The sequence below is a fragment of the Lithobates pipiens genome, unplaced genomic scaffold, assembly GCF_037356315.1.
Source record: "Lithobates pipiens isolate NorthernLeopardFrog02 unplaced genomic scaffold, aLitPip1_a1.2 Scaffold_30, whole genome shotgun sequence".
Lineage (NCBI taxonomy): Eukaryota > Metazoa > Chordata > Amphibia > Anura > Ranidae > Lithobates > Lithobates pipiens.
The window spans coordinates 136,222,925-136,799,640 of record NW_027507791.1 but is presented as its reverse complement, the minus strand read 5'-3'; the positions used below and the strand labels follow the sequence as shown (position 1 = coordinate 136,799,640).

The following is a 576,716-nucleotide window of genomic DNA, read 5'->3' as shown; positions in this document are numbered from 1 at the left end:
TTTTTTCTATTTTAAAAGAAATCCAATAAAATCTAATTTTGTCATAAATTTAAGCCAAAATGTATTCTGCTATATGTTTTTGGTAAAAAAAATTTTGTTAAGTGTATAATAATTGGTTTGTGTGATCACGGACATATGTACGCAAATGATCATGTACAAATGTGTGCAGGTGATCACGTACATATGTGTGCAGATAATCATTGGAACATGTGATTTTAGTGGGACATATGTGGGGGACATGTGTTTTTTTATTTGGGGACATGTCTTTTTATTATTTGAGGACATGTGTGTTTTGGGGACATGTGTGGTGACATGTGTGTTTACACTGTGTGGTGATTTGTGTTTACACTAGACTGGTGATCAGTGAGTAAAAAGCTGTAAAAGCAGCTCATACTCACAGATCACCAGCCGGCTGCAGCGATCTGCTCTCCTCTCCTCAGCGATGACTTCTGTGTGAGGAGAGGAGGAGCCGATTGCCTAGCTACCGGCTGTTTGTTTACATCACACGATGGCCGTGATTGGACACGGCCATCATGTGATCAGGAGGGCCAATCACAGAGCCCTCCTGCCGATCTGAGATGCGCCGTGTCCGGGTGACACGAGCACACGCACGCGCGATCCCCCTCCTTCTGAAGGACGTTCCTGAACGTCCTATCAGAAGTAGACGGCTCCCACACGGCCGTATATGTGCATTGGCCGGGTGGGAAGTGGTTAAGGAGCGAAATGGGCCTATATGAGGAGCAAAGTTCAGGGTCCTTGCCAGGCTTGGGGACTACCACTGTCAGGAAGATCCTTCTCACAGGCGTCCGAGCGGCGTAAGTCGCAGAAGATCTTCTGTGCAGTTTCAAGAGCGTTACCGCGATCGTTTGACGCAATTGGCGCCAATAGCGCATTTAAAGTGGATCCTTGCTTCACTGCCTTGCTGTCTGATCAACAGCGTTCCCATGTATCCTGGTATCCTGTATCTGAACCTGAACCTGCATCCGTATCCTGATCCGTATTGAACCCGGCTTGTTCCCGACTCTGCTGTTTGCTGCCTGCCCCCCGACTTTGGCTTGTACCCGACTACTCTTCTGGATTCCGTTTTTGTACCTGATCTGCTCGCCTGTGCCTGACCTGGACTGTTACACCATCCGTTATCTGTCTGTTGCCTGTTTACCGCTGCTGTACTACAGGACACCTCCCAGTCTACCACCATACCCGGTTGTTACTCCCTCTGCGCTTTGTTGCCTTCTACCTCTTGCTGCGGAATACTGGACTCTTCCCACTTCCTGCTGTATTCAGTTTGCACCAGCATTCACTGCCGGACTACAGAACTCCTCCCGTTGTTCGTTGTACCTTGCGACCACTTGTATCTCGTTGCCGGACTACAGGAATCCTTCTGCTGTCTGCTGAACCTTCCATTACCTGCATTCCGCTGCTGGACTACAGGACACCTCCACCATCACCAGTCTGCTGCTCTTACTTCAACTGTCCAGTCAGGCACTTGTGCCCCTCTGTGCTCCCGAGCCCCTGTCATCACTACCAGGGTCTCCCGAGTCAGAGGTCTATGAGAAGCCACTCCCTGCATTCCGGGCTCTGTCTTAAGGTACGTGACAGTATCAGGCAGCCATGTCTGAGCCCACGCAGGGAGATTCTGCTATGGATGATTTATGCCGTCATCTTGCTGGACTTACCCAGGCTGTTAAATCCCTACAAGAGGGTTATTCCCAGTTGGAAGAGCGTGTCCAGGTTCTATCTACTACAGGCCCTACCATGCCAGAAACTTCTTCTGCACCATCTGTAGTTATGATGCCCCCTGAGCCTAAGGTGCCAACTCCGGAGATATTTTCGGGAAATCGCAGCAAGTATAGAGCTTTCCGCAATGCCTGTGAATAATTTTTTGCACTTCAACCCAGAACCTTCTCCCTTGAATCCACTAAGGTGGGTTTTGTCATCTCCCTCCTATTGGGTGAGCCCCAGGCATGGGCCCACCGCCTCTTGGAGCAAAAGGATACATGCCTTAACAACTTGAATACTTTCTTCCAAGCAATGGGTCTGCTCTACGAGGATCCACAACAAGCGGCCACTGCGGAAGCTGCGTTATACTCTCTTCAGCAAGGCCGTAGAGCGGCAGAGGACTATGCGTCCGAATTCCGGCGCTGGAGTTCCGATACTACCTGGAACGATGCCGCTCTACGTTATCAGTTTCGCATGGGACTCTCCGAACCTTTAAAAGATGAATTGGCCCGGGTTGGTATTCCAGCAACACTTGAGGCCCTTATTAATCTGTCTATCCAGATTGACAGACGTCTGAGAGAACGGAGAGCTGAACGCACTGCCGGTCCTTCCCGACCAGTCTGGATGTTACCCCGTGTTCCCAACCCTCCTGCACATCCCGCTGCTGACATTCCGGAACCCATGCAACTGGGCTTACTTAGACCAACCCTCACTACCGAAGAACATCAACGCCGGCAGCTCAACAATCTGTGTCTTTACTGTGGGGAGCCTGGACACTACGTGAGATCCTGTCCTGCCAAACTCCGTAAGCACTCTTCTTTGCCTACTCCTGTTTTACCTGCTGTGCCTAGTAATACTACTCACCTGGCTGTTCCTGTTTCTCTTCAGCTTCCAGGAGGGAACATTCAAGTCACCGCGATAATTGATTCCGGAGCGTGTAGTGGGTTCATGGACTTGTCGTTTGCCCGAAAATTCCAAGTGCCCTTACGGCCCAGGGCGAAGGGATTGACTGTACACCTTGCCGATGGATCGGCTATCAAATCTGGGCCGGTGACACAAGAGACGCTCCCTTTGACTGCCACTATTTCCGGTAACCATCAGGAACAACTCTGCCTGGACATTATTGAATCTCCCCTTTTCCCTATCATACTGGGCATGCCCTGGCTTCGGGCACACAACCCGCAAATTGACTGGTCCACCGAAAACATTAACTTTTCCTCTCCCTATTGCCGTCAGCACTGCCTCCAAGAAACCATTAAGGTCTTGCCCCATTTAATGTGCTTGGAAACCGATATCGAGACCCGCCAGTGTGTTTCTGAGGTCTACCATGGTTTCTTGGACGTGTTCAGCAAGAAGGGGGCGGAAACACTTCCCCCTCATAGACCCTATGATTGCCCGATTGAGGTCCTCCCTGGAGCTGAAATCCCGTTCGGGAGGATTTTCCCTTTAACTGAAGTGGAATTGGAGACTCTCAGGACTTACATCGATGACAATCTGAAAAAGGGGTTTATACGCCCTTCTACTTCCCCAGCAGGGGCAGGAATCTTTTTTGTAGAAAAGAAGGACCATTCCCTGCGCCCTTGTGTCGACTATCGGGACTTAAATAAAGTTACAGTCAAAAACCGGTACCCACTGCCTTTGGTGCCCGAATTATTTCAGCGCCTCGGATCAGCCACTATCTTCACAAAACTGGATCTTCGCGGAGCCTATAATTTGGTCCGTATCCGAAGCGGGGAGGAATGGAAGACCGCCTTCCGCACCCGCTTCGGACACTTTGAATATCTCGTAATGCCCTTTGGGCTATGTAACGCTCCTGCGACTTTCCAGCATTTTGTGAATGATATTTTCAGGGACTATCTTGACCTGTTTGTCATAGTGTACCTGGACGACATTTTGATTTTCTCCCCCTCTCTGCCCGTTCACAGGGAACATGTTAATAAGGTTCTTACTCGGCTTCGTCAACACGGCCTGTACGCGAAACCTGAGAAGTGCGAGTTCGAACGTCGCAGCATTCAGTTCCTGGGGCTGATCATTTCGGTAGATGGAATCAAGATGGATCCGCAAAAGGTTTCCGCTATCCTGGACTGGCCAGCTCCTACTGATAAAAGAGGAATTCAACGTTTTGTGGGGTTTGCGAATTTTTATCGCAAGTTCATCAAGGGTTTCTCTATGATCATCGCCCCGATCACAAGATTAACCAGACAGGGTATCAAATTTCAGTGGACTCCGGAGGCTCAAGCTGCGTTCACCTCCCTTAAAGAACAATTCGTGTCGCCTTCTGTCTTGAAGCATCCCAATTCTGCGCTACCCTACATCCTCGAGGTGGATGCATCCGAAATTGCAGTGGGGGCAGTTCTCTCTCAGAGTCAGGGCCCCAAGGCCTTATTGCATCCGGTGGTGTTCTTCTCACGCAAGTTGTCTGAAGCGGAGAGAAATTATGACGTCGGGGATAGGGAGCTACTCGCTATCAAAGCTGCACTTGAGGAATGGCGCTATCTCCTGGAGGGAGCAGCTCATCCCATTCTGGTATACACTGACCACAAGAACTTAGAGTACTTGAAGACTGCTAAGAGGCTGAAACCGCGTCAGGCCAGATGGGCACTTTTCTTTACAAGATTTTCTTTTCATATCACGTATAGGCCCGGATCAAAAAACACCAAACCCGACGCGCTGTCCCGGATGTTCAGCGAACCCGAAGTCCTTCAATCAACAGATACCATCCTTGCACCCGGAAACTTCCTTATGCTCCAGGAGGATCTTTTGTCCCAACTCAAGCAGGCTTCATCATCAGCTCCGCTCCCATCAAACACCATCCTACACTCCAGCAATGATTTGTTATGGCATGAAAATAAAATCTACGTGCCCCAACAACTACGGGTTGCTGTTCTCAAATCTTGCCACGACCACAAGTTGGCCGGCCACTTTGGGATACACAAGACCGCCGACCTCCTCCAACGCACCTTCTGGTGGCCTCAATTGCTAAGAGATTGCAAGCTTTACGTAGAATCATGCATCACCTGTGCCCAGAACAAGAGTAGCAAGACCAAAACCTGGGGCTTGCTGAAACCACTCCCTATTCCGGAGAGACCATGGAGAATGATTTCCATAGACTTTATCGTGGAATTACCACCATCAGAAGGCCATACCACTATCTTTGTGGTGGTTGACAGATTCTCCAAGATGGCTCACTTTCTGCCCATGAAGGGTACACCTTCTGCTCCTGAGACCGCAAGGATCTTTATTAAGGAAATAGTAAGGCTCCATGGAATACCTGCAAACATTGTTTCCGATCGTGGGGTACAATTTACATCAAAGTTTTGGAGAGCCTTGTGTGAGTCCTTGAAGATTGACCTTTCGTTCTCTTCTATCTACCATCCTCAGACCAATGGTCAGACCGAACGAACAAACCAGACCCTCGAGCAATATTTGCGATGTTATTCTTCTTTTTCGCAAGACGATTGGGTATCCCTTTTACCGCTTGCCGAGTTCGCCTACAATAACTCTGTTCATTCTGCAACAAATCAATCTCCCTTTTTTGCGAACTACGGTTTTCACCCTCTGTTCTTATCAACCAACATTCCTGAATGTACAGTTCTGGCGGCTCAAGAAATTTTGGACTTTTTCTGTACCAATAACAAACTGCTTCAAGAAACTATGGCAAGGACCCAAGAGCGCAACAAGGCGGTTTTTGACAAAAAAAGGAGAGGGGAGCTCGATTTAAAACCCGGGGATTTGGTTTGGCTATCCACCCTGAATTTGAAACTGACATGTTCATCTAGAAAACTGGGCCCAAGATTTGTGGGTCTCTTCCCAGTAACCAGGAAAATTAATAATGTGGCTTATGAACTGAAATTACCGGAATCGATGCGTATTCACCCAGTGTTTCATTTGTCCCTTTTAAAACCTTCAATCCAGGATCCCTTCACTGATCGGAACGTGGGTCCTCCTGAACCTGTGCTTATTAATGGTGAGGAGGAATTTGAAGTTGAAGCGATTTTAGATTGCAGAAAGAGACGCAACCAGGTCCAATATCTGGTGAAGTGGAAGGGGTATGGGCCAGAAGAAAACTCCTGGGAACCAGAGACTGGTATCCACGCCAAGAGGTTGGTTCTGGCATTCAAAAGATCTCACCCAGGTAAGATGTCCCAGTTGGGCATCCGCAGGCTGCCCATTGGAGGGGGGCAATGTCAGGAAGATCCTTCTCACAGGCGTCCGAGTGGCGTAAGTCGCAGAAGATCTTCTGTGCAGCTTCAAGAGCGTTACCGCGATCGGCGGTGCGCGCGTGCGCGTGCGGGCGTTTGACGCAATTGGCACCAATAGCGCTATTTAAAGTGGATCCTTGCTTCACTGCCTTGCTGCCTAATCAACAGCGTTCCCGTGTATCCTGGTATCCTGTATCTGAACCTGAACCTGCATCTGTATCCTGATCCATATTGAACCCGGCTTGTTCCCGACTCTGCTGTTTGCTGCCTGCCCCCCGACTTTGGCTTGTACCCGACTACTCTTCTGGATTCCGTTTTTGTACCTGATCTGCTCGCCTGTGCCTGACCTGGACTGTTACACCATCCGTTATCTGTCTGTTGCCTGTTTACCGCTGCTGTACTACAAGACACCTCCCAGTCTACCACCATACCCGGTTGTTACTCCCTCTGTGCTTTGTTGCCTTCTACCTCTTGCTGCGGACTACTGGACTCTTCCCACTTCCTGCTGTATTCAGTTTGCACCAGCATTCACTGCCGGACTACAGAACTCCTCCCGTTGTTCGTTGTACCCTGCGACCACTTGTATCCCGTTGCCGGACTACAGGAATCCTTCTGCTGTCTGCTGAACCTTCCATTACCTACATTCCGCTGCTGGACTACAGGACACCTCCACCATCACCAGTCTGCTGCTCTTACTTCAACTGTCCAGTCAGGCACTTGTGCCCCTCTGTGCTCCCGAGCCCCTGTCATCACTACCAGGGTCTCCCGAGTCAGAGGTCTACGAGAAGCCGCTCCCTGCATTCCGGGCTCTGTCTTAAGGTACGTGACAACCACAATCACGGCTCTAGACATGGAAGGGGGCAAGAAGACACAGTCAAAGGAGGCAGAAAGCACCTCAAGCAGCAAGGGTTTCAGCGTGCGCCTTGTAAAATTCTACAGGGAACTTATCTTCCCCCGGGGTCTTCTCTGACTGGAGTGATCCAATGGCCCCCTGGAACTCTTTCAGGGTGAGCGGAGCATCAAGTCCACGACAGGCCTCGTCTGACAGGGAGGGCAGCTCAATATTCTCGAAATAAGCAAGGAGCTTGTCTGTAGAATAGTCTGCTCTGGATGTGTATAAATCCTCTACCCGTGGCATCCCCGATATTGGCAATGGAGGTCGTTGCCGACTGTTCCCTGGACAGCCATGCCAGGAGTCACCCAGTCTGCTCGCCCTGTTCAAATATATGCTGTGCCTGGTGCAGCAGCAGTTTCTTTGTAGCTGTAACCCGGAGTATCGCCACTTCCCGTATAGTACATTGTAGATCTGCTCTAAGTGTCTCATCCTTACTAACAGAGTACTGTGCCTCCAAGTCAGTGGCCCTCCGCTCAGCCCGAAGAAGTGCCTCTCCAGTCTGGCGTCGGGTGAGAGCAATGGCAGTCTCATAGTGCTCCCTAGCGTAGGGTTTAAATGTTTCCCAGCTAGTTGCAGGGTTTGGGGCAGGTGGATTTTTATCCCCAAAGTCTTGCATAGCCTGCTCCGCAGCCGGGGCTGTACAGTCATCAGAGACCCAGAAGTGAGACAGACGCCATATGCAGTCAGTGGGAGCAGGGTTTACATTCAACCGCATCAGGAGGGGAGAGTGGTCTGATATACCTCTAGGTAAATGAGATGTGTCCTGTACCTTGTTAAGTATGGAGCCAGTAACATACACTAAGTCAATACGGGACATAGCCCTATATGAAGCCAACTGAGACGTGTATGCTCTTAGATGGGGATTTTTCCAGCGCCAGACATCCGTGAGATCAAAAATGGAGGCCGACTTAGAAAGGGGGCACTACACAGCCATGTCTGGGGTCAGCCTATCCAGACTAGGACAGGGAGGCATGTTAAAATCCCCCGCCAGAATCACATTGTCAGTGGAACAACCTGCTCACCACAGGCACATTGGCAATGACTGCGTGAAAAATTACAAATCTCCCCTCAGCGTCCAAGTGCAGGTCCAGCAGTGCAAAAGGTAGGTTCTTGTGGATTAACACGCTCACTTCCCTGGAGTATGAGGATAAAGTGGCATTATAATAGTGACCTACCCATGTTTTTTTTAAGCTGAGAACCCGGCTCCCAGTAAGGTGGATCTCCTGTAATATGCAGATGGGCCATGACGAGGTAAAGTAAATTGATTTTGCCTGCAGAATGAGTGCACTCAGACCCCCAGGGAGGACCACCCAGCAAACCCCCCATAGACCCATACGTAACATTGCATGTGTGAGTAGCCAACCTTGAATATCAAGCAAACAGCATAGAATACATTGCTGTATATAACTTGTGTAACAATTCCCCTTCAAACTAAACCCCCCCCCTTGCACACACAACCCTGGATGTGCTTTTTTCCCAAAAGTGAACATGGCCAATGACTAGTTGGGGTAATGAACCAAGGGTCTGAACTTAGGCAACGTTCATTCTTGGCACAGAGGTCCAGGTCCAGAGAAGATCCCGCAAACAAGCGGGGATGTACAGAATCTTCTCCCGGCCGAGGCCGGGGGCACATACTTAGAAATTAAACTAGAAACTAAACCTTCCTCCTCACAGCACAGCGGGGAAATATGAAGTAACCAGTAACAGTCTACTGTCCAGAAACTAGAGAATCCATATTCAGTTTAACTGGTATGACCCTCAGCAGATAGTCTCATAAGGGGGAGACCCCAGTCATCGCACTAACCCCCCTGGCAGCGATGAAGGTGGGAGGGTGCCGAGAACCAGGGCAGTTCATGCAACTTCAGGGTAAAGTTGTGTAGAGGTGCTCCCCGTAAGAAGTGCGTGTGTCTTACCATATCCCCCCTGAGCTGGTTGTAGAAGCATAAGTCTCCTAGCAGGGCCCCATCCTCCATGATGATTCATATTACTTCCTTCATGAGTGAGCACCTTAACATACGGCAATAGCTATCGGCGTGGGGGGTACTCAGGAGAACCGGCCCCAACCAGCACATGGTCAGCTAGAGTGTCTTGAGGGTATACAGTGAGACTGCTCCGGGGCCCAAACAGTATCGATCAGTGTACTGTCCTTGCTAGTGCCGGGGCAGGGTGATCAGCCATTGCGAGGCTTCATTGGGGGTGTAAAAAAAAGAACAGTCTCACCGTCCTGTACATGAAGCCGGGCAGGGAACAGCATACTGTACCACACTCCTTTGTCTCGCAGAGCCTGCTTCACCATTTCAAACGATTTGCGTTGCCTTTGGGTGTTCACCGAGAGGTCTGGAAAGAAAATCAGTCGGGCCGCCCCATGCCGGATCTCCGCCATCTTGCAGGCCTCATGAAGGATCAGGTCACGATCTCTAAAATTAAGTAGCCGGGGGCCCATGGGCAGGTGGCATCCTGTGGGCCCGTTCCACTGCAAAGTATGGCGAGAAGGCCGCCTGGGGGAAAAGTAGTCGGAGCAGCCGATCCATGTAGGCAGATGTATCTAATCCTTCCACTCCCTCAGGCAGGCCGATTATTCTCAGGTTATTACGGCGGTTAAGGTTCTCAGAATCTAATGGGGGGCGTGACCGGATGTGAGTGGGAGTGTGAATGAGTGGAGAGTGAGAGCATGGTGCAGCTCTCCCCCTCCCTACCCTGCTTGACCTGAGCTAGTCGATCTGTCCCCTCACTACCTGGGCTGTTGGAGTTTGGAGAAACAGCCTTTCGCCGTGCTTCGGGGTGGCCTCTCCTGCTCGAGCGGGAGCCGCTTGTCCGGTCGTGTTCCGCCGCTGTCTGACTCCGGGATTCGCTGGACTGGTCTCAGCTTCACTGGTGTGGTAAGGTATCGGTGTGGAGGAAGCCGGGAGTCTCGCAGAGGACAACGCGAGATCTCGAGCGCTCCAGCCACGTTGCTTGTTGCTGCTACTGTGTGAGGAGGCTTCCCCACGTTGCTAAGCCTTACATCATCATCACAGAGGTAATACCTTTTTTTGCTATTAGATCTTCCTGTCGGCTGGTGCTATAGCTCTATGCTGAGCTGAGGACTATCCATAAAAGAAAGAGAAAAAAAAAGAAAAAACCTCCTTGAAAATCCCTTGAAAGGCTGCGCTTCTGAACTTGCTACATTTGGACGGGACTTGTTGCTTTGATTTAATTAATCTGATGTTTAAACAATACATAAGAGAGTGTCATTAAATAGACCGGGGGCATAGATTTCAATGCTGGCTGATTGCTACTATTTTCTCTTTGCCGGAATGCACCACCTTACCCGATTGCTCTGTGACTATAATACTGGCTTGTTTATAATGATCGCAAACATCCTTTTCTGCTGCTTGAGATACTATGCAAGGGGTTAAAGGGTCGGGAGATTATTTATCTATTTCTTATGAAATGTGTACTCCTTTGTACACTTGTTTGTAAAGTGGTACCTCTGTATTGTTATTCCCTCCTGCTTTGCTTGCTAAACCTCAAGTTGGGATCACATACGGGGGCATCCTATATAGGTGCTTACACTCTGTTTACATTGCGATTAAATAGTGCCAAGAAGTTTTTAGCTTGGGGGGATATCCCTCAGCTTGCTACTTTTTGCCTCTATCCTCTTAGGAGTAGGATACCTCCGGAAATTTTGGTTGGGAACGATACGGTGGCCCACTGAAGCCTTAGCGGTAAAAATCCTGGTCCTTACCCGAATTATGTCCAGGAAGAAATCTCCTGAAAAGCAGCCTCTTTCGGAGGGGTCTCAGATTACCCGCTCGGCTAAGGATAAAGCCAATCATATGGCTTCGACTGTGGCTGCAAAATTAGAACGATACGCACACTCGGGCCCTGCCTCACTCCCTAAGACAAGTAGCCAACAGAATATTTTACAGAATAAAGACTCGAAAAACTCGTCTGGAGACAGAAAGAGCCAAGGTTATTCTGCGATTAACCCTCGCACCCCAACGGTTTCTAAATCTGGAGGCATTAAGGGATCAGGGGGAGGAAAAACTGAAATGGTCAATGCAAACATAGAAGTGGCCGATACGTCAGCCAGTAACAATACACCTACACCAGATACGCTGGAGGGGGAGCCTACATTAAGGGACATATTAAATGCGATCAAAGAATGTAAAGTCTCAATATCTAGCTTTGATAGCCAGCTGAGATCCATTAAAGAGGAACTACTATCTATGAGACAAGAACTAAACAGGACCATTTTAAGGACCTCCGATCTTGAGGAACGTGTAGGTGTGATTGAGGATGAGTTGAGCCCTGTGAAGCAGGAAGTCGCATCTCTTAAAAATATGGTTGATAGCCAAGCAGCTAAATTGGACGAGATGGAAAATAGGAGCCGAAGAAATAATATCAGGGTGTTAGGCCTCCCCGAGCTATGTGAGGGTGCTAATTTAATAGGTTATCTAGAGGGGTGGTTTCGGAATCTTTTTAGGGCCACCGCTCTCAGTCCCCTATTTGCAATTGAACGTGCACATCGGACTCCAGCTAAGGTACGCCGTACGGGGGACCGCCCCAGGCCCATATTGATCAAGGTGCTCAACTATCAGGACAAAGTGTCCCTACTCCGGGAAGCTAGGGAGAAAGGCGATATCAGATGTGAGGGGGCTAGGGTCTCTTTATACCCTGATTTCTCCCCAGATCTCCAGAAACGTAGAGCTGAATTCATTCCAGTTAAGCGCAATATGATTAAGTACAAGTTAGATTATGCTCTTCTCTATCCAGCTTGGTTGAGGGCACTAGGTAGGACGTTTTTTTTCAATACACCGAGGGAAGCATCCCAATGGTTAGAAGAAAACAAAAAAGAGTTATAGACCTATGTAATTGGTTTGGTCCTTATGAGTGAATAGCTTTATTGTTTGTAATTGGTTGTGTGGTGGATGAGGGTGGATAAGGGGGTAAAGATGGGTATGAGATATCAATATTTACTTGCACGTTCACTATATGTATAAAAATGAGGGGGGGGGGGGGCTGTATTTTGAGGGGTGGAGGATAATAGGATACTTATGGGTGAGTGTAGAGGGGTGCATATGTGCCCCTCGTTTTGGGTTTTGTTGTTGTTTGGTGCATTGAGTGGAGACAGTGTGGGTAAGAGGAATAGGAAGGTCACGGGTCAACCCCTAGAGGGGAGCCCTGTAGGGCGAGATGGAAAGGGTGGGGAGGGGGGTGGTTCTAAGTTTAGGAAACGGGAGGGGTAAGGGGGGAAGGGTGAGAAATAGAGCACTAATATATGTATACACACGATTAAGGATTTATCTTTTGGGAGGAGGTGAGAGGAGGTACCACATTTGGGGGGACAATTATCAAATTTATGAATTTGGGAATGACACGAATGTAATTATGTGGGAAGGAGTAGGTTTTTTTTCTTTTCTCCTTCTCTATTTTTCTTTTTTTCCTTTTTTTTGTTTTTGGTCGTAACCTGCTCATTACATAGGTCGTTAGTACGTAATGCCGCCAAAACGAATTAAGGTAATGTCTTGGAATGTTCGGGGTTTGGGAGATCCGACCAAGAGAGCTGTGGTGCTATCAGCACTAGAGGGCCTAGGGCCCGGATTGCTTTGTTTACAGGAGACACATTTGACCGCTGAGACGGTCCCGCTTCTGCGTGGTCGGAAATTCCAAACCCAATTTCATTCAGTGTTTTCTTCATATGCAAGAGGGGTGAGCATTTTGATTGATAGGGAGATTTTGTTCTCTTGTTATAATAGTTGTATAGACGCAAAAGGTCGCTATATTTTTTTATATTGCTGTATTGAAAATAACCCATATGTGATAGCAAATATATATGTTCCACCTCCATTTAAACTAGAGATTTTACACAAGTTAATATTGTTTACAATGGATAAATCGGATATCCCTATAATAGCAGTGGGGGATTTTAATGAAGTTTTGAATAAGGCCTTAGATAGATTTCCAACGGCTGTCTCAACAACTGCAGGGAACGAGACTAGATTGTCTCGTTTTCTGCAGGAAGTGGGATTATGCGACCCGTGGCGCACTCGGCACCCTTCAGAGCGACAATATTCCTGCTTTTCAGCGTCTTTTCTTACCTTGTCTAGATTAGATATGGCCCTGGTGAATAATCAAGCTTCGGCTTTGGTGGAGGCAGTATATTACGGCCCAAGGGGGATTTCAGACCATTCCCCTTTAACCACTTCAGGACCGCCGTATTGCCATTGTACGTCAGCACAATGGCACAGGCAGGCAGAATCACGTACATCTACGTGATTGCCTTCCAGCGGGTGGGGGGTCCCATCGGACCCCCTCCCGCTGGATACGGCGGTCTGATTCGGTCCAGCAGCGATCCGTGATGAGGGGATGGCCGTTCGTTTTCGGCCACCCCCTCTGGATCGCTCCTGGCCAATGAGAAGCTTCCTCCCCTGTGTATTGTTTACACAGGAAGGAGGAAGTGATGTCATTCTCCTCGGGGCGGTCTTTTTGACCGGACTACGAGGAGAAGAGTAAAAGTAAGTCTGCACGAACACTACACTGACATGTAGGTACACACAGGCACACAAACCCCCCCCGATCCCCCCCCCGATCGCCCCCCGATCCCCCCCCCGCCCCCCCTCCCCCCCCAGTCACAGTGTCACTGATTGCATTGATCATTTCTTTACTGATCAATGCATTCAGTGTCAGTTGTGACAGTAAAAACTGTCAGGACAGTTAGTGTTAGGTCCAGGGTAGCCCCCTATCACCCCCCAATAAAGATTTAACCCCCTGATTGCCCCTAGAGTTAACCCTTTCACCCCCTTTTGCCAGTGTCACTAAGCGATCATTTTTCTGATCGCTGCATGTGTCGCTAGTGTCGCTAGGTAGCTAGTTATTTTTTTAGGTTCACCGCCAGGTTTTTATATCGCTAGGTACCCCGATATACTACCCAATAATGTTTTTAACCCCCTGATTGCCGCTAGTTAACCCTTTCACCCCCTTTTGCCAGTGTCACTAAGCGATCGTTTTTCTGATCGCTGCATTAGTGTCGCTACAGTCGCTAGGTAGCTAGTTATTTTTTTAGGTTCACCGCCAGGTTTTTATAGCGCTAGGTACCCCGATATACTACCCAATAATGTTTTTAACCCCCTGATTGCCGCTAGTTAACCCTTTCACCCCCTTTTGCCAGTGTCACTAAGCGATCGTTTTTCTGATCGCTGCATTAGTGTCGCTACAGTCGCTAGGTAGCTAGTTATTTTTTTAGGTTCACCGCCAGGTTTTTATAGCGCTAGGTACCCCGATATACTACCCAATAATGGTTTTAACCCCCTGATTTCCGCTAGTTAACCCTTTCACCCCTTTTGCCAGTGTCACTAAGCGATAATTTTTCTGAACGCTGCATCAGTGTCGCTAGGTAGCTAGTTAACTAGGCTCCCAAAAAGTCCCCCACATGTGGTATCCCCGTACTCGGGAGAAGCAGCAGAATTTATTTTGGGGTGTAATTTGACTTCTGCCCATAGCATGTGTGAGCAATATATCATTTAGTGACAACTTTGTGCAAAAAAAAAAAAGTTTGTAATATTCCCGCAACTTTTGGCAAAATATAAAATATTCCATGGACTCAACATGCCTCTCAGTAAATAGCTTGGGGTGTCTACTTTCCAAAATGGGGTCATTTGGGGGGGTTTTGTGCTATTTTGGCATTTTATGGCCTTCGAAACTGTGATAGGTAGTGAGGAGTTAAATCAAAAATTTGCACCCTTAGAAATCCTGAAGGTGGTGATTGGTTTTCGGGGTGCCGTGCGCGAGTAGACTCCCAAAAAGTCCCACACATGTGGTATCCCCGTACTCAGGAGAAGCAGCAGAATGTATTTTGGGGTGTCATTTCACATATAACCATGGCATGTGTGAGCAATATATCATTTAGTGACAACTTTTTGTAAAAAAAAATTTATTTTTTTTTTTTTGTCATTATTCAATCCCTTAGGACAAAAAAAATAAATATTCAATGGGCTCAACATACCCATCAGCAATTTCCTTGGGGTGTCTACTTTCCAAAATGGGGTCATTTGGGGGGGATTTGTACTGCCCTGCCATTTTAGCACCTCAAGAAATGAGATCGGCAGTCATAAATTAAAAGCTGTGTAAATTCCAGAAAATGTACTCTAGTTTGTAGACGCTATAACTTTTGCGCAAACCAAAAAATATACGCTTATTGACATTTTTTTTACTAAAGACATGTGGCTGAATAAATTTTGCCCTCAATGTATGACTAAAATTTAGTTTATTCGATTTTTCTTATAACAAAAAGAAGAAAATATCTTTTTTTTTCAAAATTTTCGCTCTTTTTTCATTTATATCGCAAAAAAAAAAAATCGCAGAGGCAATCAAATACCATCAAAAGAAAGCTCTATTTGTGGGAAGAAAAGGACGCAAATTTCGTTTGGGTGCAATATTGCATGACCGCGCAATTACCAGTTAAAGCAGCGCAGTGCGAAATTGCAAAAAGACCTCTGGTCCTTAAGGTGTTTATTGGTCCGGAACTGAAGTGGTTAATATTGACGCTTATCGTGGGGAATAAGCAACACCCTGGACAATGGAAAATTGATCCCTCATGGTTGGAGATGCTGGACAATCCAGAACGCTTAATAATTGAACTGAAATATTTTATTCATATCAATGCGGGTACTGCATCGGCGGGAGCAATTTGGGACTCACTAAAAGCTTTTTTAAGGGGACTCTTTATCCAGCAAATAGCTGGAAATAAAGCTAAGATGAGGAATCAGGAAGAGCAGGCCATGAAGGCAGTATTAGGGGCAGAACAGCAGCATATCATTAGCCCAACTCCACTTACTCAGAAAGTATGGATAGAAAAGCAGCAAGACTATACGATGACTATCAGGAGAAAGATAGACAATAGATGTATACTTCAGAGACAGGTGAATTTTGGGGAGGGTGAAAAAGTGGGTCGTTTATTATCTTTATTGGTTAAAACAAATACTGCCCCTTCAACGGTACTAGCGGTCAGGACCCCACAGGGGGAGATCACTTCTGATCCTACTATGATTAAAAATATATTTCACCATTATTATTATTCTCTATAGAAATCTCAGAGGGGAGGAGAGGTGGGAATGGCGGTTAAATTTTTAGGAAATATAAGTATACCAACATTGTCAGTAGAAGACTTTGTGGCAATGGAGGCCCCAATAACAATTGAGGAACTTCGTAAAACGGTGGCAGAGATGCCCAATCTAAAATCACCAGGACCTGACGGGTTTCCTATCGAGGTTTATAGGAAATACGGTGAGGTCCTGCTGCCGGAGTTGTTGGAGGCATTGACCCAGTCTTTGGAGACAGGGACGTTGCCTCCCTCAATGCTGGAGGCTAATATAGTGGTTCTCCCCAAGGAGGGGAAAGACCCTATGGATCCTGCTTCGTATCGTCCGATTTCGCTGCTTTGTACGGACGTTAAGATTCTAGCGAAAATATTGGCAACTCGCTTAAAAAAGTTTATTCACACGCTCATCCATTCTGACCAGTCAGGATTTATCCCGTACATGTCTACTGGCATTAATATACGTAGAGCCCAGTTGAATGTCCAGATTCCGGTAGACGATGGAGGCCCCAGGGCAATACTAGCCTTGGATGCAGCCAAGGCTTTTGATTGTCTTGAGTGGGAATATCTGTTTGAAGTACTTTCTAGATTTGGGTTTGGTCCAATTTTTATTAAATGGGTAAAAATGCTCTATACTAATCCAAGCGCAAAAATAAAAATTAATAACGAGTATTCTGAGGCCTTTAAACTGGAACGAGGAACAAGGCAGGGTTGTCCCCTTTCCCCCTTGCTTTTCGTCCTGGCAATGGAGCCATTGGCCATAGCTATTAGGGCAAATCCAGATATTCAGGGATTCAGGAGAGGTCAGATGGAGGAAAAGATTGCACTATTTGCCGACGATATTTTGCTTTTTTTGGGAGAGGCTCAAGCTTCGCTGAAAGCGGCCATGAAAATGATTAGGGAATCTGGCCAAGTTTCTGGATTGACTATCAATTGGGATAAATCGGCACTACTCCCGATAGATATGGGGGCCATCAATGTAATACAAGACACTTTTAATTTGAAGGTGGTAGAGAAATTTAAGTACTTGGGGGTCTGGATGGCAAGGGACGTAAAAGGGTATCTGGAAGACAACTTAGCCCCTCTTTTGTTGAAACTCAAAGATAAGGCAGATATTTGGAGCCGCCTCCCCATATCGATGGCGGGATGCTGTAACTTGGTTAAGATGGTTTGGCTCCCCCAAATTTTATATTTTCTCCATAACTCACCTGTATGGATTGGCTCGCGGTGGTTTAAGAAAATAGAATCTCTGTTTAGAGACTTTATATGGAAAAAGGGGCCGCCTAGGATAAGTCTACGGACGTTGCAGCTACCGTTGGAGGATGGGGGGATGGCAGTTCCACATCCTAGGCTTTACTATTTGGCAGCACAGATGCAGCATATAGCAGGAGCAGGAATGTTAAGCGAGGGTTTGCCACGCCATAGCCTATTAATGTTAGGATGCCCCCACAATACACTTATTGAGGCCCTTGAGGCAAATTCGTTCGGTATAAGTTGCCCGACAATCAATCAGATTGTTAAACTTTGGAAAACAGTTAAGGCTATACTAGGATACCAGGAGGGGGTATCCGTATTGGCCCCTTTATGGAATAATAGAAATTTGGCCGAAAAAGCTAAAGTTGAAAGATCTAGGGAATGGGTGAACCAAGGTATAAACTATTTAATTCAAATATTAAAGGGTTCAGAAATTAAATCATTCAATAGCTTAAAATTGGAGTTTTCATTGTCGAACCGTGCCTTTTATAAATATCTCCAGATTAGGCATGCAGTCCAGTCGCAATTTGGACCTCAAAAGGTTCAATGGATTCAGATGCCTGTGTTGTCGCAGATCATGACCCAGGATATGCTCAAGGGACTGATTTCGTATATGTATGTTAGATTAGGGGATAAAATGTTTGATCATGACACCTTGCTTAAAAGTAGGAATAAATGGGAGAAAGATGTAGGCCCTCTGTCTAATTCCGATTGGGACCGGATAATTGACTATGGCACTAGAGTTTCGATCTCCCCTTCCCAGAAAGTTTCCCACCTTTTTTTTTTCTATCGGGTGTATCATACCCCCAAGAAAATGTTTAAACTAGGATGGAGAAACAATGACCATTGTCCTAGATGTGGCATGACTGGTGATTTTATTCATATGCTCTGGAGGTGCCCGAAGCTATTTAGGTATTGGACGCAGGTTATAGATCAGATCAACAGAGTCTTTAACACTGAAAGCAACAGTCAGGACCTGTCTTCTGACTATTCCTGAGGATTGTACAATTCCTAACGTTATTAAAACACCAGTGATTAGATGTCTTTTCCAAGCAAGGAAATTAATTGCCCAACAATGGCATTCACATTTAGGTCCATCAGTTGAAACTTGGACGGCAAATATAAAAAAGACAATCGCTAATGAGAGGGTCTTTTTCACTAGACAGGGTAATAATAAGAAGTTCAGAAGCTTATGGGGGTCTAGTCTGAGGAAGTTAGGTATTCTACTTTAGGTGGATGGGCTGTAGATTTTTCACGGAAAATTGACTTTCCCTAAGAATATCTGGTGTTCCTTTTTTTTTTTTTTTACTTTCGTTCTTTCCTCCCTGCTGGTCTCTTCAGGAACCTGTTAGCTAACTTGTGAACGTTACGGGTACAGAATTGGAGAGAGGAGTGAGGAGATCACAACGTAACTATCTGTAATCAGGTGTATGTGGGAAGCTTGCGAGGATGGAGGGGGGGGGGAGAAAAACCTTAATTCTACTTAGGAGATGCCAGGGGCATGGGAATAGCCACGGCATACATTACGTGAAAGTTCACTTACGTTACTTGTTTGTATTTTATTAAATAATATGGAATTTTTTATGCGATTACAAAAAATTTTTTTTGCAAAAACGTATGCAATTAAATAAGCCACGATGATGCAAAACTGTGAACGAGACATTAATGAGCGGTAAGCTGAATTCAGTCTTTGGCGGAAAGGTATTGATGTGGCAAAAAAAAAAAGGTTCTCAGAATCTTTGGCCTGTGCCTCCAAGTGTTTGACCTGCACTTGTAAGGTGTGCAGGGAGGCTGAGTGATCTCTGATCGTATCCTCCGTGTCTCCCACCCGACGCTCCACCTCAATAACCCGCTGTCGCACCTTCTCAAAATCCTGCCTAATGAGGCCACTCTCGAGCTGCACCGTATCTATCTTAGTGGTAAGGGTGGATAGGGAGGTTTGGCAGCCTGTGATGCCCTGCATAAGGGCTGCAAATTTGTTCTGATTGGCAAGAGCAGATCCCGGAGCGTCCGTCTGAGTCGCCATATTGCTCACCGCTCCCACTTGCATGGTGGCAGCTCCGGGGGAAAACTGGGTGCTTTTCAGGCTGCGGTGGTCCCATCTTCTACAGCTTCGTGTCGGCATCCGCAGGGGGAGATCAGGGGAAACTTGAAGCAGTTCAGAAGGATGTCAGGATGGGAAAACAGGATGAATTCCCCCGATGGCTGCAAAGCTCCTAGACTAAACGTCCTGCACCGTCGCCATCTTGGTCATGCCTCCAACTTCCATTTTCTAGTCCGGTCGTACGTCATCGGTCAAATCCGTCAGACTTTGGTGTGATTTGTGCGTGGCCAAGTCTGTCTTTTGGAAAGTTCGTCGGAAGACCGCCAAAAGTCCGTCAGGAAGACCATTGGACCTAGTCTGCCGGAAAGTCCGGTCGTGTGTACACGGCATTAGGGTACTTGCACACAGTACTGAGGGATGAACATCACATATTCCTATCAGAAGAAACTGGGCTGTAAACGTACCTCCCAACTTTTTAAGATGGGAACAATGGACACCTATTAGTAAAGTAAAAGTATGTAGGCATAGGACACTCCCCCTGCTACACCGCCTAAAAGAGATTTATACAAAAAAAATTATCGGTAAACCCACAAGTTCTTTTTTTTACCACTACTATTCCTTTATATTGGCTTTTAAAAATTACAATTTACAAATGCAGCAATTTATAAAGTAATGAAAGGTTTAGCACTGGGAAACACTTTTTGAAAGATAAAAGGTACATTTGTATACAACCTTATAGACAGACTAAAATGAAGGACAAATGAGGAGGAAAGACGGACAGAGGCAATTTGTTCCACATCAGGGACAGTCCCTCAAAATTAGGGACAGTTGGGAGCGATGGCTGTAGGGCATTTGTTGGTATTCAGGGGTATGTATTGTGGCAGAGCGAGGCTCTGTCCCTATGAAAATGGGGTTAAAGTGGACACAGAGTCTGCATATCAGCGGATTGCAGAGTTACAGGGCGTAGATTTGAAACAGAGAAAACTGCTCTGGCAGTTTTCTCCGGATCTTGCTATTAATGAAAGGGGCTCTGTAGTTTGGAGATCCTTCAGAGTCTTGGGTGGGGTGGGATCTCCAACCCTGTGTCCGGGGCTTGTGGACAGTCAGCAGTGTGTGTGCCCAGGTGCACACAGCCCATATAATGAGGGGCTGGTGAGAGCAGAGGGGGAAGGAAGGTGGAGTTGGAGTAGTGGCTTCTAGTAAGTGGTGTTGTGTGAAGATAGATGCTGTGTGTGTCCAAGGAGCCTAAAGCTGTGTGTGTGTCAAAGGAGCCTAAAGCATTGAAGGGCTTGAAGCTTTGTGCGCCTAAGGAGCCTAAAGCTGTGTGCATTGAAGGGCTTGAAGCTGTGTGCGGCCAAGGAGCCTAAGCCCTTGTACACACGGTCGGAGATTCCGACGGAATGTGTCCTATCGGACCGTTTTGTCGGATAATCTGACTGTGTGTGGTATGCATCGGACTGTTTCCGTCGGAATATCCGTCGGACCAAATTTTCCAACTTGTTGGAAATATTTTCCGACAAACTGGTCCGATCGGACATACTCCGATCATGTGTAGAGAATTCCGATCGGACAAAGTGCCACGCATGCTCAGATCAAATTCCTACACCAAAACTATTGGCTACTAGCGTGAACGTAGTCCCGTCGTAACGAAATAACGTCATCACGATCGGATTTTCCGACAACTTGGTCCGACCGTGTGTATGCAACAGTTTCGGACACAATCCGTCGGACAAAATCCAACAGATTTGGTTGGCAGAATGTCCGACCATGTGTACAAGGGCTAAGACTGTGTGCATCCAAGCAGCTCGTTTGAGGAGCAAGTACCTATAGCAGCAATACTGCTGAAGAGTAGCCAGGTGGGCTAGCATTTTCATTTGGATTTTGTGTATTTAATTGAAGCTTGGACCCCTGTGTGGGATTCCTTGATGGACTTTTGTTTTGTTTTTCCCTTTAATAAACATGGGCTACCAGGCCCTTAACTATAAATGCCTGTCTGATGTGGACTCACAGCCCCAAAAGCATCTAACCACTGAGCAGAACACTCCCTAATGCCACAGTATACACGCTGTACAGGACGCCGTGGCTGGGTCCTGGAAGGACGCTATATTTCCCCTCTGTTTGGTTTGTGGTCTCTTTAAGGGAATAAAATTGATTAACCCACCTGTTAAGGAAGTGTCTTTAAAAAACAAGACAGGAAGTGGTAGATGGGTGTGGAGGAGTGGAGAAGACATGGTGGATGGTGGATGGTGTTTATTCTGGGTTGCAGCAACTGAAGTGGACAGCAGTATCCTGTTTGGAAGGCTCCTGGCAGGGGAAGCTACCTGCCATCAAGATCAAGCTCTGTTTTGATAAAGACAGCTATTCTGGACTTTGCAAGTCGGTGAGACTACAAACCTTTTTCCTTTTGTTTTTGGCTGCTGTAAAGCTATTTAAGTTTAATAAACCCTTTGTTGTGTGAAAAGCCTGTGTCCTGCGATCTACCTGGTCCCCCGAACATTACAAGTGGTGCTCGAATGCGGGCAGGACAAAGTAACAGGCGTTTTTTTTGCTATTTTTTTTTTTTTTTGCATTGGGTTTAAACTGACATTTAAAGGGACAGCACAGTGAATTTATGTCCTGGGTTAAAGCTGCACAACTGTTGAAAGCTGAAACAATGGAGGAGCTAATTAAACAGCTGTCCTTGGCTAATATGCAAGCGCAGACTCGCCATGAGGAAGCTAATCAGCGCTTAGCAGCCCAGCAAGCGACCCTACAAGAGGTTATGTAGGCTCAGATGGCTGTCTTAAAAGAAGCAATGCAACAGCTTTCTCAGAGCCGTGAACAAGTGGCCGTTGCCCCTGGCAACCAGGTGACCATAAGGGCAAGCCATTTTTTGCAGAAACTGTCCCCGAGTGATGACGTAGAGGCGTTTCTGGCTACATTTGAGAGGACAGCAGAGAGAGAAGGGTGGCCCCAGGGCCAGTGGGCTGGCTTAATTGCTCCTTTCCTCACCGGAGATCCTCAAAAAGCCTATTTCGACCTACCACCAGAAGACGCTAAAGATTATCAAAAATTAAAGGCGGAAATACTGGCTCGGTTGGGGGTGACTACGGCTGTCCGGGCCCAACGAGTGCACCAATGGAAGTATCGTCCAGATCGGGCACCGCGGTCTCAAATGCATGACCTGGTGCAACTAGTAAAAAAAATGGCTGCAGCCCGAAGTGTTGTCTGGTCCCCAAATTGTGGAGCGGGTCGTGCTGGACCGATACTTAAGGTCACTGCCAGACGACCTTCAACGGTGGGTCAGCCATGGAGACCCCAAAACGGTGAACCTCCTTGTCGAGATGGTGGAACGATATACAGTGGTGGAGGATCTGCTTGGCCCTACCAAGCGTCAAGGGCCCAGTCTGCCACGGCCTTTCCGACCAACTGCCACCCTTCGAAAGGATGTCCCCAGGAGCCCTGGAACCAACACCCCGGAAGGCCAAGAGTCACACCCGTTACCCCCTCAGCGACCTGTTCCTGTTCAGAGAGGAGGGGAGGTACAATGTTGGCGATGTCATGCCTGGGGCCATACCCAGGCCCTCTGCCCATTGCAGGAAGAGCCCATGGAATGCGGGGTTCTTTCGAAGGGGGTCGTTTTATGCCCATGAAGCCTGTACAACACATCTTGACCTTGGAGAGGGGAAGTTTGAGTGTGAAGTCCAAGTGAACCACCACCCTGCACAGGCTTTGCTGGACTCTGGAAGCATGGTAACCCTGGTTCACCCTAGAGTAATTGGGAAGATCGGTCCGGTAAGCAAAATTTTGCGGGTTGTGTGCATTCATGGGGACACTAGAGAGTACCCTCTCATCTCGGTGTCCATCTCCACAGCATGTGGCACTGGTACTCAAGAGGTGGGGGTGGTAAAGAACTTGGTACATGACGTTATCATAGGACATGACTGTCCGTTATTTGCAAAACTTTGGAGACAAGGAGAACTATCTGAAAGGTCCAGAGACTGGGAAGAAACTAGTCCCTCTGTTCCTGTTGTTGAGGGTAATAACCCTGAGATGCCACATATTCGTAATATGGACCCAGTTGATAAAAACGCCAAGACTTTGGTTAATAATGATGAAAATAGTGCTGATACTGTTAAGGATGTCAATATGTGGGGTTCTCAGACCTACCTGAACACTGAGGGGGGGGGGAACCTTCCCCGCTTCAGGTAATGCTGGGGGAAGAGGATGAGGAAATGGCCTCTACCCCTGCCTTGCCAGATTTGGGTGTTCCCCAGGGGGCATTTGGTACTGCCCAGATGCAGGACCCCACTTTGGCCAGGGCACCGGAACAGGTTGTAGTAATAAATGGGGAGCCCCAAGAGCCAGGTGCTAATGAGCGGTGGCCACATTTTTCAATATGTAATGAATTGCTTTATCGGGTTACTAAAGTAAGAGAAAATGTGGTAGAACAATTATTGGTACCCCAACAGTATAGACGCAAGGTCCTGGACCTGGCCCATGATGATGTTTTAGGGGGACACCTGGGAGTTGAAAAGACGGAGGCACGGATCGCCGACCGGTTTTACTGGCCAGGCTTGAAAGCAGAGGTAAGGAGATACTGTACCTCTTGTCCCACCTGTCAGTTGACCGCTCCGGCGACCCATTTCCGGAGCCCGTTGGTCCCTCTGCCCATAATTGAGGTCCCATTCGAGAGGATAGCCATGGATATAGTGGGTCCCTTGGTAAAGTCGGCTCGAGGTCATTCTTACATACTGGTGATCCTCGACTATGCCACTCGATATCCTGAGGCGCTACCCCTGCGGAATACCTCCTCTAAGGCTATTGCACGGGAGTTATTCCAGTTGTTTACACGGACAGGTTTTCCCAAGGAAATACTCACAGACCAGGGCACCCCGTTTATGTCGAAGGTTATGGCTGATGTATGCAAACTGTTCCAGATTAAACAGCTGCGTACATCGGTCTACCATCCCCAAACAGATGGATTGGTAGAACGTTTTAATAAGACCCTTAAGTCTATGCTCAAGAGAGTGGTACAAAGGGATGGGAAAGACTGGGACTGCCTGTTACCAGCTCTCCTATTTGCTATCCGAGAAGTGCCCCAGGCCTCCACTGGGTTTTCGCCCTTTGAATTGATATATGGGCGGAGACCTCGTGGATTACTGGACTTTGTTAAAGAAGAATGGGAAAGTGAACCAATTCAGCATAAAAGTGTTCTTGAATATGTCTCTCAAATGCAGGAGAGGATCCGAACTGTGATGCCGCTAGTTAAGGAACATTTACAAAAAGCCCAGGAGGCTCAACGACGGGTCTATAATAGGGCAGCCAAAATTAGGAACTTCCAAATGGGGGATCGAGTAGCAATGTTGATTCACACTGTGGAAAGTAAATTCTTGGCCAGATGGCAAGGCCCTTTCGAGGTTGTAGAAAAAGTGGGAGAGGTAAATTATAGAGTCAACCAGCCAGGCAAGAGGAAACCCTTCCAGATATATCATGTAAACTTGTTAAAGCCCTGGACAGACAGGGAACCAGTGACCTCCCTGGCTAGTACAAAACTTGAGCCTCGGGTTGGGGTGGAGAGTGTCCAAGTAGCAAATACCCTGTCTAAAACCCAAAGTCAGCAGGCAAAGGAGTTCTTGCAGAGAAATAAAGAAAAATTTTCAGACTTGCCAGGGCTCACTAGTATCATAGAGCATGATATTGTCACAGAACCAGGAGTCAAAGTTTTTGTCCGGCCCTACCGCATCCCAGAGGCTCAAAGGAAGGCCGTTTCAGAGGAAGTAAAAAAGATGTTAGACCTAGGGATTATTGAGGAATCGCAGAGTGAGTGGTCAAGCCCGATTGTGTTGGTACCGAAGCCCAACGGGACTCTGCGATTCTGCAATGATTTCCAGAAACTTAATGAAGTTTCCCGGTTTGATGCCTACCCCATGCCCCGGGTAGATGAGCTTATCGAGAGACTAGGTCCAGCCAGGTATATCACTACGTTAGACCTTACCAAGGGGTATTGGCAAATACCGTTGACTAATGCCGCGTACACACGGGCGGACTGTATGGCGTACTTAGTCCGTCGAAAACACATTTCAGCGGACAGTCCGCTCGTGTGTGGGCTTCAGCGGACTTTTTCAGCGTGCAGTCTGGCGTACTAAGTATTTCGGATTTTTCGAAATTCTGTCCGTCGTACTTTGGTTTCAGCGGACAATCCGCTCGTCAGTATGCTAGTTCGACGGACTAAGAATAGCGCATGCCCAGAAAGGATTTACACGGCGGAAGGGTGCTTTGCTGTGTATTGGACTTCCTATTTCTAGTCCCGTCGTACGTGCTGTACACGTCATCGCGCAAGCTTTCGTCGGACTGTTTGGGTATCCGTGTGTGGTCAAGTCCGTTCAGTGGAAAGTATGACGGACTAAGTACGCCATACAGTCCGCTCGTGTGTACGCGGCATTAGGCTGCTAGAGAGAAAACTTCTTTTTCTACCCCATAGGGGAGTTTTCAGTACAAAAGGATGCCTTTTGGATTGCAAACTGCTCCAGCCACGTTCCAGAGAGCAATGGATAGGATTTTACACCGGAAGTATGCCTCAGTATACTTGGACGATATAGTCATTTTTAGCAAAGACTGGGAATCACATTTGCCCAAAGTGCAGGCAGTGCTGGACTCTCTTTGGAAGGAGGGGTTTACAATAACCCCTGAAAAATGTGCTTTGGGAATGGAGGAGGTGAAATACCTGGGTTATATCGTGGGTAGAGGGGTAGTGAAACCGCAGGTCAACAAGATAGAGGCTATACAGAATTGGCCCCGCCCCCTCACAAAAAAAGCAGGTACGTGCATTCCTGGGCATGGTGGGATACTACAGGAGGTTTGTACACAACTTTTCCACGTTGGCGGCTCCGTTGACCGATCTGACTAAGGGTCGGAAATCGGTCATGGTGGAGTGGAATGCAGACGCTGAGAAGGCTTTTTTGGAGCTCAAGTCGGCGCTGTGCCAACACCCTGTCCTGGTAGCACCTAATTTTTCAAAAGAGTTCGTTGTCCAGACTGATGCTTCCGATGTAGGATTGGGAGCGTTGTTGTCACAGGTTATTCATGGCGAGGAACACCCGATAGTCTTCCTCAGCAGGAAGTTAACACCAGCGGAGAAAAACTATGCCATAATTGAACGAAAGTTGCCAAAGGAAAAAATTATTGATGGAGTAGTCCCAGATATATGGAATGAGTGTTAACACGACCACCAGAGACAGCAGTGGGCAGGGAGAACATGGGTAGGTGTTAATTTTCAGAGATTGGCTCATCAAATGAGAAAGCTAGAGTGGAAAAAGCTCGTTGGTCATCTGAAGAAAGGGCTGAAGAAATAAAATGTTGCCATCAGAGAAGAAAACGGGATCTGGATTTGGCATTTTTAAAGTCCGTGAGGAGACGTTCTCTGTACAGGAGGGCAAGAGATTCATGTTTGAGTTGGGAGATAGTTGGGCTTTGAGAGGAGAGCCAGTTCCTGAGGATAAGGCGTCTAGCGATGAGTAGGCAAATCAGGATCCAATCTCTGGAGGGAGGAAGGACGGCCGGCTTAGCAGGGGTAGAGGCTGTGGAGAAGAGAGACCAGGGCAGCAGAACTGGGTCCCAGTAGCCAAAGATCAGTAGGAGGGGGTCCTTGGGCAGTTTCAGTAGGGTGATCTCCAAAATAAAGGCTATAACTTGATCCCAAAAGGAGGAGATGAAAGAACATGACCAAAAGCGGTGGGATAGGGAGGGTCTAGAAGCCGAGCATAATGGGCAGAGAGTTCCGTCAACCGTGGATTTCGAGGAGAGGAAAGGAACAAACGCCCGGTGAACTATTTTTAGCTGGGTTTCTCTCCAGGTCTCGTTAGGTGTGAGGCGGAGGACCTCCCGGAGGCCTTGCAGAAGTTTGTCAACTAGTCCCGGATCCGAGAAGTCTTTGCGCCAATTGGCAATAGATGTAGACAAAAGCGGTGGAGAGAAGCTCAATAGGAGAGGTTTGTATATGTCAGAGATGGAATACTGTCCAGATTGAAGCAGGCGGTCCAGGAAGCTAGATTTGAATCTCAGAGATTCGGCTTTACATGTACTGGAGATGAAGCTGGTGCATTGATTGTAGTAGAAAGCGTGTGAGACCGGTAAGGAAAATAGAGATGCCACGGTCGAGAAGGACAGCGGCTTCCCAGATGAGGCGTTGCACAGTGAGGAAAATTTGGAGAGTCCATGTTGCCCCCATATTCCGTAGGAGTTGTAGTGGAGACCAGGCAGAAAGGCAGGATTTCCTTGAATCGGCAAGTGGCACGAGATGAGAGCCGGGAGCTTGAGGAGTTTTCTGACCTCTCTCCAGGCCAGTGCCGTGTCTCGCAACAAAAGGTTGTGTTGAAGCGGGAGAGGGACAGTCTTCCATCTGCAATGAAGGAGGGCTACTAAGGAGTAGGGGTGAGCCATAGCAGATTCCAGAGTAAAGTTCGAGTGACGGGATTGTTGGGCAATCCAATCAAGGCTAGTCCTAAGTAAACAAGCAAGGTTATACAGTCTAATGTGAGGTAAACCAATACCCCCCTCGCCCCTAGGAAGGTGCAGTTTTTTGAACGCTATACGAGGCTTTTTGCCACGCCATAAGAATTTGGAGATATTCAAATTAAGGGCGGCAACATCTTTATGTTTAAGCAATAGGGGAATAGTTTGCAGAGGGTATAACAGTCTGGCGAAGCTAATCATTTTGACCAGGTGGCACCTTCCCAGGAGCGACAGGGGGAGATCCATCCAGTTAGACAACTCCTGATTAAGTTTAGTGAAAAGAGGGGGAAAGTTGAGGTGGTATAGGGAGGAGGGCAATTTCCCTATTTTTATTCCCAAGTAGGTGATGTATGACGGGGCCACCTGGAAAAGTGAATGATGTGTCCAAGGGGGTGATGGATGAGTACCAATGGGGAGGATTTCGCTCTTGGCATAGTTAATGCGGAGCCCTGAACATAACCTGAAGGTGTCAAGGATACTTCTAATATGTGAGATGTCAACAGCAGGATTTGAAGTGAAAATGAGGATGTCGTCTGCGAAGAGAGATGTCTGGAGCTCAAAAGATCCAACAGAGATGCCGCTCAAGGGAGCGACCTGGGATAGATATCTGAAGAGGGGTTCTAGGGCGATATTGAACAGTAAAGGGGACAGAGGGCAGCCTTGCCTAGTGCCCTTGTGGAGACGAAACTCCTCGGAGAGGAGTCCTGCTGCCACCACCCTGGCTGAGGGGGTCGAATACATGGAATTTATGAGATGGCAAAAGGGACCCGAAAAACCCATTTTGGTAAGGGACAGTGAGAGCCAATCAAAGCTGACATTATCAAAGGCTTTTTCAGCATCCAGGGTAATGATGGTATAGTCTCCCTTTGGATCTCGCTTAGCTTGTTCAAGGGCCAGGAGCACCTTCCATATATTCAGAGTGGGCGTACGCCCTTTAACAAAACCGGATTGGGCAGGGTGTAGGAGGTCAGGGAGGATGTCCGCCAACCTAGTGGCTACGATTTTTGACAGGATTTTAACATCCAGGTTGAGCAATGAAATGGGCCCGTAGGAACCTGGTTCCAAGGGGTCTTTTCCTTTCTTGGCCAGAAGTTTAATAATGGCTTGGTTGCCCGTGGGCAGGTACGGGCCCCCCGACCAGATACCTGAGAAGACGGAATGCAGCACAGGAGCAGTGATATTAAGGAGGGTTTTGTAGAACTCACCGTTAAACCCGTCAGGGCCAGGGGCTTTGGAAGGGCGAAGGTTTTTGATGGTGCGTTCTATTTCGGCTAAGGTGATAGGGGAGTTCAAGGTTTCAAGCTGGGCGGGGGAAATGTGGGGCAAATGAACTTTGTCAAGGAAAGACCGGGCAGTAGGCACATCGATCGGGTCAGGGCCATAGAGAGCAGAGTAGAATTCCAACATGGTCTTGTTAATGGCAGGGGGAGTAGAGTGGATGGACCCCGATTTATCCCGAAGGGAGGTAATGTGAGTCGGGCGGGTGGGGCCCTTGCATAGTCTGGAGAGGAGCTTTCCAGACTTGTTCCCAAACTTGTGCAGGGTGGCGTCAAAATGTGCCTTTTTAGTGAGCTTAAGGGTAGAGGCCCAAGCGTCAAAGGAGGATTTGGCGGCGGCCCATTCATCTCTGTCCGCAGAGGAGGTAGATGTGTTAAGGGAGATTTGGGCTTTGTGCAATCGAGTACTAGCTGATTTAAATTTGACCATGGAATGGCGTTTAAAAGTAGAGGCATAGGAAATGATACGTCCCCTCAGGAATGCTTTTCCAGCATCCCAAAGAAGGTTGGGGTCGCCCAGATGGGGGGAGTTGGCCAAGAAAAATTCCTCCCAGGAGCGCTCCATATAGGCCTTGAAGTCGGTATTGCCGTGCAGGAATGAGGGGAAGCGCCATATGTTGGGATGAGGCAGGAGATCTAGACGATCGAAAGTGAGAGCTATGGGGGCGTGATCTGAGATAGTTATGTCCCCCACCTCCGAGTCAGAGATCAGGGGAAGAAGATTATCGGAGCCAAAAAAGTAATCTATCCTGGTCAGGACTTTGTGGGGGTTGGAGTAAAAAGTATATTCCCTATCTATTGGATGGGATAGACGCCAGATGTCTGTGAGGTGTAGTGACTCTATAGTAGAGGCCAAAGGGGTGAGCGTGGCTTGAGAGGGAATAGCGGAAGGGGACTTCGGGGAGGATCTGTCGACTACTGGATCCATGAGGTCGTTAAAGTCCCCACCAATTAAATGAGGAACGTGTGAGACATCAAGGAGCCAGGTGGATAACTGACAATAAAAGGCTTTAGAGGGACTGTTGGGGGCATATACATTGGAGATCTGGAGTTCCTTTGACCCTATTTTTACTCGGGTCGAAAGGAACCGCCCTTGGTCATCTGTGTAAGTGGATAGGACGGAACAGGGAAGGTTCCTGTGAATTAAGAGGAGAACACCCGCTTTGCGTCCAACCGACTCTGAGCCCAATACCGAGTCCACCCACAGTTTCTGCATACGATGAAAATCAGAAGCTGGGAGGTGGGTTTCTTGTAGCAAGGCTATGTCAGTCTTCAATCTTTTAAGATGGCGAAGGATCTTCATCCTCTTGTGAGGAGAACGGAGACCCTTCACATTCCAGGAAACTACCCTAAGAGATTACAATGAGGAGGGGAATAAATAGAACGGCCGTGTAAGCAAAGTATCAGCAAGAGGAGAGCATAAAATGTATTTAGAGTTGGGACTGATGTAGTGCAAAGGCAACCATCCCACAGGCAAAGCGCACCTGGGGGGGGGAAGGATAGGGAGGATGACAGGGGGAGGAAGGACAGAGAGGTCGGGGTAGGAAGGGATATTAAACAATATACAACATCTATTAGTGCAAGCTTCACTTTTTTCCGCATGAGAACACTGTGCGAGACGGCATCCCACACGGGACCCCGTGCAGAAAAAAGGGTGTCAGTATAGCCCGAGTACCCGAGAGCCACTGGGGGTATATAGGAGCTATGGGGACCGGGTCCACCTGATAGGGGATGGCCAGAATAATGTGCACAGTGGACTCCTGAGGAAAAAGACAAGGCACACGTCTAACATAGATCATAACAACATAACAACAGCTGTATGGCATAACTTAATAAGACGGATACCTGTGAAACCAAAAGGGATTAAACAACAAGTACAAATGAAATAGAGTAAAAATTACAATGCGGTAGGATGGCTAAGGGGCCAAGTAGTGTGGATTAGGGATAACAACTGGGTGGGCTGCCAAAAGTGGTTAGCTATTAACCCCAGGGTGGGGCCATGCCCGGGGCTGGATAGACCCCTTTAGACCAGCAGGGAGCCGGAGGCTAAAAGTCAGATCTCGGCTGCAACAGGAGGGCAGCGAAGTCAGGTCAAGATTAAGATAAGGATAAGTCAGGCGCTCTGGAAGAAGCCAAAAAGAAAACGAAAAGAAATAAGGGGGGAGCACCTGGGAAAAACAGTAACCAAGTCATACGACCTGAGGTAGAGAGGTAGAAATCCAATGAACGAGCCAGTGGAGATCAGCGCAGGGTGTTGCGGTTCCGATGATCAGGAGCTACGTTGATCCAGGGAGCGGAGATTGGTTCCAGATTTGGAAGGCGTGTGGGAGTGCAAGTCCGGTCTCAACGTGTTGAGGTAGGATTCCGCTTCCGATGGGTCCTGAAAAGAGAGTTGGTCACCTTTAGGCGACTTTATCCGTAAAGTAGCCGGGAAGGCCAGAGTAAACTTTATTTGCTGCTTGAATAATTCAGAACAAATCGGCTGGAAGGCCTTCCTCCTCTTGGAGACATCAAGAGAGTAGTCGGCAAAAAGGAGTATTCTAACCCCATCAATGTAGAGGTCGGGGGACTGTCTAAATTTCTGGAGAATGAGCGACTTGTCAGCATAGTTGAGGTATTTTGCAATTATGGGACGAGGGGACTTTCGTTCAGCATTGAAGGAACCCATGCGGTTGGCGCGTTCGACCGTGAAAGGGCCTGGTAGGCCCATGGCTTCCGGGATGCGTTTGGAGCAAAACTCCGGTAGGGCAGTTGCAGGGAGCGACTCAGGGACGCCAACAAAACGCAGATTGCTCCTTCTGGACCTATTTTCCAGGTCTTCTAATTTTTGGAGGATGAACTGGTTGGTTTTATCTTGGGATCGTTCTGTGGCCTGAGCTTGGTAGAGTTCATCTTCTACCTCTGAGACACGATGTTCCAGTTCGTTAAGTCTGGTGGTGTGTTCAGTAAGTTGTGTTTTCAACTGTTGCATCCCAGCGTTGACCGCCTTCTCCACAGAGGCTGCTATCATGGGGGTGAGGAGAGCAGCCACGGCCTGTGCAATGTGATGCGTGTGGCCTTCATCCCCAGGGGGACTGTGGGGAAGAGTGACCACTGGTGGGGCCTGGTGTTGAGCCAGAGAACGGTTCTGTCCCTGGGGAGGAGCGGGGAGTGAAGAGGGGAGAGCCTGTGCAGCAGCGCCACTAACCTCCATGTCAGAGCGGGAGCTGAGAGAAGGTGCAGCTAGCACATGCGGCGTCGGAACCGGAAGTGTGGTCTGCGTTTTAATCAGTAAAGAAAAATTCCTAAAGCCAGCCATAGACAGAATCTCAGCTGGTTCACCATGGACTGGCCAAGATTCAAAGCATGTGAAGGCAGGCTGATTGAACCAAAGCTGATCGATCAACTTGGGTACAACCAACCTGTCTGATTTTTCATGAGATTATTGCCAGCACCAGTGGTGTCACTAGGGTTGGTGTCGCCTGGTGCGGTAAAATATGTTGTCACCCCCCCAGTCACTGAGCAGCACATCTCTCCCCCCTAGCCTGCCACAGTGTTCTGTCCTGCCGCTGCAGAGTGACAGCAGGAGCAGGACAGAGCAGTAGACACTGGGCAGGCTAGTACATCAGGCTCTCTTCTTCCTAGCTTGCCACAGTGCTCTGCAGGGTGCTGGGCAGGCTAGTTTCAGGACGGCAGCGGTCACAGTGCGCACTCCAAGCCGGCCCCTGTAAATGTTGTGGTTTATGCCAGTGCACCAATCCATGCACTGTCACAGATGGGGGTGACACCATCACGGTCGTATATATCACTTCCTTCTTAATGGTGTCACCCAGGCCTGGACTGGGACAAAAATAGACCCAGGCAGCCCAGTGTAATCCCCAAGTCTAAATCCCCCCCAGTGTAACAGTGTAATCCCCTTCCAGTGCAATCCCCCTGTGTAAGCCCGCTAATGTATCCCCCCTAATGTAACCCGTGTATCCCCCCCTAATGTAACCCCTGTATAATCCCCCCCATGTAATTCCACTAATGTATCCCCCGTGTAATCCTGCTAATGTATCCCCCTAATGTATTCCCTTAATGTAACCACCCCCTGTGTAATTCCGTTAATGTATCCCCCTAATGTACCCCGTGTAATTCCCATAATGTACGCTCCCGCGCAATCCCCATAATGTACCCCCCACGCAATCCCCATAATATACCCCCCCGTGTAATCCCCATAATATACCCACCCGCATAATCCCCCCTAATGTACCTCCCTTGTGCAATCCCCCTAATGTACCCCCTTGTGCAATCCTGCTAATGTATCCTACTAATGTACACCCCCCACCGGTGTATATCTGCCCATTGTGACATTGTGTATATCTCTCCGAGTCCTCCCTACATGCACAAACCTCAGATCAGCATGGCTCTGTCTATATGGATGTCCCTCCTCCTAGGCTCCTCCTCGTGTTGTGGATGTACTGCCAATGTGGAGGAGGAGCCTGGGCTCCAAGGAGTGTAATTGTGATAGGCAGCTGGCATCTGCCTTTCACAATAATAGGGTATTGCAGTGCCGATTCCCGGAGGACATGTGGGCGCCGGGCACTGGGCTATGGGAACCCGACCTGTCTGCCTCACAATTCTTTCTCCTCCTCCCTCCCCGAACATCGCTGTGCAGAGATACCTGAGTGCCCAGTGAAAGGAGGAGGAGGAGAGAGCCACGGTGCCTCTCTCAATCCAGTGCCGTGCGTCACCCCTCTGTCAGGTGACACCCGGGTGTGGCCCGCACCCCCGTTCCCCCTTGCAACTCCATTGGCCAGCACTAGGGATGAGCTTTGTGTTCGAGTCAAACCCATGGTCGACTCGAACATCGGCTGTTCGACCATTCTGCACAGTGTACACCTAAAGCTACCACAATTGCCGGTGTTCTGCAGATCCTATACCACAGGCAGGCAGCTGCTGCAGCAATTACAGTCGGTGTATCGTGCCACCTGCACAGTGTACACCTAAAGCTACCCCAATTGCTGGTGTTCTACTGGTCCTATACCACAGGCAGCTGTAGCAATTACAGTCAGTGTATTGTGCTAGCTGCACAGTGTACACCTAAAGCTCCCCCAATTGCTGGTGTTCTGCTGATCCTATACCACACGCAGGCAGCTGCTGCAGCATTTACAGTCGGTGTATTGTGCCACCTGCACATTGTACACCTAAAGCTACCCCAATTGCTGGTGTTCTTCTGATCCTATACCGCAGGCAGCTGCTGCAGCAATTACAGTTGGTGTATTGTGCCACCTGCACATTGTACGCCTAAAGCTACCCCAATTGCTGGTGTTCTGCTGATCCTATACCGCATTCAGCTTCCGTAATTACATTTGGTGTATTGTGTCATCTGCACAGTGTGCACTTAAAGCTACCCCAATTGCTGGTGTTCTTTAGATCCTATACTACAGGCAGGCATCTGCTGTAATTACAGTTGGTGTATTGTGTCATTTGCACAGTGTGCACTTAAAGCTACCCCAATTGCTGGTGTTCTTCTGATCCTGTACCACAGGCAGGCAGTTGCAGTAATTTCAGTGGGTGTATTGTCATCTGCACAGTGTACGCCTAAAGCTACCCCAATTTCTGGTGTTCTCATAGTAATAATACTACAGGCAGGCAGTTGATTCTGCTGCAGTATAATCAGTATATACGTCCCATCTTTGTGCAGCTACATCTCCCTGCAGACCATTAGTATGTCTGGAAGGCCAACAAGGAGAGGCACACAGTCATGAGCCAATAAAAGAGGGCAAGCAGGCTCTGTGTCTAGATGCAACAGTGCTGGTCTTGGACACGGTGCATCCTCATCAGCATGTGGCCATGGGACACACTTGTCCTTATTTTCGGCAGATGGACGCGTTGAGCCACAACATGCTGAAGACTTGGTAGAGTGGATGACCAAGCCCTCCTCATCCTCTCTCACCCAGGCTCAGGGTACTAGCAAAGCAGCTGCCAATGCGGCCTCTTCCCTCGTCTCAATGGCATCAGTCACTAGCCCCACCATGTCCTGAGGAGTCCCCCCGAACTGTTTGAGCACAGTGTTGGGTACATGCTCCATGAGGATGCCCAGCATTTTGAAGGCTCTGATGATGATGATACCCAGCTAGAGGAAGGCAGTAACGTGAGCCCAGAGAGAGGGGATGCCCAAGAAGGACAGCAATCTGGTAGTCATGTTCCCCCCAGTTGCAGCATACTGCCAGGTTTGCTCCAGTGATGAGGAGGAAGGGGATGATGAGGTCACTGACTCCATTTGGGTGCCTGATGGGAGAGAGGAGGAGGAGGAGGCACATCTCCAACGAGGAAGCACACCGACTGCATCACACCGCAGAGCTCTGCATGTGCAGGGAGCTGCTTCTGTGAGTTATTCCAAAAGTTCTATGGTGTGGGCCTTTTTTGAGACGAGTGCATCAGATCACACCACTGCTATTTGGAACATATGTCTCAAGCGTATCTCGCGTGGCCAAAACATCAGCCTCGTGGACATCACATGCTTGACCAGACATATGTCGACCTGCCATGCAGTTCATTGGCAAGCATACCTAAAAGACCCACACCAAAGAACAGAGGACCTCTCCTTGCTCCTCATCAGCTGGGATCTCCAACCCCACTATACCTTCAGTCCTCTCTGAAACCTGCACTGAGAGGAATGAAGGTGTAGAATTAGGTGTGTCACAGCCAAGTACTTGCGGGCACTCTGCTATCAGTACACCGACATCTGATTGTACCAGGCAAATTTCCCTGCCTCAGCTGCTGCACCATCAAAAGAAGTTCACTCTCAGCCATCCACATGCCCAGCGGTTGAATGCTAGCACTTCAACTTCTGCCTTTTCAGTTGGTAGACTCTGCCCCCTTCCGTGAGTTTGTGCAATGTGTGGTTCCTCCAGTGGCAGGTTCCCAAATACCACTTTTTCTCAGGGAAGGTGATTCCGTCTCTCTACCGGCATGTGGAAGGCAATGTCTTGACCTTGCTGGACAGGGCGGTCAGCGGTAAGGTGCATATTAACGCTGACTCGTGGTCCAGCAGACATGGACAGGGACGTTACCTATCTTTCACTGCGCATTGGGTGAATCTTCTGGCAGCTGGGAAGGATGCAGGACAAGGTGCAGTAGTGTTGGAGGATGTTCCGCCACCACGCCTCCAAAATGCTACTACTGGTTGTGACACACCTCTCTCCTCCATGGCCTATTCCTCAGAACCAGCGGTGCTCCGTAGGCATTCAAGGGGCTACGCAAGTACACAGGCAAAAAGATACCGTGCTTGCGCTGGTGTGCTTGGGGGACAGGAGCCACACTGGGGCAAAGATTCTGTCAGCTCTGCAGGGGCAGGCTGAGAGGTTGTTGACGCCATGCCAGCTTAAGCCAGGAATGTTGGTTTGCGACAATGTCACCAACCTCCTCTCCGCCCTCTGACAGGGACAACTGACCCATGTGCCCTGTCTGACTCATGTCCTTAACTTGGTGGTGCAGTGGTTCTTGGGCAGGTACCCGGGCTTACAGGATGTCCTGAGGCCAGCCAGGAAAGTCTGTGTGCATTTCTGCTGGTCATATAATCCCAGTACTCAGCTGGCTGACCTCCAAAAGGAATTTAACCTGCCCAAGGACCGCCGAATCTGCAAAATGCTCACCAATTTTAGCTCAACGTTGGCCATGCTGCAGCGGCTGCACACGCAGCAGAAGGCCATCAATGAATACCTGTGCGACTACGACACCAGGACAGGGTCAGGGGAGTTTGGGTTTTTCCCCCACGCCAGTGTGCCATGATCAGGGATGCATGCACTGTCCTGTCACCATTTGAGGAGGCCACGAGGATGGTGAGCAGTAAAAGTGCATGCATCAGTGACACTGTCCCTCTTGTCCACCTGTTGGAGCACACACTGCATGGAATAATGGACAGGACACTTGAGGCAGAACAGAGGCAGGAAAAGGAGGACTTCCTTGCCTCTCAAGGCCCCTGTTATCCAGACAGTGTTCCTGCTGGCCCGCCGATCACACAGGAAGAGGACGAGGAGGATGATTGTGTCAGCATGGAGGTGGAGCCTGGCACTCAGCATCAGCAGCAGTCTTTTAGGGATCATTTACAGTCCCAAGAAACCCGTGGACTTGTACGTGGATGGGAGGAGGTGGCTGCGGATCATGTCGTCCTTAGTGACCCAGAGGACTCTGGACCGAATGCATCAGCTGACCTACACTGCATGGCCTCCCTGATCCTGAAAAGCCTGCGGAAGGATCCTCGTATTCATTGGATCAAGGAGAGGGATCATTACTGGCTGGCAACTCTCCTTGATCCACCTGAACCTGAAAACTAGTGGGTTCAGAGAGATGTTTTTTAGCTGTAAAAACGCTCTAATGCTGATAAACGCTCAAAAACGTCGCTCACCAGTGTTTAACATTTTTGATCCATTGAAAAAATATTTTTTTTCTTAAAAACAAAAACAAAACGCTAACGCGGAAAAACGCTATTGCAATAACTTTGAAAAAAGTTGAAAAACTCACTGCAAAGCTACTGCCATTTTTTATTATGCTATTTTAACGTCCAGTGTGCATGAGGCCTAAAGCTTATGATCTACCAAAACATTTTGATTCCCCCAGTATGTATGATGCATGTATATTTTTAGCCCCCAAGTGCATAACTTTACATTTATCAACATTAAACCACATAATAGCCCAATTAAACAGTGCATTGAGGTTGTATTGTAAGTTGGAGACATCCTGTAAGGACATTATTCCACTGCATAGTTTGGTGTCATCTGCAAAGACTGAAATGGTATTTCCCAGATCCTACATCTTATAAATATTATAAACGTAAGGGTCCCAACACTGAACCTTTGGGTACACCAGTGATAACCTTAGACCATTCAGGGTATGAATCAATAACCACTACTCTCATTAAACAGTCTTTTAGACAGTTTTCTACTCATTTACAAACTGATTTTTTTTTTTGTGGGGGGAGTGTTTTTTTTTTTTCTTGGAGTATCTATTATACCTACGGGCTATCTATTATTGTACTTGGTGTGAGTTGGCTGGCTAGTAGTTTCATTTTACTTTTGTACTTATGGTAAATCGATCAATTGGAATGTTAGGGGAATGAATAATGATTTCAAAAGACAATCTGTCTTTGATTATATTTCCTCTTTCCATCCTGCCCTCGTCTGTCTGCAGGAGACAAATGCTACATGCAATGTGACTAGATTTTGGAAAGTCATTCTGTCCAAGAAGCATATCATTCAGTCTTTACCTCCCATTCAAGGGGAGTCTCTGTTTTAGTTCATACTGGCATAGTGTTCTTATGAAGTAAGACTTCGGTAGACGTAAATGGCAAATATATTTCTTACAATGTAAGTTGGATGAACTTGAGTTAATTCTGGCTGATATATAAAATATCTCTATCCGTCAGCTTATTTCCTTTCCAAGGGCCTCCACTAGGTGCCAATATTGGTACTCGGAGATTTCAACAATGTAATTGATCTGAAGCAGGACAGATGCCCAGCTCCAAGGTCGAGGTGAAGGTCTGAACATCTTCCCCCTCTTGGAACACTATGCAGGGCTCTACGACATGTGGAGGAGGTTATATCCTGAAGAATGTGCTTATACATGCTATTCTAAAACACACAATTCATTATCCAGAATTGATTTAGCACTGTGTTTGGCAGATCCATGGTAACTCTGGAGGAGCTGCAGAGATCCACAGCTCAGGTGGGAGAATCTGTCCTCAGGACAACGATTAGTCATGCACTCCACAAATATTGAAAGAAAGCCATAAGATGTTCAGTTTGTAGTTTGCGAGAAGCCATGTGGTGGACACAGAAAACACGTAGAAGAAGGTGCTCTGGTCAGATGAGACCAAAATGTAACTTTTTGGCCTAAAAGCAAAATGCTATGTGTGGCGGAAAACTAACACCGTACATCACCCTGAACACACATTCCCAGGATCAGGTTGTGGGGATGCTTTTCTTCAACAGGGACTGGGAGGCGGGTCAGAGTAGAAGGGAAGATAGATGGAGCCAAATACAGGGCAATCTTAGAAGAAAACCTGTTGGAGTTTGCAAAAGACTTGAGACTGAGGTTCACCTTCCAGCAGGATAACATACAGCCAGAGCTACAATGGAATGGTTTTGATCAAAGCATATTCATGTATAGGGATGAGCTTGGTGTTCGAGCCGAACGCACGTTCGACTGGAGCACTGGCTATTCGCCCGCTCGGTGAAGCCAGAACTCTGTGGGGCGTTCGTGGCAAAATCGTGTGGCGCTCGCGGCCCACAATGCACTGCGCCATCGCAGTGCATTTCTGGCTCATGATTGGCCAAGCAGGCACTGTGACCCCGCATGCTTGGCCAATCACAGTGCTGGCAGAGAGGAGAGCCATGATTGGCCACAGGCAGGATGCCTGTGGCCAATTATAGCTCAGGCTGTTTAGTACACGCCCCACACTATATAAAGCCGCCAGCGCGGCAGCCTTGTGTAGTGTTCCAGTGTCTGCAGGAGATAGTGGGTGTTGTTTGCCTTCAGCGCAGTATAAACCTGTATCTACCTGTATTGCTGTTCTCTAATTGAGCCATCTGCAGGAGTTAGTGGGTGTTATGTGCTTCCAGCGCAGTATACACCTGTAGCTACTTATATTGCTCTTCTCTAATTGAGCCATCTGCAGGAGGTAGTGGGTTTTGTGTGCTTCCAGCGCAGTATACACCTGTATCTACCTATATTGCTCTTCTCTAATTGAGCCATCTGCAGGAGTTAGTGGGTGTTGTGTGCCTCCGGCACAGCACAGTATACACCTGTATCAACCTTTAATTGCTGGTGTTCTATAATAAAGGCATCTGCAGGAGTTAGTGGGTGTTGTGTGCCTCCAGCACAGCACAATATACACCTGTATCTACCCTTTATTGCTGGTGTTCTCTAATACAACCATCTGCAGGAATTAGTTGGTGTTGTGTGCCTCCAGCCCAGTATAAACCTGTATCTACCCTTTATTGCTGGTGTTCTATCATACAGGCATCTGCAGGAGTTAGTGGGTGTTGTGTGCCTCCAGCGCAATATACACTACGCAATTGCTGGTTTTCCCATCTTCCTGCAGGCCATTACCATGTCTGGAAGGCCCACAAGGAGAGGCAGACAGGCACAAGCCAATAAAAGAGGGCAAGCAGGCTCTGTGTCTAGAGACAGCAGTGCTGGTCGTGGACGCGGTGCATCGTCATCAGCACGTGGCCATGGGACACGCGTGTCCTTATTTTCCGCAGCTGGACGTGTTGAGCTGCCTTTTGCCGAAGACTTGGTAGAGTGGTTGACCAAGCCCTCTTAATCCTCCTTATCCTCTCTCACCCAGGCTCAGGGTACTAGCAAAGCAGCCGCCAACGCATCCTCTTCCCTCGTCTCAATGTCATCAGTCACTCCTTCCCTAGACCTACCATGTCCTCCTGAGGAGTCCCACAAACTGTTTGAGCACACTGTTGGGTACATGCTCCAGGAGGATGCCTAGTGTTTTGTAGGCTCTGATGATGATAATCAGCTAGAGGAAGGCAGTAGCGTGAGCGCAGAGAGAGGGGATGCTCAAGAAGGACAGCAATCTGGCAGTCATGTTCTACCAGCTGCAGCATACTGCCAGGTTTGCTCCAGTGATGAAGAGGGAGGTCACTGACGTCACGTGGGTGCCTTTTAGGAGAGAGAAGAAGGAGAAGGCGGCACATTTCCAATGAGGCAGGATGCCCTCCGGGGGCCAGCTTAGGGGCAGCATACTGACTGAATCACACCGCAGAACTCCGCCTGTGCAGGTGTGGTTGTTTGGTGTGGCCCGTTTTTGAGACGAGTGCATCAGATCGCACCGCTGCTATTTGCAACATATGTCTCAATCGTATCTCGCGTGGCCAAAACATTAGCCACTTGTGCACCACATGCTTGACCAGACATATGTTGACCTCCCATGCAGCTCGTTGGCAAGCTTACCTCAAAGACCCACACCAAAGAACAAAGCGGACCTCTCCTTGCTCCTCATCAGCTGGGATCTCCAACCCCACTAGACCTTCAGTCCTCACTGAAACCTGCACTGAGAGGAATGATGGTGTAGAATTAGGTGTGTCACAGCTAAGTGCTTGCGGGCACTCTGCTAGCAGTAGACCCACGTCCAATTGTAGCAGGCAAATTTCCCTGCCCCAGCTGCTGGACCATCAAAAGAAGTTCACTCCCAGCCATCCACATGCCCAGCAGTTGAATGCTAGCTTGGCTAAATTGCTAGCACTTCAACTGCTGCCTTTTCAGTTGGTAGACTCGGCCCCCTTCCGTGAGTTTGTGCAAGGTGCGGTTCCTCAGTGGCAGGTCCCCAAATGCCACTTTTTCTCACGGAAGTCGATTCTGGCTCTCTACCGGCATGTGAAAGGCAATGTCCTTGCCTCGTTGGACAGGGCAGTCAGCAGTATGGTGCATATTACCGCTGACTCATGGTCCAGCAGGCATGGACAGGGACGTTACCCGTCTTTCACAGCCTATTGGGTCACTCTTCTGGCAGCTGCGAAGGATGCAGGACAAGGTGCAGTAGTGTTAGAGGTTGTTCCGCCACCACACCTCCAAAATGCTACTACTGGTTGTGACACAACTCTCTCCTCCACCCCCTCCTCTTCTTCTTCCTCCATGGCCTCTTCCAGTGCTCTGTCCTCGGAACCAGCGGTGCTCCGTAGGAGTTCAAGGGGCTATGCAAGTACGCAGGCAAAATGATGCCATGCCGTGCTTGCGCTGGTTTGTTTGGGGGACAGGAGCCACACTGGGGCAGATATTTTGCAGGGGCAGGCCGAGAGGTGGTTGATGCCATGCCAGCTTAAGCCAGGATTGGTGGTTTGCGACAATGGCACCAACCTCCTCTCCGCCCTCCGACAGGGACAACTGACCCATGTGCCCTATGTGGCTCACGTCCTTAACCTGGTGGTGCAGCGGTTCTTGGGCAGGTACCCGGGCTTACAGGATGTCCTGAAGCAGGCCAGGAAAGTCTGTGTGCATTTCCGCCGATCATTTAATGCCAGTGCTCGGCTGGCTGGGCTCCAAAAGGAGTTGAACCTGCCCAAGAACCGCCTTATATGTGACATGCCCACCAGGAGGAACTCAACATTGGCCATGCTGCAGTGGCTGCACATGCAGCAGAGGGCCATCAATGAGTACCTGTGCGACTACGGCACCAGGACAGGGTCAGGGGAGCTCGGTTTTTTTCTCCCCACGCCAGTGGGGCATGATCAGGGATGCATGCACTGTCCTGTCACCGTTTGAGGAGGCCACAAGGATGGTGAGCAGTGACAGTGCATGCATCAGTGACACTGTACCTCTTGTCCACCTGTTGGAGCATACGCTGCGTGGAAAAATGGACAGGGCACTTGAGGCAGAACAGAGGCAGGAAGAGGAGGAGTTCCTTGCCTCTCAAGGCCCCCTTTATCCAGACAGTGTTCCTGCTGTCCCACCCAACTCCCTCCAGCTGAACGAATCAAAGACAGAGCTTCTTATCTTACACCCAAATCATAAGCCCGCAACCAAAACCTCCTGGTCTCCACCAACCGTCTTTGGGCAGACCATCTCCCCAAAGACCAAAGCGAAGAGTCTCAGGGTTATTTTAGACGCACAAATGTCAATGGATGCGCAAATAGGATCTGTAGTCAGTCGATCTCACCATCTGCTGCACATGCTTCGCAGACTCATCCCTTTTATCCCAAAGAATGACAAAGCAGTGGTAGTTGGAACAATCATTAATTCACGACTGGACTACGCAAACTCGCTTTACATAGGATTACCACAATATCAACTTGCGCGATTACAACTGATCCAAAACACGGCGGCAAGGCTGATAACAGGAAAAAAACCCTGGGAATTCATCTCTCCTTCACTGAGGAGCTTACATTGGCTAACTGTAAAAAATCAGATCACGTTCAAGACCCTGTGCCTCACCCACAAATGCATGCATAGAGAAGCTCCGCAATACCTAATGGAGAAAATAAATCATTACACACCAAACCGCAGTCTTTGATCAGCCAACAAAAACCTCCTCCTCGTGCCCAAAGCCTGGTATAAATCCAAGGGTGATCGGAGATTCGCTGTCCAAGGGCCTCGGCTATGGAATGCTCTACCAATCAACATCCGCCTGGAAGAAAATCACCTGGCTTTTAGGAAAAAACTCAAGAGCTTCCTCTTTTAGCAGATGATCAAAGCTCGCCACAGCGCCTAGAGGCGATTCAGTTCGCATTGTGCGCTATACAAGTATTTCATTCATTCATCACACAGGAAGAGGAGGAGGAGGATGATGATTGTGTCAGCATGGAGGTGGAGCCTGGCACTCAGCATCAGCAGCAGTCTTGTAGGGATGATTTACAGTCCCAAGAAACCCATGGACTTGTACGTGGCTGGGAGGAGGTGGCTACGGATCATGTTGTCCTTAGTAATCCAGAGGAATCCGGACCGAATGCCTCAGCTAACCTACGCTGCGTGGCCTCCCTGATCCTGCAAAGCCTGCGGAAGGATCCTCATATTCTTCGGATCAAGGAGAGGGACCATTACTGGCTGGCCACTCTCCTTGATCCACGGTACAAGGGTAAGGTTGCCGACCTTATCTTGCCATCGCAGAAGATGAGATATCTCCGGGAGGCCTTGCAGAAAGGTCTGTGCAACGCGTTCCCAGAGACTGAGAGGTTACAAACTCCTGGTCCTGGACGTGTTGCTGAGGCCTCGGTCAGAAGGAGCGGTGGAGAAGGTGGCCATCTGACCGATGCGTTCAGACAACTTTTTAGTCCACAGCCCCGAGGTATGATCGGTTCCAGCAACCATCGCCAGCGTCTGATATACATGGTGCAGGAATACCTAGGGGGGAAGGTCAGACTTGGACACCTTTCGCACCGAAAATCCTCTGGCTTACTGGGTCTTGAGGATGGATCACTGGCCAGAGCTTGCACAGTATGCAATTGAGCTACTGGCCTGTCCTGCATCCAGCGTTCTTTCGGAACGCACCTTCAGTGCTGCTGGTGGCTTTGTAACCGATTACAGGGTGCCCCTGTCCACCTACTTGGTTGATCGACTGACCTTCATAAAGATGAATCAGTCTTGGATCACCACCAGCTACCAAGCACCTGAAGCTGATGTAACCGAATAATGTTTTTTTAAATATCACATCCCTTCAAGACTGCCTATGCTGATGCTGAGTGACTGTCCTATTATGTTGACTGTCTTGAGTGGTGTACCCCAAGGTTCAGTGCTGGGACCCTTACTTTTTAATATCTTTATAAATGATATTGGGTCTGGGATCAAGAGTAACATTTCCGTCTTTGCAGATGACACCAAGCTATGTGGTGCAATAACGTCCTTACAGGATGTCACCAATTTACAAGCAGACCTCAATGCTCTGTCTAATTGGGCGACTATGTGGCAGATGAGGTTTAATGTTGAGAAATGTAAGGTTATGCACTTGGGGGCTAAGAATATGCATGCATCATACACGCTAGGGGGAGTACAACTGGGGGAATCCATAGTGGAGAAGGATCTGGGGGTTTTGGTAGATCATAAGCTCAATAATAGCATGCAATGCCAAGCTGCGGTTTCCAAAGCGAGCAAAGTCCTTTCCTGTATTAAGAGAGGTATGTACTCCAGAGAGAGAGATATCATTTTGCCCCTGTTCAAATCATTAGTAAGACCTCATCTGGAATATGCCGTTCAGTTTTGGGCACCAGTTCTCAAAAAGGATATCGGGGAACTGGAGAAAGTGCAGAGAAGGGCAACCAAACTGATAAGAGGCATGGAGCAACTCAGCTATGAGGAAAGATTAGAGGAACTGAATTTATTCACTCTTGATAAGAGGAGATTAAGGGGGGATTTGATCAACATGTACAAATATATAAGGGGCCCATATAGGGAACTTGGTGTCGAGTTATTCACTTTAAAGTCAACAAAGAGGACAAGGGGGCACTCTTTACGTCTAGAGGAGAAGAGATTTCATCTCCAAATACGGAAAGGTTTCTTCACAGTAAGAGCTGTGAAAATGTGGAATAGACTCCCTGCAGAGGTGGTTATGGCCAGCTCAGTGGATTGCTTTAAGAAAGGCCTGGATTATTTCCTAAGTGTACGTAATATAACTGGGTACTAAAATTTATAGGTAAAGTTGATCCGGGGAAAATCCGATTGCCTCTCGGGGGATCAGGAAGGAATTTTTTCCCCTGCTTTAGCAAATTGGATCATGCACTGCTGGGGTTTTTTGCCTTCCTCTGGATCAACTGTGGGTATAGAATTGGGTATATGGGCTGGTATATGTATGTATGTGTGTATGTATGTGTGTGTATATATATATATATGTATATATATGTATATATGTATATGTGTATATGTATGTATAGTATATTTTATTTATTTATTTATTTATTTTTTTATTTTTTGGTTGAACTGGATGGACTTGTGTCTTTTTTCAACCTGACTAACTATGTAACTATCCTCTTCCTCCTCCGCTGATATCTTGGAAGAACATTTTTGGTTCTGGGTGATGCCACCAGCCCAATTTTTCAGCCCCTGTTTAACAGGGGCATGTAATTACAATTTTTGATGCAATGCTTTGCAGCATTCCTGCATTCCTACTAGAGTATCTGGGAGAGGTTGCAGTGTTGTGGCACCAGCAAGCAGTGCGCCTAAGGCCCAATTTTTCAGCCCCTGTTTTTAAACAGGGGCATGTAATTACAATTCTTGATATAATATTTTTAGTTCAATTTCCTGTGCCCACCGCGAGTAACTGTGAGGACTTATAGTGTTGTGGCACCACCACCAAAGGCCCAATTTTTCTACCACTGTTCAACAATGGCATGTAATTACAATTCTAGATATAATCGTTCACAGCAGGACGCTCCAGCGCCCACCAAGAGTCACTTTGAGGGCTTACAGTGTTGTGGCAACATCAACACCTTGTTCCGCCATTTCTGCAGAGCATATAGGGCAGGCCCCTACTTTCAAACATCCAACTTACAAACGTCTCCTACTTGCAAACGGAAAGAAACAACAGGAAGTGAGATGAAAAAAGACAGACGGCAAAACAAATTATACAGGGGTGATAATCCTTCCCTATGTTTTCCAAAAAGCTTAAAAATAGATTTTTTGACTGGAGCTACACTTTAAAAAATGTACCAGTTCAAAATTACAAACAGATTCTACTTAACACAACAAACCTACACAGTCCCTGTCTTGTTTGCACCGCCTGAATACTCCTGTTCTGAATATATAGGGCCTGGGGGGCCCACGCCTTTCCTTTTTTTTTAATATGGGTACGGGGTTCCCCTTAATATCCGTACAAGACCCAAAGGGGCTGGTAATGGGCGGGGGGGCTACTCATGCCATTTTTCTCAATGATTTTCATCCATATTGTCGGAACCAGATATTACATTAAAACCGCAAGCAGTTTTAAATCACTTTTTTTCAGTTAAATGTCATTTTGTGCAGGGACTGTTCTAAACAGGGGAAACACGTGGCACTTCACAGGCATACTATAGAGACCCCCCAGGCACCATATTTAAAGGAATATTTCACTTTTTTTTTTTCACTTTATTCGTCATTAAAATCAGTGCTCCCGAAAAAATGGCCGTTTTTAAAAACATTTTAGGCATTGTCCCATGTCCCCCGGGGCAGGAGCCAGGTACCCAAACCCTTTTTAGGACAATATTAGCCATTAAAATTAGCACTTTTGTTTTGAACGTTCGAGTCCCATAGACTTCAATTGGGTTCTAAAGTTCGCACAAATTTTTGGTCCGTTCAAAAGTTCTGGTGCGAACCGAACCTGGGGGTGTTCGGCTCATCCCTATTCATGTATTAGAATGGCCCAGTCAAAGTCCAGACATAAATTCAATTGAAGGAATATGCAGCCTCTAATAGTATAGTTTGGTAAAACTGGGAAGGGGGTGTACCGTCATCCAATAAATGAGAAGTAGAAAACAAAGAAATCTGATCCCCAACCAGTTCCCCACGGACTGAGAAGGATGGACTATTACAGTACTGGTTTGAATGATATGAATTCAAGTTATATAGTCAATAAAAAAATATACATTTTATTAATACAAAACTAAAGCCGCGTACACACGGGGCGGACTGTCTGGCCAACTTAGTCCATCGAAACACATTTCAGCGGACAGTCCGCTCGTGTGTGGGCTTCAGCGGACTTTTTCAGCGTGCAGTCTGGTGGACTAAGTATTTCGAAATTTTCGTAATATTGTCCGTCGTACTTTGGTTTCAGCGGACAATCCGCTCGTGAGTAGGCTAGTTCGACGGACTAAGTATGGCGCATGCTCAGAAAGGATTTACACGGCGAAAGGTTGCATTGCTGTGTATTGGACTTCCTATTTCTAGTCCCGTCGTACGTGCTGTACACGTCATCGCGCAAACTTTCGACGGACTGTTTGTGCATCCGTGTGTGGTCAAGTCCATTCATTCGAAAGTAGGACGGACTGTCCGTCGGATTGTCTGACGGACTAAGTTGGCCATACAGTCCGCCCGTGTGTACGCGGCTTAAGAGTATAAAAGTGTATGTGATCGATCAATGTAGATCACCAGCATAATGGTCCCCAAAAGGCAAAAAATCACATAGGGATGATTGTTCACGGATGACATATCTCAACTAGTTTTGCATTCTCAGAACCGCTTTTTGAGGAGAATATCTGCAAATGGTTAACAAATAATGAACATAGAGACCAAGTATACATATATAAATCAAGTTAACACTGAAAACAGAAACAAATAAATGGGAAAGAGTGATGCTCCTTACCCGTGACCCATGCCCAACCAGAGTGCCACCAAGGGTTCCCCTGTGGCAGCTAGAGGGGATGTGCAAAACTGAACATATAATATAATAATTGAGCAAGTTGCTCATACAACAAAATGAAAAAGGGGGAGTGAAGTTGAAAGAGATAAGAGACTGGATAGGGGGGAGGGAAGTAGGGGAAAGAAAATGATGGAAAAAAAGGGGGCAAAGGAAAGTGGAAAAAGGGAAAATGGAAAAAAGGAACAAGGAGAGGGTGAAAGGAGAGGGTGGGAGGTGGGAGGAAAGAAAAACAAGAGTGGTGGGGAAAATGGAGAAAGGGGGGAAGAGAGGGGGGGAGGAAAGGGAGAGAAAAGAGAAGGGAAGGGGGAAAAAGAAATACAAAAAAAGGGGAAAATGATAAAAACAGCAAAAAGAGAAGACAAAAAACAGAGGAAGGAAAGGCAAAAGGGGGAGAGAAGAGAGAGTGTATGAGATAACTTTCCTTCAATAAAATAAACAGTATTTGGGTCTGGGGTGAGGGGAGAGAAACCAAGCCCAGGGTAACTTGATTTCCACTGCAGGGAGTTGTCAGGTGGTCAAAATCCGAGAATCAGAGGGCTCTGTGTGGTTCTCCGATTTTGACCACCTGACAACCCCTTGCAGTGGCAATCAAGTTACCCTGGGCTTGCTCTCTCACTTTTTGAGATCTTCTCCCCTCGCCCTGGACCCAAGTACTGTTTATTTTATTGAAGGTCAGTTATCTCATACACTTCCTCTCTGTTTCTCACCCCCTTTTGCCCTTCCTTCCTCTCTATTTTCCTCTTATCTTTTTGTTGTTTTTATAATGTCCCCCCCCTTTTTTTTTGTCTTCCTGGCCCCCTTGCACAATTTTTCCCACCACTTGTTTCCCCTTCCCCCTCCTTCTTGTTCCCTCCCCCCTTTCCATTTCTCCTTTATTCTTCTTTTATCTCTTTCCTTTACCGCTTTTTTTTCCCAACCTTTTCTTTTCCCTCCTTTTCTTTATTCTCCCCTACTTCCCTCCCCCCTTCTCTTCAACCCTGGTTGCTCCCCTCCATCCAGTCCCTCATCTCTGTCAACTTCACTACCCCCTTTTCATTTTTTTTGTCTTCTTGTTGTATGATAAACTTACTCAATTATTTATGCCCTTACTTTACTGGTAAAGTACTGGGTCACTGGTAAGCAGCATCGCTCTTTCCCCTTTATTTATTTATATTTGTTTATTTGGTCTCTATGTTAATTATTTGTTAACCATTTTCTCCTGTAGAAGCGGTTCTGAGACCGCAAAACTAGTTGAGATATGTCATCCATGAACAATCATCCCAATGTGATTCTCCCCTTTGGGGACCATTATGTTGGTGATCTACATTGATTGATTGTTCATCATGCATTTTTATGTGTAATTGATTATGTATACTTTTTATTCTGTCTTAGTTTTGTATTAATAAAATTCATATATTTTTTTCGACCATATAACTTTTTTTTTTTTTTTTCACGGTGAAAAAGATTTGCTTTATTGAGAATATATAAACAATTTGGTACAGAATGTATACCAAGTGGTAAGTACACATTGTTCATCTTATACAGAGGTTGTACAATCTTTACAGGTAACATATAAACAGCTTTATTGGAGTTCCGAGTTCAGTGTGTCAGTCAGTTTTGCAATTTATCCTCATTGACTCCCGGCAGGCCCTCCCAAAGAAGTGGGGGGAAAGAGGGAGTGGGAGAGGGCAAGGCAGGAGAGGGAGAAGAAGGGGGAAGAAAGGGGGAGGGAGAGGAACAGGGGATGGGGGTGGGGGCGCTATAGAAGGACTCAGGAGTACCACACCTGGTCTCCTGTGTGTCCCCAATATCTCATGCCGCCCAGGGTAACCATATACCTTTAAATTTCTTAGGGCGCTTCCTGCTTAGATATGTCATTTTGTATAAAGGTAGGGCCTTATTTATGATGTCATTCAAAAGAGCCACCAAGGGGGGGGGGGGTACGTAGAAGTCCATTGTAGGAGAATGGCCTTTTTGGCATAGTAAAGTAAAAATGCTACCGGGAGTTTGGAGTAGCGTGGCCTCTGGTCGTTCTCTTGAATGCCAAGAAGAGCCAGCTCCGGGGACTGAGACAGGGACAGGCCAAGTCGCTCATTAATGTTTTCGAACACTGCAGCCCAGTAGCTGGCCACAGCAGGGCAGCTCCAGAACATATGATAGAATGTCCCTATGTCCCTTCAACACCTAGTGCAAGTGGGGTTTCTTTGTGGGTACAATCTGTGCAGTCGCTGCGGACTGTAATACACCCTGTGTAGAAACTTCGTTTGTATCCCCTTGTCTTTAGATGAGATCACCAGTCCCAAGCTTCCCTCAAAACAGTTGTTCCAGTCCTCTCTCTCCAGGGTAGGAATGTCAGTCCTCCAGGCCTCCCACAATCTCTCCAACTTGGGAGAGTCTACACTGAGTAACGATACATACAGGGACGAGAGAGGCTTGGAAAGCGAATCCCGAGCCAAGAGCTCCTCTATGGGGTCCATAGAGAGGGTCGTAGTCTCCGGAAGCTGAGCTTTTGCCGCATGGCGCAGCTGATGATAACGGAAATACATGCACCTAGGTAGACTAAATTTAATGGGGAGTTCTTTATAGCACAGCAATTTTCCAGCTGGCATAATGTCACCCAACGTCCTCACCCCGTACCGCGCCCACACCTTCGGGTCCGGAACGGTCCGGTAATGCGGGAACCCAGGGTTCCCCCACAGCGGCTGTCGGGCGACCATACACCCGGCCTAAGAATTCCTGCCCAACACCCACACCCTAAGCGCTGTGTCATGGTTATGCAATAGAGTTTGTCTGCTTACCTGTTTCCATGTGTTCATCTCTAGAGACCAGCCGACCCTCACCTGACTGCTTTTGTAATCGATCCTCTGGCATGACTCCACCCTAGCTCCTATCAGAGAACTCTATATTAACCTGTGCACTGCAGGCCAACCCTGCTGATCAACCATTGTGTATTCCTTTGTGTGTTTAGCTTCCTATTACCTGCCGCGTGCTCTTCTGTTGTTCCATTACCGACTTTGGCGTGTTCTTGACTATCCCTGTTTGCCTGTGATCCTGACCTATTAGCGTGTCCCTGACTATTCCTGTCTGCTTGTGGCCCCGACCTTGGCTTTATCCCTCACTATCCCTATCCTCCTTTTGCCTACTGTGGGTGCGAGCTGGGGGACCCTGGGGGTCGCGACCTGGAGCCAGTTGCAGCCAAGTCCATCCTCACCACTAGAGGCTCTGGTGAACACCTGCTGGCTCTTAGACTCCGTGCCCCAGGGAATCTTACGCTCTAACCTCGGTGGGATCTGTCTCCCATCCGCAGCAGTCAGCCATAGGGTCCACAACCTTGCGGTGCACTCCTGATCCCTACGGTGTGCATCTGTCACCTCGCCTCAAGGTGACCTGACACGTTGTCTTAGTTGGGAGTGGAAGTCCGGGGTGTGCCCCAGGCCCTCTATATACTAAATTGCTTAGATCTCCTAGGGAACCAACTCTAGCCGCCTCCAGGCAGACCGCAGCATTTGCCCTAGAGCGGGCAAACCACCAACGGACCGACACAAGAACCGCTGCCCAGTAATAGACCCTAAAGTTAGGTAGAGCCAGCCCTCCACAGTGCACAGGCAGGCAGAGGGCAGATCGCGCAAGTCTAGGTGTGGAGCCCCCCCCAAATAAAGTACCCAACACAACTGTTTATCTCAGCGAAAAACGCACAAGGGATCAAAAATGGGGGAATTCCTAAATAGTTACATTTGGGAAGAAAAAACATCTTTATCAGATTGATGCGCCCCAACAAATTTAGGGGAAGCTTCCCACAAGAAGCACATCTGGCTTTGAACTAAAGCAGGGCGGGACGCATATTAAGATTATAGAATGTCGAGGGGTCACTACCCACCATGACTCCAAGGTATTTGAATTCAGTAACCCATTGAAGCTGAGTATCCACCGCTACAGCTCTCGACCCCGGGTCCAGAGGAAAAAGGACAGATTTGGTCCAATTTATTCTGACCCCAGAGAAACGGCCAAATTCATCAGAAATCTCCAGAGCAGCCCGCAAGGAGGAGTCCGCATCATGTAAGTATAGCAGGGCATCATCAGCGTTGAGCGATACTTTCTCCTCCAGGGGGCCAATCCGCAGTCCCTCCACCCTTCCAGATGCCTGCAGGGCCACAGTCAGAGGCTCCAGCACCAGCGCAAATAAAGAGGGGGAGAGGGGGCAGCCCTGGCAGGTACCTCGCCACAACTGAAACCCTTTCAACAGCCTACCATTGATCCGCAAGCGAGCCCTGGGGCTCCTATAAAGCAACTGCAGCCAACTCAGGAAACGGGGACCAAACACATATCTACTCAGCACCGCCCAGAGGTATCCCCATTCCACCGAGTCGAATGCCTTTTCGGCATCTAATGAGGCGTTATCATGAGGGATAGTCAAATTTAGATGCAAGCGCCTCAGATTGATGTCGGTGACCTTACCGGCATAAACCCTGTCTGATCGACATGGACAAGTTCCTTCAGGACCTGTGCCAGCCGATTTGCAAATACTTTGGCCAGTAGTTTAGCATCAACGTTAATCAAGGAAATCGGCCGGTAGGACGCACAGTCCTCGGGGTCCTTACCCAGCTTGGGCAATAACACAATAATCGCTTCCGACATGGAGTCCGGGAGCGACCCCTCCTCCAGAGATCGGGCAAACAGGGCTGTCAGTTTGGGGCTATCAATTCCTGATAGGTGGAATAAAATTCTACGGGGATGCCGTCTGCCCCGGGGGACTTCCCCGCCTGTAATTGGGCCACCACCACCTGAAACTCTTCTAAAGTGATGCCCCGCTCCAAGTGGTCCACTCCCTCCCGAGACAGAGTGGGAAGATCCACTCCGTCCAAGAAGGCCAGCAGGTCTGATCTGTCATAGTCCACCCTGGTTGAATATAAAGAGCTATAGTAGCGCACAAACCTAGCCAGGATCCCCTCTGACTCCGTGATGGGAGTCCCCCCCTCGTTCCTAACTCTTCCAATGTGGGCGCTGGTAAAATGTCCCCGGGCCAGCCACGAAAGTAGTTTCCCATTTTTATCCCCATACTCAAAGACTCTCTGTGCAGTACTCCGCATAGATTTCTTGGTCATATCAATAACGTGGCGCTCGACCGCCCTGAGCGCAACCTGCCACTCCCCATAATTAAGGGGTGTAGGATCCTCAGTGTGCCTACCCTCCTTTTCTCAGAGTATCCCCTCTAGTTCCTCCAGCAACCCGCACAGATTGTTTGCAACACCTAGCAATTCGGGAAATTTAGTTTCCCCCCAGCCACCCCTTAAACGCATCCCAGGCCACCAAGGGCTCAGTGGAGTCCGCATTTTCCAGCCAGTAACAGCACAGGGCCTCCCGCATATCCTCCTGGACCTTAATATCTGCAATCCAATACCCTGATAACCTCCACAGTCTCTCCCCCGCAGGGAGTCCTAGCGACACCCTGAGAAGTAGGGGGGCATGATCAGAAAACCCCCTGGGCAGAATTTGCACGTTCGCTACCTGCTGCAGCATAGCCTGCGTAACAAACCCCAGGTCTATGCGGGAGAAAGTGCGGAACGTGGAGGAATGACAAGTGAACTCTCTGCCCGAGGGGTTAAAATGACGCCAGACATCCAGCAGCCCAAAGGTATCGGCCCATTGTGCCAGATTTGGCGCTCTTCGGGTGGTGGAGCCTATCCAATTCCGGGCACGGAGCCATGTTATAGTCCCCTACCAACAGAACATTTGGTATCCCATATTGTATAACCGTTTTCATGATGTCAAACAGGAGAGCGGTATCCGCAGGTTGAGGTAGGTACAGTGCCTTGCGAAAGTATTCGGCCCCCTTGAACTTTTCAACCTTTTGCCACATTTCAGGCTTCAAACATAAAGATATAAAATTTTAATTTTTTGTGAAGAATCACCAACAAGTGGGACACAATTGTGAAGTGGAACGAAATCTATTGGATTTTTGAAACTTTTTTAACGAATAAAAAAATGAAAAATGGGGCGTGTAAAATTAATCACCCCCCCTTGCGTTAATACTTTGTAGAGCCACCTTTTGCTGCGATTACAGCTGCAAGTCGCTTGGGGTATGTCATCATAGTGCTGACCAACCCATGCTCTTCTGAGACCAAGCACCCGTGACCCCACAAGGTGGGTCTCCTGCAAGATGCAGATATGAGGGGTATATTTTTTCAGAAAATTAAACACCGAGAGCTTGATCGCAGAGTTCAGACCGCTGACGTTCCAGGAGAGAACAGAAAAGTTAGCCATAGAGGGTATCAGAGCGAAATGTGTCCCAGGATTTAGTCCCACAGTCTGTCCTCCCAGAGATCAGCCACCCCACCGTAAGAAACGGCCAATCTCCCTCAGCCATAAAGACCACGAGGCTCGTAGTTCCCATGGGACTGAACCGCTTACCCGGACTAGGCATGTTAGACTGTAAGTGTACAAATAAACCGTGAAAAAAAAAAAAAAACTAAACATAACCAAAAGCATAACTGGTTAACAACGGCTGACCTCCCCGCCCCCCCACCCCGCAGATCCCCAACTTTGGAGTCTTGCATAATTCCCCAAAAAGAAAAAAGAAACCCCCAAGTCCTTTAGAGTAACCTACTCAGGGAAGCGTGCACCAGACCACCAGGGGGATGCAGTCACCCCCTCTCCTCAGCCATACAGAGGTGGGGGACCACTATCCCAACCAGCCACAGGCGCATCTAGCCCCCCTGCAGGAGTTACTAGAGAACAATAGGCACTGTATCAAGGGTAAAACCGTCCGATTCACGTGGCGCAGCCAAAGACACCATAGCCAAGTATCCAGGATGTGTGCGGCCCCAGTCAGTCCCATGAGGGTAGTTCACATGGGCCCAGCAGCAAAGAAAGATGAGGGGGGGCAAAGCCCAAGCAGTGCAGCATAGCCGGGGTCATTTAAACTGACGGATACCAAAGATCAATGTCCAGGACCCCGCAGCCCCCAGACAACCCCCCTCCCATTAACCATTAAAGCCGGGGACAATAAAAGAGGGAACCCCCCCTCCAGAAACAGTAGCCACCTTACCCGGCCCCACAGTCAATCAGGCACCGCCGGCCCTCCAGGCAGTGAGAAGGCCATCCAACTATTCAGGCAGGTAGTGTCTCTAACCATGAGGCAGCATCCCTGGGATTAGTGAAGAATATGAATGTCTCACCGTCGACCACCCTGAGTTTCGCTGTGAAAAGGATACTGTATTTGATCCCCTTAGCCCTCATGGTTGCCTTGACCGCGTTTAAGGACCTGTGCTGTTTCTGGGTCTCTATTGTGTAGTCTGGAAACAGGAGCAGCCTGGAGTTGTGGTAGTTGATCTCCTTCATCAGCCTCGCAGCTCTGAGTACTTTGTCTCGGTCCCGAAAATTCAGCAGGCACAGGATCAGGGTGCGCGGGGGGGGGGGGGGGGGGGGGGGCTCCGGCTGGGCCCCGTTGTGGCAGGACCCTGTGAGCTCTTTCCACGGTAAAATATGGGGACAGCTGCGCCCCTGGGAGCAGGGATCGAAGGAGGTCTTCCACAAATACAGTTGGGTTCTGCTCCTCTGCCCCCTCCACCAGTCCAACTATCCGCAGGTTGTTGCGCCTGCTGCAATTCTCGGTGTCCTCGGCATGATATTCGAGGGTCTTGACCTTATTTTGCAGGGTCTGGAGCGCCACCGAATGCTCCTCCACTGCATCCCCCACTTGACCGACCCGCTGCTCCGCCACTCCCAGCCTTGCTTGGATCTTGTCCAGGTCTTGCCTAATCAGGCTCACCTCAGTCTGCACAGCCTCCATCTTCCCCATCAGTGATGTCTGACATGCCACTATAGCTGCCATCACTTCAGGTATGCCGGGAGAGGCAAGGTGTCAGTCTCCACTGGCGCGGTCTGCGTAGCCATATTGGAATGGCCGCGTGGGCCTCCTGCTCCATGTGTCACCGGAGTGTCCAGCACTGGCTCCCCCGGGGTAAACCGAAGTCTCCTGCCTCCCTTGTGTCCTGCCAAGGATCCTGCCGAGGATCAGGACGGCATGGGGGGGGGGGGGGGGTCGGACGGCCAGCCCCAAGTCAGTAGTATGGGTGGTAGGATCAATCAGGATCTGTCTCTAGCAGAGCTCCAGGAAGCACGTCTGCTCACACCGACATCTTGGACACACCGACATCTTGGACACACCCCCTCTAGACTATATAACTTTAATTCATATCATTAAAACCAGTACCGTAATAGTCCATCCTTCTTTGTCTGTGGGGAACCGGTTGGGGATCAGTTTCCTTTGTTTTATAAATCCAATTGAGAATCTGTGGCAAGACTTGAAAATTGCTGTTCAGGTGCTCTCCATCCAATCTGACAGAGCTTGTACAGTTTTGCAAAGAATGGGTAAACATTTCACTCTCTAGATGTGCAAAGCTGGTAGACATATCCCCAAAAAGACTTGGAGCTATAATTGCAGCGAAAGGTGGTTCTACAAAGACTGGGGGGGGGGGGGGGGTTGAATACAAATGCACACATTTTGTCATGGTAACATGACAAAATGTGTAAAATTTCAAGGGGTGTGAATACTTTTTCAATGTACTGTATATCTGCAGACTTTTCCTTTTCTACATTCTTTGAAAGTGCACATTGTGTTACAAATATTTCTTACTCATTCAGCAATAGAAGTGGAAAACTCCACACCAATGGCTGAATGAGGAAGAAAGATTTTTTACACTGTGCATATACTTTGTGAGTGCTGATTGGAGGAAAGGCATCCCCCTCAACATAGGCAGAGCAAAGAAAGAAACTTGCACAGCTGTACTATGAATCTGCTTATCTAAGTTCCCTCCCTGACACAAATTTCCAGCTGCTATTATCTTGTGTGTTGGAGAGCTTGTCAGAAGTTATTATGCTGGTAACAGAGGAACGGAGCAGCAGAAAGACATGATACTCAGAGCTTCGGAGTGACATAAGTAAACACTACATATATATGTGCCCAGGTCAGATTTCATGAATGGGGTTTACAACCACTTTAGGTGTTTTTATCTTTCCAGTATGTGCTTGTTCACAGCTAACAATAATTTAAATCATGCTATGGTCACTGCTACCCAGATGTTCTTTTATATGAACATTAGTAATCAGCTCTGCATGGTTTGAGATTATCAGGTCCAGTAGAGAATCATTCCTAGTCAGGGCATCTATGAACTGTACCATTAAATTGTCTTGTAATAGGTTTATACATTTTGCCCTTTAACTGTTCCTGCAGTGCCTTCATTCCAGTTAATATCCAGGTAGTTAAAATCCCCCATTATTATCACTGCCCCAGACCTTACAGCCCTTGTTATCTGTGCAAGGAGCTGAGTCTCCACCTCCTCATTAGCACTGGGTGGCCTATAGCAAACTCCAATGATTAACTTTGTAGTATGAATAATATCGATGGAGCCTGGGGGGGGGGGGGCGAGACCAGATGACGATGTGAGCGAACACGTGCTGCATCTCTCCCTCCTCATTATCCTGAGACGCCAATGAGTGGTGGAAGATGGCCAAGGATTTGAAAGAGCTGCTGGGTGAGCAGCGACTGCATGGTGGCCATATGACTCCGGGATCCTTGTCCGACAGCGGGCTTGACTGAACGGCGGCTGTGTGATAGGCTCCGGCCATGCTAATTGGACGAAGGAGGTGCTTCGGCAGTGGTGTGAGCAGGCAAAGAGCCAAGCACTAAGTGCATGGCAGAGGTGTGAGAGGCTCCCACTGTGCTCATCGGACGAACAGCCCTGGCAGTGGTGTGTGCTGGGAAAGAGCCAAGCACTAAGCACGTGGACAACTGTGTGAGAGGCTCCTGCTGGGCTCACCAGGCGGAGGAACAGCCCCAGTGGCAGCGCATGCTAGTAAAAAGCCAAGCACTGAGTGCTGAGATTTGGAAAACTATCCCCCCGGAGCACTGTGTGACATGTGGAGACTTCCCCAACCTGGAACTAGCCTGGTGGATGGGCTGGAGACATTCACTATACTTTCCTCCTTTTTTTCCCTTGGTTGTTTTTCTTCCCTTTTCTTTCTTTGGGGTGCAGGTGTTATCCCGCCCTAAGTAGGACAGGAGGCACTGGACTAAATATCCTGCCATGACATGACTGTAAAGGGGAGTCGGGCAGCAAGCAAGTTGGAGAGGTTCGTGCATACTCTGGGCCAGACTCCTCCAAAAGGAGGATAACAAAACCCCCAAGTTCAATTAAAGTCACAGTCTGGGGCTCCAGCTTTGAGAAAAAGCCAAGGTCATGGCTAAGTAGCAGCAGTAATGGAGGTGAATAATGTGGGAGGGAAATCCATGGGGGAGGAAGCCCAGGATACCTTAAAATCACCAACTGGGACTGGCGCCCTAATAGAAGCAGAACCATCACTAAAGGAGGACTTGCAAGCAATTAATTCCTGTATGCTTTCTTTAAATGAATTGTCTGACAAGCTTAAAACCATCAGGGAAAAACTGTCCTTTGACACAACTTGCAAAAGGTTCACAAAAGGACCACCACTCTGGAGGGGAGAGTCAGCCTAGAGGAGGATGACCTTAATCCCCTCAAGGGGGAGATTAGAACTGTAAGAGAATAAATGAATGATTAACTATGAGATAAAAACTGAGATTTGAGATAAAAATGGATGACATGGAAACTGGAATGCATAGAAAAAAATCTGAGGATTGTGGGGCTCCCTGAACAAAGTGAGGGTTCGAACCCTGTCGCATTTCTGGAGAAGTGGTTTAAAGATCTAAAAACAATGTAATGTCCTGCGAGCCACCTCTATACTAAAAGCCCAAATTGGGTCTCTCAAATTACACTCTTGTTTTGAATCAGCAGCTAGCTTTGCACATGTCTCATAAACCATGCAAAGATCATCCAATATTCTAAAGTACGCTGCACTTTCAAACAAAGTCCAAATAGTGAAATGAAAAAATGTAAAGATGTGCTATATGTAAACAGCAATAAAGTGATAATGTGCTAAGTTACAAACAATATTCCAAATAAAGTGCTTTCGTGCAGGATATGATAAAACGTCCATATGAGAAAAAAGCAATCAATAAAATCCTAAAAACAGTATGATGGTGAACCAAACTAAAAAATCCTTATTACAATAATATGTATAGGTCTATGTATGTATGTGTGTGAGAAAAAGTGCTTCAATGTGCTGTGCAATCAAAAAAAGTTCAAAAGTGTTCCGATGTAATCCATGTGATTCAGTGGTTGCTGTGCTATCAATCCAATATTAAGGTGCTGCGTGTGCACTCAGGTATCCCCCCCCCAGGTAGTGGCTGCTCACCTTAGAGTGTGTGATCTTGCTGACTAGGCTTGGTCAATGCACGCATTGGAACCTGTAAATGGTTCAGTGGTAAATCCGGATTCCTGTGGTAGCCTCACTCTGTGCTTCAATATGGTAATGGGGTCCCCTTTTGTGCCTCAGTAATATGAATAGAAAAAGGAGGACTTCAAAGTGTAGTATGTTATAACTTTTATTATGAACACAGTAAAGATCCCTTACAGGGTACTCACATTTGCATGGCGCTACAGGGTGCCACTCTAAAATAGTATAAAACCGAGCTGTAGTGCCTCATATTGGGGTGGTATGCTGATCGTCCTTAGTGGATGCACTAACTAGCGTTCCATCCTGTCCCCTTCCCCAACGCGTGTCAGTACAAGGGGTTAATTCGTATCTTCCTCAGGAGTTGATCTGATTGGATGGTGAACCTGTCATTTAATATAGGACATCTGTGCCCATTTTGTTGTAGACCGGGGACACTCTAGTATTGAATCAGTGCAATTCAATTGAAAAAATATCCAAGCATCCAATAGATGGATACAAGATCTGACCTCTAAGGTTTAATATAACTCCATGATGCTTGTGATCTATAGTGGCCTAAATAGACCAAACAGCGCTACAAATGGCTAAATATAAGCCTGAATAAATACATACATACATACATATATTATATACACATCCAGGGCGGAAGCTGTGACTGATCAGTATACCATACGATTAACAGCCTTCTACTATGCATCATTAACCACTTGACCACTGGGCACTTAAACACCCTTAATAACCAGACCAATTTTCAGCTTTCAGTGCTCTCACAATTTGAATGACAATTACTCGGTCATGCAACACTGTACCCATCTGAAATTTTCGTCCTTTTTTTCCCACAAATAGAGCTTTCTTTTGGTGGTATTTGATCACCTCTGCGTTTTTTATTTTTTGTGCTATTAATGAAAAAATACCGAAAATTTTGTAAAAAAAAGCATTTTTCTTCATTTCTATTAAAATTTTTTGCAAATAAGTAATTTTTCTTCATAAATTTGGCCAAAAATGTATACTGCTAAATGTCTTTAGTAAAAATAACCCAAATTAGTGGATATTATTTATTCTGCGTGAAAGTTATAGGGTCTACAAGCTATGGTGCCAATCACTGAAAATGTATCAATTTGATCACAGCTGATGTACTGACAGTCTATCTCATTTCTGGAGACCCTAACAAGCCAGTAATGTACAAAAACCCCCCAAATGACCCCTTTTTGGAAAGTAGACATTCCAAGGTATTTAGTACGTGGCACGGTTAGTTTTTTGAAGTTGTAATTTTTTCCCACAATTCTTTGCAAAATAAAGATTTTTTTTATTTTAATTTTTTTTCACACCAAATTGTCATTTTACCAGGCTATTTCTCTCACACGGCATATACATTCCACAAATGAAACCCCAAAATACATTCTGCTGCTCCTCCTGAGTACGGTGATACCACATGTGTTAGACTTTTACACAGCCTGGCCACATACACAAGTCCAACATTGAAGTAGCAACTTCAGGCGTTCTAGGAGCATAAATTACACATCTAATACCTCAACCACCTATTACACTTATGAAGGCCCTGGAGCACCAGGACAATAGAAACGCCCACAAAGTGACCCCATTTTGGAAAGCTAACACCCAGGTGGGCACTGATGGGCACAGGTGGGCACTGATGGACACAGGCGCCACTGATGGACACAGGCGGCACTGATGGACACAGGCGGCACTGATGGACACAGGCGGCACTGCAGTGGCACAGGTGGCACTGATGGGCGCAGGTGGCACTGATGGGCGCAGGTGGCACTGATGGGCACAGGTGGCACTGATGGGCACTATAGTGACTTTGGTGGCACTGGTGTGGCTCTGGTGGCACTGATTAGCACACAGATGGCACTGGTGGGCACAGGCGGCACTGGTGGGCACAGGCGGCACTGGTGGGCACAGGCGGCACTGGTGGGCACAGACGGCACTGATGTGGCACTGCAGTGGCGCAGATGAGCACTGATGGGCACAGATGGCACTGATGGGCACAGGTGGCACTGATGGGCACAGGTGGCACTGATGGGCACAGGTGGCACTGGTGTGGCACTGGTGTGGCACTGGTATGGCACTGGTATGCACTGTAGTGGCACTGGTATGCACTGGGGTGGCACTGGGGTGGCACTGGGGTGGCTCTGCTGGCACAGAGGTGGCACAGAGGTGGCACAGAGGTGGCACAGAGGTGGCAAAGGTGGCACAGGTCGCACAGGTGGCACAGATGTGGCACAGGTGATAGATGGCACTGGTCTGGCACTGGTCTGGCACTGTTCTGGCACTGTTGTGGCACTATTTGGGCACTGCTGGGCACTGCTGGGCACTCACGGTTATTTTTTATTTTCACTGGAATGTTCTCCTCTCCTCTCACGCTGCATCGGTGTGAGGAGAGGAGACTGATGACCTTAGCTTGACCCGGCAAGCCGAATTGTTTACATTTGTGATCGCTCCGTCATTGGACGGAGCGATCACGTGGTAAAGGACCGCTGCCATTGGTCCTTTACCGCGATCCGTGTTGCGCCGGGTCCCGTGAACTCGGCGAGCACGGATGTTCCGGCGTGCGCGCCCCAGGGGGCGCGCACGAACGATTCTCCGGGAGGCCGTTAATTAACGGCCTCTCAGAGATAGCAAACCGACCTATAGCCGTTAATCGGCTATAGGCCGGTTATTAAGTGGTTAAACATATAAAATTAAAATGTTTTACTCTGTATTTTTATGCCTATATATATATATATATATATATATATATATATATATATATACACACACACAACAAACTCATGCTGCATATCAATTAATTAGGAAATAATAGCTGTTTAGATGTGGAAAAAACAAATGCAATCAATATAGGACATATTAATAAAATCACAATGTGATCTATAGCAATAAAATAAACTAACCCCCTTCCATATATACAGATAACTCCTATATCTGGACACTAATCATAAATAAAATAATTCATAATAAAAATATATAAAAAATATATATGTAAAAAAAAAAAAATAAGCAGGTATGGAATAAGATATGGAAAAAAAATAAAAAAAATTATATATACATATATAAAATATAGGTATATAGGAATTAATTGCAACATTGGAATACCCTTACTATTTCTACAGTCAGAACCCCTAAATATATTGGCAGAGAAAACTCCTTAAAAGTACTCCTTAAAATAAGTGCATTCCCTGTTCTATATGTCATCAAGGTGTATGCTATCAATAATTACTTAAAAAAACATTTTAGTTCAAATTCCTTCTTCAACCCCCCCAGGCGTAAGTGAACCTAACTGGTGTATCCACCATGATTCTCTCGCTGTTTGGTCTATTTAGGCCACTATGGATCACAGGCACCATGGAGTTATAGTAAACCTTAGAGGCCAGATCTTGTATCCATCTATTGGATGCTTAGATTTTTTTTTCCATTGAATTGCACTGATTCAATACTAGAGTGTCCCCGGTCTACAACAAAATGGCCACGGATGTCCTATATTAAATGACAGGTTCACCGTCTAATCCAATCACCCCCTGAGGAAGATACAAATTAACCCCTTGTATCGACACGTGTTGGGGAAAGGGAAAGGGCGGAGCGCTAGTTAGTGCATCCACTAAGGACGATCAGCATACCACCCCGATATCAGCCGCTACAGCTTGGTTTGCAAATGTTGCAAATGTGAGTACCCTGTAAGGGATCTTTACTGTGTGCATAATAAAAGATCTAACATACTACACTATGAAGTCCTCCTTTTTCTATTCATATTACTGAGTGTCAGGGCTGGCTTAGCCCTTCCTCTTCTGGGCTGGCTGCTCAGCTGTCGGCTAATTGCCAGCTCTCTTTTCTTTCCACAGTTACCAGATGTTCCCGATGATGCTCGCCTGCCCTGCCTATTTAAAGCCTTCCAGCTCACTTTTCCCTTTGCCTTCTCCTTGGTCACATCACAAGGAACCATCTCCTGCTGTTTGGTTCAAGACTGGCTTGCTGACATCCCACCTGGCTTCTTATCCTGCTTGCGGTTGCTCTCCTTGGATCCCTGACTTCCGGCCTGGCTGATTACCCGATCTGGTTAATGAACTTTGGACTGGCTGACTACCCGATCTGGCTACTGGACTCTGGCTATGCTTGACTACGCTTTTTTCTATTTACCTTTTTATTTTTATTAATAAACAAGTGTTATTTGATTGTACTTCTGTCTCAGTCCATTTCATGGTTTCTGACAGTACGCGAAGGCCATGAATTCAGAAGATACAGCCAATCCACTTGTTGGTAATATTTTTTCCAGATTGGATGAGCGAGATCACCGCATGGATCAGTTTGCCTTGGCGTTACAAACGCTCCTGAATCACACGGCTCACCTGGAATCCCCCACGGTGGCTCCTCCGGTACAACCTGAGTCACAGGCCATCCCTGCTGCTGCGCCAGTCTCTGTGCAGGCACCTGCCTCGAGTATTACCTCTATAAGAGGTATGTCTGGTTCTGCTCCACTTCCCCAGCGATTTGGGGGCGATCCAGTTCAATGCAGAGGGTTTCTCAATCAGGTTGAGATATACTTTGAAATGCTGCCCCAGGCGTTTCCCACAGACAGAAGCAAAGTAGGTTTCCTGATATCTTTGCTTTCTGAGAGAGCCTTGGCCAACCCTCTATGGGAGATGCAAAAACCTGTTGTCTTGAGTTACCCTCAGTTTGTGGCCTCCTTTAAAAGGGTTTTTGATGTTCCCGCACGCTCCGCTTCTGCTGCCAAGTGCCTCATGTCCATCAAACAGAGTACGAGAACTGTTGCCAACTACGCCATTGAATTCCGTACTCTGGCAGCAGAGGTTGCTTGGAACAATGAGGCCCTCTTGGCTGCTTTTTCTCATGGTCTCTCAGATTCCATCAAGGATGAGATAGCAGCCCGAGATATACTTACTGAGCTGGACAGCTTGATCTCGTTTGCCATCCTCATTGACTCCAGACTCAGAGAAAGACTTTCTCTTAAGGTGCGCTTGCGGAAGCCTCCTGTACGTTTTCCTCCAAGCTTTGTAGTCCCACCCATGCCTCCCTCACCTCCCATGCCTCCTGGTACCGAGTTGGTTAGTGAAGATGAACCCATGCACCTGGGCTTCATGCGTCTCTCTGCAGATGAGAGAGCCTTTAGGAGGAGGAAGAGATTGTGTCTTTATTGTGACCAGGAAGGTCACTTTTTAAAGTCTTGTCCTACCCGTCTATGGAACGCCCGAACCTGGAGGTCCTGTCATGGACAGACCTTAGGTGGCGTCGTTTCATCCCCAGCTATCCAGAAGGATAAGCCCCTGGTTTTGATCACCCTTTCTTGGGCTGAGTCGTCCATCGAGATACAGGCTTTAATCGACTCTGGGGCTGCAGGCCTGTTCATTGATGCTGCATTTGTTTCGCAGCACTCGATTTCGCTGCAGTTGCGTGACACTCCACTTGCCATTGAGGCTCTTGACGGGAGACCTTTACAGCCTGCCCATGTGACTCATGAGACAGTTCCTTTGTCTATGACCATAGGGGCTCTTCACCATGAGATAATCCAATTCCAAGTTATTTCCTCACCCGTGATTTTGGTAATGTCTTTCATAAAGGTCAAGCTGGTAGTTTGCCTCCACACCGGTCTTATGATTGCGCAATTGACCTTCAACCTGGTGCCATACCTCCTCGTGGCAAAGTTTACCCTTTGGCGGTCTTGGAGGATAAGGCCATGGAGGAGTATGTTGCTGACACACTTTCTCGAGGTTTCATCCGCAAGTCCTCGTCTTTGTAAAAAAGAAGAGCCGTGAACTGAGACCTTGTATAGATTATAGGGGTCTCAATCGTGTGACGATTAAGAATGCCTACCCGATCCCATTGATTAGAGAGTTATTTGACCGCCTCAAAGGAGCAACGGTTTTCACAAAGCTTGACCTGAGAGGGGCATACAATCTCATGCGCATTAAGGAGGGCGACAAGTGGAAAACTGCGTTTAATACCAGAACAGGCCATTATGAATACCTGGTAATGCCTTTTGGCCTTTGTAATGCCCCGGCAGTTTTCCCGGAATTTATTAATGATGTCCTCTGAGATTTGTTGCAATTGTGTGTGGTGGTTTATCTCAATGATATCCTCATATTTTCCAAGTTCCTGGAGAGCCACCACACAGATGTCTGTCGTGTACTTCAGAAACTAAGAGAGAACAATCTCTATTGTAAACTGGAGAAGTGCGAGTTCCATCATGAACAGGTTACATTCCTGGGCTATGTCATTTCCACTGCTGGTTTTTCGATGGACCCAGAGAAACTTTTGGCAGTCCTACAGTGACCTCGACCCGTGGGTTTACGTCCTCTGCAGCGTTTCCTGGGCTTTGCCAACTACTATCGGAAGTTTATTCATAACTTCTCGTCTCTGGTCAAGCCTCTGACTGATATGACCAGAAAAGACCGTAAGCCACAGAGTTGGTCTCCGGAGTCCATTAAGGCCTTTGAGACTCTCAAGGCTGCCTTTGTTCTGCTCCTGTGTTGGCACATCCTGATCCTACATTGCCTTTTATCCTAGAAGTTGATGCTTCTGAGACTGAAGTTGGCGCCCTTCTGTCTCAACGGCCTAACTCTGAGAGCACTATGCATTCATGTGGCTACTTTTCCAAGAAATTGTCACCTGCTGAGTGCAATTATGAGATTGGTGACAGAGAGCTGTTGGCGATCATTTTAGCCCTGAAAAAATGGAGACATCTCCTTGAAGGTACCACGGTGCCCGTTCTTATTCTTACTGACCATAAGAATCTTACATTCTTGTCTGAGGCTAAGCGACTCTCTCCCAGAAGGGCGCGATGGGCTCTTTTCTTGTCGAGCTTTAATTACATTGTCTCATTCTTACCCGGTACTAAGAATGTAAGGGCTGATGCCTTGACACGACAATTTTCCTCCACTTCCAAGTCGGAGTCAGTTCCGGTTCCTATGATTCCTCCTGATTGCATCTTGGCTACGGTTCGCACCAGTCTTACTTCTCCTTTGGGTGACAAAATTCTTGCTGCTCAGGTCCATGCTCCTCCTGATAAACCTTGTGACCGCTGCTTTGTCCCAGAGAGTCTCCGTACTGCAGTGCTCCAGACTTACCATTCTCCCAAGGCAGCTGGCCATCCTGGGAAGAATCAACTCATTTGGGCCATCTCCCAACAATTCTGGTGGCCTAGTCTACGGGCTGATGTTACTGCCTTCGTAGCTGCCTGTCCCGTGTGTGCTCAGAGTAAGACTCCACGACACCTTCCAGTGGGCCTCCTACAACCCATACCCAATGGAGAGAGGCCCTGGACTCACCTGTCTATGGATTTCATTGTGGAATTGCCCAACTCCCAAGGCAACACTGTTATCCTTATGGTGGTTGACCGGTTCTCAAAGATGTGTCATTGTATTCCACTTAAGAAGTTGCCCACCTCTAAGGAACTGGCTTCCATTTTTGCTGGGGAGTTCTTTCGCTTACATGGGCTACCCAAGGTGATTGTCTCGGATAGGGGCAGTCAGTTTGTCTCCCGGTTCTGGCGAGCCTTTTGTGCACAGTTGGGAATCCAGTTTGCGTTCTCTTCTGCGTATCACCCGCAGTCTAATGGGGCCGCAGAACGAGCCAATCAGTCCTTGGAGCAATTCCTACGTTGCTATATTTCTGACCATCATAACAACTGGTCTGACCTATTACCTTGGGCAGAGTTTGCTCACAACAGTGCCTTGAATTCTGCCTCATGATTGTCTCCATTTATGGCAAATTATGGTTTCCAACCTTCCATGTTGCCTGACTCGTTTGTTCCGCAGAGTATTCCTGCGTTAGAGGAGCATCTCCATGGTCTTCGTTCCACTTGGGTACCCAGGAGGCTTTGCATCATGCTAATGATAGGTACAGACTCCATGCTGACCGCAGACGCCTGCCTTCGCCTTCCTACCAGGTTGGGGACAGGGTCTGGCTGTCATCTCGCAACCTCCGGCTTCGTGTTCCCTCACTGAAGTTTGCACCTCGGTTTATTGGGCCGTTCCGTATCCTTCGCAGGATTAACCCAGTAGCTTATGCCTTGGACCTTCCTCCTAGTATGCGCATCTCAAGTGTGTTTCATGTCTCCTTATTGAAACCCTTGGTCTGTAACTAATTTACCACCTCGGTGCCTCATCCTCTCCCTGTTCAGGTTGAGAACCATGAGGAGTATGAGGTACAATCCATTGTTGACTCCCGTAGGTTCCGTGGGTGCATACAGTACCTGGTGCATTGGAAGGGATACGGTCTGAAGGAATGCTCCTGGGTTTCATCCTCTGACGTACATGCCCCTGTCCTCCTCCGCGAGTTCCACAGACTGTTTCCCCTCAAGCCCGGTGGCCCTCCGAGGCATAGGGGTCATTGGGGGGGTACTGTCAGGGCTGGCTTAGCCCTTCCTCCTCTGGGCTGGCCGCTCACCTGTCAGCTAATTTCCAGCTCTCTTCCCTTTCCACAGTTACCAGATGTTCCCTATGATGCTCGTCTGATCTCCCTATTTAAAGCCTTCCAGCTCACTTTTTCCTTTGCCTTCTCATTGGTCACATCACAAGGAACCATGTCCTGCTGTTTGGTTCTAGACTGGCTTGCTGACATCCCACCTGGCTTCTTATCCTGCTTGCAGTTGCTCTCCTTGAGATCCCTGACTTCCTGCCTAGCTGATTACCCGATCTGGTTAATGAACTTTGGACTGGCTGACTACCCGATCTGGCTACTGGACTCTAGCTATGCTTGACTACTCTTTTTTCTATTTACCTTTTTATTTTTATTAATAAACAAGTGTGATTTGATTGTACTTCTGTCTCAGTCCATTTCATGGTTTCTGACACTGAGGCACAAAAGGGACTCCATTACCATATTGAAGCACAGAGTGAGGCTACCACAGGAATCCGGATTCACCACTGAACCATTTACAGGTTCCAATGCGTGCATTGACCAAGCCTAGTCAGCAAGGTCACACGCTCTAAGGTGAGCAGCCACTACCTGGGGGGGGGGAACACCTGAGTGCACACGCAGCACCTTAATATTGGATTGATATCACAGCAACCACTGAATTGCATGGATTACATTGGAGCACTTTTGAACTTTATTTGATTGCACAGCACATTGAAGCACTTTTTCTCACATTTTATAAATATATATATATATATAACAGCCATAGAGGAGTGTGTTTTGATTTGAGGGGGTGGAATCCACCTCTTAACCATGAGCTTGAACGATTAATTGAATCTTTTTAGATTCTATTTAGAATAGTAGATTTTGATGTTGCCTGTCCTCTTTTAGGACTTTCAGGCAAGACTGTAATGGATGTGATCATGAGTGTTATAAGTGAAATGCCTATTTCTGGTACTCTTATAGGTATAAGTGCTTATCTTTCATTTTCAGTTATCAACCTTAATCATACACATTTAATCACAATTAAGATCTCTGCCAGCTTCTCCCTATATGTGAAAACTGCAAGAGTTAAAAGAAAGAGAGCAACGTCAAAGAGAAGAATCGCGCCTGTCCTTGGCCACCGTGACAGTACACCCAAGGAGGAACGGGGGCTGGGAACAAGACTAATTTAGCTACCGAAGCTTGCACTTCCCTATTTAGGACATAACCCAGCTAAAAAGCTTATACTCCGTCACAATAATGAATATGTATAATTTGTGGTTTGTACACGCTGTCTTTTATCTAGTTTTTGATTTGATAGTATTTTTTTTTTATTTTTTTTCACTCAGTAAGATTTTTGTATGATTAGATTCTATTCAGATTGACTCTCAGAATCTTTTTCTTTATTCTTTACATCATTGTGGCAAGATATCTTTTTCGTTTCCCAAACTCTTTCTTTTCCTTCTTTTTTTTCTTTTCTTTATTTAAAACTTATTTCAATTTAATATTTTTCCATATATATAAAAAAAAAAAAAAAAATAAATAAATAAAAAAAAGACCATACAGATTTAAAGGAAAAGAAAACACGCAAACAAAAAAATTAACATCTACTTGATTGTCCTCCCCAAAGTATTTTTACTACTTTATCTTGTTTATTTTACGCCTTATTTAATTAAATTTTAATAAATTTTACCCCACCCACCCTTCCCTCTTCTCCCCCGTCTGTTGACCTTCCCCATACCACTACTCTTTATTCCATTAATGCTTGAGTATAATGCTTCGTCTTTTTAAATATTCTCCACACTTCCCACGTTCTGCGGTACTTTTTCATTTTATTTTCGTCCATTTTTCTTAGGTATTCCATATTATTGATATATTCTATTCTTTGGATCCAATCTCTGATCAAGGGTTTTTTCACCTGTAACCAATTTTTTGGTATTATGGCTTTTGCGGCATTAAGTAAAACGGGTATTAATGAGTTTTGTATTCTTCTTTTAAAATACTTACTCGTTTTTGCATCTACCCCTAAAAACAAACATTCCCCTGGGGTTAAAGGTATTTTTTGCCCTGTTATTTTCTCAATATATTCTATTATTTTACTCCAATATTGGTTTATTACTGGGCAATCCCACCAGAAATGGAATATCGTTCCTGGTATACTACATTCTCTCCAACATAGCTTGGAGTTGGATGAATCCATTCTATGTAATTTATCTGGTGTTAAGTGCCATCTCGTTAGACATTTATAATTTACTTCTGTTGATCTTATATCAGATACGGAATCATATACTGAGTTAATCATTTGGGTCTCGTCAACTTTATAGCCCAAGTCCTTCTCCCATTTAACTATAAATGGGATATTTCCTTGGCCTTCTATTTCCGATAAACAATCATATAGCTGTGAGACACAATGCTTAACTGCTGTTTTCTTTATACATAATTTTTCCATTGCTGTTAACCTTTTTTCATTTCTTATTGGTTTTGGGATGGAATTAACAAAGTGTTGAATCTGGAGGTATTCCCAGTCCTTTAGTATTTGCCAATTATGCTTCGTCATTAAATCTTGTTTTGACATTAACTTCCCCTCCCTTATAATGTCTTTTAATTGTAAATCCCTCATTCGTTTCCCTAGTGGTATGCCGTGACCTGGTGTAAAAAAACTTGTTCCCTCGAGAGGGATTAATGGTGAATTATATTGCCATTTATTTTTACGCTGTATTGTGTCCCATTTTTTCAGTGCCGTTAAAGTGATTTCGTGCGTCCTACTACTAATTGCTCTAAATTTTGGTGGAATCCATATGTTTTTTTTTAATTGTGACCCAGTCAATATCTCCTCCATTTTTACCCATTTCTTTTTAGTGTTTTGATTTGTCCATTCAACCAATCTCGTGAAAATAATTGCTAAGTAATATCTGTGAATATCTGGTAGTGCCATTCCTCCCCTATTTTTTTTCCTAGTTAATAAATTAAATTTTATCCTGGGTTTTTTATTTTGCCATATGAATTTTAGAAATAATGTTCTTAATATGTTAAAAAAACCTATTGGGATATTAATCGGAAGCATTTGCATTTTATATATAATTTTTGGTAATACCACCATCTTCAACACGTTGATTCTACCCGTCCAAGATATTATTATTTTATTCATCTTCATTAATAACGCTTTGACTTCGTTTATCAACGGGATATAATTAGCCTGATATAACCCCCGAATTGTCTTTGTTATTTTGATCCCTAGATATGTTATTTCTTTTTTTTCCCATGTGAACGGGAATTTATGCCGTATCTTTTCTTCTTCGTGCGAATCTAGTCCGATGTTCAGGATAACTGTTTTAATTGGGTTTATTTTAAAATTAGAAAGGGCCCCATAGTCTCTGATCTCCTTCATCATACCTGGTAAAGACGTTTGGGGGTTGGTCAAATATAGGAGTATGTCGTCCGCGTATGCCGCCACTTTATGTTCTTCCCCCCCATTCTTATTCCTTCTATGACTGAATTGTTACGAATTTTTGCTAATAAGGGTTCCAAAGCTAGCACATATAGCAGTGGCGAGAGGGGACACCCCTGTCTTGTACCATTTTGCATATCAAAGGCGGACGACATACTCCCATTTACCCCCACTCTAGCTGATGGATACGTATATAGATTATTTACCCATTTCAGCATTTTTGGGCCGAGGCCCAATGTCTGTAATGTTTCCATTATAAAGCTCCAATCCACTCGGTCAAAAGCTTTTTCTGCGTCAATCGAGACCAAAATCATTGGAGGATTGGTTTCCTTATCCTTCCCCATTAACAACAGCGTTCGCAGACTATTATCTCGGCCCTCCCTCCCTGGTACAAATCCTGCTTGATCTCCGTTAATCAGGTCTGGGAGTAGGTTTTTTATCCTCGTTGCCAACACTTTTGCATACAATTTAATGTCTGTATTCAACAATGCAATTGGACGGTAGTTAGAGCAATTCGAGCAATCTTTACCAGGTTTTGGGATTAGTATAATATTTGCTAGGAGTGATTCTTTCCTCAGGAGCTCATCCTCTGCCAGTTTATTCCAAAGTTTACATAACTGTGGGACCAACTGCTGTTTGAATTTTTTATAATACCTGATGGTGAAACCATCTGGTCCTGGGCTTTTCCCATTGGGCATGTCCTTTATTGCATGCTCAATTTCCTCTGGAGTGATCGGGTCCTCTAAACTTTTAGACATTTCGGGGGTTATCTTTGGTAGGTCTGCCTCCCTCAGGTATTCTTGTATTTTAATTTTCCTAGTCTCCTTCTGACTTTCAGTCTCCTTGTTCCTAATTGAGTATAGGGCGCTATAATATGTTTTGAACGCGTTTGCTATTTCTGATGTTCTCTATTTTATTTCACCTTTTGCGTTTTTGATCTTTTCTATATAATTAATAGCTTTTTTATCCCTTACTAATCTGGCCAAGTGTTTCCCCGGCTTATTACCCCACATGCATCTTTCTTTAGCTACGTGTTTATAGGTTTTTCTTGCTTCTTGTTCCAATCTATTGTTTAGTTGAGTACGTTTATGTATTATTTCTTTATATAAGTTTTTATCGAGTTGACACTTATGTTTTTGTTCTAATAAATAAAGTTCTTTTTTTAAATCGTTTAGCTTCTTTTCACTCTCCTTTTTTACCCAGGATCCTATGGATATCAATTTCCCCCTAATTAGGGCTTTATGGGCCTCCCAGAGTGTAGCCCTTGGGATCTCCTCTGAGTCATTGACTAAAAAATATTGTTCAATTTCATTTTTGATGGTATTTTCTGTTTCCACATTTTCCAGGAGGGACTCATTTAGTCTCCATAACCCTTTACTATATTCTCTTCCTAGATCTTTTAATTTTATTATTACAGGTGCGTGATCCGAGAGGGTTATAGATCCTATTTTAACTTCTAATATATTTTCTAATAATTCATGATCTACAAATATATAGTCCAATCTAACATACATGTCATGTACTGTGGAATAGTATGTGTAATCCTTTTTCCTTAAATTAAATATTCGCCAAGTATCCATTAATTGCTGTTGCAGCATCTTCTTTTTTAGGGTTCTATGTTGTTTGATTTCGTGTACCATACCCAGTGAAGTGCTATCTGTATACGGATCCATGGCAAAATTTAGATCCCCACCCAAGATTATATGGCCCTGTTTGCATGTTTCTAGTTTGTTCAGAATTTTGTTTAGGTATTTCTTTGGGCCTTTATTGGGACAATATATATTTACCAATGTATATCTGATTCTTTCTATTAGTCCTTTTACAAATAGAAACCTCCCCTGTGGATCAGTTTTTATTTCTTCCACTTTCCAATTGACTTTTTTAGAGATCCCAATTGCCACTCCCCTAGAGCCCCTGGTTGGGGTGTCTGCATAATACCACGTTGGAAAATGCTGTGTATTTAATCTAATACTTAAGTCTAGGGCCAAATGCGTTTCTTGTAAAAACACGATGTCTACTGAATAACCCTCCAACTCCCTTAGTATGTTGTACCTTTTTTTTGGAGAATTCATTCCTCTGACATTATATGTTGCTATTTTGATTTCTGACATTATACGTATTTAACCTTTTTTCTAACATTTTTTACTAGGAGTAGTGGTTTCTTGTCAACAGATTTAACCCTCCTCCCCCTCCCTCTACCCACCACCCTCTCCCCTTTTGCCCTCCCATCCCGCCCTCCTCCCTGTCCCCCCATTAGATGTAAATTTGACCAACTGGTCCGGGACCTTTTATCTGGAACACCCTCGTTCCAGTTATCCCTTGGCCCTAGGGTGGAATTCTGCTCAATGGTGCCATCGCCCATCCCGTCTTTCTTTGGCGGGGTGGTTATCCCGCATACTAGGGGCTCCCCAACCCCCACCGCACCCTCCCTCCCCCTCTCCGACCAGAGAGGAAAACGTCCCACCCTACTGGAAGTGGAACTTCCCCCTCTCTCTAATTTACATCTCTATCTTTCTCGCCTCCCTCCTCACAACAAGGGGCGGGACCAAATTTCGTCTCTGCTTTATCCCCTCCCCTCAACCCCTCCCCCCGAAACCGGGATCCCCAGTTTTCCACAAAATTCTGCGGTTTCTTCTAAAAATCTTAGTCTTGCTGTCCAGCCATCTTTTCTCCCTATTAGACTTGCAGGAAAGCCCCAATTATATTGCACTTCGTTCTCAACCAGTACTGTCAATAACGGTTTTAGGGCTCTTCTCCTCTTCAAAGTTTCCTGTGAGATATCTTGAAATATCTGAATGCCGTTTCCTTCATATCTTAGTGGTGCTTTTGATCTTATGTTCTTCCATATTTGATATTTTTCTTCTTCATTTTGGAATCGCACTATGATGTCCCGTGGCGTTTCTTGTGGGAGACCTTTAGGTTTCCTTACTCTATGCGCCCTTTCTATTTTTATCTCGTTAGTACTTTCTTTGTTCATTAAGGGATTGCAAATCTTCCTAATTATATCCGTCAGATCCTCTCGTTGTTGTGCGTCTGGGACACCACGTATTCTTAAATTTTTTCTTCTGTGTCTATTTTCTTGATTTTTGATCTTATATGCTTGATCTTGTTGTGTTATTTTTAAGCTTTGTATTTCTGCTTCCAAATTCTTTATTGTGTTCGTGTCTTTTTCCACTTTTTTTTCCACCTCTACCACCCTTTCCAGTATATGTCCGAGGTTCTTATGTAGTCTTTCCATTTCAGCTTACATGGTGTTTTCCAGGGCTGCAAACATAGAGATTATCTCATTTTTGGTGGGCAATACTTGAAGGTTGTCTTGTTGTGTCTGTAGGGGTGTTAAAGATTCAACACTATGATCAGGTTCAGTTGTTAAGCCTGTTCCTTCCTCTGATGGAGCATCAGGTAATACTTCCATATCTTGTGCGGAGATATTTTGCGCTTGAAGTTTTTCTTTTCTCTTTTTTGCTCTTTTCTCTTTCCCTTTTTTCGCTGCTTTCTATCTGTTGGGTTTTTATGTATTGGGATTGAGGTTTTTCTACGTGCTGCTTCTCTGTGACTGCCGTCTGTGTTACATATTTATTCATAGCACCTGGGCTGGCCACTAAGCTCCGGCGTGGGGATTTCGGGGTAGCCCCTGCTTTTGCTGTTTTTCCCTTCATCTAGCACATCAATAGTTTTTTTTAATTTAATTGTTTTTTATTGAAAAAAGAATTTCACTTATACATGCATAAATAAAGCATAGTTTTACATACATAGAGGGGGTATACATGTCAGCCAAAAATACCGAGTTTTTCTTCCAAAGAGACTGCTCAACACCAATGACATAGTCATATCTATCCCTCTAATTATCACTAACGCCCCTGTAGGGCTAACCCCTCCTCCCCCCCATGCCCCTGTTCTTCGAACACACGCTGCTAAATCCAAACAAGCTTATCTGGATAGCCGATAACGAAGTCGCGAATCCATTCGGGGACAGAAATAAGGAGCTTCCAATAGGCTCCCAGGCCGCCCCCGGCCTGAGGCCAATAGGTGCACTCTAGGTCCCATCCTCCACTATCTCATCTAGGGGGAAGCCGATGTCCCTCAACCATGGATTCCATAGCAGCTTGAATTTTTTAAGGTTATTTTGTCTAATATACATTGCCCGTTCGCACCAAATTATGGAATTGATGGCATTTATCCATGCTTGCAGTGCTGGAGGATTCTTTGCCTGCCAATTCATCGCGATTAAACGTCTGGCCTGGTACAGGCATCTTAATATAGATGTTCTTGTTGCAGCAGAGATTCCACCCCTTTCCATAATCCCTAATAGACAAGTCCTAGCTTCAGGTTCTAAGGTGGTATTAAAAATTCAATTTATTCTGTGCACTATTTCTATCCAGTACCGATACAGTTTTGGGCACTTCCATACCATATGGAGCAGGTCTCCTGGTGCTCTACATCTAGGGCACTCCCCGTTGGACCTATTGCTTATCCTCCGCATTTTTTTGGGGGTTCATAGTGTTCCCCTGGTAGAGATGCACCAGTCTTCTAATCCCCCTCCTCTCCCACTCCTGGGACCGGGCTATACAGTTTAATTCAGCCAGTTCTCCGTTGTTCCATAGGGGGGTATACTCAGTTACCCCCCCATAGGCCAAGAGTTGCTTAGATATCTGCCATACTTTCCTCGCCAAGGTATTGGTGGGGCATTTACAAGCGAATGAATTAGCCTCTAGAGCTTCAACTAGAGTTCTATGATATGCCTTATTAATCATCAATTTATGATTTGGACAGCCACCCTCTTCCAGTCCAGTGGCAGCGCTACTCCTCCCTTTTCCACCGGGAGCTGCAGCGTCCGCAGCCGAATCCGAGGCTGTCGCTTTTTCCATATTAATTCTCAAATTAATCCCTCCAGTCTGTTAAACCATTTCTGGTTGATCCAGACCGGGGAATTGTGGAGGATATATAGGATCTGTGGCTGCCAAATCATTTTTACTAAATTACAACGCCCCGCCACCGACAGGGGGAGGCGACACCAGCTATTAACCTTCTGTTTCAGCTTTGCCAATAATGGTACCAGATTCTCCTCAACATACTGGTCTATCTCTCTGGAAATCCAGACACCCAAGTATTTCAGCTTGGGTACCACTTCTAGTCCCTCAACTATAGACGATGTTTGGTCTTCAAACTCCGATAGTGGCATAAGGGCTGATTTACTCCAATTGATGACCAAACCTGATTGCTGCCCAAATTCGTCCATCAGCCGTACTACCCTATTCAGAGTAGAGCGCACATCGTCAAGAAAAAACAAGACGTCGCCTGCAAACAAAGCCAGCTTCTCCTCCTCTAGTCCGCGCCGGAATCCCCGATGTCCGAGCGTATTCTCGCCATCACAGCCAGGGGTTCCATAGCTAGCACGAACAGGAGGGGAGACAGCGGGCATCCCTGTCTCGTACCTCTTTCTAGATAGAATACTTCAGAAAATAGGGTCCCCATTTTAATCTTGGCCCTGGGTCCCCTGTATAGTAGTTTTACCCACTGGATGAATTGGGGGCCAAAGCCGAAACGTTCTAATACACCCCAAAGATAGTCCCACTCCAGGCTGTCGAAAGCCTTGGCGGCATCCAACGCTAGTATAGCACCTGGGTTATCACTATCTCTAGGTATTTGTAGGTTTAGAAAAACCCTTCTAATATTAGTATTAGTTGTTCTGCCTGGGACAAACCCAGACTGGTCTGGATGTATTAATTTATGTATACAACTATTTAAACGAATTGCTAGGGCCTTGGCTAGGATTTTGATATCTGAGCATAGCAGAGATATCGGCCGGTATGACGAGACCTCATATTGGTCCTTCCCCTCTTTAAGGATTAAAGTGATATTAGCCTCGCTCATTGAAGCGGGGAGTTCCCCCGCCTCTAGTGCATAGTTTAACGTTTCCAGTAGTGCCGGGATCAGCTGTTCGCTGTATCGCTTATAAATTTCCACTGGAAGGCCATCGGGACCAGGAGATTTACAATTGGGCATACTATTCATTGCACCTTTTAGTTCTTCCAAAGTAAGTGGTAGATCTAAATTCAATTTATCCTCGTCTGAAAGCACGGGAATACCTGTTTGCTGCAAAAAGTTAGTGTCCAGAGCCTCCCATCCCTGTGTGTTTGATTTATATAAGGTTCTGTAATACTCGCCCAGCACCTTCATGACCTCGGAGGGCCTAGAAACAAGGTCACCCTTCTGTGTTTTAATTGCCTGTATTCCTATGGGGGAGCTATTGGTGCGAGTCAATAAAGAAAGAGCTCGACCCACCTTCTCCCCTTCGCCAAAATAATATTGGCGTTGGAAAATGCGTTGATTTTCTACCCTTTTTAGAAGTGCCATTTTATATATCTGTTGGTTATCCTCCCAAATCTGTTGTTTCCCCGGCGATGGATCCTCCACGAACTCTCTCTCAGCCTGAATAACGTCATTTCGGATTTTCCCCTCTTGGTCTCGGGATTCCCGTTTTTGTCCTTGCAATATTCTGTATGAGTATTCCTCTAAGAAAGGCTTTTAGGGAATCCCAAACCACTCCAGGTGCCGCTGTCCCCCTGTTAGTCTGGAGAAATTCCCCTATTTGATCTCCCAGAAGATTGGATCTATCAATTAGTTCCAGCCAAGCGGGGTTTATTCTCCATTCTCTCAGTGGGGCGCACTCTCCCGTGTTCAAAGTTATAGCCAAAGGGGAATGGTCTGAGATCCCCCGTACCCCGTATTCTATGTCTACCACCACTCCCACTGCCTCATTGTTACCCAAACCCATGTCTATTCTTGACAGCGTCTGATGGGTACTGGAGAAACAGGAGTACTGCCTATCCTGGGGATGTCACATACGCCAGATGTCTCTTAAGCCAACTTCCATAAGAAGTTCGTGTAATCGACCTGTTCTATTCCCAGTTGGACAAGGAAATCTATCTAGGCGTTTATCTATAGTTTCATTAAAATCCCCAGCAATTATCCATGGGACACCCATTTTACCCAGGCTGAACATGAGAAATGTATCCATAACCTCTAATTTGAAAGGAGGGGGTATATAGATGTTTGCTAGAATACATTCTTGCCCAGCCACCTGACAGTGCAAGAAAACAAATCTCCCCTCCCTATCTATCTGGGACTCTTTACATAAAAAATCCGTGCCCTTCCATACCAACACACTCACGCCGCGGGAGTACGATGAATGAAAGGAGTGATAGTATGCCTGGAACTTCCGATCATGGAGCAGAGGGGCCGTAGTTGGAGTCAGATGGGTTTCCTGCAAAAAGAGTAAACCAGGTCCTCTACCCTCCAACTCCAACATCACAGACCTCCGTTTCTTAGGGTCTCCCAAGCCCCTCACGTTCCACGAGGTTATATTCCACCTACCCATCGACTCCAATGATATTCCTCCCACTCATCGACTCCAGTGGTTAATATGCCCATGAAGGGGAGGGGGTAGGGGGAGAGGGAACCGCTTCCTCCCCCCATCGCCACCCCCCTTCTCAACCTGCCCCTCATCGCTGCACCGTTACTCACAGCGTGTGTTCGAAGACTCCCCTCCCTCCCACCCCCCACCCAACCCTGCCCATCTGAGCCACCCTTAGGGGTCTCAATTGTAGCCGGTATAATCATACCCCATTCAAAAAGTGTCCGAGCTCACCATCCCCCCACGTGATCTTATCACTCCCCATCAAAATTCTTATATGGTGGGATCGTAATCCCTCCGTAGCACCCATCATGCCCTACCGAGAAAAAAAAGAAGAAAAAAAAAAAAAAAAAAAAGAAAAAACTTATATATAGGTCCCCCCCAACCCACCCCCCCCAATCCCACACGCCCAACTCAACTATAAAGTCTCATTACCCCTTCTAGTGTAAAATTGTGTGTGCTATTTTTTCGCCATATGGCATCACAGTGTTCTATATCCATAGTACTATACCTCAACTTTAATCATTTCATTTTTCCCCCACCCTGCTCGAGCGGCGGGCGGCAACAATTTAACCCCCCGTCCCTTTACCAAGATGGGTTCACAAATAGAATTGTTTCCAATAGCATACCTACATATAATTATATTCTCTCATACAACCCCCCCTCCGACCCCCACACCCCCACCTTCCCACCGTGTCTATAACCGTGTCTTTATATACAAAACAACTCATCTTATAGTACACAATTTCTCATAATACAAAAAAAAAAAAAAAGGGGGGGATGTACCCTCTTCCTTTTTACTCCTCCCCCTCCCTCAACCCCCCCCTCACAACTCTTCCATAACACCTCGTTTACTGCTTCAAATGTGAAATTATATAGGCTATTAATTTACTTTGTGATATCGCAGTGCTCTATACTCCATAGTATTTTACCCCATTACTAATCAATTTATCATATCATTTTTCCCATTTCACCAAAGCAACAAGTTGTAGCATTAAAGCTCCCCAATCCTTCAGCGAGATGGGTACATAAAAAAAAAAAAAAATTATTTTCAAAGATACATACACAAAAATTTACCTTCCCCCTTAAAACCCCCCCCCCCCAACCCCCACACCCCCCTCTCCAGAAAAAGCAACCTCTCCTCCCCCCCCCCAATAATAAAAAAAAAAAAAAAAAAAAGGGCTAATACAGGCCGACTCTAAGTATCATTAAAGGGCCTCTTTGTGTTCCTCCAGCCAGTTCACGGCCTCCTGGGGGGAGTTAAAGAAAATTGTTGAGCCCAAAGCAGACACTCGGAGTCGGGCTGGATACAATAGGGCATACATTATCTTATGCGATTTCAGGGTGCGTTTAACAGGAATAAACTCCGCTCTCAGTTTCTGTAAGTCCGGTGAAAAATCTGGATAGAATGACACCCTAGTCTCCTTGTAGAAGATGTCTCCCAATCCCCTAACCCTCCGCATCAAGATCACTCGATCGTTATAATTGATAAATTTCAATATCATTGGCCTACAGCGTCCCTCCGAGAAATGAGATCTAGGAGGAACTCTGTAGGCTCTTTCGATGCTGGAGGGCGAGGAGAAGGAGACATCTCCCAGTAATTCCTTAAACCAATTTTCCAAAAAAATTACGGGGTCTGAACCCTCGCTTCCCTCTGGCAAGCCAATTAGTCGCACATTGTTCCTGCGGTTCTTATTGTCCATGTCATCAATTTTGGATGCCTGTGCGACAATTTGTTTCTGAAGAGTGGCTATTTTTTCCTGGAGGGGAGATAGTTCATCTTCCACCGTGCTTAATCTTCCCTCTAGGGCGTCTATTCTGTCGATGGTATTGCTTAATTGTTGACTCATAGCGTGCAGTTCATTTTGGATATTACTCAGTTGACTGTCCAGCCCAGAAATAGAATTCTTACAGTCATTAACCTAACCTAACAAATAAGTTTTTTGATTTCCCTCTCCATGGGATCTATCTTCTATCGCTCTTTTGCTAAGCATGGTAAAGTCCACGTAAAGGAGTCACCAAATCAGCGGAAGGTAGTAATAAAGCAGTTTGTATCGCTAAATCAATTCTCCCAACAAAAAGGCCCGATTTTTCAGCAAAAGGACCTTGAGGGAGGGCCAGTCAATTCACCAAGCGCGCAGCACCTGGATCCTAGATTAATTATATTTACATTTATGGGGTAGACTTGCTTCAGCCAGCGATTATCAGAGGTAAAGCCGATAGGGAGAGGCAAACATTAAGAAGTAACCAAGTCTCTACTACACAGGTTCTTAACTTTCATCCCACTAAGTTATATAGCGTTTCTCACCACGCTGCAACCAAAGTTCTTTCATCCATAGAGCTGGCGGATGTCACCGGGAGATTTGCTCCTCCGAGGCGATCGTAGTGCTCCCCCCGCGTGCCCTCGTGCGGCGTTGTAAGCGTTCGTCTATCCTTGGATCTCCGGGCGGATCTCCGACCGGGCTCCCGTGGTAGCGAAACCTAGCGCGGAATCCTCCTCGGGTTCTTCCAATGATCTCCGTCCGTGCTGTGCAGCCATCGTGATAACGCACGCTCCAAGTCAATCGTTCGTTACGGAGCTACGATAGAGGGAGCCAGGGAGCGGCAGCTGTATCCACCAGCGAGCTACGTTCCTCGCATCGCAGGGCGGAGGCTAGGAGCTCGGACACACTCGCACTCCTGCTCACTCGCTCACGCCCATCTCCATCCGGCCACCGCACATCAATAGTTAAACGCCACTATTGCTTTGTTATGTGTGCCTCTTCCCCCTTCTTACTCCCTTTTTTTTTTATATTTTATTTATTATCCACGGATATCAGCGATCTTCCTTAGCCACTGCGATATGGTTTTAAAGTTTCTTATTGTCACGGTGTTTTTGCGTTACCTTCGGTATGGCCCAAGTGAACCCTTTTTTCAACCTCAACATACTCATTTTTCCACGCAGTTATTTATTTTTATTTTTTTACTGATGATCTAGCAAAATCGCATGGCATCAAAAATTCCCTTTTATTAAGGTAGATCACTTAATTTTACTTTGCCGCTTTGTTTGCTTGCCAATACAGTTACGCCACAAAAAATGTATGTTCCTGGTGATATATTAACATTAATCTAGCAGATTTTCCAGACAGTCCCAATATTTGACAGAGAATATGATACGGAGTACTTTTAATACTTTATATTTGTATATCCACTTACCCCGTGATTACTTGAAGTCTGGCTTATCTTCCTATTTTGGTTCTATCCAAAATTCAGCAGATTCAGGGTTTTTTTTTTTTTTTTTTTCTAAGTACAATACATTCTTATGTATTCAGGGAGCAGTATCTTACTTTATCCAGTAGATGGCGTCCGGAGCTCTGAGCAAACCTTCCGAGGTTTACCGAAGTTTACCGAGCACAGCCCTGCACTGCCCGCAGTACCAATAGACCGGCCACGCCAGTGTACGTGCACTCCAGCACTGGGATCTCAGAAGACTCACAGGGGGTCCAAGTCACCGCCGGGGGAACCGCTCAGCCCGCTGTCATGCGTCCCGGTCCGGGGGAGAGAGAGGAAGGGGGAAGGTAGGGGAGATGCTCCTAACGGAGGGGGACAGCCAGGTGGACGGGTCGGAGGGGGGAGATCACAAGGTAACCGCAATCGGCGGCATTATCCGCGCGGTGGGGGCCATGGAGCACACCAGGACGCTAGGTGCAGACACGCACCATTACAGACTCCTCCCCCGGAAGGCCCTCCTGATTTGATAGTATAATATCCGGCTATAAGCATAATTAGTCGGAGCTCAGGAAATAAAAAAAAGCAGAAGTATCTGAATACTGAACTGTGTGTGTGTCAGTGTTTGACTTCGAGTGTGCACACTTATATTAAGGATTAATTTGGCCAGGGGGTCAGAAACAATCCCGAGCTTTCCCAGTTCGGATCCAAAACAAGACTAATAAAAAACATCAGTTTTCTGAATCTGAGCAATCACCTTTAAATAGACATTGACTGCTCTCGCCACATCAAAAAAAGGAGTGATTTTTCTTCCAAAGAACATGGTTCTGGAAAAAAAATATGGTTTAGATAAAAACCTGATACTACTTAGGATGAGGACGCAATACTACCTCATCTTTATGAAAAAAAAATGTCTCTTTACAAGAAAGAGCAGCCCAAACGTATACCCTTCCAGCAGCAGATATGGTTACCAGAAATAATAGTTTCCTTGTCAAAAACAAGACCAAGAGAATATGTTGTATCGGCCCAAAAAAATCTGTTTTGTAATGCTGACAAAACTAAATTCAAGCACCAAGGATTCAGGGGTTACTTCACCGGAGATTAAGCCAAGTTACCCCTTGAATAAAGTTATGGACCAAAGAATGTGAAGCAAGTGGTCATTGAAATAATACTGATAAGGCAGAGACCTGTCCTTAGAAAGCACTCAAGGCCAGCTTTATTTCTCACCCCATCTGCAGAAAAAAATCAAGGACTCTACCTAGACTTATTTCCAGGGGTGCAGCTCCTAGTTTCACACCAGGAGACATATGTTTCCCAGACTCCATAATATATAACCATGGAGGCTGGCTCTGCATAAGCCAAGGTAGAAAACTACCGAACTTGACAGCCCAAGCTTCTTGAGGGTGTGGGCCTCAATAGCCAAACCATTAAATGTATCATTTGTAAGGTAGGATGGAACTTCGAACCTTGCGAGAGAAGGTCTGGCCGTGAAGGTAGGGTCCATGGGTTCCCTACTGCCATCTCTACGATCTCTGCATACCAAGATTTTCTGGATCCCACTGGGGGTCCCAAGAATCAACGGCTTCCCTTCCTGCTTGAGCCTGAAGAATGTTGTGGATGCAGGCAGAATAGGAGGGAATGCACAAATCAGTGAGAACCGATTCCACTGGAATAGCAATGCATCCGTTCGGCATTCTAGCGGATCCTTTATTCTTGACACAAAGTTGTCAAACTTTTGTTGATCCTGGACGCAAACAGATCTATGTCTGGGGTCCCTCATCCTTGACATATTGACAGGATGATATCGGGGTGAAGGAACCAATCTCCCAGAAAAAGCTGCTGGCGACTCAAGTAGTCTGCCTGACAATTTTCTATTCCTAGAATGAAAACTCCCAATAGGCAAAATACATTTTCTTCCCAAGATAGGATAAAATTCACCTTTCTCTGGGCCACACAACTTATTGTGCCCCCTAGTGATTAATATAGGCCATTGCTGTGGCATAAACGGATTGACTCCTAGCAGGATAATACCTGAAACTGAACATTCAGGCCCTCACAACCAAGTGTTCTGCCTGAATTTTTACAATGTTAATGGGCAAAGCCATTTCTGATCTAGGTCACTTTTCCTGGACAGCTGCCTCTTTCAGGACTGTCCCCCAACCTAAACAAAAAAAGGTTGGCATATGTTGATACTATTTCCCAGGTAACCGAAAGGATTTTTCCCTTCGCAGAATTTTGGATGTTAATCATAAACTGAGGCTTTGCGCTCAGCCTACAGAACCTGGTATTTCCAGGTGGTTTTTCATCCATGTACTAACCAGGCCAGACGCTGCTTAGCCTCCAAGAGATCATGCGCTATCAGGGTAATGTGGCCGTAGGCTTTGGAGTCACACATTGGGAATATAGAGCTTGAATTCCCTGTTTCAAGCTGATAGGATACTGCTTTGCAGCAGTCTAGAATGAGATTGAGAGTTAAGAATGGCCTTGAATGAAGCCACCATCTTTTCTGACAAGCTCACGCAAAGTTGAATAGGCGAAAAACATCTTGCTTCGACCACCTAGATCAGTCCTTTATAGCGCTGGGGTATGAACACCCTTTTCCTATTGATCAGACCCAAGTATTTTCTTCTTCTTGTTTTAAAAAAGTTTCCTCCTAGGTTGAGAATCCGACCTAGATATACCAAGTAGTCGAATGAGGTGACCGTACTTTTGGTCTGAGCGGGCTACTGACTGGTCTAATAAGAACATATCGACTAGGTAAATCATAACCGTTATACCTTGGTCCCTTAATCTGGCTAGAAAAGGAGCCAGAACCCTGTACTTGAGGTGTAGGAGCTATATCGGAAAGCAGAGCTACACACTGAAAAATGTTTTCCACTTTGAAAAAAAATATTACTAGTGAGCAAGGAAATAGGCATATGGAGATATGCATCTTCATGCAAAAAAGGGGAGATTATATTTAGCAATTGAATTTTTGATTTTTGAGATCTAGAATGTCCATTTGTAATTAACCAAATCCCGATCCCTGCCCTTACATGGGGGCCACCATGAACACTTTTTGCCTAAAGATGGACCAATGCTAGAGAGAAAGATTTTTCTCAAGTCATCTTCCAGGATAGCACACCTGAGAGATGAGAGGCTCCACCCTACATGAAACACAATCAATCGACAGCTGTTTTAAGTCCCCACCCTTCCCCTTGATCCTCAGTTTTTGATTGTGTTTCTCCCTACACAGCAAAACTGTTTGTTTTTTTCCAAATGACCCGAAGCCTAGGGCTGGTGGTCTCCCCCTGGGAGCCGGACCACAAGCTTGGGAAGACTCTGGGTCTGGTAGGATATTCTTATCCTTCCTGGGGGGTTCCCCTATCTTTTCCTCAGGGGGGCAGCAGAAATTGTAAGAGCCCCCCTGAGAGCTGAAGGACCCTGGGTACAGTGGTGTACCCAGAACTTCAGGGGCCATTATCCTGTCTCCCCTCCTTACCTGTCCACGTGGCTGTTCAGACGGGGGTGCTGGCCATCGGTTCTTTCCAGGGAGATCATGTCCCCGACTTCTGGGCCCCCAGTAGCTCGCGTGGGCTGTTGGAGAGGGCACGGCGACAAGCACCCGCGTCATTTTCAAACTTTGGGAAAATGGCGGCGGTGTTCTTACCCAGGAGGGAAGGCTTGGAGTCAGCAGGAGCAGGCACCCACATCCTCCTTTCGCTAGAGCACCAGTTCACTATGGTGGATGTCTGCCTAAACCACCTCAGATGGGAATGAGGAACGGAAGGCATTGCCCCCCCCATGTGTATACAGTGCCTTGCGAAAGTATTCGGCCCCCTTGAACTTTTCAACCTTTTGCCACATTTCAGGCTTCAAACATAAAGATATAACATTTTTTTTTTGTGAAGAATCACCAACAAGTGGGACACAATTGTGAAGTGGAACGAAATCTATTGGATTTTTGAAACTTTTTTAACTAATAAAAAAATGAAAATGGGGCGTGCAAAATTATACGGCCCCTTGCGTTAATATTTTGTAGAGCCACCTTTTGCTGCGATTACAGCTGCAAGTCGCTTGGGGTATATCTCTATCAGTTTTGCACATCGAGAGACTGAAATTCTTGCCCATTCTTCCTTGCAAAACAGCTCGAGCTCAGTGAGGTTGGATGGAGAGCGTTTGTGAACAGCAGTTTTCAGCTCTTTCCACAGATTCTCGATTGGATTCAGGTCTGGACTTTGACTTGGCCATTCTAACACCTGGATACGTTTATTTGTGAACCATTCCTTTGTAGATTTTGCTGTATGTTTGGGATCATTGTCTTGTTGGAAGATAAATCTCCGTCCCAGTTTCAGGTCTTTTGCAGACTCCAACAGGTTTTCATCCAGAATGGTCCTGTATTTGGCTGCATCCATCTTCCCCTCAATTTTAACCATCTTCCCTGTCACTGCTGAAGAAAAGCAGGCCCAAACCATGATGCTGCCACCACCATGTTTGACAGTGGGGATGGTGTGTTGAGGGTGATGAGCTGTGTTGCTTTTACGCCAAACATATCGTTTTGCATTGTGGGCAAAAAGTTTGATTTTGGTTTCATCTGACCAGAGCACCTTCTTCCACATGTTTGGTGTGTCTCCCAGGTGGCTTGTGGCAAACTTTAGATGAGACTTTTTATGGATATCTTTGAGAAATGGCTTTCTTCTTGCCACTCTTCCATAAAGGCCAGATTTGTGCAGTGTAGGACTGATTGTTGTCCTATGGACAGACTCTCCCACCTCAGCTGTAGTTCTCTGCAGTTCATCCAGAGTGATCATGGGCCTCTTGGCTGCATCTCTGATCAGTCTTCTCCTTGTCTGAGCTGAAAGTTTAGAGGGACTGCCAGGTCTTGGTAGATTTGCAGTGGTCTGATACTCCTTCCATTTCAAAATGATCGCTTGCACAGTGCTCCTTGGGATGTTTAAAGCTTGGGAAATCTTTTTGTATCCAAATCCGGCATTAAACTTCTCCACAACAGTATTACGGACCTGCCTGGTGTGTTCCTTGGTCTTCATGATGCTCTCTGCGCTTTCAACAGAACCCTGAGACTATCACAGAGCAGGTGCATTTATACAGAGACTTGATTACACACAGGTGGATTCTACTTATCACCATCAGTCATTTAGGACAACATTGGATCATTCAGAGATCCTCGCTGAACTTCTGGAGTGAGTTTGCTGCACTGAAAGTAAAGGGGCCGAATAATTTTGCACGCACCACTTTTCAGTTTTTTATTTGCTAAAAAAGTTTAAATTATCCAATAGATTTTGTTCCACTTCACAATTGTGTCCCACTTGTTGGTGATTCTTCACAAAAAATTAAAATGTTATATCTTTATGTTTGAAGCCTGAAATGTGGCAAAAGGTTGAAAAGTTCAAGGGGGCCGAATACTTTCGCAAGGCACTATATACTGACTGGTACAGTGCAGGACACAGCCTAACCTTCCACCTCCCTATGGGGACAGCAGTTGGGAGGGCACTTTGGCGGCTATCCTCCGTGCGTGTGGACCATAAGGATGGAAAAGCAAGTCCGGTGGCTGTGGTAAATAGGGAAGACGACAACGGTGAGTACTTTCCTTTGCCTTAGGAATTTAGCTGCAAAATCACCAATTCCAGCCAGAGGGTTTCTGGGCATTTGAGATAATCTCCCCTGGGGTCTGGATTCAAATAGCCCAGAAGCTACTGCTAAAAACACCAGCCGCAGCTCCCTCTTACATCAGAGATGCTGTATGGCGGACAGGTGGTGCAGAGGAACAAGTGTGCCTAAACCACCTCAGATGGGAAAGAGGTAGTTAAGGCATTTTTTCCCTTTTCCCCGTGTATATACTGACTGGTCCAGTGCAGAACCTACAAATAGTCCAGACGCTACTGCTAAAACCACCAGCCACAGCTCCCTCTTACAGCAGAGACACTGTGGTTATCGCAACAGTAGGTTGCCAGCCTCTCCCTACATGCCCCGTTGTGGTACATTAGTAAGGATGAATACAGCGTACAGAGGGGACCTAGTAGATATAAAAAGTTATTCACAGGCCAGGTATACCACTGAACAAGTTATTAATTGGGCAGTGATTGGTGGATTCAGAAGCTCCCCTGGTCAGCAGGTGTACTAGGTTACCGCCCCTATTAGCCAAGCTGCTAGGAATCTGAAGTTGCTTCAAGATGCTTAAAAGCTGACCTAACATTCAACGATGGGTAGTGAATAAAATGCAACATCTGGGAATAAACATTACTAGAGATCCCAAACAATATATAATAAAATTATAATAATATTGTCCCGCTAGTTTAAATTTAGGGGAAAAATTCAAATATGGAAATGACTTCCACTGTCCATAGCAGGTTGATGTAATCTAATTAAAATGCTATGGATGTTGCAACTTCTGTATGCATTGCATAACTCCCCAGTGTAGGTGTATAAAAATTGGTTCCAAAAGATAGACACTGTTTTTAGAGAATTGATCTGGAGGGGTGGCCAGGCAAGAATCTGTTTGTGTACTTTACAATTACAAAGACAGGAAGGAGGTGTAGCACTTCCAAACCCTTTGAGTTACTTTTTGGCCTCACAACTCCAGCATATGGGAGTGTATAATAGGTTGGAGAAAGGAGATTTGGGGAGGGAGATTCTGCTACAAAAAACCCTGCATAGATCAATGGTGGAAGCCATGGAGGCAGGCTCCTTCCCTTCTGGGTTCCCAACTTTAAGTTTGATGGTGAGAATATGGAATACAGTGGAGAATACTGTGGTATAGGGGATTCACAGAGTATACCCCTTTGTGGGAAAATAGCAATCTGGGGGAAGTCAAGAAGATGGGGGCAATCAAGGAATGGGAAAGGTGTGAAATAAATTTAATTAACCAGCTATATAAATATGGTATTTTGGAATCTTTCCAGGACCTGAGAGAACAATATGCAATACCGAACAAGTATTTCTTTAGGTATCTACAGATTAGGCATGCCCTGGGAGAACAGTTTAGATGGAGGATTTTGAAAGGTCTAATATCGAGAGTATACCCATATATACACAAAGGGAGTCTGCGAGGTACAGAAGCTCCACCATGTAAGGAAGAGAGGGGAAAAAGATGTGGGAAGCATAACTGATGCACAGTGTAATAGAAGCCTGGAACTTGCCCCATTGGTTTCGCTCCCCCCCTCTCAGAGGATGTCACATTTGTTTCTACTATGTAGAGTCTATTATAACCCACAAAAGCTTTTTTTTTTTTTTGTTTGGTCTTAGATTGAATGCCAGCTGCCCCAGGTGTGGGGAAACAGAGGGGGACTTAATACATATGTTCTGGAGGTACCCAAAGCTGTTTTGCTACTGGAGAGAGCTACTGGGAATTATACACCAGGTATTTGGGGGGGCCCCAAACCTGGATGTCAAGCTATGTGTCTTAGGCTTGGTAGAGGGAGATGGAAATACTCAAGTCGTAATTCTGAGATGTTTATTTCAGGCAAGGAAATTTATAGCTCAGAGATTGCAATCGGCCCTGCCCCCGTACACTAGGGAATGGGAATGCGACACAAATTAAATAATTCTGAAGGAAAAAGTGGTATATGTTAGACAAGATGGCATAAAAAAAATATGATAAGATTTGGAAACCTTGGTGGGATATAAAAAGGAATAAATATTTAAATAGTAAGGGTAAAAGGATAACGAAGATGGGATGTGACATAATGAAATGGGAGAGCAGAGTAAATGAGTGAATGGTGGTGGATGGGAAGGTGAGATGGATGGTTGCGACTGTGGAGGATGTCTGGTCGGTGCGGGGTAGCTGGGAGAGGAGATTGGAGTAATAGAATGGGGGTTGGGTGGAAGATGTTAGGGCCTCCCACTCAATAAACATTCGAGAAGCTTGTACTCCATATGTTTACTATTTTTACTCCTGACTGGTGGGGGTGGGGGGCGAGTGGAGATGAGTGATTGTATAATGATGTATAATGAAAAATGTTTCAATAAAAGATTAAAAGATTATACAGTTTAAAAAAAAAAAAATGTAGTACGCACATCCATAAGCAATTCCACCCATAATGCTTCAGCCTCATCACACTCTCCATCAACTAGGTCCTCATTCACTTGCTTTGAAATCACTTCTCAAATAGAGACAGACACCTCCACCTTTGTTTTACCTACCTTGTCTCTCCTAAGGAGTACCATTTCCAATGGCTGTTTGTAACATGGTGACCTTCTTATCACCCGCCATAGCCCTCCCCCTATCTTCCCCCCCATTAGGGACTGAACCCCTGTCTGACTCATTTTAATCTAATTCACCCTCCCCCTTTAATCCTAGTTTAAATACTCCTCCAGCCTTCCCATAAACTTCTCCCCTAGCTCAGCAGACCCCCTTCCATTTAGGGGCAACCCATCTTTGGCCATGCAGTTCTCTAATCTCCCCCTGCCTTTCCTGTGTTGTGCATGGCACAGGCAATATTTCAGAGTATACCACCTTGGAGATCCTTCCCTTCCACTTGCAGCCTAGTTCTTTAAATATATTCTTAAGGAGCCTCCACCTTCCATGTATTCTGTCGTTCCAACAAGGACCAAAACTGCTGGTCCACGCTGGAACGACATGCCCAGCTCCTCCCAGTAATTTATCAACCTGGTACACCACATATCGAACCCTGGTATCAGGGAGACAGCAAACCATTTGGTTGAGGGGAACCGGTGAAACATTATTCTATGAGTCTTTCTGATCATAGAATCCCCTATTACCACCAATTGTCTAGGCCTTCCTGCACTACCCTCACCACCCCTACTAGATGGGCTGCTCTCCCAGCTGTTAGGGATAGCAGTGACATCTAGGGCTGCCACCTCTGAGTTTGCCACCCCCATATCTTCACCCAACTTTCCAAATTTGTTTGGGTACTTAAACCCAGGGCTGGTCTTCCTTTTGTGTGAGCCCTACCACTCCCTTTGACTACAGTAACCCATCTTCCTACCTGATAATCCTGACTTGCCACTCCACATCAAACCCATTAACCACCTGCTCAGTGAGCAGAAGACCCCTTTCAAGGTTGTCAGTTCTGCCCAGTGTTGTAATTTGCTCCTCCAGATCTCTAGTGTGAGCTTTCAGAATGGCAACCTACTCACATCTGTCACAGCGGTATTAATCCTGCAGCTGTTGCTCCTTTACTGTATACCTGCACCACACTGTGCACTGCACAACCCCTTCAACCATGCTAGCACTCATTATCCCAGTTACAATATTATTACTAACTGGAAAATTTAGATGTTACAGGTTAAAAGACTCCCGTTTATAATCTCCAGTTTTTGACTCCATTTAGTCAAATTTACCAACTTTATCAAAATTCCAGCAAGCAAATATGTACTTTCAATAATTTTAAGGACCCATTCAGAGCTATGCATTTTGGTAATGTGTGGTAAACCATGCACATTACTACAAGGAACGTACCACAGCATCATTCATTTTGAATGGACACTTAGTCAATGCACCTGCATTGCAGCACACCACAACAAAAAAATGGCGCAGGTCCGATTTTCTCTACGTTGTGGTGTGCTGGCAGCCCATTCAAACAATTGGACTGGCTTAATGAAATGCAACTTAACATATGCGGTATAATGCACATTCATTATTGCACAGCAGTGCATAGATTTGAATGAGCCCTAACATACAGTGTAATTGGCTCTTTCCCGTTCTGCCATTTTATAGACATGCATTTTTGCTTGTGATTTCTGGCCATTGTATTTCTCCTTTTTTAATCCCATTAGATCTCAGAGTGGTGACAGTGGGAATATGAGTTAAGATATGAGTCACTACTAAGCCTACTAAGCCAAATAACTTACAATCTAACTGTATAGATTCCTTTAGATTTGCCAAAAACAACTAGGTAGTACGTGGACCTGACTGGATATAAAATGAATGCATTGTATGCATATCTAAATAAGATTGTACCATCTATCGCATATGTGTTAGCTCAATTGTTGCCCCCCCACAACTTTTGTTTTCACTGGCATCAGAAGTAACTGAGCATTGAAGTTTTCAACACACATTGGGGTTGATTTACCAAAACTGGAGATTGCAACATCTGGTGCAGCTCTGCATAGAAACCAATCAGCTTCCAGTTTTTTTTCTGCCAAAGCTTGTGAAAGTGAACAAGCTGAAGTTAGAAGCCGATTGGCCATCAGCATAGGTTGGACTTGATGGACTTGTGTCTTTTTTTTCAACCTCGCCTACTATGCAACTATATGTACACCAGATTTTACACTTTACAGATTTAGTAAATCAACCCCCCTGTATTATCCCCTTTTAAATTTAACAAAACTATGTTGTGAGAGGACCTTATATCCAATCAGGTAGGCCCTCACACTACATAGTTATGGGTACATTTACGAAATTGTTCAGTTAGATTGTAATGTGTAAGACTGGCATTGAATGGGAAAGATTTAAAAGTTAATGTGGTTAAAGAGGCCATGTGTGTCACCAGCATTATTCTTGAGGCGTTGAAAGGTCCTGCGATGCAGTTCAGTTTAGAAAATCACATACCCATAACCCAGTAGCCAAGTTCAAACTTGACTGTCATTTAAAACAAAGGATGATTGCTAGGTAAGAGAATGAATGAAAAGCAATTTTAATTGTTATACAGATTAGAAAAGTGATTACTAAAGGCATTTTATTGAATAGAGCTAATTGTGTGAGAACGGTTTCAATACCCATATAGTAATCGCATCTGAACAATGAGCTCACTACATGTCCAAACTGTCTCTCTACCATGCATGTCAGGACTACTGCTTTTAATGAAAAATGATTTGATGCAGTAACCAGCAGAATGGGATTTAATAAGCAGAATAATTTCATATCAAAGGCTATTTGGCATACTATACATAACTTTACATGCAAGGTAGCATGGTGTTTCTTAAGCGTTGTAAATATATGACACCATTAATATTGCAAAATATGTTTCTTAATACACCCCAAAAGATGTTGTTATTAACAAATTGCTGCTTATATACAAGTTGCTGCTTCTATATAGTTTTCTATAAACCCTAAAAATCCCAGAGACCCCCATCTGAGATTAGAATTCATGTACACATATAGTATGTGCACATCTGCCTTTAAGACCTGTTATCTGCTCTGCTAAACTAATTTAATAAATCTGTCAAAGTCTTAATCAAGCCAGAAAATTTCGCATTTTCATATATTTATGATAAATTAATCCTTTTCATGTACGTTACCCATGCTATTAATGTATACAAACATACAGTTTACCCAAGCAGACCATCTTTGGCTTGGGAATTAGTTTTTAAACAAAAGGGTCATTTCTATTTTTATATATGTTTTCAAATTACTGAATTCTTACACTTTTAATTTTATCGAGTTGTATCAACAGTTTTATAAATGTGGAAATGATGCAGCCCTGCTGTATTTCTTAGCAAGGGCTTTAGCGTTTTCTCCTGAGACATATCTTTGTACCATCTTGAAACCACATGTCAAAAATACTCTTTTCATCAATTTGTTATCCTGGAGGTTACCAAGCAATATTCAAAGCTCATTCCTATAGAAGAAGGAAAAAACATATTTAAGATGACTAACAACTTAAATGTGTAATTTAAAAAAATGGATTGTTAATTTTCTGCATTGATCTTGTGACAACATATTACATATTTCAATAGAACCAAACCCATGTTCCGCTCAGAAAGAGCTTACAATCACCATCATACTCATCAATGCAATATGCACACTGAATTAAATACCAAGCTTAACAATATGTTTTTGGGAAGAGACCCATGAAAGCACAGAAATCATATACAAACCTACTTACCCAGGTCATGGCATAGCGGGTGGCAGTTAGTCACATTCAGCTGGATTTGTTTGGCAATGTTAAAAAAGTTTCATAGCTTCTTCAAGCCTATTGCTTAGAAAAGCTACAAAATATCAAAAAACACGTCCAATTGAATGGGACTAACTGCTACTAGTTAAATACAAACTCCATTCACCTAAAATTGGCCATACAGACTCTTCCGTCAACATAAACAAGGTGTAGGAGTCAATCCTCTCTGCCGGGACATTACATTTTGACAGAGGCACCCACAGCTGACAGAATATATTGATCAGAAGCTGCAGCTGATTGACTGCAGTCTCTGATTGATGGAACATTTTCCAACCTATTGTTTGTTCAACTTGAGTCAAGCAGGGGAGCCCACACCCTGGTCAAAATTCAGCTGCTCAGTGCTTGACCAAACAAATTTTGATGAGGTTTACTGTCCCTAGTGGGAAAGAAAACCAATGACTACCATTGTAAGGGAAAAGTTCTAAACATTTGAACACTCTGCTGTACACAACACAGTTATTGATATAAACAGAAGCCGCTGAAATCATATTTCTTAATTTTTTTGCTCAGTTGTGTTGTCATGTTTTTTGATTTATAGAAAAATGGGCTAAAGTAAAAGGCAACTTGGTCATGAGATCCAGTATATTAATGGCCAATTCACACTGACTTGCACTAAAGTTTATGGAAAATGCATTTACATTTACATCCATTTTAGTTGCGTTTTAACACACGCGTACGTCCGTTCACATACATTTTGACATGCATGTGCAGCGTTATGGTGTGAATAGGACACATTGGAAATTGTTTTTTTTAGATGTCTTCAACTGAGATGTGTTTTACAGTTGCTCTAAAACGCAGATCAACGTACTGGTGTGAATTGTCCCGAAATGTATAAATGCTTGTGTTTTTGTAGAAACAAAAATGTGCGTTTTATTATTTTTTTAGCGATCTATGGATATGGGGTTGTGTTATTTAGCAACATGTTACATGCTAAATACAGCTGTAACATGTAATATGTTGGAAAAGGAGGAGTTAGCCTTTAACTTCATTAGTTGAATCTGCACAGGAGGAATGACAGCTAGAATCCGATTGTGGGCAAATGTGTTTCTCTAAATAGACGGTCTATGAATCATTTATAATCTGCAAAAGAGAACATGTAATAATATGAACACAGACAAAACATAGGTTGGGCTTTGGAAATATGTCCTTTGAATGAATGAAAACTCGGCAAGATAAACAAAGTAAACTCTTTTAATCCTCAATTCAGAGAAGTTGAATCAAGCAAGCATAATATTTATTTTCAAATACAGAACATAAATTATATATATATAAATTACACACACATACACAGTATCTCATAAAAGTGAGTACAGCCCTCACATTTTGGTAAATATTTTGTTATATCTTTTCATGTGATAACCCTGAAGAAATGACACTTTGCTACAAATGTAAAGTAGTGAGTGTACAGATTGTTTAACAGTGTAAATTTGCTGTCTCCTCAAAATAACTCAACACACAGCTATTAATGTCTAAACCACTGGCAACAAAAGTGAGTACACCCCTAAGTGAAAATGTCCAAATTAGGCCGAAAGTGTCACATTTTTTTGCGTGGCCACCAATATTTTTCAGAACTGCCTTAACCCTCTTGGGCATTGAGTTCATCAGAGCTTCACAGGTTGCCACTGGAGTCCTCTTCCACTCCTCGATGACGACATCACGGAGCTGGTGGATGTTAGAGACCTTGCGCTCCTGCACCTTCCATTTGAGGATGCCCCACAGATGCTCAATCGGTTTTAGGTCTGGAGACATTTTTGGCCTGTCCATCACTGTTGCCTCACCTTCATTAGGAAGAAGGGATGCACCGAATGGGTTTTTTGGTGCCGAAACCGATACCGAAAATGAAAAATACACTAGGCCGAAAACCGAAACCGAAGCAGCACCGATACCGAAAATGACTGTTTTCAAAAAATATTTTTATACAGGAGATGGCCAGGGACTGGGGACATGGTACAGAAGGTGGTCAGAGGCTGGGGACATGGTACAGGAGGTGGTCAGAGGCTGGGGACATGGTACAGGAGGTGGTCAGAGGCTGGGGACATGGTACAGGAGGTGGTCAGAGTCTGGGGACATGGTACAGGAGGTGGTCAGAGACTGGGGACATGGTACAGGAGGTGGTCAGAGACTGGGGACATGGTACAGGAGGTGGTCAGAGACTGGGGACGTGGTACAGGAGGTGGTCAGAGACTGCGGACATGGTACAGGAGGTGGTCAGAGACTGGGGACATGGTACAGGAGGTGGTCAGAGACTGGGGACATGGTACAGGAGGTGGTCAGAGACTGGGGACATGGTACAGGAGGTGGTCAGAGACTGGGGACATGGTACAGGAGGTGGTCAGAGACTGGGGGCATGGTACAGGAGGTGGTCAGAGGCTGGGGGCATGGTACAGGAGGTGGTCAGAGGCTGGGGACATGGTACAGGAGGTGGTCAGATGCTGGGGACATGGTACAGGAGGTGGTCAGAGGCTGGGGACATGGTACAGGAGGTGGTCAGAGGCTGAGGACATGGTACAGGAGGTGGTCAGAGACAGAGAACATGGTACAGGAGATGGTCAGAGACTGGGGACACGGTACAGGAGATGGTCAGAGACTGGGGACACGGTACAGGAGATGGTCAGAGACTGGGGACACGGTACAGGAGGTGGTCAGAGACTGGCGACACGGTACAGGAGGTGGTCAGAGACTGGCGACACGGTACAGGAGGTGGTCAGAGACTGGCAACCTGATAAAAGAGATAAGTGCAGCCAATGTTGCCCCCTGTGATGCAGCCAGTGTTGCCCCCTGTGATGCAGCCAGCTATGCCCCTCTGCAGTGAAGAGAGCCGTCTGGTTGAATAAAGCGCCGGGAACATCACAGCTTTAATTTCAATAGCTGTGTGTTCCCCGTCACGTGCCGTCACACACAGCCCCTCCCCCTTGTCCAGGCACTTTGATAGACAGTTCACCCGTCCAATCTGGACAGGTGATCTGTCTATCAAAGTAACCCCGGACAAGGGGGAGGGACTGTGTGTGACGGCGCGTGACGGGGAACACACAGCTATTGAAATTAAAGCTGTGATGTTCCCGGCGCTCTATTCAACCAGACGGCTCTCTTCACTGCAGAGGGGCATCGCTGGCTGCATCAGTCCTGCGCTATTCACCCCATCATGGGAGGCACCAGGGGCGGGGCGGAGTTACGCCCCAGGCCCCGCCCCATTTTCGGCTCAATTATCGCCCGTTTTTTTGAGGCATTTTCGGCCGATGTGTTTCGGCGGCCGAAATTTCGGTGCATCCCTATTAGGAAGGAAGTGGCCATCTTGGTGGCATGCTTGGGGTCGTTATGTTGGAATACTGCCCTGCGACCCAGTCTCCAAAGGGAGGGGATCATGGTCTGCTTCAGTATGTCACAGTACATGTTGGCATTCATGGTTTTCTCAATGAACTGTAGCTCCCCAGTGCCGGTAGCACTCATGCAGCCCCAGGCAATGATACTCCTACCACCATGCTTGACTGTAAGCAAAACACACTTGTCACACACATCTAAAACAAATAAGTTTATCTTGGTCTCATCAGGCCACAGGACATGGTTCCAGTAATCCATGTCCTTAGTCTGCTTGTCTTCAGCAAATGGGCTTTCTTGTGCATCATCTTTAGAAGAGGCTTCCTTCTGAGACGACAGCCATGCAGACCAATTTGATGCAGTGTGCAGCGTATGATCTGAGCACTGACAGTCTGACTTCCGACCCCTTCAACCTCTACAGCAATGCTGGCAGTACTTAAACGTCTAGTTCCCAAAGACAACCTCTGTATATGACGCTGAGCACGTGCACTCAACTTCTTTGGTCGACCATGGTGAGGCGTGTTCTGAGTGGAACCTTTGCTGTTAAACCGCTGTATGGTCTTGGCCACTGTGCTGCAGCTCAGTTTCAGCGTCTTGCCAATCTTCTTATAGCCTAGGTCATCTTTATGTAGAGCAACAATTCTTTTTTCAGATCCTCAGAGAGTTCTTTGCCATGAGGTGCCATGTTGAACTTCCAGTGTCCAGTATGAGAGATTGAGAGCAATAACACAAAATTTAACACACCTGAGACCTTGTAACACTGATGAGTCACATGACACCGGGGAATGAAAATGGCTAATTGGGCCCGATTTGCACATTTTCACTTAGGGGTGTACTCCCTTTTGTTGCCAGCGGTTTAGACATTAATGGCTGTGTTGAGTTATTTTGAGGGGACAGCAAATTTACACTGTTATACAAGCTGTACCATCACTTTACATTGTAGAAAAGTGTAATTTCTTCAGTGTTGTCACATGAAAAGATATAACAAAATATTTACAAAAATATGAGGGGTGGACTCAATTTTGTGAGATACTGAATATATATTTATCTTACTATATTTTTTATTTATTTTTATTTATTTATTATAAATAAAAAATAAATATATATTTTTTGCTTTTATTTAATAATTGCAAAAAAGCAATAATAGACTTAACAATGGCAACCAAATTTCAGCTTTTCCTGGTTAGGATCTATCAGAACATCTGACAATTTCTAGTTAAAGTTACTGCATTGTATGTTTGTAGAACTTTTTATCAATTTTCTTACAGTGGCCATTGTCTCTTTTTGTCTGTTAGGGGAACATACATGACACCCATTAAGCGAACTCTTGTTATGTTCCCATCACTATCCTTGTCATACTGTTCCAGAAACTGACTTCCACCTTCTGGACCCACAGGTAGGACCAGTCTTCCTCCTGGCTTCAACTCATTCAGCAGCTGCCAAACAAAAACAACAGTTAAGTACTTCAAATGAAAGAATATCAATGTAGAATAGTCTGTAGTTTATATATATAATTGGGCACAGCAATCTTTTTTTGTTTTATATTAACCAGGATATGTACATTCCCAGGGGCTCATTCACACAGGTGGCCATGAGGGTGGTAAAAACAGGTGGTTGGGTGCAGTTTTACTGACCTTCGACCACCCACCTAAAAGACATGCAGCTATTTAGGTCTGAAAAAATGGCAAGGCTGCAATGTTTTGCTTCATGGCCACTGCAAAAATAACCCCCCATTACATTAGGCAGTACCATCACTGAACAATACCCATTTATTTGAATACAGCCCAGCTGCAACTACTGCCCTGCATGGGAGGGCAATGCAAGCAGTTGCAGCACAGCAGCTAAGCATTTTATAAAATTATGTAAAAGGGTTGGAGGGGGTAGGTGGAGATATATTGCCCCTCAGCCACCTGTCAACTGCCACTGAAAAGCGATCTGTTGTGGATCCATTTTTCAGAGGGGAGGCAAGTCCTGCAGTCCATCTGAACAAGGCCTAAATGGAATTTTAGAAAATGAATTAGTGTGACGTCCAGTGAATATGCCCTAAAACTTTGGAAATGCAGACATTTTTAATATGATACAACAGCTGCACCAGAGTTAAACTTTGATAATGTCCTGGGTGTTAATGTACCAAAATATGGGGTCCATACACCATGGCCACAACGGCACCATTGACATGAATTTCTATGTCACACTTTGCATTGTACCAACGGTGTGGGTCTGGTTTATTGTGGGGCTGGGATTTGATGTGCTGTTCCTGTTTTTGTCCTTTGTCCAGGAGCTGCGATTTGGGGTGCTGGCGCCTCCCCTCCCATTTGTGCACTGAGTGATGCAGGGGATTGGGTGGACCTGCCTCTATCGCAAATCGGCATCACTTCCACGCCATGCACACAATGTCCCCATAGGGCTTCCTGGCACTGATGTGATTTTTCCATCTGGTGTCACCATATGGAGGAGGATGTCATCAGCCTCCATGGGCAGCAGCTGCTGCTCGGGCATAGACGCTTCTCTTCCTGTACCTGTGTGATGTTGGGAGGAGCCTGTGGGTGTGTGCTGAGTGTATTCAACATCCTCACTTTGTGCTAGCCAGTCCTTTTGGCAACACCTCCCTGTGCACACTGCACACTACATGCCACTTACTTTTTTATATCCTAAACATTTAATTACATGTTTTTTTTTTTCCCCCATCTATACCTGTCTCATGGTCTTCCCTTTTTTTTTCTCTGTTCGTTTTCTTTCTCTCTCTTTCTTTTCTTTTTCCTTTTCCCTTCTTTATTTTCTTTTGTTTCTCCCTTTTTCATCTCTGATCTTTTTTTCTCTCTTCACACTTTTTTTCACATTCACTTGACCACCTGCACTTTGGCATTGGGCTCTAGCTACTTCCCACAATATAGAATATTTATAGTACACCTAATATATGTACAGTATATAAAATTTTAGACATGCAGCTCACTCGTACCACTATCTGGATTTCTGCCTTTTGTTTTCTTTGGGGATGATGTTCTGTGCACCCAGTCCCTCTCCTGCAGGCTCCTTCCACAGCTCCTGGACAGCCTCTGATTCCTTGTCCCCCATTTTCCAGACTTATCATGATGCAAGTACTCAGAGGGTTGATTAACTCTCTCCCTTTTCTCTTGTACACATCCTCCCCATTGAGTGGTATAACGTTTGATCATACCGATCTACTCATGTTTTGTTGTCTTTTGCATGCATCTGCCCCTGAAGAGTGTTATTATATAAGTACCGCGTCAGGCTTATTGGATGCATTCTCATGCCTACTGATAGGAACCTACTCAATATTTACAACCAAATGATTATACTGTGTTTCTTACCATTGATTATACTGCATAGTGCCATTTAGATGATGTGTACACATATAAATTTGCAATAATTAATTTTATCCATGTTAAATCTTGTACATTTTATATGCCATCCCTTTGATATGTATATGCAATGTATTCATGAAGTCAACACCGTGTGTGTGTGTGTGTGTGTACACATTAAACCTTTTCTACTATGTGCATCATTGTTATGTATTGTCAGACTCAATATGCCAATTAAATATGTTTTCTAATTATCTCACCCCCACAAATCAATAGCCCAATTTAAAGTCCGATCTTCCTTTTATTATAAACTTTGATAATACCAAATGGACTTTACAAATCATTGTAGGTGGCTGTACAAATTCTGCAGATTTGTTATCTTTTGAAAAAAGCCTAAAAGTGGAACGTCACCCAAAAGGGGAAGAACCGCTCCTCCCTCCTTCTTCAGTTTTTTTTTTTTGGGGGGGGGGGGGGTCGTGTACCTCTTTTTGAAAGGTAGCCCCACTTCTGGTCAGATCTGAGCGCAAGATTGGCCCCTCCTCCCCATGTAGCCTTCTGGGACATGACCTATCACATTGCACAGCAAGGCTCACGCAAGTGTAGTGAGCAGCCAGCTGTGAAGCCGCAAGAAGTCACAGCTGACTGCCCGCGGTTAGCATGTCGGCTCCGTGGACCGAAGCCTGGTGAAGAAACTGGCTGGGTGAGGACACCACTGGATTCTGGGAGAGGTTTTTGCAGCTGGCAACTTTTTTAACACCTTCCCACCCAGCCTATAGTAAATTGACAGAAGTGTGGGATTACGGTTGTTCTGAGAGGACATCCTATGTTGTTGTTCCAGAATGTGCATCTCGCGTAGCAGCGCAGCGGCGTGATCTGTCACCAGCACTATCCACCGGACACAGATGATGACTGATCACTGTACCGACCCACTGCCAATCATGTCATCACTGTGACCAATCACAGTAAATCATGACAGTTGTAAACAATGGATTGCTTCCTTTCATGTCATCCATTGTATACAACTGTGTTGCTAGCTATGATTGGTCAAAGTGATCACATGGTACAAACAGAGCCAAGCACAGTCCATCTGTACCATGTGATTAGCTTTGACCAGTCACAAAAAAAAGACACTGAATGAATCAGTTTCAATCAGTAAAAATGGTTGCATATACCAATGAAATTCAATGAAATAATCATAATGTGGAAAAAAAAAAAAAACAGATTACTTAACCAGAGCAGTATAGTGTTAGTAAAAAACTATTTTATATATATATATATATATATATATATATATATATATATATATAAAATGTTTTTTTTGTTTACATACTGCCAGAGTCAGTGTCTCTGATCATCACCACACCTGTTACATGATAACGCTGTACTGCAGTGGTGACAGTATGTAAAAAAAATACAATAAAAAGAAAATTGTGAATATTCTTCATCTTATTACATTTTTCAGAAAACAGTGACAAAAAATGTCAACTTAAAAAAACTTGCCAAGCCCCTTACTGAACGTCCAAAAAGGAGTAATTTGGGGGTATTTGTACTGTCCTGGCATTTTCGGGCCCCAAAAAATGAGATAGGCTGATTAGAATTGTTTAATATTCAGATATACTGTACCATAGTTTGTGGACTCTAACTTTCCTACATACTAAAAAATATATACAGATTTGAGTTATTTTCACCAAACAAGTGTAGCAGAATACATTTTAAACTAAACTTCTGAAGAAATATTATTTAGTTGCAAAATTTTATAATAGAAACAAAGAAAAACACTTTTAAAAAAAAATGTATTTAGAAGATAAATAAAAAACCCAGTGGCGATTACATACCATCAAAAGAAAGCTCCATTTGTGTGAAAAAAACAATATGATAAAAATTTCTTATGGGCACAGTGTTGCGTGACCAAGCAAGGGTCATTCAAAATGCGACAGCGCTGAAAGGCATGGCAGGAAGGGGGTAAAAGTGGCCAGTATTGAAGTGGTTAATATATGACTGAAGAGCCTCTTTAAGAAACTTCAGCTAGGAGAGTTAAAGAACACCTGGCCAATAGAGAAAATAGCCTAAGGCCGCATACACACGCGCGGACTGTTTGCCCAACCTTGTTCGTCAAACAGTTTGGGCAAACAGTCCGCTCAAAATTTGCATGAGCGGACTTGCCCACACACGAGCGGACTGTTTGACGAACAAGGTTGGGCAAACAGTTCGCTCAACTTTTGAAATGAACGGACTCGCCCACGTAAGGAGGAGGCAAATCCGCCCATTTCGAGCGCGTGTACAGGTAGGCGGGGCCCGCGAAGGAGACGTCGCGGGCTCCGCCGCCTGGAATGGGCTTAAAGGGGAACCCCAACGCCGAAAAAAATCGGCGTGGGGGTTCCCCCCAAGTCCACACCAGACCCTTGTCCGAGCACGCTACCCGGCCGGCCAGGAAAGGGGGGCGAGCGAGCGCGCCCCCCCTCCTGAGCCGTACCAGGCCGCGTGCCCTCAACATGGGGGGGTGCCTTGGGGAAGGGGGGGCCGCGCGGCCCCCCCACCCCAAAGCACCTTGTCCCCATGTTGATGAGGACAAGGGCCTCTTCCCGACAACCCTGGCCGTTGGTTGTCGGGGTCTGCGGGCGGGGGGCTTATCGGAATCCGGGAGCCCCCTTTAAGAAGGGGGCCCCCGGATACCGGCCCCCCACCCTATGTGAATGAGTATGGGGTACAATGTACCCCTACCCATTCACCTGTGAAATAAAGTACAAAAAAAAACACAACACAGGGGAAAAAGTATTTTATTGCACAGCTCCGGGGGTCTTCCGTCTTCGGGGGTCTTCTCGCCGGACTCCTCCGCTATGTGTGTGTAGCTCTTTTACTAGCGGAGGAGTCCGGCTTTCTTCCTCCCCGCCGCCGGCCTCTTCTCCCGACTTCGGGGGTCTTGTCCCCCTCTTCGGTTCTTCTGCCGGGCCACCGCGCCTGGTCCGGTGGCCCGGTCTTCTGTCGCCGTCTTCCGTTCTTCTGTCGCCGCCTTCGGTTCTTCTGCCGGGCCACCGCGCCTTCTTGTAGCTCTTTTACAGGCGGTGGCCCGGTCTTCTGTCGCCGTCGCCGCCTTCCGTTCTTGTTCTTCTTCTTGTTCTTGTTCTTCTTGTTCTTCTCCTGGAGATGTTGACTCGACGATCTCTCCGGCCGGAATGCCAGGGACACGCTCCGCTGCCACTTATATAGTGACAATGGGGCGGTGTCACATGGTATATGTCACATGGGTTGGTCACATGGGTTGATGTCACATGGGGACTATGACATCGTAAGGGGGCGGGGTCACCATGTGACCAACCCATGTGACATATACCATGTGACACCGCCCCATTGTCACTATATAAGTGACCGCACAGCGCGGCTCTGGCATTCCGGCCGGAGAGATCGTCGAGTCAACATCTCCAGGAGAAGAACAAGAAGAAGAACAAGAAGAACGGAAGGCGGCGGCGGCGGCGACGACAGCGGCGACAGAAGACCGGGCCACCGCCTGTAAAAGAGCTACAAGAAGGCGCGGTGGCCCGGCAGAAGAACCGAAGGCGGCGACAGAAGAACGGAAGACGGCGACAGAAGACCGGGCCACCGGACCAGGCGCGGTGGCCCGGCAGAAGAACCGAAGAGGGGGACAAGACCCCCGAAGTCGGGAGAAGAGGCCGGCGGCGGGGAGGAAGAAAGCCGGACTCCTCCGCTAGTAAAAGAGCTACACACACATAGCGGAGGAGTCCGGCGAGAAGACCCCCGAAGACGGAAGACCCCCGGAGCTGTGCAATAAAATACTTTTTCCCGTGTTGTGTTTTTTTTGTACTTTATTTCACAGGTGAATGGGTAGGGGTACATTGTACCCCATACTCATTCACATAGGGTGGGGGGCCGGTATCCGGGGGCCCCCTTCTTAAAGGGGGCTCCCGGATTCCGATAAGCCCCCCGCCCGCAGACCCCGACAACCAACGGCCAGGGTTGTCGGGAAGAGGCCCTTGTCCTCATCAACATGGGGACAAGGTGCTTTGGGGTGGGGGGGCCGCGCGGCCCCCCCTTCCCCAAGGCACCCCCCCATGTTGAGGGCACGCGGCCTGGTACGGCTCAGGAGGGGGGGCGCGCTCGCTCGCCCCCCTTTCCTGGCCGGCCGGGTAGCGTGCTCGGACAAGGGTCTGGTGTGGACTTGGGGGGAACCCCCACGCCGATTTTTTTCGGCGTTGGGGTTCCCCTTTAAGCCCATTCCAGGCGGCGGAGCCCGCGACGTCTCCCTCGCGGGCCCCGCCTACCTGTACACGCGCTCGAAATGGGCGGACTTTCCGAGCGGGAACAGTCCGCTCATTTCGAAAGTACAGCGGACAGGCCCACACACGGGCGGACTGTTCGCTCAAACACAGTTTCAGCGGACAGTTTTTCGGAATTTCCGAAAGACTTTGTCCGTCCAACTGTCCGCTGAAACTGTCCGCTGAAAGCCCACACACGAGCGGACTGTCCGCCCAAACACTGTTCAGCGGACAAGGTTGGGCGAACAGTCCGCCCGTGTGTACGCGGCCTTACACTATAAGCTAAAAACAACCAAAAGAGGAAATATTATGAAGGAAACTTCTGCACGGTATACAAAGTATATGTTGAGTCCTGCGCACACCCCCAATATCAGTAAAATGAATCCGCTACTGCGGAGAGGGAACTGCTATACATAATCCATACACTGATGTACAGACAGAACTCCTATGTTTACCTTTTAGGTAAACTGTTGCTCATCTGTGAAGGGTTTCAGCCCAGTAAACTGAAGGCCAGATTACACCAAAATGTGGTGTGGGAAACCCCGGTTCTGCGCCATCTTCAAAACGCACCACACTTGCGATCTGCAGTGCGTGTCAGTATTAATTTAATGACACGCCAAATGCAGGTCAAAAATGCAGTGTGTTTGCCTGCACCAGATCGCATGGTACAAAAGTATGTGATCCAGCTGCAAGAGTTTTTTCAAGTGCATTTTTTTAAAGCAGTGCATGCACTACTTTTGGTGTTGTGCAGTGCAATTTTAGCCCATTAACCACTTTCCGCCTGGTTAATGGACTAAAATTGCACACAATACCAAAAGTAGCGCATGCACTTAAAAAAACTGATCACAGAAGTAAACCGCGAGGTGAATAAAAGAAAGCCGGTAACCGGCTTCTGTTACAGGGACATCGGCCCCAATTTGTGCCTGCCAATGCTGCTAATTAGTGCTTAGCGGTGCCACCTATCATTACCCATTAATGCAACCTATCCATGCCCACTAGTGCTGCCAATCAGTGCCCATCAGTGCCACCTATCAATGCTGCCTACCAGTGCCACCTATTGGTTTCCTTCAGTGCAGGCTCATCAGTACAGCTTCATCTGTACCTACCAGTGCCGCCTATCCATGCCCATCAGTGCCACCTCGTTAGCACACATCAGTGAAGGAGAAAAATTACCTCTTATGCCCCGCACACATGATCGGAAATTCAGCCAGCAAAAGTCTGATATGAGCTTTTGGTAGGAAATTCCGACCGTGTGTATGCTCCATCTGACTTTTGTTGGCAGAATTCCCACCAGCAAAAGATTGAGAGCAGGTTCTCAATTTTTCGGTCAAAAAAGTTCTGATCAGAAATTTCAATCATCTGTAGCAATTCTGACGTGCAAAATTCGGCTTGTCATAGTGTTGTATGTCACCGCGTTCTTGGCGGTCGAAAGTTCGCTTTTGTGTGACCGTGTGTATGCAGGCCAAGCTTGAGCGGAATTCCATTGGAAAAACCATCCAAGTTTTTTCAGATGGAAAATGCGATCGTGTACACGGCATTAGGAAAATAACAAAATGTGAATTTTAATTTTCTTTCACAATTTTCAGGCTTTTTTTTGTTTCTTTAGCAAAACTCAATAGTGATACAATACCACCAATAGAAAGCTCTATTTGTGTGAAAAAAAAAAAACAATAAAAAATTAATTTGGGTATAGTGTTGCATGACCGTGCAATTGCCATTCAAAGTGCGACAAAGCTGAAAATTGGCCTGGGCAGGAAGGGGGTATAAGTGCCGAGTAAGCAAGTGGTTAAAATGAATGGGCTAAAAACGCACTGCACTTGAATCGCACAGGAACTTGAATGTGTTCCCATGTGATTCATTGCGTACCGGCCCTTAACTGCTGTTATGTCCACTCAGAACAGTGAATATCCTGCCCCGGATGTCATTTGTCTATAGGCCAGGTGGGACATTCACTGTTCTGGGTGGATGCCACATGACATCCTCCCCAGAATGTACCAGCTGCAGCATAATCTGACACCCGCTGTGTCTCCCAGACACAGCCGATGATGAATCACTGTAGGGCCGCTGTTTGAAATCATGAAAGGGCCCTCTCTTGGGCACCCAAAAGACAATTATGAGATGACCCGTGGGTGTGACAAAAACGTTTTAACAAGGGTAAGAGCTTAAAAATTAAGCCTACATATAGAGTGTGGGTGTTAGGTGCAGGTAATGTACATAGTGCAGAAGCGTATAATGTATAGCGTGCATGGCTCATGAGTAGGTAATGGCGTGCAAGAATGGGTAATGTACAAAGTACATGGTCATCTACTGGTCTTTACCTGGTTCCCGCCACCTAAAGGTGACATGGTGGTCGGGTGGGACCACTTTCGCTAGAGGCATGCAGTGTGACAATCAATGGTGCACTGTGTCCCTATGACAGAGCGCATCACTGATCAGGGTAAAGAGTCAATGACAGTGGCTTTTTACCACATGATCGGCTGTGTCCAATTACAGCTGATCGCAAAAGTAAACAAAGACCGGTGACTCACTGTTACTGGCTTCTTCTTTTCACACCCCTATCCAGTGTAAGGAGAAGAGTGAGTTACCGATCTGAGTGGAATACAGTGTACTGCACAACACCCACAGTAAAGAGCACCTGTCACATCGCCCATCTGCCAATCAGCTGTTTTACTGTCACCCATCAGCAGTATTACTATCCCCCTTCAGTGTACCTGTCCCCCATCAGCAATGTTACTGTCACCCATCCGTGCCACCCATCAGTGTACATTGTCATCCATCAGCAGTATTAGTGCCGCCCGTCAGTGCCCATCAGTGCACCCTTCATCCATCAGCAGTGTTACTGATGCCCATCAGTGTACCTGTCATCAATCAGCAGTGCACCTGTCGCCTATGAACAGGGTACCTGCCGCCCATCACTGCATTTGGGACAAGGGGCGACAGGTACACTGCTGATTAACGACAGGTACACTGATGGACGTCAGTAACACTGCTGATGGGTGACAAGTGCACTGATTGGCACCGATGGACGAAGGGTGCACTGACAGCAGTGCACCTGTCGCACATTTCCTATCAGTGCCGCCATCAGCAGTATACCCGTCATATAGCCGTCCATCAGCAGAGTACAAGTCCTACAGTGGCCCATCAGCAGAGTAATCATCACACAGCCATCATCAGCAGTCTACCTGTCCCAGTGTCACCAGAGCCAGCCATGTCCAAAAGAGTTTATACTAGTGAGGAGGCGTTTCAAATCCTTAATATGACAGATAAGAGCAGTTGGGCGCTCTCACTATCCCATCCTGATTCGGTGTATGGACCCATAGAAAGTAGTGGATCAGCGACCAAATCAAATCAGACCCCAAAAATCTGGGCTCAAACATATCTCTCAGACATCCTGGCGAACCCATTATGGCTGCCTTCCAACTCAGGATCAGCAAGTATTCCCTTTTCACCACACAGCCAGGTGTTCAGGCCAACACTGAAAAATTTTCAGAAATAGATTTTTTTAAATTGAATTCTACCCGACAGCTTACTTCAGTTTATTGTGGACCAGGCCAATCTTTTTGCCCATAAATATAGTGCTACCAACCCCAGTTCATCCTATGCCCGTCCGTTTGAGTGGAGATGTCCTACCCTGGAGGAGTTCAAGTTATTTTTGGTCCTCACCATTAACATGGACCTTACAAAAAAAGAAGAAAAATAAAGGACATGCTTAATGGTCCACCCACCCCATCCATCACATGCCCATTTATTCTGCTGTAATGCCCAGGTCATGCTATGAGATCATGCGATTCCTTAATTTCAGTGACAATACCCAGTGCTCTCCCGAGATCATCCCAACTATGACAAATTATAAAAAATTTGCCCACTTCTTAATTTTTTTCACCAACAGAAGCAGACTGAAGACATCAAAAAAGATGTTGGGTATGCAGAAGAGAGGAAGTTTAAAGAGAGACCAGTTTCCATTGCCCCCCCCCCCCCCAACCGGGCCTATTTAATCAGAAACTGCATTTGAAGTTTTCACTTGTCGCTAAAATATTAGCGCATATTTCCTGCCATTTCCTCGTTTTCAACATCTGTGCTGATCCTTTGCCTGCTGCCTCAACCAAACATTTCCACTGCTTTCCACCTGAACTGACCCTGGCCTGTTTATTGACTATTCCACTGCCTGCATTGTTTATCCACCACGTTTCTGCCTTCCACCTTAACTGACCCTAGCCTGTTTATCAACTAAGCTTCTGCCTGCCTTCCGGATTGTTTAACAACCACTTTTTTTTTACATAGTAGTAGGTTACATGTTGAAAAAATAGGATTTTGGTACTCACCGTAAAATCCTTTTCTCTCCCGAGATCATCCCAAATATGACAAATTATAAAAAATTTGCCAACTTCTTAATCTTTTTTTCCCCAGAGATTTGCTGAACTTTATGTCTCTGACCAAAACATGTGTGGATGAGTCCATTGTACATCTCGCTGGCCAGCTGGGAATCAAGCAATACATTCCAAGCAAAAGGGCCAGATATAGAGTAAAGCTCTAAAAGCTTTGTGAAGGAGCCACGGGATGTTCATGAAGGAAAATATAGCCAGCTCAAGACCCCTGAGTGCCCAACCTACATTGGCACAAGTGGAAAAAATGTCTGGGACCTGGTCTTCCACTTTTCCAAAAAGGTTATCACATCTATCTAGATAATTGTTATACCAGTCTGCACCTTTTCCACCACTTGTACTTTGAGAAAACCTTGGCCTGCGGTATCACCCGAAAAAACAGAAAGGGCTTTCTACAAATTTTTTTTATAACCTACACCAAATCCATGGAAAGACCCACCACTTTCCTCAAATTTATAGAAGAAATCATCACATCATCTACCAGCAAAGATCACCCCCTGAAAACCTTCACTTTGATTCTGTGAGCAGATTTCATGAGTGCCATTTCCCTGAGATTATTCCACCAACAGAAGCAGACTGAAGACATCAAAAAAGATGTTGGGTATGCAGAAGAGAGGAAGTTTAAAGAGAGACCAGTTTCCATTGTCCCCCTTCCAACCGGGCCTATTTAATCAGAAACTGCATTTGAAGTTTTCACTTGTCACTAAAATATTAGCGCATATTTCCTCGTTTTTAACATCTGTGCTGATCTTTTGACTGCTGCCTCAACCAAACATTGCCACTGCTGCCCACCTGAACTGACCCTGGCCAGTTTATTGACTATGCCACTGCCTGCATTGTTTATCCACCACGTTTCTGCCTTCCACCTAACTGACCCTAGCCTGTTTATCAACTAAGCTTCTGCCTGCCGTCCGGATTGTTTAACAACCACTTTTTTTTACATAGTAGTAGGTTACATGGTTGAAAAAATAGGATTTTGGTACTCATCGTAAAATCCTTTTCTCTGGAGTTCATTGATGGACACAGCTCCATAAAATCTTGACCGTACGGTTATCACGCTACCTTCAGAGAGGACTAGGCAGAACATGTAATGCATGTGAAAACAACAGAACTGTACAGTTCCGCCGAAGGGGTGGTCCCTCTGGCTATAACCCCTCAGCCTGCTTCCTGCAGCTCAGTACGTCAACAAGCAGTATGACGGAAAATATTAGGAGGAGTGGGTGCTGTGTCTGTCAATGAACTCCAGAGAAAAGAATTTTATGAGTACAAAAATCCTATTTTCTCTTTCGTTCATTGACGGACACAGCTCCATTAAATCTTGACCGTAGGGACATCCCTAAGCAGTGTCAGAACGAGGGTGGAAACAGCAAACAATACTTCACCCACAGCCAGAGGCGTTCCTCAGCGGAGGAGTTTCCGTCCGAAGCGGACGCATCAGAACTTGCGGCCAACGTATGCATCAGAATGCGTTTACAATCAAAATGCAACTTTCTCTAACACGAAGAAAGAGTGTAAATTGCAATGATTACACGGCTGCCTGCAAAACTTTGCGGCCAAAACAAGCATCTGAAGATGCACACACATCAACTTTGTAGAACTTTGAGAAAGTGTGAACGGATGACCAAGTTGCCGCTGACACACCTGGTAGACAGACACTTGATGTCGGAAAGCCCAGGAGGTCCCAATTGCCCTGGTGGAATGGGCTGTGACAGGAAAGTGGGGCACCTGCCCCTTCAAGGCGTAAGCCTGGACCACAATCTGTCTGATTCACCCTGAAATGGTGGTCAACGTGACTGTCAGCCCTTTTTTCGGACCAGCCACTGAAACGAACAGAGAGTCTGACTTCCGGAAGGGAGCCGTGGCAGACAGATATACCTTAAGGCCCCTTTCACACTGGGGCCCTTTTCAGGTGCTACAGCACTAAAAATAGCGCCTGTATAGTGCCTGAAAAAAAAACAGCCCCTTTCACTCCAGTGTGAAAGCCGAGGGATTTCACACTGGAGCGGTGCGCTAGAATGACGGTGAAAAAAGTCCTGCTAGCAGCAACTTTTGAGCGGTGAAGGAGCAGTGTATACACCATTCCTACCCATTGAAATCAATGGGGCAGCGCGGCTATACCGACGGTAAAGTGCCGCTAAATATATCACCGCTTGACCACCGACGCCCGCACTGCCCCAGTGTGAAAGGGGCCTTAGGCCTCGGACCACGTCCAGGGAATGGAGGGCCACCTCCTTAGGATGTGTCGGCTGAGGACACAGGGATGGTAGCACAATGTCCTCATTGATATGAAAAGCCGAAACCACCTTTGGAAGAAAAGAAGGTCGCGGACGGAACACCACCTTATCCTTGTGGAAAACCATATTCTCGTGCCCCCTGGTGATTGATGTAAGCCACAGCCGTGGCATTGTCGGATTGAATCCTGACAGGACAATCCCATAGCCTGACCGTCCAAGCCCCCGTACACACGGTCGGAGATTCCGACAACCAAATCCATCTGAGTTATTCCGACGGATTAATTCTTGAAGAGGTCCGGAAGTGATGTTGCATACACGTGGTTGGACTCAGTTGTCGGAAAATCCGATTGTACATAACATGATGACGTTATTTCGTTACGACGGGACTACGTTCAGGCTAGTAGCCAATAGCTTTGGTCTAGGAATTTGATCTGAGCATGCGTGGCACTTTGTCCGTCGGAGTAGGCTACACATGATCGGAATATGTCCGATCGGAGCATTTTGTCTAAAAATGTTACCGGCAAGTTGGAAAAGTTGGTCCGTCGGATATTCCGACGGAAACAGTCCGATACAGACCACACACAGTCAGAATATACGTCAAAACGGTCCAATAGGAAAAATTCCGTCGGAATCTCCGACCGTGTGTACAAGGGCCAAGATTCTAGGGCCAGACGAACTACCCGAATCTCCAAAATGTTGATAGGCAAGGTCCTTTCTGACTTGGACCATCTCCCCTGGACAGAATCTTCTCCCAGGACTGCTCCCCAGCCTAGAAGGCTGGCATCTGTTGTCACCACTTTCCAGGATACTGGCATAAAAGATTTCCCCTTTTGGAGGTTGCTGGATATCAACCACCAATTTAGGCTCTGAAGTATGCCGGGAGCCAAACGTATTGGAAAATCTAAAGCCTGAATCTTTTTGTTCCAGACCGACAGGATGGTGTTTTGTAGTAGTCTTGGGTGGAACTGCACATAAGGGACGGCCTCGAAGGCCGCCATTTTCCCTAACAATCTCATGCACAGCCGAATGGAAGGATTTTTCTTTGTTTTGACAAGTTGAACTAGTCCTATAATGGAACTGATTCTTGTCTGGGGTAAGAATAACTTCTCCTGTATGGTATCTATGATCAGCCCCAAGTGCTGTAATCTCCTTGATGGTTTTAAGGAGGATTTTTCTAGGCTGAGTATCCAACGCAGAGATTCCAGGTAGTTTACAGCTGTGATCACACTCTGGTTTAGACCTCAGACTGAATGATCTATTAAAAGTAGATTGTCTGAGGGGCGTGACCGGATGGTGATGGCGGTGGCAGTATGGTGTGAGGAGTGAGAGAGATGTGTGCTCTCACTGCACGCTGATGTAAGCCTGTATCAGCGGCGTGCGCGGCACCCCCTACTCGATTTCCCCAGCGGAGAAGCACAGACGGGGTTTGGAGTACCTGGGGGATCTGTGGAGCCCAGCGGAGACCAGTGCCTGGCGAGAGAGGTGGATTGTGGCGAAGCGGTGGAGTCCCTCGAGCACTCCGATGACGGCGTGTGGAGGACGGAGGACAGAGGAGAGGATTCTTAGCTCCTGGAGGTGAACCCCCATGAGACCCGCGCGAGAGAGGAGCTACAGCACTGAGACTGGGAAAGAGTCACAGCCACTGCCAGGTACAGCGAAGACATTTAAAGGCATAGTTATAGTATTATGCAGGGACTGTGGAGAGACATTTTATTCTATTTTTATGTCAGATCCCCCACCACTGCTCTTTTTTGAACTGAATTAAAGGAGAAGTAAGAGGGGAGCTGTTGTGATCATCACTGTGCTGTATCACCCTTGGGAAAAGTGTTACAACAAGAAAAAAAGAAATATATATATATTTGGAAATTTAGCCGTTGCCTGCCTCTTATAACTGGTGAAAAAAAAAAGGGGGTGAAGAGAAGTAAAGGAAGGTACTGGTCTGTTCCTAAGTTCTGGAGTAGCTGTGGAGTAGCTGAAACTGGCTGGGGAAATTTTTTTTGGTCTTGCCTTGGCCCAGGGAAATTTACCCCCCCCCTTCCTCTTTTTTTTTTTTTAAAAAAAAGCCCTTTTTTTTTAAAAAAAGTCCCGCAGGGGAGTTCCTGCGGGACACTTGCGGATTTGAACTATGTCTGCAAGGAGGAGAGGGGAGGAGCATGCCAGGCAGGAAAATGTTGGGGCACAATTACTGAGATCAGCCAAGGACAAAGATAAGGAAAAAGACCCCCAGTTTACTGCAACAACAGCTGGGATATCCGCAGCGGCCAAGTTGGAAAAATATGCCCATGCCCATACTCCCGATAATACGCCAACTAAGGGGGGACAGGGGAGTCAAGTGAAACCTCCAATGGATAGAAAGAGTCAAGGGCAATTGACACAAGCAGGCGTAAAACATACAAATAACAAAAACGCGGGAGCAACTGGAAGATCTGATATAAATCCCATGCAGGTACCCTCAATAGATGGTGAAGAAGAACCGACGCTGAAGGTCTTGGGGGCTGTTAACGTTTGTAAACAGTCATTGTTAGAGCTATGTGAACAAACAAGAAGTATTAAAGAAGAGCTGGCCTTTATGCGGCAGGAACTTCAGATAACGGCTGACAGAATAACAGCAGCAGAAGGTAGACTTTCTCAGATGGAAGATGAGGTGTACCCACTAAACCAAGAGGATAAAGATCTAAAAATACAGATGGGTAAATATGAAGGGAAATTGGACGAAATGGAAAACAGACTCCGAAGGGACAATATAAGATTGGTAGGCCTCCCGGAGAAGTGTGAAGGCTCTGACACAGCTGAGTTTTTGGAAAGATGGCTTGTTGAAGTGTTCGGTAGAGAGACCTTAGAGTTCCGCTCAGAATCTTGCATCGGGGGGGTCAGCCCAGATCTGTGCTACTGAAATTTTTGAATTTTCGAGATAAAGTTGTTTTGCTTCGGAGGGCCAGGGAGATGGGGAGTATCATTTATAAGGGCGCAAAAATTTCGTTCTATTCTGACTTCTCCCCTGATCTGCAGAAGCGCAGAGCAGAATTTATAGAGATCAAGCGCAGACTCCAGAAATTGGACGTTACATATGCTTTGCTCTATCCGTCAAGGCTACGGGTAGTAGCATTAGGAGAGACCTTATTTTTTGACACCCCGGCAAGGGTAGAAGCATGGGTGCAAGAGAAGGGAGATCAGTTATTGAAGAAGTTTTTCTTTTTTTATATATATGTATGTGTATGATCCCCTTTTCATCCCTCTTTTTTCTTATCCTTTTTTTTTTGTTTTCTCTCTCCTTTTTTTTTTCCGCCTCCCCTCCTTCTTTTCTCGGGGGAGGGGAATATTAGCATAGGGGGGGTGTATTGGGTGCACTGTATATGAAGAAAGGGAAGATGATATACTTAAGTCAGGGTGTAGTGAGTGACACATAGTATATTAGGAATTTATGTATGAGAAAGGGGAGGGTCAAACGGGGAGGTTGCTGAGTAAAATAAATTTATTAGATTACTCACTGAGTGGGGTCTCACTTTCTTTTTTACACCCCCTTCTTGCATCCTCTTCCTCTTCATGAACTATTGGGGGAGATGCAGGGATTATTTCTGCTCAACGTCAGGGAATTCTAATTTTAATTCTGAGCCTCAAGGTTTTTTTTCTCTTCTTTTCTCTTTTTCCGCACTTCCTAGAGTCATGCAGTCTAGAGTTTTGAATATTGGCTCTTGGAATGTCCGAGGGCTAGGAGCCTCTGTAAAAAGAGCAGTAGTGTTTGACACCCTGGAAAGGTGTGATGTAGGATTGATCTGCCTACAGGAGACACACCTAACTGAAGAAACTAAATTAAAAAGTCAGAGTAGGAAATTCCAAGTTCAGTACCACTCAGTCCACACCTCCTATTCGAGGGGGGTGGCCGTGCTGGTAAGGAGAGAGGTGGCGTTCTCCTGTCGGCAGATCAATATAGATAAAGAAGGGCGGTTTATTTTTTTACATTGTGTAATTGAAAATCAGGAGTATGTTTTTGCAAATATTTATATTCCTCCTCCATTTAAACTGGAAGTTCTATATTGTTTAATGGAATTTATAGTGGATAAATCAGGGATTCCAGTCATAGTAATGGGAGACTTTAATGAGGTTATTAATAAAAGCCAGGATAGGTTTCCGCCAGGAATATATATGCAGACGGAAGTTGAGACCCGGTTGTCCCGATTTTTGCTGGAGGGGGGTTTGTTTGATATATGGAGAATGCGTAACCCGGATCAGTTGCAATACTCATGTTTCTCAAGCTCATACTCCTCACTCTCAAGAATAGATTTAGTCCTTGGGAATGAGGAAGCAAGCCACGTAGTAAGGGAAATAGTTTACCAACCTAGAGGGGTGTCAGATCACTCGCTAGTGACAGTATCGGTAAACTTAGGGGGGATAAAACCCCCAAGAGTATGGAATATGAATCCAGTATGGTTTGAGTTAATTGGAGATCCCGATAAGGTGCTATTTAAAGTAGCAGAGTTCATGGAGTTCAATAATGAGTCTGCAGAAATAGGAGTAATATGGGACGCATTGAAGGCCTACCTCAGGGGTATTCTTATTCAACATGTAGTGAATGTCAAGAAAACAGCTAATGAATGGGAGAATAGGGTTAAAAGGGATCTAGTAATAGCAGAGAGAGCATATATAGAAAACCCCACCCCAGAGAAACAAAAAATATGGTTAGAGAAACAACAGGAACACAAGGTAGTGATCACCAGGAAAACAGAGAATAAAAGATTGTTCCAGAAACAAGTGGAGTATGGGGAAGGGGAAAAAGTAGGAAAGATGTTGGCACAGATTGTAAGAAGTAACTCCTCGCCATCCACCGTCCCAGTGATTAGGACTGAGAAGGGAGAAATCTCAGCACAGAGATCAGTGATTACAGATACCTTCAGGGTATTTTATGCCAAACTGTATACCTCACAGGGGACGGGGGAAGGCGAGGATATGGATAGGTTCTTTGCGAATATCATAATACCGTCCCTAACTAAAGAGGAGAGTGAGATAATTGAAGCCCCATTAACAATTGAGGAAATTCAATCCGCAGTCTCAGAAATGGCCAATAAGAAATCCCCAGGACCAGATGGTCTTCCTGTGGAAACCTATAAATATTACGGTAAAATATTGCTTCCAGAGCTCCTCAAAGTATTTAATTGGGCGAAAAAGGTGGGGAGATTGCCTACCTCAATGACTGAAGCAACAATAATAGTCTTGCACAAGGAGGGGAAAGACCCATTGGAAACTCAGTCCTACCGACCCATTTCCCTTCTATGCGCGGACGCTAAAATATTAGCCAAAGTATTAGCCATCAGATTGAATAAAATTACCTCCAGGTTGATACATCCCGATCAAACAGGTTTTATCCCGGGCAGATCTACAAGTACGAACATAAGAAGATTATATCTTAACATGCAGGTACCAACAGAAAACGAAGGTAATAAGGCAATAATGGCTTTGGATGTAATCAAATCCTTCGATAGTTTAGAATGGAGCTATATCTGGCGGGTACTGGGGGAATTTGGGTTTGGCCCTAATCTTATCGCATGGGTAAAAATTCTGTATAACGGCCCTAGTGCTAGAATTAGGGTTAATAATGAATATTCAGATAGGATTTTTTTAGAGAGGGGGACAAGACAGGGGTGCCCTTTGTCACCCCTGATCTTTGCCCTGGCAATAGAACCATTAGCTATTGCAATTAGATCTAATATGAATATGGTTGGTTTTCAAAGGAGGATGAGGGAAGAGAGGATAGCGCTATATGCGGACGTTATTCTTCTCTTCCTGGGGGACACAGAGCAGTCCCTCAGACAAGGAATGAAACTTACTACAGATTTCGGGAGGTTTTCAGGCCTGGATATAAATTGGGAAAAATCAGCTCTTATGTTATTGGATAAAAGTAGGGCCCAAAGCCCAGTGATAGGTGTGCAGCTGGAAGTAGTGGAGTGCATGAAATATCTGGGGATATATATACAAAGAGATCCTAATAAATAAATAAGTGATAATGTGGTTCCATTAATAGCTAAATTTAAAAATAAAAATTGAGATTTGGAAAAGACTCCCATTATCGACTGCAGGGAGATGTAATTTGATTAAAATGGTATGGATGCCTCAGTTATTGTATGTGTTACACAACTCCCCGATATGGGTAGACATAACGTGGTTTAGGAAAATGGAGGTATTATTTCGAGAATTGATATGGAGAGGGGGGAGTATCTAGGATTGCTTTACAAACGTTGCAATCATCAACAAGAAAAGGAGGAATGGCAGTTCCACACCCAAGGAGCTATTTCTTAGCTGCTCAACTACAACACTTGGGAATGAGTGAGGAGATAGGTGGCGGAACTAACAGGGCCCTAATGCTAATGGAGACACCCCATAAGAATATGGTAGAAGCTCTGGAGGCAAATTCATTTCCCCCCAAAAAAATACCTACAATAAAATTAGTAGTAAAAGTGTGGAAGGCAGTTAAGGCGATTAAAGGTCTGGGAGGCTTAACTCAATATACCCCTCTGTGGGATAACCGGAACCTGCAGGAAATGGAAGAAATAGGGGGATATAAAGAATGGGAAGCAAAAGGGATAGATAAGCTGGCCCAGTTATATACAGGAAAAATACTAAAAACATTTAGTGCTTTAAGATCAGAGTTTGATATATCAAAACAATCATTTTATAAATACCTTCAAATTAGACACGCTCTAGGGAAACAATTTAATAGGCATGGCCCAGTGTGGAATAACTCCCCTATTTTTAGCAGATTAAACACTCCAGTAAGGACAAAAGGATTTATAGCGCATGTATATCCGGCTATATGTGAAGGAAGCATAGGAAGTCCAGAAAGGTTTAAATGTAGAAGGAAATGGGAGGAGGAATTTGGAACCCTTACGGATGAACAGTGGATGAAAATACTGGAGGATGGTTACTCAATTTCAGTTTCACCTGCTCAGAAGATGTCACATTTAATGCTGTTACATAGAGCCTATTACACACCAAAAAGACTGTTCAGTTTTGGATGCAGAGTAGATAAGTGCCCTAGATGTCAAGAGTCTGGAGACCTGGCACACATGTTCTGGCAATGCCCAAAATTGTTTCGCTACTGGTCAGAGATTGTTACTTTTTTGAATGAAACATTTAGTGTGGCGATCAAGGGGGATCCCAGGATATGTGTGCTGGGCCTGGGAGAAGTAATAGGAAGATCTCGAAGTAGAAATAAAGCAATATTGAGGTGTTTGTTTCAGGCAAGAAAACTGTTAGCTCAAAGGTGGCAAGCAAAAAATGCCCCTCTAGTAGCTGACTGGCAGCTAGCAATTACGGAAACAATATGGAAAGAGAGGGTGATATATTTAAGAAGAGGAAATGTTGGAGAATTTAAAAAGATGTGGAAACCTTGGTTGGATAGAATGAGATATCCAGTATGAGGTAAGGGAGAGGAGGAGGACGGGTAGAGAAGGAGGAGGGTAGAGGAGAGGGAAGAATATTTGAGCAGAAGAATTATTGACATATTATGGATAGGTACGATCTTTAAGGGTTTTTACTATGTTTTATAGAATTATTGTATCTGTGAGGGTGAAATAAGTGTTATACTTGTTAGAGAATGTTTCTCTTGCCTTTATTATGTAAAATATTGATGAAAATAAATAAAGATTATGGAATTAAAAAAAAAAAGTAGATTGTCTAAATAGGCTAGGACTGTTAAGCCTTGAGCCCTTAATATGGCTAAAGAATTTTTGAGAACACCTGCGGTGCTATGGCTAGGCCGAATGGCAGGGCCACAAACTGAAAATTATGATTTTCTATTTCGAAGCGTAGAAATTTCGGGTGAGCAGGAAATATTGGCACGTGGAGATATGCATCTTTGATGTCGATTGAAGCCAAAAACTCCCCTGCTTGCAGGATGGAAACAACCGATCGGACTGTCTCCATGCAAAAGGATAGGATATGTAAGTGCCGATTCAGATCTTTGAGATCTAGAATGGGTCTTACCTCTCCATTTGGTTTTGGAACCGTGAAAATGTTTGAATAAAATCCTGTGCCCTGTTCCTCTAAGGGGACCTCTGATATCACCAGCTGGCATAATAGATGATCCATAGTTACATAGTTAGTTAGTCAGGTTGAAAAAAAGACACAAGTCCATCCAGTCAATTGTACAATCCAAATACCCAATTTTATGCCCACAATTGATCCAGAGGAAGGCGAAAAAAAAACCCAGCAGAGCATGCTCCAATTTGCTACAGCAGGGGAAAAAAATTCCTTCCTGATCCCCCAAGAGGCAATCGGATTTTCCCTGGATCAACTTTACCTATGTTAGTACCCAGTTATATTATGTACATTCAGGAAAGTATCCAGGCCTTTCTTAAAGCAATCTACTGAGCTGGCCAGAACCACCTCTGGCGGGAGTCTATTCCACATTTTCACAGCTCTAACTGTGAAGAAACCTTTCCGTACTTGAAGATGAAATCTCTTTTCCTCTAGACGTAAAGAGTGCCCCCTTGTTCTCTGGGTTGACCGTACAGAGAACAACTCAACACCAAGTTCACTATGTGGACCCCTAATATATTTGAACATGTTGATCATGTCCCCCCTTATTCTCCTCTTCTCAAGAGTGAATACATTCAGTTCCTCTAATCTTTCCTCATAGCTGAGTTCCTTCATGCCTCTTATCAGTTTGGTTGCCCTTCTCTGCACTTTCTCCAGTTCCCCCATATCCTTTTTGAGAACTGGTGCCCAAAACTGAACTGCTAGAAAGAGACTTCTTTTTCTCTGGATCCCTTAGAAAATGAGGAGATGGAAATTCTCTGAACTCTAGTTTGTAACCTATAGAAACGGAGGAAGCCACCCATCTGTCTTGACATTGTTCCTACCAGATCTTTGAAAATTGCAGGAGCCTTCTCCCCACCCGAGCGAGCCGGGGCACCCCTTCATAAGGAGGCATTCACATTCTGCTTTGTGGGCTTTCTGCCCCAAGATCTCTTTTGACCCTGCTGCTGACCTTGGGGTCTTCCCCTTGAACCTGATGGTTGAGGCCGTTGAGACTGCCTAGAGGCTGATGCCCCTTGGCACAGGTGAAGAAGCACATTTAAAGGAGAAATGTTTAAACTTCTTTACTGGTAAAAGAGAGCTTTTCCCATTAGAGATCCTTTGGATGTATTTATCCAGATCGTCTCCAAATAGCCCTTTACCATGAAAGGGGAAACTGGCCAAGAGTTTTTTACATGGTGCTTCAGCTGACCAATTTTTCAGCCATGGAACTCTGCGAGAATGCACTAGTCCAAGCATAAATCGTGAGGCTTGAATGATAGAATCTTTCATAGCATCTACTGTGAAACATAGTGCGTCTGATACACCAGCCCTTTGCTGGGCCTGCTGATCAGGCCGAATTTTAAGTATCTCCACAAACTGTTCCTTAATGGACTGAGATACACCAATTGCTGCAAGAACCAGCTGCGCTACTGAACTTGATAAAGACCTATTGCTTTTGGAAAGAAGTTCCAACTTTTTATCTGTTGGATCCTTTAATATTAGTGCATTATCCACCAGACACGGGAGACACTTGTTCACGGAGGCAATTACAGCATCAATTGCTGGAACTCCCCCATTTCTTATAAAAATCTTCCTCCATAGGTTAAAGTGTGGAGAATTTCTTGGGAGGATAATATTGTTTATCCGGATGTTCCCATTCAGAATACATAAGCTTTTTTAGCCATGAATGAATAGGAAAAACATGCCCAGATGGGGGAGGTTTTAATGATCCCAAGCAAGAGGTGGGTTCATCAAGAGCCTGCACTGCAGGCAGCAAAAAGGTTGAATGGACCAATTTAGTAAGAGAGTGCACAAGCAAGCAACCTGTCTTGTGATGCTACTCCCTCTATATTAGGCTCCTCAGAAGAGGATATAATAGTATCTTCCAAATCTCTTGGAAGAGCTTCCTGATCCCCTGCCCCTTGCACTTCAATAAGAGGGTCCTGAGCACTAGATGGGGATCTGCTATGTTTAGACCCACTATGGAGAGATATCATAGCAACAATCTTCTTTTCCAAATTACAAATGGTAGAAGAGAAAACCTCCTGTGTGATATATACAGGAACTGAAGTGTCCAGCGCAGCTGCAACAACAGTCTCCCCTGACGGCTTAATTTGACCGGCTGCATCATTCTCAGAGGAGGATGACATTCTTTTGGAAATGGATTTAGTTTGTTGTGAAACCATTAACTCTTTAGAACCCTTACAGGCGTTCCTGGTCCCTCTTCCACTCATGGCCTGAAGCACAAAAGCAGAGGCACTACAAAAAAGAATGTACACTGCTAGGTTATAGTCCAGCGCTATAAGCTGCTATTAATACCTAGTCTGGAAAAGTAATAATGTGTCAAAGGGAAATGCCTGTGTCATCACACCTGAAGTAAGCCACCTCCTGCTCATGTGTCCCTCCACAGCCAGCAGTAGCTACACACACAGTGCTATAACAACTTCCTACACGTGCGGTCGGCATCTGACACGATTAGCCCCGCCCTGATTACGCCCCCCAGCTTTCAAAAGAAAGTGTTTTCCTGCGTGATCGGCGGACTTCAGGCGCCCTACAAACAGCTGATATGGCAGGGGGTAAAAACTATCGCTGAGCGGCCGCCCGGTTTGCTTTTTTTTTTTTATATAAAAAAAATGCTTTTGGCATATATAGGGGTTCATTTCAACATGGGGGGTGCAGGAGGAGAGACCAGTCTCCCCTTTCTTACTGGAGGATCTGCCTGCTCTGGAGGAGAAGTAAAAACCAGTAAAAACTTTAAGGCCTTACTACCAAAGGGTACTGAATCCCAGGGTCCAGCTCTTTAAAAAGAGAAGCATTCGCAAGCAAAACCTTGTTTTTTTGGACACAAGGCCTGGGTACTATTCTTTAGGCCCATTAAAGGACACTCTGAATGGATCCGGTCAGCATGGCTAGCCCCAGCAAGGATGGTCTCCAGTGGAGCTCAGCACAGCACATCTTTACTTGCGACCAACACCTTAGACACTGGCGAAAAAACGGAGGACTCTCAGTAGTGGGAGGGGTTATATAGGGAGTGCACTTCTGGTCTTAGGGCATGCCAGTGTCCATCGACTATTGGTGGCCTATTAACCCACATAGTAACTACTATGGCTCTGTGTCCCCTGATGTATGAAAAGAAAAATCTGTTTGGTGGCCAGGAGAGGAACTCTATCTTGTAGCCTGATGAAATTAGATCTCAGACCCATTGGTCGGACAGCCGAGAGGCTCACTGAGCTGCAAACTCCCGAAGGTGACCCCCCACCCAAGTGTCGGGCAGGGGCAAACCTTCATGCGGTAGTACTTTTGCTCTTAGGCTTGCGAGATCAGGGATGCTTTTGTCCCTCAGCACTTGCCTTGTCGGACTGGGATCGCTTACCTGACGTCCCGGGTGGACGAAAAAAAACTCTTTTGAGCAGAAAAGGAGGGCCCTTGTCTGCGGCCAGGCTCCGTATCCTTCATGGACTATGGGAGCAATGTGCTCTTTCCACCTGTGACGTTCTTAATAATGTCATCCAGTGAAGCTCCAAATAGCTGCTCACCAAGGAAGGACATATCTGTCAGAGCTTTTTTTAGATGCCTGGTCCACAGACCAGCATTTCAGCCAGATCAGGCGCCATAGCACCACAGCTGATACTGATGCTCTGAAAAGCAGGGGAAGTGTATCCAGGGCCACATGACACAAACACTTAAGGCCATGCACCAGCTGGTCTGCTAGTTCTACGCAGCCTGGGGGAGACCTGTTGTTTCTCCAGCTCATGGTGCAATAGTTTTGCCCACTCAGTAAGGGTCTGCGACGCCAATGCTGTGGCTAATACCGGTCATAGCACTGACCACACTGCCGTAAACCTAGACGGGGCCACTGCCTCGAATCTCCTGTAGGTAGGGTCCTTAAATGCGGGAGCCCCTTCTACCAGAATCGTGGTTACTTTATTTAACCTGTATACTGGGGGGTCAACGACCAATTTTTAAGGAGGCTCTCTTCAAAATTGCACATGCTTGTGGAATGGCACCAAACTTCGCTAATTAAAAATCCCCATAGGCGACACTTACATTTTTTTTACTGGTTACAGGTTTTGAGTTACAGAGGAGGTCTAGGGCCAAAATTATTGTTCTCGCTGTAACGTTCGCAGCGATACCTCACATGTGTGGTTTGAACACCATTTTCATATGTGGACGGGACTTACGTATGCGTTTGCTTCTGCATGCGAGCACACAGGGACACGTTACTGCCTGCTGCCTGGACAAATACTTTGGCTGTGTTGACCACATCGCTGCCTGTAATGACCCAGAACTTTTTTTTGGACTATGTTCCTACCTGCTGCCTGGATGTCAGCCTTGCTGCCTGTACTGACCCTGGCATGTTTATGGAGCAGTTTCCTACCTGCTGCCTGGGCAATTCCTTTAGCTGTTGCCAACCACGTCTTCCTGGACCAATGCTCTTCTCAAACCACAGGTAATCTTTTTTTTTTTTTTTACCCTTTGTTCAGCCTTCAATACTTCCTGGGCAGTGAACATAGCATTGTGCTTGGGGGGGGGGGGGGCGCAGCCATGTACCAGTAGGTTAGGTTTGCATGGCTTTTAGGAACATGAACTGCTGCAGTTGAAGCTACACTACACTATATTCACTCATCTTAGGGCTCGTTTTACACTTTTTCAAAAAATGGCTTCAGCCAGGCTTTTTTAAAGCTCTCTGAACGCTATTTAAAGCACCTGTTATTGAAGAGGAACTGCAGTCTGCTCACATAATTTGTAATAAAAACATATTTGCCATTCTGAAGCTTCTCTACAACCACTTTGCATATTATTTCATATATAAAGCGATTCTGTACTTGCCAAATATGCTGCAGAAATCTCCCTCCACCAAGTCCAGCTGCATCCATTTTAACTGTGGGCAGCTGAAGCTGCTGCTTGTTCACTTCCTGTATTTACACAGACACACACTTCCAGCTCTGCATCTCTCATTGGCCCTCTAATGCTGTGCATGATGTCATAAGCCTAGGCTTAGTGCCAGACAAGAAACTGGAAGTGGGCTGTATAAGATATTTACTGTCAGGTAAAAAATATGTTTTACTATCCAAAGTTAAAACAACAAGGGCAGAAGATTTAATAGATGGAAGGACGAAACAATGACTTAAGGTCTGCTTTAAATAAAATGGTTAGCTTACAGTTCTGTTTACACCTTGCGTTTGCTTTTGCTTCACTTCAAAAAAATATACCCCATGTCACTTTCATGGTGCTTCAAAACGTCTTCAAAGCCTTCATAGAAGTCTATGACAAATCTTGCTTGAAGCCCCAGTACCCTTTGAGAGGATGTAATTCAGCTTTAGCTTTGATTTGTCCTGTTCAATCTAAGTTTATTGAAAACATTTCCATATAAAATGATGTTGCTTTGTTTAGGAGGTATTGCAGGTATAAGATCTCAACACACTCACACACAGGACATTCTGCCAAGCTTCATTAAAGCACCATTGAAGCATCATTGAAGCACCACAGAAACATCAAAAGCACATCAAAAAAGCATGTAAAGCTGTAGGCGCTTTAATGTGTGTTGAAGTCAAAGTAAGTGTAAATGAGCCCTTACAGAGCGAGACCATAATAGTGCATGGTTTTCTACACAATGTTTGCTGATTTTTGTGTTACACAGGTTGCAATGTTGGGTACATAATCTGTTCAGACATTGAAAAAGTCTTACACATGTGGTATCCCCATAATGGGGAGGAGTGTATTTTTGAGATGTAATCATTGGTATGCCCATGCTGTTTGTTAGAAATATCTTATAGATTGACAACTTTGTGTAAAAAACATGTGGGGGAAAAATGGCATGTTCAAAGACTCATCATGCTTCATAGAATATACGTTGGGGTGTTTGCTTTCCAAAATGGGATCATTTTGTGGCTAATTGCACTGTCCTGGTGCTCTAGAGCCTTAAAGGTGATAGGTAGTCAGGAAATTAGATGTGTAATTTATGTCCCTAGAATGCCTGAAGGTGCTACTTGGATTTTGGGCCTCTTTATATGGTCAGGCTGTGTAAAAGTCTCCCACATGTGGTATTGCCGTGCTCAGGACGAGTAGCAAAATGTGTTCTGGGGTGTAATTGTAAGCATACCCATCTCGGGTGTGGGAAATAACTTGTTAATATGACAATTTTATGTAAAAAAATAAATAACAAAATTCTTACATTTTCCCAAGAATTATGGAAAAACATTACAACTTCAAAAAACTCACAATGCCTCTTGCTAAATACCTTAGACTGTTTACTTTCCAAAAAAGGGTAATTTGAGGGGGCAGGGGGGGGGGGTTATTTGTATTGCCCTGACATTTCAGGGCCTCAAGAAATGAGATAGGCAGTCAGTACATGATAGATAAAATTTCAATGCAAAGCATAGCTTGTAGACTCTAACTTTCACTCAGACTAAATAATATACAAAAAAATTTGGGTTATTTTTATCAAAGAAATGTAGCAGTAAAAATTTTGGCCTAAATTTATAAAGAAAAATGTTTGTACTCACCGTAAAATCCTTTTCTCTGAAGTTCATTGGGGGCGGTCCTACTGGCTATAACCCCTCACACTGCATCCAGCAGCTTAGTTCGTCAAAAGTAGTACAAACATAAATAGGGTGGAAGCTGTGTCTGTCAATGAACTTCAGAGAAAAGGATTTTACGGTGAGTACAAAAATCCTATTTTCTCTTTCGTTCATTGACGGACACAGCATCTTCATCTTGACCTTAGGGACGTCCCCAAGTAGTGTCAAAAAAACGAGGGGCGGGAACAGCAAGAAAATAACTCCACCCATAACAACCAGAGCTCCTCAACGGAGGAGTTGCAACCTTAAACAGCCGTCTGCAAAACCTTGCGGCCGAAGCAAGCATCCGAAGATGCGCTCACATTAACCTTGTAAAATTTAGTGAAAGTGTGAACGGATGATCAGGTCGCTGCCTTACACACATGAGAAACAGACGTTTGATGTCGGAAAGCCCAAAAGGCACCAATTGCCCTGGTAGAATGTGCCGTGACAGGAAAGGGAGGTACCCGCCCCCTTATGGCATAAGCCTAAACCACAATCTGTCTGAACCACTGAGAAATGGTGGCTGACGAGACAGCCAGGCCCTTCTTCGGACCAGCCACCGATACAAACAGCAAGTCCAACCTTCGAAAAGGAGCCGTAGTACACAGATACACCCACAGAGCCTAGACCACATTATAAGAATGCAAAGCAATCTCTTTGGGTTGTGACGGCCAAGGACATAAGGACGGAAGCACAATGTCCTCATTTAGATCAAAAGCGGAAACAACCGTTGGAAGAAACAAAGGCTGTGGGCGCAGCACCGCCTTATCCCTGTGAAGGACCAAGTAGGGAGACTTGTATGACAAGGACACCAACTCAGAAACCCTCCAGGCAGATGTAATAGCCACTAGAAAGACTACTTTCTGAGAGAGTGTCAATAAGGGGATCTCCCTAATGTTTTCAAACAACGGTTTCTGAAGCACCGAGAGCACCAGATTCAAATCCCACACAGGCAGCGGTGGTGGAACCGGAGAGGCCACATGTCAAACCCCCTGAACAAACGTACTCACCAATGAATGAGTCGCCAAGGGTCACTGAAAAAAAAGACAGCCAAAGCTGATAATCTGGCATGCCCCACCTTAGGCAAAGGAGCCAAAATTCATCCGGATGTAGCGACCATTCCCCTTGGTCCAGCATCTGACGACTTGGGTAATACGCTTGCCAGTTTTCTACGCCCGGAATGTACACAGCTGACAGAGCCGGCATGTGCTCCTCTGCTCACCGCAGAATGTGAGCGGCCTCCAGTGCTGCAGCTGAGCTCCTTGTTCCTCCTTGATGGCTGACATACGCCACCGCCGTGGCATTGTGCGACTGGATCCTGACCGGACGCCCCTGCAGCCTCTGTGACCATGTGGAGAGGCACCGCCTGATCACCCAAAGTTCCAGAACACTGATTGGCAGGCAGGATTCTTCCTGCATCCAGCGACCCTGGGACGACTGTGCGCCCCAAACTCCCTCCCAATCGGTCAGGCTGGCGTCCGTTGTGATCACCGTCCAATGAAGAGGAAGGAACGACTTCCCAGACCGAAGGGCCAGCGACTTCAGCCACCAGAGCAGGGAATCCCTGACTAGCTGGGTCACCTGAATTTGGACAGGATCTCCTTTTGCAAGACTCGAGTGTGGAATTGAGCATACGGTACCACCTCAAAAGTGGCTACCATGAGACCCAGGACTCAAATGCAAAAAACGCAGCGACGACCACCTGCGGGACACCAACAACTTCACCGTAGCTTGAAGAATCTGCAGCTTGTCCGAAGGGACTCTCGCCTCTGAGGAGTCCAAAAGCAAGCCCAGGTACTCCAGGCGGCACCAACACGACTTCTGTAGGTTCAGTACCCAACCAAACTCCCAAAAAGAGTTTGCATGGTGATTGCCACATTCTCCCTTAATTCTGAGGCAGAAGCTGCCCTCAAAAGGAGGTCGTCCAGGTAACCCACGATTACAATCCCTCGCTGCCTTAGCAAAGCCAAAATTGAGGCTAGCACCTTGGTGAGGACACTCGGTGCCGATGCGAGGCCAAAAGGGAGAGCTACAAATTGGTAGTGCTCGTCCCCGACCACAAATCGCAGAAACCTCTGATGCTTGATGCATATGGAGACATGCAAGTATGCGTCCTTGATGTCCAAGGATGCCAGAAAATCCCCCTGATGGAGTGCAGCGACCACTGAGTGAACTGATTCCATCCTGAACCTTTGTACTTTCACAAAGCTGTTGAGGGCCTTGAGATCTAGGACTGGACGGACCCCTTCCTTCTTTTGGGAATACAAACAGATTGGAGTAGAATCCCTGAAACCTTTCCGGCATCGGTACAGGCACTATCACCCCATGCAGCAGCAGGTCCTGTACTGCCCTGAACAGGGCCTCCCGACGAGCGGGAAGATGAAGGTTAGAGGGAAAAAATCAGTTCAGCAGACAAAAAATAAACCATCTTGTATCCTGATGAAACCAGTTCGCAGACCCACTGATCGCAAAGTAGGGAGGTCCACCAAGCTGCAAACTCCCGAAGGCCACCCCCCCCACCCGAGAGTTGGGCGGGGCGGGGGCAAACCTTCATGTGGCAACAGATTTGCTTGCAGGCTTATTTGTCTTGCAAAACCAGGGACGCTTTTGTCCCTCAGCAGGCACCTTGTCGGACTGGGAACGCTTACCTGCCGACCCGGGCTGACGAAAAATCCGCTTCTGAGCGGAAAAGGAGGGCCCTTGCCTATGGTGTGGCTCCTTACCTTTCCTGGACTGTGGGAGCAACATACGCTTACCCCCAGTAACATTCTTAATAATGTCATCCAGCGAGGCTCCAAATAGCCTGGAAAGGCAAGTCAGCCAGTGCTTTCTTAGATGCCTGGTCCGCAGATCAGTATTACAGCCAAATCAGGCGACGTAGCACTACTGCTGATACTGAGGCTCTAGAAAGCATGGGGGCCGTATCTAAGGCCGCATCACAGACATACTTAAGACCCTGCACCAACTGGTCCGCCAGTTCCACGCAGACCGGGGAAGCCTGTTGCTTCTCCAACTCACGGTGCAACAATTTAGCCCATTCAGTAAGCGTCTGTGACACCAGATCCGTGACTAACGCTGGCCGAAATGCTGACCTCACCACCGTAAACATGGACTGAGCAACCGCCTCTGCCCTCCTGTCAGCAGGGTCCTTGAAAGCAGGGGTCCCTTCCACCAGAATCATGGTTGCCTTATTTAACCTGGATACCGGTGGGTCAACAATTGGAGATGTCAATTTCTTCAGGAAACTCTCCTCAAAGGGGTAATGCACCGCCATGCGTTTCAGGAATGAAAAGGCCTGTTGCGGTTTTCCCCATTCCTTGTAAATAAACGTATCAAAATAAGTTGGGTAAGGAAACACCTTAGCTGTGCGGGCTGGCTTGTGAGACCCGAAAGGGACCGACACCTCTATAGATGCCCCTGCCGTATCCTCCATCTTTAGGGTATCCCGCACCGCTGTGATAAGTGCTCCTACAAGAGCTTTTTCCTGCGCTGACCCAGACACAGAGTCATTCTCACTGTCCGAACGGTCCTGGTCCACATCCTCTGACATGTCAGAAGAGGGGCCGCCTGCCACAGTAGGGCCCGAGTCTGAATCAGAGCTTTCCCCAGAAGACGGTGGAGGGAGGGGCATTTTTTACCACCCTGGCGCCTGCACGCCACTTCCACCCTGGCAACAAAGGCCTCCAGGACCGCCGTCAGAACGTCCATAGGTAATGCAGGTGAACCGGTTGCCATAACAGGGATGTCTGGGGAAGAAGCGCCAGCTTCTGATGCCATGCTGACCCACACTTGCCTGTCACCACTTAGGGACCTAAGGCAAGTCACACAAAATGTCCACCCTCCTAGCTGCCACAGACTGAGGGGCCCCCCGCAGTACTCACCACCCTGACCCAGGGAAACTGGAAACAAGCACCCAACGCTAGAGGCAAAACAACCTGAAGCTACTAGAAAATGGCTGGTTCTGCAAAAAACGTCTGAGGGCACCGGGAAAATGTCCGCCGGACTTCCAGAAAATGGCCAAAAGGAAAAAACTGGCTGTGGCTACAGAAAAATAGCTGCAGCCTCAGGAAAATGGTCACAGATCAGACCACACGGCGTACACACCAAAACACCCAAGAAACAAGGAAGAGGATGAGCGGACCCCCAACACCCAGTGCAGCCTCCTGCCAGGACCAGGAGACCCCCCGGAGGACCCCCAGCCAGTTACGTGCACCACACCCCCATGTGCCCAGTCACACAGCGGTCCATAGCATGGAGAGGAGGGAAGGGACAAGGAGAGAAGAAAGGGAGAGTGAGGGACCCCCTAGTCGACCTCCCAGGGAATGCCCAGCTGCTCCATCCTGCCGAGACAGGTGGAACCATACTTACCCCTCCTGTAGGGACTGGTGGACGCATTCCACGGACAGATCCATCACCCGAGCAGTATGGGGTGGCTGTCAGCCACAGCACACTTTGACACGGACAGCATTAGCCCGGTCATATGTGTGCCCGGAGCATACAGCTCACCGGCCACCCCTGGATCAGATGGTGCATGCCGTGGCTGACCCAGCACGTAGCTAAGGTCTGCTCACGCTCGATGGCCAGGCTGGGGAGACTACCAGGATCTATATAATCCAGCCTTTCACCCAGCCCGGCTGTTGATTGTAGATCACCGGGAATCAAAAATGCAGAAAAAAGAAAAAATTCCCAGGACCAATGGTCCCACGAGGAGCCAGGTCCTTCTCCTAGACTAGGCAGAAAAAAAAAACTGAGCTGCTGGATGCAGCGTGAGGGGTTATAGCCAGTCGAACCGCTCCCTGGACGGTACTATGCAGTTTTGCTGTTTTAATGTTTTTCCTAGTCCTCTCCTAAAGGGGCGATACAACCCTAAGGTCAAGATGAAGATGCTGTGTCCGTCAATGAACGAAAGAGAAAATTACTTATTTGCAAAATTTTATTATAGAAACTAACAGTGTTTTTTTTTTCCCCAAAATTTTTGCATATATAGCACAAAATAAAAAACCCAGTGGATTAAATGGCACCAAAAGAAAGCTCTATTTGTGTGCAAAAATTTATTTTGGGTACAGTGTTGCATGATCATGTGATTGATATTCAAAGTGCGACAGCACTGAATGCTGAATATTAGCCTGGGCAGGAAGGGGGTAAAAGTGAAGTGGTTAAAGGGTCAGTTCTTTCAGATAGATAATTTTGCTACCTCTCATGAGTGATCAGAGGGTGGTAAAAACAGGTAGCTCTGCTGTAATGTTACTGCCCCTTGGCTGCTCATCCAAGTCTAGAATACAGCTGGAGGAGGCTGTTCACATGTGCCACAGCAGAAAAGGTTTGTGATGTGAAATTTGTCACAACCTCAAGCCAAATACTTAGAGTGTGGTTCATCAGCCCCATCATAATAAACTACCACTCGTCAAAAAAAAAAAAAAAAAAGATTTAGGAGGTAGGGGATTATCATCAATAATTTTGCCCCCTTTAATAAGACATTGTAATGCCACCCATATTCCTGTATTTTTAACAGGGTGACAGTAAGCCAACACTAATGCTGCACGGGTGTCAAGTTACTTCCACCCCGTTAAAAGGGCAGGAATATGGGTAGCATTATAATGACTTATTAAAGGGTGCAAAATTCTTAATGGCTGCACAGGAACAGGCACTATCAGCTTCCCAGTTGCCTTTATTACTACTTGGGCAAAACCTCCCTCACCTCAGTCATTACAGGCTGCCCAGGAACTCTGTTTAGAGCCACTCCATCCCACACCAAGACAGGAAGACCATGGGATGAAGATTTAAAGAGGCTATAAACCTCCAAAAAAAAAAAAAAAAAAAAAAAAAAAAAACAACCTGCAAGGCAAAGGCATAATGAGCTAGTATGCATCGCATACTAGCTCATTATGAAATATTTACCTTAGAACGATGCTCGGAATCCGCACCAGCACACCGCTGACAGGGACACCATCTTTCCTGGAGTTACTTCTGGGTTTGCGGGCTCCAGCGCTGTGATTGGCCGGAGGCACAAAGACATCACTCCCCCGCATGCGCGCGGATTTTACAGGTAAGCTGTTTTAAAAATCCTATTTTCTTTTCTTACACCGGGGGACACAGAGCCATAGTAATAACTATGTGGGATGTCCCAAAGCAATGGCAACTGAAGGGGGGGAGACAGAATCAAGGAAACAGGAGGCCAGAGGAGTGCAGTGTATGCTGTGCCCAAAGGCAATGTCCTCATGACCATTAATATCTTGACAAACCCATTTGGAAAATAGTGGAACTTGACCCTGCCTGTCCATATCTTGGACCGTCTGGCAGTACAAACAAAACTGTGTTTTGCGAACCTGAGCGGTCGCCCTTAAATAGATTCTGATCGATTTTACTACATTAAGAGACTGTAGTGCTTTCTCTTTCCCAGATTAAGGCATCTGGGGAGAAAAAAGGAAGAATGATATCTTGGTTTATATGAAAACCTGTTACCACTTTTGGTAAGTGTCATAAGATGAGCACAGGTAAGGCGCTCTGGCGCACAGTTGTGCGCAATAGGAATGCGCTAAAGTGCATGAGCATGCGCACACAGGGCGTGACCCCTCGCTGACCTATAAAGGAAGTGAGGTCATCCAAACACACTGCTGGTTCGTCTTCAGCTTCCTGAGATTCCCACGTCTGCTCTTGTGATCTGTAGTACCCGTGTGACCCGGATTGCCTCATTGACCTCGCTGATCTTCTCCTGACCCGACCTCTGGCTTGACCTTGGACTCCCGCTTTCTGAACGTGTTTGACCCTCAGCCTGCATCTGGACTTACCTGCTATCTCCTGTGATCGACCCCTGTCTTGTCTTGATTACCCTTCTGTCTCAGCATTCCTGGTACTTGTCTTCTGATCTGGACTGTGTTTGACCCTCGGCCTGCCTCCTGGATTCTGCCTTTGCCTTACGGACTAACTACCATTGCTTCTGGACCTTCCCACGGGACATCACCTGTCAGCTCTGCTCAAGCTGCCTGCTGATATACTAGCAAGTGTCTGTCCTACTGGTAGCTTGTGCCTCTTGGTGCCAACCACCCTCTGTTCCACCTTGGCCTCGGTGAGTACATTTACATGATAGTACAAACCAGCCATGACAGAAGCCAACAGAGCTGGTTCTCCATTAGAAGTCCTGTGCCAGCAAGTCTCGGCACTCACAGAAGCAGTACAGAAACTACAGGATGGCTATGCACAGATCAATAGCAGGCTTCAGCAACTAGCCACAGCTCCGGCACCCACAAATCCTACGCAAGCCTCCGCCAGCGGTGCCTCCACACCTCAAGTCCAGGCTCCACCTGCTATGATGATGGTGGAAGAGGAGATCCCACTCCCAGCCGTGATTGACTCGGGTGCATGTAGTTGCTTTTTGGACATCCCACTTGCACAGCAACTACTCATTCTTTGCCAGAATAAAGGAACACACCTTCTAGTCCATTTAGCAGATGGATCTCTGCCACACTCAGGTCCAGTAACACAGGAGACACTACCCCAACTTACTATTACAAACTCTGGCCATAGAGAACTCCTACGCTCTGATCTAATATCATCTCCCATGTTCCCTATCATCCTGGGGGTTCTCTGGTTGCAGGCTCACGATCCCCAGATCAGTTGGAACAAGGAGGAAATGTCCTTTACATCCGCCTACTGCAGCACTGTTTTGATTCCGTTCCAGCTCCTAGTATGTCCGTGGCCCCCGCCACTAATCACCTTCAGCACATTCCTCAGGCCTATTCCGAGTTTAAGGACATCTTCGATAAAAAGAGGGCTGTCTACCACCACACCGACCATATGCTTGCCCCATTGAACTGCTACCCGGCTCTGAGATCCCTTTTGGACGAATATTCCCCTTATCCAAGACTGAACTAAAGACTCTCATAGCCTACATTGACAAAAATCTTGAAAAGGGGTTCATTTGCCCATCTTCTTTGCCAGCAAGGGCGGGTATTTTCTTTGTGGGAAAAAAGGACGGATCCCTTAGGCCATGTGTTGACTACAGGGAATTTGATAAAATCACAATCAAAAACCGCTATCCACTTCCACTCATCCCTGAGTTATTCCAGCGCTTCCGATCTGCCAAAATATTTTCCAAATTGGACTTGCGGGGGGGCCTACAATCTCATTAGAATCCGTCCTGGGGATGAACGGAAGACAGCCTTCAGATCGAGATTTGGCCACTATGAATATCTTGTTATGCCCTTTGGCCTGTGCAATGCCCGGCCACATTTCAGCATTTAGTAAATGATATCTTCAGAGACTATCTTGATGATTTTATAGTGGTATATTTGGATGATATCCTTATTTTCTCTGCTTCTCTTGAACTCCACAGGGTCCACGTGCAGAAAGTCCTCACCATCCTCTGACAACATCGGCTGTACCTTAAGGTGGATGAATGTGAATTTGAAATAACTACCGTTCAATTCTTACGATTCGTTATTTCTACCGAAGGTATCTTCATGGACCCCCAAAAGATCAAGGCAATCTTGGAATGGCCTGCTCCAAGGGATAAGAAAGCCGTGCAAAGGTTTATAGGCTTCGCTAATTTCTATCACAGATTCATCGCCAGGTTCTCTTCAATAGTCGCCCCCATTACTCAGCTAACCCGCCAACACACCCGATTTCAGTGGTCTCAAGAAGCCCAAGAAGCCTTTACCAAACTAAAGACTTTGTTCACGGGAGCACTAGAGGGGTGTGGCCTGAGCGGAAGCAAGCGAGGATGAGAGGAGTGTGTGAGTGAGTGGCTGATGCTGTTCCCCCGCTCTCGCTTACTATGAGGCTCAGCGCAATGTCTTATCTCCTTCCCCAAGCCCGCAGACATTGATCGAGCGTCTGATTAGTTGCAAGCCTGTGGTTACCCTTGGCAAAGCAGGAGCGGTCTCACCTCTTCTCCTCTTTCCCCCTGCTTCTTCCTCCCCCCCAGGGCGGGGTGCACCGGCTGTCCTGACTGGCGGAGATTGCGGGGACAGGGCTGTACGTAGCAAGCACTGGAGCTGTGAGTTGAACGGGAGGAGGCAGTGGCGTAACTACCACCATAGCGACCCACGCAGTCGCTATGGGGCCCGCGGTGGATATGGTGCCCGCAGCCGAGTGGGGACCGCTGCCAAGTGGGGCCCTCATCTGGGGCCCGCTGCCGAGTGGTCCGGAGCTCGGCATTGGCAAGCTCCTGTCCAGCACAGAACAGCGGCGCCAGCCCCGTCCCAGCGTCGTGACGTCACTCGGCCGGAGGCCCGATGGGAGGAGCATCAAGACTGAGCTACTGCAGCCTGCATCCAAGAGGAGCCAGGCAGCGCTGCCGAGGAGGAACCTCATTGCACCTACTTTATTCCAGACCATTCTTTTCAATTTCACAGGTACAAGCTAAATTAAGCTGATGCAGTAATGCCATAGGGCCGGCCTGTAGTCTAAAGATTATGAACTGCCTGTGAGTGTGACTGTCTTATTTTTCTAATATACAACATGGCGGAAGGAGGGGGTAAATGCACTGGTCATAGTAACTTCTGTATTAATGTACTGCCATTGGTCACAGTCACTGATGAATGAATTTACTGGTCACGGTCACTGATGAATGATTTTACTGGCCACGGTCGAATGATTTTACTGATCACGGTCACTGATGAATGAATTTATTGGTCACAGTCACTGATGAATGATTTTACTGGTCACGGTCACTGATGAATGAATTTATTGGTCACGGTCGAATGATTTTACTGGTCACGGTCACTGATGAATGAATTTATTGGTCACGGTCGAATGATTTTACTGGTCACGGTCACTGATGAATGATTTTACTGGTCACGGTCGAATGATTTTACTGGTCACGGTCACTGATGAATGAATTTACTGGTCACGGTCACTGATGAATGATTTTACTGGTCACGGTCACTGATGAATGATTTTACTGGTCACGGTCACTGATGAATGATTTTACTGGTCACGGTCGAATGATTTTACTGGTCAAGGTCAAATGATTTTACTGATCACGGTCACTGATGAATGAATTTATTGGTCACGGTCACTGATGAATGATTTTACTGGTCACGGTCACTGATGAATGAATTTACTGGTCACGGTCACTGATGAATGATTTTACTGGTCACAGTCGAATGATTTTACTGATCACGGTCAAATGATTTTACTGATCACGGTCACTGATGAATGAATTTATTGGTCACAGTCACTGATGAATGAATTTATTGGTCACGGTCAAATTATTTTACTGGTCACGGTCAAATGATTTTACTGATCACGGTCACTGATGAATGAATTTATTGGTCACAGTCGAATGATTTTACTGGTCACGGTCACTGATGAATGAATTTACTGGTCACGGTCGCTGATGAATGAATTTACTAGTCACTGTCACTGATGAATGAATTTACTGGTCACGGTCAAATGATTTTACTGATCACGGTCACTGATGAATGAGTTTAATGGTCACAGTCACTGATGAATGAATTTACTGGTCACGGTCAAATGATTTTACTGATCATGGTCACTGATGAATGAATTTATTGGTCACGGTCGAATGATTTTACTGATCACGGTCACTGATGAATGAATTTACTGGTCACAATCACTAATGAATGAATTTACTAGTCACAGTAACTGATGAATGAATTTACACGGTTAAATGATTTTACTGGTCACAGTCGCTGATGAATGAATTTACTGGTCACGGTCAAATGATTTTAATGGTCACGGTCACTGATGAAGCTGTTGCCTGGCTACTGTGCCACATGAGTGTGGTAATCTGTTGTTCAATGGAATTAGTTCATTTTTTTTTTGTGGAGATGGCTGTTTGCAGGGGGGGGCCCCATACAACATTTTGCTATGGGGCCCTGTGATTTCTAGTTACGCCCCTGGGAGGAGGCGAGGATCTCGCGAAACCTCAGGAGGTGTCTCGGCTCGGAGCTACGAGTGTGAGGGCAGACTGTGCTGCTAGGATGGGATGAGCTGCTCCCACTGACTTTTGATATTGTCCTTAATGGAGGAGCTGGCCCCTGGGCTCCCTGTCTATCCGGATTGTCGTGGAGGAAGCAACCCCTGGAGAGTATCCCCTGAAGAGAGGGTGAGAGTGAGCCTACTATTTCTATGTGACATCATTGTGATAGTAACTCGGCTGGTTGATCTGCCCTGGATGTTTTAAAAGTGGGGCTGCATATACATGGGTGCAAGGACTTTAATGTTGTGCTCCACTGGGACTGTTTTGCTTATACGCCCGGGTGCCCCTATCCTCATATACGCATATGTGCCTGCAATTTTTTTTTCTCTGCTGCTGTGGTAGCTTGGCTGTGAAAACAAGTAAATAGAGGTGGACTGTTGGTGATTGAGAGAAAGGGGAGAGAGAGGAGGGGAGAAGGAAAGGAGAAAGGAATACAAAATTTTTTTTTTCCTTAAAGGGATAGACTCAATCTGTTCTAAGATAGCCATGTCCAGGAAAAGACCTCCTGAAGAGCAACCTCCCCTAGAGGGGTCTCAAGCACTCGTTCTGCAAAGGATTAAACCAATCAAATGGCTCTAGCTGTGGCCACAAGATTGGAGCGATATGCCCACTCAGGGTCGGCTTCACCTACTAAATTGAGCTCCCAGCAATCAACTTTATAGAATAAAGATGATAAAAAAACCCTCTGCAGATAGAAAGAGCCAAGGGTGCACCTCTTCTAACCCTTCTACCCCATCGGTTGCTAAACCTGGGTGGTAGTAAGGGATCAGGGGGAGGTAAAACTGCAACGACCACAACAAATACGGAAGCAATTATTACACCAGCCAGTGCCCATACATCCGCACCTGTTATGTCGGAGGGGGGGGCCCACACTACGAGACATACTGAATGCGATTAAGGAATGTAAAGACTCAATATCTAGCTTTGATAGCCAGCTAAGATCTATTAAGGAGGAACTATTATCCAGGAGACAAGATTTGAGCAGGACTGTATTAAGGACTTCCGACCTTGAGGAACGCATAGGCTTGGTTGAGGGTGAGCTGAGCCCTGTGAAGCATGAAATCGAATCACTTAAAAATATAATTAACATCCAAGTCGCTAAACTGGACGAGATGGAAAACAGGAACCGTAGAAACAATATTAGGTTGATAGGCCTCCCTGAGCATAGCGAGGGTACCAATTTAGTAGTTTTCTTAGAGGGGTGGTTTTGGGAGATTTTGGGGGCTATTGTATTTAGCCCCTTATTTGCAATAGAATGTGCACATCAAACCCCTGTAAAAGCGCGTCATACGGGGGACCATCCTAGGCCCATAATGATTAAAATTCTTAATTATAATGACAAAGTGACTTTATTGCGTGAAGCCAGGGAAGCGGGGGACATCAGGTTTAAGGGAGCCAAGGTCTCTCTATATCCTGACTTTTTGCCTGATCTCCAGAAACGTAGAGCTGAATTTATTGCAGTTAAGCGTAGCATGATAAAGTATACAGTAAGATAGATTATGCTCTCCTGTACCCGGCTGGCTTGAGGGTGACAGCACTCGGTAGGACTTTTCTTTTTAATTCATCGAGGGAGGCAGCCCAATGGCTAGAAGAAAACAAAAAAAGTTATAAACCTATATAATCGGGTTGTCTTGCAGATTTAAATATGGGATTGTTTATAATTTGTTTATATTTTCCAGGGTGGGGACGGGGTATTATATATATATAAGATATTTGCATGACAATTTCACGTATAAAAGGAGTAGGGGGGTTGAACAGCGAAGGATGAGGGTTAAAATAATGTACGTAGGTGTGCGTGTTGGGGAGCAGTGGAGTTCCCTGGTTTGGGTTTGGTTTGTGTTTGGAGCACCAAGAATGACACGTGTAAGTAAGTGGTAGGAGAGAGGCAAGAAGGTCACGGGTGAACCCCTAGGGGGAAGCCCTGTTGGGCATGAAGGGAGGGACAGGGGAGGTTGTAGTTTTAGGAGTTGAGAGGGATAGGGTGGGAAGGGTTGAAAATGATGAACTGACACAAGCATACACGAGATTAAAGATCCACTTTCTAGGAGGAGATAGGAGGGGGCATCACATATGCGGGGGTAAAAGTTTAAGTTATGGAGGTGGGAGTGGTACACTTGTACATTTCAGGAAAAGGAAAACTTTTTTTCTCCTTTTTTTTCATTTTTCCTTTTCTATATTTTTTTTGTTTAATTTGCCCGATTATAAGCTGCTAAAATGGGATGCAGGCTAAAAAAATCAGTGTAATATCATGCAATGTGCGTGGTTTGGGAGATCCGATCAAGAGAGCTGTGGTACTGTCAGCATTGGAGGGCAAAGGGTCGGATTGTTAAGTCTACAAGACACATTTGACCGGTGAGACAGTCCCGCTCCTCCATGGTCGGAAATTCCAAACTCAATTCCATTCTGTATTTTCATCGTATTCAAGAGGGGTGAGCATTTTGATTGATAGGGAAGTTTTTGTTCTCCTGTTATAAAAGTTGCATAAACCTTGAAAATGGACGTTCTTCCTCGTTTCCTGTATTTGTGTCAAACCGTTCCTATCCACATACCTAATTCGTACTTTAAGAAATGACGCCAGCTGTTCTCCAAATTTATTTGGAATGCTGCTTGCCCCAGAATACGGTATGGAACATTATCTCGTCCAAGGGTTCGGGGGGGGGTACCATAAAGCAGCAGTGCTCACGCGCATACTAGATTGGTTCCACCACTCTTCCACCAAGCTTTGGGTTCAGTTGGAAAGTTATATGAACCCAATAGAACTCTCCGCTCTCCCATTGACCTTGCCCACGGTCTGGGAGTGGGGGGGGGTCGGGCCCCTTAACGACCTTACTCGTCACACAATCCAGATTTGGGACCGTATGCTGATGACCAAAAGGGGCTTATCAAAATACATGGGGGCCTATGACTCCCTTCTTTGGGACCCCGGCCTTTCCTCCAGCTATGGGTGTATCAAAATTCGGACCATGGCAAAAAGAAGATCATAGGAGACTTGCCCAAGTCCTTCGGGCAGACCCCACTTTAAGGACAGATACCCCTACCAGTCTGACCTCCCAACATCCCATGCAGTGGATGCAGAGACAACAGACCACCTCCTACATCCGGACTTTCCCATCCATTCCAGACATCCTTGCTGAACCGACAGGATTTGAGGAACTGATCTTGCAGGCAGAACCTCCAACGCATGTGGTATCTCAACTTTACTCCCTCTTGCTCAATATCTCCTCCCCTGACCTCCCTTCGTTTATGGTGGCCTGGGACACAGAACTACAACACCCTATCTCTCCTATTGACTGGCAAAAATGTTTTATCCTGACGCACACAATATCCCTCACCACTAAGACCCAGGAAAAGGGATTTAAACTGGTAACGAGATGGTACAGATGCCCATCGACTGTAAAACCATTTCAATCCGGAAGTACCAGATACCCTGCTGGTGGTGTCTTAGCTCCCGGGGAACCATGCTCAACATATGGTGGGAATGCCCTCCAGTACAAAGGTATTGGCAACAGATATTCAAACTTTACTGCAAGCTGATGGCGACCTCTTTACACCCCTCACCTGAGGTGGCTCTCTTATCTATACTCCCTGGTACATTCAAATCCATCAAAAAAGATATTTTACGACACTTCCTAGCGGCGGCCAGGATAGTGATTCCCCGTCATTGGAGATCGACGGTCATGCCTTCCCTGGGGGACTGGGCTATGGAGGTGGACGGCATAAGGGACCTGGAATGTCTGTTGGCAGAGGAATGTGGTAAAAACGAACAGTTTACTCTCACCTGGACATCATGGTCCATGTTCCGATACTCCTCTGAGTTTATCTCCTGGGCTGAACATGGCCTGGACGACGTCGCCCTGGGACCATGATAGAGTGATCCTTGTCCCCTATCTCTATGCCCCCTCTTATATGCCCCATGATCCTTTTTACTTTCTATACATTTCCATACACCCCTAGGAATCCATCTAGCCAATGTACCATGGCTTCGACTTATCTATTGTTCCTGACTCGATGTAAGAACCCTACGTAATATTTTTCATACAGATTTTTATATAATTTTGTCTGTTGCTCTGCGCAGGGGTCAGCCTTGATCCCCCTGGCTGAACTGAGGACGAAGGGTACTTTAGCTTATATGCTTTATTTTATTCTATATATTTTTTTTTCCTTTTTTTCTTTTCCCCCAAACAATGATTGTTATCACTAAAGGTTTCCTGGTAGGCTTTGTATACATGCTTTCAATCCTTTTATCTGTACCATGGACATGTTTTTTTTTCAGACACATACGATGCATATTGTTGGTGTATTATGTTATTGTTTGTAATGTTTAACTTCTCTTTCTCAACCTTTCTACTGAATAAAATAAGATTGAATTAAAGGTTGCATAGACACAAAGGATCGCTATATTTTCTTATATTTTTTAATCGAAAACAAACCATATGTGATAGCAAATATATATGTTCCACCCCCATTTAAGCTGGAGATCCTATATGAGTTAACATCATTTATAATATCCCAGTGATAGCAGTAGGGGATTTCAACGAGGTTCTAAACAAGTCCCTAGATAGATTTCCAACAGTAAATACTTCAGCGGCTGGGGACGAGACTAGGCTAGCTCGTTTCCTTTATGAAGTGGGGCTATTCGACTCATGGCGTATACGGTATCTGTTGGAAAGACAATACTCCTGCCTCTCAACTTCTTTTTCTACCTTATCCAGACTTGATATGGCCCATCAATAGTGAAGCCTTGGCTCTGGTTGACAACATAGAATATGGCCCAAGGGGGATATCAGACCACTCCCCTCTGACGCTGACGGTTATTGTAGGGAAAAAGCAGTGTCTTAGGCAATGGAAAATTGATCCCTCATGGTTAGAGATGATAAACGACCCTGATTAATGACTGATTAATAACTGAATTGAGTCTATCCACATCAATGCTGGTACGGCGTCGGCGGGAGTGGTCTGGGACTCTTTAAAAGCTTTTTTAAGAGGGCTTTTTATCCAGAAAATCACTAGAATTAAAGCTAGTACGAAGAATTGGGAGGAGAAAGTTAGGAGGACAGTGTTGGTGGCGGAACAACAGTATATTATTAATCCAACTCCGACCACACAAAGTATGGCCAGAAAAGCAGCAAGAGTACAAAATGTCCATAACGAGAAAGATAGATAACAAGCGTATATTCCAGAGGTCCACTAGTATTAACATACAAAGAGCTTATCTGAATATTCAGATACCGGTGGATAACAGTGGCTCCAGGGCCATTTTGGCCCTGGATGCAGCCAAGGCATTTGATAGCCTTGAGTGGGAGTATCTGTTTGGAGTGCACGCAAGATTTGGATTTGGACCAAAGTTTATCAATTGGATAAAATTACTTTATACTAACCCAAGAGAACAAATTAAAATCAATAACGAGTACTCCGACAAGTTCCATTTGGAATGAGGTATGAGACAGGGGTGTCCCGTCTCCCCTACTCTGTCCTGGCGATAGAACCGCTGGCTATCTCTATCAGAGCTAACCCTGATATACAGGGATTCAGGAGGGGTCTGGAGGAAGAAAAGATAGCATTGTTTGCTGACAATGTTTTGTTCTTTTCCTAGATGTTCAGACCTCGTTAAAAGCTGTGATGGTAAATGGTCAGAGTTCGGCCAAATGTCTAGACTGACTATCAATTGGGATAAATTGGCAATACTTCTGATAGACACCAGCGCTAGCCATATACCGCAGGATATCTCCAACTTAAAGGTGGTGGAAAAATTGAAGTATTTGGGGGTTTGGATCGCTAGGGATGTAAATTTATATCTGAAGATAACCTAGCCCCTCTTCCATTAAAACTGAAACATAAGGCGAATATTTGGAGCTACCTCCCCCTGACGATGGCAGGACGCTGCGGCCTTGTTAAGATGATATGGCTGCCCCAAATTCTATATTTTCTTCATAACTCACCATTGTGGATAGGTCTGAAGTGGTTCAAAGAGAATATAATCCTTATTTAGAGTCTTAATCTGGAGAAAAGGGCAGCCTAGGATTGGTTTATGGATGCTGCAGCTGCCACTGGAGGAAGGGGGGGTGGCGGTTCCACATCCCAGACTTTACTATTTGGCGGCACACCTACAGCATTTAGCAGGGGGAGGAGTATTAAACGAGGGTATCCCTTGTGGCAGCTTGATGATGTTAGGATGCCCTCACAATACACTTATCGAGGCCCTAGAGGCAAATTCATTCGCCATACGTTGTCCAACGATAAATCAAATTGTTAAACTCTGGAAAACAACGAAGGCCATATTAGGATACCAGGGGGTATCTGAACTGGCGCCCCTATGGGACAATAGAAACTTGGTCGAGTTAGCCAAAATTGAAAGATCTAGGGAATGGCTGAACCAAGGGATGAATCAACTAAGTCAAATATTTCAAGGTGCAGATATTAAATCGTTTGCTAATTTGAAGCTGGAATTTACATTGTCTAATTGCTCGTTTTACAAATACCTCCAGGTCAGGCATGCAATCCAGGGTCTCAAAAGGTGCAGTGGATCCAGATCCCTGTTCTGTCACAAATCATGTCCCTCGGGTTGCTCAAGGGACCGATTTCTCGTTTGTATGCCAGACTTGGGGACAAAATGCTAGATCGAGAAGGCCTGTCTAAAAATAGGAAAAAATGGGAGAGTGATGTGGGCCCATTGTCTAATACTGACTGGGAACGGATAATTAAACAGGGAAAAAGTGTTTCAATTTCCTCCTTGCAGAAAGTTTCCCATCTTTATTTTTTTTAATCGAGTATACCATACCCCTAAGAAAATGTTTAAATTGGGATGGAGAGATAATGACCAGTGTCCCAGATGCGGTTCATCTGGAGACTATCCATATGCTTTGGAAGTGCCCGAAGCTATTAAGATACTGGACGCAGGTTATAGATGAGATTAATAGAACTTTTAAGATAACATTAGAAGCGACAGTTAAGACCTGCCTCTTGGCTATACTTGAGGGATGTACAGTTCCTAAAGATATTATCGAACCAGTTATAAGGCGCTTTTTTCAAGCAAGAAAGCAGATTACCCAACAATGGCAGTCGCACTCGGCCCCTCTGATTTTATACTTGCTAGCCAAATTTAAATTAATCAATTGCAACGAGAGGGTCTTTTTCATCAAACAGGGTAACAACAAGAAGTTTAGAAGGATATGGGGACCTTGGCTGCAGAGACAGGGGATTCCACCATAAGCTGCAGGGCGGGGCTAGTCTTGATTATAGATACTAGACTTACCCCCACCTTGTTTCTCCTTTCCTCCTTTCTTGTGTTTGTTTTCTCTCTCTCCTATGGTCTCTTTCCCCGCTTTTCCCCACAAGTGTTTCAATAATATGTGAATAAACCCGGCAGAGAGATGGGGAAGGGCGAGAGGAAAATTAAGTATAAATTAGGTGTATGAGATGGCGGGGGGGGGGGGGGGGGGGGGTGGGCTAGTAAGGGGAAAGGGGAGGAAAATATTAACATAGTCAATAGGTTGCAGGGTATCATAAATACTTACTTTTGAGAAACTTAAAGGTGCTGATGTCTTTATTTTTTATTTTCTTCCCTTTGAAAAATGTACGAATTTTCTTTGTGACTATAATGTATTTTTGTATAAATCAATAAAAATTATGAAAAAAAAAAAAAAAGACTTTGTTCACCTCAGCTCCTATTTTACGGCATCCCGATCCAGTACTACCCTTTGTACTGGAAGTAGATGCCTCCGAGACAGCCACAGGAGCCATCCTCTCGCAACGACAGGGTCCTAAAGCTTTGTTACACCCGGTGGCTTTCGCATCTCGGAAGCTGAGCCCACCGGAGAGGAATTATGACGTAGACGACCGAGAACTATTGGCCATCAAGTTTGCTCTGGAGGAGTGGAGATACCTCTTGGAAGGAGCCACTCATCCCATCACAATATTCATAGATCACAAGAATCTTGAATATCTGTGGACTGCCAAGCACTTAAGACCCCGTCAAGCCCGTTGGGCGCTATTCTTTTCAAGATTTCAGTTCCATATCTCGTACCGGCCTGGATCCAAGAACAACAAAGCGGATGCGCTCTCGCGCATGTTCCCTGAGTCCTCCCAGGTAATGGAGCCTAGTACAATCTTGTCGCCTCAAAACTTCCTTCTACTTCCACAGCCTGACTTGATTATGGCCATCAAAACGGCTTCAGTCCATTGCAATGACCCAGTCCTATCTACTTTGGAAAAACGATATCATCCCCAAAGTAACGGGCAAACTGAACGGACAAACCAAACCCTTGAGCAGTAGCTTCGCTGCTTTTGTTCAGGATCTCAACATGATTGGTCGGCTCTGTTGCCATATGCAGAATTTGGATCGAATTTTGGATCAACAGTGGGTTTCACCCTTCTTTCCTCCCCAACTCCATCCCAGAATCTACTGTTCCTGCGGTCCAAGATCGGATAACCGCCATCCAATCAAATTTCCAATGGATCCAGGAGACCATACAGAAGGCCCAGGAGGATTACAAGAAACACCATGATAGGGGAAGTTAGGAGAACCCTACCTTTAAAATTGGTGAAAAAGTCTGGCTATCTGCCGCTAATCTTAAACTTCCTTGTCTCACACGCAAGCTGGGTCCCAGATTCATAGGACCGTTCAAAATCAAGAGAGTAATAAATCCTGTAGCCTTTGAACTAGCTCTCCCTGGATGGTACAGGATACACGCTGTTTTCCATGCCTCCCTTTTGAAGCCATTGGTCCATAGTCCTTTTCCTGGAAGAGAAGTGCCTCCTCCTCCACCCATCAAGATCGATGGAGAAGATGAGTTTGAAGTGGAAGCTTTACTAGGATGCAGGAAAGTCAGTAGGTAAATACAATACCTGGTAAAATGGAAGGGGTATCCTTCAGAAGATAACTCCTGGGAACAGTGGCATAACTGGAACCTTCAGGGCCCCCGATGCAGGAAATCTTGGAGGCCCCCCCCCCCCCCCCGACCTCCGGACAGGGCTCTTTTCTCCGAGGCCGATGGTGGAACACCAGGGCCCAGTCCCAAGTGGGTGGCCGCATATAAAGGAACCGATTTAAAAAACATCAATTACAGCCACTGTGCCCATCAAACACCACCACTGTACCATCAAACGCCGCCACTGTGCCCATCAAATGCCGCCACTGTGCACATCAAATGCTGTTGGTGTGCCCATCAAATGCTGCCACTGTGAATCCCCACCACCCGCTCGCTGTCTGCCCGGCACTTACCCTGTCTTGGTGGGGCAGCGGGTAACGGCCATGAGCGGGGTCCTCCGTGCATCTCCTGCCTCCTCATCTCCCGTCCTCTCCTCCTGATAGGCGTCCAATAGCTGCGCCTATCGTTTCAGCCAATCAGGTGATGGGTAACAGACCCGCACACCTGATTGGTGGAGAGGCAGTTCAGTGTTAGGAAAGTGAATATTAATTCACTTTTCTAACACACCTGGGTAGACTGTGAGCGTCAAGCATGGCGCTCGCAGGTCACCTATTTTGAAGCCTATTAGAGCCCATGGCTCTAATCAGGTCCTGCAAAAACACCCCCCGCCGCTGTAATTCAGGCGCCCGGCACCCCAGAAGGGATCAGACACCTAAATATGGGGGTGGCAGCGGTGGCCATGGATAGATTCATGCTATGCATGAATCTATCCATTGGTCATAGAGGGGGTGGCGGGAGAGAGGGGGTGGCTGGAGAGAGGGGGCGGCACCTGTGCACCCTTTTGATAAACATATGCATACATGCACACACACACACGCGCACACACACATACAAGCATGCTCACACACAGACATACAAGCATGCTCACACACACACACACACGCTCACACACAAGCATGCTCACACACACACACACACACACACACGCTCACACACAAGCTCACACACAAGCGTGCTCAAACACACACAAGCATGCTCACACACGCTCACACACACACACACACACACAAGCATGCTCACACACACACACACACACACACACACACACAAGCATGCTCACACACACACAAGCATGCTCACACACACACAAGCATGCTCACACACACACACACAAACACAAATACAGTAGCTAGTCTTATTAAAAAAAAAATGGCAGACATTTACCTTGGCTCTTCCTGCCGGGTACTGCACTGTAGGGGGAGACAAAGAGCACACGATGTGCTTTCACTTTACCCTAATGTGAGGAGCACCCGCACAGTGCCGATTTTAGTTCGGCTGATGATCGGGGAGCTCCTCTCAGCCTCCCCTCCTATGGAAGAGTACAGGGGGCCCTCAAGGGCCCCCTGCAGCAAGGGGCCCGGTCGCCATGGCGATCTTGGCGACCTCTATAATTCCGCTACTGCCTGGGAACCATCCAAGAATCTTCATGCTACCAGATTAATTAAGACATTCCATCAGCAACATCCGGAATTAATGGCTAGCTTGGGCGTCTCAGGGGGGGGGGCACTGTCATAAGATGCGCACGGGTAAGGCGCTCTGGCACGCAGTTGTGCGCAATAGGAATGCGCTAAAGCGTACGAGCACACAGGGTGTGACCCCTTGCTGACCTATAAAGGAAGTGAGGTCATCCAAACACACTGCTGGTTCGTCTTCAACTTCCTGAGATTCCCACGTCTGCTCTTGTGATCTATATTACCCGTTGTGACCCGGATTGCCTCATTGACCTCACTGATCTTCTCCTGACCCGACCTCTGGCTTGACCTTGGACTCCCGCTTTCTGAACGTGTTTGACCCTCAGCCTGCATCTGGACTTACCTGCTATCTCCTGTGATCGACCCCTGGCTTGTCTTTGGATTACCCTTCTGTCTCAGCGTTCCTGGTACTTGTTGTCTTCCGATCTGGACTGTGTTTGACCCCCGGCCTGCCTCATGGATTCTGCCTTTGCCTTACGGACTAACTACCATTGCTTCTGGACCTTCCCACGGGACATCACCTATCAGCTTTGCTCAAGCTACCTGCTGATCTACTAGCAAGTGACTGTCCTACTGGTAGCTTGTGCCTCTTGGTGCCAACCACCCTCTGTGCCACCTTCAGGGGTGGTCTGCGCCGAGTCGCAACAGCGACCGCTCTCGGCATCTTGGCCTCGGTGAGTACATTTATATGACAGTAAGAATTCAGGATGAGGACCTAAAACCACCTCATCCCTATACATGATGAAATATAGCTCTTACAAGACAGAGCTGTTATTTCCGATACTCTTCTATCAGAAGAAATGGCAAGCAAAAAATATTATCTTTCTTGTCAAAGAACCAAGAGAATTTCTCGTAAGGTTCAAACGGCCGATTCAGCAAAGCCGAAAAGACCAATTTTAGATCATAAGGATTTAAAGGTGCCTTGATAGGGGGATAAGCCGGGTTAGCCCTGAATAAGCTAAGCACCAAGAGTGGGAAGCAAGATGCCATAGGAAAAGACATTGGCATGGCCTGGATCTAGCTCTTGATAAAAGTCAATGTCAGCTTCATTTCAGATCCCATATGTAGGAATCCTGCCTATTGACATACTTCCTGGGGTGCCAACCCCTGGATCCATACCAAGAAACCTATGCCTTCCAGATTCTATAGTAAGTGATTCTGGAAGCCGGCTTCTTGGCATTAGTCAAAGTAGACACTACTGAAGGAGCTCACCCATGATCTTTTATAGAGTGGGATTCAACAGTCAAACCTGTTAAACTCCTTGTCCGTAAAGCAGGATGAAATACCAGACCTTGTGCAAGAAGGCCTGGCTATAATGGCAGAGTCCAAAGGACTTCTACTGCCCTCTTTATGATCTCGATAAAATAAGATCTTCTGGGACCCGGCTGGGGCCACCAGAACCGCCTCCTTTTGTTCCTGCTTAATCCTGTGGAGGAGGCGCGGAAGTAGCAGAGCTGGAGGGAATGCATAGATCAGTGACAACTGATCCTCCCCTGGGAAGACTAATGCGTCTGTTCTGCCTGCTAGCGGACCCCTTATTTGACATAAAGTTGTCAACCTTAGTAATGAATCTGGATGTGAATAGGCCCATGTCTGGAGTACCCCATCTGACATATTGCTAGGAAGATGTTGGGGTGAAGAGATCATTCTCCCGGAAATAATTGTTGGCGTCTCAAGTAGTATGCCTGAAATATTAAAATTGCTGATAGGCAAGGAGTGTTGTGTTCTGCCAAAACTAGAACATTATTCACCTCTTTTTTTTTTCTTGGGCTGCACGACTTCTCGTGCCTCCCCTGGTGATCGATGTAAGCCACCGCTGTGGCTCTGTCAGACTGAATCCTGTCAGGACAGTCCCATAATCTGACCGCTAAGATTCTATGGCCAGATGTACTGCCTGAAACTTCCAACAAAGTTGATAGGCAAGGTCCTCTAGCCTGGACCATCTCCCCTGGACAGAATCTTCTTCCAGGGCTGCTCCCCAGTCTAGAAGGCTGGCATCTGTTAACACCTTAACACCTTGCAGGATAAAGATTTTCCCTCCTGCCAGGAAACAACCACCAATTTAGGCTCTGACCTATGTTGGGAGCCAAGCGTATTGGAAACAAACAAGGCCTGAATCCTCTTTATTCCAGACCGACATGATGGTGTCTTGAAGCGGTCTTTGAATAAAACTGCGCGCAAGGGACGACCCCCTGAAGGAGGCCACCATTTCCCCGAAAAATCTCCTGCAGCCGAATGAATGAATTTTCCTTTATCCTGATAAGTTGAATTAGTCCTACAATGGAACTGATTCACATCTGGGATAAGAATACCTTCTTCTGTATGGTATCTATAATCAGCCCCCAAGTAACCTCCTTGATAGTTTTAAGCAGAGAATCCAACCTAGAGATTTCATATATCTACAGCTGAGATCAGACTCTGTTTTTAGACCTGAGACTGAATAATCTATTAAAAGTAGATCCTTTTAATAGGCTAGGACCGTTATGCCTTGAGCCCTTAACTTGGCTAAAGGAGGTGCCAGAATCTTTCAGAACACTCATGCTGTGGCTAAGCCGGATGGCAGTGCCACAATTGAAAAAATAATTTTATATTTCAAACTGCAGAAATTTCTGGTAAGCGGAAAACTTTGGCACATGGAGATATGCAACTCCCCTCCTTGCAGGATGGACACAGCCGATCAAAATATGAAAGGATCCGATGTTCAAGTGCCGATTCAGATATCGGAGATCTAGAATGGGTCTTACCTCTCTGGCTCTGGGACCTTTAAAAGGTTTGTGCAAAAAAAAAAACACGTTCCACTAAGGGAATCTCTGGTATCACCAACTGGGATAACAGCTGATCCAGAGGCCAGAAAGAGAGACTTCTCTTCTTTTTTTCTTCTCTGGAACCTTAGGAGCATTCTTTGAGGAGACAGACACTTTTGCATAAAGACTGCCGCATCAGCAGCTCCAAGGACCCCACAGGCAGCACCCAAACAAGACCCGAACCCTTAGATCGAAAGCCAACTGGGCCATCCGGGCTCTTGAAACTCTAGATGTAACCTAGAGAAGAAAATAATCGCACAAATCCCTCCTGCCAGACCTTGAGAATCGCAGGACCCTTCCCCTCACCCGAACGAGTGGGGGTGCTCCTTCATGAGAAGGCCTTAGCATTATGCTTTATGGGCTTTCTGCCCCCAAGATCCTGGTGCTGCCCCTGGGAACTAAGGCATAGGAGAGGCTGCACGGTTAAAGGAGAACTGTCTGAACCTCCTTTTATTGGTATGTACTGTAGACATGTCACTGGAGAAGTGATTGAGGGGGTGTACATCTCACCTAGGTTGCTACACAGTGTGAGATGGTAAATCCAGGATGGATCAGTTTCTCAGCAGCGATATGCTGCTGAGTTGTTATTTAATTTTGCCGGGCCTGGGTTTATATGGAATGGCAGGTAGGTTTGGTAGAGGGACCTGTCATTCCACATCCCCCGATCCAGTTCTGGGTTTGGGATCAGGTGAGCTTTGATCCTAATTAGCCTGGGAAGCTAAAGGCACTGCAGGGTCTGCAGGTGATTGCTCTCAGCCAGGGAATGAACAATCTGTGTGTTGAAGGAAGCTGCAAGCACAGCCACTGCTGGAGCTAAAACTCACCCTGCGATATCCAGGCGAAAGACGCTGTGTTTGTAAGTGTCAGATAGGTGAGCAGAACCTGTTAGTAAGCGCCCAGCCGGGCTAGGACTTTTATTTTTGTTGTACTTAGAAAGCACGGTGTTGCTGTATATTTTGTTTGCTGGACTGTTTGTACCACGAATAAACGCCAAGATCTGCTTTATAAATTCCAAGTCTGCTGTGAACTGTGTCCAAACACACCCTACCCCGGGAAGATCCCTTACAATTGGTGGAGGTAGCGGGCAACGCGGTTGCTAGGGGCAACGGTGTGGACAGACTTGGCTACAGCTGCTGATGTCCTGGGTGAAAGCTGCAACTACACTCCAAGAACAGTCCAGCAACATGGAGGAGATGCTGAAGCAGTTTATGCAAGTGAGTTTGCAACAACAGCAGGCTCAGACAGAGGTCAATAGACGACATGAACAGTCCATGGCTGCACAACAACAACTTATCGAGCACCTGATAGCAAATCGAGAGGCGCCTGTGGTGATGGGAGCCGCTCCAGAGATTTTTTTTGGGAGAAGGACTGTGCAGAAAGCGCTGCAAAAGATGACTGCTGAGGACGATGTTGAAGCCTATCTAACAGTATTTGAGCGCGTGGCTGAGCGAGAGAAGTTACCAGCCGCTGAGTGGGCAGAGGTAATTGCGCCCTATTTAACAGGTGAACCTCAAAAGGCCTACTATGACCTCAGTGAGCAAGAGGTTAAGGACTATACTCGGCTAAAAGAGGAGATACTTGCCCGACTAGGAGTTACTACTGCAGTCCGTGCCCGGAGGGTACGCAACTGGAGCTACAGTCTGGACAAATCAGCGAGGTCCCAGATGTATGACCTAATCCATTTGGCAAGAAAGTGGTTGGAGCCAGACACTTCTACTCCTGCACAAATCCTAGAGAAGGTCGTGATGGATCGCTACCTCCGAGCACTTCCTACTGACCTGCAACGCTGGGTGGGACAAGGTGATCCCAAGAATGCCAACGAACTTGTCAACCTTGTGGAGAGGTTCCAGGCGACTGAGGACTACCTCCGTGATGTTCCTGCAGAATCTTCACCTCCCCGGAGCGCCAGATCTGTGCCGTCAGCTGGTAAGAGACTTCCATCTATTGGGGGAGTGTGGAGGGGTGCTGATGGAGGGAAAAGGGCTCAAGTGGTGTCTCAGGGACAAAAGACTGGTGATGGTCCCGGGTGGCTAAGGGGCTCTGAAAAGGACTCCTTGCCAAAGAGACCAGGCCCTATCCAGTGTTGGAGATGCCATGAGGCGGGACACGTGTCGGCCCATTGCCCTCTTACCTCTGAACCCATGGAATGTGACGCTAGCCGGCGTCAGTCGCTATTTGCGGAACCATCTTGTGCTGCAGTTCCTGGACTAGAGACTGAACCGCAAATCTGCGACATCACAATCAATGACTTTCCTGTTAAAGCGTTAATGGACTCAGGAAGCCTCGTAACCTTGGTGCATGCTAGCCTGGTGACTGGGGACTTAGAGTCTAAAAAGCATATGAGCGTTGTGTGTATACATGGTGATACAAAAGTGTACCCTATAGTGCTGGCTAAAGTCGGGACTGAACAAGGCACAGTACAATATGAAGTGGGTGTGGTTAAAAACCTCATGCATAATGTAATATTGGGGCGCGATTTTCCTTTATTCTGGGCTCTCTGGGAAAAAAGAAAAATCCCAAAAAGGAGTGAGGATACCTCTAAGGGGGTTGCCTTGTCCACTGTGAATGATAAAAGTGTACAGGATGAAAATGATTGTTTTCCTTTGCAGGTCCTGGCTGGGGAGGAGGAGGCTCCTCCCACTGAGCAAAATATACTAGACTTAGAGGTGTCTAGCGATAATTTTGGGGCTGCACAATTACAGGACCCCACTCTCAAAAATGCGAGAGAGCAGGTTGCTGTTATGAACGGGGTACCTCAGGAACCAGATGCTGAAAAAAGATTTCCACATTTTTCGGTGACTAATGATCTTTTCTATAGAGTCAATAAGGTTAAGGATGAGATTGTGGAACAGCTTCTGGTACCTAAGCCGTACCGGCGTCAGGTGCTTGACATGGCACATAACCATGTTCTTGGGGGACACTTGGGGACTGACAAAACGCGAGAGAGGGTTCTCCAGAGGTTTTTTTGGCCGGCCATATATGATGACATTAAAAAATACTGTGAGTCGTGCCCCACATGTCAGGTTAGTGCCCCAGTGTCACATTTTCGCAGTCCTTTGGTTTCGCTCCCTATTATAGAGGTGCCTTTTGAGCGTATTGCCATGGATTTAGTGGGTCCCATTGTAAAGTCAGCTAGAGGACACCAGTATATTTTGGTAGTCCTGGATTATGCAACCCGCTATCCTGAGGCTGTACCCTTAAGAAACACTGCATCTAAAACAATTGCACGTGAGTTGTTTTATATGTTCTCTAGGACTGGGATCCCCAAAGAAATCCTAACTGACCAAGGTACGCCATTTATGTCGAAAGTAATGAAGGAATTATGCAGACTATTTAAAATCTCACACATCCGTACCTCTGTATACCACCCCCAGACGGACGGATTGGTGGAGAGATTTAATAAAACTTTGAAACATATGTTGAAGAAAGTGGTGGCAAAAGATGGGCGTGACTGGGATAATTTATTACCCTACCTCATGTTTGCTATTAGGGAGGTGCCCCAAGCGTCCACAGGGTTCTCACCATTCGAGTTGGTCTATGGTCATCACCCTAGGGGTCTACTAGACATTGCAAAAGAGACATGGGAGAATGAGTCCACCCCATACAAGAGTGTTATTGAGCATGTAGCACAAATGCAGGACCGTATAGCCACTGTAATGCCCCTGGTAAGGGAACACCTCCAGAGGGCTCAAGAGGCCCAAAGTAGAATTTACAACCGGTCCGCAAGAATCAGGACATTCAACCCAGGCGATAGGGTCCTTATACTAGTCCCCACTGTTGAGAGTAAATTCTTGGCGAAGTGGCAAGGTCCCTATGAAATTGTTGAAAAGGTCAGTGAGGTGAACTACAAGGTGCACCAACCAGGTAGAAGGAAGCCTTTCCAAGTTTATCACATAAACTTGATCAAGCCCTGGAAAGACAGGAATTCTTGGTGGCGACAAATACTGTTAATAATTTGTCACCACCAATCCCTCCAGTCAAGGTAGGTGATACTCTATCAGTGTCACAGAAACAGGAGGCTCAGGAATTTTTACAGAAAAACAAAAACAAGTTCTCTGACCTCCCAGGGCGTACACACCTCATCCATCATCACATTGAAACTGAGCCTAGAAGCAGAGTAAACCTTAAGCCCTATAGGATACCCGAGGCACGTAGGGAAGCCGTATCTGCCGAGGTAAAAAGTATGCTTGCTCTGGGGGTAATTGAGGTGTCACAGAGTGAATGGTCCAGCCCAATTGTGCTAATCCCAAAGCCCAATGGAACTTGGAGGTTCTGTAACGATTTCAGAAAGTTGAATGAGATCTCCAAGTTCGATGCGTATCCTATGCCCAGGGTAGATGAGTTGATTGAGAAGTTGGGTAACGCCAGGTACATAACCACCCTCGATCTCACAAAGGGCTACTGGCAGATTCCACTTTCTGGTGAGGCTAAAGAGAAAACTGCATTCTCCACCCCTGATGGGCTATTCCAGTATGTAGTGATGCCATTCGGGTTACATGGAGCGCCTGCAACTTTCCAGAGGTTGATGGACTTGATTCTGCGACCACATCGTGATTACTCAGCTGCCTACCTCGATGATGTGGTCATTTTTAGCCCTGATTGGGAAAGTCACCTCTGTAAGGTACAGGCCGTGTTGGATGCCATAAGTGATGCGGGGTTGACCATAAATGCCGAGAAGTGTGCTCTAGCCCTAGAAGAGGCCAAATATCTAGGCTACATTATTGGGAGAGGGTTGATTAAGCCACAGCTAAATAAAATTGAGGCAATACAGAATTGGCCTAGACCCCTGACAAAGAAACAGGTTAGAGCTTTCCTGGGTATTACGGGGTATTACCGTAGATTTGTGCCGAACTTTGCCTCAGTTGCTGCTCCACTAACTGACTTGACAAAGGGCGGAAAGACAGCAATGGTCACGTGGACCCCAGAGGCCGAGAAGGCTTTCCAAAGCCTTAAGTCGGCCTTGTGCCAACCACCTGTCTTAGTTACCCCCGATTTCAGGCGAGAATTTCTGGTCCAGACAGATGCCTCTAACACAGGCTTAGGTGCAGTACTCTCACAAGTAGTGAATGGTGAGGAGCATCCAGTGACGTACTTGAGTAGAAAACTAACCCCGGCCGAGAAAAATTATGCCATTGTGGAGCGAGAATGTTTGGCAGTAAAGTGGGCCCTAGAATCGTTAAAGTATTACTTGCTAGGCAGGAAATTCAAGTTGGTGACAGACCATGCCCCCCTAACATGGATGAAGTTAAACAAGGAGAGAAATGCAAGAGTGACTAGATGGTTTCTCTCCCTACAAAACTTTAATTTCACTGTGGAACACAGGCCAGGGAAATTACAGGCAAATGCTGACGCATTGTCAAGGGTAAGTTGTCTGTGGGGACAAAAGGCTCAGCCCTCCGGTCTGAAAAAGAGGGGGGGGATATGTAGACATGTCACTGGAGAAGTGATCGAGGGGGTGTACATCTCACCTAGGTTGCTACACAGTGTGAGATGGTAAATCCAGGATGGATCAGTTTCTCAGCAGCGATATGCTACTGAGTTGTTATTTAATTTTGCCGGGCCTGGGTTTATATGGAATGGCAGGTAGGTTTGGTAGAGGGACCTGTCATTCCACATCCCCCGATCCAGTTCTGGGTTTGGGATCAGGTGAGCTTTGATCCTAATTAGCCTGGGAAGCTAAAGGCTCTGCAGGGTCTGCAGGTGATTGCTCTCAGCCAGGGAATGAACAATCTGTGTGTTGAAGGAAGCTGCAAGCACAGCCACTGCTGGAGCTAAAACTCACCCTGCGATATCCAGGCGAAAGACGCTGTGTTTGTAAGTGTCAGATAGGTGAGCAGAACCTGTTAGTAAGCGCCCAGCCGGGCTAGGACTTTTATTTTTGTTGTACTTAGAAAGCACGGTGTTGCTGTATATTTTGTTTGCTGGACTGTTTGTACCACGAATAAACGCCAAGATCTGCTTTATAAATTCCAAGTCTGCTGTGAACTGTGTCCAAACACACCCTACCCCGGGAAGATCCCTTACAGTACTTATTGGATGTACTTATCCATTCTAAATAGTCATACCCCAGAAAGGGACACAGACTGGCTAATGGTTTTCACCTGGTGATTTGACGGATTAATATTTCAGCCATGGACCTCTGCGAAAATGCACTAGTCCAAGTATAAGCCATAGGGCTTAAATGTCAGAGTCCTTCATTGCATCTGTGAGACACACTGTGTCAAATACACCAGCCCCTTGCCGGGTCTGCTGATCAGAACTTTCAGGTATCTCACACCTGTTCCTTGGACTGAGCTACTCCAATTGCAGCCAGAACTGCAAAGACATCTTGTCTTTAAAAGGAAAATCCAACCTTGACTTGCTGGATCCTTTAACATCAGTGCATTATCCACTGGCCATGTGAGACTCTGCTCACTGAGGTGATTGCAGCATTAATAGCTGGAACCCCCCATTCCTTTCATAGAAATGTTCCCATTCAAAATACATACCTATGCAAGAATAGTAAAAACATCCCCATGTGGGGGGAGGTTCAAATGAACCCTATTAGGAGGTAGATACCTCAAGAGCCTGTGCTGCAAGGGAGTAGACAAAACACCTGACTACTCCCTCCCTGTTAGGATCGTCCGAAGAGGAAAAATAAGTATCTTCCAATATTTGGGTAGATCTACCTGATCCCTAGCCTCCTGCACCTCAACAAAAGGGCCCAGAGGACTAGATGGGAATCTGATATGTTTAATCTTACTATGGAGAGACATTATAGCAATAATCTTTTAAATGTTAGAAGAAAAAACCTGTTTGTATAAAATACACAGGGATAGAAGTGTTCTTCCCTTGATGGCTCATCTGACTGGCCATATTTTTCTTTTTACCTCTCAGGGGAGGAAGAATGAAATTCTTTTGGAAGGTTTTTTAGTTTGTTGTATACCATTAACCACTTAGAAAACTTAGAGGAGTTCCTGGTCCCTTTGTCCCTCATAGCTTACAGTACAAAGCAGAGGTACTACCAGCAAAAGAATGTAACACTTGCTAGGCTATAGTACAGTACAATAACTGCTATTAATCCTAGTGATACAGTACAATGTTGTCAACAAAAAGGGAGATGCCTGCGTCCCCAAACCTGACCAGCAACCACTCTGCTCTGTCCCTCCACCGCCAGACTGCAGCTCTGCCTGTGTAGCTTAAATTACTTCCCCCACGTGTGGCCGGCGTCTGATGCTGTTTAGCCACGCTCCCCGGAGTGAAAACGGCCCCCCCTTCCTCTTTCAACAGGGAAGTGTGTGAGTACCGGCATCCTGGCGGCTGGGGGGGGAACGGCCGCGATTTGCCCAAAAAAAAAATTTTTTTTTTTTTTTTTTAAGAAAACAGAGGTCAAGGAGCCAAAAACCACCAATCTGGGGGCTCATGAAGTGACCACAACCCCCCTTCATAACTGAGGGCCTGAGCTGGCTTGAACGAAGGGGAGGGTGAAAGTTTCTGCTGTTTCCAGCATCAGAATGGTGAGTGCTCAATACAGCCTCCAGTGGTGACACAGACATGACATGACAACACAATACATGAAAGGAGAGATTCCTTGCAGAAAATCTCCCCTACCTTTCCTCGCCGCAGGGTTTTATCAGGGATAAAAAACACAATCTTCGCCGTTCATGGTAGGCTCCGAGACCTTGAAAGGAAACCTTCAGGAACAGGGGTACAACTCAGGTAATCCCGAAATCCTGGACCTGCGAGAAGACCCTGCCAGTAAACTTTTATTGGCCTCACTACCAAAAAGTACTGGATCCCAGGGCCCAGCTTTAAAAACATTCACAAGAAAACCTTGTGTCTTCGGATGACGAGGCCCGGGTACCGCTCATTTAGTCCATTACGGAGACATCAGAACGGATCTGGTCAGGATGACTGGCTCCCATCAAAGGATTACTGCCCGTGGAGCTCAGTACACACATCCTTACACGTGCCCAACACCTTATACACTGGCGAAAAAACTGAGGACTCCCAGTAATGGGAGGGGTTATATGAGGGTGTGCCAGTGTCCAGCACCTGATACTCCGATATAACCCACATAGTTATTACTATGGCTCTGTGTCCCCTGATGTAAGAAAATAAATAGCAAATATCTCCTAAACGGTGCAAGTTTAGGAGAGATTTACAGTACCTACAGGTAAGCCTTATTCTAGGCTTACCTGTAGGTACAATTACAGAGGAAGACTTTACTTCCTCTTTAGCCTCATCACTAGGAGAATACTAGGCAAAGTTGTAACACAACACTCAGAACTCTTAGTTCCGCCCAGGGGGGCGGTCCCTCAGGATACAACCCTCCACCCTGCAAAGCAGCATCAGTACAACAACAAGCAGTATAATGTAAAAATTAAAGGAGGGGCGGGTGCTGTGTCGGTCGGTGAATTACAGAGAAAAGGATTTTACAGTGAGTACAAAAAATCCTATTTTCTCTTATATTCACCGACCGACACAGCTCCTCTCTGTAACAAATGGGGACGTCCCCAAGCAGTGCCAAAACGAGAGGGGGGAAAAACAGCATAAAAACTTCATCCACCATGGCAAGTGGGAACTAGTGAAACTATACCCACAAAAAGCAGCAGTGCGTGGAAAACCACCACAAAAAAACAGGGTATCCTCAACAGGAGTGAACCCCAAGATCACATCAAACTGTGGAAGTAATGCAACAGTGCATTAACATAACAGTACTGTGTTTTTATCGAAAAAACTGGAAAAATATCTATTGCATATTCAATTGCAACTACATGGCCCCCTGCAAAACTTTGCGGCCAAAACAGGCATCAGCCGATGCACTCTACTTGTAGAACTTGGCAAACGTGTGGACAGACTACCAGGTCGCTGCCTTACACACCTGAGCGGCCGACGATTGGTGTTGGATGGCCCAAGACGTTCCGATTGCCCTTGTGGAGTGTGCCGTTACCGGAAAGGGGGACACCTGCCCCTTCAAGGCGTTGGCTTGTACTAAAATCTGTCTGATACACCTGGAAATGGTGGCCGAGACCGCCATGCCTTTCTTTGGACCAGCCACCGAAACAAACAGTGAGTCTGACTTCCGAAAGGGAGCCTGTGGCAGACAAATACACCTTCAGAGCCCTAACCACGTCAAGAGCATTTAGGGCCACCTCCTTAGGGTGCTTCGGCTTAGGACACAGAGATTGTAATACAATGTCCTCATTGATATGAAAAGCCAAGACCACTTTCAGTAGAAAGGACGGTTGTGGACGTAACACCACCTTATCCCTGTGGATAACCAGCTAGGGCGACTTGCAGGACAAGGCCACCAGTTCCGAAACCCTCCTGGCCAATGTGATGGCCACTAGAAAGACCACTTTCTGGGAAAGAGTCAACAGGGGAATCTCCCTGATATTTTCAAACGGCAGTTTTTGAAACGCCGACAACACCAGGTTCAAATCCCATGGGGGTAACGGTGGATGCACTGGAGGGACTACGTGTCGTACCCCCTGAACGGAGGTACTCACTAAGGAGTGAGATGCCAGGGGTCATTGAAAAAAGACAGCTAAGGCTGAGATTTGCCCTTTGAAGGTGCTTAATGCCAATCTCTGGTCAACTCCTGGATATGAAAAAGGAGCACGGATGCCATCCTTTCTCCTCACACATGGAGATGTAGGCCTTCCAGGTACGATGGTATATCTTCCGAGAAGAAGATTTCCGTGCTTACAACATAGTTGGAATCACCGAGTCCGACAGACCCCGGTTCCTCAACACCTGGCTCTCAATAGCCATGCTGCTAATGCCAGCGATGGTAAAGCAGGATGGAGATTTCGCAATGGCAGTCGACAGGGAGCATCTGCCACCAGACGCATCAGGTCTGCGTACCAAGGACGCTGAGGTCAATCTGGGACAACCAGTATTACTGGGATCCCCTCGGCTTCCACTCTGCGAAGCTGACGTGGCAACAGTTTCAGTGGAGGAAAGGCATAGATCAGCTGGTACTGATTCCACAGAGTCACCAGCGCGTTTGATGCGTCGGCCCATGGATCTCTTCTCCTGGACATGAATCTTGCCACCTTGCGATTGAGAGGGGAGGCCAGTAGATCCACATCTGGTGTGCCCCACTTCAGGCACAGCAACCTGAATATCTCCGGATGCAATGTCCATTCTCCTGGGTCCAGCATCTGTCGACTCAGATAGTCCGCCTGCCAGTTCTCCACTCCCGGTATGTAAATGGTCGATAGGGCTGGTACGTGTCGTTCTGCCCACCGAAGTATGTGAGCGATCTCCCGTGCAGCGGCTGAGCTTCTTGTTCCCCCTTGGTGATTGACATACGCCACAGCCGTGGCGTTGTCTGACTGTATCCTAATCGGACGCCCTTGAAGTCTCATCGACCATGTGTAGAGGCACAGCTTGATCGCTCTCAATTCGAGCAGATTGATTGGCAACTTGGATTCTTCTGTCGACCAGAGGCCCTGAGCCGACTGAACCCCCATCATTCCACCCCAGCCGGATAGACTGGCGTCAATTGTGATCACCGTCCATTTTAGAGGAAGGAACGATTTTCCGGACTGAATCACCGGGGACCTCAACCACCAGATCAGTGAGTCTCTGACTGACTGGCTCACCTGGATCTGTCGATCCAGGGACAACTGAGATTTGTCCCATTTTGTCAGAATCTCCTTCTGCAGGACTCTGGTGTGGAACTGGGCATAAGGTACTGCCTCAAAGGAGGCTACCATGAGTCCAAGTACTCACATACAAAAGCGAACCCCTTGCGGTTCATCAGCAGTTTGACCACGGATCTGAGAGTCTGCCATTTGTCTGAAGGGAGAAAAACTCTCGCTTCCCTGGAGTCCAACAGTAAGCCTAGCTACTCCAGACGCTGGGTCGGCACAATCACTGACTTTTTGAGGTTCAACAGCCACCCAAATTCTTGCAGGGTCTGCATGGTGATCGCCACATCCTCCTCTAATTCTGAGGTGGAAGATGCTCTCAGGAGGAGATCGTCTAGGTATCCCATGATCTTGATCCCTCGTTGTCGCAGCAACACCAAAACTGGAGCCAGTACCTTGGTAAAGACTCGGGGGGCTGATGCCAGACCAAAAGGAAGAGCCACAAAATGGTAGGGGGCTTCCCTGACTGCAAAATCGCAGAAACTTTTGATGCCAAAGGCATATGGGTATGTGCAGGTACGCATCCTGGATGTCTAAGGACGCCAGGGAGTCCCCTTGATGGAGTGCAGCGACAACTGAGCGAACTGATTCCATTCTGAACCTCTGCACTTTCACAAAGTGATTGAGGGCTTTTAGGTCCAAGATCGGACATACTCCTTCCTTCTTGGGAACCACAAACAGAATTGAGTAGAATCTCTGGAAGCGTTCAGAGTCCGGAACCGGTACAATCACCCCGCGATTCCGCAAATCCCCAACTGCCCCCAACAGGGCCTCCCGGCGAACCGGGCATACGGGTATGCTAGAGGGGAAGAATCTGTTTGGCAGCCAAGAGAGAAACTCTATCTTCTAGCCTGTGGAAATCAGATCGCAGACCCATTGGTCAGATAACAGGGAGGACCACCGGGCTGCAAACTCCCGAAGGTGGGGGCAAACCTTCATGCGGTAGCCCTTTTGTTTACAGGCTTGCGTTTCCAGGGACGTTTTGACCGTCCGTGAGCGTCCTGTCGGGCTGGGGGCGTTTTGTCAAAGCTCTGGGCGGACAAAACCGTTTGTGAGCGGAAAAAGAGGGCCCTTGCCTACGGAGTGGCTCCTTAGCCTTCCTGGCTTGTGGGAGTAAGGTACTCTTACCACCGGTGGCATTTTTGATAATGTCATCTAATGAGGCTCCAAAGAGTCAGTCGCCAAGGAAGGGAAGATCCGTCAGGGCTTTTTTGGATGCCTGGTCAGCAAACCAGCATTTTAGCCAAATTAAGTGCCTCAGCACCACAGCTGACACTGAGGCCCTGGATAACAGGGGGAGAGTATCCATGGCCGCGTCACAGACGTACTTAAGGCCTTGTACTAGTTGGTCTGCTAGTTCCACGCAGACAGGGGAAGCCTGTTGCTCTCCCTATTCATGGTGCAAAAGTTTTGTCCACTCAGTCGGTGTCTGCGACACAAGTGCGGATGCCAGTACAGGTCGCACGGCTGACCCCACAACCGTAAACAAGGAATGAGCCACCGCCTCGGCCTTCCTGTCTGTGGGATCCTTAAATGCAGGAGTCCCCTTAACCGGGATCGTCGTTACTTTATTTAACCTGGATACTGGGGGGTCCACGACCGGAGGAGCCGACCATTTCTTGAGAAGGCTTTCCCCAAAGGGGTAATGCACCGCCATGTATTTGGGGACCGAAAAGGTCTGTTGCAGGCGACCCCATTCCTTGAACTTGTCAAAATAAGTCAGATACGGGAACACCTTAGGTGCTGGCTTGCGGGACCCAAAAGGGACTGGTACATCAGCAGAGGGATCCGCTGGCTCCTGAATCTTCAGGCTATAATGTACAGCTGTGATAAGTGCTCCGACAAGCGATTTGTCGCAACCGGACCCAGACGGGGACTCATCCTCACTGTCCGAACGGTCCTGGTCAGCGTCGTCTGACAAGACAGAGCAGGGGTCACCGGCCTCAGCAGGACCCGAGTCTGCGTTAGAGCTCTCCCCAGAGGAGGGGGGGGGGCAGGGGCCGCTCTTTAGCACCTTTCTTCCCACACACCACCTCCATCTTGGCAACAAACTAATTGAGGACCACCGTCAGGGTGTCCATGGGAACTGCGCAGTCCGCAGCTGACCCGGTTGCAATTGCCTGGATTTTGGGGGAAGAAACACCAGTTTCTGAAGCCATGCTGACCCTACCCTGTCTGCCACCCGAAGGGGACTTAGGACAGTGACAGTCCCACCCTCCTTGCTGCCGCTGACTGAGGGGTTCGAACCCGCTGGACTCACCACCCTGAGGAGTTCCGCGCTGTTCACAGCAGTGCCTGTAGACCCCTAGTGCTCCCAGGTGCAGAGGAAACCAAAACTGTGCCGGTGGCAGTCCGTCAGAACGATCGTTAAAACGATCTGAAAAAACATGCTCAGACTACATAGAATGGCTGCCCAGCGTCCAGAGACGACAAACAGGAAGCTGAGAGCACATGCAGATGCTGCTGGAGAACAATGAAACATGTTTAGGCTTCTAGAAAATGGCCGCCAGTGTCCTGAAAAGGAAAGCACTGGGAAAATGGCTGCTTAGAGCCCAGAAGACATGCTGCTCTCTCCCACACCTAAAATGGCCGCCAGCCAGCTTCCATGAGGGACAGAGACAGAAATATGGCAGAGACACAGCGCTGTACCGAAAACACAGCCAGACCCTCACAGGCACCTCCCGGGAGCTTAATACACAGGATCCAGGCACCACCAGCCAGCCAGCCCCCTATCCCAGGTGAGAGCCCTCAGGGACACACCGCACAGTACCAAATGCAGCAGCCCCCCCATGAGGGGGGGAGATAGGGACAGGGGAGAGAAGAGAGGCAGGTGAGGGACCCCCAAATCGACCTCCCAGGAAATGCCCAGCTGCTCAACCCCGCCGGGGCAGGAAGAGCTGTACTTACCAGTCCTGAAGAGCTGGGAGACATTCCATTGTAGATCTACACCTGATCGGTACAGGGTAGCTACTGGCCTCGGCATACTGTGACGCAGACATCAGTAGCCCGGTCATATGTACAACCTGGAGCATAAAAACTCACTGACCACCTGTGGAGCTGAGGTATGTCGTGGCCTGCTGAGCTGTAGCTGCGACCTGCACATGCTCGATGGCCGGACTGGGGAGACTACAAGGATAAGGGTATCCAGCCTGTCACCCAGGCGGCTGTTGATAGTAGATCACATGATCAATTATCTTGCGCAAAAACCCAAGCTTCTGCGTAAAAAAAGCACGGACTGATAGGCCTGCAGGGTTCCTAGGTCCTTCTCCTTTGCTAGGCAAGAACTGGTGCTACTTTGCAAGGTGAAGGGTTGTAGCCTGAGGGACCGTCCCCCTGGGCAGAACTAAGAGTTCTGAGTGTTGTGTTACAACTTTGCCTAGTATTCTCCTAGTGATAAGGCTAACAACCCATTTGTTACAGAGAGAAGCTGTGTCGGTCGGTGAATATAAGAGAAAAAAGCATTTTTCTTCATTTTTGTAAATAAATTATTCTTCTTCATAAAATTTAGCACAAAACGGAAATTTGTTAAATTTCCTTGGTAAAAAAATAACCATAAACTATGGTATATATATATATCTCTGAACAACTGATCAATCCTGATCTACTGACTGCCTATCAAATTTTTTAAGGCCCTAAAATGCCAGGACAGTAGAAATAACCCCCCCCCCCATACCCCTTTTTGGAAAGTAGACAGTCCAAAGTATTTAGTAAGAGGCATGGCAGGTTTTTTGAAGATTTTTTTTTTTTTAAGTAATTTTTTGTCATATTTTTTTTAGACAATGAAGAAATGAAAAAAAAAAAAAAGAGAAAATATTCAGTTTTTTTTTTTTTACATACGGTCATCAGTGCAGTACAGTGTCATCATATGACTGGCGTGGTGTTGAACAGGGACACCGACTGTTGACAGTATGAAAAAAAGAAAAAAAACACACACTGATCAGAGCAATATGATGTTACCATAGTTACATTGTACTACTCTGGGAAAGTGATAAAGGATTTTTTTTTTTTTTTACAGACACATCATGTCTGCTAATAGCAGTGAATTACATTGCTATAAGTAAACATTTTACTGAATGAAACTGAATGTTTCAGTTTGTTTTGTTATGATTAGCTAATCACATGGTACAGAAGGGCTATGATTGGCCCTCTCTGTACCATGTGATCAGATTGACCAATCACAGCAAGCAACACAATTGTACACAATGGATGGCATGAAAGGAAGCCATCCATTGTGTAAGGCTGTCATTTGACCTGCTGTGATTGGTCACGGTGGTCACTTGGTACCAGGAGTAAGCCAGTACTCTGATCAGTCATTGGCACTGTCCCATGAAGGCGGCCAGTGATAGATTGCGTCGCTTCCTGACAGGACTTCATATGATGTCCAGTCAGGATGGGAAAGCCAACGCCTGGCTGTCAATTGTCTATAAGCTGGGCAGGAAGTGGTTAAGACATGATGGACAGGGCTCCCTGTGCACCCATTGGCTGAGGAGGCATCAGGAGCTTACAGGCTACACCACCTCCTGCTACTTTCTCAGCAAATGGGTATTTGAGGTTCCCCCATTAGGACATCACCTGGGATATCCTGAGCCCCAGCCTGCTAGTTCACTATGTGGGCGGGCCGGGAGGACACGTAGTAAGAAACAGGGAAATCTCCTATTAAATGAGTATAGTGACAACCAACCACATACATGCTCCCTGCTGGGCCCCTTTGCTGATCCTATGGGACCCAGGCCCAGTACAGGAGGGCCACCTGTACCTCCCTTATCAGTGGCCCTGGATCACTGTACTGGGTCGCTGCCGTTACCATGTGATCTATGTGACCTATCACAGCAGATCACATGACAATTGTCCACAATGGATAGCTTCAATTAATGCCATTCATTGTGTACAATTGTGTTGCTCACTGTGACTGGGCACAGTGATCACAAGGTACAGACAGGGCCAATCACAGACCATCTGTACCAATCACAGCTAGTCACTAGAATGTATTGTAACATTGGGGGATGTTTAACTCAGTGGCAGATGCCTTTTCAGTAAGTTCACAGCGAACAGGAACTTTTGTTTAAGGGCATGGTAGCCCACTTTTATTAAAAAGGAACAACATAAAGTTCATACATGCACTTGGTTTCCCACACAGGGGTTCTTCTGCCAAAAAACAATACATAAAAAATGCCAAGCCACCTGGCTCTCTTCAGCAGCACTGCCACCTAGGCTTTACAATTCAGCCCTCTTGGCCTTATAACAGGGTTCCTGCACAACTACTGTACCTCTTTTCAGCTTCCTTGCTGCTCAGGCCTTCCACTTCAGGCTCTCATTTGTCTCAGATGCGCACAGTTTTAACACACACAGTGTCTCTCTAGAAAGCAGCCCCTCACTGCTCTGATCCTCAGACTTGGGTCTCTGGCTTTCTCTAGTGCACACCTGCACTCTCTGGACTCCTGGAGACCTCCCGTCTCTCTGGGTGGAGCCCAGAACCCTAATCCTGACTCTGCTATAAGCCCAGGACCCACCTTCTCAATCAACCAGCCAAACTCCTGGCTGTTCCAAAAACCCGGCCCCAGGATTGGAGATTCCATCCCACCCATAACGCTATGGAATCTCCGGGCTCCAGGTCCCCAAGTGGATTTTACAAACTTTGGAGGAAACTGATAAAACAGATTCCTCCACATTAAATACTCCTGGAGCCCCTCAACCTGCCTATTTGAGAACCCTGGGCGACAATTACTAGGACAGGGAACTGTACTGTCACAGTATCTATTTCATTCCGTAAAAATGGCTGTTTATAACAATGATATTCAGTTATAATGTGTAAAAAAAAAACAACTGTATTGCTCTATTCGCAGTATGCACAAAAAAGATGTAAAAAGAATATAATAAAAAAAAAAAAAAAAGGAAAAAATATTTAAAATAATTATTATTATTTTTTTGTTTTACATACTGTATTTGACAGAACTGATCGATTTTCAGATATATGGCGGGTAAAATAAGTATTGAACACATCACCATTTTTCTAGTTTAATATTAGGGATGCACCAAATGGTTTTTTTGGTGCTGAAACCGATACCGAAAATGAAAAATACACTAGGCCTAAAACCGAAACCGATACCGAAACAGCACCGATACCGAAAATGACTGTTTTTAAAAAATATTTTTATACAGGAGATGGTCAGAGACTGGGGACATGGTACAGGAGGTGGTCAGAGACTGGGGACATGGTACAGGAGGTGGTCAGAGACTGGGGACATGGTACAGGAGGTGGTCAGAGACTGGGGACGTGGTATAGGAGGTGGTCAGAGACTGGGGACATGGTACAGGAGGTGGTCAGAGACTGGGGACACGGTACAGGAGGTGGTCAGAGACTGGGGACATGGTACAGGAGTACCTCAATTTTTGTAGCAAAGCAATATACGTGTATTAAAAGAGGGGAGGGACCTCTGTGTCCCGTGATGTACTCCAAGAAAAGGATTTTACAGGTAAGCTGTCATAAAAATCCTATTTTCTTTATTGTACATCACGGGATACAGAGCCATAGTAGTTACTAAGTGGGATGTCCCAGAGCAATGCCAATTGAGGGGAGGGAGATGCAACAAAAGTAGGGCACCATGAGACCAGAGGACTTATACTGCTGCCTGAAGCACACTGCGCCCAAAGGCGATAACTTCTTTTTTACATCCACCTGATAGAATCTGGCAAATGTATGGACAGAAGACCAAATTGCGGCCTTGCAGATTTGAGCCATGAAGGCTTACTGATGCACTGCCCAGGAAGCACTAACAGCCCTAGTGGAGTGTGTTTTAATTTGAGAGGGTGGAATATTCATCTTCAAACCATAAGCTTGAACAATTACTTGCCAAATCCATTTAGAAATAGTAGATTTTGATGCTGCCTTTCCTTTTTTAGGACCTTCAGGCAACACAAACAAAACATCAATTCTTTCGCTTTCAAGTAGACTTTGACTGCTCTCACCACATCAAGAGAATGTAGTTACTTCTCTTCCGTAGAACAGGGTTCTGGAAAAAATGAAGGTAGAACAATATTCTGGTTTAGATGAAAACCTGACACTACCTTCGGTAGAAAGCTAGGATAAGGATGTAACATCTTGTCAAAAGGACCAAGGGAATATGCCGTATCGGCTCAAAAGGCTGTTTCTGCATTACTGACAGAACTAAATTCAAGTCCCAAGGGTTCAGGTTGTAACCTAGCCAGAGGATTAAGTCATGTACCCCCTGAATAAAGCTACGAACCAAAGAATGCAAAGACAGTGGCCGTTGAAATAATGCCGATAAGGCTGAGACCTGACCTTTGATAGTACTCAAAGCCAGGTTCATTTCTAACCCCATCTGCAGAAATCCAAGGATTCTCCTGGGGTGTCAACCCCTGGATTCACTCCAGGAAACATATGCCTTCCAGACTCTATAATATATGATTCTAGAGGATGGCTTCCTTGCATTAATCAAGGTAGATACCACTGAACCTGACAGCCCACACTTCTTCAGAATGTGGGTCTCAATAGCCAAACCATTAAAGTGGTTGTAAACCCTTACAAACCACTTTGACCTACAGGTAAGCCTAGATTAAGGCTTACCTGTAGGTCCAAGAAATATCTCCTAAACCTATATGGTTTAGGAGATATTTGCCCGAAAATGGGCACCGCTGTCTACGGCGCATGCGCCGTAGACATCGGCGCGCAGGCGCACTGAGCACAGCATTCTCAGCGACGGAGCTGCCGCGCGTGTCGGCTCCCGTGCGCATGCGCGGGAGTGACGTCATCGCGGCTTTGCCGAATGACAGCGGCGGAGCTGCGAGACCCCACCAACAAGATGGATGCGGCGGACTACAGGGGACAGCGGCGACTTCGCTGGCTCCTGTGTCAGGTAAGTGACGCATAATGGGCTACTATGCAATGCATAGTAGTCCATTATGCTTTGCCTTTGCAGGGAATGAAAGAGGAAGTAAACTCATCAGGGTTTACTTCCTCTTTAAATTTAGCATTTGTAAGGTAGGATGGAATACCGGACCTTGCGAGAGAAGGTCTGGATATGGTGGTAGGGTCCATGGGTCCCCACCGCTATCCACATGATCTCTGCATACCAAGATCTTCTGGGCCACAAGGATCACCGACTTCCCTTCGTGCTTGATCCTGCGAAGAAGTCATGGAAGCAGCAGAATAGGAGGGAATGCATAAATCGGTGAGAACTGATTCTATGGGAACACCAATGCATCTGTTCCACGTGCTAGCGGATCCTTTGTTCTTGACACAAAGTTGTCGATCTTCTTGTTGAACCTGGTGGCAAACAGATCTACCTCTGGGATCCCTCATCTTTTGCAAATTGCCAGGAAGATATTAGGGTGAAGGGACCATTCTCCCGGGAACAACTGCTGGCGACTCAAGTAGTCCGCCTGCCAATTTTCTATTCCTGGAATGAAGACTGCTGATAGGCAAGGTACATTGTTTCTGCCCAAGTTAGGATATGATTCACCTCTCTCTGGGCCTCACGACTTCTCGTGCCCCCTTGGTGATTGATATAGGCCTCTGCTGTGGCATTGTCTGATTGGATCCTGACAAGACAACTCTGTAAACTGAATGTCCAGGCCCTCAGGGCTAAGTGCGCTGCCCAAATCTCTAGAATGTTGAAGGGCAAGGTAATTTCTGATCTGGACCATTTCCCTTGGACAGTCGCCTCTTCCAGGACTGCTCCCCAACCTGAAAAGCTGGCATCTGTTACCACCTTTCAGGTAACTGGTAGGAAGGATTTTACCTTCTGCAGCTTCTTGGTTATCAACCACCAACTGAGGCTCTGGCGCACCCTTGGAGACAGACACATTGGGAAATCTAGAGCTTAGACCTTCTTGTTCCAAGCCGATAGGATACCGTTTTGCTGCATCCTCGAATGTAACTAAGCATAAGGAATGGCCTCAAATGAATCCACCATCTTTCCCAACAATCTTATGCAAAGCCGAATAGAAGAATTATTTTTTGCCTTGACCACCTGAATCAGTTCCTTTATGGCGCTGATCTTTTATCTGGGGCAAGAATACCCTTTTCTGGGCTGTATCCATGATCAGACCTAAGTATTCTAATCTCCTTGATGGTTTTAAGGAAGATTTCTCTAGATTGAGAACCCAACCTCGGTACTCCAGGTAGTTGACTGTGGTGAGCAAACTTTGGTCTAAGCGGGCTACCGACTGGTCTATCAAGAGCAGATAGTCTAGGTAAGCTATAATAGTTACCCCCTGGGCCATTAAAGTGGTTGTAAACCCTTACAACACATTTTGACCTACAGGTAAGCCTAGATTAAGGCTTACTTGTAGGTCCAAGAAATATCTCCTAAACCTACACGGTTTAGGAGATATTTGCCGAAAGACAGGCACCACTAGACAGCGGTGCGCAGGGGCACGGAGTGCGGCACCATCAACGGCGAATATGCCGCACGTGGCGGCTCCTGTGCGCATGCGTGGGAGTGACGTCATCGCAGCTTCGCCGAATGACAGCGGCGGAGCAGCGAGACCCACCGAGAAGATGGATGCGCCAGACTACAGGGGACAGCTGTGACATCGCTGGCTCCTGTGTCAGGTAAGTGACACATAATGGACTACAATGCGATGCACAGTAGTCCATTATGCTTTACCTTTACAGGGAATGAAAGAGGAAGTAAACTCATCAGGGTTTACTTCCTCTTTAATTTGGCTAGAGGAGGGGTCAGGACCTTTGTAAACACTTGAGGTGCAGTAGCTAGAATGAAAGGCAGAGCTACAAACTGAAAATTAAGATTTTCTACCTTGAAATGTAGATATTTCTGGTGAGCGGGAAAAATAAGCACATGGAGATATGCATCCTTGATATTGATTGACACCAGAAGTTCTCTACCTTGTAGGATGGAGACCACTGATCAGATTAACTCCATGCAAAAAGAGCGGATATTCAGAAACCAGTTTAGATCTTTGAGATCTAGAATGGGTCTGACATCTCCATTTGGTTTTGGTACCGTGAAAAGGTTTGAATAAAACCACAATCCCTGCTCTTCTATAGGGCCCACCAAATTCCCCTTTTGAGACAAAAGATGGTCCAGTGCTTGAAAGAGAGACTTATTTTTCTCTGGATCCTTGGGAACATTTGATCTGAGAAAACGAGGAGACAGGGACTCTCGAAACTGTACTTTGTACCCTAGAGCTATTGAGGAAGCCACTCATCTGTCTCGACACTCTTCCTGCCAGACCCTTGAAAACGGCAGAAGTCTACCCCCAACTCAAACGAGCGGGGGCGCCCCTTCATAAGGAGGCTTTAGAATTGTTTTGTAGGTTTCCTCCCCCAGAACTTCTTTTGTCCCTGGGGTTGACCCTGAGGCTTACCTCTTGAATTTGATGGTGGAGGCTGTCATGACTGCCTGGAGGCTGATGCCCCTGGCACTGGAGAAGGAGCTTGTTTAAATGAAATACGTTTACTACTTTTCCTAACTGGCAAAAGGGTACTTTTTCCACTAGAAATTCTTTGGATGTATTTATCTAAATCAAAATGCTGTTCACCGTGAAAGGGAAAACTAGCCAGGAGCTTTATGCATGGTGCTTCGGCTGGTCAATTTTTCAACCATAGTATTCTATGCATATGCACCAGCCTAAGCGTAAGACGCGAGGCCTGAAGAATAGAATCTCTCATGATGTCTATTGCAAAACACAAAGCCCCTGGTAGCTTGGCTAAATCCTGGGCCTGCTGATCAGGAATAACCTTGAGCACTTGTTTAAACTGGTCTCTCGCGGATTGACAACATACATCAATTGCTGCCACCGCAGGCTGAGTCACTGAACCTGTCAAGGAAAATAGGATTTTTGTACTCACCGTAAAATACTTTTCTTTTATGTTCACTGACTGCCACAGCTCCTTTACTTTAGACCATCGGGACGTCCCCAAGCAGGGTCAAAACGAGAGATGGGAAACAGCATAAAACCTTCACCCACAAAACAGAAGTGCTCCCTAACAGGGGAGTCACCACCTTATCTAACCGCATCAGAACTTGCGGTAACAATGCAACAGTGCATTTACTTAAAAGTAACTGTGTTTCTTTTCGAAAAACCAGAAAAAATTAAGTGCAATTACAAATTACACGGCTGCCTGAAAAACTTTGTGGCCAAAACAGGCATCAGCCGATGCACTGACATCTACCTTGTAGAATTTTGTAAAAGTGTGAACAGACGACCAAGTCGCCGCTTTACACACTTGAGCGACAGACGCATGATGTCAGAAGGCCCAAGAGGTTCCAATTGCCCTGGTGGAATGGGCCGTGATCGGAAAGGGGGGCACCTGCCCCTTCAAAGTGTAGGCCTGTACCACAATCTGTCTGATCCACCTGGAAATGGTGGCCAACGAGACCTCCATGCCTTTTTTCGGACCAGCTACCGAAACAAAACAGAGTCTGACTTCCAAAAGGGAGCCGTGGCAGACAAATATACCCTTAGAGCCCGGACCATGTCCAGGGAATGGAGGGCCACCTCCTTAGGATGTGTCGGTTTAGGACTCAAAGATGTTAACACAATGTCTTCATTGATGTGGAACGAAGAAACCACCTTCGGCAGAAAAGAAGGTTGCGGACGCAACACCAACTTATCCTTGTGAATAACCAGATAGGGCGACTTGCAAGACAAGACAAGGTTGGTACTGACCCCATGGAGCCACTAGCGCGTTTAATGCGTCTGCCCAAGGATCTCTTGTCCTGGACACAAATCTCGGCACCTTCCAATTGAGACGGGAAGCCAGGATATCCACATCTGGTGTGCCCCATCGCAGGCACAGTAGCCTGAACAACTCCAGATGCAACGCCCATTATCCTGGGTCCAGCATCTGGTGACTTAGGTAGTCCGCCTGCCAGTTCTCCACTCCTGGGATGTAAATGGCCGATAGGGCCGGAACATGTCGCTCTGCCCACTGAAGGATATGAGCGACCTCCCGTGCGGCGGCCAAGCTTCTTGTTCCTCCTTGATTGACATATGCCTCTGCCGTGGCGTTGTCTGACTGGATCCTGATCGGACGCCCTCGAAGTCTCATTGACCATGTGGAGAGGCATAGCCTGAACGCTCATAGCTCAAGCACATTGATCGGCAACTTGGATTCCTCCTCCGACCAGAGGCCCTGGGTCGACTGTACTCCCAGTACTCCACCTCAGGTCAGGCTGGCGTCCATTGTGATCATGTCCAATGTGGAGGTAGGAACGACTTCCTGGACCGAAGTGCCAGGGATCTCAGTCACCAGAGCAGGGAGTCCCTGACTGACTGGCTCACCTGAATCTGCCGATCCAGGGATAACGGAGATTTGTCCCATTTCGTCAATATCTCCTTCTGCAAGACTGGTGTGAAAATGGGCACTGCCTCGAAGGAGGCCACCATGAGCCCCAGGACTCGCATGCAGAAGCGTAGCGACAAACACCTGCCGTTCATCAACAGTTTTACCGCGCTCTGACAGTCTGCAGCTTTTCTGGAGGGAGAAACACTCTCGTTTCCATGGAGTCCAGCAGTAAGCCTAGGTACTCCAAATGCTGAGTCGGTATGAGCACAGACTTTTTGAGGTTCAACAGCCACCCAAATTCCTGCAGGGTCTGCATGGTGATCGCCACATCCTCCTTTAATTCTGAGGCAGAAGATGCTCTCAGGAGGGGATCATCTAGGTAACCTATGAACGCAATCCCACATTGTCGCAGCAACATCAGAACTGGAGCCAATAACTTGGTAAAGACTCAGGGGGCTGATCAGGCACCTCAGCACCACTGCTGACACAGAAGCCCTGGATAACAGAGGGAGGGTATCCAGGGCCGTGTCACAAACATACTTAAGGCCTTGCACTAACTGGTCTGCTAGTTCTATGCAGACAGGAGAAGCCTGTTGCTCCCCCAATTCACGGTGCAAAAGTTTTACCCACTTGGTCAGTGTCTGTGACACAAGTGCAGAGGCCACTACTGGCCGCATCGCTGACCCCACAACCCTAAACAAGGAACCGGCAACTGCCTCAGCCTTCCTGTCCACGGGGTCCTTAAAGGCAGGAGTCCCCTCTACCAGGATCATGGCTACTTTATTTAACCTGGATACAGGGGGGTCTACGACCGGAGGAGCCGACCATTTTTTAAGAAGGCTCTCCTCAAAGGGGTAACACATCGCCATATATTTTGGGACCGAAAAAAAGGTCCGCTGCGGTCTATCCCATTCCTTGTATATGAACTTATTGAAATAAGTCAGATACGGAAACACCTTAGGTGCACGGGCTGGCTTATGGGACCCAAAAGGGACTGCTAACTCAGCAGAGGAATCTGCTGTATCCTGAATCTTCAGGGTATCACGCACAGCTGTGATAAGTGCTCCAACTAGCACTTTGACGCGTGCGGACCCGGACGGGGACTCATCCTCATGGTCCGATCGGTCCTGGTCAGTGTCATCTGAAACGACAGAGCAGGGGTCACCAGCCGAGTCTGCGTCAGAGCTCTCCCTGGATGATGGGGGGGCGTGGGCAGCTTTTTACCACCTTTGCACCCACGCACCGCCTCCATCTTGGCAACAAACAAGTTAAGGACCACCAACTGTCTGTAGGCGAACTGGTTGCAATTGCCTGGGGTTCGGGGGAAGAAACACCAGTTTCCGAAGCCATGCTGACCTACCCTGTCTGCCACCTGTTGGGGACTTAGGACAGTGAATGGTCCCACCCTCCTAACTGCTGCAGGCTGAGGGGCCCCCACCGCAGGACTCACCACCCTGACCAAGTTATGCGCCGTCCAGCTAGGTGTGCCTGTGTCCTGTGTCAGCTCCCAGGTGTCTGTGAGAGGAAACCGCGCTGTTCTGAGCCTCAGGGAACAGCACTGGGCATGAAAACCACGCTGGGCTACAACAAAATGGCAGCCGAGTGTCCAGTATAAAGGACATAATCACAGGGAAAATGCCAGCCGAACTACAGTAAAATGGTTCCTAACCATGCTTCTCCCTGGTCACACCAAACATGGCCACCAAACAATTGTATGCAGAGAGGGACAGTGAAAAAAGGCAGAGAAAATGGCGGCAGACAGCGCTACAACGATCAGCATGAACAGACCTCCAGACACCCAGGGGAGAGACAACGGACACCCAGGGCACAGCCACCGAGCACAGCCCCCCACCCAAGGTGAGACCCACCCAGGGGGCCCCTGTATATGTAGCACACACACACCGCTCAGCAGCCCATGCAGCATCCCCCATGGGGGGAGGGAAGATGGGGACAAGGAGAAAAGAGAGGGAGGAGGGGGACCCCCGAATCGACCTCCCAGGGAATAGCCAGCTGCTCAGCCCCACCGAGGCAGGGAGAGCTGTACTTACCACTCTGGATGAGCTGGGGACATTCCATCACAGACCCACTCTCTGATCAGTATGGGGTGGCTGCTGGCCTGGCACACTGATGCAGACATCAGTAGCCCGGTCATGTGTGTGCCCCGAAGCATTGCGCTCACCAGCCGCCCCTAGAGCCTGAGGGGCATGTCGTGGCCGACCCAGCACGGAGCTCTGGTCTGCACACGCTCGCTGGCCAGGCTGGGGAGACTACTGGGGAGACCAGCCGGCTGTTGGTAGCAGATCACAGGATCTTAATTTTGCGCAAATGGCAAACTTCTGTAGAAAAAAATCCACGGACTGATGGGACCGCAGGGTTCCTAGGTCCATCTCCTTCACCAAGCAGAAAAAAACTGAGGCTGCAGGATGGGGTGTTGTTACTGAAGTGACTGCCCCTTGGGTGGAACTAGAAAGTTCTGTTTTTTGTACATGAATGGACAGGAAAGGCATGAACAGCTTGAGGAGGTTTTAGAGAACCCAAACAACAAGTGGGCTTATCAAATGACTCAGTTAAGGGTAGCATAAACGTGGAGCGGACCAATTCAGTAAGAGTCATCAGCCTCATCACGGTCCCCTAAGGGAAATTCATCTTCTTCCGCCCCCAGTTCCTCTGTTTGAAGGTCCTGGGAAATGGAAGGGGACCTGTCACATTTTGTCCCACTCTGGGAGGATGCGATTAAAGCAGCTAAACTTTCTTCCAAACCTATCACGGCTGAGAAAAAAAGTCTTCAATAATATAGACAGGGGCTGCAGTGTTGGAAACAGTTGCAACATTTGACAGCCCCGATAGCTCACTCTGATCAGCCACCCCAGAACTCTCAGGGGAGGATGCCATTGTAGAGATGAGTTTAGGCTTTTTAGAGCTTGAGGGAGACTCTTTTGGACCCTTTTTTGAGGTGTTTCTACCTCCCCTTCTGACCATAGCCTGATGCACAAATGCAGAGGTACCACCAGAAGAATTTGCACCCAATGCTTGAGCAAATAGTCCAGCGACTGCTACAGCTATTAATGCTCAGGCTGATGCTTCAGTAAATGTGTCAAGGGAATGCCTGTGTCACCACTTACATGCCCCCTTCTGCTCGTGTCCCTCCGCAAACTGCCAAATGGAGCCTTTATATAATGTACTCCCGCGCTGCACACTGCCACACGCTAACACAACGCCCACCCTTTTAAAAAAAGAGCGTTTACTCGTTTGTGGGGGGGGGGGGGGTTTGGAGGCAAGGAGGAGATGAGAAGACAGACCGCTGTACAGAGGCGTTAGACGAACAGAGCGGCCGATTGTTCTGGGCTTCCCCCTACTTTCCTGTGGGAGAGGGGGAGAGCTTCTGCCAAGGTGGGGGGGGGGGGTGTTTTTTAGAAACAAACCTCCCCCCCAACATCTTACTGGAGGCCTGGGACTGCTTCACCAGAGGGAGCCTGCAGCTTCTGCGGATACAGAATGATTTATGGAAAGCATGACAAGGTACATGCTCTATACAGCCCCCAGTGGTGACTTTAGGCATGATATTTACTTTTTGAAGGAGAGTCCAGAAGAAAATTTTAAATTCCTTAGGAATCTCCACTTACCTTTCCTGTCCCAGGGATTCTGTGGTAAAACCAACAGACCCAATCTTCACCCTCATGGTGGGCTCCGTTAAAAAACCTTCAGGGACCGGGCCCCTTTTTATCAGGGGATCCACACCCTTGGACCCGTAAAAACACTGGATTCCAGTGTTCAGCTCTCTAAAATGAGAAGTGTTCAGGCTAAACCTTGTTTCTTCTGCCACCATTCCATTCAATTCAGCCTAAAAAGACACTTTGAATGGATCAGTTGCATAGCCTGCCCCAGCAAGTAATATTCCAGTGGAGCTCAGCATAGCACATCTTTACTTGTGACCAACACATTGGCGAAAAAACTGAGGTACTCCTAGTAGTAGGAGGGGTGATATAGGAAGTGGACTTCCTGTCTTAGGGTGTGCCAGTGTCCATCACCTAAAGGTGGCCTATAGCCCACATAGTAACTACTATGGCTCTGTGTCCCACGATGTACATTAAAGAAAGGCATGGACAGCCAAGACACCAGCTGAAATCTATCAGCAATTATATAGCAGTCCTGCCCCTTGTCAGTGCAAATTAATATCAGCTGGTTCAGTCCCAACTGATGGCTTATAAAAAGGTGTCTCATTACCAAAGTGTCACATAAGAAGCATCTCAAAATTGGTAAAAGCAAAGATCTCTCTCAAAACCTTTGCAACCTTATTGTTTCAAAACATACTGATGGCATTGGTTACAGAAGGATTTCTAAACTTCTGAATGTTCCAGTGAGCACTGTTAGGGTCATAATCCGGAAGTTGAAAGACCATAATTTTACCATAAACTGGCCATGACCATGTGCTCCTCACAAGATTACTGACAGAGGAGTGAAAATAATTTTCAGAAGAGTTGTCCAAGAGCCAAGGACCACTTGTGGAGAGCTTTAGAAAGACCAGGAATTAGCAGGTGCAATGGTTTCAAAGAAAACAATAAGTAATGCACTCAACCGTCATGGCCTGTATGCATGCTCAACACGCAAGACTCCAGTGCTGAAGAAAATGTTAAAGCTTGATTAAAATTTGCTGCACAACATTTGGACAAGCCTGTAAAATACTGGGAGAATATAGTCTGGTCAGATGACACCAAAATTGAACTCTTTGGATGCCATAATACACACCATGTTTAGAGGTCAAATGGCACTGCACATCACCCCAAAAACACCATACTGTACAGTTGGGCTGCACAACACATACCAACAGTGAAGTTTTGAGGTGGGAACATCATGATGTGGGACTGTTTTTCAGCATAAGGTACTGGCAAATTTAGATAATTGAAGGAAGAATGAATGGAAATATGTACCAAGACATGCTTGATAATAATCTGCGGAAATCTACCAGGATAATGAAGATAAAAACGAGGGTGGACATTTCAGCAAGACAATGATCCCAGACACAAGGTCGAAGAAATGCTCAATTGGTTTCAAAGAAAGAAAATAAAGCTGCTAGAATGGCCCAGTCAATCACCTGACTTGAATCCAATAGAAAATCTATGGAAAAAACTAAAGATCAGAGTTCATAAAAGAGGCCCACAGAACCTTAAAGATTTGAAGACTGTGTGGAAGAATGGGCCAAAATCACAAAATCGCACACTGTTTCTCTATACAGGAGACGTCCTGAAGCTGTCATTACCAAAAAAGGGTTTTTCACTTTTTTGTTTTGATTTCTTCATATGTATGGATTGCATGGGTTGTTAGCGACACGTGGTGAAAATTTCATGTCAATAGCACCTTTAGAAATATATTTACCGGGCTGTATATACCATAGTTTGTGGACTCTAACTTTCCTATAGACTAAATAATATACATGGATTTGGGTTATTTTCACCACATAAATGTAGCAGAATACATTTTGGCCTACATTTATGAAAGATCATTTATTTGCAGAATTTTATAACAGAAACAAAGAAAAATTCTTTTTTGTAAAAAAAATTTTTGATATTTTTTCCTTTATTTTGTAAAAAAAAAAAAAAAAAAACCCAGTGGTGATTAAATACCACCAAAAGAAAGTTCTATTTGTGAGAAAACAAAGTGATAAATATTTCATATAGGTACAGTGCTGCATGGCCACACAATTGTCATTCAAAGTGTGACAGCAATGTTTTTTCTTTCTTACTTGAAAGGGGTCCTTCAAGGTTTTACCTCTTTGGTAGATGCCGACAGCCTACCCAATTGAAACATTTTTTACAGATGGTGTTCCAATATGTGTTAACTTGCCTCTGTGCAGAGTACTTCCAAAGCCTTTGCTCCCCCATCTGACTGGGTGTTCTCACACTTGATGCAGAGCTATGCTTTTTACCTTTCTGTTTAATGCTTTACTCGGCTCCCACATATTACTGCCCCTCTGTCTAATTGCATCCCCTGTGATCTCTGTGAGTTGGCAAAGGCCTCACGGCAAAATCCTAAAAGGGATTTCAGATTACCTCATATTTTCCATAGACATACATGCAGATGTCCCTCTTGTTGCATATTTAATCCTGCTCCTCATGCTGTCCCATTTTTGCAGGTCCCTGACTTCGTCAAGCTTGTTTGCTTCCAAGTAGCTTTCCCTTTAACATCTTCAGCATCACAAAGGCTTTTTGCTCTTTGGTGTCAGCAACAGGGTATTTTCCAACATGCCTTGTAAGCTTGCACCGCAAGTGAATGGTCACTTACGGTTCCAACGGCTTGGTGGTGGGCTGTGGACTTCCGGTTGAGCATCCAGATGGCGCCATCGCCGGCGTGATGTCACACGCCGGCGTTTGGCGCCATGGAGAGGGGCTATTTAAACCCGGCCATCATTTGTAGCCAGCTGTGGAGTACAGAGGTACTCAGGATATTCTCGTATTGCGACATTAAGGTATAGAACATATTTCTGTATGGCTGTAGTCAGGAACTTTCTAACTGGGAACACTTTAATTGAGTACATTTGCCATGTTTTGATTTGTATCATTATTTCTTAAACCAGGTCACCTTTTGGGAGCGATCTGATTTTCTTTTTGGGGAGGCGTGTCACTTTTGTTCAAGGGTATGGGCATTCGTTTGTATTTGCCCCTCCCTTTGGGGGGTGATCCATCGAGATACCCCATAATGGTGGTGTGAGAGTCTTAAAAGGTAAGAGATCTTTTATTGTGGCCAAATACAGGCAATATTTATCTTTCCATGTGTAATTGTGTGCTATAGCACCAGACTGTGATAAACCCCCATATAAATTGTTTGCACACAGATCTCGATGTCATATTACCATCTACCAGACAATTGTCCAGTGTATGGTCAACCCAAGCCCCTGAACCTATTTTGACTTTTTTGTTTACCTATTAGTGGGAGGTAGGTTTTGGTAAGTATCAAATGCCTGTTTTGATATTTTTCCTCCTTCCCTCTATCTATGTTTGATTAAGTTTTTTCTTTGTCTTTTATGATTTGGTGCTTTTACAGGCAATGCATTTCTATGATAATGAAGCAAGGTTGCAGTAAACTTTACCCCTCTCTGCGGGCTATCTGGCACTTCATGGACCATCTCTCCGGTGTATGTGCAAAACTGGACTTTTTTCTTTGGGAACCATTTCTGCATTGAATCTGATCCCTATGCCCCTCTATTTTGGAGGTAGAGGCTACATGTAATATCATGTCGTGCATTGGAACATATACTCTCAGAAATTTTGTTGGGGGTATGGGGTTCTGAAGCCACACATCTGCAAATTTGTGTTTATGTTAATATATGTTCAAATTTTTGTATATACTAATTGTTGTGTTCTTTTCTTGTTATATACATCTTGAGGACTTACTCTTTTATACTCAGATAAAGCATTTTATGTCCTTCTCCTGAGGAAGCCCTACAGACGAAACATGTTGAAAGATGGGAACAGAATGATTTAGCTATTTGAATATTGTAGTCTCTGTCATGTTTGTAATGGGCTATGTGTATAGGCCTATAACAACAGATATGATTTCAGGCATTACATATGTTCTTTTAAATTTGTCTCAATAAATATTTCATTGTTATTTTATTCATTCCTTGTATCTTGTGCCCTTTATATTTTAGTTTTCTTAAAGTCCCGTATCTCCAACTTTTTTTCAATTGTCCTTCAAAGTGTGACAGCAATGTTTATTCTTTCTTACTTGAAAGGGGTCCTTCGAGGTTTTACCTCTTTGGTAGATGCCGACAGCCTACCCAATTGAAAAAACATTTTTACAGATGGTGTTCCAATATGTGTTAACTTGCCTCTGTGCAGTGTACTTCCAAAGCCTTTGCTCCCCCATCTGACTGGGTGTTCTCACACTTGATGCAGAACTATGCTTTTTACCTTTCTGTTTAATGGTTTATTTGGCTCCCACATATTACTGCCCCTCTGCCTAATTGCATCCCCTGTGATCTCTGCGAGTTGGCAAAGGCCTCACGGCAAAATCCTAAAAGGGATTTCAGATTACCTCATATTTTCCATAGACATACATGTAGATGTCCCTCTTGTTGCATATTTAATCCTGTATATTACCCTTTTGTTATGATACAAGTTACATACAATTACATGGGTCGTGCCTGTCCTTGGAAGTCATCCAGGGGTAAATCCCGATTTAAACTTCTAGTACAATTGAATACTCCTTTAATTTACAGGACAATATTACCACACAACCCTCAGCCCCTTAAAATGTTTTATTCCGATTTCCTCCCTCGTGGCTTCCCTGGGCTGGTGTCTGCACCTCTTAGAGGTCTATTCTTAATTTTCCTACACATGATGTCCTACTACAGTATCTGGCAAAAGTGAGTACACCCTCATATTTTTGTAAATATTTTATTATATCTTTTCATGTGACAACACTAGAAATTACACTTTGCTACAACGTAAAGTAGTGAGTGTACAGCTTGTATAAAACTGTGTACATCTGCTGTCCCTTCAAAATAACTCAACACAGCCATAAATGTCTAAACTCCTGGCAAAAAAATTAAGTACACCCCTAAGTGAAAATTTCAAAATTGGGCCCAATTACCCATTTTTCCATCCTGGTGTCAAGTGACTTGTTAGTGTTACAAGGTCTCAGGTGTGAAAGGGGGGCAGGTATGTTAAATTTGGTGTTACCACCCTCACATACTGGTCACTGGAAGTTCAAAATGGCACCTCATAGTTACATGGTTAGTAAGGTTGAATAAAGACACCAGTCCATCCGGTTCAACCTGAGCGAGTGTCTACAATTGTCCCTACCCCTGTACATTGCACACTCACATTGGTCCCTACCCTCAAGGATCCCACAATCCAAGGTCCCCATTCATATACTAAGACCAATTTTGGACAGAAGCCAATTAACCTACCTGCATGTCTTTGGAGTGTGGGAGGAAACCGGAGTACCCAGAGGAAACTCACGCAGGCACAAAGAGCAAATGCAAACTCCAGGCAAGTAGTGTTGTGGTTGGGATTCAAACCAGCGACCCTTGTTACTGCTAAGTGAGAGTGCTAACCACTACACCACTGTGCCGCCCCATGGCAAAGAACTCTGAGGATCTGGAAAAAATAATTCTTGCTCTATATAAAGATGGCCTAGGCTATAAGAAGATTGCCAAGACCCTGAAACTGAGCTGCAGCATAGTGGCCACTACAATACAGTGGTTTAAAAGAACAGGCTCGCAATGGTCGACCATTGGTTCAGATTATGTCAAGCATGTGTGGTGGCAACCAGGTGAGGAGTACAAAGATAAGTGTGTCTTGCCTACAGTCAAGCATGGGGGTGGGAGTGTCATGGTTTGGGGCTGCATGAGTGCTGCCGGGGAGCTACAGTTCATGGAGGGAACCTTGAATGACAACATTGCATTCAGTGACATACTGAAGCAGAGCATGATCCCCTCCCTTCGGAGACTGGGCCGCAGAGCAGTATTCCAACATAACGACCCCAAACACACCTCAAAGACGACAACTGCCTTGCTAAAGAAGCGGAGGGTAAAGGTAATGAACTCTCCAAGCATGTCTCCAGACCTAAACCATAATAAGCATCAGAGAATCTGACATTTCCAGAAGGGAGCCTTGGCAGACAGATATACCCTTGGGGCCCGGACTACGTCCAGGGAATGGAGGGCCACCTCCTTAGGATGTGTCGGCTTAGGACACAGAGATGGTAACACAATGTCTTCATTGAGATGGTAGGCCGAAACCACCTTCGGCAGAAAAGAAGGTTGCAGACGCATCACCACCTTATCCCTGTGGATAACCAGATAGGGCGACTTGCAAGACAAGGCCGCCACTTCAGAAACCCTCCTGGCAGGTAGAAAGACCACTTTCTGAGAGAGTCAACAAAGGGATTTCCCTGCAACAAAGGGATTTCCCTGATGTTCTCAAACGGCGGTTTCTGAAGTGCCGATAGCACCAGGTTCAGATCCCACAGAGGTAGGGGTGGACACACCGGAGGGACTACATGCAGCACCCCATGCACAAAGCTCATCAATGAGTAAGACGCCAGGGATCGTTGGAAAAAAACAGCCAAGGTTGATGATATCTGTCCCTTGATGGTGCTCAAGGTCAACTTCTGGTCCACTCCACGCTGTATGAACAGCAGGATCCTGCACACCGAATAGGTGCGTGGACGCTACCCCATCTTCTCACACATGGAGATATAAGCTTTCCATGTACGATGGTATATCTTCAGAGAAGGCAATTTTCGTGCCCTCAGCATAGTGGAAATTACAGAGTCCGACAGACCTCGGTTCCTTAGCATCTGGCTTTCAACAGCCATGCCGTTAAAACCAGCGACGGTAAAACAGGATGGAATATCGGACCTTGTGACAGAAGGTCTTCTCACATCGGCAACTGCCAAGGAGCATCCGCCACCAGGCGTACCAGGTTGGCATACCAAGGACGCTGAGGTCAATCTGGGGAAATCAGTATTACTGGAGACCTCTCAGCCTCCACTCTGCAGAGCAGACGTGGTAACGGTTTGAGCGGAGGGAAGGAGTAAATCAGCCGGTACTGCTCCCAAGGAGCTACTAACGCGTCCACCCAAGGATCTCTTGTCCTGGACATGAACCTCCGCACCTTTCGATTGAGCCGAGAGGCCAGAAGATCCACATCTAGTGTGCTCCACCGCAGGCAAAGAAGCCTGAACACCTCCTGATGCAGTGACCATTCTCCTGGGTCCAGCATCTGGCGGCTTAGATAGTCCGGATGCCCTTGTAGTCTCATCAACCATGTGGAGAGCCATAGCCTGATCGCTGGAAGCTCAAGCACATTGATCGACAAGATCTCCAAGATTTTGGTGTGAAATTACAGCATACAATACCGCCTTGAAGGAGGCAACCATGAGGCCCAAAACTCGCATGCAGAAACGCAGCGAAGACCAACTGCGGTTCATCAACAGCTTCACCGTGGCTCTGAGAGTCTGCAGCTTGTCTGAAGGGAGAAACAATCTCGCTCCACGGAGTCCAGCAGTAGGTCTAGGTACTCCAGGCGCTGGGTCGGCACCAATACCGACTTTTTGAGGTTCAACACCCACCCAAATTCCTGTAGGGTTTGCATGGTGATCGCCACATCCTTCCGTAATTATATAATTATGAGTCGGAAGCTGCTCTCAGAAGGAAATTGTCTGGGTAACCCACGATTGCGATCCCTCGTTCCCACAACAATGCCAAAAATTGGAGCCACTACCTTGGTAAAGACTCGGAGTGCTGAAGCCAGTCCAAATGGGAGAGCCACAAACTGGTAGTGGTCTTCCCCTACTGCAAATCACAGAAACCTCTGATGCCTGAGGCATATGGGTATGTGCAGGTACGCGTCCTGGATATCCAGAGACGCCAGAGCGTCCCCCTGATGGAGTGCAGCGACTACGGAGCGAACTTATTCCATTCTGAACCCCTGTACTTTCACAAAGCAATTGAGGGCTTTCAGGTCCAGGATTGGACATACCCCTTCCTTTTTGGGGACTACAAACAGATTGGAATAGAATCCCTGAAACCTTTCCGTTTCTGGAACAGGCACTATCACACCGCGGCTGAGCAGATCCCTTACTGCCCAAAACAGGGCCTCCTGGCGAGCCGGGAGTAAGGGTATACTGGAGGGAAAGAATCTGTTTGGTGGCCAAGAGAGGAACTCTATCTTGTAGCCCGATTAAATCAGTTTGCAGACCCATTGGTTGGACAGCCAAGAGGCCCACCAAGCTGCAACTCCCGAAGGCGACCCCCCCACCCGCGTGTTGGGCGGGGGCAAACCTTCATGCGGTAGCACTTTTGCTTGCAGGCTTGCGAGGCCAGGGATGCTTCTGTCCCTCAGTAGTCGCCCTATCGGACTGGGAGCGTTTACCTTTGGTCCCGGACAGACAAAAAAGCCTCTTGAGCGGAAAAGGAGGGCCTTTGCCTACGGCGTGGCTCCTTAGCCTTCCTGGACTGTGGGAGCAACGTGCTCTTCCCACCTGTGACATTCTTAATAATGTCTTCCGAGGCGCCAAACAGCCGCTCACCAAGGAAGGGCAAATCAGTCAAGGCTTTTTTAGATGCCTGGTCCGCAGACCAGCATTTCAGCCAGATCAGGTGCCGCAGCACCACTGTGGATACCGATGCTCTTGAGAGCAAGGAAAGTGTATACAGGGCCGCATCACAGACATACTTAAGGTCCTGCACTAACTGGTCTGCTAGCAATAGTTTTGCCCATTCAGTAAGAGTCTGCAACACTAATGCCGTGGCCAGTACTGGTGGTATCGCTGACCCCATTACCGTAAACATGGACCGGGCCACTGCCTCGGCCCTCCTGTTGGTAGTGTCCTTAAATGCAAGAGCCCCTTCTACCGGGATCGTGGTTACTTTGTTTAACTTGGATACTGGGGGGTCCACGACCGGGGGAATTGACCATTTTTTGAGAAGGCTCTTCCCAAAGTGGTGACGCACCGCCATTCTTTTAGGGACCAAAAAGGTCCATTCCGGGGCTTCCCCATTCCTTGTATATGAACTTATCAAAGTAAGTCAGAGACGGGAACACCTTAGGTGTACGGGCTGGCTTACGGGACCCAAAAGGGACCGCCACCTCGGCAGAGGATCCTGCCGCATCCTGTATTTTCAGGGTATCACGCACAGTGGTGATAAGTGCTCCAACTAGCGGCCTTTCCTGCGCAGACCCAGACACTGAATAATCTTCACTGTCTGATTGGTCCTGGTCAGCATCCTCTGACACATCAGAGCAGGGGCCGCCAGTCACTGTAGGGCCCGAGTCCGAGTCAAAAGTCTCCCCGGAGAGCAGGGGCCATTTTTTGCCCCCCTTGCACCCACACACCGCCTCCATCCTGGCAACGAATGATTCAAGGACCACCGACAAAGCGTCCAAAGGCACTGCACTGTTTGCAGACGAGTCGGTTGCAGGGAGGTCTGGGGAAGAAACGCCAGCTTCTCACACCATGTTGACCCACCCTGTCTACCACCCTTGGGGAATCTCACCCTCCTAGCTGCTACAGACTGAGGGGCCCCCACCGCAGGACTCACCACCCTGACCGATTGCTGAGCTGTGCTGTTACTGATGGCTGTGTCCAGTGTCAGCTCCCAAGTGTCCAGGACAAAAAACACGCTGTTCTGAGGTACAGGAACCAGCACTGGGGAGAAAACCTGCACTGAGGCTACAAGAAAATGGCCACCGGGCGCTGTGTATAGATAAAAATCCAAGGGAAAATGGCCGCCGAACTCCGAAAAAATGGCCGCTGACCATCCTTCTCACAGAGGCTAACAGAAAATGGCCAACAAACAACTGTACACAGAGAATATACACAGATAATGGCGCCGGTCAGCGCTATGGCGGCAGCACATGCAGAGCCCACAGACACCAGCAGAGACAGATGACAGCCCAGGGACACAGACAGTCAGCGTAGCTCCCAATCAAGGATCAGAGCCCCCCGGAGGACCCCTGGCTCAGGTACACACACCGCACTACAGCCCAGTCATGCAGCATCCCCCACGGGGGAGGGAAAACAGGGACAGGGAGAGGAGGGACCCCCTAATCTACCTCCCAGGGAATGCCCAGCTGTTCTGCCCTGCCGAGGCAGGGAGAGCTGTACTTACCATCCGGATGAGCTGGAGGCATCCCATCACAGACCCACACCCGAGCAGTATGGGGTGGCTGCGGACCATGGCACACTGTGACAAAGACATCCATAACCTGGTCATATGTGTGCCCCGGAGCATTGCGCTCACCGGCCGCCCCTGGAACCTGAGGGGTATGTCGTGGCCGACCCAGCACGTAGCTAGGGCCTGCACACGCTCGATGGCCAGGCTGGGGAGACTACAAGAATCTATAATATCCAGCCTGTCACCCAGCCAGCTGTTGATAGAAGATCACAGGATCTTAAAATCTTGCGCAAAAGGCAAAAATCCAGAAAAAATCCCCAGGACCGATGGTCCCGGCAGGGAGCCTAGGTCCTTCTCCTTTACTAGGCAGAAAAAAACTAAGCTGCAGGAAGCAGGCTGGGGGGTTATTACCAGAGGGACTGCCCCCTAGGCGGAACTGTACAGTTCTGTTTTTCACATGTATTACATGTTCTGCCTAGTCTTCTCCTGAAGGTGGCGTATTAATGGAGCTGTGTCCGTCAATGAACGAAAGAGAAATAGTATTTTTGACAATCTGGCAGGGCTAAACCTCCCTGACCCCAAGGTTCTTGTAGGACCTTTAGCCCTATGTGAGGGAATAGGGGGGACCATATAGTGATATGGTCTTTGACGGGAATCTAACTAGGTCCTCATTTACCTCTATATTATCTCATGACAAGGAAACATTTGTCCAATCGCAACGCTTTAATGACCTTTAACAGAATATAATTTGGTAGATGTATGGCGAGAGTGGAACCCCAGAGTCTGAGACTATACATACTATTCAGCGCCTCATAATCATTTTACATGCATCAATCACTTTTTTGTACAGCAATCCTTCCTTCTTGATATTCTAAATCTTATACCTACTTCTAATGCCGTGTACACACGATCAAACTATCCAGCGGAAAAGTCAGTCGGACTTGAGTCCGCTGGACAATCCGCCCGTGTGTGGGCTCCGGCTGACTTTTTTTTACCCAAAAGTTTGGCGGACTTGGAAAGTAGTTTTGACTCAAAAACTGTCGCAGTCCGGTGGACAATACGGCCGTGTGTGTGCTAGTCTGCCGTACTTTTGAAATGAACGGACTTTCCCGCACGGAGAAAAGTCTGTTCGTTTTGAATGTGGCCACGGCAGATGTATCTTCTTTATATACAGTAATTTTACACCATCAGGCATGCGAAGCAGCCAAATGGGGTTTGAGGAAATACACAACCTTACCTTGTAGTCAGAGGAAATACATTATCAAATGCCTGGATTTTGTCCTGAAAAACAGCTACTTTTGGTACAACCGAAACTATTTTTTCCAAAAAACTGGAGTAGCTATGGGAGCTAAATTTGCCCCAAGCGTGGCGGGCCTATTTATGGCACAATGGGAGGAAGAAGAGGTATTTAAAAACATCCCAGAAGGTCTACAATTATACAAGAGGTACATTGATGACATAATAATAATAATAATATGGAAGGGTAAGAAAGAACAACTCATTAACTTCCTAGAAGGCCTAAATGTTAACAATAGAAACATCCAGTTAACATGGGAGATCAGTGACAAGTGCATTAAATTTCTGGATTTAGAAATTATGCAGAATGATAACATAATCTCTTCCCAAACACACTTTAAAGAGGTGGATAGGAACAGCTACCTTCCAATAGGAAGTTGGCATCACAACAATTGGCTGTTCAATATACCAAAAGGGCAAATAATGCGAATAAGGCGAAACTGCACTGACAATCAAGTATTCAAAGTACAAGCAGAGACCCTAAGACACAAATTCCTGGAAAAAGGCTATGATAATGAATTTATTAATAAAAAAATCATGGAAGTCACAGATATTGATCGAAAAACATTATTAGAAGACAAACCAAAACATACACCTAAAGACGATCTAGTACCGATCATCCTCGACTACAATTCCCAATTCAAGGATGTAGAAAAAATAATTAGACGGAATTGGAACATCTTATTAGCAGATAGACAACTACAACAAATACTTCCTCTAAAACCCAAATTTATATATAGACGGGCTCCAACAATTCGGGATAAGGTAGTAAAAATTCTTCTCTGGAAAAGGTTTTTTTCCTTGCAGACGATGCTATGCTTGTTTAAAAACTGGATGCCAGAATAAGAAAAGGAAGGCTTTTACATCCACAACTACCGGGAATACGTATGAGATAAAGGACTTTATAAGTTGCAATACTGAGGGAGCGGTCTACGTGTTGGAATGTGACTGCGGCCTCCAATACGTAGGCCGTACAAAAAGACCCCTGAGAGTACGCCTGAAAAAACACGTGCAGAATATTACAAAAGGTTTTGACAAGCACAGTGTATCGAGACACTTTGCCTCTGTCCACAATAAAGACCCATCCCAGTTGAAATTTTGGGGCATAGAACCTTACATTAAACATTGGCGTGGGGGTCATAAAGTTAGAACATTGAGCCAATTGGAATCGAAGTGGATTTTTATCTTAGACACTTTTGCACCTCAAGGTTTAAACATAGATTTTGACCTGAACTGTTTCATTAGTGATTTTAAATTTTTGTACACAATATTTTAACATATCCACTATTTACTAGACTCCTCCCACTATATTTGCAAATTGGTTTTAACCTTGCTTTTTAATAGCTTTTATACCTCCACCTTCCTCTCTTTTTATTTTTATTTAAAACATTTTTTTTAACAAGTAGGGGCTGATTCAGGTAATTTTTATCATATATGTACGTGCGTATTGACTTAGACATATATACATTCTCCCCACTTTTTTCATAGATTTTATATACACACTTCTTGTATGTTTTATTTATTCTTATATCTGTAGATTTTTAACCCTTTATTTTAATCATCTTTTTTCCCTATAGTTCCTCTCTTCAATATATATAAAAAAAATTAATATTTATATTAGTGATCTATGGTAACTTAACTGATTAAATAGTCATGGGATTACCTAATATTGGATTTAGTTATATATCTAAATAGATTCATGGTGCTTGAGTAGATTCCTGGTGTCACTGCTCCTCCAACCTGTGCGCAGTAAATTTATGCTATTAAAACCTCCAAATCAATGTCCGCCGGTCCACTTCCGGCGACATAACTTATAAAAAATGGCCGCCACGAGACTTCCGGTCTCCGGACTTCAAGAAAATGGCCGCCGTAATGACTAATTTTCAGCATAAAAAGGCAACCCTTTTCTCTCTACTCATTCCCTGAAGAAGTCACGTGACGGTGACGAATACGCGTAAGGAAGGAAGTGAGAGAGACACTAGGAAGGACGCTGGAACGCACCGCTTGTTGCTCTATACACCGCTGTTTATGCTTACTGCTCAATGTGAGTACCCTGACATTTTAACTTAATAAACTGGTTTCTTCTAAATACTACACTATGGATTACCATCTCTGTATTTTGTGAGGTATACCCACCCTAAGGTCATAGAACTGGAGCGATTTACACATCATTATTTCAATGAGGCTGTAAGCTCACAGCCGTGAGGTAAGGGCACATCCTTTCACTCATTGGATGAAAGAAAGAAAAAGCCACTGCACTTATATGTTTGCACGTGTCACTGGAGTTTGAAGCAAAGAACTTTTTATTTTTTCCAGAATATTGCACGTTTATATTACTTTTTGAACATTTCATATTGACTATTAGCACTTTATCTTTTTATTTTTATTTTTCACCTGCAATGGTCACGTTTTTTTATTGCTGCTAGCATCATTTGCACAATGTAATGCACTGCATGGAATACCAGCTCATGTTTTTTTATATTTTTTATATGTTTTACTGGATCTACTGAGAATTGTTCTTTTTCACATATTTCACCTGGCATGCTATATGGTATTGTGCTTATTTTCATTTAAGTGATTGCATATAGATTTATGGTATTTGGTCATAGACCTTGGATTGTCACTTTATTTAAATACTCACTTAGCATGCCATATTGCAGTTTTGCACAGTTTTTTTGATTATTATTTCATTATTCGTGTGTTTAGGTATTCACTTATGATTGATACTATTATTTAGGTTATTACGCACTATATCAGTCTAAAGGCACTGTTTACATCTAGTCACTATCCATATCTCTATTTTCTTTCTAGTATCCTTTCATCTGTAGCCCCCTTGCCTCCTTGCCTATTTTCCCTCCATTCCCCATTTTTTCTTCCCTCCTCCCCCACCTCCCCCACCTTCCCCCCACCTCCCCTCTTCCCCTCCCCCCCCTTTTTCTTCCATTCCCCCTCCATCCTCTTTTATATTGCGCAACACTAAAATCTATAATTTATGGCTCCAGGTAGCCGTGACTAGCAAAGGAAGCCTTTGGCGGTGAGATTGACACGTTGCTGGCCCCGTCACCTGGTATGGACTTAAAGGGGAAGCCCTACACCCAAAAAACGGCATGGGGGTCCCCCCCAGGTCCATATCAGACTCTTATCCGAGCACGCTACCCGGCCGGTCAGGAAAGGGGGTGGGGACGAGAGAGCGCCCCCCCTCCTGAGCCATACCAGGCCGCGTGCCCTCAACATGGGGGGTGCTTTGGGGAAGGGGGCCGCCTTTAATAAGAATTACATTTTTTTAAATAAAACACAACACACAATGGTTTAAAATAATTTATTGCACAGCTCCGGGGGTCTTCTTCCGTTTTGGGGGGGTCTTCTCGCCGGACTCCTCCGCTATCTTCTGCTCTTTTTCTAGCTCTTTTACTAGCGGAGGAGCTCAGCTTTCTTCTTCGCCGCCGCTGCCCGGGGGTCTTCTTCCCACTTCGGGGGTCTTGTCCCCCTCTTCGGTTCTTCTTGCTGGGCCTCCGCACCCTATCATTACGGCCAGAGACAGCGACGAGTCAACATCTCAAGAAGAGAAGAACAGAAGGCGGCGAAGACACCGGCGACAGAAGACCGGGCCACCGCCAGTAAAAGAGCTGGAAGAAGGAGCGGAGGCCCGGCAAGAAGAACCGAAGAGGGGGACAAGACCCCTGAAGAGGGGGACAAGACTCCCTAAGTTGGAAGAAGACCCCCGGGAGGTGGCGACGAAGAAGAAAGCCGGGCTCCTCCACTAGTAAAAGAGCTAGCAGAAGATAGCGGTGGAGTCTGGTGAGAAGACCCCCCAAGACGGAAGAAGACTTGCTGTGCAATACATTTTTTTAACCCTTGTGTGTTGTGTTTTATTTACATTTTTTCATAGGTGAATGGGTAGGGGTACATTGCCAGGCCAGGGTTGTCGGGAAGAGGCCCTTGTCCTCATCAACATGGGGACAAGGTGCTTTGGGGTGGGGGGGGGCGCTCGCTCGTTCCCACCCCTTTCCTGACTGGCCGGGCTGCCTGCTCGGATAAGGATCTTATATGGACCTTGGGGGGGACCCCCACACCATTTTTTCAGTGTAGGGCTTCCCCTTCAAGTCCATACCAGGTGACGTGGCCAGCAACGTGTCAATCTCGCAGCCGAAAACCTTCGCTAGTCCCGGCTACCTGGAGCCGCGTTCAAAATGAATGGACTTTCCTCCATGTGACAATGACAATACTGAGGAAACTACAATACATATACCACACTATCCCATTCCCCATTCCATCATTATACACGTTGAAATCTTTTCAGAACCACATATCTTGATTTATATGGCCTGAAAAGCGATATGGCAGTGCTGCAACACAGGTGCATTTACCCTTTCTTCGGCCACTAGTGGGAGTTAAAAGCTCCCCGCTAATGGCTGTAAAGCGCTGCTAAAACTAGCGGTGCAGCCCCAGTGTGAAAGTGCCCTAAGAGTTATCGTTCAAAGCATGCCCTAGGCCTCATTCACACCATGAAGCAGAGACATCAGTTTTTCTGCATGTGTTCTACAAAGCCACAGAAAAAAACAATTGTTCTCTATGTGCCCTGTTCACACCACAACAATGGTATCACGTGCAAGAATATTTCTGTGAATGAATCTACTAAATGTATGCAGCTGTATGCAGATTTCTGCATGGGAAACTGACCTGACATCGACATCGTTGTGAATAGGGAACATAATTGACACGCATGAAAACTGATGTCAGCGTTCATGAAAACTGATGTAAACTGATGTGAAACTGATGTCTCTGCAAATGAAATCTGTACGGTTTTCCCATTCGTTTTCATGCACGTATGGTGTGAACGAGCTCTTAATGTAACAGTTTTAGGAAATAATTAAATCATAAGAAATATGTAATGTATTTTATGCTATAAAATAAACCTATCTGCCTGCTTGCAGTCTTCTTTAGAACGTATACCGAGTTGCACAAGCACAGCTCAGCTTACATTCTGGCATGGATCCTGTGTACCAGGATGACTAAACCCCTGTACTTGCTTGCTCAGAAGTGATGTCACCCTGAGCTGGCCAATGAAGATGGCTGAAGACCAGCACTGCTGAGGGACATAGACTGTTGAAGGAAAGGCAAGTTTAGATCTGCATTAACAATTTCCCAAAGCAGTTATATTCAAAGCATGCTTTGACATGGGTGGGGTTATATGGGTGTACTGTAGGAGCGGCCTTAGCAAGTTGTTTTTTCCAGTGTCCAATCACCTGAAGGTAGCCTGAATATAACCTATGGTCTATGAATACAAATCCTGAATCCTGTACTGTATAATTAAGATAAATGGTTTGGCTGGAGTTACACATATTGATGAGAAATATTAAAAAAACACCAGCACTGTTCAGGAAACCAATATCCTGCACAAACAGAATAAGAAATATTGGTAAGGTATAAAAGTAGGTATGCTTTTTAGTTAAGGGTGTTTTAGGGTATTTGTGAAGGGATATGTTCAACTCCATACTTATAAAGCCTTGCCCTTATGTACTATTTATGCTGCTATCTACAGACAGTGAAATGCTGTCCTCTGGATCCCTAAGCTCCAGGTTTCCAGGAGGAAATATTTTGATGCTCAAGGATAAAAGAAAATTATAGGGCATTACATTCTATCGATTCAATTTAATTAGAATTCTATGAATTCTACACAATCATGTTTTTATACTTACCCCCTGTGGCATCTTAGCAGCTGCTGCACCTACATGAATTGCATCATATGGGCCTTCCTGAGGATAGCCAGATCTACCATCGCCAACTATAAAAGATTGGAAAAAAAAAGCCACATGACGTTTTATTATTCATTTATTTATTTATTTATTTATATAACCAGGGCTAAATTTATTGCACCCAACACTCTGGAGCCTGCATGCCCAGAACCCTAAACCACCTTCTTTACACAGAAAATATATGAGCTTACGTTTTACTCCAGTTCCACCTGAGGTTAAAGAAGTTTGATTTTACCTTGGTACTACTGCACAATTATGAAAAAACAAATTGGCCAAAAAAAAAATATGTGTATGTGTTTGTAAGCGCATCAGCACCCTATGGGGTAAAGGACCGTGCTACACCACAGATGGATACCGGCGGCAAAAGCGCCCTGAGGCAATTCAGTTTGCATAGCTAGCGCTATACAAGTTACTCATTCATTCATTCAATCACCCCCAACATAAACATAAAAGTCATGGGAGCATGATTATAACGTTTTCAACCATTCATAAATGGTCATCACGCTCTCAGGCAGCAATAACTTTTCTTTCCACCTGGGGTCCTCTCGAGAAGCAGCGATATCTATTATATCTTACCCCCTCCCTCTTCCTCCTCTCCACCCCCTTACCCCCTCTTTGCCAACCGTCTAACAAATTGGCCCATATTTCTTTATTGTTTATCCTCCATGCACCCCACCACCTCTAATGCCTCAGTCCTACTTCAGCATGGGTTGTATATATCTCTACCCCCTATTGTCATGTTGATCAATAAGCGGCCCTACCTCATTTAGTTAACAAATACTTTATACATGTTGTAGGTCTTACGCTTAGTGCACTTGAGGTTTTGACACATGGGAATCGTGTATATTTAGTCAGTTAGGCCCCTTTCACACGGGACGGATCAGTAATGATCCGCCCCGTGATGATCCGCTTGCTCAGCGGGGATCGCTCCGTTGTCCCCGCTGAGCCGGCGGCGGACAGGGCGGTCTCTGCACATTGTACAGGGACCGCCCTGTCAGCTCTCTGCTCTCCTCTATGGGGGATCGGATGAGCATGGACCGTCTGTCCGTGTTCATCCGATCCGCTCTGCAGAGGGATAGAAAAATAGGATTTTCCTCCGTCTGCAGAATCGGACAATTGCGGAGGCAGAGGATAGCGGGTGTCTGCGGATGTTCATCCGCAGACACCCACTATCCCATAGGAATGCATGTATGTCCGTATTTCATCCGCAAACAGATGGATGAAATACGGACATAATGTTCGCATGTGTGAAAGGGGCCTTAAGTTCATGTTTCGTGTTTAGGCAAGTTAAGTTCATACCTGATATTTTTTTGCGGTTCTGTATACCTCATTGTAACGTTTTTGTGATGTGTCATGTTCTATGTATGAGTACTATTTCTATAACTGTGCTGACAATGTGACAACTTAAAGTATATGTGAACCTTCACCCTGTAAAACAACCCATTCTGTTTAAAATAGAAATGAAAGTCAAAACATTTGTGCATACATACAAAAAAAAAAACTCCGTTCTCAGGAGCTCACAGAGCTGCTTGGGGGGCGGCGCATTCCAGCACATGGATACCCACCCAGGACCACCAGGGAATGCAGATCATGGATCGCCACCAGGTATGCCACCCTTGACCACCAGGTATACCAGTCAGTTCCCAGACATGATGCCACTCAGTGCCCATCAGCAATGCCTGCCAGTGCCACCTATCAGTGCCATCCATAAGTGCCCATCAGTGCTGCCTATCAATGCCCATCAGTGCCACCTTGTCAGTGCTCGTCAGTGAAGCCTCCTCATTGCCCATCAGTGAAGGAGAAAACTTACTTATTTACAACATTTTATAACAGAAACAAAGAAAAACTTTTTTTTATTTTAGCTCTTTTTTTAATTTGTTTTGCAGAAAAAAAAAAAAAACCCCGGAGGGTGATCAAATACCACCAAAGGAAAGCTCTATTCATGGGAACAAAATAATAAGAACGTTTGTTTGGGTACAGTGTAGCATGACCGCACAATTTTCATTCAAAAAGTGACAACGCTGAAAGCTGAAAATTGTCCTGGGCAGGAAGGGTAGAAAGTGCCTGATATTGAAGTGGTTAAACAAAGATGGCTGCAGACTGATTTACCGTGATGATTTTACACAGAACTGAATAACAAATGGAGCTTGTATAGCAATCATATATAGATATATTTATTTTTTTAAACAAAGTGGATTTTTCTTTTTTGAAATCTTCAAGTCCCAGGAATGACGCAGGTTTAGAAGTTTTTTATTCTACCGTGTTTTTAAAATGGCAGCTGCTCTTCGCGGGTCCAGGCTACAATCAGTGTTGGCACCACCAGATATCAGTAACAGCCGCAGTGCACACAAAGCCAAGAAACAATTCAACTTATTTTTCAGGCTTAGTCCTAGACCACAGCTGTTCCTTAATAATAAGAGCACTCCATAGCTGAGCACTCTATCACAATGCTCCTGCAGTGCGATTAACAGAGAAATTCTGTGACGTCAACCATGATTCTTTTTAGGTTTCTTTTGAAAGAAATCAAAATACAGCTAACTTATACTGGAAATCACAAATGCACGCATGATGCATACTCCCATAATTAAGGGAAAGAACAGTGTATTCTCAGGGAGCATGTCATTTGAGTTGTTTCCGTTTTTACCTTAAGGCTACTTTCACACTGGGGCTATTTTTAGTGCCACTTTACCGTAGTTTTAGCGGTGCTATTCAGCCGTGAGCGGGGAGGTTTTAAGCCCCGCTAGCAGCCAAATAAGGGTTAAAATCGCCCCTGTAAAGCATTGCTGCAGCGGCGCTTTGCTGGCGAGTTTGCAGCGCTGCCCCATTGTTTTCAATGGAAGGGGAGCTTTAGGAGCGGTGAATATAGCGCTGCAAAGATGCGGCTTGCAGGACTTTTTTGACCATCCTGCAAGTGCACCGCTCCAATGTGAAAGCCCTTGGAGTGAATTGAGCGACTTTGCAGGCACTATTTTTAGCACTATAGCACCTGCAAAGCGCCTCACTGTGAAAGTAGCCTAAAGCTCAACGCTGGGTAAAATAAAAACTGATCCTTGCAGTGAGTGTTTCCCTCACTGCTAAGGTTTTATGCTAATTTTTGTCTATGGGGAACAGAAAAAACGAATGGGCCGTACACCCGATTTACCGACAACAAATGTTAGATGTGAGCTTGTTGTCGAAAAGTTTGACCACGTGTATGCTCCATAGAACATTTGTTTTTTTCTTGTTTAATATTTGTTTATTAATCTAACAAGAAAGGAGTATACAAAAACTTAAAGCAACAGTCGAAACATGCAAGTATATCAAGTACAATATCCAATAAACTCAGGGACACCCAAGTGCATGAAAAACAGCATGCAATTTTGTACTTCCACCTGAGTCTGAGAGGGCGTGCAGTATATAAATGCACATTGTGTAGCAAAATAACTAAACAGTTGGTAAACACTTTGAGGGGGGGACTAGGAAAGATAAAGAAAGAAAGGAACAAAGGGAAGGGGGGAAAAGTAGAGTATCGTAGGAGGGAAGGAGAGATGCAGGTAGTCGATGTTATTCAGTGGGCAACATACCGTAGGCTACATAGTGTAACAATGCATTAGGTTAAATCCAAATCTACCCCTACGCACCCATGAATAACATGGTTATGAGGAGGAAGTTTGTTGTACGGATCTGGGAGCTACAATCATAATATCCCTGTACTGTACCCGGACCTTTTAAATTCCATTCATGGGGCCCAGATTGCGGAATGACGCTCCAGCTGGTCTCTGGCTATATAGGCGAGTTCTTCCATGAGGCCGGTATTTTCTACTGCCTTTATCCAATTTTCCAGAGAAGGTGGAGCAGATTGTCCCCAAATTGCAGGGATGAGCACTTTAGCAGCATTCAGTAGGTGTGGTGTTAGTGAACGTTTCATAGAACATTTGTTGTCGCCAACAAATGTTTGAGAGCAGGTTCTCAAATTTAACGACAAGACTTGTTGTTGGAAATTCCGATACACAATTCCGACGCACAAAAGTCCACACATTCTAGGAATCAAGAAGAGTCGCACTGACTACCGAACTTAATTTTCTTGGCTCGTCATACGTGTTGTATGTCACCGCGTTCTTGACGTTCAGAATTTACAAAAACATTTGTGTGACCGTGTGTATGCAAGACAAGTTTGAGCCAACATCCTTTGGAAAAAATCGACGGTTTTCTTGTCGGAAAATCCTACTGTGTGTACATAGCCTTATACTTACCTTATTCATTGCTCCCCTAGCAGGCCTTCGTTGACTCTGCATTGTATTTTTTTTTACAGGTTACCAGTTTTGAGTTAGAGGAGGTCTAGTGCTAGAATTATTTTTCTCGCTCTAACGATCATGGCAATACCTTACATGTCGATTGAACACCGTTTTTATATGTGGGAGTAACTTACATATTTGCTCACTTCTGCGTGCAAGCTAGAAGGAATGAGCGCTTTAAAAAAAAAAATCCTAATTTATTTTACTACTTCTTTTTTATTTTTACACTGTCCTTTAAAAAAAAAAATTGGATCACTTTTATTCCTTCTGCACGCAAGCTAGGAGGAATGAGCACTTGGATCACTTTTATTCCTTCTGCACGCAAGCTAGGAGGAATGAGCGCTTTAAAAAAAAATTCCTAATTTATTTTACTACTTTATTTTTACACTGGATCACTTGTATTCCTTTTACAAGGAATGTAAACAATAATTTAATGTGAGATCTGGGGTAAAAAAAAAAAGAATTGTCCCTTTTAAGGCCATTGGGTGAAAGTTACGTTTGACATCGCTGCCGTCATCCAATGGTATGGAGTCGAGTGGGGGCCATTATTCCCTCACTCGACTTCCTGCCTATCAGGGGATAGGATCGGATCATCTCCACCGCTGACAAATCCGGTAAGCTGCGGAGACGACCGAGGCGTGGCGGGAGGGGGATGGGCACCTCTTCCACCACCGATAAAAGTGATCTTGTGGTGAATCTGCCACGGAGACCATTTTTATCTTAAAGCGGACCGCCTGCCGTTGAAAAAAATCTTGGGGTTATGGCAGCTATCTGCACTTTCTCCAGTTCTCCGATTTTTGAGAACTGGTGCCCAAACTGAGCTGCATATTTCAGATGAAATCTTACTAATTAATTTGTACAGGAGCAAAATGATATCTCGCTCTCTGGAGTCCATACCTCTCCTAATACAAGAAAGGGCTTTGCTCGCTTTGGAAACCACAGACTAAACAAGGAAGTTCAATAGCCAGTAGCTGCCCTTGCATTGTATTATGTCCATCGGACTAGCACACAGACGAACGGTTTTCCCGATTTTTAGTCCGTCAGATTGAGTCCATCGGATAGATTTGAAACATGTTTTATTTCTAGGTCCGCCAGACTTTTGGGGAAAAAAAAGTCCGCTAGAGCCCACACACGATCGAATTGTCCGACGTATTCTGGCCCGCTGGACCAAGTGTGCCAGAAAGTCCGATCATGTGTACGCGCCATTAGTTGCCCAATTAGACAGTACATTGAGGTCAGCTTGTAAATTGGAGACATCCTGTAAGGATGTTATTCCACTGTATAGTTTGGTGTCATCTGCAAAGACAGAAAGTGTACTTTTAATCCCAGATACGTAAGAAAAGATGGCGCAAGGATTGGGGCATATAAAACATTATAAGAGGAGGGCCATACAATTAGAAACGATCATAAATTGTAAATAGGAATAAATACTGTATGTAAGAATGTAAAATTTTTTATTAAAAAGTGTCCAAGAAAGTTCATAAGTCCAATGGATTACTGTAAAGGAAGTGGAAGTGAAGCAGTCTCTGCAAAACAATGTAAAAAGGACAAGGCGCACAAGACTAAGTGGAGTATGAAAGGAAATAAAATATCAGCCAAATGACTACTCACATAATGTCTGTTAAAAACAGGCATGTAACTCCAAAGAATGTCCGTGGTCACTGTAGGAGTTCGGAACTGGGTGCAAAATAGTGCAACGGGCTGCAGCGGTGTGACAGCAAGGATGTTTGGGAAAGCCAGCCGGTTCCTTCCTCGCGGTGTACAAACCAGTGTGAAGTGCACTCGGGAAGTCCGGAAATCGGAAGAGATGTCGGGACGTGTCAGATGACGCGTTTCAAAGCTTCTGCCTTTTCCCCAGATCTAATTGGTTACTGGACCTTTCAGTCTTATATGGCTCACCCGTGCTCAAGCCGATGGGATTTGACAATACACAATATTTCCTGATAGATTTAAAGGAACCAACCACTAACCACTTAAATACAGGACATTTATACACCTTCCTGCCCAGACCAATTTTCAGCTTTTTAAGCACTGTCGCACTTTGAATGACAATTGCGCGGCCATGCTACACTGTACCCAAACAAAATTTTTATCATTTTGTTCCCACAAATAGAGCTTTATTTTGGTGGTATTTTATCACCTCTGGGATTTTTATTTTCTGCTAAACAAATAAGAAAAAGACTGAAAATTAAAAAAAAAAAAAAAAAATGCTTTTTTTTGTTTGTTACATAACTTTGTAGATAAGTAAGTTTTCTCCTTGACTGATGGGCACTGATGAGGCTGCACTGACAGCACCGATAAGGCAGCAATGACGGGTACCAATGAGGTGGCACTGATGATGGGCACTAATATGCAGAACTGATGGGTACACAATTTAAAAAAAAAAGTTTTTGTTTCTGTTACAAAACTTTGTAAATAAGTATGTTTTCTCTTTCACTGATGGGGCTGTACTGATGGCACCGATGAGGTGGCACTGATGATGGGCACTAATATGCGGCACTGATAGGTGGCAATGATATACAGCACTGATGAGTACACATAGGAGGCACTGAAAGACAACACTGATGGGCACTGAAAGGCAGCATGGCTGGGCACTGATAGGTGGCACGGATGGGCACTGATAGGTGGCACTGATGTACATCACTAATTGGCAGGCATCCATTGTGGGCACTGATTGTTATCCCTGGCGGCCATGGGTGGCATACCTGGTGGTGACTAGTGGTGGGCATCCTGGAGAGGCTGCACTGATAATCGGCACAGACCCCCCTGTCAGAGGAGCAGCTGATCGGCTTTCCTCTACTCGCGTCTGACAGACGCGAGTGAGGAAAAGCTGATCAACGGCTCTTCCTGTTTACACTTTGATCAGCCATGATTGGACACGGCTGATCATGTGGTAAAGAGTCTCAGTCAGAGACTCTTTACCTAGATCGGTGTGTTGCGATGTGTCAGACTGACTGGGGGCACGCAGCTGCTTGTTATCCTGAAAGAAGTCATATGACGCCCGGTCAGGATAACACAACCACTTTGCCGACGTTATTTTACTATATGGTGGGTGGAAAGTGGTTAAATATGACGAGAGAGCATCTCAAATGCCTTAATACAGGTTCCTTATTAAAAACTAAAAAGAAAGATGGATGGACCGGTATGTGCAAACAAACGTTAGAAGTAAATGATGAATAGTTGAAGATTATAATAGGAGGTTATAACATAGCATGAAAAGGATTATAACATGAAAAGAAAAATAGGATTTTTTGTACTCACCGTAAAATCCTTTTCTCTGTAGTTCACCGACTGACACAGCTCCTTTCTTAGACCATCGGGTTGTTACGCCACCTTCAGGAGAGGACTAGGCAGAACATGTTAACATGTTATAACAAAACTAGAACCTTCTAGTTCCACCCAAGGGGCGGTCCCTTAGGTAACAACCCCCAGCCTGCTACTGCAGCTTCAGTACGTCAACAAGCAGTATAACGTAAAAAATAGGAGGGGAGGGTGCTGTGTCAGTTGGTGAACTACAGAGAAATGGATTTTACGGTGAGTACCAAAAATCCTATTTTCTCTTACGTTCACCGACTGACGCAGCTCCTTTCTTAGACCATCGGGATGTCCCCAAGCAGTGCCAAAACGAGGGGTGGGAAACAGCATAAAACTTCACCCACAATGGCATGTGGGAACCAGTATAAAACTTCACCCACAAAAAAACAGCGTGTGGGAACAGCAGAGAACTTTTTTTCCCACAAAAGTGCTCCTCAATCTGGGAGTCACCACCTCAAAAATCACCTCAAAACTACTTACTTACCAAAAACCCAGATTTTTTTTTTTACACGGTCGCCTGCAAAACTTTGCGGCCAAAACAGGCATCAGCCGATGCACAGACATCTACCTTGTAGAATTTAGTAAAGGTGTGAACAGACGACCAAGTCGCCGCATTACACACTTGAACGACAGACGCTTGATGTCGGAAGGCCCAAGATGTTAAATTGCCCTGGTGGAATGGACCATGACCAGAAAGGGGGGCACCTGTCCCTTCAAGGTGTATGCCTGCACTACAATCTGTCTGATCCACCTGGAAATGGTGGCCGAAGAGACCGGAATGCCTTTTTTCGGACCAGCCACCAAAACAAACAAGGAATCTGACTTCCGAAAGGGAGCCGTAGCAGACAAATACACCCTCAGAGCCCGGACCACGTCCAGGGAATGGAGGGCCACCTCTTTAGGATACAGAGATGGTAACCAATGTCTTCATTGATGTAGAACGCCGAAACCACCTTCGTCAGAAAAGAAGGTTGCGGACGCAACACCACTTTATCCTTGTGGTTAACCAGATAGGATGACTTGCAAGACAAGGCAACCAGTTCCAAAACCCTCCTGGCCGATGTAATGGCCACTAGAAAGACCATTTTCTAAGAAAAGGGTCAACAGAGGGATCTCTCTGATATTTTCAAAAGGCGATTTCTGACGTGCCAATAACACCAGGTTCAGATTCCACGGGGGTAACGGCGGACGCACCGGAGGAACTACAATGTTAGACCCCTTGAACAAAAGTGCTCACTAGAGAGTGAGATGCCAAGGGTCGCTAAAAAAAACAAAAAAAAAACAGCCAAAGCTGATATTTGTCCCTTAATGGTGCAGGATCCTGGATATAGAAAAGGAGCACGTACGCAATCCTTTCTCCTCACACATGGAGATGTAGGCCTTCCAGGTACGATTATATATCTGCCGAGAAGAAGATTTCCGTGCTCGCAGCATAGTTGGAATCACCGAGTCCGAAAGACCCCGGTTCCTCAACACCTGGCATGCCGTTAAAACCAGTGATGGTAAAGCAGGGTGGAGAATCGGACATTGAGACAGAAGGTCCTCTCGTAACGGCAGTCGCCATGGAGCGTCTGCCACCAGGTGCACTAGGTCTGCGTACCAGGGACGCTAGGGCCACTCTGGGGCAATCAGAATTACTTAGATAGTCCGCCTGCCAGTTCTCCACTCCCGGGATGTAAATGGCCGATAGGGCCGGTACATGTCGCTCTGCCCACTGAAGGATGTGAGCGACCTCCCGTGCGGTGGCCAAGCTTCTTGTTCCTCCATGGTGATTGACATATGGCACCGCCGTGGTGTTGCCTGACTGGATTCTGATCGGACGCCCTCGAAGTCTTATCAACCATGTGGAGAGGCATAGCCTTAATCGCTCGCAGCTCGAGCACACTGATCGACAACTTGGATTCCTCCTCCGACCAGAGGCCCTGGGTCGACTGAACTCCCATTACTCCACCCCAGCCAGTTAGGCTGGCATCCGTTGTGATCACTATCCAATGTAGTGGTAAGAACGACTTCCCGGACCGAAGTGACGGGGACCTCAGCCACCAGTGCAGGGAGTCCCTGATTAACTGGCTCACCTGAATCTGCCGATCCAGGGACAACGGAGATTTGTCCCATTTCGTCAAGATCTCCTTCTGCAAGACTCTGGTGTGAAACTGGGCATATGGTACTGCCTTGGAGGCCACCATGAGCCCCAGGACTCGCATGCAGAAGTGTAGCGATGACCACCTGCGGTTCATCAGCAGATTTACCATGGCTCAGAGTTTGCAGGTTGTCTAAAGGGAGAATAAATAGGATTTTTGTACTCACTGTAAAATCCTTTTCTCTGTAATTCACCGACCGACACAGCTCCTCTCTATAACTAAATGGGTTTGTTAGCCTGCCAATTGGAGAACTAGGCAAAAATTGTAACACAATACACAGAACTTTAGTCCCGCCCCGGGGTGGTGTTGCGTCTGCAACCGTCCTTTCTACCGAAGGTGGTTTTGGCTTTTCATATCAATGAGGACATTGTATTACCATTGTTGTGTCCTAAGCCGAAGCACCCCAAGGAGGTGGCCCTTCACGCTCTCGATGTGGTTAGGGCTCTGAAGGTGTACTTGTCTGCCATGGCTCCCTTTTGGAAGTCAGACTCGCTGTTTGTTTTTCGGTGGCTGGTCCAAAGAAGGGTATGGCAGTCTCGTCGGCCACCATTTCCAAGTGGTTCAGAAAGATTGTAGTCCAAGCCTACGCCCTGAAGGGGCAGGTGCCTCCCTTTCCAGTCACGGCCCACTCTACGAGAGTAATAGGAACATCTTGGGCCTTCCGACACCAAGCATCTGTCGCTCAGGTGTGTAAGGCGGCGACCTGGTCGTCTGTCCATACGTTTACCAAGTTCTACAAGGTAGACGTCTGTGCATCGGCTGATGCCTGTTTTGGTCGGTGAATATAAGAGAAACTCTCGCTTCCATGGAGTCCAGCAGTAAGCCTATTTACTCCAAGCACTGACTCGGTACGATCACCGACTTTTTTAGGTTTAACAGCCACCCAAATTCCTGCAGGGTCTGCATGGTGATCGCCACATCCTTCTCTAATTCTGAGGAGGAAGATGCTCTCTTCAAGAGATTGTCTAGGTAACCTATGATCGCGATCCCGCGTTGTCGCAGCAACGCCAAAACAGGAGCCAATACCTTGGTAAAGACTCAGGGGGATGAAGCCAAGCCAAAGGGGAGAGCCACAAACTGGTAGTGGGCTTCCCCAACTGCAAATTGCCGAAGGCATATGGGTATGTGCAGGTACGCATCCTGGATGTCCAAAGATGCCAGGGAGTCCCCTAGATGGAGTGCAGTGACTACTGAGCAAACTGATTCCATTCTGAACCTCTGTACTTTTACAAAGTAATTGAGGGCTTTTAGGTCCAAGATTTGACGTATCCCTTCCTTTTTGGGGACTACAAACAGATTGGAGTAGAACCCCTGGAATCTTTCCGGCTCCGGGAAAAGGTACTATCCCCACGCGGCTCAGCAGGTCCCTTACTGCCCCCATCAGGGCCTCCCAACGAGCCGGGACTACGGGAATGCTGGAGGGGAAGAATCTGTGGCCAAGAGAGGAACTCTATCTTATAGCAAGAGGAAATCCGATCACAGACCCATTGGTCGGACAACCAAGAGGCCCACCGGGCTGCAAACTCTCGAAGGCGACCCCCACCCATGTTGCGGGCAGGGGCAAACCTTCATGAGGTAGCACTTTGCTTGCAGGCTTGTTAGGCTTGCGGTTCCAGGGACGTTTTTGATGTTCAGAGTTCATCCTGTCGGGCTGGGGACGTTTAGCTGAAGCCCTGGGCAGACGAAAAAGCCGATTGTGAGCGGAAAATGAGGGCCCTTGGCTACGGCGTGGCTCTTTAGCCTTCTTGGTCTGTGGGAGTAGCGTACTCTTACCACCTGTGGCATTTTTAATAATGTCATCCAACGAGGCTCCAAAGAGCCGCTCGCCAAGGAAGGGTAAATCCGTCAGGGCTTTTTTAGATGCCTGGTCAGCCGACCACCATTTTAGCCAAATCAGGCACCTCAGCACCACAGCTGACACTGAAGCCCTGGATAACAGGGAGAGTATCCAGGGCCGCGTCACAAACGTACTTAAGGCCTTGCATTAACTGGTCTGCTAGTTCCACGCAGACAGGGAAAGCCTGTTGCTCCCCCAATTCACGGTGCAAAAGTTTTGCCCAATCAGTAAGTGTCTGTGACAACTGCGGATGCCAGTACTGGTCGCATTGCTGACCCTACAACCGTAAACAAGGAACGAGCCACTGCTTCGGCCTTCCTGTCCGTGGGATCCTTAAAGGCAGGAGTCCTCTCTACCAGAATTGTGGTTACTTTGTTTAACCTGGATACTGGGGGGTCCATGACCGGAGGAGGCGACCACTTTTTGAGAAGGCTCTCCTCAAAGGAATAATGCACCGTCATGTATGTATTTATGGGCGGCACAGTGGTGTAGTGGTTAGCACTCTCACCTAGCAGTAAAAAGGGTTGCTGGTTCGAATCCCAACCACGACACTACCTGCCTGGAGTTCGCATGTTCTCCCTGTGCCTGCGTGGGTTTCCTCCAGGTACTCTGGTTTCCTCCCACACTCCAAAGACATGCAGCTAGGTTAATTGGCTTCTGTCCAAAATTGGCCCTAGTATATGAATGGGGACTTTGGATTGTGGGCTCCTTGAGGGTAGGGACCAATGTGAGTGTGCAATGTACAGGGATAGGGGTAGACACTCACTCAAGTTGAACTGGATGGACTGGTGTCTTTATTCAACCTTACTAACTATGAAACTATGTATTTGGGGACCGAAAAGGTCAGTTGCGGTCGACCCCATTCCTTGTATATGAACTTATCAAAATAAGTTAGATATGGAAACACCTTAGGTGTACGGGCTGGCTTATGGGACCCAAAAGGGACCACTACATAAGCAGAGGGATCTGCTGTATCCTGAATTTTCAGGGCATCACGCACAGCTGTGATAAGTGCTCCAACAAGCGCTTTATCGCGCACGGACCCAGGCGGGGAATCATCCTGACTGTCTGAACGGTCCTGGTCAGCGTCATCTGAAAATGACAGAACGGGCGGGGGGCGTGACTAGTGCGGAATTGTGGTAGCTGGGAAGATGTGTGAGAGTCGGCGGCCGTTCCCCTCCCTCTGCTCTGCTATGACCGCGCTCCCCGGAGTGGCTCACTTCTCTCCCTGACCTTTTTCTGCAATCGCCGTTCGGCCGCCTGACGCGGTGGTGGAGCGCACTACAGTGCTTTTGTCCGTCCTCTCTCCACTTCTCCTCACTCCTCGTTTCCTCCATTCCCGTGTTCCTGGGGACCGGTGAGTCAGCGGGATGAGGGCGCTGCCGTCCGGTACATATGCTTCGGTGCCCCGTATGGGAGAGTGCTCTGTGCCGCCGGCAGGACGAATGGAGAACCTGGCGTGACTGCGGGAGGTGATTCGGTCCGTGGTTGGTGAGTTGTTGCAGCCTATGTGAGAGATACGGCTGCTGCTCCTCCATACTGCCTCAAGTGGAAGACTTGGCTAACCTATGTTTTGGATAGATCATCTCTCTGGAGTCTGTGAGGAGTGAAGTATGGCATTAATGTCTTTTAACTGACTGCTTCTTCTGGATTCCTAGAAAGGGAGTTATAGTACTGACTTTTGTTAGCTAAAGTGTCGGAACGTTTAGATTTTACTATTTCATATGGACTGCGCTGCTGCTTATTTGCACATTTAAGACTCATCTGCCTTTATTGTTTATTTGGCTTCCCGCCGCTGAGTTAGTTTGGCTTGAGGTTTGGGTGTTGGGGGGTTATCTGTACAGATCTGAGTAGTGGTTTTCGTCTACACGCCTAAACGATCCCATAGGTTATGCTCCTCCCTACATAGCAGCTCTTCTGCCTTGGTTCTCAAGCCCTATTCTAACTGGTCCCCATATACCTCTCTTCCCCTTTTTTGCGATTAAATTAACTCAGGCTGATTGCCTTCTAGCCTTTAATATTATCGGATATACGGTCCCGCCTTCTGCCCCCCCCCTTTTTTTTTCTCTCCTTCCCCCCGCTCTTCTTTGCTATAGACGGGGGCAGACCACTGGGAGAAGACAGTGTATATCGAAAGCTGGGTGTATATGCTGGGAATAGGGCGAGAGGAGTGGATTCTGGCGGATTAGGGTACCTTGGCCTTGGCGTGAAAGGGAGGCTTAAACATTATTTAAAGAGAGATCTTTAAAGAGGAAGTAAACCCTGATGGGTTTACTTCCTCTTTTTTTCCCTGCAAAGGTAAAGCATAATGGACTACTATGCATCGCATAGTAGCTCATTATGTGTCACTTACCTGACACAGGAGCCAGCGAAGTCGCCGCTGTCCCCTGTAGTCCGCCGCATCCATCTTGCTGGTGGCGTCTCGCAGCTCCGACTAATCACAGCGGCGAAGCCGCGATGACGTCACTCCCGCGCATGCGCACGGGAGTCGCGTCTCGCAGCTCCGCCGCTGCCATTCGGCGAAGCCGTCACTCCCGCGCATGCGCACGGGAGTCGACAAATTAGGCAAATTCATTCTTGGACTTGCCGCATTTAGTGCGCCTGCGCGCCGCTGTCTACGGCGCATGCGCCGTAGACAGCGGTGCCCATTTTCGGGCAAATATCTCCTAAACCATATAGGTTTAGGAGATATTGCTTGGACCTACAGGTCAAAGTGGTTTGAAAGGGTTTACTTCCTCTTTAAGTGGTTATTTAACCATGTCTAGAAAAAGATCTCCTGAAGAGCAGCCACTTTCAGAGGGGTCTCAAATTACCCGCTCCGCTAAAGATAAAACCAATCATATGGCGCTAGCGGCAGCTGCAAAATTGGAGAGATATGCTCACCCAAGCCCAGTCTCACCTTCTAAATCAGGTACTCAGCAAACAACTATCCAGAACAAAGTTTTCAAAAATTCTTCTTTAGATAGAAAAAGTCAAGGCCACCCCTCGAGAAACCCCCCCACTCCATCAGTTGTTAAGCTCGGTGGTAGTAAGGGAATAGGGGGAGGTAAAACTGCAACGGCCATAATAAACATGGATACAACTCCAATACCAGCCAGCATCTCTATACCTACACCTGCTATGCTAGAGGGGGAGCCTACACTAAGAGACATACTTAATGCGATTAAAGAATGCAAAGACTCAATATCTAGCTTTGATAGTCAGCTAAGATCTATTAAAGAGGAATTATTATCCATGAGACAGGAATTTAACAGGACCCTATTAAGGACTTCTGATCTTGAGGAACGCGTAGGCGCGATTGAGGATGAGCTGACCCCTGTAAAGCATGAAGTTGAATCGCTCAAAAGTATAATTAACTCTCAAGTCACTAAACTAGACGAGATGGAGAACAGGAACCGTAGAAATATCAGGATGATAGGTCTCCCTGAGCATTGCGAGGGCACTAATTTGATTGGATTTCTTGAGGGGTGGTTCCGGAACCTATTTGGGGCTACTGTACTTAGCCCCTTATTTGCAATCAAACGTGCACATCGGGCCCCTGCAAGGGTTCGCCAAACGGGGGACCATCCCAGGCCTATAATGATCAAAATTCTTAACTATCAAGATAAAGTTTCTTTACTACGAGAAGCCAGGGTGAGGGGTGACATTAGGTTTGAGGGAGCCAGGGTCTCTTTATATCCTGACTTCTCGCCTGATCTCCAGAAACGGAGAGCCGAATTTATTCCAGTCAAGCGTGGCATGATAAAGTATAAGATAGACTATGCTCTCCTCTATCCAGCTCGCCTGAGGGTTATAGCTCTCGGCAGGACTTTTTTTGTTTAATACACCGAAGGAGGCAGCCCAATGGCTTGAAGAAAACAAAAAAGAGTTATAAGTCTATAAAGTTTGGGTTGGCTTGTCGATTAAAAAATTAGATTGCTTATAATTTATAATTTGTTTATAACTTGTTTACAACTTGCTATGTGGGGGGCGAGGGGGGTGAGATGGGGGTATGGTATGATATATTAAAAATGTACACGTTTATTACACTAATAAAAGCACCAGGGGGGGTTGGACGGTGAGGGATTGGGATAAAAGGAATGCAAGTAGGTGTGTGTGGAGGGGGGCAGCTGTGCTCCCGGCTATGGGCTCGTTTTTTGAGTGTAGTGTCAATTAGGAATGATGGTAGCAAGTGTTGCGTGAGTGGTAAGAAGGTCACGGGCGTACCCCTAGGGGGAAGCCATGTTAGGCAAGGTGGGAGGGATGGGGGGGTGGATCTACCTATAGAAGGTGGGAGGGTTAGGGTGGGAAATGATGAACCAATACACATATACACAAGTACGAGGATCTACTTTATAGGAGGGATATACCACATTTGGGGGGCAAAGAACCACAATCACTTTAAATCATGTAAGTGGGTATGGCACGTTGATAATTTTAAGGATAAGGGTTGATTTTCTATTTGTTCTTTTTTTTTCTCCTTCTCTTTTTTTATATATATATATATATATATATATATTTTTTTTTTTTTTCTCTTTTTTTCCTTTTTCTTCAATCCGCCTGATTTATAGATTATTAAGACGAGATGCAGACGAAAAGAATTAGTGTAGTATCATGGAATGTGCGAGGTTTGGGAGATCCAAGAGAGCCGTGGTATTATCGGCATTAGAGGGCAAGGGGCCCGGTTTGCTGTGTCTGCAAGAGACACATCTGACTGGGGAGACTGCTTCGCTTCTCCGAGGTCGAAAGTTCCAAACCCAATTTCATTCGGTATTCTCAACATATGCAAGAGGGGTGAGCATTTTGATTGACAAGGAGGTCTTGTTTTCCTGTTATAACAGTCGCATAGATGCTAAGGGTCGTTATATCTTCCTATATTGTCGTATTGAAAATAACCCATATGTGATAGCAAACATATATGATCCACCCCCATTTAAGTTTGAGATTCTACACAAATTAATATCATTCATAATAGATAAACCTGATATCCCCGTTATTGCAGTAGGGGACTTTAACGAAGTTTTGGATATGTCTTTAGATAGATTTCCAATAGTAAATACAATAGTAGCACGGGATAAGACGAGATTATCTCGCTTCTTACATGAAGTGGGCCTATGTGACTCGTGGCGCACTCGGCATCCGCTGGAGCGGCAAGACTCCTGCTTCTCAACGTCTTTTTCTATGCTATCCAGACTTGATATGGCCCTGGTGAATAGCCACGCTTTGGCTTTGGTAGATGCTGTAGAATATGGCCCGCGGGGCGTATCAGACCACTCTCCTTTAACTTTGACTCTTATTGTTGGGAAAAAGAAGCATTTCGGGCAATGGAAAATTGATCCCTCATGGTTAGAGATATTGACCGATCCAGATCGACTAATATCTGAATTGAAAGAGTTTATTGATATAAATGATGGTACGGCATCGGCGGGAGTGATATGGGACTCATTAAAAGCTTTTTTAAGAGGACTCTTTATCCAGCGTATTGCCAGAATTAAAGCGGAGATGAAGAATGGGGAGGAGGAAGCTAGGAAAACTGTATTAGCGGCAGAACAGCAGTATATTATCAATCCAACTCAATCTACACAGAAGGTATGGTTGGGCAAGCAGCAAGAATATAAGATGATTATCAGGAGAAAGATGGATAACAGAAGTATATTTCAGAGACAAGTGAACTTTGGGGAAGGAGAAAAAGTGGTCCGGATATTGTCTTTATTGGTTAAGGCAAATACCGCTCCCTCAATGGTATTGGCAGTTAGGACCCCACAAGGAGAGATTACTTCTGAACCTTCAATGATCAGTACTATATTCCACCATTACTATAGCTCTCTATATAAATCCCAGAGGGGTAGAGACGGGGGCAGGACGGCTGTTTTCTTGCGCAATATTAATATCCTAATGTTATCAGTAGAAGACTATGTCTTTGGAGGCTCCAATTACTATCGATGAACTTCGAAAAGCTGTGGCTGATATGCCCAACCTAAAATCACCAGGACCTGATTGGTTTCCCATTGAGGTCTATAAAAGATATGGCGAGGTCCTGCTGCCAGAGCTCCTGAAGACGTTGAGTCAGGCCCTGACAGCTGGGACGCTGCCTTCTTCGATGTTGGAAGCCACTATAGTGGTTGTCCCCAAGGAGGGTAAAGACCCTTTGGATCCTGTTTCGTATCATCCGATTTCGCTTTTATGCACTGACGTCAAGATTTTAGCTAAAATATTAGCAACACGTTTAAAAAGGTGCATTCATAAGATTATCCACTCTGACCAGTCGGGATTTATTCCAAATAGGTCTACCAGTATTAACATACGCAGAGCTCATCTCAATACTCAGTTACCGGTAGACAATGGAGGCTCCAGGACCATATTGGCCCTGGATGCAGCCAAGGCATTTGATAGCCTTGAGTGGAGTACTTGTTTGCGGTTCTTGCCAGATTTGGGTTTGGAACAAATTTTGTCAAATGGATAAAATTGCTGTAGACTAACCCAATAGCGAAAATCTAAATTTATATATATGGAGCCGCCTCCCCCTTTTTCGATGGCGGGTCGCTGCAATTTGGTTAACCCTTTCCCGCCGAGCGTACGCACATCTGCGTACTCGGCTTCCGGGGGTTATACCGGGATGATGCCCGCACCTGCAGGCATCATCCCGGTACCGTTTTTTACAGCAGGCGATTGGCTATCCAGGCATAACAACCGATGCGGCTAAAAGCCGCTCGGCTGTTATGCCGGAGGAGCGGGAGGGGACGTCCCCCCCTCCCGCCGCCTCTCGCCGCTGTTACCGGTGCTCCTGCTCGATCGGGAGCACCGATTAGAGATCCGTCGGCTCTGGCTGCTGGGGAGGAACTGGAACGAAGCCGTAATCGGCTTCGTTCCAGTCTCCTCATCGTAAACACGGAAGCGACGTCATGACGTCACTTCCCGTTTACTCGGCTGCCAATGGCGCCGGTTTTAAAAAAATATCCGGTATTCAGAATCGCCGTTTTCGGCGATCTGAATACATTGAAGTGTAAAGGAGGGGTGGGGGGTCTTTTAGACCCCCGATCCCTCCATAAAGAGTACCTGTCACTACCTATTACTGTCACAAGGGATGTTTACATTCCTTGTGACAGCAATAAAAGTGATCAAATTTTTTTTTTTTTTTTTTAAACAATTTAGTCATTTAAAAATAAATAAAATAAATAAAAAAATAAAAAAAAAAATTTCAAAGCGCCCGCCATCCCCGCGAGCTCGCGAAGCAAAGAAAACGCATACGGAAGTCGCGCCCGCGTATGTAAACGGTGTTCAAATCACACATGTGAGGTATCGCCGCGATCGTCAGAGCGAGAGGAATAATTCTAGCAGTAGACCTCCTCTGTAACGCTAACCTGGTAACCGTAAAAAATTTTTAAAGCGTCGCCTATTGAGATTTTTAGGTACCGTACTTTGTCGTCAATCTACAAGTGCGCGCAATTATAAAGTGTGACATGTTTGGTATCTATTTACTCGGCGTAACATTATCTTTCACATTTCGCAAAAAAATTGGGCTAATTTTACTGTTTTGTTTGTTTTTTATTCATGAAAGTGTCCCTTTTCCCAAAAAGTTGCGTTTAAAACACAACAGCGCAAATACCGTGTGACATAAAATATTGCAACAATAGCCGTTTTATTCTCTAGAGCCTCTGCTAAAAAAATATATATAATGTTTGGGGGTTCCAAGTAATTTTCTAGCAAAAAATATGGATTTTAACTTGTAAACACCAAATTCCAAAAATAGGCTTAGTCATGAAAGGGTTAAGATGATATGGCTTCCCCAAATTTTATACCTTCTCCACAACTCGCCGATTTGGATAGGCCCTAGGTGGTTTAAGAGAATAGAATCTCTATTTAGAGTTCTTATATGGAGAAAAGGGCCGTCTAGGATTAGCCTACGGATATTGCAGCTACCGCCGGAAGAAGGGGGGATGGCGGTTCCACATCCTAGACTTTATTATTTAGCGGCGCAGTTGCAGCATTTAGCAGGAGGAGGAGGATTATATGAGGGTTCGCCTTGCCATCGCCTAATGATGTTGGGATGCCCACATAACATACTTATGGTGGCCCTCGAGGTAAACTCATTTGTTATACGCTGTCCAACGATAAATCAGATTGTTAAACTTTGGAAATCAGTTAAGGCTTTATTAGGATATCAGGGGATATCTACACTGGCTCCCTTATGGGATAATAGGAATTTAGCTGAGCTAGCTAAAGTGGAAAGATGTAGGGACTGGGCCAATCAAGGGATAAATCAATTAATTCAAATGTTTCAGGGTCCAGACATCAAATCATTCGCCAACCTAAAGCTTGATTTTTCATTGCCAAATCGTTCATTTTATAAATATCTCCAGGTTAGACACGCTATCCACTCACAATTTGGATCCCAAACGGTGAAGTGGGTCCAGATTCCTGAGCTCTCACAAATCATGTCTCTGGTCACACTCAAGGGTTTGATTTCCTACCTGTATTCCAGATTTGCAGTTAAAACGTTAGATCGTGAAGGCCCGTCTAAAAATAGAAGAAGATGGGAGAGCGATGTAGGTCCATTGTCCAATCCCGAATGGGAGCGGATAATGGAGCAGGGAACTAGGGTGTCAGTTTCCCCCTCCCAGAAAGCTTCCCACCTTTATTTTTTTTATCGGGTGTATTATACCCCTAAGAAGATGTTTAAATTGGGCTGGAAAAATAATGATCACTGTCCTAGATGTGGATTAACTGGAGACTTTATCCACATGCTTTGGCGATGTCCAAAATTATTTAGGTATTGGACGCAGGTTATAGATCAGATCAACAGAATTTTTAATTTAAAATTACTAGCAACGGCCATGACTTGTCTATTGGCAATACCTGAGGGACGCACAATTTCTAAAGATGCTACCACTCAAGTTATTAGATGTCTCTTTCAAGCTAGAAAATTAATCGCCCAACAATGGCAGTTGCACTCCGGCCCGTTAGTCGAAACTTGGCTAGCAAGTATAAAAACCACAATATGTAATGAGAGGGTTTTCTTTATTAAACAGGGTAATAATAAGAAGTTTTTGAGGTTATGGGGTTCTTGGCTACAGAAGTTGGGGATCTCTCCATAAGCAGACTAGTTGTGGTTCTAGGTAATAGCCCTTACCCCTCTGCTTTTTGGTATTGCTTTTTCTCTCTTCCCGCTTCTCTTTCTTGTGCTGGGGGGACTCTCCTCTCTCCCAAGGTTCTCCTGGCGGTCTTCTTTTGCTCTGTGCGCTATCTGGTGATTGTGGATCGCCGTGGAGTCGGGGAGGGGGGAGAGGAAAGCTTGCTCAAAACCAGGTATAGACTTCCGGTTCCGGCGCCACATGAGGAGGAGGTGATCGCCATTAGCTCCCGCGTCCCTCCTCGCCTAATCTGCCTAAAAACGCCAGCTCAGGCACCGGGGAGGCTCACCGTAACCTCGGAGGACGGGTGAGCCATCATGGATCGCTATGTGGAGCGGTCGTACGCCAAGGCGGCTTCGGCGGGCATCCCTTCAGCGGCGGAGACACACGCTGCCAACATGGCGGCCGGGCCGCCCTCACACGAGCAGGCCTCACAGATTCAGGGATCCCTGACTCCACCAACGCCCACCCAAGCTGACCCTACATCCCCGGAGGGGATAGCACAAGCTGTGGTTCTCTTGTTGGGACCCACACTCACAGCTACCGTGGACGCTGCGGTACACAGAGGGCTGGAACAGCTTCATCTGGAAGTGCAGGCCCAGGGACAAAGGCTGCAACATACGGAAGAACGTATCTCAGCGCTCGAGGATGAAACGGCCGGATCTTCGGCAATGATTGCCAGGATTCTCCACACGCATAAAGAGATGTGGGAAAAGATCGACAATTTGGAAAACCGATCGAGAAGAAATAACGTTCGTATCATTGGTCTCCCAGAATCGGTAAACTCCGCTCAACTCCCCACTATCTGTGCCAAGCTAATCCCCGAACAGTTGGGCCTCCGCACGCCTTGCACGATCGAACGGGCCCATCGTATTGGCCAACCGTCGGATACATGTGCCAAACCTCGACATGTCATAGTTAAGTACTTGAAGTATGCTGACAAAACAGCCATTATGCAGAAATATCGCAGCTCTCGTTCCCTGACAGTAGATGGGGCAAAGCTACTGTTATTTGCCGACTACTCGGTGGAGGTAATGAACCGACGCAAAGCCTTCTCTCCAGTCTGCACAGCACTCTACAATACTCACATTAAATTCTCCTTGTCCTATCCGGCCACACTGCGCCTCCAAACACCGACTGGGGAACAGCTCACTTTTATTACACCAGAGGAAGCAGAAACATTTGTTGATTCCATGGGCACGGACATGGAACACTCTCACGCGGCTGACAGCGCATCTCCTCAGTCTGCAAATAGAGCTGCTGTACCTCCTAAACATCAACGCAGCCCCACTAACCCACCATCTAAACGCATCAGAGTTACACCCAAGGACGATCGCTCAGGACACCGCTGATTCATCATGGTGCACTTACCTTGTTTTAGTTTGTCAGGGAATGAGGGACAGCAGTTTTCATTTTCTTTTGAATTTCCCTCCTTCTCCCTCCAGCTTCCTTGGGGTCGGATGACCTACCACCATGCTGCTGGTAGCTGATAGTTTGACTGTGCATGTCCCGTTATGATCCGTTGGGCCTGCCCTTCTGGTACACTTTGTAGCTATTAACTGCTACGTAAGGTTTTTGTATTAGTTCTTTATAATATGTTACTTGAGGTTAATATTGCCTTGGCTACGGCCTTCAACTCGGCTTTCATACCCTGTATTTTTTCTCACCGTGATGGACGTCTATCACTGATGCATGAGACCTCTCTGGAACCGGGGATGCTATTACTCGTCCCTCTATTGGTTTCATTACTATCTCCTCGATGGGATACTTGGTTCTACCCGTCCTCACATACTCTTTTTTTTTTTTTTTTGCCTGGGGGCGGGACAGGGCTGATAGCCGAGACTGTGCCTCATGTGGAAAAAAGGAAAGTGCCTAATTGTGGACATATTGTTTCTTATGTTCTGTACTTTAGTTGTGTTAAGATTTGTAGCCTATATGACCATATGCCAGTTACTGTTCTTCTTAAGTATAGTAGTTGTAGCACCCTTGGGGATTGCAGTCTCTATTAGGGAGCACTGTTGCATGCGAACCTTGCATCACAACAGGATCACCCCTATTACACCCACAATGATTTACATTTATCTAACTTTTAAATGGCTTCTGCAGGTAGTGGGCGTCACTTAAACGTTATCTCCTGGAATGTCAAGGGGCTTAGATCGCCATGTAAACGTATGGCTGTTCTGAGACACCTGAAACGCCTCCGAGCAGACGTAGCTCTGTTGCAGGAGACACACCTCACGGCGGATGATCTGCAAAGATTGCGTAAGTTGTGGGTGGGTGCGGTATATGGCTCCCCAGCAGTTGGAGGCAAGGCTGGAGTTGCCATATTATTGCATAAAACCTTACACCATGAATTTACGGCGGTAAAAGCAGACAATGAGGGCCGCATGGTGACTATACAGATAATGGTAGACTCTAACCCCATGGCCATCACTAACGTTTATGCCCCCAAGTCGCCGGGTACCCCCTTCTTTCAAGATGTGATCCGTTGGATACTCGCAGCCCCTGAATCTAGGCACCTGGTCGGGGGGGACTTTAACTCTGTAATGTCCACCGTAACTGATCGTTCTAAGACTAGTTCTCACTGTGCGCCACCCTGCACTACCTCAACCCCCAAACCCACCCCACTGGCTCAAGCCATGTCGTCCATTCATTTTACTGATGTGTGGAGGTTACAACACCCGACTAGCCAGGAATACACCTTTTTCTCCCCGCCGCATCAATCATTTTCACGTATAGATTACTTCTTTGCTTCCCCCTCCCTGATACCCTCCCTACCTGACTCGGAAATCCTAGATGCTAGGATCTCGGACCACAGCCCTATAGTGATACATCTATCACGGACAATGTCCCCATCTGCACCAAAGACATGGAGATTTCCTTCCTACCTAGCTGACAACCCTGACTTTCAAGACATGCTGCGGACTGCCTGGACTGACTATGCCACCACTAATAATGCCCATATCTCTAATCCTACCTTGTTTTGGGAAACGGGTAAAGCCTTTTTGCGAGGAAAGATTATTTCTTATACTACACAACTGAGAAAACACCATAGGAGCCAATATACCAATGCCAGCCATACGCTTCGTATGGCCCACGAGCGTCTGCTTGTGAGTCGTACAACCGAAAACATCCGAAGCTGGACTCAAGCTAAGAGGGCATTTGACATCTGGGCAGAGCAACAAAAAACGGCACGACTGGCCTATTCTAAGTTATATTTCCATAGGTTCGGAAATAAAGCGGGCAAACTTTTGGCTAAACTATGCGCTGGGCCTAGACGACCCACTCGCATTCTTACTATGAGAGACTCGGATGGATCCGTGACCTCTGACAAAGACAAGATCAATGCCATTCTCACCACTTATTATAAGACTCTATATGACGCTGACCCCACTGACATTACTAAAGCGGACGCTTTCTTGTCTAAGATGCAACTACCAACGCTACGGGAGGAACAACTTGCAATGCTTAATGCCCCCATTACCCTAGATGATGTTAAACGTACCATCACATTGCTGTCCACCGCTAAAGCACCAGGGCCGGATGGTTATACTGCGGAATTTTATAAATCCACATTAGATTATATACCGGACACTCTTCACCTTGTTTATGCAGACATGTGGAAGGGGGGACTCTATATGCCTACGGGTTCACAAGCCTTCATAAAACTTATTTCAAAGAACGGTAAGGATCCCACTATGCCGGGTTCCTATCGCCCTATTTCCCTAATCAATGTGGACTCTAAAATTTTATCTAAAATAATTGCTATTAGATTGGCCACTATACTCCCCGCCATACTTCACCCCGCACAATCAGGCTTTGTCACTGGGCGCTCAGCTACACTTAATATACGTAAAGTACTCCTAGCCCTTCACTATGCCAAAACCCACCCCACTCAAGATGTAGCAATAATTTCCTTAGACGCAGAAAAAGCCTTCCATAATGTGAGTTTATCTTGGCTGTTTAGAGTATTGGCACAGTTTGGCTTTCAAGGCCCCTTTTTTTCTCAAACAGATGTACCTGTCTCCCACAGCTCGCTTGGTTACACCTGATTTTATTTCAGACTCGATACCCTTATCTAAAGGGACTAGGCAGGGCTGTCCGCTCTCGCCCTTATTATTCAACCTGGCGATCGAACCCCTCTCCAGGCTGCTGAATTCGCGAGATGGGATCAGTGGCTTACCGATAGGACTGCAGACTTTACGTTCAGCGTTATTTGCGGACGACATATTGTTGTTTACCACTGACCCCATGTCCGACTTTACCAAGTTGCAGGAAATTTTTAATGCCTTTCACGGGTGCTCAGGTTTTCGGATAAACTTTGACAAAAGTGAGATCCTATCTTTGAATCCTAGACTGGTTCCCAAATGGATACACCGGTCCCCATTCACATTGGCCAAAAGCCATATCACGTATCTAGGGATACACATAGGTCGTGAACTGGCTTCATTATATGGGCTTAACTACCCCCCGCTTTTGTCTAGGATTGTTAGGGAACTGGAACTATGGGCGACCCTGCCTATCTCACTCTTCGGGAGATGCCATTTGTTTAAAATGATATCTTTTGCCAGACTGTTGTACCCCTTGCAGACCATACCCCTCCTGCTAAAACACGCAGATATCCAGAAGCTATACAGGGCACTGTCTACCTTTATATGGTCGGGTAAGAGAGCGCGCATAGCTTTACCTAAATTATGCCTCCCGAAGGCTGAGGGGGGTGCGGGTTTACCCAATGTTCGTTTTTATAACCTTGCATGTTTGTTAAGGCAGGGTCTAGACTGGCTTTCGGGCACCTCTAGGTATTGTAATGTACATTTAGAGGGGGCTATGGCTTCTCCTTACACATTGGCAGCAGTCCTTCACTCCAACCTACATACTCTGCCGCCTCATCTTAAATCTAATCTGCTTATCAGAGACACCAACATTGCATGGAGGGAAATACGCAAGTTATTAGGACTACCAACAACCATCTCAAGTTTTCTGCCCATTCAAGGAAACCCTATGTTCATCCCTTCCACTTTGCACGGCACATACTCACAATGGAAACTCAAGGGACTCATCTCCACGAAAGCTTTATATCAAGCAGATCATCGTGAGTTTAAGTCGTTTGAGACCCTGTCTCAGGAATTCTCGCTACCTCCGACCCATGTTTTCTACTATAACCAGCTAATTGACTACTTGAGCTCGCAATATGGGCCCCAGACGAATCCTTTCCAGCAGTCCTTCATTGACACTGTGTTGAACTCGGGGGAATATTCCATTTCCAACCTTTACTCTTGCCTCATTCAATACCATTCGGATAAATACCATCTCACACCTTTCCAGAAATGGGCGACCCTACTAGGGGATGACGATCTCCCTACTAAAATTATGGATGGCTACCGGCAAATACGTAAACTCACACTCTCCGAAACGTGGCGTGAAACACAATTTAAGATAATTCACAGGGCCTACTACCCCATGTACAATGATAACAGCAATATGAACTTGAAAATATATCCATGGTGCTCTTCACCTCGCCCCACTCTACTCCATCGTCTATGGGACTGCCCTGCCATAGCAAGCTACTGGGACACAGTAACTACCTACGTTGAATCTGTTTCTAAACAGCGGATTCCGAAAGATGTTATGCTTTGCGTATTTGGATGGGCACCTCAAACTCCCCCAGCGGGAGACGGGATTCCGACATCTGTTTCTCACTGGGCACAACTGGCACTTCTTGTTGCTCGTAGGACGATTCTGCAATCTTGGATATGCAAACATCCCCCCACGTTGCTAGCGGTACAAAAGGCTATCGAATCACTTTTCTATATGGAACGTCTGGACGCCATCACCAGAACTCCTCGTCCTACACACCGTTTCTTTGCGAGATGGCGTAACTATATGGAGGTCACTTTAACTCACGCTGACATTCAGACAGCAATGCATCCATTCCGATTTACGGCTTGGTATCTCCAAAAGGATCTGGCTGGCTCTTTGGGTAGACTTAAACTATCTCCCCGGGGAGATCCTGCGGCCTATAGGCCACCTTGACATTCTGACCCTAAGATGTGCATTTCTCATCATAACTGTGTGTTTCCTCGTCTTTTCTTTATTCTAGAGGTTGTGACCCTGAGGCTACCGATTTTATTCATATCTCTGGTGTATTCGGATTATATAGGCTATTGAGACCCACTCGGGTCTGTTTGCCCCGACCCTGGGGCTATACTGCCATTGGTTCTTTTCTACTCACTACATAAGTGGTTGTATCTGTATACTTTTATTCTGTACAGTTATCTTTTGTAACCTTTTATTTGTAAAACCAAATAATAAAAAAAAAAAAAAAAAAAAAAAAAACAGGTATATGTAGGGATCCTATGGCGACCATGGGGGGGGGGGGGGGGGGGGTATAGGGGTGGGGGCTGGGGACAAGGTGAAGGGCAACCAAAACAGAAGACTATTTTATTCTGGATAATATTAAGTGGTGTAGTGGTTTTTGTTTATATTATCTTGTGTTATTTGTTAATGTTAAATAAATATTATGTAATTACAATAAAATCCTTGAAAGGATAAAAATAAATAAGAAAAAGCTACTTATATAAATAAGCCATGATGATGTGAAACCGTGAAGAGACATAAATGAGATGTAAGGTGAATTAAGTCTCCTGCATAAGATCACTGATGTGGCAAAAAAAAAAAAAAAAAACACGACAGAACAAGGGTCACCAGCCTCAGCAGGGACCAAATCTGCATCAAAGCTCTCCCCGGAGGACGGGGGGTTTTACCAACTTTGTGCCCACGCACCGCCTCCATCTTGGCAACGAACGTATTAAGGACCACTGACAAAGCATCCAGAGGCACTGCATTGTCTGCAGGGGAACCGGTTTCCATTGCCTGGATTTTGTGGGGAAGAAGCACCAGTTTCTGAAGCCATGCTGACCCTACCCTGTCTGCCATCTGTTGGGGACTTACAGTGATGGTCCCACCCTCCTAACTGTTGCAGGCTGAGGGGCCCCCACCGCAGGACTCACCACCCTGATTGAGTTCTGTGGTGCCAGATAGCTGTGTCCTGTGTCAGCTCCCAGATGCTTATGAGAGAAAACTGCACTGTGCTGAGCTCCACTGTACAGCGATGAAGCTGAAAAACTTGTTCAGACTTCAACACAATAGCTGCCGAGTGTCCAGTATAAAGGACATAATCACAGGGAAAATGGCCGCCGGACTAGAGTAAAATGGAGTCAGAGCATGCTGCTCCCTGGTCACACCAAAAATGGCCACTGAACACTGTATGCAATGAAGGACAGTGAAAAACAGGCAGAGAAATGGCGGTAAACAGCATTACAGCGATCAGCAGACACAGCCTCCAGATACAAAGGGAAGAGACCTACAGACATCCAGGGCACATCCAGCGCAGTCCCCACCCCAGGTGAGAGCCCCCCCAGGGAGCCCATCTGTGGCACACACACCGCTCAGCAGCCCATGCAGCATCCCCCACAGGGAAGGGGGGAGGGACGATAGGGACAGGGAGAGAAGAGAGGGAGATGAGGGTCCCCCGAATCAACCTCCCAGGGAATGCCCAGCTGCTCAGCCCCACCAAGGCAGGGAGAGCTGTACTTACCAGTCCTGACGAGATGGGGAACATTCCATTACAGACCCACTCTCCGATCAGTACGGGGTGGCTGCTGGTCCGGCACACTGTGACACAGACATCAGTAGCCCAGTCATATATGTGCCTCGAGGCATTATGCCCACCGGCTGCCCCTGGAGCTGGGGGGCATGCCGAGGCAGACCCAGCGAGGAGCTCTGGTCTGCACACGCTCACTGGCCAGGCTGGGGAGACTACAAGGATAAGGGTATCCAGCCTGTCACCTAGCCGGCTGTTGATAGCAGATCACAGAATCTTTAATCTTGCGCAAAAGCCAACTTCTGCAGAAAAAATCCAGGGACCGACGGGCCTGCAGGGTTCCTAGGTCCTTCTCCTTCACTAGGCAAAAAAAAAACTGAAGCTGCAGGAGGCAAGCTGGGGGGTTGTTACCTAAGGCACCGCCCCTTGTGAGGAACTATAAAGTTCTAGTTTTGTTAGAACATGTTAGCATGTTCTGCCTAGTCCTCTCCTGAAGGTGGTGTAACAACCCGATGGTCTAAGAAAGGAGCTGTGTCAGTAGGTAAACGTAAGAGAAAGGAGGATTATAACACGGCATTAAAAGAAGAATTATGAACAAAACGCTGTGACAGGGGATTATTCGAATAAAATAATAGAATAGGGAACAGACACATACATTAAATAATAACCATAATGAACAACAGTAATGTTGAGTGTGCTGCAATTGTGTGTCTGTTTCTCTACATATATATGCACATACCTGCATACACATATACGCATATATATGTCCCTAAATCCATGTACGATACACAAGGCTGGCTATTATGAAACTAGAAAACATTAAAGTGGATGTAAACCACATTGTTGCAGCTGCTGCAAAAAAAAACACGTTTCGCCCCTCCTCCAGGGTGTTATCTAAGAACCTGGAGGAGGGGCGAAACACGTTGACGTGATTTCCGGCCAACGCTAACCAGTGACGCCATTTCCTGCCTCCGTGGTGCGAACGCTGAACCAGCGGCAATTGCATTGACGTTTTTCTGAATGTTTGCTTGCATCTCTGGTCCTGTAAGTAGCACCGTAGCGCGCGATATTATATATAGTTTGACGAAGCTTCACCACATGTGTTTTTCCTCTTTTTTTTTACCGGGGGAGTGTGGCATTCTTTTCCATCAAATATTCACTGAAGGGGTTTGGAACTTGTTTATCATCTGTGGAGCTGATGCTTGGATAAAAATTGAGGACTCCTCTTTGGTGAGTGTTGTCTCCTAAGGGGGATACACATTTTTCCGCATATATATTTTTTTGCGCTTTATGATTTTTTTGGGATTTGCACCAATGAATTTTGTTATGAACTTTGGGAATTTCACTAATCCAGTGGGGTTTCCGAATGCCGCGTACACACGAACGGAATTTTCATCAGAAAAAACTCTGATGGTTTTCCCGACTGAATTCCGCTCAAGCTGTCTTGCCTACACACGGTCACACCAAATTCCGATCGTTTAGAATGCAGTGACGTACAACACGTACGACGGAACTAGAAAATAGGATTTTTTGTACTCACCGCAAAATCCGTTTCTCTGTAATTTACCGACCGACACAGCTTCTCTCTAACAAAATGGGTTGTTAGCCCTATCACTAGGAGATATTAGGCAAAGTTGTAATACACTCTAATAGAACTCTTAGTTCCGCACAGGGGGGCGGTCCCTCAGGCTACAATCCCCCACACTCTGCACCAGCAGCTGTCATGGTTATGCAGTGATCTTCCTGTTTGCTTACCTCCCCTCATGTGTTCAGACTAAGAGGCCAGCCACTTCCACCTCGTGGTTTTTATAACCTGTCCTCTAAGCATGGCTCCACCCCAGGCCCTATCAGGGAACCTTTATTAACCTGTGCACTGCAAGCTAACAGGGCTGATCAACCATTGTGTATTCCTTTGTGTGTTCAGCTTCCTGTTTCCTGCCGTGTGCTCTTCTGTTGCTCCGTTACCGACTTTGGCGTGTCTTTGACTATCCCGGTTTGCCTGTGATCCTGACCTTTTGGAGTGTCCCTGTCTATTTCTGTCTGCTTGTGGCCCCGACCTTCGCTTTGTCCCTCACCATCCCTATCCCCCTGTTGCCTACTGTGGGTGTGAGCTGGGGGACCCTGGGGGTCGCGACCTGGAGCCAGTTGCAGCCAAGTCCATCCTCACCCCTCGAGGCTCTGGTGAACACCTGCTGGCTCTTAGACTCCACGCCCCAGGGAATCTTACGCTCTAACCCCGGTGGGACCTGTCTCCCGTCCGCAGCAGTCAGCCGTAGGGTCCACAACCTTGCGGTGCACTCCTGATCCCTTCGGGGTGTATCTGTCACCTCGCCTCAAGGTGACCTGACAGTTTGATCACCCATGGACCCGGCTGACATGCCGCTTCCTGCGGATGATCCATTGCAGAGCTTAGTTCGCAGACTTGAGACCCAAGAATCGCCTCAGACCCAGGTGATGCGATTCCTTCAAGATCTGGCTTCCCGCTTCGAGCAGCTACAGGCCTCCTTGGGAACCCCGAACCTGCAGCCTCAAGTACAGTCAGCAGCTGCACCTATCGCACCAGTCGCATCCACGCATGCATTATTACTGCCAGCTCCGTCCCGTTTCTCTGGGGACTCCAAGGCTTGCAGGGGGTTCCTTAGCCAGTGCACAATTCATTTTGAACTTCAGCCCCAAAACTTCATGTCCGATCGGGCAAAAGTAGCATATATCATATCCCTCCTGTCCGGCGAGGCGCTAGCTTGGGCTGCCCCTCTGTGGGAACTGAATGATCCAGTGGTTTCTAGCCTGTCTGATTTCTTGAAACTTTTTCGGAATATCTTCGAGGAACCGGGTCGTGTCTCCTCAGCGGCTAGCGCTCTTCTACGTCTCCGTCAAGAGTCCGCGTCTGTGGGACAGTATGCTCTTCAGTTCCGTATCCTCACAGCTGAATTGAGCTGGAATAATGAGGCCCTAGTTGCAACCTTTTTACATGGCCTCTCTGATAGAGTGAAGGATGAATTAGCAGGAAGATCCCTTCCTGCTGATCTGGACAGTGTCATCACCTTGTGTAACCAGATCGATATTCGCTTTCAGGAGAGGGCCCTGGAAAAAAAGACGCCAGCACTCCCCGTTCATTAGGCAGCCTGAGCCCCCAGTCCCTTCTCTTCGATCCGAGGAGCACCCCCTGCCTACCGAGGAACCTATGCAGTTGGGCTGGACTAAGTCATCTCCCGAAGAACGTGCTAGGCGCAGAACTCTGGGCCTATGCTTCTGATGTGGGGCCAAAGGTCATTTCCGTGACACTTGTTCTCTTCGTCTGGAAAAACGCTCAGGGCTAATACATCTGGAAGGTGGGGTATTAGACCCTGAAATATCACCTTCACGTCTTCTCCTTTCTGTGTTGCTTCATGTCGGTGCTTCCTCTCTTTCGGTCTCAGCACATCTGGATTCCGGAGCCGCTACCAATTTCATGGATTGGGAAACTGCATCCTCCATGAGACTTACCCTTTTGCCCCTTACAACACCATTGGTGGTCTTGGCGATTGATGGCACGGTTCTCCCAGGGGGCCCTATCCGCTTTCAGACTCTTCCTGTTAAGATGTCAGTAGGGACACTCCCCTAGGAGTGGATATCCTTCCTTGTCTTACCTAAGGCTTCATCTCCTATCATATTAGGTCTTCCTTGGTTACGGCTCCATTCTCCACACATTGACTGGTCTGCTGGACAGATCCTGGCTTGGGGTTCCTCCTGTTCCTCTTCCTGCCTACTCAAGGGTACCCCAAAGGAGAAACTTCCTGTTACCACCATCCCAGTATCGTCTGCTCTTCCCGCTGTATATAGCGATCTCTGGGATGCGTCCTGCAATAGTCGGACTGATGCACTCTCTAGGTCATGTGGTACTCTGGATGAGGGGCCCACCTATGAACCTGAGTCGATCATTCACTCCAGTTCACATAATCATTTACCTTTGCCTGTCCCTAATCTCCCTTGGACGCACAGCCAGGCTAACTTGTCTGCAAGTTCCACAGTTGCTATGCCCTGTGATGTGATTGAGATGGTCGCTACACCTGACAATACTATTCAGTCGACCTCTGCACCAGTTATGCCAGTCCAGCCCATGCCCAATGAGCTTCCTGCTTCTTGTTTAGCACCTTCGGTGACCTGGCCTCACCCTACTGCTACTATGTCCGTTCAAACCCGTTTAAGAGGCTCAATCCATCCTTTGGATAGAATACTTCATTCGGCCAGGAGGGGGTTTTCAATCTTTTTCTCAGGGTTCTCTGCATTCTGTTGGTGTTGCAGCTATCCAGCTTGACTCTTGTGACATGTCACCTTCTAACCAACCTGACCTCAGGGATCCACTGACCTCTGCCCAGTCTGGTGGTCCTGGTATGGATGCCCAGCTCATCTTTAAGGGTGTGGGCGACCCTGCTCAGACTCCTGATCTTCTCATGCCCTTACCTATTCCTAAAAAGCCTTTAGTCCTCAAGTTCTCTCGTCCTCTCCCTACCTCTGCTTTGGTCTCTGAGGATAATCTAAAATACGAGGTTAGTCAAGTTTTGGATTCCCGGCTCCGTAAAGGCACTCTTCAGTACCTTGTGCTTTGGAAAGGGTTGGGTCCTGAGGAGAGGTCTTGGATCACTGCATCTGAGGTCTTTGCTCCTCGTCTGTTGAGGAGGTTCCATCTGGAGTTTCCCTTTAAGCCTGGACCCAGGCGGGGGAGGGGAAGGCCTCGTAAGAGGGAGGGTACTGTCATGGTTATGCAGTGATCTTCCTGTTTGCTTACCTCCCCTCATGTGTTCAGACTAAGAGGCCAGCCACTTCCACCTGGTGGTTTTTATAACCTCTCCTCTAAGCATGGCTCCACCCCAGGCCCTATCAGAGAACCTTTATTAACCTGTGCACTGCAAGCCAACAGGGTTGATCAACCATTGTGTATTCCTTTTTTTTTTTTTGTGTGTTCAGCTTCCGGTTTCCTGCCGCGTGCTCTTCTGTTGTTCCGTTACCGACTTTGGCGTGTCTTTGATTATCCCTGTTTGCCTGTGATACTGACCTTTTGACGTGTCCCTGTCTATTTCTGTCTGCTTGTGACCCCGACCTTGGCTTTGTCCCTCACCATCCCTATCCTCCTGTTGCCTACTGTGGGTGTGAGCTGGGGGACCCTGGGGGTCGCGACCTGGAGCCAGTTGCAGCCAAGTCCATCCTCACCACTCGAGGCTCTGGTGAACACCTGCTGGCTCTTAGACTCCGCACCCCGGGGAATCTTACGCTCCAACCCCCGTGGGACCTGTCTCCCGTCCGCAGCAGTCAGCCATAGGGTCCACAACCTTGCGGTGCACTCCTGATCCCTTCGGTGTGCATCTGTCACCTCGCCTCAAGGTGACCTCACAGCAGCCTCAGTACGTCAAAACAAGCAGTATAACAAAGAGAAAAAGGAGGGGCGGGTGCTGTGTCAGTCGGTGAATTACAGAGGAAAGGAATTTATGGTGAGTACAAAAAATCCTATTTTCTCTTCTATTCACCGACCGACACAGCTCCTCTCTGTAACCAAATGGGACGTCCCCAAGCAGTGCCAAATGAGGGTGGGAAAAAAACAGCATAAAACTTCATCCACCATGGCAAGTAGGAACTAGTGAAACTATACCCACACAAAAAAAACACCACGCACAACAGGGTACCCTAAACAGGAGTGATCCCCAAGACCGCAGCGAATGTGGAAGTAATGCAAACAGTGCATTAACGTAACAGTACTGTGTTTTTAATCGAAAAACCAGGAAAAAACATGGATTGCATAGTCAATTGCAACTACACGGGCCGCCTGCAAAACTTTACGGCCAAAACAGGCATCAGCCGATGCACTGACGTCTAACTTGTAGAACTTGGTAAACGTATGGACAGGCGACCAGGTCGCCGCTTTACACACCTGAGCGACAGACGCTTGGTGTCGGAAAGCCCAAGATGTTCCTATTGCCCTTGTGGAGTGGGCCATGACCGGAAAGGGGGGCACATGCCCCTTCAAGACATAGTCTTGTACTACAATCTGTCTGATCCACCTGGAAATGGTGGCCGACGAGACCGCCATGCCTTTCTTTGGACCAGCCACCGTAACAAACAGTAAGCCTGACTTCCGAAAGGGAGCCATGGCAGACAAATACACCTTCAGAGCCCTAACCACATCTAGAGTGTGAAGGGCCACCTCCTTAGAGTGCTTCGGCTTAGGATACAGAGATGGTAATAAAATGTCCTCATTGATATGAAAAGCCAAGACCCCATTCGGTAGAAAAAGGACGGTTGCGGACGCAACACCACCTTATCCCTGTGGATAACCAGATAGGGCGACTTGCAGGACAAGGCTGCCAGTTCCAAAACCCTCCTGGCCGATGTGATGGCCACTAGGAAGACCACTTTCTGGGAAAGGGTCAACAAGGGAATCTCCCTGATATTTCAAACAGCGGTCTTTGAAGCGCCAACAACACCAGGTTCAAATCCCAGGGGGGTAACTGTAGACGCACCGGAGGGACTACGTGTCGTACCCCCTGGACAAAAGGTACTCACTAAAGAGTGCGATGCCAGGGGTCATTGAAAAAAAGACAGCTAAGGCTGAAATTTGTCCTTTGATGGTGCTTAATGCCAATCTCTGGTCAATCCCTTGCTGGAGAAAAAGCAGGATCCTGGATATGACAAAGGAGCGCAGATGCCATCCTTTCTCCTCACACATGGAGATTTCGGTGCCCTCAACATAGTTGGAATCACCGAGTCCGACAGACCCCGGATCCGCAACACTTAGCTCTCAATAGCCATGCCGTTAAAGCCAGTATGGTAAAGCAGGATGGAGAATTGGACCTTGAGATAGGAGGTCCTCTCGCAACGGCAGTCGCCAGGGAGCGTCTGCCAGACGCACCAGGTCTGCGTACCAAGGACGCTGAGGCCACAAAGTGATTGAGGGCTTTTAAGTCCAAGATTGGAAGTACCCCTTCCTTTTTGGGAACCATAAACAGATTTTAGTAGAATCCCTGCAAGCGTTCCGAGTCCGGAACCGGTACAATCACCCCACAATTCAGCAAATCCCTTACTGCCCCCAACAGGGCCTCCTGGCGAACCAGGGATACCTGTATGCTGGAGGGGAAGAATCTGTTGGGCGGCCAAGAGAGAAACTCTATCTTGTAGCCTGTGGAAATCAGATCGCAGACCCATTGGTTGGATAACTGGGAGGACCACCGGGCTGCAAACTCCCGAAGGTTTGCCCCCACCCAAGACATGGGTAGGGGCAAACCTTCATGTGGTAGCACTTTTGTTCGCAAGCTTATTAGGCTTGCGGTTCCAGGGACATTTTTTGACCGTCCCTGGGCGTCCTGTCGGGCTGGGGACGTTTTTTTTCGAAGCTTCTGTCGGATGAAAAAGACGTTTGTGAGCGGAAAAAGAGGGCCCTTGCCTACGGCGTGGCTCCTTAGCTTTCCTGACCTGTGGGAGCAGTGTACTCCGACCAGAATTTTAGGCAAATTAGGTGCCCCAGCACCACAGCTGACACTGAAGCTCTGGATAACAGGGGGAGAGTATCCAGGGCCGCGTCACATATGTACTTAAGGCCTTGCACTAGTTGGTCTGCTAGTTCAACGCAGACAGGGGTAGCCTGTTGCTCTCCCAATTCATGGTGCAAAAGTTTTGCCCACTCAGTCAGTGTCTGCGACACAAGTGCAGATGCCAGTACAGGTCGCACGGCTGACCCCACAACCGTAAACAAGGAACGAGCCACAGCCTCGGCCTTCTTTTCCGTGGGTTCCTTGAATGCAGGAGTCCCCTCAACCGGGATCGTGGTTACTTTATTTAACCTGGATACTGGGGGGTCCACGACCGAAGGAGCCGATCATTTCTTTAGAAGGCTTTCCTCAAAGGGGTAACACACCGCTATGTATTTGGGGACCGAAAAGGTCTGTTGCGGGCGACCCCATTCCTTATAAATGAACCTGTCAAAATAAGTCAGATACGGGAATACCTTAGGGGAACGTGCTGGGTTGCGGGACCCAAAAGGGACTGGTACATCAGCAGAGGGATCCGCTGGCTCCTGAATCTTCAGGGTATCACGCACAGCTGTGATAAGTGCTCCAACAAGCGCTTTGTTGTGTATGGACCCGGACTCATCCTCACTGTCTGGACGGTCCTGGTCAGCGTCATCTGACAAGATAGAGCAGGGGTCACCGGCCTCAGCAAGACCCGAGTCTGTGTCAGAGCTCTCCCCAGAGGACAGGAGGGGGCAGGGGGCGCTTTTTAGCACCTTTCTTCCCATGCACCGCCTCCATCTTGGCAACGAACTAATTGAGGACCGCCGTCAGGGTGTCCATGGGGACTGCGCCATCAACAGCTGATCCGGTTGCAATTGCCTGGATTTTGGGGGAAGAAACACCAGTTTCTGAAGCCATGCTGACCCTACCCTGTCTGCCACCCGAAGGGGACTTAGGACAGTGTCAGTCCCACCCTCCTTGCTGCCGCTGACTGAGGGGTTCTAACCGACCGGACTCACCGCCCTGAGGAGTTCCACGCGGTTTACAGCAGTGCCTGTAGACCCCTAACGCTCCCAGATGCAGAGGAACCAAAACTGTGTCGGTGGCAGTCCGTCAGAGCAATCTGAAAAACGTGCTCAGACTACATAGAAGGCTGTCTCAGCGCTCAGTAATGACAAACAGGAAGCTGAGGGCACATGAATCTGCTGCTAGAGCACAAAAACGTGGTCCGGCTTAAAGAAAATGCCTGCCAGTGTCCTGAATAGGGATTCACCAGGAAAATGGCTGCTTGAAGCATGCTGTTCTTTGCCCACACTAAAAATGGCCGCCAACCAGCGCCATGAGAGACAGACACAAACATGTGGCAGACACCGCGCTGCACCGACACACAGGCAAACCTCACAGGCACCTCCCGGGAGTTTAAGCACTCAGGATCCAGGCACCCCCAGTCAGCCAGAACCCAGGTAAGAGCCCAGGTGCACACACACACCGCTCAGTACCCATGCACAGTTCCCTCGTGAGGGGGGGGGGGAAGGAGGGGAGATAGGGACAGGGGAGAGAAAAGAGAGGGGGGTGAGGGGGCCGCCGAATCGACCTCCCAGGGAATGCCCAGCTGCTCAACCCTGCCGAGACAGGGAGAGCTGTACTTACCAGTCCTGAAGAGCTGGGAGACATTCCATTGTAGACCAACTGCTGATCAGTACAGGGAAGGTTACTGGCCCAGCATACTGTGACGCAGACATCAGTAGCCCTGTCATATGTATGCCCCAGAGCATAAAGCTCACGACCACCTCTGGAGCTGAGGTATGTCGTGGCCTGCCGAGCCATAGCTGCGACCTGCACACGCTCGATGGCCGGACTGGGAAGACTAAAAGGATAAGTGAACCAGCCTGTCACCCAGCCGGCTGTTGATAGAAGATCACAGGATCGTTCATCTTGCGCAAAAAGTCAAGCTTCTGCATCAAAAAAACATGGACCTATGGGCCCACAGGGTTCCTTTGTCTATCTCCTTCACCAGGCAAAATAAAACTGAGGCTGCTGGTGTAGAGTGTGGGGGATTGTAGCCTGAGGGACCGCCCCCCCGGGGCGGAATTAAGAGTTCTGAAGTGTTGTATTACAACTTTGCCTAGTATCTCCTAGTGATAGGGCTAACAACCCATTTTGCTACAGAGAGGAGCTGTGTCGGTCGGTGAATATAAGAGAAAAAGAAATTTCATTAGCCAGTAGCCAATAGCTTCCGTCTCATAGTTGAATCTGAGCATGCGTGATTTTTGGCACGTCGGAATTGCATACACACGATCGGAATTTCTGATAGAACATTTTTCTGTCTGGAAAATTGAGAACATGCTATCAATTTTGGGCTGGCAGAAATTCGGACAGCTAAATTCCGATGGAGCATACACATGGTCGCATTTTCTGATGAAAAGTTCTCATCTGTCTTTTTCTGGCCGGAATTCCGATCGTGTGTACGCAACATAAGGGAGATATATATATTTTTTCTTTTTACACCTTATGAATTTGCACCAATGAGTTTTAGCTATCAATGTTGGCAATTTTACTAATTGTAATGTGAAAAACAGTGCAGCGCTTGACTGTTTTTCACATTTCTGTTATTTAGACCTAGTATCTGGTTTTTTGTGCTTAGCTGCTATTTTTCTTAAATTGATTTCTTCCATATCAACTAATTTTTTACCAAGCGCAAGTTTTACTTTTTGAATTTTACTAATTGTATTTGGACATTCGTCCACTGTATGTGTATGTATGTTGGTTTACTTGCTAGTGCTGCTTTCATATGTTCAAAGTAAAATGATTGAGCCGGCAACTCTGCAGAACAACTGATGCCTTTGGCAACAGCCTTAGTCGTAGCATGCTATGACTAAGGCTGTTGGTGAAATGTGTAGCACGCGTAGCTTGCCAAAACATGTCAGCTCGTAGCATGCTATAACTAAGCCTGTTGCAGAAACGTATAGCATGCTACGACTAAGGCTGTTGCCGAAACACGCCAGCTGTTCTGCTGGTCACTTCATGTAACCATTAAAATCGCTATATGGCCTACAGATTTGCTGGCTCAATCCTTTTACTTGTTGGAGAATTGAGGAATGAGAGAGGTATGAGAAGACTGAGACCAGGCAATCAAATCGTCATCCACATCAACATTCCATAGGTCAAAGATCCTGAATAGCCGTTGGTCAGTAGATGTATCTAGTAAGGGATGGTTATAAGGGGAATCAATATCTACAATGATGGATTTGTTGGCCTTTATCCTAAGTGTATCCTAAGGGTCAAATTCCAAATTTATTGAGATCCTTAAACATCCGGTCCAGATCCTGAAACATTGGGCATGGCGGAAGGGGGAAATTTAATTCCCCCGGGCCAACAGTCACGTTTCCTGTTCATTCAGGCTCAGAGAGGACAAACTGTAGATTTTAAAAGTTTCTGCAATTTGTCCGAACGTATTGTGTCTGGATTTGTGTTCTCCCCCTCTCCTACCTCTTCTTCGTGCTTTATTTTTATTGGGCTGGATTGGGGGGTTTGAACTAAAAAAGAAAAAGGTAGGGAACCTCCAAAACTGACTGTAAGCATATCTGTCTGGATGATAGTCTGCTGACTGGAATAAGAAGAGGTAGCTTCTGAAGGACTGCAAAAGCTACCAGGATTGAGCAGTTTGGTACTTATAAGATCCTCATGAGTTGTGATCTTCAGTAATACCCAACAGTAGTGTTGTCTATATGGGAAGAGATATTGGGACCAGAAGATGTGACCAATGTAGGGGGACTGGATTGTTTGGTTTCTGCATGGTTGAGCTGAATAGAAATGGGATTTGGGGCAATGGGTTTGGATTTGGGGGGGGGGGGGTGAAAAGGGTAAGTGAGATCTTGTGGTGGTAGAGTATGGGGATGCAGAGGGACATGGCTCTTAGAGAAATTGGTGTATGGGTGAAAACTATTAGGATTATGATTGGTCCTGGTGATGGGTTAAGATCCTGGGGGAATAAGTTGTGGGGGAGGAAATGAGAGTAACTATCTTTTACAATGGAATACTTTTCTGAATACACCTTATTTGGTTTCAATCATAAAGTCCTCTTTTTTGGTGTGTTTGAATGTTTTTAACCATTCCACCGGTAAAAGGGGATGAGTGGAATGCAATTCATTGATGTTACTCTCAATTTTTTGATGGTGGGTCTGGTATCGTCTCTCTCTATGGGTGGTTAAGATATGGATCCATTTCTGTGTGCAGAACTCCACAACACCTTCCCACTCCATGTGGAGGTCTGCATCCAGAAATGAGCATCCCTTGAGGATTAGTAATCCTTATGGGGTAATTTTGGATTGAATAAGCTTTAAAAAGAAGCAGTCCCACCACTGGTGGTTAGCCGAGATTGTAAGGTCTTTGATGCATCTTATGTTGCACGTACCTCTGTATTTGGCATCAGACCAAGTATGGGAGTGTAGAGTGGGAGAAAAAGAATTGGGCGGAAACCTAGTGTATACCTGGTCTAACGTGCAGTGTTTGAAATGCTCCATTTGGTGTATGATGTCCATCTTGTACATGAAAGAGTGGAAAGTCCGACAACAAATGTCCGATGGAGCATACATACGGTCGGACTTTCAGCCAACATGCTCACATCCAACATTTCCCGTCCTAAAATCCGATCGTGTGTACGCAGCATTAGTTATATGTTATTTTAGAAACATATATCTAACAAGAATAGCTCTACAAAGAATGCAGAGTATTAAAAAGTGATAATAAGAAGTGTTTATTAGGGTAACACAGGTCAATAAAAAGTAAATATCAATCCAGACGTGTGTTTTTACCAATCTGCTGCACATATATTAGTTTCTAGTAAGAGCAATAACAAATACATAAGGAAAGATGGCACAAGGATTGGAGAATACACGTTATAAGAGGAGGGGCATATAATTGGAAACAATCAAAAATTGGAAACAAGAATAATTATGTAAAATTTAAAAAAATCTTATTAAAAAGATGGTATTAAAAAGAGTCCCAGTAAGTTCATAATTCCAATGGATTACTGTAAAGGCACTAGCGGCAGCTCCCTTGGGAGTGAAGCAGTCTCTGGAAAACAATGTAAAAAGGACAAGGTGCACCAGACTAAGTGCAGTATGAAAGGAAAGAAATGTACTAAAATATCAGCCAAATGGCTACTCACATAATGTCTGTTAATTCAGAATTATTAGCCCTTGTATACACGGTCATAAATTCCGACCACCAAATCCGTTGGATTTTTTCAGACGGATTTTGTCGGACAAAGTTGTCGGAAAATCCGATCGTTCAAAATGTGATGATGTTCGTTCGTAATGGCGGGACTACGTTCAGGCTAGTAGCCAATAGCCTTGGTCTCCTAATTTGATCCGAGCATGCATGGCACTTTGCCCGATTGGAATTTTCTACAAACGATCGGACAAACTCCGATCAGATCATGTTGTCCGAAAATGTTCTATCCAGCTCTCAAACTTTGTTGGTGGGACATTCCGATGGAAAAAGTCAGATGGAGCCCACACACAGTCGGATTGTTCGACAACAACACGGTCCGATCGGACATTTTCCGTCGGAATGTCCGACCATGTGTACAAGGGCTAACTTCCCTACACGTAGGAGTCCTCAAAACAGTGGATCTCTCTAGCAGATCCCCTCCTCAATGCACAAAATAGAATTTATTCTTCAGGCAACCACTTTCTGTTTGGAACACAACTATTTCCTTTTTGACAGTGATTACCATCTTCAAAAACAAGGCACAGCTGTGGGGGCTAATTTTTCCCCCAGTTATGCAAATTTAACTATGCGGCTGTGGGAGACCAGGTTTATTTGGGACAATAACCCCATTGCGGCAGACCTGGTCTTCTACGGCCGCTATATTGATGACATCATTTGGGACGGCTCCTTGAGTTCAGTCCAAGTATTTGTCACTAATTGTAATTCAAATAACTTTGGCCTATCCTTTACTACAGTGGTAGACCCCATGTCTATGTTTTTTGGAACTAGAGCTTTTTCACAACTCATCCATAACAGCTAAAAATTATACTAAACCCACGGCTGGGAACTAATTCTGCACTATTCCAGTTGTCACCATCCCGGGTGGGTCCGTAACATCCCTAAGAGCCAATTCCATCACCTGAGGCACAATTGCACAAGACTGCAACAGAGCATTACCATGAAGAAAACATTTCTAGACAAGGGCTACCCCTTCAACCTGATTGATGAAGCATGCTCTTTATACCCAACAGAGAGCATGCCCATCTTGACCAAAAAGACCCCTGAATCTGTCACCACATTCATTACACAATATCATGCCAACCATAGAAAAATGGAAAACGTTTTTTAAAAACACTGATCCATTTTAAACCAGGACCCTCATCTTACTACGTCCCTGTCCACATTATTCAAGTTTGCATATCGAAAGGCGCTGAGCGTGAAAAGTAAAATCGCGCCTAGCAAAATTAGATCCCAGGGCAAAACTACTAAAACAACTTACTTTAATTTCATTAGTAGGCATGTTTCATTGCAAAAAGACTGTGTCTCACTTTTATACATGCTCCCGTGGTAAAAAAACATTTACTGCCAACAGTAGAATGTTTACCAACAACTCATTTTATAACTGTTCTACAACACGTTGTGTACTGGCTATCCTGCCCATGCAGCATGTTCTACATTGGTAGAACGATCAGGGCCCTGCGAACTAGGTTCGGGGAGCACCAACGGTCAGTCCAAGAAGGTAACCGCCAATATAGTGTCTCGCGTCATTTTGCTGCCCATCATCAAAAAGCCATTGTTGATCTCCATGTATTGATCATTGATTGCATACCAGTATACACCAGCCAAAAAGTTTCAACGCCTGTGTAAACAGAAAACTTATGGATTTAGACACAGACACACAATTGCAACACACTCGACATGGCTGTTGTTCATTATGATTATTATTTAATGGATGTGTCTGTCCCCTATTCTATTATTTTATTTGAATAATCCCCATCGCATAATTTTGTTTTGACTCATCCTTTCCTTTTTATGCCATGTTATGAGCCTCCTTTTTTCATGGTATAATCCTTTTCATGATGTGTTATAACCTCCTATAATAATCTTCAACTACTTATTATTATTACCTCTAACGTTTTGCACATACTGGTCCATCCATCTTTCTTTTTCATTTTTTATTAAGGAACCTGTATTAAGGCAATTGGCGATTCTCTCTCGGCATATTTAAGTATTGGTTCCTTTAAATCTATCAGGAAAACATTATGTATTGCGATGTCCCATTGGCTCGAGCCTGGGCGAGCCAATATAAATAAGACTGAAAGCTCCAGTAACCAATTAGATCTGAGGAAAATGCGGAAGCTTTAAAAACGCGTCATCTAACACGTCCTGCCGTCACTTCCAGTTTCCAGACTTCCCCAAGTGCGTTCCCACGTTGGTTTGTACATCGTGAGGAAGGAACCAGAATGGCTTTCCCAAACCTCCTGTCACACCACTGCAGCCCATTGGGACACTATTTTGGACTCAGTTCCAGAGTCCTACAGTGACCACGGATATTCTTTGAAGTTACATGGCCGTTTTTAACAGACATTATGTGAGTAACCATTTGGCTGATATTTTCACACATTTCTTTCCTTTCACGCGCACCTTGTCCCCTTTTACACTTTCAATCCCAAACCCTATATCGTTTATAAAGATATTAAAAAGTAAGTGTACCTTAACACTAGGAAGACCAAGGAATTAATGGATTTTAGGAAGAGCAAGACTGACAGGGTTCCAATCTATATCAGAGGAGAATTGGTGGAGAGAGCTCCTGTTTTTAAGCATTAATATTTCAGAAAATGTATCCTGACCATTGAACATGATAGCTGTTATCAAGAAGTCTCAGCAACATTTGTATTTCCTAAGATTTCTTAGGAAAAATTACATAGGGAAACACATCTTGAAGTCCTTCTATCGTTCCTCCATTGAAAGCATGCTGACATATTGCAATTTAACGTGGTATCCCAACTAAACATTAGCAGAAAAAGCTTCCCTTCAGAAATATAAAGGTGAGGACAAACAAACAGATTCAAGGAAAGTTTCTTTCCAAGAGCTTTCAAGGCCCTAAGTGGTAATTTGGAAAAATTATATTTTACTGTAGGTGACTTGGCTTGCTGCTGCAGCGGGGGGTTCCTTTTAAGTTTTTTGTATGGGGGTAACATTGTCTACATATGTGCACGTTGAGGATGTTATATGTTTACATATGCGTGGAGCTTTTATAGAATTTCTTTGTAAAATGACAATAAAGTACTTAAGGGGACTGGATGTTCAGCTGTGAGAAGTGAGGAACAAGGTAAAATATACAGTAAAACTGCCTGTTTTCCTCCTAGATTAAAACAACCTTTTAAAAATTTCCGTGTAGGGGAAGCCCCCACACCTGCAAACTAAACTTCACTCATCTCCCTTTTCCACATATCACAAAAAATTATATTTTCAAATTTTGTTATAAGAAAAATCCAATAACCTCAATTTTTCTCATACATTTAGGCCAAAATTCAGCCACAAGTCTGGTAAAAAAATGTCAACAAGCGTATATTTATTGGCTTGTTATAGCGTCTACAAACTAGGGTACGTTTTCTGGAATTGATGCAGCTTTAAGTTTATGACTGCCCATCTCATTTCTTGAGGTGCTAAAATGGCAGGGCAGTAAACCCCCCCCCCCCCCAAATTAACCCCATTTTAAAAAGTAGACATCCCAAGAAAATTGCTGAAAGGCATGTTGAGCACATTGAATATTTAATTTTTTTGTCCCGTGATTGAATAATGACAAAAAAATATATATATTTTTTTACAAAAAGTTGTCACTAAATGATATATTGCACACACATGCCATGGTTATATGTGGAATTGCACCCCCAAAATACATTTAGCTGCTTCTACCCAGTACGTGGATTCCACATGTGTGGGACTTTCTGGGAGCCTAGCCGTGTACGGGCCCCGAAATCCAAGCACCGCCTTCAGGATTTCTAAGGGTGTAAATTTTTGATTTCACTCAATACCTATCACAGTTTTGAAGGCCATAAAATGCCAAGATGGCAAAACACCACCCCCCCCCCCCCTCCCCAACTGAACCCATTTTGGAAAGTAGACAACCCAAGCTATTTGCTGAGAGGCATGTTGAGTCCATGGAATATTTTATATTTTGCCACAAGTTGTGGGAAAATTACAAACTTTTTGATTTCACTCCTCACTACTTATCACAGTTTTGGAGGCCATGGAATGCCCAGATGGCACAACCCCACCCCCTCCCTCCTGAAATTACCCTAATTTGGAAAGTAGAGAAAAAAAAAAAAAAAAGGATCTGTCTTTTTTCCGCAAGCTGTGTCAAAATATAAAATATTCCATAGACTCGACATGCTTCTCAGCAATTAGCTTGGGGTATCCACTTTCCAGAATGGGGTAATTTGGGGGGGGGGGGGGGGGTTGACTGTTCTGGCATTTTATACACAACATTTAGAAGCTTATGTCACACATCGCCCACTCTTCTAACCACTTGAAGACAAGGCCCTTTCTAACACTTTTTTTTTTGCATGAAAAAATATATATTTTTTGCAAGAAAATTACCCCCAAACATTATATATTTTTTTAAAGAAAATGCCCTACAGATTAAAATGGTGGGTGTTTTTTTTCCCCACACAGTATTTGTGCAGCGATATTTCAAACACATTTTTTTTTTAAACATACTTTTTTTATTTTAATGCACTAAAACACACTATATTGCCCAAGAGTCAGTACAGGAATGCAGATTGAATGTACCATGGGATATGTAGTCTTTAGGAATCAAAAGTAAACCAAGGGAATGAGCAGAGGAGAATCCAGAAAGTTGTGGAAATAGGATGGTCAGGTGACAGGCAGCAGTCACCACATGAAAGGAGATTTTTCAAGAAAGTTTATATTGGATTGTCAAAAATAACTATTGTTTGTATTGTTAATAAAATGCTGCTGTTATAAAATGAGTGTATGCTGTGACTATAGATCTCCTTTAAAGAGGAACTGCAGTCTGTTCACATAATTTGTAATAAAAACATCTTTGCCATTCTGAAAATTACCTCAAACCACTTTGCAGGTTATTTTATATATATACTGTGATTCTGTACTTGACAAATATGCTGCAGAAATCTCCCTCCACTGAGTCTGGCTGCAACCGTTTTAACTGTGGGCAGCTGAAGCTGCTGCCTGTTCACTTCCTGGATTTACACGTATACAACTCCAGCTCTCATTGGCCCTCTTAGGACTCATCCCCCCTCCTTTCCTGGAAAACTCTCATGAGAGTGAGAGCTGTGCATGATGTCATAAGTCTAGTCTTTTTACCAGACAAGAAACACAAAGTGGGCTGTATACGGTATCCAAAGTTAAAACAAAGATGAAAAAATGACTGAAGTTCTGCTATACAGTAAGTTAATTGCAAACATAAGCTCACCTATGAATTTAATGCGTCCAGAGCTCAGTAATGTTGGATCATCTTTTTTGACATTCTCAGTTGCATCATGGACAAGTTGATCAATATGGTCAATGCCAATAACTTTTCCTGTGGGGCCTACCTAAGAAGAAAGAACATTTATCAAATGGCTGTCTACGACTAGATTTTTGTGGTAACTTTGTTTTGTGCATCTTAAACGTGGATTGAGACACTTCTAATAACTTTTTCCATTTGTCTTGTGTGGTATACACTGAATGTATTTATCATGTTAATTTGTATAACATTTTTTTTTTTTACAAAAAAAGAAAAAAAAACACATTAGAATCATGACATTCAGTCTGCAAAGCATGCTGAACAATGATAGCTGAACATGATTTTATGGAAAGTTTGGTATTCTGGTCTATTTCTAACATAAAAGCAGCAGCAGAAAGACCTCTTATGGAGCTCCTATTACACAGAGCTCCACCTGCGAGATGCAATTGGTATAAACAAAACCTTCACGTGCAATATATTAGATTTATATTATTAATAAAAATAAATAAAATGCATGTATAGTAAAGCAGATGCATTTTTAACCTAAACCTTATGCTCGGTACACATGGGCCGAATATTGTCCAGTTCAACAAAAACTGACCGACATTTGGCCGTGTGTATAGCAGCCTGTCTGACAGAAGCTGGGCAAACATCTGGCTTCTGTAGAAGGTCATACCAGAAAAACATCCGTCAGTCAGCATCCGATCAAAACGCTCACAGCCAATTACCAATGCGTTCCAATAACTGATGCAGTCCCTCTCAGAACACAATAAATCAGTGGGGAGATCGCTGTACTAACATTGCATCATTAACACAGCGACCTCTTCCCCAGCTCAGTCCAAAAAAAAACCTTAGGTGTACCAGGCATAACTTTCAACCCAACTCCATACACTTATCTCTTATTCCCAACCAAGCCACCAACCCTAAACCTCAAGTCAAATTTATAATGTCAGGATGATCTATACTATATTATCACTGCTACCATCATAGATAACCGTGCTGAAAATAGGAATGTATTTTATGTTTAAAAGTAAATATTTGTTCTTAACTACTTCCCACAAGGCCAATATAAATAAACGGCCAGGTGCTCTCCCTTTCTGATTCCCCATACCCCAGCATTCCTTTTCTTGTCCTCGCTCCAGGGCAGCTCTCCTGCTACTAAATGAATGGATGTTGTATCAGAAATGTCTCCTACGACTGTTTGCTCAGTGGGGCACCCCGGAAGTGGATTCAATGGCATCTCCTCTCAATGCTCATCGGCCTGTGTTCTTCACCTGGTTCTTCCATCCGAGGGCCAGGGGTCAGAATTCTCTGTCCCAGTGCTGGATTTTCCAGCCTGTATAAGTATTTCCTCAAACTTCTCTAATCCTGAAGATGAACCGTCCATGGTTTCCGCTGTTGAGGTAGTTGTTGATACAGTAGCTCAGTCAGTGGCACTTTCGAGGTCCAGAGATCTTTGGCAATAGGGCAGCATGTTTTACCTTAACATGGCATGGATCAGTTGGACAGCCTGGTTATTTGTAAGAAGCAGGCTAGCAGAAGAGTTCAGAGGACAATGCTCAAATCTCAGAAGATATCCTTGAACACTAATTACTATAGAGTGTAGAAAGCTATTTGAGGTGGCAATGATTATTTAGTTCAACCTCTCACATTGATGTCTTGGAGTTCTTGGAATCAGTCCTAGACAAAGGGCTTAACTACAGTACGGTCCAGCTGTTGACCGTTTCAGCTCTAACTCTTCGTTGGGCAGAAGATCCTTCCGTGGCACATTTCATGCAAGCAACCCTAAAGCTATATCAACAGCCAGTTGGGTCTCAGGGGGAATCTCCAAGCTTTCTCAGCCAGGTCTCCATATTGTGAGCTGTTTCAGGAACAGAGTGGTTCTTCGTTCAGTTCCGTCTTTTCTTTCGAAGGTCGCTTGGCCTTTTCATATACATTGGGAAGTGTGCCGACTTCATTGTCTGCAGTTTTGGGACAAGAAGATTGGTCACGGGTGGATGTAATTTAGGTCATTTTCCACGTAAAGCAGAGAACGGAGGAGTTCAGGCTGATAACTTGTTCATCCTACCAGTATGTCCTAAAAGGGGTCAAATGGCCCCACCTAGAATCCTTTCCTCTTGTATAGTCCAAACAACCAGACGGGTATAGGTAGGTTCGGGTCTTTCCACTCCAGGGGGGGGGGGGGGGTTCATGTGCATTCCAAGGGCAACATCGGCTTTGTGGGCAAATCAAGCCAGAGTTCCAGTGGAAGTGCTGTGTAAGGCTGCCAGCTGAAAGTCCCCTAACACTTTCATCTGCTGTTAACGTTTAGACATGATGGATGGCCCTTCTCTGGCTTTGGGCACTTTGGTGCTTGCTCCTGCACTTTTCACGTGATATTAATACAATTCTTTCACAATCAGTCTGCGTAGTGTCTTTTTTTTTTCTTGGTCCCGCCCTTTCTTTTTTCATGCTAGCTAGATCTAATTTTTAGCCAGACGTGATTAGCCCCAGGAATACGGAAAATTCTTACCATACTTACAGCAATTTTCTTTTCATGTCAGGCTAGGGTTTCCCACCCTGGTGTTCTGTCACGAGATGGTGTTAGGAACGCTGGGGTATGGGGAATCCCTCCTTTTATTTGAGCAGGAGGTTGTCCTGTGGGGTCAGAGGGGTGGAGCTGACCCATTCGTACACTGACATAATGAGTGGCCAGGGAAGGAAAATTATGTAAAATATGGTAACAATTTTTTGTATTTTTTAAATATAGATTTTCACCTTAGTTCATCATTTGCTACATATAAGTGCTGCTGATTTGCTGCAGGTTTTTTGCAGCCAATTCCAGTCTACATGCATGCACTCTAAGGCCGGCCATAGACGGTTTGAATCTCGGCCGGTTCAGCAGGAGTCGGTCGAGATTCAATGGTTGTATGGGCAGGCAGAATGTACCAAGTTGATTGATCAACTTGGATACAACCAGCCTGCCGGATTTACCTGCAATTATTGCTAGCAGTTGCCACATATAAACTTGCTTGGCAGGAGGGATTCCCCTGTCAGCACTGTCTGTGTCGATGGAGGAATCATGCAAATTTCTTTCCTGTAACCCGTGGATGTAGGAAAGAGGTTTGCACCATCTATTGCAGGGGTGCTCAACCTGTGGCTCTCCAGTTGTTGCGGAACTACAAGTCCCATGATGCGTGGCAAGGCTGAAAAGTACAAGCATGACTCCCAAAAGCAGAGGCATGATGGGACTTCTAGTTTCACAACAGCTGGAGAGCCACAGGTTGAGCACCCCTGATCTATGGTGTGCCTAACAATGCATGGCCTTTCTCAGGGTTTGTTTCCCGATGGTGACAAGAGTAGACTATGAATGAGTAACGCGAGTCACTTGCAGTTTCCATCAAAAGCCCACGAGATAGGGTGAAAACGTGAGAGAACAATAGGGAAGACAGAAAAAGAGCACCGTTACCCTATAAGAGGAAATAGGTGAACACAGACCATCATCACCGGGTATTATTTTACGTTGAATGCTGCAGATATAAACATTTAACCACTTGCTCACTGGGCATCTAAACCCCCAGCCTGCCCAGACCAATTTTCAGCCTTTAGAGCTGTCACTCTTTGAAGGACAATTGTGCACTCATACCTCACAAATAGAGCTTTCGTTTGGTGGTATTTGATCACCTCTGGGTTTTTTATTTTTTGTTAAAACATTTTTTTTAAAAAGACCATTTAAAAAAAAAAAAGAAATACAAAACCGTTTTATATTTTGTTAATAAATTTTGCGAACAGGTAATTTTTCTCCTTCATTGATGTACACTGATAAGGCTGAACTGATGGGCACTGATAGTCTGCACTGGTAAGGCGGCACTGAGGAGCACTATTAGGTGGCAGTGATGGGCAGCCCTCCTTTCTTCTCCAGCTCTCCCAGGATTGGTTGCCACAGGGTAGGGTAGGGACCGATGCGAGTGTGTAATGGACAGGGACAATTGTAGACACTCATTCAGGTTCAACTGGATGAACTGTTGTCTTTATTCAACCTTACTATGAAGCTATGAAGTCATGTGGTGATTTTCCTGTGTTTTGACTGGATGTTAGTGATTATGAGGCATAATCCACAGGACCTGGGGGTCCCCAAGAGATTCTCCTCATTTGCAGGAATTTCCTCACACTTCCTGTTTGGCTATGGGACAGGAAGTTAAAGCAGAGTTCCACCCCCATTTTTCATTCCACGCCATGCAGCACTAATGTGCATGCTTAAAATTAATTGACAATTTCTTCAATTTTTTTTTCTGTTCACTTATCTGATTTATGCCTATATCTAAATTTAACTTCCTCTTCTAGGGGGCCACGTCCATAGACGTCATTTCCGGTTTTGCATTAGCTCATGGGAGATCTTGGTCAGCCTGGCATAGCATCTATGGAAAGTCTTGGCCAGCTTGGCATTGCATGGCTCCAGTAAAATTTAACATTGGTGTCTATGGAAAATCTTGGTCAGCTTGGCATGGCTGTGCTATGTCAAGCTGACCAAAATTGTACCGTACTGCACATGCACTGGATTGGGTAGCCAGCATGCACGGAATCCAGGAAGGAGGACACCCTTACTACTGGAGGACTTGTCACTCACACCAGGTACTACTGTCTGCTATTCATTCTCCACGTATGGCTGGTTTTAATGATTGAAGCTAAAAGCCTGAATTTGGAAACAAACTACTTGTCCCAACATCTCAGACTGGAAGAGGGAAGTAGATAATATAATGGAAGCTGGATGCCGGCTTCACACTGTTCAAAACAAACAAGACCAATTTAGGGATATATGGGTGGGATGGATGTACTAGGAGATCGCAGGTACTTGAAATGTCAGTACTTAGGAGCATGAAAGCTTTACATAGCACCATTGCCTTTATTTAGCAGCCAAGACTACTGATCATGGCATAAAGCTTACCAACACAACCACTATATCAAGAACTATTACGTTCAATGACCATTTCCACTGGTTTTAGGTACATGGCATTTGTCTCCCCCTTTTTTTCCCTCTTTTGTATGTCCATATACTTATTATATAGATATATAATAGTGTGTGTGTTAGTGTGTGTGTGTGTGTGTGTGTGTGTGTGTGTACACACACACAGTATCTCACAAAAGTGAGTACACCCCTCATATTTTTGTAAATATTTTATTATAGCTTTTCAGATCTGAAGAATCAGTGGAAACTGTGAAACACATCATCTGATTGGCTGCCCAAAAACGTCACTTCCGGTCCTCGCAGCTTGTGTTCCATGCTGACACACACTTCCGGTTTCCGGGTGTCATTTTTCTATAGAGAACTTCAGCGTGCTGTTTTTCAAGCCTCCTGGATAGCCACGGAGGCCTCATTGCCATTCCATCTTCCAGCGGCACACCACCCACTATATTGTGATCAAGCCAGCCATTTACTACACAGATATCGGCTCGGACCACAGAGTAACCCCAACCCCCGGACCATTTATTTGCTTGAGAATACGGTCTTGCTGTGAGTAGCCATTTGGCTTGTTTTGTCCTATTAAATAAACACCTTAATACTGCACTGAGTCTGGCACACCTTGTCTTTATTCTATTACTGTATGTCACCACTGACATCCGTCGCTCCATAAAGATGTACGGAGCATCCGTTCAGGTCCACCTGAAAAAAAACTGACAAATGCGGATCTGAATGGTCCGCCCATGTGAAAGGGGCCTAACAGTGTAAATTTGCTGTCCCCTCAAAATAACTCAACACAGCTATTAATGTCTAAACTGCTGGCAACAAAAGTGAGTACAACCCTAAGTGAAGATGTCCTCAATTAGCCATTTTCCCTCCCCGTTGTCATGTGACTGGTTAGTGTTTAAGGTCTCAGGTGTGAATGGGGACCAGGAATGTTAAATTTGGTGTGATCACTCTCCCTCTCTCATACTGGTCACTGGAAGTTCAACATGGCACCTCATAGCAAAGAACTCTGAGTATCTGAAAAAAAAAAGAAGATTGCCAAGACCTGAAAACTGAGCTGCAGCATGGTGGCCAAGACCATACAGCGGTTTAACAGGACAAGTTCCACTCAGAACAGGCCTCGCCATGGTCGACTAAAGAACTTGAGTACACGTGCTCAGCAACATATTCAGAGGTTGTCTTTGGGAAATAGAAATATGTGTGTTGCCAGCATTGCTGTAGAGATTAAAGGAGTGGGGGTCAGCCTGTCAGTGCTCAGACCATACGCCGCACACAAAATCAAATTGGTCTGCATGGCTGTTGTCCCAGAAGGAAGCCTCTTCTAAAGATGATGCACAAGAAAGCCTGCAAACAGTTTGCTGAATACAAGCAGACTAAGCACATAGATTACTGGAACCATGTCCTGTGGTCTGATGAGACCAAGATAAACTTATTTGGTTCAGATGGTGTCAAGCGTGTGTGGCGGCAACTAGGTTAGGAGTACAAAGATAAGTGTGTCTTGCCTACAGCCAAGCATGGTGGTGGGTGTGTCATGGTCTGGGGCTGCATGAGTGCTGCTGGCACTGGGGAACTACAGTTCATTAAGGGAACCATGAATGCCAACATTTACTGTGTCATAATGATGCAGAGCATGATCCCCTCCCTTCGGAGACTGGGCCGCAGGACAGTATTCCAACATGTTAACGACCCCAAGCACACCTCAAAGACAACTACTGCCTTGCTAAAGAAGCTGAGGGTAAAGGTGATTGACTGGCCAAGCATGTCTCCAGCCCTAAACCCTATTGAGCATCTGTGGAACATCCTCAAAGGGAAGGTGGAGGAGCACAAGGTCTCCAACATCCACCAGCTCTGTGATGTCATCATGGAGGCGTGGAAGAGGACTCCAGTGGCAACCTCTGAGGCTCTGGTAAACTCCATCCCCAAGAGGGTTAGGCAGTGCTGGAAAAAAATGGTGGCCACACAAAATATTGACACTTTGGGCCCAATTTGGATATTTTCACTTAGGGGTGTACTCACTTTTGTTGCCAACGGTTAAGACAATAATGGCTGTGCGTTGTTATTTTTAAGGAACAGCAAATTTACACTGTTATACAAGCTGTACACTCACTACTTTACATTGTAGTAAAATTTAATTTCTTCAGTGCTGTCACATGAAAAGATAATATACTTACAAAAATGTGTTACTGTGTGTATATTTTTGATCATTATATATAGCGCATTTTGCTTAGCATCTACCTCATCTTAGTACTGACGTTATACTTATAATTTAGGCCACATGGTTTGGGGCATTTAAGAGGCCCCAAACCATATGGTGCTCATATTGATCCTTTTGATGATTAATATTCGTTTGTATCTCTTGATTTTGCCAGATTTTGTTCTCAAGGTGTAGATTCTATGATGTGTGCCATTTGTTGTTTGTTCATATCTTGTTAAAACACAATAGAAATTGATATATATATATATATATATTAATATTTTAAGGATCGACCGATCGGAAAGGCCGATTATTGTAGACCGATATCAGCATTTTTCGAAACATCAGTATCGGTCACAATCTAGACTAATATTGGTGTCCATGGGCTGCAGCCATCTTTTTTGGACCCAGAAGCCTGCAGACCCAGTGCGCAGGGGTGCGTGAGACACGCACACAATGTCATTACGCCTCCACTCACTGGGCCTAACGGTCCGAGTCTGATAGGCATCCCTCTCCTTCTCCTCAACACTCGGGCGGACATGCCAGCCGGCCATCCAGCCACCCACCAACAGCAAGGTGCCAGCCAGCAAGCCATCCACAGCAGGGTGCCAGGCCAGCAAGCCACAGCAGAGTGTCAGCAAGCCCACCCATATCAGGGTGTCAGGCTGCCACCCATAGGAGGGTGCCAGCCAGCAAGCCAGCCACAGCAAGGTGCCAGCCAGCCATCCACAGCAGGTTGCCTGCCAGCTAGCATACCCACATCAGGGTGCCAGCCAGCAAGCCCACACACAGAAGGGTGCTTGCCATTTTTAACCTTACTCATTCAAAATTCCAATGCAGATGGATGCAGGCTCAACCAACTCAAGGAAAAGCAGCAGTGTGCAACACATGCACAAGCCAAGTGAGCATAGGATCAACAACTGCAAAAACCAAAAATATGTCAAATCTTTGGGCCCATCTAAGAGTTCATCATGTTGAATTATATAATGAAGCACAGAGAAAACAAACTGAATCACAAAGTGAAATACTACAATCCCACCAAACAACAAAAAAAGATATTTTGACGAAACGTCCCTACACTCCAATTGAGTGCTTTCGTCATATACCACTTCCTCCCAGTCTGAATATAGATATCAGATATTCCAACCGATCACAAGCACAAAACAAGACAAGACTTGCTTAGTGCTAACATGGACTGATTTATTAGAACCAAAATGACAAGTATTTATAATACAGTAGAAGAGGAGGTCCCCCCTCCTGATCATTTATTTTAACAATACAACTGTAGCCAAAAACAGAATTAACCTGAGCTAATTATCTAAATCAACACTAAGACTAGTTGACTGAGAGATAAGACTTTTTGGCTCCTAGCTCACTAACAATTCAATAAACATTACCATAAACATCAACACAGGGTTAAGTAGCCCAAACAACAATGTGTGGAATACTCTTAAAAACCAGACTAGACTCATTTACATTATACAAGACAATAGACAGGTGGCTGGAGTTCATGACATTAGCATCTGACAGTGTGTGTCCCAACAGTATGATTCAGTCCATTGCCAACATGGCATTTACATACCAGAGTCTGTATGTCTTGGGGGGGGGGGGGGGGCGGCATGGACCTGACTCGTAGTAAAACCACCTCGGGGTCCGCAGGCATACAGTTTCCCCAATACCAGGGCCCATAATCGCAAGGCAAGAGGCTTGCATTCAGTCCCCTCCAACAGCCTCTGTCCCAGCTAGGTCTGTCACAGATATGTTTTAGAAAAAAGCGAAGTTGCTAAATTAGGAGAGGGAAGGTCCCAACAGCTGGTCAAAGCAATCACAGAGATGATAGTTATGGATAACCAGCCATTTACAATGGTGTCCGATTCTGGATTTCAGCAGTTGAGGTCCATAGCTCAGCCAAGGTACCCACTAAAGAGTGAAAAGTTTAATCGAAACGAAATGCTGGGAAAGGATTCACCAAAAGGTTGTTGAGAAAGTAAAGGCTATTTTGAAACCAGAGAATGCTGGCAACTCACTCTCATTTACGACTGACTGCTGGTCAGGACCAACAGAGTCACTAATGAGTTTTACATGTCACGTCATTGACAGCGGATGGACAAAAAGGCAATTGGTGTTGAATACAGAGGTGATGCAAAGATCCCACACCGGGGAGTACATTAGAGAAATGTTTCTAGGCATGCTTCAAGACTGGGTAACAAAGACCGAATGATGCTTGTGCTTAGTGACAGCAGCGTAAACATAGTTAAAGGAATGAGGCTTGCTGAAGTGTCTGACCTCAGTTGCATGGCACACACGCTGCAACTTGTGGTAAATTATGGTCTGTTGAAGAGGTGCGCAGGCCATTTGTCAACATTCAGTCCTTGCCAAGCAGCGACTGAGGTGCATTCAGGCAGACCTCGGCCTACCCAAAAACAGCCTAATTCAGGCTGTGCCAACACGTTGGAATTCAACACTTTGCATGCTGCAAAGAATGCTGGAACAGAAGCAAGCTCTGAGCATCTATTCAGGCGAACATGGAGGATATAATTGTCCTACTGCTGATTAGTGGGACATTGTAGCCAATGTAATTGAGACCCTCCTCCCCATAGAGGAAGTGACACTAGAGTTAAGTCATTACAACTCATCCGTTTCATCTGTCATCCCATGTGTGAGAGTGTTGAAGATGCTTTTTAAAGAGAATGAAGGACCCAACACACATGGCATTAAAACATTTAGGCAGGTCATGAGGGACAGCCTCACCAAACGCTTTAAGAAGCATATAGAGAATAAATAAATAAATATAAATAAATAAATAAAATAAAATGTCGTGCTGGCATGTCTTTTGGATCCTCAATACAAGAATCATGCTTTCTCTTCTGATGATGCTTTGGCAAAGGGAAAACAATGGCTGACAGAAGATCAACACAAGCTGCTGGAGGTTCCTGCAGAAAGGTCATGTTTGGAAGAACATGTTACTAATCTGGAAGAGCAGGATACTGCAAAAACAGACAACATGCAGAAGAGAATCTTCATTGTGGTCAAATTGATGCCATGTTCAGCTTGTTATTGGGGCTTCATGCAGAGGATTCTTCTGAATGTGCATCAATAATCAGCCTGGATGATGAACTTCATCTCTATTTGAAGGAACCAGTAATTGACAGAAGTGGCAATCCTCTTCTTTTTTTTTTTTTAATCAAAAGTTTTTATTGATGTGAATGTAAAGTGGAGGGCCACCCTGAAAAAAAAAAAAATACATTAAAAATGAAAAATAAATTTTTTTTTTTTTACTTACCAGAAATGCCTGTTGCTAGGCACATCATCCTAATCTGCCTCTTCCTCCTCCGCGGAGATCTTCTTTCTTCTCTCCTCCGTGCGGTGTCTTCTGGGTAATTGATCGCGCTGTGTTCTGGGAACTGTGTGTCCCAGAACACAGCGCGCTTCATTCACAAAGCGCTGCGTGACTCGCGCATGCGCAGTAGCAAACGGGCAGTGAAGCCGCAAGGCTCCACTGCCTGTTTCCCTTAGTTGAAATGGCGGCGCCGGGACCCGAGAGCCGAGGGACGGGTCAGCCTCGGGCGGCCGACATCGTGGGTGCCCTGGACAGGTAAGTCTGTTTATTTAGTCAGCAGCTACAGTGTTTGCAGCTGCTGACTTTTATTTAAAACATTTTTTAAACCGGCCCTCCTCTTTAAGGTACCATATGGATTAGTTACAAAGATGGACAGTCAATGAACAGTAATATTTGTTACAATTCCAGCAGTTTACAGAAATTTGACAGTGTGTAGCCATTGACCTCCAACCCATACATTATGAATTACTTCAAGGGACCCGTCATCCTCGCTGTTCCCTTATCCAGTGAGGAAGCAAGCATGGTAACAAACATATCTGGTTTGAAGGGAACTAAAACCTGTCCCAAAACAGATGGGAAGAAAAAAAACCCAAACAAAAAACTGAAGTAAACTAATACAAAATAGCTCTCTCTAGTCGCATAGCCAATCATTAAGAAGGGTATATGTATCATAGTGTGTCTCATCAGGCATACCTCGCCCATTGCTTTACCTTTTGCCTACTGTACTTTGTTCAAAGCCAATCATCCCATTAGCAATCTATCCAATGCCAGTTGTGGGGGCGCCACATCCGGCGATCCCAACCAACACTGCCATATGCCATAAAATTTATTGGGTGATTTCCTGTGCTGATAAATATTTTTTTTCCCTCACAAGGGTGTTGTTAACCTGCTGGATCCATTGTGTAACCCCAGGTGCATTGGCCGAGAGCCAAAGATGGCCAACCAATTTTCTGGCCAAATAAAGGAGTCTCGTGAGCGCGATGCACACCAAAGGGGTATACAGACCCTCATCGAGACTGCCCAAAACAGCATTCCAGTACCTCACAAATTTAGGGCATCGCCATAGCATATGGATTAGATTACCTGTGTGGACCTGACATTTTGGACAAATAGGAGTGTCTCTCCTTCCCCACTTATGCAGCTGGTTCGGTGTGCGGTATACACAGTGCAATATAAACATATGGGATATCCTCTGAGCTGCAGACACCACTGGTCCCACCTCCAGGATCTGTTCCCACTGTTCATCATCAATAGGGCCAATATCTCTCTCCCACTTCTCTCTACATGGCAGAAGGTCAGGAGCTTGTATGTGTGAAAGTAGATGGGTATAAAATCTAGAAATAGCCCCTTTCTTTTCAGGTTCAACAAATATAGAATTCAAAAATGCAGAGTCGTCCAAGCATAAGTCGGACTGCCTTCCCTGTACTTCCACTGCATGCTTTAGGTGGATGTATTGGACATAATGGCCCCCAAGGAGCGGAAACTCCTCCGACAGGCGAGGATATGGTTTTAGCCTAGTTCCCTGTAAGATCTGACCCATAAACCTTATTCCTGCTCTCCTCCAGACCGGATGCTTGGGAACCTTAGCCAAGTCTGGGTAGTGTCTGTTTCGCCAGATGGGGGTACAACTCATGTAACCAGTCACTCCCACTGTACTCCCGACTTCTCTCCATACTTTCCGCAACAGTTGAGCTGTAGGGGCGCTAAGTGGTATATTAGGGAATCCCATTTCCACATGGGATAAGGCTGTGTAAGCTTCAGCCTGATCCAACAATAGTCTCCTTGAGAGGTCCCCGTTTGTCGCTAAATTATAGCTTCATTCATGCAGGCGGGTAATCCGCCCCCCCTGGAGGGTATCATTCAGGGTGGCCAACAGAGTGGGCAGGAGAACATCTCCATATTTCCCATATATGTCAGTGGGTAGGCCATCCGCACCTGGCGATTTGTTATTCACCAGCTGCGCCACTGCCAGGGAAAGTTCCTCCAGAGTTATTGGCACATTAAGTGTGGTCCGGGCCTGCTGCGACAAATATGGAAGGGAGCACTGGTCCAAAAATTGGTCCAGTTCCTCAGTCATGGGGTGGACCTTAGAGGCGTATAAGTCCCTGAAAAAGTCAGAGAATACCTCAGGGACACGACTTTGATCTGTGATCGTGTCTCCTGCTGTATTCCGTATACATTCAATGTGTGTGTTGTCCTGTTGGGCTCTAGCAATCATTGCAAGCAAATGACCAGTATTTTCCCCTTCATTCAATATTTTTGTTGGAGAAAGAAACGTTTGTTCTCTGCAGCTGATACAGAGACCTGTCTACAGAGTACCTGTGGCTCCTGCCATTTACGCTCTGAAGCAGGGCAAGGGTCAGAAATATGTGTTTCCCACGCCTTGGCCGCCTCCTGCATCACCAAGTTTTCCCCATTCTTTGGTATTTGTTTTAATGAGGGTGATTTTCCTAATGATCAGTCCTCTCAGATGGCCCTTCAAGGTATCCCAGACCATCACAGATGTTGCAGAACCTTGATTAATCTCCAGAAACTCACGAGGCAATCTTCTTCAATGGTGGAAAGAAAATGAGTCACTCTACAAAAGACTTGCCTCTCATGCTAGAAGATAGCTCTCTGCTCCTCCTTCATCTGTACCAAGTGAGCGTGTTTTCAGTGAAGTGGCAGCAATGAAAAAAACAGAACTAGTTTAACAGATGGACATGCTGAAATGTTATGCTTTTTGCACTATAATATTGTTTTACTTGACTGGGAGTATTGAAGAAAGTGTAGTGTCAGTGTGTCCTGTCCACTGTCTAGCCTTTTGCACTGCAGTAGTGATTTAAATTGAATCCGCGCAATGCACTAGTAACAGTTATACTTTTTCTATGTTTTGGGAAGCCATTTAAGAAGTTATTGTTTTTCAAGCACTTTATTTTTCCCAGCTGTTTACTTTTAGACCTTGTTCATCACACTATGGTGCACTGTGCAGACAGATGTCAGTTTTGAAATCGGTGTGTGTGTGGTTTTTCTCCTATCAGTTTTCAAATGTATTCCATAATACAGTTACGGTTTCGGGCTATATCGATGACGCCCTTCTTTACACTGGAACACATCACAAATTAACATCTTAGTCACATCTTTTATACATAGTAATTCAATTCAATTGCATCAACATGGTAATTATCAAAAACACATCTGTCAAAGATCTCTTCAATCAGAGTAGCACAATGAAGTGGCTAGAGGCTGGATACAAATTCTCATTCAGTCACCCCATTATACATTCCTGGTGTTAACCCTTTAATAACATTTTTTTTGCTTATTTAAGAATAATAAAGTTTCAAATAAACCAATATCAATAACCCCTCTCAACACTAACTACTACGAATAATTAATCAAAAGCAACCAACAAAAGAAATTATCCCATATAAACCGGTATAAATGTATCTCAGAGTTTAACCCCTTGGGATACATCATATCCAAACAGGGTATCCACTGTACTTCTTTCCTTCTCAAGTTCAGTTCATGATTATCCCCTCTTCTATTGCGATTCACACCATCTATAACCATAAATGTAAGCTGTGAGATTGCATGGCCCTTCTCAACAAAGTGCCTAGCTGGTGGCAATTGTGTAATTTTATCTCTTATTGAATATTTATGACAGGAGATGCGATCCTTCACGGTCTGCGTTGTCTCTCCCACATAAAGGAGCCTGCAAGGACATTTAATCACCTAAATGAAGTATGAAGACTGACAGGTGTAATATCTTTTAATATCAATCCTATGACTTCTATTGGGGTGAGACAAGAATTTACACTTAATCATTGAATTGCATTGAATGCAGTTCAAACATGAAAGGAACCATTGTTATGGGGTCCCAAAAATGGTATGAGGCAGTTGAGGTGCAGTATTGGTCAGTCCTAACCAGTCTATCTTGCAATGTTCTACCTTGTCTATAGGAAGGGAGGGGAGGTACATTAAATTCAGGTATACTGGGACAGTTCTCATCCAGTATATACCAGTGTTTCCTGATAATATCGAATATTTTGAACGAAAAACAATGGAATTGTGATACAAATAGAATACTATTGTGTGATGGTTTTGTGTCTAGGAACAGAGAGAATCCTCCCCCCGTTCGTTTTGTACTAATTCTAAAAGGTAACTTCTCTGAGTGAGTCTCTCCTCCATCTCATGAAGTCGCTGATGACATATTTCAGAGTCTATTACAATACTAGTTACGCAGGTCAGCTGACTCTCAGGAATAGATCTAAAGACATCTGGAGGGTGGAAATAGTGCAATAGCTGATTTCTATCTGTTGTTTTTATGTAAAGATCACTCATGATATTCAATCCCTGTATGCTCAACATGGTATCTCTAAATACCAAGAGAATTAAGATAATCATGAAACAATAGAAGTAATTCACAGTTGACTGTCCATATCGCAAACATGCCATCAATGAATCTGGAATACCCTTTACAGTGGTCCAGCAACAGTCTATTTTATAAATAAATTCTCAATCATGTCCATGAAAGTGTTTGCATCTGGAGGTGCAACATTAGAGCCCATGGCTGTGCCTCTTAATTGAAGAAAATTTGATTCTTTAAATAGAAAATCATTTTCTTCAAGTACTATTGCCAATAATTTCAACAAAAATGGGATGTATCCAGCTTATACACTGTCATCCTGCACAATTTAGGTATTGAAGCATGTCATCATCTTCTAATTCAGACCAGTCAATACGGGTTTTACCAAGATCACATTTTTGTTAAAATTGACAATAGTAATTTAAGAAATGCATTTTTTATTTAAAGAATTCAATTTTCTTCAATTAGGAGGAGCAGCTATGGGTTCTAATATTGAACTTCCATACGTAAACACTTTCATGGACACGATTATGAATTTGTGGTTTCTGGACCACTGTAAAGGGTATTCAAGATTCATTGATGACGTTTGTTATAATCGACAGGCAACTGTAAATCACTTCTATTGTTTCATGATTATCTTAAGTTTCTTGTGCCGGGTCTGCGATTTAACATTGTTTATAGTACCAAACAGGTATTGCTTATAGATACCATGTTGAGCATACAGGGATTGAAGATCATGAGAGTGATCTTTACATAAAAACTACAGATAGAAATCAGTTATTGCACTATGCTAGTTTCCACCCTCCAGATGTCTTTAGATCTAGTCCTGAGGGTCAGCTGACCCGTGTAACTAGGATTGTAAATGACTCTGAAATATGTAATCAGCGACTTAATGAAATATAAGAAAGACTCACTCAGAGAGGTTACCCTTTAGAAGTAGTACAAAAGGAATGGGGGAGGATTCCCTCTGTTCCTAAACACAAAACCATCAGACACAATAGGAATTCCATTTGTATCACAATTCCATCCTTTTTCGTTAAAAAAATATTCGGTATTATCAGGAAACACTGGTCTATACTGGGTGAGAACTATCCCAGTATACCTGAATTTAATGTCCCTCCCCTCCCTTCTTGTAGACGAGGTAAAACATTGCAAGATAGACTGGTTAGAACTGACGGATACTGCACCTCAACTGCCCCATAACATTTTTGGGACCCCTTAACAATGGTTCCTTTTCATGTTTGAGCTGCATTCAATGATTAAGGGTAAATTCTTCTCTTGCCCCCATAGAGGTCATAGGATTGATATCAAAAGATATTACACCTGTCAGCCTTCATACTTAATTTATGTGATTAAATGTCCTTGCGAGCTCCTTTATGTGGAAGAGACAACACAGACAGTGAAGGATCACATCTCCTGTCATAAATATTCAATAAAAGATAAACTTACACAATTGCCACTGGCTAGGCACTTTATTGAGAAGGGCCATGCAATCTCATAGCTTAAGTTTATGGTTATAGATGGTGTGAATTGCAATAGAAGAGGGGGTAATCGTGAACTGAACTTGAGAAGGAAAGAAGTACAGGGGATACACTCTTTGGATACAATGTATCCCAAGGGGTTTAACTCTGAGATAGATGTATACCGGTTTACAGGCCCGGACTGGCCATAGGGCATGCCAGGCATTTGCCCGGTGGGCCGCGGTCCCTGGGCTGCATGTTGTAGCAAGAGTGGCCTCTTGATGACTGGGCGGCACGGAGGGAGGTAAGCAGCGACCTCGGTCAGGATGGGGTTAACACAGACCGCGGCCGCCGCTCACCTCCCGCTATACGGACATTCCTAAAGGCGGAAGAGAAGGCTCCTGTCCAGTGATATCCAGGAAGTGCGTGCGGGGGACAGACACCACGCGGGCCGGCCGTGCTGGAGTTGTAGCTACAGCAGCAGCCTCTCTCCTAACACCAGCTGGGACACTGTGATGGCTGCACAGGGAGGAGCAGGGTGAGCGGTGGGGAAATGGAGTAGATTGGGGCTGCCTCTTTACTGGTATGGGGATGTCTGTTTGGGGCTGTCTCGTCACTGGTATGCGGCTGTCTCTTCACTGGAATGGGGCTGTTTCTTCACTGGAATGGGGCTGTCTCTTCACTGGAATGTTGCTGTCTCTTTACTAGTACAGGGCTGTCTCTTTACTAGTATGGGGCTCTCTCTTTACTAGTATGGGGCTCTCTCTTTACTAGTATGGGGCTCTCTCTTTACTAGTATGGGTCTCTCTCTTTACTAGTATGGGGCTCTCTCTTTACTAGTATGGGTCCATCTACTGGTCTGGGGCCGTCTCTTTGCTGGTTTGGGGATGTTTCTTTGCTGGTCTGGGGCCATTTCTTTGCTGGTCTGGGGCCATTTCTTTGCTGGTCTGGGGATGTCTCCTTGCTCTTTTGGGGATGTCTCTTTGCTTGTCTGGGGCCGTCTCTCTTTGCTGGTTTGGGGCTGTCTCTTTGTGGTTTGGGGCCGTCTCTTTGCTGGTTTGGGGCCGTCTCTTTGCTGGTTTGGGGCAGTCTCTTTGCTGGTTTGGGGCAGTCTCTTTGCTGGTTTGGGGCCGTCTCTTTGCTGGTTTGGGGCCGTCTCTTTGCTGGTTTGGGGCCGTCTCTTTGCTGGTTTGGGGCCGTCTCTTTGCTGGTTTGGGGCCGTCTCTTTGCTGGTTTGGGGCCGTCTCTTTGCTGGTTTGGGGCCGTCTCTTTGCTGGTTTGGGGCCGTCTCTTTGCTGGTTTGGGGCCGTCTCTTTGCTGGTCTGAGGATGTCTCTTTGCTTGTCTGGAGGCATCTTTGCTGGGGATGTCTCTTTGTAGAATTGGGGATGGTTCTCGGGATGAATATCTGGTCACCAACCACCCCCGCGAACGCCTGCCCCACATCTCCGACCTACTCCCCCCAGGGACTGGGCTGCCCAGTTTAAAATGCCCAGGCCTATTTCTTGTCCCAGTCCGGGCCTGCCGGTTTATATTAGATGATTTCTGTTGTTGGTCACTTTTGATGAATTATTCCTAGTAGCGTTGAGAGGGGTTATTGATATTGGTTTATTTGAAACTTTATTATTTAAAAAAAATGTAAAAAAATCTTTTTATTACAGGTTAGTATAATAACGTGAGTGGGAATTTGCATCCAGCCTCTAGCCACTTCATTGTGCTACTCTGATTTTAGAGATCTTTGACAGATGTGTTTTTGATAATTACCTGGTTGATGCAATTGATTCCAATTATGATGTACAAAAGATGCGACTAAGATGTTCATTTGTGATGTGTTCCAGTCCGATATAATATATATATATATATATATATATATATATATATATATATATATATATATATATATATATATATTTCTTTTATTAAAGCGGAGGTCCACCCTAAAGTGGACCTTCCGCTCATCGGAACCCTCCCCCCCTCCGGCGCCACAATTGGCACCTTTCAGGGGGGAGGGGGGTGCAGATACCTGTACAGTACAGGTATCTGCACCCACTTCCGGGATAGCTCTCTGCGGAAAGGGGCGTAGATTACGCCCCTTTCCGCAAGTGCCCCGCTGCCTGCTGGGAAACACACAGTTTCCAGAGGCAGCGGGGACCGTCCTTATTGCGCAGCGCGACTCGCGCATGCGCAGTAGGGAACCGGGAAATGAAGCCGAAAGGCTCCATTTCCTGATTCCCATACCCAAGATGGCGGCGGCAGCACCCTAGAGACGATCTAGAGATCGGCTTCGGGTGCTGGCATCGCGGGCGCGCTGGACAGGTAAGTGTCACTATTTTAAAAGTCAGCAGCTGCAGTATTTGTAGCTTCTGGCTTTTAAAAAAAAAAAAAAAAAACGTGGAGTCCCGGCGGACTCCCGCTTTAAGGCAAAAAAGCTGTCCAAACCTGCCTGGCTTTATGTGAAAAAGTAATTGCCCCCCTAAACCTAATAACTGATTGTGCCAGCAATCAAGCATTTGTCACAACTAGCAATGAGTTTTTCGCATTGCTGTGAAGACATTTTGGCCCACTCTTCTTTGCAGAATTGTTTTAATTCAGCCACATTGGAGGGTTTTCCAGCATGAACGGCTTGTGTAAGGTCATGATACAGCATCTCAATTGTATTTAAGTTGAGGCTTTGTCTAGGCCACTCCAAAACCTAAATTTTGCTTTGTTTGAACCATTTGGAGGTGCTGTTGTGTTTCGGATCATTGTGCTGCTGCATAACCCAAGTGCACCTGAGCTTGAGGTCACAAACTGATGGCGAAACATTCTCCTTTAGGATTTTCTGGTAGAGCTCAGAATTAATGGTACCATCAATTATGGTAAGTCATCCAGGTCCTGTAGCTGCAAAGCATCCCCAGACCATCACGCTACCACCACCATGTCTGACTGTTGGTATGGTGTTCTTGTTATGAAATGCTGTATTTGTTTTATGCCAGATGTAACGGGAAGCACACCCTCCAAAAAGTTAAATTGTCTCAGTCCACAGAATATTTGTCTAAAAGCCTTGGGGATAATCCAGATGTTTTTTGGTAAATGTGAGCATTTTTGTTCGTCAGCAGTGGCTTTGGCCTTGGAACTCTTCCATGGATGCCATTTTTGCCCAGTCTCTTTCTTACTGTTGAATCATGAACACTGATCAGTGAAGCCTGCAGTTCTTTAGATGTTGTTCTGGGTTATTTTATGACCTCCTGGATGAGTCGTCGTCATGCTCTTGGAGTAATGTTTGTAGGCTGGCCACTCCTAGGAAGGCACACCGCTGTTCCAAGTTATCTCCATTTGTGGATAATGGGTCTCCCCGTGGTTCACTGGAGTTCCAAAGCCTTAGAAATGGCTTTGAAACCCTTCCTAGACTATTACATGTACATTACTTTGTTTCTAATCTGTTCTTGATTTTTCTTTTTTTAGCTTCTCTGTTAGCGTGCTTCACTTTGTCAGACAGTTTCTATTTATGTGATTTCTTGATTCAACAGGTCTGGCAGTAATCAGGCCTGGGTGTGGCAAGTGAAATTAATCTAAGTTTTCCAAAAAATTGTGGTTAATCACAGTTCAGTTCATTCATGATTCAGCTTTGGAGGGGGTAATTACTTTTTCACATAGGGCCGGGCAGGTTTGAACAGTTTTTCCCTTAATAAATTAAATAATAATTGAAAAACTGCATCTTGGATTTACTCAGGTTATCTTTTTGTAATATTAAAATTTGTTTGATGATCTGAATCATTTAAGTGTGAGAAATATGTAAAAAAATAAAAAATCAACAAGGGGGCAAATACATTTTCACAGCACTGTATATACACATATACTGTACATACACAGTGCATTGCAAAAGTTTTCACCCCCTTGGCTTTTTATCTATTTTGTTACATTACAGCCCTTAGTTCAATGTCTTTTAAAATCTGAATTATATGTGATGGATCAGAACACAATAGTCTAAGTTGGTGAAGTAAAATTAGAAAATCTGTACATAAAACAAATTTTCAGAAATAAACAACTGATAATTGGCATGTGCGTATGTATTCACCCCCTTTGTTATGAAACCCATAAAAAGCTCTGGTGCAACCAATTACCTACAGAAGTCACATAATTAGTGAAATGATGTCCCCCTGTGTGCAATCTAAGTGTCATGCAATCTGTCATTACATATACACACACCTTTTTGAAAGGCCCCAGAGGCTGCAACACCTAAGCAAGAGGCACCACTAACCAAACACTGCCATGAAGACCAAGGAACTCTCCAAACAAGGGACAATGTTGCTGAGAAGTACAAGTCAGGGTTAGGTTATAAAAAATAACCAAATCTTTGATTATCCCTAGGAGCACAATCAAATATATCATAACCAAATGGAAAGAAAATGGCACAACAGCAAACCTGCCAAGACATGGCTGGGCACACCAAATCTCAGGACTCTGCAAGGGGGGCATTAATCAGAGAGGCAGCACAGAGATCTAAGCTATCCCTGGATGAGCTGCAGAGTTCCACAGCAGAGACTGGGATATCTGTACATAGGATAACAATAAGCCATACACTCCATATAGTTAGGCTTTATGGCAGAGCGGGCAGAAGAAAGCCATTACTTTCAGCATAAAACAAAATGGCACGTTTTGAGTTTGCGAAAAGGCATGTGGGAGACTCCCAAAATGTATGGAGGAGGGTGCACTGGCCTGACGAGACTAAAATTTAACTTTTTGGCTAAAGAAAATGCTATGTCTGGCGTAAACCCAACACATCACATCACCCAAAGAACACCATCCCCACAGTGAAACATGGTGGTGGCAGCATCATGCTATGGGGATGTTTTTCAGCAGTCGGGACTGGGAAACTGGTCAGAGTTGAGCGAAAGATGGATGGTGCTAAATACAGGGATATTCTTGAGCAAAACCTGTACCACTGTGTGTGATTTGAGGCTAGGACGGAGGTTCACCTTCCAGCGGGACAATGACCCCAAATACACTGCTAAAGCAACACTTGAGTGGTTTAAGGGGAAACATGTAAATGTGTTGGAATGGCCAAGCCAAAGCCCAGACCTCAAGCCAATAGAAAATCTGTGGTCAGACTTAAAGATTGCGGTTCACAAGCACAAACCATCCAACTTGAAGATGCTGGAGCAGTATTGCAAGGAGGAATGGGCAAAAATCCCAGTGGTAAGGTGTGGCAAGCTCATAGAGCTTTATCCAAAGCAACTTGGAGCAGCGATAGCCGCAAAAGGTGTCTCTACAAAGTATTGACTTTAGGGGAGTGAATAGTTATGCACCTCGATTTGTTCTGTTATTTTGCCCTATTTTTTGTTTGCTTCATAAGAAAAAAAAAAACAAGCTTCAAAGTTGTGGACATGTTCTGTAAATTAAATGATGCAAATCCTCAAACAATCCATGTTAATTCCAGGTTGTGAGGCAACAAAACGCAAAAAATGCCAAGGGAGGTGAATACTTTTGCAAGGCACTGTACACACAGTGTGACGGATCCCGTCCACCACATACACAATAAACCAAATATTTAACGAAAACATCACACAACGGGTTAGCTATTGAGATAAGGCTGACTCATGGTTCCCCGAGCCAACCCCCCCCCCCCCCCCCCTTAGTAACTATTAGTTAACATGATAATTAACACAGTACTTAAACCAGCCCAGGTGAACAAACTGCCCGGCAACAAGGGTAAAATAGAGTACATTATCCTAAGTATAAACTGTGACAGACCTAGCCAGGACAGAGGTTTTAGGAGGGAACTGAATACTAGCCTCTTGATTACCGATCATGGGCCCTGGTATTTGGGGGGATGGTGCTTTTTCTGAGCTGTATGCCTGGGGACCCTTGAGGTGGTGCTACTTTGGATTCAGGTCCCTATCCCCCCAAGACACACAGACTCTGGGAACCCCGTACATGCCATATTAGAAATAGTGACTGATTCATACTGTTGGGAAGCTAATGTCATCAACTCCAGCCACCTGTCTGTTGTCTTCTATAATGTAAAATAGTGTAGTCTGGCTTGCCACAGCTTCTAAGAATTTCACCCATTGTTGTTTGTTCTAATTAACCCTGCAATTGTATAAAGGAGTTCTGTGTTTATACTTATAATCTACTGTGTGAAGCTCAGTGACAACAATTCTGACCTGTAGTGAAATACCGGTTAATCATAACAATGCTCAGGAGGGCACTGAGTCACATCGGCTGCTTTAAGGGATTAGTTAATTAGTTCATGTAATTTTGTTACTGGTTACAGTTGTATTGTTAGAGTAAGGCCGCGTACACACGCGGGGACTGTTCGCTGAAACTTTGTTCGTCAAACAGTTGCCGCAACAGTCCGCTCAAAATTTGCATGAGCGGACTTGCCCACACACGAGCGGACTGTTTCAGCGAACTGTTTGCCAAACAGTTCGCTCAACTTTTGAAATGAACGGACTCGCCCACGTAAGGCGGAGGCAAGTCCGCCCATTTCGAGCGCGTGTACAGGTAGGCGGGGCCCGCGAAGGAGACGTCGCGGGCACCGCCGCCTGGAATGGACTTAAAGGGGAACCCCAACGCCGAAAAAAAATCGGCGTGGGGGTTCCCCCAAAGTCCACAACAGACCCTTGTCCGAGCACGCTACCCGGCCGGCCAGGAAAGGGGGAGCGAGCGAGCGCGCCCCCCCTCCTGAGCCGTACCAGGCCGCGTGCCCTCAACATGGGGGGTGCCTTGGGGAAGGGGGGGCCGCGCGGCCCCCCCACCCCAAAGCACCTTGTCCCCATGTTGATGAGGACAAGGGCCTCTTCCCGACAACCCTGGCCGTTGGTTGTCGGGGTCTGCGGGCGGGGGGCTTATCGGAATCCGGGAGCCCCCTTTAAGAAGGGGGCCCCCGGATACCGGCCCCCCACCCTATGTGAATGAGTATGGGGTACAATGTACCCCTACCCATTCACCTGTAAAATAAAAGTACCCAAAAAAAAAACACAACACACGAGAAAAAATATTTTATTGCACAGCTCCGGGGGTCTTCTGTCTTCGGGGGTCTTCTCGCCGGACTCCTCCGCTATCTTCGTGTAGCTCTTTTGCTAGCGGAGGAGTCCGGCTTTCTTCCTCCCCGCCGCCGGCCTCTTCTCCCGACTTCGGGGGTCTTGTCCCCCTCTTTGGTTCTTCTGCCGGGCCACCGCGCCTTCTTATAGCTCTTTTACAGGCGGTGGCCCGGTCTTCTGTCGCCGCTGTCGCCGCCTTCCGTTGTTCTTCTTCTTCTTGTTCTTCTTCTTCTTCTCCAGGAGATGTTGACACGACGCTCTCTCCGGCCGGAATGCCAGAGCCGCCCTGCGCTGCCACTTATATAGTGACAATGGGGCGGTGTCACATGGTATATGTCACATGGGTTGGTCACATGGGTTGATGTCACATGGTGACCCCGCCCCCTTACGATGTCATAGCCCCATGTGACATCAACCCATGTGACCAACCCATGTGACATATACCATGTGACACCGCCCCATTGTCACTATATAAGTGGCAGCGCAGGGCGGCTCTGGCATTCCGGCCGGAGAGAGCGTCGTGTCAACATCTCCTGGAGAAGAAGAAGAACAAGAAGAAGAAGAAGAACGGAAGGCGGCGACGGCGACAGAAGACCGGGCCACCGCCTGCAAAAGAGCTATAAGAAGGCGCGGTGGCCCGGCAGAAGAACGGAAGGCGGCGGCGACAGAAGACCGGGCCACCGCCTGCAAAAGAGCTACAAGAAGGCGCGGTGGCCCGGCAGAAGAACCGAAGAGGGGGACAAGACCCCCGAAGTCGGGAGAAGAGGCCGGCGGCGGGGAGGAAGAAAGCCGGACTCCTCCGCTAGCAAAAGAGCTACACGAAGATAGCGGAGAAATCCGGCGAGAAGACCCCCGAAGACGGAAGACCCCCGGAGCTGTGCAATAAAATATTTTTTCTCGTGTGTTGTGTTTTTTTTTTGGGTACTTTTATTTTACAGGTGAATGGGTAGGGGTACATTGTACCCCATACTCATTCACATAGGGTGGGGGGCCGGTATTCCGATAAGCCCCCCGCCCGCAGACCCCGACAACCAATGGCCAGGGTTGTCGGGAAGAGGCCCTTGTCCTCATCAACATGGGGACAAGGTGCTTTGGGGTGGGGGGGGCCGCGCGGCCCCCCCTTCCCCAAGGCACCCCCCATGTTGAGGGCACGCGGCCTGGTACGGCTCAGGAGGGGGGGCGCGCTCGCTCGCCCCCCTTTCCTGGCCGGCCGGGTAGCGTGCTCGGACAAGGGTCTGTTGTGGACTTTGGGGGGACCCCCACGCCGATTTTTTTCGGCGTTGGGGTTCCCCTTTAAGTCCATTCCAGGCGGCGGAGCCCGCGACGTCTCCGTCGCGGGCCCCGCCTACCTTCACACGCGCTCGAAATGAGAAGACTTTCCTCCGAGCGGGAACAGTTTGCTCATTTCGAAAGTAGCCTACACACGGGTGGACTGTTCGCTCAAACAAAGTTTCAGCGGACAGTTTTTCGGAATTTCCGAAAGACTTTGTCCGTCAAACTGTCCGCTGAAACTGTCCGCTGAAAGCCCACACACGGGCGGACTGTCCGCTGAAACACTGTTCAGCGGACAAAGTTGGGCGAACAGTCCGCCCGTGTGTACGCGGCCTAATATGAGGAGGGGGGTACCCCCTCTTTAACTGCATATAAAGACTTGTATTTTGGTTCTAATAAAAGACTCAATTTTTAGCAACTAAACAAGTATTGTCTTGTTTTGTGCTTGTGAGCAGTTGGAATATCTGGAATATCTATATTCAGACTGGGAGGAAGTGGTATATGACGAAAGCACTCAAGCGGAGTGTAGGGACGTTTCATTACATTGATGGCAAGCAGTGGGACGCTTCCTGCAGTCTGGGACATCCAAACTTACACCTGGATCCAAGGTCCAGATAGCAGGATAGGAGAGGTACAGATACCAGCCGCCATGGAAGAGTAATTCAGAAGGAGGTTGCGAGAGATGCAGATACAGGACCAGTATCAAAGCAGGTCCTGCTGGGATGGTTTGATTCTCTCCACTGCGAACTCTGGTAGGAAGCGATAGCCCATAAAATGGAGTACATTATCCTAAGTATAAACAAAGAACACCTTATTAAATAGACAATAGCAGGAGACCCCAGTAGCAGACTGTCCGGGTCCAGAATCAAACCAGGAATAGTCTTTTGGGCAAATCCAAGAAAACCGTCTATCACAAAATGTAACAAAAAGAGAAATATAGCAATAACAAATAAATAACGGGGTGAATATGGTCAGAAAAGGTCCCTGCAGTCAGTGTGCATGACAGTGCCCCTCCTCCCATAGCCTGGCAGACCTAGCAAGATCCACCACGGGTCAGGTTGGGCCATCATAAAAATTATCCATTATCCCCAGAGACCCGATTAAACCAGATTAACCACTTATGGACCGCCCACCGCAGTTTTACGTCAGCTGTTTGAAGGAGGATACCGCCGCTTACCGAAGCCATTGGCAGCGGCGGAGGCGATCGCATCCCGTCATTAGCTGTGCATAGAGACGAGAGCAAGATGGCCCCCACCCGTCTACATACAATTGCTGGGCGGAAGCGACGTCAAAACGTCACTTCCGCCGACACAGCTCTTAAAGGGCCATTTTTTTTTTTAAATGACAATTTTTTTTTTCTTATTGCATTTTAGTCTAAATATGAGATCTGAGGTCTTTTTGACCCCAGATCCCATATTTAAGAGATCCTCTCATGCTTTTTTCTATTACAAGGGATGTTTACATTGTAAGACCGCTGTGCAAATACAGTGTGACAGAAAGCATTGCGACGACTGCCATTTTATTCTCCAGGGTGTTAGAAAAAAAATGTATAATGTTTGGGGGTTCTAAGTAATTATTTAACTTGTAAACAACAAATGTCAGAAAGAGGCTCGGTCATTAAGTGGTTAATGGATTGTGGTCGGTGAAAATCTCGTCCGTAGAGATAAGGTTGGAATTTCTTGAGAGCCCACACCAGCGCCAAATACTTCTTCTCCATGGCTGAATAAAACGACTTCCCTTGGTAGCAGCTGCCGACTGATGTAGGCCACTGGGTGCTCCCCACCATCAGGTCACACTTGCCTCAGTACTGCCCCCAGCCCAAATGTAGAGGCTTCTGAGTGGACACAAAAACGTTTGGTTGGGTCAGTGGCAGCAAGAACATGAGTTTAAAATTAGTGCAGTCTTTAACCACTTCCCGACTGGCGCACGCCAATGTACGTCGGCAGAATGGCATGGGCAGGCATATTGGCGTACAGGTACGTCCATTTTTTTATGCCGCCCTGCCATCGCGTGCGCTCCGGCGGCGGCGCGCTCGCGTGCCGGTCGGGACCCCCGCGAGTCTAGTCGTGGGTCCCGCGGACTCGATCGCTGTGGGGATACCTCCGATTGTCTCACTTCTGCGCAAATCAATCAATAATCGCTTATTGCAATTTTTTTCCCAAAAATATGTAGAAGAATACATATCGGCCTAAACTGAGGGAAATTTTTTTTTTCTTTTAATATATTTTTGGGGGATATTGCTTATAACAAAAAGTAAAAAATAATGCCTTTTTTCAAAATTGTCGCTCTATTTTTGTTTACAGCGCAAAAAATAAAAACCGCAGGGGTGATCAAATACCACCAAAAGAAAGCTCTATTTGTGGGAAAAAAAGGATGTCAATTTTGTTTGGGAGCCACGTCGCATGACCGCGCAATTGTCAGTTAAAGCGATGCAGTGCCAAATCGCAAAAAGTGGTCTGGTCTTAAGCCAGCAAAATGGTCCGGTCTGAAAGCAGTTAAGCGTTGGAAGGCAGCTCCACACTCTAGGGACCACAGTGCCTGTTGAGGAAGGTACAGTACTTCTTAGTAAGGTCTGTCAAGGGCTTATGCTACGTACACATAACCAGACTTTGACGGACTAGGTCCGACGGTCTTTCGGCAGCGGTCGAACTGACTTGACCACACACTGACTAAGTCCGTTCGAAAGTCCGTTAGTTTTGAACGTGATGACATAAACGGGACTAAACAAGGAAGTTCAATAACCAGTAGCCAATAGCTGTCCTTGAGGCGTATTTGGTCTGTAGCACACAAATGAACAGTTTTCCAGATTTTTAGTCTGTCAGAATTGAGTCCGTCGGATAGATTTGAAACATGTTCTAAGTTCTATTTCTAGGTCCGTCTGATTTTTTTCCCCCGAAAAACGATCGGACTAGCCCACATACGATCGGACCTAGTCTGTCGGAAAGTCCGGTCATGTGTACGCGGCATAAGCAATGGACAAACTTCCTTTAGTACCCAGCTGTGCCAAGGGAGGGATGCCAGGATCTGGGTTTTAGTACCAGGCTCATTGTTGTCCACTGCCTACTCGATGTCCCAGTACTGTACCTGGGACATCGCTATGCTGCATTTCTCTGTCTTAAGGGTTAGTCCTGCAGCCTTGATGCGGTCTAACATGACACCCAGGTGAACCAGAAGGTCCTCCTAGATATCGCTGTAGATCACAATGTTGTCCAGATACGCATAAGCATAGTCCTGGTGGCCACCGAGGAGTTGATCTACCATCCTCTGGAAAGTTGCCAGAGCATTTTTCATCCCAAATAGCACTACTTTAGACTGGTATAGGCCAAATTGGGTTATAAACGTAGACTTTGGAATAGATTCCGCATCCAGAGAAATTTGCCAGTACCCTTTGCATAGGTCGAGGGTTGGTAGGAATTTTCCCTGAGCGATGCGATCGAACAGATCATCCACTAGGGCATAGGGCAAGTGGTGGTACAGTCATTTAATCTGCGGTAGTCTATGCAGAAGTGAGTCGTGCCATCCCGCTTTGGTACGAGGACCCCCGGCGAAGCCCAGGGGCTGCTGGATGGCTCGATAAACCCCAACTCGAGCATCTCCTTAATCTCACGACACATCTCCTCTCTCACTGCCTCAGGTACCCAGTAAGCCGCCTGTCTTAGTGGCAGTTGTCCCGGGGTCTTCACTTGCACTTCCATAGTAGTGTACATAGGAATCGGGGAGAACATTACCAGTCTCTGACTAAGGACCTGTCTAGCCTGTTCTCTCTGCGATGGCCCTAGCTGGTCATCAAGCTTAATCGTCTATCTCTGCAGTAATCCTATTTAGCTCTGGCAGGGGAAGGGCCTCAGAATCTTCCACAGCTAGAACACATCTACCTCTACTGACCTTTCCCAGTACGCTTTCAACATGTTCACATGAAAGATCCGTCGGACTCTTTCATCCGAAAAGCCACTAGGTAAGTCCTTTCACAGGGCTTTGCCACAACCCGGTAAGGTCCCTGCCAAATATATATTTAAGTATATAATTTATTATTATTAGTAAGTCAATTATGCAGGGATGCATATGTGCATCACGTGGCCTTAAATAGACTATGTAAAAGCAAAAAAATGATATATTTTTAATATATTTAAATATATTGCTGTTTGACCATATGGGTGTGTGTATATAGGCCCATGGGTCAAACAATTATTAAATAATTCAAATAAATATGACATTGTCATGACATTGTCATTTATAGTATGGTAATCAATAGGCTAGAAATTATCTGTCTGTGATACCCCTTGACCATACTGTAATCTCAGAGATGGGAGGATAACGTGGGGACACACGGGGATCTCCAAAGCCGGAGGTGGAATAGCAATTTATCTAACTATGGAATGTAGCTTTCTCGTCAAGAAGTTGTTAATATATACATTCAACTTTGGTACAATAATATAAAATGACTATGTAAAATAAATGATGTATCGGTTGAGATGGTATAACTCAAACTCTTTCTTTTTTTCATAGAATAAACTCCCCTGAAGAAGACTGCTACTTATACAGGTCGAAATGTAGGGATATTTATGTGAAACTCTACAAAAGTTTTTTATTTTTATATACAAAATGAGTTCATGTATGGTTTTCCCATGTTGACGAGATATGTTTTTTTTATGTTAAGACCAGAATTGCTTTTTATGACTCCCATGCATTCATGTTTTATACCCACCCTTTTTTTGATAATCTGATAAAAATAAAGAATTACTATTTTTAAAGAAACTATTGTTATTTGCCTCAAATACAATCTTGCTGCTAAAAAACCCCTTGAGGGATTTTTCTATTCCATTAAACGAATTGAGGTGTGCAGCCTTAACAACTCACATACATATGTTTTCTATTCTATGGTCCCTGCCAAGTGGCCTATAACTTGTCCTGCTTGGTTGGCCTGAGGGCAAGAACCTTCTGCTCAACCTCCAGCATGCAGTTCTGGGCAGCATGATCTTACCATTGTTTCTGCTGCCTCTGGGCAGCCCGAAGGTTCTCTCAGACAGTGTCTGTGAGCTCCTTCAGTCTGTCCGTAAACTCAAGAATGTATGCTACAATAGAGAACCCTTGGGGATCAATTCCCCCTTCCCAGTGGGCTCTGACTAGATCTAGAGGCCCCCTCACCTGCCTCTTATATGGTAACTCAAATGAGGAGAACCCAGTAGATCCCTGCAACACCTCCCGATAAGCAGCGAGAAGGTGAGGCAGATATCTCTCCTAATCCCTGTGAGGGGTTGCAAATGTCCTAAGCAGCTGTTTTTGTTCCGTTGAACCTCTCACACAGTCTGTTGGTCTGGAGGTGATATGGAGAGCTCTGTAGAGGGTTCAGAGTCTGTAGAGCCACCATAACTACTGAGTGAGCTCAACAGTGAACCGGGTCCCCTGGTCAGAGATGATATCCCAAGGGAAACCCATCGTGGCAAAGATCCAGAGCAAGGCATCTGGCTAATGCCAGATACCTCTTTGCAATTTCTGCATGGATATTTGCCAGGGGAATTGCTTCCGGGTACCCGGTGGCATAATCCACCACGGTAAGGATGCATCTCTTCCCAAAAGAACTAGGTTGGGGCAATGGTCCCACCAGGTTTATGGCAATGCAGCTTAAGGGTTCATCAATCATAGGTAAGGGTGTAGGAGGAGCTTTCAGTGGGACCCCATGCTTACTTACCCGTTGTCAAGTGTCACAGGTCAGGCAATACTGTTGGGCATCCCCCATAATCCCTGGCCAAACGAAAGACTGAGTCACAGGGTGGAGGGTCTTGGTCATCCCAAAGGGGACGCTGGAACTCTGCTGGTGGGTTGCTGGCTTGTATGAACCTCAAATCTCTTATTGAGCAAGGCTTTTTATACAACTGAAATGTATGCCAATCCCCCACATACGCAAAAACCCAAAAATATTTACCCAAAACATCACACAATGGGTTAGATAACAAGGTAAGGCTGACTCACGTAAACAAGAATGATATTATACATATGCACAAAACCCGGTGCAACAAGCACCAACCAGTGTGTAAGAAAAACAAAATATACATCCTATGTCTGACATACAAAATCTAAATGCGCCATCTGCCGCACATAATGTCAACATTCACAAGTGTGGTCAAGAACAAATGCCCAGAGAGTCCGGGGTTCAGGCATCTCCTAAAGGGGGGCCGGGCTCGTCCTCAGTGTAGAAAGTGTACCTCAACTTGAGCAGCTATAGGAGCTCCCCATCCACCTGTCCCATATTTTACGGAACTTCTCTGGGCACCCACGGTTGGAATAGATGACCTTTTTATAAGGTAAAACATTGTTCACAGCCCTCTTCCACTGCTGGATCGTAGGGGAAGTAGGCCTGAGCCACAACAGGGCTATCTGCATCCTAGCAGCGAAGAGGATCTCCTGCAAAAACATCCTAAAGTATTTGTCTTCCCCAGGAAGAGGGCCAAGGATGCACTGCCATGGGCATAGTGTGAGGGGGGAGCCCATGTGGTCATGCAGGAACTTAACAACCTGTGCCCAGTATCTTTGAACAGGCGGACAGGTCCAAATGAGATGGTAGAAGGAACTGTTGGTATCTCCACATCTGGGGCATGTGGAATCAAAGCCTGACTTAAATTTGGACAGGCGACCCGGGTAAGATATGTGCGGTGGAGCATATAGAGGTGCGTCAGCCTACAATCCCTGCATACCAAGATTTCCTGGGACCCGCTGGAGGCCACAAGAATCACAGACTTCCCTTCCTGCTTGATCCTGCGAAGAAGTCGTGGATGCAGGCAGAATAATGCCACGTACACACGTAGCAGACTATCCGGCGGACTTAGTCTGACGGACTTCCCGCCGGACTTTCCGAACGAGCTACTTACCCACACACGGCACTTTTTCAGCGGACTAATACAGCGTACTAAGTCCGCCGGACTATCCGCCATACTTTTGAAATAAACGGACTCGCCCACACACGCGGAGGAAAGTCTGCTCATTTTGAGCGCGTAGCCAGGGCCAGCGAAGGGAGCGTCGCTGGCCCCGTCACCTGGTATGGACTTAAAGGGGAATCCCTACTCCGAAAAATCGGCGTGGGGTCCCCCCTCTAGGTCCACATCAGACCCTTGTCCGAGCACGCTACCCGGCCGGCCAGGAAAGGGGGTGGGGACGAGCGATCGTCCCCCCTCCTGAGCCATACCAGGCCGCGTGCCCTCAACATGGGGGGGTGCCTTGGGGAAGGGGGAGCCGCGTGGCCCCCCCACCCCAAGGCACCTTGTCCCCATGCTGATGAGGACAAGGGCCTCTTCCCGACAACCCTGGCCATTGGTTTTCGGGGTCTGCGGGCGGAGGGCTTATCGGAATCCGGGAGACCCCTTTAATAAGGGGCCAGCGACGGCTCCTTCACTGGCCCCGGCTACCCGGAGACGCGCTCAAAATTAGCGGACTTTCCTCCGGGCGGGAAAAGTCCATTCATTTCAAAAGTACGGTGGACTGGCACACACATGGCCGGATTGGCGGAAAGATTGGAGTGCAAAACTACTTTCTAAATCCGCCGGACTTTTGGGTAAAAAAAAAGTCCGCCGGAGCCTACACACGGGGGGATTGACTTTTCCACCGGATTGTTTGATCGCGTGTACGCGGCATAAGAGGGAATGTATAAATCTGTGAAAACAATTCCACGGGAATAGCAAGGCATCTGTTCCACATGCTAGCGGATCCTTTGTTTTTGACACAAAGTTGTTGATTTCTTTGTTGAACCTGGATGTAAACAGATCTATGTCTGGAATTCCCCCATCTTTGACATATTGACAGGAAGATATCGGGGTGAAGGAACCATTTTCCCGAGAACAACTGCTGGCGACTCATGTAGTCCGCCTTCCAATTTTCTATTTCTAGAATGAAGACAGCTGATAGGCAAAGTACATTGTTTTCTGTCCAAGATAGGATATGATTCACCTTTCTCTGGGCCACACAACTTCTTATGCCCCCTTGGTGATTAATATAGGCCATTGCTGTGGCAGAGTCAGATTGAATCCTGGCAGGACAATACCGTAAACTGAACGTTCAGGCCCTCAGAACCAAGTGCTCTGTCTAAATTTCTAGAATGATAATGGGCAAGGTCGTTTCTGATCTGGGCCATTTCCGTAGTAACTGAAGGAAGGATTTTCCTCTTCGTAGATTTTGGGATATTAACCATAAACTGAGGCTGCGGCATACCAGGCCTACAGTACCTGGTATTTCCAGGTGGTCCATCCAGGTGCTAAACAGGCACGACTAGAGGTCGACCGATATGGGTTTTTCTCTGGCCGATGCCGATATTTAGAAATCATGGCGGCCGATAGCCGATATATGATGCCGATTTTTTTGGGCCGATATGTTAGGCCGATTTTATTTTATTTATTTTTTTCCTTTTTTATTTATTATTATTTATTTTTTTTAATCCCCCTTGATCTAACACACCTTTCCCATTGGGGCGTTTTTCAGGCGCTTTTGGGCTAAAAATAGCGTCTGTAAAGTGCCTGCAAAATGGCTCCCCTGCAGTCTGTGTGAAAGACAGAGTGCTTTCACACTGAGGCGATGCGCTGGCAGGATCTTAAAAAAAAGTCCTGCAAGCAGCACGTTTGGAGTGGTGTATACCGCTCCGCCACCACTCCTGCCCATTGATATGAATGGGCACCACTGCCGAAGCGCATGCAATGCGATTTGGCAGCAGTGCATCATGGGTGCATTTAACCTCTTCCTTGGCCGCTAGCTGGGTTATATGTGCCCCACTAGCAGCCAAATAGCACCGCTAAAATGATGGTAAAGAGCCGCTAAAACTTGCGTTTTACCATCAACGCTCCAGTGTGAAAGCAGCCTTCATAAGTGATACAGAAAATTTCTTACATTTAAACATTTATTAAACAAAAAAAACCTCCAATCAGTTTACTTGTATGTATGATTTAGATAAAAAAAAATAAAAAAACCTATGTATTAAATAAAAACAGGTAGTCAAAACTTTTGGACGAAAAAAAAAATGGGCTAACTTTACTGTTTTTATTTTATTTTTAAATAGTGTATTTTTTTCCCCCAAAAAAAGCATTTGAAAGACCTCTGTGCAAATGCCGTGTGACATAAAATATTGCAACAACCGCTATTTTATTCCCTAGGATCTCTGCTAAAAAAATATATATAATTTTTGGGGGTTCTAAGTGATTTTCTGGCAGAAAATACAGGATTTTTACTTGTAAGCAACAAGTGTCAGAAAAGATTTAGTCTTTAAATGGTTAAACTGAGAACTTCTACACACAGAGATGACTTCATTCATTCAGAAGTGTAAACATTGTATCATTTAGTTCTTTTCTTGGCAGTCTGCCCAGAGAGGAGGAAAGGGTTGCTATGACGACTCAGGCAACTCACACTGACTTCTATACAGAAGTCATTTCAAAGTCCCGCTGTAGTTCTAAATCGGCTTTTTATCAGCACAATCGGCCGATGCCGATTATTTAAAAAACTGCAAATATCGGCCGATATATCGGTCGACCTCTAGGCACGACCCTGCTTAGCCTCAAAGATCAGACGAGATCAGGTGCTTTCAGAGTGATATGCCTGTAGGCTTTGGAGTCAGACACATTGGCAATCTAGAGTTTGAACCCTTTGTTCCAAGCCGATAGGATAATGTTTTGCAGCAGTCTCGAATGAAATTGAGCATAAGGAACGGCCTCGAATAAAGCCACCATCTTTCTCAACAACCTCATGCAAAGTTGAATAGAATTCATCTTGCTTCCATCACCTAAATCAGTTCCTTTATGGCGCTGATCTTTGCTTGGGGCAAGAATACCCTTTCCTGGGTGTACCTATGATCAGAACCAAGTATGTTTAAAGAAGATTTCTCCTAGGCTGAAAAACCAACCTTGATATTCTTGGTAGTTGAATGTGGTGACCATACTTTGGTCTAAGCGGGCTATCGACTGGACTATCAAGAACAGATCATCTAGGTAAACCATAATAGTTATACCTTGGGCCCTTAATCTGGCTAAAAGAGGGGCCAGAACCTTTGTAAACACTCAAGGTGCAGTAGCTAGACCGGGAAGCAGAATTACACACTGAAAATGAAGATTTTCCACCTTGAAAAGTAGATATTACTAGTGAGCGAGGCTACCATATAAGGGGGGTAATGGAACTGCTGCAGGCACAGAATAAGGGTCAAACTTTCAACTTCTTTGATTCTACTTCCTGCGGATTCCCCCTATTGAGCGAGCGGGGGCGCCTCCTCATAAGGAGGCTTCAGTGTCTTGTAGGTTTCCTCCCCCAAGACCTCTCTTGTCCCTGGGGGTTAACCCTGAGGATTACCTTCTGAATCTGACAGCAGAAACTTTCGTAACTGCCTGGAGGCTGATGCCCCTGGCACAGAAGAAGGAGCTTTAAAAACGAAAATACATTTACTCCTTTTCTTAAATGGCAAAAGGGTACTTTTTCCACTAGAATTTCTTTGGATGTATTATCTAAAACATCCCCAAATAGCTGTTTCACTGCAAAAGGAAGACTAGCCAGGAGCTTCTGCATGGTGCTTAACGAAGGGCGCAAGGCCTGAAGGATAGAATTTCTCATAGCAACTATTGCAAACATAAAGCTGCCAGAAACTGGTCTCTCAACAATTAAACAATTACTATCAGCGCAGGCAATCTGCCAGAGAAAAAAAAAGTGTTTTTTTGTTTTTAATAGGAATTCCAACTTTTTATCCGTTGGATCCCTAAGCATTTGAGCATTGTCTGTCGGACAAGTCAAACTCTTACTCACAGAGGATAGAACAGCGTTAATTGCAGGTATACCCTACTTAATGAATTTCCTCCACCATAGGATAAAGTGTGAAAACTTTTTAGCAGGGAAAATAATGCTCATCTCGGTGATCCTCTCAGATACAAAAAAGCTTTTCAGCTTTTGCAACAACGAATGGACAGGAAAAGGCATGCACAGCTTTAGCGAACCCAAACACTCAGTTAAGAGTACATAAATGTGGAGCAGACCATTCAGCAAGAAATTGCACCATCAATCTTAAGATTGAAACAGGTGATTTTCCCACATTTGACACCTCAGAAGAGGAGTCATCAGCCTAACCACGGTCCCCTGAGGGAATATGTCTTCTCCCACCCCTAGTTCCTCAGTTTCAGGGTCCTGGGCAATGGAAGAGAACCGGTCGCATTTTGACCCACACTGGGATGCGATGAAAGTCGTTAAACTTTTTTTTTTTTTTTTAAACCTATCCTGGCTGAGGAAAAAATATCTTTTTAGTAAAATTAACAGGGGCTGCAGTGTTGAAAACAGTTGGAAACATTTCATGGCCCTGATGCTCACTCTGACCAGCCACCCTCTCTCAGGGAAGGTAGGCTTTCCGGAGCTTGATGGAGACCCCTTAAGCTCTTTTTTGGGGGTGTTTCAACCCCCCCTTCTGACCTTAGCCTGATGCACAAAACAGAGGTACTACCAGAAGAAATCGCATCCACTGCTTAAGCAATAGTTCAGCCACTGCCATTAATGTTCAGCCTGATGTAAATGTGTCAATTGGGAAATGCCTGCGTCACCAAAACCTCTTTCATGCTCCTCTTTGCTCTTATGTTTCTCTGACAATTTTGCAGCCAGCACAAATGGAGTTATTTTTTTTAATCGATTAAGGACCGCCTCACACCGATGTACATCGGCAGAATGGCACGGCTGGGCACAAGCACGTACAGGTACGTTGCCCTTTAAGTGCCCAGCCGTGGGTTGCGAGCGCACTGCCGGCGGCGCACTCGCGACCTGGTCTTGAGCTCAGTGACCATGGCCGCGGGACCCGATTGCCACCGGTGTCCCACGATTGGGTCACAGAGCTGAAGAACGAGGAGAGGTAAGTGTAAACAAACCTCTCCTCGTGCTTCCTACTGAGGCCGTCACTGATCGTCTGTTCCCTGTTATAGGGAAAGACGATCAGTGACATCAGACACCAAGCCATGCCCCCCAGTTAAAAAAAAAAAAAACACACACACACACACACACACTTAACCCCTACACTGCCACCTAGTGGTTAATTCCCTTCACTGCCAGTGACATTTTTACAGTAATCAGTGAATTTTTAATTGCACTGATTGCTGTATTAATGCCAATGGTCCCAAAAATGTGTCAAAATTGTCAGACGTGTCCGCCATAATGTTGCAGTCACAATAAAAGTCGCTGATCGCCGCCATTACTAGTTAAAAAAAAAAAGATGAATAAAAATGCCATAAAACAATCCCCTATTTTGTAGACGCTATAACTTTTGCGCAAACCAATCACACGCTTATTGCGATTTTTTTTTACCAAAAAATATGTAGAAGAATACGTATCGACCTAAACTGAGGAAAAACGAGAGTTAGACTTACCGGTAACTCTGTTTCTAGGAGTCGTCCAGGACAGCACTAGAGAGATAGGCTCCACCTCCAGAGGCAGGAAACACAATCCAGATCTTTAAAGGGCGGTCTCTGTCCCTTCCCCTTCAGTCTTGTAAACAAGAACTTCCCCGGAAACGGCTTCTGTAACGACAAAAACACTTGTCCAGCATTATAACAGCATATAGGGAGGGAATCCATGCTGTCCTGGACGACTCCTAGAAACAGAGTTACCGGTAAGTCTAACTCTCGTTTTCTCTAGTCGTCTGTCCAGGACAGCACTAGAGAGAATCAACGAGAACTTACCAGATTAGGTGGGGACTACCGCTTGAAGGACCTTTCTCCCAAACACCTGATCTTGCGCTGAGATAAGGTCCAATCTGTAATGCTTCATAAACGTCGAGTAACTTGATCAAGTTGCTGCTTGACAAATTTGTTCTGGTGTCGCTCCAGCTCGCTCTGCCCAAGAGGTCGATAGTGCCCGTGTAGAGTGAGCCATGGGGGAAAAAGGACATTCCATTTTCATTCCTTTGTAGGCTTCTACAATAGCTTGTTTGATCCACCTTGCAATTGTATTCTTTGAAGTTTGTGACCCCAATTTTTTGTAAAACAAATAATGCATTTGATTTTCTAATGCTTTTCGACATCTCCAGATACTGCAAGACACAGGCTCTCACATCCAGTTGGTTAAACTCTACCTCCTTAGGATTAGTGGGAGACCCACAGAACGAAGGTAAAACAATTTCCTGTGTTCTATGGAAATTTGTCACTACTTTGGGTAAAAACCCAGGGTCCGTGCGCAACACCAGCCTATCTTCAAAAATTTGTAAAAACGGCTCTTTCACCGAAAGTGCCTGAAGCTCGCTAATGCGTCTGGCTGTGGAAATAGCCACTAGGAACACTGTTTTGAGCGTGATCCATTTCAAGGAAAGTTCTTCTTCCCGAGACTTTTTTACCCATCCCTGTAACACAATTGACAGGTCCCATTTGGGTAAAATTTTGAAAGGAACAGGTTTAATCCTGGTCAACACCTTAAAGAACCTGCTGACTAGTGGGTCTGCCGCCAGAGGTTGATCCAAAAAAATAAAAACAGACAGGGCCGCAATTTGTACCTTTAAGGCACTAATGGCCAGTCCCTTATCCGCACCGTCTTGTAAAAACTCCAAGACTGTCGGGATACTTATAGACACCTTTTTAGTGTCCAACCATGAACAAAAAACCTTCCAATACTTAACATAAATTGTTTGGGTTACCCTCTTTCTACTAGAAAGGAGTGTTTTAATTCACCCTATCCGAGAGCCCCTTAGACTTCAAGAGGCTCTCTTGAGACGCCAGGCCGATAACTTTAGGGTCTGTATTTTTGGCAACAGAACTGGACCCTGGGACAGCAGATCCTCTCTCTCTGGCAGTATGAGGGGAGGCTCGTCTGTCAGGCCCAGCAGCATTGAGAACCACGGTTTCTTCGGCCAATACGGAACCACCAGTATTAATGTGGTCCGTTCCTGCAAAATATTCCTCAGGACTAGAGGAATTAGCTTGAATGGGGGGGAAGGCGTAGCAAGTGCGAAACGCCCAGTTTTGTGCCAAAGCGTCTATCCCTTTTGCCCCTGCCTCCCTCTCTAGGGAGAAGTATACTGGGACCTGGGTGTTCGCTTTCCTGGCAAACAAGTCCACCTCCGGAAGACCCCATTTGCGCACTCAGCTGGAAACTCTCTCTGTTCAGGGACCATTCTGATTCGTACACCCGGTGTCGACTCAGAAAGTCTGCCAGGTGGTTGTCCACCCCTTTTAGATGGACCGCTGAAACCGATTCTAGGTTTTCTTCTGCCCAATGCATGATCGTACTTGTTAGCTTGATCAAGGAAGGGCATCTCTTCCTCCCTGTTTGTTTAGGTAGGAAACCGCCACTATACTGTCCGAGAGGACCTGTACATGGTGGTCCTTCAGATCCCTGGCAAACGCCCTTAAGACTTCCCAGATTGCCTGCAACTCCCTCCAATTGGCCGACCTCTGGGACTGTGTCCTCCCCCAGCATCCTTGGGCTACTTTCGACCCCAAGTGGGCCCCCCAGCCCCAAGCACTGGCATCCGTGGTGATGTGAACAGACACTGGAGGAGACCACCATAGACCCCGTACTAGGTTCTCCTCTCTCTTCCACCACCAAAGAGACCTTCTGGTCTTTGAGGATAGATGGATAATCCCGTCCAGGGATTCTTGTGTCCCGTCCCAGCTGCTCAGAATATTGGCCTGAAGGCACCTGAAATGAGCCCTTGCCCAAGGAACCGCAGGGATTGTTGCCACTAATAGGCCCAACCCTGCCATAGCTGAGCGGATGGAAATTGTCCGATTGGACTGCAAAAAGGTTACCATCTCTTTCACCTTTTCTACTTTTTCCCCTGTGAGGAAGACTTTGTGACACCGAATCTACCAGGAAACCTAGATACTGTATGGCCTGTGTTGGTGTCAAGTGCGACTTTTCTTCGTTTATTAACCACCCCAGCCTTTTTAGGCAAGAGATGGCTACCCTCAGATCTCCCTGCAGTTGGAGCTTTGAGGGGGCGAAGAATAAAAGGTCATCCAAGTATGGTATGACAGCGACCCCTTTCAGCCTTAGGGGAGCCAACGCTTCTGCCAGGACCTTGATATCCTGGGGGAAGAAGATAGACCGAATGGCAGAGCCCTGAATTGGAGGTATCGGATCTGCCTTCCCCAAAGAATCGCTATCCTCAAATACTTTTGAGAGTCTTCTCGAATTGGGATGTGTAGGTACGCATCCCTCAGATCGAGAGAGGCCATGAAACAATTTGGAGGGAGTACTGATCTCACTGTAAAAATTGTTTCCATCTGGAATTTCTTGTATGCTACCCACTTGTTCAGTAACTTTAGATTCAAAATCAATCGGAATTTCCCTTACGGTTTCTTCACTACAAACACATGCGAGTAGAAACCGTGGTTTATTTCTTGTGACGGAACTGGCACTAGAACCCTCTGGTCTATTAAATCGCCAATTTGCGACAGCAAAGCTGTCGCTTTCTGGGGATCCTTGGGAGGCTTGGTCAGACACATCCTTGTAGGTGGGGTGTGCTTGAACTGTATTTTGTAACCCTCCCTGATGATCCTCAGAATAAGTATTTGGGGTAGTCTTTTCCCACTGTGGGAGGAACTGCCCCAGTCTTCCCCCCACAGGGACCAGGTCACTGGGATTTAGTGTTTTTTTTTATAAGAGGAAAAAAGATTGCCTTTCTGTTTTCCTCCCATCCACTGTTTTAGGGGTTGACTCCTTAGAGGTCTGTCCTTGTGACTGTCCCTGCCTTTGAGGACGAAAAAGGCGTTTACCTGTAGACTTTTTGGGTTTAACAGGAAAGGCCTTCTTCTTGTCCGCAGTACGGTCCAGGACTTTCTCAAGATCCTGCCCGAACAAGAGGTCTCCCACAAAGGGGATGCCACATAACCTCACTTTTGAGGCTGAGTCTCCTGACCAAGACTTCAACCAAAGTGCCCTGCGAGATGCATTTACGAGGGCAGCGGTCCTGGCTGACAATTTAACAATGTGACAATTTGACTCCACAGAGGCATCTGCCATATAACCTGCTGCTTTATGTAGCATAGGAAGGGAATCCAGGATTTCCTTTCTGGAGGTCCCCCTTCCAAATGGCTTTGCAATTGTTCCAGCCAGACCTCCAAGTTGCGAGCCACTATTGTCGTGGCCATTGCAGGTTTTAAATTAGTCATGGTTACTTCCCATGACCTCTTCAGCAGCACCTCCATCCTTTTATCCATGGGTTCCTTAAGAACACCCATGTCCTCAAAGGCGAGGTCTGTTGATTTTGCACACTGGGAAAAAGCTGCGTCTATCTTGGGCACTTTGTTCCAAACGCAAGTGGGGTCCTCGCTGAAGGGGAATCTCCGCTTCATACTTTTAGGAAAAAATAGCTTTTTCTCTGGCTTCTCCCACTCTTTCTTGATCGAATCTACCAGTGTGCTATGAACCGGAAAAACCCTGACTGAATCTGCCTTTAGGGTCCGATACATCCGGTCATGCAAGGACAGGGAGACTGGCTCTTCTTTAATTTCGAGTGTCTCATAAATCACCCCCAGTAAGGCATCTACCTCCTCGAGTGAGAGCCTGTATCTGGGAGAGCTTGTCCCTTGAACAGGAATATCTCTGGATGATGCCGTCTCACCTAGGCCATCCAGTGAATCCAATTCCTCTTCCCCTGATTTGTCACCTTCCTCTGGGGTGGAAGCAGGGGGAACTGCAGCTGGTTTTGGGGTCTCAAGGTTCGCTAGCATTGTCTTGATGGATTCCATTTCTTTCTGTACTCCAGAAATCAAATCATTACAGGCTCCCGTAGCTTCCTTATAGACCAATTTATCTATGCATAGTTTGCAAAGGGGCTTAGACCATCCTTCTTTTAATTTATTCATACATGAAGGACATCTCTTCTTCCCCCCCCGACCTCTCTGGTTCTTTGGGCAGAGCCTAAGACAAGAGAAGGATAGAAGAAGGAAGGGAAAAACAGACACGCTAACGTCAGCGAAACCTTAGCAAAAATAGGATGCCTTCACCAAACACCTATGTGCATCCCACCAACCGCTAACAGGATTCGCAAGACTCTTTAGTCCGGATCCTGTTTGAGAAAGGGAGGGAGGAAAAACACACCTGGACCATTTCAGAATGCCTTTGCATTGATTAGTCCATCACCCCCCCCCCCCCTCTCTCCCAACCCTGTAGGTACAAGACACCTCTGTGTTTGCCTACCTGACCTGGTTCGGCTCCACTGCCACTCTCTACTGCATCCATATCCAATCGGAATCTTGCCGGGGCTTTTTAAAATAGCCGCCAAGGTTCCGACCGTCCACGCTCGCCGCGCGACCCGGAACCGGAAGTGGATTGCCGGAAGTCCTCGATCCTCCTCCTGCGTTCCACAGGCCGGAACTTGATGCCTGTGCCCGCCCCCCGCCTGACTTAGTGTCCAAATCCGAACCTATCGTCAGGCGAGGGAACATCAGCCCTCCCCGGGCTTCAGAAGGAGAACGCCGGTTCGTAGCTGCTGTCAACCCGACCGGAGGACCTCAGATGTCTGCTACCAACAGGTACCCAGAACTCCTTCCCCATTTCTTATGGGCAATCCCACCATCAGGGGAAGGAGAGCTCCTGATCCAGCCTCCTCCTCCGGTGGAGGAAACACAAAGACTGAAGGGGAAGGGACGGAGACCGCCCTTTAAAGATCTGGATTGTGTTTCCTGCCTCTGGAGGTGGAGCCCATCTCTCTAGTGCTGTCCTGGACAGACTAGAGAAAAAATGTTTTTTTTTGTATATTTTGGGGGGATATTTATTAAAATAATTAAAATATTTTATCAAATGTAAAAAATAATGGGTTTTCTTCAAAATTGTCTTTTTTGTTTATAGCGCAAAGTATAAAAACCGCAGGGGTGATCAAATACCACCAAAACAAAGCTCTATTTGTGGGGAAAAAAAAGCATGTCAATTTTTTTCGGAGCCACGTCGCACAAATGCGCAATTATCAGTTAAAGCGACGCAGTGCCGAATCGCAAAAAGGGGCTTGGTCCTTTAGCTGGAAAATGGTCCGGGGCTTGCGCGATTAAAGATACTCCCGAGTTATAGGAAGCCAACGTCGCGCTAAGAACCGGCCCCACCTCTCATTGCGCCCCCCTCTTTTCTCTTTCAAAAGAGTTTTCCCGCGCAATCAAGGGCCTCCGATCCAACGGTATCAGCTTGTGAGTGAGGGAGGGATGGCGTGGAGGAGACCTAGAAGCCGTCGCTGAGTAGGGGGGGGGGGGGGTGAAAGAAAAAAGGCATTGCCAATAGTTTTCAGTTCTCCCTTATACTCAACCTCATGAAGAGGGGGAGAGTTCAGGCCAGGTGGGGGGGGGGGGGGGGTGTCTGGAGGAAGCAAACCCCCCCAAAAACTTACCAGAGGTCTGCCTGCTAGCCGGGGGAGAAAAAGTCTGCTGCTTCTGTGACACAGCATAATCTCTGAGCAAAGGATGAGAAGGTACATGCTCCATACAGCCACCCGTGGTGACACTTAGGCATGACAACATTTACTTTAAAGGAGACATTTCAAAAGAGAATAAAAATAATCCTTAGAAAAACTCCAATTACCTTTCCCGCCGCAGGGTTTTCTGTGGTAAAACCAACAGACCCAATCTTCACCCTTCATGCTGCGTTCCGTTAACAAACCTTCAGGAACCGGGGACCCTCGGGGAACTCACAATCCCAGACCTGTAATAACACCCCACCAGTACAATTTTATGGCCTGAATTCCAAAAGTACTAGATCCCAGGGCCCAGCTCTCTAGAAAGAGGAGCGTTTACAAGCAAAACCTTGCAAAATCTTTCTACGGATAAGAGGCCCGGGTACCATTCAATATGGCCTAAAAGACACTTTGAATGGATCCGGCTGCACAGCTAGCGCCAGCAAGGATTGCTCCAGTGGAGCTCAGCACAGCACATCTTCACTCGTGACCAACACCTTAGACACTGGCAAAAAAAAAAAAAAAAAAAAAAAAAACAGACGCTACCGGTATGGAGGGGTTATATAGGGAGGAAACTTCCCGTTTAGGGTGTGCCAGTGTCCAGCACCTGAAGGTGGACTATAACCACATAGTAATTACTATGGCTCTGAGTCCCATGATGTACGATTAATGAAAAGTATTTTAAATATAAAACATAGATTTCAGACCTAAAACAAATTGCACAGAAAGACTATAAACAATTATTAGCAAGGGTTTACATTTTTTTTTTTTCCGTTTGCTGACACCTAAACACTGACAACTTTAGGACTGCCAAAACTGCTGTTATTTTCAGTGATGATAATGAATGAATGCTGTAAGTGTATAGCCTAGAACTCCTAGTGTTCTCAAACTAAAGCACGATTCACATCTATGCATGTTGCTTTGGAGAATTTCTGAAGTGCTTTTTGCTGTGCTTTCTGCGTTGTTGTAACCGTTTTTACGTTTTGCGATTTTTTTTTTTTTACATTCACTGTATATAACTGGTTGCTAAGGAGTGGGTTGGAAAACCGTCCGCCATGTCCTTAACAAACGATGAGTCATCAGCTGTTAGCAGGCTTCCCCGCTGACAACTGAATGTAAAAAAAAAAAAAATGCCGGCTAAAAAACAAATACAAACCTAGCGTGGGGTTCTCACCAAAATCCATACCAGACCCTTATCCGAGCATGCCTGCAGGCCGGTAGGTCAGGAAAGGGAGGGGGGATGAGCCAGCGCCACCCCTCCTGAACCATACCAGGCCAGATTTCCTCAACATCGGGGGTGGGTACTTTGCAGCCCCCACCTCAAAGCACCTTGCCCCCATTTTGATGTGGACAAAGACCTCTTCCCGACAACGCTAGCCGGTGGTTATCAGAATCTGGAAGCCCCCTTTGACAAGGGAACCCCAGATCCCGGCCCCCCCCCAGCATGCCCCAGGACTGTGATGTCATAAGGGGTGGGGTCACTGTGACATCACATGGTGACCATGCCCCATGCCTATATAAGTGGTTGCGCACGTCGCACACGGCATTACAGCGGGAGAGAGTGTTGTGTCAACATTGCAGGAAGAGAAGAGGGAAGAAGACGACGCAGAAGACTGGGCCACCGCTAGCAAAAGAGCTGAAAGAAGATAGAGGAGCCGGCAGAAGAACCGGGAGAGCAGGAGAAGAGGCCGAAGAGAGCGGAGAAGTCGGAAGAGACCCCCGAAGTTAGAAGAAAGACCCACGGAGCTGCCTAATAAATTAACTTTAAAAATCCCCTTTCCTGACCGGCCGGGCTGCGTGCTCAGATAAGGGTCTGGTATGGATTTTGGGGGGACCCCCACACCTTTTTTTGGCATAGGGGGGTTCCCCTTAAAATCCATACCAGACCTAAGGGCCTGGTATTCTCCTGGAGGGGGAACCCATACCATTTTTTTTATTTAAAATGTGGTGTGAAGTTCCCTCTCGAGAGCTGATTATTCTGTGATTGGCCATGGCCAAAGTCGCCTGGCCTGGGGGCGACTTAAAGTCGTGTTGTAAGTCGTCCCAAGTCGCGCTGTTATTCATACTCAAGTCATGTCCAAGTTCCAAAGTCGCGCTGGAAGTCGCGTTGTCCCTGTATGAACCGGCTCTTAAACGCATGGTAAATAGGAGTCAATACACACCTGCCATCATTTAACGTGCCTCTGATTAACACCAAATAAAGTTCAGTTGTTCTAGTAGGCCTTTCCTGAAATTTTCTTAGTCGCATCCTACAGCAAAAAATATCTTCCAAAGCATCAGAGGGATCTCATTGTAAAAGGTATCAGTCAGGAGACGGGTACAAGAATTTCCAAGGCATTAGATATACCATTGAACACAGTGAACACAGTCATTAAGTGGAGAAAACATAGCACAACGGTGACATTACCAACAACGGGATGTCCCTCCAAAATTGATCAAAAGACGAGAAGAAAACTGGTCATGAAGGCTGTCAAGAGGCCTACAACAACATTAAAGGAACTGCAGGAGTATCTGGCAAGTAATGGCTGTGTTGTACATGTGACAACAATCTCCCGTATTCTTCATATGTCTGCGCTATGAGGTAGAGTGGCAAGACAGAAGCCTTTTCTTAACAAGAAACACATCCGAGCTCAGCTAAATTTTGCAAAAACACATCTGAAGTCTCCCAAACACATGTGGGAAAATGTGTTATGGTCTGATGAAACCAAGGTTTAACTTTTTGGCCATAATTTCAAAAGATATGTTTGGCTCAAAAACAGTGCTGCATATCGCCAAAAGAACACCTTACCCACTGTGTAGCATGGTGGTGGCAGCATCATGCTTTGGGGGTGTTTTTTCTCAGCTGGAACAGGGGCCTTAGTCAAGGTAGAGGGAATTATGGACAGTTCAATATACCAGTCAATACTGGCACAAAACCTTCAGGCTTCTGCTAGAAAGCTGAACATGAAGAGCAATTTCATCTTTTGGCAAAGACCCAAAGTCTACATTTAAATCAACAAAGGAATGGCTTCACCAGAAGAAGATTAACGTTTTGGAATGGCCCAGCCAGAGCCCAGACCTAAATCCAATTGAAAATACTGTACTCTGATAGATTTGTAGTGTTTTTGCAAAGAAGAGTGGGCAAATATTGGCAAGTCAAGATGTGCCATGCTGATAGACTCACCCAAAAAGACTGAGTGCTGTAATAAAATCAAAAGGTGCTTCAACACAGTATTAGTTAAAGGGTGTGCACACTTATGCAACCATATTATTTTATATTTACTTCCCTACACCTAAAAGATTTCAGTTTGCTGTTTAACTGAATTGCACAGTTTGTAGGCCACACTAAAAGGTTCTGAAATGATTTATCTTTGTTTCATTTTTTATATCACAGAAACCAGACATTTTAACAGGGATGTGTAGACCTTTTATATCCACTGTACTCCATGCAAAGTGAGCCCTACCTTTAGTAAATTACCCCATAGGATTTGTGTTTTAAATGTAAAAAAGCACAGCTGCATATAACTGCTGGTTGGAAGCTAAACAGTGGAGACTTTGAGTGGAGAGTGAACAAGTCTTGCTTTTTGACTGCTGGGTTGCATTTTTAGGGCTTTTCCTTGTAGCTTTTTAACACCCTTTCTGACACTTTCTAAACAGGTTTTTCTTTGCTTCCTTCAGCCTACTACCGTATTTATCAGGGTATAACACGCACTGGCGTATTACACGTACCCCAAGTTTAGGAGGGCATTTTAAGGAAAAAAAGTTTTAGGAGGGAAGTTTAAGGGAAAAAAAAAAACTTATTTAAATGCCCGTCAATGCAGCCTTATCAGTGTGCATCTGCAGCCTTGTCCATCATTGCAGAATGATCAGCATCAAATTGCAGCCTTGCAGAGTGTCATTTGCAGCTTGCCAGTGTCATTTCCAGTTTGCCGCCGAGGCAGACCGAGCGAGTGCCGCCGAAAAAGACCGAGCCATCTGCTCGGCTCCGCTCGTAGTCCCGCCTCCCTGTTGTTTATGGAGCAAGCGCTGCCGAAAAAGACCGAGCCGACTCTACTGTGTATTCGGCTTGGCTCGGCTCGCAGTCCCGCCCAGTATGGGCGGGACTGCAAGCCGAGCCAAGCCGAGTACACAGTACAGTTGGCTCGGTCTTTTTCGGCAGCGCTTGCTCCATAAACAACAGGGAGGCGGAACTACGAGCGGAGCCGAGCAGATGGCTCTGTCTTTTTCAGCGGCGAACGGTCTTTTTCGGCGGCGCTTGGTCTTTTAGACTCACAGACAGTGGGGATCGGCGTATAACATGCACCCACGACTTTCCCCCAATTTTAAGGGGGGAAAAAGTGCGTGTTATACGCCGATAAATACGGTAATTAAAGGAGAGTGGTTAATTGGTAACAGGTGCTTAAGGCCTATATAACCTTGTGCAGAACTCATTATGAGCCTGCTCATCTTTGAGTCTGCTTGAACTCTGTCCAAGTGGAACTGGTCAAAGTGGTGAGTTAAAAACCAGAGTTAGTGGAACTGGTCCAAGTGGTTAAAAAACTGAGTTTAAACAGGAGGTTATGAAATGGATCATAGTACCGGTGTAGTGTGAGTACCTGAGTGTTGGCTGAGTAGTGTGTGTGGATTGTTAGTACTTGTGTATTGTGTACTTGTGAGTGCACGAGTGGTCTGCGAGCGGTCTGCGAGTGCACGAGTGGTCTGCGAGTGCACGTAGGTCTGCGAGCGGTCTGCGAGTGCACGTAGGTCTGCGAGTAACTGTGTATTGTCTTGTTGAATACTTGTGTATTGTCTTGAGTATCAGTTTCAGGAAGCTAGTTATTAAGTAATTTGCACAGGGTATAATCCCCAATCCTCATTAAATTTAATAGGTACGATGCCTGGCGGGTGTGAAGAGACGACTTGAACATCTTGTGTTATCTATGCGTTCCTTGACCATCCGATCGAGGGTGAATACTGCTGTGCAAAATGTAAGCACATTGTTTCCCTGGAAGCCCAGGTTCTGAATCTGGGGAAGCAACTGTCAGCACTGAGAAGTCCCTCCATAGTAAAGGAGAGCCAGGAACGTACACGGCAGGTGTCGGCAGGGGCCAGCACAGAGGTGGGTGGAGACAAAGAGGTGCAGGCACTAGCAAAGTGTAGAAGGGTGACAGGAAGGGTATATGGGGAAGTGCCAGGGAGGCCGATCCAGGGCTGGAGCATCCCAAAAAGTACACTCCATTGAGTGACATTGGTGAAACCAGTCAGGGACCAGCACTGCTGGAGCTGAGTGACTCTCCTAGATGCCGGGGGAAGAACTCCTCCAGTAAGAGTGGGGGGGAAGCGAAGGGAAAGGAAAGACAGATTCTGGTGGTAGGGGACTCAATTCTTAGAAGGACAGAGAGGCCAATCTGTAACAAAGACCTGAAGTGCCAAACAGTATGTTGTCTACCGGGTGCTTGGGTTCGGCACATCACCGATCTGGTGGACAGATTATTAGGAGGGGCTGGGGAAGACCCAGCTGTCATGATGCACGTTTGCACCATAGACAAAGTCAGAGGCAGATGGCGTGTCCTAAAGAATGATTTTAGGGACTTTAGGGAAGTAAACAAGTAGCTGAAGAGCTGGTGTAGTAAGGAGGGGTTTGGGTTCCTGGAGGACTGGGAGGACTTCTCAGTCGATAACTGGTACTATAGAAGGGACGGACTGGACCTAAATGAGGAGGGTGCAGATTAGCTGGGCATGAAGATGGCCGAAAATTTAGAGGGGTTTTTAAACTAGGTGATCGGGGGGGGGGGGCAGAAGTAGAGACAGTCAGCAGGGAATATATTCCAGAGGGTAGTATTGGGGGCATTAGTGCTAGGTTGACCAAAGCACATAAACCCAAGGTAAGTATAGTAGCAAGTCCTAGTTGCAATCTCGGAACACCCAATAAGAGGATAATATGGGACCAGTCTAAACTACATGGCATGTTCACCAATGCCAGGAGCTTGGCGGACAAGATGGGTGAATTAGAGATACTATTGTACAAGGAGGATTTGGATTTTGTGGGAATTTTAGAGACCTGGTTCAACAGCTCATGATTGGCTGGCAAACATTCAAGGGTATACCCTTTATCGCAAGGATAGAGAGGGTAAAAAAAGGGGAGGGGTATGCCTATATATCAAGAATAATGTACAAGTGCACGTGAGAGATTACATCACTAAGGGAGCTAGGGAGGAGGTGGAATCCTTATGGGTAGAGCTCCAAAGAGATGAAGCTAATGGGAAAATAATACTGGGACTATGCTATAGACCCCCTAACCTGAGGGAGGAAGGGAAGACAGATTTCCTAGCACAATTTGGATTAGCAGCAATGATGGGAAGTGTTATCATAATGGGGGATTTTAATTATCAAGACACAGACTGGGTGGAGGGAACCGCGCATTCATCTAAGGCTCATCAGGTCCTAAATTTCTTGCAGGACAATTTTATGGGTCAGATGGTAGACGCACCAACTAGAAATAAAGAGTTACTGGATCTACTGATTACTAACAATACAGACCTGATCACGGATCTGGAAATACAGGGCAATTTAGGGAACAACGACCACAGGTCAATTGGCTTCCGTATAAATCACACTAATAGGAAACATAAGGGGAATACAAAAGACACTAAATTTCAAAAGAGACAACTTCCCTAAACTACGAACCTTACTAGAAGGCATGAATTGGGACAAAATCTTAGGAACAAAGAAGACGGAGAAGAGATGGTTTTGCTTTAAGAGCATATTAAATAAGGGATATAGCCAATGCATCCCATTGGGTAATAAATTTAAAAGAGCGAACAAAAGTCCTGGATAGCTTAACTCCAATGTAAAAATACATATAAAAGCAAAGGAGAAGGCCTTCAAAAAATACAAGGTTGAGGTAGAGCTGCACAATTAATCGTTAAGATTGTAATCTTGATTCACCTCCTCTGACGATCTCTCCTGCAGAGGTTGCTGATTCTATCATATAAACAAGTGGAGAAACTATGTGCTAACTCAGCTGTCAAAAGAAAACATTCGGGCAGTCTGCCAAGTTTTTTTTTTTAACTTGTAACATTGTAACTAAGCTTCCTTCTTAGATCAAAGAGATAGAACTTCTGTGTAAATAAAGAATCTGGGCAGACTGACAAGTTTTCAACAAGGTGTAAATGCAGTTTTCTAGAAAATTACTTGGAACCCCCAAACATTATATATATTGTAGCAGAGACCCTAGGGAATAAAATGGCAATTGCTGCAACATTTTATGTCAAACTGTATTTACCCAGCGGTCTTTCAAATGCAATTTTTTGGAAAAAAATTCACTTCAATGAATAAAAAAAATAAATAAAAACGAAACATTAAAGTTAGCCCAATTTTTTTTGTTTTAATGTGAAAGATGATGTTACACCACGGGAATCGTAAGAGAATCGTGATCTATCTTCTAAGCAAAAAAATTGAGATTCTCATTTTAGCCAGAATCGTGCAGCTCTAGGTTGAGGGATCATTATCAGCATTCAGACCTTATAAAGAATGCAACAAGAGATGTAAGGGTGCAATAAGGATGGCTAAGATAGATCATGAAAGACACATAGTGGAGGAGAGCAAAAGAAATCCTAAGAAATTCTTTAAGTATGCAAACAGTAAAAAAGGGAGGACAGACCATATTGGTCCCATAAAGAATGAGGAAGGACATCTGGTTACAAAGGATGGGGAGATGGCAAAGGTATTGAATTTATTCTTCTCCTCAGTCTTCACGAGGGAATCGGGGGGCTTCAGTAACCAAAACTGCAGTATTTATCCTCATGACACATCACAGGAAGCACCTCCATGGTTAACAGAGGACAGAATTAAAATTAAACTTGGGAAACTTAACATTAATAAATCACAGGGACCAGATGGCTTGCACCCGAGAGTACTTAGGGAACTCGGTCAAGTAAATGCCGGACCATTGTGCCTAATTTTTACTGACAGACAATCTACTGACTGGAATAGCACCAGCTGACTGGAGAAATGCCAATGTAGCACCAATATTTAAAGAGGGCCCAAAATGTATCCCTGGGAATTACAGACCTGTTAGTCTAACATCAATAGTATGTAAATTATTACAGATTACTATAAACTATATACAAGATTCTAGCAATGAGAACGGCATCATTAGCAGTAATCAGCATGGATTCATGAAGAATCGTTCTTGCCAAACCAATCTACTAACCTTCTATGAGGAGGTGAGTTGCCAGCTAGATAAAGGAAGGCCTGTAGACGTGGTGTATCTTTATTTTGCAAAAGCATTTGACACAGTTCCATATAAAACGTTTACTGTACAAAATAAGGTCCGATGGCATGGACCATAGGGCAAGTACATGGATTGAAAACTGGCTACAAAGGAGAGTTCAGTGTGTGGTGATAAATGGGGAGTATTCGGAATGGTCAGGGGTGGGTAGTGGGGTCCCCCAGGGTTCTGTGCTGGGACAAATCCTATTTAATTTGTTCATAAACGACCTGGAGGATGGGGTAAACAGTTCAATCTCTGTATTTACTAAGCTAAGCAGGGCAATAACTTTCTCCGTAGGATGTGGAAACCTTTCAAAAAGACCTGAACAAATTAATGGGGTGGGCAATTAAATGGCAAATGAGGTTCAATGTAGAAAAGTGTAAAATAATGCATTTGGATGGCAAAAATATGAATGCAATCTATACACTGGGGGGGGGGGGGGAGAACCTCTGGGGGAATCTAGGATGGAAAAGGACTTGGGGGTCCTAGTAGATGATAGGCTCAGTAAATGCATGCAATGCCAAGCTTCTGCTAACAAAGCAAACCGAATATTGGCATGGATTAAAAAAGGAGATCAACTCCAGAGATAAAACAATAATTCTCCCGCTCTACAAGACTCTGGTCTGGCCGCACCTGGATTATGCTGTCCAGTTCTGGGCACCAGTCCTCAGGAAGGATGTACTGGAAATGGAGCTAGTACAAAAAAGGGCAGCAAAGCTAATAAAGGGTCTGGAGGATATTAGTTATGAGGAAAGGTTGCGAGCACTGAACTTATTCTCTCTGGAGAAGAGACACTTGAGAGGGGATATGATTTCATTATACAAATATCAAACTTGTACAATACTGCCACAATAGGGATAAACTCCCTTTTGCAAAAAAAGTTTTAACAAGACTCGTGGCCACTCATTAAAATTAGAAGAAAATAGGTTTAACCTTAAACTACATAGAGGGTTCTTTACTGTAATAGCAGCAAGGATGTGGAATTCCCTTCCACAGGCGTCGTCTAAGCGGGGGCATTGATAGTTTCAAGAAACTATTAGAGGACCTGAGCGACCACAACATACAGGGATATACAATGCAATACTGACATATAATCACACACATAGGTTGGACTTGATGGACTTGTGTCTTTTTTCAACCTCACCTACTATGTAAACTGCCTTATATGTAATAAGCAACCGTTGCAATGTAATATAATTACAAATTTTGCATAAAAGCAAGGTTTTTAAGACTAACACATATTGATAATATTGTATTCATAAATGCAATATACTGTGTTTGGCAAATTTATCACAAGCATAAAAAACGTTAAAATGGCTATACATTCCCCCTTTGCAAGGTGAAAAAACACTGGGGTTTACGACCCCTTTAAAAGGAGCAGGATCCTTTTTTTTGGGGGGGGGGGGGGGGGAGGTTAACAAAAGCTTTAAAGCTGAATTATGGGCAAAAACATTTTTTTATACTTGCACAGTAATAAAAGTTGCTGCGTATGACGTATGTCTCAACTCTGGCTACAGTCTTTGTTTAAACTTTTAGGCACTGAATGTTCAGTGTGGAGACTTGTAGCTTCGGCTGTAGTACAGATGTCATAGGAGGTCGCTTACTCAGCACCTTCTCCATTCACAAAAATCCCTACAATATTTCCACTGAATGCAAGTGTCCTGTAAAATGTAGAAGGGTATGAATGTCACATTATCTCTCCTCCAATCACAGGATGCAATGCATTGCAAGGCTTTTTATGAATGGAGGAAGCACCAAGCAAGCAACCTCCTGTGATATCGCAAACAAACAAAAATGTTCCCTCCCAATGTTGAGGGCATGTGGCCTGGTACGTTTCAAGAGGGGGGTGCTCTCTCGTCCCCCCCTCTTTTACTGCGGCCTGCCAGGTTACGTGCTCGGATAAGGGTCTGGTATGGATTTTGAGGGGGACCCCACGATTTTTTTTTTTGGTTGGCATGGGGTTCCCCTTAATATCAATTTCGGGGGACCCCCATGCATTTTTTTTTCTTTTTTTTTTTCTTAATGCTAATGACCTGTGTGCAATGCAAATAGCCTTAAAAAAAACCCATAGAAGACATACAACATTAAAATCTTACTATAGCCTGTAGTCCAAATATTCGACCGGGAATGTATGATTGCAGCATCATACAGTGAGTTTCACTGCTCCGCCGAATCTTCTTTAAACATTCGACAGACAACATAAGCCTTTAATGACAGATTCGACCATAATTCATTTGGATTTTCGGACGAATGCAATTTAACAAAAAACAAAATAAATAAAAACGAATTTCGGGAGTAACTAAATAAATCAATTTTTCGGACGAAAACAAAATATTTCAGTCTGCACATGTCTACTTCCAGGTAACTGGTAGGAAGGATTTTCTCTTCGCCTTATTTTTGGTTATCAACCATCAACTGAGGCTCCGGCGCACCTTTGGAGACAGACACATTGAGAAATCTAGAGCTTGGATCTTCTTGTTCCAAGCTGATAGGATACTGTTTTGCAGCAGTCTCACCTCTTGCAAAGCCGAATAGAAGGATTCTTCTTTGCTTTGACCACCTGAATCAGTTCCTTTATGGCTCTGATCTTTGCCTGGGGCAAAAATACCCTTTTCTGGGCTGTATCCAAGATCAGACCCAAGTATTCTAATCTCCTTGATGGTTTTAAGGAAGATTTCTATAGGTTGAGAATCCAACCTAAGTTTTCCAGGTAGTTGACTGTGGTGACCATACTTTGGTCTAAGTGGGCTACTGACTGGTCTATCAAGAGCAGATCATCTAGGTAAGTTATAATGGTTATACCTTGGGCCATTAATCTGGGCACGACTTTTGTAAACACCCGAGGCGCAGTAGCTAGACCGAAAAGGCAGAGCTACAAACTGAAAATTAAGGTTTTCTACCACATGGAGGTATGCATCCTTGATGTCGATTGACGCCAGGAGTTCTCCCCCTTGTAGGATGGAGACAACTGATTGGATTGACTCCATGCAAAAAGAGCAGATATTCAGGAACCGGTTTAGATCCTGGAGATCTAGAATGGGTCTAACATCTCCATTTGGTTTTGAGACAAAAGACGGTCCAATGCTTGAAAGAGAGACTTCTTTATCTCTGGATCCTTGGGAACGTTTGATCTGAGAAAACGAAGAGATGGGAACTCTCTGAACTCTAGTTTGTACCCTAGAGCTATTGAGGAAATTGCCCATCTGTTTTGAAACTTTTCCTGCCAGACCCTTGAGTACTGCAAAAGCCTTCCCCCCACCACTCGAGCGAGTGGGGGCGCCCCTTCATAAAGGAGGCTTTAGTATTTTGTTTTGTAGGTTTCCTTCCCCAGGACTTTTTATCCCTGGGGTTGACCCTGAGGTTTACCTCTTGAACCTGACGGTGGAGGCCGTCCTGACTGCCTGGAGGCTGATGCCCCTGACACTGGAGAAGCTTGTTTAAATGAAAGATGTTTACTCCGTTTCTTAACTGGCAAAAAGGTACTTTTTCCACTAGAAATTTTTTGGATGTATTTATCCAAATCATCCTCAAACAGCCATTCACAGCCGAAAGGAAAACTAGCCCGGAATTTTTTGCATGGCGCTTCAACTGACCAATTTTTCAACCATAGAATTCTACACATATGTACCAGCCCAAGCGTAAGGCGTGAGGCCTGAAGAATAGAATCTCTCATAGCGTCAATTTGCAAAATTAAAGCCTCTGGTAACTTGGCTAAATCCTGGGCCTGCTGATCAGGGATAACCTTGAGCAACTGTTTAAATTGGTCTTTCAAGGATTGACATACAAAAATTTCTGCCACAGCAGGTTGAGTCACTGAACCTGCCAAAGAAAAATGTGTTTTTTTAACAGGAGTTCCAATTTCTTATCAGTTGGATCCCCAAGCATTTGAGCATTGTCTACCGGAGAAGTCAAACTTTTATTCACAGAGGATATAGCAGTATCAATTGCTGGTATCTCCCAATATTTAGTGCATTTTTTCCTCCATGGGATAAAGTGCTGAGAATTTTTTAGGAGGAAAAAAAGGCATGCAAAGCTTGAGGAGGCTTTAGCGAACCCAAACAAGAAGTGGGCTTACCAACCGACTCAGTTAAGGGTAACATAAATGTGGAGCAGACCATTTCATTAAGAGTTTGCACCAGCAATTTTTCAGATTGTGAAGCTGAGGGAGGTCCTTTTGCAATCGACCCCCCTTAAGGAAATTCATCTCCTCCCACTCTCAGTTCCTCTGTTTGAGGATCCTGGGTAGTAGAAGGGGACCTGTTGCATTTTCTCCCACTCTGGGAAGAGGAGATTAAAGCTGCTAACCTTTCTTCCAATCCCACCAAGGCTGGGGAAAAGTTGCAACACTTGATGGGCCCGATGGCTCACCTTGATCAGCCACCCCAGGTCTCACAGGGGAGGATGACATTGTAGAGATGAGACTAGGGTCCTTAGAGCCGGAGGAAGACACCTTCGGGCCCTTTTTTTTGGGGTGTTTCCACCTCCCCTTCTGACCATAGTCCAATGCACAAACGCAGAGGTACCGCCAGAAGAAAATGCACCCACTGCTTGAAAACATAGTCCAGCAACTGCTGCTGCTATTAATCCACATGCACATCCTGAATGCAAATCCCCCCTCCAACATCTTAATGAAGGCCTGGGACTGCTTAGCCAGAGGGAGCCTGCAGCTTCTGCTGACACAGAGAGAGATATGGAAAGCATGACCAAGGTACATATTGTAACCTGGTGGACAGGTAGCAGGTATAAAGCTCCCTGGGATGAGCAGTTTCTCAGGCACAGATACCAAATCCAGAGATGAAGTGACAACCAGTGCTGTATTTATTTGTGTTATATACAAGTCCATATACAGGTGCTGTACAGTGTTCCAGAAAACAAAAGGCAAAGTAGCAAAACACAAATCCTAGTCGTGTCACGGCTCTAACTATACAATCTGCAGGCCCTCGCTACCAGGCTGAACAAGCCTAACGCTTGTCAGTCTCTACAAAAACAGCTTTTACCAACTTTACTCTCTTCACAGACCAACTTTGTGTATATGTCCCAGGCAGAGAGCAAAGGCTGTCTGCTCAGGTGAGCTTAAATTAGCCTGGGGAAGAGGACCAAAACCCGAACTGGATCATGGATCACGGATTTCTGAACGTGTACGAGAGGAGCCTGGGAGAGGTATAAACCCCAAACAGGACTTTTCCTGGCTCTCTCTGGGACGCTCTGCTACAGTATATAACAACATTTACTTTTAAAGGAGAAAATCCATAAAAAAAATGTAAAATGCCTTAGGAATGCCACTTAGCTTATCCCGCTGCAGGGATTCTGTGGTAAAACCAAACAGACCCAATCTTCACCCCTAAGTGCAGGCTCCATTAAAAAACCTTCAAGGAGTGGGGTCCCTTTTTAATTGGGGGTTCCACTCCCTTAGACCCGTATAGCACCCCGCCAGGAAGCTTTATGGCTGAAACAAAAGCACTGGATCCCGCGGTCCAGCTCTCAAAAAAGAAGCGTTACGGGCTAAACCTAGTTTCTTCCACCAGGAGGCCCAGGTACCACTCAATTTCAGCCTGAAAAGACACTTGAAATGGATCTAGCTGCATAGCTTGCCCCAGCAAAGGATTATTCCAGTGGAGCTCAGCATAGCACATCTTTATTCATGACCAACACCTAAGACACTGGATAGAAAACTGAGGTACTCCCAGTAATGGGAGGGGTTATACAGGGAGTGAACTTCCTGTCTTAGGGTGTGCCAGTGTCCATCACCTAAAAGTGGCCTATATAACCTACATAGTAACTACTATGGCTCTGTGTCCCGTAATGTACAATAAAGAAAAAAAAAAAAAAAAAAAAAAAAAAACACCTTGACCCTGGCTAACAATTCACGTTATAAAACAAAGGGTTAAGTTGCACACATTTACAAATATGTGTGAAACCCTGTGAAATCTGTACTACAGAGCCGTGACTAGAATTCTCAATGTCTGACTTTTGGCACCAGACAGAAGAGCAGGCTGAAAAAAGATATAAGTTATAATGCTGCAGCAGCCTAGAAATAGTGCATACTTTATTGGAGGGAACTTATTTTTATTGTGCAAATGTACAAAATTGTTTTTGGCTATACTTTAGCTTTAAAAAGGTTCTTGTTGGAAAAAAAAAACTGGATACATTCTAAGTGAAATCCACAACAGTCCTCCCAGCTATTGGGTCACACAAAAAGTACTGAAATCTGAGTGTTTTCCTAGCTATGGATTCACATCAGTCCTACATTTACATCTGTTTCTATTCACACCTGGCGTTTCCCAGAACATGCACAGAAAAATGACCAGTTACACTTTCCGGGAATGGTGCTTCTGGGAAGTCTTCCAGAACAGCACCCTGAGAGAGGACTGGCGCACCCGACAGGAAACACAATCAAAGAGGTTAAAAACCCCCGCCCCTCCCTGTGCTCCTCAGTTGTGAAAAGTATTGACCCACACCACTGCACGAGAGTGAAAATAAACACCCTTAATCTCTATATATTATGAATATACCTGAAAAGAGCAGGTGGGAAGTAGGCCTGCCATCCTGGAAGACTTCCCAGAAACACCGTTACCGGTAAGTGTAACTGGTCATTTTCTCAAGTTGTCTTCCAGGACGGCACCCTGAGAGAGAAGCAAGTAGCTCAGGCCTACCTTCGGGCGGGACAACTGCTTGTAGGACCTTCCTACCAAACGCCAGATCCTGAGGAGACAGCAATTCCACTCTATAATGCTTTAGGAAGGTGTTCTGGCTTGTCCTTGTAGCGGCTTTACATATTTGCTCCACCAATGCTCCAGCTCTTTCTGCCCAGGGAGGTTGCCAGAGATCGGGTGGAATGTGCCTTAAGTTCCCTTGGGACTGCCATAATAGAATGCTCATAGGCTAAAGAAATAGTATTTTTAATCCACCTTGCTATGGATGCTTTAGATGCTTGGTGGCCCTTCTTCTGGGCAAAAAAAATGTACTAATAAATGGCTGGATCTTCTAAACTCTAACTTTTTCCAAATAAATTAACAGACGTCTGACATCTAGACAATGAAAATAAATCTCCCTCTCATTCTGGGGATTGCTACAAAAGGAAGAAGCACAATTTCTTCTTGAGTTCTATGGAATTTCGAGGCTACCTCAGCCTGAAGAAGCTGGGATCTGGGTGGCAGATTGGACCCTGAAGGAGAAGGTCCTGCTGAACAGGAAGGTGGTGAGGTGGGGCTATGGACCAACTCTGCAGGGTTGGAAACCAAGCTCTCTTGGGCCACCATGGAGCAATTAAGATCAGACTGCCCTCTGAGAGATACAATTTCTGTAGTACTCTCGGGATTAGACCAAAGGGGGGTAAAGGCATAGGCCAATCGGAAATTCCAAACTTGGGCCAATGCGTCTGTGCCCTCCGAACCTGCTTTGTGGGAAAGAGAGAAGAATCTCTTTACCCTTCTGTTCTTCCTGCGAGCGAAGAGATCGATCTCTGGATCGCCGAAGTGCAGGCACAGCAGGGAGAGCACTTATGGATTCAACTCCCTTTCCACCTGAAGAATCGGCTGTCGACTGAGATAGCCTGCTTCGATGTTGAATGTTCCCTTTATATGCACTGCAGAAATAGAGAGGATCTGATGCTCTGCCCATCCCAGGATCTCTAGTGCCGAGGTCCGAAGAGCGCGAGATCTGGTGCCTCCCTGATGATTTAGGAATGCCACAGCTGTTGCATTGTCTGAAAGAATCTGGACCTCTCGGTTTCTGATCCTTCGCTCGAAAGCCCTTAGAGCCTCCCTGACGGCCAAGAGCTCCCGAAAATTGGAGAAGGTGCTTCTCTGACCCAGGGCCCAAGAATCCTGTGCACGCAGTTCCTCTAGGTGGACCCCCAACCCCAGGAACTTGCATCTGTCGTTGTCCTGAGAGGCTGCAGTTGGACCCAAAGGAGACCCCCCTGAAGTCTCTGAGAACAAAGCCACCACTGTAGCGATTCCCTTACCACACCTGGAATGGGAACTTTGTTGTCCAGCGTTCCTCTCCCCATCCCAGGAGGATAGGAGGAAGTGTTGGAGAGTCCTGGAATGTAGTTGAGCCCATGGTACTGCTGGGATACAGGATGTCATTAGACCCTGAACCCTCAGGGCTGAAACTGCCACAATGAGGCCCTCTACCTTGTCCTGCGGTAGGACCTTTGTCTGGGAAGATATCAGCGAGGATTGTTCCTTGCTGACAATCCACCCCAGAGATTCCAAAGTACTCATTCCTCTGGTTAGGTCTGAAAGCAGGTGATCTCAACTCCGATTGTAAATCAGAATGTTGTCTAGGTAAGGGATGAATTCCACTCTCTAGAGATGCAGGAAGGCAACCACCTCGGCCAGAACTTTTGTAAACACCCTTGGGCTGGATGCCAGCCCGAAAGGCTGAGCCGCAACCTGCCAGTGTTGTATTTCTTGTGTTGAGGCAAACCTGAAGAAACCCTGATGTTCTGGAAAGATTGGGACGTGGAGCGAGGCATCTTTCAAATCTATTGTTACTATAAACATGTCCTTCAGACTGTGTGTTTTGAGAGCATAGATGCTCTCCATGCGGAATTTATTGTACTGCAAGAAAACATTCAGACTTCTCAGATTTATAATGAGGCGATACTTCCCTGAGGGCTTTGGAACAACAAAGATGTGAGAGTAGAAACCCTGTCCCCGCAGACCCTCTGGAACTGGCACTATGACACCCTGTTCTGCTAGTTATTTGATATTCTGCAGAATACCTACTGTTTTGAGGGGGTCCCTGGGCAAGTGAGTTAAGAGAAACTTGGGGGGAGGAGGTGAGAAACTCCAGCCTGTAGCCCTCTATTATAATCTGGAGAATATGGAGGCTCTGCGTAATCCCTTCCCACTGAGAACGTGGGAAAGCCTTCCCCCTACTGTTATGTCACTTGGTGACTTTTTCGGCCGACTTCTGGCTGGAAAAGGAGAATACTCCTTTTCTATTTCTCTCTACCAACCCCCAACGTCTATTAACGGAGCGCTTATCTGGGAAACTTTTTAAACTTTCGAATGTTTTTCGCCTGGGGGGTCTTGAAAAAAAAAACCTGCTGCATCTGCCAAGGCTAAAGCTAATGTGGGGCTCATAGCTGCAGCATTAGCTTCCCAAGCTCTGCACAAAACAGTCTCTGCTCGCCAATCCATCTGATCTTTGATATTGCCAGCAGCTTCAAAAGAAAGATCAAAGACGAAGAAAGGGGCGCCTCTGGGTGCAGATTTTTTTTAAAACTTCACAAATTTATTAATAAGCAAACAGATTTGCACTCACATAGTCTAAGAAAAAAAACGGGCATTGAAATTGGGGTCATCTGATTCGTTCCGTCATATGGCCTGATGAAAGAGCGTCTGTCCATCGTGACCCGAGCGCTCAGGAAACGCATCGCCAGGAAGTGACATCATAGCTCCGCGTTCGGCTTGCCATAGTGTTCCAAGCCTCGCTTTAGGATAACACACTATGCATCCGCTACAGCCGGCAAAATCAAACAACAAACAGTGGAGATGCCTAGAGGAGCAAGAGGACATCTGCGGACTGGATCAGATGACCCCAATTTCAATGCCCGTTTTTTTTCTTGGAGTATGTGAGTGCAAATCTGTTTGCTTATTAATAAATTTGTGAAGTTTTAAAAAAACTCTGCACCCAGAGGTGCCCCTTTCTTCGTCTTTGTATTTTGCAGCAATTTGGGAACTTGGTTTCAGTTTCCTGATGGTGGCAGCCCTGCATGTGGAACTCCTTTTAAAAGACTAACACTTCAGTGGACCTGACTTTTAAATATATACGGAGATATTCTTTCTGTAGCTATATTGTATACTTATATGTCCCTATGTAGACAGTCCTTCCTTTTTGAGTGATATTACTCTTGGCTCTTTGCGCCTTTACTTGTCTTGTGCTCAAAAGAAAGATCAGACTGCTTGGATACTTGTGCCAAGGAAGCGTCTAATCTAGGAGTTTTGAAAAACTTTTCCTCATCTTCCTCCTTAAAGGGGCACCTACGAATGCAAGCCTTATATTTTAAGAGCTTCCTTTCAGGTTCCTTCCACTCCCTTAGGATAACATCTTTAAGGGCAGAATACACTGGAAGAACTCTGGATTGGGTCTGAACTAAACCTCTATACATCTTGTCTTTAGCAGATACTCGAGTTGTAGGCTCCTGTATCTCTTCAGACATGTAAATAGCTCTAAAAAGACTCTCCATGTTGGCTGAAAAAATATGTCTGCCAGACCTTCTTCCTCATCTTGGCGGTCTACTAGATCCTTGTCAGAAAATCCCTGATCAGGGACCTCAGATCCTTCCTGAGAAAGGAGAGATCTCAGAGGTTCTGGCTGCCTCTTAGACCCCCTGGATGAGGCAGAGCCCTCTTGAGAGGAGGAACCTTCCCTACTGGTCTGAGGTTCTGGGTCCCTAGACATGAGAGTAGACAGCATCTCAGTTTGGACTGTAAGAAAGTCTCTCATAACCGGAGATGTTTCCTTCCCTGTTAGCCTCTGAATACATTTAAAGCAAAAGGGTTTTGGGTGGTCCAGGGGTAATTTATCATTGCAATTCCTGCATCTTTATAGAACAGGTAGAGGATTTAACAGGACGGCTGGCAACCCCCAGGACAGTGGAGTCCTCCCCTGAAATAAAGGACACATGCACAAAATTAAAACAGCACTGTGTTACCCAAAAGGAAAGAGTCGGGGTGTACCCACCCCTATCAGATCTTCTGGCGGCCGGTCTGACTTCCTGTGGTCTCCTCCATGACCGTGGACCCTGTGGGCTTCTCCTCGTACTCCATGTTGCTGGTGTCAGTATATTCCTCTGACAGTCACCATGTGTACAAGGTAAGTTGGCGCCTGCTCTTCCTGGTCTGTGCCTTTTATTTGTAAGAGGACAGCGTCCTCTTCCCTTCACACATGCCGCCATTTTGCCGGAGACCTGAACCGGAAACGACAAGGCATGCTGAGATCACTTCCGGTGCTGGGGAGGAAACAATGTTATTCCTCCCCCGGCCCAGCACCACGTTCGGCACCCTTTGGGCTCCTTCTGCTGATCTCGTTTCTATCGCGTGTTAGAAGTTTGGTGAGAAACTGCTACTGCTCTTCAGTTTCTGCTTGTCTTTGCGTATCTGATAATCAGTGCGTGCAGTCAGTAAGTATTTGTTTCTCATTGTGGACTATATCTTGGTATAGTACACTTTGATTTGCATTTCTTATTGTCTGCTTGCTTCTGCTATTCAGTTTGTTCTTTCAGGCATTGCTGTTTATCGGTGCTTTCTGTTGTCCGTTCTGACCAGCCGTCCGTTTTGAAACCATGTTTCGTCTACGTACTCGTCGTAGAGTTTGTGCTGTGCAGGGGCTTCGTGTTGGGGTTCTTACTTTGACACAAGCCCGGTCCATGAACAGGGAGGGGAGGCGTTTGTGGACCAAGAATTGGTTGCGCTAGCGTGACCAGTTCTCGCACATGCCTTTGCTCCGTGAGATCCGGGAGAATAATCCTGATGATTTCAGGAATTATCTCCGGATGACGGACCCCGTTTTTCACCGTCTGCTGGCTTTGCTGACCCCTTATATCACCAGGCAGGATACCTGCATGCAGCAAGCCATCACTCCGGAGCAGAAGCTCATCGCCACGTTGCGCTACTTGGCGACAGGGAGAAGCCTTCAGGACCTCAAGTTCTCTACAGGCATCTCCCCCCAGGCTCTGGGGATCATTATTCCAGAGACCTGTTCTGCCATCATTCAGGTCCTGCAGAAGGACTATATGAAGGTAAGTTTTATCCTTTAATCACTTGCTTACTGGGCACTTAAACCCCCCTCCTGCCCAGACCAATTTTCAGCTTTCAGCGCGGATTCACTTTGAATGACAATTGCACGGCAATACAACACTGTACACAAATGAAATTTTTATCATTTTTTTTCACCACAAATAGAGCTTTCTTTTGGTGGTATATAATTACAGCTGGGAGTTTTATTTTTTGCTAAACAAAAAAAGAAGATGCAAAATAAAAAATAAAAATAATGTTTAATAGTTTGTTATAAAATTTTGCAAACAGGTCATTTTTCTCCTTCATGGAAGTGTGCTGATGAGGCGGCACTGATAGGCATAGTTAAGGCGGCACTAATAGGCACAGATAAGGTGGCACTGATAGGAACAGATAAGGCAGTACAGATGGGCACAAATAAGGCGGCACTGATGGGCAAATATGGGCACAGATAAGATGGCACGGATGGGTGGCACTAAGGGGCACTGATGGGTACCACTGATAGATGGGACTGATGGGCACTGATAGGTGGCACTGCTGGGCACTGGTAGATGACACTGATGGGCACGGATATGTGGCACTGGGGTGCAGCACCGTTGTTGAGGCAGATTGTGGGCACTGATGGGTGGCACTATGGGCACTTATTTATTAATGAGGTGGCACTGGCAGGGGGCAGGTGGGTACTGGCAGGGCTGGCCGTGATCGGGACTGATGTCCCGATCACGGCCGCCAGTGAAAAAGGCTCTTTTTTTTTTCCTCGAGCTGTCAGCGCGAGGAGGAATAATAGCCGATTACCGGCTCCGTTGTATCACATGATCAGCTGTCATTGGCTGACAGCGGATCACGTGGTAAGGGGTCGGGATCGACCCCTTGCTCGGATCCGTGATCAGGCGAGTCTCAGACTCGCCGATTACAGAGGGTGCCGCGCGTGCCCCTTAGGGGGAGCGCAGGCCGCTCATGCACGGGACGACGTCAATAGACAAAGTCCCGGCAAAGGAGGTCCGCGCTGTAGCCGTCATTTCGCTATAGCGCGGATCTCTAGTGGTTAACATCACATTCTATGCATTTCATGATTGCTAATGTCTTGCATTTCTTTCCTCATTCCCTAATTACCATCATTGCAATATGCTCTAATTCATATACTCTGCCCCTTTGTCCTCAGGCATATCTGCCTCACTAACTTCCCCACCATGCTCTTCTTGGCCCATAAAACTATAGTCTAGTCACTTACCAATGTCTTGTCAGCTCTATAGTATTGCTTTCCCCTAAACACCCCCTAAAATGTCTACAAATGTTATGCGTGTGCTTCAATTCATGCAGAGGGACTTTTTAAAATTTTTTTGATTGTGCCAAACTCAATAGGAACCCCCCTCCCCCCAACTGCTAGCTCAGCTGATAGCAATCCTCTATCTGCTGACTTTACCAAACCCAATACACACTATACTTACCTTTTTGATGCTCACATTTATGGATGAATTCACCTAAGCATGTAGTGCAAGGGCCTGCCTCAATATTTTCAATGGCTTTTTTTGTTTTGTTTTTCCCCCTATTAATTATCTTGATATGTGATAGCAGAATGTACAAATGTGCTTCCATTTTGGTTTCTTTTTGGTATTATGACACTTCTTACCTGTCCAGTGGGCTGCCAATAGTGTAACTAAGGAGGGGCTTCCCAAAGTATCACACATTTAGGCATTCAGCTCTCAATCAAGTGTAGAGTGTTACCTGTCCAAAACAACCCCCCCTCATTTTTTAGCAAGGGCCCATCAGATGGGGGGGATGGGGGGTGATGACTCTCATACGGGGACCTTAGACTTTAGGCTTTAAATACTCAGTTCCCAAAATGTTATACTAATCTTGGCCAAAAATGTTTGTGTCTAATCTGCTTGCAATGTTGATTTTTTCAATTACTAATTTTGGTTCTCGTTTCACTCCAGTATCCTTCAACGCCACAGGAATGGCAGACTGTGGCCTCCCACTTTGCCAGTCGTTGGGACTTTCCCGATTGTGGAGGAGCAATTGATGGGAAGCACGTCCGCATCGTCCCACCACCCAACTCGGAGTCGTACTATTATAATTATAAGGGGTTTCATAGTATCGTGATGTTGGCGGTGGTGTCTGCGACATATGAGTTTTTGTATGTGGACGTGGGGCAAAATGGACGGATGTCAGATGGTGGAGTGTTCTCATGGACGGAGTTCTACTGGCATCTCCAGAGTGGCAGTCTGGGCTTGCCACCCCCAGAGGAGAATCACGAAGAACTCCCGTTCGTCTTCGTCGCGGATGCCTTGGCGAAGCATCTGATGCGGCCTTTCCCGATGAGGACCCTCACCCCAGACGAGAGGATTTTTAATTTCCGCCTGTCCAGAGCCCGAAGAGTGGTGGAGAACACTTTTGGTATACTGGCCAGCCGGTTCCACCTTTTTCTAACGCCTATTCACATGGCAGAATACAAACTCAATCACATAGTGCTGGCCTGCTGTGTTCTGCACAATTTTCTAAAAAGAGTTTCTGCGAACTATGCGGTCTCAGTTGGCCAACAAGAAGCAGACTTGTTGGAAAATGATGATAACCTCACGGGCCTTGAACCTGCTCATCCTGGCTTGCCCCCCCAAAGCGCCCGTGAGGTTAGAACCCAATACATGGACTACTTTGTGGGTAGGGGGGCCACTGATATGCCAGACAATGTCTGAGAGGCATTTTCTCAATACATTTTTCTTCGAAACTCCCTTATTTACTGCTTGGCTTGGTTTTAGGTGTCTCCTAGGTAAATTTCGTTTTTTTCTTGTTGGGCCTTTTTCACCAACAGTGCAAACCCAAGTTCAGAGCGAGATGAGGGGACAGTCTCTTCTTCAGATAATCTTATTATGTTGTGGGTCTGCTACACACACACACCTTGTTTTTGGTAACTAATGTATGTAGTGCATTACTGACCAAAATCGTGCTCATTTTCAGCACCATGGCAGGAAAATGGCATGATTGTCCAAATTAACACATCACTGTGGGTGTTTTTTACTAAAGGCACATCCACTATGCACTACAAGTGCACTGCAAAAGTACACCTGAAACTGCACTTGGAGTGCAAAGTGGAGTTTCCTTTAGTAAATAACACCCATACTCACCGCAATCAAAAATTTTACTCCAAATACATCTTTGGCGCAATGAAAAAGGAAGCCACACGTTGATGATACTTTAACTTTTTAATCCAAGCACATTCACATGTGCGTTTAGAAAAGGTTTTTACAACAAACCAACAAATTGTGTGTTTCAAAAACAGTCTTTCAGGTAATTTTTGTTTACTTGGCGTTTTTGTGTAAACAGGCATGTATCAAAGCGTAACATACAGAACACAGGAACTTACAAAGTTCAACTTTGAAAAGTGAAGACAATATCAGACATGAGTATGTAAAAACTGGGCTGATATTGCCTTCATCACACGGGGTATCACCCCTGTAAAATCCAAATTTGGAAGATGCACACAGTGTGTCAACATGTGCCATCTCCCATCATGGGGGATCAATGTACATGTTTTGGGGCTGCAACCCCTTCATCTCAGCCACTTTCCACAAAACACGTACATTGATCCCCCATGATGGGAGATAGCGCATGTTTACACACTCTGTGCATCTTCCAAATTTGGATTTTCTAAAAATACAAAAGTTGTGGTTTAAAATACAAAAACTAAAAGCCTAGCTAGTTTGGGCTGTTTCACACTCTCCCCAAAACATCAATGATGTTCTTCATTTTATTTTTAACATCATTGATGTTTTGCTGTATATTTTCCAAATCTCGATTGCACCCCATTATCTCCCCAATCAGGATCTGGGCACTTTCACTGGTAAAATGGGATTCTTCTTCCACATCACCTACAAAACAAATAAAAAAAAACACACCATGTATTAAAAATATGGTGATATACATTGATGAGCTTACCGGAAGCTGTGTTCTCCAAAACTCACCTGCTGTGGTGACAATTTGTCCAACTTCAACGATCTCTCCTTCCTCCTCCTCCTCCTCTGCTTCTGGTTTTGGAACTTGGCCTTCTTTGGGAGGGGTGGGGTCCCTGGTGTCCTCATACTTGCCGAGTCTTCTCTCCCCTATGAGAATGTAAACAAAAGAATAAATAGCACACAGAGGGCAGTATTAGGAATATGAAACATTGCTTGGAAGTGTTGTACAATAGTTTTTTTTGGCCGAGCTCCAAGGTGAGAACATTATTGGGGACACTTTGTTCAGCTGGAATACTTCCCTGCAGAACGATGTTTCTTACGAACTAATGAAACCATGAACTTGAAAGTGGCCATTTTAACCACTTCCCGACCAGCGCACGATGATGTACGTCGTCAGAATGGCACGGGCAGGCATATTGGTGTACAGGTACGTCCAATATTCAATGCCGCCCTGCCATCGGGAGCGTGCCGCTGGCGGCGCGCTCAAGCGCTGGTCAGGACCCCCGTGAGTCCGGTCACGGGACCCGCGGACTCGATCTCACGGAGCGGCCAAATGGAGGAAATGCAGAGTAAACAGCATTTCTCCATTCTGCCTAGCAACTAGTGACGCTGATCTCTGCTCCATGTGATTGGAGCAGAGATCAGTGTTCACTAAATGAAAGCCCAACCCCCCCACAGTTAGTAACACACCCCTAGGAACACTTAACCCCTACACTGCCACCCACTGGTTAACCCCTTCACTGCCAGTGTCATTTACACAGGAATCACTGCATTTATATAGCAGTGATTACTGTATAAATGACAATGGTCCCAAAAATGTGTCAAAAATGTCCGATGGGTCCCCCACAATGTCGCAGTCACAATAAAAAAAATAAAAAATAAAAAATAAAAAAATAAAAAAAAAAAAATAAAAAAAAATGAAAAAAAAATAAAAAAAAAATAAAAAAAAAAAAAATCGCTGATCGCCGCCATTACTAGTAAAAAAAAAAATAATAATAAAAAATTATTAATAAAAATGCTATAAAACTATCCCTATTTTGTAAACGCTATAACTTTTGCGCAAACCAATCAATAATCTCTTATTGCGATTTTTTTTACCAAAAATATGTAGAAGAATACGTATCGGCCTAAACTGAGGGAAAAAAATGTTTTTTTTATATATTTTTGGGGGATATTTATTATAACAAAAAGTAAAAAATAATGCATTTTCAAAATTGTCGCTTTGTTTTTGTTTATAGCGCAAAAAATAAAAACCGCAGGGGTGATCAAATACCACCAAAAGAAAGCTCTATTTGTGGGAAAAAAAAAGGACGTCAATTTTGTTTGGGAGCCACGTCTCACGACCGCGCAATTGTCGGTTAAAGCGACGCAGTGCCGAATCGCAAAAAGTGGTCTGGTCTTTGACCAGCAAAATGGTCCGGTCTGCAAGTGGTTAAGCTGCACAACATGAAATCAAAGCACATGGAGCAGTATGCAAGCAAGGATAATCATATGAACACACGACAACTACTTACTTTTTTCAAGAAAACGCTTGATCCTTATGTACTGCTCGTGCTCCCTCAGTTTCAGGTCTGACCAGCGTTTTCTCAGTTGTTCCATGGAATGGCGTACCCCAAAATTCTTATGAAGACTCTTCACAACTTTATTCATGATCTTGGCCTTTCTGATATTTGAGTTTGGTTGGGTATGGTCCATACTTCCCATCATAGTCGGTCCTGTTCAATATGTCCACCATCTCCAACATCTCTCCAAAAGACATATTTGAGGCCTTAAATCTTCTCTTCCTGTATTGAGACGTTTCAGGCTCCGGGCTTTCCTCGCCCTCCTCCTCGTTAGTGGAACTATTATTAGTGCGCACCTGCGTTCTCTCCTTCATGTGCTCTCCCCACTGCGCCGAAAGCGAAGGGGCGGGGGAATAGTCTAGAAAGAACATCAGGGGCGGGCAGAGTTTCACGCATGCGCACTGTATATAAAACGCAACACGCGTGTGCCGTCCGTACGATCTGTGAACAGAGGGAGAAGCTGAGGCGACGAACGTGCAAACGAAGGTAAAATTTTGAACTTGGTACATCACTAGGCTATACTGCTTCTAGATTGAGGCCTGCATTAGTGGAGTTTAGCCTGACATTAGGGTTTGTCTTGTGTTGTGTCTTGCAGAAATTATGGATGGCTTCAACGATCATAGCTTCCTCCCTCTGTTCATCGATAAATACAGAGACATGCCCTGCCTGTGGCAACCAACACACCCTCAATATAGTAACAGACAAAAGAGGCAGGCAACAATGTTGAAACTGGTTGAGTTTGTGAAGCCGGTGGTCCCCAGGGCAGACGTCAACTATTTAATAAAGAAAATCAGTGGCCTGAGGAGTACATATCTGAAGGAGAGGACCAAGGTGCTGAAGTCCATGCAATCTGGAGCTGCAGCAGATGACGTTTATGTCCCCAGGCTGTGGTATTATGGCAGGATGCAGTTTCTGTCAGACCAGGCGGAGGTCAGAGAATCACTCTACTCTTCCTTCCACATGTCCTATGCTACATTCCACACCCGAAGAGTCTTCCAACGCCCAACCTGGGCCTTCCACTCAGGAAGAACTGGGGGAGCCTAGCTTGAGCCAGGTATAGTATTGTTGTACATATTTTGGGAGTATAAATGAATACTGTTAACTTGATTTTTTCTCACTAATTGCTGAGTTTAGAAAGTGTTTCACATATCAATAGACAGTAGTGGCCAAAACCTTTGGGACAAGAAAGAAAAATGTGGGGCACAGAATGATAGTCTTTTCTATTGGTTAACAGTTTGCAACAGTGTTGATGTGAAAATTGTGTGCGTTTGATGAACCAAACACTAAAACTATGTCCCTTTTTCATACACAGGAAGAACTCAGCCAGGAACAGGAGGGTGTGGACTGCAGCAGCCAGGAGGTGGCTGTGGAAAGTGGCAGCCAGGAGGAGGCGGGGGTAAGCGGCAGCCAGGCGGTGGGCGGGCAAAGGAGCCTCACTGAATGCCAGGTCCGTCCCCTCCGCCTTCCATGCAAAAGGGCGAGAAAGGGGGGGGAATGTGGAGGAGTCGGCCCTGAGGCTGATTGCTGAGGCATCAGCGGCCCTCCAAGCAAAACCCACCTACCAAGAGGCCTTTGCCACCTTGGTTGCATGCAAGCTTGAGAAAATGGAGCAGGGGCAACAGCTCGTGTGAGGAGGTTATTATACACACGCTCAACAAGGGTCTGTTGGGCCAAATGACACAAGAAACACACTTGTGTGGTTTGGCCCATGCTCCTCCTCCTCCTTCTGCCACACCTCCAGCACCACAGCCGCAGCCTGGAAGGAAGACCAGAGAGTGATGACCTGGGTTCAGTCTGGTCTGACAGAACATGCAGCCTGTTGTAGTACCACAGCCTGGGAACATAGATGTCATCTGCTGCTGTTCTGGGTTTCATGGACTTCAGGACCAGACTTCTCTCCCTCAGATATGTACTCCTCAGGCCACCAAGTTTTGCATTTAAATAGTTGATGTGTGTCCTGGGGGCCAAAGGCTTCGCTAATCTCCCCAGTTTCTACATCGCTGCCTCCCTCTTTATCTGTTACTGACACCTAAATAAAGGTTTTTTTTTTGTTTGAAGAAATACTTGCGTATGTGTTTTACTTCCAAAAGGACAGTTTGTGAGCAGGCAGGTACATTTCAAAAAAACAAAGTGAAATGAATAACAAGGGACACCAACTCTAAACAACCTCCTGTAGATTAAAAGAAGAAAAACAAAATATAAAAAATACAATAATGTTGTTGTGGTAAGTTTACACACAAAACACACCCCCAAAAAATGGAAAAATTAGCAAACTGTCAAAAAAGGAGATGTTTAGGAAAAAAAAAAAAAAATGCAGCCAAAAAAGAATAAACAAAATCTAAAATTGTGTAGATGTGACAAAATCAAAAATTGTATTGCCGAAATGAGTAAAAAAAAAAAAAAAAAAAAAAAAAAAAAAAAAAAAAAGAGTCAGGAAATACGTTCGGGAGAAGTGTTTGTGACTATGAGCATCAAAAGAAGTTCCTTCTTGCAGCATTGTAAAGAACAAGAGAATGCGCTTCATGAAAGAAGTTTTAACATTGCAGCGTGACGAATGTGCTATATCGATTACGAGCAGTAGTTTTACCTGAACGAGCGCTTCCGTGTTGGAATTTGAATGTGAGCACGCGTGGCACCTTGTCCGTCGGAGTAGGCTACACATCATCGGAGTATGTCCGATCGGAGCATTTTGTCGGAAAATATTTCCGGCAAGTTGGAAAAGTTGGTCCGACGGATATTCCGACGATAGGGTTGTTACGCCACCTTCAGGAGAGGACTAGGCAGAACATGTTATACATGTGAAAAAAACAGGACTTTACAGTTCCGTCCACGGGGTGGTCCCTCCAGTAATAACCCCTCAGCCTGCTTCCAGCAGCTCAGTACATCAACAAGCAGTTTAAAGTAAACCAATAGGAGGGGACGGTGCTGTGTCAGTCAGTGAACTTCAGAGAAAAGCATTTTACGGTGAGTACAAAAATCCTATTTTCTCTTTTGTTCACTGACTGACACAGCTCCATTAATCATGGCCATAGGGACGTCCCCAAGCAGTGTCATAACAAGGGGTGGAAACAGCATAAAAAAACTTCACCCACAACCAGACGTGCTCCCTAAACAAGGGAGCCACCACCTTATCTAGTTGCATCGGAACTTGCAGTCAACAATGCAACAGTGCATTATACTCAAAACCTGGGCGGCGCAGTGCTGTAGTGGTTAGCACTCTCACCTAGCAGTAAGAAGGGTCACTGGTTCAAATCCCTGCCTGCCTTGAGTTTGCATGTTCTCCCTGTGCCTGCGTGGGTTTCCTCTGGGTACTCCAGTTTCCCCCCCACAATCCAAAAGACATGCAGGTAGGTTAATTGGCTTCTGTCCAAAATTGGCCCTAGTATATGAATGGGGACCTTGGATTGTGGGCGCCTTGAGGGTAGGGACCAATGTGAGTGTGCAATGTACAGGCATAGGGTCTATTGTAGACACTCACTCAGGTTGAACTGGATGGACTGGTGCCTTTATTCAACCTTACAAACTATGAAACTATGAAAAGTAACTGTAGTTTCTTTAAACAGAAAAAAAAAAAGAATGCAGAATTGCAACACTACACGGCTGCCTGAAAATGATGTGCTTACGTCAACATTGTAGAATTTGGTAAAAGTATGAACGGACGACCAAGTCGCCGTCAGACGACCTCACGCGACTGATGCCTGATGTCGGAAACCCAAGAGGTTCCGATTGGCCTAGCGGAATGGGCTGTGACAGGAAAGGAGGCACCTGCCCCTTCAAGGCATAGGCCTGTACCACAATCTGTCTGATCAACCTAGAAATGCTGGCAGACAAGACCGCCATACCTTTCTTCGGACCAGCTACTGAAATGAACAGAGAGTCCGACTTCCGAAAGGGAGCCGTGGCAGAAAAATACACCCTTAGGGCCCTGACCATGTCCAGGAATAAAAGGTCAACCTCTCTAGGATGTGTCGGTTTAGAACACAGAGATGGTAACACAATGACTTCATGTTTAAAACGCCAAATCCTTCGGCAGAAAAGAAAGTTGCGAACGCAACACCATCTTATCCTTATGGATAAACAGGTAGGGCGACTTGCAAGACAAGGCCGCCAGTTCCGAAACTCTCATGGCCAAAGTAATGGGCACTAGGTCGACCACTTTCTGAGAAAGACAACAAAATAATTTTCTGGATTTTCAACGGCAGTTTCAGAAGCGCCGATAGCACCAGGTTCAGATCCCACAGGGGTAAAGGTGAACGCACCGGTGGGACTACATGCCGAATCCCTTGAATAAAAGTGCTCACTAGAGAGTGAGAAACCCAGGGTCGTTGGAAAAAAACAGACAAGGCCGATATTTGTCCCTCAATGGTGCTTAAGACCAATTTCTGGTCTACTCCTCGCTGTAGAAACAGCAGGATCCTGGAAACGGAATAGGTGCGCAGACGCCATCCTTTCTCTTCACACATGGAGATGTAGGCCTTCCAGGTACGATGGTATATCTTCTAAGAAGAAGATTTCCATGCTCTCAACATAGTCAAAATCACCAAGTCCGACAGGCCCCGGTTGCTTAGCACCTGGCTCTCAATAGCCATGTCGTCAAAACCAGCGATGGTAAAGCAGGATGGAGAATCGGACCTTGACACAGAAGCTCCTCTCGCAACGGTAGTCGAAAGGGAGCATCCGCAACCAGGCATACTAGTTCAACGTGCCAGGGACGCTGAGGCCAATTGGGATAATCAGTATTACTGGAATCCCCTCGGCCTCCACCCTGCGCAGCAGACGTGGTAGTAGCTTTAGCGGAGGAAAGGCGTAGATCAGTCTGTACTGATCCCATGGAGCCACCAGTGCGACATATGCGTCTGCCCAAGGATCTCTTGTCCTGGATACGCATCTCTGCACCTTCTGATTGAGATGGGAGGCCAGAAGATCCATGTATGGTGTACCCCACCGCAGACACAGTAGAACACCTCCGGATGCAACACCCATTCTCCTGGGTCCAGCATATGGTGACTTAGGCAGTCCGCCTGCCAGTTTTCTACTCCCGGGATGTAAATGGCCGACAAGGCCGGTACATGTCGCTCTGTCCACTGAAGGATGTGAGCGACCTCCCGTGCTGCAGTCAAGCTTCTTGTTCCTCCTTGATGGTTGACATATGCCACCGCCGTGGCATTGCCTGATTGGATCCGGATCGGACGCCCTCGTAATCTCATCGACCATGTGGAGAAGCATAGCCTGATCGCTTGGAGTTCAAGCACATTGATCGGCAACTTGGATTCCTCCCCCGACCAGAACCCCTGGGTCAACTGTACTCTCAACACTCCACCCCAGCCAGCCAGGCTGATTACTGTTGTGACCACAGTCCAATGTAGAGGTAGGAACGACTTCCTGGACTGAATTGCCGGGGACCACAGCCACCAGAGCATTGAGTCCCTGACTGACTGGCTCACCCGAATCTGCTGATCCAGGGATAACGGAGATTTGCCCATTTTGTCAATATCTCCTTCTGCAAGACTCTGGTGTGAACTGGGCGTACGGTACTGCCTCGAAGGAGGCTACCATGAGGCCTAGAACTTGCATGCAGAAGCGCACTGACAACATCTGCGGTGCATCGATAGTTTTACCGCGTCTCTGAGAGTCTGCAGTTTGTCTGAAGGGAGAAAAACTCTCGCTTCCATGGACTCCAGCAGTAAGCCTAGGTACTCCAAACGCTGAGTCGGTGCGATCACTGACTTTTTTAGGTTCTCCCGCCACCCAAATTCTTGCAGGGTCTGCATGGTGATCGCCACATTCTCTTCTAACTCTGAGGCGGAAGAAGCTCTCAGGAGGAGATTGTCTAGGTAACCCACGATCACGATCCCGCGTTGCCGTAGCCAATCACTGAGTCGGTATGAGCACAGACTTTCTATAAGTTCAACAGCCACCCAAATTCCTGCAGGGTTTGCCTGGTGCTTGCCACATCCTCCAATTCTGAGGCAGAAGCTGCTCTCAGAAGCTGATCGCCCAGGTAACTTACGATTGCAATCCCGCGTTGTCACAACGCCAAAATTGGAGCCAATACCTTTGTAAAGACCTGGGGTGCTGCAGCCAAGCCAAAAAGGGAGAGCCACAAACTGGTAGTGGGCTTCCCCAACTTTAGGTCCCAGAACCCTCTGATGCCTGAGGCATATGGGTATGTGCAGGTACGCATCCTGGATGTCCAAAGACACCAGGGAGTCCCCTTGCTGGAGTGCAGCGACTACGGAGCGAACTGATTCCATTCGGAACCTCTGTACTTTAACAAAGCTATTGAGGCTTTTAGGTCCAAGATTGGACATACCCCTTCCTTTTTTGGTGACTACAAACAGATTGGAGTAGAATCCCTGGAACTTTTCCCAGCACGGAACAGGCACCCTGCGGCTTAGCAGGTCCCATACTGCCCCCAATAGGGTCTCCCAGCGAGCTGGGAGAAAGGGTATGCTGGAGGGGAAGAATCTGTTTGGTGGTCAAGAGTGGAACTGTAGCCAGAGGAAATCAGTTTGCAGACCCATTAGTCGGAAACTACTGAAGACGACCCCCCCCCCCACCCCTATGATGGGTAGGGGCAAACCTTCATGCGGTAGCCCCTTTGCTTGCAGGCTTGTTAGGCTTGTGGCTCCAGGGACGCTTTTGTCCCTCAGAGGTCGTCCTGTTGAACTGGGAGCGTGGAGCCTAAGTCCCGGACAGATGAAAAGGCCTCCTTTGAATGGAAATGAGGCCCCTTGCCTACGGTGTGGCTCCTTCGTTTTCCTGGTCTATGGGAGCAAGGTACTCTTCTCAACTGTAAGCTATCAACCAACAATATTGCGCAAAACGAGCAAGAGAAAAAAAAGGAAAGAACAATTGAAAACAAAGAAAAAATGTAATAAGCTGTAAGCTGCTGACACGCTAAAATTAGGGATTTTTTAGCTAAGGAAACATGTCAAAGGTAAAGTGTAAGCGCTCAACTTATATGTATGTGTTTTTTTTGGTGGTCATATGTATTCCTGTGTTTCAAAGTACATATAAAGTAACCCCAAAACAAGGAATATTGCAATTTGGTGACAAAAAAAAAATGACTATAAGATTATGTGAAAATCAAAAAAATATAAAGACTGTGTGGATAAAAAATTATCCCAGTGAAAAAGGAGCCAAACAATGACTATAATTATATACAAACATTGCTAGTAATAAATGATAAAAGTCCATAAACAGGCATATAGTCCATATGGAAATGTGCAAGGTATCAATCCAAACGTATTGTGCTGACAACCAAGGTTCTGTGATATTAAACCGAAGGAGATGATATTTCACCCTGTGACGGTCCCACCACCTTATAAGGTACAGGCTTACCGGATCTAGATGACCCTAGCAGACATACGTCTCAGGGGTCAATCAAAGCTTATGGTCCTAGCCAAGGATTGGATGTATCAATCGTGCCGTGTACGATCCCCACCAACGACTAGATGTAATCACAGTTCTTCATATGTATGTGCAAATCCGACAACAACTCAGGCATGGAAGATGAAGAAACAGAGCCAACATGGCATAATAACGTTTTTTTAAAAAAGACCTTTAATAAAAAATATTCTAAAACTCACATTTCCAGAGTGGATAGTAAAGCATGTCAGAGAAACAAAGGCAGTAGCGGAGTCCTCCCGACGCGTTTCGACCTACAGGTCATCATCTGGGGTGGGCTCCTGCTACTGTCATACTGCCTTATATAGGTACTTGTACAATGAACTAATGCATTTACCCCAAGTGTCGTAATCAAGCCCACTTCCGGTTTTCAAAATGGCGGACGGGCGTGCGTTCCACGCCTCTATTATTATGCGTTCCACCCATATATCCAATCTGTTTAGGCCTGGAGGACATAGTTAGAAATGGTGGTCGCTCAACTTCCGGTTACAACGGAAATGGCGGTATGGCGTGCGTTCCACGCCTCGACAAGCATGCGTTCCACCCATTCACGGCGAACTGTGATAGAAAAAGAAGGAAGGGTACTTACTTAATAAAATAGTGTGACCACTATCAGGAAAGTGGAGCCATCCCCTTATATATATGTGCGTTTATTACAACTTAGATAGGGAGGCTTGGGGGTATATTAAGCTCTCATTAGGAATCCCAGCACGAAACCGGAAGTGTGCGTCTATGATCGCACCGGAACCGGAAGTAGATAAACATCACTTCCGGTACGGAACGAAAAATACAAACGAGGCTTGAATATATAAACAACATTATCTCCTCTCTAATGCTGCTGTAACTGTACCGCAATGACACCTAGTGGCCAAAAAATAAAATGAGACTTGACAATAATGAAAAAACTATACGTAACATATATCCCATTATACATGATGTGTATCACATAGTATAGATTTGTAATCCTGTGATTTAAACAAACTGTCTTGACACAGAAAATATACATGTATAAAATTAGTATGGCCAAAACTAAAAAAGGGGAAAATAAAATAAAATAAAATAGAAATAAAAATAAAGACTGCTTAATAAAATATACCTGCAAATAAATTTTGTGATACCAGATTACGCATTGCACATAGTATCTATGAATCATCTATGAAAGCATTAATGTCCCACTCTACATTCATACTGAGTGGAGAGTGGGATTGGAGCTCATAGATCCAAAAAGTCTCCAACCTGGAGACCCCGCGTGTAAGGGGATCCCCTCTCCAGGGTGGGGTATACCTGTCTATCGCGACAAATTGTGTGCCCCTTAAATCGTTGTTATGATATTCCCTATAATGTCTAGGCACAGTGTGTTTAGACAATTTATTTTTAATCAAGGAAATGTGTTCACCAACCCTTGTGGAAAAAGGCCTGGTGGTACGGCCGACATACTGTTTCCCACAAGGGCAGGTTATTAAATAGACCACATACTTGGTCTTACAGGTACAGAAACACTTAATTGAATATCTTCTACCTGTTACTGTAGATGTAAATTCTGAAATTTTTCTTCGTTGAGTCAATGCATTGTGCTGGCATACGCTACATTTTTTACACGGGTAGTAACCTACCAAGTTGTGAAAAAAAGTAGGCTGGATGGGGGCATTGATGATATTGGGGGCTATTTTACTTTGCAGAGTCGGGGCCCCTCTAAACAAAATATTGGCTTTTTCAGGAAGACTTGGACCAAGCACGGGGTCCTTTCTCAAAATGTCCCAATGCTTACTGAAAATCTTTTTCACTTGCCTATGTTGCATATTAAAGGTGGTTATAAAAGACCACCTAAATTTATCATTGTCATTCCGAGGGGTTTTGACCTGCAAAAGAGTATCCCTATTTATATGTGAAACCTCCTGTAGTTGTTTTTCCAAAGTAGGCGCATGATATCCCTTGTCTAAAAACTGTTCTTTTAAACGGTTCGCCTGCTCAAGAAAAATGCGATCATCCGTACAGTTACGACGTAGTCTAATAAATTGACTACGAGGGACAGAAGTGAGCCAACTTTTATGGTGGCAGCTATCGATGGCAATATAGCTATTACGGTCGGTGAACTTGAAATGTGTTTTAAAGTTGAAACCCCCTGGCGTGATTCCAATTTCCAAGTCTAAAAATTGTATTTTATCAATACTGGTCTGATAGGTTAATGAAATTCCCCTATCATTGTTGTTTAAACCACTGAAAAATTCACAAAGCGCCTCAGGAGTGCCCCCCCATAGGAGGAGGATGTCGTCTATATAACGGACCCACAAAATCAATGATGGGCTCCGCTGAGCATAGACGACATCCTCCTCCCATTTGGCCATGAAAAGATTGGCCAGACTGGGCGCAAATTTAGCCCCCATGGCCACCCCCCTTTTCTGCGAATAGTACTGACCATCAAACCAAAAGTAACTGTGGCTAGTGGCGAATTCTAATAATTCTATGATATAATCACGTTGGCAAGGAACTAGTGTGTGTTCTTGATCTAAAAAGAAACGAACCGCTTGGATCCCCTTGTCCTGTGGGATACAGGTATAAAGGGATGCCACATCCGCGGTGGCTATAATACATTGTCCTTGGAAATGTATACTTTCCAATTTTCTGATGGTATCACCTGTATCCTGTATGTATGAAGGCATTTTTCTAACGAGTGGTTGGAGATAGAAATCTATATACCTGCCTATACGTGCTGTGACAGAATTTTGTCACCAAATTGCAATATTCCTTGTTTTGGGGTTACTTTATATGTACTTTGAAACACAGGAATACATATGACCACCAAAAAAAACACATACATATAAGTTGAGCGCTTACACTTTACCTTTGACACTCTTCTCAACTGTGACATTCTTAAAACGATCATCCAACGAGGCTCCAAAGAGCCATTCACCAAGGAAGGTTAGATCCGGCAAGGCTTCCGTGGTTGTTCTGTCGGGCTGGGGATGTTTAGCCGAAGCTCCGGGTGGACAAAATAGCCGTTTGTGAGCGGAAAAAGAGCGCCCTTGCCTACAGCTTGGCTCCTTAGCCTTCTTGGCCTGTGGGAGTAGTGTACTCTTACCATCTGTGGCATTCTTAATAATGTCATCCAACGAGGCTCCAAAGAGCCGTTCACCAAGGAAGGTTAGATCCGGCAAGGCTTTCTTAGATGCCTGGTCCGCAGTCCAGCATTTCAGCCAAATCAGGCGCCTCAGCACCACTGCTGACACTGAAGCCCTGGATAGCAGAGGAAGCGTATACAGAGCCGCGTCACAAACGTACTTAAGGCCGAGCACTAACTGGTCTGCTAGTTCCACACAGACGGGAGTAGCCTGTTGCTCCTCCAATTCCCAGTGCAAAAGCTTTGCCCATTTCAGTGAGTGTCTGCGACACAAGTGCTGTGGCACGTACTGGTCGAAATTGCTGAACCCACAACCGTAAACAAGGAACGGGCCACTGCCTCGGTCTTCCTTCCCGCGAGGGCCTTAAACACAGGAATCCCCTCTACTGGGATTGTGGTTACTTTATTTAACCTGCATACTGGGGGGTCCATGACCGGAGGAGCCGACCATTTTTTTAAGAAGGCTCGCCACGAAGGGGTAATGCACCGCCATGCTTTTGGGACCGAAAAGGTCCATTGCATTCGCCCTCATTCCTTGTATATGAACTTATCGAGATAAGTCAGATACGGAAACACCTTAGGTGCCCGGGTTGGCTTACAGGACCCAAAAGGGACCGCTACTTCAGCGGAAGGACCTGCTGTATCCTGAATCTTCGGGTATCATGCACAGCTGTGATAAGTGCTCCAACTAGCACTTTTCTTGCGTGGACCCGGACGGGGACTCATCCTCACTGTCCGATCAGTCCTTGTTAGCATCATCTGAAGCAACAGAGCAGGGGCCGCCAGTCTCAGCGGGGCCCGAGTCTGCGTCAGAGCTCTCCCTGGAGGACTGGGGGGCTGGGGCCGCTTTTTACCACCTTTGTGCCTGCACACCGTCTCCACCCTGGCAACAAACTTTTTAAGTCCAAAGGCACTGCACTGTTAGCAGACGAGCCATTTGCCAGTTGCAATTGAGTTCAGCGGAAGAAACATCAGTTTCTGAAGCCATGCTGACCCACCCTGTCTGCCACCCTTGGGGACTTAGGACAGGTGCACAGTCCCACCCTCCTAGCTGCTGCAGACTGAGGGGCCCCCACCACAGGACTCGCCACCCTGAATGAGTTCTGCGCTGTTCAGCTACAAGTGCGTCCTGTGTCAGCTCCCAGGTGTCCTGAGTGAAAAAACGCTCTGTTTTGAGCAGCAGGGACCAGCGCTGAGCATAAAAACCATGCTGGGCTACAACAAAATGGCCACTGGCCGCCCAGCATAAAGGGACATAGAGGGAAAATGGCCACTGAACTACAGCAAAACGGCTCCTGACCATGCTTTCCATTGAGGCACACCAAACATGGCCGAAAAACAACTGTATACAGGGAAAAGACAGTGAAAATGGCGGCAAAACAGCGCTATGGTGATCAGCATATGCAGACCTCCAGACACCCAGCGGGGAGACCACAGACACCCAGGGACACAGCCAGGTGTTTGCCTATAGCCGGGGATCCCCTGGCTATAGGCACGCACACCGCTCAGCAGCCCATCATGCAGCATCCCCCATGGGGGGGGAGATAGGGACAGTGAGAGAAGAGAGGGAGGAGAGGGACCCCCGAATCGACATCCTAGGGAATGCCCAGCTGCTCAACCCCACCAAGGCAGGGAGAGCTGTACTTACCATCCGGACGAGCTGGGGACATCCCATCACAGACCCACTCCTGAAGAGTATGGGATGGCTGCTGGCAATGGCGCACTGTGACACAGACATCACTAGCCCGGTCATACGTGTGCCCCGGAGCATTGCTCTCACTGGGCGACCCAGCGCGTAGCTATGGTCTGCACACGCTTGATGGCCAGGCTGGGGAGACTACAAGGATAAGGATATCCAGCCTGTCACCCAGCCGGCTGTTGATAGTAGATTACAGGATCCAAAAATCTTGCGCAAAAGGCAAACTTCTGGAAATAAATCCCAGGACCAATGGTCCCGCAGGGTTCCTAAATCCATCTCCTTCACTAGGCAGAAAAAAAACGGAGCTGCAGGAGGCAGGCTGAGGGGATGGTGTAACAACCCTATGGTCAAGATTAATGGAGCTGTGAGTCAGTGAATGAAAGAGAAACATGTGTTTTGCTGTGTGTTTGGGCGAAATATGTTAGAGGGGGTTCTCCCATGGGTAGGAGACCATGCTGAAGCAGTTTATTTTACCAAGAGCCATTTACTATCTTCCGAGGCAGTGTGCGGACAAGCTGGGATAGAATTTTGGAGTATTTGAGGGGGAACTTTTTTCTATTTGGTTTTTGGTCAGCTGTACTAAGGGAATATGGTTACACATGGCCAAATGTAGCCTGGCCATAGCTAGGCAGGTGGCCTACCACTAGTCATACTTGGTGTGTCATCTTCCCATCTATTGCCAGCCTAGGTTTAGTCATATGTACCTCAATCCACTGATTAAACAGCCCAGTTAACAGATCAGGTCAGAGATAGACAGTGTAAGCCCACGTACACACGGTCGGAGATTTTGCCAACCAAATCCGTCGGATTTTGCCCGTCGGATTTAGTCCGACGGATTGTGTCCGAAACTGTTGCATACACACGGTCGGGCCAAGTTGGCGAAAAATCTGATCTTTCAGAACGTGATGACAAATTTCGTTACGATGGGACTACATTCAGGCTAGTAGCCAATAGCTTTGATGTAGGAATTTGATCTGAGCATGCGTGGCACTTGGTGCGATGAAAATGCTCTACACATGATCGGATTAGGTCCGTCCGGCCCAGTTGTTCGGGAAATCTTTCCAACATGTTGGAAAATTGGGTCGGACGGAAATTCGGATGGAATCAGTCCGATGCATACCACACACAGTCGAATTATCTGACGACACGGTCCGATAAGACTCATTCCGACAGATTCTCCGACCGTGTGTACAAGGGCTTAGACAACCTGGGGGCAATAATGAGGATTACATATAACAAAAACTTGCTGTAAATTTTCAGTGATGGGGCTGATCACTTACTGGAATTGGGAATAATTCAAAACAAAAAGAAGTGGGGTTGGGACTTTACATGAGGCATGTTGAAGTGGACGCCCACTACACCTCATGAAACAGAAAATAGGTAGCCCCACACTATCTAATTCCCTCAGGCGCTCTGAGGGAAGTGGATGCCCACTACACCTTGTGGAATGGCAAATAGGTAACACCACACTCTGAACCACTGCAACTCCAGGGAAGTAGATTTAAAAGCTTTCTATGCACACTTCATGTTTATGTGCACACACCACTGTGACTGAATCCTTCTAATCCCAGATCAGTGAATAACTAAGATAGGCAAGAACCTGGCTTAAGGTGATAAACCGATATTTATCCTGTGCATCCCCACATCTTGACATGTGTGTCTACTTTTGGTCGTCGTTCAGCATTAGGGTCCTCAGTCGCTACCTTCTTTCTGGAGGGGGCCTTTTTGCGGTCAGGATTTCCCTGGCATAGAAACATTGAAGCTCCTGGAGAAACCACAATTCAGGTAGAGCAAGTATTTCTTTTAACCTATGAGGATTGTGGGAACAACCAAGAGGAATACATATACCTCAGTGTTGCCATTTTCTTGCCACTCCTAGTATTGTCCCACAGGAAATATATGATTCAGTAAAGCCTCCAGGAAAAAACACTGTGTCCTATATCTTTTTAGAAATCATTGTGTTGTACATGTATGAGTTTTATGTAAACTATTACAATTTGTTATTTTTATGTGCCTACAAAGTCCATTATTCCCAATTCCAGTATTTACTGATTATGTAGGATGTGGCACATTTATATTAACCGCTTGTTGACCAGCGCACGACGATGTACGTCGGGCCCCACGGACTTGATGTCTGCTGGGTGCCCGCGATCGTGTCACGGAGAGGAAGAATGGGGAGATGCTTTTGTAAACAAAGCATTTCCCCGTTCTGCCTAGTGACAGGACAGAGATCACAGCTCTTTGTCATCGACAACAGTGATCACTGTCTTGCGTGTTGAAGCCCAGCCCCCTCACAGTTAGAATCACTCCCTAGGACACACGTAACCCCTTCACTGCCCCCTAGTGGTTAACCCCACAGTGTCATTTACACAGTACTCAATGCATTTTTATAGCATTGATTGCTGTATAAATGACAATGGTCCCCAAATTTTGTCAAAAATGTCTGATGTGTCCACCATAATGTTGCAGTCCTGATAAAAATCACAGATCGCAGCCATTACTAATAAAAAAAATAAAAATGCCATTAAACTATCCCCTATTTTGTAGATGCTATAAATTTTGCGCAAACCAATCAATATACGCTTAATACAATTTTTTTTTTTACCAAAAATATGTAGAAGAATACATAATCGACCGAAACTGAGGAAAAACTTTTATATATATATATATATATATATATATATATATATATATATATATATATATATATATATATATATATATATATATATATATTTTTTTTTTTTTGGGGGGGGGGGGATATTTATTATAGCAAAAAGTTAAAAATATTGCATTTTTTTTTCAAAATTGTCGCCTTTTTTTTATAGCGCAGAGGCGATCAAATACCACCAAAAGAAAGCTCTATTTGTGGTAAAATACAGGACGTCAATTTTGTTTGGGTACATCGTCGCATGACTGCACAATTGTCAGTTAAAGCGAAGCAGTGCCGACTCTCAAAAAGTGCTTTGGTCAGGAAGGGGGTAAAATCCTCCGGGGCTGAAGTGGTTAAAGGTGTTCGATTGCCACCTCAGAGCATTGCAATCAATTGAATTTCATGAATAAATCAATTTAACAAAATTTCATAAAAAAACAATCTCTTATTTACAACCGTATTGCATATTTATAAAACATGATTTTTGAAAACTAACCATTCTAGCAAAGCACGCAGTGAGATATCCACTCCCAGAGCCAACGTCCAATGCCTTTGCACCCTCGAACAATTTATCTTCTAATACCTCCAGCGCATGTGCATGCTGTAAGACACAGGAACACCACAGAGACTCAGATTAACATTTGGCTTATGATTCATTATGTCCAACTAAAAATGTTATGCACTTGCTAAACCTTGCATAATGATAAAGCACAAGCCTTCCAATGCAAAGTCACCAGTGGGTAAATAGAAACTAGGGAATTAACCAAGCTTCCTACTGTCAGAAGTGGCGCTTTATCTGCACTGTCTGTGCCCGTTTCTATTTTAGAGAAAAATAGAAAAGAGCACAGGTCTGCAGCTGATGTACAGAGCGAATGCGTCAGTTTCTCATCTAGAAAACTGCTGCAGATTCCGGTCAGGTGTGACCCCGCTCTGCTCGTGCAGTAATCACACTACATGAGCACCCTTTTGTTAATTAGAAGCTGCATCTGTTCCATGTTCTAAGTTTAGAAGAGTCGCAAAAACATGGTGGTTGCACGGCTTTAACTGCCTACTTGACCTCTGCTGAGCCAATTGTGATCACTTTGATATAATATAATGTTTATAGATACCTTTACTGTGTTCTGAATTCTTGACATAATGGGGTTGATTTAATAAAGGGAAATATACTGTGCACTTCAATGCACTTGCTCCAGAGCTTAGTAAATGAGGTAAAGCTTCCCTTTGCAAAGAATACTTAATCACATGCAAGGTAAATAAAAAACAGCTTCTTGCTTGTATGTGATTGAATGACAGAAATCAGAAGAGCGTTCCCCTTATTTCAGAGCTTGCCCCCAGATCTAAAACAAATGCACTCACAGTGCTCAATATATCTGCTTTCAGTAAAATCAACTTCAATGTTCCCAAATTCAATTCTTTTCACACTAAAAATTTCTTGAAAGTTTTTTAAAAGTTTGAAAAACAAGAAGATTAGTATACTAAAATATTTTACAATTTATTAAACAGTTCAAATTTACCCAAAATCAATGTGGTCAGGTGACGGGGGATGCCTGAGATGAAACACTGCTTTACACAAGGGAGAGAACTAAATTATCTCCCGTTTTTGGGTATTTAATACAGTCATTGTGAGTGTATTTGAATTCTGTAGTTAATAAGGTGTACAATGATAATAAACTATGCTGATGCACTTTTTGCTTTTAAAGTTTTAGTTTTTTTGACTGTCTTAAAGCGGGAGTCCGCCGGGAGTTCCGCCGTTTTTTTTTTTTTTTTTTAAAAGCCAGCAGCTACAAATACTGCAGCTGCTGACTTTTAAAATAATGACACTTACCTGCCCAGCGCGCCAGCGATGTCGGCACCCGAAGCCGATCTCTCGATCGTCTCTCGGGTGCTGCCGCCACCATCTTGGGTATGGGAATCAGGAGCCTTTCGGCTTCATTTCCCGGTTCCCTACTGCCCATGCGCGAGTCGCGCTGCGCAATAAGGATGGTCCAAGGATGGTCCCCGCTGTCTCTGGGATCCGTGTGTTTCCCAGCAGGCAGCGGGGGACTTTCGGAAAGGGGCGTAGATTCTGCGGAAAGGGGCGTACCTTCTGCAGAATCTACGCCGGAAGTGGGTGCAGATACCTGTACTGTACAGGTACCTGCACCCCCCTCCCCACTGAAAGGTGCCAATTGTGGCGCCGGAGGGGGGGAGGATTCCAATGAGTGGAAGGTCCACTTTAGGGTGGACCTCCGCTTTAAGTCACTGCAGGGAAGTACAAGCCAGGGCTTAAAGGGACACGCTGGACATTATTTAACCGTATCCTTAAAATTAACAGTGTATGTTAGTTTCTAAAAGGCATTCTTAAAGCTTCAGGAAACCTAAATATGCTTCCGTGCACTGGATCTGTATAAAATTCTGTGTGAATTGTCGGTGCTATATACAGTAAACGCCTGTAATAAATAAATATGAGCTTGTGAACACTCTCTTTATTCATGACCACTTGCCGCCCACCCACCGTCAAATGACAGGTGGTCGGTGAGGCGCTCCTTCAGGGTGGAGGTCATATGACGGCCTCCCAGAATGATCACTCTGGTGCGCCCACGGGGTTGCTAGGGCACAGCCCTCCCCTTACTGGAGGTACCTCAGTTTTTTCGCCAGTCTCTTAGGTGTTGGTCACAAGTAAAGATGTGCTGTGCAGAGCTACGCTGGAATATCCTCACTGGGACTAGCCATGCAACCAGATCCATTCAAGGTGTCTTTTCCAGGCCGAATTGGATGGTACCCGGGCCTCGTGTCCGAAGAAAATAAGATTTTTTTGTACTAACCGTAAAATCCTTTTCTCTGTAATTCACCGACTGACACAGCTTCTCTCTTTAGACCATTGGGTTGTTATGCTACCTTCAGGAGAGGACTAGGCATTACATGTTAACTCCTTAAATCCTATTTTCTCTTATAGTCACCGACTGACACAGCTTCTCTCTTTAGACCATTGGGACATCCCCAAGCAGTGCCAAAACGAGGGGTGTGAAAACAGCATAAAACTTCATCCACCATGGCATGTGGGAACTAGTACAAACTTTACCCACAAAAAAAAAAAACTACAGTGTGTGGAATAACCACCACAAAAAAACAAGGTGCTCCTCAACAGAGAAGCACTACCCTCAAACCGCACCAAAAACTGCAGTAACGAATGCAACAGTGCATTAACTTAAAAGGTACTGCGTTTTTACCCAAAAAAACTGGAAAAAAGGAAAAAAATTGCATATGCAATTGCAACTATACAGCAGCTTGCAAAAACTTTGCGGCCAAAACAGGCATCAGCTGATGCACTGACATCTACCTTGTAGAACTTTGTAAACGCGTGGACAGGCAACCAGGTCGCTGCTTTACACACCTGAGCAACAGACGCTTGATGTCAGAAGGCCCAAAACTTTGATTGCCCTCGTGGAGTGGGCCATGACTGGAAAGAGGGGCACCTGCCCCTTCAAGGCGTAGGCTTGTACTACAATCTGCCTGATCCGCCTGGAAACGGTGGCCGACGAGACCGCCATGCCTTTCTTTGAACCAGCCACCAAAACAAACAGTGAGTCTGACTTCCGGAAGGGAGCTGTGGCAGACAAATACACCTTCAGAGCCGGAACCACGTCCAGAGCATGAAGGGCCACCTCCTTAGGATGTGTCGGCTTAGGACTTAAAGATGGTAACACAATGTCCTCATTGATGTGAAACGCTGAGACTACCTTGGCAGAAAAGGCGGTTGCGGACGCAACACCATCTTATCCTTGTGGATAACCAAATAGGGCGACTTGCAGGACAAGGCCGCCAGTTCTGAAACCCTCCTGGCCGATGTGATGGCCACTAGAAAGACCACTTTCTGGAAAAACAGGGGAAACTCTCTGATATTATCAAATGGCGATTTTTAAAGCGCCGATAACAGGTTCAGATCCCACGGGGGTAACGGTGGATGCACCAGAGAGACTACATGTCGCATCCCTTGAACAAAAGTACTCAGAGAGTGAGACACCAGAGGTCACTGAAAAAGGACAGCCAAAGCTGATATTTGTCCTTTAATGGTGCTTAATGCCAATTTCTGGTTCACCTCTTGCTGAAGAACCAGCAGGATCCTGGATATAGAAAAGGAGCATGGATGCCATCCTTTCTCCTCACACATGGAGATGTAGGCCTTCCAGGTAGGAAGATATATTTTCCGAGAAGATTTCCGTGCTCTCAACATAGTTGGGATCACTGAGTCCAACAGACCCCGGTCCCACAACACCTGACTCTCAATAGCCAGGCCGTTAAACCCAGCAATCGTAAAGAAGGATGGAGAATCAGACCTTGAGACAGAATTTCCTCTCGCAACGGCAGTCCCCAGGGAGCGTCTGCCACCAGGCGCACTAGGTTTGTATACCAAGGACGCTGAGGCCAAATCTGGGGCAACCAGTATTACTGGGATCCCCCCGGCTTCCACTCTTTGAAGCAGATGTGGTAACAGTTTCAGTGGAGAAAAGGCGTCTTGTCCTGGACACGAATCGCGGAACTTTCTGACTGAGACAGGAGGCCATAAGATCCACGTCTGGTGTGCCCCACCACAGGCACCGTAGCCTGAACACTTCCAGATGCAATGCCCATTCTCCTGGGTCCAGCATCTGAAGACTTAGATAGTCCGCCTGCCAGTTCTCCACACCCGGGATGTAAAAGGCTGACAGGGCCGGTACATGTCGCTCTGCCCACCAAAGTATATGAGCGACCTCCCGTGCGGTGGCCGAGCTTGTTCCTCCTTGACGTATGCCACAGCAGTGGCGTTGTCTGACTGGATCCTGATCAGACGCCCTTGCAGTTTCATTGACCATGTGGAGAGGCATAGCCTGATCGCTCTCAGTTCGATCAGATTGATTGGCAACTTGGATTCCTCCGTCGACCAGAGGTCCTGAGTCGACTGAACTCCCATCACTCCACCCTAGCCGGATAGGCTGGCGTCCGTTGTGATCACCGTCCATTTCAGAGGTAGGAACGACTGCGGGACTGAAGCACCGGGGACTGAAGCACCGAGGACCTCAGCTACCAGATCAGGGAACCCCTCACTAACTGGATCTGTTGATCCAGGGACAATGGAGATTTGTCACATTTTGTCAAAATCTCCTTCTGTAGGACTCTGGTGTGGAACTGGGCATATGGTACTGCCTCGAAGAAGGCCACAATGAGTCCCAGGACTCGCATGCAAAAGCACAGCGATTACCACTTGTAGTTCATCAGCAGTTTTACAGTGGCTCTGAGAGTCTGCAGCTTGTCTGAAGGGAGAAACACTCTCGCTTCCCTGGAGTCCAGCAGCAAGCCTAGGTACTCCAAATGCTGAGTCAGTACTATCACCTACTTTTTTAGGTTCAACCGCCACTCAAATTCTTGCAGGGTCTGCATGGTGATCACCACATCAGGAAGAGATTGTCTAGGTAACACACAAATCACGATCCCACCTTGCCCTAGCAACGCCAACACAGGAGCCAATACCTTGGTAAAGACTTGGGGGACTGATGCCAAACCAAAAGGGAGAGCCACAAACTGGTAATGGGCTTCCCCAACTGCAAAACACAGAAACTTTTGATGCCGGAGGTACACATCCTGGATGTCCAAGGACGCCAGGGAGTCCCCTAGATGGAATCCAGCGACTACTGAGCGAACCGATTCCATTCTGAACCTCTGCACTTTCACAAAGTGATTGAGGGCCTTTAGATCCAAGATTGGACGTACCCCTTCCTTCTTGGGAACTACAAACAGGTTTGAGTAGAACCCCTGGAAACGTTCCGATTCCGGAACAGGTACAAACACCCCACGATTCAGCAGGTCCCTTACTACCCCCAAGAGAGCCTCCCGGCGAGCCAGGAGAACGGGTATGCTGGAGAGGAAGAATCTGTTTTGCGGCCAAGAGAGAAACTCTATCTTGTAGCCGTAGGAAATCAGATCGCAGACCCATTGGTCAAACAGTCGAGAGGACCACCGGGCAGCAAACTCCCAAAGGCAACCCCCCACCCGAGTCATATGTGGGGGAAAACCTTCATGCGGTAGCACTTTTTTTCGCAGGCTTGTTAGGCTTGTGGTTCCAGGGATGTTTGTCCTTCCGTGGTCGTCCTGTCGGGCTGGGGGATGTTTAGCCGAAGCTCCAGGTGGACAAAAAAGCCGTTTGCGAGTGGAAAAAGAGCACCCTTGCCTACAGCTTGGCTCCTTAGCCTTCTTGGTCTGTGGGAGTAGTGTACTCTTACCATCTGTGGCATTCTTAATAATGTCATCCAAAGAGGCTCCAAAGAGCCGGTCGCCAAGGAAGGGAAGATCCGTCAGGGCTTTTTTGGGTGCTTGGTCAGCAGACCAGCATTTCAACCAAATCAGGCACCTCAGGACCACTGCTGACACTGAAACCCTGGATAACAGAGGAAGAGTATCCAGAGCCAGGTCACAAACGTACTTAAGGCCTTGCACTAGTTGGTCTGCTAGTTCCACGCAGACAGGAGAAGCCTGTTGCTCTCCCAATTCGCGGTGCAACAGTTTTACCCACTCAGTAAGTGTCTGACACAAGTGCGGATGCCAGTACTGGTCGCATGGTTGACCCCACAACCGTAAACAAGGAACAGGCCCCTGTCTCGGCCTTCCTGTCCGTGGGATCCTTAAATGCAGGAGTCCCCTCTACCGGGATCGTGGTTACTTTATTTAACCTGTATACATTGGGAGGTCCATGACCGGAGGAGCCGACCATTTTTTGAGAAGGCTCTCCTCAAAGGGGTAACGCACCGCCATGTATTTGGGGACCGAAAAGGTCCGTTGCGGTCGACCCCATTCCTTGTAAATGAACTTGTCAAAATAAGTCAGATACGGGAACACCTTAGGTGAACGGGCTGGCTTACGGGACTAAAAAGGGGCCGATACATCAGCAGAGGGAACTGCTGGCTCCTGAATCTTCAGGGTATCATACACAGCTGTGATAAGTGCTCCAACAAGCGATTTATCATGCACAGACCCAGACGGGGACTCATCCTCACTGTCCGAACGGTCCTGGTCAGTGCCATCTGAAACGACAGAGCAGGGGTCACCAGCCTCAGCAGGGCCCGAGTCTGCGTCAGAGATCTTCCCAGAGGATAGAGGTGGGGGCCGCTTTTTAGCACCTTTGCGCCCACGCACCGCTTCCATCTTGGCAACGAACAAATTGAGGACCACCGACAAAGGGTCCAAGGGCACTGCGCATTCCGCAGACGAACCGATTGCAAATGCCTGGATTTCGGGGGACGAAACACCAGTTTCATAAGCCATGCTGACCCTACCCTGTCTGCCACCTGAAGGAGACTTAGGACAGTGATGGTCCCACTCTCCTTACTGCTGCTGGCTGAGGGGCTCTTTCCCACAGGACTCACCACCCTGACAGGCTCTGCGCTGTCCAGCAAGTAGTGCCCATGTTCTCTGTCAGCTCACAGGTGTAGAGGAATCCTCTCTGTGTCATTCAAAGCTGCTGCTAATGGCGCTGAAACCGCTCTGAAATGGGCTCAGGCTCAAATAAAATGGCCACCCGGCAGCCAGTATAAGGACAAATCACAGGGAAAATGGCCACCGAGACAAAGGAGAGTATGCTTTCCCTTGCCCATACCTAAGATGGCCGCTGACACTGAAAAACCATGAGAGACAGAGATATAAAATGGCATTGATCAGCACTGCAGATATCACAGGCACAGCCTCACAGGCACCCCCGGGGACATGAAAACACCACTCAGGACACAGCCAGCCAGCGCAGTCCCTCCACAGGTGAGAGCCCCTGCACATGGCACACACCACTAAAGCAGCCACATGCAGCCTCCCCCACGGGGGGTAGGGACAGGGAGAGGAGAGAAGAGAGGGAGGTGAGGGACCCCCAAATCGACCTCCCAGGGAATGCCCAGCTGCTCAGCCCCACCAAGGCAGGGAGAGCTGTACTTACCAGTCCTGAAGAGCTGGGAGACATTCCATTACAGACCCACTCTCTGATCAGTACAGGGTGGCTGCTGGCCTTGGCACACTGTGACGCAGACATGAGTAGCCCGGTCATATGTGCGCCCCGGAGCATAAAAGCTCACGACCACCTCTGGAACTGAGGTACGCCGTGGACGGCCTAGCTCATAGCTGCGACCTGCACACGCTCGCTGGCTGGGGAGACTACAAGGATAAGGGTATCCAGCCTTCCACCCAGCCGGCTGTTGATAGCAGATCACAAGATCTTTCACCTTGCGCAAAAAGCAAAGCATCTGCAGAAAAACACAGACCGATGGGCCCTTCACTAGGCAAAATAAAACTGAGGCTGCAGTAGCATGCTGAGGGATGGTGACCTAAGGGACCGCCCCTTGGGCGGAACTAGAAAGTTCTAGTTTTATTATCACATGTTAACATGTAATGCCTAGTCCTCTCCTGAAGGTGGCATAACAACGCAATGGTCTAAAGAGAGAAGCTGTGTCAGTCGGTGAATATAAGAGAAACAAGGTTTTACCTGCAACGCTTCTCTTTTTGGAGAGCTGAACCCTGAGACCCAGTATTTGTTTTTTTCAGCCATATTCCTGGCAGGGTGCTTTACAGGCCCAGAACTGTGGACCCCCCTATTCAAGGGGGGCCCAGTCTCTGAAGATTTTTTCCTAAAACGGAGCCCACCATGAGAGGTGAATATTGGGTCTGTTACATAGAACCCTGCAGCTGGATAAGGTAAGGGAGACTCCTCAAGAATGTTTCTAATTCTAGTAGGTTTTCTCCTTTAAAGTAAAATGTATGCTATGCCTAAAACCACCACCGGGGGTTGCCAAGAGCACATCCCTTTCATGCCTGTTCTGTCTGCTTGGTGTCCATGCTCCTCTAGTCATACTCCAGGTAGAATGAAGGTAAGGGTTTTTTTTCCTTCTGGGACTCTTCCCTCCACGGATTAGGGGACTGAGACAAGCCTGAGCAGAGAGCGGCAGCATATCGCACCACCCACTGTCATCATTTCAGCAGCTTCACATCCACCGGTCCTTCTCTCTCCTCTGCCCCAGCCTCCACCCCATGCTTGCCAGAGGAATTAGAGTCTCTGCTCTCGCAGGAAACGCTTGTTTTTGAAAAAAACGAGGGGGGGGGGCGGAAGTGGTCGGAGGAGGGGGCGGAGCGCTAGGCCACACAGGCTTTAAAGTGCACCCTTTTTCAGGTGCACACAGCCTATGGAGGGACACAGAGCTGACAGGCGCATGTGTGTGTACTGGTTAGCACTCTCACCTAGCAGTAAGAAGGGTCGCTGGTCGAATCCCAACCACGACACTACCTGCCTGGAGTTTGCATGTTCTCCCTGTGCCTGTGTGGGTTTCCTCCGGGTACTCCGGTTTCCTCCCACAATCCAAAGACATGCAGGTAGGTTAATTGGATTCTGTCCAAAATTGGCCCTAGTATATGAATGGGGACCTAGGATTGTGGGCTCCTTGAGGGTAGGGACCCATGTGGAGTGTACGATGTACAGGGATCAGGACAATTGTACACACTCACTCAGGTTGAACTGGATGGACTGGTGTCTTTATTCAACCTTACTAACTATGAAACTATGAGTGTGGGACACAGGCATTCCCAGGCAGCATTTACTTAAGCACCAGACTGAGTCTTGGTAGCAGCGGCAGTTGCTGAATTACAGTGCTCAGCAGTCAGTGCATTTATTTGTGGTACCTCTATCTTTTGTTGCTTTGCACTATGGGTAGAAGAGGTACAAATACCCTGAAGAGTAGGGGCTCAAAGGGGTCCCCTTCAGGCTCTGAGGACCCCCCCTGCAGCACCTTCCCTCTCTTGCAAGACCCGGGGAGGCTGACCAGGGGCAACTGCTTCTGGCACTTCAGCCCCTGTATACATTACACAGGAGTTTTTTTCCTCAACCATAAATGGATTAGAGGAAAGATTAGTGGCCTTAATCGCATCGTCACTCAGTGGAAGAAAACGCACTAGGTCCCCCTCTACCACCCAGGACCCTCAAACTGAGGAACTCTGGGATAAAAGGAGAGGAATCCCCCTCAGAGGATCGGGATGAGACTGATGATTCCACTTATGAGGAATCTAGTGGAGAAGGGCCCTCTTCAGCTTCTCAGGATGAGAAGATGTTGGTGCAAATTCTTGCTGGATTGGTCTGGTCCACATTTAAGTTACCTGTACCCGAGACAGTTAAAAAACCCACTTCTTGTTTGGGTTCACTGAAGTCTCCTCAAACCGCACATGTCTTTCCTGTTCATAGTTTACTGGAAAAACGTATCTATTCTGAAGTGGGATCACCCAGATAAAAAATTTTTCCTCCTAAAAAGTTTTCAACACTTTATCCTATGGAGGAAAATTTTACTAAGATCTGGGGTATACTGGCGGTTTGTGCTGCCATATCCTCCGTAAATAAAAGCCTGGCTTGTCTTGTTGACAACGCTCAGATGCTTAGGGATCCAACTGATAAAAAATTGGAATTCCTATTAAAAAAAGTTTTTCTCCTTGGCAGGTTCAGTAGCTCAGCCTGCAGTGGCAGCGATTGGAGTCTGTCAATATTTAAGAAACCATGTTAAATAGGTGCTCAAAGTTTTACCTGAACAGCAAGCCCGCGGCTTTGTGTTTAGCCGTTTATGCTATAAGAGTCTATCCTCCAGACCTCTCGCCTTACTGTTGGGTTGGTACATATGCGTAGAATCTTATGGTTGAAAAATTGGTCAGCTGAATCACCATGTAAGAAACTCCTGTCTGGATTTCCTTTTCATGATGCAAGACTGTTTGGAGAGGATTTGGACAATTATGACAATTATATACAATTATATCCAAAGGATCTCTCTTTTACCAGTCAAGAAAAGGAGTAAGCATCCCTCCTTTAAACTGGCTCTTTCTCCAGTGCCAGGGGCATCAGCCTCCAGGCAGTCACAATGGCCTCCACCATCAGGCTCAGAGTTTAAAGCTCAGGGTCAACCCGAAGGACAAAATAAGTCCTGGGGAGAAGGTCTTCAAAAAAAAAAAAAGCACTAAAGGCCTCCTGATGAAGGGGTGCCCCCACTCGCTTGAGTGGGGGGGGGGAGACTGCTAAAGTTCTAAGGGCTCTGGCAGGAGGAATTTCAGGACAGATGAGTGATCTCCACAGTAGCTCTATGTTACAAACTAGAATTCCGAGAATTCCATTCTCCTTGTTTCCTCAGATCAAATGTACCCAGAGACCCAGAGAAAAAGAAGTGCCTCTTTCTAGCATTGGAGCGACTATTGTCGCAAAAAGTTATCATGGTAGTTCTCACAACAGCAGGGATTAGGGTTTTATTCAAACCTTTTCATGGTACCAAAGCCAAACAGATGTCAGACCCATTCTAGATCTCTATACCAATTTCAAAAAGTACAGTCCTTTCGTATGGAATCGATCCGATCGGTAGTCTCCATCCTACAAGGGGGAAAACTTCTGGCATCGAGGATGCGTACCTGCATGTACCTACTTTTCCCTGCTCATCAAAAGTACCTGCGTTTCGAAGTAGAAAAACGCCACTTTCAGTTTGTAGCGTTGCCTTTCTGGCTAGCTATTGCACCTCGGGTGTTTACAAAAATCTTGGCCCCTCCTCTGGACAGATTAAGGGCCCAAGGTATAACGGTAGTAGCATACCTAGACGACTTGCTCATGATGGGCCGGTCAGTAGCCCGTTTGGTCATTACAATCAGCTACCTGGAATACCTAGGTTGGGTCCTCAACTTAGAGAAGTCTTCTTTAAAACCAGTAAGAAGACTAGAGTATTTGGGTCTGGTCATCGATACAGCCCAGAAGAGGGTATTTCTACCCCAAGCAAAGATCAGTTCCTTAAAAGAACTGATTCAGGTAGTCAGAGCAAATAAGAGTTCTTCTATTCGCCTTTGTATGAGGCTTCTGGAGAAGATGGTGGATTCATTCGAAGCAGTTCCCTATGCTCAGTTTCATTCGAAACTGCTGCAAAACAGTATCCTGTCAGCCTGGAACAAGAAGGTTCAGGCATTAGATTTTCCGACGTGCCTGTCTCCTATAGCGCGTCAGAGCCTCAGTTGGTGGTTGATACCCGAAAATCTGCAAAAAATAAAATCCTTTTTACCAGTTACCTGGACAGTGGTAACAACAGATTCCAGTCTTTCGGGTTGGGGGGCAGTTCTGGATCAATCAACAGTCCAAGGGAGATGGTCCAAGACCGAGAGGACCTTGCCCATCAACATTCTGGAGATCCGTGCAACGTATCTAGCCCTAAAAGCCTGGATGCTCAGGTTAAAGGGTTTCCATGTCAGGATACAGTCCGACAATGCCACAGCAGTGGCTTATATCAATCACCAAAGAGGCACCAGGAGTCGTGTAGCTCAGAGAACTAAACCAGATCTTGATCTGGGCAGAAAAGCATGTACCGTATATATCGCAATTTTCATTCCGGGGGTAGAGAACTGGCAGGCGGACTACTTGAGTCATCAGCAGTTAGTTCCAGGGGAATGGTCTCTTCACCCCGATGTCTTCTTGGCTATATGCCAGAGATGGGGGGTTCTGGATGTAGATCTCTTGGCGTCCAGGTTCAACAACAAGATCGACAACTTTGTGTCAAGAACGAGGGATCCTCTTGCATGCGGGGCAGATGCATTGGTAGCTCTGTGGCATAAGTTCTCTCTTATTTATGCATTCCCTCCTATTCGGCTGGTGCTCCAACTTCTTTGCAGGATCAAGCAGGAAAAGAAGTTGGCGCTTCTGGTGGCTCCAGCGTGGCCCAGAAGAGCTTGGTATGCAGAAATAGTGAAGATGGCGGTAGGTTCTCCTTGGACCTTACCGTCACATCCAGACCTGCTATCCCAGGGACCAGTATTCCATCTGCCTTACGAACGCTAAATTTAACGGTTTAGCTCTTGAAACCCACGTTCTGAAGAAACATGGGCTTTCAGGCCCTGTGGTTTCTACCTTGATTAATGCAAGAAAGCCATCTTGCCATGGAAAGCATATGTCTCCTGGTGTGAACCCAGGGGTTGGCACCCCAGAAAGTATGTCATAGGCAGAATCCTTGAATTTCTGCAAATGGAGTTAGAGATGAAGCTGGCCTTGAGTACAATCAAGGATCAGGTCTCGGCCTTATCAGTTCTGTTTTAACATCCACTTGCTTCACATTCTTTGGTCTGAAGCTTTATACAGGGGGTAACATGCCTTAATCCTCCAGTTAAGGTGCCTCTAAACCCCTGGGACCTGAATTTAGTTCTGTCTGCTTTACAGAAGCATTCTTTTGAACCGATACATTAAATTCCCTTAGTTCTGTTGACAAGGAAATTGTATTTTCTGGTGGCCATTTCTTCTGCCAGAAGAGTGTCAGAATTAGTGGCCCTCTCTTGTAAAGAGCCGTATCTAATAATGCACAAGGATAGAGTGCCATTACGCCCTCATCCTAGTTTTCTACCAAAGGTGGTCTCAGGTTTTCATCTAAACCAAGATATTATTCTGCCTTCCTTTTTTCCAAATCCCTGTTCTATGGAAGAGAAGTCACTATATTCTTTGGCTGTAGTGAGAGCAGTCAAAGCCTATCTGGAAGTGACTGCTCAGGTTCGCAAAACGGATGTTTTGTGTGTATTGCCAGAAGGTCCTAATAGAGGGCAAGCAGCGTAGAAATCTACCATTGCTAAGTGGATTCAACAAGTAATTGTTCAAGCTTATAGTCTGAGGCAAAAAGTTCTACCTTTTCATATCAAGGCGCACACCACTAGGGCTATTACTGCTTTGTGGGCAGTGCATCACCAGGCCTCCATGGATCAGCTCTGCAAGGCCGCAACCTGGTCATCAGTCCATACATTCACCAAATTTTATCAGGTGGATGTGAGAAGTTGAGGATATCGCCTTTGGGCGTAGTGTGCTGCAGGCAGCGGTACAAGATCCTCAGGTCTGATTACACCCTACTTTGTGTGGTTTCCCTCCCCTCAGATAGTATTGCTTTGGGACATCCTATCAGTAATTACTGAGACTCTGTTTCCCGTGATGTAAAATTCTTTTTTTAATTTAGGTACATCACGGGACACAGAGGTACCTCCCCTCTTCTAATACACTTATATTGCTTTGCTACAAAACTGAGGTACCTCCAGTAAGGGGAGGGGTTATATGGGGGATTGAACTTCCTGTCTAGGGTGTGCCAGTGTCCAATCACCTAGTGATACCTTATAACCAATCAGTAATTACTCTCCATAATTACACAGATCCTGTGTCCCATGATGTACCTCAAAAGAAAAAGATTTTACAGGTAAGCTGTTATAAAAATCCTTTTTTTCCTCTAAATTTATTTATTTTTTTAGGAAAAAATAAACACAGAAGTGATTAAATACCACCAAAAGAAAGCTCTATTTGTATGAGGAAAATTATAAAAATGTCACACAGTAATGCCCTGTACACACGGTCGGACTTTCAGATGAAAAATTTACGATCTGACTGTGTTGTCAGAAATTCCGATCGTGTGTGGGCTCCAGCGGACTTTTTCCGTCGGAATTTCCGACACACAAAGTTTGAGATCTGGATCTAAAATTTCCCGACAACAAGATCCGATCATTTAAATTCTGATTGAGTGTATACAATTCTGCAACACAAAGTGCCACGCATGCTGAGAATAAATTACGAGACGAAAGCTATTGGCTACTGGCCTCTTTATAGTCCTGTCGTATGTGTTTTACGTCACCTCGTTCTGAATGATCGGATTTTCCGACAACTTTGTGCGACCGCGTGTATAGAAGACAAGTTTGGGCCAAAATCTGTCAGAAAAAAAATCCAACTGACTTTGATGTCGGAATGTCCAACCATGTGTACAGGGCATTACAGTGTAGCAATTGTCATTCAAAGTGTGACAGTGCTGAAAGCTGAAAAATGGCCTGGGCAGGAAGTGGGTGTAAATGCCCGGTATTTAAGTGGTTAAGAAATAGTCACACAGAATTCTGCTTTTATTGTATTTTTGTGGTCTAGTTTTTTGATGGCGGTGAATATTATATTAAAAAGAAACTTGGTTATGTTGGTCTGTAGTTATACAAAAGATTTGACCTTTGGCCATTCTGTAACTTTACAATTTGGCATTAATAAATTCTTCACATGTCAAATAATGCAGCTGCTGACTTTTAATAATTGGAAACTTACCTGTCCCAGGGTCCAGCGATGCGGGGGAACGAAGCCCCCTCTCGTTCCCCACTCCGCTCGTGGCGCCGTCATGCGTACTGTGGGTACCCGGCTGTGGCTTCACAGCCGGGCACCCACTGCACATGCGCGAGCGGCACAGGGCGCTGTGATATGCTGTACAGTCACCTGGGACACGTGACAGGTCCCAGGTGAATGTGCGGCACGAGGGGAAGTGATGTCACCAGCCCGGGCAAGGAAGAAGGCAGACTACGAGGCAACAGGTATTTAAGGGTGAGTACATTTTTTTTTTTGCCAATTTTTTTTTTTTTTTTTTAAAGAATTTGAAGCAACTTTTTATTTTTTGGTGGCAACACCACTTTAAGATGATGTTATCAGTTAGCTGCAGGCAGAAGGAAGCAACTCCTCCCTTCATTGATCAGACGACAATATTTCAGAAAGTCACAAAGTAAAAGACTGCAACAGGGGCAAACATGTGCCAGATACTTGTGAACACAGCCAGGAATAGAGATGGACAAACTTCCAACGGGACGTTTCGCGAACACGGCCAAAAGTTTGCGAACCGCAAAGTTTGCTGCGGGCCCCATTGACTTCAATGGCAGGCGGAGCTTAAAAACCTACAGGTCATATTTTCAGCCACAAAATACTTACTAGCTGTGCACACAGTCCCACCACATGGCCACTGACATAACACATGTATGAAGTGAATCTGGGATCGACAACTACAAGCATTCTTTTTTTATCTGTGAAATTTTGACAATTCAGGACTCAGGAGGGCATGAAGGCAATGGAGGAGAGGAAAGGTCAGGGTAGGCTATGAAGAGGGTGCAGAAGATGATCACCAGCACCGCGATAGAGAGCACCGACACCACACCAGCAACGAGATCGAGAGCACTGACACCACACCAGCACCAAGATAGAGAGAGCACTGACAGCAGCACCGATACCAGTAACTCGCTGCTGGGCCCCAAAAATATGACACCGCTCAACCTCTTCAAACAGGAGGGTACGGGCATATAGTACGTGCGCTTTTTTTGTACAAGGAAGTGAGCCAAATGTAGAAACAATGTCTGTGTGCTCGATTAAATTAATCGTTTATAGAGATATACATGGTCTACTGGTCACATGTGTTGAATTCCTCAGAGATCCATGCCTCATTCATTTTTAGAAACGTGAGGTAGTCAACACTGTCGTGAGCTAGGCGAGTGCGCTTATCGGTCACGATCCCCCCTGCTGCGCTGAATGTCCTTTCAGACAGGACACTAGACGAGGGACAGTTCCATTGCAAATTGGGCAAGCTCTGGCCAGAGGTCAAGCCTGCCCACGCAGTAGTCCAGGGGCTCATCACTCCTCAGAGCGTCCACATCGACCATTAACCCAATGTAGTCGGACACCTGTTGGTCTAGGCATTCCCTGATGCTGGATCCGGATGACACCTGTCGATGGGTCGGCTGAAAGAATGACCTCATATCCGAAGTCACCAACACATCTTCAAGCCGCCCTCTTCTTGCAGGCGCTGTTGGATTGGTACCCGCAACTTTCTCTGGGAGTGGGAATTCCTCCTCTGCCAGCGCACGCAAAAGAAGAATGCAGCATTTCTCGAAGAAAGGCCTGGAAGTGCTCCATTCTGACAGCCCTCTGTGACGGTGGTAACATTTCCACCATTTTGTGTTTGTACCGGGGGTCCAAGTACGTTGCCACCCAGTACTGGGCCTTGACCCTTATGCTTTTTATACGGGGGTCCCTGTTAAAAACACTGGAGCATGAAGGCCCCCATTTGCACTAAACTGGAAGCGGTGTGGTGGCCAGGCTCCTGCTCATCATCCAGGATAAGGTCGTCCTCCTCGTTCTCCTCTCCCCATCCACGCACAACAGGGATCCCAGAAAGGTTTAAAGCATGCTCTTCTTGGTCCTCCTCATTCGCCCCGGCACCATCCTCCTCTGACTCCTCTTCAGACTCCTGTTGTTGACTTGTCTCAGATAGAGTAGCCCCCCCCTGGGAATTCTTCCAGCATTGCGACTTCCACATCTTCCTGCTCCTCCACGGCTTGATCAATGACATGACGAAATGCACGCTCCATAAAGAAGGCATAAGGTACCATTGTCACTGATGGCGCCATGGCTGCGACTGACCAGTTTGGTGATCTCATCAAATGGCCTGCAGAAGTCTGCATGCGTCGCGCATGAGCAGCCACTGGCACGGTGAAAAAACCAAGCTCCCCAGAACCTGTTCTGCCGCAGAGTTCGTACAGGTAGAAGTTAACTGCACGTTTCTGCTGGAGCAGCCGATCAAGCATATAGAAGGTTGAGTTCCATCACATCGGGCAATCACAAATAAGACATCCGACCGGCTGATTGTCTCGCCGCTGAATGTCAGCAAGGTGAGCCATGGCAGTGTAAGATCTTCTGAAATGGGCAGAGATTTTCCTTGCCTGCCACAAGATGTCCTGCACCCCAGGGAATTTGACAACGAATCACTGCACGACCAAGTTTAAGACGTGTGCCATGCATGGCACATGTCCGGTTTCAATGCGCTAAGCAGATTGGCACCGTTGTCTCACACCACTTTACCAACTGTCAAATTGAGCGGTGTTAGCCACTGATCTGCCTGTGAACGCAAAGCTGAAAGGAGTGCCGGGCCTGTGTGGCTCTTGGCTTCCAGGCACAGCAGACGCAGCACAGCATGGCAATGTCTCACCTGGCATGTCAAATAGGTTATGGGGAGCTTGGGCGGCGTAGCGGAAGAGATGCTAGCAGCGGAAAAGGAGGAGTCAGCCGAGGAGGAGAGGGAGGAGGATGGAGTAGGAGGAGAAGAAGAGCCAGGCCTGCATGCAATTCGTGGCGATAAAACCAAATCTACAGAGATACTTTCGGCTCTCCCACTTTGTAAAAAAACTACCGCAGCCGATTCGATCAGCAGATGAACTGACCCCCTTGGAACAATTATGTATATCAAAGAACCCTAAGGGGATCATCTCAAGGTGGTATAAGCCGTTATCGGGGGGAGGAGTTGGGAATACCTCCATTCATCAAAAGATGGGAAAGGGAACTAGGCACACAAAAAGACAATGCAACGATAGGTAAAATATTTAAATTAGTCCATAGCTCTGCCGTGGATTCCAAAACAGTAGAGATGAGCTATAAATGTCTGTCGAGATGGTACCACACCGCAGATAAGAACAGTAAATTTCAACCAGACAGTTCAGGGGAATGCTGGCGTGGGTGTAAGGAGGCGGGCACGATGGCCCACCTATGGTGGGGCTGTCCGAACATTAAAAACTATTGGAATAAGATTCTACTCCACATCAAACTAAAAAAGCAGTGGTGGCTGACCCCTGGGTTGTCTTATTTCATGGTATAGAGGGCGGGGTAAAACAGTATATGAAGTCCCTAACCCCACATTTATTAAATGCGGGGAAAAAATCAATCCCCAAAAAATGGCAGGAGATGGAGGCGCCTTCAATATGGGATTGGGTCGACGCAGTAGAAGAGATCTATAAGATGGAATGCCTGTGTGATAGTCTAGAAGAGAGGAGCAATAAACATACTACCGCAAAATGGAAGAGTTGGCAAGAATTCAAAAAGAAATGGTCCACCACAGAAGGGTTAAGGGTATAATACCCAACACGGGTACAAATTTGGTAGACGGACAGTTATGGGGAAGTAGTCTACAGGATAGGAGGCAGAGGGAGGGAGGAGGCGGGGTGGGTGTTTGGGGAGGAAGGGATGGGGCAGGGGGGAAAGGTTAAGTTGCTAGAAAAAAAAAAAAAAAAAAAAAAAGAGAGGGGAGGCTAGCACGTTGACATTTTTTTTTATTTTTTTGGAAATTAGACCGAAGAACCTATTTGGAAACAATGATGTGAAGGTATGAGAGGAAATTAGACCAAAGAACTTATTTGAAAACAATGATGTGAAGGTATGAGAGGGATTCTGAGCGACAAGCTGATTTGGGTCCTTTGGATATTATTGGTTTCACTGAGATGGCAAGAAAAAAAAAAATCTACACGGGTTCCACGGTTTACATGCTTGACAGCCATCAGAAGGTTCACCCATTGGGCAGTAAAAGTGATATAGCCTTCCCTGCCCCTGTTTGCTAGACCACATGTCTGTGGTCAGATGTATCTTGGCATCGACACTGTGTGCCAGAGATACATTCACTTGCCGCTGAACATGGCCATATAGCTCTGGGATGCCCTTCTGTGAGAAATACTTCCTTCCTAGGACCTTCCATTGTGGTGTTCCAATGGCCACAAATTTTCGAAAGGCCTCCAAGTCCACCAGTTTATATGGCAGTAGTTGGCGGGCTATCAGTTCTGACAAGCCAGCCGTCAACCGTTGGGCAAGAGGGTTATCCGGCGTCATCATTTTTTTACGCTCAAACATTTGGCCCACGGAAGCCTGCCTTTTTCCATAAAAACGTGAGGATAGCGTGATGGAAGGTGGAGTGGAGGACAATTGTGAGGAGAGAGGAGAAGGAGAAGTAGAAGACGAGGCTGGACGGTGAGAGCCTGGAGTGTGGCTTTGTGTGTTCCGTTGCTCCCACTAGGCTCAGTGATGGCAGCTCATGTGCCTTCTTAAGGTGGTCGTCCCTAGGTGAGTGTTGGGCTTACCGCGACTTATGCAGATTACAGATGGCAACACTATAGTCAGCAGCGGACACGTTAAAAAAAGCCCACACTGCGGAGCCATGTGCCGGCGTCCTGGGAGCGCCAGACGTGACCATACATGGTTGATGCCTCACTCCTGATACATTAGCAGTGTGCTTTGTCCCTCCTGTGCAATGCAAGTTCTTCCTGCTTCTCCTCCCTATCTGCTGGTCCATATCTCCCTCTGAACTCCCCTCCTCTTCCTCTCTTGTGGGCACCCACGTGACATCACTAGACACGTCATCATCGACGTCACCTTCCCCACCGCTATAATTAGAGATCTCGGAGTAGGCAGCAACAGCGGGGACCAACCTCCTCCTTGGGCTGATCTGGGTACTGTCGTCAGACTGCTGAGTGGCGATTGTTGCTACCTCCTCTTCCTGATCCAATGCCAAGAGTGGCCGCGCATCGGCAATGTCTTGTGCTGGATTGGAAAATAATTCCTGTGACTTAAGCAGAGGGTATATGGTGGTGGTGGTGTTGGTGGTAGTGTCTTTGGGGGTGCACACAGCAGAGAGTGAAGAAGATGGTGCAGAAGAGTAAGGCTGAGTGAGCCACTCAACAAAGTCTGGTGCGTCCTTTGACGTAATCGCACGCACCTTCTGCAATTTTCCACTTTGGCTCAAGCCCGTTGCTGCTGCCCTACCCCTACCACCCCTGCGGAAGGGCCTGCCTCTTCCTCTGCCTGTCATTTTTTAAAGAACCCCGTGACATACTGCACTTCTCTAGAGACTTTTTGTATGTGGAAGAAGGTATATAACACCCCACTTCAATCTGTGTGTGTATTACACACCTATATACTGCACATCAAATAGTACACCTATACCAGTCCTTAAAAAGGACCTTTGTGGACCTAGTAGCTAGTGATTTGCAGACTGTCCCTCAGTCCCTACACTGATAAAAGACTGCTGCAGAAACGAGCAGTAATCTGCAGCACAGCAATGCACCAGCACCCTATATATTGTACACCTATACCAGTCCTTAAAAGGACCTTTGTACCAGGGGAAACAAATAACGTGTCTATGGGGTTAAATGTATGCAGGTCAAAAGGAGCCTTGTTAAGTAGATGAGGAAGCCCGGCTGTGGATAAGTTTTCCTTGGTTGCATGTTTCCATCGACAGTTTTGAATTTAAAGCAACTGCAGGGTTGTATAAACCTTAACAGGATCGTAGTCTCATTGTATATGCATATGGTAACGGCTATGCTCAGTATACCAGGAGATGATAACTTGGAAAGAGTTCCCCTAAACAGTAGTGGATCCGCAGGGTCAACACGCATTACTTCCCTTAAATAAGCTGAAACATTACTTCATTGACTATCGCAAGTGCATGCGACATTTGCACATGTGCAATAATACGTGAGAAAAAGTCGCATGGTTCAAAATGAAGGGATAAATACCTACCGCCAGGACAAATCTCGCATGGATAGGTGGAGGAAGTCCATGAGGTTTGCCTCTATTCCAGGGGTATATGCATTTGCTGGGCGAAGCATTTATACCATCGAGCAAACATTGATGAGAAAAGCAGTTTATATGCATCAGAGTGTGGATTTAATGGTGTGGGATTAAAAAAGGTTTTTCTTTATCCTTACTTTCTTGCTGACCCGGATACACATAAGAGCGGACTAGATACCTAGACCTGACTTTAAGAACCTTAGAAGAGAAATTATGGTAGGAGGAATTAATCGCAAAGAGATCTGCAATGCTACTTTAAGCTCTTTTTTCTTACGGTTGAAACGCTAGACGGATATAACTGGGGGAGGAGGTTTTTTTCTTTCCTCTTCCTGTTTGTCTTTTTTTTGCTTTTTTTTGTTTTTTTTTCCCCCTCCTTTTTCCCTCTCCGTCAGCACATATTGTTTATGCAACAGGAAATTGAATAGACTACCTGAATCGCTTGTAATATCGTATACATTATACAATAAGAGGAAAATCGCATGATTTGATTACAGGGATTTTTTTGTTTTTGCTTTTTTTTTTTTTTCCTCTCCTTTCCGTGTGCATTCCAGATCAGTACAAATTTCCTTGAATTCAGGATATCCTATTCTCCCTTTTAAGGGACTCTTCTGTTCTTAGTGGAGAATAGAGATGAGTTCCTAAATGGCTGGACGGTCCCCCCTCCCCTGGGATAAGATATTGACAACCTTTTGCCACTCTGCCTGTGAATCACATCAGGAATAAGAAATAGAGGTCAAACTCCACAGCCCAGCTATTCTATCTCTCCATGCGAGGTTGGATATCGAAAGACAGGAGGCGCTAAGCACTCGACAAGATATCAGGGTGACCCGTCAAGCCCAGGATCCATAGGTTTCAACCTAGGGGAGGATTGGCGCGGTTAAAGGTTACCTGTCGCTTAGGTAAGAAACCTCCTCAGATTATGTAGTGGAGGAAGATATTAAAATAAAATATAATGGGGAGTAGTATTATTATTCTGAGAGAAGAAGTTAGTGTCAAGGGGTCCCCCAAGGGACTCTGCCAGCGGAACATAGACAGAGTGGAAAAAGGTTGAGATTCCCTAAGTAAAATCGGGGAGCAAAGAGGTAAACTGGATGATCAGCTTCATAGAAGGAAAGTCGCTGGAGGAAGCGACTCCATCGATGAATTAAGACTTAAGGGAAAGAGTTTTCGAGGTGTTTTAGGATCCACATAATTTTGAGATAGATTGAACTATGAGTAAGTCAGCAAATAAGATGGCGAAAAGTGGAGCCGCACGGAACATAAAAGATAAGAGTCTAGATACGTCGATCCAACAGTATATGACACAAGGAGCAAGCCCCAAAGAAGTGGGATTGGATAAAAGACAATCAACCATCTCAGAGTACAAGAAGGGATCGGGCAAACATAAGGGTGGAGGAACACAACATACCAGTGAGGACACAATAATAGAAAGTGACTGGGAGAGCAGCAAAACGGAAGAAATAAGGACAGAAGATCTTCCTCCCTCAAAAGGAGAAATGGCAGAGATGCTTTCAAAATTAGAGAATGCAATCAAAATGGACATCAGGGGGCTCCGAGAAGACCTAGGCGGATTACTAGAGAGAGTAGAAGCTACAGAAAATCGTATGGATCTCCAAGCCATAGAGCTAAACAAAGTTAAAGATCAACTAAGAACACTTCAACAAACACAAAGGAATACGCTGTATAAACTGGAAGACCAGGAAAATAAAAGTAGAAGGAAAAATTTGAAATTGCGCTCAATCCCGGAAACAAAAGGCGAAGACTTAAGAGTAATACTAAACAGCATTCTCGCCCCTTGCTGGGGAAATGAGATGGGAGCTCCACCAAGGATTGATAGAATCCATAGAATTGGTAAAACAAGATTTAGAGATATGGACAGACCGAGAGACATAATAGTGCGGTTCACATTTTTCGATGAAAAAGAAGTAATATGGAAAAAGTTAAGGGGAAAGACCCCACATGTATATGAAGGAAGAGAAATACAGATATTCCCGGATATGGCACCCGAGACGCTTTTAAGGAAAAGACTTTTGAAACCCCTACTAGATGAATTGCAAGCTCAGAACATTAAATATAGATGGGGCTTTCCTGCTTGCTTAATAGGGAACAAAGATGGTAAATCGTCGAAGCTGGTTTTCCCGGAAGATTTGGAAGATTTTTGTGAGAAACTGGGAATACGCCTGCCTATACTTCCTGGTTGGCAGATGGAATAACGGGCTCATTGTAGGGGGAAAAAGGGGAAGGAAATAAGGAAAATATATAATTTAAACAAGATTGTGGGATTTAATACCTCCTGTCTCATGGGGAGAGGCGGGAGAGGCGCAGGTGGAAAAGCCCCAAACCCTCTTAACAAATAGATTAGGAGATGGTAGGGGTGTGTACGACCATTAACCTAACAAAGGCCGTAAATAGGCCAATGGAGTTGGGGGGAAGGGGGAAGGTAAGGAGGGAGGTGGGTATGGGATGCAAAGAAGGGAAGGAGGGAGGGGTAGATAGGGGAGGCTGGGAAGGTATAAGGTTGGGGAAGGGAAGTAAAGTGGAAAGAGGGGTGGGGGAGGGTAGAGGAAAAATGTGGACCACCTTAGTAAACAAGATAAGAAGTACCTATGTAGGGCAGGGAAATGTAGGACAAATAGATGGGCAACAGTAAAATAGACGGCTTGAAATTTATGTCCTATAACGTGAAGGGCATGAATACCCCAATAAAAAGACATAAGATCTTAGCAGAATTGAAGCGCTATGAGGCTGACGTTATATCTCTACAGGAGACACATATCTCCCTTGCATCAAACATTAGATTATATTCCAATAACTACCCAGTCTGGTTCTATAGTGATACTATTTCAGCCAGAAGTAGAGGGGTAGCGATAGGGTTTTCCAAAAGAATAAGGTTTCAGTAGAAGGAAAAAATGTGCGATGCAGAGGGAAGATATTTGTTCCTAAGAGGTACATTAGAGGAATTGGAGTGTACTTTAGTAAATATTTATGCTCCTAATAGCAACCCAATTAGTTTTTTAAATAAGATATTATATAAACTTATGGACTTTAAAGCAGGTTATGTAATTATGATGGGAGATTTAAACTTCGGCCTCAACCCGGAAGTCGATAGTTCTTCGGAGGTTAAAAAGATGAGAAGCTCAGCACACAAAAATATAGTTCAAAAGCTATATAACAACCAATTAGTGGATGTATGGAGAGCAAAAAATCCCCTGTCACGTGATTATTCCTTCTATTCATCAGTCCATGGGACGTATTCACGCATTGATTACATATTCATAGACCATGGGCTATTGGAATATGTGATGGATTCAGGGATAGAAGTGATGACTCTTTCGGACCACGCCCCGGTAAAACTATGCCTAAACATCTCAAGGATAGGGAGGAACCTCTCTGGATGGCGGTTGAATGAGGAGCTATTGCTTAGGGAGGAGGACAGGATAAAAATCGCGAGTGAGATCGATCAATATTTTACATTTAATGATACAGAGGGAATTAAAAGTAACACGTTGTGGGATGCGCATAAGGCCTATATAAGGGGAATACTGATATCTATGCAATCTAAAAAGAAAAGAATGAGAGCCGAAAAAAATCAATAAATTAATGAGTGAGATACATTGTTTAGAACAAGACCATAAAAAAAAAAAGTCTGCCCCAAAATGACCTGGTATTTAAAAAGTTATTAACGGTAAGGATGGAGCTGAAGGACCTTTTGGACCAAGAAGCGGCGATGACGTTTAAAGGGTTGGCCAAGGAACAATATTTATGGGGAGATAAATCAAGTAAGTTTTTAGCCAGAATGTTAAAAAAGAAAAAAGGGAAAAATTTCATTGGGGAAATTAAGAATAAAAATGGAAAAGTGCTCTATACTACCAAAGATATAGCAGAAACTTTTAGACTATACTTTGAGCGGATATTTACAGACAGTAAGAAAAAGGTCAAAAACGGAGATAAAGAGCAGAAGATCAGGGAATTTTTGGAGAAAAATACTTTGACTAAAATCACCCCCACGGAAAGGGACATACTTGAAAGGCCAGTTTCGGAGGATGAAATAGTCAGAGCATTATTAAAATCAGCACCAGGAAAATCCCCGGGACCAGACGGTTTCACAACATTATATTATAAAACGTTTAGAGAGGCCCTTGTTCCCCAATTGTGTCGGTATATGAATGGCCTAGGAGAAGAATATAGAATAAGTAATGAAGATTTAAGGGCTACAATTACTCTAATACGGAAGGAGGGCAAAGATCCCACACAGTGTACCAGCTACAGGCCGATTTCGCTGTTAAACGCGGATACAAAACTATATGCTAAAATATTAGCAGAGCGAATGAAGGGTTTAATGACATCACTGGTCCACCCAGACCAGACGGGCTTCATAGGGGGACGAGAGGGAAAGGATAATGGAATAAAGACACTCCTCCTGCTTCAAAAGATGCGACAGGGTGGAACCCCCAGTCTGCTCCTGTCGTTGGACGCACAGAAAGCCTTCGACAGAGTAGACTGGGGGTTTATGTTTAAGACATTAGAGAAGATGGGGCTAGGACCTAAGATGTTACAGAAGATAAAGGTACTGTACGAGCATCCAAAGACATGTATAAAAGTGAATGGGTATGTGTCGGAGCCTTTCGAAATGGAGAGGGGTACAAGGCAGGGCTGTCCGCTTTCGCCCCTCCTGTTTGTGCTCTCCTTGGAGCCACTCCTGGCAGCAATAAGAGGGGATCCGGGGATAGAAGGGGTGAAAGTGGAAAAAGTGGAATATAAATACTCCGCTTTTGCGGACGATATCTTAATTTACTTGAACAACCCAAAGACATCTATGCCTAAATTATTTGAGCTACTCGACCAATACGGGGAGGTCTCAAATTTTAAAATAAATAGGTCAAAATCGGAGATAATGAATATCAATATTAACAAGCGAGAGGCACAAAAGGTACAACAAAGTTGGAAACTCCCGTGGAAGAGTGAGCTTAAATATTTAGGGATAAAATTAGCAAAAACAGAGAGGAAAATGTACCGTTGTAATTATATCCTGTTACTAGACGAGATACAGGCAGAATGTAAAAGGTGTAGCTATAGGGCATTATCATGGCTGGGAAGAATAAATTCATTAAAGATGATAATATTTCCTAAGATCTTATACAGGTTTCAGATGCTCCCTATTCCTCTGTCCAATGTTTACTTGTCAAAATTAAAATCTATCCTAATGAAATTTGTTTGGAAAAATAAAAAAGCCAGGGTGGCCCTAGCTACACTCCGACAACCAAAGAACAGGGGTGGAGTAGCAGTGCCAGATGCGCAGACTTATTATGAAGCTGTTGTGGTGTCTAGAGTGAGTGAATGGAGCATAAGGGATAACACAGAGAAAAGATGGGTGAGACTGGAACACGATTTATGTAGAACAAAATTAGATAAGCAAATTTGGAATCCTCCTTTAGAGAGAAGTGTATTTTTGGAAGGGAATAATATTACACGAAACACATTGCGGATTTGGGATAAGATATATAGGCAATTTAACGGAAAATACAATTCACCACTTATAGCATTAAAGAATAATAATTTTTTCTTACCAGGATGTCAGGAAATAGGAGGGAATTGGGTTAAAGAGGAGGTAAAATTAAAAGATGTAATGAAAGGGGAGGGACTAGCACCATATCATGAGTTGGCACAAAAAAAAGAGATGATGATAATTGATGAGTGGAGGTACGCTCAGCTTTCGAGTTTTATCAAAAAACTCCCTGTACGGGTTAGAACAGCGGAAGATCTGACCCCGTTGGAACAACTCTGTACATTAAAGACAGCAAAGAAAGTGGTTTCGAGATGGTACAGAATGCTGTTAGAGGGAGTAGAGCTGGGGGTACCTGCGTACATCAAAAAATGGGAGAGGGAATTAGGATCACAACCAGAAAACACAATAGTAAGGAAAATATTTAAATTAGTGCATGGCTCGGCGGTAGACGCCAGAACGGCGGAAATGAGCGCTAAATGTTTGATGAGATGGTATTATACCCCAGAGAGGAAAAGCAAGTTTCAGCAGGATGGCGCCAGGGAATGTTGGAGAGGATGTAGAGAGGTGGGCACGATGGCACATTTGTGGTGGAGTTGTCCAAAAATAAAATCCTATTGGAACCAAATTATAGCCCACATTAAAGAGATTACAGGCAAAGAGGTGAAGGCTGACCCCTGGGTAGTGTTATTCCATGGGACAAGAATCGGGCTCAGACAATATAAGGAATCAGTGATCCCCCACCTGCTGAATGCAGGTAAAAAATTTATACCGAAGAAATGGCAAGAGAAGGAAGTTCCGTCAATGTGGGAATGGGTGGATTCGGTAGAAAAGACCTATAAAATGGAGTGTCTGAGAAGTAGCCGGGAAGAGCAGAGTATTACTCCAATTATAGGGAAATGGAAGTGCTGGGTAGATTTCAGGAAGAAATGGCTCATCTCAGAGGGGTTGAGGAAGCCCTAAATAGGTACAGTCAAGATACTACAAGGTACAATTTAGATAGAAATTAAAGTACTTATGGAAAAAATAGGAAAAGGTGGTCCACAGATAGGCAGGAGGGGGGGGGGGGGGTTAGGGGAAAGGGGAGGAAGAAGATGGGAGTGTGTGACAGAGAGGGATTAGAAGATTAATATGAAAAATAGTAAGCCTGGTATCAACACTCCCAAAAAAAAAAAACACTTACCACTATGATGTGATTGTTGGAAGGGACACTGAGCTGAAAGCTGAGGTGGTCCCATAGCAATTAAATAGATTTACACTGAGTGGTAAAAAGAAGAAAAAAAAAAAAAAAAAAAAAAAAGGACCTTTGTAGACATAGTAGTAATAGCTAGCTAGTGATTAAACTGACTGTCCCTGCTGCACACAGCGTCCTGTCCCTACACTGACAAAAGACTAGTGATGCACCGAAATTTCGGCCGCCGAAACATATCGGCCGAAAATGCCCTTTTCGGCAATTTGCCGAAAGAGAAAAACGGCCGATAATGGAGCCGAAAATGGGGCGTGGCCTGGGTGCGGGCGGGGCTCCGCCACCGCCCCTGGTGACGCCCATCATGGGGGGTGCATAGCGCAGGAGAGCCGCCTCCGCTGCCTGTTTGATCACAGCGCCGGGAACATCACAGCTTTCATTTCAATAGCTGTGTGTTCCCAGCCGCCACACACAGCCCCTCCCCTTGTCCGGGCACTTAGATAGACAGATCATCCGCAGGATTGGACGGATGATCTGTCTATCAAAGTGCCTGGACAAGGGGGAGGGGCTGTGCGTGACGGCGCGCGGCCGGGAACACACAGCTATTGAAATGAAAGCTGTGATGTTCCCGGTGCTGTGATCAAACAGGCGGCGGAGGCGGCTCTCTTCCCTTCACAGGCTGGCTGCAAAATGGCACACAGGCTGCAATGGGACACACTGGCTGCAAAATGGGGCACAGGCACACTGGCTGCAATGGGGGATGCCTCCTGTACCACGTCCTCTGTCTCTGACCATCTCCTGTACCATGTCCCCAGTCTGACCATCTTCTGTACCGTGTCCCCAGTCTGACCATCTTCTGTACCGTGTCCCCAGTCTCTGAACATCTCCTGTACCGTGTCCCCAGTCTGACCATCTCCTGTACCGTAGCCCCTGTCTCTGACCATCTCCTGTACCATGTCCCCTGTCTCTGACCACCTCCTTTACCATGTATGCAGTCTATGACCACCTCCTGTACCATGTCGCCAGTCTGTGACCACCTCCTGTACCATGTCACCAGTCTGTGACCACCTCCTGTACCATGTCACCAGTCTGTGACCACCTCCTGAACCATGCATGCAGTCTCTGACCACCTCCTGAACCATGCATGCAGTCTCTGACCACCTCCTGTACCATGTCGCCAGTCTGTGACCACCTCCTGTACCATGTCACCAGTCTGTGACCACCTCCTGTACCATGTCACCAGTCTGTGACCACCTCCTGTACCATGTCACCAGTCTCTGACCACCTCCTGAACCATGCATGCAGTCTCTGACCACCTCCTGAACCATGCATGCAGTCTCTGACCACCCCCTGAACCATGTCGCCAGTCTCTGACCACCTCCTGTACCATGTCGCCAGTCTCTGACCACCTCCTGTACCATGTCGCCAGTCTCTGACCACCTCCTGTACCATGTCGCCAGTCTCTGACCACCTCCTGTACCATGTCGCCAGTCTCTGACCACCTCCTGTACCATGTCGCCAGTCTCTGACCACCTCCTGTACCATGCCAGCAGTCTCTGACCACCTTCTGTACCATGTCGCCAGTCTCTGACCACCTCCTGTACCATGTCGCCAGTCTCTGACCACCTCCTGTACCATGTCGCCAGTCTCTGACCACCTCCTGTACTATGTCGCCAGTCTCTGACCACCTCCTGTACCATGTCGCCAGTCTCTGACCACCTCCTGTACCATGTCGCCAGTCTCTGACCACCTCCTGTACCATGTCGCCAGTCTCTGACCACCTCCTGTACCATGTCGCCAGTCTCTGACCACCTCCTGTACCATGTCGCCAGTCTCTGACCACCTCCTGTACCATGCATGCAGTCTCTGACCACCTCCTGTACCATGTCCCCAGTCTCTGACCACCTCCTGTATAAAAATATTTTTTAAAAACAGTCATTTTCGGTATCGGTTTCGGTTTTCGGCCTAGTGTATTTTTCCATTTTCGGTATCGGTACCGGCACCAAAAAAAACATTCGGTGCATCCCTACAAAAGACAGCTGCAATCACCAGCACAGCAGTGCACTGAACCCTATATATACTGTACTACACCTATACCAGTCCTTAAAAAGGACTTTTGTGGACCTAATAGATAGCGAATTGTGTCACTACAGTCTGTCCCTGCTCCACACAGCAAGCTCTCCCTACACGGACATAAGACAGAATGTAAAATGGCGGCCAGATCAGGTCTATTTATAAAGGTAGGGGTATGTCCAATTGTTCATGTGCTAAAATGTCTCAATTGGCTGTCCTGTACCCCATGATGGATGCGTCAGCATGGGTCAAAGTTCTTTCACACTGTAAACACATATGTCCACCGGGCGAACAGCGGCAATAGTCCGCCGGTTTGGCGAATCACGAACACGTAAAATTCGATGCAAACCGACCGCCGGGCGAACAGTTCGGCCATCCCTAGCCAGGAACTACACAGGCATTAGACTTTACATTATTGTATAATATCTGAGCCAGCATCTTGGTCTAGAACAGTGATGGCGCACCCCAGCTGTATTAGAACTACTTTTCCCATGATGCTCATGCAGTGTAGCTGAGCATCATGGGAAATGTAGTTTCAAAACATCTGGTGCCAAGGTTCGCCATCACTGATCTAAAAGTAGATGCTGACCCTGGGTGGTACCCGAACAAAAATGACTCTGTATAATCAGGAAAGAAAAACAGTTTAAGTCATTGGCAGGGAGTATACTGTGATCTCTGTGAGAACCTATACAGTGCCTTGAAAAACTATTAATACCCCTGAAATTTTCCACATTTTGTTATGTTGCAACCAAAAATGTAAATGTATTTTATATGTGATAGACCAATACAAAGTGGCACATACTGTATATGCTCGAGTATAGGCTGACCTGAATATAAGCCGAGGCGCCTAATTTTACCACAAAAAACTGGGAAAAAGTATTGGACTTGAGTATAAGCCTTGGGTGGGAAAATGCAGCAGCTACTGGGTAAACAATGCCCATCTGCAGCCTCACTGTGCCCATCTGCAGCCGTACCTTTGGATTATTAAAACAGCGGGTGTCTCCCGCTGTGTTATGCAGTCTGTTTGGCTGTCCACTTTTACATAGTTAGTCAGGTTGAAAAAATAAATAAAAAAATAATAAAAAGGAAGACACAAGTCCATCCAGTTCAACCATAAAAATATAAATAAATAAAAAAATATCATACAATCCAAAATACCCAATTCTATACCCACAGTTGATCCAGGGGAAGGCAAAAAACCCCAGCAGAGCATGATCCAATTTGCTACAGCAGGGGAAAATAATTCCTTCCTGATCCCCCGAGAGGCAATTGGATTTTTCCTGGATCAACTTTACCTAGAAATGTCAGTACCCCGTTACATTATGTATATTTAGGAAAGTATCCAGGCCTTTCTTAAAAGAGTCTACTGTGCTAGCCAGAACCACCTCTGGAGGGAGTCTATTCCACATTTTCACAGCTCTTACTGTGAAGAAACCTTTCCATATTTGGAGATGAAATCTTTTCCTCTAGACGTAAAGAGTGCCCCCTTGTCCTTTGTGTTGACCGTAAAGTGAATAACAACACCAAGTTCACTATATTGACCCCTTATATATTTGTACATGTTGATCATATCCCCCCTTATTCTCCTCTTCTCAAGAGTGAATAAATTCTGTTCCTCTAATCTTTCCTCATAGCCGAGTTCCTCAATGCCTTTTATCAGTTTGGTTGCCCTTCTCTGCACTCTCTAGTTCTCCAATATCCTTTTTGAGAACTTGTAAGGGTAAGGGTAAGTAAGGTAAGTAAGGGTCCCAGCACTGAACCTTGAAGTACACCACTGATAACCTTAGACCATTCAGAGTAAGAATCATTAACCACTACTCTCTGAATTCTGTCTTTTAGCCAGTTCTATCCATTTACAAACTGATATTTCCAAGCCTGTAGACTTTACCTTACACATGAGCCATGTATGCGGAACTGAACCAAGCGCTTTTGAAAAATCCAAGTATACCACGTCCACCGCCACCCCTCTGTCCAAGGTTTTACTTACCTCCTCGTAAAAAGAATTCAGGTTTGTCTGACAACTTTTGTCTTTCATGAATCCATGCTGTCTGTTGCTTAAAATGCTTAAAAAACTCGTCTATGTGGTCTTTTATTAAATGCTCCAGTGTCTATAGAACTAACAGGTCTATAGTTACTTGGTAAAGACTTTGTTCCCTTTTTAAATATAGGTACCACGTTCATCCTGCGCCAATCCAGTGGTACTATTCCCATCATTAACCACTTCCCACCCGGCCAATGCACATATACGGCCGGGTGGGAGCCGTCTACTCCTGATAGGACGTTCAGGAACGTCCATCAGAAGTAGCGGGATCGCGCGCGCCCGCGCAGCGGCACGATCCCGATGCACCCGTGTCACCCGGACACAGCGCATCTCAGATCGGCAGGAGGGCTCTGTGATTGGCCCTCCTGATCACATGACGGCCGTGTCCAATCACGGCCGTCATGTGATGTAAACAAACAGCCGGTTGCTACCGTAGGCAATCGGCTCCTCCTCTCCTCACACAGAAGTCATCGCTGAGGAGAGGAGAGCAGATCGCTGCAGCCGGCTGATGATCAGTGAGTATGAGCTGTTTTTTACAGCTTTTTACTTACTGATCACCAGTCTAGTGTACACACAAATCACCACACAGTGTAAACACAATGTCCCCACACATGTCCCCAAATAATAAAAACACATGTCCCTAATAATAAAAACATGTCCCCCACATATGTCCCACTAAAATCACATGTCCCAATGATTATCTGCACACATATGTACGTGATCACCTGCACACATATGTACATGATCATTTGCGTACATATGTCCGTGATCACACAAACCAATTATTATACACTTAACAGAATTTTTTTTACCAAAAACATGTAGCAGAATACATTTTGGCTTAAATTTATGACAAAATTTGATTTTATTGGATTTCTTTTAAAATAGAAAATATTGTTTTTTTTTCCAAATTTCCGCATTTTTGCGCTTATATCGCAAAAAATAAAAAACGGAGTCGTGAATAAATACCACCAAAATAAAGCTCTATTTGTGCGAACAAAATGATAAAAATTTCATTTGGGTACAGTGTAGCATGACTGCGCAATTGTCACTGAAAGCGCTAGAGCGCTGAAAGCTGAAAATTGGGCTGGGAAGGAAGGGGGCGAAAGTGCCCTGTATTGAAGTGGTTAATGAGTCCCTAAAAATTAGATACAATGGCTTTGAAATTACAGAGCTCAATTCTTTTAGGATCCGTGGGTGGATGCCTACTGATACAGTTTCCCAGCATTGCATCAGCGTTCCTCTATCACGGACGAGGAGGAGGCGGGGCTTTGTTACAATGGACGGCTGCTGAACAGACTGCATAAACCAGTGGGAGACACCCGCTGTTTTAATAATCAAAAAGGTATGGCTGCTGAACCGCTCACTGGAGTATAAGCCGAGGTGTGGGTGGGGGGGGGGGGGTTCAGCCTAAATATGGGCTGAAAAACTCGGCTTATGCTCCAGTATATACGATAATTGTGAAGTGGAAGGAAAATGATAAATGGTTTTCAAAATTCTTTATAAATAATCTGAAAAGTGTGGCGTGCATTTGTATTCAGCCCCCCGAGTCAGTACTTTGTAGAACCACCTTTCACTACAATTACAGCTGCAAGTCTTTGCATATCTAGAGAGTGAAATTTTTCCCATTCTTCTTTGCAAAATATCTCTAGCTCTGTCAGATTGGATAGAGAGTGTCTGTGAACAGAAATTTTTAAGTCTTGCCACAGATTCTCAATTGGATTTAGGTCTGAACTTTGACTGGGCCATTCTAATACATGAATATGCTCTAAACCATTCCATTGTAGCTCTGGTTGTATGTTTAGGGTCATTGTCCTGCTGAAAAGTGAACCTCCTCCCCAGCCTACAGCTGTTCTGTGAAGCCCTCAGAGGTTTGTTAGATAACATTATTGAACAAACAGCATCATGAAGGCCAAGCAACACACCAGACAGGTCAGGGATACATTTGGAGAAGTTAAAAGCCGGGTTAGGTTATATAAAAATATTCCAAGCTTTGAATATCTCACGGAGCACGGTTCAATCCATCCTCTGAAAATGGAAAGAGTATGGCACAACTGCAAACCTAGCAAGACATGGTATGTCCACCTAAAGTGACAGGCTGGGCAAGGAGAGAAGCAGCCAAGAGGCCCATGGTAACTCTGGAGGAGCTGCAGAGATCCACAGCTCAGGTGAGGCAATCTGTACAAAAGACAACTATAAGTCATGCACTCCACAAATCTGGCCTCTATGGAAGAAAGCCATAAGAAGTCCCTTTTGCAGTTTGAGAGAAGCTATGTGGGGGACATAGCAAACATTTTAAAAAGGTGCTCTGGTCAGGTGTGACCAAAAATATACTTTTTGGCCTAAAAGCAAAAACGGTATGTGTGTCGGAAAACTGACACTGTACATCACACTGAACACACTGATGCTTTTCTTCAGCAGGGACTGGGAAGCTGGTCAGAGTTTTTTTTTTTTTTTTTTTTTTCTTTTTTTTTTTCCACATCAGAAATCCTATGCAGGAGACTTAATCACCTTTCAGCTCATTTATGTCTCAGCATGATTCCTCATCATCGTGGCTTATAATGATTATTTCCAATCTTCTTTATTAAGTTTTCCATCAAAGGTTACAAAACGTTCTAAAAACAAAGAGACTAACTAACAACAACAGCCCAATTTTACTCCTTCAACTTTTCCCCCCATTCTCCTTTCCACCCTCCCCTCTCCCCCCCCCCAATCCCCTCCTCCCTCTCCCTCCTTCCCCTGCCCCCCCCAACCCTCCCCCTCCCCCCTCCCTCACATAAGCACGAGAATTACGGTAAACCACCACCACAACACCTGTATCACCCTCTGCTAATTCCTTTTAATCAATAGGATAACCCATCTCATTTATCCAGGGCCTCCAGATTTCTTTCCACTCTCTAAAATTCCCTCTCTTTACATATAGTGTCTTCTCTTTCCATACTAATTCATTAATACTTTGGGTCCATTCACTCACCAGCGGGGCCCTCTCAGCTTGCCATCTTTGCGCGATAAGCCTACGTGCTTGGAACAAGCAACGTACCACTGCCGCTGTAGTACTTTTTGATTCTCTCCGCTCCTGTCTACAACCCAGCACACACAGGATCGGGTTCATTACCAATTCTAACTCGTAGATCTTATTAATAGTGTCCACCACCTCCCTCCAATACCGAAATAACTTTGGGCAGCGCCACATCATGTGGAGAAGGTCCCCCTGTCCCCGACATCTAGGGCAGTTGTCGGCTCTCCTGCCAAACAGGCATAGTCTCTTGGGTGTATAATAGGCCCTGTGTATTAACATCAAATGTGAGATCCTTTGAGAGGGGGAGACCGACGTCACCGGCCCAAGCTCCATTATTCTCCTCCACTGTACCTCTGATATTTCCCCTATGTCCTCTTCCCACTTCCTTTTTAAGTTCGGGTGATCAACTTCCAGGTTTCGGTTCATACCTAGCTGGTTATAAATTTCTGATATACACCCACTTGCCCTATCCGTTGTAAGTAATTTCCAAAGTAGGGGTGTTTTATCCCACCGTATCGTGTGCCCCCCGAACTGTGCTACTAAGGCATGTCTCACCTGTAAATAACTAAAATATGATTGTTGGGGTATATCATAGATCTGCTTTAAGTCCGGGAATGTTCTTAGGGCCCCTCCGTCGTAGAGTTGGATCAATTTGGTTATGCCTTCCACTTCCCACCTTTTAATCTTACCTATTTTAAATAATTCCGGTAGGTTTTTATTGTCCCAGAGTGGTGTAAATTCTGGCAGCCCATTTTTAATTTCACCGTTTTCCATATCTTGCCCAGCATCTTAGTTACAGAGTTACTGTGCTGAAAGGATTCTGCCTCCAAGGCCTCGGCCACAAGTTCGTGTGGGGCTCCTACCATCCTGATCCCTCCCCTTAACTTTCTTCCCTGCTCCGAGTCGCAACCCGCCAGATGCTGCAGCTGCACCGCCAGGTAGTAATTCCTAGGGTGTGGCACCGCCAAACCTCCTCTATCTAATGGTAACTGTAACGTCTGGAGTCGTATCCGGGCTGTGCCCTTCTTCCAAATAAGCTCCCGGAAGAGGGTGTCCAGTTTTTTTAACCACTTTTTGCATATCCATACCGGTGCATTGTGTAAGACATATAGCAATTGTGGCATCCATATCATCTTTATCAGGCTGGAGCGACCCGTCGCAGATAACGGCAGCCTACTCCAGACGTCACACTTAGACCTAAATCTATTCAGCAGTGGAATTAAATTTTTATTGATGTACTGATTAGGGTTCACTGTCAAATATACACCAAGATACTTCATAGCATCTACCACCCTCACCTGTATCCCCCCCGGCGCAGCCGCCCCATCCAGGGGGTCGACCCGGAGCAGCTCAGACTTCCCCCAATTTATGGCCAATCCTGAAAATTTTCCAAAGCCCTCTACTAAGGTAACTGCCTGACTCAATGACGGACCCGTATCCCCCAGGAAGAGTAGGACATCGTCCGCGTATAAGGCAATCTTTTCCTGTCTCTCCCCCTTTCCTTGAAATCCTTTAATCCCGGGGCTTTCCCTAATCGCTATTGCCAATGGCTCTATAGCCAACGCAAAGAGCAGAGGGGACAGCGGGCAACCTTGCCTTGTCCCTCTGCTCATTTCGATCTTTTCAGAATACCTGCCATTAACCCTTACCCTAGCGCTTGGGGCGTTATACATCAATTTGACCCAACCAACAAAGGAAGGGCCCAGACCTATTTTCTCTAGCACACGCCAAAGATACTTCCACTCCAGGCTATCAAAGGCCTTTGTTACATCCAGGGACATTATAGCCCTTGCCCCTATATTCTCTGAGGGGGTCTGCATGTTTAAAAAAGTCCTTCTGATGTTCATGCTAGTAGACCTTCCCGGGATAAATCCCGTTTGGTCAGGGTGTACTAACTTTGTGATGAAATGATTCAGCCTATTTGAAAGTACCTTGGCCAAGATTTTTTCATCCGTATTTAATAACGAGATTGGCCTGTATGAGGCCACTTCCAGAGGGTCCTTATCCGCTTTGGGGATCACAATGATAGTTGCCTCCGTCATTGAGTCAGGCAGTTGTCCTTCCCCCAGTGTACCCATTAAGGTCTTATGTAACTCTGGGAGCAGCAATTCTCCATAATGTTTATATATTTCTACCGGGAGTCCATCCGGGCCCGGGGCCTTTTGATTGGGCATCCCAGCCACTGCTTGCTGTAATTCCTCAATAGTTATCGGGGCATCTAATACTTCCCTCTCCTCCTGGGTAAGAGTCACCATTTCCAGGCCTTGCAGAAATCTATCTATTTCCCCTTCTTCCCCTGCTCCTTGTGATCGGTATAGCTCCCTATAGAAATTCCCGAATATTTCTACTATCTCCTCTCCCCTTTGGGTCGGTTCCCCATTTGGGGCTCTGATGCTAGTAATAGCTGAGGGAGGGGCGTTTGTTTTTACCAGCTGAGCAAGCAGTCTGCCCACCCCCTCTCCTTCTCCAAAATACCGTTGTTTCAAAAAAATTAGTTTACTTTCTTCTTTTTTTATGATTGCTGTCTTATAACCTTGTTGTTTGTTTAACCATATTTTTTGATTTTCTGGGGTTGGATCCTTTACATAGTTGTTTTCCGCCTCTAATACTTCCTTCCTAATACACTCCTCCCACATCCTGGATTTTTGCTTCATCCTTGCTACCTGCTGGATCAAGGTACCTCTAAGAAAGGCCTTTAAGGTATCCCAGATTACGGTAATTGGGGCGGTACCCACGTTAAAACCGATAAACTCGCGTATTTTTGACATAACTTCCTCTTTATCCTTTATTAGTTCCAACCAAAAGGGACTAATCTTCCAGTTCGGTTGAGTTTTTTTCACCCCTGTGCTTAATACTACCCTTACCAAGGAGTGGTCCGATATCCCCCTGGGCGTATATTCTATATCTCTTACGTTTTGTGCCATCTCTGTGTTTCCTAATGCCATATCTATTCTGGAGAGGGTGGCGTAGGTTCCCGACAGGCAGGAGTATTGCTTAACTTTCGGATTTCTCTCTCTCCACAGGTCCATTAACCCAATTTCCTTCAGAAAAAAACTCAATCTAGTTTCTCCCATACCCCGGGGTCGCACTTTAGGGGGAAGTCTGTCCATATCTACATCGAGAACTTCGTTGAAGTCTCCCAGCACTATAATCGGGATACTTTCTTTATCCCCAATAAATTCCATCAATTTATATACAACCTCCATTTTAAACGGTGGGGGTATGTATATATTTGCCAGGATGCAGTAGCTACCCTCCAATTTACCATACAAAAAAACATAGCGACCTAGTTCGTCAATGCTGACCTGCCTGCAGGAGAAGCTCACCCCCTCTTTTATTAACACACTCACCCCTCTTGAATAAGAGGAATATACTGAGTGATACTGCTGTTGAAATCTCCTGTTGTTCAGTTGTAATTTAGACACATTTGTTAGGTGGGTCTCCTGCAGGCAGACCAGCCCCACATCGAACCTCTCCAACACAGCAAACACTGCCGCCTTTTTTACTGGGGTACCCAGGCCCCTCACATTCCAGGACCCCACATTAAGAATTTTAGCCTGTGTCATCTATGCAATCAGGTGAGAGAAAAAACAGGCCAAGAAGAGGGGGACTCCACACAGCTAAATAACACAATTGTATATACAACTTGAAATGCGTAAACCCTACCAGTGTACCCTTCTTCAATAAATACACCAACCCCGATTTCACCTCCAATGAAGTTTTCCAAATTTGGTGTACTTGTATTTGTGCCTTAAATTTAAATTTAAATTTAGCCCTTAAATGTGTTACCCAGTAGCATAACTTAATATTATTTATCTTATTTATCTTATTCTGCTGTGCGTTTATCGTGCTATAATCATGTTTTACCTTCACGTGATTTTCTTTAAACATTTTTCCCCTCCCCGCCCCATCCGCCCCCCAGCAACCCCCAAACCACCCCTCTCCCCTTTCCCTCCCTTTTACCCCCCCCTCCCCCGCTACCCGACCTTCCCTCCCTGCCCTCCACCTATCAAGGTGCTCCCTTAAGGGGTTTACCGTGACCGTAACATCCATACCCCACCTATGCTCACACTCACAACCACCGTCCCCGCTGTCCCCCCCCCCCGTCCTATCACACGTGTTCCAAAACCGAGTAAATTTTCTTTCCTTCTCCCCTTCCCCTCCCCTCCCCTCCCCCTCCTTTCCTTGTAACCTCCCCTCTCCCTCGCTATCTACCCTCCCCCTCCCCTTGGCTACTCCGTAGAGACTCCTTATTAACTTCCAGCCAGTGTAATGCAGTCTCGGTTGACTCAAAGATCTGTGCCCCCTCCGGGGTCATCACGCGCAATCTTGCTGGGTATAGCAGTGCGTATGTTACTTTGTATTGCTGTAGGGTAGCTTTAATTGCCCGAAATTCCGCTCTGCGTCTCTGCAATTCAGGGGAGTAATCTGGGTAAAATGAGATCCTTGAACCTTTAAAGGAAGTATTCCCCATTTCCCTCGCCTTACGCATTAGTGTCACCTTATCTTTGTAATTAAAGAGCTTCAACAGCATAGGTCTAGGGCGGCCTCCAGGCGGCGGGGCTCTAAAGGGGAGCCTATGAGCTCTTTCTATCGCAAAAAATGGTGAAAACTCTTCTCTTCCAAACGTATCTACAAACCAGGACTCCAGGAATTTTATTGCGTCCGGGCCTTCACATTTCTCGGGCAACCCCAACATCCTAATATTATCCCTACGAGATCTATTTTCTAATTCGTCTAGTTTAGTAGCATAGCTGTCCATTTGTTTTTTCATATTCTTAACTTCCAGCTGTAGTGGATAAATGTCATCTTCTACTTGACTTATTCTCGTTTCCAGCACCGTTGTTCTTTCAACTACTTTTTGAATATCTTGGCGTGCTAGTGATATTTCCTCCTTCATTCCTGTAAACTGAACTGCCAGCTCCCCCAAGGACAATTTACATGCGTTTACCGCTTGCAGAACATCCTTCAATGTTGGGGCCTCCTCCTCCGATGTACCATTACTCACAGCTGGGTCCAAGTCGCCATGGGTGTCCCGCTGACTCTTACTACTTTTGCCCTTACATTCGGATACTGTCATGGCCAAAGATGCCGATTGGCCTTGGCTTTTTCTATCAGTGGGGCCCCCATGTTGAATTTTAGTTTTTACCATCTGTCCCCCCTTTGTTGGAGTTTGAACCGGGGTATGCACAAATCGCTCCAATTTTGCTGCAGCTGTGATTGCTGCCTGGTTATTTTTTTCCTTTTCTTTAGAAGAGCGGAGATGTTGTGACCCCGTGCCTTCCTGCTGCGACTGATCCTCTCCTCGTCGTCTTGACATTTTATTTTTATTTTTTTAACTTTTGCAAGAAGGGGGAAATCCCCCCGTCTAAATCCAAGCTGGTGAGGGGGAAAGGAAAGGGAGAGGAGGAAAAAAAAACCCCGGGAAGGGAAGAAAAAAGAAAAAAAAAAAAAAAAAAAAAACACAAATAAAGGGAGACCAGGGACAGAGGTACTATGTACGATGGTTCCCCCTCCCCGGGTGAAACCCAAAAGGTAATCTGGGAGATCCCGGGTATTAAGTCCCTTCGGCTGTAGTTATAATTTCGTGCTACATAAAGGGGAAAAGAGGGGAAGGAGAGGGAAAAAAAAGGAAAGGAAAAAGGAGTCTCTTACAGGCTACTATTTATGGATAAATATAGTATAATCTGAGATTTTTTTTTTTTTTTTTCCCCCCTTTTCTTTCGCTTTCCTTCCTTTTTTTTTAATAAAATGTATTGCTGTGTCGTCCGTTACTTTCTTTATATCTTATTCAAAAAAATAAAAAAAAAAACAAAAAAAAAGCAGAAGTGTGTTCTAAAGCCTACCACTGGAGTATCATTAAATGGTAGTAAAAGAGTTCTTGCGTTCCAGAGGGAGACCACACTAGACGAGCAGCTGACAGGTACCTATATAGGCATTTACACCATACAGTTCCATACAGTTCTGGGAGAGAGAAATAAATATAAAGATAGCCAGGCAAAGAGATGGTAACCTGTATCCTGCTGCCTCGTCTCCCTTAACATCAGATAAACAGGCTTAAATGATTTATGGACCGGGTACCTCAATTACAACTTGCCCTCACCACTGGAGGTCTCCTCCTAAGCTATTTTCCCCCGACGGGGGTACTCACGAATACCGCGGTCAGCATATAGCCATGTCTCCGCTCCTGCACTTATCCGAGCTATCCGGAGTATCCTCGGTCAGCTTCGGCTGGCGTCTGTAATTCTCGGCCGTTCCCGGCGGTGTTCGGCGTGCTCTTTCGCAATGCCTCGAGGCTCACCCTGGATGCTCCAGCCTGGTACCTCCCTCAGCTTACGTCGATCTTTCACAGGCTGTGTCTTACATCTCAAGGCGGAGGAGACAGCGTGGCGGCGTCACACTCACATCAGCCCCTCTGCATTCTCACAGCGCACCCTGCGCACCACGCTCCACACACATCCGGTCACTCCCCAAGCTGGTCAGAGTTGATGGGAAGATGGATGGAGCCAAATACAGGGCAATCTTAGAAGAAAACCTGTTACGAGCTGCAAAAAACTTGACTGGGGTGGAGGTTGATCATCCAGTAGGACAATTCCCCTAAACATACAGCCAGAGCTACCATGGAATGGTTTAGATCAAAGCATATTCACGTGTTAGAATGGCCCAGTCAAAGTTCAGACCTAAATGCAATTGAAAATATGTGGCAAGACTTAAACATTTCTGTTCTCAGACACTCTCTATCCAATCTGACAGAGCTTGAGCTATTTTGCAAAGAAGAATGGGCAAAAACGTCACTCTCTAGATGTGCAAAAAGACTTGCAGCTGTGATTGTAGTGAAAGGTGGTTCTACAAAGTATTGACTCAAGGGGCTGAATACAAAATGCAAGCCACACTTTTCAGATTTGTAAAAAAATTTATAATTTCCCTTCCACTTTGTGTTGGTCTATCATATAAAATACATTTACGTTTTTGGTTGTAACATGACAAAATGTGGAAAATGTCAAGGGGTATGAATACTTTTTCAAGGCACTGTACACCTATTACACTTGTGCTTTACTTATCATGCATGCACTTTATATTAAAAATATCTATGATGCTAGATCCACTTTACTTGTCGGAAATACTGATAAGGATTTAAATCTTTTGTATAAGAAAAATTCTTATTAAACTGTATTAAAATTGTACTATTTTCCACAGTAAATGTAAAAATATAATAATGGATTGAGCACTCACCATATGGGGTGCACTAATTGTAGCCCTGTATCCTGTTGGCAAGAAAAGATGGGCATAGTTAAAATCAATCAGTAATCTAACCAGGACAAATGTTTACAAAAATAATTTTAATGGGAACTCAATGATAAATATAGCAAAAGGCTATTATAATACATTTCCCATTTTATATATTGTGGAACAACAGTGTAGCGCTAATGTACACAGTGAAGTGAACTAATACATATGTCTAAATGCAGTATGTATATAAAGGGAAACAGATTGTGTATGAAAAACAATAATAAATGTGCTAAAACACAATTGGTGCATAAATCAAACATGGAACAACAGTCCACAAAATTGTGAAGGGAAAAGGCTCTTCCTGTTGAGGTGACACCAAACCAATGGGGACAGGAAACAGATTGTCTGTAGTCACTCTCAGCCACACTTCGAAGATAAGCAAATAAATACTCTTGCCAACTGGGATGGACATACATGTCGTACGACAGTGGGTCAAAAAGGCTCAAGATCCTATAAGGTCCGGCTCAGGCACTGTGCACAGGAGGTGGTCAAGCATATCCGATGCGGGGTCCCCGACTCTCGGTCCCAAGGCTCCACAGATACTTTAGAATCAAAATGGATGTTACCCTGAACAGCTCTGTATGGACTCCAAAAAGCATGTGGAAAAAAGGAAGGAGGGCTCCAGATAGAGCAGGTCAAACCAGAAGGTTTATTGGAATATGTCATATATCAACAATGATCACAAAAATATAAAACAATATATAAAAGCAATGTGGGGTACAGTAAATGCTAGCCCTGGAGGAGTTCGGGGCAACATCCATTTTGATTCTAAAGTGTCCGTGGAGCCTTGGGACAGAAAGTCAGGGAACCCGCATCGGATCTGCTTGACCATCTCCTGTGCATAGCGCCTGATCCCGACCCACTGTCGTACGACATGCATGTCCATCCCAGTTGGTAAGAGTATTTATTAACTTACCTTCGAAGTGTGGCTGAGAGTGACTACAGACAATCTGTTTCCTGTCCCCATTGGTTTGGTGTACCTCAACAGGAAGAGCTTTTTCCCTTCACAATTTTGTGGACTGTTGTTCCGTGTTTGATTTATGCACCAATTGTGTTTTAGCACATTTATTATTGTTTTTCCTACACAATCCGTTTCCCTTATATACATACTGCATTTAGACATATGTATTATTTCACTTCACTGTGTACATTAGCGCTACACTGTTGTTCCACTATTCACGTTAAACTTTGTTTGAGTGTTAGCAGCTCTTTTCACTTTTATTGGATTCATTTATGTTTTAGGACAGTCTTTTCCCCACATCTTTTATCAACCATTTCTAATATTGACTGGACTTGTAGAGTTTAGAGGTTAACACTCTATCCTTAAGTAGATATGTCTTAAAATATTAAAGTGTAATCAAACTTTCAGTTTAACTCAGCTAAATCCAGGTGCTCTAAAAATGTGCAAATCCTTAGACCTCATGCATACTGGGCATTTGCCCAACTTTTCTGACTACCTTTTTTCCTGGGAGGAAAGCAACTTAAAAATGTGCCTAAAGCCCTGTTTTGCAAACATGTTTAGGTGTTCATTTATTCCATTGTCCAGAATATTAATTTATTCTGATCACTGGGAAGAATGAATGCTCAAGTGCTAACGGTACATGCTGCAAACTTTCTGCTCAAAACATTCCTCTTCTAAATAAACAAGTGTTTTTTTTTTTCAGCCTCTAAACCAGGGATGTCAAACTCAATATAACTGCGGACTGCATCAGCATTATGGTGGCCCTCAAAAGGGCTGGTTGTATCTGTAAGACTATATAAATGAATCTACCCTTAATCAAATGCAGAGGCAATTATTTAATATGATAATTAATGGTTTTAGTAATAACTTAAAGCGGTGTTTCAGCTGTAAAACATTTTTTAAAAGTCAGCAGCTAAAAAATAAAAAAGTAGCTGCTGACTTTTAATAAGGAGACGTACCTTTTTATTTATTTTTTGAATATTAATGCTTTTTTTTTAGGGTGGTCCTCCATTTTAAGCTGTGACGCAGCCCCCTCACACTAGTAGCAGATAACGCAAGCCTGAAAAAGGAGAGTCGCACACTGCAAGCATCAGGTTTCACTCACAAGGAACTTTATAGGAGACTGCTCAGACAAAACATGTTCTGTCTGAGCAGTCTCCAATAAAGTTTCTTGTGAATGATACCAGCTGTGTGAGACTCGTCTTTTCAACTTGCATAGAATTGTCTCATTCTCTTAATAAATATTGGCAGATGTCCAGAGCACCCCACTTCCTTTTACATTAGATGTCAAGAGCCCCCCCTCCACCATCAGACATGAAGAGTCCTCCACCCTCCCTTACATCACAGTGCACCTCCCTTACCTTCGTCTGCTGCTGGAAAGAAGCTGGGGATAGAGCAGGGGAACAGAAAGTGCCGGGTCTGGAGGAGTGATGGAGTCAGATGCTGGGGTCTGCTGAATACTGAGACCAGGGGGTGCTGCAGTTCCACAGAGGCACAGGATCTGTAGGAAAAGGTCTGTCCTCCTCCTCTGTGCATGGCCACATAAGCTAACAGAGGGGTGTTTAGAGGCTGAAAAAAGTCAAACGCCTGTAAAAGCTACGTTTTTAAAGTCTTGTGTGTATGAAGCCTTAGCCCACGTACACACGGTCGGAGATTTTGGCAACCAAATCCGTTGGATTTTGCCCATCGGATTTAGTCTGACGGATTGTGTCCGAAACTGTTGCATACACACGGTCGGGCCAAGTTGGCGAAAAATCCGATCTTTTAGAACGTGATGACGTAATTTCGTTACGATGGGACTACATTCAGGCTAGTAGCCAATAGCTTTGATGTAGGAATTTGATCTGAGCATGCGTGGCACTTGGTCCGATCAAAATGCTCTACACATGATCGGATTAGGTCTGTCCGGCCCAGTTGGTCGAGAAATATTTCCAACATGTTGGAAAATTGGGTCAGACGGAGATTCGGACGGAATCAGTCCGATGCATACCACACACAGTCGGATTATCTGACGACACGGTCCGATAAGACTCATTCCGACAGATTCTCCAACCGTGTGTACAAGGGCTTAGAGTATAATTTCTTTGGAAAGCAGCCACTGCCTACCCCCCTGCCAAACTGCTGCAGATAAAGACCCTTGCTCTTTGTGTGGAAGCAGGGTCATCTTTGTAGAGGTCAGATAAACGCATACGGAGTCAGAGCTATAGCTCTGCAAACCATAAAATTCGAGCTCTGACTTGTCAGATCTCTGCAGAGAGAACTTTCAGCAGAGCAAGGCATGTTCATCCCTGGCAGCTTCCAAGTAACAATCAAAGCATTACCCTTCCTAATAGATATTTCTATCAACTTTGCACATTTAGTCCTTCATATTTGTTTAAACCTAAGAACTTGTCAAAGCAAAATTACAATTTTTGTTTTTTAAGAAGGACAGAAAATAAAACAAATGCCGTATTAATGCTTACATTTTATCTGATAAAAGAATGACATTTCTGCATTTTTTAATAAATCTTTTCTTGCTGCTTCCTTTTGATTACTGGTTTAATTAAATGAGCCAAGACGCAGTATGAGCAAAAGAGCATATAATAAAAGTGTATGTAAATCCTAACATTGAACTGCTCTTAGTTGCTCCATTTTGGTTGGCAAAATGCCATATACTGTCTTTTGTTTTATCTGTTCAATAATGCAAAAAATTTTGCTTTTGCCAGAAATCTTGTGATCTGATGAATTCCCGTATTCTCTACCTCAACACAAGGGGCTGTGGAGAGGAGGAGGGAGTGGGAAAGGGGCGAGATCCGTGTTCTTTGTTACCCGACAGAAATTAAGTGAGCAGGGCCGACACCAAGACCTCTGTCACATAAAAAAAAAAAAAAAAAAAAAAAAAAAAAAAATGTAGGAGCATAATATATTTCTGGAACAAAATTTACTGTTTTCTGTATTCGCACAAGGTTTACAAAACACGTGAAAATGTTCTTATGCTGAAGAGATGTACTAAACATTTTTTTTAATGTTGCCTTTGCATACTAGTTATATTGTATAACTAGTCTACAGTAGGTACAATTGGACAAGCAAGAGCTGTTTTAATATTCAATAATTCATAAAAACTGTAAAAATAAAATACAATTCTGAACTGACATTAGAAACAGTCGCTGGAATTCATAAAGACTGTCAAAGACAGATTTTGCAGAAGTGTCTTGCATGTATTTTAAAAAAGTGGAGCAGCATGCGTCAAATTCATGTGCTTGTCTAGATCTTGTACTTGAATTTGGCGCATGCTGCACCACTTTTGAAACGCATGGGAGACACTTTTGCGAATTTTGTTTCTGGTCTTAATTAGCTCCACTTTTGTAACATATGAACTGCCTGTATTTGATTTTGCATTTTCTACAGGTGTTGCAACACAATGTAGAAGAAGTGGAGCAAATCAGAACTACTTGAATTTGGTGCACGAGTCACTGTCAGAACCATAATTATCACAAATGTTTTTTTAGGCACAACATGTTTGCAAAAGCAGATAAGCGGAGATGCAGCTTTTTTGAAGTTCCTCTCCATTGTCTGACATTCAGGTGTCCTACCTATACTCTGTGGGGAGTCCATATATGGGAAGTTTTGAATATAATGTGCTCGGTCTGTCTCCATTAGAGCATCAAACACACGCTGAGTCCGGATCACTCCATTCTCTAAAATAAAATAAAAAAAGCCATGTCAGCAAGGTAGAATCAGAGAATGGTCTGGAATGTACAAACTTTGTACTGTAGTTGGCTAACATGTATAAATATGTTCAGCTTTTCTGACCAGCTCAGCTGCTGCAGAAATAATTAATCGCTCTGTACATTTGCTGGCTGCTCAGAGTTCATCTACAAAGCAGATGCAGAGGATGAGATTCAACTGTCATTGCAGTTTCTCTGTATGTATCATGTCCATATTAGGACATACTTTAGTTATTTGTTTGCTCCTCAGACATCTTTTCATTCACACAGGCACTCAGCAGAGTGAAGAGCCATTTGTTTACTTTTTGTACTATTGCTGAGCTGTGTGCAGCCAGTCTATATACAGTGAATAGTTATGTATTGGCTGTACACAACAGAGTGCAAAAGGTACATATGGAAGAGTCCACAAACCTAGGAACGGAGCCTGTGAGTATCCATTCATGTTGTATGGGCTGTCTGCATGCAGCTTTGTGCTAGTGTAAAAAGCACACCAATGGTGGAGCTGAATATCTGTATTGCCGCGTACACACGACTGGACTTTCCGTCAGAATAAACTCCGACAGACTTGCCCACACACGATCGAACAAAAGTCTGTTCGTTTTGAACGCGATGACGTATGATGGGACTAGAAAAGGCAGTTCAATGGCCAGTAGCCAATAGCTGCCCTTGCGTCATATTTGGTCAGTCAGACCAGCATACAGACGAACGGTTTTCCCGATAGAAATGGATTCTGTCGGAAAGATTTAAAGCATGTTCTATTTCTAGGTCTGTCTGAATTTTTTAAAGAAAAAACGATCGGATTATCCCGCACATGATCGGAATATCCGACAGACTGATTCCATCGGACCTTGTCTGCCGGAAATTCCGGTAGTGTGTACGTGGCATATGAATGAGTTCTAATTTTAGGCATCCAGCAAACCATTCTCCACCTGAGAAACCATTAAACCACAATTAACCTTGCCAGGTGTCAGCATCAGGGATCAGAGTTGACTTTCCACTCCACGCCTTTCATTTCACCTTCCATGCTCTTTTGCTCTCTGTCAAAGTAGCTTTTAAAAATGTTGAATTATGTTAAATGAGCTTTCAAACTATTCTGCCATGCTGCGCAGCGGATCCAGCCCAGTGGCAGCCTGCCATCATGGCGATGGCAGTTATACTGTTTAGTGTATAGGTTTTCAAAACTGTGCTATAGGCCGGATCTGTTGTGTGATGTGACAGATGAGATGTTCCCGAGGAGGTCTGCGTTGTGTGCTAGCATATAGGCTGTGCAGGAGATGAAGCACACACTCTGGCTCATCAGTTTGCAGTGTTTATGAATGATGGCAGGTGCTGCTATTATAAACTCATGCTCATAATTATAGATCATGTATATATATTATGCATCTTCTGAAAAATGGGAGCATGAAACGCCTACATTATGGACATTTTGAATAAGCGAATTAAGCTTAATGGAAAAGACTTATAACCCGATTGTTAAAATTATAATCCACTGTATTTTTAAAGTTTAAGTGCAGCCAAAATTAAAAAACAGAAAACTCAGCACAAGGGAAATACCGGTAACATACAGTCAGTAGTCAGATGTGTTTTTGCTGGTGCTTCCTCTGTTAGGTGAACTTCTACCCCCTCCATGCTAATTCCACATCCCCAACTCCCTCCCCCCGCTATAATTTTTCAGAGCGGCAGGGGTAATCTTGTCCGCCAGGCTCCTGGCATTGGTGAACATTATTAGCATCTTATTGGGTAACTAGGACTTGTTACTATACTTACCTTGGGTTTATGTGCTATAGTCAACCTACCACTAATGCCCCCAATACCACCCTCCGGAACATGTTCCGCGCGGACTATCTCTGGACCCTCCCCCCCATTGCCTAGTTTAAAAAACCCTCTAACATTTTGGCCATCTTTACTCCCAGCTGATCTGCACACTCCTCATTTAGGTGCAGTCCGTCCCTTCTATAGTACTGGACTGAGAAGTCGGCCCAGTCCTCCACAAACCCAAACCCCTCCTTACTACACCAGCTCCTCAGCCACTTGTTTACTTCCCTAATCTCTCTCTGCCTTTCTGTTGTGGCACCAGCAATTTTCCTGAGAATACTACCTTCCTCAATTTAGCTCCCAAGTCCCTAAAATTGTTCTTTAGGACACTCCATCTGCCTCTGACTTTGTCATTGGTGCCAATGTGCACCATGACAGTTCCCCAGCCCCTCCCCAGTAATCTGTCCACCAAATCCGCCGAGCGCCCAGTAGACAACATACAGTTTGGCGCTTCAGGTCTTTGTTTAATTGTCCTCTCTGCCCTTCTAAGAATCTAATCCCCTACCACCAGTATTTGTCTTTGCTTTCCCTTTGCCCCCCCCCCTCCCACACTTTCACCAATGTCACTCAATGGAGCGTACTTATTGGGATGCTCGAGCCCTGGATCAGCCTCCCTGGCACTTCCCCCTTCCAGACTGTCACCCATCTACTCTTTTCTAGTGCCGACACCTCCTTGTCTCCACCTGCCTCTGAGCTGGCCCCTGCCGGAACCTGCTGGGTACATTCCTGGCTCTCCTTTAGTATGGAGGGTCTTCTCAGTTCTGACAGTTGCTTCCCCAGATTCAGAACCTAGGCTTCCAGGGAAACAATGTACTTATATTTTTCACAGCAGTATTCGTCCTAGATCAGATGATCAAGGAACGCATACATGCCGCAAGATGTACACCAAGTCGAATCGCCACACCTGCTGGGCATTGTACCTACTATTTTAATGAGGATTATACCCTGTCCAAATGAACTAACAACTAGCTTCCTAACACTAATATTCAACCAGACAGACAATGCACAGGTATTTGCTGACCCACGTTTGTCTCGCTGACCCACGTGCACACACAATACACAAGTACTAACAACACACACACTACTCAGACAGACAACACTCAGGTACTCACAATACATAGGTACTACCTGACCCTAATACTCAATACAGCCCACATGCACTTACAATACACAGGTACTTTAACCCCTGTTATAACTTCCTGTTTTCCACTCTGGTTTTTAACTCACCACTTAGTCCAGTTCCACTTGGTCTAATTTCCAGCAAGCTCAAGATGAGCAGGCTCAAAATTAGTTCTACAGAAAGTTATATAGGCCTCAAGCACCTGTGACCAATTAACCACTCCCTTTAATTAGTAGGCTGAAGGAAGAAAAGAAAAATAAATAAATAAAAAAAAGGCTGTTTAACTACTTCCAGACCGGCTCACGCTGATACACATCAGCACTTTGAAGAGGGATAGCTTTGTTATGGCAGCAACTAGCTGCCATAACCCCAGTATCTTCTTCAGTGAGCGGTCCGGTTTCCAATAAATGTGGTCTCTACAGCGGATTTGCTGCAGGATCACTTATTGGCAGCAGGAGAGGGCCCCCGCCGCTCTCCGGTGCCCTCCGCCGCTTATTGGAGATATCAATAGCAGCGGAGGCGACAGAGTCCCCTTCCTGGCTTGGTATGGAGACGAGTGAGCGGAAGATGGCCCCCCTCTGTCTCCATACCATTGCAGGGCGGAAGCGGTGTCAAACCGTCACTTCCGCCCGTAGCTCTTAAAGAGAAAGTAAACGCTGATGGGTTTACTTCCTCTTTGTCTCCCTGCAAAGGTAAAGCATAATGGGCTACTATGCTTGAGCAACGTTTGTTCCTGAAGCTCCCCTGTGTAACCTGCTTTACCTGACTTCTCGTGATCTGATCTTCTGTGTACCGACCCGACTTGTTCTGATTACATTGTCTGCAGCCCGCCCTGACCTTGGCTCACTACCTGACTTTCCTTGCTTCATCCTTCCATCCTTGTCTACAGTGTCTTCTGGTACTTCCCTAGCGAGCAGGGTGAACCCGGGGGTCATGACCTGGGGTCAGTACGCAGCTAAGTCCAAACCTTCGTGAGAGGGTCACTGGCGGAAACTGGCTGACTCTTCGCCCTGGGGGATCCCGTGTCACCTGCTCACCTGAGGGTTCGCTGTAAGTAGTACCGTGACACACTAGCTGTTCCAGGCCGATAGGATACTGTTTTGCAGTAGCCTTGAATGAGACTGAGTGCGGGGAACTGCTTCGAATGAAGCCACCATCTTCCCCAACAACCTCATACAAAGACAAATAGAAGGACCCTTCTTTGCCCTGACTACCTGAATCAGTTCTCTTATAGCACTGATCTTTGCTTGGGGTAGGAATACCCTCTGCTGGGCTGCATCTATGACCAGACCAAAACACTCTAGTCTTCTTATTGGTTTTAAAGAAGACTTCTCTAAGTTGAGGACCCAACCTAGGCATTCCAGGTAGTTGATTGTGGTGACCAGATTTTGGTCCAGGCGGGCTACCGACCGGTCTATCAAGAACAAGTCGTCTAGGTATGCTATTATCGTTATACCTTGGGCCCTTAATCTGACCAGAGGAGGGGCCAAGATCTTTGTAAACACCCGAGGTACAGTAGCTAGCCCGAAAGGCAGGGCTACGAACTGAAAGTGGCATTTTTCTACTTCGAAACGCAGGAACTTTTGATGAGCAGGGAAAATAGGTACATGCAGGTCTATTGATGCCAGAAGTTCTCCTCCTCGTAGGATGGAGACTACCGATCGGATCGATTCCATGCGAAAGGACCGTATCTCTAGAAATCGGTTTAGATCTTTGAGATCTAGAATGGGTCTGACATCTCGGTTTGGCTTCGGTACCGTAAAAAGGTTTGAATAAAACCCCATCCCCTGCTCTTGCATGGGAACTACCATGATAACTTTTTGCGACAATAGTCGCTCCAACGCTAGAAGGAGAGACTTCTTTTTCTCTGGGTCTCTGGGTACATTTAATCTGAGGAAACGAGGAGAAGGAAATTCTCTGAATTCTAGTTTGCAACCTAGAGTTATTGTGGAGACCACCCATTTGTCCCAAAATTCCTCATGCCAGAGCCCTGAGAACTTTAGTAGTCTTCCCCTCACTCGAGTGAACGGGGGTGCCCCTTCATAAGGAAGTCTTAGTGTTTTGTCTTGCAAAGACCTTCTCCCCCAGGACTTCTTTTGCCCCTGGGGTTGACTCTGAGTTTTAACCTTGGAGCTTGACTGAGGAGGCAGTCTTGACTGCCTGGAGGCTGATGCCCCTGGCACTGGAGAAAGCGCCGGTTTAAAGGAGGGACGTTTACTCTTTTTCTTGACTGGTAAAAGGGTGCTTTTCACACTAAAGATCCTTTGGATATAATTGTCCAAGTCCTCTCCAAACAGTTTTGCACCACGAAAGAGAAATCCCGCCAGGAGTTTCTTACATGGTGATTCGGCTGACCAATTTTTCAGCCACAATTGTACCAATCCAAGCGCAAGGCGAGACGTCTGAAGGATAGAATCTCTGATAGCATCAACAGCAAAACACAGAGCCGCTGGAAGGTTAGCTAACCTCCGGGCTTGCTGTTCAGGTAAGGCTTTAAGCACCTGTTTAACATGGTCTTTCAAATAATTACAGATTCCAATTGCTGCCACTGCAGGTTGTGCTACTGAACCTGCCAAGGAGAAAACCTTTTTTGTAATAGGAATTCTATTTTCTTATCAGTTGGATCCCTAAGCATCTGATCGTTGTCAATAGGACAAGTCAGGCTTTTGTTTACCGAGGAAATAGCGGCGTCAACTGCCGGTATATCCCACATCTTAGCAAATTTTTCTTCCATAGGATAAAGTGTAGAAAACTTTTTAGGAGGAAAAAAAAAATGTTTATCTGGGTGATCCCACTCAGAATAGATAATCTTTTCCAGCAAACCATGCACAGGAAAAGCATGTGCAGTTTGAGGAGGTTTCAGTGAACCCAGAGAAGAAGAAGTGGGTTCTTTATCTGACTCAGGTACTGGTAACTTAAACGTGGAACGGACCAATCCAAAAAGAATTTGCACCAACATTTTCTCATCCTGAGAAGCTGAAGAGGGCCCTTCTCCACTAGATTCCTCAGAAGTGGAATCATAAGTTTCCTCCCGATCCTCTGAGGGGGATTCCTCTCCTTTATCCCAGAGTTCCTCACTCTGAGGGTCCTGGGTGACACAGGGGGGCCTAGTGCGTTTTCTTACAATGAGTGAAGATGCGATTAAGGCCACTAATCTTTCCTCTAAACCGTTTATGGTTGAGGAAAAAAACCTCCTGTGTAATGTACACAAGGGCTGAAGTGCCAGAAGCAGCTGCAGCCCCTGACCCCGACGGCTCTCCCTGGCCAGCCTCCCCGGGTCCTGTAGGGGGGGGGGGGGGGGAAGGTGCTGCAGAGGGGGGTCCTCAAAGCCTGAAGGGGACCCCTAAGAGCCCCATTCCTCGGGGGACTTGTACCTTTTTTACCCATAGTGCAAAGCAACAAAAAGGTAGAGGTACCACACAAAAAAAAATGCACTGACTGCTGAGCCCTGTAGTTCAGCAACTGCCACTGCTACTTAAGACTTAGTCCGGTGCCTAAGTAAATGCTGCCTGGGAATGCCTGTGTCTCCCACACTCACATGCGCCTGTCAGCTCTGTGTCCCTCTATAGGCTGTGTGCATCTGAAAAAGTGCACTTTAAAGCCTGTGTAGCCTAGTGCTCCGCCCCCCCCCCTCCTCCTCCAACCACTTCCGCCCCCAACCCCCACTCGTTTTTTTTTTAAATTCTTGAGGAGTCTCCCTTACCTTATCCAGCTGGAGGGTCTGAATAACAGACCCAATCTTCACCTGTCACGGTGGGCTCCGTTAGGAAAAAAAACATCAGAGACTGGGGCCCCCTTGAATAGGGGGATCCGCAGTTCTGGGCCCGTAAAGCACCCTGCCAGGAATATGGCTGAAAAAAAACAAATACTGGATCCCAGGGTCCAGCTCTCTAAAAAGAAAAGCGTTACAGGTAAAACCTCGTTTCTTCGGACATGAGTCCCTGGTACCATCCAATTCGGCCTGGAAAAGACACCTTGAATGGATCCGGTCACATAGCTGGCCCCAGTAAGGATATTCCAGCGGAGCTCAGCACAGCACATCTTTACTTGTGACCAACACCTAAGACACTGGCGAAAAAACTGAGGTACCTCCACTAGGAGGAGGGGTTATATGGGGGATTGAACTTCCTGTCTAGGGTGTGCCAGTGTGCAATCACCTAGTGATACCCTATAACCCACCAGTAATTACTGAGTCTCTGTGTCCCGTGATGTACGAGAAAGAAAAAGGAAATATATATTGCATATTCAATTGCAACTATACGGCTGCCTGCAAAACTTTGCGACCAAAACAGGCATCAGCCGATGCACTGACGTCTACCTTGTAGAACTTGGTAAATGTGTGGACAGACAACCAGGTCGCCGCTTTACACACCTGAGCGACAGACGCTTGGTGTCAGAAGGCCCAAGACATTCCGATTGCCCTTGTGGAGTGGGCCGTCACCGGAAAGGGGGGCACCTGCCCCTTCAAGGCGTAGGTTTGTAATACAATCTGTCTGATACACCTGGAAATGGTGGCCGACAAGACCGCCATGCCTTTCTTTGGACCAGCCACTGAAACAAACAGTGAGTGACTTCCGAAAGGGAGCCGTGGCAGACAAACCTTCAGAGCCCGAACCACGTCCAGAGAATGAAGGGCCACCTTCATGGTTCTTCAGCTTAGGACACAGAGATGGTAATGCAATGTCCTCATGGATATGAAAACCCGAGACCACTTTCAGTATAAAAAAAAAAAAAAAAAAAAAAAAACGGTTGCGGACACAACACCACCTTATCCTTGTGGATAACCAGATTGGCGGCCTTGTCCTGCAAGTCGCCCTGTTCCGAAACCCTCCTGGCCAATGTGATGGCCACTAGAAAGACCACTTTCTGGGAAAGAGTCAACAGGGGAATCTCCCTGATATTTTCAAATGGCAGTTTTTGAAGTGCCGACAACACCAGGTTCAAATCCCAAGGGGGCAACGGTGGGCGCACCGGAGGGACTACATGTCGTACCCCCTGAACGAAGGTACTCACTAAGGAGTGAGACGCCAGGGGCGCTGAAAAAAAAAAAAAAAAAAAAAAAGACAGGCTGAAATTTGCCCCTTAATGGTGCTTAATGCCAATTTCTGGTCTACTCCTTGCTGAAGAAACAGCATCATCCTGGATAAAGAAAAGGAGCGTGGATGCCATCCTTTCTTCTCACACATGGAGATGTAGGCCTTCCAGGTATGATGGTATATCTTCTGAGAAGAAGATTTTCGTGCTCCCAACATAGTTGGGATCACTGACTCCGACAGACCCCGGTTTCGCAACACCTGGCTCTCAATAGCCATGCCGTTAAAGCAGGATGGAGAATCGGACCTTGAGACAGAAGGTCCTCTCGCAAGGGCAGTCGCCGGGGAGTGTCTGCCACCAGACGCACCAGGTCTGCGTACCAAGGGCGCCGAGGCCAATCCGGGGTTACCAGTATCACTGGGATCCCCTCGGCTGCCACTCTGCAGCAGGCATGGTAACAGTTTCAGTGGAGGAAAGGCCTAGATCAGCTGGTACTAATCCCATGGAGCCACCATCGCGTCTGCCCAAGGATCTCTTGTCCTGGACACGAATCTTGGCACCTTACGATTGAGACGGGAGGCCAGCAGATTTACGTCTGCTGTGCCCCACTTCAGGCACAGTAACCTGAATGTCTTCGGATGCAATGCCCATTCTCCTGGGTCCAGCATCTGTCGAGATAATCCGCCTGCCAGTTCTACACTCCCGGGATGTAAATGGCCGACAGTGCCGGAATGTGTCGCTCTGCCCACCGAAGTATATGAGCCACCTCCCGTGCAGCGGTTGAGCTCCTTGTTCCCCCTTGGTGATTAACGTATGCCACAGCAGTGGCGTTGTCTGACTGGATCCTGATCGGACGCCCTTACAGTCTCATAGACCATGTGGAGAGGCACAGCCTGATAGCTCTCAATTCGAACAAATCTGCAACTTGGATTCTTCCGTCAACCAGAGACCCTGAGCCAACTGAACCCCCATCACTCCAACCCAGTCGGATACGCTGGCGTCCGTTGTGATCACTGTTCACTTCAGGAGGTAGGAACGACTTCCCGGACTGAATCACCGGGGACCTCAACCACCAGATCAGTAAGTCTCTGACCGACTGGCTCACCTGGATCTGTCCATCCAGGGACAACTGAGATTTGTCCCATTTTGTCAAAATCTCCTTCTGCAGGACTCTGGTGTGGAACTGGGCATATGGTACTGCCTCGAAGGAGGCAACCACGAGTCCCAGTACTTGCATGCAAAATCGGTGCACTTGCGACTTGCGGTTCATAAGCAGCTTTACCGTGGATCTGAGAATCTGCAGTTTGTCCGAAGGGAGAAACACTCTCGCTTCCCTGGAATCCAGCAGCAAGCCTAGGTACTCCAGGCGCTGGGTCGGTACAATCACTGACTTCTTTTGGTTCAACAGCCACCCAAATTCTTGCAGGGTCTGCATGGTGATCACCACATCCTCCTCTAATTCTGAGGTGGAAGATGCCCTCATGAGGAGATTGTCTTGGTATCCCTCGATCGCGATCCCACGTTGCCGTAGCAACGCCAAAACCGGAGCCAATACCTTGGTAAAGACTCAGGGAGCTGATGCCAGACCAAAAGAAAGAGCCACAAACTGGTAGTGGGCTTCCCCGACTGCAAACCACAGACATTTTTGATGCCAAAGGCATATGGCTATTTGCAGGTACGCATCCTGGATGTCTAAGGATGCCAGGGAGTCCCCTTGATGGAGTGCAGCGACTACTGAGCGAACTATTTCCATTCTGAACCTCTGCACTTTTACAAAGTGATTGAGGGCTTTTAGGTCCAAGATTGGACGTACCCCTTCCTTCTTGGGAACCACAAACAGATTTCAGTAGAATCCCTGGAAGCATTTCGATTCCGAAACTGGTACAACCAACCCACGATTCAGCAGGTCCCTTACTGCTCCCAAGAGGGCCTCCCGGCGAGCCGGGGATATGGGTATGCTGGAGGGGAAGAATCTGTTTGGCGGCCAAGAGAGAAACGCTATCTTGTAGCCTATGGTTATCAGATCGCAGACCAATTGGTCGGATAACCGAGAGGACCACCGGGCTGCAAACTCCCGAAGGCGACCCCCCACCCGAGACATGGGTGGGGCAAACCTTCACGCGGTAGCACTTTTACTCGCAGGCTTGCAGTTCCAGGGTCGTTTTTGACAGTCCATGGTCGTCCTGACGGGCTGGGGGCGTTTTTTCGAAGCTTCAGGCGGACAAAAAAAAGCAGTTTGTGAACAGAAAAAGGAGGGCTGTTGCCTATGGCGTGGCTCCTTCGCCTTCCTGGCCTGTGGGAGTAGGGTACTCTTACCACCGGTGGCATTTTTAATAATGTCGTCCAAGGAGCCGGTCGCCAAGGAAGGGAAGATCCGTCAGGGCTTTTTTGGATGCCTGGTCAGCAGACCAGCATTTTAGCCAAATCATGTGCCTCAGCACCACAGCTGACACTGAAGCCCTGGATAACAGAGGGAGAGTATCTGGAGGAGCGTCACAGACGTACTTAAGGCCTTGCACTAGTTGGTCTGCTAGTTCCACGCAGACAGGAGACGCCTGTTGCTCCCCTATTTCACGGTGCAAACGTTTTGCCCACTTAGTCAGTGTCTGCGACACAAGTGCGGATGCCAGTACTAGTCGCACGGCTGACCCCACAACCGTAAACAAGGAACAAGCCACTGCCTTGGCCTTCCTGTTTATGGGATCCTTGAATGCAGGAGTCCCCTCAACTGGGATCGTGGTTACTTTCTTTTTTAACCTGGATACTGGGGGGTCCACGACCGGAGGAGCAGACCATTTTTTGAGAAGGCTCTCCTCAAAAGGGTAACACCGCCATGTATTTGAGGACAGAAAAAAGTCCATTGCGGGCGACCTCATTTTTTGTAAATGAACTTGTCAAAATAAGTCAGATAAGGGAACACCTTAGGTGAACGTGCTGGCTTTCGGGACCCAAAAGGGACCGGTACATCAGCAGAGGCATCTGCTGGCTCCTGAATCTTCAGGGTATCATGCACAGCTGTGATAAGTGCTCCAACAGGCGCTTTTTGCGCCTGGATCCGGATGGGGACTCATTCTCACTGTCTGTACGGTCCTGGTCAGCGTCATCTGACAAGACAGAGAAGGGGGTCACCAGCCTCAGCAGGGCCCAAGTCTGCGTCAGAGCTCTCCCCAGAGGACGGGAGGGGGGGGGTCCGGGGCCACTTTAGTGCACCTTTCTTCCCACGCACCGCCTCCATCTTGGCAACAAACGAATTGAGGACTGCTCTGCAGGTGACCCAGTTGCAATTGCCTGGATTTCAGGGGAAGAAACACCAGTTTCTGAAGTCATGCTGACCCTACCCTGTCTGCCACCCTAAGGGGACTTCGGACAGTGACAGTCCCACCCTCCTTGCTGTCGCTGGCTGAGGGGCTCTTTCCTGCTGGACTTACCACACTGAAGAGTTCTGCGCTGTCCTAGAAGCAGTGCCTGTAGTCCCTGTGGGCTCCTAGGTGCAGATGAAACAAAAGCTGTGTCGGTGGCACCCACTGCAATTAGTGCAAAACCGCTCTGAAATGTGCTCAGGCTTCAATAAAATAGCCGCCCAGCGTCCAGTACAAAGACATAAAAACATTGGGAAAATGGCTGTGAGAGCACAAGAGCACATGCTGCCGCTAGAGAACACTGAAAAAACACGTTCAGGCTTCCAGAAAATGGCCGCCAGTGTCCTGAATAGGAGATCACTAGGAAAATGGCCACTGAAGCCCAGGAAGGCATGCTGCCCTCGCCCACACCTAAAATGACCACCAGCAGCTCCATGAGGTACAGAAAGAAAAAGAGCAAAGCCTCACAGGCACCTTCCAGGGGCATTAAGCACAGGACACAGGACACCGCTAGGCAGCACAGCCCCCCAACCCAGGTGAGAGACCTCCAGAGAGCCCCTGTATAGGCACACACACACACACACACACACACACACACACACATGCAGCATCCCCGACAGGGGGAGGGGGGGGGATAGGGACAGGGAGAGAAGAGAGGGAGGTGAGGGACCCCCAAATCGACCTCCCAGGGAATGCCCAGCTGCTCAGCCCCACCGAGGCAGGGAGAGCTGTACTTACCAGTCCTGAAGAGCTGGGAGACATTCTATTATAGACCCACTCACTGATCAGTACAGGGTGGCTGCAGGTCTCGGCACACTGACGCAGACATCAGTAGCCTGGGATGTGTGTGCCCCGGAGCATAAAAGCTCACCAACCACCTCTGGAGCTGAGGTTTCGTCGTGGCCAACCCAACGCGGAGCTGTTGGTCTGCACAAGGCTTGATGTGGAGACTACAAGGATAAGGGTATCTAGCCTGTCACCCAGCTGGCTATTGATAGTAGATCACAGGATCATTCATCTTGCGCAAAAAGCCAAGCTTCTGCATAAAAAATTTTTTAAATAGCACGGACCGATGGGCCCACAGGTTTTTTAGGTCATTCTCCTTCACTAGGCAAAATAAAACTGAGGTCTGTTTGGCACACTGGAGGGCTGTTGCCCAAGGGATCGCCCCTTGGGCGGAACTAAGCGTTCTGAGTGTTGTGTTAAAACTAATGCCTAATATCTCCTAGTAATAGGGCAAACAACCCAATGGCTAAGAGAGGAGCTGTGTCGGTCGGTGAATATAAGAGAAATAGGATTTTTGTACTGTAAAATCCTTTTCTCTGATGTTCATTGACGGACACTGCACCTTAGTCTTGACCTTAGGGTTATATCACCATCTTTAGGAGAGGACTAGGCACAACACATAAACAGCACAGTACCGCCAAGGGGGCGGTCCTACTTGCTATAACCTCTCACTCTGCTCCCAGCAGCTCGGTTTGTCAAAAAGCAGTACAAACATAAATAGGAGGGGTGGGTGCTGTATCCGTCAATGAACATCAGAGAAAAGGATTTTACGGTGAGTACAAAAATCCTTCTCTGTCATTCATTGACGGACCCAGCACCTTAATCTTGACCTTAGGGACATCCCCAAGCAGTGTCAAAAACGTGGGGTGGGAACAGAAAGAAAATAAACTCCACCCATAACAAAAAGAACTCTGCATCAGAGGAGTCACAACCTCAAACGGTCGCCTGCAAAACCTTGTGGCCGAAGCACGCATCCTAAGATGCGCTCACATGGACCTTGTCAAATTTATTGAAAGTGTGAATGGACGACCATGTCGCCACCTTACACACCTGGGAAACAGACGCTTTATGCTGGAAAGCCCAGGAGCCATCAATTGCCCTGATAAAATGTGCTGTGACAGGAAAGGGAGGCGTCCGCCCCTTTATTGCATAAGCCTGAACCATAATCTGTCTGATCCAGCTTGTGGGATCCAAAAGGGACCGACACCTCTGTAGATGCCCCGCCGTATCCTCCATCTTTAAGGTATCCAGAACCGCTGTAATAAGTGCTCCTACTAGCACTTTTTCCTGACATGGAGTCTTCCTCCTCACTGTCCAAATGGTCCTGGTCCACATCCTCTGAATTACCAGGGGCCGCCTGCCTCAGCGGGACCCAAGTCTGAACCGTAGGTGCAGGGGAACCGGCTGCTATAACAGGGGTGTCTGGAGAAGAAGCGCCAGCCTCTGATGCCATGCTGACCCACTCTCACCCTTAGGGACCTAAGGCAAGCAACAAAAAATGCTCACCCTCCTAGCTGCCACAGGCTGACCGCAGGACTCACCACCCTGACCCAGGTGCTGCTGCCGTCCGCTCTCCCCTCTGCCTGCCACGAGGTGTTCTGTGTCCATTTTCGCGCTGTTCCAGTCTAAACCAGCCACCCAGCGCTAGAGTATAACAGACCTGTGGCTACCAGAAAATGTCCGCCGGCCGCCTCAGCAAAAGCGTCTGAAAACGCAGGTAAAATGGCTGCGGTTTACGCAGCGACCATTCTCCCCACATGGCGGCACACAGACACCAAAAAAAGCACCAAATGTAGGGAAGAACAAGCGGACCACCAACTGCCCAGCGCAGCCCCCTGTCTGGACCCAGAGGACCCCCGGCCAGGTACATGCTTTGCACACCCTATGCCCAGCCACACAGCGGCCCCTTAGAATGGGGAGGAGGGAAAATAGGCAGGGAGAGAAGAGAGGGAGAGAAGAGAGGGAGAGGGAGAGAGGGGCACTCCACAGACCCATCACCCAAGTAGCCCGGTCATGTGTGTGCCCTGGAGCATATAGCTCACTGGCCGCCCCTGGACCAGAACGGGGCCTGTGTAGATCACAGGAAGCAAAAAAGGGAGCCAGGTCCTTCTCCTAGACTAGGCAGAAAAAAATTGAGCTGCTGGGAGTAGAGTTAGAGGTTATAGCCAGTAGAACCTAAAAATGCAACACCGCAATCACTAGGAGTCAAAAGCAAAACTTGGTCACACTCTCCACTCAGGTTCCCCACTGTTTAGCTTCCAACCAGCAGTCTGTTGTGGGTTTAGTAACACTTTAGGAGTGCTCACCTGCTACCCAGGAGCTTAATTCATAAAGGGATGGGCAGATGGTTGAAAGGTACACCCCCTCCATTCAAAGATCCAGTTTCATTTATAGAATCTGTAATGAAGCTTCTATGAATGGAGCGGCTATGCGGAGAGGGCAGACTTAGTTGTGCTTTCTTGAAAAAGGCATGCGACAGCTCCTTCGTTCTAATAAGCCCTGCCTCTCCAGAAGATCAGAAGATTACAGGGGGGGGGCGGCACACATAGAGGGAGCAGGGTTTTACCTAACAGAAAAGACTTCAGCACAATGGACAAATCCTACCGATTGTAAGTTATATTTCCATTTTTTAGATTTCCATAGTTCTCCATTTCCCCCCATTTTTATGTTTACTTAGTTTTAGGAAAGTGGTTGTCAGCCGATCTGTGGCCTTTTACATCTTGAACAGTAACAAGGATAACCCCGAGTAACACCACAGTACTCAAGCAGAAGTCCAGCAGGGTGGGGCATGACCTCACTGCTCTATAACACCAGTAGAGTATAATAAAATTCCTCGTTTTGTTTTTACAAAGCAAGTTCCATCACCTTGGAGATGTTCAACATTGTTCAGTTGTTCTGTTCATTCCAGTACTATTATTAGTGCCAGTGTGTTATGTTGGCTGTGTGCCCCTGAACTGAAACCCCTCCCCTCCTTCCTACCCCTCTGAGATCAGAGTTGGTGGTAGGTGCTTACTCTTGTGGTGTCTTGAGGGCTGAAGCTGGGTGTTGAAGCCAGTGGGACCAGTGTCCCATCTCCACCCACAGCAGCATAGAGATCTTCCTGGCAGTCCAATGACCAGAGCTATTGCAATTAATCCAGGAGTGGCACAGGGACCTTGGGGGCCAGCAGCAGTATGAGCAAGTGGAAGAGACCTAAACAAAAGGCCTTTTCAGTAAAAGTGATCCGATCCGATTCAGTAAAAGTGATCCCTTTTACAGTGTTTGGGTGAGGCTACTCCCACCCAGCTGTGGTTTTGGGGCTTTCCAGTTCCTCCGAAGAGCCCGGGACCACTGTAAACATGGTGAGTAGCAATCTCCTCTGTGACTAATAAACTGGGAAATGATGAGCATTCCATCACTTCTGGGTCCAGAGCTGATATTCCCTGACTTCCTTTGCCAGGAAACAGCCAACTTGAGCATGCTTACTTATCTGCAGTGGAGGGCAGGGAAACATTAGGAGCCTAATAGACCCCTGATGTTTCTATAAAAACAACCTGTCACCTGCCCATGCTATTACATAAGATCTTGTTAGCAAGTAAGTACATCTCTCCACTGCCCGCGAATTGAACAGCATTGCATTTCAGGGTCTGCTCCCTCTTTTTCCAGGAAACTTATTGTACTTGGTTTTAAAGTATGTTTCTACTTTTACAGCCAAAGAGAGAAACAGCTATATGCTGGTTGTCAAAATTGTCAAGCCTGTAGCTTATCAATCACCTAAATCCACATCTATGAATGTTGCTTTTGAGCGTTTCTGCAGTGCTTTTTGCTGTGCTTGCCATATTTTTGGACACAAGTTTTTACCGTGATTTTACTTTTTTGTGAGATAACGTATATACAGTTTAAAAAAAAAAAAAAAGTGAGTACACCCCTCACGTTTTTGTAAATATTTTTATCATATCTTTTCATGTGACAACACTGAAGAAATTACACTTTGCTACAAAGTAGTGAGTGTACAGCTTGTATAAAAAAAAAAAAAAAACTGTAAATTTGTTGTCCCCTTAAAGTAAGTCAACACAGCCATTAATGTCTAAACACCCCTCCAAATTGGGCCCAATTAGCCATTTTCCCTCCCCGATGTCATAAGTTCTCAGGTGTGAATGGGGAGAACTTGTGTTAAAATGTGGTGTTATCACTCTCATTCTGGTCACTGGAAGTTCAACATGTCACTTCATGGCAAAGAACTCTCTGAACAAAAAAATAATTGCTACTCTACATAAAGATGACCTAGGCTATAAGAAGATTGCCAAGACCCTGAAACTGAGCTGCAGCACAATGGCCAAGACCATACAGCATTATAACAGGACAGTTTCCACTCAGAACTGGCCTCGCCATGTTAGACCAAAGAAGTTAAGTGCACATGCTCAGTGTTATAACCAGAGGTTGTCTTTGGGAAAGAGACGTATGAGTTCTGCCAGCATTGCTGCAGAGGTTGAAAAGGGGGGGGGGGGGCAACCTGTCAGTGCTTAGATCATACGCCGCACGATGTATTAAATTGGTCTGCATAGCTGTTGTCCCAGAAGGAAGCACCTTCTAAAGATGATGCACAAAAAAGCCCACAGTTTGCTGAAGACAAGCAGACTAAGGACATGGATTGCTGGAACCATGTCCTGTTGTCTTATGAGACCAAGATAAACTTATTTGGTTCAGATGGTGTCAAGCATGTGTGGCGGCAACCAGGTTGAGGAGTACTAAGACAAGTGTGTCTTGCCTACAGTCAAGCATGGTGGTAGGAGTGTCATGGTCTGGGGCTGCATGACTGCTGCCGGCACTAGGGAGCTATAGTTCATTGAGGGAACTATGAATGCCAACATGTACTGTGACATGCTGAAGCAGAGCATGGTCCACTCCCCTCGGAGATTGGGCCGCAGGGCAGTATTCCAACACGACAAGCCCAAACACACCTCCAAGATGACCACTGTCTTGCTAAAGGAGCTGAGGGTAAAAGGTGATGGACTGACCAAGCATGTCACCAGACCTAAACGCTATTGAGCATCTGTGGGGCATCCTCAAATAGAAGGGGGAGGAGTGCAAGGTCTCTAACATCCACCAGCTCTGTGATGTTATCATGGAGGAGTGGAAGAGGACTCCAGTGGCAACCTGTGAAGCTCCAGTGAGCTCAATGCCCAAGAGGGTTAAGGAAGTGCTGAAAAATAATGGTGGCCACATAAAATATTGAAATTTTGGGCCCAGTTTGGACATTTTCATTTAGGGGTGTACTCACTTTTGTTGCCAGCGGTTTAGACATTAATGGCTGTGTGATGAGTTATTTTGAGGGGACAGCAAAATTACACTGTTATACAAGTTGTACACTCACTACTTTCAGTGTTGTCATATGAAAAGATCTAAAACTAAATATTTACAAAAATATGAGGGGTGTACTCACTTTTGTGAGATACTGTAGCTGGTTTCTAAGAAGGGGGCCGGGAAGCCCTAACAAAAAAAAAAAAAAAAACCCAAACAAAAGGCATGGAGTCTCCCCAAAAATCCATACCAGATCTTTATCCGAGCATGCAGCCCAGCAGGTCAGGAAATAAAGGGGACCAATGAGTGACCCCCTCCTAAACCAGACCAGTCTGCATGCCCTCTGGGGGGGGGGGGGGGGGGGGGGCTTCTCACCCATGTAATCCGATTCCTGTGCGAGTTCACACTGCGATATGTGAACCGATCTAGGGGTGTCATTAACAGAGTATTGACACCCACAGTGGTTTGCAGAGAGCAGTGTGAACTGTCTGTGGGATAGATGTGATGCTGGAACCGGCGCTGGAATCGTGCTGGTTCCCGCATCGCATATGTGTGAATCTAAGTAAAATGCCTTATTTGTAGGACCCAAACTGGGAAATATTATTTATACACGAGGGTGCATGATCACACCATGGCCAAGCGGTCTAAGACATAACCTGTATTAAATAATATATAAAAAGAAAAACTGCCAGTAAAAGATTTGTTTTTTCAGTTAAAGGGGAGCACCTCATAAAAGGAAAAAATTGACAATCACCTAGCCACACCTAGTCATCACAATGTATCTGGATTTGGTACTTGTTTAGAATGTCATATGTCCTATATGATACTTTATTTGTATTTTAAAGCTAACGTTTAATCTGTCCATATTCTGGCAGATCATGGCTGGTGGAAGTGCCTGGCAGGGTGCTGTACATAGCTTCCTGAAAACATCCCAGCACCCTACGGAAGTACTACTCTCCAGAGCCCTCAGCCCTGATGCAAGCAGTGGTCTGGCTGTTGGGAGGAGTTATGCAAATATCAAAATGCCTTGATGGGTAGGTGTCAGCCTGGAGGAGTAGGCATTCCTTGGCGGACTGTATTTGCATTTAATGTTGAGCCTGTGTCCTGTCAGATTAGCAAACCCATCAGATCAGCGAATGGAAGTGACATTCTGTCAGCTGTGCATGCGTTCCACTACCAGGTTTGCTAATCTGACAAAACACCTGCATTCAGAAGCGCCAGTGGACATCTTACTACACCCAGCTAAGCACTTTTAGCAATGAAGTGAGCATATATAAATAAATAAACTATATTGGCATCTGTGATGCTCTTTTGATGTTAAATTTTGAAAGAAGCTGAACACCAGTAGTAAGGAAGGTGGTGGAGGCCATGTTGGTACATCCCGCAATACTCAGCGCTAAACTTTTACGCTTTCAAATTGAAACACCCAAACAACATCACAAATGTCAAAATAATATATTTATATACGCTCACTTTATTGCTAAAATTACTCTGAGATTCAAGACGTGGCTGGGTGCAGTAAGATGTCCGCTGCCGCCTGCTGACTGGAGGTGTTCTGCCAGATTAGCAAACCTGGTAGTGGTGGAACGCATGCGCAGCTGACGGAACGTCACTGTCATTCCCTGATCTGTTGGGTTTGCTAATCTGACAGAACACCTGCATCAATGAAAACATTTAAATCCAGTTTAAAAAATGTAAGGGCTAGGAAATGGCTAGATGATGCTGGATGTCCTAAAGCTAGGAAATGAGGCAGGCTCTAATTGGTCTGTGCAGCCTCTAATGCACACTGTACAAATCTCACAGTGTACAGTGAAATTAGAGTAAGCAATTTCAGTACAAGCAAGGGGCTTGTGCAACTGAAGGTATGGCTGGAGTTCAGCTTTGAGTAAACACAGTGGAGTTTCTGGCTTAGAACTTAGTTGCCTTAGTTTTTGGATAACATCATCAGTTCATTGTCCGATTTCACCTGTAGCCAAGCATGTTCTACACATTCTTAAAATCAGAAGGTTGATATAAAAAGAAGTAAAAACTGAAACCAATTCTACCAAATAACTAATCATTTCACATGGAGATTCACAGACACAAATTTATACAATTCACAGATCAAAATGATTTATTTTTGTCAGTTAAGGGTCACACTGCAGCACATTTTGTTCTTTAATCCTATCATACATTTGTCCCCAATTTGACTTTGTGATTCAAATAAACACAGACTACGACTTACTTCTAAGATTGTTAACAAGATCGCTGTGTGTTTTTCCACTTGATGTCCAAGCCATGGCTCTTGAGAACAGGAGTCCAAACGGTAATGATATTGTGGCCAGCTGTATGAAACTGCTCATGTCACAGGACCAGCGAGATGATCCACAGCCTGCTCTGTCAGTCAGAAAGAACGCATAAGCAGTGTCAGATTTCTGAGACTAGAGAGAAAAGTTCAGTTATACAAGTGAAGTCCGCTGAAAAGCTGTATTCAAATTACGTGTGCAGATAAGTCTAAGGCTGCTCAGTATTATAATGTGACACCAGTGGCCACCATCAACATTTATAATTTTCTTGAAAACCTTTTTAAATCCAGGGAAAAAAAAAAAATGTAAATATATATCAGAGCTCCATGTATGATCTTAATTGCATAGTTCAAATATTCCCACTTAGACCAATGTAGGTATACATATCTCATACCTGAGGGACTATAATCTGGAAAATACTGCAGTAGTCAGTGCAACTACAGTGATCGCCACAATCTTTCAGGGCCCGTGACAAGCAGTTGTCCTGCTGCATACTGGTCAGATGGAGAAACATAAATAAGCTTTTTTTTGCAAAACTAAAAGGCCCTTTCCACATGGGGAAGACTCCGTTAGAAGTCAGCCTGCTCATCAGGGAATCTCTCTGCTGATCCCCGCTGAGCAGAAGGATGGCAGCTCCAGACACAGACGCAGCCCACTCTCTTCTATGGGTGGTCGGATGCAAATGGACCTCCTGTCTGTTTACACTTGACTGCCAACTGATCCGCTAGACCAGTGGTTCTCAACCTTACTAGTGCCGTGACCCCTAGTTTCCCCAAGTTGTGGGGACCCCTAACCGTAAAATTATTTTCACAGAATGGGTTGTCAGCACCCAAGGCAAGTAATTTGTGCCCCTAATGGACATTAAGCGCTCCCTGAGTCCCTTCCACTCGTACAGTATTGAAACACCTTATGGTACAAATTAGGATGTACTACCTCTTTGTTCTCCTTTCTTTCTCTATCAGAATTTCTTGTTTTTTTCTCCATCCCTCTCTCTAGCCGGCTTCCTTTCTCTTATTCTGTCTCTCCCTTTTTCTTCTTTCCTCCCCCTCTTTTCCTCTCCCTTCCATGTATTCTCAATTTTTATTCCTTCTCTTATTCTTTGGTGGGGAGAATTGGATGCATGGCAATGCTAGGGGGTGGGGGGGGGGTCTTGGGGGAGTTCTGATCAGCCAATTTAAATGGTCTTGATCAAGGTCATCTGCTGATCTGAGAACTGTAGTGGGGACTTTTAATGGCAACTAATCACAGGTACTCACTGTGTCCGACTTTTTGGTGTTTTGTAGCAGTGACACCTATGCCGAAATCAGGAGATGGGGGTCTCCTCCAGCCCTACCCACTTCACCTTCCTCTCCAGTCAGCTGACCTCTAGTCTCTGTCCCCCAGCCATGCCGTGTACCGAATGGGCGGCTGCAAAGAGGCTGAGTGGGTGGTCGCGGGCTCCAGGAACCTGAACCCAGTCTAAAGCCTGTTGGCTGACGTTACATCAGGATTCATCCAGATGCCTGACCAGCAGCTGGTTCAGCCTTTCAGCACACGGCCCCGAGCCTGAGCCATATACTCCTACCCCATCTCCTGCCTGGTACTCCAGTGAGCCCTGGAGGGGCAGAGCACAGAGCGGTAATCACACCAGTGCTGAAACAGGCAGATGAGTGGTTTTGTTTGTTTTACTATTCCCACAATTCTCTTTTAAATCCATGAAAAACTTTCAACCCAGCACATGCAACAGCCAAATAACTTTTGGTTTTTGCCCCACTCACATAGAACAAATATACATGCATTTTCACTGGAACAATTGCAATGCAATTCTTTTTAACACATCCCTAAAGGCCCATACACACGCTTTGATTTTCAGACATCAATTGTGTTACGGCGACCGATTGTCCGTAAATCTGTTAGTACGGTGCTTTTGACAGCTGATTTCACTTTTTCGTCAGACAAAATCTGGATGTGTAGACTATAACATTTTTGTCAGATGTGAACTCAACGTCTGATTTTCGTTTCATTAGTAAGGATTTCGTATGAAAAAAATCGTAAGAACAAGACGCATGCTAAGAAACGAAATAATTAGGGATGCACCGAAATTTCGGCCGCCGAAACATATCGGCCGAAAATGCCCTTTTCGGCAATTTGCCGAAAGAGAAAAACGGCCGATAATGGAGCCGAAAATGGGGCGGGGCCAGGGGAGGGGGCGGGGCTCCGCCCCCCGCCCCTGGTGCGCCCATCATGAAAAGCTATATCTATATAGTGCGGGAGAGCCGTCTCCGCCGCCTGTTTGATCACAGCGCGGGAACATCACAGCTTTCAGTTCAATAGCTGTGTGTTCCCGGCCGCGCGCCATCACGTACAGCCCCTCCCCCTTGTCAGGGCACTTTGATAGACAGATCACCTGTAGGATTGGACGGATGATCTGTCTATCAAAGTGCCCTGACAAGGGGGAGGGGCTGTACGTGACGGCGCGCGGCCGGGAACACACAGCTATTGAACTAAAAGCGGTGATGTTCCCCTGCTGTGATCAAACAGGCGACGGAGGCGACTCTCCTCCTCTTCTCTTCACAGGTTAGCTGCTATTAGAGGGGGCACACTGGCTGGCTGCTCTGTGAGGGGGCACACTGGCTGGCTGCTCTGTGAGGGGGCACACTGGCTGGCTGCTCTGTGAGGGGGCACACTGGCTGGCTGCTCTGTGAGGGGGCACACTGGCTGGCTGCTCTGTGAGGGGGCACACTGGCTGGCTGCTCTGTGAGGGGGCACACTGGCTGGCTGCTCTGTGAGGGGGCACACTGGCTGGCTGCTCTGTGAGGGGGCACACTGGCTGGCTGCTCTGTGAGGGGGCACACTGGCTGGCTGCTCTGTGAGGGGGCACACTGGCTGGCTGCTCTGTGAGGGGGCACACTGGCTGGCTGCTCTGTGAGGGGGCACACTGGCTGGCTGCTCTGTGAGGGGGCACACTGGCTGGCTGCTCTGTGAGGGGGCACACTGGCTGGCTGCTCTGTGAGGGGGCACACTGGCTGGCTGCTCTGTGAGGGGGCACACTGGCTGGCTGCTCTGTGAGGGGGCACACTGGCTGGCTGCTCTGTGAGGGGGCACACTGGCTGGCTGCTCTGTGAGGGGGCACACTGGCTGGCTGCTCTGTGAGGGGGCACACTGGCTGGCTGCTCTGTGAGGGGGCACACTGGCTGGCTGCTCTGTGAGGGGGCACACTGGCTGGCTGCTCTGTGAGGGGGCACACTGGCTGGCTGCTCTGTGAGGGGGCACACTGGCTGGCTGCTCTGTGAGGGGGCACACTGGCTGGCTGCTCTGTGAGGGGGCACACTGGCTGGCTGCTCTGTGAGGGGGCACACTGGCTGGCTGCTCTGTGAGGGGGCACACTGGCTGGCTGCTCTGTGAGGGGGCACACTGGCTGGCTGCTCTGTGAGGGGGCACACTGGCTGGCTGCTCTGTGAGGGGGCACACTGGCTGGCTGCTCTGTGAGGGGGCACACTGGCTGGCTGCTCTGTGAGGGGGCACACTGGCTGGCTGCTCTGTGAGGGGGCACACTGGCTGGCTGCTCTGTGAGGGGGCACACTGGCTGGCTGCTCTGTGAGGGGGCACACTGGCTGGCTGCTCTGTGAGGGGGCACACTGGCTGGCTGCTCTGTGAGGGGGCACACTGGCTGGCTGCTCTGTGAGGGGGCACACTGGCTGGCTGCTCTGTGAGGGGGCACACTGGCTGGCTGCTCTGTGAGGGGGCACACTGGCTGGCTGCTCTGTGAGGGGGCACACTGGCTGGCTGCTCTGTGAGGGGGCACACTGGCTGGCTGCTCTGTGAGGGGGCACACTGGCTGGCTGCTCTGTGAGGGGGCACACTGGCTGGCTGCTCTGTGAGGGGGCACACTGGCTGGCTGCTCTGTGAGGGGGCACACTGGCTGGCTGCTCTGTGAGGGGGCACACTGGCTGGCTGCTCTGTGAGGGGGCACACTGGCTGGCTGCTCTGTGAGGGGGCACACTGGCTGGCTGCTCTGTGAGGGGGCACACTGGCTGGCTGCTCTGTGAGGGGGCACACTGGCTGGCTGCTCTGTGAGGGGGCACACTGGCTGGCTGCTCTGTGAGGGGGCACACTGGCTGGCTGCTCTGTGAGGGGGCACACTGGCTGGCTGCTCTGTGAGGGGGCACACTGGCTGGCTGCTCTGTGAGGGGGCACACTGGCTGGCTGCTCTGTGAGGGGGCACACTGGCTGGCTGCTCTGTGAGGGGGCACACTGGCTGGCTGCTCTGTGAGGGGGCACACTGGCTGGCTGCTCTGTGAGGGGGCACACTGGCTGGCTGCTCTGTGAGGGGGCACACTGGCTGGCTGCTCTGTGAGGGGGCACACTGGCTGGCTGCTCTGTGAGGGGGCACACTGGCTGGCTGCTCTGTGAGGGGGCACACTGGCTGGCTGCTCTGTGAGGGGGCACACTGGCTGGCTGCTCTGTGAGGGGGCACACTGGCTGGCTGCTCTGTGAGGGGGCACACTGGCTGGCTGCTCTGTGAGGGGGCACACTGGCTGGCTGCTCTGTGAGGGGGCACACTGGCTGGCTGCTCTGTGAGGGGGCACACTGGCTGGCTGCTCTGTGAGGGGGCACACTGGCTGGCTGCTCTGTGAGGGGGCACACTGGCTGGCTGCTCTGTGAGGGGGCACACTGGCTGGCTGCTCTGTGAGGGGGCACACTGGCTGGCTGCTCTGTGAGGGGGCACACTGGCTGGCTGCTCTGTGAGGGGGCACACTGGCTGGCTGCTCTGTGAGGGGGCACACTGGCTGGCTGCTCTGTGAGGGGGCACACTGGCTGGCTGCTCTGTGAGGGGGCACACTGGCTGGCTGCTCTGTGAGGGGGCACACTGGCTGGCTGCTCTGTGAGGGGGCACACTGGCTGGCTGCTCTGTGAGGGGGCACACTGGCTGGCTGCTCTGTGAGGGGGCACACTGGCTGGCTGCTCTGTGAGGGGGCACACTGGCTGGCTGCTCTGTGAGGGGGCACACTGGCTGGCTGCTCTGTGAGGGGGCACACTGGCTGGCTGCTCTGTGAGGGGGCACACTGGCTGGCTGCTCTGTGAGGGGGCACACTGGCTGGCTGCTCTGTGAGGGGGCACACTGGCTGGCTGCTCTGTGAGGGGGCACACTGGCTGGCTGCTCTGTGAGGGGGCACACTGGCTGGCTGCTCTGTGAGGGGGCACACTGGCTGGCTGCTCTGTGAGGGGGCACACTGGCTGGCTGCTCTGTGAGGGGGCACACTGGCTGGCTGCTCTGTGAGGGGGCACACTGGCTGGCTGCTCTGTGAGGGGGCACACTGGCTGGCTGCTCTGTGAGGGGGCACACTGGCTGGCTGCTCTGTGAGGGGGCACACTGGCTGGCTGCTCTGTGAGGGGGCACACTGGCTGGCTGCTCTGTGAGGGGGCACACTGGCTGGCTGCTCTGTGAGGGGGCACACTGGCTGGCTGCTCTGTGAGGGGGCACACTGGCTGGCTGCTCTGTGAGGGGGCACACTGGCTGGCTGCTCTGTGAGGGGGCACACTGGCTGGCTGCTCTGTGAGGGGGCACACTGGCTGGCTGCTCTGTGAGGGGGCACACTGGCTGGCTGCTCTGTGAGGGGGCACACTGGCTGGCTGCTCTGTGAGGGGGCACACTGGCTGGCTGCTCTGTGAGGGGGCACACTGGCTGGCTGCTCTGTGAGGGGGCACACTGGCTGGCTGCTCTGTGAGGGGGCACACTGGCTGGCTGCTCTGTGAGGGGGCACACTGGCTGGCTGCTCTGTGAGGGGGCACACTGGCTGGCTGCTCTGTGAGGGGGCACACTGGCTGGCTGCTCTGTGAGGGGGCACACTGGCTGGCTGCTCTGTGAGGGGGCACACTGGCTGGCTGCTCTGTGAGGGGGCACACTGGCTGGCTGCTCTGTGAGGGGGCACACTGGCTGGCTGCTCTGTGAGGGGGCACACTGGCTGGCTGCTCTGTGAGGGGGCACACTGGCTGGCTGCTCTGTGAGGGGGCACACTGGCTGGCTGCTCTGTGAGGGGGCACACTGGCTGGCTGCTCTGTGAGGGGGCACACTGGCTGGCTGCTCTGTGAGGGGGCACACTGGCTGGCTGCTCTGTGAGGGGGCACACTGGCTGGCTGCTCTGTGAGGGGGCACACTGGCTGGCTGCTCTGTGAGGGGGCACACTGGCTGGCTGCTCTGTGAGGGGGCACACTGGCTGGCTGCTCTGTGAGGGGGCACACTGGCTGGCTGCTCTGTGAGGGGGCACACTGGCTGGCTGCTCTGTGAGGGGGCACACTGGCTGGCTGCTCTGTGAGGGGGCACACTGGCTGGCTGCTCTGTGAGGGGGCACACTGGCTGGCTGCTCTGTGAGGGGGCACACTGGCTGGCTGCTCTGTGAGGGGGCACACTGGCTGGCTGCTCTGTGAGGGGGCACACTGGCTGGCTGCTCTGTGAGGGGGCACACTGGCTGGCTGCTCTGTGAGGGGGCACACTGGCTGGCTGCTCTGTGAGGGGGCACACTGGCTGGCTGCTCTGTGAGGGGGCACACTGGCTGGCTGCTCTGTGAGGGGGCACACTGGCTGGCTGCTCTGTGAGGGGGCACACTGGCTGGCTGCTCTGTGAGGGGGCACACTGGCTGGCTGCTCTGTGAGGGGGCACACTGGCTGGCTGCTCTGTGAGGGGGCACACTGGCTGGCTGCTCTGTGAGGGGGCACACTGGCTGGCTGCTCTGTGAGGGGGCACACTGGCTGGCTGCTCTGTGAGGGGGCACACTGGCTGGCTGCTCTGTGAGGGGGCACACTGGCTGGCTGCTCTGTGAGGGGGCACACTGGCTGGCTGCTCTGTGAGGGGGCACACTGGCTGGCTGCTCTGTGAGGGGGCACACTGGCTGGCTGCTCTGTGAGGGGGCACACTGGCTGGCTGCTCTGTGAGGGGGCACACTGGCTGGCTGCTCTGTGAGGGGGCACACTGGCTGGCTGCTCTGTGAGGGGGCACACTGGCTGGCTGCTCTGTGAGGGGGCACACTGGCTGGCTGCTCTGTGAGGGGGCACACTGGCTGGCTGCTCTGTGAGGGGGCACACTGGCTGGCTGCTCTGTGAGGGGGCACACTGGCTGGCTGCTCTGTGAGGGGGCACACTGGCTGGCTGCTCTGTGAGGGGGCACACTGGCTGGCTGCTCTGTGAGGGGGCACACTGGCTGGCTGCTCTGTGAGGGGGCACACTGGCTGGCTGCTCTGTGAGGGGGCACACTGGCTGGCTGCTCTGTGAGGGGGCACACTGGCTGGCTGCTCTGTGAGGGGGCACACTGGCTGGCTGCTCTGTGAGGGGACACTGGCTGGCTGCTCTGTGAGGGGACACTGGCTGGCTGCTCTGTGAGGGGACACTGGCTGGCTGCTATGAGGGGACACTGGCTGGCTGCAACGGGGGACACTGGCTGGCTGCATTGTATCAATTGTATCATGTGTGCAATTTCTGACCATCTCCTGTACCACGTCCCCTGTCTCTGACCATCTCCTGTACCACGTCCCCTGTCTCTGACCATCTCCTGTACCACGTCCCCTGTCTCTGACCATCTCCTGTACCACGTCCCCTGTCTCTGACCATCTCCTGTACCACGTCCCCTGTCTCTGACCATCTCCTGTACCACGTCCCCTGTCTCTGACCATCTCCTGTACCACGTCCCCTGTCTCTGACCATCTCCTGTACCACGTCCCCTGTCTCTGACCATCTCCTGTACCACGTCCGCTGTCTCTGACCATCTCCTGTACCACGTCCGCAGTCTCTGACCATCTCCTGTACCACGTCCGCAGTCTCTGACCATCTCCTGTACCATGTCCGCAGTCTCTGACCATCTCCTGTACCACGTCCCCTGTCTCTGACCATCTCCTGTACCACGTCCCCTGTCTCTGACCATCTCCTGTATAAAAATATTTTTTAAAAACAGTCATTTTCGGTATCGGTGCGGTTTCGGTATCGGTTTCGGTTTTCGGCCTAGTGTATTTTTCATTTTCGGTATCGGTTTCGGCACCAAAAAACCCATTCGGTGCATCCCTAGAAATAATACATACAAAACTATTCAACATGTTACGTCACTTCTGACATTCTGTCAAATGAAAATTCTCGTATTGTTAGTAACCTCTTCAATTTCGACACGAGAATAGCATGCCACAAAAATCAGACGTTGTCGTCCGAAAATCAGATTTTTGTTTTCAGATTTACCAAAACCATATAGTACAAGGGCCCGCCTGATTGCATACCAATTGAAGCTCTTATGCCATGTATACACGATCTGAATTTTGGTTGGAAAACGCTCTGATGGTTTTCCCAACGGAATTTCGCTCAAGCTGTCTTGCATACACATGGTCACACCAAATTCCGACCGTCAAGAACGCGGTGATGTACAACACGTACGGCGGGACTAGAAAAAAGGAAGTTCAATAGCCAATAGCATCCGTCTCATAGTTGAATCTGAGCATGCGTGAGTTTTTGCGCATCAGAATTGCATACACACGATCGGAATTTCGATGGAAACTTTTTCCGTCGTAAAAATTGAGAACCTGCTCTCAATCTTTTGCTGACAGAAATTCGGGCAGCAAAATTCCGATGGAGCATACACACGGTCGCATTTTCAGACGAAAAGCTCTCATCGGTCTTTTACTGGCCAAAATTCTGACAGTGTGTACAAAGCATAAGGCTACTTTCACACTGAGTTGCTTTATAGGCTCTATAATAGCGCCTGTAAAGCACCTCTCCTGTCACTCCAGTGTGAAAGCCTGAGTGCTTTCACACTGGAGCTGTGCGCTGGCTTTAAGTCCTGCAAGCAGCATCTTTTGATGCACTTTAGGAGTGGTGTATACACCGCTCCTAAAGTGCCCCTGCCCATTGAAATCAATGGGAAATGCCGGCAAAGCACCGCTGCCTGCTGAAATCAATGGGGGGTGTTAAAAGCACACCGCTAGCGGGTGAAAAGCGCAGCTAAAACAAACAGTAAATCTGCGCTTTACTGCCGACCCTGCATCGCCTCAGTGCTCTTAAGGTTTGACTTCATATTATATGGTTTTAGTAAATCTGAAGACAAAAATCTGCAGAAAATCAAATAGTGTGTATGGGGTCTAATGCACTGTAAATGGTCGGACTTTGACGGAAAATGTGCGATTGGATCGTGTTGTTGGAAAATCTGATCGTGTGTGGGCTCCATCAGATTTTTTTCGTCAGAATTTCCGACACACAAAGTTTGAGAGCAGGATCTAAAATTTTCAGACAACAAAATCAGATTGTTTAAATTCCGATGGACGAAGTACCACGCATGCTCAGAATAAATTAAGAGACCACAGCTATTGGCCCATTTATAGTCCCAACGTACATGTTGTATGTCACCTCGTTAAGAACGATCGGGTTTTCCAACAACTTTGTCAGACCGTGTGTATGCAAGACGAGTTTGCCACAAAATCCGTCTGAAAAAATCCCATGGATTTTGTTGTCGGAATGTCCAACCGTGTGTACAAGGCATAAAGCCTCGTGCATACGATATGGTTGTTGGCCAAACAAGGGTCTGATTTTTGTCAAGAGGGTGTGTGCCAGGACCTTGTCTTGCATACTAAATGGTACACAGTTGTCATGCCACAAGCATGAACGTAGTGATGTACTACAAGGAATATCAGCTCTTGAGCGCCACCATTTTGGCCCCTTCTGCCAATTTTGTGTTTGGTGAGCATCGATTCCGAGCATGCACGTTTGTACTTTCGACTTTTGTGTGATGGATTTGTGTACTGACCATATGAAACTCTTACGTTAAACTGTTGTCCACCAAAAATTTACTAGCCTGTCATCCAACATCTGTTGGTGGAAAATTGGACAACAATTGTCAAAAGGAGCGTACTAACAGTAAAATTTTAAGACAACAGTCTGTCAAGAGACAATCCCCTGCCAACAATCGAACTGTGTGAATGAGGCTTTAGGCCCCATACACAGTATTTGATTTTCTGTATATATTTATTTTTTGTTTGAGCATTCCTAGTCTTGCTCCTATGTTTTTTTTTTTTTTCCTATGAAAACCATACTAATGAAACGAAAATCAAAAAAAAAATGTTATAGTCTGCACGTCCAGCTTTTGTCTGACAAAAAAAGTGAAAATTCGCTATCGAAAGCACCGTGCTAACGGTAATGCCGCATACACACGACCAGACTTTGATGGACTAGGTCTGACGGAATGAATCCGCCGGACAATTCGATCATGTGTGGGCTTCATCGGACCTTTGCTGTCTAAAAATCAGATGGACTTTAGGTTTAAAACATGTTTCAAATCTTTCCGACGGACTCGAGTCCGGTCGAAAAATCCATTCGTCTGTATGCTAGTCTGACAGACGAAAACCGACGCTAGGGCAGCTATTGGCTACGAACTTCCTAATTCTAGTCCGGTCGTACGTCATGTTCAAATCCATCGGACTTTGGTGTGTTTGTGTGTGGCCAAGTCCGTTTCTTTCGGAAAGTCCGTCAGAACTCCGCCAAAAGTCAGTCGGGAAGACCGCTGGACCTAGTCCGTCGAAAAGTCTGGTCGTGTGTACGCGGCATCATAAGATTTGTAGACGATCGGTCGGCGTAACACAATTGACATTTGAAAATCAAAGCGTGTGCCCACCCCCTTAGTCCCCTCTTCCATTGTTAGCTGTCACTACCCACACAGCTGGTGCAGCGGTCGGGCGATTTGAAAGCTGCGCTCTTCTTTCTTTAGGGCTTCTGGGACAGATCAGATCACTGGCTGCATGGGCAGTAACAGCTAATCAACCATGGTAGCACAGTGGGAAATAGGGGTTAGTCTATACGGTGTTAGTTTACCTTTTCATTTTTCGTGAAAAGGTGAACTTACACTTTAAGCCTAGTTACAGGAAGAAATAATACAGAAAAGGTACAATAAGGACCACTTGCAGCCCTTGTGCATAACCTCAAGAAACTAAGCAACCTGGATAGTTCTACAGAAAACCTATGGTAGGAAAATATTCAAAGTATAATATATAATTTAGCACCATAAAAACCACAGCCTTCTATTGTGCTTATATTTTAGTGCATCTCAAGAAAGCTAGCATCCTTGGACAAAGGTTATTTTTTTAAAGGACACTGAAATACCAGGAGATTTCAATACAGAATACGCACACATTTTTTCCGGTCCTCTCTCAGGCTGGAGACACAATTGTAAGATTACCTTATGACAGGCAAGGGAACAGCATCATTCACAATTCGGCTGCAATGTCTTCTGAAGGCTCACTTCACACCAAGAAACATTCAGCAATGGCTCAAGAGACACATGCACATAAACAAGCCCTGAACATCCTCTTGGGTCCTGACACTCAGTAGGCTCTCTTATTATGATTTCCACAGCATGCTCAAAGTTATACAATGTGACCTTTATTTAGAGATTAATAAAGAGGGAAACAAATGTAATTTGAGTGGAACAGATTTCTGGTATAAGGAGGAGTTGTAAGTATATTACAGCAAATCTGCAAACACTTGCATTTCATTATGACCCATGGGGTTGTTTACAATTGGTAGTTTTAAATGTTAACGGGTGTTATAAAAGATCCAATTAATTCCCTGCTTATGTTTAAGATGGTTGCTGCAGTTATGGTGGCATGTTTTACTGTTAACTGTCCCTTGAGCAGCAGCAGTGTTTGGCTGCTAAGCAGAAAAATGGAAAGGAAATATATTAGTGCACATGGACATAGATCCTTTATAATGGAACTAAAGTAGAGCCACCAACCCTAGCTAATGGCTTTCCTATGGCAAAATCTATTAGCAAAAACCTAGAATAAACACATGCGTTTACTGAATCTTTTCACTGCCTTTAAACATGTAATTTGCTGTGTTACGGTGTGTTATTTTCTAAGCCTTTTTTTATTTTTGTGATTATACTGATGTAGAAGTTAGTGAAAAGAGGTAGATAGTTAGAGGCATTATGGGAAGACAGAATGGTCTAAACTACAGCTTGAAGCAGTCAATGCCTGCTTACTGCATGCCCTCCTTACATAGAGAGAAAAAGGCATTGTGTTGTCATCTAAGAACCCCTGTGTGATGCCAATGTTTGGGCACCTCAATCAATTACTGGCCAAAAAATACCCTTTCACTTTGTATCAACAGACACCTAGATGTGAGCTGTGTCCAAGTGACACCTGGAGGGGTCCCAGCATCCATCCACCACTAATATAAAATGGGCCAAGTCCCAAAAAACCAATGTGTGCACAGAACACACAAATTGTATGTCCCCCCAATGTGCATACTACAACAAGCTAAAGTGTTCCACATAGTCTTTCCAACTTTTCATTATTCACATAAAATGAAATTTTCACTCACTCAATATGGAAATGTTTTTTTTCTTTTTATGAGCAATTCTGGCCAACGCACTTGATATAGGGGGCCTCAAAAGGAGACCCCTGACCTGATCAAAAGGGTCACACATTACAGAGATCATCCGTGATCCCGAGGTTCACAGCTTCTCCCTCTCTTTCAGAAATGGACACCTATGCACACATAATGCTAGAGAGAAAAGTTGCAGAGTACAGTACAAATATATTTCAGAAGATGGTCAGGCCCGTAGACCAGCTACAGGAGCAAGCTGTAATAAGATTCTTGGAGATTGGGGGCATGTTAGAAGAAACTGCTACAGCTCAAGGACTTTGTATTCAGAGCATCAGCTACCGCAACATATTTTGGGGGGGGAAGCCTCCCCCCCTTCAGGGCTTGAGAAGTCAATGTTTATAAAATCACAACAGAATGCACAAAGGGGCTGTTAAAGTGGTTGTAAATGTGTCAGAAACCATGCCGAGACAGAAGTACAGTTAAATCACACTTGTTTAATAATAAAAGTAAAGAGAACAGACGTAGTCAAAACATAGCCAAAGTACAATAACCGGAATGGATAGTCAGCCAAGCCAGAAGTCAAAGATCAATGTAGTGGAACAGCAAGCAGGATCTGGAGTCAGAAGGGATGTCAGCAAAGCAAGTCTTGAACAGGATTGCAGGAGATTCTGTGATGTGACCAAGGCAAAGGCAGAGCTCCTCTGGGCTGAGCGGCTTAAGTAGGCAGGACTGACGAGCAAGATATAATCAACAGCTGAGTAACTGTGGAGAGAGATGGGAGCGGTCAACTAGCCGACAGCCGAGCAGCCAGCTCAGAGAAGGAAGGGCTGAGCCCAGCCCTGACAAAAGGTAAAAGAGTGATTTTTACTTTAATTCTTTCTCTGCATTAATGTATATGTGGCCACTCAGGGCTTCACCATTTCAAGTCTTCTGCCAGCTTTAAGTCCATAGTAGACCATCCAATGCATGGCTGATCCGCCGCTTTCACTGTGGCAATTGAGATACTTTCTTACCCAATCATGTCTCAACTCTTCACTTGTCATGGCAATTCCGTCTCATAGAGGCTCTCATCACACCCTCCTGATCAGTACATCACACCATACCTAGGGCGCTTGGAACAAGACCTAAATAACACCTTATCAGACCAACAGCTACGAATTTCATTGCTTGAACATACATTTTTTTTTTATCTCAAGCAGAATTGAGGAGACAAGCTTGTCCTCTGGTACAGAGCTGTGTGAAGTTGGCACCCGTTCGTAAAACCTGAATAAAAACGTACCATTCATTTGTGTCGCATCTGTGCCGATTTGTGCCGCAAAAATTAGCATTTGTGTTGGTTCGGTATTCTGAGATATTAAACATTCAATGTGATGCAAGCCCCGCCCACGTTGCACCCCATATTGCCGAATTTTAAAAGCAAACGTGCCATTAGTTTGTGCCGCAAAAATAAATGTTTGTACCGCTTTGGTTTCGGAGATATTTAGTGTATATGTTGTCAAATCACAGATTTTACACCTTATTATTAAATCTTACATACAACTACATTTATTTGTTCGCGGTTTGTGGAGATTTGGTGGATATTGTACATGATGTTTTACTTCACATGTGTAATTTTGCCACCCCCCAGGGATCCCCCCCCCTAGCATTGACTGGAAGAACAGAGAGGAGGAAATCTGGGATGGTGCGAGCACAGCTGGCTCTAGTGATGCAGAACCAGCTGTCAATCAGGCAGCAGGGTGGATCTCAACAGTATTGTCGGGATCTGTCCCGGATGCATTGTGGCTCTGCGCTGTCAGGATACAGTGGGCAATAGCCCTCCATATGCCCATGAGTTTTTTTGTCACAGGAGAACATACACTATATTATATATATATATATATATATATGTCACCGTGAACAAAAAGAGAACTTAGGCCAAAAAAGGTTGAGCCATAGATCTCTTAACAAAAAAGTTTAAACCAGGCGTTAACCAAGCAAAACAGCACTCTAGCAAATTCTCTTATATAAGTCACTTATTTTTTTTAATTGCTTTTTTTGAAAAACATCTGTGTCAGTAAACATTCTTTTCTTGACAGCCTCCATGGCAGACTACGTGTGGGTTAACCTGCCTCCTTTCCAATGCTATAGGACCCCACTCCCATAAATTTGAGCTCACCACTAGAGATTGCGTTCCTTTTTTGTCCTCCTCATTTACGGGTGTTCAAAATTGATTGTGGAAGTTGATGCCGGGCAGTTTCAAGATCCACCCATGGCTGGGCCCTGGGCTGTGTGTGGCTCCAGGCCCCTGTGTCCTGTGGTGGGGATGGCCTTCCTATGCCCAAGCTCGGTGGATAGGCTGGCAGGACTGAAGATTCTCCATGGCAGCAGTTTTTGTATGAAAGTGTAAATATGTCATGTGGCTTTTTCTTTTTGCTTCTATGGCACCTGGAACTCAAGTGCGTTCCAGGGTTTGACTCTGTCTTCCGGGTCGTGGCTCCAGCTCGCTACTGCACATGTGTGATCCTCGGACGAAGCCAAGGCTTGATTTTGCGCATGCTCAGTGTGGCAGGGGACCCAGCAGCCGCGCAGGCACTTTACGGCAGGTCACCACTGCGCAGGAGCAGTCCAGGCACGGCGGTGACGTCATTCCAGCAGGGATGTTTGAATCCCTGAGAGCCCTGTCATTCTACGGATTACTACAGGCAGCTTGTGTCAGCTCCTCAGGCCCCAGGTTGCCAGATCATGGTTAGCGTCAGCCTGGGTCTATGGTAAAAGAGGGAAGGGGGACTAAGATGCCTCTTAAGGGGGAAGCTGCACTGCTATTTGTACTCCTTTGTTCCAGGACATACGAGTGTGCCTACAAAGCTGCAGGATCACCTCCTAATCGTCCACCAGGGTGCCATGGACAGATCACAGCCTCCGTACTGCCAGTCCTCATGCTCTAGGTATGTGGGGCATGGGAAGGGGAGGGCCAGGTCCATGTGCAGGTGGACTGATTCCCTAAACGTCACGTTCTCCCTTTTTTAAGCCTTCCAGGTCAGACCATCAGCTTACTGTCCAAGATGACAGGGACCCTGCGAGGCCGCAACACCCACCTTCTTCATCAAGGTCCAGACGCGACTCTCTGCCTAGGACCCAACATCAGAGGAGATGTTCCCATTCCTCCTCCCAACAGAGGAGATGTTCCCATTCCTCCTCCCAACAGAGGAGATGTTCCCATTCCTCCTCCCAACAGAGGAGATGTTCCCATTCCTCCTCCCAACAGAGGAGATGTTCCCATTCCTCCTCCCAACAGAGGAGATGTTCCCATTCCTCCTCCCAACAGAGGAGATTTTACCATTCTTCCTCCAAACACCACACCCACCGCCACAACAGCCGTTTTGATCACAGATCCTGCTGGGGTTGTGGGACCCGGGTCTCGGAAGTCAAGTCCTTATGTGACCCTTGTTATGCCAAGGCATTCGGGAAAAAGATTCTGAAAGCCGGCAAATGGAGACGCTGGTCAAATGAGTGGTGCAACAATCACCCAAAGAGCGGGGTACATCTTACACGCAGAGTCAGTCCACCACATTATCTGGCTCCCTGGCTGACGAGGCCAAGGAGGATCCGGGCCCATTCCAGCCTTACGATTCCTCCCCTGGCCTCTCACAGCGAGATGGAGGGAGACGAGTTTGTCAGAGGCTTCGACTTCACCCTGGTTTCTCCACAAATTAAAGCGGTCAAAGAGGCCCTTAAGTGGGAAGACTTTTACTCCCACGGCTAAACAGAAGAAATTCTTTAAGCATCTGGAGAAAGAAAATTCAAATTCAAAACTTTCTGAATAAAAGGATATTATTGACGAGGCATGGAGCAAGGTAGATAAGAAGACCTCTATGTCAAGTAGAACCTCCAGGTTATACCCCTTCAAGGCTGAGGAAGTGAAATATCTGGAAAACACTGCCCTCGTAGACGCAGCTCTGATGCGACTAGCTAAACGCGTCACTCTTCCTCTGGAAGATGCGGTATCCTTCAAAGATGGGCTTGAGAGAAGAATAGATCAAGATCTTAAAAGGATTTACAGGTCAGCCAGGATGGCTTGCAAACCCGCCATGGCCCTTACAGCCATGTCCAAGGCCATGGAGGTCTGGATGGAGAATGTAGACTCAATGATCAGAGGAGTCTTAGAAGAATTGGCCAGGGGCTCGGTAATCCAGGAGATGAAGCTGGCGGTGGCCTTCCTGGGGGAGGCTTCAATCGACCTTATCCGCCTGTCGGCCTGGAATATGCTGTCCTCGGTCACGGCCAAGCGGACCTTGTGGCTACACCCCTGGCTCGCTGACCCAGCATCCAAGCAGGCCTGGTGTAGGATCCCCTTAAAGTGTCCTTGCTGTTTGGTGACAAGTTGGATAGCGCCATAGCCAGGGCCACAGGTGGGAAGTTGGGCTTCCTGCCTCAGGTTAGGCATCTGTTTAAGCACAAAAGGCCGCAGCACAGAAGACATAGTACTGAGCATTCAAGGGAAGCGCGCTCTTACAGGCCGGTCGAGATATCAGAAGGAATTGGAGCAGAAGACAGGCATCCTTCCAGAAGCCAGGCGTCCAGCGGACGAAAGCCAGCTAAGCCATTTTGAGTTTGGGCCTGTCCAGGTGGGTCGGGTGGGGGCGCGTCTGCTTCTGTTCCAGCACGTCTGGGAAAAAGCAATCTAGAACCAGTCCAGTGCCCGATTTATTGTACTTAGTTCCACATGGTAGAAAGTTCCATCTCTCTCCCTGTGGAAAAGATTCCAGTCATTCAAGGAAGAATCTCACGAGCTCCAAGCTTTTCACACCTAAAAGCCTCACAATGCTTAAAGATTACGCCCTTTTCATATAGGGTTTCTTCAACAATGGAATTTGGGGGACGACAATCGGTCTATTCACATAACTTCAGTTATGAGGAACAATCTCTTCTGGTGGCTCCAGCGCAGAAATCTGCTCACCTGCCACTCCATTGCCCCAGTCTCGTGGGTCACGGTCTTGACCGATGCCAGTGATACTGGTTGGGGAGCTCTTTGCAGGTCAGAACTTGCTCAAGGCAAGTGGGGTGCCCATCTTCACGTCCTGGGCTCGAATATCCTGGAGTTAAGTGCAGCCTGGTCTGCCCTCCAATCTTTCACTCATCTCTTGAAGGGGAAGTCAGTTTTACTGAAGATGGAAAACACCACAGCAGTCTCATATGTGAAGAGACAGGGGGGCACTCTGAGCTCTACTCTGCTCGAAGAAGTCAAGCCGATCATGTCCTGGGCTCAGAAAAATCTGGCCAATATTTCAGCAGTCTTCGTCCCTGGAGTCTATAATGTCCAAGCGGACTTCCTGACGCTCACTTGGCTGGACAACGAGTGGTCACTGCATGCGCAGACGTTCGAGTGGATCCTGTCCTTGGGAGTCAATCCCAAAGTAGATTTATTTGCATCCCCCTGCAACTTCAAAAAAAAAAAAAAAAAAAAAAACAATCAAGAAGTATTACACTCTGGCCATTGCAGCCGGACCTTCAGAATAGAGGCCCTGACAGATCAGTGGAAGCTCCAACAGGGCGTACGCCTTTTCCCCGTTCCCGATCATCCTCAGAGTCTTACGGAGGCTTCAAACGGAGGCAGTCGAGGTGGCGATGATAGCACCTTACTGGCCAAACAGACCATGGTTTCCTCTCCTGACCCACCTCAGCTTCTGGGACCTGCTACCTATTCCTCTCAGGCTGGACCTTCTTTCTCAGGGGGGGCAGTCCTGCACCCTTGTCTGGCCTTACTGAGACTGATGGTCTGGTTCTTGAGAGGGAAAGGCTGGAGTCTCTCGGGTGTGCTTCAGGAGTAATTTCCACCCTCTTGGGCTTGAGAAGGGCAATCACGAATAAAGTATATGAGAGAATTGGGCCCAAGTTTGTCAAATGCTTATCCTCTACGGGCAGACAATTCAGGGATCCAGGAATCCCAGCTTTCCTCAATCTAGATCTGTCTCTGTCCATCAGCTCTCTCAGGCTCCAAGTCTCTGCCTTGTCGACCTTCTCTGGTACATCGTGGGCTGTTCACCCTTTAAATCTGCAGTTTTTCTGTGGGGCAACAAGACTCAGGCTTTAAAGATTGCCCCTGTCCTCGACTCACTGTCTGGACTAAGCACCATGGGATCTGCCCCACTTTCTATTAAGGACTTTTCTGCAAGAGTCGCCTTTCTAGTAGCCATCACTTCGGCTAAGGGTTTCTGAGATTGGGTCCTTGGGTCATGTAGAACCATTCCTGACTTTCTTCCCAGAATGGGTGGTCCTCATCCCAATGCTCGGCTCAAATCCAAAGTCTCTTCAGTGTTCCATGACGACCAAGAAATTGTCCTACCTACAGTCAGGACCCCAGGTTCATCTGAAGTTCATTCTCTGGATGTATGCAAAATGCTGAAGGAACACCTATGAGTTACTTCTTCCTTTAGATGCTCCGACTTTGTCTTTGCTCTACACTCTGCCAACAAGGGGAAACGGGCTTCGTCCAGAACAATTGTGACCTGGATCGTCCAGTCTATCTAGCAGGCTTATAGGGCTAAGGGCCTGGCACCTGTAGAGGCGGTGACAGCACACCCTACCAGGGGTATGGCGGCTTTGTGGGCAGCAGCCCGGCATGCAGCTCCTGATCTCATCTACAAGGCAGCCTCATGGGCCTCCATTAATACCTTTATGTCATACTATTGCATAGAACCTGCTTCTCCATCTTCTTAGATCTTTGGTTTAAGAATCCAGTCAGTTGACGGAGAGAATTAAACTTCTTTTTATCAGCAAACTCACCTGTGTGGTTTGGCTAGTTATTTCCCCAGACGTAGTCTGCCATGAAGTCCGTCAGGAAAAAACTGAAAATGTATCAAATACTTACCATAATTTTACTTTCCTGATGGACTCCATGGCAGACGGAGTTCCACCCTTTGGTCACGAGTTGGCTAAATTACGGTCTCTAGTGGTGAGCTCAAATTTATGGGAGTGGGGTCCTATAGCATTGGAGAGAAGGCGGAGGTTAACCCACACGTAGTCTGCCATTGAGTCTGTCAGGAAAATGATGTTTACTGACATAGATGTTTAAAAAAAAAAAAAAAAAAAACAATTAAAAAAAAGAAGTGACTTTGCTGGAGTGCTGTTTTGCTTGGTTAACCCCTGGTTTAAAAACTTTTGTTAAAAGAGAAGTATGGCCCAACCTTTTTGGCCTTAGTTCTCTTTTTCTTCACAAGATGACATATAATATGTTCTCTTGTGACAAAAAAAATAAAAAAAAATAAAAAATAAAAAAAAACTCATGTGCATGTGGCGGACTTGCCCACTATATCCTGACAGTGCACAGCAGTGATGCAGCCGGGACAGATCCCGACAATACTATTGAGATCCACCCTGCCGCTTGATTGACAGCTGGCTCTGCCTCACTAGAGCCAGCTGTGCTCGCCCCCTCCCCAGATTTCGTCCTCTGTCTGTTCTTCCCGTCAGCGCTAGGAGAATCAGAAAGGGGGGAGGGATCCCTGTGGGGGTGGCAAAACTATGCATGTGAAGTAAAACATTGTGTACAATATTCACCAAATCTGCACAAACCGCAAACAAATAAATCTAGTTGTATGTAAAATTTAATAACGAGGTGTAAAGTCAGTGTGGTTTGACAACATATACAGGCAATATCTCTGAAACCAAAGCAGCACAAACGTTTATTTTTGCGGCACAAACCAGCACAAATGCATGGCGTTTTTGTTTTTAAAATTCAGTAATATGGGGTGCAAAGTGGGCAGGGCTTGCATTACATTGAATGTTTAATATCTCAGAAACCGAACGGGCACAAACGCTAATTTTTGTGGTACAAATCAGCACAAAACAAATGGTATATTTTTATTCAGGTTTTACAAACATGGGGTGCCAACTTCACACAAACTATTCCCACAGCAATCCAACCTCCGCTGGAGATGCCAGCACCATGTAGGATCACTCCTGTTTATTTTCTGAGACTGTCCTACACTCGTCTTGGGATAAATTCAAGAGATCATATTCTAACTGACTGGTGTTAGGTTGTAAAAGGACCCTGCTGCCCTCCTCCTCAGCTTGACCCCAATGTCCTTCAAAAAAAAAAAAAAAAAAATCCCTTCTAAGCCCTTGTACACACGGTCGGACATTCTGATGGAAAATGTGAGATCGGACCGTGTTGTCGGATAATCCGACCATGTGTGGGCTTCATCTGACTTTTTCCGTCGGAATGTCCGACCAACAAAGTTTGAGAGCTGGATCTAAAAATTTTCCGACAACATGATCCGTTCGGACTTTGTCCAATCGTTTGTAGAGAATTACGATCGGACAAAGTGCCACGCATGCTCAGATCAAACTCCTAGACCAAAGCTATTGCCTACTAGCCTGAACGTAGTCCTGTCGTGACTAAATAACGTCATCACGTTACGAACGATCAGATTTTCCGACAATTTTGTCCGACCATGCGTATGCAACACCAGTTTCTGACAAAATCCGATGGATTTTGTTGTCGGAATGTCCGACTGTGTGTACAAGGGCTAAGACATCTCCTCAATACGGCAAAGGCCTGCATTCCACGGTGTTGAAAACAGACCTCCCCTCCCTAGCTTGGCCTCTGGATAAGTGGTCAATGAGATCAGTACCATGGAAAACCTGTTGGCAGATGCTAACCGTACTGAGAAACAGTATGGCAAAATTTGGTTTTACTTGTCTGTTTTTCAAACTTCACCAAAATATAGCACTCTTCTTGTACACAGTGTAGAGACGTGGGTGTGTTGGGTGTGGGCACCCCCCCCCCCCCCCCATATTTTTTTTTCTCCTTTCTTTTCTTCTACTTTATTTACGCATTCCTGTTCTCTTTATCACCTATAATGTCCTTATAGGCTCCTTGTCTATGTTGGGGTGGATTTTCACCACGCAACCATGTTACATGAGCCGGTCCTCCGGACTCAGCAATTGACCCAGTGTATGGAGTTTCCTTGGCAAGAGTGAATACCATGTTATATCATTTTCAATCTGTATTCCTCCTGGTGTAATGAAGGGAACCGACGGGGTTCTTCTGACCTAGAATGTTTTTTATATGTGAACCCTTAACCTTATAAAACAAATTCAGAAAAGAAATGAAAAATGTAAAAACAAAAACATTTGGGGTTACATATAAAAAATGTATATTATATATTTATTGACTACCTTTTTTATAAGGGATTACATGTCCTCAGCTGCATAGAGAGTTGGGGGGAGGACAAACAGCAGCACACTGGTCTTCCCAGTGAATGGCTGTGCAGGAGGTGAGGGGTGTCAGGACAAGTCAGATAATTGGAGTAGAGCAGGCTAATTTTTTCACAGCACAGCTAGAGAACTGACTATGGTGTGTCTGGAAAGGATGTGTTTCCATGTCTAGCTTGGTCAGTATGAAATAGGAAAGCAGGGGGGCTGGCATGATCAACAGGTATTTCACACAAAGGAAGCAATACAAAGAAAACAGCAAGTACATATCAGGAATACGTATAAGACCCCTTTCACACTGGGGCACTTTGCAGGCGCTAGTGAGCTAGAAATAGCACCTGCAAAGGGCCCTGAAAGAGCTGCGGCTGTGTCTCCAGTGTGAAAGCCCGAGGCTTTCATACTGGAGTGGTGTGCTGCCAGGATGGTAAAAAAAAGTCCTGCTAGCAGCATCTTTGGTGCGGTGAAGGAGCGGTGTATACACCGCTCCTTCACCATTCCAGCCCTTTCTCAGCCACTAGCAGGGGGTAAAACCACCCCGATATCAGCCGAATACCGGCGCTAAAAAATTGCACCATTTTACCGCCGACGCCGCTCCCGCCCCAGTGTGAAAGGGGCCTTTGAGGTACACCGCATGGAAATTTTGATGCCGAAACCAGAAATTCAGGATGTTGTAAAATAAACAAGAAGTGCTGATTTTGACTGGGGGGTATTAAAAATAATTAGGCAACAGATGCAACAAGCAGCTTGACTGAGCGATGCCTAAATAAAAAATATCTTTACATGACACGTTGTTTGAAGATCACACTGGAGGAATGTATCAAGATGTCTGAAACGGTGAGCTGTATCTTACCCCTACGCATTGGAAGGGGTAGCTATATTCAGTTTAATCTACATCGGTTTGTTTCCTTATCTTATCCTTCCTTATGATACATCAGCTTGTGGCCTCTGCTTAGATACAACTGGCAACATTGTAATTAAATGCACATGCACTTTACTTTGAAGCGGAGCATAGAGATTGACTTTGTACTTTCAACCATTTATATGCTTTTCATTCAACCGCTTGAACTTTCTTCTTATATATACACACTACCTGAACAGGAAATTTTTGAAAGGAAATTCGTTCAAGCGACGAATATCGGTGAAATTGGTTGTGTGGGAGATCTCTCTGTCTATGGTGTCTGAGAGTGTTGTATGACTGGGAGAGGTGGCCACCTTGTTCAATTAAGACTTAATTGTCTAAATTTTTATTCTATATGTGTCAAACTGGGTGTATTTATATATTAATGAACTATACAAGTAGAAAATCAATAAAGATATTTAGTTAATTATACCGGTTTTTCCTTTTTGAAGAGTACTTTGGGAATCTTTTCCTATTTTTCTTATCAGTGTGAAAGCAGCCTATCAGCCGAAAAGGTGACGATAATGGGCAAAAATAAAATTCAGGATATTAACTAAAAAGTCAAATACAATACAATTATATATAAAAAAAAAATTAAGAGGATTTTTTACTTACCGTTAAATCTGTTTCTCTGAGTTCATTGACAGACACAGCCTTCTTTGTTCAGAACGGTAGGGTTATATCATCTCCGCAGGAATAAGACTAGGCAGAACAAAAAAAAAAAAAAAAAAAAAAAAAAAAAAAAACTACCCCTGGCTACGCCCATGGGCTGTCCTCCGTCAGCATATAACCCCCAACCTGCTCTAGGTATTCAGTTTAGTAGCAAGCAGTAATTAATAGAAGTATCATCCATCTCCATAGAGGGGTGGGTGCTGTGTCTGTCAATGAACTCAGAGAAACTGATTTTACGGTAAGTAAAAAATCCTATTTACTCATTCGTTCATTGACAGATACAGCCTTCTTTATTCAGAACGGTAGGGATGTCCCAAAGCAGTGCTGAACATGAGGGGTGGGACAGCGAAAAATCCCAAGGCTAACACAAAAGCCAACCAGGTAACCCAACCTGTACGATACACCTTCAAGAGGGCCTGAAGACTGAAGGCCCAAGACGCACTAGGCACCCGAGAATAATGCGCTGTAACAGGGAAAGCAGGAACCTGATTCCTGACAGAATAGCTCAGAGTCATCATGTGTCTGATCCATCAAGAAGAAGGTCGCAGAAGAAGCAGACAGCCCCTTTCTTTTCCTGTCCGTAAGTACAGAGAGCCTGACCTCCAAAAAGACCCAGTGGCTGGCAAATACAACCGAATCCCCCAAATCACATCCCGGGCAGATAAGGCAAATTCCTTGGGATGTGTTGCCAGGGACACAAGAAAGGAAACGCAATGTCCTTGTTCAAATGGAAACCCAGGGATGGAACTATAGAGAAGGGCGAAGCACTGCCTAAACCTAAACCTGCCTAAGGTGAACAAGAAGACAATGCCACCCTTTGACACCCTGCGAGCAGAGGTGAGAGCTACCAAGGCCACCTTCCGAGACAGAGTAAGCAGTGGAATCTCCCAAATAGAGATAGAGAGATAGACTCCTGGAGAACCGAAAACACCATGTTCAGATCTCATGGTGGTAGGAAAAAAAAAAAAACATTCCGGTGAAAAACAGACATCTAACCCCTTGAATAAAAAAAAGGTACGCACCAGGGAGCGCGAGACCAGGGGATGCTGAAGACGACCAACCCAGGCTGGCACCTGGCCCTCGATGGTAGTCGAGGCGCATTCCTGCTAAACCCCCGTAAATGGGGGGGCGGAATTGCAGCCACATAGAAAGAACAAGGATAAATGACCAGTGATTCACACCAGGATATATGCGCTCTCCACACCCGGAGGTTAAAACCTCCTAAAAGATGGACTCCCTAGCCATCAACAGTGTCGGAACTGCCGCACCTGGCTCAACACAGCCAGGCCGTTAAAACCAGTGACTCTAAGGCAGGATGGAAGAATGGCCCTGGGACCATAGATCCTTCCTGAGAGGCAGTCGACAAGAAACGCCGGCGACCAGGAGCACCCAGACGGCATACCCAGACCAACTGGACCCATCCGGGATAACAGAATAACCGGAATCCCTGCAGCCACGATCCTGCTTAAAAGCCACAACAGAAGCTGGAGAGGAGAAAAGGCATAGGCAAAGGTCACTGGCCCCATGGGCCACCAGAGCAACCCATTATCTTACCAGAACACCAAGAGAACTACCTCATGAGTGTCCCAGTGGAACAAACCCAAAGAAACACAGCCCGGAGAAGGGCCCATGTGTGGGCCAACCCTTGCCAACTGAGGTATCGGCCTGTCAGCATTCCACTCCTGGAATGCATAAATCGGAAAAGGACTGGACTAAATGTTCTGCCCACCGGGGAATACTAGCAACAGCCAGGGCCACCGCAGCCTACTTGGTTACCTTGTCTAACTAGAACCGTACCGGGATCCCCCGAAGTCGATCCATCCATGATCCAGACTTAGCCTGATCTCTTGACGTTCCAGGATATTAACTGATAGTCCAGATTCCACCAGCGTACAATGACCCTGAGCAGAGCTCAGTCCCAGGACATCCTACTCAGACCGACTGGCATTGGTGATCACCTTGCTTAATAAAGGGGGAGAAAGGATTTATCCAGCCGAAGAACCAGAGAGCAAGCCACCAGACCAGGGAACCCTGGTTTCCTAACTCAGTCGAATCCGATTGTTTTCCGAGACCTCTGTCTTTTGTCTCATGCCAGGATCTTCCCGAAGGGAGCTTGTATGGAACCGTCTCAAAAAAAAAAAAAAAAAAAAAAAAAAAAAGGGTAGAAACTCTCAGACCCAACACCCACACGCAGGTCCGCAGAGGGCCTACCTGCCAGACATGTTCGGGCTTAAATAATACAAAAACGTTCTGGAAGGGCCCAAGCAGACTTCAGATAGTATAGATGCCTACTGAAATCAGTCAAGGTCTGTATAGAAACTACATTGCCCCTCGGGGTAGCCGGAGGAGTGGCAGAGAAGATCATCTAGGCAGCCAGGACCACAAACCTCCACAGATGCAACCACACCCCATTCGGAGCAAACACCTCGCGAATACCCGAGGAGTGGTGGCCAAACTATGCGCTGATCACACCCAGAGTAAAACGGAGGAAGTGCTGGAGTTGGGCACATAACGGAATGCGTAAACAAGCATTTGTGATGTTGATAGAAACCAGAAGGTCCACATGATGAAGGGGTGCTACCGCAGTGCTAACGGACTCCATCCTGACCTTCTGTATCCACACAAGGCAGGTCAGGGCCTTAAAACTGTTCCTGACATGGGAACCATGACAACTACACTCTGCAGCAATGGAGCTTGCACTTCCCCCCCATGGAGAACAGCAAGCGGTTCGGTAGTAGACGTCCATTGAAAGTATTGACATCCAGGGTAGCCCGCTAAATACCTGTCTAAGCACCACTGAGGAAACCATAGAAGCTCAGCAACCAGGGGAACTACGGCCAAGAAATGTAGCTGACATACTGCAGTGCCTAGACCATTAGTCCGGCAATGCAAGGCAGGGGAATTCCCAAATGTGTACTTCACAGCAAGCGTTTTTTTTTTTTTTTTTAAACACAAATGAACTCTAGACCCGCCCAGTCTTCAAGGACAATATTGTCAAGATAAGAGGGAAAAGGGAGCGCTTTCGCCACGCAAGACGGCTTATAAGGTATCACCTCCCCGCTGCAGCCACCGCTGCATCCACAACTGAAAAGGTTCCTGCACAGATGTAATAAGTGGGATAACCAGGGATTTTTCACATCCTACTGCAGTCATCCTCACTCCCTGACAAGATAGTGAGCATGGCCACCACCCCGCAAGGTGGGCCACATCCTCGGAGCCAGATAGGAGACGGGGGAGGGGGGCAGGGGTGCCATATACTAGGCTATATGCTAAGTGCTACTACAAAAAACACAGGGGGAGGGGGCCACCAACTGGTGGGGGGGAAGTAGATCTGTAATGAGGAGGGAAGTCTGTGATGGGGGCTCTGTGATGAGGCGAGTCTGTGATGTGATTAAAGGAGATCTGTGATGGGGGGGGGAGATCTGTAATGAGGGGAGTCTGTGATTCGGAGGGGCAATCTGTGATGAGATGGTCTTTGATGAAGGTGGGGAGGTAGATCTGTTATGAGGAGAGTCTGAGATGGGGAAGCTCTGTGATAGGATGGTCTACGATTGGGAGGGGGGTCTGTAATGGGATGGCCTGTGATTAGTCGAGTCTATGATGGAGAGGGGTCTGTGATGAAGGAAGTCTGTAATGGGGAGGGGTCTGTGCTGTAATGAGGGGAGTCTGTGATGGGAAGCTCTGTGATGAGAGGAGTCTGTGACGGGGGGGTAGATCTGTGTTGGAATGTTCTGTGATAAAGGGAGTCTGTAGTGGGGGGGGTAGACATCTGTAATGAGGGGAGTCTGTGATGGGGGGGGGGGGGAATCTGTGATTGAATGGTCTGTGATGAGGGGAGTCTGATTGGGATGGTCTGTGAAGAAGGAAGTCTGTAATTGGGGGGGGGGGGGGGGGGTAATCTGTGATAGGATGGTCCGTGATGGAATGTTCTGTGATGGGAAAGGGGGGGGGGGTAGATCTGTAATGAAGGGAGTCTGTGATGAGGGGGGGGGGGGGAGGTGTATCACCAAAGACATTTGCCCCGTAATGGTGAGTGACCCATGTCCTGCAGGCTGCTGCTTCTTGTAAATATCCTTCCTTCATGCTGCTGCATACTACCTGAATCTTCCAGACTGCAGGGGTTAACAGCATTCACTGTGAAGGACTTCTTCTACTTGTCATTCACAAAACTCAGACTATCATTGTCCAACAAAATGTGTTCTGTGAACGGAGGAGGAGAAGCTGAATGGGGGGATCTCCCCAGCCCAATCACAGAACTCAGACTACCATTGGCCCACAATACAACATGTTCTGTGAATGGAAGAGGGATAGATGACTGACAGAAATCCCCCCAAATATTCACAATGCATTGTGGCACAATGATAGACTAAGTACTGTGAATGGGGGCAGGGGAGATCTTGTCATTCAACTGCTACTCCTCCAATCACAGAATGCACTGCATTGTGGGGTAATGTTAGCCTGAGTGATGTGAATGGGCAGGGCAGATTCTGTCATTGATCCACGCCTCCATTCACAAAATTCATTGCATTGTGGTAATCAGTTCTGTGAATGGGCAAGGGAGATGCTGTCATTAATTCACAGAATGTGGTGTAGGACGATAAAAGCTCTGCGAATGGTGGAGGCAGCAAGGTGTGGGTGAGGGGCACATCTCCTTCACAGCCACCTGTTAACCCCTGCAGCACCAGAAGATCACCTCTCTGGGCAGTACCTGGATGCATGAAGGAAAGGGGTTTGCCTGCAGGCCATGGGATAACCAGAACTCAGGTGTTTGGTGACACACCCCCCACCGAAGACTAAACTTCAGCTTTCAAGACAAGACAAAAACAATACGAGTAACAGACATCATGTATGAGGCCAGTGTATTCTTCTCACATGAAAGGGAAAACCTGATGGCTTGCTATTTAATAACTCCAATTTGGCGCCCAAATGATATACTCCACTTCTAACACTTTGCCCCCCACCCCAAGTAATTCTGTCAGTAGCCATGAAATAACCTTCATCCTTTATTATCACACTTGTATGTGGTCCATGTACACACGACCTCCTCAGTTCCGGCCTACGATCTCTCTCCATCTGACACTCACCTGCACACCCACATTGGTCTTCGCGACAGCCGTATATCAAGTGAGCAGCGCAGTAAGCAAGTTGCTATGACAAACGTTTTGAGCACGGCCCCTCTCAGCTTCTAAAGGCATAATTGGCCTGTGCTGCGGTGACTGTCACGAAAAGGAACCTATTAGTGCTCAGCGTAGTGTGGGCTTTAGGCACAGATTGGACACGCCCATAGAAGGGCGGAAGTGTAGTAGCCACAGCAAGGGAAAAGAGGTGAGTTTGGTGTGTGTGGTGCTGCTTGTGTTGTAAGTACAGAGCTCAGCTGGAAGGTATAAACGGCAATGTAGGATCAGTGAGGATAGTACATGGAAAGTAATATATACAATGCAGGATTAGTGAGTATATTACATGGAAGGTAATGTATACAATGCAGGTTCAGTGAGTATAGTACATGGTAAGTAATATATACAATGCAGGATTAGTGAGTACGTTACATGGAAGAAGGTAATATATACAATGCAGGTTCAATGAGTATATTACATGATAGAAGGTTATATATATATATATATATATATACAATGCGGGATCAGCGAGTATATTACATGAGAGAAGGTAATATATACAATGCGGGATCAGTGAGTATATTACATGGAAGAAGGTAATATATACAATGCAGGTTCAATGAGTATATTACATGATAGAAGGTTATATATACAATGCGGGATCAGCGAGTATATTACATGAGAGAAGGTAATATATACAATGCGGGATCAGTGAGTATATTACATGATAGAAGGTAATGTATACAATGCGGGATCAGCGAGTATATTACATGGAAGAAGGTAATATATACAATGCGGGATCAGTGAGTATATTACATGGAAGAAGGTAATATATACAATGCGGGATCAGTGAGTATATTACATGGAAGAAGGTAATATATACAATGCGGGATCAGCGAGTATATTACATGGAAGAAGGTAATATATACAATGCGGGATCAGTGAGTATATTACATGGAAGAAGGTAATATATACAATGCGGGATCAGCGAGTATATTACATGGAAGAAGGTAATATATACAATGCGGGATCAGCGAGTATATTACATGGAAGAAGGTAATATATACAATGCGGGTTCAGCGAGTATATTACATGGAAGAAGGTAATATATACAATGCGGGATCAGTGAGTATATTACATGAGAGAAGGTAATATATACAATGCGGGATCAGTGAGTATATTACATGGAAGAAGGTAATATATACAATGCGGGATCAGCGAGTATATTACATGGAAGAAGGTAATATATACAATGCGGGATCAGCGAGTATATTACATGGAAGAAGGTAATATATACAATGCGGGATCAGTGAGTATATTACATGGAAGAAGGTAATATATACAATGCGGGATCAGCGAGTATATTACATGGAAGAAGGTAATATATACAATGCGGGATCAGCGAGTATATTACATGGAAGAAGGTAATATATACAATGCGGGATCAGCGAGTATATTACATGGAAGAAGGTAATATATACAATGCGGGATCAGTGAGTATATTACATGGAAGAAGGTAATATATACAATGCGGGATCAGTGAGTATATTACATGGAAGAAGGTAATATATACAATGCGGGATCAGCGAGTATATTACATGGAAGAAGGTAATATATACAATGCGGGTTCAGTGAGTATATTACATGGAAGAAGGTAATATATACAATGCAGGTAAGTATTTTAAAGTACATTTGCAGACACTTACATTTCACTGTGACTCATGGTGTTGTTTACAAACAGTAATTATGACTTTTGCCTGTGTCGTAAAGGGATCCATTAAATTATAAGTAAAAGGTAAAACTTTTTTCATCTTTGGATAGAATAATGGAGGGTTATAACTAGAGGTGCACCGAATGGAAATTTTGGTACTGAAAATGCAGGATGCATATAAATGTATTATCGGCACAGAAAAACTTAAAAAAATAAATAAATAAAATAAAATGCATCCCTTTAAATTCTATGCATGTCTTCACACTGGTCCTTTGTGCATCCATTGTGGCGGTAAAAACCTTGCTTACTGCATTTTTGGTCAGTTAAAAAAACGCACCTCCCCATTGAAAACGCAGCAAGAATACATAAATAACGCACCCGTGTTACGTTTTTGATGCAATTTTTGAGTCACATGACCTAGGAAAAACACACCCTAAGCACAGTAAAATGGCGATAAAATCGCATGCATTTTCGGCGCCATTATGGACACCCTTTTCTGTTTTGGCCAGGTAAATTTCAGTGCTTCTCTAGGTATAACCCCTGTTTTTTGTTTTTTCAGCAGTAAAAAAACACTCAGAGCACAGTACCAAATATAGTGAAGTGGAAACAAAGAGATCCAGGAAAATAAGGAGGATAGTGAACCAAGCAATAATGCTGATGATTATGATCAGTGTGGAGTTATAATGAACCAGTTATCCATAGGATTAGCACAGGGGACAATAATGACCCGAATGGTGTATAGGTCCTGGGTACCATGGCACTATACAATGACAGCTGAGCTACACAAAAAAAAGTCCAATGCTGCTGGGCGGCCAGAGGAGGAGCTCCAGAACATGTGAAAGACAGAAAAGAGACTAGCGTAAAGGCTAGTGTCGTATATTAAAACAAGGTATTTATTGTTAAAGACAAGTAAAATGCACTCACAAACCATCAGGAGGCTGGGCAGGGGGACCGCACAAATGTCACTGGAACCAGTGCCCTGGAGATCTCGCAGAGATAGAGCAGGATGGACGAGCTGAAAGAGCCGAGACTGCACGAGGAAGAAATCTGTTTGTCAGTGGTAGTCTGCCCATTTGGAGGAAATGCTTATGGAGTGCTGAGGGTGAGGAAGCGTTTTTTAAGGATTGTCCTATCATCTTCAGGTAGGTTCTTGCAGCTCATCCATCCTGCTCCAGCCCTGAGAGACCCCCAGAGCACCAGCTTCAGTGACACCTGTGCGGGCCCCTGGCCTAAGTGGTTTTGAGCCTAGCCTCCTAATGCCTTGTGAGTGCATTTTTACTTGTCTTTAACAATAAATACCTTATTTCTCAAATCGCCTTTCAGGACAACCCCGGAGAGAGTGTAGCTCCACCTTGCAATCAGGAAACACATGCCCACTTTAAAAACACCTCCTCCTCCTCCATGGCTTCAGTTATTGTGTTTCCTCCTTGGAGGAAGCATGTGCCTGAACCAGGGAGAGCTACACTCTCTGCAGGGGAGTAAGGCTTACCTTTTGTTGCAGGTTGTTTCTCTTTGACCCCCAGCAGCATCTCCACGGGGAGAGGACTCCTGGAGCTCCTGGTCCCGCCATCTCACGGGAGTAAGGACCCTCGGAGTGCCGGCGTCGGGTGCCCGGTGTCCGCTTGTTAGCGCAGGGAGGGCTCTGTTGCTGGCGGAGGCCGCTGCAGGTCAGCGGCATGGCTCCGTTTTCGGCGCCGGGTCCCGGGCGGCGACGGCGTCGTTCACGGTGACGCGCGGGCGCTCTGAGGGGGCGTGGCGCCATGGTTCAGCGCCTGGAACGCAGGGGTCATGGGGCGGGTCAGGTGACCGTGTGCTTCCGCCCGGCCTTGATGACGCGGCGGCCGGGAAAATTTAAAATGAGAGCTGTTTGTAAAATAGCTGCCTCACTCAAACGATGGAAGAGTGCAAGCCAGCTATGGCGGAGACAGGCGCCCCCAGCACCGGTCCAGCCCAGGTACGTAAGGTGCACTGGCACCCTCTGCTTTACTGTGGGTATGTCTTTGTTTGTTCCCCCCTCTTGGGGGCCTGTCGCTGCAGGTCAGAGGTGGACTTCGCTCTGACCTTTTGCAGCCTAGTTCTGGGGTCTCACTAGTAGGTCTGTTTGGTGGTGGGTCTCTGCACTGGCTTGGTGTTAAGCAACTGGTTGTTGAGAGCTTTTAGTGAAACCTGTATGTCGTTTCAGGAAAAATCACTAGGAAAAGCTAGACCAGGTCAGAGAAAATGTCCTTCTTGCAAAACCCCCCTCAGAGATTCATGGCAGAAGGCAATGTGCAGAAATTGTATCAGAGAATTGGTGGAAGAGGAAACATCTCAACAATATAAGGATTTGTTTTCTTCGGTTAAAGAGCTGACAAACTCTTTGAGTTCAGTCAAATCCATCCTGATACAAAACCCTCCCGCACAGACCGAGCCTCAGAACTTACCGCCCAGCCCCAGGGCATCGTCATCCAGACAGGTGGAAACTGAAGAGTCTGGAGACGAAGGGGGTAGTACTCTCATCTCCTTCAGGGATTCTGAGGAGGAGGAAGAGGAAGAAGATAGCAGGGGCTCCAAATTCAAGCTATCACTAGAGGAAGTAGATGATATTTTAAAAGCAATCTACACTACTCTAGAAATTCAGGAAGAAAAAGTACAACTGTCAGTTCATGACAAAATGTACCAGGGGTTGGACGAAACAAAACGGCGAGTTTTTCCTGTCCACAGGGTCCTCTCAGACTCAGTGAGAAAGGAGTGGAAGGACCCAGAAAAAGCCCCTTTCTTCTCTAAAGCTCTCAAGAGAAGGTTTCCCTTCGAAGATAAGGACTCAGAGGTTTGGAACAAGAAACCCAGAGTCGATGCAGCTTTCTCGCAGGTATCCAGACGAACGGATCTAGCCTTTGAAGATATGGGGATCCTTAAAGACCCAATGGACAAAAAAGCTGACTCCATCCTTAAAAAAGCTTGGGATGCTGCGTCAGTCAGTCTAAAACCAGCAATGGCAGCTACGGTGGTGGCCAGGAATCTGGAATGTTGGGTAGAGAAGCTGAAGAGCCATATTGAGGCGGGGACACCCCGCAAGGATCTCTTAGAGTCCTTTCCACTGATCCTGAATGCAGTCAAATACATGGCGGATGCATCAGCAGAATCAGTTAAACTGGCCGCTAGGTCTTCGGCTCTTGTAAATTCAGCCAGGAGAGCAGTTTGGCTGAAAACATGGTCTGGGGACACTGCCTCTAAGGTCAAGCTGTGTGGTCTTCCCTTCTCGGGTGACTTGCTCTTTGGTCCTGATTTAGAGTCTGTGCTGGATAGAACAGCCGATAAAAAGAAGGCTTTTCCAGTTAAGAAAAAGCAGATTGCTAAAAAGAATTTTCGTGCTTTTCAGCAGTCCCATAAAAAAGACCAGGAGCACAAGAGCAGATGGGGTTCACAGAAGGGCAAAGGCAGGGGTGGAGTCCTCTTTAGATCTCCCCCAGAGCAGTCCCCTAAGAACAAGTGACAATATCTCCCCAGTGGGGGGGAGACTGTCAGCTTTTCGCGAACAATGGGACAGGCTGTCTCCAAATCTGTTCGTGAAGAGCGTTGTCGATCAGGGGTACAGGTTGGAGTTTTCAGAACTACCCCCGAGCAGGTTTTATGTGACAACATTGCCAAGGGATCAGGAGAAGGCCTCTGCAATGAAGCTGTTGTTACAGGAGCTGATACAGCAAGAGGTTCTGATTCAAGTCCCAGTAAACCAGCAGGGCGGGGGTTTTTATTCACATATTTTTCTGGTGAAAAAACCCTCAGGGAAGTACCGTCTAATCCTGAATCTGAAATTCCTGAACAGGTTCATTCGGTACAAACGTTTCAGGATGGATACAATTTTCTCCATCACAAAGCTGTTGACCCCAGAATGCTTCATGGCATCCCTGGACCTAAGGGATGCCTACCTTCATATACCAATTCATCAGGCATCGCAGCAGTTCCTGCGCCTGGCATTGAAGGTAGGGAGTTCGGTATGGCACCTCCAATTCAGGGCTCTGCCGTTCGGACTCTCGCCCTCTCCCAGGGTCTTTACGAAGATTATGGCAGAGGCTTTGGAACCCCTGAAATTGAAGGGGATTCCAGTCGTTCCTTATCTGGACGACCTTTTGTTTTTTGCAGACTCCAGGGAGCAGGTCCTAGTCAATCTCCAGAGGGCCCAGTCTCACCTCGAGGGCCTGGGATGGCTTCTAAACCTAGAGAAGTCAATCCTGACCCCCTCACAGGAAATGAAATTTCTGGGGTATACATTAAATTCGATTCTCCAGAAAGTTTTCCTGCCGTTGGAAAAACAGGAAAAGTTACAGCTAGCTGTACAGCGGATACAGAGCAACCAGACAGTCTCAGTCAGGATGGCTATGGCAGTTCTGGGCCTGCTTACGGCAGCAATCCCGGCTGTTCAGTGGGCCAGGTTCCATTCCAGACCCCTTCAGAGGGAGGTTCTGTCAAGCTGGTCCCATCAGGATCCTTTGGAAAAACAGCTAAAAATTTTGTCAAAGACGAAAAGGGCTCTTTGGTGGTGGAGAGACCAGGCAAACCTCTCAAGGGGCCTGGTGTGGACCTTTCCTGTGGACAAGCGCCTTACTACAGACGCAAGTGCCTGGGGCTGGGGAGCCCATCTGGATGGTCAGACATCTCAGGGGGTCTGGTCCAAACAGGAAGCTCAAAGATCATCCAACTGGAGGGAGTTGAAGGCGATCTTTCTGGGTTTAGTGGCATTTCAGCAGAGTTTGAGAAGCCACCATGTTCAGGTGTTGTCAGACAACACAACAGCGGTTACCTACATTATGAAGCAAGGGGGAACCAGAAGCAGGAGCTTGATGGAGCTGGCCAATCTGTTGTTAGCCTGGGCAGAACAGAACACAGCCTCACTATCGGCAGTGCATCTGAAGGGCTCTCAGAATTTGTTTGCGGACCTCCTAAGCAGGCGCAAATTGCTAGAGGCAGAATGGAGTCTGAATCAGGAAGTGTTCCTGATGATCTCCGAGGCCTGGGGGGTTCCTCAGGTAGACCTTTTTGCCAGCCAGCAGAACTCAAAGGTGGACAGATTCTTTTCTCTTCACCGAGGAGATGCAGCAATAGGGTTGGATGCATTCGCTCACCCCTGGCATTACCAGCTGTGCTATGCCTTTCCCCCCTTTCCTCTAATTCCACTAGTACTGAGGAAATTCAGGGAAGAAAGGACAGACTTAATACTAGTCACTCCTTTTTGGCCAAAAAGACCCTGGTTCGCGGGTCTTCGAAACCTAGCCTCGAAGCCCCCATGGAGGTTACCACTCAGAAAAGATCTGTTATCCCAGGGGACAGTAAGTCATCCAGAAGTGGAACTCCTGCAGCTAACCGCCTGGTTTCTGAGGAGGACCTGTTAAAAGCTAAAGGTCTCTCAGATAAAGTAGTAAAGACCCTGCTGTCCAGTAGGAAGGCAGTTACACAGGCAATTTACATGAAGGTCTGGAAAAAGTTCAACTCCTGGTGCAGTTCTAGAGAACTCAAGGTCAAGAGCACGGTGTCAGTCTTGGAGTTTCTCCATGAAGGAATGGAGAAGGGTCTCGCAGCCAGTACCCTGAAGACTCAGGTGGCTGCCTTATCAGTTTTCTTTGAAAAGACTTTATCTAAAGAAACTTTAATTTCTAGATTTTTTAGGGCTCTTGCTCGAAATAGACCAGTAGCCCTTAAAGACTTTCCCAGTTGGGATTTGTCTACAGTTTTACAGGGTCTCTCGGGAGCATCGTTTGAACCCTTACAGGAAGCTTCTTTGCAGAAGGTGGTTTTAAAAACAATCTTTTTGGTGGCCATCACCTCGGCCAGGAGAGTCAGCGAGCTCCAAGCTCTAGCTATTACAGAACCCTTCCTTAGAATTTATCAGGACAGGGTGGTACTGAGGACGGATCCAGCATTCCTACCGAAAGTATCCTCAACTTTCCATCGATCACAGGAAATAGTGTTACCTACATTCTCTGCAACCCCAGCAAATGCAGGAGAGGAAGTTTTTTCACACATTGGATGTGAGAAGGTGTCTTTTACAGTTTCTGAAAGTTACTAAAGAATTTAGAAAATCAAACGCCCTCTTTGTGATATTTTCTGGATCACGCAAGGGGGAGAAAGCTTCTAAAAGTACGCTGGGTAGGTGGCTTAAGTTGGCTATAACAGAAGCCTATAAAGCAAAAGGAGAAATACCTCCCTCAGGTATTGCTGCCCACTCTACTAGATCCACGGCAGTTTCCTGGGCTGAAAGGGCCGGTGCCACGCCTGAACAAATCTGCAAGGCTGCCACTTGGTCCAGTTATTCGACATTTCTCCGGCATTACCGGTTAGATCTACTGTCTGCAGCAGATCAGGCCTTCGGCAGGAAGGTACTGCAGGCAGTAGTCCCGCCCTAGGGTAAGTTTCTCGGTTATCCTCTCCGGGGTTGTCCTGAAAGGCGATTTGAGAAAGACTCAGTTAGACTTACCGGTGACGGTATTTCTAAGAGCCTTTCAGGACAACCGTTACTTCCCTCCCTAGGTTATGCTTAGTAAATGTATTAAGTTCTACCATGGTGTTGTGCTTTCTGTGCTTTGTTTTCCAGCGTCGGAAGGCCACAATAACTGAAGCCATGGAGGAGGAGGAGGTGTTTTTAAAGTGGGCATGTGTTTCCTGATTGCAAGGTGGAGCTACACTCTCTCCGGGGTTGTCCTGAAAGGCTCTTAGAAATACCGTCACCGGTAAGTCTAACTGAGTCTTTTTAAAATACTACACTATAAGCTTTTATGCTGGTCACTTTCTCAGTTTTGTTTTTTCCGTCTGTGTGCTGTTGAGAAGAATTCCCTTCACTTCATGTCCCATATTCAAAAACTGGAATTGAGAAGAAATCCCTTCAAAGTGTGGGAATCCCTGTGTGTCCCCAGAACTATTTTCCCTTTGGAAGATCTTCCCTTGATTGCCTGTTCTGATGACATCCCCAAATTTAGGATTTTCTTTCACTTTTCAGTGTTAATGGTAAACATGACAAATAGAGAGACTGAATCTCTCCAACAAGGGCACAGACAGCAATATAAACCTGAAAGGTGTTTTAATTTCTCTCAACTCTATCGATCTACTAGAGAGAGTTTTGCATTCTAGTTATACTTTAAATCATCTGCTGTTACTGCGGGTATGTATAGTAGCATGTTTTATTAAAGGGATATTCTGCCTTTTTTAGATAATGAGTAAATGCACCCATATTGAACAAAAGAAAATGCACATTTTCCCCCCTCATCTTCCAGGACAGTTACTTGAGAGATGATTGGCTCCACCTTCTACAGGAAACACAAATCGGATACAATTTAAAAGGCCTCTTCCTTTCCCCTGACCCTCAGTTGTGTGTTTTTTTTTTTTTCCAGACCTCCAGGAGTACGCACCGTCATGTGTGTTTCTTTCGTTTGGTCTGGTGACCTTGGTTAGCGGACCCCCTTGTTCAGATTACTCAGACCGATTGTGGCCATGTCTGCAGTATTTTCTGCTGTTTCAGCAGTCTGAGAAGGGTTCCTCCTGTTTTTCTTTTGGGTGTACCAAGATGGCGGTGAGTGCATTTCCTGTCTCACTGCTGTAACCGGAAGTTATGTCACACACTTCCGGATGCCAAGCCTCTTCATGTTTGAAAAGGACCAGCTCAGGCACACATTCTGCTGGGGATGTTTTGCTGGCTGTACAGCAAACAGACGGCATCTAAGCTCTTTACAACGCTCTCCTATCCTATCCTTCTCATCATGGAGGTTAAGGACACCCCTGTGGATGGTGCACCCGCTCTGTCTGATGGAGCGGCTGCAATCGGGTCCTGTGTTACCCCTAAGGGGTTGGTACTTCTCCACTGTAATGAGAGATTATATATACAGGGACAAATGTTTTAGAAAGTATCATTTTCTATGCCTGCCTTGTTGTGGTTTCTTTTTTCTAGGTTGACAAACCTGTGGAAATTGTAGATCCAAGCTTCCTGTTAGCTGTAGGAAACTGTTATGTGAGACATGTATTTCTTTATTGGCAGGGGCTGGGGCTGCCTCTAACCTAAAGGAGTTGATGGTTTCCATGAAGAAGGTAGTTTCCTCCTTTCAAGCCTTTAATGATAGGTTAGCTGGGTTGGGCCCTTCCATGTCTGTAGCAGTGACAGTACCCCAGGTTCCTTCGGCTTCAAGATCTCTGCCCCCTTTGGTGTCAGAGACCGTTAGTTCCCATGTGGTCTCTGATCCAGAGGAGAGGGAGAACTCGGATTCCTCATCTAACGAAGAATCCGTGTCAGTGATGGAAGAAACTGTTAATATGGCTAGATACCTATTTCTAGTCGATGATATTGAAGAGCTGTTGAAAGCAGTTTTCTTTCTCGTACATCACGGTAAACAGAGACTCAGTAATTACTGGTGGGTTATAGGGTATCACTAGGTGATTGGACACTGGCACACACTAGAGAGGAAGTTCAATCCCCCAAATAACCCCTCCCCCTACTGGAGGTACCTCAGTTTTTTGTTTTTTTGTTTTTTTTTTCCCGCCAGTGTCTTATGTCTTAGGTGTTGGTCACAAGTAAAGATGTGCTGGGCTGAGCTCCGTTGGAATATCCTTACTGGGGCTAGCTATGCAACCGGATCCATTCAAGGTGTCTTTTCCAGGCCGAATTGGATGGTACCCGGGCCTCGTGTCAGAAGAAACAAGGTTTTACCTGTAACGCTTCTCTTTTTAGAGAGCTGGACCCTGGGATCCAGTATTTGTGTTTTTTTCAGCCATATTCCTGGCAGGGTGCTTTACAGGCCCAGAACTGCGGATCCCCCTATTCAAGGGGGCCCCAGTCTCTGAAGGTTTTTTCCTAATGGAGCCCATCATGACAGGTGAAGATTGGGTCTGTTATTCAGACCCTGCAGCTGGATAAGGTAAGGGAGACTCCTCAAGAATTTTTCTAATTCTAGTAGGTTTTCTCCTTTTTAAGTAAATGTATGCTGTGCCTATAGTTGCCACCGGGGGGCTGCCAAGAGCATATACCTTTTCATGTCAGATCTGTCTGCTGCGTGTCAATGCTCTATGCTTCTCCAGCTATGCTCAAGGAAGGTTGAAGGTAAGGGTTTTTTATTTCCTTCCGGGATTGTCCCTCCATGGATTAGGGGGCTGAGACAGGCCTGGGCAGAGAGTGGTAATATACCCCACCACCCTCCGCCATCCGCCCCGTCCACCGCTGCCATTACAGCGGCTTCACATCCACCGGCCCTTCCCTCTCCTCTATCCCAGCCTCCCCTCTATGCTTGCCAGCAGGGTTAGAGCCTCTGCTCGCGCGGGCAATGCTCGTTTTTAAAAAACAAGCGGGGGGGGGGAGGGGGCAGAGCACTAGGCTACACAGGCTTTAAAGTGCACTCTTTTTCAGATGCACACAGCTTATGGAGGGACACAGAGCTGACAAGCGCATGTGAGTGTGGGAGACACAGGCATTCCCAGGCAGCACCAGACTGAGTCTTAAGTAGCAGCGGCAGTTGCTGAACTACAGGGCTCAGCAGTCAGTGCTTTGCACTATGGGTAAAAGAGGTACAAGTACCCCGAGGAATAGGGGCTCTAAGGGGTCCCCTTCAGGCTCTGAGGACCCCCCCTCTGCAGGACCCGGGGAGGCTGGCCAGGGAGAGCCATCGGGGTCAGGGGCTGCAGCTACTTCTGGCACTTCAGCCCCTGTGTACATTACACAGGAGGTTTTTTCCTCAACCATAAACGGTTTAGAGGAAAGATTGGTGGCCTTAATCGCATCTTCACTCGGTGGAAGAAAACGCACTAGGCCCCCCCGCTGTCACCCAGGACCCTCAGAGTGAGGAACTCTGGGATAAAGGAGAGGAATCCCCCTCAGAGGATCGGGAGGAAACTGATGATTCCACTTCTGAGGAATCTAGTGGAGAAGGGCCCTCTTCTGCTTCTCAGGATGAGAAAATGTTGGTGCATATTCTTGTTGGATTGCTCCGTTCCACGTTTAAGTTACCCTTACCTGAGTCAGTTAAAGAACCCACTTCTTCTCTGGGTTCACTGAAACCTCCTCAAACTGCACATGCTTTTCCTGTGCATGGTTTGCTGGAAAGGCTTATCTATTCTGAGTGGGATCACCCAGATAAACATTTTTTTTTCCTCCTAAAAAGTTTTCTACACTTTATCCTATGGAGGAAAAATTTACTAAGATGTGGGGTATACCAGCAGTTGAAGCCACCATTTCCTCCGTAAACAAAAGCCTGACTTGTCCTGTTGACAGCGCTCAGATGCTTAGGGATCCAACTGATAAGAAAATGGAATTCCTATTAAAAAATGTTTTCTCCTTGACAGGTTCAGTAGCACAACCTGCAGTGGCAGCAATTGGAGGCTGTCAATATTTGAGAGACCATGTTAAACAGGTGCTTAAAGCTTTACCTGAACAGCAAGCCCGGGGGTTAGCTAACCTTCCAGCGGCTCTGTGTTTTGCTGTTGATGCTATCAGAGATTCTATCCTTCAGACGTCTCGCCTTATGCTTGGATTGATACACATGCGTAGAATCTTGTGGCTGAAAAATTGGTCAGCCGAATCACCAGGTAAGAAACTCCTGGCGGGATTTCCCTTTCGTGGTGCAAAACTGTTTGGAGAGGACTTGGACAATTCTATCCAAAGGATCTCTAGTGGGAAAAGCCCCCTTTTACCAGTCAAGAAAAGGAGTAAACTTTCCTCCTTTAAACGGGCGCTTTCTCCAGTGCCGAGGTCATCAGCCTCCAGGCAGTCACGACAGCCTCCTCCGTCAGGCTCTAAGGTTAAAACTCAGAGTCAACCCCAGGGACAAAAGAAGTCCTGGGGGAGAAGGTCTTTGCAAGACAAAACACTAATGCCCCGTACACACGAGAGGGATTAAGTCTGACAGACCTCCAAAGGAGTTCCGCCGGAGTTTCGACGGAGTTCTGGCGGACTTTTCGACCGAACGGACTTGACCACACACCATCACACCAAACTCCGACGGAGTCGAACGTGATGACGTACGACTGGATTCGACGTAGGAAGTTCATAGACAGTAGCCAATAGCTGCCCTAGCGTCGGTTTTAGTCCGTCGGAGTAGCACACACACGAGCGAATTTTTCGAAGGGGACCGGGTCCGGCGAGGTTCCGTCGGGAAAATTTGAAGCATGCTTCATTTCTAAAGTCCGTCAGACTTTAGCTTCGCTAAAGTCCGTTGCAGCCCACACACGATCGGATAGTCTGACGGACTCAGTCCATCGGAGTTTGGATGTCAAAGTCCGCTCGTGTGTACGGGGCATAAGACTTCCTTATGAAGGGGCACCCCCGCTCGAGTGGGGGAAGACTACTAAAATTCTTAGGGCTCTGGCAGGAGAAATTTTGGGACAAATGGGTGGTCTCCACATTAACTTTAGGTTACAAACTAGAATTCCGAGAATTCCCTTCTCGTTTCCTCAGATCAAATGTACCCAGAGAAAAATAAGTCTCTCCTTCTAGCGTGGGAGCTACTATTGTCGCAAAAAGTTATCATGGTAGTTCCCATGCAAGAGCAGGGAATGGGGTTTTATTCAAACCTTTTCACGGTACCGAAGCCAAACGGAGATGTCAGACCCATTCTAGATCTCAAAGATCTAAACCGATTTCTAGAGATACGGTCCTTTCGCATGGAATCGATACGATCGTTAGTTTCCATCCTACCAGAGAATTTCTGGCATCAATAGACATCAAAGATGCGTACCTGCATGTACCTATTTTTCCTGCTCATCAAAAGTTCCTGTGTTTTGAAGTAGAAAAACACCACTTTCAGTTCGTAGCTCTGCCTTTCAGGCTAGCTACTGCAGCTCGGGTGTTTACAAAGATCTTGGTCCCTCCTCTGGCCAGATTAAGGGCCCAAGGTATAACGATAATAGCATACCTAGACGACTTGCTCTTGATAGACCGGTTGGTAGCCCGCCTGGACCAAAATTTGGTCACCACAATTAACTACCTGGAATGCCTAGGTTGGGTCCTCAACTTAGTCTAGTCTTCTTACTGGTTTTAAAGAAGACTTCTCTATTTGGGTCTGGTCATAGATACAGCCCAGCAGCGGGTATTCCTACCCCAAGCAAAGATCAATGCTATAAGAGAACTGATTCAGGTAGTCAGGGCAAAGAAGGGTCCTTCTATTCGTCTTTGTATGAGGTTGTTGGGGAAGATGGTGGCTTCATTCGAAGCAGTTCCCTACGCTCAGTTTCATTCAAGGCTACTGCAAAACCACATCCTATCGGCCTGGAACAAGAAGGTTCAGGCATTAGATTTTCCGATGCATCTGTCCCCTACAACACGTCGGAGCCTCAGCTGGTGGTTGATACCCGAAAAACTGTGGAAAGGAAAATCCTTGTTACCTGGACAGTGGTAAGAACAGATGCCAGTCTTTCGGGTTGGGGGGCAGTCTTGGAACAGTCGACTGTCCAAGGGAGATGGTTGGAGGACCGAGAGGGCCTTACCCATCAACATTTTGGAGATACGTGTGGCGTATCTAGCCCTAAAAGCCTGGACTCCCAATTTGCAGGGTTGTCCAGTCAGGATCCAGTCCGACAGTGCCACAGTAGTGGCTTGCATCAATCGCCAAGGGGGCACCAAGAGTCGTGCAGTTCAGGAAGAAGTAAACTAGGTCTTAATCTGGGCAGGAAGACGTGTGCCATGCATATCGGCAGTCTTCATTCCGGGGGTAAAGAACTGGCAGGGGGACCACTTGAGCCACCAGCAGTTAGTCCCAAGGGAATGGTCTCTCCACCCAACATCTTTTTGGACATATGCCAGATATGGGGGGGCATGGCCCAGAAGAGCTTGGTATGCAGAAATGGTGAAGATGGTGGTAGGCTCTCCTTGGACCATACCGTCCCGTCCAGACCTGCTATCCCAGTGACCGGTATTCCATCCTACCTTACAAACGCTAAATTTAACGGTTTGGCTATTAAAACCCACATTCTGAAGAATCATGGACTTTCGGGGGCCCTGGGATATCTACCTTGATTAATGCAAGAAAGCCAGCTTCCAGAATGATTTATTATAGAGTCTGGAAAGTATATGTATCCTGGTGTGAATCCAGGGGTTGGCACGCCAGAAAATATGTCATAGGCAGAATCCTCAAATTTCTGCAAAATGGGTTAGAGATGAAACTGGCCTTGAGTATCATCAAGGGCCAAGTCTCGGCCTTATCGGTTCTGTTTCAACGTCCACTTGCTTCACACTCTTTGGTCCGAAGCTTTATACAAGTGGTAACGCGCCTTAATCCTTCAGTTAGGGCACCCCTGAACCCCTGGGATTTGAATTTGGTTCTGTCAGCTTTACATAAGCAGCCTTTTGAACCGATTCATCAAATTTCCTTAGTTCTGTTGACAAGGAAATTAATTTTTCTGGTGGCCATTTCTTCTGCCAGAAGGGTATCAGAATTAGCGTCTCTCTCTTATAAAGAACCGTATCTGATAATGCACAAGGATAGTGTGGAGTTACGCCCTCATCCTAGTTTTCTACCGAAGGTGGTCTGAGGTTTTCATCTAAACCAAGATATTGTTCTGCCTTCCTTTTTTCCAAATCCCTGTTCTACGTAAGAGAAGTCACTACATTCTTTGGATGTAGTGAGGCTTTGACTGCTCTATCTTGAAGCGACGGCTCAGGTTCGCAAAACTGATGTTTTTTTCGTGTTGCCAGAGGGTCCTAAGAGGACAGGCAGCATCAAAATCTACCATTGCTAAATGGATTCGACAAGTAATTGTTCAAGCTTATGATTTGAAGCAAAAGATTCCACCTTTTTCAGATCAAGGCGCACTTCACTAGGGCTATTAGTGCTTCATGGGCGGTGCATCACCAGGCCTCCATGGCTCAAATCTGCAAGGCCGCAACCTGGTCATCAATCCATACATTCACCAAATTTTATCAGGTGGATGTGAGAAGGCATGAGGACATTGCCTTTGGGTGTAGTGTGCCGCAGATAGCGGTACAGGGTTCTCAGGTCTGAGTACACCCTATGTTGTGTGGTTCCCCTCCCCTCAGATAGCATTGCTCTGGGACATCCCACCAGTAATTACTGAGTCTCTGTGTCCTGTGATGTACGAGAAAGAAAATAGGATTTTTATAACAGCTTACCTGTAAAATCCTTTTCTTTTGAGGTACATCAAAGGATTTTTACAGGTAAGCTGTTATAAAAATCCTATTTTTACTTGTGAACAGAGCCGCCACAAAAAACTCAATTGGCTCAAGAATGTATAGGGGTCTTCAGGGGCGTAAGCCTAAGTGTTTTCCAGTACATCAGTCACTTAAAGATATGGTCCTGTCAGAATGGAAAGAGCCTGAGAAAAGGTTGTTCCAGTCCAGAGGGCATAAGAGGAGATTTTCCTTTCAGTCTGACATTGAAGAGACGTTTTTCAAGTGCCCCAGACTGGATGCTCCTAGGTCTCAAGTGTCTAAGAAATCTGATCTTACATTTGAAGACTCTGGGGTTCCTAAAGCACCAGATGGATAGGAAAGCTGACGCTTTGCTCCGTAGGGCCTGGGAGGCTTCAGTCTTCTCTCTGGGACCAGCCCTGGCATCCACCTGCTTTGCTAGAAATCTAGATGTTTGGGTCCAGAGGCTAGATCACCTGCTCTCCACCGACACGCCTGTAGAGGAGATCAAAGAATCTCTCCCCCTGATTGTAAAATCGGTGGCCTTCTTGGCAGATGCGGCTGCAGACTCAGTTAGATCAGTTGCCAAAATGTCAGCCTTGATCAATTGCTCTAGACGGGCAATCTGGTTGAAAATCTGGGACGGGGATCTGACCTCCAAAAATTCTGCGGTATTCCCTTTGAAGGCAAACAATTGTTTGGTTCGGCTTTAGAGGACGTACTTGCTCGGTCCTCGAAAAGGGGTAAACGTTTCCCACTTCGGAAGGTTAAGCCTCAAAGTAAGAAACCTTTTCGTAGTTTTCGGGGCAAAGCTAACTTCAAACCAGTGGGTCAGCAGGCAAAGAAAAAATGGTTGTTTAGCAAAGACAAAGCTAAAGGGTCTCTTTTTGCTCCTTCAACCCAGGCAAAAATCTCTGTGACGCCAGGTCAGGGGTAGGAGGAAGGCTGACCTTTTTCAGCGAGGAATGGGCAAAGGTAACAGAAAATCCTTTTTGTTCTCAAGGTCATAAGAGAGGGTTTCAGGTTGGAATTCAATCTTCGATCTCCCCAGAGGTTTTTTCTCAATCATCTGCCGAGGGACCAAGAGAAATGGCAGGGCATGTTATGTCTGATTTCTCTATGGAAATCAGAAGGGGTTATTTCCCTCGTTCCGGAGGATCAAAAATTCCAGGGATTTTATTCTCATGCTTTCCTGGTAAGAAAGGCATCAGGAGGATTTCAGGTGGTCATTATCTGAGCCTTCTAAACAGCTTCTTGGTTTACAGGCGTTTCCGGATGGCGAGCATTTATTCACTAAGGAATCTGTTATTGCCAGAGGTATTCACGGTGACCCTGGATCTTCAGGATGCTTGCCTCCATGTTCCATTATACCAGAATTGCAGGATCATCAGAAGTTTGTGAGGTTTTGCGATCCTCTTGGAAAATTTCTTAAGTCAATGGGAGTTCAGAGCCCTTCCTTTTTGGTCTCTTGGCAGCCCTGAGAATATTTACCAAGGTCATGGCTGAGGTCATGGCTTTTTTTTGTTTGCAGAAAATTTCAATCGTCCCTTACTTGGACGAATTTTTGATCTTTGCCCGGGACAAAGAGGACCTGGATCGGAATCTACAGACCTTCCAAAGATTGGATTGGAAAGTCAATCTGCAGAAATCTGCTCTGGTTCCCTCCGAGCTTTTTTTTAAATTTATTTTTTATTTATTTTTTGGCCTACCTGACTCAGTCGCCCAAAGAATTTTCTTACCGGAAGAGACGATCTCCAAGATCCTCCTTTCCATGCAGAAATTCAGGCGCGATCCCCAGGCATCCCGGTGTCAGATAATGCAGCTGTTGGGCTTGATGACTGCAGTAATTCCAGGAGTGCCCTGGGCCCAGTTGCATTCCGGAACCCTACAGACATTTCTTCTGTGTTGTTGGGATCACAGAAAGGCCTCTCTAGACCAGGTCGTGTAGCTTCCATCAGACGATTCTCTCAATCTATCCTGGTGGGTCCGACCGGAGCATCTGCAGGTAGGGAAGGCTTGGGCCCAGCGTTCCCCAGTAAAAATTACCACAGATGCCAGCTTGTGTGGTTGGGGGCGCACTCACAGGATTGGCAGGCTCGGGGTGCCTGGCAGCCCAGTCTTCAAACTACAGGCAACTGTTAGCAGTAGGAAAAGCTTTAGTATCTTTGAAGACCAGGGTTCATGCAAAGGACCTGTTGCTTTTTTCGCACAATGCCATGACAGTGGCATACCTCAACAAGCAGGTGGGTACTCGCTCAGACAGCCTGCAAGGAGATTAGGAGATCCTTTCTTGGGTAGGACAATGATTACTCAATCAGGGCAGTCCACATCAGTGGGTCGGCAAATATACTGGCAGATTAACTGTCACTGCCAGCAGTTGGGAGCTGAACCAGGAAATCTTCCTGAGAATTAATTAGTGGTTAGGTGGGAAATGCCCAAAGTGGATCTGTTTGCATCCACCCACAACAGGAAGCTTACAGCTTATTTTTCCCCGTAGAGAGAAGAAAAGTCCCCAGGGACAGATGCACTTTCTTTTGCAGTGGAATTTTCCCCTGGCCTATGTTTTTCCTCCAATTTTGCTATTGCCTCTGGTGCTCTGAAAGATTTTGCAGGAACAAGCAGAAGTGATTCTGATTGCTTCATGGTGGCCAATGAGGAGTTGTTTCTCCGCACTGAGAGCACTCTCAGTAGAGTCCCCCTGCCCCCTGTCAGAGAGAAGAGGCCTTCTATACCAAGGGCCAATGCTACATCGAAACCCTCAGATTTACCATCTGACAGCTTGAAGGCTGATCCTGCAATTGAAAGGATATTCAGCTATGGTTATTGAGAATATTCTAGACAGCCATAAATTTAGTCACAAAGAAGATTTATGGCAAAGTTTGGAGGACCTTTGTAGCCTGGCAAAAAAGAGCTGGGGTAGACTCGTTTTCTAGTCCCTATGTTCTGGACCTTTTACATAGGGGAGTGGAAAAGGGGCTTGCTGTCAGCACTCTTGGGGGTTCAGGTTGCTGCCCCATCTCTGTTCATGGAGTAAAGACTGGCAGAGGAGCCTTTAATTAAGAGATTCCTCCTAGCTAGGGCTAGACGTACACCCAGAGTAGTCGAGCTGGTTCCCCCCTGGGATTTGTCGTTGGTATTGAATGCCCTTACCAGACCCCCTCTTGAGCCACCACATGATGCCTCTTTAAAGTTAGTCACCCTAAAGATGGTTTTCCTTTTGGCAATAACTTCTGGTAGAAGGGTCTCTGATTTAGGTTCTTTCACGTGTAAAGATCCTTTCTGAAGGATTTTAGCCGACAGAGTAGTGATCAGGCCTTTGTATTTGCCCAAAGTTTTTCACCTGGCTTCCACAGATCCCAGGAAGTAGTTCTTCCTACCTTTTTGTTCATCCCTCAGGAATGCGGAGGAAGAAAGGTTTGGTTTTTTTAGATGTAAGAAGATGTTTTCTGCACTACTTAGAAGTTATTAGTGAATTTAGGAAGGATTTTCAATTACTGATTACTTTTAGTGGTCCCAAAAAGGGTTCCAAGGCTTCCAGAGGTTCCATTTATAGATGAATTATAGAAGCTATTTGTGGGGCCTACAAATCTTCAGGACAACCCCCTCTTTCCAGAGTTAGTACTTACTCTACTAGGTCGCTTGCTGCCTCTTGGGCAGAAAGAGTGGGTGCATCATGGGAAGATATTTTCAAAACTGCTATCTGGGCCTCCTCTCAAGCATTCGTCAGGCATGATAGAGTCCAGATGCTCTCCGACCAGGACCTTTCTTTGGAAGGAAAGTATTTCAGGCTGTCGTCCCTCCCTAAGGTATAGCTCTTGCTTATCCTCTCAAGTAGCTATCCTGGAAGAGGAGGGGGAAAAACTCCCATTGGATTTACCAGTAACGTTATTTCCAGTAACCTTCCAGGACAGCGTCTATATTCCCACTCTATTCTTGTTTCACTGGTCCTCTTATTTTAACCTGGTGGTGATGTATTTATGAGTCTCTGTTATTCCTCTTCCGAGTTCACTTTTGGTGGAGGTTTACTTGATCTCCATACAACTGAGGGTCAGAGGAAAGGGAGGGGCCTTTTAAACTGGATCTGATTTGAGTTTCCTGTAGAAGTCGGAGCCAATCATCTCTCAAGTAGCTGTCCTGGAAGATTCCTGGAAATACTATTACAGGTAAGTCTAACTGGGTTTTTTTTTTAAAATAGGAAGTCCAAGGATGATATATTTTGCATACTTCATCTTTTTCAAACATCTGTTCAACTTCCTGCACACTTCTGCAAAATGCTCCAATTTCTTTATAAATACATTTTTATACGGTCCCACAAACCCGGCCGCGTTAAAACAATCCACTCCAGTCTCTGATGGCCGAAAGGCTCTGGAGGTATAGCCCTACCTGACATTCAACTCAACTAAATTGCCTCACACCCGACGTCCGCTTTAGACTGATCTAGATTTACAACTGCGAAACGATGGGTTTCACTAGAATAGGAAGTCTTCCTGTCGCTCTGCGGACTTTTCTTTGGCCTCCTACGTTGACCTGTCTAAACACCAGTGGCGGCCCATGTATTATGGGAGCTGCCCTCCCTATACATGCGCCTGGCCCCTTTCAGGATTCAGGATGCTTTGGACAGTGGCAGAACTACCTCCATAGTGGGAGTACCTCCAGTGTTTTCTCCAGTGTCTAAGGTGTTGGTCACGAGTGAAGATGTGCTGTGCTGAGCTCCACTGGAGAAATCCTTGCTGGGGCTAGCTATGCAGCCAGATCCATTCAAAGTGTTTTTAGGCCGAATTGAATGGTACCTGGGCCTAGTGGTGGAAGAAATTTTGGTTTTGCCTGTAATACTTCTTTTTAGAGAGCTGGACCCCGGGATCCAGTACTTTGGTATTTTAAGCCATAAAGCTTTACTGGTGGGGTGCTATTACAGGTCCAGGAGTGTGGATTTCCCAAGGGTCCCCAGTTCCTAAAGGTTTGTTAATGGAACCCACCGTGAAGGGTGAAGATTGGATCTGTTTTTTTTTTTTTTTTTTTTCAAAGAAATTTTATTGAAAAGAAGGTGCATGACAAAGAAAATACCGTAAGATGAAAAAAAGGCATTTTTGAAAAAGCTGTATGAATCACGGAAAAGCAGTCACATCGATATTTAAATGCGTTGAAAGCATAAACCTATTACTCCTTGCAGGAAAGATTGGATCTGTTTTTACCACAGAAAACCCTGCAGCGGGAAAGGTAAGTGGAGTTTTTCTAAGAAATGTTTTAATTTTTCTTAGGAAATGTCTCCTTAAAAAAAAAATGTAAATGTCATGCATAAGAGTCACCACTGGGGGCTGTATGGAGCACTTACCTTCTCATACTTTCCTCAGAGATCACGCTGTATCAGGAAGCAGCTTTTTTCCTGAGCAGCTATCTCCCTCAAGCTCCTGAAAGCCTAAAACTTATCTCTGCAATGGCATCCTCCCCTGAGAGGAAGGTGGCTGGTCAGAGTGAGCCTTTAGGGGCCAATGGAATGTTTGCAGCTGTTGACAACACTGCAGCTCCTGCCTATTACCCTAGGACCCTCAAACTGAGCATCTGGGGTTGAGAGAAGATGTTTTCTCTAAGAGGACCGTGAACAGGCTGATGACTCCTCTTCTGAGGGGGTCATATGCGGATAGAGCAGCTTCACATTGTGGGTGCAATTTCTTACTGGATTGGTCCGCTCCACATTTTATGTGCCCCTAACTGAATGTCCTCTTCTTGTTCTGGGTTCGCTAAAACCTTCTCAAAGCTGTGCATGCCTTTCCTCTCCATTCATTGTTGGGAAAGTTCATATATTCTGAGTGGGATCACCCAGATAAGCATTTTTCCCTCCTAAAAAGTTTTTAACACTTTATCCTATGGAGGAAAAAACTTTCTAAAGGTGGAAGATGCCAGCAATTGACGCTGCTAAATCGTCTGATTAAAAGTTTGACTTGTCCGGCAGACAATGCTCAAATACTTAGGGATAAAGAGTTTGAATTCCTATTTTAAAAAAACAACATAATAATTTCCTGACATGTTGAGTGTCTCAGCCTATCCTGACAGTAATTGGTATATGTTGGTATTGGTGCTCAAAGTTATCCCTTTTCAGCAGGCCCAGGTTCCGGCACGCTCCTAGTAGCTTTATGTTGGCAATAGACGCTATGAGAGATTGTATCTTCAGGCCTTACACCTTTCACTGGGCTGGTACATACCGTATGTATAGATTACTATGGTTGAAAAATTGGTCAGACGAAGTGTCATAAAAAAAAACGCTTCTGGCTGTTTTTTCTTTTTGCAGTGATCAGCTGTTTGGGATATCTTGGGGGGGAGAGACTTCTGCAGTTCGCAAGGGTCTGGCAGAAAGAATGTCACCACATATGGGTGGCTTCTTCAATAGCTCTAGAGTACAATCTGGGGTTTCAAGAGTTCCCCTCCCCTCATTTCTCTGGATCTTAGGAACATTTGATCTGAGAAAAGTCTCTCTTCTAGTATTGTTGGACCATACTTTAGCAAAGAGTGATCCTGCTGGTCCCCATGAAAGAGTTGGAGTTGAAGTTTTATTCAAACCTTTTTTCATGGCAAAATCGAATGCAGATGTCAAACCCATTTTGGATCTCAGGAATCAAAACCGGTTCCTGAATATCCACTCTTTTTCACATGGCGTCAATCCAATCAGTTGTCTCCATCTTACAAGGAGGAGAACTTTTTATGTCAATCAACGTCAAGGGTGCATACCTCCATGGTCATATTTCCCTGTTCACTAGAAATATTTGCTTTTAATGTAGAAAATCTCTTCATTTTCAGTTTGTAGCTCTGCTTTCGGTCCAGCTACTGCACCTTGAGTGTTTACAAAGGTTTTTGTAAGCCAGACTAAGGGCCCAAGGTATAACGATTACCTAGACTATTGGCTCCTGATAGACCGGTCGGTAGCCCGCTTAGACCAAAGTATGGTCACCACATTCAACTACCTGGAATGCTATGGGACATCCCACATAGTAACTAGTATGGCTCTGTGTCCCGTGATGTACGATTAAAGAAAATAGGATTTTTATAACGGCATACCTGTAAAATCCTTTTCCTTTAAAGTAGATCACGGGACACAAAGCCATAGTAGTTACTCTGTGGGTTATAGGCCACCTTCAGGTGCTGGACACTGGCACACCCTATACAGGGTGTCCCGTGATGTACTTGTAAATCTTGTACAAAAAAAATATATATTTTTTTTTTTTTGTACATAAGGGGACACAGAGGTCCCGCCCCTCTTTCTTGTATACACGTGTATTGCTTTGCTACAAAACGGAGGTACTCCCGGTATGGGAGGGGTTATATAGGGAGGTAACTTCCTGTATAGGGTGTGCCAGTGTCTAGCACCTGAAGGTGGTCTATAACCCACATAGTAACTACTATGGCTCTGTGTCCCGTTATGTACTTCAAAAGAAAAGGATTTTACAGGTAAGCTGTTATAAAAATCCTATTAACCCCCAAAGGCCGACCATATATTTTTTTTTTTTCAGTTTAAATAGGCCAAGGCATGGAGCGCAAGACACTTTTTCTGCCACTTCACCTGGCTGTTTTCCATCCAACTGGCAAATTTGGAGTAGCTGGCAACTCCATGTACCCTACAGATCTTGCATCTTTCTTATTTACTACAGTCCCTATCTGACCCTTTTAAATTTTCATATAACTTAAAGCCTTTTGAACAAGAGAGCCAGGCAGAAGGCTCGATTAACCATGTCCACTCCTTGACTTAAAAATGGCTGCTGGCAGAGAACTCTCATGCATCCTTGCACTATTTAGACCACTGGGAACAACAGTTAGGGATCACTTTGTCACAATGAAGGTACTTTCTATGTTTTTCAGAATTCCCAAGTTTCTAAATTCTAGTGTATGTACCCCACAGAACCTAAGACCTGTTAGAGATGTGGACAGAGGAGAGGCAATTTACTGCACATATTTTAGTCCTGCCCATATCTTACTTCTTTTTGGACATGGGTCCATGAAATCGGCAAGAAATTTTATGATCGGGAAATTCCTAAAACCCCTAAAGTTTGCCTCATTTATCACAACAGGATTTCAAAAACAGCCTACAAAAAAAATCATTATTGCGCCACCTAATGATCGTGGCAAGGTCGTAATACCAGTAGTTTGTGAATCTCCCCTCCCTCTGATGGTCCAACAATGGATCAGTAGGGTTGCGGATTTTAGGGAGATGTAAAATTTCACAAGCTGAAAAAAAACACGTGTGGTTCTACTGGCTTTAGTTCACCTGCACTGAGAAATTAGTATAATGTGTATGATTGTTAGCAGCTTAACCAGATTGATGCCATGGCTGTGCGGAAGATGAGCTAAGGTCTGTATACCTCTCCAATAACTTCTATTTAGTGATTATAGCAGAGTCTCTTTCCCAGGCTCTGCTGGTGTGTGCCCCCGCTGGTTGCAGCCTTACTGTCCCTCCCACGCTTTTTTTCATTTTTATATTTTTTCATATAAAATATATATAATATGCGCACGCGCGCATATAGGTATTCTCCTTGTAACTGTACAGGATGCACTTTAGGTGCATGATACCACTTGCCATCAGGGTAGGGCCTTGGATCCCTATCGCCCACATCTATTGTCTTCTGACAGTGACTGTTATATTGTTCCCTGACTTTCATATAACCTTATTTTAATTTTATACAATGATCTTATCATCCCACTTTTGAGCAGCTTGCATTATGTTGATACATGTTATACATCGATTCGTTTATTTGTCCAATCATTAAGTAATTTTTGTTTATGTACTGAAAGTTCATATATAAATAATGCAGCAAAAAAGTCACATCCCAGTCAATCGTGGCTTATTTGTGAATCCACAGTATATTCCACAATAAAGTTTTTAAAGTTAATCTTCCTGCCCTACCATGAAGTACTTATATATTTTACTATGTTCACACCAGATGATTTCAGAGATTTTGAACATCCATAACAGGGGTGAACACAATGGTTAATCCACAATGTCTTTTGTAGGTATTACATGTCCCTCTTCCTTAGGCCCTATGAAACCACCATTTGTCTGCATCCAATAAATTATATAAGGGCCATACATGTAATTATGTATCAAACCACATTGCGTTTTTTCATGAATCCTAGGGTTAGGAACCCGGGAACCACCACCACACCAAACCTCCCTCTGAAGGAGAATCAAAAGAAGGGGTGGGGGGGGGGGGGTGAGATTGAAAAAAAAAAAAAGGTGATCGCTATGTTGTGGGGGACCTAAGCTAACATAATTTGCACTTTTTTTTTTTTTTTAGACCTCTGTTAACCCATGATAGGTCACGCATAATTCCTGAGGGAAAAAACTATAGAGCTGTGTACAACAATCTAAAACCTTACTTAGTTTATATATCTATAATTAAAAGTAAGTACCATAAGGCTCCATGCACACTGAAGGTCAAAAAAGCTTTTTCTGGACGCCAGATTGCTGGCAGAAAATGCTGGTTGAAAAACTTGCTTTCAACAACGTTTTGTACTAGCGTTTATGAGCGTTTATTAGCGTTTATAAGCATTTTCAATAAAAATACACAGAGGACACTCCAAAAATCCCACAGTGCTTTCCAAACTCCCACAATGCATTGAAAAAATAGAATGCCGAACACTAATGTGTGTTTATGAGCGTTTTTGGCGGTGAAAACGGCACTTTGAATGCAAATTTCTGGCGTTCACAAAAAAGCCTATAAACTCCACTGCTCATTAAAGCTAAAAAACGTCCATGTGTGCATGGACACATAGGCTAACATAGAGTGGAGTTTATGGGCTTTAAAAAAAACGCCCAAAGGAGGGGCGTGGCCAGCGCATGAGCTGAATGGAAGCTCTGTGAGAGAGCTCTGTGACACGAACGGGCATATTAGCGACAATTCACAGCGAATATCGGTAAAAAAGAAAAGAACAGACAACGGAAGAGTTCCTGAATCCGAAAGTGATGTCAAAAAAGCGGAAAGACGAACGGAAAATGAAAAAACGAATGACATTCTCATCTCAGTCAGCGGGAGGGAGAAAAAAAGATGGTACAGATCCTCTCACAGCTGCTGTACCAGCAATAGCCTCCTCAGGGAGAGTGCAATACACTGACAGGCCTGATGCTGCTCTAGAAGAATCACCTCAGAAAACACATCTGGAATCTCCTCATGAGGAAGATTACCTCAGCCCTACATGTCGCAGCCCGGCTAAAACTCGTATCAAACTGGATTTCACAGGCCAGGAGGTAAGCCATAAAATACCTCATATTAGTCAAGATAACAGTCATAACTCCTATAGCTTCACCTATAGCCGCATTCCCCACTAATAACCAGCCTATTCTGGACACCCAATTAAAAGAAATGCTGTTAACTTTACATACTTCGCTTCATACGGATATTTTACAACTCACAAATCAATTCTCCAAAGCAGTGAACTCCTTAGGTGAAAGAGTACACACTATTGAGAACTCTATGGGAGACATGACCAATACTATTAATGATTTAATAGATGCTCATGAAGAAAATAAAGCTGAAAAAGAGTGGGTTAAATTTAAAATCGCAGATTTAGAAGACCGCTCAAGGAAGAACAATCTCAAAATCAGGGGTATCCCTGAAAATATACAGCAGTCTGATCTTAAAAAATATGCCACTGACTTATTCTCCAACTTGCTGCCAGCTATACCAGCCTTAGAGCTCATAATTGATCGTATCCATCGGATTCCGAAACCGTCATTTCTCCCTCCACAGATACCACGTGATGTACTACTTAGAGTACACTTCTACCATGTTAAAGAACAAATCCTATATATAGTGCGACATCTAGGACAACTTCCACAACCATATAATACAATCCAGATTTATGCTGACTTGTCTAAACATACTCTAGATATCAGAAGACAACTTTCCACGATTACAAAAGCTCTGCGTAATCATAAAATTGAATACCGTTGGAAACAACCATCTAAACTACTGATACAGAAGAACGACACCTACCATACAATCACTTCTGTGGAACAAGGCATTAAGTTACTTCACGCATGGGGTATTATCCCCGAACCAACTCCACCTATCGGAGCTAAGAAGAATCTGGAGAAACTTACGCCACAATGGCATTAGCTTTCATTGACTAGATCCGGTCAAAATACAATCCTATCTATAGGAAACCGATCTATCAGCTTGCCCGCCGTGCCGTGCCATACTAAATCTTTGGAACAGCTGACCTTTGAACTAATTCCCCATTCTAATGTTGCAGTATACATTGAAATGTTTACCACTGCAAGTTAAGTTTAATGTTTGGTTATATTTTTGTTTGTGCTTTTACTTTTATTTTTTTCTTCACAGTATCCTATACACAACTCATAGCATTCAAAAGGGACAGGTATGTTGTGAACCTACAAAATTTGAATCAAAACTTTTCAGTCACTAAATTTTTGGACATTCATAGTCATTTCAGACTACAGATTGTTCACATGGAAGTAGAATTTAAAGCTATTATCAGGCTAGTATGTACTTACTTTTTCCATCTTATTAATATCCTTTTATGAGTATAAAGTTAATATCTTTAAATACTAATGGTCTTAACCATCCAGCAAAAAGAGCGTCGATGTGGCAAATGGCTAACACCCAGCGATGTCAAATATTGTGTATACAAGAAACCCATTTCAAAACAGGCGCTATTCCCACTTGCACCCATAAGAACTTTCCTCACATATTTACAGCATCAGGCCAACAGAAAAAAAGAGGAGTACTTATTGCCATACATCATTCAGTTAATTTTCAATTGCATGAATCTATTGTAGATACCAATGGACGATACCTCATATTAATATGTACCATTGATAATACACTTACTACATTGGTAAATGTGTTTGCGCCTAATAAAAGGCAATCCCATTTCCTGAATGGCCTGATGAGAAAAATAGGTAAATGCCGAAAAGGTGCCTTAATAATTTGTGGAGACTTCAACACAATACATGAACAAGAACTAGACACTTCTAATCCCAAAACCAGAACCAACTGTGCACTTAAATTTTTTTTGAATAAAAGCGATCTCTATGATGTATGGAGATGCCATCATCCTGGAGATCGTGAATACACATATCATTCCCTGGTACATAATACCTATACTCGTATCGATTATATTTTTACGGATAAGTGGTTATTGCAGCGGGTGAGGGAGTCTGACATTGCACCCATCACTTGGACTGATCATGCCCCAATTAGTATGACTATTCTACCTAAACACTCTCAAACGACCCATTTTCTATGGAGAACAAATGCATATCTTATCAAAATGCCTACCTATGCTACAGCTATACAAAACCAGATAACTGAATTCTTTAAATATAATGTGGGATCGGTGTCAGACTCCGCCACCCTATGGGGTGCTCATAAAGCATTTAGTAGGGGAATCCTAATGCAACTGAATGCTCAATTCAGGAAAAATAAAACGAAACTCATTGAGAAACTTACTGCTGATATTAAAACATTAGATTCCCAAAACCAATCTCACCCATCACAACAACTGAAAACTAAACTACAAATATTACGACAGGAACTCAGAACGACTTTATTGGATACATTTGAAAAACATACTAGAAAACTTAAAGCTAAATATTACCAAACTAGCAACAAAGCAGGAAAAAACATGGCACTTCGGATCAAAGGCAGATATTCCAAATCAAAGATTCCATATCTATACCACCCTATTACTAGAGAAAAATTGCAAGACCCCCAAGACATAGCGAATGCATTTAGCTGTTATTATAGCTCCCTTTACAATCTTAAAGATGATTCTCAAACTCCCACACCTACCCCAAAGATAATAAGTGATTTCTTAGATACTATTAGTCTCCCATCATTAACTACTGATCAAATCTCTGATCTTAACATCCCATTTTCAGTGGAAGAAATTGCTAGAACTATAGACTCCCTGCCCAACAATAAATCTCCGGGCCCAGATGGAATGATAGGAGAATACTATAAATTACTTCGAGATATACTGGCTCCCCACTTATGCTCACTTTTTAACGAAGCGGCATCCAAATCAGAATTTCCGTCTGAGATGCTTCAGGCCTTGATCATAACACTGCCGAAACCAGGCAAAGATCCCAATGCTCCCCAAAATTTCAGACCGATTTCATTATTGAACATTGACATCAAAATATACGCCAAAGCAATAGCGAATCGACTGATGAACTACATACCAGACCTCATTCACAAAGATCAATCTGGCTTTACTAAAGGTCAACAATCTTCAGATGCAACAAGACGTCTGATATTATACACTTCACTGAGAGACCTCAAACGCCTTCTCTGCTCCTTTCTTTGGATGCAGAGAAGGCGTTTGATAGGGTCCATTGGGGCTATTTACAGTCAGTGCTTTTAAAATTCGGCTTTCATGGAAATATTTTATCGGCAATTTTTGCACTGTATAAGGGCCCCTCAGCGAGAGTATACACAAATGATATGATGTCTAGGCCCTTTGGCATCTCGAATGGAACACGACAAGGTTGCCCCTTATCTCCTTTAATATTAAATTTAGCCATCGAACCTCTAGCAGAACGTATACGATCTGACACAAAACTATCTGGTATAAAAATTGGGCAAATAGATAATAAAATAAGTCTGTTCGCAGATGACATAGTGCTTATAGTGTCTGATCCTATTTCATCTCTCCCGAATCTCCAAAATATACTAACGACATTTGGAGCAGCATCATATTATAAAATCAATGAAACTAAGTCCAATATTTTAGACCTAGGATTAGATAACACAACCAGGCAGTTATTGTCTAATAAATACCCCTACCACTGGAAAGATGAGGGGATTTCTTACTTAGGAATCACTCTCACTAACAAAACAAAACAGTTATTTAAAACAAACTTTTTACCATTTAAGAAACATTTTGAAACAGATCTGACAACACTTAGTAAATTCGAATTTACATGGGCTGGTCGCCTGGCAGCTTTCAAAATGATGACCTTACCAAAATTATTATATCAACTCAGGTCCCTTCCAATATGTATCCCTAAATACTACTTTAAATCCTTACAAAGCAGTTTGGGAAAATATCTATGGAATGGCAAAAAATCCCGTTGCGCATACCATATACTAATTAAACATAGAAATATAGGTGGTGCGACCGTACCTGATCTACAGGATTATTATGACGCAACTCTTTTGACCCAATTGCAAGAATGGTTCTTGCCTACTCCTAAAACTTTATGGGGACAAATTGAGAAAGACATCACACGACAGCCTAATATGCAATTCTGGTTACTTAGTAGGAAAATTAAGTCCACAATTACAGCTCAATACCCACCAACGGTGAAAGCGATGCTACACTCTTGGCAGAGAATCATCACATACAAATGGGATAAAACTCCAATCACGGTGTTAAACCCTCCTCTAACAATTATACCAACATTAATTCCTGGCGTACAAATACACGACTGGAATTTGGGTGGGGTTATCAAACTTGGTTCCTTCTTCCAACAGGGCTCATTAAAGTCTTTTTCTCAGTTAAGTAATGAATTACAGCTTCCGAATTCTGAGCGATCTACATATATTCAAATAGAAAAGTGTCTGCTACACAATCCACAACTCAGAGCTTCAATCCCGGTTAAAATATGGTCTTTCCTCAATAACCATGCCACCTCACAGAAAGGAGTAGCTACAATATACCCAATTCTAGGGGAAAAAAACATACCCAGCAAACTACCTTCCTTCCTTAAATGGGAACAAGATTTGGGGCAAGACTTTTCAATTAAACAATGGATGGCTTCCCTACGAAGCATATATAGGGTCACTGCATGTGTTACACTATGGGAACTGGCACAAAAAATTGTTCAAAGACAATACCTGACTCCACATATCCTAGCAAAATTCAAGGGGAACTCGTCACCTAATTGCTGGAGAAATTGTACCCAATTGGGGACCCTATTTCATATTATGTGGGACTGCCCAAGCTTACATAACTACTGGCAGGCAATCTCCCATTTACTCACTTCCGTAACAGGTATTGTCCTTCAACTTTCACCAGAAGTAGCCATTCTGAATATGAATTTACATACGATTCCCAAACAATATCGTAAAGTAGTAACACATATACTTTTAGCTGCGAGACTATCCATAACTAGAAAATGGAAAACTGACTCTCTTCCTACTATGACAGAAGTTATAGAATTAACCCAACTCCACCACTCCTATGAATTGTTATTTCCTAATGACAAATCCCTATATATTAAGGAACAACAACTATGGGAACCTTGGAGTACATGGTACAAAAATTATACTTCCACAATTTAGATAATGCTGATTCTTTAATCGTATAGAAGAAAGAACTCCTGTGCGTTTTTAATATTTTTTTTTTGGATGGCTTTAAAAATAATTTCATAGCAAAGTGACAAATATATCACATATTTATTTATCTGAATTGAGCTGCGGAGTAAGAATAGATCTTTATTTTCCTTCATAAAAGATAACTACTGTGTTTGAATTTCCTTTAGGATGTTGGCCTAGGTACTCCAAGACACAGATAGATCCCTGTGAGGGGTGTCTTGGGGTCCAGAAGTGGCCATTATCCATATCGCTATTTATAAATCTTACAATAATTATATTACGGACTTTATTATACAAATTCTAAGAGACTTACTCTTGTTCGAGTGCCTTTATGACTATGAATATTAGATACTTAGGAATACTACTTTATTCTTTATTGTGGATTATTTGTTTCTATGCTATATTATGCTGAGAAAACCCTGTCACTACATTATACTGTGTTATGTTACTTTTATTACTATATATTATTATTTTTTGTTTTGTAACCCTTGTTGTAACTAACTCTGCTAAAAATCTCAATAAAAACATTTGAAAAGAAAAAAAACGCCCAAACTCCAATAAACTGCAGTTTATGAGCTCCAGTGTGCATGGAGCCTAATTAATAATAAAAAAAAAAATGTAAAATCGTTGTCAAGATAAGTGAATGCCAGGGGGAAAACTCCTCTTGTAGTGGGGGCAGGAGTAAGGGTAAAGAAAGAAAGAACCTGGTAGTAGGGGATTCAGTTATTAGGACAGAGGGCAATCTGTCACAAAGACCGTATGCTTTGAACTGTATGTTTTACCGGACGGGTTCAACACATTGCAGATCGGGTAGACAGATTATTGGGTGGGGCTGGGGAGGACCCAGCTGTCATGGTACATGTGGGTACAAATGATAACGTTGGACCAGAGAGGCAGCGAGAGATTAGGGAAATGAACAAGTGGCTGAGGAGCTGGAGTAGAAAGGAGCGGTTCGGGTTCCTGGAGAACTGGGCTGACTTTTCAGTCGATAACCAGCTCTTTAGCAGGGATGGACTGCAGCTAAATGGGGAGGGTGCAGTCTCTGCTGGGAGAAAAGATGGCTGAAAAGTTAGAGGGGCTTTTAACTAGGTGTCGGGGGGGGGGGGTCTAGATGTGGAGATAGTCAGCTTGGAGCAATGTTTAGCGGATAATATTGGGGGCATTAGTGGTTAGGGTAACTAGAATACCAAAACCCAAAGTAAGTTGGCAAATCAAAATTGCAGCCTCATAACAACTAAGAAGGGAATGGCATGTGATGGAACAAAATTAAGAGCCTTGTATACCAATGCAAGAAGTCTAGCTAATAAAATAGGAGAACTGGAGCTGCTAATGTACGGCTAATTGGCGGCAGGGCTGGGAAATGCTGTTATAATGGGGGATTTTAATTATCCGGATCTAGACTGGGCAGAAGGAAACTTGCATTTGTCTAAGGCTCGTCATTTCCTAAATGTTTTGCAGGATAATTTCATGGGCCAGTTGGTGAACGCACCAACAAGAGAACACATTACTAGACCTACTGATTACAAACCATACAGACCTGATCGCAGATGTGGAAATATGGGGCAACTTAGGAAACAGTCACTATAGGTCAATTAGATTCAGTATAAATCACAGAAATAAGAAGCACAGAGGTAACACGAGGACACTGCACTTCAAAAGAGCCAACTTCCCTAAACTGCGCTCTTTGGTAGATGATATTAAATTGGATAACATCCAGGGGTGTCTGAATACATTTTGACCTAAATGTATGACTAAATTGAGTTTATTGTATTATTTTTATTTTTCAGTCTTTTTTTTTTTATATCGCCAAAAAAATAAAATAAAATAGGTGACCAAATACCACCAAAAGAAAGCTCTATTTGTGAGAAAAAAAAACGGAAGAAAATTGTGTTTGGGTACAGCATTGCATAACCGCGCAATTACCAGTTAAAGCAGCGCAGTGCCAATTTGTAAAAAATGCTCTGGTCAGGAAGGGGGTAAAAACCTTCTGGGGCTGAAGTGTTAAAAGGAGCTTGGGTGATAGCTAGACCATTGTTCCTAATTTTTATGGGCAGTTTATGGCTTGGAATTGTACCAGCTGATTGGAGAAAATATTCTTTGGCTTATGTTTTTGGTCATTGTCATGCTGGAAGACCCATCAACGACCCATTTTTAGTGCCCTTGGCTGAGGGAAGGAGGCTCTCATCCAAGATTTGATGGTACATGGCGCCGTCCATTGTTTCTTTTGATGCTGTAAAGTTGTCCTGTCCCCTTATCAGAAAAACACCCCCAAAGCTGCGCAAATACAGAAAGTATTGCAACGACCGCAATTTTATTCTCTAGGGTGTTACAGAAAAAATGTGTAATGTTTGGGGGTTCTAAGTAATTTTCTAGCAAAAAAACTGTTTTTAACTTGTAAGCAAGAAATCTCAAAGGGGCTCAGTCCTTACATGCTGACCGGCCCATAGCCGAAAGATGGCTACAGCGTGGTTGGCTTATTCTGGAAGGGCGTCCATGGCCTTACAGAATCTTGCTCCCACGCGCCCCCTGGGGCACGCACCTGGCGCATCATGGTAAACAGTCGATTATCGCAGGCCGTTTACCACGTGATCGCTCCGTCAAATGATGGAGCGATCACTTGTAAACTGCCGTCACATCATGACGCCGGTTCCTCCCTCCCCTCTCTGTACCGATCAGTACAGTGAAAGGGGCAGTGATTGCAGCAGCGCTGTGGGCTGAATGTGAAGTGCCCACAGCGCTGCTTAGTGACAACACTCTGCCCACACTCTGCCACACTCAGAATAATTGTCATTCAAAGTGTGAGGGCACCAAAAGCTGAAAATTGGTCTGGTTAGGAAGGGGGTTTAAGTGCCCAGTGGTTAAAGTGGTGTTCCACAGAAAAAAAAAATCATTAAAATTCCTAAAAAAATAAAATAAAAAAACACTTTGAATTTTTATTTTTTTTAACTCGCCTCTAAATGCCTGTTGCTAGGGGGTCCCTCGTAGTCTGCCTCCTTCAGTGCCTGGACTGGTGATATCACTTCCCCTTCGGCACAGGAAGGGCTCAGCTCTGCCCCCCCCCCTCCTGTCAGTCATCTGGGACACGTGACCAGTCCAAGATGACTGCCGGGTGCCCACAGTTGCAATGCCGCCGAGCGGAGGGGGGGATGAGCGGAGCTTCGAACCGCCCGCATCTGGAAACTCCTCTTTTAAGTGGTTAAAATGCAAATCAATTTATAACTTTTTTTATTTTTTTTTTATTTTATGTTTTCTGGATATTTGTGTTATTCCATCTCTCACTGTTAAAATGAACCTACCCTTAAAATTATAGACTGATCATTTCTTTAACAGTCGGAAAATGTACAAAATCAGCAGGGGATCAAATACTTCTTTCCTCTCACTGTATATATCACCAACTGCCACACATATTGCGCAAAAAAAAAAACATGGCCTGTAATGCCTCCCAAGGAGTTGTCTTCACATAAAATTCCATTTAAGCATGCTGTAAAGGCATAATCTCCATGTTGCTAATAATTTTGCCAGGACTCTGCTGCAAACTTGAATGCCTGCTCAACAATTGCACAAAATAGCTGCTTGAAATGGAAATATGCCATTGAAAGAAACACTTTATGTATATATTATACACACGTGGTACAAGCAGCAGACTTGTACAGTGATAACACAACTCCAAAATCAATAGCCGTTTGTACAAATATCAATAAAACCTTCCTTCATATAAGCGCCCAATTTTATACAAAAAAAAAGTCACCTTTAACCATATAGTGGACCGACTACATAAGTTGGTCCACTATAAGGTTAAGCCCAGGTTCACACTGAGCTGCGGGAATGAAGCCGTGCGAGTTCAGCTAAACTCCCACAATTTCACTCCCGCGTGTCAGTCCCGATTTTGGCGGCAATTTTTTTTTTTTAAATTGTAATTTTTATTGAAATTGAAAAGAGAACAATGATACATAAACAAAAGTAAGCAAATAAACATTTAGGTTTGCATATAATACATAGAGTAATTGGAAAAAAGATATAAGAAAAATGAAAAATTATACAAAACGGTCACATCGCTACCAATACAGCAAAAACCTGAATCGTGATCTATATTTCACAACAAAAACCTAAGCAAAAGAAGGTGTGTGTCTAAAAAGAGGACAGTGGGGGCGTGGCCTGGACCGGCATGGCGTGAGGAGCATTGTGTGTGAGCTCCGCTGGACTGATATCCGCTTATCTCTATCCTGAGGCTATTTCTGCTTTAATTTGTGTTGCTACGGACCCCTGAGCATCCCGGACCCACAGGGGACATGTCTCCTTCCAAAGCTAAGCTGGAAGCGGCGGCTAAACTGGCTAAATTCCGCCACGCGGAGAAGGGCAATATGGCCGCGGATGGCGTCTCTCCCCCCTCCTCCTCCTCCACGCCTGACCCTGATGCTAGAGTCTTGGAAGCTATCCTGGACTGTAAGAGTGCTCTCATGGGGAAAATAGAAGAGGTAAAGGTGGATGTGTCTCTCCTCCGGCAGGATATGCAGAAGCTGCGGGAGAGGGTGACCGAGACGGAGACCCGAATTGGCCGCGTGGAAGACGAGCTGCCCCCGCTCCAGACAGCCACCAAGCGATTGCAGCACCAGCTCTCCACGGTCCTGGCAAAACAGGACGATATGGAGAACCGCTTAAGGAGGTGCAATCTACGCTTCGTCGGTTTACCCGAGGGGGAGGAGGGCAACGATCCCTCCGCGTTTCTTGAACAACTGCTGATCACCTCCTTTGGCCGTGCGGAGTTCTCCTCGTCCTTTGCGGTGGAAAGGGCCCATCGCATGCCTGCAAAACCTCCCCCGCAGGGGGCTCCCCCTAGAACCATCATTGCGAAACTTCTGAACTTTCGGGACCGGGACGCGATCCTGAGACTGGTGAGATTGAAGGGCAACATCCCCTACCACAACACTGAGCTCAAGGTCTTTCCGGATTTCTCGGCCGAGGCTCAAAAGAAGAGGGCACTCTTCACTGAAGCTAAGCGCCAACTGCGCATACATCACTATTCTTATGCCATGCTTTTTCCGGCCCGGCTCCGAGTTGCGGGAGAGGACAGGGCTCATTTCTTTGATACCCCGGAGGCGGTGCTTGGGTGGCTGGAGAGCAGGGCGGCACCGGCGCAAGAGGTAGCCTGAGCACCCGTGGTATCACTGGGCATCGTGGCAGCCAGTCTGATGGGGAAACGGGGGTACGAGACAGTTTGGATCCTTTTTCCCAGACTATAACGGCGGCCTGTCCCCTGGCAAGGTACTGTACTTTTTACCACCCCGTCGGCCACGGTAGGCACGGTGACCTAGTCTGGATATTTTCCGTGCCGTTGGACAGGTGGCCTCCCCCCCCCCGATCCTATTCTACACCCCTGTTGTGCCCCCCCCACCCTTCCCCTATCCTGCACTGTAATGGCCGCCGTTTTCCAGACTTGTTCGTGTCATTGCTACGGATGTTAAGCCATTTACATGCCTATTGAACGATCTGTGTCCTTACAGCGGGCTCTGACCCATTATGGCACCCCGGACAGATACGGGACGACGGCCTCCATGTTGTATCCCGCTGCTATATGACCATCCGCGGATGCACCCTGGGGCCATGCTCCTCATGGTATTGTTCGTTCTTCAGAGATTAACCGTCACACTAGGTCTATTTTCTAATGGGACCTCTACAAGGTTCCGTGAGCCGCAGGACTGCGTGCTCATGTTTCAAGCTTGGTTTCCCTGGGCCGGTCGGTGTCGGCCCCTGACCTTGGCCCTTTGGCTGGGACGGGGCCGCGCCGAACGACCCGGTGTATGTTATACTGTATGTTTTTTTTATGTTCAGTTCTGTAGTTTTTAAATGGTGGTGTTTATTATGCCTGCTTATGACAATTGAATGCTGGTCAGTTTACATGTGCGACAGTGGGCTGGGTAATCTGTTAGCCCTTTCTATGTTGTGGGAGGGGGTACTGGCTTCTCTCTCATTGTAAATTTTTGTGCACCCTGCAATGAGTAGCCTGAAATGCCTTACTTGGAATGTTAGGGGGATCAGGGCAAAGCAGAAACGCAGTGCAGTTCTGACCTATCTTAAAGCTCAGAGGGCAGATATAGTGGTCCTGGTTGAAACCCATCTTACTGGTCACCTGATGCTGACGCTTAAGAAACCCTGGGTGGGCTGGGTGTACCAGGCCCCGTTCTCTGCTAACTCCCGGGGAGTGGCGTTGCTAGTGTCCAAGTCTGTACAATTTTTACTTATCCTGCTTAAATCAGATCCTAAGGGGAGGTTTCTTTTTCTACATGCCCGGCTTAACAGTAAAGACCTTCTCCTTCTGGCTATATACATACCCCCTCCCTTCCAGTTCGCTGTTTTAAACGAGGGCCTGGCGTTTATGTCCCAATTCCCCACTGTCCCAGGGGTGTGGCTGGTGGACTTCAACAATGTTGCACATAGGGATCTAGACAGACTTACGTTGACTCCCCCACCCGCGCCACCGCCTGGGCTTACGAGGTTTGGTAGGTTCTTCCTGGAGCTTGCCCTGGTGGATTCCTGGCGATATAGATTCCCTACGGGCAGGCAATACTCCTGTTTTTTGGCGTCGCACTCTACTATGTCTCGGATCGATTTTATTTTTATTTCCCGCTCCCTCCTCCCTTATTTGGGTGAGGTAGGGTTCAATCCACAAGTACTTTCGGACCATGCCCCGTACTGGGTCGTGTTGCGCCTCCCGGGCCCTCCAAAATCCTATTCTTGGAAATTGAATCCTTTTTGGCTGGGAGTGACCCCTGGGCTGGAGGACGCGGGGTCGGAATGGGAACTATTTAATGCGAATCGCGATACGGCCCCCTTTGCAATGGTCTGGGACTCGTTTAAAGCTCATGCTCGACTGTTCATGGCCCAACAAATCTCACAATATCGCAGGTCATCTGCTAGGGCATTGCTTCAGGCGGAGCACCAACTGTCTGTCGCTGAACAGGAGTTTGTTAGAGACCCGTCCCCGAGTAAGGCTGACCTTCTCAGGCTGCAATCGAGGGTGGTGAACGGCTTGCATTTTGAGAAAGCAGAACGAAATATATTCCATATTAAGCAGAGGGTGTATGAGTGCGGGGAACGGGCTAGTCGCTTGTTGGCTTACCTGGCGCATATGGACCAGAAGCCCCCCACAGTGGTCTCCCTACGTGGCTCTGATGGGATGTTGATCTCTGACCCTGACGCGGTAGCTGAGGAGTTCAGGGCATTTTATGCCTCGTTGTACTCCTCGGTGGCCACTGATGCTGGGGACGGGGTGGATGGGCTTCTTGGAACTCTTGATTTGCCCTCGCTTACGCCAACTCAGGTAGCATTGCTGGAGGCCCCTATTACCACTGACAATATTGCAGAGGCGATGTCCCAATTGAACCTGTCCAAAGCCCCTGGGTCGGATGGGCTCCCTCTCGAATTTTATCTTAAATATGCGGACACCCTGACCCCTAAGCTACAAGAGCTGTTTTCTCACATATTTGAGTCGGAAACTCTTCCTCCCTCAATGTGTGAGGCTTACATAGTCCTTATCCCCAAACCCGGGAAAGATCTGTAACTCCCCGAGTCTTATAGGCCTATTTCCCTGCTTCAGTTAGACATCAAGATCCTGGCCAAGGTCCTGGCTATCCGCCTGAATACGGTTATTCTCGACCTTATCCATCTGGACCAGACGGGATTTATGCCGTCCAAAAACACGGCTTACAATTTGCGGAGGCTCCACATGAACCTGCAGGCGCAACACGACCTGGTGGGGGCTAGAGCGGCTTCGGACCCCGCTTTATTAAAGGGATTTGCCTTTTGTATAGCGGTCCTTGTGCCAGGATCTTGGTTAATGGGCGGGTGTCGCCCCCTTTCCCTCTCTCTCGGGGTACTAGGCAGGGCTGCCCCCTATCCCCACTGTTCTATGCTATAGCAGTAGAACCGCTTGCGGCGGCCCTTAGGGGGCATCCCGGTATCACGGGGCTTGAATGTGGCAGCCTGGAGGAGAGGATCAGCCTGTATGCAGATGATATGTTGCTGTATTTGGCGGATACAGGCCCCTCCCTCCGGGCAGCTCTTGAGACGAATCAGCTATTCGGAGCACACTCAGGGCTTAACATCAACTGGGAGAAATCCCAAATTTTGCCCATTGATCTGTGTGCCCCCTCTGAGACTGAGGCCTCTACTCCCCTCCTACGGGTTAGCAAGATAAAGTACCTGGGCATCTCTGTCACCAGGTCCCCAGAGGACTACATAAGGCTAAATATAGATCCCCTGGTAGCCACCATGAAAGCCAAAATCAAGACGTGGGCTAAACTCCCATTGGGCATTATGGGCCGAATAAACCTGGTGAAAATGGTTATTCTACCAGGGTTTCTATATGCGTTCTGGCACTCCCCTGTTTATCTGCCCTTGAGGCTGTTTAAATCCATGGAAGCCCTGCTAAACTCCTTTTGTTTGGGGCTTGCAGCGGCACAAAATTTTTTGTGGCGGGCATTGAGGTGCCCTGGGGATCTGGGAGGGGCGGCCCTGCCAGATTTTGCCCTGTATTACATGGCGGCCCAGGTGTCCCACTTATACCACTTGGACAAACAAGACAAAGACAGGTATTTGACATTTATTTGCCCTAAGCGTAGATATACGATCACCCATCCCTTTCAACTGCTATTTAGAGACCGTGCCTCGGCGGAGTTTCAGGGGAATCGCAAAGGACTACTATACGCACACTGCAGGATTTGGGAGGTGGTCAGGAAAAGGCTGACAATTCCTGAGACCCACTCCCACACCCCGCTTTGGGATAACCCCGGCCTGAGCGAACTGCGGCTGCTTCCTGACTACTCGATATGGCTCACGCATGGGATTAAATATCTCTCTGACCTATATCGAGGACAGGTGCTGAAATAGTTTCAGGAGCTTAAGGAACAATTTGCTCTCCCGAATTCCATGCACTACAGATACCTCCAGCTTCGCCATGCTCTTCAGGCACAATTTGTGCAATCCCCACCCAGGATACATAGTCTGGAGGTAGTGGATATGCTCTTGGGGCAAGACCCACGCAAATTGATTTCAAGTATATATACCCTTCTGATTAGACCCCCAGCGATTGCATTGACAGAGGACCTTAGAGGGAGGTGGGTGGAAGATGTGGGGGAGCTTGAGGATGACGAATGGGAAGAAGCCCTGGACAATGGTAAAGTCTCACCCAAACCCTCGGATCGTTTCACACACCTGAATATTCTACATAGAACTTACTTGACACCGAAACGCATTGCCAAATATAAACCTACAGTCCCCTTTGCCCCAGGTGCGGCAGCTCACAAAGCACCTTCTTTCATATCCTGTGGTCTTGCCCGGTGATCCAGCGCTACTGGTCTCACATTGTCAGATTTATTCATGACAGAATGGGATCGCCTCTGACGCTATGCCCCAAACAATGCCTCCTGGGGGTCTTTCCCAATCCGGACTCGGACAAATACCACAAGATATTTTTGCACGATTCTCTATTTATGGCTAGGCTACTGGTGGCAAGAAAGTGGCTGCAAGCTCAGCCCCCCACGCCTCAGGAGTGGGTGGCTGCGATTAATAATGTACTCCCATATAAGAAAGAACTTTATGCCCACAGGGGTTGTCAGTCTAAATATACCAAAGTCTGGGACGCATGGTTGAATGATGCCGCCACATGCAATGAGCTTCCCTCATAGGAGCTAGGTGATCCAGAATAACTGACCCAGAGAGGGTCGGGACTGCACTGCGAAAACGATGGCACAATATTGTGCATTTTATTTGTAGAGCTAGATCTCCCCCCGCTGTAATGCTGTCCTAGCTTAAATTTGTAGGCTTGCTTCCCATGATATCTTTTAGTTTTCCTTTATATTACTTGCGTTGATATGTTGGGGACCTGTGCTCCCCCTGCCATGCAACATGTATTTTTCTTATTTTTTCTTCAATGCTACAGAATGCTGTCATACTGTCTGTACTAAACATTGTCTGTACATCCTTTTTCTTTGTTTTCAATAAACCACCACGTTATTTGTAAAAAAGAGGACAGTGAATTAGACCCCTTTCACACCAGGGCGTTTTGCAGGCACTATAGCATTAGAAATAGCGCCTGCAATCCGCCCTAAAGAAGCTGCACCATTGTGTGTAGTGTGAAAGCCCTCGGGCTTTCACACTACAGCGGTGCCCTGGCAGGACGTCAGGAAAAAGTCCTGCCAGCGGCTGCTTTGGAGCGGTGAAGGAGAGGTGTGTTTACCGCTCCTCCTCCGCTGCTCCCCATTGAAATCAATGGGGCAGCGCTGTAATACCGCCGGCAAAACGCTGCTATTGCGGCATATTGCCGGCGGTTTTAACCCTTTCTCGGCCACTAGCGGGAGGTTAAAGCGCCCCACTAGCGTCCGAAATGCGCCGCAAATCTGGCGGTAAAGCGCTGCTAACAATAGCAGCGTTTTACCGCCCACGCTATGGGCGGTGTGGTGTGAAAGGGGTCTTAAGGTAATAACAAGTAAAGGGCTATCTGGCAGATGGATAAATAGCTTTAGGTATGTGATATTCCAGTGGAAGAGATGGAACAGGTACCATGATTAAGGTCTGAATGATCCCAAAGATTCCAGATTTTAGAAAATTGTGGAAGGGTATCATGTATTATTGCGGTGAGGCGTTCCATTCGACATATTTGTTCCAGCGCCTGTAGGACCTGAGAGAGGGAGGGTGGAGTAGAAGAGAGCCACCACTATAATAATAGCCCTTTTTGCAGCAAGTAAAATAAAAGTAGCCAGGTTTTAGGCATGTTTGGAGAGTCCAGGGATCGGTAGGCTTAGTAGAAAATGTATAGGGTTCAATGGAAGGGAGATATTGAACAGATCTTGGATAAAGGTCTGAATAACCAACTAAAATGGGCGTATCAAGGGGCATTCCCAAAAAATTTGAAAATGGGAGCCTGTCTCCCTGGAGTCTGGTATGGTCCTCGAGCACACAAAAGTTTGAACGGGGTAGGCTTGTCAAGGCTTAAAGTTGGGGAATTAGAGGCAAAATAGTGTCTGATTTGCAGATATGAATAGAATAGCTGTTTAGGGATCTGGTGTTTCTTTTGCAGTTCTTCAAATGATAGAAGCTTTCTGGTAAAGGGGGTGTATAATGTTTTGAAGCTGGAATATACTTGCCTGCGTCCATGGAAGCATTCTTTCGTATGATAAACTTTCAGGAATATCGGGGTTGAACAGTACGTTTAACAGCGGAGGACATGGAGAGGCAAGGGAAAACTGTTGTGAGCATTTCTTCCATATGTCAAGGGAGAATAGCAATGGGCCTAGACCTATGCTTCTGAGTTGACACATGGAAGAGCTTAAATCTGTCCAAATCATAGCACAAATGTCTACTGGCCTAGTGATACTCCTCTAAATCTCTGCCCGGAAGATAGTACTTGCCATTCTGGATGACCAAGTGACAATTGTTTTAAGATGTGCAGCAAAATGCATTTGCCGGTAACTGTTATGTGCATTTTATGTCTACATATGTCCTTAGGTGTTTCTTTCCATGTTGCAACTAACTCTATTGTTAGCAATATCTGTTTTAATTATAATTTACTGATAGGCAAGTTGGGGCCCCTCCCTGGCCCCCTATTGAGCCGTGTTGTGTCTGGGCCTCCGCCCTTTGACCTGCATGTTCACTGGCCTGACTGCCCCAACGCGACATGGCTTTGAAACTGGTCTCCTATAACGTAAAGGGCCTGAACTCCGTCAGGAAGAGATGGCTGGCCTTGAGGGAGTTTAGGGCCTCCGGCGCGGATGTGATATTAGTCCAAGAGACGCACTTCTGAGCCGGGGGCTCCTTTAGATTCGCATCTAAACATTTTCCTGGTGTCTTATGTGGCATCGGATCCCTCGGGTAAAGCTGGAGTAGCAATTTTAATTAAAAACTCATGTCCTCTCCAGGTTAGGTCATCTCAAGTGGATCCTCATGGTCCTTATATTATATTGCAGGGATCCTATCTCACTAACCCTATGACGATCATGAACGTCTACGCCCTCAATTCAGGTCAGGTGAAATTTCTCACAGATGCCTTGGCGCGTCTGCATAAGTTTTCTTCTCCCTTTACAGTTCTAGGGGGGGACTTTAATGCTGTGCTCTCTCCCGCCCGGGACAGACGATCTCTATTTAATCTCCCTCCACCCCCGGCCTCTCACACCCTGGCTACCTCCTTTAGGAAACTTATTCGTACACACCACTTGTTCGACGCTTGACGGCTGAAACATCCCTCGGGTAGGCAATACTCATTTTACTCCCCTCCTCACAAGATGTTCTCTCGACTGGATTATTTTTTTATTACGGCCCCCTTGATATCTCACGCAGTGTCGTCTGACCTGGGTGCGATAACCTGGTCGGACCATGCCCCCTTGACTCTAGATTTATGCCTCTCTGCTGCTTTCCCCAGGAAATGTCACTGGAGACTCAACGAGTCCCTGCTCAAGCACCCTGAAACCAATGCTAAACTCGAGGCGGCCCTGACCGAATATTTTCTCCTGAACAAAGGCTCCGTGCCCAGCCCATCCACCCTCTGGGAGGCTCACAAGGCCTTCTTCCGGAGGCAATGTATTGCCCTCGGTTCTCGAAGGAAAAAAGATGCGGCTCTCTTGAAAACTTCTTTGCTCCTAGAGCTTCACAGAGCAGAAAGGGCTCTGCTGCGCTCCCCTACGGTGGATCGGCTGCGCACGGTCACTGGCCTGCGGAACCGTATAAAATCCCTAGACATGTCTCACATAGACAAATCAATCCTGTGGGCTAAACAAAAGTTCTATGAGTACTCGAATAAGCCCCACAGGATGCTGGTTTCTAGACTTAACCCTAGGCCTTATCACGCCTTCCCAGACCACACTAAACTCCCTGACGGGTCCCCCACTTTCTGCCCCCAGACAATGACCCAGGTGTTTGGCGACTTCTATAACAAACTCTATAATTGCCTAACCCCCGCACAACATCCTACATTTGATATGGCTGCTTTTGAGGAGTTCATGTCGGGCCTGAAGCTCCCCCAGTTGTCAGATTCGGATCTGTATATACTAAACGCGCCCGTTACAGAGGATGAGGTGGACAACACCGTTAAGGCTCTCCCCTCCCACAAAGCTCCAGGTCCGGATGGCCTCCCATACTCCTATTACAAACACTTCCTCCCCATCCTGTCGCCTCATCTAGTGACCCTGTAGAACTCGCTACTTCTAGGTAAGTCCCCTCACCAACATTTTCTTCACTCCTTCATCACGGTCATACCTAAACAGGACAAGGACTCGACCCTACCAGACAACTACAGACCTATAGCCCTTTTAAATTCAGACTACAAATTATTTACAAAAATCCTCGCCAACCGTTTATCCCAATTCCTGACGAAGCTCATAGACAGAGACCAGATGGGCTTCGTTCCTACCAGACATGCGGGTGACAACACCCGGCGAACTATAGATCTAATTGACATGCTGAACAGGGTTCGACGCCCCGCCCTGATTCTCAGTCTGGACGCCCAAAAGGCGTTTGACAGGTTAAGCTGGCCCTACATGTTCGCAACCCTCACTAGATTTGGCTTACGGGAACCCTTTCTCTCCGCACTACAATCCCTATACTCCAACCCCTCTTCCCAGGTCCGACTAGTGTCCTTCACCTCCCATTCATTCCCTATGACAAACGGGACGAGACAGGGTTACCCTCTCTCCCCGCTCCTCTTTATACTCTGCCTAGAACCCCTGGCAGAGGCTATCAGATCTCACCCTGATATCAAGGGGGTACCCATGCGGCAAAGGGAGTGTAAATTATCCATATTTGCGGATGACGTCCTCCTTACTCTGACCAGTCTCCACATTTCCCTCCCTTCCCTGCACACCCTACTCACTCAATTCAGTTCCCTATCAGGCTATAAGGTCAACACGGCAAAGAGGGAGGCCCTCCCCTCCATGTTCCCCCGGAGGAACTTCTGCATCTGCAAAATTCATTCCCCTACCGATGGTACACAACGTCCCTCAAATATCTTGGGGTTCAGCTAACGACTTCCTACTCCTCCCTTTACCCAACCAATTACATCCCTTTGTTTAAGTCTATCAACAGTATGTTATCTCGATGGACCTCCCTTCCTCTGTCCTGGATAGGCCGAATTAATGTGCTAAAAATGTCCATCATGCCAAAACGGTTATATTATTTTGAAACCCTACCTGTCCCCATCCCGATGTCACAGATTAAGTTGCTTAAGCGCTGGTTCTTGAAATTTATTTGGAATGGCAGGGCCCATAGAGTGGCCGGTTCGATGGTTTTTTTCCCCCCAAGGATCAGGGGGGCATGGGTGCCCCAGACGTCTACAAATACTATCTGGCATCTCATATGCGCCCGATAGTGTATTGGTCTTGCCTGAGACCTCCGAATCGCTGGACGGAGATTGAGATGGGTTCCCTATATCCGACCCATCCTTGCTCCTTGGTGTGGTCGCCGGGGACAATGGGGGACCCCGGGCTTCTGGATCTCTGCCTGGGTCCCATGTTGTTCACGCTTAGACTGTGGCGTTCCTGCTCTTCCAAATTTGCATTGTCATCACCCTGTCCCCCCCTCTCTAATGTGCTGTTTAATCCTTTAGTTCCTGACAGTCTATCGCATGTTCGTTTGTTTCCCTGGGCTAAAGAGGGGCTGTTCCAACTCCGCCACTTTGTTCACCCTGTCGCGCGTAAACTTAAACCGTTTTCAGCCCTCCAAACTGACAGTCAACTCCCAAACCACATGCGGTATTCGTACCTCCAGATAACTCACTACTTTTCAACTCTTTCCCCCTCTCTCTCCCTCACCACACCGACGCCTTTTGAGCTGCTCTGCTCCCAGGGCCCCTACCAAGCAAAGCTTATCTCTAGTATTTACCATATACTAGAGGTCCTCTCTCACTGCCCTATCCCACTCCTACATGGACAAATGGACGCAGCTCCTTAATCAACAAATCACTCTCCCGCAACGGTCCAGAATTTGGTCCTCCACCTCTAAAATTTCCAGATGCGTGGCACAGAGAGAGACAGCATATAAGTCCTACTGTTCTGGTATAGGACCCCTGAGGTTATTCATCGGTATGATCCCTCTCTTTCTCCCATGTGCTGGAGGTGTGGGAGGACCAAGGGAACACATTATCATATCTTTTGGCAATGTGCTCTAATTACTCCTTTCTGGTCCATGGTATCTCACATGCTCCAGCAGATTTTTGACACCCCCATTCCATTGGATCCTGTCCACCTTCTCCTGGGCCTTCCCTTCCCGGAGTTGGGGAAGGCAGCTAATAAATTAGCCTCCTATGTGCTGCTTGCTGCTAAAAGAGCTATCCCCTCTAATTGGTTGTCTACTCAGCCCCTAACCCAGACTCAGCTGATACAAACCATCAAGGACATACGCAGGATGGAACATTTGACGGCTATGGTGGAAGATGGGACCGACCGGTTTGGCGTAATTTGGGCCCCCTGGGATACCTCGATCTTTGGGCTCCCACAGGTGCCCTTGGTACCCCTAGCCACCGGTCTGTGTCCATCTCCTAGTGTTCCCTGACCTTCTCGATGCCCAATGTTTTGTATCTTGTCGGTACTTTAAGTCTTTTTCTGCTGGCCCAATGGCCACTCGAAGCTTACGTTATCTCTTGAGGAACTTTATAGTGGTATGTAGCCCTCTTTTGTCAGATATTAGTCATGTTATTGAAGCACCAGTTCAAGACCCCAACCTCTGCATTACGATATATACGATGTCTCTCAGTCTTTCTTTTTATTTTAATATTGTTTTACGTAATACTTTTCTGTTGTTTTGTTCCTTTTATGCATTTTGTTTTGCTTTGTTTTCTTTTAGTTATTTATTTTTATTCTTTGACTGCTACTGTATATCTGTAGTCACCATGAGGTTATATCAGTCTCTCCAATATGGTATGCTCCAGACTTTCTTTGTCTATTGTCAGTTCTGTATCTTTTCATATTCTGTAAAAAATTCTCTCAATAAAAATTACAATTTAAAAATAAAAAAATAAAATAAAAATGTGCAGCAAAGTAATATTAAGGTCTGGGGTCCCTAATCCACCTCGCAACTTGGGGGCTAGCATTACCGAGCTTGCGATCCTATGTGTACAGTAAAGGTATCTGCACCCACTTCCGTATACTTACGCCACTTCCTGCAGGTCCCCCACTGTCTGCTGGGAAACACACGGATCTCAGACAGCGGGGACCATCTTTATTGCGCAGCGCGACTCGCGTATGTGCAGTAGGGAACCGGGAAATGAAGCCGTATGATTCCCATACCCAAGATGGCGGCGGCAGCACCCGAGAGACGATTGAGAGATCGGCTTCGGGTGCCGACATCGTGGGCGCGCTGGGCGGGTAAGTGTCCTTATTTTAAAAGTCAGCAGCTGCAGTATTTGTAGCTGCTGACTTAAAAAAAAAAACGGCGGAACTCCCGCTTCAAGCTGAAAATATTCCGTCAGGCCACTAGATAAGAGTTCTTTAGGTTCAGGGGAGCGGAGAAATGTTTCATTTAGTCTCTAGTGACCTGTTTTGGGAGAGGCAGAGGAGAGGTGAAAATCAAGCTGGACGGTGGAGTGATCCGACCATGTTATTGGGTTGATTTCAGAAGAAACCGTTGATGTCAGGAGGGGTGTGGCGATTAAAAATAAATAAAAATCTAGCCTAGAGTAAAGTTTGTGGGGGTGTGAAAAAGAATGTATATTGTTTTGTGGGTAAGGTGTTTAATCCTCCAAATATATCTAAAAGATTTTTGGTTCTTATTAGTCTACGAAATGACTTAGACAGGCGGTTGGCCCCGGGGGGGGGGGTGAGGTTGATGGAAATAATGTGTGTCTATCCTTATTGGTGGACATGGTCATGTTAGTCTCCTCCAATCACCATAAAGGGCTGGGAGAATTTGTCTACGGTGTCAAACATGGAGGACAAGAAGCTGATCTGGCCTGAGTTGGGAGCATAACCATTAACAATTGTGAGGGATTGAGTGAGAAAAGCACATTCTAGAAAGATAAACCTGCCCTGTCCAAGTGGGAGGATTTAACTCGTAGAGGACAGAGTCGGTTAATCAAAATAGCTACGCCTGCCTTTCCCAATGGATCTGAAGCCATAATAGAGGTCGGGAAGTGATTGCTAGCGAATTTGAGGGATTCCCCAGGACAGAAATGGGTCACTTGAACAAGAATTATGTCTGCTTTGGAAGCTTTAACCACTTCCCGACCGGCGCACGACGATGTACGTCGACAGAATGGCACGGGCAGGCATAAGGGCTTACATGTACGTCCTTGCCTTCCCGCGGGTCGGGGGCCCGATCTGGGGGTGTCATTAACATTTCACTGACACTCCCAGCAGTTCGCATAGGGCAGTGTGAACTGCCGCCGGGAGGCATGTGATGCGGGAACCCGCCGCGGATTCGTGGCGTTCCCGCATCGCTCCAGTGTGAACCCAGCCTAATAAGCGATCGTTTTTCTGATCGCTGTATTAGTGTCACAGGTGATGCTAGTTAGGCAGGTAGGTATTTAGGTTCGCCGCAGCTTTTTATAGCGCCAGGGACCCCCATACACTACCGCATAAAGCCCCCTGATTGCCCCCTAGTTAACCCTTTCACCAGTGATCACCATATAACTGTTACAGGTGACGCTGGTTGGTTAGTTATTTTTTTATAGTTTCAGGGCACCCGCCATTTATTACCTAGTCTCACTAGTGTACCCCTAAATTTAGGGGTGTCTACTTTCCAAAATGGGGTCATTTGGGGGGGGGGTTTGTGCCATCTTGGCATTTTATGGCCTTCAAAACTGTAATAGGTAGTGAGAAGTGAAATCAAAAATTTACGCCCTTAGAAAGCCTGAAGGCGGTGCTTGGTTTTCGGGGCCCCGTACGCGGCTAGGCTCCCAAAAAGTCCCACATATGTGGTATCCCCGTACTCAGGAGAAGCAGCAGAATTTATTTTGGGGTGTCATTTCACATATGCCCATGGCATGCGTGAGCAATATATCATTTAGTGACAACTTTGTGAAAAAAAAAAAAAAGTTTGTAATTTTCCCGCAACTTGTGGCAAAATATAAAATATTCCATGGACTCAAAATGCCTCTCAGCAAATAGCTTGGGGTGTCTACTTTCTAAAATGGGGTCATTTGTGGGGGTTTTGTGCCATCTTGGCATTTTATGGCCTTCAAAAACTGTAATACCGTGTTTCCCCGAAAGTAAGACAGTGTCTTACTTTCTTTTTATCCCCAAAAGCCCCACTATGTCTTACTTTCGGGGTATGTCTTATATTGGAAAAAAATTGTCGAATTTTTTGTTTTAACCATAAAATTAACATTTATTAACAACCTGAACAGTATTGTATTCACCACAAAACAGTTTTATAAAAGGAAGTGCCAAGAATGTCTTGTTACAACATTGCATAACATGTAAAACAAAGAAATATGGTAAGAACGAACAGTGGAATACTGGAGGATAAAACAGATTTATGTGTGATACAGTACCACCTGCTGTATTTAATCCAGTGTGACACCTGCTGATACCCACTGGGTTACATACAGCAGATGATACCCCAGTATACCAGTGTGTATGTTTTACTGATGTATGATTAATACTGTGTGCATTACCGTATTTTAAGCAGGAGGCGGCAGTGACAAGTGCAGGGGACGGCGTGGTGACGTATGGAGAGGGGGACGGCTCAGGCGTGGGCAGGAGGCGGCGCTCATTAAGTTCAGAGGGAAATGGCAGACGCGGCGACGTATGGAGAGGGGGACGGTGCGGACGTGGGCAGGAGGCGGCGCGCAGCTAGATGAGAGGGAGGCGGCAATACCCCCGTGTTTCCCCGAAAGTAAGACATATGTCTTACTTTCGGGGTACGGCTTATATTAGCCGACCCCTCTGAAACTCCCGATACGTCTTACAATCGGGGGTGTCTTACTATCGGGGAAACAGGGTAGGTAGTGAGAAGTGAAATCAAAAATTTACGCCCTTAGAAAGCCTGAAGGCGGTGCTTGGTTTTCGAGGCCCCGTACGCGGCTAGGCTCCCAAAAAGTCCCACATATGTGGTATCCCCGTACTCAGGAGAAGCAGCAGAATTTATTTTGGGGTGTCATTTCACATATGCCCATAGCATGTGTGAGCAATATATCATTTAGTGACAACTTTGTGTAAAAAAAAAAAAAAAAAATTTTTTTTTTGTCATTATTCAATCGCTTGAGGCAAAAAAATAAAATATTCAATGGGCTCAACATGCCACTTATCAATTTCCTTAGGGGGTCTACTTTCCAAAATGGGGTCATTTGGGGGGGTTTTGTACTGCCCTGCTATTTTAGCACCTCAAGAAATGAGATAGGCAGTCGTAAACTAAAAGCTGCGTAAATTCCAGAAAACGTACCTTAGTTTGTAGATGTGACAACTTTTGCGCAAACCAATAAATATACAATTATTGACTTTTTTTTTTTTTACCAAAGACGTGGCTGAATACATTTTGGCCTAAATGTATGACTAAAATTGAGTTTATTGGATTTTTCTAATAACAAAAAGTAGAAAATATCATTTTTTTTTTTTCAGGATTTGCGGTCTTTTTACGTTTATATCGCAAAAAATAAAAATCGCAGAGGCAATCAAATACCATCAAAAGAAAGCTCTATTTGTGGGAAGAAAAGGACGCAAATTTTGTTTGGGTACAACATTGCATGACCGCGCAATTACCAGTTAAAGCAGCGCAGTGCCAAATTGTAAAAAGACCTCTGGTCATTTACCAGCAAAATGGTCCGGTCTGAAAGTGGTTAAACTCCTTCAAAGCTAGCCATCTTTTTTTTTTTTTATGGAGTTTAAACCTTTAACATAAGTCAGGAATTTCAATGCCATAACAACTTAATTAGAAGAAAAAGCATTACATACTTCATACGGTATACAATAGGGGAGAGATGTCTTGGAACTCTGTAAAAAAAAAAAAAAAAAAAAAAAAAAAAAAAAGTACATGTTAAATATCAGAAAGATGCATAGTTACATGCAACAGTGGTAGCAGCGTGACTGAACGGTAATAACTTTTATAAAAATTAGCAGGTTCAGGTTGGGGAAAAGAGAACCTGAGGTCATACAAAAAAAGAAAAACTGAGTTCAAAATGAGAGTAAGTAGAAATTTTACGTCCATCAAGTAGAAACCTGGATGGCCGGACACAAGGACCAGGAGGTCTCCCATCACTCTTCGAAGCAAAAAAATTGCCAGTGATTTAGGATAAAAACAAAAAAACCATAACCTGTTAATAAAAATTGATCAAACCAGGGCAGCTGTGATATGTTCGGCCTCCCACCCCCTGGTCCAGGAGGTGCGTTAACCCATTAAAGGGTTGTTAACCACCCAAAAAAAAAAAAAAAATAATAAAAACAGTAACTGGGAGTCAAGTAAAATAGTGTACTCAGAGTAGTTGTTAAAGAGAACATTCAAGTCGGAAATCTTGAGGCATGGCATTTCTGGGGTGCAAAGTTTGACTTGAATGACTTCTGTCTCACCGGGGTCCAGATACAGCTCAGAGCCATCGGTGGTTTGGGTGTAGCTGGAAGAGGCAGAGGATCTTCGTCAGGGAGAGAAGGGATTCCCAAGTTGCGTAGGAAGGTGTCACTTTCTTGGAAATCCCGTAGAGAATATTGAATGCCTTCCTTGGATGCAGAAAGACGGAAGGGGAAACCCCAGCGGTAACTTATTTTGTAGGATTGAAGATGCAGAGTCAGTGGGTGAAGGTTCCTCCTTCTCATCAAAGTAATGGACGAGAGATCGCTGAATATTTGGATCTTGGATCCTTTGAATTCAATTCTGGATTGATTGCGAGTGGCTAGGGTTAGAGCTTCCTTACTGTCATAGTAATGAAATCAAACAATTACATCTCTTGGGTTGGCCCCTGTTGAGGGTTTCGGGGCAAGTGACCGGTGAGCTCTATCCAGATGCCAATCTATGTCAGATATTCGGGGCAACCATATTGAAAAGGCTTAAGAGATGGGCACGGAGATCTTTATCTTCCACAGCTTCAGGAATGCCTCTGAATCTTAGGTTTTGTCTGCGTTCTCTGTTTTCCAGGTCTTCCTGCTGAGCCTGTAGCTGAGTGATAGTGTATTTTTATGGTGGCATTGTCTTCCTCCAGTACCTGTACATACTGTACCATCTCATCAAATTTATATTAAAGGGAGTCAGTGCGTTCCTCAAGTTGGTCGATCTCCCCTCTCAATTCTTTAGCCACTTTTCCTACCTCCTATGCGATGTTATGGGTGATATCCTGGAATAAGGAGTGTAGTTTAGCATCTAGTACCTCCCACTGTCAGTGGGGGGGGGGGGGGGCGTCTGATGTAGGAGTGGGGGTAATGTCAAAAGGTTTAATAGTGTTCAGTTCAGATTGCTCCACTGTGGTCTGCGTGCCTTCGGGAACCCCAAAGGCCCTGGAAGGAGGTCTGCTTAAGAAGCGTTCCATCGCTTGAGAGGTCTGAGGTTTAATAGTTGTGGAGTAGTTGCGTCTTTGATCCCCAATTTTGCCCATGGGGTGCGCGTCCGCTATGAAAGGCTGAAGAGTTGACCCCCATGTATGTTGAAGCTTACAAAATAGTTAGTGGGGGTCTCAGAGATGGCAGGAGTCCGGGGCCCCAGTCTCACCTGTCTGTCATGTCTAGAAGCCGTGCATATCCAGCATTGTGCACTGTGTAAACAAGCGCACAGGAACTGGTGGAGTTCAAATTGCACTTGTGGCTATGGGGGGGGGGTAGGTGGGTCCCTGTAAATGCTTGATTCTGGTTCACTAGAGTGTCCCGCTAGATCAGCAAGCGTTCAGGACTTGTGCATTAGTTCTGAGAAGTGAGTACAGAAAACAGCAAATTGTAAGGCAGGCCTGTAGGAGATAGAGCAGATGCATCCTCACTGTTAGGTGTAGCAAGATGGCCATCAGGTATGTTATGAAGATGAGGCCTTGGGCATTCCAGGGGGTGTTAATAGCATGAAAGTCTCTTTATTGCAGACCTGAGTCACCCCCCTAGTGAGCTGGCTATTTTAAGTGAACAGGTGAATTAAACGGGAGTAGGAGGGAGGGGAAGGCATCGCTTAGGCCTAAGGTGTAGCAATATGGCCGCCGCTCACCTGAGTCCTGGAGAGACTGAGCCCAGCAGGCCTTCTCTGGTGTCCGTCTGGCAGCCTTTGCCCGTTCTTCCTGGCTTGGGAAGCCGTCGGAGGTGCTGTCAGGGAGGGTTGTTAAGTCCTGCAGAGCGCCACAGGCAAGCGCGGTGGTCGGATAGGCCACAAGATGGCGGCGGCTTGTCTGATGCTGAAGCCGGCTGCGGGCTGGGAAACTGCGTGGATGATCGTTTGGGGCACCCGATATCGGCGCGGGGTCATCCCAAATGTGCCAAGGATCACGGATGGGCATCCGGGAGGTGTTTGGTGGAGCGCTGGCCTTGGGTGGCAATGGATTTAGAAGAGGCTCAGCGGAGCTCCACAACGGCGCGTCTATCCTCCGCAACCGGCCACGCCCCCCCTTTGGCGGCAATTTTTACAGACTTCTGTGCGGGTTTATGCACAGATGTCCCTGCAAATCGCACCCCAAAATCACAAAGTAGTACAGAAACAACTTTTTGATATCGGTCCGGCCCTGCCAATGCGGTGTCGCATTGATTAGGATGGTGCGGTTGCCGCCGATTTGGCATGTCAAATGGCACACCAGTGTGAACCAGGGCTAAAGGTTAAACAGTTTTAAATTGTCAGATGCCAGTGGTATTGGCATGGGCCTGAATTGCATGCTTCAGCTGTAAAATATGAAAGAACATCCATGTAGCAACTGGTACCTGGGGTAACTTTTTAAAGCTAGTGAATCTGAATCTGCAATATACTGTTGCCCGTTTTATCTTTCAAGGGGTTTTTATTCTTATTTATATTTTTGTAAAAGAGCAGTATTCTGTTAAGGATGCTCTTCGAAAAACGTTTCCAGATTTAATTTTCAGGTATCAAGGATACCCAAGCTACATTCATATTGCTGGGAGTCAAGAATTCATACAACATAAAAATGTTCCTTAGCAAGAAACATACATTCCACATTAATAATTATGCTACCAAAATTAGTATGCGCTATAAATTGTCTCCAGCATAGTTACTGTTTCTTCTTGTCAGAGGCTGCCATTTTGCCGAAGCTCAGAGCCCCTGAGCATCAGTACATTTTTTAGGCTACAGGCAGATCGGCCTCTAGTGGCTCTGATTTTCGGCAGCATCTAATAATAGAGCAACTTAGCATGAACAGAGCAGAGTAAGCAAGTGTATTATTGAATTTTAATACGGCTAAGCACTTGTTGTTTTTACATAGCTACACCTGCAAAAGGCAACAGCCTGAAGTGATCTAGCAGGACTTTCTGACTAAAGTTCCACTTTAAGTAACATTTGTGGAGCCCTGTTAACATAGGGATGTAGGATTAGGGGATGGAGGGGTAGGAAGAATGTTTGTTTGTATCGCCATGGTGGTGTTGTCATGCTGTAGCCAATGTTCTTTTTAACGTCGCAAGCAAAGTTAGACCTCTCCTGGGGGCTTGTATTCAGCTGGGTAGTCCACGTTACAGTTTTTTTTACAGCACAACCCCCATCCAAAGGTTAAGCTCAAAATGCCAAATGGTTTTACACCTCAATAAAGATCTCAACCCTATAAATTCAAATTAGGTGAGGCAAAACAAAATAACCCAAATCAAGGCCATCCATCGGGAATTAAATACCAGAAGTCCAAGTACCAAACATACAGAATACAGGTAGAAATTTTAAGGCCATTACACTGATCAAAGAGCATTAAGACAAAATAATCAGAATTAAAGGAGTAGGGCTGAAACAACTACTTGACATTTATTATAAAATAATTGTCAACTATTTTCATTATCTTTTTTAGTTTGTCAGCTGCTTAGTTGACCTGCATACAGAATGCATTATTTGTTTACATATCAGGAAACAGGGCAGCACAGATATAGCTCAGTACACTCCGTACAAAAATTTCTTCATCAGTTTAGGCCAATATATATTCTTCTACATCCTTTTGGTAAAAAAAAAAAAAAAAAAAAAACGCAATAAGGGTATATTGATTGGTTTGTGCAAATGTTATAGCGTCTGCAAACTTTGGGAAAGATTTATGGCTTTTATTATTATTATTATTATTATTATTATTATTATTATTATTATTATTATTTATATATATAAAAATTCGTAGTTGCGACAGATCGTAAACTTTTCACTTATTTTTGGGACCATTGGCATTTATACAGTGATCAGTGCTATAAAAATGCACTGATTGCTGTGTAAATGTCACTGGCAGTGTAGGGGGCAACCAAGGGGTTAATTGTGTGTTCCCTCACTATGTTCTAACTGTATGGGGATAGGATTGACTAGGAGAGGAAACGTATCGTTTTTCCTACTTAGTAGGAACAAACGATATGGCTCCTCTCCTCTGACAGCACAGGGATTTTTGTGTAAACACACAATTCCCCCTGCTGGCACTCATGCAAGCGATTTGGCATTCCCTCTGGTGGCCAAAAAAGGGTAGGCCATACCCATACAGGATTTCACCCAGGAGAGCCATTGTGCCACAGTATATCTGAGTGACATGGTCGGGAACCGGTTAAGGTGGATGTAAACCTGAGAATTTTTTTATTTAATTTAGGCTTGTAACTTGTACAGTATAGGATTTCATATAATCTGTGCCCAGTCTTGCCATGAAGAGTTAATCCAGCTCTGAGCAATCCTCTTATCTTTTTTCAGTGAGATAAAAACAGACAAATACCAGTCAGTTCTCGCTGTGAGTGACAGGTGATTTACATATCTAATGCATAAGTCTTAGGCTTCATGCACACGAGATGCAGATGCAAACTCTGCTGGACACATGTTTTTAAAAGCTGAAACGGGCATTTAGAAACTCCAGTTTTGCCGTGATTTTTACAGTGATTTAGCTGCGTTTTATCGCGTTTGCATCTAGAAGTGTTTAGTTAAGCTAACATTATAGACCCTCCCCAGCTCAAAAAACAGTATTATTAACTATTTCAGCAACTTTGTGAGACCAGAATGAGTAGCAGCAGCTGTGAGAGCAGCAGTATGCTTGTATCCAGTGTGTCACTTGCCACGGCACCTGCCACATGTTGTGGATTGTTCACTTGCCACGTGACATGCCACGTCACTTGCCATGTCACCTGCCACAAGTTGTGGATTGTCCACTTGCCACGTCACTTGCCACATCACCTGCCACGTCACTTGCCATGTCATCTGCCACAAGTTGTGGATTGTCCACTTGCCACGTCACTTGCCATGTTACCTGCCATGTGACTTGCCACAAGTTGTGGATTGTCCACTTGCCACGTCACTTGCCACCTGCCATGTCACTTGCCACAAGTTGTGGATTGTCCACTTGCCACGTCACTTGCGACATTCACCTTCCACAAGTTGTGGATCGTCCACTTGCCACGTCACCTTCCATGTCACCTGCCACGTCACCTGCCACGTCACCTGCCACAAGTTGTGGATTGTCCACTTGCCACGTCACCTGCCAGAAGTTGTTGATTGTCCACTTGCCACGTCACCTGCCACAAGTTGTTGATTGTCCACTTGCCACGTCACCTGCCACGTCACCTGCCACAAGTTGTGGATTGTCCACTTGCCACGTCACCTGCCACAAGTTGTGGATTGTCCACTTGCCACGTCACTTGCCACGTCACCTGCCACAAGTTGTTGATTGTCCACTTGCCACGTCACCTGCCACAAGTTGTGGATTGTCCACTTGCCACGTCACCTGCCACGTCACCTCCCACAAGTTGTGGATTGTCCACTTGCCACGTCACCTGCCACAAGTTGTTGATTGTCCATTTGCCACGTCACCTGCCACAAGTTGTGGATTGTCCACTTGCCACGTCACCTGCCACAAGTTGTGGATTGTCCACTTGCCACGTCACCTGCCACAAGTTGATTGTCCATTTGCCACGTCACCTGCCACAAGTTGTGGATTGTCCACTTGCCACGTCACTTGCCACGTCACCTGCCACAAGTTGTTGATTGTCCACTTGCCACGTCACCTGCCACAAGTTGTGGATTGTCCACTTGCCACGTCACCTGCCACGTCACCTCCCACAAGTTGTGGATTGTCCACTTGCCACGTCACCTGCCACAAGTTGATTGTCCATTTGCCACGTCACCTGCCACAAGTTGTGGATTGTCCACTTGCCACGTCACCTGCCACGTCACCTGCCACAAGTTGTGGATTGTCCACTTGCCACGTCACCTGCCACAAGTTGTGGATTGTCCACTTGCCACGTCACCTGCCACAAGTTGATTGTCCATTTGCCACGTCACCTGCCACAAGTTGTGGATTGTCCACTTGCCACGTCACTTGCCACGTCACCTGCCACAAGTTGTTGATTGTCCACTTGCCACGTCACCTGCCACAAGTTGTGGATTGTCCACTTGCCACGTCACCTGCCACGTCACCTCCCACAAGTTGTGGATTGTCCATTTGCCACGTCACCTGCCACAAGTTGTGGATTGTCCACTTGCCACGTCACCTGCCACGTCACCTGCCACAAGTTGTGGATTGTCCACTTGCCACGTCACTTGCCACGTCACCTGCCACAAGTTGTTGATTGTCCACTTGCCACGTCACCTGCCACAAGTTGTGGATTGTCCACTTGCCACGTCACCTGCCACAAGTTGATTGTCCATTTGCCACGTCACCTGCCACAAGTTGTGGATTGTCCACTTGCCACGTCACTTGCCACGTCACCTGCCACAAGTTGTTGATTGTCCACTTGCCACGTCACCTGCCACAAGTTGTGGATTGTCCACTTGCCACGTCACCTGCCACGTCACCTCCCACAAGTTGTGGATTGTCCACTTGCCACGTCACCTGCCACAAGTTGTTGATTGTCCATTTGCCATGTCACCTGCCACAAGTTGTGGATTGTCCACTTGCCACGTCACCTGCCACGTCACCTGCCACAAGTTGTGGATTGTCCACTTGCCACGTCACCTGCCACAAGTTGATTGTCCATTTGCCACGTCACCTGCCACAAGTTGTGGATTGTCCACTTGCCACGTCACCTGCCATGTCACCTGCCACAAGTTGTGGATTGTCCACTTGCCACGTCACCTGCCACGTCACCTGCCACGCTACCTGCAGGCCTAAGGATACGTGCAGGAGGCATGTATATCCTTATAGATAACCACTGTGGCACGCATTTAGAAAGGATGAGAGTGGGTTTACATCCACTTTAAGGGGTGAGGGGGGGGAATAGGGGGCTGGAGAAAGGGGGGAATAGGGGGCGGGAGGGGGGGGGAAGGGGGAGATAGGGGAAGGGTGAATAGAGAGATGAGGAGGGGGGGAAGGGGGAGAGGGGGTAAATAGGGGGAGAATGATGAGAGAGTGGGGGAGGGCGGGGAGAGAGGGGGGGAGGGAGAGAGGGGAAGGGCGAAGAGAGAGACGGGGGAGAGAGGGGGCGGAGGGAAGGGGGGAAGGGAGAGAGGGGGTAGATAGGGGAATGGGGGTAGAGGGAGAGAGGAGGCAAGGGGGAGGGCCTAGAGAGGGAGGGGGGTAGAGAGAGAGGGGGAGATGGGGGGGGCAAAGAGAGAGACAGGGGAGATCTTAGAGTAGATTCAATATTTTGCTCCCTAACCATTTACTGGTAGCTGGTTATTTATATTTACCACTACATATAGCTATTCAAGAATAAATTGTGTGTGTGTGTTTGTTTAGAATAAAAATAAAATAAAAAAAAAGTGGTTGTAGAGGAAACCCATCCACCCCAAACCTTATCAAATTTGGGAGGTACAACGCTGTTAGACTAGGTGAAGTCCTTGCATAGAATAACAGTGTGGAGAATGTAAATGGCATTTGTGGGAGCTTTTAGTAGTTTCACTTCTTATTGACCTCTTGAGAAAAGAGAGAAGAGCTCAACAAAGTTTAGGTTATAGGAGAGACAAATAATGGACTGTTTCTTTATATTATCTGTACATAAATATATGTATTTCATATAGTTGTGAACATGTGTAATGTTTTCTTCTTGCAGATTATTTTGTCTCAATGAGGATGTTGGAGAGCCTAGACTGCAGCGCTACTGTGTCTGGCCAGGATATGTGGTCTGAGATTTGTCCATGTGCTCCTGACGCACAGGAACTAAGTCCTGAAGAAACCTTTTCGGACTCCTTTCTGGACCCGATTACCGATGAACTCAACCCTGACAATAACAGAAGTGAATCTGAACTTAACTGTCACAATTTTAGTGAAAAACCGTGGGCTCCATTACAAGACTCTGAAGTATACTTGGCATCTCTAGGTTAGTAGATATGAAGTTGTCCACTGATATAGTTATTCTGTTCTTTGGTATACTTTTAGAATTTCCAGCAGTCGCGTATATTTAAATTGGTAGCACATACATTTAAAATCAGCATAAAGAAAACTGTACAGATGTACTTCATTCAAGCCTGAACATTTTCCATAGAAACACAGCCTATCTTCTGGTAGTTTTCTTTTCATAGTTACATAGTTGTTAAATGAAGACACATCCATCCAGTTCAACTTGTGTGCGCATAAGTTACTATGAATTCCCATATTCCTGTATATTGTGTTTACCTGAGAAACCCATCTAATCGTTTTTTAAAACACTGTGTGTTCCACATCTCTAAAAGTAAAAAACGCCTTATGCAATTTAAGATTGAGCTTCTTCCCATCTAACTTAACTGTGTGATCTTCTTCAGAGACCTTAGATTAAACAGTTTTTCTCCTGATGCTACAATCTCCATTAAAAGAATCACAATTGTATATGTCACAGGAATGTCCCATTATAATTACAAAGGCTGTGGTCTATCAGACATTTAGTGCAGGCTGAGTTGGGAAAGGTTATGGTTCTATCCACAATCATCCTGAAAGCCTCGATTTAAAGTGGTTCTAAAGCCAAAATGTGTTTTTTTTTCTTTCATTCATTGACTGACACAGCATCTTCATCTTGACCTTAGGGTTATATCTCCCCTTTAGGAGAGGACTAGGCAGAACATGTTAAAAACAGCAAAACTGCACAGTACCGCCCCGGGGGTGGTTCTACTGGCTATATCCCCTCACACTGCATCCAGCAGCTCAGTTTTTTTCTGCCTAGTGTAGAAGGACCTGGCTCCCGGTGCAACCATTGGTCCTGGGAATTCTTTCTTTCTGCATTTTTGATTCCTGTGATCTACAATCAACAGCTGGGCTGGGTGACAGACAGGATAATATAGATCTTGGTAGTCTTCCCCAGCCTGGCCATCGAACGTGAGCTGACCTTAGCTACGTGCTGGGTCAGCCACGAGATGCCCCGTCTGATCCAGGGGCAGCCGGTGAGCTATATGCTCCGGAGCACACATATGACCGGGCTATTGCTGTCCGTGTCAGTGTTCTGTGGCAGATAGCCACTCCATACTGCTCGGGTGATGGGTCTGTCCATGGAATGCGTCCAGCAGTCCCTACAGGAGGGGTAAGTATAGTGCCACCTGTCTCAGCAGGATAGAGCAGCTGGGCATTCCCTGGGAGGTCGACTTGGGGGTCTCTCACTCTCCCTTTGTTCTCTCCCTGTCCCTTCCCTCCTCCCCATGCTATGGGCCACTCTGTGACTGGGCACATGGGGGTGCAGTGCACGTACCTGGCCGGGGGTCCCCTGGGGGGGCTCTGGGTCCTTACAGGGGGCTGCGCTGGGTGTTGGGGGTCCACTCGTCCTCTTCCCTGTTTCCCTGTGAGGCCTTGACCATTTTTCTGTAGCCACAGCCAGTTTTTTTTTTGCCCATTTTCTGGAAGTCCGGCGGCCATTTTCCCGGCGCCCTCAGGCGTTTTTTGCTGAGGCGGCTGGTGGCCATTTTCTAGTAGCCGCAGCTTGTTTTTGCCTCTAGGACTGGGTGCTTGTTTCCTTCTAGAATAGTGCACTTTTTACACACACCGTGGGGGACACAGGGGAGAGCGGACAGCAGCAGCACAGTACCTGGGTAAGGGTGGTGAGTCCTGTGGGGAGCCCCTCAGTCTGTGGCAGATAGGAGGGTGGACATTTTGTGTGACTTGCCTTAGGTCCCTAAGTGGTAACAGGCAAGTGTGGGTCAGCATGGCGTCAGAAGCTGGCACTTCTTCCCCAGATATCCCTGTTATGGCAACCAGTTCCCCTGCACCTGCGGTGCCTATGGATGCTCTGTCGGCGTTCCTGGAGCCCTTTGTTGCCAGGGTGGAAGTAGCGTGCGGGTGCAAGGGGGCTAAAAAATGCCCCCACCATCTTCTGGGGAAAGCTCTGATTCAGACTCGGGCCCCGCTGTGGCAGTTGGCCTCTGTTCTGACATGTCAGAGGATGCAGAGCAGGATGTCCGGACAGTGAGAATGACTCCGTGTCAGCACAGGAAAAAACGCTTGTAGGAGCACTTATCACAGCGGTACAGGATACCCTAAAGATGGAGGATACGGCGGGGGCATCTACAGAGGTGTCAGTCTCTTTTGGGTCCCAAAGCTGGCACGCACGGCTAAGGTGTTTTCTTACCCAACTTATTTTGATAAGTTTATTTACAAGGAGTGGGAAGACCATGGCGTGCCTTTTCAGTCCCGAAACGCATGGTGGTGCGTTACCCCTTTGAGGAGAGTTTCCTGAAAAAATGGACATCTCCGCCGGTTGTTGACTCGCCAACCCCCCCGGATATCCAGGTTAAATAAAGTAACCAATTCCGGTGGAAGGGGCTTTAAAGGACCCTGCAGACAGGAGGGCCGAGGCGGTTGTCCGGTCCATGTTTACGGTGGTGGGGTCAGCATTGCGGCCAGTGTTGGCCACGGCCCTGGTGTCACAGACGCTCACTGAATGGGCTAAATTGTTGCACCGAGAGTTGGAGAAGCAACAGGTTTCCCCCGGTCTGCATGGAACTGGTGGACCAGTTGGTGCATGGCCTTAAGTATGTCTGATGCGGCCTTAGATGCAGTAGTGCTACGTTGCCTGATTTGGCTGAAATGCTGATCTGCGGACCAGGCATCTAAGAAAGCACTGGCGTATTTGCCCTTCCAGGGAGAGAGGCTATTTTGGAGCCTCGCTGGATGACATTATTAAGAATGTTACTGGGGGTAAGAGTACGTTGCTCCCACAGTCCAGGAAAGGCAAGGAGCCGCGCTGTAGGCAAGGGCCCTCCTTTTCTGCTCAGAAGCGGATTCTTCGTCTGCCCGGGTTGGCAGGTAAGCGTTCCCAGTCCGACAAGGTGCCCGCTGAGGGACGAAATCGTCCCTGGTTTCGCAAGCCGAACAAGCCTGCGAGCAAATCTGTTACCGCATGAAGGTTTGCCCCTGCCCGACTCTCGGGTGGGGGGTCGCCTTCTGGAGTTTGCAGCTCAGTCGACCTCCCTACTTTCCGACCAATGGGTCTGTGAACTGGTTTCCTCAGGATATAAGATTTTCTTTCTTGTCCGCCAAACTGATTTTTTTCCCTCCAACCTTCATCTCCGTCCGGCTCGTCGGGAAGCCCTGTTCGGAGCAGTACAGGACCTGCTGCTGCACGGGGTGATAGTGCATGTACCGACACCAGAAAGGTTTCAGGGATTCTACTCCAATCTGTTTGTAGTCCTAAAGAAAGAAGGGGTCCGTCCGGTCCTGGATCTAAAGGCCCACAACAGCTTTGTGAAAGTACAAAAGGTCAGGATGGAGTCAAGTTTGCTCGGTGGTCGCTGCACTCAGTGTGATTTTCTGGCGTCCCTGGACATCAAGGACACATACTTGCATGTCCCCATATGCATCAAGCATCAGAGGTTTCTGTGATTTGTGGTCGGGGACGAGCACTACCAATTTGTAGCTCTCCCTTTTGGCCTGGCATTGGCACCAAGGTGCTAGCCCCAATTTTGGCTTTGCTAAGGCAGCGAGGGGTCACAATCATGGATTACCTGGGCGACCTCCTTCTGAGGGCAGCTTCCTCCTCAGAATTAAGGGAGGATGTGAGAATCACCATGCAAACTCTTCGGGAGTTTGGTTGGGTACTGAACCTACATAATTCGGTGTTGGTGCCGACTCAACACCTGGAGTACCTGGGCTTGCTTCTGGAATCCTCAGAGGTGAGCGTCTTTCTCCCTTCGGACAAGCTGCAGGCTCTTCAAGCTGTGGTGAAATTGTTGGTGTCCTGCTGGTGGTCATCGCTGTGTATTTTCCTTGAGTCCTGGGTCTCATGGTAGCCACTTTCGAGGTGGTACCGTATGCTCAATTCCACACTCGAGCCTTGCAAAAGGAGATCCTGTCCAAATGGGACAAGTCTCCATTGTCCCTGGATTGTCAAATTTTGGGTGAGCCAGCTGGGCTGGGTCAGGGATTCCCTGCTCTGGTGGCTGAGGTCGCCGGCGCTTCTTTCCGGGAAGTCGTTCCTTCCTCTTCATTGGACAGTGATCACAACGGACGCCAGCCTGACCGGTTGGGGGGGTGAGTTTGGGGCGTACATTCAGCCCAGGATCGCTGAACACAGGAAGAATCCCGCCTGCTGAGCAATGTACTGGAACTTTGGGCAATAAGGCGGTGCCTCTCCACATGATCACAGAGGCTGCAGGGGTGTCCGGTCAAGATCCAGTCGGACAACATATGTCAACCATCAAGGAGGAACAAGGAGCTCGGATGCAGCACTGAAAGGTCGCTCACATCCTGTGGTGGGCAGAGTGGCACGTGCCGGCTCTGTCAGCCGTGTGCATTCCGAGTGTAGAAAACTGGCAAGCGGACTACCAAAGTCGTCAGATGCTAGACCAAGGGGAATGGACGCTACATCCGGATGTATTTTGGCTCCTTTGCCTAAGGTGGGGAACGCCAGATGTGGATCTCCTGACTTCTCGACTCAGAAGGTAGAGGTTTGTGGGTTTGTGGCCAGGCCAAAAGATTCCTGGGCGGACACGGCAGACGTGTTGGTGGCTCCATGGGGGCATTATCGGCTGATTTATGCCTTCTCACCCCTCCCCCCCACTAAAACTTTTACCATGTCTGCTTCGCCGAGTGGGGGCCGATGGGATGCATGTGATTCTGATTGGCCTTGGCGTCCGTGGTACGCCGACATAGTATGAATGGTGGCGGATGTTCCTTGGCAGCTGCCGATGCGAGAGGACCTTCTGTCACAAGGTCCTATACTTCATCCTGCTTTACCGTCACTGGCTTTAACGGCATGGCTGTTGAAAGACAGGTGCTATGGGACCAAGGTCTGTCGGATTCGGTAATCTCCACTATGCTGAGGGCATGGAAGTCCTCTTCTCTGAAGATTTATCATTGTACGTGGAAGGTCTAAATCTCCATGTGTGAGGAGATGGGATGGCACCACACACATACTCAGTTTCCAGGATCCTTCTGTTTTTGCAGCGAGGAGTGGATCAGAAACTTGCCTTAAAGTGGTTGTAAACCCTTACAACACACTTTGACCTACAGTTAAGCCTAGATTAAGGCTTACCTGTAGGTCCAAGAAATATCTCCTAAACCTACACGGTTTAGGAGATATTTGCCTAAAGACAGGCAATGCTGTCTACGGCGCATGCATAGTAGTCCATTATGCTTTGCCTTTGCAGGGAATGAAAGAGGAATAAACTCATCAGGGTTTACTGCCTCTTTAAGCACCATTAAGGGGCAGATATCATCTTTTGGCTTTTTTTCAGTGACCCTTGGCAACTCATTCATTGATGAGTATGTTTTTTCAGGGGGTTCGCCATGTGGCCCCTCTGGTTCGACCACCGCTGCCTCCGTTCGATTTTAATCTGGTGCACTCGGTGCTTCAGAAGTAGCTGTTTGAAAACATTAGGGAGATCCCCTTATTGACACTCTCTCTCAGAAAGTAGTCTGTCTAGTGGCTATTACATCTGCCAGGAGGGTTTCTGAGTTGGCGGCCTTGTCATGCAAGTCTCCCTACTTGATCCTGCACAAGGATAAGGTGTTGCTGCCCACAGCCTTCGTTTCTTCCGAAGGTTGTTTTTTGGCTTTTCATCTAAATGAGGGCATTGTGCTTCCATCCTTATGTCTTCGGTCATCGCACCCCAAGAGGTTGCTTTGCATTCCTTGGACGTGGTCCGGGCTCTGCGGGTGTATCTGTCTGCTGTGGCTCCTTTTCAGAGTCCGGACTCTGTATCCGTGGCTGGTCCGAAGAAGGGCCTGGCAGTCTTGTTGTCCACCATTTCTGTGGATCAGACAGATTGAGGTTCAGGCTTATGCCATAAGGGGCGGCACCTCCCTTTCCTGTCACGGCACATTCTACCAGGGCAATTGGTGCCTCTTGGGCTTTCTAACATCAAGCATTTGTTTCTTAGGTGTGTAAGGCGGCAACCTGGTCGTCCATTCATTTTCACTAAATTTTACAAGGTTGATGTGGGTGCATCTACGGATGCTTGCTTCAGCAGCAAGGTTTTGCAGACGGTTGTTTAAGGTTGCAACTCCTCCGTTGAGGAGCTCTGGTTGTTATGGCTAGAGTTACTCTCTTGCTGTTCCCACCCCTCGTGGGTTTTTTTATTATTTTTTTCACTTCTTGGGGACGTCCCTAAGGTCAAGGTGAAGATGCTGTGTCCATCAATGAATAAAAGAGAAAATAGGATTTTTGTACTCGCGTAAAATCCTTTTCTCTGAAGTTCATTGACAGACACAGCACCCACCCCTCCTATTTTATGTTTGTACTGCTTTTGACAAACTGAGCTGCTGGATGCAGTGTGAGGGGTTATAGCCAGTAGGACCGCCCCCTGGTCAGTACTGTGCAGTTTTGCTGTTTTTAACATGTTCTGCCTAGCCCTCTCCTAAAGGGGTGATATAACTCGAAGGTCAAGATGAAGATGCAGTGTCGGTCAATGAACTTCAGAGAAAAGGATTTTATGATGAGTACAAAAATCCTTTTTTTTTTTTCCCCCTAATGCATTCCCCTCATTAAAGTGGATCAAAACCCTCACGTATACCCAGTGAAGTGAGCAGCCCCAGATGGAACCATTCTCCCCCACATATGTTTTATATGTATATATGCTGTCTTCAGGCTTAATATATGGTTTAGAAAGTTCAGATCGTTTTAGATTTTTCACTTCCTGGTCAGCACTGCAGTGAAGCTTGGGCATACAGCCAAAACAGCTGACTGGAGGAAAGGAACACACCCCCTCTCCCCATAGGTAGAGCCTTTTACACATTTTCCTTGAATCGTTCAGCATACTGCTAATAACATCCTCCCCAGCACAAAACTCAGGCTGTAAATATTTATTTGGGTCCTCAATCGATCCAGAGCTGTGCATGGCCGAGTCTCTTCTCTCCTCTCTCTTCACACCAGGGACTCTTGCAGGAGCCATTGGGTCCTGCTATTAATCCAAATGCTCTGAGGAGGAAGCGGGTGGGGTCAAGCTGCACTGTGTCCCTAATGGAGCGTGGCTCCATAGATACATACAGCTTGGAAGCGAGCACATGTGTGCCCCCATAGCAAGCGGTTTTCTATGGGGTCACACGGAAAAGAGGAGGAGCCAGGAGCATTTGAGGGGAGACACCAGAAGAGCAAGTGCAGTCCGCTCTGTGCAATAGCTATGCACAGAATAGGTGAGTATAACCTCGCCATTAACACTTTAATCAGCTGCTACAGGACATAAAACTCACAATAAAATAAGTAGACTAAAACTAGTTGCTTGTCTTGTATCCATGCATTCATTCAAAATTAAGGTCCTGTTTGGTAGGTTTCTGTAATTGCTGGACTATTTATAAGCACTGAAGTGTATTTTAAGTTTGCCATGGTTATAGGAGAACCCAGCCCCCTGTTAAACAAGGCAAGAATATTTTCCTCTAGGTCACCTCACGATCTCCAGGCAGTTTTGAGTTTTTGGCTTAACCCTACCTGCACCCCTCTTGAATTTTTATTTAAATTTTTTTGTCTGTCATAAGCAAATAGTTTTTATGTCATCTCATATTTTTAATATCCTCTCTTCTCCACCCCGCGAGGCTGGAGAAGTCTGCAGGGCACATCTATGTGCTAATCCCTGCAGAAATGGTGGAAGTGCTGGGTTGCCCAGCACACAAATAATTGGCTAGGGTGACCTGTTTCTTCAGCTGAAAGGAAATGGGATCTACTTGATGAAATAAAGCGAGTACACCCCTCACATTTTTGTAAATATGTAATATCTTTTCATGTGCCAACACTGAAGAAATTACACTTTGCTACAATGTGAGTGTACAGCTTGTATAACAGTGTCCCTTCAAAATAACTCAACACACAGCCATTAACCACTTAACAACTGGCCCATAGCCGAATGGTGGCTACAGGGCGGTTGTTTAACTCTGAGAGGCCGCCATATGACGTCCTCCCAGAAATCCGCTCAGAATTCCACAGGACCCGGCGCATCATGGATCACTGTAAACGGCCGTTCATCGTGGCCGTTTACCACGTGATCGCTCCATCAAATGACGGAGTGATCACTTGTAAACAAACCGGCATCATGTTATGACGCCGGTTTCTCCCTCCCCTCTCTGTACCGATTGGTACAGCGGAGGGGGAGTAGATCGGTGTCAGCAGCGCTGTGGGCTGCATCTGCAGTGCCCACATCGCTGATCACCGACAATTAACCCCTCAATACCCTGCCAATACTCTGCAATACCAGCTAATACTCTGCAGTACAATTCCAGCCAATACTCTGCGATACCTTGCCATACCCTGCCATACTCTGCGATACCCTGCCATAAATCAAAAAATTTCAAACTAAAATAAAGTAAAATAAAATGAACAATAAAAAAAATAATAATTTAAAGCGCCCCTGTCCCCATGTGCTCGCATGCAGAAGCAAACGCATATGTAAGTCCTGCCCACATATGAAAACTGTGTTCAAACCACACGTGTGCGGTATCGTTGCGAACGTTAGAGTGAGAGCAATAATTCTAGCCCTAGACCTCCTCTGTAACTCAAAACATGTAACCAGTAAAAAAATGTAAAGCGTCGCCTATGGGGATTTTTAAGTATCGACGTTCGGCGCCATTCCACGAGCATGTGCAATTTTGAAGAGTGACATGTTGGGTATCCATTTACTCGGCGTAACTTCATCTTTCACATTATGCAAAAATTGGGCTAACTTTACTGTTTTTTTTTTTTTTTAAAGCACAAAAAAACGCGTTCAAAAAATTGCTGCGCAAATACCGTGCAAGATAAAAAGTTGCAACGACCACCATTGTATTCTCTAGGGTCTTTGCTAAAAAAACATATATAAAGTTTTGGGGTTCTATGTCATTTTCTAGCAAATAAATGATGATTTTTTCATGTAGGAGAGAAATGTTAGAATTGGTCTGGGTGCTCCAGAATACCTGATGGTGCTCCCTGCATGTCGGACCACTGTATGTGGCCACGCTGTGTAAAAGTCTCACACATGTGGTATTGCCATACTCGGGAGTAATAGCAGAATGTGTTTTGGGGTGTAATTTGTGGTATGCATATGCTGTGTATGAGAAATAAACTGATATGACAATTTTGTGAAAAAAAAAAAAAAGTAAAAAAAATCTTGATTTTGCAAAGAATTGTGGGAAAAAATGTGGGAAAAAATGACAACTTCAAAAAACTCATCATGCCTCTTACTAAATACCTTGGAATGTCTTCTTTCCAAAAAGCAGTCATTTGGGGGGTATTTGTACTTTTTATGGCATGTTAGGGTCTCAAGAATTGAAATAGGCCGCCAGTCCTTCAGGTGTGATCAATTTTCAGATATTGGCACCATAGCTTGTGGACTCTTTCACAAAGACCAAATAATATCCACCAATTTGTACTTATTTTTACCAAAGATATGTAGTGGTATAAATTTTGGCCAAAATCTGCTTAATTTTATAACAGAAACGAAGAAAAATTAATTTTTTTTTTTTTTTTTTTTACAGAATTCTGTCTTTTTTTTTCTTTTATAGCACAAAAAATAAAAAAGCCAACGGTGATTATATACCACCAAAAGAAAGCTCTATTTGTGTGAAAAAAAAAAAAAAAATGTCATATGGGTACAGTGTTTCAAAATGTGAGAGCACCGAAAGCTGAAAATTGGTCTGGTTATTAAGGGTGTTTAAGTGCCCAGTGGTCAAGTGGTTAATGTTTAACCTCCCTGGCGGTATGATTATTTCTGATTTTAGGTGCTGAAAGTGGTACAATTATTTTGCATGAAAATTTGGTGTTTTATATTGTAGTCTTGTAATTCTTAGGAATAACTCACTTAACTCTGTCCAAACCAGAGTCTAGCAGACATCCCGGGTATAATAAAGTTTGAAAAATGAAATCATAAATTATAATATAATAAATAACTATAAATAATTATACCAAATAATAATAAAACAATAATAAAAAATATTCAATAATGTAATCAAATCAAAAACACTGAAATTTGCTCAGTTGCAGAATTGTCACTGTCATTACTTTTCAGTATTTGATGACGGATCTCCCCACAAATCACTATCCCTCAATTCTGTGAGTGATTCTAATTTATTATCGCTGTTTTTTAGCTGCTTTAAAATCATTTTTGATGTAAAGGGACAGTTTTGGTTGCTCGTACAGCGGGGGGACATCGCTGGATCCAGGGGACAAGGTAAGTAACCTCTCCCTGCATTCAGCAATGCGGTCCCGAGTCTGGCTCGGGGATACCACTTTTGGTATAAAATCTCCACCCCGAGCCAGACTCTGGAATACCACCAGGGAGGTTAAACCGCTGGCAACAAAAGTGAGTACACCCCTAAATGAAAATGTCCAAATTTGCCCCCAATTGTCAATATTTTGTGTGGCCACCATTTATTTTCCAGTACTGCCTTAATCCTCTTGGGCATGGAGTTCACTAGAGCTTCACAGGTTGCCACTGAAGTCCTCTTCCACTCCTCCATGACGACATCACTGAGCTGGTGGATGTTAGAGACCTTGTACTCCTCCACCTTTTGTTCTGAAGATGCCCCACAGATGTGCAATAGGGTTTGGGTCTGGAGACATGATTGGCCAGTCCATCACCTTTATCCTCAGATTCTTTAGCAAGGAAGGGTTCGTCTTGGAGGTGTGTTTGGGGTCATTATTATGTTGGAATACTGCCCTGCAGCCCAGTCTCCGAAGAGAAGGGATCATGCTCTGCTTCAGTATTTCACATTACATGTTGACATTCATGGTTCCCTCAATGAACTGTAGCTCCCCAGTGCCAGCAGCACTCGTGAAGCCCCAGACTGCATCTTATGGAGCGAAAAATACTGTGTGTGTGTGTGTGTGTGTGTGTGTGTGTGTATGTATATATGTTCATTTACTTTTTGTAGGTTATGAGACACAAAACCACAGTATTTACTGATGGGTTATATAGGCACCACTAGGTGATGGACATTGGCACACCCTAGACAGAAAGTTTAGCTCCCTATATAACCCCTCCCCTTACTGGGAGTACCTCAGTTTTTTTCGCCAGTGTCTTAGGTGTTGGTCATGAGTAAAGATGTGCTGTGCTGAGCTCCGCTTGAATATTCCTTACTGGGGTAAGCCATGCAACCAGATCCATTCAAAGTGTCTTTTTCAGACCGAATTGAATGGTACCCGGGCCTCGTGTCCAAAGAAATTAGGTTTTACCTGTAAAGCTTTTCTTTTTAGAGAGCTGGACCCCGGGATCCAGTATTTATTTTTATTTTTTTCAGCCATATTCCTGGTGAGGTGCTTTACAGGTCCAGAGTTGCGGATCCCACGATAAAAAGGGGGCCTCAGTCCCTGAATATTTTTCTAAATGGAGCCCACTGTGAGGTGAAAGTTGGGTCTGTTACAACAGAACCCTGAAGCTGGAAAAGGTAAGGATTTTGTTTCTCATTCTTGTGGGTTTTCTCCTTTAAGTAAATGTATGCTATGCCTAAAGTCACCAAAGGGAACTGTCAAGAGCATACCTTTCCATGCTTGTCAGTCTCGTTTGTGTCCAAGCTGCACGCTTCTCTGAGCCCATGCTCCAGGTAGGATGTGGGGGGGTGGTTCTCTTTGGGATTGTCCCCCCACAGCTTCCTTCAGGCTAAGAAGCCATGTGTTAGTCAGCGGTATGCCTCCCCTCCATGTGCAATCCGATTAGGATGGGAGCCCTCGGGTCGCGTGGGAAAAGCAGTCTTTTTTTTTTTTTTTTTTAAAGATGGGGGGGGGTCGGAAAGGGGTGGTCGGAGGAGGGAGCTTTAGCGCGTCATCGGCGTTGGTTTAACGCCCACAACGCAGGCTATAGAAGCTATAAAGTGCCCTCTTTTGCAGGTGCACACAGCTTAAGGAGGGGCACAGAGCAGAGTGTGGGTGGCACAGGCATTCCCAGGCAAACACTTAGTATCAGACTGAGCCTTGATAGCAGTGGCAGCTGCTGGACCATTTCTGGTAGTACCTCTGCATTTTATGCATGGCACTATGGCAGAAGGGGAGGTACAAATACCCAGAGAAATAGGGGCATAAAGGGATCTCCCTCAGGCTCTGAGGACCTCCCCTCTGCAGCACCCCCCCCCCCCCCCGAAAGACATGAGGAGGCTGGCCAGGGTGAGCCATCAGGGGCTGCAACTGCTTCTGGCATTTCAGCCCCTGTATATATTACTCAGGAGGTTTTTTCCTTAACCATAAGTGGATTCAGAGAAAAGATTAATGGCGTTAATCGCATCTTCACAGAGGGGAAGAAAACGCATTAGGTCTCCGTCTACCACCCAGGACCCTCAAACAGAGGAACTCTGGGAAAGGGGAGACAAATCCCCCTCAGAGGACAGGGATGAGACTGATGCCTCCTCTTCTGAGGAATCAAGTGGGAAAGGACCCTCTTCAGCTTCACATGAGAAATTGCTGGTGCAAACTCTTGCTGAAATGGTTTGCGCCCCATTTTAAGTTACCCGTAACTAAGTCGGTTGAAAACCCATGTCTTGTTTGGGTTCACTGAAGCCTCCTCAAACTGCACATGCCTTTCCTGTTAATTTTTTGCTGGAAAAGCTTATTTATTCTGAGTGGGATCACCCAGATAAACATTTTTTTCCCTCCTAAAAAGTTTTCAACACTTTTATCCTATGGAGGAAAAATTCACAAAGATGTGGGGTATACCGGCAATTGACGCCGCTATATCCTCTGTGAATGAAAGTCGGACTTGTCCTGTTGACAATGCTCAAATACTTAGGGATCCAACCAATTAAAAAATTGGAATTCCTGTTAAACATTTTTTCCTTGGCAGGTTCAGTAGCTCAACCTGCAGTGGCAGCAACTGGAGTATGTCAATCTTTGAGAGACCATTTGAAACAGGTGCTCAAGGTTTTCACTGAACAGCAGGCCCGGGATTAGGCCAACCTGCCAGATGCTTTGTGTTTTGCAGTTGATGCAATCGGAGATTCTATCCTCGAGACCTTTCGCCTTACGCTTGGGTTGATGCATATGCATAGAATCTTATGGTTGAAAAATTGGTCAGCCGAAATGCCTTTTAAAAAGCTCCTGGCTGGTTTTCCCTTCCTTGGTGCAAGGCTGTTTGGGGAGGATTTGGACAATTATATCCAAAAAATCTCTAGTGGGCAAAAGTACCCCTTTTGCCAGTTAAGAAAAGGAGTAAATGTCCTCATTTAAATGGGCTCTTTCTTCCAGTGCCAGGGGCATCAGCCTCCAGGCAGTCACGACGACCTCCACCGTCAAGCTCAAGAGGTAAAACTCAGTCAACACCAGGGACAAAAGAAGTCCCAGGGAAGGAAATCTACAAGACCGAATGCTAAGGCCTCTTTAAGAAGGGGCACCCCCGCTCGTTCGAGTGGGGGGGGGGGAGACTGCTACAGTTCTAAAGGGTCTAGCAGGAGGATTTTAAGGACAGATGGGTGGTCTTCACAATAACTAGGTTACAAACTAGAGTTACAAGAATTCCTGTTTCCTCGGATCAAATGTTCCCAAAGACCCAGAGAAAAAGGTCTCTCAAGCGTTGGAGCGGCTTTTGTCGCAAAAACTAATCGTTGTAGTTCCCATGCAAGAGCAGGGATTGGGGTTTGAATAAAACCTTTTCACTGTGCCAAAGCCAAATGGAGATGTCAGACCCATTTTAGATCTCAAAGATCTAAACCGGTTCTTAAAAATTCTATCTTTTTTGCATGGAATCAACCCGATCAGTAGTCTCTCTCCTACAAGGAGGAGAACTTCTGGCATCAAATTACATCAACGATGCATACCTGCACGTACCTGATTTTCTCCTCTCATCAGAAATATCTGCATTTTGAAGTGGAAAAACTTCATTTTCAGTTTGTAGCTCTGCCTTTCGGTCTAGCTACTGCACCTCGGGTGTTCACAAATGTCCTAGCTCCGCCTCTGGCCAGATTAATGGCCCAGGGTATAACGGTTATAGCATACCTAGACGACCTACTCTTAATAGACCAGTCGGTAGCCCACTTAGACCAAAGCTTGGTCACCACAGTCAACTACCTGGAATACCTAGGTTGGGTCCTCAACGTGGAGAAGTCTTCTTTAAAACCAGTAAGAAGACTTGGAGTACTTGGGTCTGGTCATAGATACAACCCAGAAGAGGGTATTTTTACCTCAGGCAAAAATCGGTGCCATAAAGCAGCTGGCTCAGGTAGTCAGGGCAAAGAAGGGTCCTTCTATTCAACTTTGTATGAGGTTGTTGGGAAAGATGATGGCTTCTTTCGTTCCCTATGCTCAGTTTCATTGGAGACGGCTGCAAAGCGGTATCCTATCTGCCTGGAACAAGAAAGTCCAGGCGCTGGATTTTCCAATGCGCTTGTTACCAACAGTGCGTCAGAGCCTCAATTGGTGGTTGATACCCGAGAATCTGCGGAAAAGGAAATCCTTTTTATCAGTTACCTGGGAGGTGGTAACAACAGATTCCAACCTTTTGGGTTGGGGAGCAGTTCTGAAAGAGATGACTGTCCTAGGGAGATGGTCCAAATCCAAGAGGCCCTTACCCATCAACATTCTAGAGATTTGGGTGGTGTACCTAGCCCTAAATGCCTCGACATTCAGATTGCAGGGTTGTCCTGTCAGGATCCAATCCGACAATGCCACAGCAGTGGCTTGTATCAATCACCAAGGGGGCACCAGGATTTGTGCAGCCCAGGGAGAGCTAAACCAGATCCTAATCTGGGGAGAAAAGCATGTGCCGTGTAAATTGGCAATCTTCATTCCAGGGGTAGAGAACTGGCAGGCGGACTACTTGAGTCGCCAGCAGTTGTTCCCAGGGGAATGGTGTCTTCACCTCGACATCTTCCTGGCCGTATGCCAAAGATTGGGGATCCCGGATGTAGATCTATTTGCGTCCAGGTTCAACAACAAGATTGACAACTTTGTGTCAACAACAAGGGATCCATTTGCATGTGGGACAGATGCGTTGGTGACGCCGTGGCATCAGTTATAACTGATTAATGCATTCCCTCCTATTCTTCTGCTTCCATGACTGCTTCACAGGATCAAGCAGGAAAAGAAGTCTGTGCTTCTAGTGGCCCCAGCGTGGTCCAGAAGATCTTGGTATGCAGAAATAGTGAAGATGGCGGTAGGGTCTCCATGGATCCTACCACCACATCCAGACCTGCTATCGCAGGGACCAGTATTCCATCCTTACCAACACTAAATTTAACAGTTTGGCTATTGAAACCCACATTCTGAAGAGTTGTCTTTCAGGCCCAGTAATTTCTACCTTGATGCAAGGAAGCCATCTTTCAGAATCATTTGTTATTCAGTCTGGAAGGCATATGTCTCCTGGTGTGAATCCAGGGGATGGCATCCCAGAAAGTATGTCATAGCGATAATCCTTGCTTTTCTGCAAATGGGGTTAGAGATTAAGCTGGCCTTGAGTACTATCAAGGGCAAGGTCTCGGCCTTGTCCGTATTGTTTCAACATCCGCTTGCTTCACATTCTTTGGTCTGAAGCTTTACACAGAGGGTAACTTGGCTTAATCCACAGGAGCCCTCCTGAACCCTGGGAGTTGAATTTAGTTCTGTTGGCATTACTGAAGCAGCCTTTTGAGCCGATACAACATATTCCCTTGGTCCTTTTGACAAGGAAGATAATTTTTCTGGTAGCCATTTCTTCTGCAAGAAGGGTATCAGAATTGTTGGCTCTTTCTTGTAAAGAGCCATATTTAATTATGCACAAGAATAGAGTAGCATTATCCTCATCCTAGCTTTCTACCGAAGGTGGTTTCAGGTTTTCATCTAAACCAGGATATTGTTCTGCCTTCATTTTTTCCAGAACCCTGTTCTAAGGAAGAAAAGTCACTACATTCTCTGGATGTAGTGAGAGCGGTCAAAACTAGAGGTCGACCGATATGGGTTTTTCTCTGGCCGATGTTGATATTTAGAAATTGCGGCAGCCGATGGCTGATATATGATGCCGATTTTCTTTTTGGGCCGATATGTTAGGCCAATTTTTATTTTCCCTTTTTTTTATTTTTATTTTTTCCCTTCATCTCATAAAATCTAAGTTAGACACCTTTCACACTGGGGCGTTTTTCAGGCGATTTTGGGCTAAAAATAGTGCCTGTAAATTGCCTTCAAAACGGCTCCCCTGCAGTCTGTGTGAAAGCCCGAGTGCTTTCACAATGAAGAGATGCGCTGGCATGACGTTAAAAAAAAAAAAAATCCTGCAAGCAGCATCTTTGGAGCCGTGTATACCGCTCCTCCACCACTCCTGCCCATTGAAATGAATGGGCACCACTGCTGAAGCGCATGCAATGCGATTTTGCAGCAGTGCTTCACTGCCCCGCTAGCAGCCGAATAGCGGGGCTAAAATGACGGTAAATCGCTGCTAAAACTAGCAGCATTTTACCGTCAATGCCTGGCCGCTCCAGTGTGAAAGCAGCCTTAATAAGTAATGCAGAACATTTCTTACACATTTATTAAACAAAACAAACCTCCAATCAGTTCACTTGTATGTATAATTTGGATTAAAAAAAAAAACTATATATTAAATACACAAAAACAGGTACTCAAAACTTTTGGATGAAAAAAAAAAGGGCCAACTTTACTGTTTTCGTTTTTTTTAATCTGTGTATTTTTTCCAAAATAATTGCGTTTGAAAGGCCTCTGCGCAAATACCGTGTCACATAAAATATTGCAACAACCGCTATTTTATTCCCTAGGGTCTCTGCTAAAAATATATATATATATATATATATATATAATTTTTTGGGGGTTCTGAGTAATTTTCTAGCAGAAAATACAGGATTTTTACTTGTAAGCAACAAGTGTCAGAAAAGATTTAGTCTTTAAATGGTTAAACTGAGAACGCCTACAAGTTCAGTCCATTGAAGAAGAAACATTGTAGCTCTTTGATCTTTTCTTGGCCGCCTGCCCAGAGAGGAGGAAAGTCCTTCACTGATGTCTTCAGGCAACTTACATTGACTTCTATTACAGAAGTCTTTTGCAAGTCAAGCTGAATATGTAATCGGCTTTTTTATCAGCACAATCGGCCGATGCCGATTAATTAAAAAATGCCAAATATCGGCCGATATATTTGGAAGTGACTGCTCACATTCGCAAAACAAATGTTTTGTTTGTATTGCCTGAAGGTCCTAAAATTAGGACAGGCAGCGTCGAAATCTACCATTGCTAAATGGATTTGACAGGTAATTCTTCAAGCTTATGGTTTGAAGAGGAAAGTTCCACCTTTTCAAATCAAAGCGCACTCCACAAGGGCTGTTAGTGCTTCATGGGCAGTGCATCACCAGGCCTCCATGGCTCAAATCTGCAAGGCTGCAACTTGGTCTTCAGTCCAGATTCTATCGGGTGGATGTGAGAAGACATGAGGCTATCACCTTTGGGCACAATGTGCTGTAGGCAGTGGTACAAGGTCCTCAGGTCTGATTGTACCTTATTTTTGTTGTCTTCCTCCCCTCAGATAGAATTGCTCTGGGACATCCCATCAGTAAATACTGAGGATCTGTGCCCTGTGAGGTACAAAAAAATAAGATTTTTATAACAGCTTACCTGTAAAATCCTTTACTTCGAGAACATCATGGGGACGCAGAGGCCCCCCCCCCCCTTTCTAATACACATATATTGCTTTGCTTCAAAATGGAGTTACTCCCAGTAAGGGGAAGGGTTATATAGGGAGCTAAACTTCCTGTCTAGGGTATGCCGGTGTCCATCGCATCGCCTAGGTGGTGCCTGTATAACCCACCAGTAAATACTGTGGCACTGTGTCCTGTGATGTACTCCAAGAAAAGGATTTTACAGTTAAGCTGTTTATATATATATATATATATATATATATATATATATATATATATATAATTATACACACACCAGTCACTTTATTTGGTATACTTGTTCAATTCACAACCACCTCCAAGGTTTACAGAGAATGATCCAAAGAAAACATCCAGTGAGCGGAAGTTGTGTGGACGACAATGTCTAATTGATGTCAGAGGAGCATGGGCAGACTGGTTTGAGATGATAGGCAACAGTAACTAACTCAAATAACCACTCATTACAACCAAGGTTTGCAGAATACCATCTCCGTATTTTTGGTGAGAAAATTACTTGGAACCCCCAAGTTCACCAAACCTGTTATACTTGCCTGCTCTGTACAGTGGTTTGCACAGGGCAGCCCGGATCCTCCACTTCTTGGGTCCCTGGCTGGAGCATCTGGCCCCTCCCTCTTCTTGAGTGTCCCCACAACAAGCAGCTTGCTATACCTGAGATGAGCTGCAGCTCCATGTATCCATTCATACACAGAGCCACAGTTCAGCTCTGCCCCCTGTCACTCCCGATTGGCTAACTGAGTTTGACAGCAGCGGGTGACAATGGCACCACTGCTGTGTTTCAGTCAATCAGGAGGGAGAGTCCCAGAAGGCTGAGGCACTCATGGACATCGCTGGATGGGGCTCAGGTAAGTTTGTTTAGGGGGGCTGCTGCACACAGAAGGCTTTTGATCTTAAAGCAGAGTCCCACCCAAAAATGGAACTTATGCTTTTTGGAACTTCCCCCCAGTGTCACATTTGGCACCTGTCTAATCCCACTTCCGGGCATAGATAGCCATGGGACAGATCGTCTTCGGGTGCCGACATCATGGGCATCCTGGACAGGTAAGTGTCCATATTTTAAAATTTATTTGTAGCTGCTGACTTTAAAAAAAAATGATAATAATTTGGCGGAACTCTGCTTTAATGCATAAAATGTGTTCAGACAAAAAGCCTTTACAACCACTTTAAGAGTTTATTCCAAAATGTGTCAGCTTTCAATAATGAGTCACCTTGTCTGGTAACTTTTGTATACAATGCACACCTGTGATTCTAGGGTTTAATTTTAATTTTAATTTTTTTTTTACGACATGTTGCCTTTTATAGCTTTAATTTGTATAAGTTGCGCTGAGTAAATACAGCTGGACACAACAAAAACTGTGTCTGTCTTCATTTCAGGCTGCAAAGCAAAAAAATTTGATTCTTTTAAAGGGGAGTGATTTTTCTATACCCACTGTATTAGAGTGTCTGCTACCAAACAAGTTATAATGAACCTGTAGTGAGTACAGATTTACTTTAAATGCCAGCAATTGCAAATTACATGTTTGGGAAAAGTCTCTTCTAAAGTGTTATCTGTGGTCAAAACAGAATATCATGTGTTTATTTCCACATGTATTCAAATGCTTTCTATCCTACTTTTATTAATCCAAATGAACCTTAACCACTTCCCGACCAGCGCACGACGATGTACGTCGACAGAATGGCACGGGCAGGCATATTGGCGTACAGGTACGTCCAATATTCAATGCCGCCCTGCCATCGGGAGCGCGCCGGCGGCGGCGCGCTCCCGCGCTGGTCGGGACCCCCATGAGTCCGGTCGCGCGACCCGCGGACTCGATCGCCGCGGGCATCCCCGCGGTCGTCTCACGGAGCGGCTGAATGGAGCAAATGCCGTGTAAACAGCATTTTTCCATTCTGCCTAGCAACTAGTGACGCTGATCTCTGCTTCATGTGATTGGAGCAGAGATCAGTGTTCACTAAATGAAAGCCCAACCCCCCCCACAGTTAGTAACATACCCCTAGGAACACTTAACCCCTACACTGCCACCCACTGGTTAACCCCTTCACTGCCAGTGTCATTTACACAGGAATCACTGCATTTATATAGCGGTGATTACTGTATAAATGACAATGGTCCCAAAAATGTGTCCAAAATGTCCGATGGGTCCCCCACAATGTCGCAGTCACAATAAAAATCGCTGATCGCCGCCATTACTAGTAAAAAAAAAAATAATAAAAAATTATTAATAAAAATGCTATAAAACTATCCCTATTTTGTAAACGCTATAACTTTTGCGCAAACCAATCAATAATCGCTTATTGCGTTTTTTTTTTTTACCAAAAATATGTAGAAGAATACGTATCGGCCTAAACTGAGGGAAAAAAATGTTTTTTTATATATTTTTGGGGGATATTTATTATAACAAAAAGTAAAAAAGAATGCGTTTTTTTTCAAAATTGTCGCTCTATTCTTGTTTATAGCGCAAAAAATAAAAACCGCAGGGGTGATCAAATACCACCAAAAGAAAGCTCTATTTGTGGGAAAAAAAGGACGTCAATTTTGTTTGGGAGCCACGTCGCACAACCACGCAATTGTCAGTTAAAGCGACGCAGTGCCGAATCGCAAAAAGTGGTCTGGTCTTTGACCAGCAAAATGGTCCGGTCTGCAAGTGGTTAAGTATGTAATCTTGCTCTCTAAAGACCCACACACATTTACATCCTGCAATTCTGTGAAATATTTTCACTATGCCCCATGAGTAAACACTGCTGTGTCACACATTTCAGAGCCTGCCTTCTGAAATACTGAAGAGCAGTTTTAGGAGGTGAAGTTGGTACAGGAATCACAGCTTGCAGGCTTCAAGGTACCATGGGATATGTGGAAAAGGAACGGCAATGCTATTATTGAGATCCAAAGTGCTGCACACGCTGAATATATATGAAATGGAAAAGTTTCCCCATGGGGTTTTATTACCAGCAAAACATTAAAGCGGGGTTCCACCCTAAAGTGGAACTTCTGCTCATCGGAACCCTCCCGCCCCCCCCCCCCCCCCCGGTGTCACAGTTGGCACCTTTCAGGGGGGAGGGGGGTGCAGATACCTAAGACAGGTATTTGCACCCACTTCCGGGAATAGACTCCCAGGGGAGTCTATGCTGTTTCCTGTCTCAGCGCACTGTCTGCTGGGACACACACGGGTCCCAGAGACAGCACGGACCATTCCCATTGCGCTGCGTGTCTCGCATATGCGCAGTAGGGAACCGGGAAGTGAAGCTGCAATGCTTCACTTCCTGATTCCCTCACCGAGAATGGTGGCGGCAGCAGCCGAGAGCCAAGCGATCGATCGGTCTCAGCTGGCGACATCGCTGGACCCTGGGACAGGTGAGTGTCCATTTATTAAAAGTCAGCAGCTGCAATATTTATAGCTGCTGACTTTAATATTTTTTGGTAGGTGGAATCCCTCCTTAAAGAACTTTTTTCTTTTTCAAAAAGGTATCAATTTTTATTTGATAAAAAATACAAAAAAGGGCAGAGGGAAGAACTCTAAAAGAAAATGCATTGTAACAATGAGATCATTTCACAATGCATTTTCTTTTAGAGTTCTTCCCTCTGTATTCCCTCAGAAGAAGACTCCTACTTCTAAGGTCGAAACGTGTCTGTTGGGGAGCATAGTATCATTACATAACTGTCTATATCATGCTATGTCTTTTGTATGTACTCATGGCTGTATCATCATGTACATGTTTTGGCTATATGTCCAGAGCTCATGTTTTAATACAATAATGCCCTCTTTGTATTTTTTATCAAATAAAAATGGATACCTTTTTGAAAGAGAATTTCTTTAATGTTTTGCTGGCAATAAAACCCCATGGGGAAATGTTTCCATTCCATGGGATATGTGATCCTTAGAAATGTAAAGTAAACAGCAGAGGAAGTTGCAAAGCATGCAGGGAATCCAGGAAGTTGTGGAAAGAGATGGCAGCAGAAAGGCAGAACTCACAACATGAAAGGAGATTTTCTTTTTCAAGTAAGCTTATATTGGATTATGAAAAATAACTATGGTTTGTTTTGATATTACAGTGCCGTTTATAAAATGAAAATGTATGCTGTGACTATAGATAACCTTTAATGTGCTGGCAATGCTAATTGCCTTACTGAGCTTTTTGCTTCATTGCTTTGAGCGAGTAACACCCAGAGCAAATAAGATTTGAAAAACGTTTGCTTTTCCCCCTTAAAAGTCTTCTGTGTAAATGAGGCCAACAAAGTGCTAAATCTCTCCATAGCAACTGAATGAAATTGAATGCGTTTCTCAGCCCTTAGACTCAACTCGTAAACCTAAGGAATCGCTGCTTTCAAGACACTCTGGTTGATTTCTGAAATGTTATGTGAACTGAATCTAAATATACTGCAACTTTCTGTTGCATCTTTATATAATGAGCTTCTTTGGGGCAGAGACGTTAATGGGAGCACCTGAAAATGTGCTTTTATACTCTACCATTTAAAAGTGTGAAACTTTTTCAACCCGCTGGTTGAAGGAAAAAAACCGACTCGCCTATGGGCTGCCTTGGAATAAGCAGATTCACGTGGACTTAAAGCTGAACTCCAGCTAACACTTTTTTTGGCAGATACAGCAAACTTTTTTTTTTTCCTGTTGAATAAAGTAATAATTAAAAGCGGACCCCTGTAAGCACACTATCGGTGGTAAATGGGTTGTCAGCCCTCTAAGGCAAAATTTAGACTTGTGTCTTAACTGCGGTGCCTCTCTGAAAAGCGTTTGGATTGCTTTTTAGCGGTGATGAGGAGCCAATGGGATGCCTCCTCCCTGCTTGTTTAACTCTAAATGTTGCATCAAAGGGCCGCAACCGTGTCCATTGTATGCAGTTGTGGGGTGCTTAGGCTGTGACCCTATTTGCTGGAATGTGACATCAGCCACCACAGCATGTGAGCAGGCCCGTCTGCTACCTTTGCATATTTTTAATTTTAATGCACCCCAACTGCAAGTCTAAAGGCCCCTAATTGCCATTTTTTCTGGGCAGGCTGGTCTGCTAATGGAAGTTAAAAAAGGAGACTCACTGGCTGGATGAAAAGGTGAAAATAAAGAACAAAACTAAAACCGCTACAGCAATTAAGAATTATGTTGCAATGTGTTACTGTTTCTGTTTTTGGGTTTAATACAACTTTAGGAACCCCCTAGGAACTCTGGTTAAAGCAGATGCTAAATTCAAAAAATAAAAAATTGCAGACAGGCGCAAAATACACTTACCTGCCCGTTTTTAATGCTCTGAAGAACGTAGGTTGAGCTGCACATGCGCAGCTCTGTTTACATTTCTTGAACAGTGTTCTGGGATGAATGACTCCTATGAATGCACTGAATTGATGTCATACTGCACCATCCAATCAAAATGGCTGAGGATAGGTACCCAGAAGATGCCAGCAAGGGGGCTCATGGATGCTGACTGTTGAATAGGTGAGTATTCCTGTTTTTAGTTCCACTTTAACAAAAACTGTTCAACGCATTATTTGTATGTTCATGTAGGTGTTTTCTAGTCCATTTTACTGTGGTAAACTTGTTTCTCTGTCTTCAGAACGTAGATTGCAGAAAATTAAAGGTCAGACCCATGAAGTGACCTCCAAAGAAATGTTACATTCTTTAGGCCAGGCAAAGAAGGAATGTTGGGATCGATTTCTACAAGAGACATATGAACCTGAAGCTTATGTTGGAATTAGTGATGTTGATAGCAGGTAGGTGTGAATACACCAATGTTTATCAGAATCTTTAACAATTAGGCCTCATGCACACAGGACTTTTTCTTTCTCCACCTTTGCTCCAGGGGAGGAAGAAGTGGCGCAAAAAGAAGTGCCTTAAGCTGCATTTTGCAAATGTGTAGTTGTGTCATTAGTTTGGGCGTTCATTGATTCCATTGGCCAGAATATTAATTTATGCTGGCTATTGGAGCGAATAGGCGCTCAAGCACTTTTTTTTTTTTTTTTTTTTTTTTTTTTTGCCAAAACGCTCCTCTCCTGAACACACAAGTGATGTGTGTGTGTGTTTTTTTTTTGTTTGTTTTGTTTTTCCTGCCTGTAAACGCCAATGCGTACATTGACTTTTTTTCTGCCTCTAAATGACCCTCTATGCAAGCCGAACACCTCAAACAGCCAAGTTTTTTTAATGCCCTATATTCATGAGACCTTACAGGTAACAAGAAAACACTCCTTAACCATTTCGCTGCCAGGCCCTGTGCTCCATTTTGTACGCTCAGTTGGCCAGACCATCTTTGTAATTTTTTCCTTTTTGCTTTTTTATTTTTCAAACTATAAATTTTCTGAAAGCACATAATTAGTAGAATAAAAAGAAGGTGCTACTGATTTTTTTTTTTTTTTTTTTAGACTCCGCAGTATTTGCAGAAATGTCTATCAAACCAAAACATTTGCAAAAAATACACTAAAACCATTATTAGCAGATAAAAACAGCATATTTTACAAAATTCCTACTACTTATAAAAGTTTAACTTGCATTGAGTTAATGAATAACAAATATTTCTAACTTTTAAATTGCACCTTTTTGAAAAATGGTGAAAATTGAACAGACGCAAAAGTGTAAATATCCAAATTTCTCAAAAAATCTGAAGGTTTTAATTTTTCCCTTACAGCTTTCAGAATTAGTGAAAGACCCCCAAAACCATATTGTTTCTGAAAGCATATGCTCCTTTTTGCAAAATGGCGAAGATCAAACATACCCAAAAATTTCTCAATCTGGAGGTTTTCATTTTTTCACTTATAGTTTCATAGTTAGTTAGGTTGAATAAAGACACCAGTCCATCCAGTTCAACCTGAGTGAGTGTCTACAACTGTCCCTATCCCTGTACATTGCACACTCACATTGGTCCCTACCCTCAAGGAGCCCATCATTTTATTTGGGGTTGGGGGGTCTTTGCTGATATATCACGGGTCTAAACAGACCCCGTATCTTTTTTTTTTTTTGAAACAGAGAAAGGGACTGAAGATGGTCCCTTTTCTCTGTATCACTTTACTTGAATGAAAAATGGGTATAGAGATTCCATTTATTCAGAAAATTACAGTCTGATACATTGTAACACTCGCGGTTAAAATATATTGACTGACAATGTCAGTGGGCTCATAGTAGTGATCACTGCATGCGCCCGCTGTTTTACAGGGGGGAGTTTAATAAACATGTTTATGCCCCCCCCAAGCCCTTACTTCACCCCCACCCACACTGCCCCCCCCTTTCCCCCCACCGCGATCTCTAGCCGGACAGATCATAGGAGACCTGTGCAGGGAGAAGCTGCGGGAGGGGAAGGAGAGATGCCGCTCAGAGCCACCATGGATTGAGGGTGTGGGGGCATTTAGGGGGTGAACTGACTGATGGGGGGCACTTTTGGGCCCCCCCCCCAAACTCCCCATGCAGCACCTGAAGCTGGCGGGAGTGGAGGAAGAGGGATGCCGGCAAATTATGGTGGTGTGGGGGGGTTAATTAGTGCTGGGGGAGAGGAGAGTGGAGGGGGCAGCTTTATATGAAAGGGTGGGGGGGGGGGGCAGTCACATTAGTGGTTAATAAATATGATCAGCGGGTTGTAATCTGCTGATCAGAGTTATAGAATTGTTCAGCAGAGTCCACTGAACCATTCTGATATAAGCTTATAGGAGAGGGAGAAAGGAGGTCCCTATGCCATACTGACCTGGCCACCTGAGGGCATTGTAGGTCTTTACGAGTATGGACTTGGCAGTGAAAGGGTTAAAGTATAAAAATCCTAACAATGATCTTTTTGATTCATTTTGTTCCCAAAAACATAAGAACATAAACTTGGAAAGCTTAAAAACTGGGGATGTAAAGACTCAATCTGCACAAAGTTCCGAGCTGAGGGTGGACCTCATCATTGCATGTGTAGGAGGTGAGCATGCATCTGAGAGCAACTTAGGGAGGTGACAGCATTCGATTAGTCATGGATGGAGGAAGCCTGCTGGAGCCAGGAATTGGGTAAGTAGTATAAAAAAAAAAAAGCATTTTAACCTATTCAGGACCCACTGCAAGGAAGAATGTTGTCTAATTTCCAGAGTTCAGCTTTAACATATTAAATCACAGATCATTATCCTTACTTTAACCAAACTGCCTTGACTTTATTTTTAGCTTCCTACGCCTATTGATTTCTTCTCTTTTTCAATTCTCACATTTCCAGCACGCTAGAACATTTGAAGCGATGGATTCAGCCAGAGAAAGTGGCTCTAAATGCAGAGGAAGTGCAGTGTCTAATACCTGGCGAAGCTTCCACAAACAATGGTGACAATGAGCAGGACAGTGCAACTGCTGAGCACTAAGAACCTGCCATATTACCTTTTATTAGGCTTTTGTAAATCTAAAGATCCCAGTTTCCACAAAGATTGATGTATGAAGGTGGTTCATTTTCACCACTTATGCTTCAGCTTACTATGTACTACTCTTGTCATTCCGTTTTTTTTTTCATAAAAACCTGTGACATATATATATTTTTTTTTCTCTACCAAAATATTAGTATTTTATTGCAACGTTTAATTATTGTATATTTAACAGAACCTGTGTTATTCCCTGAAGTAGTTTATTTGTATACTTGTGTTGTATTAAGAAATAATTATGACTAAATAAAATGTTTGATGAAAAAAAAAATAATTCACTTTAAAGTTCAGCCTGCCCCCCCATACAGATTTGCACACAGCTTACCAACGTATATCAACAAGCGACCAAAACATAAAAAACGGTACTGCTCAGATGCCTCGGAATAGTATCTCCACCTACCTGGCTACATTGATGGTTTGCGCTGGTCGGTAAAGACACTAGGTCATCAAACTCTGATTGGACTATAGGAAAATGGTGCCCGTCTGCACTCATTATGGCACACTGTACTAATCAGTAAACCAAATAAGTGTGAAGAGTACTCAACAACAAAGCTACACATGGGCAAAATGTTTTAGGGGATCTCTCTATGGATGCGGAATGAAAGCTGAAGCTATTTACGCTTATTTGGTTTACTGAGTTCACAGTGTGCTGGTACTGAGTGTAAACAAGCACCATTTCCTTATATATTAACAATTGCTTTATAGTAGAACATATTGATGTGATACAGTTTAAATTGTGCCTATTGATTAATTGCTCTAGCATGGTATAATAGGATATTGCAGTGTATGTAGCATAAACTATTACAACAGGTATCCTTGAGACATCAGTAGTGGACAGAACGTTGATCAGTTTAGGTAATTATCAGCCAGAAGCCTAATTAAAATAGAGCTAAACTCTGTCAGTCAGTATTAACTATTTTATTTTGAATCAATAAGCTGCTAGCATTATTACATCAATAGGAATGTATATTCTATTCCTTTTTTTTTTTTCAGTTGCTTCTGTATTTCTGGCATGGGACAAAATGATTTTCTTATCTGAAGGAGGGACTTTCTCGGCTAAGCACACCCTCCTGCCTGATCCAAGGGCAAATGGATTAAAGGAAGTAAATGGGGTATGGAATTAAAATGTACAGGGGTCCGGTAGATAAAAAAAAAAAAATTCCAGCAGGGGTCTAAGTCTCATATTTATGCTATGACCCAGATCTTTCATATCACAGCTCCTCCGTACATTGCAGTTTCCCCTTTTTACATCAGTGTCATCAGTCCTCCCCTTTACATCATAGCCTCCCCTTTACACTACCGTGCCCCCTTTTCTATTGTTGAACCCCTTATTTACATCAGTGGCCCTCTTTACATCCCAGCACCCCTTGCTTTACCATACAGCCCTGTTTTAGATTACAGCACCCACTTTGCATTACAGTGCCCCTCTTTACAACACAACACCCTCTTTACATCACAGCAATCCTCTTTACAGCATCCCCTTTACAAAATAGCCTCCCTTTACATTACAGAACAGCTTTTACATTACATCACCCCCTTTACAACTTCCTAGTCCTCTTCACAACACTTCCCTTTCTAGTTGCCTTCACAGTCCCCCCCCCCGCCCATTATGTATCTCCGTCCCCTTCACACCTTCACAATCCCTCATTTTCTTATATCTCAGTCCCCTTTATAGCTGCCTTCACCACCTTTCTTTTATACTAGCCCCCCCCCCCTTGTATACTAGTCCCCTTCGCAAGTTTCCCCCCCCCCCCCCCATTTCTTGTTGCCCAGTTCCTTTCACAGCCCACCCTTCCTTACATTCCCCAGTCTCCTTTACATGAAAGCACCCTGCCTTTTACATCACACTTCCCCCTTCCAATCATAGCCCTGCTCCAACCTTTCTAATCTTACCTTACACAGCAGTTGGTAGGCAGATGGAGCAGCATGTTTGGACAGAAGGCTGGACCTCATAACTTCTCCTGTTAACCGGCAGATTGGTTGCTTGTACTGCCCCACCTCCTAGCCACAAATCACTGGCTTGTAAACTTGAAAAGTTGAGCAGTTCCACCTTCTGTCGAGACATGCCACACCTTCTGCCTACCAGCTTCTGTGGAAATATATTAATGCTCTTACCAATATGTGATTTATCGAAAAGGTACCTACATCCGGAAATGGTAAATTCTAGACCATAGGCAATAGGGAGGGGACAAAAGCATTTTCCTGGTACCGCCAAAAGCATTATAACCAAATAAAATCAAAAATCTTTAATACAAAGGTTCAAAAATTACCCATATAGCCATGACTTGGCTATAACCCTGATGTTTTACCCATACTTTTAAATATGACACATATACAGGTAGGGTGTACAGTTAGCCAATACCTTGGCAGAATTTATGATTTCTTGGCCATTTTCCAGAGAATATGAATGATCGCACAAAAACATTTGAAGCCATTTATTATCAATCAACTGTGTTTTACTCTTTTTAAATCATAATGGCAACAGAAACTACCCAAATTAACCTGATCAAAAGTTTACATACCCTGGTGATTTTAGCCTGATAACATGCACACAAGTTGAAACAAAGGAGTTTTAATGGCTATTAAAAGTAACCATCCTCACCTGTGATCTGTTTGCTTGTAATTAGTGTGTGTGTGTTAGGGTGTTTCATTTTTTCAAAGATGTGATTTTCATATTAGTTTGCTTACGCCCCGAGTCTCAGTGACATAAAAGATATATATGCCAAATTTCAACAAGATTGGATAATATTTAGGGGTTGCACACATTGATCATTTTTATCATAGCAAAGTCTGTGGGCTTCACTTGACAAGAAGTCATATACAACAATGCTGGATGAAAAAAGTCCCATTCAAGGCTTTCTAGAAGAACAAGTAAAAATGGTTAACTACATCCAAAATGTCCTAAAAGATGTAAGTCATCCAAAAAAAAGACTACAAAGAGTTATTACAACACTCACTCCTGTACCTAGGAGGTTGGTCTAAAAATAACTTCATTTTCAGGATTCCAGGGGCACTGCATCAAGCAAGGTGGATGGCAAATGCACTTAAAATTGTCCTCTTCACTAAACAGTTGAATATTCCTCAACGACAATTGGAAGGAATGAAACGGGTTGTGCATTTTGTCAGCCTCATATTTGTTTGCTTTTGGCATGAGGCAATTGTAAGTCAATGGGCTCCAAAGAATGATTTGGATATGCTACAGCTTTTGAGCACTTACCCAGATGCAGATGTCAAAAAATGTGCTCTCAAAGTTGCTGAGACACCTTTGGTATCTGTCAGAAACAAATGTAGGATTGGCTTTTTTTGGATGAATCTATTACTCAGGCTGTTAAGGAAAATATGACCGAATTTAGAAACCAGACCTGCAAAAAAAAAGGAAGTGAAACGATTAGAGAGTAAAAACATGTTTTTTGAAGGAAAAGACCTGAGCCATTTTATTACTAATAAAACAAAGATATTCTTTGAATTGTTTGGGATCCACGACATGACAGAATACAAGGGATTGCATCGTTCAAAGTTTATTAATAAGTTGATTGTCTATCATTACCTATTAATCTTAGTGTATAATTGTAATAGTATTTTACGTTTGTGATTTCTAGTTTTCCCAATAAAAGTAATTAACATTGAAAAATCTTATTTTCTCTTATATTCACCAACCGACACAGCTCCTCTCTGTAACAAATGGGTTGTTAGCCTTATCACTAGAATACTATGCATTAGTTGTAATACAACACCTTGGGTAACAACCCTCCCGGCTGCAGACAGACCTCAGTTTTATTTTGCCTAGTATAGGAGAAGGACCTAGGAACCCTGCGGGCTCATCGGTCTGTGCTTTTTTTTTATGCAGAAGCTTGGCTTTTTTGCGCAAGATGATAGATCCTGTGATCTGCTATCAACAGCCGGCTGTGTGACAGGCTGGATACCCTTTTCCTTGTAGCCTCCCCAGTCCAGTCATCGATCGTGTGCAGGCCGCAGCTACGGCTTGGCAGGCCACAACGAAACCTCAGCTCCAGAGGTGGTCGGTGAGCTTTTATGCTTCGGGGCATACATATGACCGGGCTACTGATGTCTGCGTCACAGTATGCCAGGCCAGCAGCTACCCTGTACTGATCAGTGAGTAGTTCTGCAAGACTGGTAAGTACAGCTCTCCCTCCCTCAGTGGGGCTGAGCGGCTGGGCATTCCGAGAGGTCGATTCAGGAGTCCCTCACCTCCCTCTCTTCTTTGCCTGTCCCTATCCCCCCCCCTCCCTGGGAGGATACTGCATGTGGCTGCTGAGCGGTGTATGTGTGCATATACAGGGGATCTCTGTGGGCTCTCACCTGAGATGGGGGGCTGGCTGGCTAGCGATGTCCTGGGTCCTGTGTGTTATGCTCCCAGAAGGTGCCTGTGAGGGTCTGTTGTGGTCTGGTGCTGCGCTGTGTCTCTGCTATCATTTTTCTTTCTGTACCTCATGGAGCTGCTGGCAGCCATTTTAGGTGTGGGCGAGAGCCTTCCTGGGATTCAGCGGCCATTTTCCAAGTGATCTCCTATTCAGGACACTGGCGACCATTTTCTGAAAACCTGGACACATTCCCAGTGTTCTCTAGCAGCAGCATGGCTCATGTGCTCTCACAGCCAGTTTCCTGTCTGTGTACTGGACGCTGGTCGGCCATTTTATTGAAGCCTGAGCACATTTCTAGAACGTTTTAGTGCTCATTCTGGTGGCTGCCACTGACACAGCTTTTGTTTCCTCTGCACTTGGGAGCACTCAGGGACTACAGGCACTACTGGTGGACAGCGCAGAACTCCTCAGGGTGGTGGGTCCGGCGGGAAAGAGCCCCTCAGTCAGTGGCAGCAAGGAGAGTGGGACTGTCACTGTCCTAAGTCCCCTTTGGGTGGCAGACAGGGTAGGGTCAGCATGGCTTCAGAAACTGATGTTTCTTACCCGAAATTCAGGCAATTGCAACCGGGTCACCTGCGGACTGCGTAGTGCCCATGGACACCCTCACAATTTGTTCATTGCCAAGATGGAGCGGTGCGTGGGAAGAAAGGTGCATTAAAGAGGCCCCTGCCCCCCCGTCCTCTGGGGAGAGCTCTGACGCAGACTCGGGTCCTGCTGAGGCTGGTGACCCCTGCTTTGTCTTTTCAGATGACGCTGACTAGGACTGTTCGGACAGTGAGTCCCCGTCCGGGTCTGGTCGCGACAAAGCGCTTGTTGGAGCACGTATCAGAGCTGTGCGTGATACCCTGAAGATTCAGGAGCCAGCGGATCCCTCTGCTAATGTACCGGTCCCTTTTGGGTCCTGCAAGCCAGCACGTTCACCTAAGGTGTTCCAGTATCTGACTTTTTTTGGCAAGTTCATTTACAAGGAATAGGGTCGCCCGCAACGGACCTTTTCGGTCCCCAAATACATGGCGGTGCGTTACCCTTTTGAGGAGAGCCTTCTCAAAAAATGGTCGGCTCCTCCAGTGGTGCACTCCCCTGTATCTAGGTTAAATAAAGTAACCACAATCCCGGTTGAGGGGACTCCTGCATTCAAGGATCCCACAGACAGGAAGACCGAGGCAGTGGCTCGTTCCTTGTGGGGTCAGCCGTGTGACCAGTACTGGCATCTGCACTTGTGTCGCAGACACTGACTGGGAGGGCAAAACTTTTGCACCGCGAATTGGGAGAGCAACAGGCTTCTCCTGTCTGCGTGGAACTAGCAGACCAACTAGTGCAAGGCCTTAAGTACATCTGTGACACGGCCCTGGATACTCTCCCTCTGTTATCCAGGGCTTCAGTGTCAGTTGTGGTACTGAGGCGCCTGATTTGGCTAATATTGCTGGTCTGTCAGATATAAAGTGTAAGCGCTAAATATATGTTGCCGTGATAATCAAACTATAAAGTGCAAACAGAGAATAATAAATGTTCAAAAATAAACAACATATATACTGGAAAAAGATATAAAAAAACCTATACAGTGTATTCATATAGCTATGAACTTTTTGTGAAACATGACCCCAAACATGGGGATATAAATGTAGAAAACGAAGTATATAAACATAGGTGGTGATTAAATAAAATCCATAAATAAATGTGCAAACATAAGTCTCAACAAAATTCAAAAAAGACCGGGATCCAAATCAAATGTAGCCGTGAAAATTCCACCACAGTGCAACTCCCACCACCTTAAGAAGCGCAGGCTTACCAGATGGAATTGACCCGAATAGACATATATCTAAGGGGTCAATAATCGCTTATAGTTCCGACTACTGCGGCACTGGCTCCTCGTTTCATGATTGTATGGATTCCAGAACATGTGGTTCTTTCAATATAATCGACTGTGTGTAGTAACAGTTTTTAAAAAGACAACTCCGGCATCAACCCCGACATGAAATGGAAGGATAGAGCCAAAATGGTGTAATAACGTTTAAAAAATTTTAAAATAAAAATAAAGTATCAAACTCACATTCCAGTGGTTAACAACAAGCATATCAGGAAAAATAGGCAGTGGTAGAGTCTTTCCGTCGCGTTTCAACCTATGGGTCTGCTGACCAGGCATCCAAAAAAGCCCTGACGGATCTTCCCTTCCTGGGCGACCGGCTCTTTGGAGCCTCATTAGATGACATTATTAAAAATGCCACTGGTGGTGAGTACTCTACTCCCACAGGCCAGGAAGGTTAAGGAGCCACGCCGTAGGCAAGGGCCCTCTTTTTCCGCTCACAAACGTCTTTTTTGTCCGCCCGGAGCTTCGACCAAACGTCCCCAGCCCGACAGGACGCCCACAGATGGTCAAAAACGTCCTTGGAACCGCAAGCCTAACAAGACTGTAAATAAAAGTTCTACCGCATGAAGGTTTGCCCCCACCCGAGACATGGGTGGCGGGTCGCCTTCGGGAGTTTGCAGCCCCGTTGTCCTCCCGGTTATCCGACCAATGGGTCTGCAATCTGATTTTCACAGGCTACAAGATAGTGTTTCTCTCTTGGCCACCAAACAGATTCTTCCCCTCCAGCCTACCCGTGTCCCCGGTTCGCCGGGAGGCCCTGCTAGGGGCAGTAAGGGACTTGCTGAATCAGGGGGTGATTGTACCAGTTCCGAAATCGGAACGCTTCCAGGGGTTCTACTCAAATCTGTTTGTGGTTCCCAAGAAAGAAGGGGTACATCCGATCTTGGACCTAAAAGCCCTCAATCACTTTGTAAAAGTGCAGAGGTTCAGAATGGAATCAGTTCGCTCAGTAGTCACTGCACTCCATCAAGGGGACTCCCTGGCATACTTAGACATCCAGGATGCGTACCTGCACATACTCCTATGCCATTGGCATCAAAAGTTTCTGCGGTTTGCAGTCGGGGAAGCCCACTACCAGTTTGTGGCTCTTTCCTTTGGTCTGGCTTCAGCCCCCCGAGTCTTTACCAAGGTACTGGCTCCAGTTTTGGTGTTGCTACGGCAACGTGGGATCGCGATCGTGGGATACCTAGACGATCTCCTCCTGAGGGAATCTTCCGCCTCAGAATTAGAGGAGGATGTGGCGATCACCATGCAGACCCTGCAAGAATTTGGGTGGCTGTTGAACCTAAAAAAGTCGGTAATTGTACCGACCCAGCATCTGGAGTACCTAGGCTTGCTGCTGGACTCCAGGGAAGCGAGAGTGTTTCTCCCTTCAGACAAATTGCAGACTCTCAGATCCGCGGTAAAACTGCTGATGCTCCGATTTTGCATGCGAGTACTGGGACTCATGGTAGCCTCCTTCGAGGCAGTACATTATGCCCAGTTCCACGCCAGAGTCCTACAGAAGGAGATTTTGACAAAATGGGACAAATCTCAGTTGTCCCTGGATCGACAGATCCATGTGAGCCAGTCAGTCAGAGACTCACTGATCTGGTGGTTGAGGTCCCCGGTGATTCAGTCCGGGAAATCGTTCCTTCCTCTGAAATTGCCGGTGACCACAACGGACGCCAGTCTATCCGGCTGGGGTGGAGTGATGGGGGTTCAGTCAGCTCAGGGCCTCTGGTCGACGGAAGAATCCAAATTGCCGATCAATCTGCTCAAATTGGGAGCGATCAGGCTGTGCCTCTCCACATGGTCGATGAGACTGCAAGGGTATCCGATCAGGATCCAGTCAGACAACACCACGGCTGTGGCATATGTCAATCACCAAGGGGGAACAAGAAGCTCACCTGCTGCACGGGAGGTTGCTCGCATACTTCGGTGGGCAGAGCGACACGTACCAGCCCTGTCGGCCATTTACATCCCGGGAGTGGAGAACTGGCAGGCGGACTATTTGTGTCGACAGCTGCTGGACCCAGGAGAATGTGCATTGCATCCAGAGACATTCAGGTTGCTGTGCCTGAAGTGGGGGACACCAGATGTGGATCTACTGGCCTCCCGTCTCACTTAGAAGGTGCCAAGATTCGTGTCCAGGACAAGAGATCCATGGGCCGATCCGTCAGACGTGCTGGTGGCTCCGTGGGATCAGTACCAGCTGATCCATGCCTTTCCTCCACTGAAACTGTTGCCACGTCTGCTTTGCAGAGTGGAAGCTGAGGGGATCCCAGTGATACTGGTTGCCCCAGATTGGCCTCAGCGTCCTTGGTACGCAGACCTGGTGCGTCTGGTGGCAGACACTCCCTAGTGACTGCTGCTGCGAGAGGACCTTCTGTCTCAAGGTCCGATTCTCCATCCTGCTTTACCATCGCTGGCTTTAACGGCATGGCTATTGAGAGCCAGGTGTTGAGGAACCGTGGTCTGTCGGACTCGGTGATCCCAACTATGCTGAGAGCCAGGAAATCTTCTCTGAAGATATACCATCGTACCTAGAAGGCCTACATCCCCATGTGTGAGGAGAAAGGATGACATCAGCGCTCCTTTTCCATATCCAGGATCCTGCTGTTTCTTTAGCAAGGAGTAGACCAGATATTGGCATTAAGCACCATTAAAGGGCAAATTTCAGCCCTAGCTGTCTTTTTTTTTTTCAGCGACCCCCTGGCATCTCACTCCTTAGTGAGTACCTTCGTTCAGGGAGTACGACACCGTTACCCCCTTGGGATCTGAACCTGGTGTTGTCGGCGCTTCAAAAACCTCCATTTGAAAATTTCAGGGAGATTCCCCTGTTGACTCTTTCCAAGAAAGTGGTCTTCCTAGTGGCCATCACATCGGCCAAGAGGGTTTCGGAACTGGCAGCCTTGTCTTGCAAGTCGCCCTATCTGGTTATCCACAAGGATAAGGTGGTATTGCGTCCCCAACCATCTTTTCTATTGAAAGTGGTCTCGGCTTTTCATATCAATGAGGACACTGTATTGCCATCTCTGTGACCTAAGCCGAAGCACCCTAAGGAGGTGTCCCTTCACGCTCTGGATGTGGTTTTGGCTCTTAAGGTGTATTTGTCTGCCACGGCTCCCTTTCGGAAGTCAGACTCACTGTTTGTTTCGGTGGCTGGTCCAAAGAAAGGCATGGCGGTCTCGTCAGCCACCATTTCCAGGTGGATCAGACAGATTGTGGTACAAGCCTACGCCTTGAAGGGGCAGGTGCCCCCCTTTCTGGTCAGGGCCCACTCCACAAGGGCAATCAGTATGTCTAGGGCCTTCCGACAGCAAGCAACTGCCGCTTAGGTGTGTAAAGCGGCGACCTGGTCGGTTGTCCACGTGTTTACCAAGTTCTACAAGGTAGACGTCAGTGCATCGGCTGATGCCTGTTTTGGCCGCAAAGTTTTGCAGGCGGCCGTGTAGTTGCAATTGAATATGCAATATATATTTTCTGTTTTTCCTGTTTTTTCAATAAAAACACAGTACTGTTATGTTAATGCACTGTTGCATTACTTCTGCAGTTTGGTGCGTTTTTGGGTGATCACTCCTGTTGAGGATACCCTGATTTTTGTGGTGGTTTTTCAACGCACTGTTTTTTGTGGGTAAAGTTTCACTAGTTCCCACTTGCCATGGTGGATGAAGTTTTGTGCCGTTTTCCCACTCCTCGTTTGGCACTGCTTGGGGACGTCCCATTTTGGTGGTCGGTGAATATAAGAGAAAATAGGATTTTTTTGTACTCACCGTAAAATTCCTTTCTCTGTAATTCACTGACCGACACAGCACCCGCCCTCCTTTTATCTTTACGTTATACTGCTTGTTGATGTACTGAGGTCTGTCTGCAGATGGGAGGGTTGTTACCCAAGGGACCGCCCCCCTGGGTGGAACTAAGTGTTCTGAGTGTTGTATTACAACGAATGCCTAGTATTCTCCTAGTGATAAGGCTAACAACCTATATGTAACAGAGAGGAGCTGTGTCGGTCAGTGAATTACAGCGAAAAGGATTTTACGGTGAGTACAAAAAATCCTATTTTTTGCTTACTTTTACAAAACGGATCAAAGTGTGCAACCTCTAAATATTATCCAATCTTCTTGAAATTTAGCATATATATCTTTTACATCACTCAGACTTGGGGCTTAAGCAAAGTCTGCAAAAATGTTAATTTTATTTTTTTCCATTTGAAAATGAAACACCCTGTGTGCGTATAAAAAGTCAATGCATTCCTGGACTCCTGACAGACCCTTGCATATTTCATCCAGTGCTGCACTGACGTTTCTGGATTCTGATTCATGGGGAAAGCACAAGAATTGTCAACTTCAGATGAATAACAGGAATCTCTGAAAACGTGGTGTGACTGTTTCAAGATGCACAATAAGGAGACACTTGAAGAAAGATGGGCTACATGGTTGAGTAGACAGAAGAAAGCCATTATTACACAAATGATGCAAAGTATCCTGCTTACAATACGCCAAGCAGCACAGAGACAAGCCTCAAACCTTCTGGCACAAAGTCGTTTGGAGTGATGAGACCAAAATTGAGCTTTTTGGCCTCAACTATTAATGCTACATTTGGAGTGGAGTCAACAAGGCCCATGATGAAAGGTACGGAAGTGGATCGCTGATGTTTTGGGGGATGTATGAGCTACAAAGGCACAGGAAATTTGGTCAAAATTGTTGACAAGATGATAGCTGTATGTTATTTAAAAATACTGGAGGAACGTTTGCATTAATCAGCCAGGAAGCTGCGCATGGAACATACTTGAACAATCGAACATGCCAATGATCCAAAATACAGTCTCCTGACCTCAGTATCATTGAGCCACACTGGGGCGATCTCAAACGTGCAGTTCATGCAAGACAACCCAAGAATTTACAGGAACTGGAGGCTTTTTGCCAAGAGCAATGGCCAGCTTTACCATCTGAGAAGATAAAGAGCCTCATCCACAAATACCACAAAAGAATTCAAGCTGTCATTGATGTTAAAGGGGGCAATACACGGTATTAAGAACTGTGTTATGTAAACTTTTGATCAGGGTCATTTGGGTAGATTCTGTTGCCCTCATGAGTTAAAAAGTGTAAACACAGTTGATAGATAATAAATAGATTCAGCCAAACACTAACCATGAGTGAAAGAAAAGTTTTTATGTTATCATTCATATTCTCTGAAAAATGGCCAAGCAATCATAAATTCTGCCAGGGTATGTAAACTTATGAGCACAACTATGTATTTACTTGTGATGTATCTTGTACGCCTAGGTATTTAAATGTAGAGACTACAGTTATTTGAGAGCCTGAATTTAGTGGCTTGGTCACTAGGGGGTCCATATGTAGAAGAACTGATTCATCCCAGTTAATTGTAAAACCTGAAAAGAAGCCATATATATTAATTAAAGACATCACTGCCTTTAAAGAAGATTGTGTGTCTACCAAAAAAAAAAAAAAAGGATCATCTGCATCTAATGCAATCTTATCTTCTCCTAAGGGTCTATGAAACCCAATAATATTTGATGGTTGGCATATAAGGGCAGCTAGCGGTTACAATGCCAATGCAAAAGAGTAAAGGTGATAATGGACATCCCTTGTCTTGTTCCTCGTTGCAATGGGAAAGGAGACAATATATGTGTCGGGAACCATGAAACGGACAGAGACAGAAGTACAATCAAATCACACTTGTTTATTAATAAAAATAAAAAGGTAAATAGGAAAAAGCGTAGTCAAGCATAGCCAGAGTCCAGTAGCCAGATCGGGTAGTCAGCCAGTCCAATGTTCATAAACCAGATCAGGTAATCAGCCAGTCTAGACGTCGGGGATCCAAGGAGAGCAACTGCAAGCAGGATAGAAGCCAGGAGGGAAGCCAGTCTTGAAACAAACAGCAGGAGATGGTTCCTAGTAATGTGACCAATGCGAAGGCAAAGGGAAGAGTGAGCTGGAAGGCTTTAAATAGGTTGGTCAGATGAGCATCATCAGGGAACAGCTGGTAACTGTGGAAAGAGAAGAGAGCTGGCAATTAGCCGACAGCTGAGCGGCCAGCCCAGAGGAGGAAGGGCTAAGCCAGCCCTGACAATAACTGAATGATCTGTAAGCAAATACCAAGCTAAACATAAATGCATGAGGATGCGAAGTTGCCTTCATTAAGGAGAAATATTGATATCTTTATATATTTGGAGCTTAAAGCATTGAGCCAGTATCAATTAGTGACCTTAGGTAGGCTGTACATATGATATTTAACTTGACTGAATTATAAGAGCCAGTAGGGTTTGAGCGCCCTTTTTTCCTCTGGCGCAAGAAGAAGGGTCTATGAGATTCACTGTTTCCTGTTTCTTTCTCTCCCCCTGAGGGTGGGCTTCAGCCCAAGGACTGTGTGCGAAAGATTTCTCTCTCCCATAGGGTGGGCGAGGCGAGGTGAGGAAAACAGTGTCACATAGAATAAGGAAAGTCAATTAATTATGAAAGGATGACCTCAGAGAGGGATGGACCCTAAGAGCCCAAGGGAGAGTTTAAATGGTAGCTCAATCCAGAAATATCTCAAGGATGGTAATTTAAAGAGCCCAGGAATGGAAAAACAGCAATCCGCAACTAAAGAGAAAAAGAAGGAACTGGAGAAGCAAAGGGCAGAACAGGAAGATAAATCTAGGAAGGAGACGGGCTTAGAGGGAGCACGGGCACTAAATGAGCCAGTTGAAAAAGGGGACTTGGCACAAATCCCCAGGAAAAGAGGGGTTTTTAAACTAGGTGATGGGGGGGAGGGTTCAGAGATAGTCAGTGTGGAGCATATTCCAGAGGGTAATATTAGGGGCATTAGTGGTAGGGTAACCAAAGCACATAAACCCAAGGTAAATATAGTAGCAAGTCCTAGTTGTAATCTTGGAACACCCAAGAGGATAGTATGTGACCGGTCAAAATATATTAATGCATTAAAATGTTTGTTCACCAATGCCAGAAGTCTGCCAAGCAAAATAGGAGAGTTGGAAGCTCTGGTGCATCCGGAGAGCTATGATGTAATTGGTATTGCTGAAACTTGGTTTCATTCCTCACATCACTGGGCTATTAATATTCCTGGCTATGCACTCTTTCGGAAAGACAGAGTAAAAAGGAAAGGTGGAGGGGTCTGTCTGTATGTGAGAAGTGATCTCAAAGCAAGTGAGAAAGGGGACCTGGTGGATGGAGAGTGTGATGAGTCTGAAGCATTATGGGTGTAACTGCATACAGATGTGCGTAGTTCAAAGTTAATCATTGGAGTTTGTTAATGAGGAGGTGGAAACTCAGCTCCTTGCGTAGATGGAAAGGGCTGCAAGGGCTGGGACAGTGATAATAATGGGGGATTTTAACTACCCAGAAATTGACTGGGGTAATGGCACTGCTGGGACAGTTAAAGGGCAAAAATTTATAAACCTATTACAGGACAATTTTATGGTCCAGTTTATAGAGGCCCCAACTAGGAATGATGCTCTGTTGGACCTGGTAATCTCAAACCATGAAGAACGTATTACTAATGTTCAGATAAAGGAACATCTGGGTAGCAGTGACCATAACATGATTTCATTTGATGTTGGCTGTAAGCAAAAATCACATACAGGAAAGATAAAAACACTTAATTTCAAGAGAGCAAATTTTCCAAGACTGAGGGCTGCTCTCCAGGACCTAGACTGGGAGAGAACATTGGCATCAATGGGCACAGAACAGAAATGGGAATTCTTCAAAAAGACTGTGATCTCACGGCAAAGTATATTCCCATGGGCAATAAGTTTAAAAGGCTAAAAATAAAACCGATGTGGCTCACGGCCAAAGTTAAAAAAGCTATAAACTATAAAAAAAAGAGCTTTTAAAAAATATAAAAATGAAGGAACGCTAGTGTCATTTAAATGTTACAAAGAATATAACAGAATATGTAAAAAGGAAATCAAGGATGCAAAACTTCAAAATGAAAGACAGATTGCAAAAGATAGTAGGACAAACCCCAAAAAATTCTTCAAATATATTAATAGTAAAAAGTTTAAGTCTGAGCATGTAGGCCCTTTGCAAAATAATCTGGAGTGGGTGACTGGGGACAAAGAGAAGGCTAACTTATTAAATACTTTCTTCAGCTCTGTGTATACAAAGGAGCATGGGGGAGCTCATGTCCATAATGGGGGTGGTAGTGACGCAGCCCCAAATCCACAATGGCTCAAAAGTGATATGGTCCAGAAATAGTTGGACAGAATAAAGGTGGATAAAGCACTTGGACCTGATGGCATCCACCCACGGATCCTAAAAGAATTGAGCTCTGTAATTTCAAAGCCATTGTATCTCATTTTTAGGGACTCATTAATGACAGGAATAGTACCACTGGATTGGCGCAGGGCCAATGTGGTGCCGATATTTAACCACTTGGGATCCGCGCTATTGCAAAATGACGGCAATAGCGCGGACCCACATTTTCGGGACTACGTCTATTGACGTAGTCCCGGTTACGAGCGGCCTGCGCGCCCCCTGAGGGGCGCGCGCGGCGCGCTCTGTGATCGGCGAGTCCGTGAGACTCGCCTGATCACCGATCCGTGTAAGGGGTCGATCCCGACCCCTTATCACGTGATCAGCTGTCAGCCAATGACAGCTGATCATGTGATAAAACGGAGCCGGTAATCGGCTAGTATTCCTCCTCGCGCTGACAGCGCGAGGAGAAAAAAAAAAAGCCGATCGCCGGCGGCCGTGTTCGGGACATCAGTCCCGATCACGGCCAGCAATTTAAACGGACACCTGCCCCCTGCCAGTGCCCACCTGCCACCCGCAGTGCCATCCTGAAATAAAGTAAGTGCCCCCCTGTCAGTGCCACCCAGCAGTGCCCATAGTGCCCACAGTGCCACCCAGCAGTGCCCACAGTGCCACCCAGCAGTGCCACCCAGCAGTGCCACCCACAGTGCCACCCAAAATCTGCCTCAAAGGTGCTGCACCCCAGTGCCGCCCATCAGTGCCCAGCAGTGCCGCCCATCAGTGCCCAGCAGTGCCGCCCATCAGTGCCCAGCAGTGCCACCTATCAGAGCCACCTATCAGTGCCACCTATCAGTGCCCATCAGTCCCATCTATCTGTGGTACCTATCAGTGCCCATCCGTGCCACCCATCCGTGCCACTTATCCGTGCCACCCATCCGTGCCATCTTATCTGTGCCCATCTTTGCCCATCAGTGCCGCCTTATCTGTGCCCATCGGTGCCGCCTTATCTGTGCCTATTAGTGCCGCCTTAACTATGCCTATCAGTGCCCACCAGTGCAGCCTATCAGTGCCCACCAATGCAGCCCATCAGTGCCCACCAATGCAGCCCATCAGTGCCCACCAATGCAGCCTATCAGTGCCGCCTAATCAGCGCACTTCAATGAAGGAGAAAAATGACCCGTTTGCAAAATTTTATAACAAACTATTAAAACATGATTTTTTTTTTTTTTTTTTTTGCATCTTTTTTTGTTTGTTTAGCAAAAAATAAAACTCCGAGCTGTAACTAAATACCACCAAAAGAAAGCTCTATTTGTGGGAAAAAAATGATAAAAAATTCATTTGGGTACAGTGTTGTATGACCGCGTAATTGTCACTCAAAGTGCATCAGCGCTGAAAGCTGAAAATTGGTCTGGGACTGAGGGGGGTTTAAGTGCCCAGTAAGCAAGTGGTTAAAAAAGGAACAAAGTCTTTGCCAAGTAACTATAGACCCGTTAGTTTAACTTCTATAGTTGGGAAGATACTAGAGGGATTAATAAAAGACCACATAGACGAGTTCTTGCAGGAAAAAAATATTTTAAGCAACAGACAGCATGGATTCATGAAAGGCAGAAGTTGTTAGACAAACCTGATTTCTTTTTATGAGGTGTTAACCACTCAAGGACCGCCGCATGCCAATGTACGTCATCAGAATGGCATGTACAGGCACAAGCACGTACATGTACGTGCTTGCGTTCCAGTGGGTGGGGGGTCCGATCGGACCCCCTCCCGCTGGATGCGGCGGTCCGTTTCACTTCAGGAGCGATCCGGGATGAGGGGATGGCCGTTGGTTTATGGCCACCCCCTCTCGATCGCTCCTGGCAAATGAGAAGCTTCCTCCCGCTGTGTATAGTAAACACAGGCAGAGAGGAATTGATGTCATTCTCCTCGGGGCGGACTTTTTGTAAACTTTTTTTTTTGTGTCATTATTCAATCACTTGGGACAAAAAAAAAAAATATTCAATGGGCTCAACATGCCCCTCAGCAATTTCCTTGGGGTGTCTACTTTCCAAAATGGGGTAATTGGGGGGGGGGGGGGGTTGTGTTATTTTGGCATTTTATGGCCTTTAAAACTGTGATAGGTAGTGAGGAGTGAAATCAAAAATTTGCACCCTTAGAAATCCTGAAGGCAGTGATTGGTTTTCGGGGTGCCGTACGTGGCTAGACTCCCAAAAAGTCCCACATATGTGGTATCCCCGTACTCAGGAGAAGCAGCAGAATATATTTTGGGGTGCAATTCCACATATAACTATGGCATATGTGAGCAATATATCATTTAGTGACAACTTTTTGTAAACTTTTTTTTTTTTTTTTGTGTCATTATTCAATCACTTGGGACAGAAAAAAAATATTCAATGGGCTCAACATGCCCCTCAGCAATTTCCTTGGGGTGTCTACTTTCCAAAATGGGGTCATTTGGGGGGGGGTTTGCACTGCCCTGCCATTTTAGCGCCTCAAGAAATGAGATAGGCAGTCATAAATTAAAAGCTGTGTAAATTCCAGAAAATGTACTCTAGTTTGTAGACACTATAACTTTTGCGCAAACCAATAAATATACGCTTATTGACATTTTTTTTACTAAAGACATGTGGCTGAATAAATTTTGCCCTAAATGTATGACTAAAATTGAGTTTATTCGATTTTTCTTATAACAAAAAGTAGAAAATATCTTTTTTTCTCAAAATTTTCGGTCTTTTTCCATTTAAATCGCAAAAAATAAAAATCGCAGAGGCAATCAAATACCATCAAAAGAAAGCTCTATTTGTGGGAAGAAAAGGACGCAAATTTCGTTTGGGTACAACATTGCATGACTGCACAATTACCATTTAAAGCAGTGCAGTGCGAAATTGTAAAAAGACCTCTGGTCCTTAGGCTGAAAATTGGTCCGGGGGTGAAGTGGTTAAGTAAAACCTTGGACAGAGGGGTGGCGGTGGACGTGGTATACTTGGATTTTGCAAAAGCGTTCAATACAGTTCCTCACACACGGCTCATGTGTAAGGTAAAGTCTACAGGTTTGGAAATATCAGTCTGTAAATGGATAGAAAACTGGCTAAAAGACAGAATTCAGAGAGTAGTGGTTAATGATTCTTACTCTGAATGGTCTAAGGTTATCAGTGGTGTACCCCAAGCTACAGTGCTGGGACCCTTACTTTTTAATATCTTTATAAATTATATTGGGTCTGGGATCAGCAGTAACATTTCTGTCTTTGCAGATGACACCAAGCTATGCAGTGGAATAACGTCCTTATAGGATGTCTTCAATTTACAAGCCAACCTCAATGCTCTGTCTAATTGGGCGACAATGTGGAAGATGAGGTTTAATGTTGAGAAATTTAAAGTTATGCACTTGGGGGCTAAGAATATGCATGCATCATACATGCTAGGGGGAGTACAACTGGGGGAATCCATAGTGGAGAAGGATCTGGGGGTTTTGGTAGATCATAAGCTCAATAATAGCATGTAATGCATAGCTCTTCTCTAATTGAGCCATCTGCAGGAGTTAGTGGGTGTTGTTTGTGCCTCCAGCACAATATACACTACCCAATTGCTGGTTTCCCATCTCCCTTCAGGCCATTACCATGTCTGGAAGGCCAGCAAGGAGAGGCAGACAGGCGCGAGCCAATAAAAGAGGACAAGCAGGCTCTGTGTCTAGAGACAACAGTGCTGGTCGTGGATGCGGTGCATCGTCATCATCAGCACGTGGCCATGGGACACGCTTGTCCTTCTTTTCGGCAGCTGGACATGTTGAGCCGCAACATGCCGAAGACTTGGTAGAGTGGAAGACCATGCCCTCTTCATCCTCCTCATCCTCTCTCACCCAGGCAACGCATCGTCTTCCCTCCTCTCAATGTCATCATCAGTGACTCCTTCCTTAGACCCACCACGTCCTCCTGAGGAGTCTCCTGAACTCTTTGAGCACAGTGTTGGGTACATGCTCCAGGAGGATGCCCAGTGTTTTGTAGGCTCTGATGATGATACTCAGCTAGAGGAAGGCAGTAGCGTGAGCGCAGAGAGAGGGGATGCTCAAGAAGGACAGCAATCTGGCAGTCATGTTCCACAAGCTGCAGCATACTGCCAGGTTTTCTCCAACGATGAAGAGGGATGATGAGGGCACTGACTCCACGTGGGTGCCTGGTAGGAGGGAGGAGGAGGCACATGTCCAACGAGGCAGGATGCCCTCCGGGGGCCAGCTTAGAGGCAGCACACGACTGAATCACACCACAGAGCTCCGCCTGTGCAGGGCGCTGCCTCTGCCCGTTATTCTAAAAGTTCTTTGGTGTGTGCCTTTTTTGAGACGAGTGCATCAGATCACACCACTGCTATTTGCAACATATGTCTCAAGCGTATCTTGCGTGGCCAAAACATCAGCCGCTTGGGCACCACATGCTTGACCAGACATATGTTGACCTGTCATGCAGCTCGTTGGCAAGCGTACCTCAAAGACCCAAACCAAAGAACAAAGCAGACATGTCCTTGTTCCTCATCAGCTGGGATCTCCAACCCCACTAGACCTTCAATCCTCTCTGAAACCTGCTCTGAGAGGAATGAAGGTGTAGAATTAGGTGTGTCACAGCCAAGTGCTTCATGGGCACTCTGCTAGCAGTACACCCACGTCCGATTATAGAAGGCAAATGTCCCTGTCCCAGCTGCTGGACCGCCGAAAGAAGTTCCCTCCCAGCCATCCACATGCCCAGCGGTTGAATGCTAGCTTGGCTAAATTGCTAGCACTTCAACTGCTGCCTTTTCAGTTGGTAGACTCGGCCCCCTTCCGTGAGTTTGTACAATGTGCGGTTCCTCAGTGACAGGTCCCCAAACGCCACTTTTTCTCATGGAAGACGATTCCGGCTCTCTACCGGCATGTGGAAGGCAATGTCCTTGCCTCGCTGGACAGGGCGGTCAGCGGTAAGGTGCATATTACCGCTGACTCATGGTCCAGCAGACATGGACAGGGAGGTTACCTGTCTTTCACGGACCATTGGGTCACTCTTCTGGCAGCTGGGAAGGATGCAGGACAAGGTGCAGTAGTGTTGGAGGTTGTTCCGCCACCACACCTCCAAAATGCTACTATTGGTTGTGACACACCTCTCTCCTCCACCCCCTCCTCTTCTTCTTCCTCCATGGCCTCTTCCAGTGCTCTGTCCTCAGAACCAGCGGTGCTCCGTAGGCGTTTCAGGGGCTACGCAAGTACGCAGGCAAAACGATGCCATGCAGTGCTTGCGCTGGTTTGTTTGGGGGACAGGAGCCACACTGGGGCAGATGTTTTGTCAGCTCTGCAGGGGCAGGCTGAGAGGTGGTTGACGCCACGCCAGCTTAAGCCAGGAATGGTGGTTTGCGACAATGGCACCAACCTCCTCTCCGCCCTCCAACAGGGACAACTGACCCATATGCCCTGTGTGGCTCACGTCCTTAACCTGGTGGTGCAGCGGTTCTTGGGCAGGTACCCGGGCTTACAGGATGTCCTGAAGCAGGCCAGGAAAGTCTGTGTGCATTTCCACCGATCATTTAATGCCTGTGCTCAGCTGGCTGAGCTCCAAAAGGAGTTGAACCTGCCCAAGAACCGCCTTATATGTGACATGCCCACCAGGTGGAACTCAACGTTGGCCATGCTGCATCTGCTACACACGCAGCAGATGGCCATCAATGAGTACCTGTGTGACTATGGCACCAGGACAGGGTCAGGGAAACTCAGTTTTTTCTCACCACGCCAGTGGGGCATGATCAGGGATGCCTGTCACCGTTTGAGGAGGCCACAAGGATGGTGAGCAGTGATAGTGCATGCATCAGTGACACTGTACCTCTTGTCCACCTCTTGGAGCATACGCTGCGTGGAATAATGGACAGGACACTTGAGGCAGAACAGAGGCAGGAAGAGGAGGACTTCTTTGCCTCTCAAGGCCCCCTTTATCCAGACAGTGTTCCTGCTGTGCCACCCATCACACAGGAAGAGGAGGAGGATGATTGTGTCAGCATGGAGGTGGAGGCTGGCACTCAGCATCAGCAGCAGCAGCAGTCTTGTAGGGATGATTTACAGTCCCAAGAAACCCGTGGACTTGTACGAGGCTGGGAGGAGGTCCTTAGTGACCCAGAGGACTCCGGACCGAATGCCTCAGCTAACCTACGCTGCATGGCCTCCCTGATCCTGCAAAGCCTACGGAAGGATCCTCGTATTCTTCGGATCAAGGAGAGGGACCATTACTGGCTGGCCACTCTCCTTGATCCACGGTACAAGGGTATGGTTGCCGACCTTATCTTGCCATCGCAGAGGGAGCAGAGGATGAGACATCTCTGGGAGGCCTTGCAGAAAGGTCTGTGCAATGCGTTCCCAGAGACTGGGAGGTTACAAACTCCTGGTTCTGGACAACGTGTTGCTGAGGCATCGGTCAGAAGGAGCGGTGGAGAAGGTGGCCGTCTGACCGATGCGTTCAGACAATTTTTTAGTCCACAGCCCCAAGGTATGATCAGTTCCAGCAACCATCGCCAGCGTCTGATTTACATGGTGCAGGAATACCTATGGGCAAGGTCAGACTTGGACGCCTTTCCCACCGAAAATCCTCTGGCTTACTGGGTCTTGAGGATGGATCACTGGCCAGAGCTTGCACAGTATGCAATTGAGCTACTGGCCTGTCATGCATCCAGCGTTCTTTCGGAACGCACCTTCAGTGCTGCTGGTGGCTTTGTTACCGATCACAGGGTGCGCCTGTCCACCGACTCAGTTGATCGACTGACCTTCATCAAGATGAATCAGTCTTGGATCACCCACAGCTACCAAGCACCTGAAGCTGATGTAACCGAATAATTTTTTTTGAAATATCACATCCCCTCAAGACTGCCTATGCTGATGCTGAGTGACTGTCCTGTTATGTTGATTGTCTATCCTCTTCCTCCTCCGCTGATATCTTGGAAGAACATTTTTGGTTCTGGGTGATTCCACCAGCCCAATTTTTCAGCCCCTTTTTAACAGGGGCGTTTAATTACAATTTTTGATGCAATGCTTTGCAGCAGGGCTCATTCCTGCACCACAACTAGAGTATATGAGAGAGGTTGCAGTGTCGTGGCACCAGCACCAGTGCCAGCAGCCCAATTTTTTAGCCCCTGTTTAACAAGGGAGTTTAATTACAATTTTTGATGCAATGCTTTGCAGCAGGGCTCATTCCTGCACCACAACTAGAGTATATGGGAGAGGTTGCAGTGTCGTGGCACCAGCACCAGTGCCTAAGGCCCAATTTTTCAGCCCCTGTTTAACAGGGGTATGTAATTACAATTCTTGATATAATAGTTCACAGGAGGGTCCGTTCCCCAGAGTTACCCAGAGTAACTGTGAGGACATATAGTGTTGTGACACCAGCACCACAACCACCAAAGGTCAATTTTTCTACCACTGTTCAACAATGGCATGTAATTACAATTCTTGATATAATCGTTCACAGCAGGACGCTCCAGCGCCCACCAAGAGTCATTTTGAGGGCTTACAATGTTGTGGCAACACCAACACCTTGTTCCGCCATTTCTGCAGAGCATATAGGGCAGGCCCCTACTTTCAAATATCCAACTTACAAACGTCTCCTACTTGCAAAAGGAAGGAGACAACAGCAAGTGAGATGAAAAAAGACGGACGGCAAAACAAATTATACAGGGGTGATAACCCTTCCCTATGTTTTCCAAAAAGCTTAAAAATAGATTTTTTGACTGGAGCTACACTTTTAAAATGTACCAGTTGAAAATTACAAACAGATTCTACTTAACACAACAAACCTACACAGTCCCTGTTTTGTTTGCACCGCCTGTATACTGCTGTTCTGAGTATATAGGTATTTCCTTTTTTTAATATGGGTACGGGGTTCCCCTTAATATCCGTACAAGACCCAAAGGGGCTGGTAATGGGCAGCCATTTTTCTCAATGATTTTCATCCATATTGCCGGAACCAGATATAACATTAAAACCGCAAGCAGTTTTAAATGACGTTATTTCCGTTAAATGTCATTTTGTGCAGGGACTGTTCTAAACACGGGAAACACGTGGCACTTCACATGCATACTATAATCGTCATTAAAATCAGTGCTCCAGCCAAAACGGACATTTTTAAAAACATTTTAGGCATTGGCCCATGTCCCCTGGGGCAGGAGCCAGGTCTCCAAACCCTTTTTAGGACAGTATCTTGCATATTAGCCATTAAAATTAGCGCTTTTTATTTCGAACGTTCGAGTTCCATAGACTTCAATGGGGTTCTAAAGTTCGTACAAATTTTCGGTCCGTTCGAAAGTTCTGGTGCGAACCGAACCGGGGGGTGTTCGGCTCATCCCTAGAGAGGAGCTTAATGACATACTTGAGCAAGAATCTAGAAAGGAGATAAATAGAATTATATGAGATAAGTACTATTGGGGAGATAAATCAAGTAAACATTTATCCAGGTTGGTGAAAAAGAAAAGGGAATATAATTTTATAGAAAAAATCCAAAATAAAGCAGGGGAGATAGTGTACACTACAAATGAGATCGCACAGGAGTTTAGGAATTATTATAAATCACTATATGCAGTGAAGAAGAAGGACCAGTACGAGCAAGAGGAGGAAGAAAAAAATAAGAGAGTTCCTGGAAAATAGTTCACTACCCTCATTATCAAAGGGTGATAGGAACAGCATGGAGGGACCATCTATAACAGTTATTTTAAAAGAAGGCAAGGATTGAAAGTTATGTTCTAGTTATAGACCCATTGCGTTATTGAACGTCGACACCAAACTATATGCAAGTATATTGGCCAAAAGACTGCAGGAGAAGATGACTGAGTTGGCCCATCTGGACCAGGTCGGATTCATAGCTGGTAGAGAGGGAAGGGATAATGGTGTCCGGGCCTTATTTCTCCTGCAGGTAGCTAAGTCCGGGGGAGGGACCCCAGTCTATTCTTGTTGATGGATGCTAAAAAGGCCTTAGACAGGGTAGACTGGGGTTATATGTTGAAATCTCTGGCGGCCATGGGAGTTGGCCCCAGGAGGATCAACTGGATAAAATTGTTATATGAGGACTCCCAAACTTCAGTAAAAGTGAATGGAGTATCCTCTCTCCCGTTTCCAATGAAAAATGGAACTCGACAGGGGTGCCCACTGTCCCCCTTATTGTTCATATTATCATTGGAGCCTTTATTGGCTTCCATTAGAAATAGTGTGGACATTAGGGGGATAAAGGTGGGTGAGGAGGAGCACAAAATTGCAGCATTTGCTGATGATGTGCTCTTCTTTATAACAAAGCCTAGGACGATCCCCAACCTGTTAAACGTTTTAAGAAAGTATGGAGAATTTTCTAATCTTAAAATAAACCCTAAAAACTCTCAAAAGATTTCCACTTGACATGGAAAAAAGATATTAAGTATTTAGGAGTAAGATTAACTGACACCCTGGGGAAAATCTACTTGATAAACTATATACCCTTATTAGATGAGATAAGAAGAGAAAAAAAATAAATTACAACAAGTCCCCTGTCATGGTTTGGGCGAATTAACTCTGTAAAAATTATGATAACTCCCCAAATCCTCTACAAATTTCAGATGCTCCCCCTATCAATTCCACATTCCTTTTTTGGAACCTTAAAGGGTATAATATCTAGTTTTATATGGCACAACAAAAAACCCAGAATTTCAGCCACGGTATTAAATCTAGGAAAAAATCATGGAGGCCTAGCGGTGCTGGACTATAAAAAATATTACAATGCAGTGTCACTTTCATGATTAAAAAAAAAAAATGGACAAATGAGATTAGTGATAAGAGATGGATCAATATATAATACACTATGAGTAATACACACTTAGGCCACATAATATGGAACCCATCACAATGTAGAACATTGGGACAGAATACAAATGATATAACTTGCACCACACTTAAAATATGGGATAGGGTACATACACAAAAAAATGGAAGTATAATTCACCTTTGATCTATTTAAAGGAAAATTTGTATTTTGAACTGGGGAGGAGGGAAGTCGGAGAAAATTTTATTAAAAAAGAAAACACGCAAGTGAAAGACATAGTAAAAAAGGCTAAAATCTTCACTTTACAAGAACTTCAAATAGACACGGAGGTGATGAAAATTTACATATGGAGGTACATCCAATTGAAACATTTTGTGGGGAAATTACCAATCCCAATACGATCCGTAGAGGATTATACTACGATGGAGAGGCTCGTTGTGAAGGGAAATTCAAAAAATAACATTGCACGACTCTATAAAATCCTTTCAGAGGGAGAGGGAGCGGAAGTCCCTCCATATGTCAAGAAGTGGGAAAGGGAAATAGGAATTAACTGCACTAAACCTAGGCTAGAAAAAATGTGGAAACTAACACATGGCTCAGCGATAGACTCCAAGATGGCTGAAACAAATTACAAATGCTTGGCACGATGGTATTATACGCCTGATAGAATTAGTAATTTCCAGCAAGAGAGGTCCTCCGAGTGTTGGAGAGGGTGTAAAATCAAAGGTACAATGCTCCACATATGGTGGGAGTGCCCCATCATTAAAAAGTTTTGGGTAGAGATCTTACAACTTATAAAATTAATTACTAACAAAACTCTTTCAGCGGACCCATGGACGTGTTTATTCCACAGGATAATTAGAACTGTGAGACAAGATAAAGCTTCATTAATTCCAACTTTATTTAATGTAGCAAAGGGCTTAATTCCAAAAAAATGGCAGGAAACAGAAAGTCCAACAATTTGCGAGTGGATATTTGGAGTAAACATAGTACAAAAAGGGGAGGAAGAATGGGAGGAGGACCAGTCAGAAGAGGTAGACCGGAAGGACAAATGGAAAGAGTGGGATAAGTTTAAAAGTACTTGGAGATATGTGAGGGAGATAATTCAATGAACTAGAAAAAAAGACTGGAGAGAGGCGTGGAGAAGGGAGGATTAGGGGAGAGGATATGAAAAGTAAGGGAAAGGTGTTTGCTGATGGCTTTTTAGGATTGAAATATAGGTGCACGGGGGGTGCGGGGGGGGGGGGGGGGGGTTATTTGGGAAAAGAGGGGGTTTGAATAAAGATAGTTTGTCATTTTAATTGCTTTATATTTTTTTTGTATGCTGGAAAATTTATAAAACTAAATAAAGAATTAACAAAAAAAGATGTGATAATCTACTTGCTTCTATATGTATGTAAGAGCTCCTGCGCTGTATGTAAAAATGGTTAAATAAAAGGCACAATTCTATTCTAATAGGTGCAGCAAACACTTTATGAGTTGGCTCTCATTAATGTAAAGAAAAAGGGGGGGTGTGTGTTGCGCTTCCTATATTAAAGTCCAATAGTGGGCTATCACAGAAAACAATCCATATCTCAATGCTATCATAGAAGCAACCTAAAGTGCAATCGTGCTTAAACAAACAGACAGAAGCTAGTGTACCAAAGTGCGTCTGTGCATAATATATGTAAAATATGTGCATAACATTAAATATATACAATCTAGTACGTAAATATTTTAAGTGACACCAACAGTGGTGTTGTGATAAAAACTACAAGTGCATGTAACCAAAAATTATTATAAGTGGGGTACACGTAGCAAACCAATAAATAAAAAACAGCAGCAAATAGAAAATAGAAAAAATAGTAACAGCAGCGATTATATCTGATCAAAGTGACCCATACATATTCCAATCGTGAAAACTACAGTGTAATAACACAATCAGATAGTAAAGTGCAGAATGTGCCAAGCCAACTCTCTTCCATACGGGTGGTTTTCTGTGTAAGTGCTGATCACACTGGGTAATTACCTTACTGCTGTAAGGTGTACAGCAAGAAAATAGCCTTTTATAAGGAACACCAGGAGATGGATGGAGAACGCTAGACCAACTGCTTAATGAAAAATCCAAACAGAAGCTGTTCTTCCTCAGGCAGAGGTCATTTGAGCATGGTGAACGAGCGGGGAAGCTGTTGGCTTATCTAGTTCATAGCGAGGAGAGGCCCCCTGTGGTGATCTCCCTCCGCTCGTCACAGGGTGTGCTCGAGACTGATCCTTTGCGGGTCACGCAGATGTTTCGTTACTTTTTTTCCTCTCTTTACACCACTAATGCCTCGAATGACCCCTCCCGGATGGAATCTTTTTTGATGGGGCTGCATTTTCCTCACCTGACTGAGGAACAGACTCTAGGACTGGAAGCACCTCTGACAAGGGATGAGATAGTGTCTGCCATTGCTACATTTCCATCGTCCAAAGCCCCATGATCAGATGGCCTACCGATAGAATTCTACTCTACCTATGTAGATCTGTTGGCCCCTAGCTGTTGGCAATATATAACTCTATATTTGAAACTTCCGAACTCCCAGTGACCATGAGGGAGGCTACTATAGTGCTTATCCCCAAACCTGGGAAGGACCCGCACTTCCCGGAATCTTATCGCCCCATTTCTTTGTTGCAGGCGGATGTCAAGATACTCGCTAAGGTTCTTGCCATCCGCCTTAGCAAGGTGATCCTCTTGTTGATCCATGGGGATCAAGCAGGATTCATGCCGGGCAGAAACACATCGTTTAACCTCCGGAGATTATTTATTAACCTCCAGACCCTCCATGATGATGCCGACACTAGGATAATAGTCGCCTTGGACACCGCCAAAGAGTTGGATTCTGTTGAGTGGCAGTACTTATGGACCTGCTTGGGCCAGTTTGGCCTGGGGCCCAACTTCATTAAGTGGATCCAATTAATCTATCAGAATCCGGTGGCCAAGGTATTGGCGAATGGCTGGCCCTCAGAGCGGTTCCCCCTCTCTAGAGGCACTAGACAGGGGTGCCCCTTATCACCTTTGCTTTACGCACTGGCGGCGGAGCCACTAGCCATGGCAATCCGTGCGCATATGGGAATAGTGGGTTTGTGTAGGGATGGGTCACGGAGAAGATCAGCACTTATGCAGATGATACTCTACTTTATCTAAACGACTCAGATCAATCACTCCCCCTTGCTTTAGCACTGATAGAAGAGTTTGGCACGTTTTCTGGTCTAAAAATTAACTGGGACAAGTCCCAAATTCTTCCTCTGGACAGTTTTCCACCTCTCAGAGATAGGGCCCTGCTTCCCCTACAGAGGGTGGATACCATTAAATATCTTGGAATTAGGGCGACTAGAATCCCGTCAGACTATATCAAACTTAACATACCTCCTTTAATTGACATGATTAAACAGAAGACGCAGCTATGGGCACATCTCCCACTGGGGGTAATGGGTCGTACAAACTTGATTAAGATGGTCCTCCTTCCGAAAATTTTATATATGCTCTGGCACTCCACTGTCTACCTGGTCCTCAAACACTTTAAGGTGATGGAAGCCCTTCTGAAACCCTTTGTATGGGGTAATAATAGGCACAAACTCCCCTGGCGAAAACTCAAACAGCCCACAGACCTAGCGGGACTGGCAATGCCGGACTTTAATTTGTATTATCTATCAGCTCAGCTATCGCAAATGTTTCATATAGACAAAACAGACAAAGACAGGTTTCTACATTTTCTATGCCCGGCATGGACTAAACTAACTTTAGATCCGATGGTGGTGATTGTTGGGAGGGCGGAGAGGGAGAGAAGGAAGGCGGTCACTACATCTCTTCTATACCAGTATAGGAGGGTGTGGCACATTGCCTCGGCGAGACTGTGCCTGCCACCCCTGCATTAATATACCCCCATATGGAATAATGGGATAATCCCTGAGTTTAGACGGATCTTGGATAACGGACTGTGGAGTGGAAGGGGCATTTTTTATTTGTCTCACATACTTTCTGGTGGTAAAATAAAATCCTTTCATGACTTGCAGTCTGAATACGGGCTCCCGAATCACTTTTACTATAGATACTTACAGCTTCGTCATGTATACCATGCCCAATTTCCCCTAGATGATCTATCTCTAGCTCAAAACCCACTGATGGCAGCGATCAAAAACCCAGATCCCAAAAAACGAATCTCACAGTTTTATGCTATGTTGTCGCTTCCCTCCATGACCGTGGCTGCCTACACACTAAAAAACAGATGGGAGAGGGAGTTGGGGCCTATTACAGATGATGAATGGAGTAATGCATTGGACACCTGTAAACTAGTATCGCCCAAGCTCTCTGACCGGCTGACCCAAGTTTTCATAACGCATAGAGCATATCTCACGCCGCTTACAATTTCAAAATACAAACACACCTATTCATTTACTTGCCCCATATGTGCACAAGTATCCAGGTACTTTTTTCATCTCCTGTGGGAATGCCCTAAAATCCAAACATATTGGTAGCAGGTGGTGAGGTTCCTACATGACACGATGGGCTCCCCCGTCACACTTCAGCCAAAGCTGTGTCTGAGTCTGGATGAGACCTGATCCTCCAACGGTCTCACAATGGCTCGGAGAAATTAATAATGTCTTGCTGTTTAAGAAACTTATATACACCCATAGGGGATGCCCCTCCAAATATGAGAAGGTGTGGGACAGATGGCTCAAAAACTCTGCAACATGCACATAATAGTCTGATTTTAGATGAGTATTGTTCTATACTTTTGTTAAGTATATGGAGAAGAGCCAGGAATGGGCGGGATGGGGTGAGGGGGGGGGGGTGGGTGGATCCATGGAGGTGTTTGTATGGCTCCGATAATAATTCGAACACTATGTACTGATGTAATTATCTATGTGAGGCATGTATTTGTATTATGTACGAGAAGTGAAACTGAGATTACCATATGTTTCCATTTTGACACCCTTTATTTTTTTTGTATGTACCATACAATTTTTTTCAATAAAAAGAACTCATGTTTAAAAGGGGAAAAAAAAAGCGCCTGTGTCGCGGTGCTGCCGAAGTGCTTTGCCGGCGCTTCGGCAGAGCTGCTTATTCATTTCAATAGGCAGGGCGTTTTGGGAGCGGTGTATACACCGCTCTTAAACCACCCCAACGATTCTGCTTGAAGGATTTTTGTTCTCATCCTGCAAGCGCACCGCCCCAGTGTGAAAGCACTTGGGGAGGCATGAGAGGCGATTTTCAGGTGCTATTTTTAGCACTTAAACCAGTGGCTGCGGCTGCTGCTGCTTAAAATTTTTTGGGGGGAGTGCAAACAAACTGAAAAACTCTGAAAAAAACCCATCATTTGCAGCCTCAATCAATTGCAGCCACTGTGCCCATCAAATGCAGCCACTATGCCATCAAACGCTGCCACTGTGCCCATCAAATGCAGCCACTGTGCCCATCAAATGCAGCCACTGTGCCATAAAACGCTGCCACTGTGCCTATCAAACACTTCCACTATGCCATAAAACGCTGCCACTGTGCCCATCAAATGCAGCCACTGTGGCCATCAAACGCTGCCACTGTGTCAATCAAATTCTGCCACTGTGCTCATCGAATGCAGCCACTGTGCCCATCAAATGTCGCCACCGTGACCCCCCAACCCCCCGCCAGCTCGCCGTCTGCCTGGCACTTACCCTGTCTCAGTGGGTCCTCTCCTACCAATAGGCATCCAACCACAGCGCCTGTCATTTCAGCCAATCAGGTGACGGGTAACAGACACGAGCACCTGATTGGCAGAGAGGTGGTTCAGTGTTAGAAAGTGAATATTCATTCCCTGTTCTAACAAACCTGGGTGAACTGCAAGCGCCAAGCATAGCGCTTGCAGGTCATCTTTTTTGACACCTATTAGGTGCTTAAAAAACACCCCCCGCCGCCACTTTAATTCAAGTACCCGATGCTCGAAAAGGGGCCTGAATAGGGGGTGACAGCGGCGGCCATGGATAGATTCATGCTATGCATGAATCTATCCATTGGTTATAGAGGGGATGGCGTGGGGGGGGTGGTGCCCGTATGGATGCAGCGCCACTGGCTAAAATGCCTGAAAAGTGCTTCAGTGTGAAAGGGGTCTAAGAGTAACGTGTTTGCAGACAGCACAGTACAAATAAGAGAGGCTGTGACTGAGACTGGTAACCACACACATCCGTGTGGGTATGTGCTTACAGGTATAAATGAGCTGCTGTGGATGGCCATGCCACATATCTCACTTCTCAGTATCCTGGCAAAAATGAGATGTCTCTCAGAGCCCCCTAACTTGGCTGGCAACTTTGCAAGACATGGAACTGTCAATTCATGCTTTTATGCTTTTAATTGTTAAAACAGCTACATTTTATAAAAATTGAAATATATTAACCACTTCAATACAGGGCACTTAAACACCTTCCTGCCCAGACCAATGTTGAGCTTTCAGCGCTGTCGCACTTTGAATGACAATTGCGCGGTCATGCTACACTGTACCCAAATGAAATTTTTATCATTTTTTTCCCACAAATAGAGCTTTCTTTTGGTGGTATTTGATCACCTCTACGGTTTTTATTTTTTGCGCTACAAATAAAAAAATACAGAAAATTTTGAAAAAAAAAATGTTTTTTTTTTGTTTCAGTTTCAAAACGTTGTAAATAAGTACGTTTTCTCCTTCACTGATGGGCACTGATGGGGCTACACTGATGGGCACTGATAAGGCGGCACTGGTGGGCACCAATGAAGTGGCACTGATGAGGTGGCATTGATGGACACTGATAGGCGGCACTGATAGGCAGCACGGATGGGCGACACGGATGGGCGACACGGATGGGCGACACGGATGGACACTGATAGGTGGCACAAATTGGCACTGATAGCTGGCACGGATTGGCATGGATGGGCAGCAGAGATGGGCATGGATAGGCGGCACAGATGGGCATGGATAGGCGGCACAGATGGGCATGGGTGGGCACTGATAGGCGGCACAGGTGGGCACTCATAGGCGGCACAGGTGGGCACTCATAGGCGGCACAGGTGGGCACTCATAACAGGTGGGCACTCATAGGCGGCACAGGTGGGCACTCATAGGCGGCATTGGTGTTATACTGTACTAATGGATGCCAATCAGTGCCAAACAATAATGCATGCCAATCAGTGATGCCCATTGTGGGCACTGATTGGCATCCATTATGGGCACTGATTGGCATCCATTGTGCTGACCATTGGCATCCCTGGTGGTCTAGGGAGGATTACCTTTTCCCTGGTGGTCTGGTGGTGTCCCTGGTGGTCCAGTGTGGGCATCCTCGGGGGGGCTGTGCTGATAATCGATCAGCACAGACCCCCCCTGTCAGAGGAGCAGCCAATCGGCTCTCCTCTACTCGCGTCTGACAGACGCGAGTGAGGAAAAGCCGATCACTTGCTCTTCCCATTTACACTGTGATCAGCCGTGATTGGACACGGCTGATCACGTGGTAAAGAGTCTCCGTCGGAGACTCTTTACCGAGATCGTAGTTGCCGGGTGTAAGAATGACACTCCGCAACAACGATCGCCGCGATGCGCGCCCCCGGGGGCGCGCAGCGGCTCATAATCCTGAGGACGTCATATGACGTCCGGTCAGGATTATCAAACCACTTTGCCGCCGTCTTTTTGTAATAGGGCGGGCGGCAAGTGGTTAATCATGTCAGCTAGTAAAAAGAACATAGAAAGTCTAATGCCGCATACACACGATCGGAATTTTAGTCGGAAAAAGCTCTGATGGTTTTCCCGACGGAATTCCGACGGGATTTCGTTCAAGCTGTCTTGCATACACACGATCACACCAAATTCCGATCGTCAAGAACGTGGTGATGTACAACATGTATGACGGGAATAGAAAAAGAAGTTTCCTTCCTCTCATTAGTGACCATCTGTGTCATGGTGGAGACCTCATGTTCTCCCATATAGAGGAGTATAGCTCCCATGGTTCAGAGAAGCAGGATCTCCTAGTCTATGGATAGTGTAGATAATAAAAATAAAAATAAAAGGATAGGGCGCGCTATGGGATTTGTTAAACAGAGAGTATATATAATATAATGTAATGTAGGTAAGAGCAGCCTCTATTTTGTTTCCGTCCTAATGGATGGAACAGTAAGAAAGGTGAGATAGAGAAAATAGATATGGCGCTATACCTTTTTAAACTCACTAAATATAAGTGTCATAGAAATGTACAGATTTTCCAGCTTGCTGGCTAATAATTTTAAACTCTTAAAATCCTGAATGAACCAAGATATACTAAAATAATAAACCCAATAAATAATATAAATAGTATAGTGCTAAGAATCAGTCAATATTAAATTGTGAATACAGAAGTGAATATAAATTTTCCAGCGTGCTGGTTAATAAATTGATATAAAAATAAGGGTAAGAATAAGAATAGGAATAAAAATATATATATAAATGTGAATTACACAATAAAATAAATGAATTAAATAGCTGAAATAAATGGATGAATGGTTGATGCTATGTTTACCAAACTCAATCTATAATCAACAGTGAAATTCTAAAAAATACTCAAAGTGCCTGTGACTATGGTGATGGCGTAACCAAGTGCTTTGGTTTACAAATTCAATAAAATGACCATAAAATAAAAACCAAAAAATTCAAATTTGTACAATTGTGAACACAAGTGAAAAATGAAATATGAAAAGTGCAACAATTATATACACACTGTGTTAGGTTTCAAAAAATTCCCAAGTAGAGATAAGAAAATTGGGAAAAAATACAAGTAATAATAGAGATTTAGTCCATAATGTGAAAAAAATAATGTGAAAAAAATCTTGCAACGACAAATCAGATATGAAAGTCTAATAGGGTAAAAATTGAAAAATAAAAATGAAAATTAGATAGTGAAAAAGGTTTTCTATGTATAGAAGAGGAGTGGAGGGAGTAACTTCGCTTATCCGTTCGTATTTATGAATTTTGCTCTCACCAGAAATACGACCCCGTCCGGGGTGGATCAGCCTCCACAGTATAAGCCACTGTGTCGCTTCTTGAGCTGTCTTTGCTGAAATGCTGGGGAGATCCCTCGTTCCTCCGTGGGGATGTTGTACCTCGTATTACATATGGTAAAAAAGAGGACTTTCCATGGTATAGTATGTTTGCAACTCAGTTTATTTGTAACAACTTAAAAGTACTCACATTTAGTACGATAAAACACGTATTGTAAAAAGCGTTCGGAACTTCCGCTCGGCTAGCACGCCGTTTGCACTGGAGGTGTACGTATCTGGCCACGCCCTATGCGTTTCGTCATTCAGACGTCATCTGGAGCGGCCATCTTCATACACCTTTCCACTTATATAGGGTATAGTTACCAATCGCGCATGCGCGGAACCTAACCGCCATGTTTGCTAAGGGAATCGCCATTATTAAGCCTATTTTTATGCCGGGTATGTAGGGAATGTATCATTGTACCTGCTATTAATCAGATGTAAATAGACGCAGATTGGGCACTCCTCCTATATAAGTGGAATATATACTATGACATCCTTAATACTTTATACATACCCCTAAATCGATATCAACACAGAAATTCCAATCAATACACAGTATCTGTAAAACAGTATCTATGAAAATCTATAAAAGGGAGAGGGAAATACTGAAATACTAAAAGTGTGTATATGCTTTATCATAAAGTATAGAGGTGGAAAAAATTGAAGAAAAATTACAATTAAAATTAAATTTAAATTTAAATTTACACTGAACAACGTCTCAGATGTGCAAGTAGCTACCTAAATTCCTAAGACTTTGGCTATTTGAAATTTATTTCCAATGTGTGCTATGTTACCCAAGGGGTAGGATAGGGAAAGGAAATGAATAACATTCGATCTCAGTTGGAATAAAGAGAAAATATGTGTAAAGAAGAGAAAAATGTGTAAAAAATGTAAGAAATGTACCCAGATTGTACATGTATATATATATATAAAAATTCATATATATACATAAAAAATGAACTATATATATAAAAAAGCTCATATATGAAAACCATATATACCTAAAATGGAAGACATAAACATGTATAAAAATGTATAAAAATGTATACGAAGAGAAGGCCCTAAAATGGTAGAATGGGATAGGATTATTAGTATTTATTTTTTATTATTTTTTATTATCACGTTGGGTAGGAGAAATAGAATTAAAGTGTTGGGACATTAGGATATTAGAATATAAGTTTCTAGGTGCAACCTTATTGTTTATTCCCCTGCTATATATTGATGTTCCAGGCTTGGTTGATTGTATTACATTCGACCCTGGAAAAATGTGTTAAGATTAAAAATGGTTAAAAAAGGTTAAAAAATCAATTGAAATTAAAAATTGGTTAAAAAGCAGTTAAGATCCAGATCTATATTCATTCCAGCAGGTTGCATAGTCTCCATGTTGAAAATCCATCTGGTTTCATTTTGAGAAATTTTCTTGGTCATATCTTCTCCCCTCTAATGTCCTTTGATTTTGTCAATTGCATAAAAAATCATTTGTTTAGGATCTTGGTTATGAAAGTCTCTAAAATGACGTGAGACACTATGTTTATCGTATCCTTTTTTAATGTTCTTAATATGTTCTTTAATTCTTACGTGTAATTCTCTTGTGGTTCTACCCACGTATTGTTTATGACAAGGACATTCTATAATGTACGTAACATGCATACTCTTGCATGAAATAAGTTCCTTGATGTTGAATTCTCTCCCATTAGTAGTCGAGGTAAATTTAGTTATTTTTCTACTGGTCTTTTTACTTTTACGGCAGGGAAGGCAATGGCCACATTTGAAAAAACCTTTGAGGTGTTCGGCAATTTTAATTTGTCGTGGGGGATCAATTGTGTTTTTCACCAATCTATTTCTTAAGTTGGGAGCTTTTTTGTATATGAAAGAGGGATTGTTGGGCAGGATTTGTTTTAATACATCATCTGTTTTCAGAATAGGCCACCGTTTTTTGATAATCATTTCTATTTCTTTGTGTTGCCTGTTAAAACCTGTCAGGAAGGCGGTTTCCATATTTCTGGTCTTCTTAGTGTTTATTTTGCTATCCAACAGTTGCTTCCTATCCATTTTTATTACATTTTCTTTGAGAGCCCTCAGCTGGGCTTCTTTGTATCCTTTGTTTATGAACCTATTGATGATGACTTCAGCCTGTTTATCAAAGTCTTCTTTTTTTGTACAATTCCTATACAATCTTACGAGTTGTCCTCTGGGTATATTGCCAATCCACCTTGGATGGTGGCAGCTTGAGGTAGGGATGTATCCATTCCTGTCCGTGGTTTTAAAAAAGGTTCTGGTGCCCAAGGATCCCTCCATTTTAAAAATCTGTAAATCCAGATAGTCTATACTCTGGTTGTCCCAACTTCCTGTAAACGTGATGTCGTAAATATTCTGATTTATCTCATCTAAAAATTTCTGTAATTCCAGGTGAGTGCCACCCCAGATAATTAAAATGTCATCTATGTACCTTTTGTACATCTTGATATTTTTTCTAGTGACTCCATATATTTGTTCTTCCTCCCAATGGTCCAGGAAGAGGTTAGCTACACTGGGTGCGTATTTGGCCCCCATGGCTACTCCTTTGGTTTGAACATAATGCTTGCCTTTATACCAAAAATGATTGTGGGACATAGCCAGTTCTAATCCCTCAAGTATATACTCAATTTGTTCTTGTTTCAGTTTGGATCTGTTGTGAAGGGCCCACTTTACTCCATTTAATCCATCTTTCTGCTTAATGTTTGTATAAAGAGTTTACGTCGATTGTTACTAATATATCATTATCTTCTATGTTGATATCCTGGAGTTCCTTTAAAAACTGCCTACTGTCCTTCAAATATGACTTGCCTTCCGCTACCAGTGGTTGTAGAAATCCATCTACATAGGCACCCAATCTTGAAAATAAGGAGTCTATCCCGCTCACTATGGGTCTTCCTGGGGGCTGTGTTTGATTTTTATGGATTTTTGGTACATAATATATCACTGGAATTTTCGGTGCCCTGGGTATTAAATATCTCGCTTCCTTCTTATGAAGTATCCCTTTATTTAGACCCTTGTTGACGTAATCTGTTAGTTTTTTGTTATTTTCTTCTTTTGGGTTTTTCTTCAATTGTTTGTAAGTGTCTGGGATATTAAGGAGCTTAGTCATTTCTTCCTCATAGGCGATTTTGTCCAATATTACCAATCCTCCTCCCTTGTCTGCTGGTCTGATGACTATGTCTTTTTTCTTTTCTAGTTGTTTAATAGTCTTCCAAATCCAAAGACCAGAAATATGGAAACCGCCTTCCTGACAGGTTTTAACAGGCAACACAAAGAAATAGAAATGATTATCAAAAAACGATGGCCTATTCTGAAAACAGATGATGTATTAAAACAAATCCTGCCCAACAATCCCTCTTTCATATACAAAAAAGCTCCCAACTTAAGAAATAGATTGGTGAAAAACACAATTGATCCCCCACGACAAATTAAAATTGCCGAACACCTCAAAGGTTTTTTCAAATGTGGCCATTGCCTTCCCTGCCGTAAAAGTAAAAAGACCAGTAGAAAAATAACTAAATTTACCTCGACTACTAATGGGAGAGAATTCAACATCAAGGAACTTATTTCATGCAAGAGTACGCATGTTACGTACATTATAGAATGTCCTTGTCATAAACAATACGTGGGTAGAACCACAAGAGAATTACACGTAAGAATTAAAGAACATATTAAGAACATTAAAAAAAGATACGATAAACATAGTGTCTCACGTCATTTTAGAGACTTTCATAACCAAGATCCTAAACAAATGATTTTTTATGCAATTGACAAAATCAAATAACATTGGAGGGGAGAAGATATGACCAAGAAAATTTCTCAAAATGAAACCAGATGGATTTTCAACATGGAGACTATGCAACCTGCTGGAATGAATATAGATCTGGATCTTAACTGCTTTTTAACCAATTTTTAATTTCAATTGATTTTTTAACCTTTTTTAACCATTTTTAATCTTAACACATTTTTCCAGGGTCGAATGTAATACAATCAACCAAGCCTGGAACATCAATATATAGCAGGGGAATAAACAATAAGGTTGCACCTAGAAACTTATATTCTAATATCCTAATGTCCCAACACTTTAATTCTATTTCTCCTACCCAACGTGATAATAAAAAATAATAAAAAATAAATACTAATAATCCTATCCCATTCTACCATTTTAGGGCCTTCTCTTCGTATACATTTTTATACATTTTTATACATGTTTATGTCTTCCATTTTAGGTATATATGGTTTTCATATATGAGCTTTTTTATATATATAGTTCATTTTTTATGTATATATATGAATTTTTATATATATATATACATGTACAATCTGGGTACATTTCTTACATTTTTTACACATTTTTCTCTTTACACATATTTTCTCTTTATTCCAACTGAGATTGAATGTTATTCATTTCCTTTCCCTATCCTACCCCTTGGGTAACATAGCACACATTGGAAATACATTTCAAATAGCCAATGTCTTAGGAATTTAGGTAGCTACTTGCACATCTGAGACGTTGTTCAGTGTAAATTTAAATTTAAATTTAATTTTAATTGTAATTTTTCTTCAATTTTTTCCACCTCTATACTTTATGATAAAGCATATACACACTTTTAGTATTTCAGTATTTCCCTCTCCCTTTTATAGATTTTCATAGATACTGTTTTACAGATACTGTGTATTGATTGGAATTTCTATGTTGATATCGATTTAGGGGTATGTATAAAGTATTAAGGATGTCATAGTATATATTCCACTTATATAGGAGGAGTACCCAATCTGCGTCTATTTACATCTGATTAATAGCAGGTACAATGATACATTCCCTACATAGCCGGCATAAAAATAGGCTTAATAATGGCGATTCCCTTAGCAAACATGGCGGTTAGGTTCCGCGCATGCGCGATTGGTAACTATACCCTATATAAGTGGAAAGGTGTATGAAGATGGCCGCTCCAGATGACGTCTGAATGACGAAACGCGTAGGGCGTGGCCAGATACGTACACCTCCAGTGCAAACGGCGTGCTAGCCGAGCGGAAGTTCCGAACGCTTTTTACAATACGTGTTTTATCGTACTAAATGTGAGTACTTTTAAGTTGTTACAAATAAACTGAGTTGCAAACATACTATACCATGGAAAGTCCTCTTTTTTACCATATGTAATACGAGGTACAACATCCCCACGGAGGAACGAGGGATCTCCCCAGCATTTCAGCAAAGACAGCCCAAGAAGCGACACAGTGGCTTATACTGTGGAGGCTGATCCACCCCGGACGGGGTCGTATTTCTGGTGAGAGCAAAATTCATAAATACGAACGGATAAGCGAAGTTACTCCCTCCACTCCTCTTCTATACATAGAAAACCTTTTTCACTATCTAATTTTCATTTTTATTTTTCAATTTTTACCCTATTAGACTTTCATATCTGATTTGTCGTTGCAAGATTTTTTTCACATTATTTTTTTCACATTATGGACTAAATCTCTATTATTACTTGTATTTTTTCCCAATTTTCTTATCTCTACTTGGGAATTTTTTGAAACCTAACACAGTGTGTATATATTTGTTGCACTTTTCATATTTCATTTTTCACTTGTGTTCACAATTGTACAAATTTGAATTTTTTGGTTTTTATTTTATGGTCATTTTATTGAATTTGTAAACCAAAGCACTTGGTTATGCCATCACCATAGTCACAGGCACTTTGAGTATTTTTTAGAATTTCACTGTTGATTATAGATTGAGTTTGGTAAACATAGCATCAACCATTCATCCATTTATTTCAGCTATTTAATTCATTTATTTTATTGTGTAATTCACATTTATATATATATTTTTATTCCTATTCTTATTCTTACCCTTATTTTTATATCAATTTATTAACCAGCACGCTGGAAAATTTATATTCACTTCTGTATTCACAATTTAATATTGACTGATTCTTAGCACTATACTATTTATATTATTTATTGGGTTTATTATTTTAGTATATCTTGGTTCATTCAGGATTTTAAGAGTTTAAAATTATTAGCCAGCAAGCTGGAAAATCTGTACATTTCTATGACACTTATATTTAGTGAGTTTAAAAAGGTATAGCGCCATATCTATTTTCTCTATCTCACCTTTCTATGGATAGTGTAGGACCCACTAATCATGGGGAACTTTGTCGCAGTAAGTGGGCTTAAGCACCGTATAGCAAAATGGTGTGACCAAATCCCCATATTTTTTGATAATGTTTTTTGAAAATGTCTAGATGTTTTTAAAAAGCCTTGCTGGAGGTAAATGTTAGTTTTGCATGTGTGCGCTGTAATATTTTTGTTCTGTTGTATGGTCTTATGGCAGCAGCATCTTTATGCATTTTTTTAGGGTGTGCCCCCCAAATATCTTGTTTGTCTATTGTATGGATTCTGACCAAATCCTGTTGGGTGGAGCACCCCACTCCCTCAGTAAGTACCTCTCATTAGTGACCACCTGTGTCATGGTGGATACCTCATGTTCTCCCATCTAGAGGAGTATGGCTCCCATGGTTCAGAGAAGCAGGATCTCCTAGTCTATGGATAGTGTAGGACCCACTAATCATGGGGTACTTTGTCGCAGTAAGTGGGATTAAGCACCATATAACAATATGGTGTGACCAAATCCCCATATTTTTTGATAATGTTTTTTGACAATGTCTAGGTGTTTTTAAAAAGCCTTGCTGGAGGTAAATATTAGTTTTGCATGTGTGCGCTGTAATATTTTTGTTTGCGAGAGGAGACAGACGCACAGCGGGGGAGCTCTGCTCGATCTGAGGGAATCCGCCATCCTGCAGAACATCCTTTCTGGTGAGCCCCCATCCTCGGCCTGCCTGCTCCTTGACTTACCTTGCAGATAAGCACCTGAATGGCTGCAACATACAGGGATATACAATGTAATACTGACATATAATCACACACATAGGTTGGACTTTATGGACTTGTGTCTTTTTTCAGCCTCACCTACTTCGTAATATAATATGTAATATGTTTCCCAGATCAGCAGCACAGATGATCTGTTACATGTAGTTCTACAAACGTGTGTCGCAGATCAGCAGCAAAGCCGATCTGTCTCTTAATGTTCTACAAATATGCGGTTTGTTTCTTTCTTGTTCCTGCACAGGAAGGGGAACTTTAAGCTGGGTACATACTGTTTGAAAATCATCCAGGTCAGTTTGTATACAGCAGTCTCTTTGACAGAAGCTTTTGTTAAAGGTTAATGCTATAAATCCAGCATCCGATTAACGCTTGCAGCCAATAGCTGTAAGCACTGATTAGTGTGTTTTGGCGGGGGGCAAGGGTAGTTTCCCTGTTATGCCTTGTACACACGGTCGGACAAAGTTGTCAGAAAATCTGATCGCCAAGAACGCGGTGACGTAAAACGCGTACGACGTTACTATAAAAGGGAAGTTCAGCACCATGTGCGGCACTCTTTGGGCTCCTTCTGCTGATCTTGTGTTTATTGCATGTTAGTAGAAGTTTGGTTAGAGACGATTTGCGCTTTTCAGACTTGTGCTTCAAATTCGTTACTGCTCTACAGTTTGTGCTTGTCGATGCATATCTGCTTATCAGTGCGTGCAGTGAGTTCGCATTTGTTTGTCATTGCGGCCTATATTTATATAGTAAGCTTTGATTTTCAGTGCTTATTGTCCGCTCGTTTCTGGTTTTCAGTTAGTTCTTTCAGGCCTTGCTGTTTATCGGTGCTTTCTGTTAGTCCGTTCTGACCAGCCGACCGCTTTGAAGCCATGTTGCGTGTACGTACTTGTCGTAGAGTTCGTGCTGTGCAGGGGCTTGGTGTTGGGCTTTTAGCTTTGACACAAGCCCAGTCCATGAACAGGGCGAGGATGAGTTCATGGAGCAAGAATTGGTTGCTCCAGCGTGACCAATTCTCGCACATGCCTTTGCTTCGTGTGACCTGGGAGAATAATCCTGATGATTTCAGGAATTATCTCCGGATGATGGACCCCGTTTTTCACCGTCTGTTGGCTTTGCTGACCCCTTATATCAGCAGGCAGGATACCTGCATGCGGCAAGCCATCACTCTGGAGCAGAGGCCAGTTGCTACGTTGCGGTACTTGACGACAAGGAGAAGCCTTCAGGACCTCAAGTTCTCTGCAGGCGTCTCCCCCCAGGTTCTGGGGATCATTATTCCAGAGACCTGTTCTGCCATCATTCAGGTCCTGCAGAAGGACTATATTAAGGTAAGATTTCTCCTTTAACATCACATTCTATGTACTATATACGGGAAAAGGGGGAAGGGAGAATGCAACAGGGGATTTTTTAACGGTGCAACTTATAGAAATAACAAAGAATTATAAAAATTCATAAAGTTTTATTTCAATGTATTAAAAATGTGATATATAAACGTTAATAACAAATACACAGAATGTACAGGAAATACATAGCTATTGGATGTAGGGGATCCTGAAAATATTTGTTGGTAAATTGATCGCACTTCTTCCCAACATGTTTCGCAATGTGCTTCTTCAGGGGAATGTGCAACTAACAATAACACAAAAAAAGAATTTATAATAATATACATTAGGGAAACACAATGTGATGCATAAACGAATACTGTACGGAACATTTAAAGATACAAGATTATCTCACTATGCTTGGTCCAAAAGGGGCAATGCTTACCCAAGTTCAAAAATATGCAGCGCAGACCGGGAGCCGGTCAAAGGTGGAATCAGTTGTGAAAGCTAGGAAAATGGGATCAAAAACCCCCCAGGCTCAATGGAGGACACAGATGGAGGTAAGCAGGCGCTACAAAAAATGAATGAAATGAGAATAAATTTAGAATTAGATAAATAAAGAATGAGATTCAGTTGGACTAAGATAATAATCAATGAAATCCCCTCAATTATATGAGGGAATTGGGGCAAAAAGCCTCCATATCAAGGAAAAAAAATATATATACCGTATATACTCGAGTATAGGCCGACCCGAATATAAGCCGAGGCCCCCAATTTACCCCCAAAAAAACTGGCAAACTTATTGACTCGTGTATAAGCCGAGGGTGAGACATGCCTGTCCATCCCTGTGTGTGTGTCCGTCCCTGTGTGTCCGTCCATCCCTGTGTGTCCGTCCATCCCTGTGTGTGTGTGTGTCCATCCATCCATCCATCCATCCCTGTGTGTGTGTGTGTCCATCCATCCATCCATCCCTGTGTGTGTGTGTGTCCATCCATCCATCCATCCCTGTGTGTGTGTGTCTCCATCCATCCATCCATCCCTGTGTGTGTGTGTCTCCATCCATCCATCCATCCCTGTGTGTGTGTGTGTCTCCATCCATCCATCCATCCCTGTGTGTGTGTGTCTCCATCCATCCATCCATCCCTGTGTGTGTGTGTCTCCATCCATCCATCCCTGTGTGTGTGTGTCCATGTGTGTGTGTGTGTGTGTGTGTGTGTGTGTGTGTGTGTGTGTGTGTGTCCAGCCTACCTGTGTCCCGAGCCTGTGTCCCGAGCCTCCGTCCCGTGCCTTGCCTCCTTGCCTCCGTCCCGTGCCGTGCCTTGCCTCCTTGCCTCCGTCCCGTGCCGTGCCTTGCCTCCTTGCCTCCGTCCCGTGTCGTGCCTTGCCTCCGTCCCGTCCCGTGCCGTGCCTTGCCTTGCCTCCGTCCCGTGCCTTGCCAGGATCGCCGCTCTTCGTCGGCGCCTCGGCGGCCATTCTAAAATTCAAAAGCCGCGCCTCCGCCTTCGCCTGTGATAGGCGGAACACTGAATTTCCCAGCAGCCTGTGTTCCGCCTATCACGGACATCGTCTCATCCTCGTACTACGGACGAGGATGAGACGATGTCCATGATAGGCGGAACACAGGCTGCTGGGAAATTCAGTGTTCCGCCTATCACAGGCGGAGGCGGAGGCGGAGGCGCGGCTTTCGAATTGTAGTATGTCCGCCGTCTGTCTGCTCGATACGCTGATCGAGCAGTCAGACGGCGATGACTCGAGTATAAGCCGAGGGGGGCACTTTCAGCCTCAAAAAAGAGGCTGAAAATCTCGGCTTATACTCGAGTATATACGGTATGTTAATTATTTATTCAAAAGGGTAATTAGAAAGACGAAATTAATAAATTGGTAAAACGAACATTAAGTATGGGTTATTGAATTAAGACTTTGTTTAAGTATATGGCTAAAACACTAAAAAGCAAATGGTTTTACCTTCAGGAGTAATAAAGGATTAGATGGTTTAACCATGTAGCGATATTGATACAATGAATATACAACAAAGTAGCCAGTTCATTACAATGCTCTTTACAAGCTAATGAGTGCAGCGCTTTGCTGCCCCTCAATATCTGCTGAACCTAGAAGCAAGTAAAAAAAAGGAGAATAAATAAAAATATAAAAAGAAGAGCAAGATATGAACTGCTACTGAGTGGGAAATGGATGTATTAATTTTACCAGAGAGCAGAAATCCACCGTCACAACGATGCCTGTGTCATGCCTGTAGTATGAATGTCCATAGACTGCGCCGCTTTTTAAATCCTCCATCCATCGAGCCGGCGTCTGACGTCACCGGCTCGATGCGGACAGCCAAAGGGAAAAGATAATGCGCATGCGCGAAGCCCGTCGTGCCGACGTCCAAACTACAATCCCCATAATTCCACGGTGCTGACAAACAGAGTCAGCATAGATGGATGACTGTGGAAACAGGGCTGTGCGGGCTCTCCGCCCTCAAAAGGGGGCGGGAAGAGAAAAGCCGTCACAGGAGCAGATTGGAGGACGATCCTCAAGGCTCTTATCCCATAAGGGAATGCATGCGCACACCCACCCTTACCTGCACAATCCTGGCTGGTTTCCATTGATGTGGAGTGTTTATACAATGCCATACCACACCAAAAAGGTTTACAAGTAACACGCTCTTATTTGAAAGAGAGAGGTTCAAATTTTCTTGCCTATAACGAATTTGTCATGGAACTATTGGATTTCATTTTAAAGCACAATGTGTTTCAATTTAATCAATCCCACTACCTCCAGGTGCAGGGGGTAGCGATGGGGACCAAATGTGCCCCATCGTATGCCAACCTGTACCTGGGGGGGGTGGGAAAAAGATACATTCGCGCGTGAAGACCTTGCCCCATTTCTAGATAATATTATAGCCTGGTACAGGTATATTGATGATATTTTATTTTTTTGGTCAGGGTCAAAAACTGATTTGTTGTCTTTCTTTAATTTACTTTCAGTAAATTCATTTAATCTAAAGTTTACATTAAACTTCAGTCAAGAGTCCATAGAATTTTTGGACTTGACAGTTAAAATTGACGCTACTGGGCATCTGCATTCTGCTTTATATAGAAAGCCTACCGCTGGCAACACGGTTTTGCACGCGACAAGTATTCATCCGAAACCTCTTCTTAAGAGTATCCCCTACAGTCAGTATCTAAGAGCTAAACGGAACTGTAGTACTGGCTTGGATTTTAAGGCCGCAGCCAATGATCTATACAGACGGCTTAGAGCACGTGGATACAGTCATGCTTCCTTAAAAAAGTCCTATAATAGAGTAAAAAGGAAAGACAGGACCTCTCTTCTTTTTTCCAACAAACCTAAAAATATAGATGACAAAGTACGTATTGTTACAAGATACTCCAATCAACATCATTTATTTCGAGCCATAATCCAGCAATTCTGGCCGCTTCTAAAAGCTGACCCCATTGTCAACCAGTATATAAATGACTCACCATCAATCACATATATGAGACCTAGGTCACTTAAGGATTGCTTAGTTAAAAGTCATTTTCAGGACAGTGCAGTTGGAATAACACCTAAACAACCAGGTACTTACTCATGTGGCCAATGCGACATGTGTCCTTATATTAACAACTCTCGAAAAATCAAACTGCCCAATGGCAGTTGGTTTGTTCCAAAATTCCATGTTACATGCTCCACTCCGGGCATTGTATACTTAGTTCAATGCCGCTGTGGAGGTTTCTACGTTGGTAAAACTAAAAGATTATTTTCTATCCGTATAAAAGATCATATAAAACCAATCCTTAATAAAAAAATAATTACGGCACATTGGTACTTACCATGCATTTAATCCTAATTGGATCCGCTTTACAGCCCTGGCCCATATACCTTTAAACTCACGAGGCGGTTCGGTGGATAAGTTTCTTCTACAAACTGAAGCCAATTGGATCTTTACTTTAAAAGCTACACAATATCCGGGGTTCAATGAAAACATCAGTTACAGATCTTTTCTATAGTTGTGTTTCCTGTCCGCCTTGTGGATCTTCTTGTCTCCGCTGCGGACCCCCATGGAGGTTGGATCTGGGAGTAGAGAGAGAATTTTTTCCACCCATCTTTTCCCTTTGTTCCCCCCCCCCCCCTTTTTTTTTTTTTTTTTTTCCATTATTATTATTGTTAATTCATGTCATATTTGAAACACTTCTGTATAAAAATAAAAAATATTAGCCTTTTAATTTATTTCAATTAGTATGCATAATTAAGCTATGTTTTGCTGTCTCATATTGCTTGGTCCAATGATGGGATTCTTGGTTTGCACATATAGGGGTCTCTGTTGCTCTCTATGACTCTCATCCACAAATAGGTGTTTTGATAATTTTCCCCGCATCGCACTCCGGAGCTGAATCACACTGTGATGCTGGAGTGGGTCTTCTGTTTTCCCCTCGGCGTCTAGTATGTGAGGGCATACGGACACCCAGGGCGCCCCTGGATCAGTTCACCCACGGGGTGCCCGGTTTAGGGTGGGTGTGCGCATGCATTCCCTTATGGGATAAGAGCCTTGAGGATCGTCCTCCAATCTGCTCCTGTGACGGCTTTTCTCTTCCCGCCCCCTTTTGAGGGCGGAGAGCCCGCACAGCCCTGTTTCCACAGTCATCCATCTATGCTGACTCTGTTTGTCAGCACCGTGGAATTATGGGGATTGTAGTTTGGACGTCGGCACGACGGGCTTCGCGCATGCGCATTATCTTTTCCCTTTGGCTGTCCGCATCGAGCCGGTGACGTCAGACGCCGGCTCGATGGATGGAGGATTTAAAAAGCGGCGCAGTCTATGGACATTCATACTACAGGCATGACACAGGCATCGTTGTGACGGTGGATTTCTGCTCTCTGGTAAAATTAATACATCCATTTCCCACTCAGTAGCAGTTCATATCTTGCTCTTCTTTTTATATTTTTATTTATTCTCCTTTTTTTTACTTGCTTCTAGGTTCAGCAGATATTGAGGGGCAGCAAAGCGCTGCACTCATTAGCTTGTAAAGAGCATTGTAATGAACTGGCTACTTTGTTGTATATTCATTGTATCAATATCGCTACATGGTTAAACCATCTAATCCTTTATTACTCCTGAAGGTAAAACCATTTGCTTTTTAGTGTTTTAGCCATATACTTAAACAAAGTCTTAATTCAATAACCCATACTTAATGTTCGTTTTACCGATTTATTAATTTCGTCTTTCTAATTACCCTTTTGAATAAATAATTAACATATATATATTTTTTTTTCCTTGATATGGAGGCTTTTTGCCCCAATTCCCTCATATAATTGAGGGGATTTCATTGATTATTATCTTAGTCCAACTGAATCTCATTCTTTATTTATCTAATTCTAAATTTATTCTCATTTCATTCATTTTTTGTAGCGCCTGCTTACCTCCATCTGTGTCCTCCATTGAGCCTGGGGGGTTTTTCATTTGATCCCATTTTCCTAGCTTTCACATCTGATTCCACCTTTGACCGGCTCCCGGTCTGCGCTGCATATTTTTGAACTTGGGTAAGCATTGCCCCTTTTGGACCAAGCATAGTGAGATAATCTTGTATCTTTAAATGTTCCGTACAGTATTCGTTTATGCATCACATTGTGTTTCCCTAATGTATATTATTATAAATTCTTTTTTTGTGTTATTGTTAGTTGCACATTCCCCTGAAGAAGCACATTGCGAAACATGTTGGGAAGAAGTGCGATCAATTTACCAACAAATATTTTCAGGATCCCCTACATCCAATAGCTATGTATTTCCTGTACATTCTGTGTATTTGTTATTAACGTTTATATATCACATTTTTAATACATTGAAATAAAACTTTATGAATTTTTATAATTCTTTGTTATTTCTATAAGTTGCACCGTTAAAAAATCCCCTGTTGCATTCTCCCTTCCCCCTTTTCCCGTATATAGTATATTCAGAATTATTAGGGGATGAGGTGCCTATAATATAAATGTGTCTCTGGGTAAGTTTGGACCAATCAATTTCTATCACATTCTATGTATTTAATGTTTGCTAATGTATTGTATTTCTTTCATCGTAATATTCTGTGCCCCTTTGTCCTCATGCATGCTGGAAGCTTTTAAACTTCCTTTTTTGTCCTTCATGCATATTTGCCTTCACTAACCTCCCCAGTATGCTCTTCTGGGGGCCCATAAACACCTCAGTTCCATAGTAGTGCTTTCCCCTAAACACCCCCTAAAATGTGTACAAATGTTATGTGTGTTCTTAAATTCATGCAGAGTGCCAGTGGCTTTTTTTTTTGGTGGGCCAAACTCATTAGGAACCCCCTCCCCCAACTGCTAAGTCAGCTGATACCAATCCTCTATCTACTGACTTTGCCAAACCCAATCCACACTATACCTACCTCTTTTGTGGTCAGATTTATGGATGAATTCACCAAAGCATGTAGTGCAAGGGCCTTCCTCAATACTTTCAAATGCTACTGTTTTAAGTTTTTTTTATCCTATTATTATGTTGATAGGTAATAGCAGAATGTAAAAATGCGCTTCCATTTGTTCATCTTTTTTTGGGGATTATGACACTTTTTACCTGTCCAGTGGGCTGCCAATAGTGTAAGTAAGGAGGGGCTGGCCAAAGTATCACACATTATTTATGCATTCAGCTCTCAATGAAGTGGAGTGGGTTACCTGTTCAAAACACCCCCCTCCCCTCCCTAATTTTTTGTAATCGGACATCAGATGGGGTGAGGAATCTGATAAGGGGACCTAATACTTTTGGCTTTAAATACTAATTTCCAAAAACGTTATACTGATCTTGGCCAAAAATGTTTGTGTCTAATCTGCTTGCACTGTTGATGTGCAAAATTACTATTTATTTTTTCTTGTTTGACTCCACAGTTTCCTTCAACGCCACAGGAATGGCAGACTGTCGCCTCCCACTTTGCTACCCATTGGGACTTTCCCAATTGTAGAGGTGCAATTGATGGGAAACATGTCCGCATTGTCCCACCCCCCAACTTGGGGTCCTACTATTATAATTACAAGGGATATAATAGTATCGTAATATTGGCGGTGGTGACCGCTACCTACGAGTTCATGTATTTGGACGTGGGGAAAAATGGCCAGATGTCGGATGGTGGAGTGATCACGCAGGCGGAGTTCTACTGGTATCTCCAGAGTGGCAGTTTGGGCTTGCCACCTCCAGAGGAGAATGTGGAAGGACTCCCCTTCGTCTTCGTGGATGAAGCGTTTGCCCTGGGGGACTATCTTATGCGGCCATTCCCGATGAGGGCCTCACCCCGGACCAGAGGGTTTTTAATTCTGCACAATTTTTAAAAAAGTACTCTCCAAACTATGTGGCCTCAGTTGGGCCTGAGGCAGACTTTCCAGAACATGCCAACCTGACGGCACTTGAAGCTGGCCGTCCTGACTTGCCCCCCCAAAGCGCCCACGAGGTCAGAAACAGATACATGGAGTACTTTGCGGGTAGGGGGGCCATTGATATGCCAGACAATGTCTGAGAGGCATTTTTTTATAAATGTATTTTTCAAACTGCAATATTTGTTTTCATTTACTGCTTGGGTTTGTTTTAGGTGTCTCCTAGCTTTTTTTTTTTTATATTTTTTGGGCCTTTTTCTTCAACAGTGCAAAACACATTTCTGTGTGAAATGAGGTGACAGTCTCTTCTTCAGATAATATTATTATTATGTTGTGGGTCTGCTATACACACACCTTGTTTTTGTTGTTAATGTATGTAGTGCATTACTGACAAAAATATTCCTAATTTTCAGCACCATGACAGAAATGTGTGGAGTCATGAAAATGCAGTGATTGGGGGAAATTCTAAAGCACTGTGGGTGTTATTTACTAAAGGCAAATCCACTATGCACTACAAGTGCACTGTAAAAGTGCACCTGAAACTGCACTTGGAGTGCAAAGTGGATTTACCTTTAGTAAATAACACCCATTACCACAGAAAACAACAACTTTACTACAAATACTGCTTTTGCGCATTGAAAAAGGAAGCCACACATTGTTGATAATTAAACTTTTTACTCAAAGCGCATTCACATGTGTGTTTATAAAAGGGTTTTACAACAAACCAACATATTTGGTGTACCGTATTTATCAGCGTATAGCACACACCGGCATATAACACGCACCCCAAGTTTAGGAGGGAATTTTAAGGAAAAAAGCTTTTAGGAGGGAAGTTTAAGGAAAAAAAATGTACATTTAAATGCCCATCAATGCAGCCTTATCAGTGTCCATCTGCAGCCTTGTCAGTGTCCATCATTGCACCCTTGTCAGTGTCCATCTGCAGCCTTGTCAGCATCCATTTGCAGCCTTGTCAGCGTCCATCATTGCACCCTGGTCAGTGTCCAAAATTGCACCCTTGTCAGTGTCCAAAATTGCACCCTTGTCAGTGTCCATAATTGCACCCTTGTCAGTGTCCATAATTGCACCCTTGTCAGTATCCATAATTGTGGGCTCTTTGAGGGTAGGGACTGATGTGAGTGTGTAATGTACAGGGACAATTGTAGACACTCTCTCAGGTTGAACTGGATGGACTGGTGTCTTTATTCAACCTTACTAACTATGAAACTATGAATTGCACCCTTGTCAGTGTCCATAATTGCACCCTTGTCAGTGTCCATCATTGCACCCTTGTCAATGTCCATCTGCAGCCTTGTCAGTTTTCATCTGCAACCTTGTCATTGCAGCCTTGCCCCAGTGTAATTTACAGACTTTAAAAATGGTGCCGCCGAGATACAGCGCCAGATGTCCTGTGTTTCTCGGTGGCTTTCGGCCGCTCTCACAGGCTTTCGCTCGCTTTCGGCCGTTCTCAGGGCCTTTGAAAAAGGAAGCCACACATTGTTGATAATTTAACTTTTTACTCAAAGCACATTCACATGCCAACATATTTGGTGTATCATATTTATCAGCATATAACACACACCGGTGTATAACACACGCCGGCGTATAACACGCACCCCAAGTTTAGGAGGGAAGTTTAAGGAAAAAAACTTACATTTAAATGCCCATCAATGCAGCCTTGTCAGTGCCCATCATTGCAACCTTGTCAGTGTCCATCTGCAGCCTTGTCAGTGTCCATCATTGTACCTTTGTCAGTGTTCAATCATTGCTCCCTTGTCAGTGTCCATTTTGGCTGTTCTTGGCGGCTTTCGGCTGCTCTCGCCGGCTTTGCGGCCCCTTTCGGCTGTTCTCGCTGGCTTTCAGCGGCTCTCGACGGCTTTCGGCCACTTTTGGCTGCTCTCAGCAGCTTTTGGCCACTCTCGCTGGCTTTCGGGTGCTCTCAGCAGCTCTTGGCCGTTCTCAGCGGCTTTCGGCCACTCTCGACAGCTTTCAACGGCTCACGGGGGACGCAAGAGTCGCCGAAAGCCGCAGAGAATGGCTGAAAGCAGCCCGAAAGCCGCCGAGAAAAGCCAAAAGCTGCGAGAGTGGCCGAGAGGCTCACATCGGTGTATAACACGCACCCACGATTTTCTCCTGATTTTAAGGGGAAAAAAGTGTGTGTTATACGCCAATAAATACGGTATATAACATTATTTTTGGTAACATTAATATAACTTGCCATTTTTGATGAAACAGGCATGTATCAAAGCATAACATACAGAACTGAGGAACTTACAAAGTTCGATTTTGAAAAGTGAAGACAATATCAGACATGAGTATGTCCAAACTGTGTTGATAATGCCTTCATCACATGGGGTGTCACCCCTGTAAAAGCCAAATTTGGAAGATGCACACAAATTGTGATTCAAACTGGGCATTTTCCTTCTGATCCCATGCCTAATGTCAGCATGTGCTATCTCCCATCATTTGGCATCAATGTACGCGTTTTTTTTTTTTTTGGTGCAACCCCTTCATCTCAGCCACTTTAGTAGCGAGGAAGGGGTTGCACTCACAAAACACGTACATTGACGCCCCATGATGAGAGAAATCTTCCAAATTTGGCTTTTGTCAAAATATAAAACAGTTTTTTCAAATATAAAATCGATACTAGCTAGTTTTGGGTGTTTCAGATTCTCCCTAAAACGTCAATGATGTTCTTCATTTTTTGTTGAACATCATTGATGTTTTTCTTGAGATTTTCTAAATCACGATTGCACCCCATTATCTCCCCAATGAGGATCTTGGCACTGTCACTGGTAAAATATGATTCTTCTTCCACAACATCCACATCACCTAAAAATAAACCAAAAAAAAACTGTGTATTATAAATATGCAGGCATACATCGATTACTTTATCCAAAGCTGTGGTCTCAGACACTCACCTGTTGTGGTGCCAATTTCAACAGCCTCTCCTTCCTCCTTCTCCTCTGCTTCTGGTGTTGGTATTTCCCCTTCTTTGTGAGGTGTGGGGTCCCTGGTGTGCTCAGACATCCTGAGTCTTCTCTCCCCTATGAGAATGTCAAAAAGGAATACTTTTAGTACACAGATATTTGAGGGCAGAAATAGGAATATGAAACATTGCTTGGAAGTGTCGTACCATTGTCTTTTTTGGTAGAGTTCAAAGCTGAAAACATTATTTTTTACACTTTCTAAAGCTGGAATACTTACTTGTTTTGTGCAAGTTTGACAGATGGAGACACCCCTATACTATCCACATGTGTGGGACACCCTAATAAAAAGGGTATTCTGGTGTCCCACACTAGTACTCCTGAGTCCAGATGTGTAAACAGCTACTGAGTGTCCTCTCCTTTACACTGAATCAAGTTTGTATTTCATTCTTTTACAAACCCCTCTAGACAACAAACTTCCTTTGACTAGAAATAGGCATGAACAAATGTAGTTAAGTGCAACTTTCAAAAACATTGTATTTGAAGTGGCCGAACGAACGATGTTTACTACGAACGATTGAACCTATGAACATGGAAGTGGCCATTTTAAACTGTACAACACTAAATAAAAGCACATGGAGCAGTATGCAAGCAATAATAATAATATTATATATATTAACTACTTACTTTTTTGAAGAACTAGCTTGATCCTTCTGTACTGATCATGCTCCCTCAGTTTCAGGTCTGACCAGTGTTTTCTTAGTTGATCTTTGGATCGTCGTACCCCAAAATTCATCTGAAGACTCTTCACAACTTTAGTCATGATCTTGGCCTTTCTGATATTTGGGTTTGGGTAAGGTCCATACTTCCCATCATAGTCGTTCCTCTTCAATATGTCCACCATCTCCAACATCTCTACAAAAGACATATTTGAGGCCTTAAATCTCCTCTAGGATCGGGACATTTCTGGTTCCGGGCTTTCCTCGTCCTCCTCCTCGTTAGTGGAATTATCATGCACCTGCTGTCTCTCCGCCATGTGCTCTCTCCACTTCGCCAAAAGAGAAGGGGCGGGGAATAGACTAGAAAGAACAGGGTGGCGGAGTTTCACGCATGCACACTGTATATAAAACGTAACATGCATGCGTCGTACATACGATCTGTGAGTGGAGGAAGGAGTAGCGGAAGCTATCACTGGCCTATGCTGCTTCTCTATTGAGGCTTATATTGGGACAAGATTAGAAGAGTTTAGCCTGACATTAGGGTTTGTCTTGTGTTGTGTCTTGCAGAGAATATGGATCCCTTCAAGGAACCACATTTTCTTGGCATATTCATTGATATGCTCAGGGAGCTGCCCTGCCTGTGGCAGATGAACCATCCTTTTTTTAAGGACCTAAGAAAGAGGAAGGTAGCGCTGGAGAAACTGCTTGCTTTGGTGAAGATGATGGTCCCCATGGCAGACATCACCTATGTGAAGGCCAAAATTGCTGATCTCTTGGACTTCTGGACCAGACTGTTCTCCAGGGCCATCTTTAGCGCAGGGCAAACGGGGCACTTGCCCTGGGCCCAATCTTTGTAGGGGGGCTCACGCCACCCTTGAATTGGGGCCCCGATGATGGCTTTGCAGAGTACATGGCTTTGCAGAGACGACATTAGAGGCTGTATTCCCATTCTAGACAGCAGAGTGGGGGCGGGGTTGGGAGCTTCACTGACGCACTGACCCTGCCCCATGTTAGTCAGAGCAGTTATTGGTGTGGATGCATCAGTGGAGCTCCCGGCTCCGCCCCTCTATACTGGCTGGGGAATACAGAGGTCCGGGGGCGGGTCCCGGGAGCTCCACTGACGCGCCCACTCCGATCTCTGCTCTAACTACAGCCGCTCTGTTCCAAGCATACAGGCTACATGGGACGGGGTCAGAGCGTCAGTGGAGCTCCCTGCCCCGCCCCCTCTCTGATGGCTATCATGCGAATACAGCCTCTGTCCTCTGTGCACTCTGCAAAACTGTCACCCGGTAATCCCGTGCAGTATGTCCGCAGTCTGGTAGTCTCGTGCAGTATGTCCGCAGTCTGGTAATCCCATGCAGTATGTCCGCAGCCTGGTAATCCCGTGCAGAATGTCCGCAGCCTGGTAATCCCGTGCAGTATGTCCGCAGCCTGGTAATAACGTGCAGTATGTCCGCAGCCTGGTAATCCCATGCAGTATGTCCGCAGCCTGGTAATCCCGTGCAGTATGTCCACTGCCTGGTAATCCCGTGCAGTATGTCCACTACCTGGTAATCCCGTGCAGTATGTACGCAGCCTGGCAATCCTGTGCAGTATGTCCGCGGTCTCTGGTAATCTCGTGCAGTATGTCCGCGGTCTCTGGAAGTCTTGTGCAGTATGTCCGCGGTCTCTGGTAATCTCCTGCAGTATGTCCGCAGCCTGGTAATCCCGTGCAGTATGTCCGCAGCCTGGTAATCCCGTGCAGTATGTCCACTGCCTGGTAATCCCGTGCAGTATGTACGCAGCCTGGCAATCCTGTGCAGTATGTCCGCGGTCTCTGGTAATCTCGTGCAGTATGTCCGCGGTCTCTGGAAGTCTTGTGCAGTATGTCCGCGGTCTCTGGTAATCTCCTGCAGTATGTCTGCAGTCTCTGGTAATCTTGTGCAGTATGTCCGCAGTCTCTGGTAATCTTGTGCAGTATGTCCGCAGTCTCTGGTAATCTCCTGCAGTATGTCTACACTCTTTGATCCTCTCCTGTAGTATGTGTATTAATGTGCCGCTTTACTTGCTCAATTATTTACGATTGCTCCACTGCTCAGTGAGTGGCAATGTTGTGCATTAACCTATAGCAGTGATGGCGAACCTTGGCACCCCAGATGTTTTGGAACTATATTTCCCATGATGCTCATGCGCTCTGCAGTGTAGTTGAGCATCATGGGAAATGTAGTTCTAAAACATCTGGGGTGCCAAGGTTCGCCATCACTGACCTATAGCAACCAATCAGTGAGTGCTAATAATGTGCAGTAACCTCTAGCAACCAAACGGCAAGCAGAAATTATGTGTTGTAACCTCTAGCAACCAGCCAGTGAGTGGTAAGGATGAACTGTAACCTCTAGCACTGCAATCACTGCGTGATCTGCTGCAGTAAACTGATTTTGAGCCTATCTGTTATTTTTTTGTATGTCTCAGAATGGAGGAGGGTGGGCCAAGAAAATGTTTGCCCAGGGCCCAATCAAAATTAAAGATGGCCCTGCTGTTCTCCCTTAGATATAGACTCCTCAGGCCACCAATTTTGCATGTGTTTTACTTCAAAAAGGACAGTTTATTTGGGAGTAGGCAGGTACATTTCAAAAATACAAAGTCAAATTAACAAGGGGCACCAACACCAAACAACCTCCTCAAGATTAAAAAATAAAACAGTAAAATAAAAAGATAATAATGGTGTTGTGGCACACAAAACACAACAAAAAAATGATAAAGATGATGACCAAAATTAAAAAAAAGGAGATCTTGATTAAAAAAGCAACCACAAATTTTTTTTTTTAAATTAAAAGATAAAGATCCAAAATGATTCAGGTGATTTGACGAATAAAAATATTCTATTCATGAAATCAGGAAAAAGAAGAAAGAAATACATTTTGGAGAAGTCTGTGTGAATATGAGCAGCAAAACAACTTCATTCTTCTAGCGTTATAAAGAACAAAGAGAATGCGCTGCATTAAACAATTTTTAACATTGCAGCGTGACGAATGTGCTATATCCATTACGAATGCTAGTTTTACCTGATCGAGCCCTTCCATCTCATAATATATTCTGAACATGCATGGCACTTTGTGCGTCAGACTAGGCTACACACGATCGGAATTGATGTGATCGGATCATGTTGTCGGAAAATTCAGACGGAAAAGTCCAAAGGAGCCCTCACACGATCTGACTTTCCGACAATATGATCCGATCGCACATTTTCCGTCGGAAATTACGACCATGTGTACAAGGCATTAGAATACACTAGCACAGCAGCGGAGCTTGTGTTGGTATGGCGATCTGTCAGGTTTTTTTTTTGCTAAACCTGCTGGGATGGAGAAAATAACAAAACAAGGTGCACTGGGCTTTAGACATTGCCAGATCCCACCTGTTGATTGATATAGATATCTACATGGCCAGTCTCCACTTAGCTTGTCATCTGTTGCCAGGGAAATAGAGTAATTTCGTAGTCCTAGGTCCCAATTCCCATGATCCTGATCTTTTAACAGAATTGCACAATAATCACCTAATGCCTCTGAGTACCCTGAATAAAGAATCAATTTATATATTCCTTGGGAGCACAGTGGTACACAGCTTTAAATATATGTAATATACTTCCTGTATTTTTAGAAATGAAATATTACAAAGGATTACGTTTAATCATGTGCAGAATGGAACAGTTAGATTAGCAGAGTGATCCTAACATAAAAGAGAATATCCATTCATTTCCTACCAGTTTCCAGTACATGGTGATTACGAGAGGCAAGCTTTAAAGCACAAAAAGTAAGAAATGTTAAAAAGTGATTAGGATTTTTTTAAATTAATCCATCAATACATAATATTCTGATTATTAATTCAGCTACTTCGAGGTTTAAGTCTTAAACTATGATATTAGTCTTTGTGACTAATTTTGTTCTGTTCACAGGACTAAATACAGTAAACCAACAACTTGGGAGCTTAATTGAAATTTTAACCACAGAAATGTACCAATGCAAATGTATTTTTTTTTCCTTTGTATTTTTATTTTATATATCTGTCTCCTGTGTGACAAATATGGGTTCATTGAGTATAAAAAAGATTCCATAGGATAGGAATCAGGATAGGAATATAGAAACTGATGTTGCTAATGTGTTTTTTTTTAATGTGTAAGGTACATGGTTGCAGTTATTATTTTTGCAGAAATTTTTATCTTTGCTGAAATACTAAAATTTACGCTGCTGTTGCTAGCTTGTTTTTTTTGTTGTTTTTTTATGTGCAAGCTCTGGGGTTGCATTGGTTACCAAAATTCCTGACAAACATACTTGTTTCAGGTGTGTGATTTGTTAAAGAGACTTTGTCATAATAAAAAAACGCTAAAGATGTAGCACTACCCCTAGAGGAGCTGCTGAACTGTTGTCACATACCATACCTGGTGGAGATAGAGAGGGGGGATTCTCTTGCACCTCTTGTCCAACACCCCTGGTAGTAATGACAGGAGTTATAAGGATCAGAGTGGCATGAGGGCTGGTGTAACAGCTGGTGTTTTCAGCAGTATTAATTTAGTGGGCAAAAACATTTTTGTCAATTTTCGGCAGCAGCCTTTTTACAGTGAAGAAAATGAATGGAAAAATACACCACATTTTCGTCCACTAATGAAATCACAAATATCAATTCAGTTTTCGTTAACGAATGGAAACAAAATGAAAATGTGAGGTAGGGATGTTTACCCTTGTGAACTTCTGGTTTCCACAGACAGAGCTCCACCTGCTTCCGCTCCCAGCAAGCAAGGCAGTCGAGTCTGTAGCGTTAAATTAAAAGAGTGGTGTTGCGCTGTTCTAAGGAGTAGTAAAATAGTAATATGATAGAAGACATAGTAATAAAGATGCAGTGAGAAAAATACGTTACTATAATCAGCAGTACTGGTGGAAAGCCAGTAAGTGCAGAGTGCAACAGATATAATATCTCGGTATAGGGGAAAAACGGGTTTTGATAATACTAAAACAAAGTAAAATTAAAATTAGATTAAAGTGCAGCAAAAGTTCATATAATAAAATCCTGTGCAGGAAAGGTGAGTCAATACCTTCACCTTCCAATTAAAGTGTTATGTAACATCAAAAAAACTTAGCACAAAAATGCAAAATACCATCTGTGCAAATAATGCAAATATAAACAATGATTTATATAAAATCCGTGCAAAAAACGCAATAAAGTGCAAAGTAAATGATATCAAAAAAATATATAATCAATAATATATATATATATATATATATATATATATATATATATATATATATATATACAGTACACTAGGGAGGTGTACAGATGGTGATACCATGCAAAAAAAAATCACAATACTCATGCGTTCTGTGAAACTAACCTGTCCAGAGTAATGTAAAAAAGGTGTAAAAACAGATATATAAATGTATATCACACAATCAATAATAAATTAAATACGTGCGAGTCCAACAAAAAATGAGCGATAGTCTATTTATCCAGAAAATCTTCTATGCATAAATCAGCATATAAATATATTAATTTTCAGCCATGCATATAGTGCAAATATTCCAAAGTGCAGGTGCTTCACTGTGCAAATATTTAGATGTGCAACAATTCCAAAAGTGAAAACATCCAGGTGTTTCTCCACTTCGTGCAAACACACACTTATAGGTAGTGGCCCCTTACCTTGCGGTAAAGAGGTAACCGCATGTACACAAACACTGGATGTATTAGATTCTTCTCCCCATAGCCCTGGATAATTATCCCAATGGGTCCTTATTTTTCTTTTACGCCTTTGTCTCTCAGTGGGAGCAAGAGCAAATCAAAAGAGGGGGAGTACCATAGTGTAATAATTTTAAGCAACCAGCATGTTTATTAAAATATTATACAGGGTACTCACATAAACAAATGAATAACAGCACTCATTTCCTACGAGCAGCGAGCTTGTGCTGGCTACGTCAATATGGAGCACCTATCCCGTCCCTGCGCGTGATATCACGACCACATGACTTCATCAGGGGATGCTGGGAGGGCGCACATAAGATTCTTATATAGTCCGCAATTAATTAACTAAATGGCGGCCATTTTCTTGTAGCCTCCCATGTTAAACATATGGCGGCCATTTTCCGGAGATCTCAGAGTTAATGTGATTAATAATATGGCACGGTCATAGATGTGGCCATATTAATGGTTATCTATTCTTTTACGGAAAAAACAAGGGCCTTATCATGGGCGCGGCCATTTTCTAGGTTATATTTGCATATCAAGTATTAACTAATATGAAAAAAAACATACTGCGAATGGAAGTTTTAAAAAGGAGTAAGTATAAAAACTTGATACATATAATAAAAAATGTCAGATACAAATATACGAAAAATGATAATTAAAGATTAGAATTAAAACCGCATAATTATTTACATTTGAGTGGAAAGGGTAACGCTCCATATTAATGTATACATCACTACTAAGGATGAGCCGAACATCCCCCTGTTCAGTTCGCACCAGAACCTGCGAACAGACCTAAACTTCGTGTGAATGTTAGAACCCTATTAAAGTCTATGGGACTCGAACGTTCACAATCTAAAGTGCTAATTTTAAAGGCCAATATGCAAGTTACTGTCCTAAAAAGTGTTTGGGGACCTGGGTCCTGCCCCAGGGGACATGGATCAATGCAAAAAAAAGTTTTAAAAATGGCCGTTTTTTCAGGAGCAGTGATTTTAATAATGATTAAAGTGAAACAATAAAAGTGTAATATTCCTTTAAATTTCGTACCTGGGGGGTGTCTATAGTATGCCTGTGAAGGGGCGCATGTTTCCCGTGCTTAGAACTGTCACTGCACAAAGTGTCATTTCGCAATGAGTGTTCTCTGTATTAGCCGACAATTCATTCATTGATAAAAAAAGTGTGGGGGTTCCCCTAAATTCAATTACCAGGCCCTTCAGGTCTGGTATGGATGTTAAGGGGAACCCCGCATCAAATTAAAAAAAAAATTTACGTGGGGTCCCACTAAAAATCCACACCAGACCCTTTATCCGAACATGCAACCTGGCAGGCCGCAGGAAAAGAGGGGGGACGAGAGAGTGGCCCCCCTCCTTAACCGTACCAGGCCACATGCCCTCAACATTGGGAGGATGCTTTGGGGGTCTGTGACCCCCTCAAACCCCCATGTCCCCATGTTGATGGGGACAAGGGCCTCATCCCCACAACCCTGGCCAGTGGTTGTGGGGGTCTTTAACAAGGGGTCCCCCAGATCCCAGCCCCCCCTGTTTGAAATGGTAAGGGGGTACAAAAGTACCCCTACCATTTCACAAAGAAAGTGTAAAAATGGTTAAATAAGACAAACACACTTTTGAAAAATTCCTTTATTAAAAATAAAAAAAATTTAAAAAAGATTCCAGCGGTGCTAATCCACTCTTGCTATCCAGCGATGGATTATCATCTCTCCGGGGTCCAGCGATGGCTTATCTGATCCAGCGACGGGGGATCTCTCAAATGGGAAGAAGAGATGTTTTTAGTAATAAATCTGGTGAATTGGCAATATACAAAAGGTATATTGATGATATTTTTATCCTGTGGAAAGGCGACTCAGACCAGCTTGTCCTATTCTTAGAAAGATTGAATAGAAATGAAAGAAATATAATACTATCCTGGGAAATTTGTGAGAAATTGTAACATTCCTAGATTTGGAAATTATGCAAGAAGAATCAAAGCTGAAGACACAAACGCACTTTAAAAATGTGGACAGGAACAGTTACCTTCCAATAGAAAGCTGTCATCATAAGGATTGGATTGGATTTTCATGTACCAAAGGGACAATTATGCGCCTTAGACGCAATTGCACCAAGATAGAAACTTTCCTAGACCAAGCAGAAATCATGGGACAAAGATTTGCTAAAAAAGACTATGATTAATTCAGGACAAAGACAAAAAGAAACAGGAATCAACTCTGATGGAAGTTCCTATAATCGTGAACTATAATATACAACATAAGAAGATAGAAAGGATAATCAAGCGTCATTGGCATATACTATTGGCAGACAGACAATTAAAAGATAACTTACCCAGCCACCCGAGATTTATATATAAAAGAGCACCGACCATTCGTGATAAAGTAGTAAAGAGCGTATTGGCGCATGTAAAAGATGCTTTGCGTGTACAAAAACCAAGCGTCCAAACTAAAAGAAATTTTTCAGCCGGCGTTTCCCTACACCATAAGAATGATCATTGTGGCTGTTTCTCTGCTTGATCGTTCTTACAGGAGGCGAGAGGGGACAAACCCCCACCCTCCCGCCGCCCTCTGGTGCTTCTACCGACTCGCCAATACGATCAAAGCCAGAATAGTTTTTATTTATTTTTTATTTCAGCTTTCCTAGCCTAGAGGTGAGATGTGGGGTCTTATTGACCCCATATCTCACTGTAAAGAGGACCTGTCATACCATATTCCTATTACAAGGGATGTTTACATTCCTTGTAATAGGAATAAAAGTGATCTAAAAAAATTTTTGGGGGGAAAAAGGTGTCAAACTAAAATAAATAAAGTAAAATGAACAATAAAATATATTTTTTTTAAAGTGCCCCTGTCCCCATGTGCTCACATGCAGAAGTGAACGCATACGTAAGTCCCGCCCACATATGAAAACGGTGTTCAAACCACATATGTGAGGTATTGCTGCGAACGTTAGAGCGAGAGCAATAATTCTGGCCCTAGACCTCCTCTGTAACTCAAAACATGTAACCAGTAAAAAAATTTAAAGCGTCGCTTATGGAGATCTTTAAGTAGCGACGTTTGGCGCCATTCCACGAGCATGTGCAATTTTGAAGGGTGACATGTTAGGTATCTATTTACTCGGCATAACTTCATCTTTCACATTATGCAAAAACATTGGGCCAATTTTATTGTTTTGTTTTTTTAAAGCACAAAACTGTTCGAAAAATTGCTGCGCAAATACCGTGCAAGATAAAAAGTTGGAACGACCACCATTGTATTTTCTAGGGTCTTTGCTAAAAAAAAATATATAATGTTCTGGGGTTCTATGTAATTTTCTAGCAAATAAATTATGATTTTTATATGTAGGAGAGAAATGTCAGAATTGGCTTGGGTGCTCCAGAACGCCTGATGGTGCCCCCTGCATTTTGGGCCTCTGTATGTGGCCACGCTGTGTAAAAGTCTCACACATGTGGTATCGCTGTACTCGAGAGTAATAGCAGAATGTGTTTTGGGGTGTAATTTGTGGTATGCATATGCTGTGTGTGAGAAATAAACTGATAATATGACAATTTTGTGGAAAAAAAAAAGGAAAACAAATCTTGATTTTGCAAAGAATTGTGAGAAAAAATTACAACTTCAAAAAACTCACCGTGTCTCTTACTAAATACCTTGGAATGTCTTCTTTCCAAAAAGGGGTCATTTGGGGGGTATTTGTACTTTTCTGGCATGTTAGGGTCTCAATAAATGAGATAGGCCATCAGTACTTGTGGACTCTATAACTTTCACAAAGACCAAAAAATATCCACCAATTTGTACTTATTTTTACCAAAGATATATAGTAGTATACATTTTGGCCAAAATGTATGAAGAAACATTTCTAATCTGCTAAATTTTACAGAAACAGAAACAAAGAAAAATTCATTTTTTTACCGAATTTTCGGTCGTTTTTCTTTTATATAAATAAAAAACCCAGCGATGATTAAATACCACCAAAAGAAAGCTCTACTTGTGTGAAAAAAGGACAAAAATTTAATGTGGGTACAGTGTTGCATGACTGAGTAATTGTCATTCAAAATGTGAGAGCACCGAAAGCTGAAAATTTGTCTGGTTATTAACCACTTTAGGACCGCCGCATGTAATTATACGTCGGCACAATGGCACGGACAGGTACAAGCACGTACCTGTATGTGCCTGCCTTCCAGCGGGTGGGGGGTCCGATCGGACCCCCTCCCGCTGGCTGCGGCGGTCCGTATTCGCTTCAGGAGCGATCCAGGATGAGGGGATGGCCGTTGGTTTCTAGGGCTCATGCAGTTGGCCGTTAAGCCAGGTGGGATTTGTCCCTGGCCAAGAGGCCAGGGACAATACCATCAAAGCGTTAAATCTACACCACTGGCTAACATCCACCCGACAGGAGGGCTTTTTTCTGTCGATGGATGCTGAGAAGGCGTTCGACAGGGTTGCGTGGGACTATATGGAAGCTGTCCTGATGGCTATAGGACTGGGACCTGGCATTAGAGCTTTCATTATGTCCTTATATGCAAGTCCGAATGCGAGAGTTAGAGTGAACAGGTGCCTGTCGAATACCTTCTCCATCCACAATGGGACAAAACAGGGCTGCCCTCTCTCCCCATTGCTTTACATACTTACCCTTGAACCTCTTCTAAGGTGCATTCGTACGCACCCTGACATCACGGGCATCAGAGTCCAAGACAGAGAGTACAAGATAGCGGCATTCGCGGATGATGTCCTTCTTTTTCTGTCCGCACAGCTGATAACACTGCCCAATCTCCTGCAAGTCCTGGCTCAGTTTAAACACTTGGCAAACTTAAAAATTAACTACTCCAAGTCATACGCAATCTCCTCTTGTTCGCTCCTGACGAATGAGAAGCTTCCCCTGCCTGTGTAGTGTAAACACAGGCAGGAGGAAGTGATGTTACTCTCCTCGGGGCAGTCTTTTTGACCGGGCTGCGAGGAGAGAAGACATAGTAAGTGTGCACCAACAGTACACTGACACGTAGGTACACATAGGCACACTGTCACCCCCCGATCACCCCCCGATCCCCCCCACCCCCCAGTCACAGTGTCACTGATTGCAGTGATCATTTATTTACTGATCACTGCATTTAGTGTCAGTTGTAACTGTAAAAACTGTCAGGGCAGTTAGTGTTAGGTCCAGGTTAGCTCCCTAACCCCCCTAATAAAGGGTTAACCCCCTGATTGCCCCCTAACCCCCCTAATAAAGGTTTAACCCCCTAGAGTTAACCCTTTCACCCCCTTTTGCCAGTGTCACTAAGCAATCGTTTTTCTGATCACTGCATTAGTGTCACTGGTGCCGCTAGGTAGCTAGTTATTTTTTAGGTTCACCGCCAGGTTTTTATAATGTTAGGAACCCCCATATATAACCTAATAAAGGTTTTAACCCCCTGATTGTCCCTAGAGTTAACCCTTTCACCAGCGATCACCTTATAAGTGTCACTGGTGACACTGGTTAGCCAGTTAGTTATTTTGTTATTTAGGTTCCCCTTCAGGTTTTTATATAGCGTCAGGGACCCCCATATACTACCTAATAAAGGTTTTAACCCCCTAATTGCCCCTAGAGTTAACCCTTTCACCCCCTTTTGCCAGTGTCACTAAGCGATCATTTTTCTGATCGCTGCATTACTTTACATTATTATGTCACTGGTGCCTCTAGGTAACTAGTTATTTTTTAGGTTCACCGCCAGGTTTTTATAGCATTAGGTACCCCCATATACTACCCAATAAAGTTTTTAACCCCCTGATTGCCCCTAGAGTTAACCCTTTCACTAGCGATCACCGTATAAGTGTTACTGGTGACGCTGGTTCGTTATTTGGCTATTTAGGTTCCCCGTCAGGCTTTTATATAGCGTCAGGGACCCTCATATACTACCTAATAAAGGTTTTAACCCCCTGATTGCCCCCAGGTAACCCTTTCACCCCCTTTTGCCAGTGTCACTAAGCAATCGTTTTTCTGATCGCTGCATTCGTGTCACTGGTGCCGCTAGGTAGTTAGTTATTTTTTAGGTTCACCGCCAGGTTTTTATAGTGTTAGGTACCCCCAAATATAATAATACGGGATCAGCCCAGATATCTGCTAGCACCTGCGTTTTGCCCCTCCGCCCAGCCCACCCAAGTGCAGTATCGATCGATCACTGTCATTTACAAAACACTAAACACATAACTGCAGCGTTCGCAGAGTCAGGCCTGATCCCTGCGATCGCTAATAGTTTTTTTTGGTAGCGTTTTATATTTAAATCCTGAAGGCAGTGCTTGGTTTTCGGGTTCCCGTACGCAGCTAGGCTCACAAAAAGTGGTATCCCCGTACTCAGGAGAAGCAACAGAATTTATTTTGGGGTATAATTTCACATATGCCCATAGCATGTGTGGGCAATATATCATTTAGTGACAACTTTGTGGAAAAAAAAAAAAGTTTGTAATATTCCAGCAACTTGTGGCAAAATATAAAATATTCCATGGACTCAACATGCCTCTCAGTAAATAGCTTGGGGTGTCTACTTTCCAAAATGGGGTCATTTGGGGGGGGGTTTGTGCTATTTTGGCATTTTATGGCCTTCAAAGCTGTGATAGGTAGTGAGGAGTGAAATCAAAAATTTGCACCCTTAGAAATCCTGAAGGCAGTGATTGGTTTTCGGGGTGCCGTACGCGGCTAGACTCCCAAAAAGTCCCACACATGTGGTATCCCCGTACTCAGGAGAAGCAGCATAATATATTTTGGGGTGCAATTTCACATGGCATGTGTGAGCAATATATCATTTAGTGACAACTTTTTGTAAACTTTTTTTTTTGTCATTATTCAATCACTTGGGACAAAAAAAAAATATTCATTGGTCCAAAATGGGGTCATGGGGGGGGGGGGGTTTGTACTGCCCTACCATTTTAGCACCTCAAGAAATGAGATAGGCAGTCATAAATTAAAAGCTGTGTAAATTCCAGAAAATGTACTTTAGTTTGTAGACGCTATAACTTTTGCGCAAACCAATAAATATATGCTTATTGACATTTTTTTTACTAAAGACATGTGGCTGAATACATTTTGGCCTAAATGTATGACTAAAATTGAGTTTATTCAATTTTTCTTATAACAAAAAGTAGAAAATATCTTTTTTTTTCAAAATTTTCAGTCTTTTTCCTTTTATATCGTAAAAAATAAAAATCGCAGAGGCAATCAAATACCATCAAAAGAAAGCTCTATTTGTGGGAAGAAAAGGACGCAAATTTCGTTTGGGTACAACATTGCAATTACCAGTTAAAACAGTGCAGTGCGAAATTGTAAAAAGACCTCTGGTCCTTAGGCTGACAATTGGTCCAGGGCTTAAGTGGTTAAGGGTGTTTAAGTGCCCAGTGGTCAAGTGGTTAAAGGATATGATAAACACAGTGTGTCAAAACATTCTTTATTACACCATAATAAAGACCCCACCAATCTGAAATTCTGGGGGATAGAGCCATATATCAAACATTGGCGAGGGGCACACAAGGTAAGGACCCTGAGCCAATTAGAGTCCAAATGGATTTTTACATTAGACACCTTCTCGCCCAGGGGTATGAATATTAAATTTGATCTTAATTGTTTTCTTAGCGATTTTTAAGGACCTGTAGCCTCATGTATAATGGTTAATTTTTGTGCTTCATATATAACGTTTAATTTTTGTGCTACCTACTGGGTATACGAGACCTCTATTTACTTCTCTTGCTTATCCACTCTCTTATCTCTGAAGATTTGCAATAAAGTAGTAAAGACCCCACCAATCTGAAATTCTGGGGGATAGAGCCATATATCAAACATTGGCGAGGGGGACACGAGGTAAGGACCCTCAGCCAATTAGAGTCCAAATGGATTTTTACATTAGACACCTTCTCACCCAGGGGTATGAATATTGAATTGAACCTGTAGCCTCATATATAATGGTTAATTTTTGTGCTTCATATATAACGTTTAATTTGTGTGCTACCTACTGGGTATATGAGACGTATATTTACTTCTCTTGCTTATCCACTCTCTTATCTCTGAAGATTTACCTATCTTTTTCTACATTTTATTCCAATAATCTAGACACTATTTTTTTATAATCAATTTTTATAATATATATAATTCTCCTTCCCCTTTTTTTATGTAATAAATAATATTTTTAATAATTTTTGGATATATACTGTATACTTACATATTGCCAGAAACCATGAAACAGACTGAGACAGAAGTACAATCAAATTACACTTGTTTATTAATAAAAATAAAAAGGTAAATAGGAAAAAGTGTAGTCAAGCATAGCCAGAGTCCAGTAGCCAGATTGGGTAGTCAGCCAGTCCAAAGTTCATTAACCAGATCTGGTAATCAGCCAGGCCTGAAGTCAGGGATCCAAGGAGAGCAACTGCAAGCAGGATAAGAAGCCAGGAGGGATGTCAGCAAGCCAGTCTTGAAACAAACAGCAGGAGATGGTTCCTTGTGATGTGACCAACATGAAGGCAAAGGAAAGAGTGAGCTGGAAGGCTTTAAATAGGCAGGTCAGACGAGCATCATCGGGAACAGCTGGTAACTGTGGAAAGAGAAGAGAGCTGGCAATTAGCTGACAGCTGAGCGGCCAGCCCAGAGGAGGAAGGGCTAAGCCAGCCCTGACACATATATACACTACATGCTATGTTCAGTATCTATGTAGTGATGTATAAATTAATATGGAGCGTTACCCTTTCCACTCGCATGTAAGAGTATTCATGTTTTATACCTAGGATCCACCAAATAATTATGCGGTTTAAATTCTAATCTTTAATTTTCATTTTTTGTATATTTGTATCTGACATTTTTTATTATATGTATCCAGTTTTTATACTTACTCCTTTTTAAAACTTCCATTTGCAGTATGAGTTTTGCATATTAGTTAATACTTGATATGCGAATATAACCTATAAAATGGCCGTGCCCATGATAAGGCCCTTGTTTTTCCGTAAATGAATAGATAACCATCAAGATGGCCGCGTCTATGACCGTGCCATATTATTAATTACATTAACTCTGAGATCTAAGGAAACGGCCACATTCGCAGCCCTCGAGAAAATGTCCCCTATATGTTTAACGTGGGAGGCTAACAAGAAAATAACCGCTGTTTAGTTAATTAATTGCGGACTATATAAGGATCTTATGTGTGCCCTCCCAGCATCCCCTGATGAAGTCTCGTGGTTGTGACGTCATGTGTAGGGACGGGATAGGCGCTCCATATTGACGTAGCCAGCACGAGCTTGCTGCTCATAGGAGATAAGTGCTGTTATTCATTTGTTTATGTGAGTACCCTGTATAATATTTTAATAAACATGCTGGTTGCTTAAAATTATTACACTATGGTACTCCCCCTCTTTTGATTTGCTCTTGCTCCCACTGAGAGACAAAGATGTAAAAGAAAAATAAGGACCCATTGGGATAATTATCCAGGGATATGGGGAGAAGAATCTAATACATCCAGTGTTTGTGTACATGCGGTTACCTCTTTACGGCAAAGTAAAGGGCCACTACCTATCAGTGTGTGTTTGCACGAAGTGGAGAAACACCTGGATGTTTTCACTTTTGGAATTGTTGCACATCTAAATATTTGCACAGTGAAGCACCTGCACTTTGGAATATTTGCACTATATGCATGGCTGAAAATTAATATATTTATTAGGGATGGCCGAACGGTTCACCCGGCGGTCGTTTCGCAGCGAATTTCGGGTGTTCGCGGTCCGCCCGATCGGCGGACCATCGCCGTTCGCCTGGCGGACTTCCATGTTTACTGTGTAAAAGAACTTTGACCTATGATGACACATCCATCATGGGGTACAGGACAGCCAATTGAGACATTACAGCACATGGACACTTGGACATTCCCCCCTAACTTATAAATAGACCCGATCCGGTGGCCATTTTACATTCTTTCATATGTCACTATAGGGAGAGGTTGCTGTGTGGAGCAGGGAGAGACTGCAGTGACCCAAATCGCTAGCTATTAGGTCCACAAAAGTTCTTTTAAGGACTTGTATCATGGTATAGGTGTTAGGTGTAGTTCAGGATATAGGTTTGAGGCACTGCTGTGCTAGTGATTGTTGCAGCAGCCTGTCTTGTGTCAGTGTAGAGAGAGGGACAGGATGCTGTGTGCAGCAGGGACAGTCAGTTTAATCATTAGTTGTTACTATTAGGTCCACAAAAGTCCTTTTCAGGACTGGTATGGTAAAGTATGGTAAAGTAGTACAGGATATAGTTTTGAGTGCTATTCAAGTTATTGTTCCAGCAGCCTGTGTTTTGTCCGTTTAAATAGGGACAGGCAGGAAGCTGTGTGTGGCAGTGAAGGACAGTCAGTTTAATCAGTAGCTGTTACTATTAGGTCCACAAAGGTTCTTTTCAGGACTGGTATGGTAATAGGCTTGTACATGTATAATATTCTTTCTTCCAAATATAGAAAGAATATTATACTTGACTGCTGCCCTTCTGCTGCAGTAGTCCTTTATCAGTATAGGGACTGAGGTACAGTCTGCTAATCATTCACAACCTATTAGTTCCACAAAGGTCCTTATAAGGACTGGTAAGGTATAGCGTACTACAGTACATAGGGTTGAGTGAGGTACAATCTGCTATTCCTTAAGGACTGGTATAGGTTCACAATATATAGGGTTGAGGTGCACTACTGCTGACTTCTGCCCTATACTGCAGCAGTCCTTTATCAGTATAGGGACTGAGGTACAGTCTGCTAATCATTCACAACCTATTAGTTCCACAAAGGTCCTTATAAGGACTGGTAAGGTATAGTGTACTACAGTACATAGGGTTGAGTGAGGTACAATCTGCTATTCCTTAAGGACTGGTATAGGTCCACAATATATAGGGTTGAGGTGCACTACTGCTGACTGCTGCCCTATACTGCAGCAGTCCTTTATCAGTATAGGGACTGAGGTACAGTCTGCTAATCATTCACAACCTACTAGTTCCACAAAGGTCCTTATAAGGACTGGTAAGGTATAGTGTACTACAGTACATAGGGTTGATTGAGGTACAGTCTGCTATTCCTTAAGGACTGGTATAGGTCCACAATATATAGGGTTGAGGTGCACTACTGCTGACTGCTGCCCTATACTGCAGCAGTCCTTTATCAGTATAGGGACTGAGGTACAGTCTGCTAATCATTCACAACCTACTAGTTCCACAAAGGTCCTTATAAGGACTGGTAAGGTATAGTGTACTACAGTACATAGGGTTGAGTGAGGTACGGTCTGCTATTCCTTAAGGACTGGTATAAGTCCACAATATATAGGGCTGACGTGCACTACTGCTGACTGCTGCCCTATACTGCATCAGACCTTTATCAGTATAGGGACTGAGGTACAGTCTGCTAATCATTCACAACCTACTAGTTCCACAAAGGTCCTTATAAGGACTGGTAAGGTATAATGTACTACAGTACATAGGGTTAAGTGTCATTTGGCTCACTTCCTTGTCCAAAAAAAAGCACACCGTACTATATGCCTGTACCCTCCTGTTTGAAGAGGCTGAGCGGTGTCATATTTCTACTGGGGCTGCTTATTATGAGGGGCTCCCACCATCCCTGTGCTGTGCTGACTTCCTCCTGGGGCTGCTTATTATGAGGGGCTCCCACCATCCCTGTGCTGTGCTGACTTCCTCCTGGGGCTGTACCTCTGCTGTGCATATTATGAGGGGCTACCACCATCCCTGTGCTATGCTCATTATGAGGGGCTCCCACCATCCCTGTGCTATGCTCATTATGAGGGGCTCCCACCATCCCTGTGCTGTGCTGACTTCCTCCTGGGGCTGCTTATTATGAGGGGCTCCCACCATCTCTGTGCTATGCTGACATCCTCCTGGGGCTGCCTATTATGAGGGGCTCCCACCATCCCTGTGCTATGCTGACATCCTCCTGGGGCTTCTTATTATGAGGGGCTCCCACCATCCCTGTGCTGTGCTGACTTCCTCCTGGGGCTGTACCTCTGCTGTGAATATTATGAGGGGCTCCCACCATCCCTGTGCTATGCTCATTATGAAGGGCTCCCATCATCCCTGTGCTATGCTCATTATGAGGGGCTCCCACCATCCCTGTGCTATGCTGACTTCCTCCTGGGGCTGCTTACGGTGCAGGTGTCAGTGCTTTATGTCACGCTGCTGATGTCAGTGCTCTCTATCACGGTGCTGGTGTCAGATCACTCTATCACGGTGCAGGTGTCATTGATGTATGTCACTCTGCTGATGTCAGTGCTCTCTATCACGGTGCTGCTGTCAGTGCTGTATATCACGGTGCTGGTGTCAGTGCTTTATGTCACGCTGCTGATGTCAGTGCTCTCTATCACGGTGCTGGTGTCAGATCACTCTATCACGGTGCAGGTGTCATTGCTGTATGTCACGTTGCTGATGTCAGTGCTCTCTATCACCGTGCTGGTGTCAGTGCTGTATATCACAGTGCTGGTGTCAGTGCTTTATGTCACGCTGCTGATGTCAGTGCTCTCTATCACGGTGCTGGTGTCAGATCCCTCTATCAAGGTGCAGGTGTCAGTGCTGTATGTCACGCTGCTGATGTCAGTGCTCTCTATCACGGTGCTGCTGTCAGTGCTGTATATCACGGTGCAGGTGTCATTGCTGTATGTCACGCTGCTGATGTCAGTGCTCTCTATCATGGTGCTGGCGTCAGTGCTGTATATCACGGTGCTGGTGTCAGTGCTTTATGTCACGCTGCTGATGTCAGTGCTCTCTATCACGGTGCTGCTGTCAGTGTTGTATATCACGGTGCTGGTGTCAGTGCTGTATATCACGGTGCTGGTGTCAGTGCTTTATGTCACGCTGCTGATGTCAGTGCTTTCTATCACGGTGCTGGTGTCAGATCACTCTATCACGGTGCAGGTGTCATTGCTGTATGTCACGCTGCTTATGTCAGTGCTCTCTATCACGGTGCTGGTGTCAGATGACTCTATCACGGTGCAGGTGTCATTGCTGTATGTCACACTGCTGGTGATCATCTCCTGCACCCTCTTCTTTGCCTACCCTGACCTTCCCTCTCCTCCATTGCCTTCATGTGCTCCACAGTCCTGAATTGCCAGAATTTCACATATAAAAAAAGAATGCTTGTAGTTGTCGATCCCAGATTCACCTCATACATGTGTTATGTCATTGGCCATGTGGTGGGACTATGTTTGCACAGCTAGTAATTATTTTGTGGCTGCAAATTTCACCTGTAGGTTTGCAAAGTTCGCCTCCCATTGAAGTCAATGGGGCCAGCCGCAAACGTTACGGTTCGCGAACTATCGGCCGCGTTCGCGAAACGTCCCGTCGGAAGTTCGTCCATCACTAGTCTCTATCAGTTTTGCACATCAAGAGACTGAAATTCTTGCCCATTCTTCCTTGCAAAACAGCTCGAGCTCAGTGAGGTTGGATGGAGAGCATTTGTGAACAGCAGTTTTCAGCTCTTTCCACAGATTCTCGATTGGATTCAGGTCTGGACTTTGACTTGGCCATTCTAACACCTGGATACGTTTATTTGTGAACTATTCCTTTGTAGATTGTGCTGTATATTTGGGATCATTGTCTTGTTGGAAGATAAATCTCCGTCCCAGTTTCAGGTCTTTTGCAGACTCCAACAGGTTTTCATCCAGAATGGTCCTGTATTTGGCTGCATCCATCTTCCCCTCAATTTTAACCATCTTCCCTGTCCCTGCTGAAGAAAAGCAGGCCCAAACCATGATGCTGCCACCACCATGTTTGACAGTGGGGATGGTGTGTTGAGGGTGATGAGCTTTGTTGCTTTTACGCCAAACATATCGTTTTGCATTGTGGGCAAAAAGTTTGATTTTGGTTTCATCTGACCAGAGCACCTTCTGCCACATGTTTGGTGTGTCTCCCAGGTGGCTTGTGGCAAACTTTAGACGAGACTTTTTATGGATATCTTTGAGAAATGGCTTTCTTCTTGCCACTCTTCCATAAAGGCCAGATTTGTGCAGTGTACGACTGATTGTTGTCCTATGGACAGACTCTCCCACCTCAGCTGTAGTCCTCTGCAGTTCATCCAGAGTGATCATGGGCCTCTTGGCTGCATCTCTGATCAGTCTTCTCCTTGTCTGAGCTGAAAGTTTAGAGGGTCTTGGTAGATTTGCCATGGTCTGATACTCCTTCCATTTCAAAATGATCGCTTGCACAGTGCTCCTTGGAATGTTTAAAGCTTGGGAAATCTTTTTGTATCCAAATCCGGCTTTAAACTTCTCCACAACAGTATTACGGACCTGCCTGGTGTGTTCCTTGGTCTTCATGATGCTCTCTGCGCTTTCAACAGAACCCTGAGACTATCACAGAGCAGGTGCATTTATACAGAGACTTGATTACACACAGGTGGATTCTATTTATCACCATCAGTCATTTAGGACAACATTGGATCATTCAGAGATCCTCGCTGAACTTCTGGAGTGAGTTTGCTGCACTGAAAGTAAAGGGGCCGAATAATTTTGCACGCACCACTTTTCAGTTTTTTATTTGCTAAAAAAGTTTAAATTATCCAATAGATTTCGTTCCACTTCACAATTGTGTCCCACTTGTTGGTGATTCTTCACAAAAAATTAAAATTTTATATCTTTGTGTTTGAAGCCTGAAATGTGGCAAAAGGTTGAAAAGTTCAAGGGGGCCGAATACTTTCGCAAGGCACTGTATATGCTGATTTATGCATAGAAAATTTTCTGGATAGATAGACTATCACTCATTTTTTGTTTGACTCGCACGTATTTAATTTATTATTGATTGTGTGATATACATTTATATATCTGTTTTTATACCTTTTTTTACATTACTCTGCGCAGCTTAGTTTCACAGAACGCATGAGTATTGTGATTTTTTTGCATGGCATCACCATCTGTACACCTCCGTAGTGTACTGTATATATAGGGACGGGATAGGTGCTCCATATTGACGTAGCCAGCACAAGCTCGCTGCTCGTAGGAAATGAGTGCTGTTATTCATTTGTTTATGTGAGTACCCTGTATAATATTTTAATAAACATGCTGGTTGCTTAAAATTATTACACTATGGTACTCCCCCTCTTTTGATTTGCTCTTGCTCCCACTGAGAGACAAAGACGTAAAAGAAAAATAAGGACCCATTGGGATAATTATCCAGGGATATGGGGAGAAGAATCTAATACATCCAGTGTTTGTGTACATGCGGTTACCTCTTTACCGCAAGGTAAGGGGCCACTACCTATAAGTGTGTGTTTGCACGAAGTGGAGAAACACCTGGATGTTTTCACTTTTGGAATTGTTGCACATCTAAATATTTGCACAGTGAAGCACCTGCACTTTGGAATATTTGCACTATATGCATGGCTGAAAATTAATATATTTATATACTGATTTATGCATAGAAGATTTTCTGGATAAATAGACTATCGCTCATTTTTTGTTGGACTCGCACGTATTTAATTTATTATTGATTGTGTGATATACATTTATATATCTTATTACTCTGCGCAGGTTAGTTTCACAGAACGCATGAGTATTGTGATTTTTTTGCATGGTATC

The 576,716-nt window shown here is 45.7% G+C and overlaps 2 protein-coding genes across 7 annotated transcripts; one reads left to right on the top strand and one right to left on the bottom strand.

Moving 5' to 3' along the window:
- Positions 1–92,069: 92,069 nt before the first annotated feature.
- Positions 92,070–417,720, bottom strand: LOC143943247 (protein-L-isoaspartate(D-aspartate) O-methyltransferase-like). 6 transcript variants are annotated; one of them, XM_077464885.1, is made up of 9 exons: positions 417,570–417,719; positions 389,333–389,484; positions 369,580–369,684; positions 364,990–365,021; positions 323,247–323,351; positions 239,399–239,519; positions 193,128–193,213; positions 97,927–98,096; positions 92,070–93,009 (listed from the first exon to the last, which is right to left on the bottom strand). In XM_077464885.1, the coding sequence occupies exons 1-9, from the start codon at positions 417,581–417,583 to the stop codon at positions 92,997–92,999; spliced, it is 798 nt and encodes a 265-aa protein (XP_077321011.1). In that variant the 5' UTR covers positions 417,584–417,719; the 3' UTR covers positions 92,070–92,996. The 6 variants fall into 6 exon arrangements, with proteins under 6 accessions (XP_077321011.1, XP_077321012.1, XP_077321013.1 ...); XM_077464886.1 differs by having other exon boundaries at positions 389,333–389,528; positions 417,570–417,697; XM_077464887.1 differs by lacking the exon at positions 417,570–417,719 and adding an exon at positions 400,573–400,726 and having other exon boundaries at positions 389,333–389,528.
- Positions 417,676–505,593, top strand: CCDC32 (coiled-coil domain containing 32). Its single transcript, XM_077464892.1, has 4 exons — positions 417,676–417,810; positions 476,751–477,017; positions 500,183–500,339; positions 502,793–505,593. The coding sequence occupies exons 2-4, from the start codon at positions 476,765–476,767 to the stop codon at positions 502,929–502,931; spliced, it is 549 nt and encodes a 182-aa protein (XP_077321018.1). The 5' UTR covers positions 417,676–417,810; positions 476,751–476,764; the 3' UTR covers positions 502,932–505,593.
- Positions 505,594–576,716: the final 71,123 nt, after the last annotated feature.

Bases quoted from the DNA above. Each gene is read 5' to 3' on its own strand.
- CCDC32 (XM_077464892.1), top strand. From the start codon at position 476,765: ATGAGGATGTTGGAGAGCCTAGACTGCAGCGCTACTGTGTCTGGCCAG. The intron at 477,018-500,182 runs GTTAGTAGATAT...CTCTGTCTTCAG, and splicing joins AGTATACTTGGCATCTCTAG to AACGTAGATTGCAGAAAATT. The intron at 500,340-502,792 runs GTAGGTGTGAAT...TCACATTTCCAG, and splicing joins ATTAGTGATGTTGATAGCAG to CACGCTAGAACATTTGAAGC.
- LOC143943247 (XM_077464885.1), bottom strand. The intron at 365,022-369,579 runs GTAGGACACCTG...TCTTGCCAACAG, and splicing joins GGACTCCCCACAGAGTATAG to GATACAGGGCTACAATTAGT. The intron at 193,214-239,398 runs GTGAGCTTATGT...AATCTTTTATAG, and splicing joins TGGACGCATTAAATTCATAG to TTGGCGATGGTAGATCTGGC.